General features: G+C 39.6%; 7 protein-coding genes and 1 long non-coding RNA gene across 15 annotated transcripts; 5 read left to right on the top strand and 3 right to left on the bottom strand.

Annotated features, from left to right (window-relative positions):
* Window positions 1-2041: 2041 nt before the first annotated feature.
* Window positions 2042-32252, bottom strand: LOC102688260 (centrosome-associated protein CEP250). Of its 3 annotated transcripts, none has more exons than XM_015359381.2 (22): window positions 32028-32252; window positions 29678-29839; window positions 28481-28624; window positions 27055-27132; window positions 26081-26151; window positions 25722-25887; window positions 25156-25262; window positions 24488-24727; window positions 22774-22912; window positions 19909-20052; window positions 18411-18571; window positions 18167-18316; window positions 17645-17801; window positions 16284-16430; window positions 15672-15902; window positions 13799-13992; window positions 12922-13049; window positions 9301-12662; window positions 8416-8598; window positions 7256-7333; window positions 4682-4747; window positions 2042-2789 (listed from the first exon to the last, which is right to left on the bottom strand). In XM_015359381.2, the coding sequence occupies exons 2-22, from the start codon at window positions 29816-29818 to the stop codon at window positions 2562-2564; spliced, it is 6315 nt and encodes a 2104-aa protein (XP_015214867.2). In that variant the 5' UTR covers window positions 29819-29839; window positions 32028-32252; the 3' UTR covers window positions 2042-2561. The 3 variants fall into 3 exon arrangements, with proteins under 3 accessions (XP_015214867.2, XP_015214866.2, XP_015214868.2); XM_015359380.2 differs by having other exon boundaries at window positions 29678-29833; XM_015359382.2 differs by having other exon boundaries at window positions 4682-4744; window positions 29678-29833.
* A 2430-nt stretch (window positions 32253-34682) lies between these two features.
* On the top strand, window positions 34683-69745 carry usp40 (ubiquitin specific peptidase 40). The gene is made up of 31 exons (XM_015359379.2): window positions 34683-35778; window positions 36335-36402; window positions 37433-37546; window positions 39235-39399; window positions 39678-39824; window positions 40960-41103; window positions 42647-42775; window positions 44484-44594; window positions 45801-45908; window positions 46962-47244; window positions 47379-47460; window positions 47989-48160; window positions 49183-49264; window positions 51042-51112; window positions 52134-52450; window positions 53543-53681; window positions 54432-54492; window positions 55311-55364; window positions 56399-56487; window positions 57760-57846; window positions 57941-57977; window positions 58345-58409; window positions 58871-58945; window positions 60051-60174; window positions 60446-60525; window positions 60901-61019; window positions 62454-62519; window positions 63592-63802; window positions 65829-65924; window positions 67187-67278; window positions 68030-69745. The coding sequence occupies exons 1-31, from the start codon at window positions 35577-35579 to the stop codon at window positions 68142-68144; spliced, it is 3705 nt and encodes a 1234-aa protein (XP_015214865.2). The 5' UTR covers window positions 34683-35576; the 3' UTR covers window positions 68145-69745.
* Window positions 69746-75600: 5855 nt separating this feature from the next.
* On the top strand, window positions 75601-77264 carry LOC138241977 (uncharacterized). Its single transcript, XM_069196433.1, has one exon. It carries the CDS (start codon window positions 75827-75829, stop codon window positions 76763-76765), a length of 939 nt encoding a protein of 312 aa, XP_069052534.1. The 5' UTR covers window positions 75601-75826; the 3' UTR covers window positions 76766-77264.
* Window positions 77265-90248: 12984 nt separating this feature from the next.
* Window positions 90249-123082, top strand: cyp27a2 (cytochrome P450 family 27 subfamily A member 2). The gene is made up of 9 exons (XM_015359333.2): window positions 90249-90598; window positions 99750-99940; window positions 102722-102921; window positions 104209-104406; window positions 106356-106519; window positions 108589-108755; window positions 115080-115161; window positions 119467-119670; window positions 120219-123082. Exons 1-9 carry the CDS (start codon window positions 90368-90370, stop codon window positions 120333-120335), a joined length of 1554 nt encoding a protein of 517 aa, XP_015214819.2. The 5' UTR covers window positions 90249-90367; the 3' UTR covers window positions 120336-123082.
* Window positions 123083-132182: 9100 nt separating this feature from the next.
* LOC102685065 (transmembrane protein 198-B-like) lies at window positions 132183-225494 on the top strand. 2 transcript variants are annotated; one of them, XM_069196451.1, is made up of 6 exons: window positions 132183-132530; window positions 206351-206572; window positions 210513-211088; window positions 213245-213477; window positions 216529-216567; window positions 217617-225494. In XM_069196451.1, the coding sequence occupies exons 2-6, from the start codon at window positions 206407-206409 to the stop codon at window positions 217761-217763; spliced, it is 1161 nt and encodes a 386-aa protein (XP_069052552.1). In that variant the 5' UTR covers window positions 132183-132530; window positions 206351-206406; the 3' UTR covers window positions 217764-225494. The 2 variants fall into 2 exon arrangements, with proteins under 2 accessions (XP_069052552.1, XP_006636804.2); XM_006636741.3 differs by lacking the exon at window positions 216529-216567.
* Window positions 188287-355031, bottom strand: LOC138241982 (uncharacterized). 2 transcript variants are annotated; one of them, XR_011191249.1, is made up of 4 exons: window positions 354913-355031; window positions 199760-199908; window positions 190609-190657; window positions 188287-188881 (listed from the first exon to the last, which is right to left on the bottom strand). It is a non-coding gene; the product is annotated as an uncharacterized lncRNA (long non-coding RNA). The 2 variants fall into 2 exon arrangements; XR_011191250.1 differs by lacking the exon at window positions 190609-190657.
* Window positions 355032-360553: 5522 nt separating this feature from the next.
* On the bottom strand, window positions 360554-384789 carry LOC102694165 (desmin). 3 transcript variants are annotated; one of them, XM_015359484.2, is made up of 10 exons: window positions 384098-384789; window positions 375770-375830; window positions 371791-371886; window positions 369900-370061; window positions 368665-368790; window positions 367417-367637; window positions 366015-366058; window positions 364974-365062; window positions 364148-364187; window positions 360554-362854 (listed from the first exon to the last, which is right to left on the bottom strand). In XM_015359484.2, the coding sequence occupies exons 1-9, from the start codon at window positions 384772-384774 to the stop codon at window positions 364173-364175; spliced, it is 1491 nt and encodes a 496-aa protein (XP_015214970.2). In that variant the 5' UTR covers window positions 384775-384789; the 3' UTR covers window positions 360554-362854; window positions 364148-364172. The 3 variants fall into 3 exon arrangements, with proteins under 3 accessions (XP_015214970.2, XP_015214971.2, XP_006636849.2); XM_015359485.2 differs by having other exon boundaries at window positions 364148-364182; XM_006636786.3 differs by lacking the exon at window positions 364148-364187.
* A 23718-nt stretch (window positions 384790-408507) lies between these two features.
* On the top strand, window positions 408508-435149 carry dnpep (aspartyl aminopeptidase). 2 transcript variants are annotated; one of them, XR_011191284.1, is made up of 16 exons: window positions 408508-408578; window positions 411864-411954; window positions 413620-413708; window positions 414556-414669; window positions 415476-415601; window positions 418854-418978; window positions 419930-420014; window positions 421828-421935; window positions 423095-423172; window positions 424557-424628; window positions 426098-426258; window positions 428112-428151; window positions 430627-430728; window positions 433701-433868; window positions 434076-434261; window positions 434715-435149. XR_011191284.1 is itself a non-coding variant. In XM_006636787.3 (15 exons), exons 1-15 carry the CDS (start codon window positions 408573-408575, stop codon window positions 434763-434765), a joined length of 1416 nt encoding a protein of 471 aa, XP_006636850.2. In that variant the 5' UTR covers window positions 408508-408572; the 3' UTR covers window positions 434766-435149. The 2 variants fall into 2 exon arrangements, 1 of the variants encoding a protein (XP_006636850.2); XM_006636787.3 differs by lacking the exon at window positions 434076-434261.
* Window positions 435150-441068: the final 5919 nt, after the last annotated feature.

The raw sequence follows: 441068 nt of genomic DNA, 5'->3' as shown, positions 1-441068 counted from the left end.
GAGACATAAAACTGAGGTCCTGACTCTCTGTGGTCATTAAACATCCCATGGGATTTCTCCAACATAGTATGGGTGTTACCCCGGTGTCCTGGCCAAATTTCCCACTGGCCTTTACCAATCATGGCTTCCTAATGGCCGCCATCTCTGAACTGGCTTCATCACTCTGTTCTCCTCCCCATTGATAGCTGATGTGTGGTGAGTGTACTGGCGCACTATGTCTGGCCTTACATCATCCAGGTGGGGACTGCACATTGGTGGTGGTAGTGGGATTCCCCATTACCGGTAAAGCGCTTAAAGTGGAGTGTCCAGAAAAGCGCTATATAAGTGTAAGCAATTATTATTATAGAAAAGGTCTGGAAAAGAGATAAAATAGTATTAAAATAATAAAACAGTCTGGAATTATCACAAATTTTTATTATCGCTGTTTGAATTCTATGTTGGCACCCTCCCTTTAAATTTCTTGGCTGGCCTTAGAATAGTTGATTGTAAATGCAAGTACCTACTTAAGGGTATTAGGTAGCCCAGCAGGATAGAATCCATCAGCCCCACAATTTCTGTTTCTGATTCTATCCTTTAACATCTTGACTGAGGAAAAGCTATACTTGGACAGTGAAGTGAAAAAGAAAGATTTCCTTTCCTCACATGCTGTTTTAACAGCAGCGCGAGGTTCAGGTTACAGCTTGACTTTGTACGCATTGTTTTGGTTATTGACAAACACAATTATAGTCCCCAGGGCATTCATAATAATTCTGCACATTGGTTCTTCCAAGGAAAATTATTGTTAGATGAAAACACTCTAAATATAATACATTAGATATTACCAATATGTCATATTGAATGCTAAAGATATAAAAAAGTGAGTCCATAAAACATTACGGCATACCACTATTGTAGTATAATGAAATATTGATTCAAAAGAAATGGGGCAAAACCTAATTCCACATTCATTCCCTTAGGAAATAATGTATCCAGCTGTAAATATCCAGAATACGTCTCTGTGTTAACGACATGCTATCCAGATTTCTGCCTTCGTGATGGAATAACATTCTTTCTCAAATGGAAACAAAATCGTTCCCAAAGGTTGTTGTGCGTCCTTAACATCTAAAAGTTCTAAAAGCAGGACCTTGTTCATTTTGTCTTTGTGTAGAACTCCCACAACTCCTCCGTCCACTTCGCCAGTCCATCGCAGGCCAGAAGCACAGCCACCAACAGAGACCCTCACATTTAGGGTTAATGTTCCCAGAGGCCAATTAACTTACCAGTCTTTGGACCGTGGGAGGAAACCGGAGCACCTGGAGGAAACAAATGTAAACACAGGGAGAACATACGAACTCCATGGAGACAGCACCTCTGGAATTGAACCTAGGACCACAGTAGTGCAAAGCAGTGTCAACCACTGTGCCACACTACCTAGCAAAACGTAATGTAGAAAACTTTTTTAATAAGTAATATGGAAAAATGAACACTTTTTTTAATAAGTACCTCTTTGAATTCAATTCTTCACTTCTTATAGTTACACTTTATGGGTTCTAAAGTTCACCCCCTCATCCTTGGAGTCCAACCTAGGGTCAGCATTGACAGGCAGAGGTGTGGAATGGCTTCTTCAGTCCTGTAGTTGCTCTGGTGACTGTGAAGCCTGTTAGGATTCCTGCATCCTTTATACTCTGGCTATCAAGTCCTTTAAAAGCAAAACAGGTGGAAGAAGTTCAACGTGAATGTCTTCCGTCTTGGCAGTTCTACAATATGTAATGTCACACACTACACTCACTGTCTTGAAACCACTGTAAACACTTGCCACACTAGAAATTAAGAATTGGCTCTTCACTCGACCCATGTGTCTTAAAAGGCAACTAAACCTTGGTCTTTTATGAAAAACACTCCACTTTAGATGATATATCAATTAAAAGAATGTCAATGACTATATAACTTGAAGCTATATTAACTTATAAGAATGACAAATCCCTGCTAAATTCCTATCGCACCCCACTCCTTCAAAAAATAGACAACATATTTAAAAAATAAAGAAAATATTATATTTAGGATTTTTTACATTTACAGGAAAAGTCATTAAATTACAAAAATAAAAAAATGTTAAGATCTTAGGATGTACAGGGGTTAAATTGGTTTATAAGGTACTGTGCATACAATATAAATAAGGTAAACTATTTACAAATTCATACAAGACACTTTCAAGCTTATGAGAACTTTCTAAATTAATGTTACAGTAAATATCATATCCTATGTCAAGCATATAAAAGTGTACACACAGGCTGCCTCAGTACAGGTTTTTTTAATTCATATACTGTACATACTCTAGTGAATATACTGTTAGAGGACAGAAGTCACATGTAATTAACTAAGTTATCTGTGTCTGACAGGTAGTTCAAGAGACTGTGCTTCAAAACCCATACTGTATGCGTGAAACAGGATGTGCATTTAAACAAGGAAGCTGTAAGTAAACTGGTAAACGTTTTTTGGGGGGGAGAAGTCAACTAAAAGGTGTTAAATTATTTCCATCTTCAGTGCAAAATTGCCTTAGCCTTTTTTTGCTTCCTGCTCTTTTACGATTGGCTGAGGGACAAGCGGAGCTCCTCCTCCCTCAGACTCCTGTCCAATCGCTGAGTTTCCATCTCCATTACCGAGGGGAGGGGCTTCTTCGACACCTGTGCCAGAGAGTCACTCAGGTCCTGCCTCAGGCCCAGCAACCACTGGTTGTTTCTGGAAGCGCGTTCGATGAACTCGGCCCTCTCTTGAAAATCAATGGCCAGAGTTAATCTGAGGTAATGCACCTGCAAGAAAGGGAGAGAAAATCTCTGAGCGCATGTCATGGACACAGACATAAAAACTGTGTCCTCAGCAAGTGCGAAGCACAATGTAGACTGCGTACTCTGTAAATAAACAAGTAACAACCAGCTGTCAGTCTGCAGAGTTTCCAAATCCTACCCTCTAACAGCCTGGCCAGTGTGTTGCTCTAGGACGAGTAAAATATCGATATTTATGTTAGAAATCTTGAGAATCTATTATTCCATACGTGTTTGATAGAGTTTCATAATTTGATGTTTGCTTCAAGATTATGAGTGTTAATGACCTATGAAGGGACTGAATTAACTTATGAGCTGGACCATAAATTCTATAGTTAATGTATTTTAAGTGTGATGTTATTCCTATCTTTGTAATCCCTACGTCAATAATCAGCCATTTATACCAAGACAAACTGCTTATTGTATACAGGTTTGCTGTTGTAATAATACAATTGTCTATTATATATTCTAAATCTGTTTTCTGATTTTTTTGTGTGACTATAATTCCTAGTAACCACAAAATCCCGCTTAACAATTTGCTGGTCCAATTTCTAATTGTTCTGGTAAATTCAAAACCATTACAGCACAACACCAGCCATGCTGCTTGATTTTTGACTACTGATTTTCTGAGGTTTTTACAGTAAGACTGAGACACGTTGGTGCTATATACAGTAGATCCAGAGCATGTAAACTAGGGAAGTATGTGTGTTTCATGGGAATGGCTGGAACATTTATCCAACAGTGCAGAGCCAGGCACTGGACAGTAACCTGCATGATTCCCAAAAGAAAGCAGCATCCTCTAAATGTTAAAAGTTTCCTAATTTAAAAGTGCTACCTCGATAAGCAACCTGAAATGTGTGAGTATGGTTTTGGTTTATTTTCTGCCACATTAAAAACCAGTTCAGTGGGCATCCACAGAAAGCCCGACTGGGGATGCAAGACATTGCAGGGTATGAATATGAATACTGTCATGATTATACCATTCAGCCTTTCTAGCTTATCAAGGATCGCATCTGACTGTTGTGTCAAAGGTGCAAAGACATAAGCTTCAATAACATGACAGGGTAGCTGGATCACTCTGGGTAAGGAAATGGCTATTGTCATTTTTGCATTTAAAATGCAGAAATATCTTTCCGCATGTTAGTGACCAAAAATGAACCCAATATTCTAAACAAGGGCTCACGAGAGTACTGTATTTTAACATTAAATCTCCGGATTTAAAGTCTATAGTTTTAACCACAGCTCCCAAAATGTGCCTCTGCTTTTTTTACTGATTCTCCACAGAATCCAGAAGATAAAAACGATGTATCAGTGCCCAGAGTCAGGCTTGGGTGGGTGGCTCTGACTGAAGACGCCTCAGTCTTGCTCTGAAGCTACCATGGAAATGTCTCATCAGCACAGGCTCAAAGCAGTGATGACTGAACAAGGGCTTACTATCTATGAGCAACACAACAGATCACAATCCTAGCAGTGCTCGTTAACTACGTGCCGGGAATGAAATGAAATGCTTGTGATGCTTTGATTTAAGCGAATTACAAATCATTAGAGTGAAGGGTTCAAGAGCTAATGAGCAAAACAAATCTAAAATCAACAATAAAATAATGATATCCTTGTGGAATACAACACTGGCAAAGAAAGCAAAGTCAAAGCACAATGGACTGATTTGACATATTTTGAAAAGTTTTCTTTCAATCATCTGTGTTTTGAAAGCACACCCCCTTTTCTTCCCGACAACCTTTTTCCATTAGCATCTATTATTTGAAGCAGAAGCTATTTTGTTTGCTGTGACCCTGCTTCGGGGTTTACGGTATCGGGGAACGTTTTTTCACTGTCCTTCGGGACTGCTGCCTGCTTGTGCTCAGAACATTTTCTCTTCTTACCTGCTCCTCCAGCTCTCTGACCCGAGCTCTCAGTCTACCCATCTGCTCTTCTTCAGACTGCACCTGCTGGAGGAGTGGACAGGAAGCCTTAATTTAGCTGGTTATTCCCGTTTGCAGACACATGACAGTACTACTTAAGAGGACTACTGCCCACTGCCACAGCAGATAGTGTATTTATTCATATCCCTGTGCCACCCAGGCAGCATGAATTACTACAAAGGAATACGAAAGGAAGGTACAGAGGCACAGTGGTCCGCACTGCCTCACAGTGTTGGGGGGTCTGCGTTCAGTTCCAGATCAGGGGTGCTATCTGAGTGGAGTTCGTATGTTCTCCCATTGTGTGGGTTTCCTCCCACAGTCCAAAGATAAACTGGCAGGATAACTGGCTTCTAGGAAAACTGGCCCAGGTGTGAGTGTGTGCCTTTCGCCCGTTGCTTGCTGGGATAGGCTCCGATTCCCCTGCTACCCTGTACTGGAACAAGCAGTTAGAAAGCGGATGGATGTATGCAAACAGAAAAAAGCCCGTCCAAGGGACGTTTTACTTGTCACAACTACAGTATGACCAATCTGACTTATGACTTAATATTCATATTTATAGACAAGCTTGGAAAATGTCTGTAGGTTTGAGATTTTGAAAAACTACAATGTTTTAAAAATAAACTACTGAGAATAGGTAGTCATGCCTAAATATTCATACAATTAAAATATGCTATTAATTCCCTCAGTTCCACACTTTCTATGTGTGACTGAAAACAAGTCATCTTTAAAGTACAAAGTCCAACAAGTTAGTGTTATAAATCTATTACAAAACATAGTTATCACTCAAATTGAATGAGACATTTAGTTTTTGGAGGATTATGTTAATTGTTTAATCATTATGAAATGCCCGAGAGCTGACAATCTTTACCCTTTTGTTAAATATTCAAGATCATAGTGATTCCACACAGAATGTCCTGCCAAAATCTCTCTAAAAGCAACCTGTGAAGTCACAAACCCCCCCAGGCTAACAACAACTAAGCATCTGTAGAGCTCTTTTGCTGCAGCAGAGTTCAGTGAAAAATGAACAGGAAAGGTTTTCATGGGAGGAAAGCCAAAAAGAAACCAATGCTCTCTCTAATAAGGACATTCCTATCTGTCTCACTTCTGCCAAAGAACAGCAGGAGGATTCACAAGGTTACTGGACTGATCTTTAGCTTACAGATGAGTCACAAATTGAATTTTAGGCCATAATGACAAATGTTTTGGGTTGAAAAAGCCCAAAACCCTGCCTTCCAACAGAAGAACCTCATCCCTACCATCAAGCATGGTGGTGGGAGTATCATGATTTTCTGCCTCAGGCCCTGGATGACTTGCCATCAGAGAGAATTGCAAATTCGGCGTTGAATTAGCCAATTTTGGAGGAGAAACTCGGGTTGTCCATTCGTCAGCTGAAGCTCAGCCGAAAGTGCAGCGAGACAAAGCTCCTAAGAATACAAGCAGATCTACAACACAACTATTTGAATTGGCTTCATTACTCTGTTCTCCTCCCCACTGATAGCTGATGCATGGTGCACTATGGCTGCCATTGCATCATCCAGGTGGGGGCTACACATTGGTGGTGGTAGTGGGATTCCCCATTACCTGTAAAGCGCTTTGAGTGGAGTGTCCAGAAAAGCGCTATATAAGTGTAAGCAATTATTATTATAAAAAAACGGAAAACAGGTAAAATACTATTAAAATAATAAAATAGTCTGGAAAAGCCTATTTTAATTAAATAATAATAATAATAATAATAATAATAATTATTATTATTATTATTATTATTATTATTATTATTATTATTATTAAAGAACTGTAAAAGATAGTTTGGGTGATCTTTATTCCACATGAAATAATTCCAGTGTATCCATATGCAAACTTTTGTTTGTAAGTTTTTTTAATTAGCAAAAAGAAGTGTACCTTTGAGAGTTTAGCAGCTATAGCTGGGTCTTCTCATATGTAAATGTAAATGAAACGATCTGTCTGCAGTTTTGTTTTAAAACGAAATGGCTGTTTTCCATTTTTTTGTTTTGGACAGAAGTTGAAAGGAGCACCTCAGACCTCAGAAGACTTAATGGGTCTTTTTTAGTTTATGCGTTTTTGTGTTAAGAGTCTTTTTTAGTCTTTAGGACTTTCAAACAGAAAACATAAAAAACGGCATTCAACACTGGTTTATCCACACAGTACTGTCTCTTCAGCACGCCTATAACTGATCTCCAGGCGATGAGGAGTAAGGATTCGCTTTTGTATCCTGCTGTGGTTCTTTTTGCTCAGGTGTTATCATAACAAAGGTCCAGAGGTTTATGCATGTTTTTTGCAGTTATAGACCAAATGTCGGCTAAAAGCTGTGTGTGGGCGTTTCAATTTATCTTTTTCCCTATTTAGCATATTTATGGTTGAATCTTTGTACCAGAGTGATCGAGGCACAGCTAGATGTTATTCGTTTTAAGCACTTGAGAACATGAAAATTGTACAAGCATTAAAGGATATTAAAGAAATGAAGTTAAGTTATTCAGACTTTCATTTAAAGTAAGACTAAACTCTTTGTTTACTGACCTCGGAGCTGGCCTGACTTTTATTCGCTGAGTCCGAGTGTGACAGCTGGTGTCGCAGTCTTAATCTCTCCTCCTCCACCTAATTAAAAAAGACAGGGTTTCATGATAATTGCTATTGCTTTGGCAGCAATGTAATTCAGCAGTCATGCGAATAAGGCTCTGTGAATTTGAAAGCTGCACAGAACAAACTACTCGCTCTGTATAATAAACATGGCATACTTTATTTGGATTCGGGCAACTGAAAAGAAAAAATTAGTAACACATTGCTAAGGTCATCAGATCCACCAGTACAGTAACTGTTGCAATTAAAACTTGATATTAATTAACTACAACTAAACCATCGAAGGCATTAATTTATAATGTGCTTCCTTTAATGTACCTAGATTAAAAAAAAATAATATAGTCAAAACAATTGGAATATGTCAACTACTCGTATTAGTTAGAATAAAGATCTAGGAATTACAGCTCTGGGAATTAATCTTGGAATTCTGCGCCAGTAAGACAACCACCATACACTTATGCTGGAACAAGAAATAAATAATAAAGTTAATGGCTAAGTAAAATGTCAAGAATATGAATAATGCTTTGTGTTTTTGAATGTAAAGGTCATTTGAAAAATGTGTTAGATGCTGAAGAAAGAAAATCGTCGGGCAGGAATATATTAAAAGAGGGCAAGCACAGCTGTAAATCCCAGCACTTGACAAGGGTTTGCTCCTTTCATTTTAATCTATATACACTATTAGAGAAAGATGAGGCTGCATATGGGTTAGACGTTAATGGACTGTCAGAAAGAACAGATAATCACACACAAATAGACAGACAGATCAATGGGAAACCTGTTCTCTCAGGTCTTAAAGAACCGCAGAGCGGTGGCACTGTGGCTAAGGATCTGTGGCTGGAAGGCTGCAGGTTCAAATCCCGCGGCCGGCAGAGGAATCCTACTCCGTTGGGCCCCTGAGCAAAGCCCCTTAACCGCAGCTGCTCCAGGGGCGCCGTATAAATGGCTGACCCTGCGCTCTGACCCCAAGCTTGTCTCTCCCTGTCTGTGTGCCTGTGTGTCTCATGGAGAGCAAGCTGGGGTATGCGAAAAGACAAATTCCTAATGCAAGGAATTGTATATGGCTCATACAGTGATCTTATCTTATCTGATCGAGGGGGCACCTGAGTCAGGGTTTCTCTCAACTGGCTTCGCTCCCTCTTCAGTCGTTCAACGCGCCGCTCCAGACGCCTCCTCTCTGCTTCCAGATGCTCTTTGTCGTGCTCCAGCTGGGCCACGGCCTGCTGCATGGCACGGAGCCTCTCCGGGGCAGAGGCGCCCTCTGGTGGAGAGGCGTCCTTCTCCTCCTTCGGGAATCAAACACAAACTACAGCTGAACTCCTGGCGCCGGGCCCAAGGCCATCTCTACCCCACTCGCCCCTTCCCCCTCCCAAAGCAGATATCACTCATTCGTTCTCCTTCTGCTTCTTTTCATTTTTCACAGACAGTACTTTGGAATCTGACTCCCCCCCCCGCCATCTCACAAAGATGTTTCCCCCCCAATTCCACTCATGCTGTGTCGTGGGCACCTGCCCAACTTATGCTGTACGAACTGAAAAGACACCAAAACATGCAGAAAGACAAAGGTCCAAAGCATAAAAGCAGATCAACTATAGAATGGCTGAAGAAATTCAGAGAAATATTATATCTGCCTATATAAATCAATCAACATCAAAAACGACACTTCTGTGTCGGGATGGGTTAGAAGGACATTGCGTTTGTGATGATATTGCCCAAGGGCATAACTGCATATGAATGTTAGACTTGCCACCTATTCCAGACAGATAATGTCAACAATACATATTATAAATTGATGTAAATGTTGAAGATAACGCAAAGCTTCTTGGTGAAAAGAGTTTTGTATGGGGCCTAAGGCCTACACGGCGCCGTGATGAACCATGCATTACAATAGCTAGATTAAATATCACTGTTCCCAGAAATGCTAAAGAAATGCACTCCACTACAGAGAGTACAAGGGTAGATAGAGAACGGGCATGTGTTTCACTGACCTGCAGAAGCTGAGGTGCTGCTGAGGCCTTTGGCTCCTGTTCAAGCTCCTTAATGCGCTCACGCCATTCGATTAGAGTCCCCTCTGTCATCTCCAGTGCCTTCCGCAACCGCTCTCTGTCCCTCACCAGCTCCTCGGCTCTGTCCTTCAGCACACGCACCTCTGCTTCCAATTCTCTGCGGACCTGAGCAGATTCCTCCTTGTCCACCAGTAAGGAAGACACCCTCCCTCTCAGCCTTTTCGTCTCTTCCTCCGTCCTTGAGAGGAAGTCTTCCCGTTCCCTGTCCCGGGTCTGTAAGCTGTCTTTCAGCTCCAGCAGCTCCCTGTCTCTCTCGCGCAGGGTGACCCTCGCCTTCTCTTCTCGTTCCAGCGCAGCGACCAGACTTTTCGACTCCTCATTATCCTTCTCTGCAGCTTCTTTCAAGAGCTGGGATTCTCGGGCCCTCAGCTTCTCTTTCTCAGTCTCCAGTGCCAAAATGCGGCGCTTCTCCACCTCCATCTCCTCCCTCAGAAGGGCTTCGCGTCGGCTGCCTTCCACGGCCACCTTCTCCCGTGCCTCCACTCTCTCCCTCAGCCTTTCAAATTCTCTCTCTCGCTCCTTCAGGCGTGCCAACACCCTGGCCCTCTCTCTTTCAGTCTCTTCCCTACTCTCCGTCAGCCTCCCCACCTCTTCCTCCCTTTCTTTCAGAGATTTAGATACCAGCTCCAATCGCCTTTCTTTTTCTGAGGCAATCGTCTTCAGCCGCTCGATCTCGGACTCCCTCTCTCGCCGCAGCTGCTGCTCCCTGAGGTACTGTTCCCTTCCCTCCTCTCTCTGAACTGCAGCCTCCCTCTCCAGTCTCCCCAGTTTCTCTTCTCCTTCCTTCACAAGGGTGACCATGCGCTCCTTCAATCGTTCTACTTCCTGGCTCTTTTCTTCTTTGAGTACGTCCAGCTCTCTCTCAATTTCCTTAGCCGTCTCCCTCAGACCAGTAATTTCCATGTCCCTTTCCGTGATCCCCAAACTAAAAACAGCCCTCTGCTGGTCCAGGTTCCCAGCCGTGTCCCTCAGTCTGGCCACTTCACTTTCCCTGTCCCTCAGCGCAGCCCTAAGCCTTTTCTCCTCCTCCTGGGCCTCCTCCAGTCTTTCCCTGAGGGCGCCCGTTTCTCTGCTTTTCGCCTCCTTCTCGTTCAGCATCTCTCTGTCTCTCTGTCGCAGCTGAGAACGCAGCTCCTGCCTCTCCTGCTCCAGGATCTTTATCCTGTTCCTCAGTTCCTCAGTCTCTCGCCTGGCTACTCTCAAATGCTCCTCTCTGCCCCTCACTAATTCCTCCGTCTTCTCTTTCAAAAGAGTCCTCAGCTTCTCCCCTTCTTGGTGGCTGCCTTTCAGTAGCTCCTTGAAGGTTTCCATCTCTCGAATGCTGTCCTGCAGCCCATCTCGCATTTTCGCGTTCTCCTGCCGCTTCTCGCGCACTTCTGCTCTCGTCTTCTCCAGTTCCTGGTTAATCTCTCCCACTCGCTTCTGCAAAGAATCTATCTCTGATAATCTGGCCTCCTCCACCTCCTTCAGCTCTCGCATCTCTTCTTCCTGCAGCCTCAGGGAGTCACTCATCTTCCCTCTCTCTCGGCATGCTTGCTCAATCTCGTCTGTCAGAGCAGCAGCCTCTCCATCCTTCCTTCTGATCTCAGCGAGAAGACGATCCCTTTCAGCCTCGAGGTCCTGCACACGGTCTCCCAGCAGCTTCACTTGTCCCCCTCTCTCTTCCAACAAAGTTCGCTGGAGCTCCTGCACCTCCCCAACTCTCCTGTTCAGCCTCTCAATCTCGGTCTCCCTCTCACTCAGCCGAGATGCCATGCCTTCCCGCTCCTTCTCCATCATGCATGCCGTTTCCTTAACCCTCTCCATCTCCTGCTCCCGCTCTCTGACGGACTGGGAGACCTCGTCCCACTTGCGGGAACTTTCCTCGTACCTTGCTCTCAGCTCCTCCAAATCTCCCTCCCTTTCTCCGAGCCGCTCCAAAATCCTCTCCATCTCCCTGTCCCTCTCTTCCATTCTCTCCTTCAAACTCACCACCACTCCCTCCCGCTCTTCGACGCACCGAGAAACTCTCATCCGCTCCCTCTCGCTCTCATCCAGTCGTTCGCTCAGCCTCCTCACCTCTCCCTCTGCGTTCTCAAGTTCCTCAACTGCACTCTTCTGCTCTTCTTCTTTCTCCATCCAGAGAGCTCTCTCCCTCTCAAGCTGGCTCTCTGCTTCCCCGAGCTGGCTGCTCAGCCCCTCTGCTAGTCTTTCTAGCTCGTGGACTCTAACCCTCAGCCTCGCGGCCTCTTCCTCCCCCTGCCGGACGCTTACGGACACCTCTTCCTTCTCCCTGTGCAGTCTTCCCTTCAGCCTCTCCACTTCTTCCACCTTGTCCCTCAGGAGGGCCCTCTGACTCTCGGATTGCCTCTGGAGCTCTTCCACCTGTGTTCTGTCTCTTTCCTGCTCTCTTTCAAGCATCTCCACCCTGGCTTTCAGCCGGCCTACCTCGGAGTCTCTCTGTCCAAGGTCCCTCCTTAGCTTGTCTTCCCTTTCTCTCCCCAGGCTCCTGAGGAGCTCCATCTCCTCCGCCCTCTGTTGCACCTTCTTTTCCTCCTCCTTCAGGGCCTGCTGTATCAATCGCTCCCTCTGCCTCATCTCTGAGTTGATCTCCTCCAGTGCGGCCAATCTGCCCTCCAGGCCCTCTCTCCCTTGCAGGGCCGACGCCAGCCTGCCTCTTTCTCCCTCCAGATCGAGCAACCTGGTCTTTAAGCCCTCGATCTCTACCTCCCGGTCCCTCAGGGCCAGCTCTTTCTGCCTCAGCCGTGCCGAGAACTCCTCTTTGTCCTGCTCCAGTGCGCGTGCCTGCCCCTCCAGAGCCTGTAGCTCCTCTACTCTGCCCCTCAGCCCTTCTCTCTCCTGCTCCAGAGCCTGCACTCTAGCTCCCAGCCTGGCGGCGTCTTCATTGATCTCTTTGATTTTCTCGTCCTTGGCCCTGCGCTCTGTTCCCAACCGCGCCTGGAGCTTTTCGATCTCGGCGTCCCTCGCCGTCAGCTCCTCTTTTTCTCGCAGCAGGGCCTCCAGCCTCTTCCCCAGCGTTTCCACCTCCCCGTCTCGCTCCCCCAGCTCTGAACTCAGCTCCTCCCTCTCTCTCTGCCAGCCCTCCCTCTCCCCCTGTCTCGCCTCGTCCTCCTTCCTCCTCTTGTCCTCCAGCGTGCTCAGGGCCTGCAGGAGCCTCTGGATCTCCCTCTCTTGGTTCTCCGTCTCTCTCCGGCTCTGCTCCGTCGTCCTCTGTAGTCTCTCCCGCTCCTGCTCTGCCCGGGAAGTCTCGCTCTCCAGCTCTGCGCGCAGACATTGGATCTCACCTAGAAACAAGAGGCATTCTGACACCTTACCCTGTCACACTCATATTGAAGGGGTTTGTGGTCTCTGAGGTGTTTGTGCAACTGGGTATGACGCTGAAAAAAACTGTCTGGATCTTCCTCGGAGGAACAGATCAGTTTGGACTTTGGAAGACACCTATGATAATATATTCACCCCCATGACATGGTCATTGTTTTTCTCTTTACCCAATCAAAGATTGAGTAGTCTATCTACCAAGGCTAAGTAGTCTGTTTACGATACCTTGCAGAACTTCCTTTGCCTGAAGTAGCGTTTGAACTTTGACCTCCAGTTGGCCTTGCAGTATTTCCAGGTTGGAGTTCCTCTGATTGGTGTTTGAGAGCTGAACCTGCAGAGACTCAACATGCGACCTGTGGAAGTTTCACAGCAAATTTATCTGACACAGAACTGCACGACCATACATTTTCTCAGATTAAAAACCACAGTTATGCACATCTGCGGTGTGGATCCTATTTGTCGTTTACACTAAAGATGAAACAATAGCGCAGCTACGAATCTAAATCTGTTGCAATACGGTACAGATAATAGTGTGACATATTTACAAGAAGTGTGGCTGAACACAGAGGTCGACATACTAAGTTCTGAATGCTGTGAACATTTGTATCTGACACCGTTCAGTGCCAGTGACACAAATGCACAGTGTGAAGAAAGTCACTTATGCAAATGATGTTTTTTTTAATGGAAAACATTTGTGGTGGGTATTATCTCATAACAGATTACAAGTCAGTAGGGCACAGTATGAGGACAGTATAACTCAAAATAGAAAAAAAAAAAACAATGCAGAAACTCTAAGAAAATATTTTCTTAGCAGTAGCAGTTGGAATAAACTCCAAAGAAAGACTCCATAGAAGTTAAAAACTATTAACCATAAGATATTCTGTTTGGTTATTTACAATAGGGTGGAGTATGACATTCACCACGCTAAGAATTTATATCTTTCTTAAAAACTTAACTATAGACTCTTTTGAGTCACTTATTCTTGGAACGGTTAAACACTGTGCACAATCTAATTAAAAGGCAACTACATTTTTGGACGAAGACAGGACACAACATATTGCCACACTCACAGTAAGGTACTGTAAGGGCAGTCGTGTTTTACCTGAGCTCCTGTCTCTCGTCCTCCAGTCCCTCTTTCTCTTTCTCCAGAATCCTCATCCCGGCCTCCAGTTTTTCTCCTTCCCGGAGCAGAGCTTCCTTCTCCCGCTCTGCGCGGCTTTGGAGCGCCGAGATCCGGCTCAGCTCCTCCCGCAGAACCTGCAGCTCTGAACAGGCGGCGCCGTGGAGCCGGGACAGCTGGGTGGATGGAAAAAGCTTCTCCTCAGCTTTCATGGCTCAGTTTTTATCGGCTGACTATCCCGTACGAGACCGAGGAAAGTTGTTCAAAAGACAAAGCATTAAATATAAAACTGTCAGGGGTGGCACGGTGGTGCACTGGATAGCATTGCTCTCGGGCTCTGGGTTCAGTTCTAGACCTGGGTCACTATCTGTGTGGAGTTTGCATGTTCGCGCCGTGTCCCGGTGCTCCGGTTTCCTCCCACGGTCCGGAGACACACAGTTAGGTTCATTGGCTGCTGGGAAAATTGGCCCTGGTGTGACTGCATGCGTGTCTCTGTGTGTGTGTGCCCTGCAATAGACTGGCGTCTCGCCCGGGGTGTACCCTGCCTTGTGCCCGTTGCTTGCTGGGATTCACCCCAGCTGCCCTGTGACGACCCAGAATTGGAAGACGTGGTTAGAAAATGGATGGATGGATGAAACTATAGGACATGATGAATTTCCACAAGAAAAACACTTTATCCAATGAGACGATAAGATCGACTACACTTTCGAGGTGGCCTTTAGGCCTAGCTAGCCTATCCGTTAGCAGCTAATTGGTCATCGGATTAGATCCATTTCCTTGATACAAGCCACAGTTTCAGCTCCAGCTGGTTAGCTCGTTCCACACCTCTTTGTTTAAAAAAGTGCCTCTTGTCCTGACTGGAGGATGTCATCCAGGAGTTTCTTGAAAGAAGCTAATTTCTCAGCTTAAATAAAAAAAATTATTTATAATTAATATACCCCAGTGTGTGAGATTTTTAGACGTTAATAGTCCAAATTCCTATTGGCACTGGTTAAAAATGGATGAAGTACAAGCCCCAGGAAGTTTTATTTTCCTGAGACACACCATCTGGCTGAGTGCCTTAAGAGTTTACCAATGAAAATGAAAGTGCACTCAGGATAAATTCCGTCTGACTGAAATTTAATTTATTGTCTGTAGTCACTGTAAAGAACTGGGAATTTGGGTGTTCCGGAGAGGCTTAACCAAGGAAAGCTCATTTGCAGCTCACTTTGAGTCCTAGCCTCTAGACATTACCAGTCATATATCGAAATGCTCAGGAGCAGAAAATATACAACTGTTAATGCGCATGGGCTAAAGATGGCTGTATCCTCAGCTTGCTTATCTCACAGCTCTGACCCTCAGAAGGAGGTGCCAACACAGGCTAGTAAAGGTGTTAACCTCAGTGCCCTGGTGAAATTGGCTTTGGGCTTGCATCATCAAAACTACCAAAAATTCTTAATTTGGGGGGTGGAGTAGTTTCTCACTGCTTGGCCTCATCTGCAGTGCTGCTGAACTGTACTGTACTGTTGAACAATGGCTGCCATACATCACCTAAGTGGGTGTGGTTCTTCAGTAGTGGATGAAATGGGTTCCAACCTCATTGTAAAATGCTTTGGGATTTTAACTTCATTGCAAATGCCTGCAATTATTAATAATATTATTTGTCATGCACAGTAAAGTAAGAATTCCCCATCTTATTCACCCCAATATAACAATTCTGCACTGCTTCTGGCAGATCCTTGCTATAGCTGAGTAGTGGTCACGATATTAAATCAGAAACAACTGAAGCCACTCTCAAATGGAGGCTATTATTGTGAGAACCACTCATGACTAACCTCCTCAAATGAAAATAGTGTCTACTTCCATGGTCGCCTACCTCTTCCAGTCTCTCTTGGTCTCTCTCCCTCTCCTCTCTCAGCTTGACAGCCTCTCTCTCCAGCTCGCCTTGTCTCTCCTCGGCCTGACGCACTGAGCCCTTGCTCGTGGCCCGCTGGGCCTTGAGTTCGCCTGCCTCCTCGGACACCGCCTTCAGCTCCCGCCTCACACAGAGGGTCTCGGACGTCAGAGACTCCAGCCGGGATCGTAAACTAGTCACCTCCGTCTCCAGCTGCCACAAATCCAAGATGAAAAGTGAGAGACAGAAGCCACACTTCATTTTCCTGCAGGACAGTTTTTTTAAGATGTAAAATAAAAAAACTCCTTAACAAACTGGGGTTTTAAAAGCAATAGACACCAAAGTCTTTTTTTTTCTTTTTAAAAAAGAAGAGGCATTGCATTTCTAATTACAAAAAAATCTTACAAACACATTACAAACAGAATTTTATGCTCCATCTAATGTCCTTGCAGCCACCATATTTGCCACTGTGCAGTAGATGACCAAAAGCCAGAGCTATACAAAGAAAGTGAAATAAGGTTGCAAATGAGTTTGTAAAAGATGTACTTATAGGGGAGGGTTCACTGCCTGAGTACTAGAAATGCCTTCACAGACCTGAAGCATGTGAGCACTAAGGTCTCTCTTGTCTGCAGCCAGTACTTCATTCAGTGCTGCCATCTTCTCCAAGGCATCCCGAGAGTCAGCCAAATCCTTCTTTAGCTGGTCTTGAGAAACAGACAGGCTACAGACAGAGTCCCGGGCCTCCACAGACAGAAAGAGACAGTGGTCATGATGGCGTTAGAACAAGTGAAGCAAAAAGCGTTGATAAGAAGGGAGACGAAGAATGTTGTCTTCAAGACCTGCCTGTTAAAACTAAAGACGATGATTTTACAGAGAAAAAAATGACAAGTAAGGCAAAAAAGTCTGACATTTTAATGCAAGAGGTGGCAAAGAGAATCTCTGCGATAACGGCACCTTGGTTTGATTACAAGAAATTGCACGTGGGAAGCAATGTGCTGAAAGGTTTCCACTTTGAACTGAGAAAGCAAGACTTGTGGATTAGGGAGAGGAGAGATCAGCAGATGAAAGAGGGCGATGTCTGGAGTGTAACAGATATTGAGAATGAGCAACACTACGTTGCACAAAATGGGAGTGAAATGTAAAGTAATACCAAGCTAGCCATGCAGAGTGCAAACACAACACATTTCCACTTGTTTCCAGTTCAAAATGTGCAGGGACAGATAGTGGTAGTCCACAGCTCAAGCAATATTTAAGTATAATAATGAGTTTCTTAAACTGCATCTTAAACACCTATAGACACATATTTTCACTTCAGTCTTGGAAGTTTAGTTGATGGCTGCTTTGACTGCAGTGCTCCTGTGATCAGCACACAAAACATCATACTGGCTCCAGGGATCAGCCCAGTCACAGCATGCACTGACATATCAGCACACACCAGACAACTTCAAGCTGGCTCCAGAGATCAGCCCAGTGACAGCATGCACTGGCATGTCAGCACACACACCGGATACCATCAAGCTGGCTCCAGGGATCAGCTCAGTTACAGCATGGCATGGCACATGTACTAGATGCCATGCTGGCTCCAGGGATCAGCCACAGTGTGGCCTCCCAAGCACAGTGACATAGCAAACTGAAGTGGGTAGAGCAGGGTACATCACAGGGGATATGTGTTTAGTAACCCATGATATTATACAGGAAGAAGAGGATTCCTGGAATCACATCACAACCCCTACCATTCCACGCCCGATCAACGTCAGCTGACTCACTTTAGACATTGATTCTTTTCCAAACCTCCTCACTCACTACCTGTCCCGCAGGAAAAATACATAATTTAAATGAGGAAAATAAGCACTAAAGTCTGGGGCTGGAATTCTACCTTTTGATGAATGGAATGATTTCCTAAAGTCGTCTGAAAGGAAAGGAGACAATTAGAGAGTTGGGATGAGCACAGTTACCGTGAACAGCGCGTCTTTCAGCTCACTGTTCTCCTGCTCGGTCAGGACTCTGTCCATCCGGGCCTTCTCCAGCATCTCCTTCAAGGCCAGTATCTCCTGTCTCCTCTCGGCCTCTCTCTCGCTGTACTGGGTGTTCTCCAGCTCCTGACCATGCAGCCTGCCACAGTGTAGCAATCCCATCACATAGCATGACATTGCATCAGTTCATTACAATAATGATAAAAATCACAATTAACCTTCACTAATTCTACTAATGGTGATACAGGAATGTCTCCTACTAGGCAGCAGCTTGGTCCATTCCATATTTTACATATTTTTTCCATATCGGTGCTAGATATAGTACTTCATGCTTCTTGTCCTGTTTTGTAAAAATCTAAATGGACAGGAGGGTGAAACTTAATTCAAAATGATAATGTATGCTTTATATTTCTACTACATCAACAGAATTTGTGTAAGAGTGCTGCCACTTCGTTTCCTTTGGAATGTCAAAAACGTTTTGTGCTTTTCTGAAAGCAAAAGTACCATTTCTCTTTCTCCTTCTCCAGCTCTCTCCTCCCCTCCTCCTCTTTCTCTCTCTGCCTTCTCAGATACTCGTTCTCCCTCCTCAGCTCCTCAGTCTGGCGCTCCATCTCTTCCAGCTGTTTTTTGCAGGAGGCCACCGATGCCTTCTCACTGTAACAAGGCACAGAATTTCACAGGCCAGCCTCCTCAGGACCTACAGAGAAGCCAGTAAGTGGGGGAAAAAAAAGTCCTGCGCTGATGTTACCTCTGTAACGACTCCTGTGCGTCTCTCAGCACCTGGGATTCTCTCTCCAACCTTTCCATTAGCTCCTCCCCCTCCTGCTCCAGCTCTTTGATTCGCTGCTCGAGTGCCTCGCGGTCGCTCATTCGTTCTGTTACTGCCTTTTTCAGACACACTTCCGCTTCCTGAAAAGTATGCCAACAAGAGACAAATTTTCAATTAGAAACAAAATATTTAGATGTCAAGAATTGTATTATTATTATTATTATTGCTCATGTTATTATTACCGTTATCAACATCGGTAGGGAAGATGGAGGATTCTTAGGAGACCATGACTGGTAAAGGCCAATGAGGACACCAGGGTAACATTCCGAGCAATGCAAGATTTTTAATGACCACAGAGAGTCAAGATCTTGGATTCGTATCTCATCTGTAGGATGGCACCTTGTTTACAGTATGGTGAGCCTGTCACTATACTGGGGCATTAGGACCCAGGGTGAGCACCCCCTACTGGTCCCACTAACACCTCTTTCAAAAGCAACCTTAGTTTTTTCCTGGAGGTACTGGTCAGGTTTACACCTGCTTACATTCAGTGGGCTGCCAGTTGAGAGCTGCAGGATGATATAGCTGCTGGCATATTTGTTAAACAGTGCCCACAAACACAGACACAGTGGTGGGGGAAGTTACTTTTGAAATATATTTAGTTCTGAAGTTTGAGTGGGTATGTGTGACAGCTAACATTGGCTGAGCACACTAGAGCTACAGCACACAACTGCTAAAAAGAGTTGTTTCTTCCTACTGCTTTTCAGCTTGAAATCATTTCATGATAATCTTTGGGCAAGATGAGCAAAAACTTAATCGCAGTTATTTCAACTTAACAAAAATGTAACTCGTTACACTTTCTTCTACAATTAGTTAGTCAATAATTAGTTATTTCTCAAGGGGGAAACCAGGTCTCAAACTCGCATAATGTACCTTATCCCCATACGATCCTATTAGTGATTGGACCACTGTTCAAGAAGCAGTAATATTTATTATTACAATTGAAGCTGATCTAAAGTACATATATCCTTGTTTCCAGTAAAAGCCAGTTATTTAGCACATAAAACAAGCTCCATGAAACAACACTAAAATTTACTAAACTTTTACAGAATCTTTATTAAAACATAAAAGCAAAAGCAAAAATAATAATGTAAAAAAAATTGTGATACATCAAGTTCATTAGGAAACAAAAGTTTGATCAAAGAATCAGCATTATTGTGTCTGACTATAAAGACTCACCCCCTGACAGCTTTCACTGAGTTCACCCGATCTATTCAAGTACTTCCTGATTCCTACTTTATGAAGTAGCCTAAAAAAGGTCATTAAGAACTGAGAATTGAGAATTAAGAATTGTTCTTTGAAAAACATGAAATTATTACAGCTACAAGCTAGTGAAAACTATAACCTAATTACTGTGACTAACAATGTGTAACAAAAAACATTAATGAGTGATACTGTGGTGGTTCTCCTCAGCCGGTACCTGGAGCTTCTGGTGTTTCCACTGAAGGGTGCTTTCAGCCTCAGCGATGGCGCTCAGGAGGGCTGGGAGACCCTCTGTCAAAGGTGCTGATGGGAACAGAGCTGCAGCCATCCCATAAGCCTTTTGACTGCAGACAACCCTTGACTGCACAGAGGACAAGAGAGTTAGGTTTCCCTTTCTTTTTGTACAGGATACAAAAAGAATGCCTAGAGAAACACCAGTTTCATTTGCACAACCCCCATCTATGAACTGGCTTCATCACTTTGGTCTTCTCCCCACCGATAAGCTGGTGTGTAGTGAGAGTACTGGTGCACTATGGCTGCTGTTGCATCTTCCAGGTGGGGCCTGCACATTGGTGGTGGTGGTGGTGGTGGTGGAGGGGATCCCCATTACCAGCTGCTGGGTACAACTCCCACAACCCTTTGGCAAAACAAGTGCCTCCTTTTCTCTGTTTCACGGTTAATTTGGAAGAAATCCTCTGGGTTAACAACCATGCCTTAGTGGATTTTGATTACTGGCATGAGGTCCTCTTGTAATCTTCGGTGTTCAAGACTGAGAATGTCTCGTTCCTTCAGTTTGCGACTGAAGACTGCAACGTCCATACTGTCAGCCTGCAGCAGGGCATCAACTTAAATGACCCCACTCGTTTTGTTTAGAATGCCTACCAAAATGGCTGATCTTGTTTGCTTCCACCCTATTACATTTATTTTCACATCTTTATTTTATTTGATAGACTCTGACAACTCATTCTTCAAGTCATTTTTCATTCACCAATTCTGCACGACAGAGGCTCATTACTGTCATTTCTAGATTACTCCTCTATGTAGGAAATAAAAATGCAGAAAACCGTAAAATGCAGAAAACCTTTTTCACCGGGGGGAACCGAGCTTCTGGTTTAAGCCAAGCTGAAGATCAGCTCAAGCCCACTGGCACATGAAGAAAAAAGACTGAGCTCGGGGATATGAAGAGGCAAGTCTAGCTGATAGACTGCACCCTTTCCTTTGCTGTTGGCCACTAGATTCAAGGTTTTTCTTTCTGGATACTCTGGCTGCTACAGTGCATGTTTGGATATACTTGCAGACCAAATAATCCCACTAACTGCTTTTTTTTTTGTTTCTGGTCTGGCAAAAAGGGTTACGACAGAGATGTGGGCTGCCATGTTTCTCAACTAGTTGGTATAGCTTTTAATTTCTTCGATTGCATTTCCATGATTAAGGACTAAGCTCACTGTTCTATTGCTGTGAGTTTTCTTCTGGCTGATCATGGTGAGTATGTGACCTGTAGGACATTCTTCTTTCTCCTCTGCTTCGTGCTGAATTGATCTGTGCTACATATTCCCCCCACCGAGGAAATCAGCTGTTCTTTAGTGCTGCTTTTATATGTTCTTTATTAACATAGAAATTATGTTATATGCTGAAATGCCATAGTAGCATATTCCCCCCACCGAGGAAATCAGCTGCTCTTTAGTGCTGCTTTTAGATGTCCTTTGTTAACATAGAAATTATTTTATATGCTGAAATGCCATAGTACTTTACCTGCATTGAAGTCAAAAAGAGACATCTAGGGCCACTTGAGGTTATCAAAGACAATCAATGGTTAGATACAGTATGGAATCAGGTTGACATTTTCACTGCAAATTGGGCCTTTTTTTAACAGACAGAAAATTAGCTTGATTTGTATTCTTAAAAAAAAAAAAGATTTTTTACCATCAATTCCAGTATTTTCACAAGATAAATCCGGCATTTTAATTTCTTTAAATAAAAGACCCTCTCTTAACCAGCGACTGGAAAAAGCTGGAAGAACTGTTCACATTGAATCATCAGCAATGTGAAACTAACTTCCTTTAAAAGGTTTTCGAGCAAAGTTAATGAAATCAATCTGGACAGTTTCTGACTCCCAGTTTCCAATTACTGATGCCAAGTAAGAATTTCAGAGTTCACAGAATGTATTGTCTTCCAATACTTAAAATCCCAAACACTGGAAACATTTCTATACTGATAAATTGACATATATTTTATGTTTTATTGTTATGTCAGAAAAAGTCCAGCCTATTTGTTGTTAATGACAGAATATAAAGTGCCTACATAAAGTCTACACATCCTTTTCAAAGTAACACATTTTGTGGCCTATGAGTCTGAAATCAAGACACATTAATTTTTATATTTTATTTACACATTGTAACACACAACTGTCAAGTGAAAAACATTCTGCAAAGCTATTACAACTGAAAACAGAAAAATGGGTTGGATAAGCGGACACACCACTGTGTTAGTTTTTGTTGGAAGCACCTTCTGCTAGAATTACCATAATTCCATCTTAATATGTCTGTACCAATGTAGGACACTTATATGTGGCAACATTTGCACATTCCTCCTTACAGAACTGTTAAAAAAATTGCAGGGGGGGGGGGGGGCCTGAAAGCCCATCCATCTTCAAAACTCTTCATCCAATTCTCTTCATCGCAGGGGAGCTATCCCAGCATGCAACAGGGGCAAGGCAAGGCTGGCTGCATTGCCAGTCCATTGCAGAACAAAATTTTATATCCAAGAATTTAATTTTTATTGCAGAAACTCCCTGGCAGCAGTTTAGAAAGAGAACTACAAAGTAACAGGGCTAAAATTGAGATTTCTTTCGATTTTATGTCAACTGCAAAAACTCTTAATTGTCTGAAACATTCTTGGGAGATTAGATAGTCAGACAGCACAGTCTGCTTTCAGAAATTGAGGAAGACAGTATCACCCTGTAAGAAAACATGTTTCGTCATCTTGTACGTGGTTTGGCCGAGTGAAAATCTTCATGTGGGCTTGGATGCAATAAGAAATGCCCTTCTCTGCCCTAACGGAACAACTGAGGAATTTCTCTTACCAGCTTCTCAATGGCTTCTCGGACTGATTCCAAATCCATTTCTGTCTCTCGGGTTCTGTCCAGGTCTCTCTGCCTCTGCGTTTCCCACTCCTCTCTCTCAAGCTCGAAGGAATGCAGGGAGGCAGTGAGGTTTGCAATCCTGGAAAGAAGAACCTCAAGGATGAATAAGGCTTTCCAAAGCAGTGCTGAATATCCATCGATAAAAGGAAACAATGAAGCTCTAATCTACAAAACACCTCTTCTTCGTATACCTGATTTATAGTTCCACCACCAGTGAGGTTTTTACTCCTGGAGGTCTATTCTGAAATTGATTCCAAACCCTTCAGTTTCAGAGGGAACGGGAATTATTTAACAAAACAGCCTAGGCCAGGCAGGCTGGTGTCACTCCATTCCAAACCAATCTGGCCCTGCTGTGTAATGGAGATTTTTTTTTACATACTAAATCAGAGACGCAATAATAAAAAGTCTAAGCCACTTTTAGGTCTGAAGACTATAAATATAGTTGAAACAGAAAATCCTGATACAATATTTTTTATTTGATTTGAATTTTGTCAACATTCAAACAATATTAAACATGAACCATTCTGTACATAGTGATATACAATGCTCTGCAAATAGTTCGAGGAGCTTCTAGGTAGAAACAGTGAATTTTCTGCTTTCAAATAAATAAGAAACCTCTATTTTCACAACTGTTTTTATCCAATACGTGGTTGTGGGGGAGCCAAAAGCCTGTCCTGGCATGCAATGGGCACAAGGCTGTAATCCCCAAAATGATATGTACATCAAAAAAGGGGTTTTGGTAATTAAACACCATTAACTGAAAGCGTCTACTCTTCAGTCTGGTTTTGCCTTTATTGGCATGACTTTATTCCTTCTACATGTCCATCTAATTCCTGTAAATATTCATGTCTCTTGCATCAGCATTTATGAAATTTGGTGCATTCTATCACTTGAGGGTTTCCTTGCATAAACAGCTAGAGTCAGGTGAATGAATTAACATTCGTTTCACCGCGGTTTAGAGTCAGACTTTGACTCTGCCAATCCAAACTGCAAATTTTTGTTTTCTCTGTTTGAATTTACTTGTATTTTTAAGATCGCCTTGCTCCACGACCCATAGGTCTTTCCGCGCAGCTGACAAAAGAATGGCTTAACATTTTCCTCCACAACCTGCTGATACAGAACAACACTGAACTCATTGTCCCATCTATGATTGCAAGCCATCCAGGTCCTGAATGCGTCTCAAAAAACTGTCTCAAACTGGTAGAGTAAATCGTGATTAAACAAGGATAGCATGGTAAGAAACAGTAATTCCCTAATTATATTGGGGGTTCACAAACTCATGCACTGTCATAGCTTTCTTGCCTTCACCCAGTTGTAGATGAAGTGGGTCCCGTCTTATATGTAAAGTGGTCTCGGATTAAACTAATTATTACATAACTCTAAGCTGAAGAACTGTACTCAAGCATTTGAGGTCACATTAGGTCACATGTCATTAGGTCACAACACGTCACTGGACGTTTTGTTGCCTCATTCCGAATCGCAGAACATGGTGCTGTGCATACCTGGAAACTTTTTGTGATGTCAGTTGGAGGTTTTACAAGTTACCGTGTACATTTTACTTTTACTGGGGTTTGAAATGCCCTCATCAACGCTGATTCATCCCTACCCCCCGAAACAGGAAAAACAGCGGCGCAGTTCCACCTTTGGCTCTCACCTGGCCCTCAGCTCCTCGTTCTCCGCGTCGTGCTGGAGGCGCAGCGTCGCGGCCTCCTGCTCCTTCTCGCGGAGCTCGTCGGCGAGGTCCTGAAGAGTGAGACCTGGGGGCCGGGGGAGGGAGGAGGGGGCGGACGCGTCGGACAGGGGGGCTGGGGGAAGGCTGGAGCCGAGCGCCCCCCAGCTGGAAAGCAGGGACGTGGACAAGCGCGAGAAGTCCGCCCTCAGCTCCCAGAGATCCCTGCGGAGAGGGGACAGGTGTCGACCTTACTTTTAAACCTCCATTTTGATGGTTCTCATCTTTACCTTTTGTAGCACAACTGGTGACGGAGTCAAGACAACTCACTGTTTTTGGGGGGGTTTTCACATTTTAGAATTGCCAATTAGTTTTATAATATACTCATACTTGGGCGCTGTAAAGTGGAATTACCACTTTGCTGTACATGTTGGCTCAAAAAAACAAACCTTTTCAGCTGGAACCAACAGTCATTGGACTATAGATCCCCAACTGGAACCTGCAGTCACTGGACTATAGCGCCCTAACTGGAACAAACAGTCATTGGACTATAGCGCCCCATCTGGAACCTGCAGTCATTTACTATAGAGCTCAATGTGCACAGAGAAGAATCCTTTTCTGATTGAAAAGAGCCCAGGGTGTGGATTTTGTACCTGTCAGTGGCAGTCTTCATGGTCTGAAAGTGACGCCGAAAAGCCACTACTTCTCTCCACAGAGACAGCAGGCGATCGTGCTCATGGCTAATGTGAGCTGTCAGCAACTGAAAGGGCACATAGATGAGCAGCTATAACTGGCTATCAGACAAGTCCTTTCAACTCTAAAATAATTTGATTCAATACTTCCATGGACTGATCAATGTGGGCTCTTCCCCAATAAGACTCAAGAGGTTCAAGTCTCCAGCAATGACAAGTATACACACTAAAACAGCAGTTTTTGAGCTATACTAGGGCAACTAAATTTATATATATCAATTCATTGGAGAAAACAATCAGTTCTACAGACTGTAAAATACAAAATTCTAGTGAAAAATACATATTCCTTCATTATTACATACAAATAGAGTGATGTGCACAATAATTTCATTGAGTTAAATCTGTGAAGGTCTGACTTTCTTGGTTCTGAAAAACCTGTTTCAGACACAATCTTTCTGCTTCGGATTGGCTTGGGGATTGACTCGGAGACTGAATTATGTTTTCCCTGATGTATTTGTGCTCTTTACCTCCCTCTCTTTCTGCCAGTCGGCTTCTTTCAGTCCTACTTCCTCTACGGCTCTTGTCCAATCAGCTGTCAGCTTCCCCAGATCCTCTCTCAGGGCTTCATTCACTTCGCACGATTGGTTGAGCTGACCGCGCAGGAGTGCGTTCAGCTCAGCAAGCCCCAGAGACCTGCAGAGAGAGAGAGCCGGGAAGGCAGGATATCCTGAAGTCTTTCACCTTTAGTCTCAGTTACACACTGCTCATTTATTGCCGAGTTTTCAAAGAGCCACTGGACACTACAAAGAGCCACGATTCTGTTTTTAGAGGATTCAGAATTCTGTCTTTTGTATTCCATCAACCTTGAAGAAGAAATCCTCCTCACCTCTGCTGTTCCTCTTCCAACCTGATGAGGGCGCTCTCTAAACTGCCACTGTGCTCATCTCGAATTCTCATCTACAACAAGAGAAGGAATGTTGTTTAGCAATGAGAGAATGTACAGTCAGGCAATTGTCGGGGAAAGTGAAATTATGTCAAAGAGTTATGCCAATTTGGAAGCCTCCAGTTTTTCATTCTTTTTCCAGATCCACCATAATTAAAACAAAATCAAGCATGTTTTATCATCTGCAAACATTCTACAGAACATCCTTTTGTTGAAAATTTTTTATAAAGGTGTCTTGGTAATAGCTAAAAACTCCAATACCGTGTTTCTTTAGACTTAGAAAACAACTTTGCTTGAACAGGTAACCATCTCATTCAGTCAATTTTTCTTTTTCGTTGACTCAGGGGTGTAAGTGCATTCCCAGCAGGTTCAGTGATCTTCCTACAGGCTCCAGAAAGTAACATGAACAAGATCAGAAAGACGAGTGTGAGGCCAAGAGCAAGGCACAGTGTTGTCCAAAACCCAACACTTTCCAAGCACATAACAGTGACTTACATATGCCTAAGCAAAAGAAAAGGGGGTTTACCATGGCAGTATCCTGGAACAACAGCAGTTTCTAAAATATTATTATTATTAATATATAGCGCCTTTAAAAGTGGCTTCTCCAACACAATGAGAGGAGGCAGCAGAATTACACAATTACAAAAAGAGTTTGGAATACAGTAGAAAAGTAAAGCAATTAAAAGAAGAGCATTCTAACGAAAGTTTTGAGCCTTGATTTGAAAGGGCTCAGGGAGGGTGAATTTTCAACAGACCGTCTTCATATAGCACGCACAGACAAAAGCAGCGAAGAAATCCACATCCGAAATGAAATGCTCTGCTGCTGTCACAGCTCTGAGTGCAATCGGACGCGGCCCCGTTATAAACGTGCCGGTCTCAGAAGGGCGCTGGATGGCCCCCTCCCAGTGTCAAGGCACCTCTTTGTGGCGTAGCTCGCTGTCCTTGGTCATCAGCTGCTGCTCCAGCTGCTGGCAACGGGCTCGGTACTCGCACACCTGGGAGAAAAGGGAACGACTCAGACACCCCCTGTTGCACGCTGGAGCAATACAATGTTGTTTCGACACCGTTGGGCTGATTGAGCTGATCAGAGACGTTCCGGGATCAGACGACCAAGACCCAATTCTTTTATCCCATGAGGGGGATCACAGTAGATGTACTTCTTAAAACTGCTAACCTCAAATAGTCTAGGAAAATGACTGACTCTCCCTTCCTGTACTGATCTCCCCCTCTTTCTCCGTTAATCAGACCACTTAACATACCTGTATAACACTTCTTTAACCATGCAGGCTGCACGTGATTAAAAATTGCCCATATTAGCAGATACTCCATAGTAACATACATACATTCACCCTAATAGACAGAGCATTCAACAACTTGCAAAAGGGTACTGATCTAGCAGGGAGAACCAACCCCCTGTATTAATGTGCATCAAGAATCACTTCTTGAATCAAGTTTTTCCTATTTCCGGGTTTCTATCTCATTTCTATCCTTTATATTTTTCTATCTCATTTTAGAATTCTACCTCCTTCTATCTCAAGTTTGTCAGTTTTGCGTGAGGTCTTAATTACTTTCAAGCTCAAAGCTTCAAAGAGAAACTTGTTATGCTTGTTCAAAGAACTCTAACTAGCTAGTTAAGCAAGGCCTGCCTTTTCTAAATCCGTGTTGACTATAACCTAGGATCTTATCTTCATGTAAATGATTCTGTAATTTAACTTTAATTATAGGTTCCATTACCTGAAGTGGAATAGATGTCAGATATATTTATTAATCTCTATTTGACTCAGTTTTGTCACCCTTCTTATGGTTGGGCACTACATTACTAATTCTCCAATCTATACTGTAGGTACTGCCCCTGTCTTGATTGACTATTGAAAGAGTTGTGTCAATGGCTTATGAATAACATCTCTCAATTTCTTGAGTACAATTTGCAGGATACCATCAGGCTCTGGAGATCGTGAGTGTTTCTCGTGCAGGAAACACTTTTGCCTCTTCTATGCTAATAATATTTAGGACAGAATATAAAGGCAAGTTGCTTTCTTCTTTGTTGGTTTTAAACATTTTAAACGGTGATTTCACATCGTTTATAGTTCATTATTTATTTATAATTAATGTTAGGACACACCAGTCTGGAGCTTCAAGCAGAATCTTTTCTTCACTATCTCAAATTGCAAAGCATAACACTCTGTGATCACAGTTTCCCGTATGTTTCTCTCAGCTCTGCTTTCCTCATTCTCTCTCTAATTGTTTCAAAAGACCAGATCAACACGAGAAATGTCTCTTGTAGGAGCTCTGAGAAACTGAGCAGCACCGACTGCAATCATTCTCCATGTCCCCCGCACTTACTTTATTCTGGAGCTTCTGCACAAGCACGGCCTGTCTCCCCTCCCTCTCCCGACATTCCCGGAGTTTCCTCCTGAATTCCCGCTGGTCACAGTCCAGCCGGTGTCGTAGGGACAGAGAAAGAGACGGGTCCAGAGAGACAGAGAGCTGAGGAGAGAGAGCACGTCACTGTGTAACTGTGAGGCCCCACAGAGCTCCAGTGCAGCAATGACAGCATTGATTTTTTGGAAGATGACTTTAGTGGCAATGAAGAAAACAAATTCCAACCCTGGCTGATTCATGATCCCCTTCTGGAAGGAATGTAAAAGAAAATGGCATTTTATTACTTACGAAGGACTACGACAAGGTTCAAAACAAAAGAGTATATCATGTCTCAACTCATACTCTGCAATATTTATAAAATAATACATAAAACTGTCATCTTTATGCATTGCAAACTAGATATTCTGACACTATAAAAGGGTTGAGTAACTGGAATGACCTGATAACTAATGCAGAGGAAACAATATGCAATAACTCACCACTAGTAATTATAACTCCCCCAAGTCAAAAGAATAAAACTATTTGTTTTGTGCACCATTAGATAAATCACACAGAACATAGGTAGAATACATAAAGTGTATCTGAGGAACAGGAAGTGAGCTGGCAAAAAATATAAATGATTTTGGTGAACAGAGTTAAGCAAAGGCATCAGACCATATTCATAAATCATTCACTTTAGGTTTACTCTAAAAAGACAAAGACAAAACCCTTAATGTTACAAATTCCAAGAGAAATACTTAAAAACATATATTATAATATTTCTTAATACATTGGAAAATGGCTGTGATACTTTCCAACATGTTTTTGTGTTATGCCCCAAAATAAAAAAATCTAAACAGTGGTAAAACGTAGCACAGCACAAAATGACATTACTATTAATAAATATTAATATTCTCTTATATTATAATATTCTCTTATATTATAGAATAGCATATTAATGTGAGACCCCACAGACCATCGTGTGCTGATTCAAGACTTCCATATGAGCTTGATCTAGTTTGTTCATGAAGGACAGCAATAGCACTGGGCCAACCAAGGAAGGGTTTTTGAGTGTGAGCAGAAAACATGTTCTCAGACTTCAAAGATCGGAGCATGAAAAGACTAAGACTACACTGTCCATGGTTTGGTATCGGACACAAACACCCAAGAATCACTCACTCTGTCTTTCAGAATCTGGTTCCTCGCCTCCAGTTCGTCTCTCTCTGCCCGGCTCTCAGCTAACAGATTCTGCAGCTTGGAGAGCTCGGCCTTGATCTCCTGCTTCTCCTTTCCCCATCCAACCAGCTGGCTGGTATCCATGCTATCTAGCAGGAGCTGAAACTAACAGAATGACAGGCCTCAGTGCGTCTCACTTCTCTGAGACACCACACCACATAAAACTTAGTTTTAGCAAAGTTCTTTGCGACGGCACATGGAAAATGACTTTGGGATGGAGAAACAATTAAATGAACAGCTACAAGAACTGGGTTGCAATGCAGAGCAGAACCAAATTCCACAACAAGGGAGATATCCCATATCCCGGAACCCCTGATTGCCCAAACCCTTGCTGAGAACAAGCTTTTCACGTCACGGTTCAGTCAGATAAATCAAACTGGAGAACTGACCACAGTTAATAATAATAATTGATACACTTATATAGCGCTTTTCTGGACACTCCACTCAAAGCACTTCACAGGTAATGCGGAATCCCACTACCACCACCAATGTGTAGCCCCCACCTGGCAGCCCTAGTGCGCCAGTACGCTCACCACACACCAGCTCTCAGTGGGGAGGAGAGCAGAGAGATGAAGCCAGTTCAGACACGGACATTATTAGGAGGCCACGATTGGTAAAGGCCAATTTAAAATGTGGCCAGTATGCAAGGGTTACACCTCTAGTCTTTTCGAGAAGCTCCCTAGGATTTTTAACGACCACAGAGAGTCAGGACCTCACCCGAAGGACAGCACCTTTATACAGTATAGTATCCCCATCACTATACTGGGGTATTAAGACCCACTAACACCTCTTCCAGCAGCAACCTTAGTTTTTCCAAGGAGTCTCCCATCCAGGTACTGACCAGGCTCACACCTGCTGAGCTTCAGTGGGCTGCCAGTTGTGAGTTGCAGGGTGACACAGCTGCTGCAGTTGAAGCAGAAGCCCAGGCTCACAGCTTTGTGAGTCAGAGACCAGTGCCTTGGGTTTGTCTTGTCTGATGATCCGAATGACTAGGAGGATTTCCTACAGAGACTTTCCTTTGCCCAAAGGGATGTTCTAGATCATTTACGTTCCCTAACCTAGCTGATCAAGTTCACTGAAGACAGCAACTGATAGAATATACACGCTGAGTCCAGAAGAGATGAGCAAAGCAGCAGAAGCCCCAGAACACTGGTTGCAAAGAGAACCTCACAGCCACATGGCTTCTCTTGATCTGTTTGAACACACCTGACCTTGCAAACTGTATTCAAGTGTATGTTGTGACTCAAAAGTGGGCACAAAAACTTCATGAGATGAGAGCAAGGGTCTAAAGTATAATAAATCTGAAAATTACAAGAAAATATGAGTTTATAAATTGAGATGAAATAACCCCGTTTTCATAACTAATTTTAACAAATTATTAAGCATTTTTACATGCCTGATCATAGGCTTTCAGACAGTATCAAAATCACCCTTCTATGGTAATCTTTAGAGCACACGTGTCTCCTGAATGCTGAATGGTCTCTTTCTCCCAAGGGCAAACATTTAGGGAACTACTTGTTAAAATAAAACCGGGATGACGTCACAAACGGGTCTTTTTTTAAGGGGGGCAGATTTAATCTGAATTGACCCATTGATGAAGGCATAGTAAATAACTGAACACAAGTCCCTAAGTGGTACATTTAACTTACCACGTACCCAAGCACGATTTTGTCAATTTAATGGAATCCACGTCTTTTTATAAGTCCCTTGTTGTTTTTTGCCACTTACACACTCGCATCTGCGTGATTAATTACATTAACCATTCCAGACTCTAAATTGTTGATGTAGACCATGAAAGGCAACGGATTCCTAAGGTAAAGTATATCGCGCCTACCCACTGAGAAGTTAAGCCCATGAAATGAAATGCCCCCTATTAGTCTGCAGTTTTCAATCAATGTGCGCACATTACCTTGGATTCCGAGCCAGGAAATGTGGGTAGCATGTGACATAACAGAAGTGATGAAAAAAACCCCAATAACAACTACTAACCTTAAATAAAAGCTCACTCTCTGCGTCTCACTTAGTGCAAGTAAAGATAAGTAAAATCCTGAAACCTATCAAATTAATTTAACCTCGTCTATCAACGGAGGTACTTTTTTTTATACAACTTACACTTCCAAATAATGAAAAAAAAAATAAAACAACAAACATGATGCACTACATTAAGACTTGTGTTCGGGTTTTGTTTTGCAAGGATGTCATTACAGAACGTATTCGTACAATTTACGGTGTCACTGAAATCATTTTTTTCCTGGATAATTTTACTTATACAAAAGGCTAAATTGTGACTTACCAGGGCTAACAACTATGGCTCAATCTGTAGACGTGACGGATCACTGACATGATCTCCTAATGTACCCAATGTAAAACAGAAAAATGGACGTGACATGTCCGATTTCCTGGTGCAGTTTATTTCCTGATTTTTTTCCCGGGGAACGCATACTATTAAAAACAACTTTTCCAAACTACTTCACTATTGCCTACAAAACCATTTTTAACCGGATTCAAATTCACCGACTCAACCCTTAACCTCCATCGAAAACAGAAAAAAAAAGAGAAATACATACCTGGAACACGTCTTAAATCTAAACAGCGCCGCTTAGTGGACGGGAGGAAAAATGTCAGGAGATCCATAGAAGTCTGTTTTCTGGATGTTCTCAAAGACGGTTTTCCGAACTCATACATCAGAAAGACCACCGAAACTAAAATTATTCTGCAGCTAGGATCACACATTCTCCCTTCCCTTAACGACAGACTACTGTTCTTTTAAATTTTCTCCATTCATTGGAAGTTTCATTTCACACCTCTCTGCACCCATTCTGACTTCATACCTCTTGATTGGCCTCTCTTTCTGTCCCCTGCTCCCGCCTCTCACTCCTCCTCCCTCCCAACCTTTGCTCTCCCGCTACTTTACCTTTGCCTACTGCCCTGTCTCTCTCACACCTGAAGAAGGCTCCACGGCCGAAACGTTGTGTTCTCTTTCTTCTTTTTTTCAGCATGGAATAAACCTATAACTTGTTCCTTTGTTTTCTGGATTGTTGCTTTGAAAGAGTTCCACTGATGTAAGCTTGCGTCCTGTTTGTGTATTTAATATAGGTGATGGCTATATTCAAGATGACATACAATAATAATAATAATAATAATAAAAAACTTTATTTTATATAGCGCCTTTAAAGGTGGCTTCTCAAAGCGCTTTACAGGATGACAATAACAATAAATAAGAAGACTACAACAATAAATAAGAAAATTTCACAAGACAGGACACAATTTTAATTACAACAATACAACAATAACAATAGAGGAGACCGTGGAAGATGGTATTAAGAAGAGCAGAGGGGTGAAGAATGGAACCAGTTAAGTAAAGGCTTTTCTGAAGAAGAAGGTTTTGAGTCTGGATTTGAAGGAGTTTAGAGAAGGTGACTCTCTAATATCCTTGGGCAAAGAGTTCCAGAGCTTGGGGGCATAGCAGGAGAAGGCCCTGTCGCCCATACAATGTAGACGGGCTTGGGGGACAGTAAGGAGGGCAGAATTTGAAGAGCGGAGGTTGCGCGGTGGGGAGTAGGGCGATAAAAGTTCAGACAGGTATTGAGGTGCCAAGCCATGTAAAGCCTTGTAGGTGAGCATGAGGATTTTAAAGTCTACGCGGAATTTGACCGGAAGCCAGTGCAAGGACTCCAGGATAGGAGTAATGTGAACACTTGTACTAGACCTGGTCAGGATTCTGGCTGCTGAATTTTGGACATACTGCAGCTTGTTCAGAGTAGATTTAGATACACCAGGGAGCAGAGCATTGCAGTAGTCAATTCGAGAGAATACAAATATGTTGATCAGCTTTTCAGCCACAGTTAATGATAGCATAGGGCGTAGTCTTGCGATATTTCTAAGGTGAAAAAAAGATGTTTTGACAGTATGCTGTACATGTGGGTCGAATGTTAAGCCAGAATCGAATATAACCCCAAGGTTTTTCAATTTTGATTGAAGCTCAAGTACAGAGCCATCTACAGACAGGGTTACAGGACTGGCTTTACGAAGGTGATGGGGGGTACCAATAAGCATGACTTCAGTCTTGTCACAGTTAAGATGAAGGAAGTTTTGAGTCATCCAAATTTTTATGTCAGAGATGCAATTAGATAGAATAGAGACAGCCACGTCAGTGTCGGGTTTGGTATGGATGTATATTTGAGTACATGTCTACATACATCCATTTTCTAACCACTTTGTCCAATTCAGGGTCAGAGTGTCGCCCGGGGCCTATCCTGGCTAGCAATGGGCACAAGGCAGAATATGAGAGTCCATCACAGAGCAGAGAGACAAACACATCAGCATGTCTTTGGACTGTGGGATTAAAATCATAGCACCCAAAGGAAACCCACAAAAAACACATGGAGATAGCACCTCAGGAATTGAACCCAGAGCCCCAGTATTGTGAGTCAGTAATGCAAGGCAGAGAGCCAATCTGCATGAAATTGATTGATTGTCTGTGTATGCTTAGCCTGTCTTTCAACAAGCACTCGTGTGCTGTACTTATTTTGTGTTTTGCTAGATCAGTTTATTTGAAAAAAAAAACTGCACTATGGAACAATTAAAATTAGAATTTGATACACGTAAAAATGAGACCATGGACAATGAATTATCATGGACACGGTACATATTTGATGGCACTATGGCCAGCGGTATCGACATTTTTGTTTCTGTTTCAGTTGACAGCGTGTGTGAATGGTTATTTAAATTAACAGTGTAAGCATGACTTTAAGAAAACGGCACTCAGTCTTCACTAAGTTTAAAGAGAACACTACACACACCGGCACGCATGGCACACATGGTCGGTTTTAAGAGAGACAGCTGGGATTTGAAGTTGCTTGAACAAAGCGCTCCAGATTGATTTGGTGGTTCAGATAGGCCCCCTAGACTACAAGTACCAGAGGGCATCACGATGCCGTCCGCTTCTGCTTAAAAAACATGGCCGCACACACGATGGGTATTTTTATTTACGTTCTGTGCTTCGTTTCAGTGGAAATGAAAGTAGTTGAGATTTGTTTCGTCTAGGAACAGACAGCTGTGAGAGTGAGCTGAACGTTGTTTAAATCCACGGCTGTTTTTTTTACCTCCTGGATTTTCAATCCACATTTTAAAAATTATCTGTCATGCAAAGCAGCTGTTGAAAGGTAACGTGCAACTTTGAAAGATTTAATGAAGCAAATCCGAAGGTTTTTTCAAGCCCCGGAGAATTGCTCACCAGCACGATTGAACTGTAGTCAACTGGGCACTGTTGGAAGCACTACTAGGAAGCATTGCAAATAATTTTTGAATTTTTTTTATTTTAATAAAATTTAAATATTGCCCAAAAGTACTCTGAATAAAATACTTAAATATTTTTAGATAAGAAGTTTCGTATGATTTTAGTTAGGAATAAAGTGGGTGTTTATGTTATGTTTATGATTCTTTTTCGTAATTTTCATCAAAATTCTTGACCATTTAAAAAACCGACATGCTAAATATGAGGTTATAGACAAAAAAGGGGCGTTTGAGCATCGCACGTGGAAAAAAATTAAACGCGACAATAAAATGATGAATGTCTTTTGGTGAAACATGGCATTTGTGCACCAAAAACTTTTATTTTGACTTCACAGCAGTCGGCTTTTCTTCGTATAACAATTAACTCGGCGGTTTCAATGTTTAGTTTTATGAGCCCTTTTTCAGTTGTCACTGAATCTTCAGAGCAGTGTGCAAATACAAGTATAAGATAAGGTATTTGCGGAAGAAACTTGATTTGTTTTAAAATTGAATATCAGATTATTATTATTTTTTTGGCGTGGGGCGTTGAGTTTTCGCACTGCCGGGCATGTTCGGAAACCTGTTCGAAGAAGACGACGCAGCATTTGTGCCCCAAAGCACTAGTTCCGATGGCAGGAAATGTCAGGGGAAAAACAGCGAGCCCCCTCCGCCGAGGGGAATGGTCAATCTGTCTGGGATCAGGAATCAAGGCGGAACCTGCTACCTCAATTCACTGCTACAGACGCTGCTCTTCACACCCGAGTTCAGAGGTGAGCTATGGCACTTCGGTAAAAATGTAGTGACGTGACTTTACACGCCTTCCTGAGTTTTTCATTTCACGCACGGCTGTCATTCGACACCCGATTCCCTTAACTGATAACGGCGGATCTTTCAGAGAGCAGATGGTCAATCAGTAGTCTTCATTTCAAGTTACTGACTCGTCTGATTTGCTCAGGTTGGTTCTGCTTTTAGTTGGCATGTCCTAATATTGCTGCTTTTTTCCCCACATTTTTGTTCTGCTTTTGAGTTCTTGATTCTTTTCAGAATGACAGTGTTCAAGAGTATTGAGGCACCACTGCACTGAATCTCTTCTCTGTGGTCAATAATACAAAACTAGCAGTGTAAAATGATTATGTGATATTTAAAATATAATATTAAATATCATATCACACACCAAATATAAACATATGTTGATACATCAAACATATGAAAAGAGAAAGGGTCCTACCTGTCTTTTTCACCAGTCATAGTACACCATGTCTTGTTTGAATTCACTGTGGTTTTTGTCATGTTTCGTCCTCAGTTTTTTTTTTGTACTTCTTACAGAGGTGCTGTTCAGTCTGGGACCAGAAGAGCTGGGTTATCTGTCAGACAAGGACAAGCCTGAGGCCAAGGTAGTAGGAGTAATAATAATACACTTATTAATACACTCTTCTCAGCCCCCACTTGGATGATGTGATGGCAGCCATAGTGCGCCAGTACACTCACCACACACCAGCTATCACCAGTGGGGAGGAGAGCAGAGTAATGAAGCCAGTTCATAGATGGGAGGGGTTATTAGGAGGCCATGATTGGTAAGGGCCAGGGGGAAATTTGGCCAGTGTACCGGGGTAACACCCCTACTCTTTTCGAGATATGTCCTGGGATTTTTAGTGACTGTGGTGAGTCAGGATCTCGGTTTTATGTCCATAGACAGTAAAGGGTAAAGAGCTTCTTAGTTTAGTCAGGGTTGCCTTTTGTCTCTCCATTTTCCAACTGCTCCTTCCAATTGAGCGTTGTGGAGGTGCCAGAGCCTATCCTGGCCAGCAGCGGACGCAAGGCAGGATACGCTCTGGATGGGACACCAGTCCATCGCAGGGCAAACATAGACACACACTCACAACAGGGCCAGTTTTCCCAGAAACCAATTCACCTGGCAGCATGACTTTGGACTGTGGGAGGACACCAGAGTATGTGGCGAAAAACCCCACACAAAAACAGGGAGAGCCTACAAACTCCACGCAGACACCCCAGTTTTTTAAATTAAACCCAGGACGCCAGCGCCGTGAGGCAGCAGTGTTAACCACTGAACCACTATGCTACCCAGGTTGCCTTAATGTCACCCTATCATTTTCTACACTACAAAATGAAGTTTAATCCATTACACCCCCTGCATCGCAAAGCTTAGACTTGTTGACTCTAGGAGTGCTTGTTCAGGCACGTTTGGCGGACTTTTGTCTTCTGGAGTTAAGAAAGGGGGACTGCAATGGAACGGGTTGGTTAATTCCACGCTTAAAAGGGTTTTCTGACGCACACAAAGAAAACTTTGCGGCCAAAACATCAGTTTTGTTCTATCAGCGTGGCATTAACTTTTCCTTTTCCCATTCCGTATACGTTTTGCATCTGTTCCCATACAGCTCTCATGCTCTTGGTTTTTGTCTCCAGGTGAGAGTGATCCCCTTGGAGCTGCAGAGGCTGTTTGCTTACCTCTTGTTGGTGGATCAGCAGGCTGCCTCTACAGCAGACCTCACTGATAGCTTTGGATGGACCAGTAATGAGGTACAGTGAAGCACTGCAGGAAGCCCTATTCCTCTGCTCTTACCATTGGCTGTTAATAATAATAATATATGCTTGCTTTTCTGGACACTCCACTCAAAGCACTTTACAGGTAATGGGGACTCCCCTCCTCCACCACCAGTGTGCAGCCCCACCTGGATGATGCGATGGCAGCCATAGTGCGCCAGAACACTCACCACACACCAGCTATCAGTGGGGAGGAGAGCAGAGTAATAAAGCCAATTCATAGATGGGGATTATTAGGAGGCCATGATTAGTAAGGGCCAATGGGAAATTTGGCCAGGATGCTGGGGTTACACCCTGGGATTTTTAATGACCACAGAGAGTCAGGATCCGAAGGATGGCGCCTGTTTACAGTATAGTGTCCCCGTCACTATACTGGGGCTTTAGGATCCACATGGACCACAGGGTGAGCGCCCCACTAACCCCACTAACACCACTTCCAGCAGCAGCCTTAGTTTTTCCCCGGAGGTCTCCCATCCAGGTACTGACCAGGCTCACACCTGCTGAGCTTCAGTGGGTTGCCGGTTGTGAGTTGCAGGGTGATATGGCTGCTGGCTGCTGTTAGGAGTGTTCTGATGGAATCCTTTCACACTGCTATATAAACCCTTCCTGTCGGGTGGAATTGCCTAGTTTTCCTTCAGCATTTCACATCCATGTATGCATTAGGAGCAAGTGAAAATTTATTCCGTGCTAAAGGGGGAGAAAAGAAACGCAACGTTTCGGCTGTAGAAGGTCTTCACACCTGAAGAAGACTCCACAGCCGAAGAGTTGTGCTTCTTTTCTTCTCCTTTCAGCATGGAATGAACCTTTACTTGTTCCTTTGCAGCATACACATGCTGACACAGTGACACAGCTACCTACTTGAACATGTATGCATTAGGCCTCTACATGAAGTTCTTCATCTATCCTTGCAGAACGCACAAAGCCAAGCGATAGGATACTAGGGGTAATATGTAGGCCATTTTAAGTTTGTGTCAAGGTCGCGCATTTTAATATGGTGTTTGAAGATGATCAGTTTGCATTCAAGGGACTGATTTAAAAAGTTAAGAGTTGAACATCAAGGCCGTCCATTAATCTCCTTGTCCGCAATATTTCAGCATGTACGGAACCTCCTTAAGGGCCGATACATTTCAGTCAGTAATTGATTTAATTAAGCCACTAAGAGCTTGGGAAGCGTGAAAAAACAGAATTCAATTTGACTTTCTATGACCAGGAATAAAGATTAAATCTTTGTTTGTTAATATCTTATAATTACAGGAAAAAAATTAAAATAATTGTGACATGATTAGGTTGTAAGGAAAGGATGTCCTTTGCCCATCTGACATGCTTAACAGAGATTGCATTTTTGAACTGCATGAAACTTAAATTAAACTGAGCATAATGAGAACATTTTAAAGAGAATGTTTTTTTGGAAAAGGCTTATGAGAAATTGTTTCCCCCTCTGGCTGGTTCAAGTCTTTAACAAACTAGGTGTATAGTAGAGGGAAAAATTCTGGTTTCTATGGTGTTCAAAGTTGAAAATTGTTAGATAAATTGTAAGTAGCCTTAAATACAGTAAATGGTTCTATACAGGTTGTGTAGTCGGACCTTGTTTAAAACTACTGCTCGTCTCTTTCCGATCCACTGCTCTGTCCTGCTTTCCTGAATCCGTGGGATTTCTCTCACAGGAGACAAGCCAGCAGGATGTGCAGGAGCTGAACCGGATCCTGTTCAGTGCCCTGGAAAGCTCTCTGGTCGGCACATCAGGGAGTGATATCATAAGCCGTCTCTACCACGGCACAGTCGTCAATCAGATTGTCTGCAAGGAGTGTGGCAATGTCAGCGAGAGACAGGTCTGTCCAGCACACCCTCAAGGGCTGTCACGAACGATGGTGCCTCTGGCCTTTTAAGAGAAGTGTTGTTGACCTTGGCCAACCTTCCACGTGTCTGTAGATTTTTTTTTTTCTTCAGGCATGTGTTGGAACTCTGTAAACCTCTCTTGTAAAACACTGTATCTGCTGGTATTACACCTTTTCCTTCATGCAGGGTTTTTACAGAAATGTGTGAACGGAGAGGTGAGCGGATCAAGACGTTCAGCTCGTGTCCTCATGTAACTTTTGGGGTGTTACAGGAGGACATTCTGGACCTGACGGTGTCGGTGAAAGGCTTGAGCGGCCTGTTGGAGGCGCTGTGGAGCATGTTTGTGGAGGAGGAGTTCTTTGAGGGCAATAACCTGTATCGTTGTAGCTGCTGTGGCAACTTGGTCACGGCGGCCAAGGTAAGAGGGGCCAGAGCTTGTATTAGATTGATTTTAGTAGACCATATCCCACCAACAGAGGCATGAGCTGCTGAGATTTAGAGGAAATGATAGAATCAATACTCATCTGATTTTACTCTTTTCATTTATAATACCTGTGATCAATTAAGACTAGTTCAACTCATGCCTGGTTGATGGAGGTGCAAAACAGTCAATTGTATCCGTTGGTCATGTGTGCACTTTATAAAGTGTAGGGTTGGAGCGTCCCAGTCCCCTTAGTCTATAGAGAGACGATAAGATCACTTTATTGGCCATATACAATTTCTTGCATTAGGAATTTGTCTTTTCTCATACCCCAACTTACTCTCCATGAGTCACACAGACAGGGAGAGAAGCTTGGGGTCAGAGTGCAGGGTCTGCCTTTTAAACGACGGCCCTGGAGCAGTTTGGGGTTAAGGGGCCTTGCTCGGGGGCCCAACGGAGTAGGATTCCTCTGCCATTTGCTGGATTTGAACCGGCAACCGGTGCAGATCCTTAGCCACGGAGCCACTGATACCGCCCCAGGTATCCAGGTAGTGCAGGTGTGCAGGTAGTTCACCTGTTTGGGATTGCCGGTAAGCCATTCATGAATTAAACTCACATATTGTTTAGATGAAGGGTCTTTGGTAACTTAGGGTCTGTTATTTTGATTTTTGTTCGGAATGGTCTCTAATAAATTTCACACCTCTTTGGTTTAATTGATATCAGTTAAAGTGTCCGAGATCTTTAGAAATTGGTAGTTTAGTGGCCACATACTAAGCTTGCTGTGTATTGGGGCTCACTAGGAGTGGAGTTAGATGTGCCCACTATAGAGAATAAGGGTGAGTGCAGAGTGGTGCAGAAGGCCACTTTAATTATGTTTTACCTTTTCCCATTAAATGTTTGTTTCCAAACGTCCCCTGCTAACCAAAGCTGAGGCTGAAAACAATTCCATGGGAGGAATTAGCTTGCCAGGATAGGCTCCGACTTCCCCCGAGACTTTGTACCGGATAAAGCAGTTTGGGTTTTGGAAAAAGGTGGATGGAGATTGTTGGGATTTTGCGTTCACCAGCTGCTGAGTTTTAAGTTTTTCTTCCCTCCCCATTTCCTGTCACTTCCTTTGTGCCTGTTCTTGCAGTCAGCCAAACTGAGGAAGCTGCCTCCCTTTCTAACCATCTCCCTGCTGAGGTTCAGCTTTGACTTTACCAAATGTGAGCGGTACAAGGAAACAGGCCGATACACGTTCCCCGTCAGAATGAACCTCCGGCCTTTCTGTGAGCAGGTAGGAGACCGCAGACTGCCTGGAACGTTGTCGAAAAACATGGATACCAATGGAAAAGTAGTACCAATGAAGCACGAAACAGGAGTAAAATGGCTGAATGGAATGAGTCTAGTGTAAATGGAAACAATCTGCCATTTTCCCAGTTTCAGTCATTTCAGAATCCGCCCGGTTTTCTCAGTGGTTGTTCTGGAACACGTTTGACGAATTTCGCAATGATGCGTCTGGGTTTCGTTCCGTGCTCACCTAGCAAAACAGAGACACAAAAGATACGTCACGCTAATGGCTTGAGTACACTCGTTGACTCTCCCTTTACTTCACACGTGTAACAGGTTTGGTGAGCAGGCCGAAGCAGACCGAGGGTTATGGGTGCATAAAATGTATTAATCAAAAATATAATGTTAGAGTTATAGAATATTAGGTCTGTATAATACAGATAGATATAGAATATTATCTTTATAAAGCTTTATTAATATGTTAATATAGAGTAATAGGTCAGTAAAAGCCTGCAATAATTTAAACTGAGATGAGTCTTCCAGTAATGTCCAGGTTTTGAATTACTTGTCAATGTGTTTTGCGATAGACTTCATATTCTGGGATCTCCTTTGATTCCTTTAGTATGCTGTGGGGTAAAAGTACTGTATCATAACCCACATTGTTCAACCCTCCATCAGGTGGAGCTGTTTGAGTATGTTTAGAACTTTGAAACACTGAGGAGGTGTCAAGCAGAATGCTTGAATCATTTTGAAGTTGGGTTTTAAATATTTTTTTCCCAACCCTCTCCAAACGTCAGTGGCACATCGTCGCTGCTTCTGCACATGAACTCATCAGTGTTCAGCTCACATCACCACCCACAACCTAGATTAAACTTACACACTGGTCTGTCTCTGAAAAACCTCATGGTCAACACTAGGAGTCAAGAATTGTGTGGACTTCAGCCTCTGTTGTGAATAGATCTTGACTCCCCTTGGGTTTAAATGACATTTCTCATTATTTTATTGTGGTTTTTTTATTGACCACCCTTTATTCAAAACAGCATATCAAAACTGCAGTTGAATTTTTGTTTTTTTTATGTCATTTGATGTCTAAAATGTCATTAATGCCCCTTCATTTTCTGATGTCTTTTTGTCATTATAGTTAAAGAGCTTATTTATATTAATTTGAATTTAATTAGAACTGTATAGTCATGTCCTAAAAAAGTGAATCAGAAAAATATTGAGTAAGAATCCCATGAAACTAAAAGTGAGACATTTTAAGCTGTGATCAGCCCATTCTTCCACCAGGTGGTGACATTAAACAGTCTAGATAACTGTGAAAGTTTTGAAAGTGCAAACAATGTAGTAAGAAATATTTTTGTGCCTTTCCCGTGAAAATTGAAAATAGGAAGATCTGAAGTAGTGTTTTTCTGTCTGTGTTGAGGTGGCTGATGTTCATGGCACAAATTCGGTAGCTCAAGTTCATGTTTCTCTGCAGCCAGACTGTGTGGTTGTTATTCTCCTGTTTACCAGCTGGCATGCCTGTAACCCATTCTGTTTCTTCTGTACAGGCAGAGCGGGCAGACTCAGAGTATGAATATGAACTCTTTTCTGTTATTATACACAAAGGTGGCTGTTATGGGGGACACTACCACGTGTATATCAAAGATCTCGACCAACTGGGCAACTGGGAGTCTCCTGTAAGTATGACAAGGGATCCGGCATTGAACACGATGGTGTTACCTTTTTTACCCCGTCACTCATGCATTTGTTTTGTTTAAAAGGACGATGTGCTTGCTGTTCTGTCCTTGCAGTAGCTTTACATTGCATGATCAAAACGAGCTGAGAAGGCATTATTACTAGTTGTTCATTCCAGTCACTTTCCCACTTGAAGTTTATTCGTAAAATATTATGAAGGAGACTTGTCATAGCATGGGGAGTGTTTACTGTCAAAGGGAACATATTGCCTAATTCCTACCCGCCATCCTTGTGGCAAAATTATCTCGGTTCCCCAAGTTTTCCTTTCTTTACAGACTCCTCGGTGAGTTTAGAAATCATTTCAATGACAGGGATGACTGTCCGGCACAACAGCTTTGTTTTAAGATGATGCTTTCTTCATTATTGCGAAAGGGCCATCCTGTTGAAGTGCAGTTTCGTTTTGTTCATGCTTTGCTCTGCTCTAATTCTTTCAGGCGTGTTACATCAGATTTCAGTTGTCCATCAAAGCTACTGTTGACTCTGTGTTTTTGCACGGATACATTGGAACAGTGGTCCCCAGCTCAGGTTATGAGGGATCATTAGTTTTTGTTCCACCTTGGGTTAACTGTTCACCAGTGATTTCCAGTACTTTCATTTGCTTGCTTGTTTAGATGTTTAATTTTCTCATTTCGAGCCCTCAGACATCAGCTTACGGACTTTTAATTAGTCTCTTTTCCACTTAATCTTATTTCTGACTAAACAGTCACTTATAAGTGATCGATGTCTGACAGGCACAGGAGGGAGTGACAGTGTATCAATATTCATTCAGAAAGTTAAGTGAATTCACTTTTGAAACCGGCCTCGATAAGTAAACGAAAATCACTTAATCTGGGATTGAGTTCAACAGGACCCGGGTTTGGAACACCCTACTGGTTCTGTAGTTTGGAGTACTTGTGCAGTGAAGTTACTGTATTGAAAATTGTCAAAACGGGAAGATTTCATGACCGATTTTAAAGATGATTGTATTGTTACTCAAGCAGTTGATATTAATCATACAGGGAGGAGTACATAATTCAGTATGCTAAAATGTGTGGAACTTGTTTGTTTTTTGTTAAAGCTATACAAAATAAAATCATTGATAAACATAAACTTTGCATTGCCCTCTATAACAACCACTTCAAATACAGTTTTAACAAATACAGTATATATTATCTGCTAGGTTATAATGTCAAAAAGCAGGAAAATGGCTGTCTAGAGAACGTTTTTTTGCTGTAGGCTCTAGGCAGATGATATGGGAAGTTTGAAAAATTGAACACGAACTTATAATAACAACAGCAATAATGACATCATGAAAATTTGAGTAATGAGGAATAAAAGAAACTTGCTAGCAAAAACAGACAGTTTAACTCAAAAATGACCAGGGTCTTGAGGAAGTGCTCATGAAGAAACTTTATTATTCCTACCCTGTTGACAGCTTGACAAGAGCAGTGAGAATATCCTACGCTTACCATTTTCAAAGAATCGCCTGCAGTTTTTTTAAAAACCCCGCCCTTTATTTTTTGCTGGGAAAATATGTTGCCACTGTGAAAACTGTATTTTGGCTAAGCCCGCCTAATCATTTCAACCGCAAGATGGCTTCAGTTTTAAAAAGCAAGCTAATTGTCGGCCCATCGTCTTTTTTTTTGTTGTTGTTGTTGCCGCTGGTGGCAGGTTCAGGAAGAAGAAGCCAAGCCAAAATTGCCAAAAAAAGACGTGAAAGCTCCTGATTCTGAGCTGGAAGTAGAGGACCCGCTGGCGGTGCTGAAAGCCATATTGTCTCAGGTCAGTACTGCTTTGCACTGTCCCACTGACTGTTCAGTACAGCTCAGCTCCTTAGGCCTTCCCAGAGCAGTCTGTGTTCCTGTTTGTGCTTGAGGAAGAAGGGCCTGTTCTGCTCTGTCCTTTTTAGCCTCTCTTGAGTATACATTAACTGATGGGATATTTTTAAGTTATTTTTCTCTTCTTTATTTTTGTACGTCTTTTCTGTGGTGCACTCAGTGTTGTGCCCTCTGTCGTTTTAAACCATGGCACTATAGCTGCTGCTTTGAGCCCCATGCTAGTCTCATCGCCACGCCTTGAAGTAGCCGTGCCTAAAATACACAAGCTCATCCGGTGCTCCACTCTGGAGTCCCCTGTGCAGAAACGTTTTTCAACAGGGCTCACTGCGTGGCTCATGTCTGCTGGCTAAAATGCGCCAAAGCAAAGAAAACCAGCTTATTTTCGGACTTTAGCATTTCTGAAACTTTGTATGTTAGGATCTAATGGGTGCATTTTCTGCTTTTTGTGGTCGAGAACGCTGCTCGGTAGTGTGATTTCATCATTGTCCCATGTAAGAGTTTCACAGGCTGAGGCTAGGTGTTTTCTGACCCTGACATTGTTGAAAATACCCACTGGGGTCTGAATGGATAAGCCTAGGAAGATAACTAGGCACTGCTGTGTTATGGAACAAGTAATAGGTCTATTCCATGCTGAAAAAAGAAGAAAGAAAACGCAACGTTAGCCGTGGAGCCAAAACATACCTGAGCACACACCTGACACCCTCACACCACATCTGTCCACATCTGAGGTGTGAGGGCACACACCCTCACACCTGAAGAAGGCTCCACAGCCGAAACCTGTTTTCTTTCGTCTTTTTTTCAGCATGAAATAAACCTATTACTTGTTCCTTTGCAGCCTATGCATGCTGACGCAGCTACCCACCTGAACTACTGCTGTGTTATGCTATCACTAGGCCTGAACCTCTATGACCACCTTTCCTGAATTCTCATTATGGCTAAACTGAATGTATCCCTGTGTGGGAAGGGAATCCATCAGTTGCTTGCCTGGTAGTCTTCCCCTCTGCAGGAAATCAAACCAGTAGCACTTATTTGATTTTTTTTTCCTCATGCTGCATCAAGATGCCAGAATAACATTTATTTTCTTCTTCCTCTAGTTCCAATGTACTCTCACGGTCGCTGTGTTCTTGAAGATTTTTGTTATTCTCTGCAGGAAGAATCAAAGACCATCCTTGTCGACCAGTTGGGCCAAAAGCTACTAGATAAAATTGGGGTGTCCTGGAACAAAAAATTTCGCAAACAGCACGGACCAATCGGAAAGGTGAGCCTTTGTTTTCGAACTTTGGTTATGAAACCAGAGTTCTGAGACTTGGAGGAAGGCTTTTAATTAATTTCTGAAAGGATTTTTTTCAATAGCCCATAATTCATTTTTCCAATTCATTGGACCGATGCCTATTCTATTCTGCCTGCTCTCGTTAAGGTACATTGATAGTAGGGATGTACAGTATTCTTTTGGAAACAGCTGAGCTGAAAATGTATTGTTTTATTTAATAAGTGCAAATTCACTTTAGGCTCGGGGACAAAAAAAAGTTACAGCTTCTATATGCAGGCATAAAGATACAATATAACCACAAAAATCATTTTTGATGAACTGGTTGGAGTGGCATTTTATATCCACAGGAAGTGGACTTTTAAATTGAATGTAAACGCAACTTCTGGAAAAGAAAAAAGCCCTCTTCAAAAGAACCACATAACAGCTGGAGTCAATTGTTCTTTTATCTCTGCTGGTGCTCACTAGGTGATAAGTGTACCATATTCATTGAGCTTTATGTAAGGGTTTTATAAGAAGAACCATTTTAGTGCAGATGGCCAAAGGAGAATTTGCTGTATTAAGTACTCCTCGTACAAAAATAACGGTCCTCAGCAAACCGTCCAAGGAGGGACAGATGTGGTCTGTGTTGGATGACGGTGGGGTGATCTGACAATGTTCCTTCTTGGAATTGGCTCCTTGTCAACACTCTTCTTTTCTGCTCGGCGCTCTGTTTATCCTGTCTGGAGCAGGATGTGCAGTTGATCCTGTTCCAGTGATGGCTGGGCCTTGTTAAATTGCCTGTGATCTGCACCCCACCATCTTGGGCAGGGGGCAGCTAAAAAAAAAACCCAGACAAGAATCAGAGGGAAAGCCTCACAAACCACATCCTTACACCGCATCACAGTAGCGATTTCCATCTTTGGATTTCAGAACCTGATCTTATATGTTTTAAAGTGGCATAATACTCCAAACCCAGATCTCTATTAATAAAAATGTTTTATGAATACAGCCTCTGGTGTTACAAATGCCCATCTCTTACTGTGACTCCCATTTCTATTCCAGTTTCTCCAGAGCCATGCGGATGTATTTTTGTTGGTTTCAAATGGCACCCGAGTTCAGCTCAAGCCCAATGGACTGGAAGCTGTAGAACCGAGCCAGAAGGCTGACCCGGTTACACCGGAAAGGACAGAGGTGCCGGTACCGGGTGATGAGCACCTTTGGTTCGACCTGAACGACACCTCTGTGCAGCCCATCAGAGAGCAGGACATTGAAAAGCAGTTTCAGGGCAAGGAGAGTGCCTACATGCTGTTCTACAGGAAAGCCGAGCTCCAGAGGCCTGCGGAAGGTATGGCCTAACATTGTACACCTGTGCTAAATTTGTTCCAGCAGTAGAGGTAGAAAAAACATTTTTTGGTCCGTGGGGGCTCTACAGATTTTGTAACTGAGGTCGATTTACGCTGGGGTTTGTATTTTCCACAGCCAGAAAGAACCCAAGATACAAAGTTCCAGTCCATTTGCTTCAAGAAACTGAGGAAGAAAACAAGAAACTGCAGCGGATGAGGTAGCAGCTGTTGCCATGAGAACGTGACTAAAAGGGCTTTTAAGAACCTCCTCTATAATACTCCCTGCTCCTGGGCTGGTGTGTGGAGAGCTGTTAAAGAAAGCAATGAGTTCCATTTCGAAGTATACTAGATAACCGTTTGTTGCATAATGCAATTTTACCTCGTTTCCATCCATACATTCCATAACTGCTTCATCCACCCTATCCCAGCAAGCAACGGGTGCAAGGCAGGATACTCCCTGGGTGGAACGCCAGTCCGTCGCAGGGCACACACTGACACAAACATGCACGCACTCAAACCAGGGCATTAAAGTGTATTTAAATACTATAGCCTGACAGTGCTGTAACCTGCAAGGCTTCAGAACCTCTTTGCACAAAATATAATTTGTCATATTGCTTGATGGTTATGCATTTAATATGTTCAGTGCAATCGTATTTAAAAGAATGGCTGCAAGAGGTGTTGGGACATAGACCGTCATTACTGTGCGGTGAAGAGTGTGATATGAACTTGCATAGTTCTCTCTATAGGTCAGAGTTTGAAGAGTCCAGCAACACCATTGAGGTGCGTCTGCATCTGGCCCCACACTACAAGGTGGAAAACGGGGCTTTGCACCCGAGTTCGTCGCCTCAGGACAGCGTGCTGCCGTTGGCTTTCGACCGGCGCAAGACTGTGGGGGACCTTCGACAGGCCATCTACCAGGTAAGATTCATTCATCCGCCCGATTCCTAACCACTTCATCCAATTCAGGGTTGTGGGGGTTCTGGAGACTCTTCCGGCAAGAGTGAGCGTAAGGCAGGGTACACCCTGGACAGGACGCCAGTCTATCTCACGACATTAACAGACGCAAACACACAGAAGCCATCTAACCTACCAGTATGTTTTAGGACTATGGGAGGAAACCTGAGCACAAGGAGAAAACCCACACAAACTCAGGGAGAACATACAAATTCCACACAGATAGACCCTCAGGACCAGAATTGAATCCAGGGCCCCAGCACTGTGATGTTTGCTACCAGGTGGTCCTCTATGTGAAATGTTAAGGCAGCAGGGTGTCTCAGAGTTGCCAGTTGCTCGGACACTGCTTAGGTTAGACCATGAACTGGCAGGGTGCACAAACTCTTATACTGTATACATGTAAATCTGGGATGAATAGGGATAGTTTACAAAAGAATTAAGGTTGGAAATCTTTACTCATTTTTATTTTAGGTACTTCCCAAAAACTTGCATATTTAAGAAAAAAAAGAGTCCTTACAGAATGTACTGTAGGATCATAACACAGTGAATTCTCCCATGAGACTAATAATTGGGGTTGTTGAAGGTGTAATAGAACAGCTACCCACTTTGTCTTAATTTGAGTAACTGGATATAATTGATATAAAAGAAGATCTTTGCTACCTAAAGCTGGGATGATTTTGTTCTGTTTAACAAAAGGGAATGTGCAATTGACAATGAGTTTCTCACAGTGCTAATATTTGTTGCAATTATTATCTGCAAAAAACAAAAAGAAATTGATTTCTACTCGGTTCTCTACAAAATAAAAAAAACTAATAGTGTTTTAAATAATTTATAGAATGCACTTCCTTGAACTCATAGCATATTGCAGTCTTATTTTGTGTCCAAGTCATTCTAGAGAATCTGTGTGAGCCTTATACAGTAAGTTTAATGAGAAGGTGTATTCATTCAGATGCATTGCCTCATTCTTGTTTTCTCTTGCATTTCAGGTGCATTCCTGGGAAGGAGACATGGCTCTTACAGTTGTTAAGAGTTTACCAGCAGGCCTTCATCTGTATGACACCCTAATAGGTAAGAGTCAACTTAGACTAATGATAAACCTGATCAGGTATGTACTGTAGAAATGCAGACTCCTCCGAGTTTGACAATTCTTAAGATCAGAATAAGAATAGAAGAGATTTCTCTCTGTCAGTTACTACACTAGTATTCTTACATTTTAAGAACATGGAGGCTTCAAACAAGAGGAAGCCAGTTTGTGAGTAGTTTATTGATGGGAGGATCTCGCCTAAACACATCTTGATAGAAACCAAGGTGTCATCTTTAACACAATGGATGTGTAGCTTGTTCCAGACACTGACAACCCTTTGTATAAAAAGATGCCTCCTGTTTTTAATTTAAATTACAGTTCAAAGTAGTTTTTTTATTATTGTCCCCTTGAGTTCTTGTCACTGTTGATCCTGCAGAAGTTCATTTGCAGCTGACTTTGCTAATGCCTTTGTGGGTTTTGAATAATTTAATCTGGTTGCCTCACTATCTTGTCTTAAACGGAGAAGCTGGTCCGTACTGGAAATTTCTTTAACTTAAACCATTGGAAAAAATAAAATATTCCTTGATTTACATTCTTACTTTCAAGTCCTGAGGAGGAGGAAAATGGTCTATTAGCATATAACAAATAATTGGTTGTGTAAGACGCTTTTCAGTATTTAATTAACCTGTTCTGGTATCATCTGGTAAAATTGATAAATGTACAGTGTCAATAATATATGATTGTATAAGGCTAGGTAGTATTGTTCAATCTTAAGAAGAGCAGGTGTCCTATTACTGTTGCCTGTGGTATTCCACTAATTACATTACCTAAATCTAAACACTCATCCTTTATCTTTATTACTTTGGATCCCCACAGGCTCCTGCTGAATTCACACGCTAAACTCTAGCCATCACACTTGCTTCAGCACATATGCTTCTCTCTCCCTGTACTGAACTCCCATCTTCTGTACTGAACTCCCTGATGGAAAATGTTTATTCTAAACTCCCTGATAAGAAAGGAATGTTTTTAAATGCTTTCTGAGTCCTGGTGTTTCTTAAGAGAGCTACCTCAAAGACAGGAGGGGTAGGGTGTAGGGAAACGTGTATATATAAGCTGTGTAGAGCCATATCCCCCTTGAACTACTAAAACTACTATGGTCCTTATTGTGGTTCCATGTATGCATACAAGAAAGCTTGGCTTGATGAACGGACACTTCAGGCTTGAATCTCTTGGTTTCTACATTGAGTTTTGTTAATGGCGTATAAGCAATGTCCCTCATTTCATTTAGCACCGTTGGTAGGATATCATTGGGGATTTTCTAACTTTAGGAATTACATTTTGATAAACTGAATTCTCAGCAACGCCATTCTCCATTGTACTCGTTTGACCTGAACTCATAATGCTTTTGTCTGTTTTTTCTCTTGAAACTTTGATTTTCAAACATTGAACTTGGTGTCACTTGCCATGTCATACACCTACTTCAATATTTCTGTAACATGACAAAATAAAAACAAAAGTTGGTTTGAGTTACAAATGTTAACCTTTTGTGAAAATACTCTTAAGTTCTCCTGGCAGATTTAAAGATTCAGTATGAAGTATTTTGATGTTATTTTCCCTATGGGCTCTTTGACTGTTCCTTTGGGCTCTTTGCATCCAACAGCAATGCTTTTAAGTCTGGTTAGGACAGCTGCACAATAATTCAAAGATTTTTGTTTAGCAGGGTGATCACAGTGACTTATTTTTACCTTCTTCAGTAAAACATTTTCTGTCTAAAAGTTTGCTTTTTTTCTGGGGAAACAGCTTGACGTTGTTCTTTTACAGATGACCAGCAGTCTCTGTACAGCTCTGGTATCGCAGATGGGATGGATCTGTTTGTGTGGAATGGGCAAGAGGTAAGAGCAATAGGAGATTTAGTTTATTACTGGCTCATCTGGCTTGATTTTGTTTTTCATTTGTTAATATCCCTGTTACCCTTATTTCCATAATGTGACGTATTTCTTTTTTGACCAGGATGAATGCTTTCCAAGACAAATAGTGATTAGAGAATTTAAAAAAGGTTACAGTGAGGAGAAATGCATAATTGCTAGTGCCTTGCTGACCCAAAGATCTTGCTGTGTTTTGAATGATCCATTCATCCATTTTCAAGCCATTCATTGAAGCTGAAGTCTATCCCAGCAAGCAACAGGCACAAGGCAGGATACAACCTGGACAGGACGCCAGTTCATTACAGGGCTGACAGACACAAATGCACACTCACACCAGGGCCAATTTTCCAAAAGCCAGTTAACCTACCAGTATGCATTTGGACTGTGGAAGGAAACCAGAGCACCTGGAAGAGACCGACATGGAACATGAGGAAAGCATACAAACTCCATGCGGACAGCACCCCACTACTGGAATTGAACCAGAGCCCCAGCCCTTAAGGCAGTAATGGTGACCACTGCGCCACTTTTTAAATGATCCAATTGCTAATCTTGTGAACGATGTTTCTTATAAATGTGCAACGATTGTTTTTAAAATATAACCCCACGTCAACAATGTCTGTAGCACCCCAAGGTGTCTAAGATAAGATAAGATCACTTTATTGGCCGTATACAATACCTTGCATTGGGAATTTGTCTTTTCTCATACCCCAGCTTGCTCTCCATGAGACACACAGACAAGGAGAGAGAAGCTTGGGGTCATAGCGCAGGGTCAGCCATTTATACAGCGCCCCTGGAGCAGCTGTGGTTAAAGGCCTGGCTCAGAGGCCCGACGCTGTAGGATTCCTCTGTCGGCTGTGGGATTTGAACCGGCAACCTTCCTTAGCCCACAGTACCACCCCTCCGCCCACTTTGTGCCACCACTCCACCCCATAAAAGCCCTCAAGGAATTCTGCGTTTTGGAAACGGGCTGTTCCCCTGTCTTCCCCAGGTGGGTGGCGTGAATGTCCAGACCGGTGCGGACTGGGAACCGGTGCTGCTGAACCTGGTGCGGCCCTCTGTTGGTGGTGAGGACCCTGGGCTATCGGAGGCACCCCAGGGCTTCTCTGGGGGCCTCGAGCTGGGAGCAGTGCGCCAGGCCCTGGGTAAAGAGGAGCTCCTGCTGTGCCAGGAAGAGAAGGGGCTTGGCACTCATGGCTCAGGCTGGAGGGTGTTTCCACCGGCAGACATGCACAAGACCATTAAAGAGCTGGCCCTGAGGGACGGAGACTCCATCCTGGTGCTGGAGCCCCAGGCCTTGGACTTGAGGTTTGAACCCCCCTTCCTGTCACACTACCTTTTGTTTCTAATCCAGTGTTGCAAAACAGCTGTATTGTTCAGTTAACTGCTAATGACCAAAAGGGCTTCATGGGCCAAATGGCCTCTTGGCAGTATCTGTTCTTCATCTTCCATCAACTGCTGTGACACCAGCTGATGGTGACAAGAAACAAGCTGATTCAATAATACTTGCTTACACTTTATATAGTGCTTTTCTTGACACTCCACTCAAAGCGCTTTACAGGTAAAGGGGAATCCCACTACCACCACCAATGTGCAGCCCCCACCTGGGTGATGGTGCGCCAGTTCGCTCTTCAAACATCAGCTATCAGTGGGGAGGAGAACAGAATATTGAAGCCAGTTCATAGATGGGTACTATTAGGAGGCCGTGATTGGTAAAGACCAGCAGGAAATGTAGCCAGGACACCAGGTTAACACCTGTACTCTTTTTGAGGAACTCTCTGGGATTTTTAATTATCACAGAGAGTTAGGACCTTGGTTTTACATCTCATCCAAAGTACGGAGCCTTTTTTACAGTACTGTGTCCCTGTCGCTATACTGGGGCATTAGGACTTACACAGACTGACTGGTGAGCGCCCCCTACTGGTCCCACTAGCAAGTCTTCCAGCAGCAACCATAGCTTTCCTAGGAGGTCTCCCATCCTGGTACTGGCCAGGCTCACAACTGAGCACCTTCGTTAAGAAGGCAAAAGGATAGCTTAACGAGCCAAGGTAGTTAGTGCCCAAAGTGTGTAATACTGACCAGACTATTAATGGTAACCATAAAGGAATAATAATCAATCTTCTATGTCTTGCAATATGCAATTTAAATTGCATTGATAAATCAGCATCTTGCCTGCAACTAAGCAGTGTATTTTAATTCAGTTTATGCGGAGCAATAATAATGTATGCTCTCTGCCTTGACTGCTGCCACTGTGCATCATCTCTCATAGGCTATGGATCATTCTCATTTACGGTCAGCCCTGTGTTAAAAGCGGGATTTCTTTTGGACGCCACTAGGCAAGGTTCCGTCCGACTGAGAAAAGCTGCTTCCTGTCATAAGAAATGTTTTTTTTGTCCGCAGCCAGTTCACTCTTAATGGGGACATAGTCGCCGTGACGACCCCCTCAGAGTGCAGGTGGCTGCAGGTGGCTCCCTGGACAGGAGAAGCAGCAGGAGAGGGGGATGGCAAAGCAGTTAAGGTCCCAGCCTCGGGAGACATGGTGAGCCTCCCTTCATGGGAGTTACAGTTTCCCTTGGCAACAGTGAATTAGCAGTTTCCCCCAAAAACAATATTGTACTTAACTCTCCTTTTGAAAGTGTACGCCATCTTGTCTTGCCTCGCGTTCGAGATGTGACGTTTGGCGCAGTATGTGTCTTTTAGGTCTCTAGGTCCTGGACGTAGAAGACGGTTAGTGGAATGGTAGGATAGCCTTTGACGTTCACTCTGGCATTTTGACCGAAGGAGAAAGACGGGCGAAATGGCTTCTATTTTTTTTAATGCTTTTATGACTTCAAGAAATGACTACACAAGATTGGTGAATTGAGTCAACCACATGAGAAAGATAGACTAATGCCTTCCTCTTATTTATAATACATGTACCTATGAAAAATAAGAGCCACCTCGCCATTTAGACATTTCAGGATTATCTGCTTATTATTATTATCATCATCTTTCTTACATGTTCATAGGAGTGCTGAGCAACATGATCTGATCTGTTTATTCATTCTGTTTAACTCTTAATAAAATGAAGATGTGCCTTTGAATTGGGCTGTATGATTAGAAATAAACAGTGAATGATGCAGTTGTACAGAACGCTAGGTAAAGAAATATTTTGCTTTACTTTATACTTTGCTAAGCGTTCTGTGGTGTAGTTTTATAGGTGATAAGTAGTTGGTGAATTATTTGCTTATGAGAGATGGATGGAGCGTAATTCTCAATTTGTAAAGTCATATTTGGCTTTGTGTTGAAGCTGCTGTCAGAGGTTAAACTGAAGGCCATGGAGGAGCTGTGTTTACAGGACCAATTATTAGGTAAGACTGGAGAAAACATCTGTGAAGACAGCACAGGGTGCCTCAGCAGTAGACAATATCACTTGTTTAACATTGGTAAATCTGATTTAGTACAATTAAAGAATAATACACAATTCACAATTCTTTGGTAATGAACAAACACAAGAACCCTTTTCTGTCAATGTGACTGTGAAAGTAGTGATTATTTATTGAAATAATGTCAAGTCTGACCTAAGTCACAAACCCACTACTTGAAAATTGTGTACAGAATCCCAGTGCTGACACACTGTAATTTTGGTGAATGAATAAATGTAGTCCGTTCTCAGGAGCGGCAAGGTGAGTGATTTGCAAACAGAGCACGTTATTACTGGCTCTTTGTTCAGTTCAAAATAAGGTGCAAAACCCTTAAAAGTATGTTTGGATGTGGATTTCCTAGCAGGAAGGGGGATCTGCATGATAGCACATTTATTTCAGCTTCAGTAATTAAAACTGAAACGTATTCCAAAAATTCAAACCCCAATCTCGGTTCAAATGAAATTCTTTAGACGACCAAAACCAGGTTTTTAGTTTTCCAACATTGGCAGTGTTGCATTGTAGCAATGCTTTTGGGCATACAATCGCCACAGAGTGATGTAAGTCTGATCTACAGTATAGTTAGTTTTGATTTTTGCCTCGCACCAGATTGCCCGTCAAAGTGACCGTGACCTCTACGTGAAAAACAGTTTTATGATCGCAGCATTTTCAGAACACATGCCGTCTGACCTTCGTTATCCATCTGAGAGTGTGCGCCTTGTTGTTTTGTTCACCTTTCCTCAAAAACTGCTTCCTCTTCTCTCCAGGAAGCGAGTGCTGCCTGAGACAGGCTGACAACAGCGGCAAGCTCCTGCCCCCAGGTATGCCTGCACAGCTAAGATCACTTTATTGGCCATATACAATTTCTTGCATTAGGAATTTGTCTCTTCACATACCACGGCTTGCTCTCCATGAGACACACAGGCGAGGAGAGAGAAGCTTGGGATCGGAGCGAAGGGTCAGTCATTTATACGGCGCCCCTGGAGCAGTTGGGGTTAAGGGTCTTGCTCAGGGGCCCAACGGAGTAGGATTCCTCTTCCACCTGTGGAATTTGAACCAGCAACCTTCCAGCCACAGGCGCAGATCCTTAGCCACAGTGCCACAGCAAATACTAAGAAAACAGTGTGCCCCATCAGTGGGCTCACTCTTGCTTCTGAGTTGAGTTCTGCACGGGCATGAAAATGAAGCCTGAACCCGGCCTATACCCGAGACCTGACCCAACCAAGCCCGAATGGTACTGCCCTTTCCTCCTCGCCCAGCATTGAGGGTTCGGATGTCCTGGGACCCGCCTAGCACCTGCCTAGCACCAGGCCACACCTGAATAAGGCTCCACGGCCAAAACGTTGTTCTCTTTCTTCTTTTTTTCAGCATGGAATAAACCTATTACTTGTTCCTTTGCAGCCTACGCATGCTTGACGCAGCTACCCACCTGAACTACTATGGTTGCAACAGGCTGAGAAGCGGCACAGAATTAAAGTAGCTGAAAATCACAGTGCTGTAGCCTCAGGTTCTGTTCCGAACCTGTGGTGCTGTCTGTGTGGAGTTTGTATGTTCTCCCCATGTTCATGTGGGTTTCCTCCTGGTGCTCTGGTTTCCTCCCACAGTCCAAAGACGCACAGGTAGATGAATTGGCTCCTGGGAAAATTGTCCCTGGTGTGAGTGTGTCTGTGTGTGCCCAGTACTGGACTGACGTCCTGTCCAGGGTGTATCCTGTCTTGTGCCTATTGCTTGTCTGGATAGGTTCTGGCTCCCCCTGTTACCTTGTATTGCATAAATCGGTTAGAAAATGGAGGAATGGATGGAAAATGATGGCGATTGTTGTGATGTGTCGCATGCTGTTCTGTTGTCCCCACAGTGCGGGAGGATATGAGTATCCGTGAGGCAGGGGTGAAACTGATGAGCACTTTGTCCCTTTGCCCAGGCCCAGCACCTGGACCACATCAGGTGGGTCTCCCCGGACACATTGAATACAAAGCTTGCAGAATCTGAAATAATTTGAAAGATTTACATAGCCCAGATGGCTAAAGATAACGAAAAGTAAGCCATTTTCTTGAGCCCAAGGAGGGCTTGATTTAAGTTTTTAACACTTAGATTCTGGAGGAATATTAACAGAGAATAGGATGCTCTTTTGCCACAAGACCAGAGAAATTTTAACAGAACCTTTTATAGTTCAGTTAAAAAAAGCTGTCCATGTAAAAACAATATTGGGCACTGCTATTCAGATTTCACCACATTTAGCATAAAACATTACAAATTTAAGAGTTTAAGCTTTTTAAACTGCTGGAACAGCAGTGACTTTATAAGGTATATAATTTTGTCTGAGGCACTGCAAATAATTTCAGTTAAACAAAAGTGCCGAACAATGTGGTAATGTCCAACACAACTCCGTCCCCTGGTATTGAACCCCAATGATTTTGTTAAAATAGAATTGAAAGTGGGGAAAATTAATAACATCAAATGATACATACATACATACTTCAAATAAACTATTAATCACCCAAATAAATTAGCGAAAAAACACTTGGTGCTAGTCAATGTGGCAGTTGTTGGACGCAGTATAAACTAGGGTAGGTGTCTCTTGGGGATGTTTTCAATTGTTTTCCTTTTATGTAGTTTCACACTAGAGTAAGACTTCAGGATCTTCCTAATAAAGATCTTGAAAAGAGGGCGATTTAAATAAGCCTGTGCAGTCAGGTGTGAAGATCAGAGTTCTTAACATGAGTTACAGAATGTTGATTTTTAAGATGTTTAATTAAAAAGCTTCTCTTTTAATGGCCAAAGAACACACCTGGCAGCACCGTACCCCTGCGATAGCTACATAGCTAAATAGATACATACTTTATTAATCCAGTAAGGGAACTTGCAGTGCATCAGCAATTAGGCACAATCAACACAGCACAGTACAACTTAATACTGCAATAATACATTTATACAATGTACAAAATACAAAAATACAGTCAGTAAGAAATGCAATAAAAATGGAGTATAGAGAATTGCACACAATACAAAATAAACCAGAATGTACAGTGCACAAAGAAAATGTATCGCACAGTATAGATGTATGGCACAATCCACAAGCATATTACACAAGTGTAAATACATATGACACAATTATAGATAAATTACCCAGTCCACGTGGGGTTTGTGTGTGAAGGAGGATAGGATAGTCTGACCAGGGCTTGTTGCTGTGATATGCTCTCCTTGCTTGTGTTGCAGCTGTTTCTCTACTTCACTGTTGGCACAGATCCTCCAGCTGGGCCAGAGATGGAGATAATCGTTGAGGACACAGTCACTGTTAAAGAGGTAGGGGGCAAAAACTATACCTCACCATTCCCAGCATTTTGACTGGCGAAAAAAACTGGCCAAGCTTTCTTGACATAAACTCTTCTTATTGCAGTGCCTGAAGCTCATGTTGAAGAGGGCAGGACTGGAAGGTAAAAAGAAAATTGTTTCTGATGTGCAATTCAAATGCGTTGAAATTAGTTTGTTTTTTTATGTGTGCGATTTCTAGCCCTTAGTTTTCTTCTTCCCAAAAGATATCAGTCGGCTAAGAATGCCTTCATATGGGCTTCTCAACATAATTCTCCACAGGGCCAAAGTAGTAATATATTATGACTTGTTTCACAAGGTCTTCTGTAGCTTTTCCACAGACACTTTCGTATTTATAATGCAAAAACAGATTATGTGATTTAAAAGGATTGTGTGATGTCTTTTGCAATTATGTCTTATGCCTCAGCACCCTTCACTTATTCTAAATTACCGATCTTGATGTGCCTGTGTGTATGGTCTTATTCTTTGCAGGGGAATGTTGGCACCTCAGAAAGGTAGATTGGTGCTATGAAATTGGTGATCCACTTAATGAAGAGGTGAGTACATACGTCATGGGTTGCTGAAGTAGCTGTTTATTCTTTAGCTGTTTTTACATCCTTCATTAGATGGAGAGAAAGAGATGAAGTATTTTCACTTTTTAGTTTATTCTGATGACTGTTCATGTTCAGTGAACTAATCTTGAGCAATATGTTAGCTCAGACAGTTTGTTCTTTTTAAAAATGTCTTGGAATACGCGAACTGCTTTGGGGGCAATGTATAGTTTTCACATTCAGCCCAGCACGTATGATTAATTCTTCCAGATGCCACTTGAAAAAATTAAGACTCGTTCTCTTTTTACCCTGCTTTAAGTGTCGCCATAATAAATAACAGAAAGGAAGACTAGGGTGTTCATACAATGTACTAGTGGGTAAGGCAAATCCGGTACAGGCTGTGAAGCACACAGGTGTCTTGGCCTCTGTCCCACCTGTGTTCAGGTGTATTTCCTCCTCTTTTCCAGGACACCACACTCGCCAAACTGAAGGTCAGAAGTGGAGACACCTTGGTGGTCACAGAGGGCCGCCTCCCACCGAAGGTAGATAAATTCCCCGGGGAAAATAAGTTCCTCATCTGCCTCACTCTAGCAGCGCTGAGTCCTGTCCTTTTCTAAACGAGTAACACAGGAAGTTGCAGCGCGAGTCAGTGCCTAGTTAAAAGACCTCCCATAAATTATGTTCCTCTCGGTGTTGCGGCATATATTTACATACAGAACCAAAAGGGGGTTTTGTGGCAAAAGACTCATTTAAACATCAACATGAAGTATGAATTCTGATGCCCAGCTATATGAGAATGTAGCTCATACCTTTGTTAGTCTAAATAAGGATTCCAGTACCGTGGTCTGCACTCATCCTGTACTTATTTAGAAGCTGCCTAAGTTTAGACCATAGCCTGGACCGGCTTCCAGATCAAGCTCTGTATACATTTAAATATGACAAGGTTGTCATGCTTTTCTGAATAGGATTCCCCCTGTTAAGGACTGGTTATTCAATGAAGTCAATACACGATCCATTATAGTTAAGAACACCTGAGTGATCAAATGTAAAAGAAAAAAATTGATGGGCCTCTACATGACAAGGAGTTAAGCTTGTGGTTCTGTAAGGCCCTAGTTTTGCTATTATAACATGTTACAATGACCTTTCTGAAAAAGTAATTGAGATGATTCCACAGGAAGATGGAAACCCAATTTCTTTCACAATGAAGCAGTGCCATTTTCTATTTCATGTCCTTGATCTTAGGGAGACGATGGTATTCTTCATTTAAAATCTTGACTGTTTGGAATCTCTCTCTGTTTGACTTACTGCTACAACCCCTGTACTGTGGTTCTGCGCCACCAATTCACCTTTTGACAATGGATACGTTGGGCACTAATTGTGACCAGCATGTTTCTCAGTGGCATCACTGCCAGTTTCCAAGTGCCCAGTAGGTCTTAGTTACCTATGTTCAGTGCCCCAAGATCCAGCTTCAGCATTGCTCAATGATCCGTGCATCACATTTCGGGAAACGCTGAACGCAGCCGGCTAACGAAATGGCCTAGGTGGAATCGGCAATCTGTGGATTGTAGGGCTCGGTCACACCACACTCTGAACAAGAGTGAGCATTCCCAAATCCCTGTCACCTTCTCCTCCTCTCCCATGCTGCAGGGCTTCTTGAGGTTACCGGTCTGGCTGTATGGAGAGCCGAGCATTTCCTTAAGCCAGCAAGACCCTCAGATCAATCATGTTGCGGAGCAAATAGGAGAATTGTCGTTGGGCACTTCCACTGCAGGTAAGAACTCGCTTCAGGAGCTCCTGTTGAAACTTTTAGAACATCTGTATCCTGAAAGTGCTTGTAGCTGTGAGTTAAGTGTTTTTAAATAAGAAAGCAATTTAAATTGTGTTTCCAGGTTGTTATTCATTGAGGATTTTAAGTTACCTTTAAAACCTAGTGGATTGTGGCCTCTAGGAACAGGAGTGAATAACTATGCTCTTGGGGATCTATGGTGGTCTAATTGAGGAGTGTTGGTCAGAACTGTGATGAGATTTTCTTTGGTCTGTAGACGCATTGGAATTGCATCTTCAGTTTATGGGACTTGTTGAGATCTCAGGAGAAGCCAGCCTGGAAGATCTCAAAATGCAGGTATATCTTACTTTGAAGCTGATGGAGATCTATAGAGGGTACAAGCCTATCAAGTACATCATTAAACAAACAGACCTCACTGTTACTTTGTTTTTTTAATGGCAGTTAGACTTTGCCTTTTGCACACTTTTCAACTTTCCTGGTGGAAAAAAGCACAAAAGAATTGTCTGGTCGGTAGCAAACTATTAATTTGGCATTTAACCAACCATTTCAAGGTACACACATGATAGAAAACTGCATGCTTGTAGCATCCATTTTATTTTTAGTTTATATGTGGATCCTGCGATGTGTGTGCAAAAACTATTGCAAACCAGTGGCTGAAGTGAAATAAGTTCCCCAAATTGTATTTCCTTGCTTTGTTTGGGTATGTCGCAGGTCATGACCTTGCCAAACTTCCAGAATCTGTGTGTGCCATCGTCCGAATTTCTCCGAGTCTGGGTGCTGGAAGGCAAACGACCAGCCAAGATCCTCAGGGGAAATCAGCAGCCGATCAAGTAAGTGGCGTTTTTCAGGAAACACCTGGATGAGTCAACTACAAGAAAGTCAAAAGATCTAGAAGGGTCGAATGCCCTCCTCTTGTAGTATTTTTTTGGCCCTTGGTCATGTTATAGTGTGCACACACAACACCGGCCATAGTTTGATTAAAAGACCACATTTTTTATGTAAAGTTTAATATAGGCTGTACAATGTTGCCAGACGCTACTGTATCGCTTCCTTCTTCATTTTATTGTTCCAAGCGTGTCACAGCAGTACCGTGGAATGGAGGTGGCACTGAGAAGCAGTGGTTAGGGTTCTAGACTCCGAACTGAAAGGTTCAGATTTGCAGGTTCAAATCCCAGGCAGGGCAGAACTGCTGTTGTACCCTTGAGCAAATACGTCAGCCAGAATTCTGCAGGAATATCTGCAGATGTCTAAATGGGTACAAATGTGAGTTTATGTGGATGAAAGCATTAGTAATAAGCAAATAAGTTAGTAGTAATAATAATCCATACTATAGTAAAGGCAGAGCACAATAGTCAGATGCTTTTTATTTATGGAAACGGGCAGTTTCCCATCTTCTAATTCTGGTCTCCTAACTGTCCCCCAAGCCTGTCTACACTCTATGGGTGACAGAGCCTTCTCCTGCTATGCCCCCAAGCTCTGGAACACTCTCACCAAGGATATCAGAGAGTCACCTTCTCTAAACTCCTTCAAATCCAGACTCAAAACCTTCTTCTTCAGAAAAGCCTTTACTTAACTGGTTCCATTCTTTATCCCTCCACTCCTATTTTACTTTGTACCACCATCCATAGTCTCCTCTGTGTATTGTAATTGTGTTTTATCTTGTGTATTCTTTTTATTTATTGTTGTTGTCATTCTGTGAAGCGCTATATAAATAAAGTTTATTATTGTTATCTTATTATCTTCATATTTCTTATTATTATGCTCAGTGCTGCAGGAAGATTGTTTTTCTCTTGAATTAAGGCATCTGGTTTTCATCTGGTGATTTAAATACACATAATTATTGCCCTTATTTAGTTTGATGCCATTTTGCCTAGCAAATATAACTTGCACATTGAAACTTTCAATGCTAGCCTCCTACAGTTCCTGAATTCACTATTTTCCATCTTCAGAGATTGTCCTGTGTTTCAATAACACATCCTGAAATCGTCTTCTGATGTTGCTGTAAGTCACTTATATCCAAATGGAAGATGGCATTCTTTGTTTTCTCATCATCCTCTGGGATACTGGCTGGTCATCCTCATTCCACTTGACCAGCCAGTATCTTAATAAAGTCTTTAAGCTAATTTAGTGCCTTTCTTGTGGTTATATTTTCTTTTTTCCACCAGCAAGATACAATATGAGCCCAAGATGGAACAAAGTACACATAGGTGAATCTAAAACAGCCTTTGATTGAAGGTTTCTTCTCCCTTTTTTTAATTAAACAGCACTTTAAAATTAGGAAGTGGGACTGAAATCTGTGTCCAGCGTCTTTGCAAAGAAGAAAACCTTGGGTAAGTTGTAAACAAAAATTTAAAAAAGCTGCTTTCATTAAACTAAGAGCTATAAAATTGTTGGTCTAGACCCAGGCTTAATATTTGTTATAGAGTATTTGTGTATTTGCACGTACTCAGTATACAAGAATATTAGCACAATTATATTTATGAAATTTTCCTTGAAAACTAACCACTTTTCTAGGTTCTGTTTTTAATCTATCGTGCTGGTAAATACCATTGTTTTGTATGTAAAATTGAGACTTTTAAGATGTCTTCATTTTTATTATGAATAAGACAGCTATTTTTTTAGCTCATGAGAGGCAGCACTATTTTCCACTTTTGGTCCGGATGTTGCAGAGATGTGATCAACACAAAGAATTAAATGCACCTTCTTTTTTCTTTTTTGGCGCACCTGTATTTCACAGGTTACTTGGCCATCTGTGTGTTGCTAGCATAACGCAAAACTAATACTTTATTTAGAATAAAAATCCTGAACACAACAATTACCTGTTAGTGTGTGGTATTGAATAATAGAGCACTGAGTTCGCTTGATGGAAACATTTTTTTTGAAAAACCAAATTAAGCTTTCTCCAATACATGCAGCTTACTTTTATATTATGATCTTTCCTTCATCTTAAGATTTTTCTTAACTGTATCACTAGGAGTGTGTGGTCATGCAGAAGTAAGCTGTTGTAAAATGAGATTCTGGGTGCTCTGGGTTCAATTCCAGACCTGGGGTGCTCTCTGTGTGGAGTTTGCATGTTCATCCCCCATGTTAATGAGGTGTTTTCTCCATGTGCTTTGGTTTCCCTCCCCCAGTCCAAAGACATGCAAGTAGGTTAATTATCATCTGGGAAAATTGGCCCTGGTGTGTGGGTGTGTGTACTGTAGGTCTGCTTCTGTGTCTCTGCCCTGCGATGGGCATGCGTCCAGTCCAGGGTGTACCCTGTCTTGCGCCCATTGCTTGCTAGGAAACCTGTATTGGATAAAGAGGTTTGAACGTGGTTGGATGATACGTGTTTGTTTTGCATAGCATCACAGTTAGGTTGTATTCGTAAAGCCAGTGTTATTAACCAGTGCCCTGTGGTAGTCTTAAGGAGCTGCTTCTGAGAGTGCAAATGGGCGTGCCGGCCCAGCGCCAATACTACCCGGCTGAGGAGCTGGTATGGGACACGGCCAAGGAGTGCACAGCCCGGGCGCTGCGCCAGGCCATTGCCAGCCATTACGCGCTGCCCCTCGACAAGGTGGAAGTGGCCAAATACTTCCCAGACAAGTACGAGTGGATGGTGGTGTCCAGCTGGGTAAGACGAGACCTGCGGTTCTGGTTTCCACTGTAATGCGTCGGTCAACTGCTTTTGTCCCTTACATTGTGAGATTAGGCCAGCCCGCCTTCTCAATATTCTCACATTTAGACTGTGCACGGAAAGCAGATGAGATGCTCCTGAGCCCCTCTGTTAATTCCATATCCATTTGATTCCTTCCATGCATGCAGGCCTGCCTGTCTGTATCTAGTCTGCATGCTCTCCTCCTGTTCCCCCTGGGCTCTCTCTGATGCTCCAGTTTTTTTTTTACACAGACTACATTGTAGTGATGCCCGGGTTGACTCGCACCCATGGGGGCGGGGGTGGGTTTACTCGGGGGGTCGGGCGGGCCCGGGTTCGTTTCTCACAACCGGCGGGTGGGTGCAGGTCCCCCCAAAAAAACACCAAACCGCGCGTCACTATTCCATTTGATTGTATAGCATTACGCAAGGGGGGGGCTTGTTCAGTGTTAGCCTGTGTAGTCCCAGCTGCTCCGGCTGCCTGGGGATGAGCCACAGGTGTGAGGGCTCTTTAAAAGCACACTGGACACCCTCCCCTCCGGGAGGGACGAGCAGGGCACCCCCCAGGAAGGGGAGGAACGTCCACCGGCAGTCCCGGATTGTACTCGGGCGTAAGGCCGCTGTTTTTCCATGGTTTTTCTTTTTTCTTTTTGCCTGTCCCGTCGTGTGTCAGGCTGACCTTTTTCGCACGTCGAGTTTAGATTTTGTGCTGGCCCTGCGCTCCCTGCTCTTCCAGGCTGGAATCCGGTTAAGTCCAGTCTGGTCACCAGTGCGCTAAGCGGTTCTTTTTCCTCCCCAGACTGGACCCCGCAAAATAGGGTAGGCCCAGCCTGGATGTCAGGGTGTACAGTGACGCATTTTTCTTTTTTCTTTTTATAATTGTTTTTGCCCCCTTTTTTGTGTCATTTTCGGGTTCTTGCTAACCTCACACTGAAGCCTCCATCCCCTCAGTCGGGGCATCGACACATACCGGTGCTTTAAAATTGTCTTTTAATGCAGGGGTGCTTCACACATGGTGAGTTTTGGTCCCAGTATTGGCTGGGAGAAATATAACCAAACGGGCCAAGTGACCTTCTCCCATTTGTGATCTTACTGCTGTTCAGTTTTTTTTTATTTAGACCTTTATTTTCAAAGAGGCTTCAGGTGAGAACGAACAGCCCCCAGCACCCCCTAATCACTGCTCAGCACCGCTGTCGAAACTTTGGGACCTAGGTGACTGGTCTTGAAACTAGAAGAATAAGTCTTAGTAACAGGTTTGGGACAGCTTTGTGCGTCAGTCTGGAGAAGGAAAGCTGCAGAGAATGGGTCAAGATTAGATCTGGCACTGACAAATTAGGGATTTTGAGTAGAACATAAACCCAAATTCACAATAGTCAGATTTTACCCTATAACACTTATAAGAAAAACCCTATTAATCGCTTATGGTAATTCAAGATATTTAAGTATAAAAGTAAATAAGACGACTGTATAGGCTTACTAACTTGCTATCATAGGTGTGCATGACAAATGTTTCACAGAATAAAGCATTTTCTTCATTTTTTTTTTTCCATTTTCCGGAGCCACCACATTAAGTTGACACTTCGTGGGCTGTGAATCGACTGTATTTGTTTTAAACTTGGAAGCACAGACGCAGGACTCCTGTCAGTGACCTCTTTTCCCAGCGTTCAAGTTCCCTTTTCCCAGCCTCAGCTGCTTTTATCTGTGATTCTAACCACCAGCTTCCAGCTTACGTCTGTTAAGTTACTTTGTGAGCTTTTCGATTGACTTTGTGGCTTTTCACATACTGTATTTGAAACTTCCAAAGTTAAACTTTCATTATTGCACATTCTTTTGTAGCTGTATGGCCAGAAACAAATTCTTTCAATTTATAATGTACAGGTTACCTCTGGGGAAACAAAGGTTTGAAAGTGTTTACGAAGTCCACAGGCTGCACACGCACAGTGAAAAAATCATGTTGTGCACCAATCGCCTTAAATTACAATAGGTGCTTGTTTTGTTTTTTTCAGAGCCAGCAGGTATCCAAACGTAAGAAGAAGAAAAAGTTAGAGAATTTGCTGGGGGCACCTTTTCACCTAAAAGATGGGGATGTCATAGGGGTCAAGGTAATGTTCTGTTTGAAATTCAGCCAGAAGCATTATGAATGTGTCCAGGGACAAAGCTATCGGTAATGTAATTTAGCTGTACTAATTTTTATACTTCTATTTTCAGTTCTTTGTTAGAAACTGCAATAGCAATTTTTTTTCTGTTGTCATTCCTGCTCATAACACTTCTTTCTGGCAGCATTGTGGCATGGTTGTTAGCGTTGCTGCCTCACAGTAATGGGCCCTGGGTTTAGTTCTGGATCTGTGGTGCCATGTGCGTGGAGTTTGCATGTTGTCCCCGTGTTTGCATCGGTTTCCTCCAGGTGCTCTGGTTTCCTCCCACAGTCCAAAGACGTGCTGGTGGGTTAACTGGCTCCTGTGAAATTTCCCCCTTGGTGTGTGTGTGCGTGCGTCTGTCGAACCACATGCCCTTAGAAGGAACATTGTCCCACCCAGGGTGTATCCTGCCTTGTGCCCATTGCTTGCTGGGATAGGCTCCGGCTGACTTAGGAGAAATGGTGAGAAAATGGATGGGTGGAAAACCTTTGTTTCTGTTAGTGCAGGGAGAATTCACCTTGTGACCAGTCATCCATTAATTAGCATGATGTCACCTAATTCACATCTTTGTTAGGGAAGTGCAGTAGATCTAGCAATTGCAATAAAGCATTACAATTTAAACAATTCTTCATATTTCTAAGTGTTCTCCAATAACTGTTGATTTTTTAACATTTCTGTTACTTGAACTGCATTGTTTTACCCTAAACATTTTGGGAAATAGTTTTTAAGTGACACATCATTTTAACAGGTTACCTGTGTTTTTTACTTGTGTGCTAACTCCAAAACTTAATTTGTATGTATATTCAAAAATCATGTATGAGGTACAGTATGCTAACTCCAAAACTTAATGAAAGCAAACCTGCTTTACATAATACTTTATATGTATATTCAATAGTTAAGTATTAAGGTTACTTTGAGGTTATTCAACTAAATTGTCTTTTAACTGCTTGAAATTGGCACTTAAAGCAGCCTGATAATGTTTAGTGGAGGCACATTATTGAGCACTTTACAAAATAAAGTTCTATGGCTATGGATCAGGCACCTGTGTTAAAAATCGCCTTGATCATTCCAAGAAAGAGAGTGGTTGCTTAATTTGTATTTTAATATAGGTTTCACATCAGCGGTTCTTTATAATAATTATTTGTTCCTGTTTTTTCTTTAACCTGCATTGACCATCAGGGTGCAGAACAGTAGTTAAAAGTAACAAGTGTCTTTTCACGTAACAGAATCTTCTCATAGACCAGAATAAAGACTTCAGCACGCTTCGAGATGACATTGGGAAGCAGCAGCTCAGGCAGGAAGTGGAAAACAAGAGGAAGTAGGTTATTCAAGCCTGTGATCTCCACTCTTTACATTTTACATTGCTGTCCTTGTTACGTTTTAGGGGTTTGTAGCCTGAGATGAAGAACATAGCTGTTCCTTCATGATTGATCCTCTCCCATTGTAGTCTTTTGACACTCTAATTTCCAAATATCCAAGTATTCCTCACCGATAACAGGCCCACAATATTTTTTTAAGTGATTTGGTGCTCCTAAGCTTTTCTAAACTTCATGCGCTTTTCAAACATGAAGAGGTCATTTAGCCTGTCCAGGCTGTTTGGTAATTGGTAGCTTATCAATCTCTGCATCTCATCCAGGATTTTCAGGAAGGAATCTTGAGTGGCAGTTACCCCACAATATGGCTGGGTAGCTTGTTCCACACTCCCACAACTCTTTGCGTCACGACATGCTTTGTGTTCTCGGTTTTAAATGCACGTCCGCATAGTTTCCACGTGGGCCCTCTTCATTTCAAAGACATCCACTGGGTTGGTTTTATCAGTGCCAATGAGGACCTTGAATAACTGTGCCACATCAGACAGGAGAGATTGGAGGATATGTAGGCAGACTCCCAGTTTGCCCACTGAATGTGTTGAACTGCCTCTTCGCATTTGTAACCTTTCTTATCTTCTTGTAAATGTAAGCTGAGACGATAAAATACTGATTGGAATAATTAAAAAAAATATGAAATGGCACAAATCCTAGAAGAAAGATGCACCAGTCTTTTTTTAGCTCATTGTTATCTCTCTACAGCAGTGGGAAGAGGGTCAGCTTTCAGAACGCAGAGCCTTACCCAGAGAGGAAGCCTTCTGGACGCAACAGGAAGCCCGAAGTTGCCCTTTCCATCAACGTTGGAGTTTTTAGATAGCAGTGACTTCTCATCTGTTAAGGTGTCGACGCATATGATGTGTGTTTGGGTTTTTTTTTTTTAAAAATCTTCCTTTGGTCGCTTTTCCTGTGTCAAGCAACAATATTTTCCACACTCTCCACCTGGTTTGTGCCTGGCTTTGATCGATTGTGCAGTTTCCCCGAAGAGGTGAAATGGCGCCAACCATAGCAGACGTCCAGATGGATTAGCAGAGCGGTTAGTCTTCTAGGTCACCCTAAACCACTTGTGTTTTTAGGTTAAGGACACATGGACGTTATCGATAAGCTGGGCAAGTACATTGTTCATTTGTTCAGTTAAGGGAAATTGGTCTTTAGGGGCTGATGTGTTTAGCTGATCACTATTTCAGATCTTGAGGAACTGATGATTTAATGATTACTAATGAAAATTGCTGCTTTGGGGCTCCCTAGGGCCAGGGTTGGAGACATAAATATAAGCAAGGCCTAACATTTACAGGTAGCAAAAATTGTAAAGGGACATACCTGTTGATGCAGGGACAGTTTAGACTTCAGGACTCTTCTGGTTGGTCACTCAACGACACTTAAGCAGCTTTTAAATGAACTCTGATAACTCCCTGCTCAAACATACTATAACTATGCAATTAAAGTCGTAGTACAATCTGTGGTTATGAAGTGCTATTATAAGTATTTATCATGTGCTTAATTATGCCTAGTGTTAACATGCTGAGCAGTTTTCCAACACAATTTGACAAACAAAAACAAGTAACTGACTGGTTTCCAGGTGCCAGTTAATTTTGTACCCTAATAGTCATTAGAGATCAAACGGCAAAAGTAGCAGTTGATTAATAGGAATTTAGTTTTTTATGTAAAATGTACATACATGTTAACAACAAGAATCAATCATAAACGGTTGGCTTAAAGATACTACAAACAAAATATTTTGTACTTTAATGACAAAATGTAGGTTTGTCACGTACCTCTGTATTATCTGCTTGTATTGAAGCTTAGGGAGTAGGATGGGATGATTTTAAGTTCGTTTTTTTCTTAATGACAATAAATCCCATTTCAGGATACTCTTTGTGGTGTCTGATCATGTTGTAGTAAGGCTTTGTAAAATCATCTTAATGTAGTTGGGCTGGACGTGAGATTGAGGTATCCAGGCACGCCACATCTCCACAGAGCTTTATGGCTGAAAATGTACATTTAATCGCTGCTCAGTCGACAAGCACATGAAGTGAAAGCAACTGTGGTGCTGGTGCAGGAAAAACAGAGCTCTACTATCAAATGTTTGGCTTGAGAAAATCGTAGGAAAAATGGCTATTTTCTTATTTTTTGTACAGATTCTTTCTGTTGTGTAAATAAATGCAGCCTGCTTCAATGTTCTTAAAATGATGTAAAAAATAGATAGAAGAAAGCACAGCTTTGCAGTGGCATCTGGAAGTATGAATTGCCCCGTATTAAACTGCAGTGGCATGCTGATCCAATTGAACATCTCAGGATTTTTCATTTATTTTGTGAAAATCAGGAAAAAAAATTGATTTACTACAGAAATATGGGTTTTGTTAACGTTTGCATATTTGTTTTATGAAAACAAAATTAAAAACCAATCTGACATTTTTGGAAGAGTCTGTGTGAGGGTCACTGTGTTTTTGAAATGTGAAGGTCTTCCCAGCTTGTTTCCAGCATTAACAGAAGCCTGAATCGGGTCTGTGAGAATCGCCAACTCTTCAGAAATAAGCAGTTTGCCATTTCTTTTAATGAACTGGTTTTGGTGATATATTAAACCCACCAACACCAATACACAATCGTTGGAATTCTTTTACATTCCAATGTGTGCAATTTTTAAAGGACTTTAGTTAATGTACAGTAGTTCGAGTTCATTGCACAAAAATCAAAGCAGAAGAAAAGTATGTAAAGGTGTTCCAGTACATTAACACATCATGTTTTATATTTGGAAAAAAACACCTGCTTGATACTGACTAAATTCCATTCTGGAATTGCTCAACATTGCCTATGGAAAATTCTCTCATAATTGATTTAATGACGTAATTTTCCACTTCTTGACCTGCATGGGTGAAGCATAGTTACCATTCTGAAACAGCAGTGCACCAGCCTTGCTTTACAATACATAGACAAGTTAAACAGGTGAGTTTTTGTTGATTTAGTTTCTTTGGCTCTTCCTAGGCATTCCTTAAGGATTATCTAAAATTTGAAACCCACGGGACAAATCTTTCACAATACCTGCTGTCAATTAATGATGCATCTGCCATGATGTGATTCATTCTTACAGCACAGAAGTCCTCGATCTCAGAGCTCTTAAATCACGTTGAAATGTTCTCTGAACTGAAGCTACGAAAGACTCCTTATACAGTACTTGAATTTCTTGTTTCCACCTTCAGCACAGTGAATTTCTGCTTCCCCCTTAGCAGTGTTTACATGCATAATAAATCAGAATTAAATCCTTAGTTATTGTACAGCATGTATCCCTGACTTTCACCTGACAGGTATTTGTACTTTAAAATCCGTGTAAAAATAACGGTACAGCTGCAAACAGATTTTATTTCCAAATAGTTTATCTTGAACATGGTGGAATTTCCTGTTTTAACACGCATTCCTAGTACCATGCTAACATGTGTTTTCATGTTTTCTCCATTTCCAAGAATGGTGGTTGATTACATTTTCTTATGAAAGCAGAACAGATTTAGAACAACTGCTGCTATCTCTTAGCCCTCCTGTAAACACACATGATGTTTTAGACTCACCAAATGTAATTTTAAAATAATTTGAAGCATGCATTTCCTGTTATTCAAACTCTTTCTACATTTTGTTTATCTCTAATCAGCCACCAAATTCTGGCTGGTATAGCAGCATATAAAGCAGAGAGTTTCTATTAGCTCTTGAGCCAGTCTGGAGAGGGAGCATATGAGTCCAGTGTTGCAAAGAGCAGAGGCAATCGAGTGAGCAGTGGAGAATTGAGATCTGGTCTGATGAAACAGCTTTCCCTAAATTGTCAACAAAAGGATGAGTGTACAGTGTGGGCGGCACCTCAATTTAATTAACTCTACAACTCTCGGTGCTTAGCTCAAGCAGGAAAGTGTTCTGGTGGCTCTCTAATGTTGTGGGACACATTTTGCTGGCCTGGTTTGGCCACACACACGTTCCCCTTAAAAGGCAAGGCCAATATTAATCAATACTTAATGGTCCTGAATGTTGCGGCATCTCTGTCATGCTAGAGTGAATACATCTGGTCATGGTGAAAAAGGCCATTGATTTTCATTTCAGCTCTCCCATTTCAGTAAAGACCAGAATAAGCCTTGCTTGACTTTTGAGATAGAATGAGATCAGGCTGCAATACCGTAATCCTGCTGTAAAATAGAAAATAAGAGCATTCCAATCCTCTGTTACAGACAAGTAATAATTATAATAATTATAATTAAATAATTGCTTACACTTATATAGCACTTTTCTGGATACTCCATCTGGAGTCCCCATTACCTGTAAAGCGCTTTGAGTGGAGTGTCCAGAAAAGCGCTATATAAGTGTAAGCAATTATTATTATTATTATATTTTAATTTAAGTTTGTCATGTCAGACACAGGGAAAGGATTTTCAGAGGCCAAAAAACTTTTTTAGGGATATTACTCCGCCTAACACAACCAAGTAATGGAGAGGTTGAGATCAGTTTAGTTACATTTATTGTATTAGAAAAGAAATTAAGGAAAGGCTAAATTAGTATTTAAATTGTTATCTTTTTAAATTGAATTCAGGGTGCAACACTTAAGATGTCAAAGTGTCATGTGTTTTGCAATTTCATGTTGTAACATATTTTCCTGCTACCATATTTTCTTTTTACTTTTTTGTTCTACTTCCAAGAATGTTTGGACTATGAATGATTCAAATTCCTATATAATCAGATAAGATAATTTAAATACAATGCAATGCAGATGTAAACCTACCACTGTACTTCACTGATACCAGTTTAAGAGGAGATCTGGAAAGTGCCTATTTCATCTCATTTATATATACAAAATGTTATTAAATATTCAACTTAAATATATTTGTCAAGATGTGATATTTAACTGAGTATTTCACTTCTGCTTTTTTTACTGCTAATCATTATGTACAATCTCAATAGCGTTGCCTTGCAGTTCAAGGTTCTTCTTACAAGAAAATAAAAAAATAAAGAAGAAAGGAGACACTTTCAGGTTTCATGATCTGAAATTATTCTTCATGTTCCATAAGAATGCAACACAAACACAAAGAAAATCTTGCGATGTGATATTGCAGTATGTAGTTAAAGGCATATTTTATATTAAAACTGTTTTATGCAGAAGTAAGGCCTCATTGAGATTACTGTACATAATTATTTTCATCATGCTAAGCAAAATATATTGTTACTCTGGAATAGGTCTATAGAACAGTAAGAAGATAAATTCCAGTGCTTAAGGAAAGTTCTGACTGAAGGAACTGACACTTTTAGGTTTTGACTATGAGGGCACTTGATGCAAATATGTAAAATCCTAAAAGACACTGATGCAGTGAACTCAGTGGACTTCTTCAGAATAAACAGAGAAACACAACTTAGTGGAAACTACATGATGTGCATTTAAAACAAATTTCTTTCACCAAAGTGTTTCTGGTAGTGTGGTACAAGCCACCCCAGGCATGTTAGAAGTTGGTACCCTGGTTTCCTTCAAGTAACTGCAGGATTAGATACTTGGCTCAATTAGCTACTAACTGCCAACGGGGCTAGATGTTTGAACAGCCTCCTCTCTTTTATAAATGATCTTCCGTCATCATAATGCTAATAAAACACACTCCACTGCAAGGTTTTGAGAAGGTTATTGAATTGCTGTGTAAATCAATAATTTCCATTTAAATTGTTGTCGTGATAGAACTCTTAATCTGGCTAACAGAGAATGTTTATTTTTGGCACATGCTGTAGGTAAACTTTTGATAGGCTGAGCTGTGTGAGAGCGAGTACTGCAAAGGTCAAGGAGTGGTTATTTCCACTCTGAGTGTAAAGAGAACGAAGCAAAAACATTTCTGTCTGAAGAGCCTTAACAACACCCAACCTCTTCTTTTGTTTTTATTTTTCATTGTGGCATCAGCTCTTTTTAAGGTTTGCAATGTAGTTACTGGCACAGTAATCAGAAAGGTCACAATTGAAGTAACGAGAAGCAAATGTTAAACCTTCCGCTCCTTTTTTTCTTAAAGTGCTCCTCACTTTGTGTGCCTGGGATGTCAGGCACATGGAAAAACTTGACATTTTGACAAGTTAAATGCTCCCTATTAGAAAATGAACTCTGCTTTTGAAATCCCAGTAATAGTTTGAAATAATTTTAGTTACCTTCATTTTGTCATGAAAGAAATAAGCAAACCACTGAATTTGCCACTAAATTGTAACATCTATTAACAAATGGTTCAGAGGAATTGCAACAGTAAACAAGAGATATGGAGTAGTCATGTATATTGCAATTTCCTCTTATAACATACTTTCTAACACATTCAAGCACATTTTCACTTTCTTGATCTATTTCCAAGAATAATAGGACTGAAACTCATAATTCTGTTAGCAGATGTAACAGCAGTAAGATATAATAAGCAGATAAGAGATTTTAAATGCACATTCAAACCTACTGCTATACTTCATAGATTCTCTCATACTGTTGTAAGAGGAAAGCTGGAAACTGCCTGTATCATCTTAAATATATACAATGTTTTTAAAAAATATAATTGGCAAGAAACGCATCTCACTCTATGTGACAGTTTATTTTCAGTGCGGAATCGGTTCTTTCTAAGGCTCTGTGCGTCCCAATGTAACAAGTCACAGCATAAACTGCGTAACAATGAGTTTGTTTTTAACGGCTTTTCTCACTCTCCTTTAATTTCATAGTCATTTCCCGATGTAACAGACTTTCCAACTAACCAGCTAACATGTTTTTACTGGCTTGCTCCACTTTTAAGAAGAGGGGGTTTGTCTTCTGTTTTGACATGTACAGTAAGTAAATGTCATGGAGTGACAAAAAGTGGGTATACGACAGTGACTTGGGGATTTATTTACATTAAATATGTGTATAATGGCCAGCATTTCTGTCAGAATTTGGTGTGTTTTTTCTTTTTGTCTGCTTTCCTCTTTTCTCGAGGTCTTTGAGCCATCCCAGCTCAAAAACTGTAGCAGGTGACAATCGACAAAGACTGAGTGACAAACTATTGGCCTCAATGTCCATGAATTTCCACACAGTAGGCAGCGACACCTCAGATTGTGTGGTGGTGCTGAACAGGCTGGAACCGGACTTGGAACAAGGTCCTCTAAATTGTAATATTAGTTCACAAAAGGAATAATTCTTGGTAAATTCAACACTAAACAAGAGATATCAAGAGGTCATGCCTTTTACAAGTCTCTGTTATAACATACGTTTGTGTTTTTACTTTCTTGTTCTGCTTCCAGAGTGACTGGAATTTGCTACACTTCCTGTGTAAGCAAAAAGGATTTTATAAGCAATGTGACACAGATATACAGGTACTGCAGTACTTAACAATTTGATTCATAATGTAAGAGGGACAAAATTGTAAGATGGCCAGCTCAGGGAGAACTGGAGAGTGCTTGTATCACGTTAAATACAAATATCTATTAAATTTTCTCCTATAAAAGTATCCAGAAAGAAATCCACAAATATGAAACTAGAATAAAAGAGAGAAAAGGCAATGGAAAATCCCAAATTGGGTTAAATGGTGGAGCAAAGGGAGAACCCAAGATGAAGACAAGACAAAAGGTCCAGGTAATTAAGTGGCAAATCAATACGTGAGGTTAGTCACCAGCTTTTGGCAAGTAATACTGCACAACCTTGTGATAAAATGTATCTAATGGCCTTGGTTAAAGTTCTCTGATAACAAACAAATAAGACAATATCATGCACATTTACTTCTATCAGCTCTGTAACTTGGAAGTTTTGACACTATCTGACCTAGATAGAGTTGTGTCCACCAAAAGGAGACACGATCCGGGTGTGTATGACGCCAGAATTTCCTTTAAAACTTATGCACGCAGGAGTCAAAGCCGATGAAGCACCGACTCAACTCCCTGATACAAAAGGACGCTTTTTATGCAAAATCACAAACAGAAAACCCATCCAGAACAGTTCCAGTACAACTCCATGCCATATACTGTATGGTGTAAAGCCAAGGCTGCTAGCCTTGGTGTGTGATAAACTGTAAGAATTATAAGACTATTCTAGGGTTCCTTTAATCATTATTTAAGCAGACATTAAGTACTTCTGTATTTTGTTAATCATGGCTTATGCAGATAGCAGGCACTCTCGGTCCTGCTTCATGTTCTGGGTGCGCAGCCAGCTCACACTCGAGTTGCAGTTCGTAATTTCCCAGAATTCTAGCAGGATAGTTAGTAAATGATTTCCACTCAAAGCAAACTAGTGAAATAAGGGAAATGAATTCAATTTCGGTTTCCTTTTAAGACATTTTCTTCAGGGGATATTTTTTGTGCGCTCCCCCGCAATATGAAACTTTGAAATTTGCATCGTCATCAGTTGCTTTCGTCTATAAAGCTGAAACGGCTTCAGCGTTGGATACACTCCCCTTCTGCCGTCCTTCCCAGACAGCTGCACTCTTATCACTGAGAGAGGGCCACGGACTCTTGCGAGTTACTTCCCAGAACCGATCTTTGCCATTCTGCAAGAAAAGCATCATGTTTAATCAGGATCTCTGCCTTCAGGCTCTCTCTGCTGTGCTGGGAGTCCCAGTAAAATCATATGGGCAACAGAAAGCTGGCAATCCAAACTTCACGGCTCCAGCCCACCAGATGCTAGACATCAAGGCCCTTCACAAATTCTCTTTGCTAAGCAATGAAGACGGACAAACGGCACCGTTTCGCAGCAGGGACGGTGCTGTCTGCTTCCGTGATTTTTCAGGCAATAAGCAGTACATCGATCTCCCCGAGGAAACAACAGCAGAACTGCTGATGCCTCAACTCCAGTCCAGCTTTCGCTTCTCTGATCCAGTGCAAGTACTGTCCTCCAGGACCAAAACCAAGGCATATAGCATCAATCGTTCTGACGGACCATACTACATAGTGGGGAGTCAAGTCTTCATCGACGAATCCCAGTTTTTTGATCCCCCGTATGACTACGACCTGACCCAGATTAACGACAATGGAACAACCTTCTACCGAGGTGGAGAAGAATACAAGCGTCCCTGCGGATGGTATCGATACGCCGTCAAAGTTCTCAGCAAGTATGCCGATGGAGACAGGTGGCTGGGAGTTGGAGACCCTGAGTATCGTCTTACCTCTGCGAGTGGAGAGTGGCCAGTGTCCTATCATGGCACAAGCGAGAAAGGATCTGAAGGCATCATCTCTGGAGAGTACAAACCAGGCCCCGGTGCAGTTCACGGACGTGGCGTCTATTCCTCTCCCGACATCCGAGTGGCCACTGGGTACGCCAAGGAGTTCACGGCCAGCAATGGAAATAAATACAAGATCGTTCTGCAGAACAGAGTGAATCCGCGGATCAGAAAGATCATACCTGCCAGCGCTGCGCACGATGTTGGTGATTACTGGCTCATACCAGAAGGCTATGTCATGAGAGACTCCATTCGTCCGTATGGCCTGCTTCTGAAGCAAGTGTGAAACAATGGTTTAGTCTTGCCTTTTCTTTCATTTTGTGTGCAAATAACAAAAATAGGAAAAGCCTCTAAAAGTCATTTGTAACGTGAGGATTCACATTTCAGAAAATCGACAAGGTATATTTTTAGCTTTAAACATTTGTGGTGCGTTGGAGGTTCTGCAATTGTATTTGCTAATTATGATCATATAATGTTGCAAAATGAAACATTTAGAGGGTATCCTGAGATTAACCAAACTTTATACTTAAAAATTAATTCTGTGTGGAATATAATGGGCAAAAAGCTGAATAAACAGCTTTGTAATTTTGTGGGGCAAAAGTGATTTTAAATCCTTGTATTTTCAAGATTATCTTAATTTGCTGTACAATCCTTCAATTTAAAAATATTAAATGAATTGCAAGTTCAGATAACATGACTTAGACTTTGCTTTTGTATGTGTTATCCTTCTTTTATGTGTTTTGCAATAGAATCTTTAAGAATAAAAAGTATCGACATTTTTGGCAGTTTGTGTTGTGTTTGTTTCTAAATTTACATACTGTAGTTCTGACATTTCGAATGCAACAGGTAATAAATATTACGATATACCTTAAGACATTTGCATGTTTTCTACATACAAAACAAAATGTTTTATACTGTACATTAGAATCTGCTGTTAGAAATTAAAACAAGCATCCGGAAAATTCCTGGTTCAAATTCAGGCTGTGCTTCCAACCTAGTATAGTCCAGCTTCCGGTGGAACTGAATTAGGTGGAGTCACACAATCTCTTACACAAGAAATGTCACCAAAAAAGCAATGTTTTAAATCAGGTAACGGCTAATAGTATATTTAAAAAAATGAAGCAAGACAAGTAATTCAAAAGCACCCCGAATCAATGAAACACAACAGACTAAACAGAATAGTAATTACTCTTCATTTGTCATGGAGCTGGTCTTGTTTATTTCATAACGCAGTGCAGGACAGGATAGGATTTACTGGTCTGTGCCTTTTGTAGCTTCACAAATGAAAAAGCAGCGTGTGAGCTTGGCAGCTTTCTCCTGTCCTATAGAACGAGACAGAAAAGAAGCACCGTAAGGCAAAAAAAAGATCGCCCTGCTCCTAAGATGCTATTCAGAAGATCCGGAATACTTAAAGGAAGATATATTTATTCTGATTTTTTGTTCACTGTCGTCTTCACTTCTATACACCAGTTTTTTTTCGCAGGGAATTCAAAATTATTGGCGGAGTTCCACAACCTCAGTGTTGGACTGTCCCATGACCTCTCTCCTTTCCCAATTACAGTAGGCTGTGTGCCCCTCTCTCTGTTTTTCATCCTGTTATTTTGTTCCATGACCAGCATCCCCCTCTGTGAATGAAAAAGCATAATAAACCAGTGTGAGCCTGCTTCACCTGTGCCAACCCATCTTTCCACAGAGCCATTGCCACAACATATATTACACTGAAATATTCAGACATAAATGATCATCTTGGAATTATACAATGTATTGCCATATAATTCTTACCATTCATTCAAAAGTTGGAAATGAGTACAATCAATTGGTTACAAAATACAAACAAAATTTTGCCCTAGATTTTAACATCTATTAACAAATGTTGAATTCACACCAAATGCAACATGAAACAAGAGATATAAAGATATCAATGTCATACATTTTGTAATGTATTAATGTCACCTGTTGTAACATACTTCACAGGTAATGTTCTAACGTGTTCTACTTGTGCGGTCCATTTCCAAGACATCTTTTTCGACCCTGTTGCTTGTGAAACATCAGCAAGGTGAGCTGTCTTGGTTACTGAAGCTATTATTATTTATTGGAATAATATTTCTACAAGTTTAATTGTTCTCTACTAAGTTTGTAGAAATGTTTGACTCTTGCCTCAGTTTTATCTTGAACTTGGGTTTGACCTTTTCCTCTTCCTTTCATTCTGTTCCCTATGCACAAGAATCAGTGACACAGGATGGAAAAGCACAATTATATTCTCCTTCAGTATATACTTCAACGTAATAAACCAACAAAAAGTTTCTCTTGTTTTTTTTGCCTTTCTAAACAGAAGAACCACACGTACTGGAAGTGTATAACGCCCCCTAGGGGTTTCATGCTGACATTGCAGTTGTATACTAGCGGAACCGGGCTTGTCTACAGGTAAATACAGGAGTTTATGTGATAAGCGATACAGAGAGCAAATTTGGTGCAAAACAAAAATCATACATAAACAGTAAAAAATTGCAACACAGAATGTGGTCACATTGTATATGTTCCAAATCATTTCTCTAGTGTCGCACTGCTGTTTCAGTTGTTTCCAAATCCTTTTAAAGACTCTTCCCAAAGTACCAGGGCTTGCACTGGAATTATTGCTACCTGCAACATCTGTGGATGGGCTAAAATACACATGGAGATGTTTTGGATCCTACATGTGTTGTGAAAAACTGCATTTGGCATCTTTCCTGTTTAATTGTTTAATTTTAGAGAAAACGAAGTAAGATCCTTATAGAAATATGTCAATGTGAAGTGAAGAATTGACCATCAGGTCACAGCCATTAAATAATCTCACTGCTTGGCAGGTTTTGCTTGCTTACAGAGGCACGTCTTATCCAGACATGTGGTTCTCTCATAATGATGGCGGCTGGTGTGCTCACATAAACTATCCACAATTCCTTATGGACAGCCTCCTTGCCGGCCGACTTCCAAATGAACGAGAGATGAATTTCTCCGAGACGCTGAAGACAAGTTTAAAAAAAAAACGATTGGCTAGACCAGTAGGAAAACACATTTTCATATTTCATCATGTCGGAATTTGTTTTGCCATATTCTTTACTGGAGTTTTTGTTTTCAAAAGACTGTCCCAAACAAAAGGTAGAAATAAAATAAATAATAAGAAATAATGGAATGTTTGCGTACGAATGATGTCATTGTGACGGGAGAAATTCAGTGAGAATTTTATAGAGAATATTTTGGAAATTATTTAAAGCAGTTCTGAAATCAGTACAAGCGATTAACATTTACTTACCGGCATCTATAGTTATTGAATACCAAGCAATGTCTAATGGTTTCCTTTACTTTTATAAAGACAGTTTGGTGGTGGAGAAATAAACAGGCAGAAGCTTGAAAGACAAGTATTTTTAAACACAAAAAGCAAGCATATACGACACCAATAACATCACTAATATCTCTAGACTAAAACATACAGTATATCTTAGGGGCATTATTTGAACACAACAGCATATACAGTATGTGCTCTCCGCTAAATCCCATAGTAATGATACACGCGTAAGTGATAATTCGTTTTAAAATGAAATAGCAGAGCTTTTCTGAAATAACTCCACTTGAAATGCATCCCTATAAACAAGAGTGACCTATCACAAACAAGAAAAAGTAAAACTGTACTAGTTGTACTATTTATTAATCGGGGTATTATTTTTGCATTGTTTTTTTCCTGTTTGTATACTTTTCTCTATTTGCGTATTTGCACAGTTTTTGACAATTTTGCACTGGCACCATACTGTTGTTTACACTGTTATTGTTATTGTATTACTGTCTATCCTACTGTCTTGTCTGCTGTTCTATTTATATGCTGCACCTGAGAGACTAATTAGAAACACTTTTCACTGTACTATGCACAAATGAATAGTGGTTATTTTAAATGATCCAAAATAAAGTGTATTATTGTTATATACCTATGGATTCCAAAGAAGAGATAGAGAAAAGTGTAACTATGGTATTGTAAAGGCATTAAGGTGCATTTTAAAAGGTCAAGTCCTGCCATATAGTTTTGATCAAAGAATTAACAGGATCAATAGAATATCAGTAATACAGATGGTTATATGAATTGGGAATTAGGTTGTTGATACTCCTAATCCCAGTGCTACGATCTGGATGATCAGTTGTAAGGAGCATTTTTCCTAAAAACGTGAAGGTGGGGACACCTAGTTGACTAGACCTGTAATGACATTAGGGTGGAACAGGAAAGACACTAATGATCTTTTCTAATTTCTGCTGTTAGTGAGAGCCTGGCTAACAGAGGGTGAATCACAGAAGAAGGAAAGGTGAAAAACCTAGAAGACAGGCCGTCTAAGAAGGATAGGGGGTGGGGGTAGAAAAAATTTGGACAACAGATCAGAAACATTGATGAGAGATGGCGTCTGATCAATGCCACTTCAGGGACAAACTGATTTTTTAAAGGAAAAAGCTGAATGCCAAGATAGTAGAAACATACTACTTTGCTGTGGTCTTGATAATCGTTTTGTCTGTTTGATGGAATTGAGACTGAAGACTTCCTGAAACACTTGAGCAGGACTCAGAAATTCTGAAGGATTAGATGACCTTCCCAGTGAAAATCCAGCATTGACCATCTTGGATCCTGAGCCGATCAATGCTGGTTTGTTACTGGTCTGGCTGGTTGCAGAGATGGTCAAGCTGGAACCCATGATGGAAGCTAGCTGGTCAAGCCCGTCAGTGGGCTGGAAATCAACTGGTCAAGCTGGTATTTGTCAAACCAAGCTGGTAGCTGGGCTGGAAAGCAACTGGTCAAGATGGTCATTATCTAATCGAGCTGGTGGATAGGCAGGAAGTCAGCTGGTCAAGTTGGTAATCATCTAAGCAGGTTGGTAGCTGGGATGGCTTTGTGACTGCATATGGTTTATGGAGCTGAAAAACTGAAGCTGATGGCAAGTAAAAATGAACGATATGTTTGAGTAAGTGTGATGTGCTTTTTAGATGTGCTAGATGCAATCCCATGTTGTTATGAATGTATTGTCACATACAGTAACACCTGGACCACAAGCTAGAAGATGGTGGCTCTGTGGCTAAGGATCTGCGCCAGTGGCTGGAAGGTTGCTGGTTCAAATCCCATGGCTGGCAGAGAAATCCTACTCTATTGGGCCCCTAAGCAAGACCCTTAACCACAGCTGCTCCAGGGGCACCTATAAATAGCTGACCCTGCGCTCTGACTGCAAGCTTCTCTCTTCCCTGCCTGTGTGTCTCATGGAGGGCAAGCTGGGATATGTGAAAAGACAAATTCCTAATGCAAGAAATTGTATATGGCTAATAAAGTGATCTTATCTTACACCATGGTTTAGTACAGCAAAGTTGTCCATCATAGTTACTTCAGTTATTTGAGACTACTATTGAGCAGAAATACAAGTTGAGTGCATTCACTCATGTTAACATCAATAACATATGATCAATTCAATCAGATGCAGTGACGATTCCACTAACATCACAGCGAAATGAATTAATTTGCTGTAGCTGATGCAAGATAGGTAATCACAGCTGATACCAAAAAACAATCCTAAAAATCCTTAATGGTTTTAGACAAACTGTCTACCAGCCAAAACCATCTGAAGCTGGTGCAAGATGGGATGATGTCAACTCAAGATGGTATTAGATGGCCAAACTAGCTACCAGCTGCAACCAGCTACCAGATGTCCAAAACATACCTCAAATTGGTCACTAGCAAGACCAGTTTACCAGCTAGATTAGGGACTGGAGAGCAGAGAACTTTAAAGTTACATAATTTGGGCTGCAGGCCATTGCTTCTGGGTGTATTATATTAATGGATTACCCATTTGCTCAGGAAGGGTCATCGAGACAGCTGGAGTGTTACAGATAAGGTCATTTTGAGAAGATCTTATTGAAAAGGCTGATATAAGGGGAGCATGAGAAAAATGTAAGCATGTGGTGCTTGAGGTTTTGGGGTTAAAATGAGGATGCACAGTGACAAAGGTGTTAGAAATAAGGAAATACATGAGAAAGGTAGAAAGTAATTCATTGATATGAAGATCTCATCCATCTGTTTCTTGCAAGAATCAAGGTATCGGCTTTCACAATATGGTTTGGTGGCTCATTCCAGATTCCATTCCAATCTAAAATATGGAATGCATCATATTTATTCTTGTACAGGTGACATGTTAATCTTCACTGTGTCTTTTCCAGTATTACTGTATGAGAAAGCAAGCAAACATATAGGAATATATAACTATGTGTTACTTAGGGTTAACAGGGTTAAAATGAAGAATTGAGACTGACACCGGTGTCAATAATATCAAAAAAGCTGTACAACTAAAAATTTAAGAGGTATGAATTGCAACTCATGGAAACTCGAGAGTATGGGCAAAATTTAACAGTGAAACTGGAGAATCAAGGTTAACTGGTTCTGTTCAAGTTGCTGGTAGTCGGGGGTAAAAGGTGTGAACCTGCAGAATTTACATTCGGACACTGCATTTGCATTTAGGATGGACAGGGACCCTAACTTCTGCCCTGAAGAGAGCTGATGTCACAAATTTGTATATGTTTTTTTTTATTGTGAAATGAGCTGTGTTAAGGAAATCAAAGCAAAATTATACAAAGCAGACAGCATAGTACAAACATTCTTAAAAATCTCCCCAGGAACTGAGAACGCAGTACATCAGCCACTGGAGGAATTTGTATAGAAAGGTATTATGTTTCCAGTACTTCATTCAGAATGGGCAAAACGGCTCATATGTCTGCCAAAGAATCATGAGAATGAAAAGTTCTGCGGGGATTATAAAATGAAATAAGCCCTTGGTCAGAGAGTATTTATTACATACCAAAGCCTGAAGACTTACCGTATCTGCAAAATTAGCAAAAGGACAACAGTTCAGCTAAGCTGAGCTTATGAACACAATAAAGAACTGAGGCGTTTTATTGAAATATACTTGACAATAAGCAATAAATCACTTATATCAAAATCATTCCAGAAAGAATTATTTAATATAACTGATTTCCTTGGGTCAATTCTGTACTGTAAGGTCTGTAAGGGTTCCATCTAGGAATCTGCATAGATGATGCACCGATGCCTGGCAGAGTTAAGGCAAAACATTCGAGACATTTATAATTCATAATTTTAAGGTTACAGCTTTATGAGTTTAAGGTATGCCAAAATAAATGTGCATTTTCGACTTTGATGACCTTATTCATTCGAGGGAATTCACCTTTAAGGGAGACAAATGAAACAAATAAATGTGTCTGGGGTCCCAGAGCTGACATCATTCCTTGTTTTGGTAATTTACTATAGAAATTTCACACAAAGTTTGACTACTAGTCTTTGACAGGCTTGTTAGAGAGATAAAAGGGAAACTTCAGATTGCCTTTGAGAAAATTCATAAACAGCCTTGTACAGAATGTGTGGCAATTAATTTGGACCCAAAATGATCAATCGTACTGGTAGGGATGCATCTCCTTTCAGTGGAGGAGCAGGAATGTCTAATGTCTGATCTATAGCTCATGCTTCCATAATGTTAGGAAAAGTAGAACACAATAATTAGAGAAGGATTATTTAGGAATTGCTTTGGGTTCACAAAATTTCATGATTACTTTCCATGGAGAAAAAAATTGTACTTGTTATAAGTCATTACTGAAACTCCTGAGTCTCATAAACAGGAGTGCCATCTTTATTAGTAACACAATTGCATTGTGGGCTTTACTTTCAATATGAGATTAGTCACAAATCCTCAGCCCGACATGTCAATGTGTTGTTAGGGTTACCATTGTGTGAGTCATCCGAATAGCAATCCTGTAGAGGGTGTCTTTTCTTGACACAACAAGAATTGTGTGATTCTAGAACATGCTACAGTACTGAGCCATGTTGTCAAGCCGATACTGTCTTCTTTCAACTTTATCTACTATCAAGTGGGCTAGATGGGCTGTATGGCTTCCTCGTTCTTGTTTTGTAACCATTATGTTCTTATGATTAATAATGGCAGCCGAAATATCAAAGGAAACAGTAAATACTAAATAGAGTGTTAACTATGGTAACGTACAAAATCTGAAATCATTCAAACTTATAGTGGGCTTATGGTTGATGATGATGTATGCATGAATGCTTCAGAGTGAATGTTTAAGAGTGACTATTTCACAAGCATTACAAAGCACATTGTTAAAGGAGTTAGACAGGAGCCACTTGAGAATTGTGAAAATGAAAAGGTGTTTTTGGTGGCTGGGCTTCATAAGGACAATGGGAATGCAGTAAAATCATGCTCAGCATACAGTAGCACCTGAATCAGAACATACCAGAGAAAGTGCCATTATATCCATGTCAAGAGACTTCACATAGCGTTTTCTGAAAAGAGCAGAGATGGTTTTTGTCGTGTTAGATGTTTACTCAAGGCGGGCAGAAGTATTTAAGACAACAAACACCACCACCAGCAAACTACTGAGGAGCTACAATTACTCATAGTGTCCTTATGGGTTTATCAGATTAAATTGTATCAGACAATGGTCATAACTTTATGTTATGCTGAATTTTGCCAGGCTTTTGCAGCAATTATATGAGGTGGAGCAAACCACTTCAGATCCACATTACTCACAGAGCATAGAAAGAAGGTAAAGTAAAGAAGCTGAAAGTCTGAGCCTTTCAAAAACAATCTGCAAAGACTGGCAAATTGAAGAAGAGAAGACAAAGTTTCAGCCTTGGTCAGTTATGGCTGATTATCATAGCTACCAACATGGGTGCTCGCTATTGGTCTCTGTTAACATAGTCTGTTTCCCCCAAAAGAGCAAGATGAACCGCTGTAGACATTCCTACTACTGTACATCAACTATGGTGTGTAACTCTATGATTAGTGAGGTTCTCAGTGCATGTGAAAATGACAAACAGACTTGTGGATCAATTGCGGACCACAGAGATGGAAAATCTCCAGAAGGAGCTTGTGAACTTCAGTGTTCTGATGAGAACACGGTCTGAGAAAATCGGCCTATATTGACATCATCTTACTGATTTCTTCTAAATGCGTTTAACAGCACTTTCAAAAAGGTCAAACATATTAAATGAGAAGGCAAATGTAAGTATTCCATGTCTGATGGAATAAGCCATGGTGTTTTTGGCTGAATGGAATGTTTTGCAAATCTCACCTTTTTAATCAGAGAAAAAAAACAACAACATTTTTATCTCAACATCTTCCTCTTTTATTTATCAGTCCCAAGAAGTGGAGAGAAAACTGTTCACTGTTTGTAATTGATTGATTGCTTGTTATTCAAGACAATCAAGGTGGAACAATTATTCATTTCCATCTTTCCATTCATTTTCGAACCACTACATGCAATTCAGAGTCACAGGGGAGCCCAAGTCCATCCTGGCAAGCAACGGACACAAGGCAGTATGCCACTACCAGAATCCTGACCTACTTTTCTTGCTAAAACAGCAGAAGCATGGACATCAGGAACTGTTAAAAATTCTGCGCGTCAGGAGTACTGCTAACTTTCAGCGCTGCATCATTGCTTAACTATGCAAATAACATTGAAATGTATGGAAATTGTGAATAAAGGTTGGGAATGGCCTGAATGCTAAGAAAATGAGATACAGGGTTGTGCCTTGAAGTAAACTATATTTTTCACCTCCTCCACCAATGTACAACATACTGCTGAAGCGTGTAATTAAGAGTTGGAATAAATCCATTCTCCTTCAAAGATATGTCATCCACTGCAGAATGAAAGCTGCTGTACCTATTGTGAAAGTTTTAGTACTTTATCATATGCTGTTTATAGTTGAATGACACCTTATTAATCTGCCATTAGACATCACAGACACCTCTGTATTAGTTTATGTTTGTCTGAACTGTACAAAGGTAATATTTCTATATGATATATTGCGGAAACTGAGGATTATTCCTCAGTATTTAGTACTTATTTGAGGAATTATTTCTCTGCTTCGTCTTGGGAGCAAAGTATCACTAAACCCTTCTCCCCATACCCTTCTAAGAAAAGGCACCACTTTTCTACTTCCACTTTGGTTGCCTGCCAGGAGTCTTAACACCATTGCAATACGAATACTGGGTCACAGTCGTCATGGTAACTCCAACAGTACTGTCTATCTTTGTTCTGCAAAGGAACAAGTAACAGGTTTATTCCATGCTGAGAAGAGAAGAAAGAAAACACAATGAAGGCTCCACGGCCGAAGCAACCCATCTGAACTATCTTTGTTCTCTTCCACTGATGTGTTCTCCATCCTGTGTGGTTTTGCAGCACATTATTCTGGCATCATCTTCTAAGAGTTCTATTATTCCCTCTACCTTAAGCTCTCTTCTCCTTGCCTAAAAAAGAATGGATCCTGAAAACTGTCATTTGTCCTAAGAATTGCAAGTTTCAGGCCTGGTTGTACTGAACAGAATCTTGAAAAACAATATGAACCACTTCGTCAATGGAACCAGACTGAATTCCACCCAGGACTAGACAACACTTTAGTTTTATTGGTGAAGATCACACCTGCTGTTTGTTTGGCTTCGTAGAGAACCTGTGAAGGACTGTTATATTTGTATTGGGTGATGTTAATGCATCCTGTGAAAGCAGAGTTGTACTGTAGCAGCAGCTGGTCTGTTGCGACCTTGGACTTTGTGTTTGTGAAAGTTCATATCAGTAACGCGAGGTTGGCCAGACTACGCCGTGACAAGATTTATTGTTACATCCAAAAGATATAACGTGGCCATGATCCGATCAATACAGTTTATCATCTGTGATAAAATATGCTTATCAGTACAATACTATCGAAACATTTAACATATAATTAATTAAAAATGAGATACAATAGCTGTTTCACTGGAAATGTACGGAAAAAAATAAAGAGAATTGAAAATACAGTACTTTTACAGTGTAAAAGAATTCACCCCCTACCAAAGATGTCCCATTTTGCTGATTAACAGTGTAAAAAGTGTATGTAAAGTGACTATTTTTAATATAAAGTTGGTTCAGACTCCTCCAGTAAGGTTATAATTGTTGCCTTGGAGTTTCTTCCAGACCCCGTGATTCTCTGTGTAAAAACGTGTCTCCAGTTTTCGGCCCTACATACTCCCCTACTGTATTTTGTCCGTGTGGGGTTTTCCCTGTGCAATGTTTTTTAAAGGTCTCCTGGGTTTCCTTCCACTTTCCAAAGATATCCTGTCCAGGTTATTGTACTGCCCTGTGTAGGCATGTGTGTATTCCCAGTGATGCACTGGCAGTGACCTATAAATCCACCCTATTCTGTTCCCTCTAAGGATAAAGTGGTTACTAAAAAAAGGATGAATGGAATTTCCACATACTTACAGTTTTCTGGCACAAAACGTTCCAACTTCTGGGAGTGGGGGTGGTGCTCGGTTACCAGCGCATCCTGCCGGAGGTGGCACCAACTGGATTGGACAAAGGGGCACGGTACGTGCTTTGGCTGCTGGTATCCCATGTAAAATAAGGACTGTGGAACGCAAGGAGCACTCTCTTATCCGGCACAACACAGAGGGGGGAGCGAGGGAGCTGGAGGAGAGGACTCTGGCGGACCTCAGAGGGAGAATGAAGCACGACGTCGCCAAATGGGGTCTCTCCACGGCGAGGGAGCGCTGGAAGGGACTTTGGGCCCCTGTACAGGGACTGATGGAGTAGAACAAGTGGTAGGGCCTGGATTGACTCTATAATGGCACAAATCTGCCCCCATCGTCCACTTGCACTGATTGAAAATGGACAATCACCTCTTTCGGAAAGTCTTTTTTTTTTTACGGTGGTTTCATAATGTGTCAGCATTAATCGTGTGCAGGTTGTAAGAATGTTGCTCTTTGAAATAAAGTTTATTTTGATTTTAAAAAAAAGTACATCTGTGGACGACGGGAGAAACTCTTTTAGTTTTAGTTATCTTTTTGGTCTAGCCAGCGTTTCATTTCATGTTTCATTATTTTGATTCCTGTGGATTTAACAGGCCATGTACAGTACATTCACAGTAAGTTTAAAGCAGTATCACTTTGACAAAAGTAAATGTTCTAACCTGGAAATCCTTTATTATAATTACATTCTGCTGTCTGCCCCCACTTCTATATAGAATCAGGCAGGTAAAGACTTAAAGAAATATAAACTAATAGGTCAGTTAACAGCTTATTCTCTGGTATATTCCTTGTCAAACTAGTTTGACTTGTGGTGTGCCTTTTAAATGTTATTTTTGTTTCAAATGGAGAGCTTCTCAATATAAGATGATTCATATTTAGAAGCTACATGTGTAAAAGGCAAGGGTGACTCACTTTTTCTTCAAATAGTATGTGAATAATACAGTATGTAGGCGATGACATTGATCATTCTACCACAAAAATGCATAGTGTACATAAAAACTCGGGATCTTTTTGTTTCAAGTACAACTACAAAAAGTATCTTCAATAACGTCTTAACTCATGTCAATACAGATGTTTCAAAAACATGTTAAGTAATATCACATAAGGGTGATATTATCACATAAGTGAGATCTAAAACACTCCATGATAACACTGAAAATGGGAACGATGGGAAAACAGCCTTCTAAAAAGCAAAGTAAAAAAAGATGTGCAAATTAACTACTTTGAACCATTTGTATTCTTAAGACACATTTACTGATGAGTAAAAAGGTTTTTGTTACATCATACATACTACTACACCTATCATGTACTTATTTTTAGAGGTAACAGAACCATTCTTCCACCATAAGTAAATGCCTGAAAATAACATTAATTTAGGAATTATCGTTATTTTCTATATAATGATACATAATTATATAGTTAAACATTAAGAAACTGTTGTCTTTATTGAATCTTGCACTGCTAAGCAGTCTAACCTAAGTAGATCATTTAACAGATTTACAAGAACACCAGTATTTGAATACTCGATGTTTTAAATTATTTGAAAACTGATAGTTGTAGCATACAGTAATATATATATATATTTTTTTTCCTCTCAGAATCCCCACCGACACTCTCTGTAATTCTGTCCTTGTCTGTAAGGGACTGTACTTTTTACTTTGAGCTCAGTGATTGTTCACTCTTCAGAACACTCTTTTGTTTTTAAAAAACACACATTAAAAGCCTTATAAGTATTAAAAATCGTTAATGTGAATGAATGGAAAGTCACTGTAAAAGAGCGAATAAAATATATCTCATATTATACTGTGGGTGAACTATCGATTTTGGGTAACATTAAACTCTGTATTTCGGAATAATAATATGAAATGAACAGAAAATATTGTATCAGAATTATTTTTGAAAAATTATCATATAACACAGTATTACATTCTGACAGGACGTTAACGTTAAATTTTCGCACCAAAAGTTAATTAAATGTTTTTATTGGCACACAGCCATAGACATAGACATTTTAATCCATATTCTTGTATTAAACTACTGACTACTGAGTTTAATTAAAGTGATGCTCTGGATAATTTGTATGTTTCATATAATCCTATGTTATTTACCAAAATTCACCTTGCACATGTAACCTACTGTTACTGTTACTGCATTTCTGGCTACTAGCAGATACAGTAATAACCGTGGTCAGCAGTTGTTATTATGATTATAAATAATTAAGAAAGTTGAGTCACCTTAGCTAAATGATTTTAAAGAATCTGAGGTCACGCCCCGTTAAACAACTACTTTAAAACAACAACAACAACAAAAAAAAAATGCGTGTTCGTCTTATCTTGATGGGGGTTCGTCTAATTTTCTTTAGGAGTTTGCACAGCCTCCACGTACCAACACTGTACTGTATAGGACAGGAAAATGGGGGCGTGTTCAATTGAATTAAGACTTGTGTTGCTGTCGCAAGTTGACTAAACTCATCTGAGGAGTCTTTACGAGTCAATTCAAAGACACTTCGAAGTATATAAGCCATCATCATGGCCAGCGTGGTGTGGAGACCAGTATCACTTCGCTTTCCCAATTTGTTTGTTGCAGGGGCTTTTCAGACTACAAACAGGCTGAAATCAGACATAGGGAAGATAAACTGGGAACAAACAACCAGCCATGGTAAATACAAGGGAATTGAAAATCTTCCAGGACCAAGCTTGGCAACTACAGTGTACTGGCTTTTCGGAAAGGGGTATTCGGACAAGAGTCACGCAATGCAGGTAACGAAAGATTTAAACGTGACACACATTCTTGCAATATGCATTTTACACGAATTTAATTGGGAGTTGTTTTTTTTGTCCTGAAGCTTTTAAAAAAAAATCCAGTTTAAAGTTTAGCATTATCCTTACTGGAGATCTGCTACAGTAGTTGCATGTGGTAAAATTGAACGGTAACAATGTATTGGGCTACTTTTAGATGTAGGTTTTTATCGGACTGTTCCTTTAAAGAAAAAAAGTGTAAATATTCACAAAAACGCTACTAAACTTTTAAAAGTGAATTTTTCTGCTTGAATTGTTTCCTTATTTTCTTCCTTGTTAGAAAAAACAAACAATCATTCAATGTAGTACTACTGTATATCTTATAAAAGCTGATTGCTTTTTATTGATGACTGTGCAGTTCGTGAATTAAAATTAAAGGTATAGTACAGTATTTGACTTATCTGACTAAGAAGTGATTTGATTCTTAAGTAGTATGTTTTATAAAACGCGTGCATAAGATTTAAATTAAACATGGCAATAATTTGCAGTTTGACGTACTGGACAAGTAGTATAACGAGGAAGGTTAAAAATGGTCACAGTTTTAGGTCTGACCTGTTCTGTCTGATAACTAGCAGTGTCAGGTGAACTTTGAATGCCTAACTTAACACAATTGGGATAATAGTTTAGTTTGTAGCATGTAGAATACGTCTAACCGCTGATCAGCCTTGCCAAACTACAAATAACTCGCATTCACAGGATTTGTATTAATTATTTTCAGTTGTTAACTATATATTTTTTTATTTTTTGGCATCGTGTAAGATCCGCATGCTTTTTAAAATGCCATTGGTAAATGTGTTCAGTTCAGTTCAGAGACTCCGTTATGTCAGTAGCTCGCTACATTCCTAGACCGCTGAACCCTTTTCAAGAGTTTTTGTCTTGTAAATGCTGATCTTTTATTTTGCCTGCGGTTGAAAGTTACATATGTATGACTGTATTAAACGCAGGAACATTAGCTATTTTTCTTATAATTTTGTTTTTAGAGAGGTTACAAAGGACGGGCCATTCGGTTGCTTGTAGCTAATCCCAGAAGCTCTCTCTCTCCTGTGTAGCTTCTTTCAAATACCCACAATTTAAAAAATATCTGGTCTTTTTGAAATCCCTCCAAGCAAGTTTACAGTGCTGTTTATATATAGATTCAGCACGCCTCACGGGTTTTCAGCCTTTTGAGGCTTGCATTTATTTTAATACATTACATCTGCAACTATTCCAAATCACTGTTCCAAGGGAAATTGATTTAGAGGAACTACTAGTGCGCCCCCCTCCCAAACGATACCAGGAAATAGCACTAATTACAATAGGGTTTAAAAAGTTTGATACAATTTAGCTTATTGTCAGCCACTGAACAGGAAATGGCTTGTTTGGTTAGCCATTACAGAGAGAGGTGTTTTGTCTGGGAGTCGAAACAGTCCCTGCTCCGTGCTATTGCTCAGAATGCAGGACAAGAACAGCCTGCAGTGAAGTCTTAGCAGTGCACAAATGACTGCTCACAGTGACACAGGCATCCGGCAATGGTTGACAGTATTGGCAGGTATCTCTGTCCACCAGTTTGACCAACGATCTGGTGCTGGAGGAAAATAGCAAATGGCCTTGGTTACAGTTGGACCAGAACAGGACAGCAGCTTTGAGCTCTGCCCTGGCAGCTCTAAGACTTTCTTGCAACAGAGTCCTCCCTAAGAACTTGTTCCGTATACAGGAATGCTACTGGCAGATGAGGGAGAACATCAAGCTGTACAGAACAACTGTTGCATCCTGTTCATCTGATTACACCTGCGATATGGACAGCAGGGAGGGTCAGGCATTATGGGTAATGGAAACCAAGGACAGCAGGGGCACAGCCAGGCGAAGAATATTGTAGTGTCTAAAGTTAACGGCAGCAAGGCTGATATTTCTTTGATTCTCAGTAACAAGCTGTGTCTTCTGTGAGTTCACGATGTAGGGTCAACATGAAACCATGGGCAGCAAATTGCCCTGCAGTGTTATGACAATCAGGCGTTGTACGGTAACCGGGCCTGCTCTTGTGTAGGACGCGCCCAAAACCTCCTGTGGTGATTTCTGTTTCTCAGTGGAGCATCGCTCTGCTCAGTGTCACGGGTGGAGCGCGGTTGGAAATTAATCACGCATCTATTTTGATTTGATAAATTTCTGTTTACACGAGTTCCGTAACTTCGAAATGTTATCTCATATTGCAGTTTGCTTTTCTACAACTGACTTTTTATTTTTAGGTTGAAGAAGATTTAGTTCTCCTTTAATTTAACTTTTGAGTCTCAAGAACGTTTTCTTCTTTTATCGCCGTCATTGCAGCGTTTGCAAATGGCACATTCATTGAATTCATTTGGCGTTTAAACAAAAACCCCAGTTTATATTTACTGTAGGTTTCCTGTTATTGAGAAACCAATGCAGTTTCCACCAGTGTTGGAAAGCAACTTGACCATTTCCCTTTTGAGAGATTTTATGCAGGTCCAGATCTTTTAAAATATTTATGGTACATTATTGGGTTTGCAGAGGAGGCACTGACTCTTTCTCTTTACCACTGGAGGTGTCAATGACGAACTTAATTTACAATGCCCTGGCTTGGACATGTTTATCAGAGAGTCCCATCTTGGCCACATTCTTCAGGAGGTGATTCAGAGGTGCTAAGGATGATATTCAGAAAGAGTTTTAATAATATTGAGTAGATTAGAACAATTAGAATTTTAATAATAATCCATGCTGCTACAGTACAATAGGAACATTGAAAGTAATAATAATAATAATAATAATAATAATAATTGCTTACATTTATATAACGCTTTTCTGGACACTCCACTCAAACCGCTTTACAGGTAACGGGGACTCCCTTCCACCACCACCAATGTGCAGCATCCATCTGGATGATGCGACGGCAGCCATAGTGCGCCAGAACGCTCACCACACATCAGCTATCAGTGGGGAGGAGAGCAGAGTAATTAAGCCAATTTATAGAGGGGGATTGTTAGGAGGCCATGATTGATAAAGGCCGATGGGAAATTTTGGCCAGGATGCCGGGGTTACACCCCTACTCTTTTCGAGAAACGCCCTGGGATTTTTAATGACCACAGAGAGTAAAGTTTTGTAAAGTAAAGTTTTGTTTTTTACCAGATTCTTATAACAATGCAATTTGTTTTTTTCATTTGATGAAGTACCGCAGACAACTTAAAAAGTTCAGCCCTGGGCTGGAGCTAATTTATTATGATGACTTAAGTCATATATACAGAAAGCAATACAGACTGCAGAAAGAGTTTCTGTTGACATTTTCATCAAGCAAGGAAGTTGCACAATCAAAAGCCATTGGAAACTGAATTGGGTGATTCTGTTAGGATCAGGGCCTATCGGTGATCCCAGAGAGCCCAAATCCATTAAGTCTTACAGATCATCTGTTTGAAGACAGCCTCTGTTAATCAATTATTAAACAAATCAATTATTGTAATTCAGAGGTCCGAGACTATGACCTATGATCTATAAGTGCATAGGTAGAGTCTAAAGCATCCATTTTCTACTGCTTTATCCAATATAGGGTCAGGGGGGTGGTGTCTATACCACCAGGCAATTGGGTATAAGGCAGGATACACCCTGGGCATCTTTGGTAGTTGGTGAATACTTTTGCAAGGCACTGTACTTTAAATTCTGTTTATTTTTTCCCATAACTTTCCAGTGTAACTGCTATCCAACCACTTTTTTAATGGATAAAATGTTAAATGTTTTGATGGAATCATAGAGATTTCATATCACTAATAAGTATAGTTTGGATGTAAGGACTGTAAGAAAAAATAGAACAGAACTTCAGTTTCCTGATCTTGTTGTGATTTCTCAGTCTGCGTTCCTGAAGTGGTAAAGACCTCTGGGTCTGAGAAGGTCAGAAACCATACCTTAAAGCTGATCAGATTATGATTTGATTAGGAATCATCATGTCCCCTAATGCTTTTCTTACTCATGTTTTTCTAACATTTTGTGTTGTTAGGAAAAAGGTTTAGATCAGTGCAGGCATTCATTCTAGTAGCCTCCCAGGCAAAATGAGTAAGGAAGCAATTATTCATCATGTTTGACATCTCTATTTCAGCTTGACATTCCCAATGTACATGTAATGCTACAACTTGGGGAAAACAAACATTCAGGATTTCAGTATGGAAGACTGTATTGTAACGGATGGACAGTATTATGCTGTCACAATGCGTAGTTCTGGACCCTATGCAGACGGTATAATCCGGAAGTGACTGGAATAAGACTTAAAGAGAAAAGCAGTAGGAGAAGGACGGGATGGCAGACAGGGGGACGTGACTATGGCGATCTAGTGCTCGAGGAGGCGTGGCGCAGGGGAACAGGTCCAGATCAGTCCAAAAGAGGGTATCCGAGGCGTGGTCCAAGCACCAAAACCGGGAGGTCGTTCCAAGACGGAACGATTACAAAAAAACAGGAACATGGAACAAGGAGATTAAAAGGGGGTGACAAGGCCAGGCGCTCCGAGCCCCAGACTCAGCTAGGTCAGGACGCTGTTAGGAAGCCTATGCCCTCAAGCCGCGGACGTAGGGCGACTTGATGGTAGGCGGGCCTCCGGGCGTCCGTCTTCCAATGCAGAGCGGAAGAGCCCGGCTTAAATAAAGACGGACAAAACAGGGGGCAGGTGCGTGTAATCAACTAAAATACGAAAGGGCCAGAGCGCCCTTAATAGGAGGGACTATGATCGTGACATATGCTCCTATCACATCTCTCCATCTTTATTCTACATAATCTATTTTTCGGGTTTCCCCATTGTGTTCTTTTATAGCAGCATTCTCTTTCTGACGGAGGTCACTTGCAGGTTTTCTCGGGATTCCTCCTCTTTTTGTTTTTAGTTGAAATGGTTTTTGAATGTCTTCCCCAGGCCGACGTGCCTTCTCCTTCAGCTGTGATCCACTCGAAGGAATATATGTTGGGACATGGGGAAAGCTTTTCAGAACACCATGTGTTCAGCCTTCCATTGTGTTTATGGATCAAAGTTTCCGGTTATTCACCCTTATTTGGTAAAGGAAGGATACCTGAGGAAATTACTGATATGGTCTTACCTTTCAGTTTGTTTCCCGTATTATGGCTGTATTTTCCCGTAACGCTTAGAGTTGATTGGTCCAATAGTTTCTGCACTAGATCAGTTTGCATGAAAGACAACATATAGTACTGACCGAGATGGGGACCACCCTAAAAGAGCTTCCAGCAGCTGGTGCTCTAGGTGAACCATGCAATCAACACTCCCCTAAGGTTTACAAACTGGTTGGTAAAACCTTTTTTTTTTTAGAGCTTAAGTTCTGAGGTTTAATCATTCAGTTTGTCCTTCTGTCCAACCATCTGTTGAGCTGTGCAATTTCAGTTGCTAGTTTTTCTTTTTTAGATCCAGTGTTCCAGTGATTTCATGTTCTGTTGATACTGTGGCAAGTTTAACAAGCCTCTCTTGCACCATTGTAAAGACAGATGTATTATTAATTATAGATTTGAATAGCTATGCTCCCCACTAGCTATAGTAATGGGCAAGTTCACAAACTACAGTAATTATTCAGGAATGTAATGTGCCCGGAGTTTTGAAAAAGCCTGAAGCTCATTCCATTAAAACTGCAGCATCAATATCTTTTTGAATTTCCACATTAGTGCTTCCCTTATGTTTTGCTGTTTTCTTTTGCAAGCTGTGGGTAGACAGTAGTATAAAAAGCCAAATGTGGACTCTGGCTGCTGTTGAAATCTTCCATCAAAAGAGTATATGATGGTATAGAGGACTTCAGAAATCCCATGAGAAATTCACTTTGAAACTCTGCTTTGAATGGGTTTGTGTTGTCCTTTATTTTCCCTCAAACCCCCTTCATCACTTGTGAATTTCTCCAGAATGTTTTTTTTTTGTGGTCTGCTTTCTTTAACAGCAGCATGTAGGTTCAAGTGGTTCTCCCAAAGCTGCACAGCAGTTAGATTAATCTTGTAACGGATAATTGATCACAAAACGCGTGAAATCACAAATTGGACTTTGGAAAGGATGTGTACAAGGGCTTCAGCAACAGAACGTGCTGTACTGCCGCAGTAAAGATTGTGTCATCAGAAATTTCAATTTAGAGCATCATTTACAAAACAAGGCATCTCAGAGGCCTACCTTCTAGAGACCCAGAAACCCAGAATGCTAACCCTGTAACCAGAAATCCTTATAATACCTCAGCAGGCCAACAACCGAGACGCCCAGCATCAAAAATGAACAGAATGCAACCCAAAGTTACCAGAGTAATGGGTGTGCCTCTCACACCCCACCCAGTTACTTAAATAGTTCAGTTTCTACCTGTTGTTTTTTTTTCAGTTTTATGACCTCTTAAGTCTCTGCAATATTATCAAATGCATCCTGACAAATGACAAAAAGCAGTTTTTAGCACTTATTCCTTATATGTAGGTCTGTTATACGAAAGAAGTTCCTAACTTTGCAGATGTTGTAACAGAAGAGTTCCAGAGATCACGGTGCCCTGCTCCTATCACAGCCTTTAGATAAGATAAAGTTTCAAGGATAAAATTCCACATGACTAACAAGGAGTTTAATCACAGATGTCCATAATAGGAAAGAAAAAATGAGAAATGCAGTAGTGAATAAGTATTCAATCCCAGGGCTATTGCGGACCTAGATGAATTTGGGTGCACATTGCTAACACTTGAGATGCCTCTGGGTGCAATAACAGTGGTTCGCATGATTTCAGAATAAATGCACAAGTCTCTGTAAGACAGGTAGTGAATTTCAAGCAAATATTCAACTGTGAAGACCAAGGAGCTTTCAAAACACCTCTGCAATTGTCATGACCTCTACAGCTAGATGGCGCTCCTACTTTGTCCTGTTCCTAGTTTCTCTATGCTTTGCTTGTCCTGGTGTGTCTTTGTGTGGGGCTATATATTTCCGGGTCACCCTTTCCTCCTCACTCACCATTGAGGGTTCGGTTGTCCTGGGACCCGCCTAGCACCAGGTCACACCTGAAGAAGGCTCCATGGCCGAAATGTTGTGTTTTCTTTCTTCCCTTTTCAGCATGGAATAAACCTATTACTTGTCTCTGGTAAGGCCTATGCCCTCAGGCATCTATGTAGCCTGGTAGTAGGTGGGCCTTGGGACATTGATGTTCCAATGCTGAGCCCTGAGCACTGGATCTCCTAGGCTTATATACAGAAGTCAAAATACAATACACACCAAGAGCTAATGCAGACATCAGACTTACAGAGATTTCAGGAAAGGTTAGAGCACCCTCTAAAGAAAGGATGTCAACCCTGACAAAGAGTATTAAAACATTTCAAAGACCTTTAATATCTCGATGAGTATGTTGACTCAAATCTTTGTGAAGCACAAGACAACCAGACACTGTCTAGATTAGGCTGAGCAGTGGATAAGGAGGAAACTGGTTAGGGATGCCACTGTGAGGTCAATGGCACTTTTGTTCAGTGACTGAGATGGGAGAAAATGTCCATAAGTCAATAATAAGACTTCTGTAATGGGATTTGTATGAAACTGAGTATCTCAGGTCCCACAGGGGGCTTATAATGTAAATGATACTGCAGACATTTGCCAAAAGGTATTTTGGAGAGACCAGACAAAATATATTTCTTATAGCCTTTGAAGTCTTTATTTACTGTAGCATTTAGATATTTTGAATAAAATGTGTATTAAAATGCATGGTATCATTGGTAGAGTCAAAGTATGAACAAGTAGAGGTTAACGCAATGCTTAAAGTTAAAAAAAAATGATTTAGGTACAATATAAGGAAGACTGAGAAAAGGTGCAGGGATTGAAGTTTGTTTTGGTCTAATTTTCAGCATGGAATTAACTCTGCTTGTACCTTTGCAGACTTAAGCAGCTATTCACTCAAAACTCTCTCTCTATCCTGTGTGTAATGTATACACAATTTTTTAAAGTAAATATTTACTCAAAAAGTGAATGCCCCAGCTTAACGTTCTTAAGGATGAAAAACAAAATCTCAATGAAAACTGCAAAGTAAAATAAAATGCTAAAATGTTAATTGCCTAACTAATTATCCCCTTAGCTATGACATACTATACCTAAAATAGTCCCTAAGTACAAAATTGCTTTGACAAGTCATCCTATTAGATGAATAGTCTTTGTGCACAATAATAATGGTTCACATGATTTCAGAATAAATAACACCTGTCTCTATAGAACCGGTCTTGCCCTTCTCAGGCTGGTCATGAATTGCAAGCACAAATTCAACCATGGAGACCAAGAAGCTTATAAAACATCTCTGGGATAAAGGTGTCGAAAGGCAGAGGTCAGGAAAAGGGCATAAAAAAATCCAAAACGCTGAGCTTTAACCTTTGGGCATAGTGAATTTGCAACTTAATTCGAACTTAATTCTTCCCTGCAATGAAAAAGTTTGGAATGCAATAAGGATTTATCGAGATGTGTAGGCGGCCTGGTTTTTAGACAGAAATATCATAGGTGCTCTTCAAAAGCTAAATGTGCTTACATTCCTAACATGTGTAGGTTATTAAAACTCAGGTTACTACATGTTTTTATATGGCTATTGAATTGGAAATGATGAACAATGCTCCATTCAGATGCCAATATATTAACCAACATACTCAAATGCAACTAAATATGGACAATACGGCAGCATATTATTGTTGTAACATGAATTTACACCCACAGTGCTTCAGCTCAGAGTGGTATGAGCTCCTTTTATGTCTTTGGGAAGATAAACTATGAATGTTAAAATTAACCAGATATATGCTGTATATAAATAAATTAATATTTTTTTTCAAGTGATCTGCTGTTATGGTATTCCATATTCAATGGACCAGACGGATTTTCCTTGGTTTAAAAGTAACAGGAGTTTTTGAGCTCCAGGTTGAAATGTTGGTTTGGAAAGTTTGTTTTTTTCCGTCTGAAAAAGATGAGCTGAAACTTAAGTAGACTGAAATGTTAAACAAGCAATTAGCGCACCACGGCAACCAGAAGCATGTAGAACAGGGCCTACAGTAATACAAGCTCTTTTATTAGAGGGGGCAGCAAACTTTTCCTTGTTTCTTTTTTTCATGGTGTGCTTGGTTCTGAAAGCAAATGTGTGAAGGTCTGTTACCTGTGTTATGTGATTTGCTCCTCAAGGTCGAGCACAAGAAGCTGTATGGGCCGATCTGGCGTTCCCGGTTCGGTCCCTTTGAAGTGGTTAATGTGGCGACTGCAGACCTGATAGCCCAAGTGATCCGACAGGAGGGGAGGTACCCAGTCCGTACCGACATGCCACACTGGAAGGAATACCGTGACCTGAGAGGGCAAGCATACGGCCTGCATGTGGAGTAGGTATTTTTTTTATTTTAATCTACATTCTCATACGTGGCGGCGTAGTTTCATAACAACTGAAAAATGACAGCAAAGTAATGGGACGGTAGAAGTGCTAAAAGGTCACGAAAATGTTCTTTATCCTTAAAAAAGCTGTACGGCTGTGTCAGAATCATTTGCTTTAATGCAGTAAAACTGATGGCCCAGTTGACTTGTTAGCATTTTCCAGCTTCCCCTGAGAATCAAAAGCATTGGTTAACAAAGGTTTATTCCCCAAAATCTTAAGTACAGAAGGAAAGCAAAAGTCTTCCCTTCCTGAGATAAGTTGGGGGGGAGATCTGCTGGCAGTTTGTGGACCAGAACCCGAGGCAGATGTGGCGGGGCATACAGACCTTCACTGACTACAAGAGAAGAAACAAGTGTTGATGATGGGGAATGTGTCCCTGCCCAATATGCTGAACAAATTCTACGTCTGGTTCGAGGCACTCAACATAACCCCAGTCATGAAAGCAGCGCCTCCCCCTGGCAAACAGGTGCTGTCTGTCTCCCTAGCTGACGTAAGGAAGACTCTGGCAAGAGTTAACACAGGCAAAGCCGCAGGTCCAGACGGCATCCCCTGTGCGCTAGTGAGTTAGTGGAGTTCCTCCCCGACATCTTTAACACCTCCCTGGCTCAGGCTGTCTCAAGAATCACCAGTATCCAGCCTCGATGACTATCGCCCGGGTCATTATGAAGTGCTTCGAGAGACTAGTCATGTCACACATCAAGACCTTTATCTCGCCCACACTAGACCTGCACCAGTATGCCTATCGCCACAATAGATTTACCGAAGATGCAATCGCTGCTGCAGTACATCTGGCCCTGACCCACTGGAGGCCAAAGACTGAATGCTGTTCATAGACTTTAGTTCAGCATTCAATCCCCCAACGAATGGTACACAAGCTGTCCTCACTGGGTCTGAAAACTCCACTGTGCAAAGGTCCTAGGCTGTCAGGATCCATGGTAACACCTCCCACACCATCGTTCTGAACAGTGGTCAGCCCACTGCTGTATACCTTGCTGACCCATGACTGTGTTGCCAAATACAGCAGTAATCATATCATCAAGTATGCTGATGACACCACAGTCGTGGGCCTCATCACTAACAGCGATGAATCAGCCCACAAGGATGAAGTGGAGCCTTGTGTAAGGCCAACAATCTGTCTCTCAGTGGTCAATCAAAGATGATGGACCTCAGAAGGACTCCTGCCGGTGGAGTTAGTGCACAGCTTCAAGTTTCTGGGAGTGCACATCACAAAAGATCTCTCTTGGACCCACAATACATCACACTTGGTTAAAAAGGCACAACAGCGTCTCCACTTCTTGAGGAGATTGAAAACCCCCTCCTCATTCTCACAAGCTTCTATAGGTGCGCCATCGCGTATCCTGAGTATCCTGACATGCTGCATCACCATCTGGTATGGGAGCTGCACTGTCTCTGCCTGGGGAGCTCTGCAGCGTGTGGTGAATACAGCCCAGTCCATCACCAGGACTTCACTGCCCCCCATCCAGTGCACTTACAGCAAGCAGTGTGCCAGGAGAGCACCATCATCAAAGACCCCTCTCACCCTTTTCACAGTCTCTTTACACCCCTGCCTTCTGGAAGACGGTATCGCAGCCTGTGAGCCAGCACCACCAGGCTCAGAAATAGCTTTTTTGTCCCCACAGACTGTTAGATTACTGAATTCCAGACAGCACATGGACCACCCACCCACTGCTGTACTATCACTACCATCTCGATGACTGTATGCCCTGAAATGTTTGCCCTGTCGTATTGTGCAGGGCATAGACATAACACCATTGTCTGCACTTGTCTCCTGTTCCCCCCTACACCACCCCTGTATTTCAAAATGCTTATTTGCACATTACTACTGTAAATATCCATTTATCAATGTATTTATCTGCTCATTACACTATTTTATTCTTATTTATTTACCTATACTATAAACCCCCCCCCTCCTGTGTTGTTCTGTGACATTATTCTGATTGTTCTAGTGTATTGTGCACTGTGGCCCAGGAGGAACTAGATTTCGTTCTCTCCTGTATATTGTATAAGTGTAGAAAGACAATAAAGAGGACCTTGAATTGAGGTCACATGTAAGAGAAAATCAACTATTCTGTTTCTTAGGGGAATATTCCCTGTGTGTAGACCTCGCTGCCATCGAACAAGTCCCTTTCTTCCAGCAAATTAGTTACAGATTGTTACAAAATGGGGGAAAAAAAAACATCCGTTCCAAATAGTCACGTTTACTGCTTTCTAACGGTCCTTGCTAATCAAACTATTGATAATTCCTTTTTTCATTAAACCAGCTAAAAGAGTGAGACAAATAGGAGTTTAGACAATAATAATCATACCCCCTGAAATGGTAAATTTGCCAATATACCAGAGCTGTTGGTTTAGTTAGAGGCACTCAAATTTGTTGTTCTATTTTCACAAAAGGCTTGTCAGGTAATAAGTCAGGCACACTGGGTTAAACAAATATTAACATTTAAAAAAAACTTAACGACACCACTAAGCATTAGGTTTCTGACCCAGTATGACTTTGTAAATTCCCCAGGTCCTTTCTTGCTTTGAAGCTGAGAACTGTCAATGCCGATGCTAGCCAAATTTTAATGATTGGCTCCAGATCCTTGAGATCCTGTAGTTCAATAGTCACTTCTGAGAACTACAACAATAGGGTTTTGCTACTGCATCTGCGGAACTGAGAGGGTAAGTCTCCACGACTCACTGTCACTCAGACTTTCTGCCTGACTCACAGTACAGGACCAGAGTGGTACAGAATCCGCAGCGTCTTGAATCCCAAGATGCTGAAGCTGCACGAGGCATCAGCTTATGCTCCGGTGATCAACAAGGTGGTCTCTGACCTTCTACAACGAATCTACAGTCTCCGTCAGCGCAGTCCAGATGGCACTAGGGTCAGCAACCTGACGGACGAGCTTTACAGATTTGGGTTTGAAGGTATGAACGAGCTTCCATTAACGACGTCAAAACTGTTTATTAAGCGGTGCAAATCATTTTTAAATTTCCCCAGTCTTTTTTAGTTAGTCATTTCTCCTTTGATATCTTAACCTAATTTTGATGCTCCAGTTAAAACAGACAATAGTCATTTGTGCAGCTTATGCAAATGTTTTTGGCACAGGGATATCAGCTGTTTTTTGTGCCATAGTCATTGTACTTTTTTTCACGATTACAACACAGAAATTAAATAATTGGACCAACTAAAGACAGACTTGTGGGAATGAAAGTCAAAAGATCCTTCATCTCTCCAAGAACTGAACTCCTTATTACTAGGGTACAAACCATTATCCATCCATCCATTTTCTAACTGCTTTATCTAAATCAGGGTCGTGGGGAAGCTGGAGCCTAACCTGGCTAGTAATGGGCACAAGGCAGGATACACCCTGGACAGGACGCCAGTCCATCTCTGGGCAAACGCACACAGACCCAGACATAGACACATCCACACACCAGGGCCAGTTTTCCCAGAAGCCAATTAACCTACCAGTATGTCTTTTGATCTGGGAGAGGAAACCAGAGCACATAGACAAAACCCATGCAAAACATTATCGTGTGTCACTAGTTTCTGAAGAAGTGGGGCGAGTGCTGCTTGGCAATGCAGGTGGTGGATCTCTTGACGTTCTGGGTTGCAGTCCATGTGTTCCTCGGTGTTAATTAAAGTATTTAAATAACCTGAACCGAAGCTGCGCATGCAATGCATGCAATTTCAAGCTGGTTACAAAGAAAGCTACCAGCAGGATGTGACACCTGATCATAGCCTATTGTTGTAACAGAAAAATAAGTTCTGGATCCCGAGATGAAGTTAAACAGATGAGTTTATTGCATGCAGGGAACAATAAAACCGAAGTATGATTCAAAGTGGCGGTACAAAACTTCCAGTTTATATAGCCCTTTGCTGCCGCTTCTGACGTAGCTCATTATTATGGTAAAGAGGGGGAGGTCATGGTGTTCGGACAGTTTACAGACTTTGGCCAAATGTTCAGTGTTAGTTTCCCTTCCCTAGGGGGTTTCCTAGCTGGCATCTGGAATCCTTATCAGTTATCCCGCTTTTCTGCCATAACTCTAGCCTGTGACTTAGAAGTCCAGTCCTCATCCAGAAAGGAATCAGTTAACCCCTTCTTCACATCTTGTGTCTTTCTTCATTATTAAACACCGGGACAGTTGTTGAAGCCATAGGGGCTGCACATCTGTGGATTTTCATTGATTTGTCCCGTCTCTGCGTTTCAGGCATCTCCTCCATCCTGTTTGAGACACGCCTGGGCTGCTTGGACGAGGAGATTCCCCCCGACACGCAGAGGTTCATTCAGGCTGTGGGGGAGATGCTCCGCCTCTCGGAGCCCGTCCTGTTCTTCCCCAGGTGGACCCGCTCCTTTCTGCCTTTCTGGGAGAAGTTTGTGAGCTCCTGGGACGACCTCTATGATGTTGGTAAGGGTGCTGACAGTGGGGCTGGAGGGCTATCATGGGCTGCTCATTAATCGTTAATCAATCATTTCACTAAATTAATTTCATTAATCTGAAACACCTTTGCATTGTCTATTATTCTGTTATTGTGACAGCACAGTATAGTGCATGAGGAAACTCTCCATGAAACGTTTAACCTGTTTTGTGCCACTGTTTGAGTACCTGGGTACAGTGCTGCTTGATTTTGGTTTTGGTAGATTGAAAATGTAATCATAAGACTATGAGTGGGCATTGGGCCCATCTGGCAATTTTTTTAGCTTTTTTAGCTTATTAATCCATTATTCTTTGGGTCCCAGCAGATATTTCAATAGCCTATTTTACTACAACAAAATCACTTCCCTTTCAATTTTACTTCTTTGGTGATTTTTACCATGAAATGTCCTCTTTAGTTTTGATATACTGTATTTGCAACACATGTGCCAGTGGTTAATAAGAAAAGCATTCCCCCAGAGGTTAAATGTGAAGAGATGGGAGGGACAGAAAAATACCTGAGCTCGAAAGACATTTGCTTTGTCTTGAACTTGGCAGCGCTGTGCTTGAATAATTTACAGCTTTCGATTCCAGCTTGTTAAGTGCTGTTAAATAGGCTAATGATCATAAACATACAATGGTGTGCTTGTTCTTTCAAGTCACTACTCTTAAGATGGTGCCAATGAGAAATACTGGGTGATTTGCTAGACATCTGAAATTAGTTTTTACCTGTAATGTAAAGACAATTTACTTTTCATTGTGAAAAGGTTTGGAGGGACCAATTACCTACATGTATGTACAGGCATGGGTGTACTGTAATTGGCTGGCTTTGTGCACACTTGATGCATGATCAGTGGGAGCCACTGTTAGTCCTCGGTGTGAGGTCTCTAACTCTCACATTCTCCAAAACCTTTTTGTGTGTGGTGTGGTGGGGACCTTTCATTTTTTGGGAATTATGATCTCCAATACCCTTAAATGGAACATTTATTGTGCCACCAGTATCACAAAGAAAATGAGGCAGAGATGGTACTTTTTGCACCAACTGAAAATCTTTGGTGTCTCTGATAGTTTTATAGAGCTAGTATGGAGAGAATTCTGACTGCCTCTATAACTGTTTGGTTTGGCAAAATGTCTGCTCGTTCCAAGGGTGTCACAGATGTCGGAAAGGACGAACCGTGGAATGACAGGAAAGCGAGACGGGGGATAGCCCGGGCTCAGCTCTTCAGGGAATGGCGTATAGAAACCTATGCCCTCAGGTAGCGGACGTGGGGCAACCTGGTGCTAGGCAGGTTTCAGGACATCCGAACATCAATGCTTAGCGAAGGCGAATGAAAGACCCAAAAATATATAGCCCCAGAGAGAGAGAAACACCGGAAGGACACCAAAGCACCGGAAACAAGAGACAGGACAGAGAAGGAGCGCCCTCTGGCTGCAGAGGGCATGACAAAGGGGACACTGTGGTGTGTTCACACTGCAGAGAGGTTCATTGGATGTCATCTTTTCTGATGACCCCTCCCTCACAGGTTACCACCGGTTTCATAAACTTCCCTCGGGAAGAGGCTATCGGTTGTAATGATTGCGCTCGTGTGAGTGCTGTTTTCTAGTTCCCACAACACCACAGCTGGAGGCAAACTTGCCACAACTTCTCCCCTGGAGAGGGACAGTTATCACTGTCGTCCCCCTGGGTTGAGCACCCTCCTCCATGAGACATCTCCCAGCTGAAGGCCAAAGCCTACAGATCTCTGTTTTTCTCTAAAGGAACCTACTTTTTGTTGCTGGAATTATGATTGTCTCCTGAAATGAATGTGCATGAATGTGATGACAGTTCTTTCCTCCAGAACAAAGAGTTGTCATCCAAGCAATGACGTCTCCATCACCTGCTGAAGGCAGCAGGAGGTGAACGAACAGTGACTTGTTCTTACATCTGGCTGTTGTTGTTGCAGCAAAGAGGCTGATTGATAAAAAGGTGAAGGAGATGAGCGAGAAAATTGAAAAAGGTGAAACTGTAGAGGGGATGTACCTCACCTACCTGCTGTCCTCCAAAAAACTGTCGCTGGACGAAATCTATGTCAGCATCACAGAACTACTGCTGGGAGGAGTGGACACGGTGAGTGCTGTCTTGTTTCTAGTGAAACTATATTTTATTCTTGCTCAATGTGATAAAAAAATTAAGAAAAAGGAAATTCCATTCATGCCACACCCAGTGGCTCATCGGGCCAGAACTTATCCTGGCTTCTAGGTGTGAAGCGATCTGAACACTCAGCGTTCCCCTGTCCACTAGAGGGCCTCTCGCCAGCACACACTGGTTCTTGTTTATACAGCTGAGTGGACTGGAGAGATATGGATCAAATAAACTGTAATGGAGGCGTTATGTAGACGACACAATCTGGGTAGAGTGAGGAAAACACGGGGGAAAAAAGAACGCAGGTGTTGGGAATGAAAACGGAGGGCATGTCCATGGTGCGTAGGTGTTCTGGGGGGTGAATCCAAGGCAAACTGTCCAAAAGGGTGTCCAAAGGGAAATCCAAGACGAGGCAAATGTCCAGAGCTGAGCGGTCCATCAGAGACGAAGACAAATGGGATTAAAAACCGGAGCGGGATCGGTTCGGGGGGAACAAGGGGGGAATGGGACCAGACGCTATAGGTCCTGGACTCGCCTGGTACAGGAACCAATGCAGAGCCCGGAACAGAGTGAGCTTCTGGCTTTTAAGGTGGGCTGGATAGGAGGCTGGAACAGAGGGCAGGTGCACAAAATCAACTCAGAAGTGAGTTGGAGCCGGAGCGCCCTTAAGGGGGGGGGACTACAATTGTGACATAAACGCGCTCAGGGGTAGGACAGCAGTCTCTGCAGGGGACGCATTTGTAAAAACCTGGCGGTATGAATCATAGAGTAGGTTAAAGTTCACATATTAAAATAAACTCCTTACCAGTTTATCGTGCAAGAGATTTGTAAAGCAGATCCCTTACAAGTACACGTTTTCTTTCTTTTTTGGCGCAGTAATGTAACAGAATAATGAACAAGGCAGCAACCTGTCCAAAGGCGAGGCAATATTTCTTTACAATTATTTGCAAAACACACAGCACTATTATGTATAGATATTCACAAAGATTATGAGTACCGGGACCCTTTCTTTCATAGAACTGGGAAATGGAACCCTCAACTGAGGCACAAACACTCCAGAGCAAAAAGAGAGGACCTGCTCCTTATAAGATAAGGGGCCCCATGCAGAAATCTACCTAAAATGGATACGAAACAAGCAAGAACCTTTCTTCCTATTCCAGATGGTGAATAGTGAACAAGTGAGATATTTCTTTAACCTGGCAGATACCAGAAATAAGACATAGATCCTTGCACAACTATAAGGCAACATTCTCTTGCCATAAATCCTAAAGTTGATCTCTTCAGTGCTCAGATTATCTGAATGTATTCTGCAGTCTGCTCTTTCAAAAGAGGACAGTTTCTTCAACCTTCTCCTCCTGTCTTTCGTCTGTCTTCCCTACCTCTTCAATCTCGTCTTTCATATGTTTTGGAACCTTTTTTTTTTAACCATCCTAAGAATTTGAAACATTTTGATATTCATGTGGAAGCATTTTAATAAAGACAGCTCAACCTGGTACTTGTAAATTGCATTTAAAATAAAACAAATCTCACAATTTTAAAATGACTTAAGTATTCCTTTACGTGCACCCATGTCCCTCGAGGGTACTGTTGAATTACGTTTTAGGTATTAACGCATTTCAGAAGTGTACTAATCTTTTAATTCTCAGTAACACATGGGTTAGCCTGCAATATTCTGTCTTTTGGGTATCCCTGCAGGTAAAAACCACATAAAGTCGCATCAAATGACATGTCGTTCCAAATCAGTCTTTCACCATTAATAGAAGGGATTGACAGATTTTTGTAACAGTGCCAGAAGCTTAGGTGAAGCTGCCAGGAGTCATGCCTATGATTGCATGTGATTTGCAATTGCATGTGACTTTCAACTGGTCTTTGCAATATTTGTTATTTTTAACAATTTTAAGTTGAGTGTGGGTTGTCTGACAAAACATTATATGAGATTGTATTTTTGGATGTGGCCTTAAATGGGTGATATTGTCTTAAACTAGCGTTTCTCTTTTCCTACAATTCCTCCTATTAATGAAAATGTTTTTTTTTACTTTTAATCTGACATGCAGACATCAAACACCATGTCCTGGACTCTGTACCACCTGGCCAGAGACCAGCGTGTTCAAGATCGTCTGTACCAAGAAATCACCTCTGTTTGCCCCGGACTCCAGGTTCCCACTACAGATGACCTTTCCAAAATGCCATATTTGAAGGCCATCATCAAAGAGATCCTTAGGTAGGCCACGGAGAATAATCACTTTTCTAAAGAGCTCTTAATTGTACACATGAAACATCCAGGGTATATTTATATCACACTATGTTTAGAAGTTGCTATTGTGTAATGGGATTTTCTTATTAGTTGCTGTATTAGCCTCTGTGTTTGTTTTTACAAATATGTGGTTAAACTAGTAACTCAATTAAATGTAATTTACTTTATTCCAGCACACACTGGTCCTCGTTCATACAGCAGAGTGGATTTAGCTGAATTTAGCAGCAACATTTCCTCAGAGTAATATGAAACTCCAAATGATCAAAGAAGGTTAACGGGGTTCATTTGTTACAAGTCACTAACTCACATCTGCTAGTGACCCTTTCATAAACCATACCTCCCATGAGGGAGGGGTGAGTGGCATACAGGAGAAGGTGAAGTAAGGGGGAGAACAGGAATATCTGAACATCACACACTTCTTGTGAGTCTTGTAGAGGCAGTCCACCACTCACTGTTCTGTGTGCAAGCAAAAAGACCCAGGACCATTAGATGCTATGTACTGTAATTAGCAGAGGTAGTCAGATTGTTGAGCAAGAAGATAGTGTATTTTCCAAGTAAATCCAGAACTTTCCCCGAGAAGTACTTAACCTTTGTTGTGGGTTGGACTTGGCTTGGTTCCTCTTTGTTGAATATGTTCTTATGTTTTGTAGTGTTTCCGTTTCTGAGAAAAAGTTGGCATTCACTTTGTTTTGCTCAAGTCACTGGGCATCGTCTCAGCCACTCAGAATTGTGGTTTTGGAATCATCATGATTTGTGAGACAGATCTGCCTTGAAGGCAAATTTTGCTTTTAACTCCTTGGTTTCATATGTACTGTCATAAGATCAACAGCGATAAAGGCACTGTGCTTTTACGGTAGCTTATATTGTTAAGTTTAATAAGTAGTTAATTTGATTTGGCTTAGAGCATTTTTGGATTTTCAAATTACGGATTTATTAATGGACCTGTCAAAGCATAATTCCTACAAATTCACCTCTCCTTTAGAGTTTAAATTGATGTTCTGTAAAATGTTGTGCTTCCCACTCTTTGAAACAGGAGCAATTATAAACCCATTGCTACTGTTAAATTGTATTTGGTTCCAAATTAAAACCAATCAAACTGGGAATTTTCCAATTTCCAGCTACGGAAAGACTCAAACAGTGAGAAGGCAGCAAGGTAAAAATGAAACCAAATTACATATATATTTTAAGAAAATGTCCCAGTGCAACTAGCCTCAACACGATTTGATGAATTTTCCCTGATCCATTACAGTTGCGTTGGTGATGTTACAGAACCAACTGATAAGTAGGGAGGTTAAGAAATTACCATTCTAATGTAATTTTTGAACAACTATTTTGAACCTGCAGTAGCCCTCTGACCTTAAATAATATATATAGATTAATATAAAATTAATCTCCTCAAGCACATATCAGTTGTTGTGCGAGGTGCCTGGAATTTCAATAATATGAGCTGCAACAGACTGAAAAAGTTTGTAGGTTTGGGTAATGTTTGATGTTTGTAACTTTTACAAAAGTCCCTTACGAAGGCTATTCGCTTCAGCGAGTATTTTTGAAAACTTAAACTTGTGGCACAGCCAGCAGGTGTACCGGGTTCCTCACCTTGGCTTGAGACTTCTGTATAAGAGTCCATTCCAATGAACAAGGCTGGAATCTTGTCACCACCGTTTTTTCAAAGTTAGAGTCTCATTTGTAAGTTGCCATGGCCACCCAGCTTTCCTTTCAAGACCGCCTGAATGCCGCGTACAAAGTCTTCCCATTGCTGTTCATAAATCAGCACGGTCGTGATGTGGGAACTGTCAATAGAGGTGGAAGTCTGTTGCAGTCCACTAGTGTGCCATGTGAGAACATGTATTGTTGACAGGGGAGTAATGGGGAACAGTAAATACTGGGCCTGCAGGATAATCCAGGGTGTTTTTTTTCGAAAAGAGTAGGGGTGTAACCCCGGCGTCTTGGCAAAATTTCCCTCTGCTGTTTACCAGTCATGGCCTCCTAATAATCCCCAACTATGAATTGGTTTCATCATTCTGTTCTCCCCACTGATAGCTGATGTGTGGTGAGCGTTCTGGCCCACTATGGCTGCCGTCGCATCATCCAGGTGGGGGCTGCACATTGGTGGTGGTGGAGGGGAGTCCCCATTACCTGTAAAGCACTTTGAGTGGAGTGTCCAGAAAAGCGCTATAGAAGTGTAAGCAATTATTATAATGTGAAGCTTGTATTTTCCTTGAAGAGTATCAGCTTTGGAATGGGATGCACTCTTGTGGTTCCACACTACAAGCCGGAAAGGATACATTTCTAAGGCTCTTCTAACTTTGTGTGTCATTGGTTCACTGTCAACATGTGTTTTCCACAAGCCAGAGTGGTCAGATTCGAATTCCTTACACCCAAAGTATTGCTAAAAATATGTGACCGACTGGATAGCTGCGCAAAGCTCCCTGTCGTTAGTAGATTTGTATTCAGTATTTCAAAAACGTGAGTCGCATTTGCCAGAACAACGTTCTCTTGACTCCTGATTCTTTCAGACCTGTGCTAAAACAGCTGGTATAGCAGTGTTTAAGGAATCGCTATAGAGAATAAAAGGTTGGTTTAAATCTGGAAAAGCTATCACAAGAAGCTGGTCAGGAGTAACTTTTAGGTAGTTGAACACATTGAACAGTCAACGTCACAGGAAAACCCTTTTTTGTTAACTGAAAAGGTGTGGCTGCCTTCTTTGTAGTCTTTAAAAACCCTTTGCAATAATACAACATTTACAATCTCATAAAAACCCTTATCTGTGGAGGAGAGGCAGGTTGAAGGGACGGTTTTTCACAAGCATTGTGTTTGGGTCTTGGCTGAAGACCATTTACAGAGACATGTCTCAAGAAGACTTCTCAGCTCTCAATCATGTCAGCATTTCAAAACCTTCAAAACGCATCCTCTAGGTAGCTATCCTTAAATGAAATACTTAAAATAAGGATGTCATTGCGATCTGTTTAGCATTTTCTGCAGTGGAACCCCTGCAAAACCACTTCAACAAAATGTTGGATGTATATAAGAAAGTCCAGCGGGACATAAACTAAATTGATACTGCCCGACTCCTGTTGTATTTGATCGGATGCTTCCTTTCCAAATGCTAGTAGCCAAAAGACAGGTCCATCATGCTGAAGACAGGGGCACTAGCTGACGTGCGGACATTATCTGCAATCTGAGGACGAGGTTGAAATCTGTGGGTGGCGACAGTTTTGATTCCTGTAGACAGGGCAAAAACACTGGTTTCCATCTTTGTTATAGGCGAGAACTACTGGGAAGACTCCAGTCTGTGCCTTGCTGTGCCAGCACTGTGATGTAACTGTGCCTTGCTGTGCCAGCACTGTGATGTAACTGGTGATTTACTTGTTTTTATCTTATTTCTAATCATAGAGAAGAAACAGTAAGATGATTCTCTGATGGAACTGGCTGTTCCTGTCCTGGTGGATTATTTCTGAATATTCATGCTGTGAGTCAGTGCTGAAGAAGTTTAAACGCTAAAACAGAAGCTCAGCTTCATTTCCTCTCTTTCCCAGACAGAGTACATTGGAAACATCATGAGGTGGCATGTCTTTGTTGTACATGTGGGTCTTGTTGCCAGACGGTTGAGCCAACAAATTGTCTCTAAGGCTTCTGCCACTGAAAGAGGAAAGACAGGCCAAAATGAAGTTTTAACACACTCATGCAATTAAGGAGAATGGCTCTATACCAAGACAGGCGCTCCAGCTGCAAATTCTAGCATCAGACCATTTCGAATGGATTGCAAAATAACTGAATTACTGCGAAGGGGAGAAACTTGGAGTACACATGGAGTGATTTGATGTCAGAATTTTATTGTCCCCTTGGCAGCGCGAGTAGTTACAGTATCTTGTCTGCCATGTTAACAAGAATTATGTGAACTTCATTGTCTCTGTAATACGAGACCAAGAGCCTTTGATAAGAGAAGTGGCGTTGTCCAAGCATGAGGACACATTTCATGTCTTTTGCCTCTGGATTGCTCGTCAGTCATGTTAATTTCAGAAGTACCTGTAGTCCTTTCCTTCAGAAGCAGGTGTTAAATCCATCAGTGCTCTGTACTGTACGTGTCCTATGTAAGACTTCGTTTTATCTTTGGTTTTGTAACTGTTTCACACCACATTGTAAATTTTTCCTTTTACTGACTTATAAGGCTCTGAATAATATGGCTTCATCATATGTATCTGAATTCTCCATGATCACATTCCCTCTTGTAGACATTCTGTTGTGGCTGGTCCTTTGCTCTTTGTACCTAGGACTAAATGTCACAGTATTTATGAGTAGCTGTGCCTTTTCTGTTCCTGTTCTAATATTATGGAATGCTCTTCCTCTGATATTTTAAATCTAAACTTCAGACTCACTTTTCTGTTAGAGCCTATGTCTGATTATCTTAAAGTTTCATTTTATTTTACTTTTTTAGTTGATTTTTTTCTCTTCTCTTCATCATCCTCGGGTTTGGAAAGGTACTTTATGTAATAACTTTAGGAATGTGTTTTGGTTTCATTTTACTTTTCCATTGATTTATTTTTCTCTTGAGTCTTTTCTGTAGAAAACAGGATTATGTCAAGCAACCAAATTTTCAAATTTTATTCCTTCTGTGCATTGTCGGAGTTGACGGATTCTGGTGGACTAACAGGGAAATTCCAGCTCTATAGACTTCCCCTAATTCTTGCCAGAAACTAGGTTTCCGGTCTTGCTTTTCCATATGTTTGGAAAGATATCATGAATTGTCAACAAAAAATGATTGGGGAGCTTTTTCCCAATCTCATAGTTTCCTTTATCAATAACAGAAGGACCTTTTTCTATAATTTGGAATAATAGAAATGTATTGTCTTTTTGGCGTCCACAGTTGACTCCGGTATCAAGACTGAATACAATCTGATGACTGATACAGTATGTACGATCTAATGGAGTTTGATAATAGCAGGAGTAAAAAAAGTCTGTAGACAGTAATAGATATTTATTGCTCTCTTGTTGTAAAGGAACTTTCCTGTAATATTTAGATGCTGTTTTGTTTTAGTCTTAGAACCTGATACATCTGTATCAGGTAAATGGATATATTTTTCTTTTCTATTAAGATTCATTGAGTACCCTTAGAATCCCATATTAATGCTTTAATATACTATTCCTTGACAGTAGGACTTGTTTGAGATCTGTCAAAACTGCTGGCGGTTTTATTTAGAGTGTTTTTGTTTTCTTCCCTCTCTGCTTGTATTCCTCAGCTTATGCAATAAATTGCTCCCGGTAGCCTATTTGTATCCTTTCTCTTGCATGACCATCATCAGAAACATTTTTACTTAAGAAAATAACACTCTTCCATTGTGCATTACACTGTTTTGCTCTGGGGCAACCCAGTACATGTCTGTGTGCAATAACAATGATTCTCATGATTTCACAACATCTATCTTTATAGAGTCTCTCGGTAAGGAAGTGATTTTCAATCACTCAACCATGAAGTCCAAATTGTTTTTTTAACAATTAAGGAATCAAGTTGTAGAAAGGCACACATCAAGAGCAGGGCTAGGGTTAGTAACGGTTTACAATAAATATAAAAATATTCAAAGATATACTCTTCGTATATAGAACTGACAGCACATAGACTGCCTAGTTTAGACTATCCCTCCAAATTTAGCAGCTGGGCAAGAAGGAAACAGTATATATGACATTGTGAAGCCAATGGCAACTTTGAAAGTGTCAGAGAGTTCAGTGGCTGAGATGGGAGAAAATAGCCATAGGTCAACAACATCCTGGTAACTTCACAATGGGTTCTTGTATGGGACTGAAAACAAATCTCAAATCCCGCATGGGGATTTGCAATAAAGCATCAAATTGATACTGCAAATGTGCCAAAGGATTTTGTGGTCAACCAGAACTAATCTGGACATTTCTAAATTAAATGCAAAATGTCATATCTGACGCAAACTCAACATACTGTACTATAGTCAGTCAAAACCATCCCTACTGTCAAGCATGGTGGTAGCAGCATTGTTAGACATGTAGTTCGTCCTCCCAGAGGAAGAGTTCTTTTAAGGAAAACGTTCTCTTGACCTCAAATTGGGATGAAAATTCACCAGTTCTTTCCATACTAGCAGCATTTAACTGTTCTCAAATTCCTGTGAAAATGGCGAACAGCTGGAGGGCTGTGAGACTTCTGGTACATGAACTTTCCGGAATGCCTAACACTTTTGATGACGGACCATTAAATGTACTGTAGTGCGAGTTACACTACTGTGATTTTTAAACATTTTTGGTGATGATAGCTAATTTATTTTTCAGGTTGTACCCCGTGGTTCCAGGAAATGGTCGACTAACCGTAGAAAATGAAGTTATCGTGGATGACTACTGGTTCCCAAAGAAGGTAGGGTCCTGGGGCTGTTCTTTGAAATGTTTTGAACTGGCCCAGATAATGCAAAAGTAAGACATTCTCCTTTACCTGAGGAGAAATCAGGGTTAGGATTAGTAATGATTTACTTTGTAATATATAAAGGACAGCTAATTGTGTAAATTTTCCTATTTCTCTTATCCATATTTACATGTACCAGAGCAATGTTAAGATTGGACATTTGAAAGCTTAAACAGTATTACCTTCCCATTGTTTTGAGTGGGAGACACCTTGATATATATTAATTTAGGGTGCGATGGGACACCATCTTGCTGCCTGTAAAATAAACTGTGCTAGCAGGCCTAGGCAAACAGGTATTTTTTAAAATAGAGGAAACTAACTTTTTGCAGAAGATTTGCACTATCCATTGCAGCAGAAGCATGTGAAAAGAAAACAAAATGGACTTGGAAAACTGAATTATTTTGGCATTTTGGAAGCTTCAGATATTTTACATGATGTGATGAAATTGCTGCAGTTGGCTAATGACTTGGAGTTTAACAGCTTCAATGTACTCTTGCCATTATGCCCTAAGCTAACATTGGGAATCCACACAGGGTTTTTTCAGTTCATTTCATGCCTGAACATTGCACCAATGTCTGTAATAGCTTCAGAGTGTCGACACATTTGTTTCTACTTTCTTTTCAATATAAGGCCATAAACAGATAGATCACAGAAAAATGCGTGATGAAGCTTAGCTTACATCAAGACATTATATACAAAATGTTTCTATTCTGAATATGTGTAATCAAGTATTTTCTTAATGTCCATAACAAATTAAATATGCTATTAGCGCCCATGCAGTTAGTACTAAGTTATTGATTCAAGGATATGCCTTGAACAACAATTTCTTTATGGCCTGTTATGACGTGAAAGGTTTTCCTAGGTGTGAATCGGTGCTGACAACCGAGTTACGTATTACGGGTGTTTGGGTGGTCTCTCACGGATTGGCTTGCGGATCCCCTCTGGGCTTCTGTGATGTGCTGGTGGTCCCCTTTCGGAGACGCCTACTCAGTCCAAAACGCCAGTTCGTCACGCAGAGGCAATAGTCTCTTCAGTTCCTCTTTGTCTCCTGTGGATCAAACCCAACCGAAAGAGCCAGAACAAACGAATTCTTGTTGAAGACTCCATTTCTCTTCATTGTCTAAAACTGTCCATTTATTTCACTGGGACACCCTTACACACTTTACTGGGCTCATCCATTCGCACTGTATATGGCCAGGCTTTGCGTTTAATGGGAAGAAATATGACCCATGTGTCCTTGGACACCTACTGGCGTACGTACGTTACACCTCTTGTGCCCAGCTTCCAACTTTAAGCAACACTATACAACACCGTAAAACAACCCCACAATGACTCCGGAGTATCAAAACTAAATCCAAAAATACATACTTGAGTAAAAATGCTAATATCTACTCGGGATCTGTCTTTCGTGAATCAAATCCAATCCGTAACAAAATTACTGCAATTTTTTCATAATCCTCCTTAAACAATACTGACCTACACTGCTATTAAGACTGCAGGCAGAGACAACTTCTCTTGTGCTATTTATTTACTATGCATGAAATGCTTAAAAGTTGAAAAGAACATCATGTTTAATGTCTGTTATTCACACTCTCTCACACTAGCTCTTTGTCATTCATTGTTATTTTTCACATTCTAAGTGTTTTTAAAACATTTCAGACAAGGCTAATTTTAATTAAACATTAAGTGTAAGTCTATCATTAACTTAATGGGTCATTACTGTAATTATTCGGTTTACACGCGGAAAAGGTGTACACTGCTGTACATTTATGTCATCATGTCCTGGTTCCTTTTATTGTTGAAAGAAATATGTTGCAACTAACATCCTCAAGGGAATTTTCCCATCCTACAAAACCCCATTAATCCCTATTTGTTATTTCTTACTGGGAAATTATTCCCTGCTTAAAGTTCCCGTTTTACAGTCTCCCATTAAAAATGTTAAATGGAGACCCCCTGTATATCACATGTTGACATGCATTAAACTGATTAGTTTGTGTCTAATAAAACGGTATATGCCCACCTTGTATAATACGATCATTTGACAAGCTCATAACATCAGAATATTCAACATGGGTACATTGAACACAGGTGCAGATGGTAAATATTGTTATATAACAGGGAGGTATTCCTGCAATATGAGTACATATTTCTTTTTTTTCTATAATACAAAAGGTCAGATTCTAAAAGGTTAAGTCTTTTTGATATGTCAATTAGTAAAAAATATCTGAAGTAGAAATACTGCTTTCCATTAATCCTATTCACAGTTACTGTACAATACTTTGAGCACAAAATTAAAAAAATAGCCATCACAGTTTTTCAGATTCTACCGCTTCACTTGTTTAAACGCTGTACAAAAGCAGAAAGTTGTTAGCAGTTCTGAAACTTTTCATTCCATTTCAATAAGGCCTTCCTCATTTTAACCGTTTAGAGAGTGCAAAGTAATTATTGATACAGTTTAGCACATGTTTTACCAAGTAGGTTCTGACCCATTTTAAACTGAAACTGCAACATGTAAACTTCCAAAATAAGTTCTCACTACAGCACTAGGCAGAAGGTTCTAGAAAAACAATGAGGGCAGTCATTTGGTTTAAAGCAGGAGTCCCATTTGGAGGCTTTTTCTCTTGTCATTAGAATGATGCCTACCAAATTTGAGGTTAATGTTAGGTCTTGAAGAGGGGTTTACAGTGTGGGATGTCAAGATCAGAGACCATCTACTGTAGCAAGAGTGCCAAGTCAGAACTGGTAATATCTCTTCGTAATGAAGAACAGATAAAATGTTCAGTGCACCTTGTGGACAGGGTGTACATGGAGAACAAGGAGAAATGTTCTGTGGAGAAAATGTAAGTGAATCATTCACACAGTAGGAGGCAGTTTATGATTTATCCAAAACACTGTCTTCGAAAATGGTCTCATCTGAAACATTCAAGTTTGTTAGTAATTAAGGGACCATATTAAGATTGCGTTACAAAGATATTGTAACGCAACGGGGGCTCAGGCGGGCGCCCTTGCCGCATCTGGTCGGCCCAAAGTATAGGTGGCTCGAACCCGGGACTTCCGCGTCTCTCTGCAGCGACCTAGCCCCGTGAGCTAAAGAGAGCTCTCCACAGCCCAGTAGCTGTGGTCCTGCTATCACAGGGAAGGGCGGTGACGTCACCCGCTCTGGTACGCCGGCTCTTACACACACTGCTTGTCGGCCGTAAGCGTTACACTCTCCCCCGCTTAAATCGCCGTCCCCGGCGAAGGGCTATCCCACCCCGCTTCTGACACCAATGTAACGCAACGGGGGCTCAGGCGGGCGCCCTTGCCGCATCTGGTCGGCCCAAAGTATAGGTGGCTCGAACCCGGGACTTCCGCGTCTCTCTGCAGCGACCTAGCCCCGTGAGCTAAAGAGAGATCCCTCCACAGCCCAGTAGCTGTGGTCCTGCTATGACAGGGAAGGGCGGTGACGTCACCCGCTCTGGTACGCCGGCTCTTACACACACTGCTTGTCGGCCGTAAGCGTTACAATATAAAACATAGAAACCAGTTCCCTTGTATTACCCCTTGTATCAAACAGAGCAGACCTCGGTAAACTTCACCTCTTGGGGGATGCCCTCAGGAAAGCCTGGAGGCTCATATTGTGACTAATCGAGCTAAGATCATCCTCATTGAAAATGTCTGTTAGCATTAACAGAAGGATCAAAGTCGATAAATAGTTGATCAGAATCAGATCAGAATTTGCACCAAACATTTCATGAACAAGAAATTTACTCTGGTATATTTGGTGCTGCAGAAACATTTTACATATGTACCATATACAAACAAGACAATAGACATCATTAAGAAAGCACACATACTGTATGACTAAGAATTCTGATTAAATAAAAATGGGCATAGGAAAGAATTAAGTTTAAGAAAATGTAAAAGAGATATTAAGGGCCTTTGAACTGTTTTACGCAATTTCTTGGCCTGCGCCTTTTTACAGCTTTATCCCTGAATTCCCTGAATGAAAGCCCTAGTACTGCACATTGCTGTCCATTGGGATGTTTGGCATGTGTCAGTTGGACTGTATTTCTTGAAGTGTCAATATGTGCTATTTTGTGTATGTGATCGTGACTTTAATCTTTCTCACCCTGCTGTAAACCTGTCACTTGACTGCTGAGAGGTTTCTTCCTTTCTGTCCTTGTGCTGGTGTTAATTTCAGCAGTTGTTTGCCCTTCCTGTGCATTATAATGCACCTGCAGGTGCTTATCTAACTGTATATCTGCCTTTTGGCAACAGACACAGTTTCACCTTTGCCACTATGCTGCCAGCCATGATGAGACGGAATTCCCGGATCCCGAGAGGTTCCTGCCCGAACGCTGGTTGAGGGGAGGAGAGAGGTACCAGCACCACCCTTACAGCTCCATCCCGTTTGGGGTGGGAGTCCGGGCCTGCGTGGGCAAGAGGGTGGCCGAGCTGGAGATGTACTTTGCACTGTCACGGGTAAGTTATTTAACTGTAAGTTATATAACACTTGTTGGTCTAAAGACACATACCAGATAAGTCAAGGTTAAAAGAGTTCATTGCAAGGAAACGAACTTGCAGAAGAGAGCAGTAAAAAAAAAAAAAGCTTTAAAGGATATATTGCTTTTGCAAAAGCCTTCTGTTGCAGAATTGCGGATTGGTGTTTGTCTGTTACATTGATTCATTAGACCATAATTACAGAATGAGTGGGTTAATTACAAATGCCGTTGCCAAAATAGTTTTGTCATAGTTTAGTACTATTAATTTGATAGTAATAAAGAGCTTGCACAGAACATTTAATTAGTTTGACACTTCTATATATTGAATTTGAAAAGAACACAGTCTCCTCTAGTTTTTACTGTTCGCCAGGCATGAGAAATCAGAAACAGACCCTCGACGTTCATTAGTGTTGTTTAAGCTTGAACAAGAGATTTTTTTATATGGTTAACTGCAAGGTATACCAACTATGCGCGTATCGTGTTCTAGCTGATAGCTATGGTTCGGTGACACATCTCTTATCTTGCCAGCTGATGCAGCACTTTGAGGTTCAACCAGAAGTGGGGTCGGGCGTCCTGGAGCCCAAAACCCGCACACTCATGATCCCTGGGGGTTCCATCAACCTGCACTTCGTTTCCAGGAAGTAAAGGAAGAGCATGAGAGCAGCTGTAGAGCTTTTCGGTATGCAAAAGACATGGGAAATGATGGGTAAAAGAGGGATATGTAATGGGACATTACTGTTAACTTTAAAGGCAGATTACAGCAGAACTGTAAATTGTAATCCAAGTATCCACACATTTCATCTCCAGTCAACACTTTTTTAATAGGTTTTGTTTTTAAAACCTGACTTCAGCAAAACCCAACTGATGCTAAAGTACAAAGTACAATTAAATGCAGAAATTGGATTTGTGTGGAGCTGATTTTCTGATACAGTTGCTTTGTTAAGCATATTTGCAGTGACTACAGTAGATTAAACTATCATTTGCTAATTGACATATAATACCTGTATTTAGAACTTTCATACCTGGGAACAGTCTTATCAGCTTTTTAAGGTTACTAGGAATTGATTAGGAGTTTTGGCTGCTGGATTTTATTACAGTTTCATTTTCATCACTGTGTAGTTCAAGACATACATGTCCTGTATATCTGAGTCAATTCAGTTTTTAACTAAAACCAGTCTGGAAGCAGGTAATTAGGACAAATTGTTGTATATAGCCATGTAATGAGTGCTGGCAAAGCAATCTAAAAACACAATTTCCATAAAGTAAAAGGGCAGTAATAAGTATCAAAGCAGATATTAACTTGAACACACACATGTAGTCTTATAAATGTTGACGAATGTGGTTTTAAAGTTTACCAAGCTTTTACCAATTTTTAATCTACACTATAAAGAGGTTTTCAGCACAATAAATTAAATGTTTTAACCTAAAACACACAGACCACCAAAACTTTTGTTTACTAAGAGCAGAACGTCAGGTCAGGAAAAGTAAGAAAGATTTTCCTTGATGGTTTGATTCCCATCAAGTGATGTCTAACAATTACTTTAGAGTCAAAGTAAGGGTCAGTGTGTCTGTGGAAAGTGGGGGGAAAACATAGTATCTAGGCATAAACCTGGGCATAAAATGCAAGCTGCACACAGAAAGATCTCCAGGCATCAAGAGCTGTGAGGCAGCAGGGCGAACCTCCATGATGGTACAGTATGTCATTCCCATTGTTACAATCATATAACGATTCTAGGATCCCATCTAGCTACAGTAGTAATACAGTACAGGAGAAGAAGTCACGTTAAATATTCTCTGCCTGGGTTTTCTCCTTAAAACTGTAGGATACATGGAAGAATATGAACGTTGAATAATTAAACAATAGAAAAAAATTAAATGCATTCAAATATTTGTCACAATTTTGAAGAAAAAAATTGTTACACAGTTAAGTGGATTTCATATAAGGTGGCTGCTGTTCTAAATGATGAATTGTCCATCCAATCATGTGTAAAACATCAATCATCCAGTGAGATCCTTAATGGCAGAGTTCGGGTTTCATAAACCAATGCAACATTTTTAAAAAACAGAAACATAGAATACCACATGATTTTAAACTTTGGAAGTGTTGGTGTACCTTTGAATATTTTCTGTCTATGGTTTGCTTTAGCTTGTACTTTTATTCTCTTTGTCATACTGTGTCTGTTTGTGGAATATTTGCTCACACCATTTTAGTTTCTTTATTTCAGATAGAAATTGATCAATACTTAGCTTTTTATTTATATTATAGATAGCTGAAAGCTATCCACTCCTACAATATGCACAAACAATCTACTTTTTATTGTTATGTGATGATTGCCTTCAGATTTATCGCAGTTACTGTGAATTATGTCGTTTCCCATGATGCAGATCTTGGCTGCATTCCTAGTGTAGAGCCCAGTGCAGGGAGCTCAGGAAATTGGACTCAAACCTCCTGTCAAGGCACATTATCTCTCTGGGCAGTAGGGTTAGAAATATACTTTGACAGTGTAGAATCATCTGCACTTCAGTAAGCCCTAGTCAATGTGTGAGCTGTAGTTAGTGGAAGACTATATTTTTTGTAGTAGTCAGGATAGGTGAAGAGAGGTGTGAAATGAAACCTACAATGAAGAGAGAATTTAGAAGAAAAGTAGTCTGTCGTTAAGAGAAGGGGGAAGGTGTGATCCTAGCTGCAGGATAATTTTAGTTTCTGTAGTCTTCCTGATGTATGAGTTCAGAAAACCATGGCCGTCAGGGGTGAAATGAGAAACAATGGGCTTGGAGAGATCTTTAATCTTCACAGCCCTGACGTGTTCTCTGAAGCAGTCTCCGAGTCTCCTTCCTGTTTCTCCAATGTAGATGGCTGGGCATTTACTGCAAGAGATACAGTAAATAAGGTTGCTGGAGGTACAGGATGGCATCTGGGTGATCTGGAATTGTCTTGAGGGGCCTTGAATGAGTGTGGTGTTAGATGTGTAGTTGCAGGTGACACAACAAGCTCTGTTGCAAGGGAAATTGCCTGGTGTGGATGGTTACTGAGGGCATTCAAGGGAGCTGACTATATTTTTTTGGTGTTTCTCTTAAATTAGACTTTGAAGATGACTGAAGGATCGGGCGTTTTTTTTTTTCCTTTTGGATTTCTTTTCATGTTCATATACAGTACATAACTATTTTGTACAGAATCCTGAAAAACCTGTTTTTGGTTCTTTCGTTTTATTAAATTATTGGTATTAAGTCTGGCTTGTTGAGTCATGTTTTTGTGTTATTTTTTGCACATGTACTGTATTTCGGGAGTGCAAATGCAAGTAGTTGTTTAGTTTGTTTTGAGCCTACTTCTTGCCATCAAAACAATGTTTTGGCATCTATATAAAGCTGATATTAAAAATTAACATGTGAAATATAAATGTGTAAGAATTCTTTTTTTAAGTGTAGAAGGCTACTTTCTCTCTAAGAGAATATGGTACAATTAGAAAATGGGAAATTAGAATTAAGACAGCAACCATATCATCCTGCAACTCACAACTGGAAGACCACTGGAACTCTGCGGGTGTCAGGCTGGCCAGTACCTGGATGGGAGACCTCCTGGGGAAAAACCAAGGTTTCTTTTGGAAGAGATGTTAGTGGGACCAACAGGGAGTGCTCACCCCGTGGTCTCTGTGGGTCCTAATGCCCCATTATAGCGATGGGGACACTATACTGTAAAAAGGCGCCATCCTTCGGATGAGAAGTAAAACCGAGGTCCTCACTTAGCTTTGATGAAATCTTCGCCTAACTACCTTTAGAAATGATTGAGTCTATTTTGTGTAATCATAGTATCATTAAAGAACAGGACCAAAAAGCAAAGTTTGGGTGATGTGAAATCCCCCTTAATCTAACATGGCTTTGTCCTATGTAAATGTACAGTACGCAGTAGTTTTTCTGGGTTGTTTAGAATAGGTCAGGGGTCAATGCAGAATTTTTCCATTGTTTGCATCAGGCAGGAACCCGGACAAAAATGAAAATATATCACCATTTGCACACCAACAACTTACAATGAAAAGAAAACCAGAAATGAGTTTTATTTTTCCTTTGTATAACAAGCTTTTCAAGTTGCTGAAACAGGAAACAAATGAGAGAAAGGATCTCATTCCAACTGTAGATGGCACTATATACTTACAGAATTCTTCTGTTCTCTTTCTTGAGTGCTCAATGAGAACAAAAGGTATTCCAGAGCCTGTTCTTAAATTAATTTCCTTGAACAATATTCTTCTGTTCTTTGTTCCACCTAAACTTTCACTTTACTTTACCTAAAAAAAATGCAATCCGTTCAATCATCATCTGTAAAAAAAACCTTGGAAGACTGCTTGCCAAAGTAAGCAGACATTATCTACAGTACACGAAAAGGAACAAAAACAGAAGAGGTTGCAGAACTGGATTTGCAAAATGTGGCATTCATGAGGAAATTTGTTTGTCTCTTGTAGTTTTGTGATGGGTCTTAATGTTTATTGATCTCGTTATTTTACTCCCCAAAAATATGCAACATGTCTCCAGCATTACTGTTGTGTTGTTTGATGTAGGGAATATTTCAGAGGACCTGAAAATCATAGAGCCCTGAAGTCAGGTCACCATCGATCCCTACAAGTGGGATGGGAATTCTGAAGTGACTGAACATTGACTGGTCTGTTGTCACAACAGTTAGCGTATTGTTCTGCAAATCTGTGAATCATGTGCTGACATCCATCACACTGGTCTACATGAACCCTCGACTAATCAGAGAGGGCTCAACTGCACTGCTGAAAAGCCCACCTGAGCTGTTGTACCACTATAACTGATCGTACGAAATACCACAACTCCTTTCTGTTTTTCTTTCTTGATTTTCACCTTGCTTGACGTTCAACAGGCTAAATCGCCTCATTATTGAGAATGTTAATGGGTTATAGATAGGAGGTGATTTAGTGCTATTAGCAACTGTCTGAATCACACAAGTGTATCTGTCAGTCATGAATGATTGTTCAGAATGATTAGTCATTGTTTCTCTCCTAGTCATTGCTCTATGAGCATACATGCATAAATGAAGTGTTATTTCATTTGATAGTAAGTCTATACTTTTCCAGATGGCTTTAATTTGTGTGACCTAATCACAGTGCCTTAGATCACTAAGCCATTCCGACTATTTATATTGAGATATATTTATAAAGTACAGAAGGGACATTATGTTTTGAGGCTATAAATTGCATTGATAAGCCCTCATTTAATTACGTTAGTTCCTTTCTTCGAAAGATGTTATTAGACCATTTGTAAAGGAGATGCCATTTGGTTCATGTAGTCTGTTTGGTTTTTAAGAAGCTGCTGTAAGCGATTTCAGGATCCCAAATCCAAGAAATGTATCAGGCTTCTCTTCTCTGGACAGATACCTGAGCAGCAACTCAAATTTTACACAGTCTTCTAAATGAGGTCTTGCTTGTGCAGCATACAGATTTAACATGACATTGTTACACTGAGAGTAGCTGATAGTAAGGGATGAACCCTATGCGGAGACAGGGAACTGGAAGAGCTGCGAGCAGAACAGACAGGGAGATCCAAGGTCGAAGTCCAGACACACAGTAGATCAAAAAGCCAAAAGGTCTTGGAGCAATAAGTGTCACAGTTGTAATCCCTCCTCTTAAGAGCACTCCAGCCCTTTTGTAGTTTAGTTACATGCACCTGCCCCTCCTTATTTAAGCCTGGCACTCTCGCTATTCTGGGCTCAGCAATGGGAGATGGACGCCCAGAAAGCCACCTACCAGCTGGTTCAGGAGAGAGCCGACTGCTTAGGCTTTATAATAATAATGTTATAATATTTCTTTATTAGCCCTATACAATTTCTTGCATTAGGAATTCTTCTTTTCCCATACCCCAGCTTTTCTCCAAGGAGACACAGAGAGAAGCTTGGGGTCAGAGCACAGGGTCAGCCATTGTACGGCACCCCTGGAGCAGTTGGGGTGAAGGGCCTTGCTCAGGGGCCCAACAGAGTAGGATTCCTCTGCCAGCCGTAGGATTTGAACCGGCAACCTTCCAGTCACAGGCGCAGATCCTTAGCCACAGAGCCACCACTGGTGTCCTGACCATCCGAGTCCGGGTCTCGGAGAGTCTGGCCTCGTTGCCCTGTTTTTATTCCCTGTCCCTGTTCCGGATCCCATTCCAGATTTTAACCATGTTATGTTTCATCTTGGATGGATCACCCCGTTTTGGACTTTGGACTGCACCCCCGATTTCGCCCCCTGGACTCTTTGGACTTGTTTGCCTTGGCCACGCCCCCCCCCCGAGCACCAGATCACTGTCGTCAATCCCCCCTGTCTGTTCTGTCCTGTTCCTCGTCGTCTCCCCCCTGTTGTCCTTCTCCACTTACTTCCAGATTGTACCTTCTGCATAGGGTCCTGAACTAAGCTTCGCGGGAGCCTGGACCAGCTCCCGTTACAATCAGTATACGAGAGAGAATCCAGAAATCATGGTAGAAAGATAAGGCAAAAGTCCATGGGCCAAAAAGGGAAAGCAGAGAGTATCTCATGGAAAACAAGACATGTACTGTAGCTCTCAAAGCGAAAACCCAATATTGAGCAAGGTTGAAAAAGGGAGCAGGGTTTAAGTAGGCTGGAGGGGAGGCGTGGTGATGAGTTAATGAGGTCTGATTAACCTACACCTCCCCAGAGTGGATGAGGTACATACTATCGGTTTGGGTGCCCTCTGGTGGCAGGATGCTGGCACTGTAACAGACATCCCATCACCCATACATCCATTTTCTAGTCACTTCCTCCAATTCAGGCTTGAGGGGGAGCTGGAGCCTATCCCAGCAAGCCACTGGCAATGATATCCCTGTACATTGCAGGGCAGATATACTGTACACACACTCACACCTAGGGGCAATTTTCCCAAAAACCATTTAACCTTCCAGTATGTCTTTGGACCATGGTGGGAGGAAACCAGAGCACCCAAAGGAAACCCATGCGATCAGGTCCAGAACTGGGCTCATTTCTGAGAAGCATAGCAAATCCCTGCATCACTGTGCTGCCCTAACATACTGTAACACCCCTTGAATCTAATTTTGCACTTCTTCCATATCCTAACATTTGGTCTTCCTTTTTTATTGCTTCCCCAGATTGTCCCGAAGATGTAAATGGTGTATCATTACAAAACCTACCTGTTTCCCACTTTTTGTTTGCAGTTTACGTTTTTGCTGAAAGCATGTAAAACCTAGCACATATCAACATTAAACATCATCTAATAATCTTTTATGTAGAACTCTAAGCCTTCTGAAAGTCTTAATATCTGTACTGTTTCATGCTCTGTGTGTTCGTTACTGTTGTAGTTAAGCAAGGTAATAAAATCCATGCTGGCCTAACCTCTAGGATCTAAGTTCTGTATAAGGAATCCTCTAGTTTTGTTCTAATTATAGTTACCAAAGCCTTACAGATAACAGAAGTCACTTATTGGTCTATAATTACATGGTCACACCTATTATGTCTGGACACTTTATCAGTGATTCTGTTACTCTGTTATAATGTAAATAACATTAACAAATCCTTATCAGTTATGTCTTTATCTGTATGTATTATATTGGACAACAGATGTTCCTGACAGTACATGGCACTGTGCATTGTAGTGCATTACCAGCTAATCCACATTCATTTTTTGCTAGGCTTTTTTAGAGTGGGCTGTAATCTTTTCCACTCAATTTATAGCAATTAAAAAATCAGTAGCATGTTAAGTGAACGAAAATCAAATGTAACAATTAATGTGAACATAAAAGTTGATGATAGCATTAATTATTGAACATTGAAGATCAAAGCAGGCATTTTCTGCTAAATTGATTATATCAGTACATCAGATACAAGCCTAGACCTGCTGTAATAATTTAACCTGTGTAAAGTACGCAGAATATGCTAGTTCTAAAATTAATTGACAAATTACATGATTAACGTTTGGTTTAACATGATAGATCTTCATTTTATGGTAAAACATCTTTCCTGGAGCCACACACCTCACAGATGTGTTTAATTTGACAATAGTCAATGAACCAGCAGAGATTGTTTCCAGTGGTGAGGTTATTGGAGACAATATTTTACTGCTGAGATGGTGATGTCTTGATGCAAATTTGACTTTACTTCGTGCTTTCATTTTAATTTTGTTAAACCGTTATAAAACCAAAAGGAGGCTTTTATCCAGACTGTGTTTGTACAGTATATTTCAAGCCATGTTGTTGAAGCTGAAACCTGGGTTTCTTACAGGAAACAGCTGAATGAGATCTGTGGCACAATTAACAACTAACTACCAAACAGGCTAGATGGGCCTCTTTTTGTTTGTAAATGTTCTTATGTTCTTAAATTGACATTGGCCCACACAGCATCCTGACTGGTATGGGAACCGCCCGAGATCGCAAAGTGCAGTAAGTCAGCGCAGCTCATTACCGGCTGTGAGCTACCGAACATCCAGGAGATCTACTCAGCTAGATGTCTGAAGAAGGCCTGGTCCATTCTCAAGGACCCCAGTCATCCCAGTCACAAACTGTTTTCCCTCCTACTGTCCGGTAAACGGTACCAAAGCATTCGGTCCAAGTCCAACAGATTACGGAACAGCTTCTACCTCCAGGCAATAAGACTGCTAAATAGCCAACCTGCAGCTCCTTTAGCAAATCACCTGTAATGGCTACATGGACCCACAGTTTTCACTGTATTCAGCATAACTGCACTACTTGTATATATTGCATACACCATGGACACATAACAGCTCTATTCATATTGAGTTTTATTCAATTTAAAAAAACGTAACCTAAATTTTGTGATTCTTGTGATTTGTGATTTTTGTGTTAATGTCATTTTTGTGTTTTTGTGAATTTTGTGATTTTTGTGAGCTCGCAGAAAAGACATTTCATTGCCAGCAGCTGCCGTATTGTTGTGCATTTGATAAATAAACTTTGATTTGCTTTGATTTGATTTGACTATGTGTCTGTACCGTTTTCTGATGATTCTTCACAATTGCCACGATCGTAATCCCTCCTCTTAAGGGCGCTCCGGCTCTCTCACATTTTGCTGATTCCATGCACCTGCCTAATCCTGCCCCTCCTTATTTAAGCCGGGCGCTTCGCTATTCTCTGCTCTGCATTGGAAGACGGGCGCCCGGAGGCCCGCCTACCATCAAGTCGCTTTACGTCCGCGGCTTGAGGACATAGACCTCCTATCGGCGTCCTGACCCAGCTGAGTCCGGGGCTCGGCGCGCCTGGCCTCATCATCCCGTTTTTATTCCCTGTCCCTGTACTTGATCCTGGTGTCTTGTTTTCGTCTCGGATGGATCAACTGGATTTGGACCTTGGACTTTGCCCCGGATTTCCCCTTGGACTCCCTTGGACTTCTTCGCCCTGGTCCTGCCCCCCCCGAGCACCAGCTCGCTGTCGTCACACCCCCTGTCTGTCAACCTGCCCAGTTCCTCGTCCTCTCCTCCCCGTTGTCCTTTTCCACTTACTTCCGGATTATACCGTCTGCATAGGGTCCAGAGCTATGCTTCGTAACAACAATACAGGAGAGGAGTCATGGTGCAACACTTTCAGTCCGCATCCACAAAGGGTATACTTTAGATTGTAACAGTCATTCATTTGCCTTTAAATAAAAAAAAAGCTTTCACTGAAAAATTGATTTCCAGTTGAGTATAGTTTAATTCTGGACATTTATATCATTATGGGATTAGTGTCAGTACCAGTGACGTTTATGTGACTATTTGTATATCAGCATTAATTCCAACTGTAACGCTAATCCTAACCCCAGCCCTAAAGATAATTGAGTAATTTCTGCTTTAATGAGGTCAAACACACATACTAGTTATACAGCAGTCCCAACAATTACATCATCAGCATGGTTGAGTAGGCAATCCACTTATATTACTATGCTTTTACAAAGAGCATAGGAATAAAGGTGGGTGATGGGGAGTTTCTCTGATTTCGAGGATTGCACCCAGCTAATCAATGGCAGCCTTTATTTTCTGGTTGAAAATATTAACATAAATGATCAATAAGCTGTTTACACTATGTGTTTGTGTCCTTTTCTCTTTGCCTCACAGCTGGAAGCTGCAGGTGTATTTCCCACTAACTTTCTTGTCTCAGCGTGCTAGACTGGAGAGCTATCTCGACTCCTAAAAGATCTATATAACAACACAGGGGACCTTGTCAGAAAATTAATGTTTTCCTTTTTATTTCTCCTTTATTTGACAAACATCTGGTGACGGACAATCATAAATAATGTATCTCCTCCTCTGATGGTATTGTTAGAGCTGTAATTAGGAGATCATTTCCTAACACACATCAAGCAAACTGAATTTACAGTATTTCAGATGCTGTAATGTTGAACAGCATGGATGCCACTCAGTTGTGGTTGAATTTTGTTTTAGTTTTGGTCATTGGAAAGCAGGAAATGAGGACAGTAGGGTGAGTTATAGAGAAAGAACATTACGCCTAGTGTGCTACCAGGAAAGACCTTGATAAATTCTACCATTCCCATCTGCAGTTTCACTCCTCAATACAAGCATAATTGCTGTGTAAACTCCAAGATCTCTCTTTAGCTCTATATGGAAAAGGGGTAATATTCCCTCTTGCAGGCAAGCAGTTGCTAAAGGTTATTATTTTAACATTTTTCTCTGTAGTAACTAAAATACATTTTTTACTCTTTTGATTTTGATCAAATATCTACCTGCATGTCTTGGGCCTGGTTCTGGCTAGTTCTTGCTAATTTATTTTGTTCATCTGAGCAAAACCGATCATCTGATTTCTTAATTGCAAGTCATACTGTACATACTGTACATCCTGACTGGCTGTTTATTTGAATCCATTAAATTGTTACAGTACGACAAGCAGGTGAACAATTTGGCCTGAAACAATATTAAAAGGTAGTGAAAAGCATATTAATAATAATAATTAATTAATAATGCTTACACTTATATAGCGCTTTTCTGGACACTCCATTCAATGCGCTTTACAGGTAATGGGGACTCCCCTCCACCACCACCAAGGTGCAGCACCCACCTGGATGATAAACCTTACATACTGTATAAGTATGCATGCACAGTAACATTATTGTATGTACTGTATACAGTAAATGTTGTTGAGCCTTTGTAGACCTCTGCAATTTAATGGGAAATTACTGTATATATTAGTGGATTATGAGGTTACTTCTTTTGTAATGTATCCTCAAAGAAATGTTCCAGTACTTTACAAATACAGATATCAGCCTATTCTTGAAAGCCACTCTGACTTTAAAGACCTTATGCTTGGTGAGCCGTGTTCTGGTTAATTCTGGGAACCTTGCCTACACAGTTCTGTTTCCAACCCCCTGTGACTCAACCATCCAACATGACTGAAATCCACCCATTCATTCATTTTCGAACTGCTTCAACCAATTCAGGTTCATGAGGGAGCTGGAGACTATCCCAGCAAGCAATGGGAGCAAGCTGGGATACACGCTGAACAGAAAGCTGGTCCATTGTAGGGCTCAGTGTGGGTCATAACACTTTACCTGGCATTTCATAAACATTACATATGGGTCTTTCGTACATTTCGTTCATTCATGAAATTATGAGGGGGCTTGATCCAATTACATAAGATTCTGAATGATCCTGACAAAGGTCATCCAAAAAGTTACTCCAGGATCAAAAAGTAAGATGCGAACCCGGGGACACAAATTTTAATTGATAGATAGTTCTGTTAGGTGGGAAAGGTGAACATGAAGCACTTCTTTACGTAAAGAGTGGTGGGTGTTTGGAGCAAGTTTGCTGTTGAAATTAATTCCATCTGATCCGAACCACACAAGATATTTCAAATGGCTTCATCTCTTGCTTTTTGTGTCTTACTGTATGCTCTCCCCACCAAACACACCTCAAACAAAGGGATTCTCTGCTAAGTTAATAGCCTAGATACGATGGGATTCCAGACGTACAGTATTTGCTTTTCTTCAACTCCCTCAGCTCTAGCACTTTAATGTCTCTGGAGGTCTTAATGGTTATTCTGGGAATTACAGCTTCATTGCATTTCAAACACCCGTTGCAAACATTTTTTTTTCCAGGCAATAGTACTGGAACTCCTCCTCATTCAGTTCATTTGTGACTTTTTTTTTAAATCACGAAGTTAGTCCGTCTGATGAAGCTTTTGAAAAGCGAGGTGAAGAAGCTTCCCATGAAAATTCACGCAACACTCGAAACTGTTCGAGCGACGCCGAAGAAATAGTTTGCTTTTCCCTGGAGTGAAGTCAAAGAAAACGCCAAAAAAAAAAAACCGAAAATGCTGTATGTATCTTCAGATCCCACCCTAGTCGCGTCTGCACATAAACACTTCTTCATATCTCTCTTAACAGACTGTTAAACACGTCCTTCATAAACAGGTCCAACAATTCAAGTTAGCACACGTTCAAGAAATAACTTAACAGGTGCATGCAGTATAAAATTGTCAGCCCCACGTTTGTAGCGAGGTGGTATGTTCCAACTCAGTGAGGTAATCTCCATCCTTTCTGGAGCGGGTGGAGAGCATCCCCCCCGTTAGACGGGGAGTTGCTATGGAGGCTAGGTGCTACACTAACTGGCAAAAAAAAGAAGAAGAAGAGAGAAACGAAGCAGCTGGATTGAGAGCAGGGGCGTGCGCGGACACTGATTGGTTTGTCGTGCTGATCGAAAAATAAATGTTGAAGCCAGGGGTCTTTGTGTAACCGCTCGCGTTTCTTGGAGGGGGGGACGGGGAGTTGGGTTCGAGGGGAATGGAAAGCGAATTCTGCCGGGGAAGATGCGGGACTGGACGGCAGCTGGCTGGCACAGCGGAGCTGTGAATGCATTGATATAGGATGCTGCGGCGTGGCGAGGGTGAGTTAGCGGGCAGCGGTCCATTCTTTGTTTCATTGTTGGGGAGCCTTGATGTGGAATGATGAAGCGCCGATTTCGTCCACATCACAGTTTTCACTCGCAGGGCTGTGTGTGAGCAGCAGCAAAGTTATATATAGCAACCAAGGGCTCGTACCCTCATTTGTTCAAATATGTATGTTCATATTCCACACAGTATAAAATATTAACCGATGTTCTCTATACGCCTTCCAGTTCGCACTGTTGTGCTGCCCTACAGTTATTTCCAATTATTTTCTGTTGTAAGGAAACACGTAGTATTGTTTGTTTTGTGTGGTTGTGTTTATAAACTTGAATGGATTGAAACAATACAGGTTGGGTAATTGTTTCCCCCTTTTTTTTTTGCTTGACTTGTCATTTTAAATGTTTTAAAATAGTTTTTTAGATTCCTGCACGTTTATTTATAAACGTGTTAATTTATATTTTAGAGGTTGCACCTTTTAAAATATAATTTACAAACGTGTTTATTTATATTTGTAAACACGTTTATTTATTTATGTTAACATCATACCTAGGTGCTTTGCGTGCTATTGTTCTTGACCTGTCTTTTGTTCCGTGAAAATTTCTGATTTGGGGGAACAACTAAACTAATTGCTGTCGCGTTTACGCTAGGATAATGGAAATAAGCTTTTTCTTAATCTCATATATAGGCATACATGCAAATATGTATATACAATGCATTTAGTTATATATAAACAGTTGAATAAACCAGTTCTTGCTCTTTTCAAATAAATGCCAACCGATCCTAGTCACGTGTTCTCGGAAGTTGGACACATCGAGGTTATTTACGTCGCCTGAAAGATACCCTCACACTAAAACAGCTTGGTTTTTCAATTTTCAGATTAGATACAATCTAACAGCAGTTTTAGATTATCAAACGCTCCAAGGTGAACTGTCACAGAAAGCTAAAAGTTGAGAAAAAGAGACTGTCATAAGTACAGGACTCAGCTGAATGATACGCGTTGGTACGTTTGTGAACTTCAAAGATCTAATGTAGTTTACCTCAATACAAAAGCTGTTGTCCAAAAATATATTTTGAATAAGAAACCATATTAACAGGTCTGTAAAAGCTGATACGGCGTTTGGAAACTTTTTGTTTTGCAAACAAAAAATAGACAAACGTCTATTACGGTATGTTCTTGAAATTAGCAACGTTGAAAATATGTTCAAATTAAATTGCCATCATATTTGTTCTGTAGGTTTACGCTGCTGGTTTTTGTAGTTGTGCTTTCCTTCTGTTTGTGCAGTCCTAGGTGTTGTAAGTCTAAAACTGCTTTAGTTAAGAGCTTCAGTAACCTCTGATCTGCATTTTGACATCTCTATTGTTGTTGGAGCCTATAGCCTGTAAAAAAAAAATTGAAGGCGAGACGATTTTCTGTGTCCAAGAGACGGATATTTACTGTTTTGGTGTATATTTTAAAAGTTGACGAAGGGCTTTTTGGAACACGAAGCAAAGTAATAATACAGAACCTTGTAAAATCTGGAGTTCACTTGGGGCAACAACATCTTAGGATTGAATGCTTCATGAATGGTTGGCATACCTGGTGAGAAGTGTTTGGTTTAACCAAGTGTTTGGTTTGGGTAGCCTCCTGGCCACAGGATGAGGAGACTCGAGCCCCATTTAGAGAGGAATAACGGAATACATTCAGAGAGGAATAAACCAGGCGTAGGATAAACATGGGTGGAATAGGGGTGTTTGAGACGAATAAGAAGGGAGACTTTTGAGTTCAGATTACATAGATCATTTGGTGGTGATGATGATGATTAGGTGCAGCTGTGTAAGATTGACTTCTGGTTGCTATCCTTCCTGATCGTCAGTTTATAACTTCCATTTAACAGTAGCCCAACTAACAAAAACCCTGTGTTTTGGAGCAACTTTTTGTTTCACCACAGTGGAAGTGTACCGTTTCTTGTGGAAGTAGCATTATCTTCCAAGTTTGCAGTGCAGCATTTGGGAAGTGTGCATAGGTGGGGGAAAAAAAAGTAAAAAATGAAACAGTGCAGAAATGATAGGAACATCATAATACGTTATGATCAATTATGCAGATTTGTTATATAATATATTGTAAATATTAAAGGGTGGAGGAAGCTTCAGGGAAGAATCTTGTTTAGAAAACGGTAGTCTAAATTTTAAGGCTAGTTAAAAATGAGGAACACTTTGAATTTTTCATTGCTTTGCAAAGTAGGATACTTAAATACCCTATTTTAGAGCTAATTTGAAGCCATTGAATGCAATGTAATTTCTACTGTCATTTATTTGGTGTGTCTGTGATTTTGGGAAGTCAGCCTGAATGCAGCTCCAGGGGTAAAGTGACAGTACCTTTCATTAAAGTCAGAAAGAAAGAAAAGGGAACCGTTTGTTAAACGTAGTGTTATTTTTTTTTTTACAATGCACAATGTTTTGACAATCAAAATGTAGAAAGACAAGCGGCTGACATTGGATACACTGTAAGTACTGTTTTGCATAACGCTTAAACTGTTTGTTTACATGTACTCAATGTATTTCTTTAAATCCTTTCAATACCCAATGTCAATTCTAAAGTCCCGAATTGCATGCTTTTAAACGTTCAATATATAACATGTACATTTTAAGTATTGGATTCCTTTCTTGGTATAGGATTGTTCTAATGTAATCAGGGATGTTTGTATACCGAGTTCTCACTTTTGTTTTGTGTGACATGGTTGTGCAGTGGTTAGTATTGCAGTCTCACTTTGCTGGGGCCCTGGGTTCAAGTCTTGACCCGGGGTGCTATGTGTGGAGTTTGTATGGTCTTCCTGCGGTCCATCAGCTGCTCCTGTTTCCTGCCATGATCCAAATGGCTTCTGGGAGGTTAATTGGCTTCTGGGAAAATTGGCCCTAGTGTGAGTGTGTGTGTGTGTGTTGCAATGGACAAGTGTCCCGTCCAGAGTATACACTGCCTTGTGCCCGTTCCCTGTCTGGATAGGCTCCGGCTACCCCATGATCTTGGACACACTTGGACTTTAAAGGCTTATTGACAGTGCAAGGGAACTGCCTACTCAAAGGGGTTCATTTAAGGACATGACCCACCACTTGAGAGCTGCCAGTTGTCTTATTTCTGAACTTTGCTGAGACTGGCAAGTGAAAAGTCAATTAGCGTGAACTCTTTTCTCTTTCAGAGGTAAGAGCGCCATCTACTGGTCCACTAACGCCGCAGCAACTTAGTTTTCCTTAGAGATCTGTGTCATTTCTCACCAGGTCTAACCTTCCCTGTCTAACAAGAGCAGGCTGTAGGGGGGTAATTCGGCTGGTTTTTGACAGCTGATTCCTTGTATTTTGGCCAACAAATGCACTTCAGAAATTTGAGGGCATGCCACTTTTCAGGGACACGTTTGTCTTTGCTGAGAAATGTCCTTTCTTTAGAATACACAGGTATGAAATAGACATGTTCGAGTAAGACATTATTCCTGCTACTGACAGGAAAAAAGAAGATAATGTTTTATCTAGGCTAACATGTTTCTGTCTTGTAAGCAGCATGTTTCGTGGTATGTTGAAACAGGACAGCACGTGGCCGTGAAAGTGTCCTCTATGCAAAGTGCCTGTAGGTGGAAGGTGGAGCTTGAGAGAATTCTGATTAACATGAATTCACATGTGCTCCATTTCCATTTTCCAGCAGGATGGAGCAGAGTAACAATTTTCTAGCCCTCTGGCCATATTCATTCTGCTACTTTCCATAAGCCTATGGATTTCTCAGAGCTCATTTTAAAAAATGATTTCCTACAAAGTGTACTCACAATATATGACAATCCAAGAGTTCTGCTGTGATCAGCCTGATAGTTTGCAAATGTCTATGCCAACAATATTTTATTTTGATCTATTTAAGCCTACAATCTGGTATAATTTCACAGTGTATCTGAATTCTCTGACAATAGGAACATGTTATGTTTTGCAAATGAAATTTTCTTGGCCCTTTACATCTGGATGTTATCTTAGAGTTATTATGATCAAGCGGGCAGATAATTCAGGCATATAAAAGCTGTGCTTTGCTTTATATTTTTTACAAGTGATGCTCATGTGATTTGCACTGTGCTGCATAATGACATGTTAACAATATGTGTTGCTGGTACTGTATTTGAGGTTGTCTCGGACACCCAAACTTTGTATTTCATTTTCAAAGATAAGTCAATTATTCAATCATGTCAAAAAGTTCTTCACATCACTGTGTTGTACCTGTTTAACTGCATTCTGTTCTTTCTATTTTTGCCCTCCTTTTTGTCATGAATTCTACAAAATATTTAGTTTTTGCATTAAATATGTATTAAGAACAAGTAGAGGTTAATTTTCAGTGACACTAACACAGCCCCTCACTCTTTATTATATCAGTATTCACATTGACTTTGAACTCTTGAGTCCTCTGTGGAAGTCTCTTAAAATATGTTCACTTGTAAGGAAGCAATGGATATTAGACTTCATCCACTGTGTCCTTTAAAAGCAAAATGTAAGATGTTAACATCCTACAGACTAAGACTTTTAATAGGTTCTTTGTTTTCCATTTTGTCAGTGGCACGAAACTAAGTAACAGAGCCTGTTCACACCTATCAGTTTCTGAAAATGTGCCGAAATTGGAAGTTCTTCTAAAGATCTTAACATTGATGCGACTGAACATTGTCTTTGCTGTGCTCATTTAATTACAATGAATCGGGCAGCACAAAATCTCTGCCTCTGTGTCTTGTTACTGCAGGTGGAGAAGAGTTAGCAATGCACTGGGGCATGTGTGAGATGTCAGTGGTCTATATTTGTGTGTTGTCCAGTATGGGCTGTGTTCATAGACTACGTGAGTCATTAGTGAAGAAAACAAAATTGCTGATGAACCTTCCTCACACACCTTTATACTTTAGATCTGCTTATTAGAAATCGTATGAGGAGAATTTCGAAGCAGTGTTGTAAAGATTATATTGAGCATTATGCTGAACCTCCTTGGAAAAGAGCCTGTAAGTGTTTGTGATTGTGTAAACTGAAGGGAGGGATAGCTACTTTAAAAACCAGTTTGGAAAAGCAGATGAAATATTAGCTCATTGATAAAAATAATCTCTAAAGAAGAAAACGAGGAAACATGACGGATGTTTTTGGAATAAAAGTGAAGCTGATGTGCAGTATGTGGTAGCAGGCAGAGCATAATGTTGTTATTCAAATCATTTTATCACTGCTTCATTTCCTTTATGTGGCACCAGACTGAGGAAAAAACAAACCACACAAAATAACTCCAATTAGCTCTTTAGATCAGAGACGGTGTCTCAGAGGAATTGTATCTGTTTACCATCATTTTGTTCAATACATTTGTTTTACCCCCAAAACTGTAGATTTTCTTTAATTAATATTTAATCTCTTAGGAAGGCATGTTTCAATTTCACTTTTTAATGAATAAAGGTGTTTAAACGCGGGGAAGGTCTCAGTCGAATTTCCGTCATTAAAGAATCTTCATTTATCCGTTTTCAGATATCAATACTTTTATCCCACACTTTATCCCTGTGCAAGATAAAATCAGTGCTTTAGTCATTAATGTCTATATTAAACAGGCGTCCTTCAAATGGTTTCATAGGTTTCAGTGGAATGCCAGACATATAATAATGTTTCAGAACAACAGAGGTGGTACACATTAAGTAAAAAGCAAAATAAGCTAAACGATTCTAGTGGTGCAATGCAGGTACTGCACTGAAAGTGATTGGAAACATCATAACTTTGAACAGACTAGACTCTTAAATCTTAAACCTTGACTTGCTGTGGCTGGTACTGCTCCCTTTTCTTCCATGCACTGATTATTATTTGAAAAGTATTTACTGTAATATTGCACCCATTCCAAGCATTGGCTTTGCCTGTAGTTGATTTAGAATTGCTGTCCTTTATGCATTCTCCATTAGCAGCAAGCTAACAATATCTGTAAGGGATGTTGTTGAAGCAGGGCAGGCTGTCAGTGGTTGGTTGCCCTAGAGCATGCCTACTGTTGGAATTGGTCAGGTTGCTTGCACATGGATGCAATCGATCATACTCGGTATCCACTTGAAAACAAGGGTATTGGTCCTACTAAGTACTTCATCGATGTCTTTTTGGTCATAATAATTAATTTCAAAGGATACAAAAACATTTTTATTGAACTAGATGAAAGTAAACAATCTCTGACATTTTACTGTACAGCGCTCCAACAGATGCAAGCTTTTCTGCATATTAGTCATGTCAGACCATGTTATACTTCTTGATTCCTTTGGAAGAGGGAAGAAAAAATGTCTTATCACAAAACAGGTTTGAAAGATGCGTGCGATGCGCATTTGGAAGGTGAACATTTTCAGATTGCTCAAAGATTGACATTTTGTCACAGTGTTCCCTATTTTTCAAATACAAAGAAGTTTTAGGAAGAACTCCAAATTTACTTCACGAGAGTACATTTGAAAAATTAACATGTTTTCTTAAGAGAAGCAAGGTGGAGATGTTTATATGATAACTGCACTATCAAAGTAATGTACTTAGCTGAAGGACAGTTTTTAATGAAAGTTCAGAAGAAGTAGGCACACAACACATTGCAGGTGTACACAGTGCAGTTTCTAACAAACTATTATTACGTCTTATGGAAAAAAAATGTGAAAAAATTAGCTGTCAGTATAATTCTACATAAATGTTTATTAATATTATATGCATTTTGGAAATTTTAACCATAGTTTCAATGACTTTAAAACAGCTCGTAGTCCTTTACATCTGTCATCTCTCAAGATATCTTCATACGTACAAATGAAAACAATCTCTCACATTCTACACTGTCAAAGATAAACTTCTCATAGCTATTACATTCATATCTGATCAATAATCTTGCCCCAAAAACATTATTTTACTTAATTTCAGAAAGTGTAATGTGTGCAGTAGCTACAGTACTAGACTAAGCTTTTGCAAAGGCTTTGTCTTCAAACATGGGCATGTGTGTGTTTAGGCGAGTCCGACTCTTCGTGACCTCATGGACTTGAGCATGCCAGACCTGTCTGTCAACACCTGCTTCTCTGAGCTCTTGCGAATTCATATTCATTACTTCAGGAGTACTATCTATCCATCTTAACCTCTGCAGCCCCCCTTCTTCTTATCCCTTCGATCTTTCCCAATGTCAGAGTCTTCTCCAGTGAATCCCGTCTTCGCGTTATAAGTATTTGAGTTTTAGTTTTACTATCCATCCTTCCAATGAATAATCTGTGTTGATTTCCTTGAGTATTGACCGATTTGGTCTTCGTGCAGTCCAAGGAACTCTCAATAATTTTCTCCAACACCACAGCTCAAAAGCATTGATTTTCTGACTCTCAGCCTTACTTATAGTCCAACTCTCACATCCATATATTACTACAGGGAAGACCATAGCTCTCACTATATGGATCTTTGTTGACAATGTAATATCTTGGCACTTTAGTATTATAGCATCACTGTAACATTTGGGGTTTGAGCCCAAAACCCTCTGTCAAGAGTTCTTTTATTGACGTAGGTTCACCAGTAGCAGAATACAAGCTCGGTTTTTAATAGATTTCATTAAGTCATGGAAGACATTTTCCTGTGTTGTTTTTATTTTAGCTTAATTAATTCATGGTTTCTGTTTAAATGACTAAATCATTTTTGTACCAGGTGCACTGACATTTTGCTGAACAGATATGCAGTAGGTAATTTCTTCATTCTGATTAATATTTGTCATCAACAGGAAGTCTACTATGAAAGTTACAGGATAATAGTCTCATAGGACATAACTATCATAATCTCATCTTGCACATAAGCTATTGCTATTGTTACTGTACAGCAGTAGCATGAAGACCAGCCCTGTCATACCAGAATGAGCCCACATGAGGCGCTAGACTCTCCTGGACAGATCTTCATATTTTGGCCATCCTGAAGAGGTGTTGGGACTCGTGGTCTCCCAGATCTTGGGAGGTGGGCTGTTTGTAGCTAGCAATTATGGCAGGTTAGAAATTGCTGGTGGTGAATATCGCAGATTGAAAATTACAGTGCTCTCAGCCTGTAACATACTGGTGGCATAAAGGCAATGTTGCCTGAGGATTAGAGCATATCCGTTCCATTCTGTGTTTTTCTTTCTTAATTTGACATTCGCCAGGCTCAATCATCACCTGTAAGCAATCAACTTTCATTAATCACTCAGGTGATTCAGTGCTACAGTCAAGGTCACCTGAGTCGATTGTGAATAGTCATGAATGATCAGCTAATCAAAATTACACCAAAGACATTTAATCAGTTTCCAACACTTCAATAGTATTCGAACAATATTTTATTCTTTATAAAAACATACAAGAAATCCATACAGTACACACTGTAGATTGGATATGTTTCTGTTGATGTGTGTGTATATACTGTAGAAATGCAAGTATAATTTGAAATGAAATGAGTACAAAGTGTTCCTTGCATCACAGAATTTGTCATGATTTGCAATGAGGGTTGTGGAAGAAAATAATGACACAGAAGGGAGAAGTAGGTGAATTAAATGAAAATGACTCAACATACAGTTTTGCAGAGACGTATAAATACTGTTTTTGTTTTCTTTTTGTTTGGAATTGACATAAGTTTAACCTCTGCATGTTATCTTCTGAATACTGTCAGAATCAGTAATTATCTCATATCCTGTGAGTATCATAGTGCCTTGCAGGTGAGTTTGCATTGATTGGAGGAACAGAGTATCACTCTCTGATGTCATTGCAGGTGGTCAGTTGCCAAGAAGCTCTCTCTTTTTTTATCTAAAAAAAGCTTAGGAATCCCTGTATGGCTGAAGACTGAAGTCCACCCAACCACACCGGTATTTGAGAGTCCTATTCAGTCAGTTTATGCACATGACAAAATCAGGGTACCAGGGCTCAGCCTTTTTTCTGTGCAACCATGCCGCTATGGTGCACCTCTATTGAAATGTTCTCAGAAAGTAATCACTTTCAAATTCATTCTGAGATACCAGGGTATCAGGGCTCAGCCTTTTTTCTGTGCAACCATGCCGCTATGGTGCACCTCTATTGAAATGTTCTCAGAAAGTAATCACTTTCAAATTCATTCTGAGATAATTGCCAGTAATTTGACGATGACAATAATAGCTTTTAAAATGCATTTAAATGTTGACATGGATGGCAGAAATTAATTATGGTACTAATGCCTGTGATGTGAGGAAATTATACATTCACATCTAAAAGTGACATAGGAGAAAATGCACTTATTAACCATTTGTTAGTTAAAAGAAGTCAGAAACTATGAAGATTAACAAATTCCAAAAATGTAGCCTTTAAATTAAATGGTGTAGATGATCATAATTGATAAAAATTGCCGCACATATATAGTAACGTCTCTGGAAGATGGTGGATTTGACCTATGTGGAAGTTGTTTTTTGGAAGCACCAAGACTGCAAAATATTTATTGGCTTTAAATAAAAGTGAGTTTTAATTATAATTTAATTTATAATTGTTCCCGGTTGAAATGAACATGCATATTCTAATAGTTAATCATATATATATATAAGCAAGTAATAAAGGACTGGGGCAGACCTCTATAGCAGTAAGACAAAGAAAGAGAAGAGAACTAAATGTAATTCTGTGTAGGGGAGGATACTACCGTCATTATAAAGACATCACAGTTCTGCTGTTTCTTTGCTTCAGTTGCTGTTTTTACTTTGTGTTTGGCCATAAAAATGGGTAGAAATTGTATTATGTTTTACTCTTATACAAGATCTACTCCAGTGTTTTTTTTTTTCTGGCTGCATATAATATTTGGTACATTATTTTAAAACTTTAATTAAAAAACTTGTGACCTGATTTTTCCCCATCATTAATTAATTATTAATCCTGGGCTTAGAAAGTAAGGATGTTATGAGAATGAATTTGGCTAACTTAAAAACTACAGATGGAAGATCTGAAGGACCCTAAAGATCCGTTTTGTGAAAGAGGAGGACACAAATTTTTTCAAATCTGAGTGCCATCTTTCTATGTTTGCACCTGGGTCTTTACATCTTAACTGAATCAAATATCTATAAACTCAAAAACAGTATATGCACACATGCAAAACATGAGATGAAGTATAAAGAACATTTTACATTTTACAGATGTGGACTTGTGATAGGGACTACAGAGGGTGGCATGGTGGCACAGTTGTTAGTATTGCTGCCTCACAGTGCTGGGGCCCTGGGTTCAGTTCCAGACCTGGGGTTCAGACCTCTGTGTGGAGTTTGTATGTTCTCCCCAGGTTTGCTTGGGCTTCCTCTGGGTGCTACAGTCTTCTCCCACACACTGGTTTGTTAATTGGTTCCGATGTAAGTGTGTGTGTTTATATCTGTGTGTGCCCTGAGATGGACTGCTGTCCAGGGTATGTCCCGCCTCACTCCTATTGCATACCAGGATAGGCTCTGGCTAACCCCACGAACCTGAATAGGATAAAGCAGTTAGAAAATGATGGATGGATGGACATTTACATATAGGGTCTCCCAAGCGACTCAGTTGGTGAAGGTGTTTTCCCAAGTGTAGGACTATCCCTGTGATCGTGAGTTTGATCCTGGATTAGGTGTGTGTTGTCTCTGCTTTTGGTTTTCCAAGCGCTGGTTCACTATATAGCTCTGCCCAAGGGCAATTTGGGATCAGTCCAGATTCTCCCAGCTCTGAGCGACATGGTGACCTCTGTTGGCCTCCCACTCGATGAGGGGTGCACTTCTCCGGTGCTGAGCCTCTGGTATGGGGTTGTGCAGCCTGTGATAACATAAGCTCACTTTATTGGCCATATACAATGTCTTGCTTTAGGAATTTGTCTTTTCACGTGCCCCAGCTTGCTTTTCATGAGACGCAGACGGGGAGAGAGAAGCTTGGGGTCAGAGCGCAGGGTCAGCCATATATGGCACCCCTGGAGCAGCTCGGGTTAAGGGCCTTGCTCAGGGGCCCAACGGAGTAGGATTCCTCTGCCGGCCGCGGGATTTGAACCAGCAACCTTCCAGCCACAGGTGCAGATCCTTAGCCACAGTGCTGCTGCTCTGCCCGTGTGATGTCTTAAAAGACGATGGTCTCAAAGGTGGGTGGGCTGTAGGCATCTGCCTACTTCCTCATTCTCCCCAGCGTGTGGTTGTGGGAACCACTGCTACAAGACGAAATGTCCAACATCCTCAAGAGGCTGTGCCACATCTGGTGGCTATAACAGAAATCCTTGCTGATTCAAAATAATTTTACGTTCAAATAATAGCATAATATTAAAAGTGCTGAATGAGAAGTGTTGTTAGGTATTCTATCAACACAATTATTCAAATAAATATTGATAATGGGTATAACCATCTGTATTTTAAAACTTCTGAAAAGCTCATCAAATTCTAATCCCCAGAGATACATGTTTCTTTGCAAAATATCAACAGGAACAATACTGTGTGAGCTAATTTTTGTTTGTATATAAGCAGATGACGTTAGACATAGTAATGGTGGCAGCAATGCTTTTTTTAAGAATGTTTCCTTCCTAATACTAGTCTATAATTATATCATCATTTGGTGTGAGTGTACAATGAGAAGAATTTCAATGAACCCGCTGTAACTGAGGGGGAACTGGAGTCTAACATGCTGAAAATTCCCTTACAACAAAAATCTAGATTCGCAACCATGTCTTTGAAAAAAAGAAATGCACTGCTGTTCTATAGCCTCAGCTCTTGGATCTGAATCCTTCTGGTCAAATTTGTAGAAAAAAGAATGAACAAAACCACAGTCTCGCTGTGTGAAGAAGGTCAGTGCCTGTCTCCCTAGCAACGCTTTAAAGAGGAACATTCTTCTTACAATAACAACATCATCAAATATTCAGGCCTTCTGCTCTGAAGGACTTGAAGAGTGTCGGGGCTGGCATCGATACCTGCTGGGGGACTCTCTCTTACAGCGGCATGAATTTGAAATGTGACAGGCTTTGACTCCAGTCTTGCTGCAAGAGAGTGCATTACAGGGGTGAGGCAGCGCAGTGGTACTGTACCGTATGAGTGATCTATCAGCAGTGTGCAATGGCGATTATATAACCATGATTAAAAGAAGTCACTGACTCAGCTGAAGAGACTATTCGATTTGATTGTTCTCTGTAGGCATTGCGTCGGATGGAAAAGAAAAAAAACCCTATCAATGCTAATTTTATTAATACCCTTCGTTGCCAAACTGCACATATTCTGCTTTCCAAAATATTATACTCAGCAGCGTGGCAAGCAGGAAGCATATATTCTAGTAAAAAGGATGGCAAAGTGGAAGCTGTAATCTTGTATAGTAATTCCATTGGTTTTTGTCTTACCTGAACTGAAACACAGCACACATCCTATGGACTGTGACAATCGGGTTGTCTGTTCAAATCCAGGCTTTAGTCAAACTCGGCAGAGTTACACATACTGTAAATGTTAAGCCCCAAGTCGTGCTGAGCCCGTGTGAAGAGGTGCAGTACTGGTCAGAGGGTCTTTGGGTGACTCGGCGAGCAGGTCAGGTGCCCCAGAAGTGGTGCTGTTCACTGTAGAGCCGACATGACCAGCTCCCTGACTTTGTTCCTGACTATTCATGTGATGAACGAGCCATAGCAATGCCAGGGCTTGCTTCAGTGCCCACATGGGAGCTGTTCTCTACTCTCAAAGGGGTGTGTGTGGGTTAGGAGGAGTGGGCTGGGATGAGTAATTAGTTGTCCCAGAATTGTGTGTATAAACAAGGTATTTGAAATACCTGGCAATTTTAGAAAGTGGAGGTCGAATTCCTTTTTATATTGCTACTTGTGAAATCTTTCATAATACTGGGGTTTCATAAACTCCGTAATGCATGAGAGTGCATGGTTTAACATGTTTGATTTCAGAAGTGATTTACACACCTGCTGAAGACAGACGAATTAGATTTAATTAAAGCAAAAATGGTGTTTGGCACCCATTGGATTTTAAGCTCCTGGAGCCAGAGTGTGAAATAGTACGGCAGGGCTCCTTGTTTTGTAACATTAATTATAATTCGCGTGCTCCTTCATGTTTTATTTACTGTGTTGGAAAAAATATGTTCCTCTTTGTTTGCTTTGGCCAAATATAAATGAAACATTTACCTTTCTGAAAACCTCCATCCTTTTCTTCAGACATCGAAAAATATTTGAATCATTAAGTGTAATATGCTGCAGTATTTCCAGATAAATATCTGCCCTGAACAAAATGACTGCTAGATAATATTATGTACTGTGTATGTTTCTATAATTGTTGATGGGAAATGCTTTAGCATTGCTTCTAGTTTTTCCTATGTAAAATTGGTAGAATAAGTCCCTCATGGACAGCATTTATAAACTTCTGGGTATGCTAGGTACTGTATGTAGCATTGTTCACAGTCACTTGCCATTATCAGAACAATGCATTGGTCCTTGACGTGATCTACTCAAGGTAAAAAGAAAGTTAAAAGTTAATCTCGGTAAAAGCCTCTTTAACCTTATGTCTCCTAGGGAGCCAGTTTTGAGAATCTTATTACTGGCGTGCAGTGCTACTATGGCAGATTTTTTCATTGACAAGGGCTGCTGCAGTTCATTCGGGCCTTCACTAGTGTTTTGCTGTCAGCACTGCCTTCCTCATTTCACAGCCCCAGAAAATGTTTGTTTTTTAAAAGGTCAAGACCATCCCTCTTGCTCATTGGTATTGCCGTTCCTACAGCTCCCTCTTCTCTGGCGTTTTCAAGCAGATGGCTTCCATTCGCTTGCTTGTGGCAGTTTATTTCAGTGTGCAAGCTGAGCTGACCCCTTGTATGGCCACAGTGTATAAAGTACCAGCTGCCAAGCTTTCAACTAAACCCTTCAAGTATCACTTGAGACTTGGCTGCAGGGAATGACTGGGAAAGATTATCCAATTCTCAAAGGAGGATGTGGGGAACCTTATTTTGTTCAGGTGAAGTGCTTAGAAGCTTAATACTCTTGACCAGAAAGCTCGAGTCCAAGTCTCTTTTTTTGGGCAGTACAATGCAGCCCCAAGCTTCTGTTTTTATTTCTTAGCAAAGGGAAAACCACATCTGCCGTATTTCAAGTCCAGTAAACAATAAATAAATCATTCTTACACTTATATAGCGCTTTTCTGGACACTCCACTCAAAGCGCTTTACAGGTAGTGGGGTCTCACCTCCACCACCACCATCACCAATGTGTAACCCCCACCTGGATGATGAGTCTTTTACAATAAGTCTAATATAATAAAAAAAACATACTATACTGTATAAAGACAAACTAGAAACTCCATTTGAAAAAACAGTTACCTAAAATCTGATGGGCTGGTATCCCATCCAGGGCGTATCCCACCTTGTTTGGTGTGTTAGGCTCCCTGAATTGGACAGCAGTTAGAATGGATAGATGTTACCCAAAATATAAACATTGAATGCTCTCTAGAGTGAATCAAATCATTTGAAGAAAGCGTACTGTAGGTTCTTTTCAGTTTCTGTTCTGAAAATCTACTGTAGGAATCAAACACGTTCTGTATATTTTAAAGAACTAAGGCCCTTCGATTTATCAAATAGTTATGTGTCCAGACAAGAATTCGTTAACGGTAAACAAAAACTCATTGCTGGAGTAGACGGTATATTTTAGGAACAAGATTAATCAGTTTTTAGAGAATGAAGGTTTAATCAATTGGACAAGAAATGCTTGAAGCCTCAGAAAAAGAAATTAAAGGATTAAACAAATTAGTAAAACATAACTTGGAGAAATAGAAATTTCAAATGGTTGTAATTGTGTTCTTAGTCAGAACGATGAATGCTCAAACTGAAAACATTTACAGAAGGCAGAAAGTAAATGTCGGCAAGAACTGCAAAGTACAAAACCCCAAACAAATCAGAATGAAATTACAGACTTGTCTGTAAGGTTTTCTTTCATGTAGTAGAAGGAAACATACGGTAGATGGTTCCACGAAGACTGACGAAATTTCAAAACAAATTGGGGATAATGTTGTAGAAAGGCACAGATCAGGGATTGGGTATAACAAAAACACTGAAACACTTCAAAAACACTGAAAATCCCATTGAACATGGTGAATTTGATCATTAAGAAGTTGGTTTGCAGGTTTTGTTAACTTTTACCTTTTTTCATGTACTGTATAAAAGTATTAATTTTGAACACTGAACTTTTGATGAGAAATATTCTCTTCAAAGTGTATAGTTGTTTGTATTTTTGGACTGTACCACATTAAGATCTCAATTCCCTCATATTTTTCTCACCTCTGTTTTCCTCAGTGTGTCTTGATTGTTCAAAAACATTTGATCAATAAGAGCATTCCCTTTAGTATTTTGCTCTGACAAACTGAGTAAGGAAGCAATCGTTTAGCAGTGTCTACCATCTTAATTTCAGCTTCTGACATTCCTGGCAGTTTTTCCTGGTTTGAAAACTTTTTCCCTTTACATATGTCCCTGATTTCATTACATAAGACTGAATTATTAATTAGTATCTGAATTTGATGATCTGTTGCATACTTCTGCTTTTTATAGGTCTGGCCCAAATAGACTGAAAACCCTAATTCATATTAGTTATGTTTGCTGTTTTTGATATCTAATGCAACATCTTTCCTTCCTTTTCAGAATGCTAAATATCCACTTATGCTATATATTCATCACCACCACTTATTTGCCATGTTTCAGTGATTTCCAATTACATTGTAATCACCTGCTTATGCAGTAGCTTCTATTTGTTTTTTGTTTCTAAGTGTTTAATCACCCATTCTCTCTTTCCACCTATTGTGATGCTCTCTTATTGAGGTCTTGTTTGGCCATTTAAGATTCCACTCTGAAATTGTACAGTACTCTCCCTAAAGTTTCCCTCTAATTCGGTTAATGAGGCAATTTCTCATTTCTTCACTTCATCTACTGTGTAGTGGTGCATGACGGTGGCTGGTGTTCTTTTGTGGTGGGTGAAGTGGGTTTCCACATATATTTGAAGTGTTTTTGGATACTTTGGGACTATATAAATGCAAGGAGTTTTTTTTTCTGACTCTTAACTTCACTTCCCAATGCCTGGGTCTCCTCTATGCTTGACTCGACCAGAACTAAGCTGCATTCAAAAGGACAGGAGACGGGAGATCCAATTTGTCCTCTGTCTCCAATGTTCTTATATTCAGCTTATCATGCTCCTACAAGCAATCCTTGTAATCTGCCTGTCTCTCAGCCACTTAAGCTGAGTCTCTAAGACTCCTGAGACTCTTTCCCTACCCCACTCCCCACTGTGGGTACATCTTTTTCTCTTGACACCTCAAAATCACCTCATTTACCTTCTTCGTCTGCCCAAGGACTTTTATATCATTCTTGACCTCCTTTGTCTCCTATTCCTCAGTAACACATTCCTACTGCTTCTGGATCAGTATTGTATATGTTGGCATTGATTGTGCTAATAGTACATTCCGAAGAAGAGATCTGAATTGTTGCAGTAAGGTGTCTTTTATAATAATTTGTGCGTTTGCCTGCAACTTGTTTTCATTGTGGTGTTTTCAAATCTGAATTTCCCATCCTTTCCCATCTATCCAAATAGAACTGGTTTCTATGAGAAGAAAAAAAAAACATTTGTGCTGTGGCAGTGATCCAGAGTGACTGAATTTCATGCTCCTTGGAGTAGCCGTACTGTAATTGCAGCCTCTGTTTATGTTGTCAGTGCATCCTGGCTGCTCCTGTTTTGATGTAACAAGTTAAATCAAGCGACAAACGCACACGTGTCATCCCGTTATCCGCTTGTCAGGGCTGTGTGTTTTGTTTTTGTTTTTGGGAGATGCACTTTTTGCTGCAAGAAATTGTATCCAAGGGCTTGTAAGTGACTGGACCTGAATTAATTAACTTTGTGGGGGGAAAAAGAATATCAGACCTTTTCTTACATTGAAACTATGTAATAAGGTAAGGCCAGTCAGGAAAACAACAACAGCAACAACAAAAACTTGTTTAATATTAAAGTTAGATTTTTCTAAAGCATAGTTATTTAGGACACTTGGTATCTTGTTCATCGTTTTACAAAGTGAATGGGGCTGTGTTTCATTATTAATGTTTTCAAAAAAACTCAAAAGACTAGAACATCCCAACTGTGATGTTGCTGGTGATATAAAGCCGTTTGTTGAAGAAGGCATCAAAATATTATATAAGCATTCACATTTTAAAGATTTCTGTCATCTGTAGTGTTTTTTTTTGGTCTTAGGGGAGTTTTCAAACGCCTGTTCGTAACTTCACAGTACGTTCTGTTTGTAGACTCGCTCATAGAACTTCTTCAAGACAGTTTCTTTTATAGCGCTTTCTAAGGAAAGCAGTCAACATTGTGTTGTAAACCTGTCTTTAGCACAAGTCATCGAAATAAAAAAGAACCATACTGTACCTTTACCAGCTGTGACTGAGATAAGGAAGGACACTTTTTGGTACTCTGGGTTTTTACCTTTTAAAGGAATCACAAAGGATCAGGCGGAGAGCACATTGTGACATTTCACATAAAAATGGTGTGGGAATATGTTATTTTATGTGCACAACTATCATTCTCTTTTATGATGGCAGCAAGTTTCCATCTTGTATATTTCATAAACTGTATATTTTCTTCTGTTGCAAATGTACCAGACTGTTTCATCCTCCTGTCATCTTCTCTTCAGGAAACAGCAGTCTAAAGCAATAGTATTTTGTTGAACTTTAATGCTGTGCTGCATGTTTTTTATTTTTTACATCAATTCAGAAAAAAAATCTATAGCCCTTTTTTTTAGGACCAGTTAGCGACTTGATAAACAGAACATTGTTAGATCAGGATGACAGATGAAGCACATTTTCACTTTGTTGTTCTGCTTTCTCCTGGAAGCCAGTTATGTTTGGTAAACTTCTAAGGGTTAGTGGAAGCTGTATCTAGTTTGGTAAAACAACCTCACCAGGCTGAAATGCAGAATACTTTAGATTGAAGTAATTCTGATGTTTTCAGTGGGGGGAAAAAGGATTGTCCTGTTTCGTCTGTCAATTTGAGGCAGTGATTCTAATGTAGAATTGTTTGGTCCTCTGTTATAAAATAATTGCTATGGGCTTTGAATGTGCTATACAGGCAAAAGCCACTGTCCACAGCGTGTGGGTTTACTGAACTCCAGAAATCACTGGTTTGAATCTGGGCTCTTCCATCAGGACTGTCACTGGGATTTCCAAGCAGTGATCCATAATTGGAGGTTGGAACTGGAGCCAATGGGGTTTTCCTAGACTTCATGAACAAATGCTACCTTGTGCCTTGTAGTGTTTTTTGTTGTTCAGTGAGGCCTGCATCTGTTCTCTGTGCACAATGAGTGCTGTTGGTGTGGTTGTAGTCAACACCATCAGAAAAAATATGTATGACCTCTGTGCTCTTATTAGCACTATGAAAAGTGAGGTGATTTGGAAATCCAAATGTTGGTAGGATTTAATAAAGAAAACCAATGGCCACTTTAAAACCTTAGGCCTATAATTGAAATATAATTGAACAAGGAATGATGATTTTTTTCCCCCTAGTACATTTTACCCATTTGAGAACTCCATAGTTTATCATACTGTAGCTATGGAATTTCTTTTTAACAGTTATTTACCTCTGGCCAATTTGGAAAAGGGTGTTTGGTATATTGCTTCCTTTGTAGAAATAGGTCACTTCTGTTGAGGCCTATATGTGAAGAAATCATTAGACACACCACATAAAGGGTTTTTAATTATCTTGTTTTGGCACTGCTCTGGACAGAGAACTACAAATCTTGAATACATACTGGTGATAAATGTAACATAAAATAGACATGCTACAATTAGACCTTATTTTTTAAATGTATGCACTGGCACCTGCCTCATTTTTTAAAAAGTGAATTCCCACATTACTCTCTGATTTCCCAGAAAACATCAGAGCACTATAATGACATTTTTAAACAAAACCCTTTCATTTGTGTGTTTTATTTAAGTTGTACTGTATGCGGGTTTATCTACTGAACACAACAAAAACTGCTTGCTGTTTAAATCATATACTAAAACCATATACAGTACTATAGATGAGACAATGTTATACTTCTGAAAATTGCTTTCAATTTTTCATTTGCAATACATATTTGAAAGTGATTGTCACTTGGCTAAATATGGGATTTGCACGTGTTAATTTAAATGCCTTGAAATTCTCTTTTTTTACTCTTACAGCCAGCTGTTTTGATCTAATGTTTTCTAATTAAAATAGAAAAGCATTTGCACACTGTCTGGATATTGAGAACTATGAAGCTCTCAGTGTATATACAGTGTGTATATTAAGTTGGAAGAACGTGCAGCTTTAATAAAGATTTGTTTGTGTGTACCTGACCTGTGACAGGGAAGGTTTCGGTAACATTTGTTTGGGTTAGGGTTGTTACTGAAATCTGAATCGGTTTGAATTTCCGTTAAACTGAATAAAATTTCACTGTGCTTCTGAGGAAACAGTGAAACATGAACCAGAGGAAACAATGTGGGAACTATGTGGAAGTGCTCTTAAAACTGAGAACATGAGCCACTTGTTTACCCAAAGGGTTGTAGGAGTGTGGAACAAGCTACCCAGCCATTTTGTTGGGTTCCTTCAAGAAACCCATCATCGGTAGTTCTGACAGGATTCCAAGTGATGTCGTGGCTGTTTCAGTGACACACAGTGTCAAAGAGGTAGAAAAGGAAAACATCTTTCTGCTTTTTGTGTTTGCTTGGACAATGCTTTGTGGGCTGGATGAGATCCTTTGATCCATAAGCTACTTATCGCAAAAGGCCAGATTTGTCAAATGGCCTCTTCCCATTTGTAACCCATCTTATGTTCTCGCAACCATTCTTATGTTCACTGTTTATCGTTTCCCTGTGATTTCCAGTGGTTAAAATGAGCTATTGATCCACTGTTCAAGCTTGCATTCCTTTGGGTGATATTGGAGGAAAGTCATATTTGGGCTATTGATTTCTTTGTTAAATATATCTGTCTACATGACCCTCACCAGGACATGTGGAATGAAAATGGCTGGAAATACATCTTGCACCACTTCTGATTGAAAATGTACAGCATGAGGTTAATCAGTGTTACTCCACTCTCGTAGACTTTTGGCTCCTGTGGTCTGAGCCAGACTCCTCCCAGCCACAGCTGCTCGATCACATCTCTAAAGATCTAACCTGGACTGTGAACACTGACTCGATCATGAAGAAGGCTCAGCAGCGCCTTTATTTCTTGAGGTGCCTCAAGCGATGGGGGATGCCAATACATGTGTTGGTGAACTTCTACCGCTGCACCATCGAGAGCGTCCTCACCAAGGGGATCACCGTGTGGTATGGCAACACCTCTTCGCGAGAAAGAAAGGCACTGCAGAGAATGGTCAATATGGCCCAGTAGATCATCGGCTGCGGTCTCACCGAGATTAAACAGCTCTATGAAGACCACTACCGTGGTAGAATTCTGGCCATCACAGAGAACAGTGACCAACCTGGGCATGAGCTCTACACCCCACTGCCCTCAGGAAAGAGATATAAGAGCATACGGACACTTACCACTAGATTTTTCAATAGCTTCTATCCACAAGTAGTGAGATTAGCGAACATATTTAGCCATCCCCCTCGGACCACACCTACACCATCACCATCTACCTCCTTATGATTTATCTATTGCACATCTCCAGTCATTGTTTACACGTCTGTATTGTTTACATTCAAACTGTCTACATGTTTACTTGCACATTGTCTACTGTTTGTTTGTATATTGTCTTGATGCACTGTTTGCACTTTGTTTTGTTTTTTACACTTGTTTTACAATTAAGAGACTTTCTGTAAGGATTCCGTTGTACCAGTACTGGTTACATATGGCAATAAAGTTCAAGTTCAAGTTGATCAGTTCAAAATTACCTAGATGTAGTCGCAGATACGTGGTTTATCACAGCTCGCTTCACCGACTAAGACAAGGTTTTTAGTGCTGTAGGCAGAGTATAGTAAGACAGAATGGATAACGGTCCTACACCTAAGCACCTCCCTAACAGCCTTTAAACCTGCAAAAGATGACTTTGCGTTTCTTCTTGCAGGGCACAGCTGGGTGCCGACAATGTGTCAGCATTCAGGATTCTCCTACTAAATTTCCATATGTAATAGTAATGCATTGTGATGAAGTTGAATTGTTGCTAGTCGTGTGCATCAGTTTTACATATTTGTAAAGAATGCTTTTTTAATTTTTTACTTCAGTATTTTTGTTCATGATATAAGTACATAAGAAAGGTCTGCAAATGAGAGAAAGCAGGTGGGACATTCAGTCCATCTTGATCATTTGGTTGTTTAGGAGATAAGTAAATCAAAAACTTGCCTTTCTTGCCCCTTTTTTAAAGGTTCCCAGAGTTTGGACTTCAACCATCCTGATGCTCACTGCTCTTTGAGTGGCGTTTCTTATTCTCAGTCAAGAATTAACTCCCCTTGTGATTACAGTTGTGACCCTTTGTCCTTCTTTCACTACTGCATGTGAAGCAGTCCCTTGTTTGAACCTATCTATACGCTTTAGGATTTTGTACACTTGGATCAAATTTCCTCTGAATCTCCTCTGTAGGCTGAACCTGAAACAAGCGATGTTTTAATCATTTAAACCTGGGTTCATTCCATTTTAAACCACTGAACCGTTTATTTTGTGCAGTTTCAACTTTAACCTCTAAAGCGTTATATAATATTGTAACTGTGATGACAGACTTCTATTTTTCTTCCTTCTGATTTCTGGCACTCTTATATAAGCATCATTACCTCCCAGCTGTGATGCTACACCTGAGATCAGGCACCCTGTAGTTAAAAGAGCTCATTACGCCGAGGTCCTGCCATCCTGGTGAGCAATTAGGCAAGGTGATGATTCAGAGACCACAAGTTTTGATACATTAGCATATATAGAGTAGATGTGAAAGTTTGCCTTCAATACTCTCAGAACTAGTCACAACAGTTTTATCTACTAGTTTATCTGATTTGGTAGCTACCATATCTCCTGTGCATTTCAAGGAGCAGATGAAATGAGTCCCAGTAGGCTGAAGCAGTTCAGGCATTCATTTGAAGGTTGAACACTACATTAGTTTGAGCAATGCAGTCGAGACAATACTAGGCTGAGTCTCATCCAACTGTGACCAGGATTCCCCTCTGGGGCTGTGGGAGTTTGAGTCTGTCAGGGTATTCTCGGCTGCCTCTCAGTAGTGACTTACATGGCTTGCCAGACACGTGAAAGGTTGCGGGGCTGTGTTTGAGAGGACCATCCGTTCGGTGATAATCTCCTGTAGCTATTCTGGGCCCACAATTTTGAAGAAGGAAAATGGCGCAAGGGCACATTCATGTCAGACTGGCTCTGATTAATAACTGGCTATTCCAGTTTTCATAACTGGTATGTAAAGAAAAATAACTGGAATAGTGCGAGAAGTGTGCAAAAAGAAAAGCAGGGGACCCATTGAAATATATGCATTATATGCTATATTTTGGCATACTTAGTGACAGAGTTTTCAATAATAAATATTATCTTTTGATCTAGTAGTACATTGATATTTGATGATGTCAGGGTTTTTCTTTCTTTAAAAGGGGAGAACAGAGATGGACAGGGGCCCTGGCAGAGAAAGTACGTAATTCTTTAAAGAAATCGGAATGTTGCCATTGGCTATTGTTGTTAATAGCTTCTAATTTTCAGCAATTTCACATCCATAGAAAGTGGATATGGCATTTTTAGGATCTGTGCACTTCCAATTACAGTAGGTTTTTGGAATAGAGAAAATTATGTATTATAGCCAGTGATTTTCTACTATCCCTGTAGAATATCTTGTACCATTGTACCCTGTAGAACAATACCCTTCTCCACAGAGAATGAAAGAAATGCAGACCATTGTGATCATGTCAGAATATAATGTTCTGAATGAGTGACAAAAGAAGACAGCAGAGGAAGTCTTCTTTTGTAGCTCAAGAGGCTACACTGGGTTTCTTTAGTTTGCCAGTGTTGCATTATGTAGATGTAGATTCCAAACATCTCTTTGATGTGTTTTCCGTTGGAATTTAGTTTTGTGTCAGATTTCGGTTTAAAGAAAGGCTTCATTGTGAGGCCTTTTAAGGTGAGGAAGTTTGAAGGGTTTTGACGAAGGAAATTTGCAATGCTGGGCTGAGATGCTTGGCTGTAGTGACCCTGATCTGGCTGTTATCCTCAGTGCGTAATCCAGATTAGAAGGACAAATGTGCTTAACCAGCAAGCTGGGAGTTGGAGGCAGGTTACACAAGGAGTCAGGCTAAGGATATACAGCCTGTTGTATGAGGCCTGGGAAGCTGAGTTTCTCCCTGCTGGAGTATTAACTCTTTCTCTACTTATGGTTCACTCATGCAGGGACAAAGTGTTTTGACATATGCCAATTGTCCCACGATATTCATTCAATAAATACAATGGACACTGAGTACCAAAAATGTATCCTCACAAAATTATCCATTGCAAGCACCCAGAGGCGTGATGTAGCATTGTGAATGTGTGAAATGACAGGGCGGACAGAATTGGTTCTTTCTTGGTTATCTAAACATAACTAAGACCCCAAATCGAATCTAAAGAATAGAGCAATATACTGTGCAGTAGTATTGGCAAATTTCTATGTAGTAAATGTCAGTTATCTCGTCCATGTAGCCCAGCTAAGAAAAAAAATGGTTTTATCAAGGAGTACTCGGTCAGAAAAGATGGTGTGAAGTTAGATTGTTGCCCATCAACAACGAGATGAAATAATGTATCAACACATTATTTAATCTCGGAGGCATCAGATGGGGGTGCAGGACAGAGCTGAAGATGGGACACCAGGTCCCTTCAAAAAAAAAAAAGTACAACAATAAGACCGTGCATTATTGCTACATATTTTAAAATGCCAACAGCATCATCATATACAGTAAGGACATGACATGATGAGAATGTAAAATAATGGTGACTGAGCCTTAGTTCCTCCTGGCTTTAGACACACCAAAGCCATCTGTTATTTTTGTCAATTCTAACTGTCCACACATCTCATGTTCTATTGCGGTGTCAGACAGTGACTGCCCTCCATGTAATATACTGGGACGTCTTATTGATACCATTTATTTACCACTCCTTCCTGCTTTCAGGGTGTTCCAGGCAACCATACAAGTCAATTGTGAGTGTTTATGAGCCATAAGGGTAATGTAAGCTGGGTTCAAAGCATAGGAACTGTTAGGAACTGTTCATTTGTGTCCCTTACAATAAATGGTCTTTGTGTTAAAATGGACAAAAAAAGCCCAAAGGGTTAACAGGGAACAGATGAAAGCTACATTTCAAATAAGGCCGGATGCCCTTATTTTATAAGCACATGCTCAATGCCGTCTGTGACTTTAGATAATAAAACCTGCAGCCCGTACTCCAGAGAGTACAGATGCTTTCTGTCCTTGGACACAGCTGGGCGGACTGACAGTTACAAATGAGGCCTTTCTTTTTTACCCTTGTCACCTGTGGGATTTCTGTTTTTCAAGAAGAGCTAGAACGCCCTTGCTTTTGTTGCTCTTGACAGTCTGGAGAAGAAAAAAAAACATTGAAAATGGGCTGCCGCAGAATTCTTCCAAGCGAAACTTTCCAACTCAAAGTTGGACCATCTACCTTGACAGGTTTACGGCAGAACCTTTATCAATGACATACCGTGCTTTGTCCTTCCTCAGTTTACTTTAGAAAAACCACAGAACAGTTCAGCATAACAGTAGCAGAGCCTGGATAGAAACTATTATCCTCTTATTGTTTCAAACCTACAGTATGTAACACAGATGACATGCTAAGCAGGTCACTGGGGTTTACAATACCCTGTTACACTTTATCATACTGAACAGACCACATTACCGTCTCAACTTTTTGAATTCCATTTCTTCAGCAACATTCATGACCGGCACCTAGCTGATAAATGTTCTTAGCCTCATTTGTCTTCATACCAATTTGAGCTTTTCTTCTCTGCACCTGAACATATAAAAACTATGCCGTTTCTACTCTTTGTCTTCCACAGACAATAAGAAGGATGATTAGAACCGTAGAATCCAAACGAGTGAATGACTGGGCCCCATCTTGCAAGAATGTCAAAAAACAGCACAGGCTAATTGTTTCGGGTATAATTTGAAGTGGTGGTCACGTTCAGGGTCACGTTTTTAGTTGTCTTCTGCAAACTTGTGATGCCCATTGATTTTTGCTTAGTGGATATACTGTAGCTGGAAGCTGATTGTATCTACCATTGATCTAGTGGCCTCAAACAGCCCTTTCCATGTCAGCACATATAGTTTTGTCTGTACTCCAAAACATTTGCCTGAGCTATCTATTGTTTAGTAGATTTTGCTGATAAGATACCCTTACACTTATCTGCCTGTGTTGTCACAATCCCATTACACAGTATATTATTATATATAATATATGTAGTACATATACAGTAGTTTAGAAAAGTGTAAATATACTATGCAGTTAATAATATACTTTTTTACTTCTCAAGTATACTTTATACCATGGGTAAAGTATTTTAAAGCCAACATTATTTTTTAAAATTAATATTCTTTAATTTGACAGAACAGGACTTATCAAAACTTTACAGCGGTCTTTGATTAAGAAATGAAAGTAGTGTAGGAAACAGTTAAATTCTGTCTGAAATGTATTTGGGGTTGAGAATGCTGAAAGTCCACTTCTTGCATCAGTACTGAGCAGGTTTTAGATGTTATCAGTGCCGTTGGGATCTGTATCTTCACGGATTAATTTTGAAAGAAGCCTTGTTTTTTTTCCTTGCATTGAAGAATGATACTAGTCTTGATGTTGTAGCTCAATATGAAAGGAATTAGACTGGGGCTTTCAAACTCAGCCAGTGTTTTCCCCAGGAAGATTTATTTATTGGAACCCAAATTTAACCTTTAAAACCAAATTTTTTGCATGCGATTCCCTTTCACTCAAGCTTGATAAGATATTGTAGTTTCTATCAGCTGTGGGCCTCTAATATCTCAATTAATGTGACGATAATTAATTACTTTAAATGAGTGAAGGCCCTGCCCCTAATAATGTGGCTCACAAGGCCTGAGCTCATCAAACTCAGTGACTCGTGAGATACAGCAGAGGATTCTGTTTTGTAACCCACTTTTAGTTTGATTCCAGCAAAGACTTCCTGTTTCAAAGCCTAGCCGCTATGTTCATGAACCCCTTTATATATTGTACTGACTTAATTACCCCCATGTGAGAATTTGCAATTCCTATCCTTAACCAATCCACCGATGATCAAATGAATCTCTAGTGTGCCTGTTTACATGTAACCCAAGCTTTGAAAATGTAATTTATTTCTTCTGTTTTGTACGCATTTTCCAATGTAAATACAGTGTATAATTCATTCAGACTTTTGTTTGATATTTGATTTTTCTAACATTTCTCCTGGCCCCTTCTTCAGCAAAGACCCTGGTAATCATTGAGATGCCCATCACAAGGGCTTTTTCTTCATTAGATACTTAACCCATTTGAAGTGTACATGGCAGGAGGACTCATTTATATATATATATTTAAATAGGTATCCCTGGTTTCAAATGCCATCAAAGCAAGTGCTAGTATTAATGATGAAATATTAAGAGCTGTGCTGTGGGGCAACATTTTCACATAACATTAGTCAAGGCATTTCCATTGATTAGTACAAAACTCATAATTGAGCAAGGTTTGATTTCACCAACTATAAAATCTTGCCAATTATTAGGTCCTTAGGGATCCCAGGGCCCCAATATGAGAAATCTGTGCCTTAAGCAGTTCTTGAATTGTACACCGGCACCACAGTTGATCGCTGCCATTCAAGGAAAGAGCCTGCTAAGCACTTAACAGAACTTCATGTTGCTTGTCACTGGATATTTGCCATGGAAGTGTGCCAGCACAGCTGCTGTCTATGGTCTGAACAGGGTTCCTCTTCAGTTTCTCTTCTGGGTGTGTTGACCATCATGGATGTACAGTAGCACTGTTTTTCTTCAGATGTCAAAATGTGTCTTCCTAGTGTTGGCTCGACGAGGGCCTGAATGTGAAAAGGCTACTGCTTCATCTAGATTCACTCTCATTTTCTAATTAGACAGCTCTCCTCCAGGGCTCTTTTTAAGCAAATCATTTACGGTACAAACCTTTCATGTTCATTCAAGTGCTTTGCTGAACAGCATCATCGGAAGGAGCTAAGCCTCCTTGAACAGGATCACACAGGCTTGCTTTGTTCATTTTTGAAAAGCATAGCAGTCCTTGGACCTTGGGAACTTAATTTGTTCTGAAGGAAAAAAGCTAAACGGGGAAAAAGAGAATCCTATAAGTTAATAGCTCATTGGAAAATGGCCCACCAAACTGACATCATCATCATAATTCCTTACATTTGTATAGTGCTTTTCTGGACATTCACCTAAAGCTCTTTACAGGTAATGGGGAATCCCACTAATGCCACCAATGTGTAGCCCCACCTGGATGATGCAACAGCAGCATGCCAGTACACTCACCAGGACAGGCCAGGATACAGAGGTAACATCCCTACTCTTCTCAAGAAATGCCCCGGGGTTTTTAATGACCACGGAGAGTCAGGACTTTGGTTTTGTGTCTCATCTAAAGCCTTCCCAGGAAGTCTCCCATCCAGGAACTGGCCAAGGTCACACCTGCTTAGCTTCAGTGGGATGAGAGTTTGCAGGGTGATATAAGGTCACATCCCCTTAGATGCTAGGGTTCAAACTACCTTATTATTGTAAGTAATTAGCAATACAGTATATTGCATACTTTATATTAAATTCTATTGTGGAGGGTCATTTCCTGATGGACTATATTCCTACAGTTGAAATAAATACACTTGCAATCACACCTTCTTGTCTTTATCATTGCATACACAATCTCAACTTTTTGGGAAGGACACTTTCCTCCTACCTCTCAAGATGTATTGTAGTGTGTTTTGCAGTGAAGAACATGGATTAACTATGGTTAAACATTACCTGCTGTATGCTCCATAGCCTGAGGAATATTGTTGTTTTAGTATGCCAGGTATGCTGTTAAGTCTCGGCATCTTCCCTTCTTCATACGTTCCTACAAAATGGTACGTTTTGTCAGATCTATTTAAACCTCTGCCACCACAAACCTTTGCAGCCAGTGGGCGTAAGATTGGCTGCGACATTTCCTTCTTTTCCAATCAATGTCACATGAGAACGTACAACAGGTGACTCACCCTTGAGACTTCGAAGCGAATGCTCCACACAGGAGTCATCAGTATTGATTCATACCATCTGATCTCGCTGCTTGCAAGAGTGACACACCGCAGGCAGGGTGCTCAGCCCTCAGGCACTTTTCTCATGATGCACAGTAGACCCTTCTAGATTTAAATTTTGAGAAATAAGACTTTGCTCTGTTTAATGTTATCATGATTGCAGTACAACATTTTGAGATTTTTTTAAAAGTAAGTCAGCTTACCATTCCATAATTCATACTATTATATGATGTTATTTTCGATGTTATAAATCTGTAGGGCACTGTGAGTACAAGGAATTATTTTTCTTCTGCTTTACTATAGCAAAATATATACAATATATACTCGCCCGCAACTACTGTACATCACCCTGCACCATACAATTGGGAACCTACTGAAAACAGGGCAGGTGTGAGCCTGGCCAGTACCTGGATGGGAGACCTCCTGGGAAAGCTGAGGTTGTTGCAGGAAGTGTTCTTAATGGGACCAGTAGGGGGTGCTCATCCTGAGGTCTGTGTGGGTCCTAATGCCCCAGTATAGTGACGGGGACACTATAATGTAAAAAAGGAACTGTCCTTCAGATGAGACATAAAACTGAAGTCCTGACTCTCTGTGGTCATTAAAAATCCCAAGGTGTTTCTTGAAAAGAGTAGGGATGTTAATAGGGATGCACGGATATGGAATTGCTTGGCCGATAACGATAACCGATTAATTAACAGCTTGTTGTGGCTGATACAGATACAGATACTGATTACCTTTAGAGGAGTTAGAAAATGGATGGATAGGTGTATTGTTCTTATAGGGCCAAGAAACTGCACATACTGTATTGATGATAAGAGATACTGCAGGTAGCAAAAAAAAAAAGCCCAGCAGGAACTCTGTCAGAACAATTCGGCTTTTGAGCGAGATTTTTGAGACGGGTTTGAAAATGAAAATTTGTAGTCTGGATTTGTGTAGATTACTTATAGTATTACTGAAGGGAGGGGGATTTGCTGAATACACAACACATTTTCTTTTTATTTTTCCATTTCTTGCCAAAAAATAAAACCAGTGTCTATCTTATTTGTGACTTTCTTTACTGTATTTCAACTAACTTTATTGAGGAGGGGAATTATTTAGTTTTTTTCACAAATGCTTTTTACATATAGACAGTCTTGTAAGAGGAGCCTAATTGTTCTGGGAATCCTTAATAATTAGTAATAATTATTTGTTAATAAATAAGATAAGAATTAGGACAACAAGTTTACCTTTTGAGCACAGAAGGTTAACACCTTTTCAAGAAGACTTCAGTTCTTCTAGAAATTTTGAGCAATGTGAACAGGCCTTAAACAAGGCCCCGCCATCTTTGTTCTGGTCCCTTCTCTAACTCCAGCACACAAGTCCTCTTCTGTGTCTTCTCCGTTAAGTCTCTCCTTGCCAGAGACACACTGTGTCGGCAAAGCCCACTCACACTTTCCTGCTGCGCAGTTCCTTCTGCTCTGTTTCAAACCTCCGACTCTCCCAGTGCACGGGCAGGTAGCCCAGAATGCACCTCGGTAGCTTTGACAGCAATCACTTTGAACAGCCAGAAACTCGAGCCCGGAAAGATAATGTCTGCAGCAAGTTACTGTCACAGACTTTTTGTTTTTTTCTGCTGTTTTAAACCCCCCCCCCCCCCCCCAAAAAAAGATTAAATATACGATTAAACAGCTAAATAAAAAGATTAAAATATACGAGTTAACAGCTAAACACGATTCTGACTCATCATCTCCCTAAGATGTCATCAGCAATGCTACACTCCATCCGGTACAATGACCTGAGCTACTAATCTGCTGAGCCTCTCCTCACTTTCATTGAGAGATTCTGGCCCTCGCTGGCTTCTTAAGATAGCTGAGCAGAAGTCATTCATGTTGTCTCCATAAGGTCCCGTTCATGTTCCACCTCCATGAGGTCAACATACAGTATACTGCCCCCAAAAACAAACTGTGAAAGGAATGGAGAGATGTCACGTGCGGCTCAGATCAAAGATCTATAGAAAATAAATCCTGTGATGGGTGAAGCTTTCATAGAAATGCATACGTGTCCATATGTTTCCATAGCCTTACACGAGGGGGTCACACAGAGGCCAGTCCCAAAGCAAATTGGTGACAAATGCTGTGAAACAGCAACCTGTTGATACCTCTTGGATTCTTTGGATGTTAGGTTGTGTCTGGGCTGTTGAAACTGCTGTTTGAAGGGGACAATGCTGGTGCACGACTCTAAGGAGTCCTAAAGTGGGCATCCTAAAAGTGTCTAATGATTGACATTGACACTAATGTCGGTTCTGTGACATCGGAAACAGTTTTTTAATTCTTTTCATCAATGGTAAATGATGGCATGACTATGAATGTATATAGTATACAGTATGTATGAGTCTTGTTATTGTTTTATGGTAGCTCAACACGCTCTAAAATCAGCACATGTATGACCATTACACATGCACCCGTGAACGTAATCCAAGGAATTAGTGATGTATCATGCTCGACTTCCTTCATTTCTCATTTTTTGCCTTGCAAAAAGTTTGTGCGCTTGCATGCAGTGTGTGAAGCACAGAAAATAATGTTTACTCGTTTTGTTGTTGTGCGAGTGACTTAAAGAAATGTACAGTACATAGCGAGCTTTGCATCCATACGCCGATGGGGACGTTCCGTGATGTTCACTGGTCTGGAGTGGAAATTAGGCATCTAACATGAGTGACGCATGCACAGCATGTAAGGAAAAAACAGCTTACATAGAGCGCATTGATTCCTTTTTATATCATTGCAATTATGCCAGAAAACGATGGCTGTCTGCCGAAGATCGTGCACAGGATGAACACAGGGAAGCTACTGGCATATTCCTGATTGGCTCTTTGCTAATAACTCTGGCCAGATATGTGGGTGTTAATCAGTCATCAGCAGAGTCTTAATCAGGCAGAAGGAAAGAGGATGAATTGCCGAGAAAGAATTGTACACAATTCATTTCTACATGATTCATTGTTAACGCACACCTTTCTCATTCATAATCTTGTCCATTTTAAAGCAAGTTGTAGTGATAAGGCGAGAAGTATTTTTAAGAAAGGGATTTGATGGATGACTGTTGAAATGCTGTGCTTCACCAATATTGCATATCTCAGATTTACCAAAGAGAAAAACTCTTGTTGGTGAAATACTGTAAAAGTGTAGGCACACATTTTCATCCGAGTAGTATTTTCATAAAAACACAGAATATGACGCGTATATTTTTATGTTCAAATTTCAATACACGACTTGCAAATGTAAATTTAACAAGTCAATTTAGGCAAGTGTTCTCTACTTAGTCGTGTCATTGCAAAGGGGTTTCTTGTGGACCCCTTCTTAAAGTGTGTTCTCTCTAATAATTCATTGCTTCTGAAGTTTTTACAAATGATAATGGTAAAATGATAGCATCAGGGATACAGATTTAGATAGTCACACTCAATTTTACGCTTTAGGAGGATAATATTTATAACTTGTAGAAATTCTTGAGTAACTACAATACTGTTTTTAGATTACCATGAGTTTAATTAATAATTTATCTTGTTATACTCCTTAGTTATTGCTATACTGTTTTTATGTCCTGTATCAATTGCATATTTTAATATCTTTCAGACTGTACTGTTTTTGTATGTAATATCTACTGTACAGCCCTACAGTAATATATTGTAGTGTTTTGATGGCTCAAATTTATTAAGAGTTTGAAATTAGCACATTAAACTCATTTTATGGCTACTAGGAATAAATCAGTCAAGGCAAAGGTAACGTGCGCGTACAGGCAGATTCAAAGAATACAGTATATAGCTTTAGTGATCCAGTATCGGAATGATAAAGCTGTTATTGCTGTCGATTTTTCCTGGTATTTGAAATACAATACAAAGATACCACTAGAATGAATGGAAATCCAAGCATTCTTTGTGCTACAGTATGTACAGTGCATATAGGGGCATATACTGTAGTGTTATAAGTTACGAAATGCAGTCATGCATTATTCTGACACAAATGTAAACCCTACAACATATCAGGGATGACAGGGGAACCCTAAAGTAGTAGTTACAAGGTGGTAACACTTCTTTTAGTAGATCACTCAAACCCTAACAAACGAAACAAGCAGGCACATAAGGTAAAAACTTTATACAGTATTTATACAGAAGTACTCTAGGTGGGTGAGATCAGGGTTTGACCTCCCAAACTTTCATTGAAGATCAACAGTCTTGGTTTGACGCTGGATTATCAACTCTTCTGTCTTTGTTGGTGTATCCCCACTAACCCTGTCACAATATTCCACTGCAATAACTGAATTGGGAAAATAGGAACTGCTGTCATAGAATACAAGGACCATGACCATGTATATTGTACATGTTTGCCAACTGTATGAAACTGTACCAAACTGTTTCCAAACTATAGATAAGACTGACTAGTTTGTTCAGTAGCCTTTTTTTTTTAGATACGAGAACTGTCTCTTCCTGGGCTCTGTACCTTTTAAATCTTTTACAGTATTGCCCAATGCCTCTAGTTCTGGCAGGATTACTATGTTGTGTTCGGTGTGAGGATGTGCAGTAAGATATGAGACTATAACAAAGACTATAGCTTCTGTACTTAAATTCAAGGGTCTTCTAGAGAAACGAGGAAAAACATCCTGAAATAATTTTAAACAGTATCTCCTTGGATAATAATTGCAATACATTAATACTACAAATAATAAAATATGATTTGTATTCCTAAAAAGCATTTATTAATTTTGGTTGTAGTACTGTTAATACTAATAAAATTGCAAGATGTTGCAGTAGTGTCAGGTTGGTTTATAGTGGAAAGGGAGTATTTCCAGAAAAACAGTTTCATAGCCTGTTCTGTATAAGTTGTTTTTTTCTTTATTACTGTTGAGCGCGCATACCAGAAGCGTGTCTGTCAGAATGTTTAGCCTGTCGTGTAAATAGCAGTCTTCCATACTGTTAGCAGCATGATGGGAACGTCTGCACTTCAGGAGGAAAAATGTATTTATTACAGCCCTGCTGACAGCTGTGCTGCAGAACCTGAATAGGCGTCTCTTGTTCATGCAGAGCGCTTAAGAGGGTCAGACGACCGAGGCAATATAATTTGTGTGGGAGTGCTCAACAAGATTAATGGCTTTTAACCTGGCTGTCTATGCAACTGTGCTGCATTAAACCTTCCTCCCGGATTCACTCGGTCTTGTCGAAGTGATTCTATTTAATAAACTTCCACTCTTTTTTTTTTATCCCCGATATTAAACACACTGTATCGTTTTCACCGAGTTCATGGTCAGATGATTTTGTTAGCTGTCTCCTATCCGTGCTCATTCATTTCCTGCTAATAATTTTCTGTATGCACAATGTTTTACCGAATGTTTTGGAGTTTTGATGTGGCTGTGAGGGTGCATTTAGGAAATTATCTCACAGACCTGCATCTTTTTCATCGTGGAAAATTCTCTTTCTCTAAGATCACTTAGTTCAGTAATTAGAAGTGCAGTCATTAACGGTCTAATTAACAAGGCAGGCTTCAAGTTGAGAATTATAGTATTCCTGGAAGGAATAGGGATTATACATATTAAAAACTGTCTGCTCTAATGTTTAAATAAAGAATGTTAAACTATGAAGATTTTACAGACACAAAATGTCTTATCATGTGAGAATCCTTCCAAAACAATAAGATATCTGCTGTCTGAAGGTGCACATACAGAATATGTGCCCCTTGTGTGAATCATCTGATTTGCCACCAACCATTAAGGCCAACTACCATTAACACTTGCTTCTGCAGACTGAATTTCCCCCTTGTGGTTAAGTACTGCAAAACAAAGTTAATGGTACTGTATGCGCCAAACAAAGAGGTACTGTATGGATACTTGACCCAGAAGAGAACTGAATCTTAACATGCCAAAGACACTCCCTCTCTTAAAACATAAAATGTGCATCATATCCACCAGAAAGGAGACCCTTTGTAACCTGTGATGAGGTTATTAGTCTAGCAAATTCTTTGTCTTACTTTAGACTGAAAAAAACAGTCATTTCTTGTGCTCCAAGATCTATTCCATTGAAATACCGCATGGCTTTCCAGAGTTTGGGACATCAGCTGGTCTTCTACAGCACTGTTCCAAGTTGAAAAATTTGGGAGGGCTGCCTCAGAACTCCATGATTATTGGGAAAACCTTACAGTATGTGGAAATGATAACCTCCCAATCCCACAACTTTATAATCTGGTTTTCTTCATCCTTTTTCCCTGAACTTTGCAAACAAGCACACTTGATTGTAATATTCTCTGCAACAACCAATGTAATAGAACTATGATTTGTGGTTTTTTTTTTATTTATTGAATAAAATGGTGGCTTTCAGTGAAATGACAATGGAACTGGTGGGAAAAAGTAATCAAATATTAATGCAAGTAATAGGAATCATCAGTGGCTGTGGCTGGTGGGACTTCTGGTAGTTTCCGTAACTGAGTGGACTCTTCTGGGTGAAGTGAAACTTAATTACATCATTCATCTGCAAGACCTATTCCAGTTTGAAAATATATACTGTATACACCTTATAAATATTTCAGTTTTCAGTATTGTGGGGGATGTGTAGCTATAGTCTCCTTGTTTACTACAGTGATTATATGAAAGCAGCTATTATTAAAAAACAAATTTTCTGGAGTGGAAAAAAACGACAGCTTTGCGCTCTCTTTTACTGTGTTCGAGGCTGCATTTTGTAAAAGATAAATTTCAGGCTAGCTATGTAAAACATTTGAACTTGCCTTTAATACTGTATATGTTTGTCCATCACAACTTTGATAGCCTCTCCTAATTTTACTCTGTGCCCAAAGCTCACTTATAACATTTTTGAATCATGTTGGGTTTCATTGTCGTTGACTTGATTTGCAGTGGTACCGGTGTTTCCTGATGGGGTTTTTCATTTTCCAGAAGTGGATTTTGAGCAGTGATTTTCAAGCAGGACTAACTAAACTGTCTCTGGAAATAATCTGATTCACATAATCTGTTTTTCTGGACCTGAGTTTGCCCAGTACACCTACAAATCCCTAGGTGCACAAGTGATGTTATGCACAGGAGAAGCTAAACCTGAAATGGCCTCTGACTAAAGAGTCCTGGGCAAACAGGGAGAAGCAGGAATATGAAACCCTGTCATGTAACCAAGATTAACAGAAAAGTGATTAAATTAAAAATTGCAAGGCTAGATTCTAGAATTAGATAATACCGGTCTTCTTGACTTGGGGAGTTGCGCAAATATACTGTAAATCACAGCTGAAGTGTTGATACATATTTCTTTAATCTCATTTCAACCTGAACAATTAAAAAAAGCTTTGCAAAACAGCTGAATTACATAATAAAATTATAAATGTCCTTATTTCACTAGATAAATCTATTAATGCAGATCCAAATGCCAGTTTTGCGTTGAATCCTTATTATTAAGGTTGGTGAACTATTATTTATCACACATTTTATGATGCGATGAGAATTTCTTGTACCGTATACGGTGTACAGTGGATGGATAGTTTTTCCTTGATTTTTTTTTCAAAGACTTCCTTTGAAACGTATCAGCCATTAGTAGGTGACAATGCCATAGTTTTATTATTGATAAAGTAAATTTGCCTCATAACACGCTGAATGAATGTGAAGGGCGTCTTAAAAGGAGGTACTAAAGTTCAAATTGTAAACACTTTTTCTAAAGTTTCCTCAGAGAACATCCATTAAAAATATAAGAAGTGCACAATTCCTTTCAGGCAACACTTATATGACGCTTTCAAGGCAGGAAAAATGTAGACAAATTTTGTCTGTATTTCAAGGAGAACTGCAATGCTATTTTTATATTTTGGGGTTAGAACTGCACACAGTAACATGCAAAACCTCCACTTTACATCACAAAACAGAAGACATTTCCAGGTATGTGCAGCTCCACATTCTGCGATTCAGAATGAGGCAACAAAAACTTGTGGTGACGTAAAGAGATTGCATTATATTGTAAAGCAGGCTTTATCAAATAGAAATATTGCTCTCGACTTTGAGAAGGTTTTGCCGACAAATACTAGTTTCTTGTTAACTGTCCATGCAGATCACGCTGGTACATTTCTGTAGTGAAATGTCTGCTTGTACAAGCTGTATTTATTCGCTCTACATCACGTTCCATGAGTCACTACAGTGACTAGTGAGCAGGAAGGGCACCTTCCATTACAATTCGCATGAACTCTCGCTCTCGCCTGTGGTGAGACCAAGGGTTTTTAACACCAATGGCAACCTTACAGTATTTTCACAAAGTTCACAATTCTGTGCTTAATTTGGAATTTGTCAAATTTTGCAATATTGTCATTTGTTTATTTATTTTGTTAGTGAAATGTAATGAACCAGTCTGAGAAATTGGGACTGCAGTTCACTTTTAATACTTAAATTTGCATGTAACTGTGAGAATGGATGACCAGAGCCAATCAGCTTGGCACTTACCGTGATGCACCCAGAACTCGGCACACTCTCCTAGTTATGTAAACCTGTAGCAAAGACCCAGGCCGAATGAAAAGATAAAGTATCTTACTGAGCTTTGTTGTTATCTACATGTACTTTCTCAAAAAGGAAGAGTTTTAATTTTTAATAAAGCCCAGATTCAATATAAATTATTTATATAGTAAGGCCCGGCAGGATGTCTGCATTTGTTAAATATACAGAACCCTTGGGGTGCCCTTTGAGAAGTCTATATATATTGGATTAATAAGGACTCCCTGTTGAGCCTTATTGCATTTATTATTGAAGTGGCACAGCGAAATAAAAAAAGGTGTTTATAGTGATTAAAATCCACACTCTGGTATACTGTCCTTAGACTGTAACTCAACATTAGCTGATCACATTTGTCTTTTCTGGTTTCCCTGCCACGTGAATTGGCATGTCCTGTATCAAATTCCTCATTCGTCTCGTCACATGTTTGAGGGTTTTTAGGGTTTAAATGAACTGAGACACAAGCAGCCTGATTGCTTCTTTTTTGGATGTCACCATGCACAAAATGATTGAGGCGATGAGACGTACAGTATATCAGAATGGCTCTGATATGCACTATCTGGTCACCTTCTTTGACTTCGCCTCTGATTGAACTTGAACAACAGCCTGTTCTGCACATGCAAGGAGATATGTTACCTAGGATAAGTCAATGTAATGCTTCCCAGCTTGTAATTTTTCTGATGTTTTGAAGAAACTGCTCATTACGCATGGCTTCAGTTGAGTGCTGTTTGAATGCAGCTGTGGAATGAATGGAAGACTTCACTGCCTTATCTTTTAGCAGCAGAATAAGACTTTAAATTGGTTCTAGAATGTACTCCAAATGAGCAGCTGAAGTTGAAACAAAATTACCAGTCTTACACAAATGCACAACATAATGGTTTTCTTTACTGAAAACTAAAGCATTTGCTGCAAAACAAATGAGATATAAAATGTTTTCAGCTAAAACAGCATATAAACATTGGAAAATACAGTGTAGACAACAGTCTATATTAAAATAATTGAAAAGGAAGATTTGATGTAGTTGTTCTTGGCTATCATTTTTTCGGTACACAAATTGAATAATAGGTATTAGTTTCCTCTTTTACATGCTATTAAACAATTCCAGTCTACCACCAATACCCAGCCCTAAATTTTTAAATAATTTCTTAATGAATTCATATGAGTATTATTTCAGTACTGTAGGTAAACTGTACTGTGTGGATATATGTTAATATGATAATGTGCAGATTTTTAAAGACTTTACAAAATGTACTGCAGAAAGAAATTTTACACTGAAGTCCAATGAAGAAGAAAAACAGCTTTTCACCTTCTTCACACCTGAAACTTCTCACTGGTTCTTTCACACCTGAAGCTGAAATGCTGAGGTTTTTGATCTTTCTTTTTACTTTACTTTACCTTACCTCTATCTCTTGGTTCACTTCTCTGTGAAAGGGGTTTGAGCCTCCTCCCTGCTTTAGGCTGGAGTTTACCCATTAACCTAGCAGATTAAGCCAAATCTCACCAGGTACTCCAGACATCTACACAGCATTCAATTCTTGGATATTGTTGTCCCTAATGAACTATTGTTAATGTAAAGTTTATTTTATGTGGGAAAGATCTTAGCTTAGGTCATACATTTTTTTTTTTGCTAGATGATGGTGACTACGTAGAGCCAAATTGATCACACACTTCAGGACTGTGCAACTTTTTCAAGCTGGGTCTAAACTGAAATGTACTTCCAGTACATACTGTACATGCTTACATACAGTTAATGTGAAATCTGAATGTGATTGATTCGGTTTGTTCATTTTGAGTCAGGCTCAAAATATCCCTTTGCACGTGCAGCACAGGCTGTTTGCTAAGATTCTATTCAAAACCGTAAGCTGTATTAAATAAGAGATTAACAATTATAATGAAATTAAATAAAATATGCAGAGCTATTATGGTTCTATAAATTCTAACTTAATCCTACTGTTTAACAGTTAAGGACCAATATCAATTTAGCAATGCATGAATGACCAAAATATCAAAGAAATTTAATTTTAAGACCGCACAAAAAAACACTTATTGTGTCTGGGAGTATAAAGTTACTGTGGGGCCAGATGGCCACTCCACACTAGATCAATAAAACCCAGGAATTATATAAGTGGTAAAATTCCCTCCAGCTGTGTAAATTAATATGAACCTTCATGTGCTGATTCTGGGGGCAGCACTGAATCACAGTGGTTAGCATTTTAGCCACGCAGCAGTGGGGTCCTGAGTTCAGTTCTGGACCTGGGGTACTGTCTGCATGGAGTTTGTATGTTCTCCCAATGCTTCTATGGGTGACCTCCTGGTGTGCTGGTTTCTTCCCACAATCCAAAAGCATACTGATGGGTTCATTGGCTTCTGGAAAAAGTGGTGCGAGTGTGTGTTTGTGTGTGCCCTGTAGTGGACTGGCTTCCTGTCCAGGGTATTTTCCAGCTCATGTACAGTATGTCGCTTGCCAGGATAGGCTCCTGACCTCCAGTGACCCTGAATTGGGTGAAGCAGTTAGAAAATGGTTGGGTGTGCAGATTATTCAGTTTAGTTTCCTGATCCTGGTTCTCAGATGTTTGTGTCTCATCCTCCCCTATCACAATTACAGTCTCTCTGATGTAGGATGTAAGGTTCACAAAGGTCATATTTGGTTAATTCCGAAGCCCCCTGTAAGATTCTTCTGAGACAGGGGTGTAATTTAGGAGTCCAAGAGAGAAAGAGTAGCATTGGATTTCAAGCAATGGGCAAGCTGCATTTAGGTACTCATAGGTCTTTAACCCAGCTCTCTGGTTGACCTCTTTGGGTTTTTATCTGCTCCTGTAAACCAGCTGCCTCAATAGCACTGATTAATCTGCTGCTATCGGCCTCCCAGATGCACAAGGTGTCCAATCGGAATGAACACAAAAAAGGACGCCATTCTCTCTTGCCCTACTTGTTTTTGCTTTAGTTCAGTAAATCATAGTGACTGGCAGTGGTTGCGTTAACAGAATTAAAATTTAAAAATAAAAAATTAAATCCTCTGTATCAATCAGATATGCGTTTTCTATCTTTTAAAGCATTAAGGGGTAAGTGAGACATATATCGCATTTATCCCAATGCATTGTTCTTTAGAAACTGCAGTATGGTTGTGTGTGTAAAAAGGGCTTTGGGGATATACTGTATCTGTATATAAATAAACAGCTGTACACTCCAGCAGGGAAGGTGGCAGTAGCCAGCAACTTCCGGGCAGGGTTATTTCAATACTTTCTATAATAAACAGCCCCCTGCAGCACTATTTAATCCCACCATACATTTAGATAGGAGAACAGTACACAGACTGCAAATGTTAAAACATTTGACACAGTGAAAGAAAATAAAATGCTTGGAGACACAAACCGCCCTTAGTACCCTTAGTCAGAAATCAAGAAAACACTACTAGTGTGCAAGTATTGTAATGAGTATTGTTCCTTTATAGATTTGTGTCTGTACATAGTTACATATTGACTGGCCAATCAGAGGCCATGTTCTGGCAGGCACCAGCTGTGCCATGCAGTAGATGTATTTGTCTTACACACACAATAGATCTGGTCAGTTGTTCTCTTGCAGGCTCATTTTTTCATCCGTTAAAGAGCCACAATCCTTAGTAACTGCTGTAATGGTAGTACTGTAACTTCTATATATACTTCTATACCAATGTCTTGATTCGTGGGCTCGCAGTTAATGCTCACTGTGGCAAAATAAAGTGTTTCATAATTGATATCACGTCTTGGAACAGTAAAGCTACAACACTGTACTGTACTATCCCAATGGGTGTTGGTGAAGTGGGACAGTCACCCTGCAGCTCTGGGGCTGGGGGCAATAGGTGCCAATCCCTTGCATTCGATATGTGTCTCCTTTGTGTCTTACGTCTCTTAATGCAAGTACCCTAGAGCTGGCTAGAGCAGGTGTGCCCAGCTCCAGTCCTCAGCACCCCCAAGACTGCAGAGTTTTGTACCAGCTGCATCACATAATCAGACCCTTGATAGAACTAATACCCCCAGTCAGCATGTCTTCAGCTCTTTAACATTAAAAGATGACTTTTAACCTTAACATTTCGTAAACAACTATAGATCAGCTTTCAAGTAGATGAAAACCTTGAGAATATTCCAATTAGGCAAGTCATTTCTGTCCTAAGGCGTCTAAAGGATTTTGGAAACAAATATTGGGTCTGTCTTCTCCTAACACTTCATTTATTCAGTTATCCTACTGTATACAGCCAAGCTTTGAGAAGAATGGAAGTACAGTATTTTTATAGATGTAATCACTCACAAATCAGCCTAAACGGTAAGACATTTTGGAAGAGACTGAACATGCAAACTCAGTATTGTTTAGAAACAGTCTACATGAATCTCATGTGTACAGTAAGTTGACATGAAGATAAAATAACTACAATTAAGCATTGAAAACCCCTTTTACTCAAGCACGAATCACTTAAAAAAAACCAAACACATTACTCATTATACATTATATAGTATCATTTAGCATCTTTCACCTATTAAGATTCTGGTTTTGATTACAAATATTTTTGAAAAGTAAAATGAATCTTTTTTTGGCTTCTTCACACATTTGTAAGTAAATAAAATGGAACTTCACTGGAAGATGGATGAAGGCACTGTATCTAAAGCGTTTAGCCTTGTGATTAATTTATGATACATGCTGCTATGGAGACTATAAAAAGGCAACAGAATAACCTATTTTGAGAGAAGTCTGTACAAGCTATGGTTGTTTTCATGAGTGGTATAAGAAGAGAGAATATTCAATAGCTAACAACATCAAGGTTTGCAGTTAGAAATAACCAATGAATAAGGTAATAAATATAAAGGAGATAACCAACATAACAAAATAAGTACAAAGATAGACAATTCTTGCATGTTTTTTTTTAACAGAATCGTTCAGGTTCTATGGTCAAACCTTTTTTTATCATTTAGGGTTTATTTTCATACAGACCTGGACCTTCCCACTGGAATAGAGTGCTTTTGGATTTGAGCTAAATGTTCATCCGTCTATTTGGAAATACAAATAGTGGTGGAATTAGCATACCGTTGGGAGACAGATGTTCATTAAAAAAATAAACATCATCCAGCCCATTGTTTGTTTTCCTTTATGTAAAAAAAAAAGCACTTAGTAGTGAAGTGTAAATTGGGATGGATGGGTTGTAATTTTTTTTCTGGCGTGTGTGTGTTTTATGGTTACGCGGTCGGAACGTTAAGCATGACTTGTGTCTTTGAAGGTGGTGACATTCCTTTGCACTTCCATTATTTTCAAATCCAGCATGTGTCACCTTTCCACTTAGGGTTTCTTTTGTCAAATAGAAAATTGAAAGAAAATATCAGTTTTTAGACGAATGTTTTGTGCGATATTTTCCTCCTTCTTCTTAGATTTTGAAGCAGACCTTGAGTATGAGTAGTGTAGAACAGGAAGGTTGTGCTACAGTATAGTATCTTAATCAATTTAATTTGATACATTTATCTGACTGTCAAAGGTTATGGAGTCATTATGCAGTTCCTAGTTATGAAGGGAGCTGGACTCTAACCTGACAAGCAATGGGCCCAAGGAAAGACTGAAATATACAATTGTATAGTATTTGGGTCACAAGTTCTTTTTGAAAGCAGAATTCCATCTGATTTTTTGTCATTGTCGGTGAAAGTATGATAAAATATTTGAGGTCTTCCAGTATTTGTGGTAAACGTTTTCATATTGATGTCTCAGACCTAAATTGAAATGAGAAATATTTGTTCTCAGGAATATTTATTCACAGGAACAAATCTTTATTTTGCTCTCTAAGGTCTTTAATTTGATTGCACGTTTATTGGCCTCTGTATTTTCCAGAAATGTGTCGCATTATGCGCAGGGTAGCACAAGTATTAAGTCAGAAATTAAACAGTGTTGTACTTGGCCCAGGTCACTCATATTATTCATGTCAACCAAACATTTAACCTCTCCTGCTCCCTTTTTGTTAAGATTAGCTTTGCCTTAATTAAACTTTGCCTGACATTTTGCTGTGCACTTTTTTTCAAAATATCATACATTGGCTTCAGTTTCTGCCTTCTTTTCATTTTATACTTACCATCTGGAAGATTATTCTAAGTACAAGTTTTATAATAGTAATTATACTCCGCAGTACTATTTCTACTGACACCGTTATTCAGTCTCACCTACAAGACAGCTGTAAAAATGGAATATAGCTTAATATTAAGTAGAATGTTTTAACACATTTCAGGATGACATTTATACAGTAGCTCTCTTACAGCCCGTATACAGAACCTTACACAGTTTTCACATTTTGTTGGTTTAAAGCTTACAGACATGTTACTTTAATATTGGTTGCATACACAAACTACTCCAGAAATTACAAAGCAAAATAAAAAAGAAGAAATTGAAATGTTAGTATTGCATGTGTACTGAAGCCCTTTCTTGTGGCAAACCTAAATTAATTTAAGTACACCTTAAAAGCCTTAGGATTAATAGAGCGTCCTTTTGTCTGTGTGCAGTAATAGTGGCTCTATTGATTTCACATAAATACTCCTGTGTCCTCCAGGTCTCTGTCAGGTTGTGACTTTCATGCAAAGATTCAACCATGAAGACCAGGGAATTTTGAAATCAACTCAGAAATTGTTGTATAAAGACACAGATCGGGAGAAGGGTATTCAACATTACTCGGTCTAGATCAGACTCTCTCTCCAAACTGAGCACCCAGGGAAACTAGTTTGGAATGTGACTGTGAGACCAACAGTTACTTGGATAAGAGTTACAAAGTTCAGGCTGAGATGGAAGAAAATGCCCACGAGTCAACAATATTCCAGTCAAGCCACAAAGAGGATTTTGGAAATGAGACAAAACCCATCTCGAATCCTACATGAGATTTGCAACAAAGCACTTTTAGTAAATAATACTGCAGATACTGTATGTTGCAAATGGTTTTGTGGTTAGACACCACAAAACTGGAACATTTTGGCCTACATGTCTGTACATCTGACACAAACCAAAAATAGTGCATCAATCAGTCAGCATCGTCCCTGCTGTCAAGCATGATGGCAGCGGCGTTATGTCATAGTTCTGCTTATCAAAAACTGGGATTCGGTAGCTTATCAAGACTGGTGGGAACGTCGATGGAGCAAAGCACATCTTCAAATCAAATCAAAGTTTATTTATCAAATGCACAACAATACGGCGTGCAGCAGTAGTTGCTGGCAATGAAATGTCTTTTCTGCGAGCTCCCAAAAATCACAAAAACACAAAAATCACAAGAATCACAAAATTGAGGTTACATTTTTTTAAATTGAATAAAACTCAATATGAGTAGAGCTGTTATGTGTCTATGTGCTATGTGTCCATGTATGCAATATATACAAGTAGTGCAGTTATGCTGAATACAGTGAAAACTGTGTGTCCATGTAGCCATTACAGGTGATTTGCTAAAGGAGCTGCAGGTTGGCTATTTAGCAGTCTTATTGCCTGGAGGTAGAAGCTGTTCCGTAGTCTGTTGGACTTAGACCGAATGCTTTGGTACCATTTACCAGACGGTAGGAGGGAAAACAGTTTGTGACTGGGATGACTGGGGTCCTTGAGAATGGAGAATCTTAGAGGAAAACCTGCTTCAGACCTAAAACTGGAAAGTCCACTTTCAAGCAGGAGAATCATCCAAAGCACAGAAACAGAGCTGTACCTGTGTGGCTTAAGAATAATTAAGTAAATGTCCTTGATTGGCTCAGTCAATGTCCTGACTTGAATCCTACTGAGAACTTGCAGAAACACTCGAAGACTGCTATCACTAAGCAATTTGAGAGTCCTTGAGTGAATCTGGCAAGAAAGATGGACAAAAATCAACATGCAAAGTTGGTAGAGATCAATTCAAAAAAGACCTGCTGCTAAAGTTGCTTCTACCGAAGTATTGAGTTCTGTTTATTATATACTGTAATGCTGTAGAGAGTATTGGGTCTGTATAGTTACTCAAACAGCAGATTTGTTTTTTTGTATTTTGTTGATTAATTAGCTCAGCTCATTTTATCCTTAAAAATCCTTAGCTTGAGCCTTCAGGTTTTTAATAAAATGCCAAGTTTAAAAAGCGTGAATGCATCGTTTTGTCATTTCACAAAATTTGACGCCATAGAAAGGGTCTGAATACTTTTGCATGGCACTTTGTTTCAGCTTATGAATAAAAACAGGAAATACCACAGTTTAATCAAAGCAGAGCAGAGTTATAAATAAGATTATTTCTGAGGACATGAGACACAAGCGGCTTGTGTTATCAGAAATGCCAGACCGCTGCAAGCTAGTGTGTTGTAGCCTAATGACTGGGGGTTTGTATTGCCTTTTGCTGTGTAAATTACATTTTGCTGAATTCTATTTTACCAATTCTATAGTATCTACATGTACACAGTAATGATGGGGGAAAATGCTGTAGTTATATTTTAATACTTCAACAGCTTGGCTAAACAAAAATGACCCTACCTACTTAACAATTACAACTATTTCCTGTTTGCCTTTTTTGCCAGAAGTTCTAAAAAAGATGGTTGTCTCTATTTTGCAATTTCATTTCGTACATAATGAATTCTTTCACCCTTTTTGGACAGCAGTTACAGTGCCTTGCGAAAGTATTCGGCCCCCTTGAACTTTTCAACCTTTTGCCACATTTCAGGCTTCAAACATAAAGATATAATTTTTTTATTTTATGTGAAGAATCACCAACAAGTGGGACACAATTGTGAAGTGGAACGAAATCTATTGGATTTTTGAAACTTTTTTAACTAATAAAAAAATGAAAAGTGGGGCGTGCAAAATTATTCGGCCCCTTTACTTTCAGTGCAGCAAACTCACTCCAGAAGTTCAGCGAGGATCTCTGCATGATCCAATGTAGTCCTAAATGACTGATGGTGATAAATAGAATCCACCTGTGTGTAATCAAGTCTCTGTATAAATGCACCTGCTCTGTGATAGTCTCAAGGTTCTGTTGAAAGCGCAGAGAGCATCATGAAGACCAAGGAACACACCAGGCAGGTCCGTAATACTGTTGTGGAGAAGTTTAAAGCCGGATTTGGATACAAAAAGATTTCCCAAGCTTCAAACATCCCAAGGAGCACGGTGCAAGCGATCATCTTGAAATGGAAGGAGTATCAGACCACTTCAAATCTACCAAGACCTGGCCGTCCCTCTAAACTTTCAGCTCAGACAAGGAGAAGACTGATCAGAGATGCAGCCAAGAGGCCCATGATCACTCTGGATGAACTGCAGAGAACTACAGCTGAGGTGGGAGAGTCTGTCCATAGGACAACAATCAGTCTTACACTGCACAAATCTGGCCTTTATGGAAGAGTGGCAAGAAGAAAGCCATTTCTCAAAGATATCCATAAAAAGTCTCGTCTAAAGTTTGCCACAAGCCACCTGGGAGACACCCCAAACATGTGGAAGAAGGTGCTCTGGTCAGATGAAACCAAAATCGAACTTTTTGGCCACAATGCAAAACGATATGTTTGGCGTAAAAGCAACACAGCTCATCACCCTCAACACACCATCCCCACTGTCAAACATGGTGGTGGCAGCATCATGGTTTGGGCCTGCTTTTCTTCAGCAGGGACAGGGAAGATGGTTAAAATTGAGGGGAAGATGGATGCAGCCAAATACAGGACCATTCTGGATGAAAACCTGTTGGAGTCTGCAAAAGACCTGAAACTGGGACGGAGATTTATCTTCCAACAAGACAATGATCCCAAACATACAGCAAAATCTACAAAGGAATGGTTCACAAATAAACGTATCCAGGTGTTTGAATGGCCAAGTCAAAGTCCAGACCTGAATCCAATCGAGAATCTGTGGAAAGAGCTGAAAACTGCTGTTCAAAAACGCTCTCCATCCAACCTCACTGAGCTCGAGCTGTTTTGCAAGGAAGAATGGGCAAGAATTTCAGTCTCTCGATGTGCAAAACTGATAGAGACATACCCCAAGCGACTTGCAGCTGTAATCGCAGCAAAAGGTGGCTTTACAAAGTATTAACGCAAGGGGGCCGAATAATTTTGCACGCCCCACTTTTCATTTTTTTATTAGTTAAAAAAGTTTCAAAAATCCAATAGATTTCGTTCCACTTCACAATTGTGTCCCACTTGTTGGTGATTCTTCACATAAAATAAAAAATTTATATCTTTATGTTGTAAGCCTGAAATGTGGCAAAAGGTTGAAAAGTTCAAGGGGGCCGAATACTTTCGCAAGGCACTGTAGAAACGCAACACTTAAACAGCCTTTGTTAGGACTTGTGACTCTGGCTTGCTTAACATTGCTTCACCCTGTGGTTCATGTGGGTCCTAATGCCCCAGTATAGTGATGGGGACACTATACTGTAAACAGGCGCCGTCCTTCGGATGAGACGTAAAACCGAGGTCCTGACTCTCTGTGGTCATTAAAAATCCCAGGGCTCTTCTCGAAAAGAGTAGGGGTGTACCCCGGTGTCCTGGCCAAATTTCCAATTGGCCCTTACTAATCATGGCCTCCTAATAATCCCCCTCTATGAATTGGCTTCATTACTCTGCTCTCCTCCCCACTGATAGCTGATGTGTGGTGAGCGTTCTGGCGCACTATGGCTGCCGTCGCATCATCCAGGTGGATGCTGCACATTGGTGGTGGTGGAGGGGAGTCCCCATTACCTGTAAAGCGCTTTGAGTGGAGTTTCCAGAAAAGCGCTATATAAGTGTAAGCAATTATTATTATTATAATTATTATTATTATTATATCCTCCTTATAGAAATTACATAGAAATAGATGTACAGCTTTTGATACTGTCAATCAGAGCTTCCTACTGCATTGCAGTGTAGATTATCTGTGGATCACAGGACTTTCCTTCTTTGGTTTGGTTCCTGCTTGATTGCCAGGAGCCAATTTGTAAATGTTCTTTGTTTTAATTGTGATGCTGTTCATTGTTCATATTAATAAAATGTCCATATATGCTTTTTAGTTAATTAAGACTAATGTAATGTCTTACTGGGCTAATTTCTAAGGTACTAAGTGGGTTCATTATGTCCAGAAGTCAGTGACCTCTGTGCTACTGCTCTGTATCAGCACATAACCCCTGTGTTTTTTAAGGTGTACATGTACAGTACTAGGAAATTTGTGGACTTCTCCTGTTAACTGTTGAGGCACTAAAAGGTCTAGTGTCAGAATATTTTAAGGACTTTCTATATGAGTATGGTCCTTTTTCTAACTTTAGTTGTTGTGATTTTTAATTTTTACTTAGCAGACCGGATAAGACCAATCAATAGAGTATTTTTGTGTGCAACACTACATCTGTAGAACCTATTGACCAAACCCAAGAGAGTATCAGAGACTGTTGTCATTTTTGTAGCTTATTTAAAGGCCTATCTTTTAAGTGCAGCTTTTAATCTGTGGTTTAGTCCTATTCTTTGTTCCACTAAATAAGTTATCTGTACTTTTTCACTTTTGTTTTTCGTCTGTTGTGTATTGTGTGTGCAGCTGGGCAGAAATGTGAGTTTCTTAAAATAATAATGATGATAAATTATTAATATTTGCTGTCCCATCAGTATTAGAACCCCTCAATCAAATGAAAAGACTTGCAATACCATTACCTTATCTATCCAGAACAATCCCCAGATCTCAACTTTGATGCAAACTGGTGAAATGGACAATTCCACATAAGCATACATACATCTGTTTCATTGATGTGGATGCTTGTCTGTTTCTGTTTAAGGTGTTCCTGCTTCTCTTTGAGACTTAACATATAATTTGAAGGGGGGTTTCTAATATTTTGGCGTCTGTGATGAATAAGGTACAAAATTAAAATGCAAGAATTATTTCAAGAGAGCAGGGGCCATTAAAATTGGGTGGCATGGTGATGCTGTGATTAGCATTGGTGTCTCACAGCCCTGGGGCCCTGGGTTCAGTATCTAGATTGCTATTAGCATGATAAGATAAGATTACTTTATTGGCCATACTGTATACAATTTCTTGTATTAGGAATTTGTCTTTATTGCATAACCCAACTTGCTCTCCATGAGACACACAGACAGGGAGAGAGAAGCTTGTAGTCAGAGTGAAGGGTCAGCCATTTGTATGGTGCCCCTGGAGCAGCTGGGGTTAAGGGTCATGCTCAGGAGCCCAACAGAGTAGAATTCCTCTGCTGGCTGCGGGATTTCAACCAGCAACCTTCCAGCCACAGGCGCAGATCCTTAGCCACAGAGCCACTGCTCCGCCAGCTTGTTTGTGTGGGTTTCCTCCAGGTGCTCTGGTTTCCTCCCACAGTTCAAACCCATGCTGATAATTAATTGGATGTTTGTGTCTGTTTGTGCCCTGTGCTGGACTGGCATTCCTTCCAAGGTGTGTGTGTGTGTGCGCTGTTTGCTGGGATAGCATCCGGCTCCCCCAACAAGCTTGAATTGGAAGAAATGGTTAGATGGATGGAGCACTTGAAAGATTTCTTGTGATCTGACATTCAGTGGAAGTTCTAGGAGCGACATGCAGCTTACAACGTTCAGAAGGCTGTGTGGAAGACGGGGAGATCTCTGGATCTACAGGTGTTATGTGGATAAGTGACTTCTGAGAATGCAAAATATCAAAGGCAGCCGTTTTCCCAGAAAAAAAAAAGGGATAACCAGCATGGGACTAGGGGAAGATGAGCAGAAAACCCGAAAAGGGATCTAAGCTAATGAGATGTGGAAAACAGAGCTGGGACTATGATGCTAAGAATCCATCTAGGACTAAATGCCTGGAAGACATTATGCTCAGAACAGGTCATGGGCAGAGCAGGTTGGGAAGAAAGGATATTTGGTAAAGAATTATCAGGGACTTACCAGGGAAGAGCAAAACAGAGTATGAGAGAAGGATCAAGGGTTCTTGGCCACAGAGAAAGGAGAAACAGTGAAAATCAAGGGATATGGAGAGAGGGAGGTCAGGAGAGGGGAGTTTACAGCGAAGAGAAGTACAGTAAGTTAGATACATATTTTTTGTATTGTCGGCAGTGAGTGAACCTGACCCCGTATTTACATAAGAGAACTGAAAAAATAGAACAATGAAAAGCCCTAGGTAAAACCAGAAAGCACACTGGGAATGTGAAAGAAAAATTTAGCGTGGTGCTAACATTAAATACAGCATGAAATAAAGACTGTTAGTAAGTGCTTCACTATGGGTTTGTTTTATAGGGAATTGTTTTACTCGGTTTGACTGAGATCACACATGTACTAATTTTTGTGCGCTTATTGTTCCAGTTTGAGCAATTAAAATACAGTAGTGTTCCACTGGTGATCGAATAAACGCCAATATGCTCCTATAAATTGTTCAGTATTTTTAAAACCTCTGAATGTTTGAAGACTGGGCCTTGTCATAATGTCAGGCCATAAAGACATCATTACAGGCATGACCTTCATTAATTAAAGGTTGCAAAAGGGCATTAAACACTGGGAGAAATTCTGATTGTTACAGCAAATTAAAGCTTTTGGGGGTATAGTACAGTACTCAAACAGGAATATCCAAGTAGAAATCCCATTACTTTATTGTGCATTTTTCATCATTTACACGTTTGTGACAGTCATTTATCACACTTTCTGAATGTCTTTATTTCTGTTCTTAACCTTCAGATCCATTCCACAATTAGCTTGTCTGTTCTACCTGCTTATAATTAATTAAGTTTCTCGATCTACCTGTATTGCACATCAAGTCAGAGAATTAGAGTTGTAAACATGTAAATAAATGGTGTTTTTTGTACTGTGTTTATAAAAATGAGATGGAAAGAATTAATTGTACACTTTCGCAAACTCAAAGCAGACCAGTACTTTTTGCATTTTCCTGTTTCACCTGAAAAAGACATTTTTGAAGGCATTTTTAAAATTGTTATATTTGCCTACAGTGCTCCGTTATTGATTTTCAGATGTGTTTTTGTTGTAATACAAGAAATTATATTGTTTTCAACTGCCACCATAAATTGATTTCCTCATACTGTACAACAGGGCATCAAAGGGATAGTTATTGTAACTGGCATTTATTATATCTGATGCTGTGTTATACTTGTAAATTATGTAGAATTCTGAATACGTAAGGACATGACTACTGTAGAACATTGAACTGTATCTAATTTATATGATATATTCTAATTTTATCAAGACAAAATGAAATTAAACCAATGTTCTAATGCAACATTTCTAAAACTGAATGACTAGGGAAAGAGAAATACCTTCAGTCTTTTCCCTGGGTCTCAAAAAAATGTTCCAAAAACATCCATATTTCTGTTTTCTACAGCGAGATTCTTGTGAAATATTTCGCCTCTCGGGTCCATCCAAGAGGAGCTGTATGACGGTGCTACTGTTTGTGCTGAATGAGTGTAATTTATGGGTATCTGGTGGTCTGAATAATGAGCAGGTGGAGGGGTCTGCTGGAGCAGAGTGATTAGCGCTCTCAGCAAGAGGCCGTGGATAAGAGAAAACGCACAGCTTAGTGACGAAGCCTTCTCAAACTGAAATTGGATTAGGGCCTTTCATTTAAGCTGCCTGTTTGGCAAGGGCTTTGTTTCAATGGGTAAATGAGTGTCTTCTATAACAAAATAAATACATCCATTACATTACTATTACTTTCTGTCAATATTCTCTCCATATACAAAAATCCTTTTGTTTGTTCCCTACTGTATATTAACACAACAGGTCAATTTAGTCTTTCTTTGTTATGACCATTTCAAGATTACAGTGCACTTTCCAATGGCTTTATAAATTAGTTGGGCTATTGTAAAAGTGCTATTCAGCTGTTCTGTTTTTTTTTCACCTCCATATAAATTTCAGGATTAATTCCCATCTTGGTGGCACTGTGGTTAGCTTTGCTGCTTTATAGTGTCTTGCGGTCAATTCCTGGGCTGCTGTTTGCGTGGAGTTTGCATGTTCTCTCTGTTCAAAGACATACTGGTAGGTTAATTGGCTTCTGGGAAGATTGGCCCTGGTGTATGTGTGGGTGTGGGTGCACTGTAATGGACTGGAGTTCCATCCAGGGTGTATCTTGTGCACAATTCCTTTCTGGGATGGATTCTGGCTCCCCTATAGCTCTGAATTGCATAAAGTGGTTAGAAGATGGAGAAATTGATGAATGGAATTATGTATGGATTAATTCCAACACTACAGTGCCATTGAAGAGCACCTGGAGAGGGGAGACTCCTATAGTATGAACAATTCTGCAAATACTTTGGAAACCATTGAGAATGTATGTCAATAATGTTCCTCTGTAGAAAAAAGTTTTTGAAACCACCTTTTTAGTAGCACCAGAGAGAGAATATATACAGTATATATATGTACAGGCTTAACAGTTTCTAATTCAAATGCTTGTTCAAATTATTCAGAACTCTCATTGTTCTGTGATTAATTTTTCATTGTATTATGGGATCGTCATAGAAGTTGCTATGATGGAAAACTTGTCTGAGATATTCTACTTTTAATCCATTATTGCTTCTGCTTTTTGACACATTAGAAGCAAACTGGTTAGATCTGAATAAACCTTTTAATGGTGACAATATGGAAGTTTAGCTAAATTAGCTCACTTCAATTTAAAAAAATCTAAAATATTCTTGAAACTTTAGTGAATGTGCTATAAACAAATGATGAGAAATCTTTTTTTCATGAAGTGCACTATGTATTTTTACAGTTTGGTGCCAGATTAAATACCTGAGTTGTGCAATATATTGTATGTACAATGTTTGTTACAGAATGCTAAAATTCACAATCAGTGGGCACACCAGGATTAAATTCAGCAATTAAAAAGTTGTATGTATGTTGTTCACATTTGATTTGATTTACACTGCTCTAAGTGAATCCTGACTGCTGATGAACATTTCTTTACATTGTAAAATGTTGTATATTCTCTACGTTGTAAAATGTTGTAAATGCCATTTTTCCATTGCAAAGTACAGGTTAGATTTTTTCCTCTGTGCAAAAGAATCTTTTTTTTTTTTTTAGTTGTAGTGAAGACTAAAATTAGATTTTAAACTTAACCTTCGATATGTTTAGCACTGATTTTGCTGGGGTTTTTTGCAGAAATTGAATATTACTTCCTAATGGAGTACATGAAGCATAAAGCGAAGCTACATTTTATTTAAGTGGAAGCTACGCTGTCCACAGTACAGTGTTTTAAAGGCAATGCTCACTGCAAGAAGCTGGGCTTATCTCTGAATAAACAAAATTGCATTAAACCCTAGGCAGTGAACTCCTTTTAAAACTTAACTCGTAATGTGACTAGGCTTATTTTACCAAGCCTTTATCAGACATTCATTCTGTAAAAAATTTGATGTACTTGAAATGCTTGCTTTTTAGCTCACTTAAACAGTGCTGAATGGACGTTATAGCCTAGATATAGTTAAACCTAATGTTTATATATTACAGTATATACTGCATATTAATAGAATGTGCATCATAACATACAATTATAATATTGAAGCTGTATATAAATTTAAGGTTGCTAGTTTTAGCCCAGGATGTGTTAGAAGACTGTGCATGTACTCTTCCACACAGTTGAGAGCCCCAATACTTGTGTTTCAAGCTCGTGGTGTGGTAAGAAGCAGATGGCCTGATGATGCAGTTTTGGAGGATGTACTGTATCATATTCATGATTTTTCCCACCTGTGTGGGGTGGAGACCTGATGAGTGGGCTCGAATGATCCTGCATTCAAAACTGGTGGGTGAGGGGAAAAGGGCCGTATGAAGGTTAAGAAGTTGGTGGCAGATTTTTCTAGTTTTAAACAAAAAATCGGAATAATGAGTACGGAATCTGCCGTCTTGAGAACAGAATTGGGTGGCAGAGATAAAAACGGATTTTGGAAGGCGCTGTGCAGAAATTTGAAATAATAATAATTCCTTACACTTAAATAGTGCTTTTGTCGACACTCCACTCAAACCCACCCCATCACCTTTACAGGTAATAGGGACTCCCCACCACCACCAATATGTAGCCCCCACCTGGATGATGTGGCGGCAGCCATAGTGCGCCGGAACACTTACCACACATCAGCTATCAGTTGAGAGGAGAGCAGAGTGATGAAGCCAGTTCATACTGTAGATGAGGATTATTAGGAAGCCATGATTGGGGAAAAAGCCAATGGGGAATTTGGCCAGGACTCTGGGGGAACACCCCTACTCATCTCTGGGAAACATCCTGGGATTTTTAATGACCACAAAGAGTCAGGACCTCGATTTATGTCTCATCCAAAGGACGAGAAGAAGTACCCCAGCATTATAAAAAAATCCATAGTCTAGAGGTGTCTCTGTGCTTATCCAACTTGCAAACTTCCCTCTCAGGATTATTTAGTGGGGAACCAATGGGGTCTGAGCTTAGCTCCTGGGAAAATAATGGAGCAGCAAAAATAAGGACACAAGATGAAGCTACTGTACCTTTAAAAAGTATTGAGACACTGGTCCCAGCCCCTTTGCTGCTATAAATCATTTCAGAAGCCTTATTTCCATCCATCCATCCATTTTCTAACTGCTTCCTTTTGTTCAGAGAAGCTGGAACCTATCCCAACAAGCAATGGGCACAAGGCAGGGTACACCCTGGATGGGACCCGAAACCTTAGTGTGGTTTGGACTGCAGGAGGAATTGGAGTGCTTGGAGCAAACCCATGTGAATATACCGAGAGCGTACAAACTCAACACAGCTTTCCCAGAAGCCCATTAACCTACCAGTTTGTCTTTGGGAGTAAACCCAAGGGAATATAGGGAGACCATAAAAACTACACCTCAGGTCCAGAATTGAACCCAGGGCTCAAGTACTGTGAGGCAACAATGCTAACCACTGTACCATCATGTCGTCCAGCTTTATTTCTATATTATATAATGCTGTAGAGCAATTTCATTTAGTATTGTGGCAGAATTATTTATAGACTCTGTGGAAGAAGTGTTGTTTTCACAGCATGTATGTAATATATTTATGCCAGCAAATGTACTGGATTTCAACACACAATATTAATTTGTTTTAATAAAATGTGTTTTATAAAGATTTTGTAGTTCTGTACTTAGCCCAAAATGATTATTATAAAATTAATACATTAATTTCTGCCTTCTGATAATCATTGGCAGAGTAGAAGGAATAGAGCTTTGAGTAATTGGTTGTTTACTTTGCTGCCTGTGATCCCTGAAGGGTTAATTAATATGTTTGTGTAGTGCCAGCTCTGGGTGCTGAAGATTTACAGTAGACCGAGGAAAAGATAGAGCCTGCAATGATTGGCTCTGAGGCTGTTGCTATGGGGGGCATCCTCTTCTCTTACTGGCTACTTGATCAACAACCTCCTGAAGCTTGGAATTTAGCATCTTTCTGTAGCTATGACAACAGACAGGAAGTGGGGATATAAAGGATGTTATAAAAGTAGCATTAAGAGAAGATTTATTTTGTTCTTCCTCACAACTGGGTTGAATCTGAAGCAGTGATTGGGTGAGGAAAGCACAATATTATTTATAGCTCAAGAAAAATGCTCGAATGAGTCTACACACACTGATTGGTCTGAGCAAAAATGCAGGGACTTTAAAACAACCTACTGTATGAACGCAGTAAGGAGAAAACAGAAGCTAGGTGTTTGGCTCATTTCAGATTTTGTGAACTGCACAAAAACACAAACGTCCACATGCCTGTATAAACTTAATCAAAACATAATCAGTCTTAAAAGATACATCCAAGAATCTACAACTTGCAAAGCCTGACATTGATCAAACTGCTGTTCTGTGGAAGATACCTGTATATTTGTTGCGCTGGATTAGCAGAAAGTTGATTAGAAAGACCAGGAAGAGCATGAGTTTTTGACAAAACTTTAAAACAAATATATTAAAACTGTTTTGTGCACGTGTGTTTAGTTTGGGCTCTTTCCCCATTTTTATTTTCAGTAATTTCGTTAATCACTGTAACATTTACATTTCCCAATTAGCAGAATCATTTGATTCCTCTAAATGTGCCATTCTACAAATTTGCTTCTTTCTGTTGCATTTTGCATCTTCACACATGCAAACCTCTAAAAAAAATGCATAATTGCAGGTGCTTAATAAAACGATGTGATAACAAGCCCCCCCCCCCCCCGCCATGAACTTTCATTATTACTAAGCTGTGCACAACTGTATTCCTATCAAAATTGTGAAGGCAGTGTTGCAAGCAAGTTTAAAATGTTTCAGGATGTCAAACGACTTTTGCTTTACATGAGGACAAAGAATCTCAAATTCTCTGAGGCAGTTAGCATATTGAGAAATAATAATTAAAATTTTTTTTTTTTAAAAAAATTTTGGTCAGTCATTTTTTTTCCTAAAAAGGGGCCTTCCCAATTAAAAAAATATAATTGTATCCATCCAAATTAGAATCGCTACCAGCTCCGGTTCCCACAAGGGAAGAAAGTGGACTTGCTTTTATGCTCCGTGAAGTTTAATGGGACAATTGGCTCCAATTGGCGGGCCGAATGGCATGGTTGTGCGCTGATTAGCATGGCTGCTTTGCAGGATTGGGTTCCTTGGATTTTGTTCTGGACCCGGGGTGCCATCTGTGGAGTTTGTATGTTCTCCCCATGTTCATCTGGGTTTCCTCTGGGTGCTCCAGTTTCCTCCCACAGTCAGAAGCATACTGGTACAGTAGGTTAACCGGCTTCTGGGAAATTTGCCCTGGTGTGAGTCTCGCCTGCGATGGACCAGTGTTCATTCCAGGGTGTGTCCTGCCTTGCACCCACTGCATGCTGGGATAGGCTCTGGCTCCCCTGCAACATTGAATTGCAAGCAGCGGTTAGAAAATGGACAGAGGACTGAAGTATCGCTGACATGACTAGATGCCTGCTGACACCCAGCAAGAAGCAGGAATCTTTGTTTTGCCGAGAACTGGAAGGGCCCCGAGTTCCTAAATGCTCGCCTTACCTTTGCCGTTCTCTGTAAATTGTGGGCACTCACTGATCACAGGAAAGCTAGTGACTTGATAAAGGCTCAAACCAGGAACAGATGCACAATAGAACACAACCTGTGTTTGGAATGAGTGCCTTTAGTGGTTGAGACACATTGTGTCAACACAAGAGTTTTTTAATGATCCTATTTAGCAATACTCTATATATCATGAAACAGGTCTGGATATCTGAGAAATGTCCCATTTGGGTGTATAAGTGAGATAAGTTCAACAATATATTTTGTGTTCGTTATATACCTATGGTGTATTCATTGATTATGACTTACTTTTTGTTGTCCATGTAGCTTTTAGGACAATTATACTCACAGACAGGGCAGGAGAGCTACAGGGAATTAAACCAATTATTAACAGAGAATAATTGGTCTGAATTACTATAATTTGCCTTTCTGTGGCTTTTGTTGTTGTTAGTAAAATCTACTGTAAACACTGTTAGCTACTGTACTGTATGTATAAAACCTGTGGCTTTCTAGTCTTAAAATGTTGATAAGCTGCAGCGTATGGTACAATGATTGCAAACTCTGATTAATAGGTTGTAATAGTGGCTTGTACTGTCTATTCCAACCTATTTTCACAAGGAATGACAGGATAGTGAATGATAGTGGTGTTGAGAGTGTTATTCTTTCTAAGTGATCGACTGTTTTTCCCAGTTTCATCTACTACATGTTCTTTTGTTTCAAACTCTGAATTCTTCCAATGACATGAAAATGCCAAGGTAATTATAAGGAATTCTAGTGAAAGCTCCTACCGCTGGAATAACACTGCTTCTGTAGTTTTGCTATTAAATCTTGGTTTTGCAAACCTGCTCTTTCTGTCATTTGGAAATAATAATCCCTACTCTTGTTCCACAAGATTTCAACGATACTGGAAAAACTGTTGTACTTATGAACAACCAATTTCTCTGTTTAACCTGAAGTGGGGGAAAAAAGGAGAGTGTTTCTCATCTATGAACATTGTGGAGTTTTTGTTTGTGACCACTGGAAAAAAAAAAACGAATTGATAAATGATTTGAGAAATAGAGCGAGAAAAAGACCAACACAGAATTAAATCTGGGACCTAGTCCAGAATAACCACTTTGGTTGTGCCAGGTGAGAGCCATTAATTGTTGGCTTGCATGCACTGAGGAAAGCTCTGTTTTGCAAGTATTGTCACATACAGTATGATTGCTCAGCTATTGAAACCGAAAAGAAATGTTAGACTTTTTGGGCAATGAATATGGAAATGTGGCCTTAGTGATGAAGTGTCCCAGCTCAAAGGTGTGTTATAATGTGGTATACTGTATATTGTTCATTATATAGGGGTGACATGGTGGCACAGTTGTTAGCATTGCTGCCTTACAGCACTGTGTCCCTAGGTTCCTGGGGTGCTATCTTCATGGAGCTTGTATATTCTCATAGTGTTCACTTGAATATCTTCCTGGTATTGTTGTAGGTTAATTGGCGTCTGTAAGAACTGGCCCTGCTGTGAGTGTGTCCATGTTTGTTTCTGTATGCGTTCCGTGATGGACTGGTGTCCTGTCCAGGGTGTATTCACCTTGTGGCTCCTTGCTTTCCAGGATAGGCTCCGATGTCCCCCCGTGTTCCTGAATTATGGATAAAGCAGTTATTGAAAGTGATGTGATGATAGTCATTAATATATATCCTCTGACTTGGACTCAGAGTAGACAAAACTTTCATCTACTCTGTGAACAGACTTCATTGACTGCAGTGTTGCAACATTCTAGCTTGATCTAGTTAGGATTCAGCAACAAACCAAGGCTGAGGATGAAATAGACTCCCCTTTATGTGAAGCCCAGTACACGGGGGACCTTTCAAGGGAAAAGCACTCTATTAATCCAATTAATTATTTAATCTGGGCCTTAATAATTGGGAAGCACTCAAACATGACTAGATAGAAACCAGAACACAAGGAAAGACATAAGCAAAGGGGCAGCTCAGTATGTGCAGACCATGGGCAGAAGAAAGAATTGGAGACCATTACAATAATCCATCAATTCCTGATTCCAGAAAGAAATAATGAAGTTGGTAAAATGTAAAGAGAAATACAGTATATTTCCATGACCCTTGTACATTTAGTAATCTCATGTGCTTTATGTTCAGAAGACTTAATGTTTAAAGTCTTTATAAAGGGTAAGCTTTGTCCCTGCCTTTCATTTGCTGGTCAGCAAGGAGCCCTGAATAATTTGGCTGATTTATAGAATGTGCAGAACAAAAATATTCCCTGTAGATGAATTTTAAAATAGAGGAAAAGGAAAATAGAGCAAAACAAATCAGTTGTAGGTGGCAAACTGTTTTAATGCTGGTTACACAGTTACTAGGCTTTCACAAGCTATAATGTTGACAGCTCTACAGTAAATCTTCTGAATCATACTCATTTATTCTCAAATGAAGATCAGCCGGTTTTGACTGACACACAAACTAGTCAGATGAGTTTAAGAAAGGCTTCTGTTCTATGTAATGGATGAGCTATCCATTACAAATTTTACTGACAACATCTACTGACTATATGACATGTGTCAATTATTTCTTATGCTTGTGATGTGTACTGAGGGAGGTGTAAGTTAACAATGCTTCCTAAACTTCCTAAGACTTCTGAATCTGGTCTTGGTGTGTCTTCTAGAATATTGAAAAAACTCACCAGATTAATAGAACAAAGAGATCTGATTTAATTTCACATTTCTGTTCTCAGCTCATAAGAAATTGCAGATTTTTACTGGGATGTTTTCCGTTCGATGAGTGGAAATTTCCAATGGTTTTAGAGCCTAAAACTAATTCAAGGTACAGTAAGAGTGAGTAATTGGTTTAATTAAAAGCCAGAATAAGAAATTATGGACACATCTGGACAAAAACCAGGAAGTACAAAACTCTGAGGACCAGGATTAGCAGGTTCGGTTTAAAAGTGACATGAAACGCTTTGTGAAAGCTAAGATGTCTGCTTACGGTGATGTACTTGCTCTGTGAATTGGAGATAAATGACAGTTACACATAAACATATTTAGATCTGACTTTACGGAAAAGAAAGAAAAACCTAATTGGCACAGTGATCAGAAATGCTTTTGCGTGGGATAGGATAGTTTTTAAATCAGTAAATTAAAAAAACACCAACTCATTATGCTAGACAATGAAATGCAGTGATATAAAATGAAGCTGGGAATAATTAAACCCCATCAAACTCCCATTAGCCTTTCAATTAATGATGCACTCTGCTGCTTTTTATACTCTGACAATTCACTGAGTGACCACCCAATTGGATCATTCATTTTGTGCAAAGAGTTAATTGCATTTCCTTTAGACTGGTATCCTGAACACCAGCTGGATATTAGTTAATCCCAGTTGAGTGTTACTGTGAGAGTAACACTCTTATGTAAAACACAGCAATTTAATAATAGTTGTTTCTGAAGATCTGCCCATCACTGTTTTTTTTCTGTATCACTTTTGAATCATTTTAGGTAGACTGTGTTAATCTATCAGAAAGAAATCAGCCATTTAGGATTTGAGTGGTTTATATTGTGCTGAATCCATTGAGAGTGGTAAGTAAGTCAGGCTATACTGACAGCTCCAGATAGCACTGGAGATGTGCACTGAACAACAACTGAGGGATAATTCACAACAATAATAATAATGATCATTTGTCACACTTCTGCAACCCCACTTCACCCCAAAGAATCTCAAAAGGTTCTTTCACATATAGGAGGGGACCATCTGAGGCCTAAATAAACAGTGGTTATCAGTAAATACTAAATCCATCTACACAATTCTCATAAATGCTTTTGCCATAACTGCCTAACAAATTGCCACACTCCTGTGTGTCTTCCAACATGAGCAGCCGCCTTTGTCTGAGGTAAGCACTGGTCCTTCAAACCTACTTTTGCTCATGATATAGAGGTGATGTCTTTAGGGAGGAGGTGCTGTCATTTATCTTTGGGGAGTGAGGAGGAGCTTCTGTAAGGATGTCGCCTGGTTCTTTTAATGCTTTGTCTGCTTCTGTTGTGGTTACTGATCCATCTGAGCTATTCTCCAGCTGAACCTCCGTGAGATGTATGTGCCGGATGCTTAATGGGGATTTTTTTGTGTTTGCAGCTGAAAAGGTGCCACCGAATTGTTCAGTGCGCGACAGCTGCGTTCTGTCATGCTGGTTTTGAAGCGGGGTCGCGTCACGGAAACAAACGGTTTTTGGCTCTAATCCTGCAAGTATTTTGTTTGGCCCAGGGTGCCGCTGAAACTTCCCTTCTCTGATGCCTGGCTTTGGTTCCCCCTCATCCGCTGTCAGACCTCTAGATTTTTTTTTTCCCCGTTCCCCTCCGAGATTCGGCTGCTTCTAAGCTGATGTGTTGCCGGTTGTCAAGCGCGATGAAGCACCCCTCCGCATAGAAACGGCAATTGGAAATGCATGGGCAGGACCAGTCAAACTGTCAGGGCAAGCTGTGTAAACACAGCCACAGGAGGAGGGAACAAGGACTACAAAAGACAGGTGCCTGCGAGTTTGGTTTCAGTGAGGAATTGCTCGTTTGTTTAACTAGGAACCAAATAATTTGTATTTCAGATCTTGTGTGGCAGTTTGAACTGTTGAGGACTAAACCCCTCTCGTAATATGAGCCATAATCAGTGCATGATATTTCACGCTTAACCTGACTTGGGCCCCCAAATCCATCCCTGAGCTTAAAAATTGTCTAAGTAGTGTGTGAATGCTAAGCCTAACCCTACCTGTGGTGTCAAGTGAGCATTTCTGCGATCTGTATCTGAACCTCTCTGGGCATCGGATTTTGACATGTTCCCCAAACCAAAACGTTTGAGTGGGGAAACAATCAAGACAATTGATCAAAGCTCTTGCAAGTGAATGATATTCTTTAATGCTTGGTTGCAACTTTTGATCTAACTGACTCGGTTTCGGGATACAATTGCACTGAGGTGCACCGCGCCATCCAGGCCCCAGTGAGTTTCCGAAAAAAAAAAACAATTCAGATAAGAGCAAAAAACCACTTGTCCTATTTGTTGAGTACATGTGCATTCACAAACATAATGTACAGTAAGCATAAGCTGAAACAGTACAATCACATGCAGGGTGTGAAATTTGCTATCTGTGGTTAACTGGTTCACCTGTTCTTTTATAATGTTACCAGAGATTTTGATAAGCCAGTAGAACATATTACAGTATTGTTGCACTCATTATAAATGATCACCTGTAAGTACTGGTTGGGATAAGAGCCGACCACTGCACAGTAATATCACTAACCTGACCGTTGCTTCATAGATTAGACCTGTGATCTGTGAATCAGGCCATGTGACCTTGTACAGTGTTTCTGCCATGCTATTTGGAAGCTTATGTTTAAGTCACTTGAGATCACAGAAGGCTTTCATCCCGAACAAAGTGGTTCTTTCTTCAATGAACCATGTGGCCCTATTCATTTGACTTCCTGTATATCTTCAGAAATGATACCACTGTCAAAATATACAGTGTAAACCTAATTTTAGGTTGTCAAAATGTTTATCTCAAATGTGACTCTGGTGTGTCTGTTTCTCTTGTGCCTGTTTGTATTGGAGACTTCAATTCCCTGTCAGTGCAGGGAGTGGTTCGGGGGTTTGTATGTAAGGGTCTATTATGCAAAAGCCTTTTTTGTCACCATTGTTAGATTTTACATTTTCTTTTGTCTTGGTTAGTGAGCAGATATGCACAGAAAGACACAAGATACTGTTATGTCAATGACAGGAATAAGTTACTCCAGGATCACTATACGGTTTAGTATAGAAGGAGGAATCATGAAAAAGTTAACGTTCTAGGAATTGCATATGACAAGTAAGCATTTCTATTCTCCATCTGATGAACTATATGTTTATAGGGTGCTAAAGAAAATAAAGATTATTATCTGTGCTGGTGCAGATTATTGACTTTGGACAAGAAAAGCACAATGGCTTGCATTTTTAATAAAATTACTAATCTCTAAATTACAAAGCCTCACAGATTGTCTTTTTTTACATTCTCCTTTTTTTATGCAGGATTAAGTAAAGGGTCAAGGCGCCTGGAATTATTTTCTTTTGCATAAAAAACGGTAAATATCCCTGTTCCAATATTTCTTTGGTGTTCCAATTGACATTTATATTTTTGAAAAAGCCAGTTCTGAGAAGTTTACAGGCTTGGTTTCTTCAGTACTTCTCAACTTTGTGTTGTGTGAAGTCTTCTGTAGATACACATCAGACTCCATTAACCTGTGCAAATTTATGGAAATGTGTAAGGAGCATGCTTCTGGCTAGAATGCAATTTTTGAAATAGGTTTGCTGCTTGAGGGAGATAATGTTGATCAGAGGAGGCAAGCTTACTGTTGCTGTCTATATTTTAAAGGAAAGGGGAGGGTTTCCAGGTTTCAGGGCTGGAATGACTAGCTTTAATACCGGTGAACTTTATCTTATTTTCTGAGAGTGCACATTTCCATGAAAGAACTTAATTTCTGTTCTCTGAACTTTAACATTATGCTACCTGTGTGGTTCATCAGTTCAGCCACAAAATGCTGTACTTAATGGGTTCAATAGTTCAGGTCAGTTACAGGTTCAAAACCATCCATCCACCCATTTTCCAAGTGCATTAACCATATTTCAGGGTCACAGGGGAGATGGAGCGATCAAAGAGATGATGGTCTCTATCAAAGGGCGCACACAGATGCAAACACACTTACGCCAGGGACAGTTTTCCCAGAAGCCAGCTAACCTACCAGTATGTCTTTGGATGAACACAGGGAGAACGCACAACTCCACACAGACAGCACCCCATGGATGGAACCCAGGGTCCCAGCACTGCGAGGCTACAATACTAACCACTGTGCCAAAGTTCCATCCCAGGCTCAAAGCCGCGCACACAAAGATACATCGTTAAACGAAGGGTCTCAACACACCATACCTGAAAACGAATTATTTCAGATCCCCTTGAAAAATGGTTTTCATCACACATGGAAACCAGGTGGTTAAAACTGACCAGGAACTGAAAGCTTGACAAATTATGTGTTTCATTTTAAAACCTTCAAAATGTTATGCAAACCATTCTCTTACTTACTCTGATGATTGGAACAGAAGTATTATATTGCAACAGTGTATTTTTGCAAAATGCCATATAGTACATTATTCTTTGACAGCTGAAAATATAAGAGGCAACACCAGAACAAAACCCACCAGTTTCATATATTCCTAAAATATTTACATTTCTGTGTTTTTATGCTTAAAAAAATGAATAACGAGATCTGAAAACCTTTATCTGTAATGATAATATCCTGAAACCTTTGTGTGGTGCTAGTGTAAGCTCAGCATTGTAGCAATATTTTATGAATTTGTAATGAATTCAAGGTAGCTTTTAAACCTTTTATGACCATTGTACACATTTCCTCATTGCAAGTAAGAGAGGTACAACATTTGAAGGATACTGTTAGATCTCATAAAACATATTGTTGTGCTGTCTTGTTATAGCTTCATTCTGTGCTGTGTACTAGCACCTGCTTCTTCAGAGACCACTGCAGTCTAACTGCCAATATCTCCTCTGTGTGAAATCATTTGTTGAAGCAATCGTTCAATAGAAGGGTTGAATAAACATATGATTATGTTACAGTAGAGCATATAACAGAGCTTTTGAATTTTCTTAATGAAAGAAGAAACAATTGTTTCAAATTTCTAACTTTTTCTTATATGATTTCTGTGTTGAGGAAGAGAACAATTATTTTATTATAGAAATCAATGTGGATCTTCTCTGTGCGTCTGCTTTTCACTAAACAAGCTCACTAGAAGGATTTATGGAGAGGTCATTGAAGTTCAAGTTCGAGTTTGTTGTCACACGGTATGGACAATGAAATGCGTACTTGTGTGTTTCCTCAAATGACAAATGACAATAACACATGGACATAAAAGATAACATAATGTTGACATAGAAAATGGGACCACAAATGGTTGGAGATAGCAACATTGTGGCAGCTAAAGTTTTAAGCATAGCGGCAGTGTGCAAAATTCAAATAGTGGCAGTATTTTGAGTTCAGATCAAAAACGGAGGGGTGTGAGTGGATGTAGGAAGATTTAAGAGGTGGAGTTTAGAGCTGTGGGGTAGAAGCTTTCTTTAAACCTAGAGGTCTGGGCTTTTATACTCCTAAATCTTCTGTCAGAAAGAAGAAGAGGGAAAAGTGCATTCCTAGACTGGTTTTGGTCTTTGATTTATATTATCCACTGTTCTGAGGCAGCGTGTTGTGAAGATGGAGGGGTCTGAATGGAGGGGAGTTCTATACCAGTGATTGCCTGGGCTGTCTTCACTGTAGTTGTATTTTTTACGGGAACTGGAAAAGCTTTTACTGAACTTGGGTCGAAAATATTCAGTCTCATATGGGTAAAACATGTCTTACTGGCCTCAATATAAAGACCTCACCGACACTACTAATCCAGAATTTTGTTTGTATTTTAATGCACACATATGTTTAGACAGTTTGTTGTGACTGTACTACTGAATCGAAAAAGTATAAAGTCAGATAGGAATTTTTGTTTGTATACCTTTTTTTACACTTTTTTTAAGTATTGTAAAACTTGATGAAAAAAATAAATTAGGGTCCACTACTAGGGTCTTTACAATACTCTCCTTTCATTTTCATATGGAGATTAGGCCTATATGAGATTTGTAGTTATGGTACCTTTTATCCCATATGAAAATGATAAACAGTATTAAATATTTAAAACGAAAAGATCTGTATTTGTCTCTGTTGGGGTTTTATTTAATTGTATGCCCTGAGAAATGGATATAAAAAAAACAGTTTTACAGTTTTAACTTGTTTTAGGCTTGATCTTATTCCGCCTTAATCTATGTTAGGGGTCACATAATTGATAAAACATTTTTTTCTAATAGAGATATTAAATAAGAACATGTCTATTGGAATTGTTAGAATATCTCCAAACACCAACTTGTATTTATACTTTAGAATTTAAATATATATAAATCGGAAATACAATTCAATAACACGAGACAGAATTGCCTGGAGGTGAAATTAAGGAGTACCTTAGCTCTTCAATTACATTTACAAAGCCGCCCTGTGCAGGTTGCTAAGAATGATTTTCCCAATTGAAATTATTTTAATAAGTGTTTTCTTCAGCTTGCTCTGAGTTTTTTTTTTAAATTCTAAACGTGGAAGAAAACCAACTTTTCTTCAAGGAATCTGCCTAAACACATCCTACTGAAGTAGACACACTCTTCACTTTTCAATGAACAGTAATTACTTCACTTTGCTGAAAACCCACTGTCACTGTCAGAAAACCTTTACTTACTGTGAATTGCAGTGAAGCCAGGGGTTTTAGCTGAATAAAGACTTATTTTGACATAGGTTTTTCTTTAAAAGAAGCATACACAGGCCTTGGAAATACTTTAGGAGAGTACTTTCTCTAATTGATTCTCTTCTTTTAATCCACAGCTACAGTAGTTAATTGCAGTGCAGAGGGTATAGTCTATTGACTTTTCCAACAATTTCTGTTGAACTGTATCCATTGTACATGGGCCAGGTTCAGAGACTAGCAACTGTTCCCTATACAGTAGGTTCTGTTATTCTGTTATTCATTGCCTTCAAAATCTACAGTATGCATGAATCAGTCATAACAGGCGTATTGTTTATTCTAGTTTCTGAACTGTGAAATAGACCTATCTGTAAATATATCGGACAAATATCAAATATTCACACTGTACACATACTGTATGGCTGATGAAGTTATTTAACATTTTGTACCATTTTGCACCATATTTCTCAGCAAGTTAGAGACCGGCAGTAAATGTATTAATTTTATATATTTTGTACTGTATGTTTTTGGTATTTGATGCATTTGTATTTTTTATATGTTTTAGTACCCACCAGGCACAGCTTGTATGTCTTTGATGCATCAGGTTTAGATAGCAGAGTGCCCTGTGGAGACTCTTTTGTTTAGAGATCAATCTTTTTCTTCTGCGTCTTTAAGTTGCTGCAAATTTCATCTTTGAGGGGAGTGGAAGGGGCAACTTTGGCTTATAGAAGGGCTGGACTCAAGAACCTGCAGTCTTTGTATATAAGTTTGTATGCGTCTTAAAACTTGTAAATATTCATTTCTCTTTTAAATCTGCGCCTTCATCACAGTGTGCCAGGGAAAGAAAAAAAAAAGCATCTGCTTGAAAGGTTTTTCGTTCCAGACTGTATGCGGGGCTTGTTATCTAGTTTCAGAATTATTTTTCATGTTACCTTTTATACAACAGCACAACCTGTTTAGTTCCAATTGGTGTCAGGACCCCCTTTTAGTTGAAGTATTCAATTCTGTTCTTGTTCTGTGGGTGTTCACCTTGCTAGTTTAGATTGTGCTTGTTCTGGTTCTCCTGAAATAGTTCATTGCAGAACAATATTGTGTGTATATATATATAATGTTACATCTTTAGAATCAAAGCTCTTGTTTAAAAGACGTGTATTTCTGTATACAATACAAACATGAAAAGGAGTGGGACAAATACTGAAAAGGTAGTTTGTAGTGTATAATGAGAGGTATTCATAGTATGACAAAGACTGTTGGTTCCAAAACTCGAAATAATTGATTTTAGCAAAAGAAAAGAGAATAAGAAAAGAAATGGTTGTCAAGTTCAAATGCATGTAAATGCACGAGACTTGGGTGGTGAATGCCATTGCTTGGCGTTGATCCCGAGTTTGATTCCCAATTGGGATTACCTGCTGTGTGGAGCTTGCATGTTCTTCCATGTTCAAGAGGGTTTTTCTGGGTGCTCTGGTTTCCTCCCAACGTTCCTCCTTTGTCCCCCAGAAAGAAACCCCAGGTTTATGGTGTCTCTTAATTGTCCCTTTGTGCTTCTGTATGTTGTCTGTAATACATCAGCATCCAGGGGCTGTAGTTTTGCCCTGTCCATTAGGGACAGACTCTGGGTTACTGCAGGAATAAGCAGCCTTCAAGTAATGGGTGGAAGGAAATGCAAGATTTAAAAAAAAATGTAATCAGTCTAGAAGTGTTGACTGTCTCTTGAGTGTATAGAGGTAAACTGGAGTTTAACCTTCCAAAACCCTATACTGTACCATGAGAGGAAGAAATAATTTATTCTTAGATATACCCGTGAGGAAGACATTAAAATTTATTGCCGTCTCATCCTTCTGCAGGGAAGAAAAAAAGATTTTAAACATTGAAGAAACAATTGCACATATAACACTCGCAATGTCAAACTAAGGTAAAAACAACAACAGTTATAAGGGTTAAGCTTGACCAAAGCTATTTTCTTTCTATTTAAACCTTTCACATTTTTGGAGCTGATCTCCATATGAAGTGTCATTTAATATATCCGTGGTCTGATAACAGACGTATTACAACCTCAGTGATGATGGTGGAATATCTAGATCTGTATTTTCCCGTTTTTCTTGTTTATTAGAGTTGATCTGATTTATCTCTGATTTTTGAGACAATGCTACTGATCGAGATGATGATGGAGATGGTTCATGTACCTTGTCTAAGTACAGTATACTTTTCCTTTTGTTACTTTGTTTTTAGTGTAAAACACTGTAATGTTCATTGGGCACAGCATCTCTGGAAGATCTTTATATATTCGTTTTTTTTTTTCAATAATTGCTTCTGTATTTTCTTCCTCATGGAGTTGGGGTTGAAGTAAATAAAAATAAAATGATTATTAAAAAGAAGGTTCAGGCAATTTTACGAGCTTGTGCCTCTGGTGCATTACTGAAGCCAACAGCAGACCAGACTGATGCGTTTATTCAGAGAACCACACAAGCTTACAGGCCATGGTTGGCAGACCAAGAGAAGCATAGACAGTTTTAGCTCCAAGAATCTGGGGAACCATGATTCAAATGGTAAATTTAATGTTTTGAGAGAAGACCGCAGAATGACCATGGACATCTGTGAACGTTTGGTGGAATGGTCAAAGAGGTACAGCTGCAATTCTTACTGGTGCTATTTTGACTCTTGGGTTGAGCAAGTAGAGCAGAAAAACATTTTGTGAATGGCTCACCTGTGTTTTTAAGGGACTTTTACATGTAAGTGGTTAGTATTGCTGCCTCACAGCTCTGGGGGCCTGGTTTCTGTTCCTGGGGTGCTACCAGTGTGGAGTTTGTATGTTCTTCCTGGGTTTGTGTGGGTTTCTTCCAGGTGCTCTGGTTTATCTCTCTCAGTCCAAAGACGCTCTGATAAGTTAATTGGCTTCTGGGAACATTGGCCCTGGTGTGAGAGTGTACAGTGTACGTGTGGGCCCTGTGATGGGCTGGTATCCTGTCCAGGATATTGCTTGCCTTGTGCCCATTGCTTGCTGGGATAGGCTCTAGTTGCAGCTCCCTGGCAACACTGTATTGGATAATGTGGCTTGAACACAGATGAATGAATAGATGTTACATCTGAATCCAATAGGGCTATAGTAAATACTATGCCTTCTGAAAAAGGATTATAAATAGGTACAGAAGGACAAACCTCAAGGGAAGAATGAAAGGTAACACAGTGTATCAATTCCAATAGGACTCCCTGCTTCCAGACCCCATTCCAGTCAACCATCCCCAGCACTTTACCATTTCTCTTTTCTGAAGCAGTGGTGGGAAAGATGGCCATATCTCTGTCCACACCGTACAAGATTGATTGGTGCATTATAAGAACAGATGGTGGAAATGTATGTCTTTATTAAAATGCAGTACTGCTGCCAGTTCAGTACAAACCTCAATTCCAGACAGGAAGCAATATTACAGAAATGGACAGCTGAAAAGAGATCACTGGCGTGGTACCTGAGCGATTATTGTGATGTTTTTTTGACGCACAGCCCATTTATTTCATTTAGAACGATTTTAGCTCAAGTGATGTTTTCAGATGTTTTGTGTCTATCTTCTTCAAAGTTAAAAAAAAAAGTATTTTAGATCAATAGGCTTATCCATTTGGCAAGAAGCTAAACAGTAAATAATGTTCCTAAGTGGAATTTCACCAGGACACCAGGGTAACATCCCTACTCTTACAGTATGTACAGTTCCATGTTATTTTTAGTGGTGAAGCAGTCATAATTTTAATTGTTTTATATGAATAACAGCACTGTCCAAATGTTGTCCTTTGTCATCCTGTGGGGGCACTCGTTTGGAAATCGTGGCTCCAAAGGAAGAGTGCCTCCTACAGGTCTACATACTGTATACCACTTTCAACAGAAATCCTTAGAGGTCTCCCATTGCAATACTGGGCACTGTAGATGCATCTACCCCAGCCATTATGACATTACAAAGCCATTTTGGACCAATCTTTTGAAATAGGCCTGTTCGAACCCTGCCATACATCTTCTTCACTATCTTCTGCATTGTACCTCCTCTTCTGATGTAGTCTTTTACTTGGACAAAGGCAAGGTACCAGAAACACTGTAACACTATTTACTGTAACACTGAGCTACACTGAGAACAACTGGCAGCCCACTGAAGCTCAGCAGGTGTGAGCCTGGTCAGTACCTGGATAGGAGACCTCCTGGGAAAGCTAAGGTTGCTGCTGGAAGAGGTATTAGAGGGGGCAGTAGGGGGCACTTACACTGCAGTCTGTGTGGGTCCTAATGTCCCAGTATAGTGACAGGGACACAATACTGTAAAAAGGTGCCATCCTTCGGTTGAGGCATAAAACCATGGCCCTGATGCTCTATGGTCATAAGAAATCCCAGGGTGTTAGTTGAAAAGAGTAGGGGTGTTACCCCAGCATCCTGTCCAAATTCCACTGTCCTTTACCCATCATGGCCTCCTAATAATCCCCAACTATGAATTGGCATCATTACTCTGCTCTCCTCTCTACTGATAGCTGGTGTGTAGTGATCTTACTGGCGCACTCTGGCTGCCGTCGCATCATCCAGGTGGGGGCTACACATTGGTGGTGGTAGTGGGATTCCCCATTACCTGTAAAGCGCCTTGAGTGGAGTGTTCAGAAAAGCTCTATATAAGTGTAAGGAATTAATAATAATAATAAAATGTGTGGCACAGCAGAGTTTTTTCAAGGTAGAACTACGCTGCTCACCACTAGAGGGCAAAGTAAGATAAGTTTGGCTCGGTCCTCACCTTTCTGACATCCGCATGGGGATGAATTAAGACCATTACCCACAGCTGCTCCAACGCAGAAGGGTCAGCTATGTAAGATTCCTCTGCGGATTTCTTGGCGTTTCGTGATAGAACCCCGTCTACGGCTCACAAGCCAGGATGCTATTTTCTTTCCCCTCTTTTGCAGAGGTAAAATCGCAATAAATCCACCTTTAGAGCCTTCAAATTCCACCTTAAGAATCTATCTTTAAATACATCTCCTTTTTAAAGAAGCAACCCCACATCGATAATCTAGCTCCCCCGGAGATATCGAAAAATACCTTGGTGATAGACGTGACAAGGAAGAACAGACTCGATCACAAATGATAGTGTTGGAGGGGTAGATAAGCCCGTCAGTGTGGAAACAAAGGCTTTTTTCAATCCCAGGTCATTCAGACCCTCAGTAAACCACTTTAAAAGACTGATTTTGGACATTTAGCATGTCCTGAATTGTCTTTGCATCTCAGAAACACCAGACCAGAGTGAATATGACACCCTGCAAACTCTGCAGTAGCTGTGGGAGAGTTTGCACTGATCGCAGGACCAGCACATCTCTCACTGTTGTGAACCGAACCCTTCTGGCTGTCTGGAAAACAAGGAATCGCTCTTTGCGTTTGTATGCTGCCTCAGTTTGTGACATGACCCAGGTTTGCACCTAATTTATGTGGATCACTAAGCTCAATCTACACTGGGGTGCTTGTGAAAAGATCATATTTTAACAAACATCATGAAATAAAGGGGGTGACCTGGTGGCAATGTAGTTAGTCTGTGTGGAGTTTGTTTGTTCTTCCTGTTTGGTCAGAAGGGTTAACTCCAGTTGCTTTGGTTTCTGCCCACAGTCTAAAGATATACTGGTAGGTTAATTGGCTTCTGAGAAAATTTGGCTCTGCTGTGAGTGTGTTCGTGTTTGTGTCTGTGTTTGCCTTGTGACAGACTGGCACCTGTCAAGGGTGATCCTGCCTTGTGCCCATTGCTTGCCAGGATAGACTCGGGCTGCCCTGAGACCCCATATTGGATCGAGTGGATGAGGAAGAAAGAGCTATAGCATTAAGAGACTTCAAAAGCTGTAAGCTACAGGTAAATGCTATATAAAGTCTCTTTTATGGACCACTTTAATTGAGGTTTTTACAGTGGTTTTTAACTTTTTCTGGGACCTCCGTTGCGTTCAGGTAATACATCATGGGGAGGGCTTTGAGATGTGTTGTGCTGGATAAAGTCATTTTTCATTTTCAAGTACAGTATATAAAAGGTTGTGGGGTTGGCTGTTTTGTAGATAGTTGTACCCTAACAGAGGAACTTTTCACAGATTTTCAGTTTTTATCGCCTAATTCACAGAAAAATGGCGAACGGTGCTCCTTTGAAAACCTTGTACAGGTATATGACGAAAGCCTGTCCTTTCATTCTCTCTTTTTGTTGAGCTCGGCACTGCTAAGCTGGAGAGTGGCAGAAAGGCTCCTGGAGATGCCTCGTAATACCTTGATCACAAGTTGACAGTTGCAACTTTGATGCTGTGTTCCCTAGCAACAGTCTGTGAATACTGCAGGAGCTAAAACACAAGGCTGACTAACCGTAACCTTGGGGCAAGGAAAGGAAGTGGGGATTGGGGGGTGTTAAACTGTTGAAAGGCATTTAATCTCAAAATCTCTCTCTTTTCCATTTGAGAATGGCACACAGAATCTGTCTATCAAGTCAGAAGGCAGGATGCAGCAACACACAGACATTTCTATAAGTGTTAAAATTCACTCCATCAGTACAAATTTCAGCCCTTCATTCAAAAGACTGTTCAATACCCCAGCTTTGTTCTGCCCTTGCGGCAAAATATTTCAAAAAAATAAAGACACAGAAAAAAGAAATGTAGGAAAATGTATCACTAGATATAAGCAGACTTAAGAGTTCGTCAAAACAGCCAGTTTCCTTACTCTGTCAATGTTCTTGATGGAGGTGGCAGGATTTTGAGAATACAGATCAGTTTTTCTGATAAACGATCACGTCATGACAGCCATGGTCACTGTTACTTACTCATTCACTACTCCTTATTCACTTTGCTACAGTATGTAATGGATGAATCGTGATGAGTGACATGTTATTCATTACTTCTAAATTTGTTGTTCTCTGTCTCAGAATACTTCTTTTATTCTGCTCTAGAATTTTTGCATTAAGTAGTCAAAAATGGTCAGCTTTATCTTTTGAGACTAACAGAGGTTTGAGGGAAATTTTATATAATAAAAGCTTATCTGTTAGCTGTAAAGTAAACAAATGATTTCCTTCATAAAGTCTTATCATCTACCTGTTGTTAATGAAAAAAATTGCGTGTGTTGCTTATTAGAAAGATTAAATAAATGCTAAATGTTTTGCTTACATCATTTTGTGTATTTATCAGGTCTTGAATCTGAAAATATTTTCTCATTGTTTAGCACTTATTGCTTTAGTCTTTGTTCACTGTCCCCTACCAAAGGGAACTGTAACTCCAAAAGAGAGGGAAGCAAATTTGTGGGGCCTGTGTTACAAATTGAAAAATTACATAACACCACATCAAAAGCATGGCTTCTGGATATCTCCCATGCCATGTTGTCAACAGAAAAAAAAAACACCATATGGAGGTAAACAAATCTGGCTTCTTGATCTAATGCAGATCTAGAATGCATGATTCATAAGCTTGTGTCCCTAAAGCAACAGCTTCTCTCAGGGTGTAAATCAACAGACTACAAGTCAAATGCACTGTCTGCTAAAGTACATGAAATGGAGGAGGTGTATTAGACCTCATTCTGTCTCCTGGTTCCCATGTGCTTGCATTGCTTTATTCTGAAGATGTTGTTCACGACATTACCCATCTTTCTATTGCATTTCCAGCCTTTTTTTTATTACTGCTAGCATTTTATATGAAAATGCCCTTCCTGAGCGATTTATTAATGTCGACATTTCCAGTCGATAATTCCATGGCAATAATCATTCAGAACAATAAATTCTTAAAGTGTAATAGGAATACTGTTCAGTGAATTCTACATTCAATATGGCTTTTACAGCATATGTTGCCTATATAGCTTTTGCTCTGAACGCTCAGGAATGCTTTCTGTTGGTGTGAAGACAGTTCAAACAACTAAATGGACTATTTGAACTGTCAGCGTTTTGTGAGGTAATAAAGTGAGGGAGGTGAGAAAGTGTCAGTTCAAAAAACCCTTTTGAAGACCCTCTTTGCTGATTTTAACGCTCTCCTCTCGGTCTTGACAGGCGCCCTCTTGTGGCTGGGAAGTGTGCCCTGATACCCTCCCCTTCCCCTTGGTACCATGACCTCCACCCTGCAGACGCTACACTTCAAGCTGCCCCCTCCAGGGGACGGCAGCCTGGAGCACCTCTACGACTGCGACCAGGAGATCGAGAGGCGCTACGAGATTGTCCCTTCTGTGGTCTGTGCCATGTGCTGCCTCTTTGGGATCATCTACTGCTTCTTTGGTAAGAAAACACGTTGGCTGCCCACTCTGGAATGTCAGGCAACTGAAGCTCATTTCCCGGCAAGCTTCGGTGTCTCAGATGCTGGATCTTGTCAAGCCAGAGAAAGGCGACAAAGGCGTGGCAGTTCGATATAAGAAAACCAGAAAAAAGAAAATGAGCTTGGATGTTGATACTCCTCCTGGTACAAAGATATCAGTTCAGTGCTCCCAGAGAGCTGACCGTCCTATCTGGAGTGCCTTCTTCAAAGTGAAAAGTAAAACTAAAGCCTTGTCCACACTGAATATAGGACCAAGTAAAGGTTTATTCCATCCTGTAAAGAGGAGAAAAGAAACACAGCGTTTCGGCTGTGGAGCCTTCTTCGGGTGTCACACTGAATATAGATGTAAATATCAAGGATTGAGCTGTTTATCCCCGTTTTGTGACAAAATCCGAAAAGATAGAAAGTTAGAAAAGCTGACATGCCTAAATTTGGGTAAAAGATATCTGATACAAATATCTGATTTCCTGCACACAACTCCATTGTAGTATGGTGAAGTGCTTTTAAGAGATAGGATCATAATAAGAGACTCAATCAGTGGATGTAAATTGTTGAAGGAAATTAAGAATCAGGAATCTGTTTGGATACCCTGTACAATACAGTATGTCTGCTTGATGTTATTTCAGCAGCAGAGAATCCCCTGGGATTTTGTCAAGCATCTATCCTTAATAATTCTATCATAACCCTAAAATAAGCAAAAGCTTAATGTCGACAACGGAGTGCCTTGGATCTCCTAGACATAAGCGGAATTTGCTTTCCCAGTGATGGCAAAAATGTTGGCATAGTTACAACTAAAAATATCCGGCAACAATCAGGATTGTTTGGTTTCATGCAGTGTTGCTCAGTCCTGGGTTGAAAGTCCTTCTGTGTCTTCTGGCTTGTATTAAAAATGGTGTAAGGTGCTTCTCGGCCTGCAAATAGGGCTCAGAGATCATGGGTTCGACCCTGAGTCCTGTCCCAAACCAACAGTGTCCCAAGGGGGTTTATTCAGCCAGGGGTCTTGTTTCTTAAAGGCACAGTGACTATTGTGATGCTCAAAATGTTGGTAGATGTGCAGTATAACCAGTAATGGCCTCTCAACCAGTTGGCACTAAAACACTAGTAGGGGGCCTGTGTTGCCTGTGACATGTTAGAAAACATGTTTTTTGAAGGTGGGTGTGTCAGTGGAGAATGCCTACACTTCCTCCATCTCTCCTGTGTCAAAAACATGTCAAAACCTCTCACAAATAGTGGCCTTTTTGTTTAATGGTAGTTGATGAGAAGGGTGAAAACTTACTCATTTAAAGCCAGTTCTGTGCACATTTTAAGTGGTAGAAAACTAAAAAGCTCTTGCCAGGTTTCATTTAGGCCGAATAATAAAGGGAACTGTGTATCACATAGTGTGCCCAGGCTATGATTGAAAATCCTAATTTAAAGAGTACACTAATCAATGGCAAACATTTTTATCTCTTTCTCCAACCTCTTATCTGTGGGCTTTTCATGTAGAGCACTGAATTGCCCATCATATGAATGGTTCCCGTCTTCTCAGTATCGCCTAGTTCTCTCTTCCCAACACTGTCTTTATTGGCCTGGAATCAGAATACTAAATCCTGCTTGGAGAGAGATTATTTGAAAGGCAACATGGGATCTCTGAGGGACTGGATTAGGATAGCCTAGTGGATGAGAGGGTGTTGGGTTAACAGTATGTAGGGGATGGAGGGTTCTTTTGTAAATTCTTAAGAGACACAGCAGGCAAATTATTATTTTAGTGCCCTGCTGAGAAACTGCCCTGAAATGTTGGTAGAATTACAGTTTATTTGAAAAAAGGCTAATCCTCAGAAAATTATATTTTTAAGAGCATAAGACATTTTTGCTATAGAGAACATACTGTAACACCCAGGAAATAACTCCCTTTACGTTGAGCAAGAAACACAATATACAGTACTGTACTTATATATGGACTGTCAAAGTTGTAAGATCTCTTAATCCATCTCTGGAAATGAAAATGAAGTCCTTCAAGAACAGAGCTCAGTCAATGATGAGCAATGATCACAGATGAATGCCAAAGTGATGTAACCCTTTGTCTTGTTGAGATCACTTTCCTTCTGCATGTTACAGTATGTTTATTCTTTTTCATAATTTGTTTGATAGGACCAATGCCTATTCTAAATGCTTCACAAGGTTTCAGTGTGTACAGTACAAGTATCCCCCTGCCAAAAACTTAGCAATATATAGAGTACATATCATAGTGATTGAAGGCCGGTCCGCCCAGTGTCTACTTCTGGCATGGCCTGGATTTCAGCCAGTAACCTCCACTCAATCAAGACCTGTTCTACACACTGTGCATAGAATTAATACAGCAAGGAGATCCCCATTCAGTTTTCCAGTTATACAGAGGATTACCATCAGATGTTGATCTCGGAAAAACGTAATGGTTTCTGTAAATCATTGGGTTGTATCTTGTTGTTTTTTTTAATTAATTTAGAGATGCGCTTTCCAAGTATTAATGTTCTTCCTTAACAAATTCCATCCCTGCTGTGATGGTACTGTATTTTCTTTTTCAAGCTAATTCTGTATGCTTGGCCAACAAATGTTAATAAGATCTGATGCTTATTGCTGATGCAGTACACTTTTATTCTGATTTAAATGAATAAATTTTTGTCTGTTGTTTTGCATCTGCTTACTGGAGCAGCGTTTACAGGCTATGGTCATTTGCTGATCTTCTACTTTTAACACCACAAGGTGTTTACTGTAGTTCCACTGAATCTTAAAATTGATGAAATGCTCCATAAATACACACAGAATAAAAGCACTCCCACTCCCAGGTTTTTTTTACCTTAATTTTTATGACTAACCAAGAAAATTAAAAATAATTGATTAAAAATTGGCATCAAATTATTAATTGGCTGTGTTTTATGGGTTTAATAAAACTCAGTTCCCAAATGCAGTGCATGTGCTCCAAGGTTTTACTGGCACTGTATTATAAGATGTGCTGTATAAGACTCTTGGTTTAGATTAGGATTTCAGCCAAACATTGAGGGAGACATGCTCTTTAATAAATTTAGATTCGACTAACTGCAATAGCCTTAAATAGAAAAGCCAGTAAGGAATATGTTTGTAGTCGTGGATGAATGTGCTGGTTTTTAAAAGGAAAACACAAAGAATAGTTCCCAGTATTTATAGTATTTGAAATGCCACATTCCAACATCTGTCAGTTGCAGGATGATATTTTTAAAGAATTGTTAATGTCACAAATGTCTAGTTAGTTGGCTTTTGGGAAAACTGGCCTGAGGTGCGAGTATGTGCATGTCGGTGTTTGTACCGTATGTGTGCCCTGTGCTGGACGGGCGTCCTGTCCAGGGTGTACCCTGCCTTGTGCCCATTGATTGCCAGGACAGGCTCCAGCTCCCCCATGACCCTGTACTGGAAGAAGCAGCGAGAAGGTGGCTGGATGTTTCTAGTTTTCTAAGGCGTTGTAGTGAATAATTTAAAAAAAACTAAAACTTGGTGTACATTCTTCTTTTTTAAAACAGTTTTTGTACTTTGAGCTAAACTGCCCTCAGTATTGTCTAATTGTCTAATATTGAGTTATTTGATATAAGGTAACACTATTTGCTGCAGTTCATACATTCATTGATAGGTACGGCACAGCAGTTGTCCACAGTAGCTATTCTATTGCAGAATGCTACTACAAAGTACTTTATATGAAAATGTAAGCCTTTTGTACAGCAGTAAGTACTGTACCTACAGTAGGCCTGCAGGAAAGCAATGAGTTAGCATTTCTTCTAATTTTTTTATGTAGAAAAAAAAAGAAGATTTTTGAAAGGGGTCAATCCGTGTTTCCTTTAACTTCTTTATTTGTAAAGAGAGAACCATCTTTTAAACATTCCCCACGACAACATGAGCTCTCATCTCGTTGCCCAGGTTACCGCTGCTTCAAAGCCGTTATGTTCCTGACTGGGCTGATGTTTGGCTCCATCATTATCTTCATGCTGTGCTACAAGGAGAGGGTCCTGGACACGCAGCTGAGCGTGGAAGCCAGCGTGGGCATTGGCCTTGGCATCGGGGTGCTGTGCGGCCTGGTCACCATGCTGGTGCGCAGTGTGGGCCTCTTCATGGTAGGCCTGCTGTTGGGCCTGCTGGTTGCCGTGGCGACCCTGGTGGTGATGGAGCAGTTCTACCACCCTCCCACTGTGTGGATCCCTCTCGGCCTCCTCCTGGGCACTGGCATGCTGTTTGCCGTGCTCACCCTGCAGTGGCAGCGCTGCTTCACCACGCTGTCCACCGCCGTGTTCGGCAGCGCGGTGATCACCGTCACCGTGGACTACTTCATCGAGCTCTTCCTGCTGGTGCGGTACGTTTACGAGCGGATAAAGGTGGCGCCGGCCCGGCCCGTGTGCTGGTTCAGCTGGGTGATCCTGGGCGTGTGGCCCGTTTTGACGCTTCTGGGGGTCCTGGTCCAGTGGAAAGTGACGGCAGAGGGCTACTCCCACACCGAAGGTGAGTGGCAGGGCTAACTGCCGCGGTCTTGCGATCGTCGCCATCTCCGACTCGATTGCCATATACGTATTAATGTTGTAGACAAAAGTGCTGGATGAAAGCCTTAAAAACGTTCGCTCTCTTGTCTTCTCCATGTTCTTCCTGCTTGATGCAGAACTCTGTCGTCATCTAATGAAATTCCACCCATTTACTTTTCAAATTAACAGCTAGATCTGCGTTTTGTAATGCATAATGAAGCCTTTTAGCTTTATGGGGGTGTAGAGTACAAAAACAGGTGTTAATGACCAGGAACACTTGCCAACAAGTCAATTAGATTTGCCCATTAATTAGGTTGCATTAAATACTACAACATACATTTGCTTATTAAGAAGAGTTTACATTGTGTTGTTGTGATTTTTTAGGATTCTGATCAGTGCAAATGTCTGCATCAAGTCTGTTATTTTCGAAATTGTAGTGTTATCTACAAATTAATTACAGCTGCTATTGCTAAACTGCTAATGGGTTCTTGGAATAATTATTTATTCATAACATGGAAATGTTGTAACTCCCGATTATGTCTGAGACTTTGAATATCGGTGTACACTGTACAGTATTCATAGTATATACTGTAGGATAAGACATGTTTAGTATTGAAATATTTGCTGAGTAAACTGATGTAACCTACTGTAATGGGAGCAGGGTGCTAATTTGAGTTTGTTGCAATTAAGGATAGATTTAATACCAAACTGTAGACGATTTAATTTGGTTCATTTCCCTGCAAATGGTTCTCAGTGGTGCAACTGGTATTCATTTATGCATTGCTCATAGTCCAGTCATTAGCGCTAATCATAGGATCCTTCACATTTAATATGCTACTTTTAGTACATTGCATTAGATGCAAATTGAGTTTCCCTGCTACAATTCTTGGTCTCTGCAGAGCCCCCAAAGATTTGTGATATTTGAACTAATCGTTAGCTTGCTGAAAAATAGTCATTATCTTCTCACTTGCACTTATTTGATAAGTTTTTCAGGTATCCTAAGCAAGTAATGATTTAGAGAAAATGTAAAACTTGCTGGACTTTGCCCCTTGAAGGTCTGAAGCCTGGCAAAGTGTTTGCAAATCCTGTCCTCTGTTGAATCTAAGCCTTGCTCGGTCTGTTTTGAAGATTGTGTTTCTGCTCATCATGGTTCAATTAACATTCTGTCTATAGGACATACGAGTTTCCTTTGTGTCTTCCCATACAGTATATTCTTATGCTCAAATAGCTGCTTTGTAATTTTGTCTCTTCACTGCTCCAAAATATTCAAATTGGATTAAAATAACTTCCTCTACAACATCCGATGGTTTTGACTAGCTAAATATTGCTGTCATGTTAAGTCTTTCCCTGGGGCTGACACTTTTCATCCTCATGCTTTTAAAACACTTACAGTTATTTGACATGCAGGTGGCTGTTTTGACATTTGATCTTTCCACTGAAGTTCCTGTCTTTCGCTAGATAGTGTAGTTGTGTCATTAAACTTACACCGCTTTATGAAGTTTGAAAGTTATCATTTGTAAATGTATGAATAAATTACCATTTTAGAGTCCAGGCCAACTTAAGTAAGTTCAGTAAGGACTGAGATTGTGAAAGATGGATACAGCATTGTTAAGTCAACTCTACCGCTGTGCAGTGATTCTTTTGCTTTTAAAGGAAATGCAATAAATGAGACATTTTTGACAGTCCTTCCTTAGCTGAATTTATCCTATGGTATGGTACCGTATATGTACAATTGCATCCAGTCATATATTGAGCTGAATTAGCTATCCAGATCTGTTCGGTCAGAGGTGCGTTTATACATTGTGGTTTTCCTTGTAGAGAAGTCCTAAACAATGCTATGATATACCAGTTCCAAAGAATGGGTCATATCTATACCTCTACATACTAGGATGATAGGAACATGTTACATGATATGTACAGTAGAAACATTACAGGAATAAGAACACAGATTATCTACTGTCTCCAATTTTCTATGTCACTGCTGCTTTTGATGCACCAATGAATGGTGTGCAGTAATGCATGGTCTATACAGCTGTATTGAACCATAGAGCACAGCATGTGATCTGCGTTGTATCTCCGCCCATGCCACGCCCACCGTGTGCCCCGCCCCCTCCTGCCCCGCCCCCTCTGCTGTCACAGTGATCATCAGTCGGCAGCAGCGCCGAGTGCAGCTGATGCGGATCCGGCAGAAGGAGGAGCGCAAGGACCGCAAGAAGAAGAAGAAGCAGCAGCAGCAGCAGCTGCAACAGCAACAGCAGCAGCAGCACCATCATCACCATCACCAGCATCCCACCAAGCCCCTGCACCCGGAACCGGCTTACCGCCGCAAGCCCAACCCAATCCGTCGATTTGATGGCGATGTGCTGTCACCGGTAAGACCCTGCGACTCGTCTATCCAACATCCTGCCTCTTGCAGTTTCTCGTGTGACTGCGTAGATAAAGGGTTGCACACGAGAGGAGGAAGTTCAGTGGGTTCCAGTGCAGAATATCCTTACATATCATCCATCCATCCATCTTCTTACCACTTCAGGGTTCTAATTCAGGGTTGTAGGGAAGCCGAAGTCTATCCCAGCATGCAAGAGGCACAAGGCGGGATACACCCTGGATGGAACACCAGTCCATCACAGGGCGCACAGATACAAACAGAGCCATGCAATTGTCCCAGAATCCAGTTAACTTAACAGTGTGCCTTTGGATTGTGGGATGTCCAGGGCCCCAAAGCTGCAAGCCAGCAATAATGACCACTGTGCCACACTACTGCGCATCCTCACATATCCACCATAGTTTACTCTCTCTGTGATCACTGGGTCACCCCTTCTTGAGTTGCCCCTCTCTTCTTCTTGTGTCATTCTAAAGCTCTGTTGCCTTTCCCTGTAACAACCCCTTTTGGATTAAGAGCAAAGGCAAAGACAATATTTTTTTTTGGGGGGGGGGGGAGGGGGATACTATGCATTAAGAGGCCTGTTTACATCTGTTCACTTACTTTCTATGCAAGTGTCAACTAATATTGAATAAAATCCTAAAAATCCAGAAAAAGAAACATGCAGAATAAAAATTCAAATGTTAGTGTTTCAGCCTTATCTAAAGCAAAATTAAAAAACATCGGCAATAGATTTTTCCTTGCAGAAACATTGCAGATTGTTAAAATTAAGGTCAGCTTCTTCTCAGCATCCAAGAATCCCAATGTTGTAAATATAAAGCCTTTAGTTGTTGAATTAAAGGTGCTTTCAGTGACTTTCTTTACTGCTAAGTACTGTATGCTGAATTTGCCACTTCACTCCCAGAACAGTTTTTACTGTTACAACACTGAATATATTTAGCATCACAAAATAAGGTAAGATACAGTACCGTCACTGGTCTATGCCTGACAACACCTAAATCTGGAGAACATTTTTTTATATAAATTTAAATATTTTGATTTTTTAAATACATTGCATAATTATTTCACAGGGAATGTGAAATATTATAAGTGTGTTTTATTATATATTTCTTTTTTTTTTTTTCCTCTCGCATATATATAGTTCCACTAGCACTACATAATGAGAAGCCTTTTTAAGTAGGGCGGTATACAGTAACATCTTTACAAAGTATATTTTTAAAATTAAAGGGCCTGGAGGATGATAAACAAAAACTAGACATCTACTTCTTTGTGTGAGTAAACGAAGCAGTTTTTTGTCTCATGCAGCACCAAATTGTCTTTCTCAGTCTTGAGCAGGTATTGGTTTAATATGCCAAGTTCTAAAATCCCAGATGGTTTACACAGAAGAAGCCAGAGGCAGGTTTGTAGTGTAATTCCAAAGGGAGATTGCCAGTTTACTAACCAAAGTGACAGGTGCTTTATCAGTGTAACTAGCCCCATCTGGAAATGTCATACATGAAAAGGAAACCTTTTAAAAAGTTCTGTATACCCATAATGACAATTACCATGCTTTTTGCTACTTATAATCACATCTGTCCTCAGTATCAGACTCGTTTATTGTTTTCATCATCTTCTCATCAGTATAAATCTATTTTCAAATTGTTTCAGAAGCACACTGGTGTCCCGGAGTATTTGCATTCTCTGTTGCACTTCTTCAGAACTAGTACTGGAAAAATGAGGACGCTTCAGAAAGCATAAAAGAGATGACAAACTCGGAGGTCTCCCAGCGGCCGTTTGATAAGTTTGAAAACTGGAAAGGGGGAAATATTACCTCAGGAGATTGTGGCTGAGGAATTACATTTCAATTATCTGGCAGCAGTCTGCTTTAAAAAGTCTTCTGATTGCCATCCTGCTGAAGTTCATACCCTCCTCAAGCTTTTATTCTCTGCAAAACCAGGTCCACAAAGTCTCACAAAGCACGTGGCTTCCTATTCTTTGTTGTGGAGTGTGAAATACTGTATGGACATGGATTTGATGAGGCGCGGAAGGCCGGATAATGCATCCTATAATTTTCCTGTGCCTACGGCACTTTTTTCTTCCTTTTCTTCCCGTGACTTTCTGTAAGAGACCGTCACATGGCGCCATCGGTGATTTTCTCTACCTCGCAATACATACAGGAGCTGTGGCTGTCAAAACTATACTGTAGCTTGTCTCTTTGAATATCTGCAATGCACCAATCTTTGCCCTTATACAGTACTTTGGTCCCCTACAGGAAATTAAGCAGATGCCTGAAAACTAACCATTCATTTATCTGGTGATTGTTTTTTTTTAACATCACTTTATTAACCCTTTACAATTTTCTTGCATTAGGAATTATCTTTTCGCATACCCCAGCTTGCTCTCCATGAGACACACAGACACACAGACAGGGAGAGAGCCTGGGTTCAGAGCGCAGGGTCAGCCATTGTACACTGCCCCTGGAGCAGTTGGGGTTCAGGGCCTTGCTCAGGGGCCCAACGGAGTAGGACTCCTCTGCCGGCTGCGGGATTTGAACCGGCAACCTTCCAGCCACAGAGCCACCACTCCACCCCATTTGCGGTATCTATTACAATATCTTTTTTTTTTTATTTTCAGCTTTTCCAGAATTGTCTGCCCTCACACTGTGTGCAACAAGAACAGTTGCTCCATTCTGCCCTTCATAAGAGAAATCGCATCACAACAGTCAACGCTAGCAAAAAGCTTAGCCTACAGTTCATCGCATACTGTAGAATTTTAAAATCAGTTGAGTCTGACACAAGATTGCCACACTACAACATGGTATTGTATGTCTCTGCAAATGTTTTCTGTGAGTTGTCTTTGTTCTGTGTATTATTTTGTATTAGCCTTTAAGACTTTTAAATGATATAGAATTTTAAACAAAACCATTTCTCATTCCAACACCTTTTACTAACCTTTTTTTCTGATGATTTCAATTCTCAGATTGAGTACAGATATCAACGGTTGTGCTCGGTAACTGCTTTAATATTTCCATCCATCCGTCTTCTATCCAATTTATCCAATACAGGGTCTCGGGAGAGCCGGAGTCCATCCCAGCAAGCAACAGGTACAAGGCAGGATACACCCTGGATGGGACACCAGTCCATTACAGGGCACACACAGACACACACACTCACACCAGAGCCAACTTTGCCAAAAACCAATCAACCTACCAGTATGTCTTGACTCTGACTGTTGGAGGAAACCGAAGCACCCATCAAAAACCTATTGGAACACAGGGACAACACACAAACTTCACGCATATAACACCCCAGGAACTGAACCCAGGGTAATGCTAACCACTGTGCTACCATACCATCTGTTTTAATATTACTTGAATCCCTATTAATTTTATTTGCCAGTATTTTAGATGAGTGAAATAAATCTATGGAAAAGACTAATGGAACATATAAATTAGCTATCACAAAGAATAAGTTTTCCATATAAAGGAAGATACAGCATGAGAACTTAATACTGTATATTACTGTTCATGCTAGTGCTACAATAAATGAGCACATTTGACTCGATGCTTTCTCTGCAGTCATTTTGACACAACTAAAAGAAACCTCTCAACGAGTAAAAGTGATTGTTTGAAGCCCAGGTTGACCTGTGTTGTCCAGAAGCCATTACTGATTCATATGAATTGGATTAGCCCAAGAGTAATCCAGCACTGTTCAGGCACTGCTGAAGCTGGATGACTTGGGCCCTGGTTTGCTATGCAACAGTTATCTTTTGTGAGGCTTGCAGTGTGAAAAACGGGATATGGCTCTGATAATGCCGGCTTCAGAGAGAGGCGAGTAAAGTCCTCATCCCTCTGGTGTTGGTACAGGACATGAAGCAGGAAAGTGGAGTTCAAAATGGAGGGGGGTGGTTTATGACCGCATTATAAATGTAATGTCACAAAGGAGATGAACTTATCAGCCTTGTTTTTTTGTAATTTTTATGGCTTATTCATCTGTGGAACTCATCCAACTGTTTGTTCTTCAAACCCCGAGTTTGAATTGCCCAGAGAATCGGCTTCAACAACACGGCCGGTTATTTTGATCCACACTCTTCCTAAAAGTCTGCTCCCCTGTGCGTCTGGCCTTCAGCGTTCTTATTTGCCCTCTCTTTCAGAGCTACATCCAGAGCTTCCGGGACAGGCAGACCGGGTATCCCCAGAGGGGCTTGGGCAGTGGTGCCCATACCATCGTGGACCTCGATTACGACTGTGGCTCCACGGTCCCTCTCACTGCAGGCGCAGGGCCGGCTGTCCGTGTCTAGTCCTATCCTTGAAGTCCAGTCCGGCCTGCGCTAAAAGAGGTTCCGCTCTCCAAGGGCTGGCCTGCTTTGCACTATTTCTTTCTTCCTTCCAGACTCCGGCCATTTCCTTTTTCTCGAGAATCTGAGGATGCGTTATAAAATCTTAACCGGGTCTTTTAATGGAGTGGCCTGTTATTTCCAGCTGCTTCTTCTTGTACCGGGGGGTCAGAAGGAAGACCCTCTGTCAATTTACAAAGTCAGGTGATGCTCACAAAGCATTACAGAAATCCCTTCAAGCCATTGGCCCCTATTGTAATGTTTTTACTACATGACATTTTCTAGGGCCTACCTGAAAAAAAAAAATATTTGTCCTTCTCTAAGATTTATTTTAAGGACCTGTACCTAAATTAAAATATTACTTTGTCTTCAAAATCCTACACGAGAATCCAAAATTCAAGTGTATCAAAAAAGTATAAAATTCTTCCGCTTCCCTTTGAATCTTAGTTTAAGGATTCCTTTAAAATGTTTTATGTACATACTAGTGTAGAATTGTATTCACAGTTCAATGTCATGGACTACCTTATTAACTTGATTTAGTAGCACATACATTGTGAACTCATACTGTAACATGACACAGGTTATTTGCAATCATATTCATGAGGAAAAGGATCTCATATGATTGTTTCTAAGTTGTTATGCGTTTATGAGATATTGTTATTAATTCTATTACTAATACCCTGCATTCATATAGGATTTTTCAAGTTACAGAAACTCCCAAATCTTCACAGGTAGGCAGAGACTCAAGAGTCACTGCCAAAAACTCACTACACAGCAGCTATTGTAGGTAGAGATATTAGGTTTCAGTTAAATTAATCTAAAGATTTATTAGATTTAGTTTTCAGGTCTCTAAAGAACATCATAGTTCTTGAGTTTTGTTTGTTTTTATAACTCAGAAATGATATTTTTACAAGAGCAGGAAACACCACAGTGCCATTCAGAAAAATATGCATTAAAGCCTGTTTTGCACAAGATACGTCTTTGATGACTTAAATTTTTGGCAGGTTATGGGTCCACTTTTTTATACTTTTTACAAGATTAACGAGTCTAGGGGGACATTTTTTCTTCTTATGATTGTATTTTCCGTGACTTGTTCTGCGGAGTAGAATCAACCCGCTATGTGTTCAGTAAAAAGTATGACTATGAAATCTGATCAGGCAGTTGTAAGGGCAGCAGTCGAAGAGCAGGACGGGTCCATTTAATAGCAAGCTTCTTTACTGTGGGTCTAGATGCTGTATTGGAAGAATGCAGTAAGCAACCATTTGAGAAGCCGAGACTATAGAGGAAAAAAAATTATTGATTAAAATGTGAACGGCCGATGACTTTCAGCTTTGTGGTATTCAGTCTCTAAAATTCAGAAGAAGAGCCTAGAATGGTCAGCGTGAGCGTGAGCAAAAGTATTTCCAAACGGAGTTTATAGATCAAGACACTCTTGTCTGCATACACTTAATAGCCAATGAAGACCCTTGACTGTGGGTCTTTATACAATTTTCATTCCGAATATTATGTTTTATGAGGGATCCTTAAACTAAAGGGGAATGCATTTCCAAAAAGGCAATTTAATTGAATTCCACCGATCCAATGAATTACAATTATCAAGGACACAGCAAAAGTGAGAATGAACTGTACAAAGTCAATATCTTGTGTCATGAGTTGTTTTTTTTTCTGTACAAAATTATGCAACCTGCAAATTCATATAGCCAGTAATATTAAGTTGAAGAAAATGGACACATTGGTTGGAGAACACGTACAGTACTCCTAGAAGAATGCAAGATTTATCATTTGCAAGCACTGTTATACAGGGCTTTTGAGAATATTAGACTACATGGTTATCATTCATTAGTGCAGTACCCCCATCCCAAAACTAAGCAGTTTTGCAATGCATTCTGTTGTTTATCATGTCCTGTTTCTTTTGAAGATAAACTAGTTTTCCATGACATACAGAATCTTTCTATTTTAGTGTGCTCGTTAACAACATTTAGATAGTGTAGAAAGTGTACATCACCTTCTCCCATCATATTTATTGAGCCATTTTTTACAAGGAGATTCTTTTAAAGATATTTATATTTGTAAAAAAGTACCATCCTTTGTAAGAAGATCTCCATAGTTTCAGGCCTTATCATACCATAGTGTTTGTCTCCTCTTGCCACAGGAGAAAGAATTTTCTAATGAACTGCAGACCTCAGAACAACTCTTTTAGGTACAGTAGGTCACTTTTTAGAGAACTTAAAGTCACGTGATGCTCAGCTTTGAGACTCAGCGTTATTATGGTAATTATTATTACTGTTAGGAGTTGGACATTCAAATCTCAGGAAAATCAAATCGTTTCTGTAAATGATTTAATTTATTACTGTGCTTGTTCCTGTTATTCAGCCCTTGGATATCTTTCAAAAGCAGCCCTAAAATCAGCGAATGATTGTAAAGTACAATCCCGACCACCCAGTTTATGTGCTGCAAAATTAACAGACCTTTCTGTTGTGAGGTGTAACCCATAAATTTCTAAGTCCTGGTTTCAGCTTTCCAATGGGGAGGATAAAAACTAATACGGTATATCCTCACTGGCCAGAAAACTACAGTAGAAACACCCACCAACTAATTATATTGGGCCTCTTTGAATAGCATACACACATTAAACATGATGTGGATCTATTCAATTTGATGTATTTAGCAACTTAATCCCAATTCTTTCTCTTGGCAGGATCCTTCACTTGAAGGTGTGATGAGGGCCATATTGTGTGAAATTGAACTGCCTGTCTTGCTTGTTCTGCTAGTTTTCTGCAGGATTGAAATCTGGTGATTGTTCTGGCTCGAGAGAAATGATGATGGAAGTTTGTCTTGTTCCTCAAGCCAGCCAGCCATTGCCTGCCTCTGACAGCCTATTTACCTGACAGTCATTATCAGTTATTTATCCACGTCAACATACTGTACATCACAACAGCCAGGTCATGCTTTACACTACATATTTTACAGCCCCCATGGGAAATATTACATTCTGTCTGATGCTGCTGCTTCATGGATGAAATTAAGATCTCTGTCTCCAATGAATTCAAAATAACAAACCAAAATCGAAGTTCTGCCCTACAGCAAGAAAGATGTGACCAAAAAATGTTTTCAAAGGGCTGAGTTGAACACATTGGCTCTGCAAGTCAGCCCGTTATATCATCAGAATTTCTTAAAGTTGTCACTTTTGTTGATGTTCCTTTTTTTTAGATGCGCCGTTGCCTGTGTGCAACACGTGCCAAGTTTCAAGTGTATAGATTTCTATTACACAGGCAGGCTTTCATTGTGAACCTTTTGTGTTTCCGAAAAAAAAAGTGTTTTGCTCTGGATTCTGGTTTCTGATGCAATTTTTAAACTCCATAATTAGTGACATGAAAATGGATGGGAAAATTCAGGTCTTCCACCAGTCAAATGCAATCTTGTGGTCTTATGAAGTATTATGTGCAGTGTTCTGTATCATTCCATTCCTTCCATATTGTATTGTTCACCTTACATAAAGAAAGTCCTTAAAGTCTTGTGGTCAAGTATTGGTGAAGGTTTCTCAAGGTGCATGACTTTATAGCACATGAACTACTGTATAGGCCAAGCATTTTAAATATCCAATCCTTGTCCTCACAACAGAATTCGTTAGCTCTTTTTATCCTGTATTGTTTTTTTGTCATTTCCATCCACAAACCTTCAGGCTTTCTTTATTGAAGTGTGACAATATGTACTGTATTGACTTTTATGCACTTTTGCTTTGAATGTTTTGAATTTTAAGTGTTCATTTACAGTTGAACCATGAGGTCTCAAAACAATTTAGAACAATCCCTTTGTTACAGCTGAAAACCAGACGTCTTGCTCTTCCATTGTTTTCCTTGCTTTAGCGTGGTTGCGTTTTGTCCTGGTAGCTCCATAACAGCGCCTGAACTTCCCCCTCGTCAGTCTCCTTGTGCTAAAAGTGGAGATTCCTTTGAGGAAAAGGCCTTAATTCTGAGACTAACTCTGTCTACTGCCCAATGACGAAAACTTCACTTGGCTCTATTCAGCTCCCATTTCACTCACTGGACTTCCAAAATGAAGGCATCTCCCGATTTAGATGTGGTCAGAAACAGATTCTCTGTAAACCTATAATCCTTGTAAGTCTAGGCTAGTACTTTAGAGAAGGAAACATCCTGTATTTTGAATTTACAGGCTGCTGGAGTTTGTCTCAGGAATTCCCCTTCCATATCCTGCAATGAAGCCTTGGAGATTTTTCTTTTCAAATTTTTTATATTACTTTTTAAACAGTAAAAAAAAAAAACATAGGGGATTTCAGGTGTCATTCATTAATTAGACACCTGATGTTCGGTCAACATGCACTGCCCACGTTGAACAGTCCACACGCTGGGATGCTAGTGGTACCCCATGATGGGTCTTCATTTTGCCCTTTACAAAGCTCACAATTCCTAAAATTCTCCGCACTAATTAAAAGAAAGACGCCTTGGACTTCACAGAACTCCCTTCCTGGTTGTCTGTGCATATGGTGGGCTTATCCTTCAGGACCACAGGATACGACTGAAAGCATGGAGGGAGGGGACTTCACCTGTGATCTGCACAAGGACTGACAGCGAGGCTACACTCCGTTTGCCTCAGTCATTCTGAACACCCCTCGTTCATCTGAGGTCCCCTTTGTAAACTGCATGATATTGTCGTTGGAGTGTCTTTTTTGTAAAAGTACACGGTCATTTGAATGGCCTTCTTCGTTTTTGTACTCAAAAGAAACCACCGTCCTTCTGTAAATTTTGTAAAGGTGGACGTTGTTGTACATATTCCTGAAACTGTTCTTTAGTGTTTATTTATTGCTGAATTATTTATTAATGTATTTATTTTCCCAAAAACCCATCTTCTACAGGGTGGGGTTTTAGTTCGAAAGTTGATGACTCTTAGGAGTTCACGCTATTGAGTCATGGGCTTTGTCTCTTGATGTGTCTTCGGTATGTGTGGCAGAGCTCTTAGGGAATTTTGGAGTTCACTGGCTGTAGTGGTGTCAACAAAGTAGGTTGAAAGGGCACCTTTGGCAAAAGCCTGAGTTTCATGTCCATTGAAATACCCAGCATGAGGAAGACAATGTGAAAGCAGGATGAGGGAGACGTATTAACCACCCCACAAGGGGCAAATTTCACAATGCAATACTAGATACTGTATAATCCTAATCCAGTTGTGTCCTGAAATAACATCGTGGTTTCACAAAGTGTGAAGTGTAGACGGCATGATCAGAATTAATCGTTGTGCTCTGTTCTTGATGTTTCATAATCGATGTGTTACCTTCTGCATCGCTTTTTAGTTTTATTTTCTAATTTCCTTCATTCCTAATGCCCTTTTGGTAGCATGTTATGCAATGAGGTGCTAACCCCCCCCAAAAAAAAATCTCAAAAGGATACAAAATTGGGATACAGTATGTCAAGATCACTTAGTATTAATCGCCAGTATGATCCAGCATTTTACATAAAGCCAACCTACATCGACTGCGTCAGATTGAAGTTGTCTTAAATTAGGAGCAGAAGCGTTTATGAAGCCCAGTATAACATACCTGTTAATTTATTCGACATCATATTAGGGTTGAGACTTAGTACATTAGTACAATAGCACATACAGTATAGGCATAAGGTCCTACAGTATGTTTATTTTTTTCCCACATTTTCTGTTCTTGCTGCAATGTTTCGATCGCCATCGTTGTCTTAGGCTTAGTAAAAAGAAATAAGTGTGAAAATACAGCAGACACTTGATTAAAACTGATTGATTAAACAGGAAGGAAATGTTCTTGTATATGGAATGTTTTCCCAAACTTCCTGGGAGCTCTGCAACTTTATTATTTGAAAAGTTATAGTGTATTTATTATTCTTATGTAAAGCATGTCTTTGTATGGGCCTGCATATGGAAAACAATGTGACCGTAAATCCTTTTGTCCGTAAAGGTTCTGTGCAGCCCTTTTAGTTACAAATGTGTTCATACTTCACAGGTATTGGATGTATGCGAGAGTGAGTGAGCCTGGTCAAATGGAAAAGCTAAGGTGAAGATTTTAGGCCTCTAATCTCAGGTTGGCCTGTTTGAGATTTCTGTATTTTCCCTAAATGCTTCAAAATTTTTACTTCACCTGTTGTTTACCTGTTTTTACGCTAGGCTTTCTCCTGTCATCCCACTTCTTGAAATCAACCCGGGGAATAACCCCATTGCAGGAAGAAATGCTCCCAGTTCCAAAAAAATAAATAAATAAACCACAAATGTAACCTTTTTAAAAGAGATTTTGAACACAATGCCGGTATGTGATATGTCAGTTTAGGTCTTATGCCCAAGTCTTTATGGTGTAGCTTTGCCTTGATTTCCACCAGTCAAGCTCACACGAGAATGGGAGCTTGTTAAATTCTCTTTGCTATTTGAAATATTGTATCCCCAAAACTCTACAATATACAGCAATATGGCCCAGCCAAGGGAGTTCATCAGCTGTTCTCTTGGCACTGTACAGTATGTCTGCCTATACTGGATTTCTTCCAGCTCCTGAAGGGCAATAAATATTAGTCACAGTGCACGGTGTTTTCCAGTCTCTCCTTTGCAAGTAAAGTGGTTATTAAACAGAAGTTCAGGTGAGGGGAGTGTCAGTTGATACCATACAACCCCCCCCAGGGAAGCTATTCTGTTATAGTCGTTAGCTTGTTTAGTCCTAAGTAAAATGTAACTGAAAAACTGAACAAAATATTCCTAAATAAATAGACCTTACCTATTACTTTTGTTCAAAGTCCATCTAGAAATGCTTTGATGACTGTGCTAATTGAAAACTCCATTTGGTTTCGGAATATCATGCATTCAGTATTTTCCTGCCTATCCAGAATACTGTACTCTTTACTCTGAAGTCTGCTGGGCGTTTTTTTCCAAGAGGACTAATTATCATTATGAGGTAAAACGGCAGTCATGTTCTTGGAGCTGATTCTTTACTTGTATGAGGAGAAGGTCCACTTTCTTTCATTTTTTTTGGGTTGCTCTGAATTGGAATTAAAAATCTTCTTATGCTGACGGCTTATTATGCTTCACCAAAAGAGGCGAGGTGAACATGGATGGAGAGATGGGTTATGCTGATGTTTCAAGGTTGCTAAGAACTGAACAGGTCCCCAATTAATATACAGTAGAAAAGGATAGGAAGTAAAGTCAATCCTGGCTTTTTAAAAAATACAATAGTTCATACTTTTCCAAGAGTAGCTCTATTTTTGGCAGCTACCAGTTGCTCTCCTGTCTTTTGTACCCATATTGAAAGACAGTGTCTGACTATAAATATTAGCTTAATCTAATGATTTTATATTGAAGAACAAAGCAGCCATTCAAGCACCAGTGTAAGAGTGTCTGCCCTGCGATTGACTGGCGTCCTATCCAGGGTGTACCCTGCCTTGTGCCTGTTGCTTGCCAGGTTAGGCTCTGGCTCCCCTGCAATTCTGAATTGGAAGAAGCAGGTAGAAAAATGGATGGATGTGAACTATTGTATGCTTGTGTTATACAGTACAATGCTTTTTTTACATACACTCCTGTATATAGTGCATTAAAGAAAAGGCAGTTACAGGAATGCCTATTCCACACGAGCATTCTTTAACCTTTATTTGTATTATTAAATATATTGAGCGTCACGACAACCTCATCAATCTTTGTTTTTAGAGGAATAAAGTACATGGATTTTGGATATTCATTAAACATTTGGTCATTTGGATTATTTGAGCATGACTCACAGGGTTTCACTCAATTGACTTTGACTTGCATAAGCACTGACTCACTTCATTAGTGAGAGTTCGTCGGGCATAGGTGATGAAGTGATTTATCCTGTGGAACGTCATACCTGGTGAAAATCAATTTGGAACCAATATTTCAGCTCAGCAAGAGAACCGTGCCCTTATATCGTCAGTCTTAACTGGACCGTAGCTTGCTATCTAGGGTGAACAGGGTCTGCATCTTCTGACCTTGTAAGAGACTACAACCAAACTGTCAAAGATGGACAATTGATGGGGAAGATCAAGTGTGATGTTCTGGCCAAAAAGTGTTTTGTCACCATAAAACTCGTAGTAATTACAGGTGCTACTATACATTGGCTAATTCTTGGTACCTGACTACCTGCCTTTACTGTGGTCCCATTGTGCATACCACCAAGCTGCTTGTCTAACAACAACTGTCTTTCAAAAGGTAAGAATATGAAAACTAATACTATGAGCACTTGCCAGAGTTGATCCCCATCTAACATATTTGAGATTGTGTGGCATCGAGGGCTCACAAACCAGTCAAAACAAGCATATGCTTGTCCAGTATTTGCAAGAGGAGTGGGATGGAAACCTACAAGCCAGCATCTGCAACCTAGTGCAAAGTATGAGCCGCAGCTTGTATTGCTTCCAGTGGTGAAACTGCAAACTACAGTACCAGCCTGTTACAGCTGATTAAACCCCTGTCGATCAATCCCTATTTATCCACTCATCCATTTTCTACCCGCCTAATCCAACACAAGGTTGCAGGGGAGTTGAAGCCTGTCCTGACAAGCAATGGGCAGAAAGTGGCATACACCCTGAAGGGGACACCAGTCCATCACAGGGCCCACGCATGCACACATGCGCAGAGCAGAGCAGAGGCAGTTTTCCAAGAAGCAAGAAAAAGCTTCCCAGCAGAAACTCGCACGAACATGAGGAGAAGCTACATGCTCTACTCGGATAACGCCAAAGAAATTGAATCCAGGGTCCCAGTGCTGCAAGACAGCAATGCCACCCAGCCCGATTTATGCCAAGTGACCAACAGTAGGTCATGTCTGTTAAATAAAATGTCAACACACCCCTGTGAAAAAGATTTTGTCCTTCTTGTGACAACTTTGTGTTTGTTGCAGTTGTAAGATTTCTTTTGATGCGTTGTATACTTTAAAACTGCTGCAGAGCAGAAAAACCCAGCAACGCTCACCTTGCAGATTTAAAACTTTTTCTTTTTGTAGCCCAGAATTCTTTTGCAAGCTGTAGAGACCAAAGTTTAAAAAGTGCTCCGAAAGAAATTTATGACCAACATTTGAATTAATGTTTTGGTTGTATAATTATACTACCATTTTACAACAGCAATGTTCACTGCTACTTTTGCAGGTTTAGAAAAAAAAATATTTAAATTTAAAGATATTTACAGTATATCCCCGTGTGTTAATTAATAATTAAAAAAATATATGTTCAAAGAACTATCTGATTAACTGCACATCCCAGCTATACATTTGCACACATTCAATATTTTAAAGGGAAAATAAATTGAATTTTACAGCTCATATTTAATTTATTATTGACATTTGGGTCCAATTTCAGAACTAATACATTGTGGTTTAAAAAAACATCTCTGGGAAATTTATGAGGAATAAAAAGTGCTATGAAATAAACCACTGAAGTACTTTTAGCATTTGAATGCATTTTAGAAGGCACAAATACTAATATCACATTTGTTTGAGGAGTGTTTCTTTTCATTTGGAATTGAATCAAATGTCATGCGTGAAAAACAGTGTTGCAGTAAGTGTCATTTATATACCTACAGGACTTGCAAACCTTATAATGCCAACATGTATTCCTTCTGTTTTATCAATGGCATCTATGGGGGTGCAATCCTTATAACCAAATCCAAGACAGCATTTTGTTATCACAAAAGAGAATGCTGCAGCAGTATACTGGAAGCAATGCAAACAGTAATACACTAGGAATAACAACACCCCAGAATTATGACACATTGAAAGGTTTATGTAGTGTGTTAGTCTCAATAAACTCTGGCTTAATCTGCCTGGCTGGGGGCTGACCTCCTGGCCAAGAGGACAAGAAGGTTGGGACCCTCCTGCAGACTGAGACATGACCAAGGTGATGTGAAGGAGAGATGTGAAAATATGTACAGTATCTGAGGGAGAAAAGGGAATTCCGTACAGTATTTGTAGTATTTTAGATGAGGAAATGACATTACGATAACGAATTACTGACAGCTGAGGAGTAAAATTGAACTTGGCTGTTGTCACCCCACCCAAACTTTCGTTACAAGCTTCCAGTAACACTGAAGACCTCGATCCGTTTCTTTGAGTGACAGGCCACTGTTGAATTTAGAAACCAAAAAGGATGTTATTGTCTGTTTTTAGTAAATAGTTGAGATTATAAGGCAATCGTGCTGAATTATCTGCTAGTAGAGTCATGCCTTTGTACTTAATAATCCCGCAAAAGTATCTGCAAACGTCAAATTCACCTGCACATATTTTCCTTATACTGTAGATCTTTGTTTAGTGAAATTGCACCCACCATCTTCGTTTGTTTCCAAAGTGAGCCTGCATTTGTTATATTGTTGCAAGGATATGGGGGTATTATTTTAGGACAGATTGACTCCTGTGCCTTTTTTCAAAGAGATGGTTAGGGGAAGTTACTACTGTGGATTTAGATTGTGCAAATGGAACTGAGCAAACAAAGGCGGAGAACATGCTAGGGCATTGTTTCATTCAGGAGGCTGGAAGAAAGACTGTTAAAGATTACTTGATTGGTTCTCATGAAAGAACAACTGCAGACTCCGACGGATGAATTGCTTTGTCACCAAGCACTGTGCACTGAATTTGACAAAACAGTGAGGATGCATATTGTTATTGAACCAAAGATCTCTGATGAATCACAAGAATAAGCCATTACGTGTGCAAGAGCTTCTCTTTTTAAGTTATGGAGGCATTTGCAATAATACATCTGAACTTGCTTTTACAAGGCCAAGTCACAGATACAACTTGGCGTAGTTGTACAAAGAGCACAGAGTAAGCAGAAATACCCCTGTCCTGTTATCCAGTCTTCCAATTAGTGAAATGTAAAATGAATGATATTTAACGTTTTTAGTGTTCAGTACGAACAGTCATGATCAATGTCTAATTTTACGCACATACAGTGTAGGAGCTTACGAAAAAGTGTAAGGCTGCATCAACCTGTGTGCCCACATACAGTATAGTTTGCCATGCCACTAACTCAGGATTATTATGTAATACTGATAATTACACAAATGGTAAAAGCAAAACTTTAAATATTTTTTGTGCATCATCACAATACTTTACTTAAACACATGCCACCCTATGTTTCTTTCTAAGCCACATTCATAGAACCAAGGCTTCAATCCTGGTGCAATCCTTATAACCAAATCCAAGACAGCATTTTGTTATCACAAAAGAGAATGCTGCAGCAGTATACTGGAAGCAATGCAAACAGTAATACACTAGGAATAACAACACCCCAGAATTATGACACATTGAAAGGTTTATGTAGTGTGTTAGTCTCAATAAACTCTGGCTTAATCTGCCTGGCTGGGGGCTGACCTCCTGGCCAAGAGGACAAGAAGGTTGGGACCCTCCTGCAGACTGAGACATGACCAAGGTGATGTGAAGGAGAGATGTGAAAATATGTACAGTATCTGAGGGAGAAAAGGGAATTCCGTACAGTATTTGTAGTATTTTAGATGAGGAAATGACATTACGATAACGAATTACTGACAGCTGAGGAGGAAAATTGAACTTGGCTGTTGTCACCCCACCCAAACTTTCGTTACAAGCTTCCAGTAACACTGAAGACCTCGATCCGTTTCTTTGAGTGACAGGCCACTGTTGAATTTAGAAACCAAAAAGGATGTTATTGTCTGTTTTTAGTAAATAGTTGAGATTATAAGGCAATCGTGCTGAATTATCTGCTAGTAGAGTCATGCCTTTGTACTTAATAATCCCGCAAAAGTATCTGCAAACGTCAAATTCACCTGCACATATTTTCCTTATACTGTAGATCTTTGTTTAGTGAAATTGCACCCACCATCTTCGTTTGTTTCCAAAGTGAGCCTGCATTTGTTATATTGTTGCAAGGATATGGGGGTATTATTTTAGGACAGATTGACTCCTGTGCCTTTTTTCAAAGAGATGGTTAGGGGAAGTTACTACTGTGGATTTAGATTGTGCAAATGGAACTGAGCAAACAAAGGCGGAGAACATGCTAGGGCATTGTTTCATTCAGGAGGCTGGAAGAAAGACTGTTAAAGATTACTTGATTGGTTCTCATGAAAGAACAACTGCAGACTCCGACGGATGAATTGCTTTGTCACCAAGCACTGTGCACTGAATTTGACAAAACAGTGAGGATGCATATTGTTATTGAACCAAAGATCTCTGATGAATCACAAGAATAAGCCATTACGTGTGCAAGAGCTTCTCTTTTTAAGTTATGGAGGCATTTGCAATAATACATCTGAACTTGCTTTTACAAGGCCAAGTCACAGATACAACTTGGCGTAGTTGTACAAAGAGCACAGAGTAAGCAGAAATACCCCTGTCCTGTTATCCAGTCTTCCAATTAGTGAAATGTAAAATGAATGATATTTAACGTTTTTAGTGTTCAGTACGAACAGTCATGATCAATGTCTAATTTTACGCACATACAGTGTAGGAGCTTACGAAAAAGTGTAAGGCTGCATCAACCTGTGTGCCCACATACAGTATAGTTTGCCATGCCACTAACTCAGGATTATTATGTAATACTGATAATTACACAAATGGTAAAAGCAAAACTTTAAATATTTTTTGTGCATCATCACAATACTTTACTTAAACACATGCCACCCTATGTTTCTTTCTAAGCCACATTCATAGAACCGAAAAAAATGTGATTGGTTCAACAGGATTTCAGTCAACCATATTTTAGAAGTTTAGGGGTTGTAGGCACCACATTATTCTACTAACTAACATTCCAACTACGAAATACTCCACAAGCAATCGTGTTTACAGTTACAGTGTCTGATACAGGTGGATGCTCCACATTGTTTTCATAAATGTAGATTTCTTTGGGATTTTTGTCTCTTGTTATACAGTACCAATACTTTATTGGACATCATTACAGGACCCTTGACTGAGACATGTCCAACACTGGACAATATTGTTTCCAATTGTGTTTAATCATCAACGCTTAATTGGTTTATATTGATAACAATAGTGGCAATACAACCAACTGCAATTGACTGTAATGTGTGCAAATTATTCTATAAAGCATACTTAAATTTGTAAAATGTCAAAATGGCCCACAGCATTCAAAGTTACTGTATGTCTCACAATATAATCTAGGACTATTTTACTCATATCACCACACATAAATGGCTTATAGTACATAGTAAAGAAAAAAGCAAACTAACAATAAAAATCAATGTACAGTAGTATTTCGATAGAATAGGAGTGATGTGCTCTTGCCAAAGTAATCTGGCTGTAGAAGATAGTAAACAGTAGATCTTATTTTTCCCCATTCCAGAGAGCAAACTATAATAAGCAAAATAGCCAATTTAGTCTCCTGTAAGAGCTGCTGTCCAGTAAACTTAAAATCTCATTACCATGCCAAAAATATTGCGCCTTCCCCGAACAAGAGGCTTGTGTTTTGATCAGTCAGAATAAGACCTTGACCTTAAATAGAGTGTTTAATATTCTGCACTGGGTAAGCAGCTGGGGGACTCTTGTCATGCTTGGATGAGTTTATTTAAAGAAGTTCAGAAAAACCAAATAACAATTCAAAAACAAAGTATTTGATATTGTATTCACATATAATATTGTGCTCTGGGGCAATTTTAAGGTTTAATTTGCAGTTCTTGCTCATGAAAGAAAGATTAATCCACAAATGGGGCAGCTTAGGGCTTTTTGTCAATGACCCTTTGATATCTTTAGAATTAAAGTGCAAGGATTTCTGTTTTGTTTAAACTTCTTTTCTATATATCCCTGTGAAAATCATCCATGTAACTGCAGATCTTGACATTTTTGGTAAAAATGGGTTTGAAATGTGTATGTTTTTTTGACTGTGCCAAACAAGTCAGTTAGTGTAAATCGATTGTTTTGCTAAATGTTCATTAAAGTAATTTAACTTCACTCAAATAACAGCATTTGTTACTGCCGCTATTTACACAGTTTCTTCTTCTTTTTTTTCTTAGCATTTAGTCCAAGTGACTACTAATACTTTAAAAATTAGATTTAACCCTGATCATATAATTACAGTATATGTAATAATATGTAATAATCATGTGTTTACTGTATAGCAAGAAGAAATAACACGAATAGGGCTGAATTAATTGTGAAATACAAACTGTTCTGTATTTACACACTCTTAATTTGCTCTTAAGGTTTTTTTTAACATGCCTCTAGAATATACAGTATACTGTTTCTTAATTTAGGACAAATTAGTTCTTACTTTAACTTTAGTGCTACCAGCCACAGGCAATTTGACTGAAAGCTCAGGATAATAAACAGTGCATGCACCACTTGCATATAATGAAGAATAGTATTTTGGGCAACACAGACAGCTGGGAAATCTTAGTCTTTCTATTCTCGCAGCTACCATTGTTATCATTGTCTCACTCTGACTTAATAAATCAATAAATTGCCTTTGTTCCCTTAGTCTGTGCCTTGTGTTTATATTGTAGAAAATCATTAAAACTGTAAAGCTGTGAGCTACTGCAAAGCTGTGAGAAAAAATAAACTTAAAAAATAAAATAAGTTTAAAGTAGATAAAGTAAAACTGTTAAAGAGCTAATGAATAATGAACTTAAAACCTAAATACATGATACATCAATGAGCACAGAACTGAAAACCAATGCTGTAGTTTCTTGGCCCAGTGAGTTGTACCAAAGTATTAAACATGCTGTCCCTCCATTATATATTAATCTGTTCTTTATTAGAATTTGACCAAACTTCTGAACTGCAAGTTTGAACTGAATATAAGTTCATCTGGTGTAATTCGCCTGGCTGAGGCGATGACAGCCTGCCTGTTAATAGGTACCCGCTCTCTTCATGAGGAATGAGCCAGGGAGCCGCTGCAGAGGTGAACATGGAATGGAGGGAGGTGAATGAGGAAGAAGCTCAAAAGGGTGCTCCATAGGAAAGAGATAGTATATACGTGTTGGAGAGTGGAAGTGAATTAGGTAGTTGATTTGTGTTACATACACCATATGACTCTGTTCTACTTGAATCCGTTTTTATATAAATAACAAGTTTTATAAGTTCCATCAAGGTCCTTGGGGTTGTACAGTGACATGGTCGTTGGCATTTCTGCCTCACACTCATTGGGGCCCTCGGTTCAATTTCTGGGGTGCTATCCTGTGTGGAGTTTGTATTTTTTCTCCCTGAGTTCGCATGGGTTTCCACCCACAGTCCAAAGATGTGCTGGGAGGTTAACTGGCTTCCGGGAAAATTGACCCTGGTGTGAGTGTGCATGTAGTGGATAGTGGCATCCTGTCCAGGGTGTATCCTGCCTTGTGCCCATTGTTGGCTCCAGCTCCCCGGTGACTCTGTACTGGTTAAAGCAGTTAAGAAATGGAACCATTAAAGCCCTTGTTTGATGACCAGCAGCTTTTTGCTGCATTTGGATTAAGGTAAGTATACAGGGTATAAAATGCTACCAAAAGCAAAAGTGAACAATTATGCCCAAAATGAATGAAATATTACAGTTTCTCTTATTTCAGATTTTGTGGGCATGTATACAATTGGCAGTAATACTGTGAAGGGCTGTCATGTGACCTTTCTTGTCCCACAAAAAAAAAACTTTTTCATGGAACTTAATCTGCGACACAGAACATTTTGCCTTTGTAATATTAATCCTAGAGCTGCTGCATTAAAAAAAATATATATTTTCCCTGTTATCTGACCAAATTATTGCTCTCTCTTGTCTTTTGGGTCAAGAGACAACGTGGACTCTCTTTCCTGGAAATTCTCCTGCTGATGTTCAAGGCCTTTTAGTTAGAGCTCCTGGACTTCAGACTTTGCTTTTATGTTTGTGAATCTAAATTCAACGCCTGAACTTTGTGGCGGCAGGAGGGGGTAAGATGAATGGGCTTGGTGATCTCCTGCTGTGTCTATTTCTAATGTCTTTTTGGCACTCTCAGAATCAAGAGCCTTGATGTGCTTGCTTTTAATCTACAACTGCAACACTGGGGCCACTTAGATTAAACGGGGTTACCTTGCTGCTAATGGGATTTAGCTACACTTAAGCAGCAACACTCCCTCCCCATAAACAGGAGAGTTAATGCTGGCTTTTCCTGGAAATCCTTTTGTTTTGACTATTTTTTTATACAGTATCAGCAGTGCAAGAAAAGTGAGTTTGTCTGAGACCTGATAATTAAAATAAAAAAAAATAACCCAGCACTTTCTTTCTGTTGATCTCTAGCCCAGAAAGTGGATTCCTTGTGCCATAACTCACATTGATCTTAACAAACATGACACAAATACCTTAACTACAAAGGGTAACTTAGACGGAAAAGTTTGATTTTGATCTTTTAATGAGATACAGATGCATGTTTGATTTGCTTTTCTTAAAAACCTAATCATAACTTGTTCTGTTTATTCCCTGCTGATTTGGAACTGTACTTTGGCAGTCAGCTCTTATTCATCGAAATACCTGCTGTCACTTGAAGAATCCTAGGCAATCCGAGTAGGATGACACATACCACACAAACTGGGGATATTTGGACCCAAGGGGATTAATGAGAACTCCAAATGCCCTTAGTGTACTTTGAATTTTAATTGCAAGGAGTCTTGTCCATCCTCATAGCAGTATGCCTTCTGATTACACAGGTCCTGCAGGGGTTAAGTACTATTTTGAAAATGTATGCTGGAGAAGGCAGACACATATTGTATCCCTTAATGTGGTACAAAAAAAAACACTACAAAACTGGACTCTGAATCTCCGAAGAGTATGATACACTGACAGTTTTATTATAAAGGGGGAAAAATATTGACAAGACTATGAGAATGTTTTCCTCCCTCCCTCCAGCGTAATACTACCACAAACTACTACCAAAGCTCTACAAATAAAAAAGCTAATTACATGCTTAAAGGAAAAGTAAATTTTTAAGGTGTTTTGCATTTTTCTTTACAGGAGTGGATAAACACTGCAGCTACAATATAACACTCCTGTGTCTCTTCCATCATCAATGTTTCTCATTTCCCTTGCTTTCTGGTGCCTTTGCTTACCATTTACTGAAATTTTTATAGTGAGGTGTAAATTGATACCGATATGTTTTGCAGAAGGAATTATTGATGGGTGGAATAGATTAAGATAAGATGTGCAGGTCAAATCCATTACCCTTAAGACATACCCCTTGGCATGTTTAAATTTGAATTCTTCTGAGGAGGTTTCCTTTTTAACACTATGAGGCCTGTTACAAAATTTAACACACAACACACACAATTCTATTCTTTACAGTATGTCAAGCCATCCTGTCCTGTAGTTCAAAATTTTTTATTGATGTTTTACGCTGGGAACAATGCATGATTGGATTAAAAGAGAGATATCACCTGCTTATTTACAATGTAATAGGTCTGCTTCAGGTCACTGGATTTTTTTTTTGTCTCATTTTGAGTTGCAGAATGTGGCGTTGTGCATACCTGGAATGTTGGTCTATTTTGAGTTGTAAACTGGAGGTTTTACATGTTTCTCTGTGCATTTTACTTTAATTATGGTTTAAAACCCACTCAGCAGTGTCGATTCTTTCTAACGCCGAAATCTAAAAAAAGCCTAGCAGTTCTACCTTTATAAAATCAATTTATACTGCAATAAATACAAAAATAATACATTGAAACCAAGGGCAGAGATCAAGGAGTAATAGAGATACAAATCAAAAGAAGGATACGTAAAATAAAATTAAATAAGGGTAATGGATAGACGCTATAACTATAATTTCGGGAGGAAGGTTAGATCCTAATCTCGTACAGTTCTGCACGCCTAAATGCTGCATATAAGTCTCAAACTCTGGACTTTTTGTATCAAATCTGTTTAGTACCTTTCCAGCAATGCAAACTCTCCCAAGCCAACCCTGGCAATACAGAGGGTCTAGGCAGCCATCGCGTTTTGCGAGGATGCAATTTTCTTATGCAACCGAGTAACGCCAGATATGCTCTGCATTTGTTGTTTCTGTCTCATATTTATTTGGATTTGACCAAACGACTGAAAGTTCTGTATAGAAAAACCCACAGTAAGAAAGCAGAGAGGCGACACAAAACGTGCAGTTGCACACGGCTGTGATAGTTGGCTTTCAGTATCACAAAGTATCACAGTATTTCACTGTTTCTGTTTCAGTTAAGGTGGTACAGTAATACGTATGGTATCACAACCACCTTATCCTATAATGGAAGGTTTTAAAGGCCACGATTTCCAAAGGTAGATTGGGATAGCAACAGAGGATCGCAGGGATATCAACAACAGAGGTGGTTACCAATAGGCTGGATTAAAAAGGATTGGAAGTCATGGTACAGAACTGAGATGAAATTAGGCACCCGAGCACAGCAAGGAGCTCAGACAATAGTGGTGAGCTAGAGATAACTAAGCAAAGAGACAATGAGAAATAAACTTTGTTTAAAAAAAAAGTGCAGAGAACATTAAACTATCACTTTTCCTGAAATTCCCTTCTGTCCTAAAACACAGCCATGCCATCAAACATCCTCTATGTTTTCTAATAATACTAACCCTAACTAAGGGTTCGGGCAGTTAGGGTTAGGGTTCAGATTTTCTTCAATGCAACCTAACACTCATTTAAGCAGAAAATATAACTCGGGGCAGCAAAATATTAGTCTGAAAAGACTTAGCAGCCTTGCCACACCAAGCAAAATGTACCAACTGTGGTACAATTGCATTTTTTGACAAGAATTCTGTTATTGGAAATTTTGCGTCGAATGGTTCTCTCCATGAGCATGGTATCAGTGTTAAATAGGTCAAGAGTCAGGAAAACCCAAGAAATGGTAGCTACACCTGTTAAAATGCCAGTGCATTCAATGCCGAATGAAAGAGGTTGAGACTTTAAACCACTTTCGTTCAATCTTCTGCTTTTCGGGGATTTGGACAACATCCCCATTTAGGGCAATGCAGTATACAGAGACATATATGCAAGAAAAAAAAAGTGCAGAGAACATTAAACTATCACTTTTCCTGAAATTCCCTTCTGTCCTAAAACACAGCCATGCCATCAAAAATCCTCTATGTTTTCTAATAATACTAACCCTAACCCTAGCTAAGGGATTGGGCAGTTAGGGTTAGGGTTCAGATTTTCTTCAATGCAACCTAACACTCATTTAAGCAGAAAATGTAACTCGGGGTAGCAAAATATTAGTCTGAAAAGACTTAGCAGGCTTGCCACACCAAGAAAAATGTACCAACTGTGGCACAATTGCATTTTTTGACAAGAATTCTGTTATTGGAAATTTTGCGTCGAATGGTTCTCTCCATGAGCATGGTATCAGTGTTAAATAGGTTAAGAGTCAGGAAAACCCAAGAAATGTTAGCTACACCTGTTAAAATGCCAGTGCATTCAATGCCGAATGAAAGAGGTTGAGACTTTAAACCACTTTCGTTCAATCTTCTGCTTTTCGGGGATTTGGACAACATCCCCATTTAGGGCAATGCAGTATACAGAGACATATATGCAAGAAAAAAAAAGTGCAGAGAACATTAAACAATCACTTTTCCTGAAATTCCCTTCTGTCCTAAAACACAGCCATGCCATCAAACATCCTCTATGTTTTCTAATAATACTAACCCTAACCCTAGCTAAGGGTTTGGGCAGTTAGGGTTAGGGTTCAGATTTTCTTCAATGCAACCTAACACTCATTTAAGCAGAAAATATAACTCAGGGCAGCAAAATATTAGTCTGAAAAGACTTAGCAGGCTTGCCACAACAAGCAAAATGTACCAACTGTGGTACAATTGCATTTTTTGACAAGAATTCTGTTATTGGAAATTTTGCGTCGAATGGTTCTCTCCATGAGCATGGTATCAGTGTTAAATAGGTCAAGAGTCAGGAAAACCCAAGAAATGTTAGCTGCACCTGTTAAAATGCCAGTGCATTCAATGCCGAATGAAAGAGGTTGAGACTTTAAACCACTTTCGTTCAATCTTCTGCTTTTCGGGGATTTGGACAACATCCCCATTTAGGGCAATGCAGTATACAGAGACATATATGCAAGAAAAAAAAAGTGCAGAGAACATTAAACTATCACTTTTCCTGAAATTCCCTTCTGTCCTAAAACACAGCCATGCCATCAAAAATCCTCTACGTTTTCTAATAATACTAACCCTAACCCTAGCTAAGGGATTGGGCAGTTAGGGTTAGGGTTCAGATTTTCTTCAATGCAACCTAACACTCATTTAAGCAGAAAATGTAACTCGGGGTAGCAAAATATTAGTCTGAAAAGACTTAGCAGGCTTGGCACACCAAGAAAAATGTACCAACTGTGGCACAATTGCATTTTTTGACAAGAATTCTGTTATTTGAAATTTTGCGTCGAATGGTTCTCTCCATGAGCATGGTATCAGTGTTAAATAAGTTAAGAGTCAGGAAAACCTAAGACATGTTAGCTACACCTGTTAAAATGCCAGTGCATTCAATGCCGAATGAAAGAGGTTGAGACTTTAAACCACTTTCGTTCAATCTTCTACTTTTCGGGGATTTGGACAACATCCCCATTTAGGGCAATGCAGTATACAGAGACATATATGCAAGAAAAAAAAAGTGCAGAGAACATTAAACTATCACTTTTCCTGAAATTCCCTTCTGTCCTAAAACACAGCCATGCCATCAAACATCATCTATGTTTTCTAATAATACTAACCCTAACTAAGGGTTCGGGCAGTTAGGGTTAGGGTTCAGATTTTCTTCAATGCAACCTAACACTCATTTAAGCAGAAAATATAACTCGAGGCAGCAAAATATTAGTCTGAAAAGACTTAGCAGCCTTGCCACACCAAGCAAAATGTACCAACTGTGGTACAATTGCATTTTTTGACAAGAATTCTGTTATTGGAAATTTTGCGTCGAATGGTTCTCTCCATGAGCATGGTATCAGTGTTAAATAGGTTAGGAGTCAGGAAAACCCAAGACATGTTAGCTACACCTGTTAAAATGCCAGTGCATTCAATGCTGAATGCAACAGATTCAGACATTTCACCATTTTCTTTTAATCTTCTGCTTTTCGGGGATTTGGACAACATCCCCATTTAGGGCAATGCAGTATACAGAGACATATATGCAAGAAAAAAAAAGTGCAGAGAACATTAAACTATCACTTTTCCTGAAATTCCCTTCTGTCCTAAAACACAGCCATGCCATCAAACATCCTCTATGTTTTCTAATAATACTAACCCTAACCCTAGCTAAGGGTTTGGGCAGTTAGGGTTAGGGTTCAGATTTTCTTCAATGCAACCTAACACTCATTTAAGCAGAAAATATAACTCGGGGCAGCAAAATAGTAGTCTGAAAAGACTTAGCAGCCTTGCCACACCAACCAAATTTTCCAACTGTGGTACAATTGCATTTTTTGACAAGAATTCTGTTATTGGAAATTTTGCGTCGAATGGTTCTCTCCATGAGCATGGTATCAGTGTTAAATAGGTTAAGAGTCAGGAAAACCCAAGAAATGTTAGCTACACCTGTTAAAATGCCAGTGCATTCAATGCTGAATGCAACAGATTCAGACATTTCACCATTTTCTTTCAATCTTCTGCTTTTCAGGGATTTGGACAACATCCCCATTTAGGGCAATGCAGTATACAGAGACATATATGCAAGAAAAAAAAAGTGCAGAGAACATTAAACTATCACTTTTCCTGAAATTCCCTTCTGTCCTAAAACACAGCCATGCCATCAAACATCCTCTATGTTTTCTAATAATACTAACCCTAACCCTAGCTAAGGGTTTGGGCAGTTAGGGTTAGGGTTCAGATTTTCTTCAATGCAACCTAACACTCATTTAAGCAGAAAATATAACTCAGGGCAGCAAAATATTAGTCTGAAAAGACTTAGCAGGCTTGCCACACCAAGAAAAATGTACCAACTGTGGTACAATTGCATTTTTTGACAAGAATTCTGTTATTGGAAATTTTGCGTCAAATGGTTCTCTCCATGAGCATGGTATCAGTGTTAAATAGGTTAAGAGTCAGGAAAACCCAAGAAATGTTAGCTACACCTGTTAAAATGCCAGTGCATTCAATGCCGAATGAAAGAGGTTGGGACTTTAAACCACTTTCATTCAATCTTCTGCTTTTCGGGGATTTGGACAACATCCCCATTTAGGGCAATGCAGTATACAGAGATATATATGCAAGAAAAAAAAAGTGCAGAGAACATTAAACAATCACTTTTCCTGAAATTCCCTTCTGTCCTAAAACACAGCCATGCCATCAAACATCCTCTATGTTTTCTAATAATACTAACCCTAACCCTAGCTAAGGGTTTGGGCAGTTAGGGTTAGGGTTCAGATTTTCTTCAATGCAACCTAACACTCATTTAAGCAGAAAATATAACTCGGGGCAGCAAAATATTAGTCTGAAAAGACTTAGCAGCCTTGCCACACCAAGCAAAATGTACCAACTGTGGTAAAATTGCATTTTTTGAGAAGAATTCTGTTATTGGAAATTTTGCGTCGAATGGTTCTCTCCATGAGCATGGTATCAGTGTTAAATAGGTTAGGAGTCAGGAAAACCCAAGAAATGTTAGCTACACCTGTTAAAATGCCAGTGCATTCAATGCTGAATGCAACAGATTCAGACATTTCACCATTTTCTTTCAAGCTTCTGCTTTTCGGGGATTTGGACAACATCCCCATTTAGGGCAATGCAGTATACAGAGACATATATGCAAGAAAAAAAAAGTGCAGAGAACATTAAACTATCACTTTTCCTGAAATTCCCTTCTGTCCTAAAACACAGCCATGCCATCAAACATCCTCTATGTTTTCTAATAATACTAACCCTAACCCTAGCTAAGGGTTTGGGCAGTTAGGGTTAGGGTTCAGATTTTCTTCAATGCAACCTAACACTCATTTAAGCAGAAAATATAACTCGGGGCAGCAAAATATTAGTCTGAAAAGACTTAGCAGCCTTGCCACACCAAACAAATTTTCCAACTGTGGTACAATTGCATTTTTTGACAAGAATTCTGTTATTGGAAATTTTGCGTCGAATGGTTCTCTCCATGAGCATGGTATCAGTGTTAAATAGGTTAAGAGGCAGGAAAACCCAAGAAATGTTAGCTACACCTGTTAAAATGCCAGTGCATTCAATGCCGAATGAAAGAGGTTGAGACTTTAAACCACTTTCGTTTAATCTTCTGCTTTTCGGGGATTTGGACAACATCCCCATTTAGGGCAATGCAGTATACAGAGACATATATGCAAGAAAAAAAAAGTGCAGAGAACATTAAACTATCACTTTTCCTGAAATTCCCTTCTGTCCTAAAACACAGCTATGCCATCAAACATCCTCTATGTTTTCTAATAATACTATCCCTAACCCTAGCTAAGGGTTTGGGCAGTTAGGGTTAGGGTTCAGATTTTCTTCAATGCAACCTGACACTCATTTAAGCAGAAAATATAACTCGGGGCAGCAAAATATTAGTCTGAAAAGACTTAGCAGGCTTGCCACACCAAGAAAAATGTACCAACTGTGGTACAATTGCATTTTTTGAGAAGAATTCTGTTATTGGAAATTTTGCGTCGAATGGTTCTCTCCATGAGCATGGTATCAGTGTTAAATAGGTTAGGAGTCAGGAAAACCCAAGAAATGTTAGCTACACCTGTTAAAATGCCAGTGCATTCAATGCTGAATGCAACAGATTCAGACATTTCACCATTTTCTTTCAATCTTCTGCTTTTCATGGATTTGGACAACATCCCCATTTAGGGCAATGCAGTATACAGAGACATATATGCAAGAAAAAAAAAGTGCAGAGAACATTAAACTATCACTTTTCCTGAAATTCCCTTCTGTCCTAAAACACAGCCATGCCATCAAACATCCTCTATGTTTTCTAATAATACTAACCCTAACCCTAGCTAAGGGTTTGGGCAGTTAGGGTTAGGGTTCAGATTTTCTTCAATGCAACCTAACACTCATTTAAGCAGAAAATATAACTCAGGGCAGCAAAATATTAGTCTGAAAAGACTTAGCAGGCTTGCCACACCAAGAAAAATGTACCAACTGTGGTACAATTGCATTTTTTGACAAGAATTCTGTTATTGGAAATTTTGCGTCAAATGGTTCTCTCCATGAGCATGGTATCAGTGTTAAATAGGTTAAGAGTCAGGAAAACCCAAGAAATGTTAGCTACACCTGTTAAAATGCCAGTGCATTCAATGCCGAATGAAAGAGGTTGAGACTTTAAAGCACTTTCATTCAATCTTCTGCTTTTCGGGGATTTGGACAACATCCCCATTTAGGGCAATGCAGTATACAGAGATATATATGCAAGAAAAAAAAAGTGCAGAGAACATTAAACAATCACTTTTCCTGAAATTCCCTTCTGTCCTAAAACACAGCCATGCCATCAAACATCCTCTATGTTTTCTAATAATACTAACCCTAACCATAGCTAAGGGTTTGGGCAGTTAGGGTTAGGGTTCAGATTTTCTTCAATGCAACCTAACACTCATTTAAGCAGAAAATATAACTCGGGGCAGCAAAATATTAGTCTGAAAAGACTTAGCAGCCTTGCCACACAAAGCAAAATGTACCAACTGTGGTACAATTGCATTTTTTGACAAGAATTCTGTTATTGGAAATTTTGCGTCGAATGGTTCTCTCCATGAGCATGGTATCAGTGTTAAATAGGTCAAGAGTCAGGAAAACCCAAGAAATGTTAGCTACACCTGTTAAAATGCCAGTGCATTCAATGCCGAATGAAAGAGGTTGAGACTTTAAACCACTTTCGTTCAATCTTCTGCTTTTCGGGGATTTGGACAACATCCCCATTTAGGGCAATGCAGTATACAGAGACATATATGCAAGAAAAAAAAAGTGCAGAGAACATTAAACTATCACTTTTCCTGAAATTCCCTTCTGTCCTAAAACACAGCCATGCCATCAAACATCATCTATGTTTTCTAATAATACTAACCCTAACCCTAACTAAGGGTTCGGGCAGTTAGGGTTAGGGTTCAGATTTTCTTCAATGCAACTTAACACTCATTTAAGCAGAAAATATAACTCGGGGCAGCAAAATATTAGTCTGAAAAGACTTAGCAGGCTTGCCACACCAAGCAAAATGTACCAACTGTGGTACAATTGCATTTTTTGACAAGAATTCTGTTATTGGAAATTTTGCGTCGAATGGTTCTCTCCATGAGCATGGTATCAGTGTTAAATAGGTTAGGAGTCAGGAAAACCCAAGAAATGTTAGCTACACCTGTTAAAATGCCAGTGCATTCAATGCTGAATGCAACAGATTCAGACATTTCACCATTTTCTTTCAATCTTCTGCTTTTCAGGGATTTGGACAACATCCCCATTTAGGGCAATGCAGTATACAGAGACATATATGCAAGAAAAAAAAAGTGCAGAGAACATTAAACTATCACTTTTCCTGAAATTCCCTTCTGTCCTAAAACACAGCTATGCCATCAAACATCCTCTATGTTTTCTAATAATACTATCCCTAACCCTAGCTAAGGGTTTGGGCAGTTAGGGTTAGGGTTCAGATTTTCTTCAATGCAACCTGACACTCATTTAAGCAGAAAATATAACTCGGGGCAGCAAAATATTAGTCTGAAAAGACTTAGCAGGCTTGCCACACCAAGAAAAATGTACCAACTGTGGTACAATTGCATTTTTTGAGAAGAATTCTGTTATTGGAAATTTTGCGTCGAATGGTTCTCTCCATGAGCATGGTATCAGTGTTAAATAGGTTAGGAGTCAGGAAAACCCAAGAAATGTTAGCTACACCTGTTAAAATGCCAGTGCATTCAATGCTGAATGCAACAGATTCAGACATTTCACCATTTTCTTTCAATCTTCTGCTTTTCAGGGATTTGGACAACATCCCCATTTAGGGCAATGCAGTATACAGAGACATATATGCAAGAAAAAAAAAGTGCAGAGAACATTAAACTATCACTTTTCCTGAAATTCCCTTCTGTCCTAAAACACAGCCATGCCATCAAACATCCTCTATGTTTTCTAATAATACTAACCCTAACCCTAGCTAAGGGTTTGGGCAGTTAGGGTTAGGGTTCAGATTTTCTTCAATGCAACCTAACACTCATTTAAGCAGAAAATATAACTCAGGGCAGCAAAATATTAGTCTGAAAAGACTTAGCAGGCTTGCCACACCAAGAAAAATGTACCAACTGTGGTACAATTGCATTTTTTGACAAGAATTCTGTTATTGGAAATTTTGCGTCAAATGGTTCTCTCCATGAGCATGGTATCAGTGTTAAATAGGTTAAGAGTCAGGAAAACCCAAGAAATGTTAGCTACACCTGTTAAAATGCCAGTGCATTCAATGCCGAATGAAAGAGGTTGAGACTTTAAAGCACTTTCATTCAATCTTCTGCTTTTCGGGGATTTGGACAACATCCCCATTTAGGGCAATGCAGTATACAGAGATATATATGCAAGAAAAAAAAAGTGCAGAGAACATTAAACAATCACTTTTCCTGAAATTCCCTTCTGTCCTAAAACACAGCCATGCCATCAAACATCCTCTATGTTTTCTAATAATACTAACCCTAACCATAGCTAAGGGTTTGGGCAGTTAGGGTTAGGGTTCAGATTTTCTTCAATGCAACCTAACACTCATTTAAGCAGAAAATATAACTCGGGGCAGCAAAATATTAGTCTGAAAAGACTTAGCAGCCTTGCCACACCAACCAAATTTTCCAACTGTGGTACAATTGCATTTTTTGACAAGAATTCTGTTATTGGAAATTTTGCGTCGAATGGTTCTCTCCATGAGCATGGTATCAGTGTTAAATAGGTTAAGAGTCAGGAAAACCCATGAAATGTTAGCTACACCTGTTAAAATGCCAGTGCATTCAATGCTGAATGCAACAGATTCAGACATTTCACCATTTTCTTTCAATCTTCTGCTTTTCGGGGATTTGGACAACATCCCCATTTAGGGCAATGCAGTATACAGAGACATATATGCAAGAAAAAAAAAGTGCAGAGAACATTAAACTATCACTTTTCCTGAAATTCCCTTCTGTCCTAAAACACAGCCATGCCATCAAACATCCTCTATGTTTTCTAATAATACTAACCCTAACCCTAGCTAAGGGTTTGGGCAGTTAGGGTTAGGGTTCAGATTTTCTTCAATGCAACCTAACACTCATTTAAGCAGAAAATATAACTCGGGGCAGCAAAATATTAGTCTGAAAAGACTTAGCAGCCTTGCCACACCAAGCAAAATGTACCAACTGTGGTACAATTGCATTTTTTGACAAGAAATCTGTTATTGGAAATTTTGCGTCGAATGGTTCTCTCCATGAGCATGGTATCAGTGTTAAATAGGTTAGGAGTCAGGAAAACCCAAGAAATGTTAGCTACACCTGTTAAAATGCCAGTGCATTCAATGCCAAATGAAAGAGGTTGAGACTTTAAACCACTTTCTTTCAATCTTCTGCTTTTCGGGGATTTGGACAACATCCCCATTTAGGGCAATGCAGTATACAGAGACATATATGCAAGAAAAAAAAAGTGCAGAGAACATTAAACTATCACTTTTCCTGAAATTCCCTTCTGTCCTAAAACACAGCCATGCCATCAAACATCCTCTATGTTTTCTAATAATACTAACCCTAACCCTAGCTAAGGGTTTGGGCAGTTAGGGTTAGGGTTCAGATTTTCTTCAATGCAACCTAACACTCATTTAAGCAGAAAATATAACTCGGGGCAGCAAAATATTAGTTTGAAAAGACTTAGCAGGCTTGCCACACCAAGAAAAATGTACCAACTGTGGTACAATTGCATTTTTTGACAAGAATTCTGTTATTGGAAATTTTGCGTCGAATGGTTCTCTCCATGAGCATGGTATCAGTGTTAAATAGGTTAAGAGTCAGGAAAACCCAAGAAATGTTAGCTACACCTGTTAAAATGCCAGTGCATTCATACTGAATGCAACAGATTCAGACATTTCACCATTTTCTTTCAATCTTCTGCTTTTCGGGGATTTGGACAACATCCCCATTTAGGGCAATGCAGTATACAGAGACATATATGCAAGAAAAAAAAAGTGCAGAGAACATTAAACTATCACTTTTCCTGAAATTCCCTTCTGTCCTAAAACACAGCCATGCCATCAAACATCCTCTATGTTTTCTAATAATACTAACCCTAACCCTAGCTAAGGGTTCGGGCAGTTAGGGTTAGGGTTAAGATTTTCTTCAATGCAACCTAACACTCATTTAAGCAGAAAATGTAACTCGGGGTAGCAAAATATTAGTCTGAAAAGACTTAGCAGGCTTTCCACACCAAGGAAAATGTACCAACTGTGGTACAATTGCATTTTTTGACAAGAATTCTGTTATTGGAAATTTTGCGTCGAATGGTTCTCTCCATGAGCATGGTATCAGTGTTAAATAGGTTAAGAGTCAGGAAAACCCAAGAAATGTTAGCTACACCTGTTAAAATGCCAGTGCATTCAATGCTGAATGCAACAGATTCAGACATTTCACCATTTTCTTTCAATCTTCTGCTTTTCGGGGATTTGGACAACATCCCCATTTAGGGCAATGCAGTATACAGAGACATATATGCAAGAAAAAAAAAGTGCAGAGAACATTAAACTACCACTTTTCCTGAAATTCCCTTCTGTCCTAAAACACAGCCATGCCATCAAACATCCTCTATGTTTTCTAATAATACTAACCCTAACCATAGCTAAGGGTTTGGGCAGTTAGGGTTAGGGTTCAGATTTTCTTCAATGCAACCTAACACTCATTTAAGCAGAAAATGTAACTCGGGGTAGCAAAATATTAGTCTGAAAAGACTTAGCAGGCTTTCCACACCAAGCAAAATGTACCAACTGTGGTACAATTGCATTTTTTGACAAGAATTCTGTTATTGGAAATTTTGCGTCGAATGGTTCTCTCCATGAGCATGGTATCAGTGTTAAATAGGTTAAGAGTCAGGAAAACCCAAGAAATGTTAGCTACACCTGTTAAAATGCCAGTGCATTCAATGCTGAATGCAACAGATTCAGACATTTCACCATTTTCTTTCAATCTTCTGCTTTTCAGGGATTTGGACAACATCCCTATTTAGGGCAATGCAGTATACAAAGACATATATGCAAGAAAAAAAAAAGTGCAGAGAACATTAAACTATCACTTTTCCTGAAATTCCCTTCTGTCCTAAAACACAGCCATGCCATCAAACATCCTCTATGTTTTCTAATAATACTAACCCTAACCCTAGCTAAGGGTTTGGGCAGTTAGGGTTAGGGTTCAGATTTTCTTCAATGCAACCTAACACTCATTTAAGCAGAAAATATAACTCGGGGCAGCAAAATATTAGTCTGAAAAGACTTAGCAGCCTTGCCACACCAAGCAAAATGTACCAACTGTGGTACAATTGCATTTTTTGAGAAGAATTCTGTTATTGGAAATTTTGCGTCGAATGGTTCTCTCCATGAGCATGGTATCAGTGTTAAATAGGTTAGGAGTCAGGAAAACCCAAGAAATGTTAGCTACACCTGTTAAAATGCCAGTGCATTCAATGCTGAATGCAACAGATTCAGACATTTCACCATTTTCTTTTAATCTTCTGCTTTTCGGGGATTTGGACAACATCCCCATTTAGGGCAATGCAGTATACAGAGACATATATGCAAGAAAAAAAAAGTGCAGAGAACATTAAACTATCACTTTTCCTGAAATTCCCTTCTGTCCTAAAACACAGCCATGCCATCAAACATCCTCTATGTTTTCTAATAATACTAACCCTAACCCTAGCTAAGGGTTTGGGCAGTTAGGGTTAGGGTTCAGATTTTCTTCAATGCAACCTAACACTCATTTAAGCAGAAAATATAACTCGGGGCAGCAAAATATTAGTCTGAAAAGACTTAGCAGCCTTGCCACACCAAGCAAAATGTACCAACTGTGGTACAATTGCATTTTTTGACAAGAATTCTGTTATTGGAAATTTTGCGTCGAATGGGTCTCTCCATGAGCATGGTATCAGTGTTAAATAGGTTAGGAGTCAGGAAAACCCAAGAAATGTTAGCTACACCTGTTAAAATGCCAGTGCATTCAATGCCAAATGAAAGAGGTTGAGACTTTAAACCACTTTCTTTCAATCTTCTGCTTTTCAGGGATTTGGACAACATCCCCATTTAGGGCAATGCAGTATACAGAGACATATATGCAAGAAAAAAAAAGTGCAGAGAACATTAAACTATCACTTTTCCTGAAATTCCCTTCTGTCCTAAAACACAGCCATGCCATCAAACATCCTCTATGTTTTCTAATAATACTAACCCTAACCCTAGCTAAGGGTTTGGGCAGTTAGGGTTAGGGTTCAGATTTTCTTCAATGCAACCTAACACTCATTTAAGCAGAAAATATAACTCGGGGCAGCAAAATATTAGTTTGAAAAGACTTAGCAGGCTTGCCACACCAAGAAAAATGTACCAACTGTGGTACAATTGCATTTTTTGACAAGAATTCTGTTATTGGAAATTTTGCGTCGAATGGTTCTCTCCATGAGCATGGTATCAGTGTTAAATAGGTTAAGAGTCAGGAAAACCAAAGAAATGTTAGCTACACCTGTTAAAATGCCAGTGCATTCATACTGAATGCAACAGATTCAGACATTTCACCATTTTCTTTCAATCTTCTGCTTTTCGGGGATTTGGACAACATCCCCATTTAGGGCAATGCAGTATACAGAGACATATATGCAAGAAAAAAAAGTGCAGAGAACATTAAACTATCACTTTTCCTGAAATTCCCTTCTGTCCTAAAACACAGCCATGCCATCAAACATCCTCTATGTTTTCTAATAATACTAACCCTAACCCTAGCTAAGGGTTTGGGCAGTTAGGGTTAGGGTTCAGATTTTCTTCAATGCAACCTAACACTCATTTAAGCAGAAAATATAACTCGGGGCAGCAAAATATTAGTCTGAAAAGACTTAGCAGCCTTGCCACACCAACCAAATTTTCCAACTGTGGTACAATTGCATTTTTTGACAAGAATTCTGTTATTGGAAATTTTGCGTCGAATGGTTCTCTCCATGAGCATGGTATCAGTGTTAAATAGGTTAAGAATCAGGAAAACCCATGAAATGTTAGCTACACCTGTTAAAATGCCAGTGCATTCAATGCTGAATGCAACAGATTCAGACATTTCACCATTTTCTTTCAATCTTCTGCTTTTCAGGGATTTGGACAACATCCCTATTTAGGGCAATGCAGTATACAGAGACATATATGCAAGAAAAAAAAAGTGCAGAGAACATTAAACTATCACTTTTCCTGAAATTCCCTTCTGTCCTAAAACACAGCCATGCCATCAAACATCCTCTATGTTTTCTAATAATACTAACCCTAACCCTAGCTAAGGGTTTAGGCAGTTAGGGTTAGGGTTCAGATTTTCTTCAATGCAACCTAACACTCATTTAAGCAGAAAATATAACTCGGGGCAGCAAAATATTAGTCTGAAAAGACTTAGCAGCCTTCCACACCAAGCAAAATGTACCAACTGTGGTACAATTGCATTTTTTGACAAGAATTCTGTTATTGGAAATTTTGCGTCGAATGGTTCTCGCCATGAGCATGGTATCAGTGTTAAATAGGTTAAGAGTCAGGAAAACCCAAGAAATGTTAGCTACACCTGTTAAAATGCCAGTGCATTCAATGCTGAATGCAACAGATTCAGACATTTCACCATTTTCTTTCAATCTTCTGCTTTTCGGGGATTTGGACAACATCCCCATTTAGGGCAATGCAGTATACAGAGACATATATGCAAGAAAAAAAAAGTGCAGAGAACATTAAACTATCACTTTTCCTGAAATTCCCTTCTGTCCTAAAACACAGCCATGCCATCAAACATCCTCTATGTTTTCTAATAATACTAACCCTAACCCTAGCTAAGGGTTTGGGCAGTTAGGGTTAGGGTTCAGATTTTCTTCAATGCAACCTAACACTCATTTAAGCAGAAAATATAACTCGGGGCAGCAAAATATTAGTCTGAAAAGACTTAGCAGCCTTGCCACACAAAGCAAAATGTACCAACTGTGGTACAATTGCATTTTTTGACAAGAATTCTGTTATTGGAAATTTTGCGTCGAATGGTTCTCTCCATGAGCATGGTATCAGTGTTAAATAGGTTAGGAGTCAGGAAAACCCAAGAAATGTAAGCTACACCTGTTAAAATGCCAGTGCATTCAATGCCAAATGAAAGAGGTTGAGACTTTAAACTACTTTCTTTCAATCTTCTGCTTTTCGGGGATTTGGACAACATCCCCATTTAGGGCAATGCAGTATACAGAGACATATATGCAAGAAAAAAAAAGTGCAGAGAACATTAAACTATCACTTTTCCTGAAATTCCCTTCTGTCCTAAAACACAGCCATGCCATCAAACATCCTCTATGTTTTCTAATAATACTAACCCTAACCCTAGCTAAGGGTTTGGGCAGTTAGGGTTAGGGTTCAGATTTTCTTCAATGCAACCTAACACTCATTTAAGCAGAAAATATAACTCGGGGCAGCAAAATATTAGTCTGAAAAGACTTAGCAGCCTTCCACACCAAGCAAAATGTACCAACTGTGGTACAATTGCATTTTTTGACAAGAATTCTGTTATTGGAAATTTTGCGTCGAATGGTTCTCGCCATGAGCATGGTATCAGTGTTAAATAGGTTAAGAGTCAGGAAAACCCAAGAAATGTTAGCTACACCTGTTAAAATGCCAGTGCATTCAATGCTGAATGCAACAGATTCAGACATTTCACCATTTTCTTTCAATCTTCTGCTTTTCGGGGATTTGGACAACATCCCCATTTAGGGCAATGCAGTATACAGAGACATATATGCAAGAAAAAAAAAGTGCAGAGAACATTAAACTATCACTTTTCCTGAAATTCCCTTCTGTCCTAAAAGACAGCCATGCCATCAAACATCCTCTATGTTTTCTAATAATACTAACCCTAACCCTAGCTTAGGGTTTGGGCAGTTAGGGTTAGGGTTCAGATTTTCTTCAATGCAACCTAACACTCATTTAAGCAGAAAATATAACTCGGGGCAGCAAAATATTAGTCTGAAAAGACTTAGCAGCCTTGCCACACCAAGCAAAATGTACCAACTGTGGTACAATTGCATTTTTTGACAAGAATTCTGTTATTGGAAATTTTGCGTCGAATGGTTCTCGCCATGAGCATGGTATCAGTGTTAAATAGGTTAAGAGTCAGGAAAACCCAAGAAATGTTAGCTACACCTGTTAAAATGCCAGTGCATTCAATGCTGAATGCAACAGATTCAGACATTTCACCATTTTCTTTCAATCTTCTGCTTTTCGGGGATTTGGACAACATCCCCATTTAGGGCAATGCAGTATACAGAGACATATATGCAAGAAAAAAAAAGTGCAGAGAACATTAAACTATCACTTTTCCTGAAATTCCCTTCTGTCCTAAAACACAGCCATGCCATCAAACATCCTCTATGTTTTCTAATAATACTAACCCTAACCCTAGCTAAGGGTTTGGGCAGTTAGGGTTAGGGTTCAGATTTTCTTCAATGCAACCTAACACTCATTTAAGCAGAAAATATAACTCGGGGCAGCAAAATATTAGTCTGAAAAGACTTAGCAGCCTTGCCACACCAACCAAATTTTCCAACTGTGGTACAATTGCATTTTTTGACAAGAATTCTGTTATTGGAAATTTTGCGTCGAATGGTTCTCTCCATGAGCATGGTATCAGTGTTAAATAGGTTAAGAATCAGGAAAACCCATGAAATGTTAGCTACACCTGTTAAAATGCCAGTGCATTCAATGCTGAATGCAACAGATTCAGACATTTCACCATTTTCTTTCAATCTTCTGCTTTTCAGGGATTTGGACAACATCCCTATTTAGGGCAATGCAGTATACAGAGACATATATGCAAGAAAAAAAAAGTGCAGAGAACATTAAACTATCACTTTTCCTGAAATTCCCTTCTGTCCTAAAACACAGCCATGCCATCAAACATCCTCTATGTTTTCTAATAATACTAACCCTAACCCTAGCTAAGGGTTTAGGCAGTTAGGGTTAGGGTTCAGATTTTCTTCAATGCAACCTAACACTCATTTAAGCAGAAAATATAACTCGGGGCAGCAAAATATTAGTCTGAAAAGACTTAGCAGCCTTCCACACCAAGCAAAATGTACCAACTGTGGTACAATTGCATTTTTTGACAAGAATTCTGTTATTGGAAATTTTGCGTCGAATGGTTCTCGCCATGAGCATGGTATCAGTGTTAAATAGGTTAAGAGTCAGGAAAACCCAAGAAATGTTAGCTACACCTGTTAAAATGCCAGTGCATTCAATGCTGAATGCAACAGATTCAGACATTTCACCATTTTCTTTCAATCTTCTGCTTTTCGGGGATTTGGACAACATCCCCATTTAGGGCAATGCAGTATACAGAGACATATATGCAAGAAAAAAAAAGTGCAGAGAACATTAAACTATCACTTTTCCTGAAATTCCCTTCTGTCCTAAAACACAGCCATGCCATCAAACATCCTCTATGTTTTCTAATAATACTAACCCTAACCCTAGCTAAGGGTTTGGGCAGTTAGGGTTAGGGTTCAGATTTTCTTCAATGCAACCTAACACTCATTTAAGCAGAAAATATAACTCGGGGCAGCAAAATATTAGTCTGAAAAGACTTAGCAGCCTTGCCACACAAAGCAAAATGTACCAACTGTGGTACAATTGCATTTTTTGACAAGAATTCTGTTATTGGAAATTTTGCGTCGAATGGTTCTCTCCATGAGCATGGTATCAGTGTTAAATAGGTTAGGAGTCAGGAAAACCCAAGAAATGTTAGCTACACCTGTTAAAATGCCAGTGCATTCAATGCCAAATGAAAGAGGTTGAGACTTTAAACTACTTTCTTTCAATCTTCTGCTTTTCGGGGATTTGGACAACATCCCCATTTAGGGCAATGCAGTATACAGAGACATATATGCAAGAAAAAAAAAGTGCAGAGAACATTAAACTATCACTTTTCCTGAAATTCCCTTCTGTCCTAAAACACAGCCATGCCATCAAACATCCTCTATGTTTTCTAATAATACTAACCCTAACCCTAGCTAAGGGTTTGGGCAGTTAGGGTTAGGGTTCAGATTTTCTTCAATGCAACCTAACACTCATTTAAGCAGAAAATATAACTCGGGGCAGCAAAATATTAGTCTGAAAAGACTTAGCAGCCTTCCACACCAAGCAAAATGTACCAACTGTGGTACAATTGCATTTTTTGACAAGAATTCTGTTATTGGAAATTTTGCGTCGAATGGTTCTCGCCATGAGCATGGTATCAGTGTTAAATAGGTTAAGAGTCAGGAAAACCCAAGAAATGTTAGCTACACCTGTTAAAATGCCAGTGCATTCAATGCTGAATGCAACAGATTCAGACATTTCACCATTTTCTTTCAATCTTCTGCTTTTCGGGGATTTGGACAACATCCCCATTTAGGGCAATGCAGTATACAGAGACATATATGCAAGAAAAAAAAAGTGCAGAGAACATTAAACTATCACTTTTCCTGAAATTCCCTTCTGTCCTAAAAGACAGCCATGCCATCAAACATCCTCTATGTTTTCTAATAATACTAACCCTAACCCTAGCTTAGGGTTTGGGCAGTTAGGGTTAGGGTTCAGATTTTCTTCAATGCAACCTAACACTCATTTAAGCAGAAAATATAACTCGGGGCAGCAAAATATTAGTCTGAAAAGACTTAGCAGCCTTGCCACACCAAGCAAAATGTACCAACTGTGGTACAATTGCATTTTTTGACAAGAATTCTGTTATTGGAAATTTTGCGTCGAATGGTTCTCGCCATGAGCATGGTATCAGTGTTAAATAGGTTAAGAGTCAGGAAAACCCAAGAAATGTTAGCTACACCTGTTAAAATGCCAGTGCATTCAATGCTGAATGCAACAGATTCAGACATTTCACCATTTTCTTTCAATCTTCTGCTTTTCGGGGATTTGGACAACATCCCCATTTAGGGCAATGCAGTATACAGAGACATATATGCAAGAAAAAAAAAGTGCAGAGAACATTAAACTATCACTTTTCCTGAAATTCCCTTCTGTCCTAAAACACAGCCATGCCATCAAACATCCTCTATGTTTTCTAATAATACTAACACTAACCCTAGCTAAGGGTTTGGGCAGTTAGGGTTAGGGTTCAGATTTTCTTCAATGCAACCTAACACTCATTTAAGCAGAAAATATAACTCGGGGCAGCAAAATATTAGTCTGAAAAGACTTAGCAGCCTTGCCACACAAAGCAAAATGTACCAACTGTGGTACAATTGCATTTTTTGACAAGAATTCTGTTACTGGAAATTTTGCGTCGAATGGTTCTCTCCATAGCATGGTATCAGTGTTAAATAGGTTAAGAGTCAGGAAAACCCAAGAAATGTTAGCTACACCTGTTAAAATGCCAGTGCATTCATACTGAATGCAACAGATTCAGACATTTCACCATTTTCTTTCAATCTTCTGCTTTTCGGGGATTTGGACAACATCCCCATTTAGGGCAATGCAGTATACAGAGACATATATGCAAGAAAAAAAAAGTGCAGAGAACATTAAACTATCACTTTTCCTGAAATTCCCTTCTGTCCTAAAACACAGCCATGCCATCAAACATCCTCTATGTTTTCTAATAATACTAACCCTAACCCTAGCTAAGGGTTCGGGCAGTTAGGGTTAGGGTTCAGATTTTCTTCAATGCAACCTAACACTCATTTAAGCAGAAAATGTAACTCGGGGTAGCAAAATATTAGTCTTAAAAGACTTAGCAGCCTTGCCACACCAACCAAATTTTCCAACTGTGGTACAATTGCATTTTTTGACAAGAATTCTGTTATTGGAAATTTTGCGTCGAATGGTTCTCTCCATGAGCATGGTATCAGTGTTAAATAGGTTAAGAGTCAGGAAAACCCAAGAAATGTTAGCTACACCTGTTAAAATGCCAGTGCATTCAATGCTGAATGCAACAGATTCAGACATTTCACCATTTTCTTTCAATCTTCTGCTTTTCAGGGATTTGGACAACATCCCTATTTAGGGCAATGCAGTATACAGAGACATATATGCAAGAAAAAAAAAGTGCAGAGAACATTAAACTATCACTTTTCCTGAAATTCCCTTCTGTCCTAAAAGACAGCCATGCCATCAAACATCCTCTATGTTTTCTAATAATACTAACCCTAACCCTAGCTAAGGGTTTGGGCAGTTAGGGTTAGGGTTCAGATGTTCTTCAATGCAACCTAACACTCATTTAAGCAGAAAATATAACTCGGGGCAGCAAAATATTAGTCTGAAAAGACTTAGCAGCCTTGCCACACCAAGCAAAATGTACCAACTGTGGTACAATTGCATTTTTTGACAAGAATTCTGTTATTGGAAATTTTGCGTCGAATGGTTCTCGCCATGAGCATGGTATCAGTGTTAAATAGGTTAAGAGTCAGGAAAACCCAAGAAATGTTAGCTACACCTGTTATAATGCCAGTGCATTCAATGCTGAATGCAACAGATTCAGACATTTCACCATTTTCTTTCAATCTTCTGCTTTTCGGGGATTTGGACAACATCCCCATTTAGGGCAATGCAGTATACAGAGACATATATGCAAGAAAAAAAAAGTGCAGAGAACATTAAACTATCACTTTTCCTGAAATTCCCTTCTGTCCTAAAACACAGCCATGCCATCAAACATCCTCTATGTTTTCTAATAATACTAACCCTAACCCTAGCTAAGGGTTTGGGCAGTTAGGGTTAGGGTTCAGATTTTCTTCAATGCAACCTAACACTCATTTAAGCAGAAAATATAACTCGGGGCAGCAAAATATTAGTCTGAAAAGACTTAGCAGCCTTGCCACACAAAGCAAAATGTACCAACTGTGGTACAATTGCATTTTTTGACAAGAATTCTGTTATTGGAAATTTTGCGTCGAATGGTTCTCTCCATGAGCATGGTATCAGTGTTAAATAGGTTAGGAGTCAGGAAAACCCAAGAAATGTTAGCTACACCTGTTAAAATGCCAGTGCATTCAATGCTGAATGCAACAGATTCAGACATTTCACCATTTTCTTTCAATCTTCTGCTTTTCGGGGATTTGGACAACATCCCCATTTAGGGCAATGCAGTATAAAGAGACATATATGCAAGAAAAAAAAAGTGCAGAGAACATTAAACTATCACTTTTCCTGAAATTCCCTTCTGTCCTAAAACACAGCCATGCCATCAAACATCCTCTATGTTTTCTAATAATACTAACCCTAACCCTAGCTTAGGGTTTGGGCAGTTAGGGTTAGGGTTCAGATTTTCTTCAATGCAACCTAACACTCATTTAAGCAGAAAATATAACTCGGGGCAGCAAAATATTAGTCTGAAAAGACTTAGCAGCCTTGCCACACAAAGCAAAATGTACCAACTGTGGTACAATTGCATTTTTTGACAAGAATTCTGTTATTGGAAATTTTGCGTCGAATGGTTCTCTCCATGAGCATGGTATCAGTGTTAAATAGGTTAGGAGTCAGGAAAACCCAAGAAATGTTAGCTACACCTGTTAAAATGCCAGTGCATTCAATGCCAAATGAAAGAGGTTGAGACTTTAAACTACTTTCTTTCAATCTTCTGCTTTTCGGGGATTTGGACAACATCCCCATTTAGGGCAATGCAGTATACAGAGACATATATGCAAGAAAAAAAAAGTGCAGAGAACATTAAACTATCACTTTTCCTGAAATTCCCTTCTGTCCTAAAACACAGCCATGCCATCAAACATCCTCTATGTTTTCTAATAATACTAACCCTAACCCTAGCTAAGGGTTTGGGCAGTTAGGGTTAGGGTTCAGATTTTCTTCAATGCAACCTAACACTCATTTAAGCAGAAAATATAACTCGGGGCAGCAAAATATTAGTCTGAAAAGACTTAGCAGCCTTCCACACCAAGCAAAATGTACCAACTGTGGTACAATTGCATTTTTTGACAAGAATTCTGTTATTGGAAATTTTGCGTCGAATGGTTCTCGCCATGAGCATGGTATCAGTGTTAAATAGGTTAAGAGTCAGGAAAACCCAAGAAATGTTAGCTACACCTGTTAAAATGCCAGTGCATTCAATGCTGAATGCAACAGATTCAGACATTTCACCATTTTCTTTCAATCTTCTGCTTTTCGGGGATTTGGACAACATCCCCATTTAGGGCAATGCAGTATACAGAGACATATATGCAAGAAAAAAAAAGTGCAGAGAACATTAAACTATCACTTTTCCTGAAATTCCCTTCTGTCCTAAAAGACAGCCATGCCATCAAACATCCTCTATGTTTTCTAATAATACTAACCCTAACCCTAGCTTAGGGTTTGGGCAGTTAGGGTTAGGGTTCAGATTTTCTTCAATGCAACCTAACACTCATTTAAGCAGAAAATATAACTCGGGGCAGCAAAATATTAGTCTGAAAAGACTTAGCAGCCTTGCCACACCAAGCAAAATGTACCAACTGTGGTACAATTGCATTTTTTGACAAGAATTCTGTTATTGGAAATTTTGCGTCGAATGGTTCTCGCCATGAGCATGGTATCAGTGTTAAATAGGTTAAGAGTCAGGAAAACCCAAGAAATGTTAGCTACACCTGTTAAAATGCCAGTGCATTCAATGCTGAATGCAACAGATTCAGACATTTCACCATTTTCTTTCAATCTTCTGCTTTTCGGGGATTTGGACAACATCCCCATTTAGGGCAATGCAGTATACAGAGACATATATGCAAGAAAAAAAAAGTGCAGAGAACATTAAACTATCACTTTTCCTGAAATTCCCTTCTGTCCTAAAACACAGCCATGCCATCAAACATCCTCTATGTTTTCTAATAATACTAACACTAACCCTAGCTAAGGGTTTGGGCAGTTAGGGTTAGGGTTCAGATTTTCTTCAATGCAACCTAACACTCATTTAAGCAGAAAATATAACTCGGGGCAGCAAAATATTAGTCTGAAAAGACTTAGCAGCCTTGCCACACAAAGCAAAATGTACCAACTGTGGTACAATTGCATTTTTTGACAAGAATTCTGTTACTGGAAATTTTGCGTCGAATGGTTCTCTCCATAGCATGGTATCAGTGTTAAATAGGTTAAGAGTCAGGAAAACCCAAGAAATGTTAGCTACACCTGTTAAAATGCCAGTGCATTCATACTGAATGCAACAGATTCAGACATTTCACCATTTTCTTTCAATCTTCTGCTTTTCGGGGATTTGGACAACATCCCCATTTAGGGCAATGCAGTATACAGAGACATATATGCAAGAAAAAAAAAGTGCAGAGAACATTAAACTATCACTTTTCCTGAAATTCCCTTCTGTCCTAAAAGACAGCCATGCCATCAAACATCCTCTATGTTTTCTAATAATACTAACCCTAACCCTAGCTAAGGGTTTGGGCAGTTAGGGTTAGGGTTCAGATGTTCTTCAATGCAACCTAACACTCATTTAAGCAGAAAATATAACTCGGGGCAGCAAAATATTAGTCTGAAAAGACTTAGCAGCCTTGCCACACCAAGCAAAATGTACCAACTGTGGTACAATTGCATTTTTTGACAAGAATTCTGTTATTGGAAATTTTGCGTCGAATGGTTCTCGCCATGAGCATGGTATCAGTGTTAAATAGGTTAAGAGTCAGGAAAACCCAAGAAATGTTAGCTACACCTGTTATAATGCCAGTGCATTCAATGCTGAATGCAACAGATTCAGACATTTCACCATTTTCTTTCAATCTTCTGCTTTTCGGGGATTTGGACAACATCCCCATTTAGGGCAATGCAGTATACAGAGACATATATGCAAGAAAAAAAAAGTGCAGAGAACATTAAACTATCACTTTTCCTGAAATTCCCTTCTGTCCTAAAACACAGCCATGCCATCAAACATCCTCTATGTTTTCTAATAATACTAACCCTAACCCTAGCTAAGGGTTTGGGCAGTTAGGGTTAGGGTTCAGATTTTCTTCAATGCAACCTAACACTCATTTAAGCAGAAAATATAACTCGGGGCAGCAAAATATTAGTCTGAAAAGACTTAGCAGCCTTGCCACACAAAGCAAAATGTACCAACTGTGGTACAATTGCATTTTTTGACAAGAATTCTGTTATTGGAAATTTTGCGTCGAATGGTTCTCTCCATGAGCATGGTATCAGTGTTAAATAGGTTAGGAGTCAGGAAAACCCAAGAAATGTTAGCTACACCTGTTAAAATGCCAGTGCATTCAATGCTGAATGCAACAGATTCAGACATTTCACCATTTTCTTTCAATCTTCTGCTTTTCGGGGATTTGGACAACATCCCCATTTAGGGCAATGCAGTATAAAGAGACATATATGCAAGAAAAAAAAAGTGCAGAGAACATTAAACTATCACTTTTCCTGAAATTCCCTTCTGTCCTAAAACACAGCCATGCCATCAAACATCCTCTATGTTTTCTAATAATACTAACCCTAACCCTAGCTTAGGGTTTGGGCAGTTAGGGTTAGGGTTCAGATTTTCTTCAATGCAACCTAACACTCATTTAAGCAGAAAATATAACTCGGGGCAGCAAAATATTAGTCTGAAAAGACTTAGCAGCCTTGCCACACAAAGCAAAATGTACCAACTGTGGTACAATTGCATTTTTTGACAAGAATTCTGTTATTGGAAATTTTGCGTCGAATGGTTCTCTCCATGAGCATGGTATCAGTGTTAAATAGGTTAGGAGTCAGGAAAACCCAAGAAATGTTAGCTACACCTGTTAAAATGCCAGTGCATTCAATGCTGAATGCAACAGATTCAGACATTTCACCATTTTCTTTCAATCTTCTGCTTTTCGGGGATTTGGACAACATCCCCATTTAGGGCAATGCAGTATACAGAGACATATATGCAAGAAAAAAAAAGTGCAGAGAACATTAAACTATCACTTTTCCTGAAATTCCCTTCTGTCCTAAAACACAGCCATGCCATCAAACATCCTCTATGTTTTCTAATAATACTAACCCTAACCCTAGCTAAGGGTTTGGGCAGTTAGGGTTAGGGTTCAGATTTTCTTCAATGCAACCTAACACTCATTTAAGCAGAAAATATAACTCGGGGCAGCAAAATATTAGTCTGAAAAGACTTAGCAGCCTTGCCACACCAAGCAAAATGTACCAACTGTGGTACAATTGCATTTTTTGACAAGAATTCTGTTATTGGAAATTTTGCGTCGAATGGTTCTCTCCATGAGCATGGTATCAGTGTTAAATAGGTTAGGAGTCAGGAAAACCCAAGAAATGTTAGCTACACCTGTTAAAATGCCAGTGCATTCATACTGAATGCAACAGATTCAGACATTTCACCATTTTCTTTCAATCTTCTGCTTTTCGGGGATTTGGACAACATCCCCATTTAGGGCAATGCAGTATACAGAGACATATATGCAAGAAAAAAAAGTGCAGAGAACATTAAAGTATCACTTTTCCTGAAATTCCCTTCTGTCCTAAAACACAGCCATGCCATCAAACATCCTCTATGTTTTCTAATAATACTAACCCTAACCCTAGCTAAGGGTTCGGGCAGTTAGGGTTAGGGTTCAGATTTTCTTCAATGCAACCTAACACTCATTTAAGCAGAAAATGTAACTCGGGGTAGCAAAATATTAGTCTGAAAAGACTTAGCAGCCTTGCCACACAAAGCAAAATGTACCAACTGTGGTACAATTGCATTTGTTGACAAGAATTCTGTTATTGGAAATTTTGCGTCGAATGGTTCTCTCCATGAGCATGGTATCAGTGTTAAATAGGTTAGGAGTCAGGAAAACCCAAGAAATGTTAGCTACACCTGTTAAAATGCCAGTGCATTCAATGCTGAATGCAACAGATTCAGACATTTCACCATTTTCTTTCAATCTTCTGCTTTTCGGGGATTTGGACAACATCCCCATTTAGGGCAATGCAGTATACAGAGACATATATGCAAGAAAAAAAAAGTGCAGAGAACATTAAACTATCACTTTTCCTGAAATTCCCTTCTGTCCTAAAACACAGCCATGCCATCAAACATCCTCTATGTTTTCTAATAATACCAACCCTAACCCTAGCTTAGGGTTTGGGCAGTTAGGGTTAGGGTTCAGATTTTCTTCAATGCAACCTAACACTCATTTAAGCAGAAAATATAACTCGGGGCAGCAAAATATTAGTCTGAAAAGACTTAGCAGCCTTGCCACACAAAGCAAAATGTACCAACTGTGGTACAATTGCATTTTTTGACAAGAATTCTGTTATTGGAAATTTTGCGTCGAATGGTTCTCTCCATGAGCATGGTATCAGTGTTAAATAGGTTAGGAGTAAGGAAAACCCAAGAAATGTTAGCTACACCTGTTAAAATGCCAGTGCATTCAATGCTGAATGCAACAGATTCAGACATTTCACCATTTTCTTTCAATCTTCTGCTTTTCGGGGATTTGGACAACATCCCCATTTAGGGCAATGCAGTATACAGAGACATATATGCAAGAAAAAAAAAGTGCAGAGAACATTAAACTATCACTTTTCCTGAAATTCCCTTCTGTCCTAAAACACAGCCATGCCATCAAACATCCTCTATGTTTTCTAATAATACTAACCCTAACCCTAGCTAAGGGTTTGGGCAGTTAGGGTTAGGGTTCAGATTTTCTTCAATGCAACCTAACACTCATTTAAGCAGAAAATATAACTCGGGGCAGCAAAATATTAGTTTGAAAAGACTTAGCAGGCTTGCCACACCAAGAAAAATGTACCAACTGTGGTACAATTGCATTTTTTGACAAGAATTCTGTTATTGGAAATTTTGCGTCGAATGGTTATCTCCATGAGCATGGTATCAGTGTTAAATAGGTTAGGAGTCAGGAAAACCCAAGAAATGTTAGCTACACCTGTTAAAATGCTAGTGCATTCAATGCCGAATGAAAGAGGTTGAGACTTTAAACCACTTTCTTTCAATCTTCTGCTTTTCGGGGATGTGGACAACATCCCCATTTAAGGCAATGCAGTATATAGAGACATGTATGCAAGAAAAAAAAAGTGCAGAGAACATTAAACTATCACTTTTCCTGAAATTCCCTTCTGTCCTAAAACACAGCCATGCCATCAAACATCCTCTATGTTTTCTAATAATACTAACCCTAACCCTAGCTAAGGGTTTGGGCAGTTAGGGTTAGGGTTCAGATTTTCTTCAATGCAACCTAACACTCATTTAAGCAGAAAATATAACTCGGGGCAGCAAAATATTAGTCTGAAAAGACTTAGCAGCCTTGCCACACCAAGCAAAATGTACCAACTGTGGTAAAATTGCATTTTTTGACAAGAATTCTGTTATTGGAAATTTTGCGTCGAATGGTTCTCTCCATGAGCATGGTATCAGTGTTAAATAGGTTAGGAGTCAGGAAAACCCAAGAAATGTTAGCTACACCTGTTAAAATGCCAGTGCATTCAATGCTGAATGCAACAGATACAGACATTTCACCATTTTCTTTCAATCTTCTGCTTTTCGGGGATTTGGACAACATCCCCATTTAGGGCAATGCAGTATACAGAGACATATATGCAAGAAAAAAAAAGTGCAGAGAACATTAAACTATCACTTTTCCTGAAATTCCCTTCTGTCCTAAAACACAGCCATGCCATCAAACATCCTCTATGTTTTCTAATAATACCAACCCTAACCCTAGCTAAGGGTTTGGGCAGTTAGGGTTAGGGTTCAGATTTTCTTCAATGCAACCTAACACTCATTTAAGCAGAAAATATAACTCGGGGCAGCAAAATATTAGTCTGAAAAGACTTAGCAGCCTTGCCACACCAAGCAAAATGTACCAACTGTGGTACAATTGCATTTTTTGACAAGAATTCTGTTATTGGAAATTTTGCGTCGAATGGTTCTCTCCATGAGCATGGTATCAGTGTTAAATAGGTTAGGAGTCAGGAAAACCCAAGAAATGTTAGCTACACCTGTTAAAATGCTAGTGCATTCAATGCCGAATGAAAGAGGTTGAGACTTTAAACCACTTTCTTTCAATCTTCTGCTTTTCGGGGATGTGGATAACATCCCCATTTAGGGCAATGCAGTATATAGAGACATGTATGCAAGAAAAAAAAAGTGCAGAGAACATTAAACTATCACTTTTCCTGAAATTCCCTTCTGTCCTAAAACACAGCCATGCCATCAAACATCCTCTATGTTTTCTAATAATACTAACCCTAACCCTAGCTAAGGGTTTGGGCAGTTAGGGTTAGGGTTCAGATTTTCTTCAATGCAACCTAACACTCATTTAAGCAGAAAATGTAACTCGGGGTAGCAAAATATTAGTCTGAAAAGACTTAGCAGGCTTGCCACACCAAGAAAAATGTACCAACTGTGGTACAATTGCATTTTTTGACAAGAATTCTGTTATTGGAAATTTTGCGTCAAATGGTTCTCTCCATGAGCATGGTATCAGTGTTAAATAGGTCAAGAGTCAGGAAAACCCAAGAAATGTTAGCTACACCTGTTAAAATGCCAGTGCATTCAATGCTGAATGCAACAGATTCAGACATTTCACCATTTTCTTTCAATCTTCTGCTTTTCGGGGATTTGGACAACATCCCCATTTAGGGCAATGCAGTATACAGAGACATATATGCAAGAAAAAAAAAGTGCAGAGAACATTAAACTACCACTTTTCCTGAAATTCCCTTCTGTCCTAAAACACAGCCATGCCATCAAACATCCTCTATGTTTTCTAATAATACTAACCCTAACCATAGCTAAGGGTTTGGGCAGTTAGGGTTAGGGTTCAGATTTTCTTCAATGCAACCTAACACTCATTTAAGCAGAAAATGTAACTCGGGGTAGCAAAATATTAGTCTGAAAAGACTTAGCAGCCTTGCCACACCAACCAAATTTTCCAACTGTGGTATAATTGCATTTTTTGACAAGAATTCTGTTATTGGAAATTTTGCGTCGAATGGTTCTCTCCATGAGCATGGTATCAGTGTTAAATAGGTTAAGAGTCAGGAAAACCCAAGAAATGTTAGCTACACCTGTTAAAATGCCAGTGCATTCAATGCTGAATGCAACAGATTCAGACATTTCACCATTTTCTTTCAATCTTCTGCTTTTCAGGGATTTGGACAACATCCCTATTTAGGGCAATGCAGTATACAAAGACATATATGCAAGAAAAAAAAAAGTGCAGAGAACATTAAACTATCACTTTTCCTGAAATTCCCTTCTGTCCTAAAACACAGCCATGCCATCAAACATCCTCTATGTTTTCTAATAATACTAACCCTAACCCTAGCTAAGGGTTTGGGCAGTTAGGGTTAGGGTTCAGATTTTCTTCAATGCAACCTAACACTCATTTAAGCAGAAAATATAACTCGGGGCAGCAAAATATTAGTCTGAAAAGACTTAGCAGCCTTGCCACACCAAGCAAAATGTACCAACTGTGGTACAATTGCATTTTTTGAGAAGAATTCTGTTATTGGAAATTTTGCGTCGAATGGTTCTCTCCATGAGCATGGTATCAGTGTTAAATAGGTTAGGAGTCAGGAAAACCCAAGAAATGTTAGCTACACCTGTTAAAATGCCAGTGCATTCAATGCTGAATGCAACAGATTCAGACATTTCACCATTTTCTTTTAATCTTCTGCTTTTCGGGGATTTGGACAACATCCCCATTTAGGGCAATGCAGTATACAGAGACATATATGCAAGAAAAAAAAAGTGCAGAGAACATTAAACTATCACTTTTCCTGAAATTCCCTTCTGTCCTAAAACACAGCCATGCCATCAAACATCCTCTATGTTTTCTAATAATACTAACCCTAACCCTAGCTAAGGGTTTGGGCAGTTAGGGTTAGGGTTCAGATTTTTTTCAATGCAACCTAACACTCATTTAAGCAGAAAATATAACTCGGGGCAGCAAAATATTAGTCTGAAAAGACTTAGCAGCCTTGCCACACCAAGCAAAATGTACCAACTGTGGTACAATTGCATTTTTTGACAAGAATTCTGTTATTGGAAATTTTGCGTCGAATGGGTCTCTCCATGAGCATGGTATCAGTGTTAAATAGGTTAGGAGTCAGGAAAACCCAAGAAATGTTAGCTACACCTGTTAAAATGCCAGTGCATTCAATGCTGAATGCAACAGATTCAGACATTTCACCATTTTCTTTCAATCTTCTGCTTTTCGGGGATTTGGACAACATCCCCATTTAGGGCAATGCAGTATACAGAGACATATATGCAAGAAAAAAAAAGTGCAGAGAACATTAAACTATCACTTTTCCTGAAATTCCCTTCTGTCCTAAAACACAGCCATGCCATCAAACATCCTCTATGTTTTCTAATAATACTAACCCTAACCCTAGCTAAGGGTTTGGGCAGTTAGGGTTAGGGTTCAGATTTTCTTCAATGCAACCTAACACTCATTTAAGCAGAAAATATAACTCGGGGCAGCAAAATATTAGTTTGAAAAGACTTAGCAGGCTTGCCACACCAAGAAAAATGTACCAACTGTGGTACAATTGCATTTTTTGACAAGAATTCTGTTATTGGAAATTTTGCGTCGAATGGTTCTCTCCATGAGCATGGTATCAGTGTTAAATAGGTTAAGAGTCAGGAAAACCAAAGAAATGTTAGCTACACCTGTTAAAATGCCAGTGCATTCATACTGAATGCAACAGATTCAGACATTTCACCATTTTCTTTCAATCTTCTGCTTTTCGGGGATTTGGACAACATCCCCATTTAGGGCAATGCAGTATACAGAGACATATATGCAAGAAAAAAAAGTGCAGAGAACATTAAACTATCACTTTTCCTGAAATTCCCTTCTGTCCTAAAACACAGCCATGCCATCAAACATCCTCTATGTTTTCTAATAATACTAACCCTAACCCTAGCTAAGGGTTCGGGCAGTTAGGGTTAGGGTTCAGATTTTCTTCAATGCAACCTAACACTCATTTAAGCAGAAAATGTAACTCGGGGTAGCAAAATATTAGTCTGAAAAGACTTAGCAGGCTTGCCACACCAAGCAAAATGTACCAAATGTGGTACAATTGCATTTTTTGACAAGAATTCTGTTATTGGAAATTTTGCGTCGAATGGTTCTCTCCATGAGCATGGTATCAGTGTTAAATAGGTTAAGAGTCAGGAAAACCCAAGAAATGTTAGCTACACCTGTTAAAATGCCAGTGCATTCAATGCTGAATGCAACAGATTCAGACATTTCACCATTTTCTTTCAATCTTCTGCTTTTCGGGGATTTGGACAACATCCCCATTTAGGGCAATGCAGTATACAGAGACATATATGCAAGAAAAAAAAAGTGCAGAGAACATTAAACTATCACTTTTCCTGAAATTCCCTTCTGTCCTAAAACACAGCCATGCCATCAAACATCCTCTATGTTTTCTAATAATACTAACCCTAACCCTAGCTAAGGGTTTGGGCAGTTAGGGTTAGGGTTCAGATTTTCTTCAATGCAACCTAACACTCATTTAAGCAGAAAATATAACTCGGGGCAGCAAAATATTAGTCTGAAAAGACTTAGCAGCCTTGCCACACAAAGCAAAATGTACCAACTGTGGTACAATTGCATTTTTTGACAAGAATTCTGTTATTGGAAATTTTGCGTCGAATGGTTCTCTCCATGAGCATGGTATCAGTGTTAAATAGGTTAGGAGTCAGGAAAACCCAAGAAATGTTAGCTACACCTGTTAAAATGCCAGTGCATTCAATGCTGAATGCAACAGATTCAGACATTTCACCATTTTCTTTCAATCTTCTGCTTTTCAGGGATTTGGACAACATCCCTATTTAGGGCAATGCAGTATACAGAGACATATATGCAAGAAAAAAAAAGTGCAGAGAACATTAAACTATCACTTTTCCTGAAATTCCCTTCTGTCCTAAAAGACAGCCATGCCATCAAACATCCTCTATGTTTTCTAATAATACTAACCCTAACCCTAGCTAAGGGTTTGGGCAGTTAGGGTTAGGGTTCAGATTTTCTTCAATGCAACCTAACACTCATTTAAGCAGAAAATATAACTCGGGGCAGCAAAATATTAGTCTGAAAAGACTTAGCAGCCTTGCCACACCAAGCAAAATGTACCAACTGTGGTACAATTGCATTTTTTGACAAGAATTCTGTTATTGGAAATTTTGCGTCGAATGGTTCTCGCCATGAGCATGGTATCAGTGTTAAATAGGTTAAGAGTCAGGAAAACCCAAGAAATGTTAGCTACACCTGTTATAATGCCAGTGCATTCAATGCTGAATGCAACAGATTCAGACATTTCACCATTTTCTTTCAATCTTCTGCTTTTCGGGGATTTGGACAACATCCCCATTTAGGGCAATGCAGTATACAGAGACATATATGCAAGAAAAAAAAAGTGCAGAGAACATTAAACTATCACTTTTCCTGAAATTCCCTTCTGTCCTAAAACACAGCCATGCCATCAAACATCCTCTATGTTTTCTAATAATACTAACCCTAACCCTAGCTAAGGGTTTGGGCAGTTAGGGTTAGGGTTCAGATTTTCTTCAATGCAACCTAACACTCATTTAAGCAGAAAATATAACTCGGGGCAGCAAAATATTAGTCTGAAAAGACTTAGCAGCCTTGCCACACAAAGCAAAATGTACCAACTGTGGTACAATTGCATTTTTTGACAAGAATTCTGTTATTGGAAATTTTGCGTCGAATGGTTCTCTCCATGAGCATGGTATCAGTGTTAAATAGGTTAGGAGTCAGGAAAACCCAAGAAATGTTAGCTACACCTGTTAAAATGCCAGTGCATTCAATGCTGAATGCAACAGATTCAGACATTTCACCATTTTCTTTCAATCTTCTGCTTTTCGGGGATTTGGACAACATCCCCATTTAGGGCAATGCAGTATAAAGAGACATATATGCAAGAAAAAAAAAGTGCAGAGAACATTAAACTATCACTTTTCCTGAAATTCCCTTCTGTCCTAAAACACAGCCATGCCATCAAACATCCTCTATGTTTTCTAATAATACTAACCCTAACCCTAGCTTAGGGTTTGGGCAGTTAGGGTTAGGGTTCAGATTTTCTTCAATGCAACCTAACACTCATTTAAGCAGAAAATATAACTCGGGGCAGCAAAATATTAGTCTGAAAAGACTTAGCAGCCTTGCCACACAAAGCAAAATGTACCAACTGTGGTACAATTGCATTTTTTGACAAGAATTCTGTTATTGGAAATTTTGCGTCGAATGGTTCTCTCCATGAGCATGGTATCAGTGTTAAATAGGTTAGGAGTCAGGAAAACCCAAGAAATGTTAGCTACACCTGTTAAAATGCCAGTGCATTCAATGCTGAATGCAACAGATTCAGACATTTCACCATTTTCTTTCAATCTTCTGCTTTTCGGGGATTTGGACAACATCCCCATTTAGGGCAATGCAGTATACAGAGACATATATGCAAGAAAAAAAAAGTGCAGAGAACATTAAACTATCACTTTTCCTGAAATTCCCTTCTGTCCTAAAACACAGCCATGCCATCAAACATCCTCTATGTTTTCTAATAATACTAACCCTAACCCTAGCTAAGGGTTTGGGCAGTTAGGGTTAGGGTTCAGATTTTCTTCAATGCAACCTAACACTCATTTAAGCAGAAAATATAACTCGGGGCAGCAAAATATTAGTCTGAAAAGACTTAGCAGCCTTGCCACACCAAGCAAAATGTACCAACTGTGGTACAATTGCATTTTTTGACAAGAATTCTGTTATTGGAAATTTTGCGTCGAATGGTTCTCTCCATGAGCATGGTATCAGTGTTAAATAGGTTAGGAGTCAGGAAAACCCAAGAAATGTTAGCTACACCTGTTAAAATGCCAGTGCATTCATACTGAATGCAACAGATTCAGACATTTCACCATTTTCTTTCAATCTTCTGCTTTTCGGGGATTTGGACAACATCCCCATTTAGGGCAATGCAGTATACAGAGACATATATGCAAGAAAAAAAAGTGCAGAGAACATTAAAGTATCACTTTTCCTGAAATTCCCTTCTGTCCTAAAACACAGCCATGCCATCAAACATCCTCTATGTTTTCTAATAATACTAACCCTAACCCTAGCTAAGGGTTCGGGCAGTTAGGGTTAGGGTTCAGATTTTCTTCAATGCAACCTAACACTCATTTAAGCAGAAAATGTAACTCGGGGTAGCAAAATATTAGTCTGAAAAGACTTAGCAGCCTTGCCACACAAAGCAAAATGTACCAACTGTGGTACAATTGCATTTGTTGACAAGAATTCTGTTATTGGAAATTTTGCGTCGAATGGTTCTCTCCATGAGCATGGTATCAGTGTTAAATAGGTTAGGAGTCAGGAAAACCCAAGAAATGTTAGCTACACCTGTTAAAATGCCAGTGCATTCAATGCTGAATGCAACAGATTCAGACATTTCACCATTTTCTTTCAATCTTCTGCTTTTCGGGGATTTGGACAACATCCCCATTTAGGGCAATGCAGTATACAGAGACATATATGCAAGAAAAAAAAAGTGCAGAGAACATTAAACTATCACTTTTCCTGAAATTCCCTTCTGTCCTAAAACACAGCCATGCCATCAAACATCCTCTATGTTTTCTAATAATACCAACCCTAACCCTAGCTTAGGGTTTGGGCAGTTAGGGTTAGGGTTCAGATTTTCTTCAATGCAACCTAACACTCATTTAAGCAGAAAATATAACTCGGGGCAGCAAAATATTAGTCTGAAAAGACTTAGCAGCCTTGCCACACAAAGCAAAATGTACCAACTGTGGTACAATTGCATTTTTTGACAAGAATTCTGTTATTGGAAATTTTGCGTCGAATGGTTCTCTCCATGAGCATGGTATCAGTGTTAAATAGGTTAGGAGTAAGGAAAACCCAAGAAATGTTAGCTACACCTGTTAAAATGCCAGTGCATTCAATGCTGAATGCAACAGATTCAGACATTTCACCATTTTCTTTCAATCTTCTGCTTTTCGGGGATTTGGACAACATCCCCATTTAGGGCAATGCAGTATACAGAGACATATATGCAAGAAAAAAAAAGTGCAGAGAACATTAAACTATCACTTTTCCTGAAATTCCCTTCTGTCCTAAAACACAGCCATGCCATCAAACATCCTCTATGTTTTCTAATAATACTAACCCTAACCCTAGCTAAGGGTTTGGGCAGTTAGGGTTAGGGTTCAGATTTTCTTCAATGCAACCTAACACTCATTTAAGCAGAAAATATAACTCGGGGCAGCAAAATATTAGTCTGAAAAGACTTAGCAGCCTTGCCACACCAAGCAAAATGTACCAACTGTGGTACAATTGCATTTTTTGACAAGAATTCTGTTATTGGAAATTTTGCGTCGAATGGTTCTCTCCATGAGCATGGTATCAGTGTTAAATAGGTTAGGAGTCAGGAAAACCCAAGAAATGTTAGCTACACCTGTTAAAATGCCAGTGCATTCAATGCCAAATGAAAGAGGTTGAGACTTTAAACCACTTTCTTTCAATCTTCTGCTTTTCGGGGATTTGGACAACATCCCCATTTAGGGCAATGCAGTATACAGAGACATATATGCAAGAAAAAAAAAGTGCAGAGAACATTAAACTATCACTTTTCCTGAAATTCCCTTCTGTCCTAAAACACAGCCATGCCATCAAACATCCTCTATGTTTTCTAATAATACTAACCCTAACCCTAGCTAAGGGTTTGGGCAGTTAGGGTTAGGGTTCAGATTTTCTTCAATGCAACCTAACACTCATTTAAGCAGAAAATATAACTCGGGGCAGCAAAATATTAGTTTGAAAAGACTTAGCAGGCTTGCCACACCAAGAAAAATGTACCAACTGTGGTACAATTGCATTTTTTGACAAGAATTCTGTTATTGGAAATTTTGCGTCGAATGGTTCTCTCCATGAGCATGGTATCAGTGTTAAATAGGTTAGGAGTCAGGAAAACCCAAGAAATGTTAGCTACACCTGTTAAAATGCTAGTGCATTCAATGCCGAATGAAAGAGGTTGAGACTTTAAACCACTTTCTTTCAATCTTCTGCTTTTCGGGGATGTGGACAACATCCCCATTTAAGGCAATGCAGTATATAGAGACATGTATGCAAGAAAAAAAAAGTGCAGAGAACATTAAACTATCACTTTTCCTGAAATTCCCTTCTGTCCTAAAACACAGCCATGCCATCAAACATCCTCTATGTTTTCTAATAATACTAACCCTAACCCTAGCTAAGGGTTTGGGCAGTTAGGGTTAGGGTTCAGATTTTCTTCAATGCAACCTAACACTCATTTAAGCAGAAAATATAACTCGGGGCAGCAAAATATTAGTCTGAAAAGACTTAGCAGCCTTGCCACACCAAGCAAAATGTACCAACTGTGGTAAAATTGCATTTTTTGACAAGAATTCTGTTATTGGAAATTTTGCGTCGAATGGTTCTCTCCATGAGCATGGTATCAGTGTTAAATAGGTTAGGAGTCAGGAAAACCCAAGAAATGTTAGCTACACCTGTTAAAATGCCAGTGCATTCAATGCTGAATGCAACAGATACAGACATTTCACCATTTTCTTTCAATCTTCTGCTTTTCGGGGATTTGGACAACATCCCCATTTAGGGCAATGCAGTATACAGAGACATATATGCAAGAAAAAAAAAGTGCAGAGAACATTAAACTATCACTTTTCCTGAAATTCCCTTCTGTCCTAAAACACAGCCATGCCATCAAACATCCTCTATGTTCTCTAATAATACTAACCCTAGCTAAGGGTTTGGGCAGTTAGGGTTAGGGTTCAGATTTTCTTCAATGCAACCTAACACTCATTTAAGCAGAAAATATAACTCGGGGCAGCAAAATATTAGTCTGAAAAGACTTAGCAGCCTTGCCACACCAAGCAAAATGTACCAACTGTGGTACAATTGCATTTTTTGACAAGAATTCTGTTATTGGAAATTTTGCGTCGAATGGTTCTCTCCATGAGCATGGTATCAGTGTTAAATAGGTTAGGAGTCAGGAAAACCCAAGAAATGTTAGCTACACCTGTTAAAATGCTAGTGCATTCAATGCCGAATGAAAGAGGTTGAGACTTTAAACCACTTTCTTTCAATCTTCTGCTTTTCGGGGATGTGGATAACATCCCCATTTAGGGCAATGCAGTATATAGAGACATGTATGCAAGAAAAAAAAAGTGCAGAGAACATTAAACTATCACTTTTCCTGAAATTCCCTTCTGTCCTAAAACACAGCCATGCCATCAAACATCCTCTATGTTTTCTAATAATACTAACCCTAACCCTAGCTAAGGGTTTGGGCAGTTAGGGTTAGGGTTCAGATTTTCTTCAATGCAACCTAACACTCATTTAAGCAGAAAATGTAACTCGGGGTAGCAAAATATTAGTCTGAAAAGACTTAGCAGGCTTGCCACACCAAGAAAAATGTACCAACTGTGGTACAATTGCATTTTTTGACAAGAATTCTGTTATTGGAAATTTTGCGTCAAATGGTTCTCTCCATGAGCATGGTATCAGTGTTAAATAGGTCAAGAGTCAGGAAAACCCAAGAAATGTTAGCTACACCTGTTAAAATGCCAGTGCATTCAATGCTGAATGCAACAGATAAAGACATTTCACCATTTTCTTTCAATCTTCTGCTTTTCGGGGATTTGGACAACATCCCCATTTAGGGCAATGCAGTATATAGAGACATATATGCAAGAAAAAAAAAGTGCAGAGAACATTAAACTATCACTTTTCCTGAAATTCCCTTCTGTCCTAAAACACAGCCATGCCATCAAACATCCTCTATGTTTTCTAATAAAACTAACCCTAACCCTAGCTAAGGGTTTGGGCAGTTAGGGTTAGGGTTCAGATTTTCTTCAATGCAACCTAACACTCATTTAAGCAGAAAATATAACTCAGGGCAGCAAAATATTAGTCTGAAAAGACTTAGCAGCCTTGCCACACCAAGCAAAATGTACCAACTCTGGTACAATTGCATTTTTTGACAAGAATTCTGTTATTGGAAATTTTGCGTCGAATGGTTCTCTCCATGAGGATGGTATCAGTGTTAAATAGGTTAAGAGTCAGGAAAACCCAAGACATGTTAGCTACACCTGTTAAAATGCCAGTGCATTCAATGCTGAACGCAACAGATTCAGACATTTCACCATTTTCTTTCAATCTTCTGCTTTTCGGGGATTTGGACAACATCCCCATTTAGGGCAATGCAGTATACAGAGACATATGCAAGAAAAAAAAAAGTGCAGAGAACATTAAACTATCACTTTTCCTGAAATTCCCTTCTGTCCTAAAACACAGCCATGCCATCAAACATCCTCTATGTTTTCTAATAATACTAACCCTAACCCTAGCTAAGGGTTTGGGCAGTTAGGGTTAGGGTTCAGATTTTCTTCAAAGCAACCTAACACTCATTTAAGCAGAAAATATAACTCGGGGCAGCAAAATATTAGTCTGAAAAGACTTAGCAGGCTTGCCACACCAAGAAAAATGTACCAACTGTGGTACAATTGCATTTTTTGACAAGAATTCTGTTATTGGAGATTTTGCGTAGAATGGTTCTCTCCATGAGCATGGTATCAGTGTTAAATAGGTTAGGAGTCAGGAAAACCCAAGAAATGTTAGCTACACCTGTTAAAATGCCAGTGCATTCAATGCCAAATGAAAGAGGTTGAGACTTTAAACCACTTTCTTTCAATCTTCTGCTTTTCGGGGATTTGGACAACATCCCCATTTAGGGCAATGCAGTATACAGAGACATATATGCAAGAAAAAAAAAGTGCAGAGAACATTAAACTATCACTTTTCCTGAAATTCCCTTCTGTCCTAAAACACAGCCATGCCATCAAACATCCTCTATGTTTTCTAATAATACTAACCCTAACCCTAGCTAAGGGTTTGGGCAGTTAGGGTTAGGGTTCAGATTTTCTTCAATGCAACCTAACACTCATTTAAGCAGAAAATATAACTCGGGGCAGCAAAATATTAGTTTGAAAAGACTTAGCAGGCTTGCCACACCAAGAAAAATGTACCAACTGTGGTACAATTGCATTTTTTGACAAGAATTCTGTTATTGGAAATTTTGCGTCGAATGGTTCTCTCCATGAGCATGGTATCAGTGTTAAATAGGTTAGGAGTCAGGAAAACCCAAGAAATGTTAGCTACACCTGTTAAAATGCTAGTGCATTCAATGCCGAATGAAAGAGGTTGAGACTTTAAACCACTTTCTTTCAATCTTCTGCTTTTCGGGGATGTGGACAACATCCCCATTTAAGGCAATGCAGTATATAGAGACATGTATGCAAGAAAAAAAAAGTGCAGAGAACATTAAACTATCACTTTTCCTGAAATTCCCTTCTGTCCTAAAACACAGCCATGCCATCAAACATCCTCTATGTTTTCTAATAATACTAACCCTAACCCTAGCTAAGGGTTTGGGCAGTTAGGGTTAGGGTTCAGATTTTCTTCAATGCAACCTAACACTCATTTAAGCAGAAAATATAACTCGGGGCAGCAAAATATTAGTCTGAAAAGACTTAGCAGCCTTGCCACACCAAGCAAAATGTACCAACTGTGGTAAAATTGCATTTTTTGACAAGAATTCTGTTATTGGAAATTTTGCGTCGAATGGTTCTCTCCATGAGCATGGTATCAGTGTTAAATAGGTTAGGAGTCAGGAAAACCCAAGAAATGTTAGCTACACCTGTTAAAATGCCAGTGCATTCAATGCTGAATGCAACAGATACAGACATTTCACCATTTTCTTTCAATCTTCTGCTTTTCGGGGATTTGGACAACATCCCCATTTAGGGCAATGCAGTATACAGAGACATATATGCAAGAAAAAAAAAGTGCAGAGAACATTAAACTATCACTTTTCCTGAAATTCCCTTCTGTCCTAAAACACAGCCATGCCATCAAACATCCTCTATGTTCTCTAATAATACTAACCCTAGCTAAGGGTTTGGGCAGTTAGGGTTAGGGTTCAGATTTTCTTCAATGCAACCTAACACTCATTTAAGCAGAAAATATAACTCGGGGCAGCAAAATATTAGTCTGAAAAGACTTAGCAGCCTTGCCACACCAAGCAAAATGTACCAACTGTGGTACAATTGCATTTTTTGACAAGAATTCTGTTATTGGAAATTTTGCGTCGAATGGTTCTCTCCATGAGCATGGTATCAGTGTTAAATAGGTTAGGAGTCAGGAAAACCCAAGAAATGTTAGCTACACCTGTTAAAATGCTAGTGCATTCAATGCCGAATGAAAGAGGTTGAGACTTTAAACCACTTTCTTTCAATCTTCTGCTTTTCGGGGATGTGGATAACATCCCCATTTAGGGCAATGCAGTATATAGAGACATGTATGCAAGAAAAAAAAAGTGCAGAGAACATTAAACTATCACTTTTCCTGAAATTCCCTTCTGTCCTAAAACACAGCCATGCCATCAAACATCCTCTATGTTTTCTAATAATACTAACCCTAACCCTAGCTAAGGGTTTGGGCAGTTAGGGTTAGGGTTCAGATTTTCTTCAATGCAACCTAACACTCATTTAAGCAGAAAATGTAACTCGGGGTAGCAAAATATTAGTCTGAAAAGACTTAGCAGGCTTGCCACACCAAGAAAAATGTACCAACTGTGGTACAATTGCATTTTTTGACAAGAATTCTGTTATTGGAAATTTTGCGTCAAATGGTTCTCTCCATGAGCATGGTATCAGTGTTAAATAGGTCAAGAGTCAGGAAAACCCAAGAAATGTTAGCTACACCTGTTAAAATGCCAGTGCATTCAATGCTGAATGCAACAGATAAAGACATTTCACCATTTTCTTTCAATCTTCTGCTTTTCGGGGATTTGGACAACATCCCCATTTAGGGCAATGCAGTATATAGAGACATATATGCAAGAAAAAAAAAGTGCAGAGAACATTAAACTATCACTTTTCCTGAAATTCCCTTCTGTCCTAAAACACAGCCATGCCATCAAACATCCTCTATGTTTTCTAATAAAACTAACCCTAACCCTAGCTAAGGGTTTGGGCAGTTAGGGTTAGGGTTCAGATTTTCTTCAATGCAACCTAACACTCATTTAAGCAGAAAATATAACTCAGGGCAGCAAAATATTAGTCTGAAAAGACTTAGCAGCCTTGCCACACCAAGCAAAATGTACCAACTCTGGTACAATTGCATTTTTTGACAAGAATTCTGTTATTGGAAATTTTGCGTCGAATGGTTCTCTCCATGAGGATGGTATCAGTGTTAAATAGGTTAAGAGTCAGGAAAACCCAAGACATGTTAGCTACACCTGTTAAAATGCCAGTGCATTCAATGCTGAACGCAACAGATTCAGACATTTCACCATTTTCTTTCAATCTTCTGCTTTTCGGGGATTTGGACAACATCCCCATTTAGGGCAATGCAGTATACAGAGACATATGCAAGAAAAAAAAAAGTGCAGAGAACATTAAACTATCACTTTTCCTGAAATTCCCTTCTGTCCTAAAACACAGCCATGCCATCAAACATCCTCTATGTTTTCTAATAATACTAACCCTAACCCTAGCTAAGGGTTTGGGCAGTTAGGGTTAGGGTTCAGATTTTCTTCAAAGCAACCTAACACTCATTTAAGCAGAAAATATAACTCGGGGCAGTAAAATATTAGTCTGAAAAGACTTAGCAGGCTTGCCACACCAAGAAAAATGTACCAACTGTGGTACAATTGCATTTTTTGACAAGAATTCTGTTATTGGAGATTTTGCGTAGAATGGTTCTCTCCATGAGCATGGTATCAGTGTTAAATAGGTCAAGAGTCAGGAAAACCCAAGAAATGTTAGCTACACCTGTTAAAATCCCGGTGCATTCAATGCCGAATGAAAGAGGTTGAGACTTTAAACCACTTTCTTTCAATCTTCTGCTTTTCGGGGATTTGGACAACATCCCCATTTAGGGCAATGCAGTATATAGAGACATATATGCAAGAAAAAAAAAGTGCAGAGAACATTAAACTATCACTTTTCCTGAAATTCCCTTCTGTCCTAAAACACAGCCATGCCATCAAACATCCTCTATGTTTTCTAATAATACTAACCCTAACCCTAGCTAAGGGTTTGGGCAGTTAGGGTTAGGGTTCAGGTTTTCTTCAATGCAACCTAACACTCATTTAAGCAGAAAATATAACTCGGGGCAGTAAAATATTAGTCTGAAAAGACTTAGCAGCCTTGCCACACCAAGCAAAATGTACCAACTGTGGTACAATTGCATTTTTTGACAAGAATTCTGTTATTGGAAATTTTGCGTCGAATGGTTCTCTCCATGAGCATGGTATCAGTGTTAAATAGGTTAGGAGTCAGGAAAACCCAAGAAATGTTAGCTACACCTGTTAAAATGCTAGTGCATTCAATGCCGAATGAAAGAGGTTGAGACTTTAAACCACTTTCGTTCAATCTTCTACTTTTCGGGGATTTGGACAACATCCCCATTTAGGGCAATGCAGTATACAGAGACATATATGCAAGAAAAAAAAAGTGCAGAGAACATTAAACTATCACTTTTCCTGAAATTCCCTTCTGTCCTAAAACACAGCCATGCCATCAAACATCCTCTATGTTCTCTAATAATACTAACCCTAGCTAAGGGTTTGGGCAGTTAGGGTTAGGGTTCAGATTTTCTTCAATGCAACCTAACACTCATTTAAGCAGAAAATATAACTCGGGGCAGCAAAATATTAGTCTGAAAAGACTTAGCAGCCTTGCCACACCAAGCAAAATGTACCAACTGTGGTACAATTGCATTTTTTGACAAGAATTCTGTTATTGGAAATTTTGCGTCGAATGGTTCTCTCCATGAGCATGGTATCAGTGTTAAATAGGTCAAGAGTCAGGAAAACCCAAGAAATGTTAGCTACACCTGTTAAAATCCCGGTGCATTCAATGCTGAACGCAACAGATTCAGACATTTCACCATTTTCTTTCAATCTTCTGCTTTTCGGGGATTTGGACAACATCCCCATTTAGGGCAATGCAGTATACAGAGACATATATGCAAGAAAAAAAAAAGTGCAGAGAACATTAAACTATCACTTTTCCTGAAATTCCCTTCTGTCCTAAAACACAGCCATGCCATCAAACATCCTCTATGTTTTCTAATAATACTAACCCTAACCCTAGCTAAGGGTTTGGGCAGTTAGGGTTAGGGTTCAGATTTTCTTCAATGCAACCTAACACTCATTTAAGCAGAAAATATAACTCGGGGCAGCAAAATATTAGTCTGAAAAGACTTAGCAGGCTTGCCACACCAAGAAAAATGTACCAACTGTGGTACAATTGCATTTTTTGACAAGAATTCTGTTATTGGAGATTTTGCGTAGAATGGTTCTCTCCATGAGCATGGTATCAGTGTTAAAAAGGTCAAGAGTCAGGAAAACCCAAGAAATGTTAGCTACACCTGTTAAAATGCCAGTGCATTCAATGCTGAATGCAACAGATTCAGACATTTCACCATTTTCTTTCAATCTTCTGCTTTTCGGGGATTTGGACAACATCCCCATTTAGGGCAATGCAGTATACAGAGACATATATGCAAGAAAAAAAAAGTGCAGAGAACATTAAACTATCACTTTTCCTGAAATTCCCTTCTGTCCTAAAACACAGCCATGCCATCAAACATCCTCTATGTTTTCTAATAATACTAACCCTAACCCTAGCTAAGGGTTTGGGCAGTTAGGGTTAGGGTTCAGATTTTCTTCAATGCAACCTAACACTCATTTAAGCAGAAAATATAACTCGGGGCAGCAAAATATTAGTCTGAAAAGACTTAGCAGCCTTGCCACACCAAGCAAAATGTACCAACTGTGGTACAATTGCATTTTTTGACAAGAATTCTGTTATTGGAAATTTTGCGTCGAATGGTTCTCTCCATGAGCATGGTATCAGTGTTAAATAGGTTAGGAGTCAGGAAAACCCAAGAAATGTTAGCTACACCTGTTAAAATGCTAGTGCATTCAATGCCGAATGAAAGAGGTTGAGACTTTAAACCACTTTCGTTCAATCTTCTACTTTTCGGGGATTTGGACAACATCCCCATTTAGGGCAATGCAGTATACAGAGACATATATGCAAGAAAAAAAAAGTGCAGAGAACATTAAACTATCACTTTTCCTGAAATTCCCTTCTGTCCTAAAACACAGCCATGCCATCAAACATCCTCTATGTTTTCTAATAATACTAACCCTAGCTAAGGGTTTGGGCAGTTAGGGTTAGGGTTCAGATTTTCTTCAATGCAACCTAACACTCATTTAAGCAGAAAATATAACTCGGGGCAGCAAAATATTAGTCTGAAAAGACTTAGCAGCCTTGCCACACCAAGCAAAATGTACCAACTGTGGTACAATTGCATTTTTTGACAAGAATTCTGTTATTGGAAATTTTGCGTCGAATGGTTCTCTCCATGAGCATGGTATCAGTGTTAAATAGGTCAAGAGTCAGGAAAACCCAAGAAATGTTAGCTACACCTGTTAAAATCCCGGTGCATTCAATGCCGAATGAAAGAGGTTGAGACTTTAAACCACTTTCTTTCAATCTTCTGCTTTTCGGGGATTTGGACAACATCCCCATTTAGGGCAATGCAGTATATAGAGACATATATGCAAGAAAAAAAAAGTGCAGAGAACATTAAACTATCACTTTTCCTGAAATTCCCTTCTGTCCTAAAACACAGCCATGCCATCAAACATCCTCTATGTTTTCTAATAATACTAACCCTAACCCTAGCTAAGGGTTTGGGCAGTTAGGGTTAGGGTTCAGATTTTCTTCAATGCAACCTAACACTCATTTAAGCAGAAAATATAACTCAGGGCAGCAAAATATTAGTCTGAAAAGACTTAGCAGCCTTGCCACACCAAGCAAAATGTACCAACTGTGGTACAATTGCATTTTTTGACAAGAATTCTGTTATTGGAAATTTTGCGTCGAATGGTTCTCTCCATGAGCATGGTATCAGTGTTAAATAGGTCAAGAGTCAGGAAAACCCAAGAAATGTTAGCTACACCTGTTAAAATGCCAGTGCATTCAATGCTGAATGCAACAGATACAGACATTTCACCATTTTCTTTCAATCTTCTGCTTTTCGGGGATTTGGACAACATCCCCATTTAGGGCAATGCAGTATACAGAGACATATATGCAAGAAAAAAAAAGTGCAGAGAACATTAAACTATCACTTTTCCTGAAATTCCCTTCTGTCCTAAAACACAGCCATGCCATCAAACATCCTCTATGTTCTCTAATAATACTAACCCTAGCAAAGGGTTTGGGCAGTTAGGGTTAGGGTTCAGATTTTCTTCAATGCAACCTAACACTCATTTAAGCAGAAAATATAACTCGGGGCAGCAAAATATTAGTCTGAAAAGACTTAGCAGCCTTGCCACACCAAGCAAAATGTACCAACTGTGGTACAATTGCATTTTTTGACAAGAATTCTGTTATTGGAAATTTTGCGTCGAATGGTTCTCTCCATGAGCATGGTATCAGTGTTAAATAGGTTAGGAGTCAGGAAAACCCAAGAAATGTTAGCTACACCTGTTAAAATGCTAGTGCATTCAATGCCGAATGAAAGAGGTTGAGACTTTAAACCACTTTCTTTCAATCTTCTGCTTTTCGGGGATGTGGACAACATCCCCATTTAGGGCAATGCAGTATATAGAGACATGTATGCAAGAAAAAAAAAGTGCAGAGAACATTAAACTATCACTTTTCCTGAAATTCCCTTCTGTCCTAAAACACAGCCATGCCATCAAACATCCTCTATGTTTTCTAATAAAACTAACCCTAACCCTAGCTAAGGGTTTGGGCAGTTAGGGTTAGGGTTCAGATTTTCTTCAATGCAACCTAACACTCATTTAAGCAGAAAATATAACTCAGGGCAGCAAAATATTAGTCTGAAAAGACTTAGCAGCCTTGCCACACCAAGCAAAATGTACCAACTCTGGTACAATTGCATTTTTTGACAAGAATTCTGTTATTGGAAATTTTGCGTCGAATGGTCCTCTCCATGAGGATGGTATCAGTGTTAAATAGGTTAAGAGTCAGGAAAACCCAAGACATGTTAGCTACACCTGTTAAAATGCCAGTGCATTCAATGCTGAACGCAACAGATTCAGACATTTCACCATTTTCTTTCAATCTTCTGCTTTTCGGGGATTTGGACAACATCCCCATTTAGGGCAATGCAGTATACAGAGACATATATGCAAGAAAAAAAAAAGTGCAGAGAACATTAAACTATCACTTTTCCTGAAATTCCCTTCTGTCCTAAAACACAGCCATGCCATCAAACATCCTCTATGTTTTCTAATAATACTAACCCTAACCCTAGCTAAGGGTTTGGGCAGTTAGGGTTAGGGTTCAGATTTTCTTCAAAGCAACCTAACACTCATTTAAGCAGAAAATATAACTCGGGGCAGCAAAATATTAGTCTGAAAAGACTTAGCAAGCTTGCCACACCAAGAAAAATGTACCAACTGTGGTACAATTGCATTTTTTGACAAGAATTCTGTTATTGGAGATTTTGCGTAGAATGGTTCTCTCCATGAGCATGGTATCAGTGTTAAAAAGGTCAAGAGTCAGGAAAACCCAAGAAATGTTAGCTACACCTGTTAAAATGCCAGTGCATTCAATGCCGAATGAAAGAGGTTGAGACTTTAAACCACTTTCGTTCAATCTTCTACTTTTCGGGGATTTGGACAACATCCCCATTTAGGGCAATGCAGTATACAGAGACATATATGCAAGAAAAAAAAAGTGCAGAGAACATTAAACTATCACTTTTCCTGAAATTCCCTTCTGTCCTAAAACACAGCCATGCCATCAAACATCCTCTATGTTTTCTAATAATACTAACCCTAACCCTAGCTAAGGGTTTGGGCAGTTAGGGTTAGGGTTCAGATTTTCTTCAATGCAACCTAACACTCATTTAAGCAGAAAATATAACTCAGGGCAGCAAAATATTAGTCTGAAAAGACTTAGCAGCCTTGCCACACCAAGCAAAATGTACCAACTGTGGTACAATTGCATTTTTTGACAAGAATTCTGTTATTGGAAATTTTGCGTCGAATGGTTCTCTCCATGAGCATGGTATCAGTGTTAAATAGGTTAAGAGTCAGGAAAACCCAAGACATGTTAGCTACACCTGTTAAAATGCCAGTGCATTCAATGCTGAACGCAACAGATTCAGACATTTCACCATTTTCTTTCAATCTTCTGCTTTTCGGGGATTTGGACAACATCCCCATTTAGGGCAATGCAGTATACAGAGACATATATGCAAGAAAAAAAAAGTGCAGAGAACATTAAACTATCACTTTTCCTGAAATTCCCTTCTGTCCTAAAACACAGCCATGCCATCAAACATCCTCTATGTTTTCTAATAATACTAACCCTAACCCTAGCTAAGGGTTTGGGCAGTTAGGGTTAGGGTTCAGATTTTCTTCAATGCAACCTAACATTCATTTAAGCAGAAAATATAACTCGGGGCAGTAAATTATTAGTCTGAAAAGACTAAGCAGGCTTGCCACACCAAGAAAAATGTACCAACTGTGGTACAATTGCATTTTTTGACAAGAATTCTGTTATTGGAAATTTTGCGTCGAATGGTTCTCTCCATGAGCATGGTATCAGTGTTAAATAGGTTAAGAGTCAGGAAAACCCAAGAAATGTTAGCTACACCTGTTAAAATGCCAGTGCATTCAATGCTGAATGCAACAGATTCAGAAATTTCACCATTTTCTTTCAATCTTCTGCTTTTCGGGGATTTGGACAACATCCCCATTTAGGGCAATGCAGTATACAGAGACATATATGCAAGAAAAAAAAGTGCAGAGAACATTGAACTATCACTTTTCCTGAAATTCCCTTCTGTCCTAAAACACAGCCATGCCATCAAACATCCTCTATGTTTTCTAAAAATACTAACCCTAACCCTAGCTAAGGGTTTGGGCAGTTAGGGTTAGGGTTCAGATTTTCTTCAATGCAACCTAACACTCATTTAAGCAGAAAATATAACTCGGGGGAGCAAAATATTAGTCTGAAAAGACTTAGCAGGCTTGCCACAACAAGCAAAATGTACCAACTGTGGTATAATTGCATTTTTTGACAAGAATTCTGTTATTGGAAATTTTGCGTCGAATGGTTCTCTCCATGAGCATGGTATCAGTGTTAAATAGGTTAAGAGTCAGGAAAACCCAAGAAATGTTAGCTACACCTGTTAAAATGCCAGTGCATTCAATGCTGAATGCAACAGATTCAGACATTTCACCATTTTCTTTCAATCTTCTGCTTTTCGGGGATTTGGACAACATCCCCATTTAGGGCAATGCAGTATACAGAGACATATATGCAAGAAAAAAAAGTGCAGAGAACATTAAACTATCACTTTTCCTGAAATTCCCTTCTGTCCTAAAACACAGCCATGCCATCAAACATCCTCTATGTTTTCTAATAATACTAACCCTAACCCTAGCTAAGGGTTTGGGCAGTTAGGGTTAGGGTTCAGATTTTCTTCAATGCAACCTAACACTCATTTAAGCAGAAAATATAACTCGGGGCAGCAAAATATTAGTTTGAAAAGACTTAGCAGGCTTGCCACACCAAGAAAAATGTACCAACTGTGGTACAACTGTATTTTTTGACAAGAATTCTGTTATTGGAAATTTTGCGTCGAATGGTTCTCTCCATGAGCATGGTATCAGTGTTAAATAGGTTAAGAGTCAGGAAAACCCAAGAAATGTTAGCTACACCTGTTAAAATGCCAGTGCATTCAATGCTGAATGCAACAGATTCAGACATTTCACCATTTTCTTTCAATCTTCTGCTTTTCGGGGATTTGGACAACATCCCCATTTAGGGCAATGCAGTATACAGAGACATATATGCAAGAAAAAAAAAGTGCAGAGAACATTAAACTATCACTTATCCTGAAATTCCCTTCTGTCCTAAAACACAGCTATGCCATCAAACATCCTCTATGTTTTCTAATAACACTAACCCTAACCCTAGCTAAGGGTTTGGGCAGTTAGGGTTAGGGTTCAGATTTTCTTCAAAGCAACCTAACACTCATTTAAGCAGAAAATATAACTCGGGGCAGCAAAATATTAGTCTGAAAAGACTTAGCAGGCTTGCCACACCAAGAAAAATGTACCAACTGTGGTACAATTGCATTTTTTGACAAGAATTCTGTTATTGGAGATTTTGCGTAGAATGGTTCTCTCCATGAGCATGGTATCAGTGTTAAAAAGGTCAAGAGTCAGGAAAACCCAAGAAATGTTAGCTACACCTGTTAAAATGCCAGTGCATTCAATGCTGAATGCAACAGATTCAGACATTTCACCATTTTCTTTCAATCTTCTGCTTTTCGGGGATTTGGACAACATCCCCATTTAGGGCAATGCAGTATACAGAGACATATATGCAAGAAAAAAAAAGTGCAGAGAACATTAAACTATCACTTTTCCTGAAATTCCCTTCTGTCCTAAAACACAGCCATGCCATCAAACATCCTCTATGTTTTCTAATAATACTAACCCTAACCCTAGCTAAGGGTTTGGGCAGTTAGGGTTAGGGTTCAGATTTTCTTCAATGCAACCTAACACTCATTTAAGCAGAAAATATAACTCGGGGCAGCAAAATATTAGTCTGAAAAGACTTAGCAGGCTTGCCACACCAAGAAAAATGTACCAACTGTGGTACAATTGCATTTTTTGACAAGAATTCTGTTATTGGAAATTTTGCGTCGAATGGTTCTCTCCATGAGCATGGTATCAGTGTTAAATAGGTCAAGAGTCAGGAAAACCCAAGAAATGTTAGCTACACCTGTTAAAATGCTAGTGCATTCAATGCCGAATGAAAGAGGTTGAGACTTTAAACCACTTTCTTTCAATCTTCTGCTTTTCGGGGATGTGGACAACATCCCCATTTAGGGCAATGCAGTATACAGAGACATATATGCAAAAAAAAGTGCAGAGAACATTAAACAATCACTTTTCCTGAAATTCCCTTCTGTCCTAAAACACAGCCATGCCATCAAACATCCTCTATGTTTTCTAATAATACTAACCCTAACCCTAGCTAAGGGTTTGGGCGGTTAGGGTTAGGGTTCAGATTTTCTTCAATGCAACCTAACACTCATTTAAGCAGAAAATATAACTCGGGGCAGCAAAATATTAGTCTGAAAAGACTTAGCAGCCTTGCCACACCAAGCAAAATGTACCAACTGTGGTACAATTGCATTTTTTGACAAGAATTCTGTTATTGGAAATTTTGCGTCGAATGGTTCTCTCCATGAGCATGGTATCAGTGTTAAATAGCTTAGGAGTCAGGAAAACCCAAGAAATGTTAGCTACACCTGTTAAAATGCTAGTGCATTCAATGCCGAATGAAAGAGGTTGAGACTTTAAACCACTTTCTTTCAATCTTCTGCTTTTCGGGGATGTGGACAACATCCCCATTTAGGGCAATGCAGTATATAGAGACATGTATGCAAGAAAAAAAAAGTGCAGAGAACATTAAACTATCACTTTTCCTGAAATTCCCTTCTGTCCTAAAACACAGCCATGCCATCAAACATCCTCTATGTTTTCTAAAAATACTAACCCTAACCCTAGCTAAGGGTTTGGGCAGTTAGGGTTAGGGTTCAGATTTTCTTCAATGCAACCTAACACTCATTTAAGCAGAAAATATAACTCGGGGGAGCAAAATATTAGTCTGAAAAGACTTAGCAGGCTTGCCACAACAAGCAAAATGTACCAACTGTGGTATAATTGCATTTTTTGACAAGAATTCTGTTATTGGAAATTTTGCGTCGAATGGTTCTCTCCATGAGCATGGTATCAGTGTTAAATAGGTTAAGAGTCAGGAAAACCCAAGAAATGTTAGCTACACCTGTTAAAATGCCAGTGCATTCAATGCTGAATGCAACAGATTCAGACATCTCACCATTTTCTTTCAATCTTCTGCTTTTCGGGGATTTGGACAACATCCCCATTTAGGGCAATGCAGTATACAGAGACATATATGCAAGAAAAAAAAGTGCAGAGAACATTAAACTATCACTTTTCCTGAAATTCCCTTCTGTCCTAAAACACAGCCATGCCATCAAACATCCTCTATGTTTTCTAATAATACTAACCCTAACCCTAGCTAAGGGTTCGGGCAGTTAGGGTTAGGGTTCAGATTTTCTTCAATGCAACCTAACACTCATTTAAGCAGAAAATATAACTCGGGGCAGCAAAATATTAGTCTGAAAAGACTTAGCAGCCTTGCCACACCAAGCAAAATGTACCAACTGTGGTACAATTGCATTTTTTGACAAGAATTCTGTTATTGGAAATTTTGCGTCGAATGGTTCTCTCCATGAGCATGGTATCAGTGTTAAATAGGTTAGGAGTCAGGAAAACCCAAGAAATGTTAGCTACACCTGTTAAAATGCCAGTGCATTCAATGCCGAATGAAAGAGGTTGAGACTTTAAACCACTTTCTTTCAATCTTCTGCTTTTCGGGGATTTGGACAACATCCCCATTTAGGGCAATGCAGTATACAGAGACATATATGCAAGAAAAAAAAAGTGCAGAGAACATTAAACTATCACTTTTCCTGAAATTCCCTTCTGTCCTAAAACACAGCTATGCCATCAAACATCCTCTATGTTTTCTAATAACACTAACCCTAACCCAAGCTAAGGTTTGGGCAGTTAGGGTTAGGGTTCAGATTTTCTTCAATGCAACCTAACACTCATTTAAGCAGAAAATATAACTCGGGGCAGCAAAATATTAGTCTGAAAAGACTTAGCAGGCTTGCCACACCAAGAAAAATGTACCAACTGTGGTACAATTGCATTTTTTGAGAAGAATTCTGTTATTGGAAATTTTGCGTCGAATGGTTCTCTCCATGAGCATGGTATCAGTGTTAAATAGGTTAGGAGTCAGGAAAACCCAAGAAATGTTAGCTACACCTGTTAAAATGCTAGTGCATTCAATGCCGAATGAAAGAGGTTGAGACTTTAAACCACTTTCTTTCAATCTTCTGCTTTTCGGGGATGTGGACAACATCCCCATTTAGGGCAATGCAGTATACAGAGACATATATGCAAAAAAAAAGTGCAGAGAACATTAAACAATCACTTTTCCTGAAATTCCCTTCTGTCCTAAAACACAGCCATGCCATCAAACATCCTCTATGTTTTCTAATAATACTAACCCTAACCCTAGCTAAGGGTTTGGGCGGTTAGGGTTAGGGTTCAGATTTTCTTCAATGCAACCTAACACTCATTTAAGCAGAAAATATAACTCGGGGCAGCAAAATATTAGTCTGAAAAGACTTAGCAGCCTTGCCACACCAAGCAAAATGTACCAACTGTGGTACAATTGCATTTTTTGACAAGAATTCTGTTATTGGAAATTTTGCGTCGAATGGTTCTCTCCATGAGCATGGTATCAGTGTTAAATAGGTTAGGAGTCAGGAAAACCCAAGAAATGTTAGCTACACCTGTTAAAATGCTAGTGCATTCAATGCCGAATGAAAGAGGTTGAGACTTTAAACCACTTTCGTTCAATCTTCTGCTTTTCGGGGATGTGGACAACATCCCCATTTAGGGCAATGCAGTATATAGAGACATGTATGCAAGAAAAAAAAAGTGCAGAGAACATTAAACTATCACTTTTCCTGAAATTCCCTTCTGTCCTAAAACACAGCCATGCCATCAAACATCCTCTATGTTTTCTAATAATACTAACCCTAACCCTAGCTAAGGGTTTGGGCAGTTAGGGTTAGGGTTCAGATTTTCTTCAATGCAACCTAACACTCATTTAAGCAAAAAAATATAACTCGGGGCAGCAAAATATTAGTCTGAAAAGACTTAGCAGCCTTGCCACACCAAGCAAAATGTACCAACCGTGGTACAATTGCATTTTTTGACAAGAATTCTGTTATTGGAAATTTTGCGTCGAATGGTTCTCTCCATGAGCATGGCATCAGTGTTAAATAGGTTAAGAGTCAGGAAAACCCAAGACATGTTAGCTACACCTGTTAAAATGCCAGTGCATTCAATGCTGAACGCAACAAATTCAGACATTTCACCATTTTCTTTCAATCTTCTGCTTTTTGGGGATTTGGACAACATCCCCATTTAGGGCAATGCAGTATACAGAGACATATATGCAAAAAAAAGTGCAGAGAACATTAAACTATCACTTCTCCTGAAATTCCCTTCTGTCCTAAAACACAGCCATGCCATCAAACATCCTCTATGTTTTCTAAAAATACTAACCCTAACCCTAGCTAAGGGTTTGGGCAGTTAGGGTTAGGGTTCAGATTTTCTTCAATGCAACCTAACACTCATTTAAGCAGAAAATATAACTCGGGGGAGCAAAATATTAGTCTGAAAAGACTTAGCAGGCTTGCCACAACAAGCAAAATGTACCAACTGTGGTATAATTGCATTTTTTGACAAGAATTCTGTTATTGGAAATTTTGCGTCGAATGGTTCTCTCCATGAGCATGGTATCAGTGTTAAATAGGTTAAGAGTCAGGAAAACCCAAGAAATGTTAGCTACACCTGTTAAAATGCCAGTGCATTCAATGCCGAATGAAAGAGGTTGAGACTTTAAACCACTTTCTTTCAATCTTCTGCTTTTCGGGGATTTGGACAACATCCCCATTTAGGGCAATGCAGTATACAGAGACATATATGCAAGAAAAAAAAAGTGCAGAGAACATTGAACTATCACTTTTCCTGAAATTCCCTTCTGTCCTAAAACACAGCCATGCCATCAAACATCCTCTATGTTTTCTAATAATACTAACCCTAACCCTAGCTAAGGGTTTGGGCAGTTAGGGTTAGGGTTCAGATTTTCGTCAATGCAACCTAACATTCATTTAAGCAGAAAATATAACTCGGGGCAGTAAATTATTAGTCTGAAAAGACTTAGCAGCCTTGCCACACCAAGCAAAATGTACCAACTGTGGTACAATTGCATTTTTTGACAAGAATTCTGTTATTGGAAATTTTGCGTCGAATGGTTCTCTCCATGAGCATGGTATCAGTGTTAAATAGGTTAGGAGTCAGGAAAACCCAAGAAATGTTAGCTACACCTGTTAAAATGCTAGTGCATTCAATGCCGAATGAAAGAGGTTGAGACTTTAAACCACTTTCGTTCAATCTTCTGCTTTTCGGGGATGTGGACAACATCCCCATTTAGGGCAATGCAGTATATAGAGACATGTATGCAAGAAAAAAAAAGTGCAGAGAACATTAAACTATCACTTTTCCTGAAATTCCCTTCTGTCCTAAAACACAGCCATGCCATCAAACATCCTCTATGTTTTCTAAAAATACTAACCCTAACCCTATCTAAGGGTTTGGGCAGTTAGGGTTAGGGTTCAGATTTTCTTCAATGCAACCTAACACTCATTTAAGCAGAAAATATAACTCGGGGGAGCAAAATATTAGTCTGAAAAGACTTAGCAGGCTTGCCACAACAAGCAAAATGTACCAACTGTGGTATAATTGCATTTTTTGACAAGAATTCTGTTATTGGAAATTTTGCGTCGAATGGTTCTCTCCATGAGCATGGTATCAGTGTTAAATAGGTTAAGAGTCAGGAAAACCCAAGAAATGTTAGCTACACCTGTTAAAATGCCAGTGCATTCAATGCCGAATGAAAGAGGTTGAGACTTTAAACCACTTTCTTTCAATCTTCTGCTTTTCGGGGATTTGGACAACATCCCCATTTAGGGCAATGCAGTATACAGAGACATATATGCAAGAAAAAAAAAGTGCAGAGAACATTGAACTATCACTTTTCCTGAAATTCCCTTCTGTCCTAAAACACAGCCATGCCATCAAACATCCTCTATGTTTTCTAATAATACTAACCCTAACCCTAGCTAAGGGTTTGGGCAGTTAGGGTTAGGGTTCAGATTTTCTTCAATGCAACCTAACATTCATTTAAGCAGAAAATATAACTCGGGGCAGTAAATTATTAGTCTGAAAAGACTTAGCAGGCTTGCCACACCAAGAAAAATGTACCAACTGTGGTACAATTGCATTTTTTGACAAGAATTCTGTTATTGGAAATTTTGCGTCGAATGGATCTCTACATGAGCATGGTATCAGTGTTAAATAGGTTAAGAGTCAGGAAAACCCAAGAAATGTTAGCTACACCTGTTAAAATGCCAGTGCATTCAATGCCGAAAGAAAGAGGTTGAGACTTTAAACCACTTTCTTTCAATCTTCTGCTTTTCGGGGATTTGGACAACATCCCCATTTAGGGCAATGCAGTATACAGAGACATATATGCAAGAAAAAAAAAGTGCAGAGAACATTAAACTATCACTTTTCCTGAAATTCCCTTCTGTCCTAAAACACAGCCATGCCATCAAACATCCTCTATGTTTTCTAATAATACTAACCCTAACCCTAGCTAAGGGTTTGGGCAGTTAGGGTTAGGGTTCAGATTTTCTTCAATGCAACCTAACACTCATTTAAGCAGAAAATATAACTCGGGGTAGCAAAATATTAGTCTGAAAAGACTTAGCAGCCTTGCCACTACAAGCAAAATGTACCAACTGTGGTACAATTGCATTTTTTGACAAGAATTCTGTTATTGGAAATTTTGCGTCGAATGGTTCTCTCCATGAGCATGGTATCAGTGTTAAATAGGTTAGGAGTCAGGAAAACCCAAGAAATGTTAGCTACACCTGTTAAAATGCCAGTGCATTCAATGCCGAATGAAAGAGGTTGAGACTTTAAACCACTTTCTTTCAATCTTCTGCTTTTCGGGGATTTGGACAACATCCCCATTTAGGGCAATGCAGTATACAGAGACATATATGCAAGAAAAAAAAAGTGCAGAGAACATTGAACTATCACTTTTCCTGAAATTCCCTTCTGTCCTAAAACACAGCCATGCCATCAAACATCCTCTATGTTTTCTAATAATACTAACCCTAACCCTAGCTAAGGGTTTGGGCAGTTAGGGTTAGGGTTCAGATTTTCTTCAATGCAACCTAACATTCATTTAAGCAGAAAATATAACTCGGAGCAGTAAATTATTAGTCTGAAAAGACTTAGCAGGCTTGCCACACCAAGAAAAATGTACCAACTGTGGTACAATTGCATTTTTTGACAAGAATTCTGTTATTGGAAATTTTGCGTCGAATGGATCTCTACATGAGCATGGTATCAGTGTTAAATAGGTTAAGAGTCAGGAAAACCCAAGAAATGTTAGCTACACCTGTTAAAATGCCAGTGCATTCAATGCCGAAAGAAAGAGGTTGAGACTTTAAACCACTTTCTTTCAATCTTCTGCTTTTCGGGGATTTGGACAACATCCCCATTTAGGGCAATGCAGTATACAGAGACATATATGCAAGAAAAAAAAAGTGCAGAGAACATTAAACTATCACTTTTCCTGAAATTCCCATCTGTCCTAAAACACAGCTATGCCATCAAACATCCTCTATGTTTTCTAATAACACTAACCCTAACCCAAGCTAAGGGTTTGGGCAGTTAGGGTTAGGGTTCAGATTTTCTTCAATGCAACCTAACACTCATTTAAGCAGAAAATATAACTCGGGGCAGCAAAATATTAGTCTGAAAAGACTTAGCAGGCTTGCCACACCAAGAAAAATGTACCAACTGTGGTACAATTGCATTTTTTGAGAAGAATTCTGTTATTGGAAATTTTGCGTCGAATGGTTCTCTCCATGAGCATGGTATCAGTGTTAAATAGGTTAGGAGTCAGGAAAACCCAAGAAATGTTAGCTACACCTGTTAAAATGCCAGTGCATTCAATGCTGAACGCAACAAATTCAGACATTTCACCATTTTCTTTCAATCTTCTGCTTTTTGGGGATTTGGACAACATCCCCATTTAGGGCAATGCAGTATACAGAGACATATATGCAAGAAAAAAAAAGTGCAGAGAACATTAAACTATCACTTTTCCTGAAATTCCCTTCTGTCCTAAAACACAGCCATGCCATCAAACATCCTCTATGTTTTCTAATAATACTAACCCTAACCCTAGCTAAGGGTTTGGGCAGTTAGGGTTAGGGTTCAGATTTTCTTCAATGCAACCTAACACTCATTTAAGCAGAAAATATAACTCGGGGTAGCAAAATATTAGTCTGAAAAGACTTAGCAGCCTTGCCACTACAAGCAAAATGTACCAACTGTGGTACAATTGCATTTTTTGACAAGAATTCTGTTATTGGAAATTTTGCGTCGAATGGTTCTCTCCATGAGCATGGTATCAGTGTTAAATAGGTTAGGAGTCAGGAAAACCCAAGAAATGTTAGCTACACCTGTTAAAATGCCAGTGCATTCAATGCCGAATGAAAGAGGTTGAGACTTTAAACCACTTTCTTTCAATCTTCTGCTTTTCGGGGATTTGGACAACATCCCCATTTAGGGCAATGCAGTATACAGAGACATATATGCAAGAAAAAAAAAGTGCAGAGAACATTGAACTATCACTTTTCCTGAAATTCCCTTCTGTCCTAAAACACAGCCATGCCATCAAACATCCTCTATGTTTTCTAATAATACTAACCCTAACCCTAGCTAAGGGTTTGGGCAGTTAGGGTTAGGGTTCAGATTTTCTTCAATGCAACCTAACATTCATTTAAGCAGAAAATATAACTCGGGGCAGTAAATTATTAGTCTGAAAAGACTTAGCAGGCTTGCCACACCAAGAAAAATGTACCAACTGTGGTACAATTGCATTTTTTGACAAGAATTCTGTTATTGGAAATTTTGCGTCGAATGGTTCTCTCCATGAGCATGGTATCAGTGTTAAATAGGTTAAGAGTCAGGAAAACCCAAGAAATGTTAGCTACACCTGTTAAAATGCCAGTGCATTCAATGCTGAATGCAACAGATTCAGACATTTCACCATTTTCTTTCAATCTTCTGCTTTTCGGGGATTTGGACAACATCCCCATTTAGGGCAATGCAGTATACAGAGACATATATGCAAGAAAAAAAAGTGCAGAGAACATTGAACTATCACTTTTCCTGAAATTCCCTTCTGTCCTAAAACACAGCAACGCCATTAAACATCCTCTATGTTTTCTAATAATCCTAACCCTAACCCTAGCTAAGGGTTTGGGCAGTTAGGGTTAGGGTTCAGATTTTCTTCAATGCAACCTAACACTCATTTAAGCAGAAAATATAACTCGGGGCAGCAAAATATTAGTCTGAAAAGACTTAGCGGGCTTGCCACACCAAGAAAAAAGTACCAACTGTGGTACAATTGCATTTTTTGAGAAGAATTCTGTTATTGGAAATTTTGCGTCGAATGGTTCTCTCCATGAGCATGGTATCAGTGTTAAATAGGTTAAGAGTCAGGAAAACCCAAGAAATGTTAGCTACACCTGTTAAAATGCCAGTGCATTCAATGCTGAATGCAACAGATTCAGACATTTCACCATTTTCTTTCAATCTTCTGCTTTTCGGGGATTTGGACAACATCCCCATTTAGGGCAATGCAGTATAGAGAGACATATATGCAAGAAAAAAAAAGTGCAGAGAACATTAAACTATCACTTTTCCTGAAATTCCCTTCTGTCCTAAAACACAGCTATGCCATCAAACATCCTCTATGTTTTCTAATAATACTAACCCTAACCCTAGCTAAGGGTTTGGGCAGTTAGGGTTAGGGTTCAGATTTTCTTCAATGCAACCTAACACTAATTTAAGCAGAAAATATAACTCGGGGCAGCAAAATATTAGTCTGAAAAGACTTAGCAGGCTTGCCACACCAAGAAAAATGTACCAACTGTGGTACAATTGCATTTTTTGAGAAGAATTCTGTTATTGGAAATTTTGCGTCGAATGGGTCTCTCCATGAGCATGGTATCAGTGTTAAATAGGTTAGGAGTCAGGAAAACCCAAGAAATGTTAGCTACACCTGTTAAAATGCCAGTGCATTCAATGCCAAATGAAAGAGGTTGAGACTTTAAACCACTTTCGTTCAATCTTCTGCTTTTCGGGGATTTGGACAACATCCCCATTTAGGGCAATGCAGTATACAGAGACATATATGCAAGAAAAAAAAGTGCAGAGAACATTAAACTATCACTTTTCCTGAAATTCCCTTCTGTCCTAAAACACAGCTATGCCATCAAACATCCTCTATGTTTTCTAATAACACTAACCCTAACCCTAGCTAAGGGTTTGTGCAGTTAGGGTTAGGGTTCAGATTTTCTTCAATGCAACCTAACACTCATTTAAGCAGAAAATATAACTCGGGGCAGCAAAATATTAGTCTGAAAAGACTTAGCGGGCTTGCCACACCAAGAAAAATGTACCAACTGTGGTACAATTGCATTTTTTGAGAAGAATTCTGTTATTGGAAATTTTGCGTCGAATGGTTCTCTCCATGAGCATGGTATCAGTGTTAAATAGGTTAAGAGTCAGGAAAACCCAAGAAATGTTAGCTACACCTGTTAAAATGCCAGTGCATTCAATGCTGAATGCAACAGATTCAGACATTTCACCATTTTCTTTCAATCTTCTGCTTTTCGGGGATTTGGACAACATCCCCATTTAGGGCAATGCAGTATAGAGAGACATATATGCAAGAAAAAAAAAGTGCAGAGAACATTAAACTATCACTTTTCCTGAAATTCCCTTCTGTCCTAAAACACAGCTATGCCATCAAACATCCTCTATGTTTTCTAATAATACTAACCCTAACCCTAGCTAAGGGTTTGGGCAGTTAGGGTTAGGGTTCAGATTTTCTTCAATGCAACCTAACACTAATTTAAGCAGAAAATATAACTCGGGGCAGCAAAATATTAGTCTGAAAAGACTTAGCAGGCTTGCCACACCAAGAAAAATGTACCAACTGTGGTACAATTGCATTTTTTGAGAAGAATTCTGTTATTGGAAATTTTGCGTCGAATGGTTCTCTCCATGAGCATGGTATCAGTGTTAAATAGGTTAGGAGTCAGGAAAACCCAAGAAATGTTAGCTACACCTGTTAAAATGCCAGTGCATTCAATGCCAAATGAAAGAGGTTGAGACTTTAAACCACTTTCGTTCAATCTTCTGCTTTTCGGGGATTTGGACAACATCCCCATTTAGGGCAATGCAGTATACAGAGACATATATGCAAGAAAAAAAAAGTGCAGAGAACATTAAACTATCACTTTTCCTGAAATTCCCTTCTGTCCTAAAACACAGCTATGCCATCAAACATCCTCTATGTTTTCTAATAACACTAACCCTAACCCTAGCTAAGGGTTTGTGCAGTTAGGGTTAGGGTTCAGATTTTCTTCAATGCAACCTAACACTCATTTAAGCAGAAAATATAACTCGAGGCAGCAAAATATTAGTCTGAAAAGACTTAGCAGGCTTGCCACACCAAGAAAAATGTACCAACTGTGGTACAATTGCATTTTTTGAGAAGAATTCTGTTATTGGAAATTTTGCGTCGAATGGTTCTCTCCATGAGCATGGTATCAGTGTTAAATAGGTTAAGAGTCAGGAAAACCCAAGAAATGTTAGCTACACCTGTTAAAATGCCAGTGCATTCAATGCTGAATGCAACAGATTCAGAAATTTCACCATTTTCTTTCAATCTTCTGCTTTTCGGGGATTTGGACAACATCCCCATTTAGGGCAATGCAGTATAGAGAGACATATATGCAAGAAAAAAAAGTGCAGAGAACATTAAACTATCACTTTTCCTGAAATTCCCTTCTGTCCTAAAACACAGCTATGCCATCAAACATCCTCTATGTTTTCTAATAATACTAACCCTAACCCTAGCTAAGGGTTTGGGCAGTTAGGGTTAGGGTTCAGATTTTCTTCAATGCAACCTAACACTAATTTAAGCAGAAAATATAACTCGGGGCAGCAAAATATTAGTCTGAAAAGACTTAGCAGGCTTGCCACACCAAGAAAAATGTACCAACTGTGGTACAATTGCATTTTTTGAGAAGAATTCTGTTATTGGAAATTTTGCGTCGAATGGTTCTCTCCATGAGCATGGTATCAGTGTTAAATAGGTTAGGAGTCAGGAAAACCCAAGAAATGTTAGCTACACCTGTTAAAATGCCAGTGCATTCAATGCCAAATGAAAGAGGTTGAGACTTTAAACCACTTTCGTTCAATCTTCTGCTTTTCGGGGATTTGGACAACATCCCCATTTAGGGCAATGCAGTATACAGAGACATATATGCAAGAAAAAAAAAGTGCAGAGAACATTAAACTATCACTTTTCCTGAAATTCCCTTCTGTCCTAAAACACAGCTATGCCATCAAACATCCTCTATGTTTTCTAATAACACTAACCCTAACCCTAGCTAAGGGTTTGTGCAGTTAGGGTTAGGGTTCAGATTTTCTTCAATGCAACCTAACACTCATTTAAGCAGAAAATATAACTCGAGGCAGCAAAATATTAGTCTGAAAAGACTTAGCAGGCTTGCCACACCAAGAAAAATGTACCAACTGTGGTACAATTGCATTTTTTGACAAGAATTCTGTTATTGGAAATTTTGCGTCGAATGGTTCTCTCCATGAGCATGGTATCAGTGTTAAATAGGTTAAGAGTCAGGAAAACCCAAGAAATGTTAGCTACACCTGTTAAAATGCCAGTGCATTCAATGCTGAATGCAACAGATTCAGACATTTCACCATTTTCTTTCAATCTTCTGCTTTTTGGGGATTTGGACAACATCCCCATTTAGGGCAATGCAGTATACAGAGACATATATGCAAGAAAAAAAAAGTGCAGAGAACATTAAACTATCACTTTTCCTGAAATTCCCTTCTGTCCTAAAACACAGCCATGCCATCAAACATCCTCTATGTTTTCTAATAATACTAACCCTAACCCTAGCTAAGGGTTTGGGCAGTTAGGGTTAGGGTTCAGATTTTTTTCAATGCAACCTAACACTCATTTAAGCAGAAAATATAACTCGGGGCAGCAAAATATTAGTCTGAAAAGACTTAGCAGGCTTGCCACACCAAGAAAAATGTACCAACTGTGGTACAATTGCATTTTTTGAGAAGAATTCTGTTATTGGAAATTTTGCGTCGAATGGTTCTCTCCATGAGCATGGTATCAGTGTTAAATAGGTTAGGAGTCAGGAAAACCCAAGAAATGTTAGCTACACCTGTTAAAATGCCAGTGCATTCAATGCCAAATGAAAGAGGTTGAGACTTTAAACCACTTTCGTTCAATCTTCTGCTTTTCGGGGATTTGGACAACATCCCCATTTAGGGCAATGCAGTATACAGAGACATATATGCAAGAAAAAAAAAGTGCAGAGAACATTAAACTATCACTTTTCCTGAAATTCCCTTCTGTCCTAAAACACAGCTATGCCATCAAACATCCTCTATGTTTTCTAATAACACTAACCCTAACCCTAGCTAAGGGTTTGGGCAGTTAGGGTTAGGGTTCAGATTTTCTTCAATGCAACCTAACACTCATTTAAGCAGAAAATATAACTCGAGGCAGCAAAATATTAGTCTGAAAAGACTTAGCAGGCTTGCCACACCAAGAAAAATGTACCAACTGTGGTACAATTGCATTTTTTGACAAGAATTCTGTTATTGGAAATTTTGCGTCGAATGGTTCTCTCCATGAGCATGGTATCAGTGTTAAATAGGTTAAGAGTCAGGAAAACCCAAGAAATGTTAGCTACACCTGTTAAAATGCCAGTGCATTCAATGCTGAATGCAACAGATTCAGACATTTCACCATTTTCTTTCAATCTTCTGCTTTTCGGGGATTTGGACAACATCCCCATTTAGGGCAATGCAGTATAGAGAGACATATATGCAAGAAAAAAAAGTGCAGAGAACATTAAACTATCACTTTTCCTGAAATTCCCTTCTGTCCTAAAACACAGCTATGCCATCAAACATCCTCTATGTTTTCTAATAATACTAACCCTAACCCTAGCTAAGGGTTTGGGCAGTTAGGGTTAGGGTTCAGATTTTCTTCAATGCAACCTAACACTCATTTAAGCAGAAAATATAACTCGGGGCAGCAAAATATTAGTCTGAAAAGACTTAGCAGGCTTGCCACACCAAGAAAAATGTACCAACTGTGGTACAATTGCATTTTTTGAGAAGAATTCTGTTATTGGAAATTTTGCGTCGAATGGTTCTCTCCATGAGCATGGTATCAGTGTTAAATAGGTTAGGAGTCAGGAAAACCCAAGAAATGTTAGCTACACCTGTTAAAATGCCAGTGCATTCAATGCCAAATGAAAGAGGTTGAGACTTTAAACCACTTTCGTTCAATCTTCTGCTTTTCGGGGATTTGGACAACATCCCCATTTAGGGCAATGCAGTATACAGAGACATATATGCAAGAAAAAAAAAGTGCAGAGAACATTAAACTATCACTTTTCCTGAAATTCCCTTCTGTCCTAAAACACAGCTATGCCATCAAACATCCTCTATGTTTTCTAATAACACTAACCCTAACCCTAGCTAAGGGTTTGTGCAGTTAGGGTTAGGGTTCAGATTTTCTTCAATGCAACCTAACACTCATTTAAGCAGAAAATATAACTCGAGGCAGCAAAATATTAGTCTGAAAAGACTTAGCAGGCTTGCCACACCAAGAAAAATGTACCAACTGTGGTACAATTGCATTTTTTGACAAGAATTCTGTTATTGGAAATTTTGCGTCGAATGGTTCTCTCCATGAGCATGGTATCAGTGTTAAATAGGTTAAGAGTCAGGAAAACCCAAGAAATGTTAGCTACACCTGTTAAAATGCCAGTGCATTCAATGCTGAATGCAACAGATTCAGACATTTCACCATTTTCTTTCAATCTTCTGCTTTTTGGGGATTTGGACAACATCCCCATTTAGGGCAATGCAGTATACAGAGACATATATGCAAGAAAAAAAAAGTGCAGAGAACATTAAACTATCACTTTTCCTGAAATTCCCTTCTGTCCTAAAACACAGCCATGCCATCAAACATCCTCTATGTTTTCTAATAATACTAACCCTAACCCTAGCTAAGGGTTTGGGCAGTTAGGGTTAGGGTTCAGATTTTTTTCAATGCAACCTAACACTCATTTAAGCAGAAAATATAACTCGGGGCAGCAAAATATTAGTCTGAAAAGACTTAGCAGCCTTGCCACACCAAGAAAAATGTACCAACTGTGGTAGAATTGCATTTTTTGAGAAGAATTCTGTTATTGGAAATTGTGCGTCGAATGGTTCTCTCCATGAGCATGGTATCAGTGTTAAATAGGTTAGGAGTCAGGAAAACCCAAGAAATGTTAGCTACACCTGTTAAAATGCCAGTGCATTCAATGCCAAATGAAAGAGGTTGAGACTTTAAACCACTTTTGTTCAATCTTCTGCTTTTCGGGGATTTGGACAACATCCCCATTTAGGGCAATGCAGTATACAGAGACATATATGCAAGAAAAAAAAAGTGCAGAGAACATTAAACTATCACTTTTCCTGAAATTCCCTTCTGTCCTAAAACACAGCTATGCCATCAAACATCCTCTATGTTTTCTAATAACACTAACCCTAACCCTAGCTAAGGGTTTGTGCAGTTAGGGTTAGGGTTCAGATTTTCTTCAATGCAACCTAACACTCATTTAAGCAGAAAATATAACTCGGGGCAGCAAAATATTAGTCTGAAAAGACTTAGCAGGCTTGCCACACCAAGAAAAATGTACCAACTGTGGTACAATTGCATTTTTTGACAAGAATTCTGTTATTGGAAATTTTGCGTCGAATGGTTCTCTCCATGAGCATGGTATCAGTGTTAAATAGGTTAAGAGTCAGGAAAACCCAAGAAATGTTAGCTACACCTGTTAAAATGCCAGTGCATTCAATGCTGAATGCAACAGATTCAGACATTTCACCATTTTCTTTCAATCTTCTGCTTTTCGGGGATTTGGACAACATCCCCATTTAGGGCAATGCAGTATACAGAGACATATATGCAAGAAAAAAAAAGTGCAGAGAACATTAAACTATCACTTTTCCTGAAATTCCCTTCTGTCCTAAAACACAGCCATGCCATCAAACATCCTCTATGTTTTCTAATAATACTAACCCTAACCCTAGCTAAGGGTTTGGGCAGTTAGGGTTAGGGTTCAGATTTTCTTCAATGCAACCTAACACTCATTTAAGCAGAAAATATAACTCGGGGCAGCAAAATATTAGTCTGAAAAGACTTAGCAGCCTTGCCACACCAAGAAAAATGTACCAACTGTGGTACAATTGCATTTTTTGACAAGAATTCTGTTATTGGAAATTTAACGTCGAATGGATCTCTCCATGAGCATGGTATCAGTGTTAAATAGGTTAAGAGTCAGGAAAACCCAAGAAATGTTAGCTGCACCTGTTAAAATGCCAGTGCATTCAATGCTGAATGCAACAGATTCAGACATTTCACCATTTTCTTTCAATCTTCTGCTTTTCGGGGATTTGGACAACATCCCCATTTAGGGCAATGCAGTATACAGAGACATATATGCAAGAAAAAAAAAGTGCAGAGAACATTAAACTATCACTTTTCCTGAAATTCCATTCTGTCCTAAAACACAGCTATATCATCAAACATCCTCTATGTTTTCTAATAATACTAACCCTAACCGTAGCTAAGGGATTGGGCAGTTAGGGTTAGGGTTCAGATTTTCTTCAATGCAACCTAACACTCATTTAAGCAGAAAATATAACTCGGGGCAGTAAAATATTAGTCTGAAAAGACTTAGCAGGCTTGCCACACCAAGAAAAATGTACCAACTGTGGTACAATTGCATTTTTTGACAAGAATTCTGTTATTGGAAATTTTGCGTCGAATGGTTCTCTCCATGAGCATGGTATCAGTGTTAAATAGGTCAAGAGTCAGGAAAACCCAAGAAATGTTAGCTACACCTGTTAAAATGCCAGTGCATTCAATGCTGAATGCAACAGATTCAGACATTTCACCATTTTCTTTCAATCTTCTGCTTTTTGGGGATTTGGACAACATCCCCATTTAGGGCAATGCAGTATACAGAGACATATATGCAAGAAAAAAAAAGTGCAGAGAACATTAAACTATCACTTTTCCTGAAATTCCCTTCTGTCCTAAAACACAGCCATGCCATCAAACATCCTCTATGTTTTCTAATAATACTAACCCTAACCCTAGCTAAGGGTTTGGGCAGTTAGGGTTAGGGTTCAGATTTTTTTCAATGCAACCTAACACTCATTTAAGCAGAAAATATAACTCGGGGCAGCAAAATATTAGTCTGAAAAGACTTAGCAGCCTTGCCACACCAAGAAAAATGTACCAACTTTGGTAGAATTGCATTTTTTGAGAAGAATTCTGTTATTGGAAATTTTGCGTCGAATGGTTCTCTCCATGAGCATGGTATCAGTGTTAAATAGGTTAAGAGTCAGGAAAACCCAAGAAATGTTAGCTGCACCTGTTAAAATGCCAGTGCATTCAATGCTGAATGCAACAGATTCAGACATTTCACCATTTTCTTTCAATCTTCTGCTTTTCGGGGATTTGGACAACATCCCCATTTAGGGCAATGCAGTATACAGAGACATATATGCAAGAAAAAAAAAGTGCAGAGAACATTAAACTATCACTTTTCCTGAAATTCCCTTCTGTCCTAAAACACAGCAACGCCATTAAACATCCTCTATGTTTTCTAATAATCCTAACCCTAACCCTAGCTAAGGGTTTGGGCAGTTAGGGTTAGGGTTCAGATTTTCTTCAATGCAACCTAACACTCATTTAAGCAGAAAATATAACTCGGGGCAGCAAAATATTAGTCTGAAAAGACTTAGCGGGCTTGCCACACCAAGAAAAATGTACCAACTGTGGTACAATTGCATTTTTTGAGAAGAATTCTGTTATTGGAAATTTTGCGTCGAATGGTTCTCTCCATGAGCATGGTATCAGTGTTAAATAGGTTAAGAGTCAGGAAAACCCAAGAAATGTTAGCTACACCTGTTAAAATGCCAGTGCATTCAATGCTGAATGCAACAGATTCAGACATTTCACCATTTTCTTTCAATCTTCTACTTTTCGGGGATTTGGACAACATCCCTATTTAGGGCAATGCAGTATAGAGAGACATATATGCAAGAAAAAAAAAGTGCAGAGAACATTAAACTATCACTTTTCCTGAAATTCCCTTCTGTCCTAAAACACAGCTATGCCATCAAACATCCTCTATGTTTTCTAATAATACTAACCCTAACCCTAGCTAAGGGTTTGGGCAGTTAGGGTTAGGGTTCAGATTTTCTTCAATGCAACCTAACACTCATTTAAGCAGAAAATATAACTCGGGGCAGCAAAATATTAGTCTGAAAAGACTTAGCGGGCTTGCCACACCAAGAAAAATGTACCAACTGTGGTACAATTGCATTTTTTGAGAAGAATTCTGTTATTGGAAATTTTGCGTCGAATGGTTCTCTCCATGAGCATGGTATCAGTGTTAAATAGGTTAAGAGTCAGGAAAACCCAAGAAATGTTAGCTACACCTGTTAAAATGCCAGTGCATTCAATGCTGAATGCAACAGATTCAGACATTTCACCATTTTCTTTCAATCTTCTGCTTTTCGGGGATTTGGACAACATCCCCATTTAGGGCAATGCAGTATAGAGAGACATATATGCAAGAAAAAAAAAGTGCAGAGAACATTAAACTATCACTTTTCCTGAAATTCCCTTCTGTCCTAAAACACAGCTATGCCATCAAACATCCTCTATGTTTTCTAATAATACTAACCCTAACCCTAGCTAAGGGTTTGGGCAGTTAGGGTTAGGGTTCAGATTTTCTTCAATGCAACCTAACACTAATTTAAGCAGAAAATATAACGCGGGGCAGCAAAATATTAGTCTGAAAAGACTTAGCAGGCTTGCCACACCAAGAAAAATGTACCAACTGTGGTACAATTGCATTTTTTGAGAAGAATTTTGTTATTGGAAATTTTGCGTCGAATGGTTCTCTCCATGAGCATGGTATCAGTGTTAAATAGGTTAGGAGTCAGGAAAACCCAAGAAATGTTAGCTACACCTGTTAAAATGCCAGTGCATTCAATGCCAAATGAAAGAGGTTGAGACTTTAAACCACTTTCGTTCAATCTTCTGCTTTTCGGGGATTTGGACAACATCCCCATTTAGGGCAATGCAGTATACAGAGACATATATGCAAGAAAAAAAAAGTGCAGAGAACATTAAACTATCACTTTTCCTGAAATTCCCTTCTGTCCTAAAACACAGCTATGCCATCAAACATCCTCTATGTTTTCTAATAACACTAACCCTAACCCTAGCTAAGGGTTTGTGCAGTTAGGGTTAGGGTTCAGATTTTCTTCAATGCAACCTAACACTCATTTAAGCAGAAAATATAACTCGAGGCAGCAAAATATTAGTCTGAAAAGACTTAGCAGGCTTGCCACACCAAGAAAAATGTACCAACTGTGGTACAATTGCATTTTTTGAGAAGAATTCTGTTATTGGAAATTTTGCGTCGAATGGTTCTCTCCATGAGCATGGTATCAGTGTTAAATAGGTTAAGAGTCAGGAAAACCCAAGAAATGTTAGCTACACCTGTTAAAATGCCAGTGCATTCAATGCTGAATGCAACAGATTCAGACATTTCACCATTTTCTTTCAATCTTCTGCTTTTCGGGGATTTGGACAACATCCCCATTTAGGGCAAAGCAGTATAGAGAGACATATATGCAAGAAAAAAAAAGTGCAGAGAACATTAAACTATCACTTTTCCTGAAATTCCCTTCTGTCCTAAAACACAGCTATGCCATCAAACATCCTCTATGTTTTCTAATAATACTAACCCTAACCCTAGCTAAGGGTTTGGGCAGTTAGGGTTAGGGTTCAGATTTTCTTCAATGCAACCTAACACTAATTTAAGCAGAAAATATAACTCGGGGCAGCAAAATATTAGTCTGAAAAGACTTAGCAGGCTTGCCACACCAAGAAAAATGTACCAACTGTGGTACAATTGCATTTTTTGACAAGAATTCTGTTATTGGAAATTTTGCGTCGAATGGTTCTCTCCATGAGCATGGTATCAGTGTTAAATAGGTTAAGAGTCAGGAAAACCCAAGAAATGTTAGCTACACCTGTTAAAATGCCAGTGCATTCAATGCTGAATGCAACAGATTCAGACATTTCACCATTTTCTTTCAATCTTCAGCTTTTCGGGGATTTGGACAACATCCCCATTTAGGGCAATGCAGTATACAGAGACATATATGCAAGAAAAAAAAAGTGCAGAGAACATTAAACTATCACTTTTCCTGAAATTCCCTTCTGTCCTAAAACACAGCTATGCTATCAAACATCCTCTATGTTTTCTAATAATACTAACCCTAACCCTAGCTAAGGGTTTGGGCAGTTAGGGTTAGGGTTCAGATTTTCTTCAATGCAACCTAACACTCATTTAAGCAGAAAATATAACTCGGGGCAGCAAAATATTAGTCTGAAAAGACTTAGCAGGCTTGCCACACCAAGAAAAATGTACCAACTGTGGTACAATTGCATTTTTTGACAAGAATTCTGTTATTGGAAATTTTGCGTCGAATGGTTCTCTCCATGAGCATGGTATCAGTGTTAAATAGGTTAAGAGTCAGGAAAACCCAAGAAATGTTAGCTACACCTGTTAAAATGCCAGTGCATTCAATGCTGAATGCAACAGATTCAGACATTTCACCATTTTCTTTCAATCTTCTGCTTTTCGGGGATTTGGACAACATCCCCATTTAGGGCAATGCAGTATACAGAGACATATATGCAAGAAAAAAAAAGTGCAGAGAACATTAAACTATCACTTTTCCTGAAATTCCCTTCTGTCCTAAAACACAGCTATGCCATCAAACATCCTCTATGTTTTCTAATAACACTAACCCTAACCCTAGCTAAGGGTTTGGGCAGTTAGGGTTAGGGTTCAGATTTTCTTCAATGCAACCTAACACTCATTTAAGCAGAAAATATAACTCGGGGCAGCAAAATATTAGTCTGAAAAGACTTAGCAGGCTTGCCACACCAAGAAAAATGTACCAACTGTGGTACAATTGCATTTTTTGACAAGAATTCTGTTATTGGAAATTTTGCGTCGAATGGTTCTCTCCATGAGCATGGTATCAGTGTTAAATAGGTCAAGAGTCAGGAAAACCCAAGAAATGTTAGCTACACCTGTTAAAATGCCAGTGCATTCAATGCTGAATGCAACAGATTCAGACATTTCACCATTTTCTTTCAATCTTCTGCTCTTCGGGGATTTGGACAACATCCCCATTTAGGGCAATGCAGTATACAGAGACATATATGCAAGAAAAAAAAAGTGCAGAGAACATTAAACTATCACTTTTCCTGAAATTCCCTTCTGTCCTAAAACACAGCCATGCCATCAAACATCCTCTATGTTTTCTAATAATACTAACCCTAACCCTTGCTAAGGGTTTGGGCAGTTAGGGTTAGGGTTCAGATTTTCTTCAATGCAACCTAACACTCATTTAAGCAGAAAATATAACTCGGGGCAGCAAAATATTAGTCTGAAAAGACTTAGCAGCCTTGCCACACCAAGAAAAATGTACCAACTGTGGTACAATTGCATTTTTTGACAAGAATTCTGTTATTGGAAATTTTACGTCGAATGGATCTCTCCATGAGCATGGTATCAGTGTTAAATAGGTTAAGAGTCAGGAAAACCCAAGAAATGTTAGCTGCACCTGTTAAAATGCCAGTGCATTCAATGCTGAATGCAACAGATTCAGACATTTCACCATTTTCTTTCAATCTTCTGCTTTTCGGGGATTTGGACAACATCCCCATTTAGGGCAATGCAGTATACAGAGACATATATGCAAGAAAAAAAAAGTGCAGAGAACATTAAACTATCACTTTTCCTGAAATTCCCTTCTGTCCTAAAACACAGCTATGCCATCAAACATCCTCTATGTTTTCTAATAATACTAACCCTAACCCTAGCTAAGAGTTTGGGCAGTTAGAGTTAGGGTTCAGATTTTCTTCAATGCAACCTAACACTCATTTAAGCAGAAAATATAACTCGGGGCAGCAAAATATTAGTCTGAAAAGACTTAGCAGGCTTGCCACACCAAGAAAAATGTACCAACTGTGGTACAATTGCATTTTTTGACAAGAATTCTGTTATTGGAAATTTTGCGTCGAATGGTTCTCTCCATGAGCATGGTATCAGTGTTAAATAGGTTAAGAGTCAGGAAAACCCAAGAAATGTTAGCTACACCTGTTAAAATGCCAGTGCATTCAATGCTGAATGCAACAGATTCAGACATTTCACCATTTTCTTTCAATCTTCTGCTTTTCGGGGATTTGGACAACATCCCCATTTAGGGCAATGCAGTATACAGAGACATATATGCAAGAAAAAAAAAGTGCAGAGAACATTAAACTATCACTTTTCCTGAAATTCCCTTCTGTCCTAAAACACAGCTATGCCATCAAACATCCTCTATGTTTTCTAATAACACTAACCCTAACCCTAGCTAAGGGTTTGGGCAGTTAGGGTTAGGGTTCAGATTTTCTTCAATGCAACCTAACACTCATTTAAGCAGAAAATATAACTCGGGGCAGCAAAATATTAGTCTGAAAAGACTTAGCAGGCTTGCCACACCAAGAAAAATGTACCAACTGTGGTACAATTGCATTTTTTGACAAGAATTCTGTTATTGGAAATTTTGCGTCGAATGGTTCTCTCCATGAGCATGGTATCAGTGTTAAATAGGTCAAGAGTCAGGAAAACCCAAGAAATGTTAGCTACACCTGTTAAAATGCCAGTGCATTCAATGCTGAATGCAACAGATTCAGACATTTCACCATTTTCTTTCAATCTTCTGCTTTTCGGGGATTTGGACAACATCCCCATTTAGGGCAATGCAGTATACAGAGATATATATGCAAGAAAAAAAAAGTGCAGAGAACATTAAACTATCACTTTTCCTGAAATTCCCTTCTGTCCTAAAACACAGCCATGCCATCAAACATCCTCTATGTTTTCTAATAATACTAATCCTAACCCTAGCTAAGGGTTTGGGCAGTTAGGGTTAGGGTTCAGATTTTTTTCAATGCAACCTAACACTCATTTAAGCAGAAAATATAACTCGGGGCAGCAAAATATTAGTCTGAAAAGACTTAGCAGGCTTGCCACACCAAGAAAAATGTACCAACTGTGGTACAATTGCATTTTTTGACAAGAATTCTGTTATTGGAAATTTTGCGTCGAATGGTTCTCTCCATGAGCATGGTATCAGTGTTAAATAGGTCAAGAGTCAGGAAAACCCAAGAAATGTTAGCTACACCTGTTAAAATGCCAGTGCATTCAATGCTGAATGCAACAGATTCAGACATTTCACCATTTTCTTTCAATCTTCTGCTTTTTGGGGATTTGGACAACATCCCCATTTAGGGCAATGCAGTATACAGAGACATATATGCAAGAAAAAAAAAGTGCAGAGAACATTAAACTATCACTTTTCCTGAAATTCCCTTCTGTCCTAAAACACAGCCATGCCATCAAACATCCTCTATGTTTTCTAATAATACTAACCCTAACCCTAGCTAAGGGTTTGGGCAGTTAGGGTTAGGGTTCAGATTTTTTTCAATGCAACCTAACACTCATTTAAGCAGAAAATATAACTCGGGGCAGCAAAATATTAGTCTGAAAAGACTTAGCAGGCTTGCCACACCAAGAAAAATGTACCAACTGTGGTACAATTGCATTTTTTGACAAGAATTCTGTTATTGGAAATTTTGCGTCGAATGGTTCTCTCCATGAGCATGGTATCAGTGTTAAATAGGTTAAGAGTCAGGAAAACCCAAGAAATGTTAGCTACACCTGTTAAAATGCCAGTGCATTCAATGCTGAATGCAACAGATTCAGACATTTCACCATTTTCTTTCAATCTTCTGCTTTTCGGGGATTTGGACAACATCCCCATTTAGGGCAATGCAGTATACAGAGATATATATGCAAGAAAAAAAAAGTGCAGAGAACATTAAACTATCACTTTTCCTGAAATTCCCTTCTGTCCTAAAACACAGCCATGCCATCAAACATCCTCTATGTTTTCTAATAATACTAATCCTAACCCTAGCTAAGGGTTTGGGCAGTTAGGGTTAGGGTTCAGATTTTCTTCAATGCAACCTAACACTCATTTAAGCAGAAAATATAACTCGGGGCAGCAAAATATTAGTCTGAAAAGACTTAGCAGGCTTGCCACACCAAGAAAAATGTACCAACTGTGGTACAATTGCATTTTTTGACAAGAATTCTGTTATTGGAAATTTTGCGTCGAATGGTTCTCTCCATGAGCATGGTATCAGTGTTAAATAGGTCAAGAGTCAGGAAAACCCAAGAAATGTTAGCTACACCTGTTAAAATGCCAGTGCATTCAATGCTGAATGCAACAGATTCAGACATTTCACCATTTTCTTTCAATCTTCTGCTTTTTGGGGATTTGGACAACATCCCCATTTAGGGCAATGCAGTATACAGAGACATATATGCAAGAAAAAAAAAGTGCAGAGAACATTAAACTATCACTTTTCCTGAAATTCCCTTCTGTCCTAAAACACAGCCATGCCATCAAACATCCTCTATGTTTTCTAATAATACTAACCCTAACCCTAGCTAAGGGTTTGGGCAGTTAGGGTTAGGGTTCAGATTTTTTTCAATGCAACCTAACACTCATTTAAGCAGAAAATATAACTCGGGGCAGCAAAATATTAGTCTGAAAAGACTTAGCAGGCTTGCCACACCAAGAAAAATGTACCAACTGTGGTACAATTGCATTTTTTGAGAAGAATTCTGTTATTGGAAATTTTGCGTCGAATGGTTCTCTCCATGAGCATGGTATCAGTGTTAAATAGGTTAGGAGTCAGGAAAACCCAAGAAATGTTAGCTACACCTGTTAAAATGCCAGTGCATTCAATGCCAAATGAAAGAGGTTGAGACTTTAAACCACTTTCGTTCAATCTTCTGCTTTTCGGGGATTTGGACAACATCCCCATTTAGGGCAATGCAGTATACAGAGACATATATGCAAGAAAAAAAAAGTGCAGAGAACATTAAACTATCACTTTTCCTGAAATTCCCTTCTGTCCTAAAACACAGCTATGCCATCAAACATCCTCTATGTTTTCTAATAACACTAACCCTAACCCTAGCTAAGGGTTTGTGCAGTTAGGGTTAGGGTTCAGATTTTCTTCAATGCAACCTAACAGTCATTTAAGCAGAAAATATAACTCGAGGCAGCAAAATATTAGTCTGAAAAGACTTAGCAGGCTTGCCACACCAAGAAAAATGTACCAACTGTGGTACAATTGCATTTTTTGAGAAGAATTCTGTTATTGGAAATTTTGCGTCGAATGGTTCTCTCCATGAGCATGGTATCAGTGTTAAATAGGTTAAGAGTCAGGAAAACCCAAGAAATGTTAGCTACACCTGTTAAAATGCCAGTGCATTCAATGCTGAATGCAACAGATTCAGACATTTCACCATTTTCTTTCAATCTTCAGCTTTTCGGGGATTTGGACAACATCCCCATTTAGGGCAATGCAGTATACAGAGACATATATGCAAGAAAAAAAAAGTGCAGAGAACATTAAACTATCACTTTTCCTGAAATTCCCTTCTGTCCTAAAACACAGCTATGCTATCAAACATCCTCTATGTTTTCTAATAATACTAACCCTAACCCTAGCTAAGGGTTTGGGCAGTTAGGGTTAGGGTTCAGATTTTCTTCAATGCAACCTAACACTCATTTAAGCAGAAAATATAACTCGGGGCAGCAAAATATTAGTCTGAAAAGACTTAGCAGGCTTGCCACACCAAGAAAAATGTACCAACTGTGGTACAATTGCATTTTTTGACAAGAATTCTGTTATTGGAAATTTTGCGTCGAATGGTTCTCTCCATGAGCATGGTATCAGTGTTAAATAGGTCAAGAGTCAGGAAAACCCAAGAAATGTTAGCTACACCTGTTAAAATGCCAGTGCATTCAATGCTGAATGCAACAGATTCAGACATTTCACCATTTTCTTTCAATCTTCTGCTCTTCGGGGATTTGGACAACATCCCCATTTAGGGCAATGCAGTATACAGAGACATATATGCAAGAAAAAAAAAGTGCAGAGAACATTAAACTATCACTTTTCCTGAAATTCCCTTCTGTCCTAAAACACAGCCATGCCATCAAACATCCTCTATGTTTTCTAATAATACTAACCATAACCCTTGCTAAGGGTTTGGGCAGTTAGGGTTAGGGTTCAGATTTTCTTCAATGCAACCTAACACTCATTTAAGCAGAAAATATAACTCGGGGCAGCAAAATATTAGTCTGAAAAGACTTAGCAGCCTTGCCACACCAAGAAAAATGTACCAACTGTGGTACAATTGCATTTTTTGACAAGAATTCTGTTATTGGAAATTTTACGTCGAATGGATCTCTCCATGAGCATGGTATCAGTGTTAAATAGGTTAAGAGTCAGGAAAACCCAAGAAATGTTAGCTGCACCTGTTAAAATGCCAGTGCATTCAATGCTGAATGCAACAGATTCAGACATTTCACCATTTTCTTTCAATCTTCTGCTTTTCGGGGATTTGGACAACATCCCCATTTAGGGCAATGCAGTATACAGAGACATATATGCAAGAAAAAAAAAGTGCAGAGAACATTAAACTATCACTTTTCCTGAAATTCCCTTCTGTCCTAAAACACAGCTATGCCATCAAACATCCTCTATGTTTTCTAATAATACTAACCCTAACCCTAGCTAAGAGTTTGGGCAGTTAGAGTTAGGGTTCAGATTTTCTTCAATGCAACCTAACACTCATTTAAGCAGAAAATATAACTCGGGGCAGCAAAATATTAGTCTGAAAAGACTTAGCAGGCTTGCCACACCAAGAAAAATGTACCAACTGTGGTACAATTGCATTTTTTGACAAGAATTCTGTTATTGGAAATTTTGCGTCGAATGGTTCTCTCCATGAGCATGGTATCAGTGTTAAATAGGTTAAGAGTCAGGAAAACCCAAGAAATGTTAGCTACACCTGTTAAAATGCCAGTGCATTCAATGCTGAATGCAACAGATTCAGACATTTCACCATTTTCTTTCAATCTTCTGCTTTTCGGGGATTTGGACAACATCCCCATTTAGGGCAATGCAGTATACAGAGACATATATGCAAGAAAAAAAAAGTGCAGAGAACATTAAACTATCACTTTTCCTGAAATTCCCTTCTGTCCTAAAACACAGCTATGCCATCAAACATCCTCTATGTTTTCTAATAACACTAACCCTAACCCTAGCTAAGGGTTTGGGCAGTTAGGGTTAGGGTTCAGATTTTCTTCAATGCAACCTAACACTCATTTAAGCAGAAAATATAACTCGGGGCAGCAAAATATTAGTCTGAAAAGACTTAGCAGGCTTGCCACACCAAGAAAAATGTACCAACTGTGGTACAATTGCATTTTTTGACAAGAATTCTGTTATTGGAAATTTTGCGTCGAATGGTTCTCTCCATGAGCATGGTATCAGTGTTAAATAGGTCAAGAGTCAGGAAAACCCAAGAAATGTTAGCTACACCTGTTAAAATGCCAGTGCATTCAATGCTGAATGCAACAGATTCAGACATTTCACCATTTTCTTTCAATCTTCTGCTTTTCGGGGATTTGGACAACATCCCCATTTAGGGCAATGCAGTATACAGAGATATATATGCAAGAAAAAAAAAGTGCAGAGAACATTAAACTATCACTTTTCCTGAAATTCCCTTCTGTCCTAAAACACAGCCATGCCATCAAACATCCTCTATGTTTTCTAATAATACTAATCCTAACCCTAGCTAAGGGTTTGGGCAGTTAGGGTTAGGGTTCAGATTTTCTTCAATGCAACCTAACACTCATTTAAGCAGAAAATATAACTCGGGGCAGCAAAATATTAGTCTGAAAAGACTTAGCAGGCTTGCCACACCAAGAAAAATGTACCAACTGTGGTACAATTGCATTTTTTGACAAGAATTCTGTTATTGGAAATTTTGCGTCGAATGGTTCTCTCCATGAGCATGGTATCAGTGTTAAATAGGTCAAGAGTCAGGAAAACCCAAGAAATGTTAGCTACACCTGTTAAAATGCCAGTGCATTCAATGCTGAATGCAACAGATTCAGACATTTCACCATTTTCTTTCAATCTTCTGCTTTTTGGGGATTTGGACAACATCCCCATTTAGGGCAAAGCAGTATACAGAGACATATATGCAAGAAAAAAAAAGTGCAGAGAACATTAAACTATCACTTTTCCTGAAATTCCCTTCTGTCCTAAAACACAGCCATGCCATCAAACATCCTCTATGTTTTCTAATAATACTAACCCTAACCCTAGCTAAGGGTTTGGGCAGTTAGGGTTAGGGTTCAGATTTTTTTCAATGCAACCTAACACTCATTTAAGCAGAAAATATAACTCGGGGCAGCAAAATATTAGTCTGAAAAGACTTAGCAGGCTTGCCACACCAAGAAAAATGTACCAACTGTGGTACAATTGCATTTTTTGAGAAGAATTCTGTTATTGGAAATTTTGCGTCGAATGGTTCTCTCCATGAGCATGGTATCAGTGTTAAATAGGTTAGGAGTCAGGAAAACCCAAGAAATGTTAGCTACACCTGTTAAAATGCCAGTGCATTCAATGCCAAATGAAAGAGGTTGAGACTTTAAACCACTTTCGTTCAATCTTCTGCTTTTCGGGGATTTGGACAACATCCCCATTTAGGGCAATGCAGTATACAGAGACATATATGCAAGAAAAAAAAAGTGCAGAGAACATTAAACTATCACTTTTCCTGAAATTCCCTTCTGTCCTAAAACACAGCTATGCCATCAAACATCCTCTATGTTTTCTAATAACACTAACCCTAACCCTAGCTAAGGGTTTGTGCAGTTAGGGTTAGGGTTCAGATTTTCTTCAATGCAACCTAACACTCATTTAAGCAGAAAATATAACTCGAGGCAGCAAAATATTAGTCTGAAAAGACTTAGCAGGCTTGCCACACCAAGAAAAATGTACCAACTGTGGTACAATTGCATTTTTTGAGAAGAATTCTGTTATTGGAAATTTTGCGTCGAATGGTTCTCTCCATGAGCATGGTATCAGTGTTAAATAGGTTAGGAGTCAGGAAAACCCAAGAAATGTTAGCTACACCTGTTAAAATGCCAGTGCATTCAATGCCAAATGAAAGAGGTTGAGACTTTAAACCACTTTCGTTCAATCTTCTGCTTTTCGGGGATTTGGACAACATCCCCATTTAGGGCAATGCAGTATACAGAGACATATATGCAAGAAAAAAAAAGTGCAGAGAACATTAAACTATCACTTTTCCTGAAATTCCCTTCTGTCCTAAAACACAGCTATGCCATCAAACATCCTCTATGTTTTCTAATAACACTAACCCTAACCCTAGCTAAGGGTTTGTGCAGTTAGGGTTAGGGTTCAGATTTTCTTCAATGCAACCTAACACTCATTTAAGCAGAAAATATAACTCGAGGCAGCAAAATATTAGTCTGAAAAGACTTAGCAGGCTTGCCACACCAAGAAAAATGTACCAACTGTGGTACAATTGCATTTTTTGAGAAGAATTCTGTTATTGGAAATTTTGCGTCGAATGGTTCTCTCCATGAGCATGGTATCAGTGTTAAATAGGTTAAGAGTCAGGAAAACCCAAGAAATGTTAGCTACACCTGTTAAAATGCCAGTGCATTCAATGCTGAATGCAACAGATTCAGACATTTCACCATTTTCTTTCAATCTTCTGCTTTTCGGGGATTTGGACAACATCCCCATTTAGGGCAAAGCAGTATAGAGAGACATATATGCAAGAAAAAAAAAGTGCAGAGAACATTAAACTATCACTTTTCCTGAAATTCCCTTCTGTCCTAAAACACAGCTATGCCATCAAACATCCTCTATGTTTTCTAATAATACTAACCCTAACCCTAGCTAAGGGTTTGGGCAGTTAGGGTTAGGGTTCAGATTTTCTTCAATGCAACCTAACACTAATTTAAGCAGAAAATATAACTCGGGGCAGCAAAATATTAGTCTGAAAAGACTTAGCAGGCTTGCCACACCAAGAAAAATGTACCAACTGTGGTACAATTGCATTTTTTGACAAGAATTCTGTTATTGGAAATTTTGCGTCGAATGGTTCTCTCCATGAGCATGGTATCAGTGTTAAATAGGTTAAGAGTCAGGAAAACCCAAGAAATGTTAGCTACACCTGTTAAAATGCCAGTGCATTCAATGCTGAATGCAACAGATTCAGACATTTCACCATTTTCTTTCAATCTTCAGCTTTTCGGGGATTTGGACAACATCCCCATTTAGGGCAATGCAGTATACAGAGACATATATGCAAGAAAAAAAAAGTGCAGAGAACATTAAACTATCACTTTTCCTGAAATTCCCTTCTGTCCTAAAACACAGCTATGCTATCAAACATCCTCTATGTTTTCTAATAATACTAACCCTAACCCTAGCTAAGGGTTTGGGCAGTTAGGGTTAGGGTTCAGATTTTCTTCAATGCAACCTAACACTCATTTAAGCAGAAAATATAACTCGGGGCAGCAAAATATTAGTCTGAAAAGACTTAGCAGGCTTGCCACACCAAGAAAAATGTACCAACTGTGGTACAATTGCATTTTTTGACAAGAATTCTGTTATTGGAAATTTTGCGTCGAATGGTTCTCTCCATGAGCATGGTATCAGTGTTAAATAGGTCAAGAGTCAGGAAAACCCAAGAAATGTTAGCTACACCTGTTAAAATGCCAGTGCATTCAATGCTGAATGCAACAGATTCAGACATTTCACCATTTTCTTTCAATCTTCTGCTCTTCGGGGATTTGGACAACATCCCCATTTAGGGCAATGCAGTATACAGAGACATATATGCAAGAAAAAAAAAGTGCAGAGAACATTAAACTATCACTTTTCCTGAAATTCCCTTCTGTCCTAAAACACAGCCATGCCATCAAACATCCTCTATGTTTTCTAATAATACTAACCATAACCCTTGCTAAGGGTTTGGGCAGTTAGGGTTAGGGTTCAGATTTTCTTCAATGCAACCTAACACTCATTTAAGCAGAAAATATAACTCGGGGCAGCAAAATATTAGTCTGAAAAGACTTAGCAGCCTTGCCACACCAAGAAAAATGTACCAACTGTGGTACAATTGCATTTTTTGACAAGAATTCTGTTATTGGAAATTTTACGTCGAATGGATCTCTCCATGAGCATGGTATCAGTGTTAAATAGGTTAAGAGTCAGGAAAACCCAAGAAATGTTAGCTGCACCTGTTAAAATGCCAGTGCATTCAATGCTGAATGCAACAGATTCAGACATTTCACCATTTTCTTTCAATCTTCTGCTTTTCGGGGATTTGGACAACATCCCCATTTAGGGCAATGCAGTATACAGAGACATATATGCAAGAAAAAAAAAGTGCAGAGAACATTAAACTATCACTTTTCCTGAAATTCCCTTCTGTCCTAAAACACAGCTATGCCATCAAACATCCTCTATGTTTTCTAATAATACTAACCCTAACCCTAGCTAAGAGTTTGGGCAGTTAGAGTTAGGGTTCAGATTTTCTTCAATGCAACCTAACACTCATTTAAGCAGAAAATATAACTCGGGGCAGCAAAATATTAGTCTGAAAAGACTTAGCAGGCTTGCCACACCAAGAAAAATGTACCAACTGTGGTACAATTGCATTTTTTGACAAGAATTCTGTTATTGGAAATTTTGCGTCGAATGGTTCTCTCCATGAGCATGGTATCAGTGTTAAATAGGTTAAGAGTCAGGAAAACCCAAGAAATGTTAGCTACACCTGTTAAAATGCCAGTGCATTCAATGCTGAATGCAACAGATTCAGACATTTCACCATTTTCTTTCAATCTTCTGCTTTTCGGGGATTTGGACAACATCCCCATTTAGGGCAATGCAGTATACAGAGACATATATGCAAGAAAAAAAAAGTGCAGAGAACATTAAACTATCACTTTTCCTGAAATTCCCTTCTGTCCTAAAACACAGCTATGCCATCAAACATCCTCTATGTTTTCTAATAACACTAACCCTAACCCTAGCTAAGGGTTTGGGCAGTTAGGGTTAGGGTTCAGATTTTCTTCAATGCAACCTAACACTCATTTAAGCAGAAAATATAACTCGGGGCAGCAAAATATTAGTCTGAAAAGACTTAGCAGGCTTGCCACACCAAGAAAAATGTACCAACTGTGGTACAATTGCATTTTTTGACAAGAATTCTGTTATTGGAAATTTTGCGTCGAATGGTTCTCTCCATGAGCATGGTATCAGTGTTAAATAGGTCAAGAGTCAGGAAAACCCAAGAAATGTTAGCTACACCTGTTAAAATGCCAGTGCATTCAATGCTGAATGCAACAGATTCAGACATTTCACCATTTTCTTTCAATCTTCTGCTTTTCGGGGATTTGGACAACATCCCCATTTAGGGCAATGCAGTATACAGAGATATATATGCAAGAAAAAAAAAGTGCAGAGAACATTAAACTATCACTTTTCCTGAAATTCCCTTCTGTCCTAAAACACAGCCATGCCATCAAACATCCTCTATGTTTTCTAATAATACTAATCCTAACCCTAGCTAAGGGTTTGGGCAGTTAGGGTTAGGGTTCAGATTTTCTTCAATGCAACCTAACACTCATTTAAGCAGAAAATATAACTCGGGGCAGCAAAATATTAGTCTGAAAAGACTTAGCAGGCTTGCCACACCAAGAAAAATGTACCAACTGTGGTACAATTGCATTTTTTGACAAGAATTCTGTTATTGGAAATTTTGCGTCGAATGGTTCTCTCCATGAGCATGGTATCAGTGTTAAATAGGTCAAGAGTCAGGAAAACCCAAGAAATGTTAGCTACACCTGTTAAAATGCCAGTGCATTCAATGCTGAATGCAACAGATTCAGACATTTCACCATTTTCTTTCAATCTTCTGCTTTTTGGGGATTTGGACAACATCCCCATTTAGGGCAAAGCAGTATACAGAGACATATATGCAAGAAAAAAAAAGTGCAGAGAACATTAAACTATCACTTTTCCTGAAATTCCCTTCTGTCCTAAAACACAGCCATGCCATCAAACATCCTCTATGTTTTCTAATAATACTAACCCTAACCCTAGCTAAGGGTTTGGGCAGTTAGGGTTAGGGTTCAGATTTTTTTCAATGCAACCTAACACTCATTTAAGCAGAAAATATAACTCGGGGCAGCAAAATATTAGTCTGAAAAGACTTAGCAGGCTTGCCACACCAAGAAAAATGTACCAACTGTGGTACAATTGCATTTTTTGAGAAGAATTCTGTTATTGGAAATTTTGCGTCGAATGGTTCTCTCCATGAGCATGGTATCAGTGTTAAATAGGTTAGGAGTCAGGAAAACCCAAGAAATGTTAGCTACACCTGTTAAAATGCCAGTGCATTCAATGCCAAATGAAAGAGGTTGAGACTTTAAACCACTTTCGTTCAATCTTCTGCTTTTCGGGGATTTGGACAACATCCCCATTTAGGGCAATGCAGTATACAGAGACATATATGCAAGAAAAAAAAAGTGCAGAGAACATTAAACTATCACTTTTCCTGAAATTCCCTTCTGTCCTAAAACACAGCTATGCCATCAAACATCCTCTATGTTTTCTAATAACACTAACCCTAACCCTAGCTAAGGGTTTGTGCAGTTAGGGTTAGGGTTCAGATTTTCTTCAATGCAACCTAACACTCATTTAAGCAGAAAATATAACTCGAGGCAGCAAAATATTAGTCTGAAAAGACTTAGCAGGCTTGCCACACCAAGAAAAATGTACCAACTGTGGTACAATTGCATTTTTTGAGAAGAATTCTGTTATTGGAAATTTTGCGTCGAATGGTTCTCTCCATGAGCATGGTATCAGTGTTAAATAGGTTAGGAGTCAGGAAAACCCAAGAAATGTTAGCTACACCTGTTAAAATGCCAGTGCATTCAATGCCAAATGAAAGAGGTTGAGACTTTAAACCACTTTCGTTCAATCTTCTGCTTTTCGGGGATTTGGACAACATCCCCATTTAGGGCAATGCAGTATACAGAGACATATATGCAAGAAAAAAAAAGTGCAGAGAACATTAAACTATCACTTTTCCTGAAATTCCCTTCTGTCCTAAAACACAGCTATGCCATCAAACATCCTCTATGTTTTCTAATAACACTAACCCTAACCCTAGCTAAGGGTTTGTGCAGTTAGGGTTAGGGTTCAGATTTTCTTCAATGCAACCTAACACTCATTTAAGCAGAAAATATAACTCGAGGCAGCAAAATATTAGTCTGAAAAGACTTAGCAGGCTTGCCACACCAAGAAAAATGTACCAACTGTGGTACAATTGCATTTTTTGAGAAGAATTCTGTTATTGGAAATTTTGCGTCGAATGGTTCTCTCCATGAGCATGGTATCAGTGTTAAATAGGTTAAGAGTCAGGAAAACCCAAGAAATGTTAGCTACACCTGTTAAAATGCCAGTGCATTCAATGCTGAATGCAACAGATTCAGACATTTCACCATTTTCTTTCAATCTTCTGCTTTTCGGGGATTTGGACAACATCCCCATTTAGGGCAAAGCAGTATAGAGAGACATATATGCAAGAAAAAAAAAGTGCAGAGAACATTAAACTATCACTTTTCCTGAAATTCCCTTCTGTCCTAAAACACAGCTATGCCATCAAACATCCTCTATGTTTTCTAATAATACTAACCCTAACCCTAGCTAAGGGTTTGGGCAGTTAGGGTTAGGGTTCAGATTTTCTTCAATGCAACCTAACACTAATTTAAGCAGAAAATATAACTCGGGGCAGCAAAATATTAGTCTGAAAAGACTTAGCAGGCTTGCCACACCAAGAAAAATGTACCAACTGTGGTACAATTGCATTTTTTGACAAGAATTCTGTTATTGGAAATTTTGCGTCGAATGGTTCTCTCCATGAGCATGGTATCAGTGTTAAATAGGTTAAGAGTCAGGAAAACCCAAGAAATGTTAGCTACACCTGTTAAAATGCCAGTGCATTCAATGCTGAATGCAACAGATTCAGACATTTCACCATTTTCTTTCAATCTTCAGCTTTTCGGGGATTTGGACAACATCCCCATTTAGGGCAATGCAGTATACAGAGACATATATGCAAGAAAAAAAAAGTGCAGAGAACATTAAACTATCACTTTTCCTGAAATTCCCTTCTGTCCTAAAACACAGCTATGCTATCAAACATCCTCTATGTTTTCTAATAATACTAACCCTAACCCTAGCTAAGGGTTTGGGCAGTTAGGGTTAGGGTTCAGATTTTCTTCAATGCAACCTAACACTCATTTAAGCAGAAAATATAACTCGGGGCAGCAAAATATTAGTCTGAAAAGACTTAGCAGGCTTGCCACACCAAGAAAAATGTACCAACTGTGGTACAATTGCATTTTTTGACAAGAATTCTGTTATTGGAAATTTTGCGTCGAATGGTTCTCTCCATGAGCATGGTATCAGTGTTAAATAGGTTAAGAGTCAGGAAAACCCAAGAAATGTTAGCTACACCTGTTAAAATGCCAGTGCATTCAATGCTGAATGCAACAGATTCAGACATTTCACCATTTTCTTTCAATCTTCTGCTTTTCGGGGATTTGGACAACATCCCCATTTAGGGCAATGCAGTATACAGAGACATATATGCAAGAAAAAAAAAGTGCAGAGAACATTAAACTATCACTTTTCCTGAAATTCCCTTCTGTCCTAAAACACAGCTATGCCATCAAACATCCTCTATGTTTTCTAATAACACTAACCCTAACCCTAGCTAAGGGTTTGGGCAGTTAGGGTTAGGGTTCAGATTTTCTTCAATGCAACCTAACACTCATTTAAGCAGAAAATATAACTCGGGGCAGCAAAATATTAGTCTGAAAAGACTTAGCAGGCTTGCCACACCAAGAAAAATGTACCAACTGTGGTACAATTGCATTTTTTGACAAGAATTCTGTTATTGGAAATTTTGCGTCGAATGGTTCTCTCCATGAGCATGGTATCAGTGTTAAATAGGTCAAGAGTCAGGAAAACCCAAGAAATGTTAGCTACACCTGTTAAAATGCCAGTGCATTCAATGCTGAATGCAACAGATTCAGACATTTCACCATTTTCTTTCAATCTTCTGCTCTTCGGGGATTTGGACAACATCCCCATTTAGGGCAATGCAGTATACAGAGACATATATGCAAGAAAAAAAAAGTGCAGAGAACATTAAACTATCACTTTTCCTGAAATTCCCTTCTGTCCTAAAACACAGCCATGCCATCAAACATCCTCTATGTTTTCTAATAATACTAACCCTAACCCTTGCTAAGGGTTTGGGCAGTTAGGGTTAGGGTTCAGATTTTCTTCAATGCAACCTAACACTCATTTAAGCAGAAAATATAACTCGGGGCAGCAAAATATTAGTCTGAAAAGACTTAGCAGGCTTGCCACACCAAGAAAAATGTACCAACTGTGGTACAATTGCATTTTTTGACAAGAATTCTGTTATTGGAAATTTTACGTCGAATGGATCTCTCCATGAGCATGGTATCAGTGTTAAATAGGTTAAGAGTCAGGAAAACCCAAGAAATGTTAGCTGCACCTGTTAAAATGCCAGTGCATTCAATGCTGAATGCAACAGATTCAGACATTTCACCATTTTCTTTCAATCTTCTGCTTTTCGGGGATTTGGACAACATCCCCATTTAGGGCAATGCAGTATACAGAGATATATATGTAAGAAAAAAAAAGTGCAGAGAACATTAAACTATCACTTTTCCTGAAATTCCCTTCTGTCCTAAAACACAGCCATGCCATCAAACATCCTCTATGTTTTCTAATAATACTAATCCTAACCCTAGCTAAGGGTTTGGGCAGTTAGGGTTAGGGTTCAGATTTTCTTCAATGCAACCTAACACTCATTTAAGCAGAAAATATAACTCGGGGCAGCAAAATATTAGTCTGAAAAGACTTAGCAGGCTTGCCACACCAAGAAAAATGTACCAACTGTGGTACAATTGCATTTTTTGACAAGAATTCTGTTATTGGAAATTTTGCGTCGAATGGTTCTCTCCATGAGCATGGTATCAGTGTTAAATAGGTCAAGAGTCAGGAAAACCCAAGAAATGTTAGCTACACCTGTTAAAATGCCAGTGCATTCAATGCTGAATGCAACAGATTCAGACATTTCACCATTTTCTTTCAATCTTCTGCTTTTTGGGGATTTGGACAACATCCCCATTTAGGGCAATGCAGTATACAGAGACATATATGCAAGAAAAAAAAAGTGCAGAGAACATTAAACTATCACTTTTCCTGAAATTCCCTTCTGTCCTAAAACACAGCCATGCCATCAAACATCCTCTATGTTTTCTAATAATACTAACCCTAACCCTAGCTAAGGGTTTGGGCAGTTAGGGTTAGGGTTCAGATTTTTTTCAATGCAACCTAACACTCATTTAAGCAGAAAATATAACTCGGGGCAGCAAAATATTAGTCTGAAAAGACTTAGCAGGCTTGCCACACCAAGAAAAATGTACCAACTGTGGTACAATTGCATTTTTTGACAAGAATTCTGTTATTGGAAATTTTGCGTCGAATGGTTCTCTCCATGAGCATGGTATCAGTGTTAAATAGGTTAAGAGTCAGGAAAACCCAAGAAATGTTAGCTACACCTGTTAAAATGCCAGTGCATTCAATGCTGAATGCAACAGATTCAGACATTTCACCATTTTCTTTCAATCTTCTGCTTTTCGGGGATTTGGACAACATCCCCATTTAGGGCAATGCAGTATACAGAGATATATATGCAAGAAAAAAAAAGTGCAGAGAACATTAAACTATCACTTTTCCTGAAATTCCCTTCTGTCCTAAAACACAGCCATGCCATCAAACATCCTCTATGTTTTCTAATAATACTAATCCTAACCCTAGCTAAGGGTTTGGGCAGTTAGGGTTAGGGTTCAGATTTTCTTCAATGCAACCTAACACTCATTTAAGCAGAAAATATAACTCGGGGCAGCAAAATATTAGTCTGAAAAGACTTAGCAGGCTTGCCACACCAAGAAAAATGTACCAACTGTGGTACAACTGCATTTTTTGACAAGAATTCTGTTATTGGAAATTTTGCGTCGAATGGTTCTCTCCATGAGCATGGTATCAGTGTTAAATAGGTCAAGAGTCAGGAAAACCCAAGAAATGTTAGCTACACCTGTTAAAATGCCAGTGCATTCAATGCTGAATGCAACAGATTCAGACATTTCACCATTTTCTTTCAATCTTCTGCTTTTTGGGGATTTGGACAACATCCCCATTTAGGGCAATGCAGTATACAGAGACATATATGCAAGAAAAAAAAAGTGCAGAGAACATTAAACTATCACTTTTCCTGAAATTCCCTTCTGTCCTAAAACACAGCCATGCCATCAAACATCCTCTATGTTTTCTAATAATACTAACCCTAACCCTAGCTAAGGGTTTGGGCAGTTAGGGTTAGGGTTCAGATTTTCTTCAATGCAACCTAACACTCATTTAAGCAGAAAATATAACTCGGGGCAGCAAAATATTAGTCTGAAAAGACTTAGCAGGCTTGCCACACCAAGAAAAATGTACCAACTGTGGTACAATTGCATTTTTTGACAAGAATTCTGTTATTGGAAATTTTGCGTCGAATGGTTCTCTCCATGAGCATGGTATCAGTGTTAAATAGGTCAAGAGTCAGGAAAACCCAAGAAATGTTAGCTACACCTGTTAAAATGCCAGTGCATTCAATGCTGAATGCAACAGATTCAGACATTTCACCATTTTCTTTCAATCTTCTGCTTTTCGGGGATTTGGACAACATCCCCATTTAGGGCAATGCAGTATACAGAGACATATATGCAAGAAAAAAAAAGTGCAGAGAACATTAAACTATCACTTTTCCTGAAATTCCCTTCTGTCCTAAAACACAGCCATGCCATCAAACATCCTCTATGTTTTCTAATAATACTAACCCTAACCCTAGCTAAGGGTTTGGGCAGTTAGGGTTAGGGTTCAGATTTTCTTCAATGCAACCTAACACTCATTTAAGCAGAAAATATAACTCGGGGCAGCAAAATATTAGTCTGAAAAGACTTAGCAGCCTTGCCACACCAAGAAAAATGTACCAACTGTGGTACAATTGCATTTTTTGACAAGAATTCTGTTATTGGAAATTTTGCGTCGAATGGTTCTCTCCATGAGCATGGTATCAGTGTTAAATAGGTCAAGAGTCAGGAAAACCCAAGAAATGTTAGCTACACCTGTTAAAATGCCAGTGCATTCAATGCTGAATGCAACAGATTCAGACATTTCACCATTTTCTTTCAATCTTCTGCTTTTTGGGGATTTGGACAACATCCCCATTTAGGGCAATGCAGTATACAGAGACATATATGCAAGAAAAAAAAAGTGCAGAGAACATTAAACTATCACTTTTCCTGAAATTCCCTTCTGTCCTAAAACACAGCCATGCCATCAAACATCCTCTATGTTTTCTAATAATACTAACCCTAACCCTAGCTAAGGGTTTGGGCAGTTAGGGTTAGGGTTCAGATTTTTTTCAATGCAACCTAACACTCATTTAAGCAGAAAATATAACTCGGGGCAGCAAAATATTAGTCTGAAAAGACTTAGCAGGCTTGCCACACCAAGAAAAATGTACCAACTGTGGTACAATTGCATTTTTTGACAAGAATTCTGTTATTGGAAATTTTGCGTCGAATGGTTCTCTCCATGAGCATGGTATCAGTGTTAAATAGGTTAGGAGTCAGGAAAACCCAAGAAATGTTAGCTACACCTGTTAAAATGCCAGTGCATTCAATGCCAAATGAAAGAGGTTGAGACTTTTCACCATTTTCTTTCAATCTTCTGCTTTTCGGGGATTTGGACAACATCCCCATTTAGGGCAATGCAGTATACAGAGACATATATGCAAGAAAAAAAAAGTGCAGAGAACATTAAACTATCACTTTTCCTGAAATTCCCTTCTGTCCTAAAACACAGCTATGCCATCAAACATCCTCTATGTTTTCTAATAACACTAACCCTAACCCTAGCTAAGGGTTTGGGCAGTTAGGGTTAGGGTTCAGATTTTCTTCAATGCAACCTAACACTCATTTAAGCAGAAAATATAACTCGGGGCAGCAAAATATTAGTCTGAAAAGACTTAGCAGGCTTGCCACACCAAGAAAAATGTACCAACTGTGGTACAATTGCATTTTTTGACAAGAATTCTGTTATTGGAAATTTTGCGTCGAATGGTTCTCTCCATGAGCATGGTATCAGTGTTAAATAGGTCAAGAGTCAGGAAAACCCAAGAAATGTTAGCTACACCTGTTAAAATGCCAGTGCATTCAATGCTGAATGCAACAGATTCAGACATTTCACCATTTTCTTTCAATCTTCTGCTTTTCGGGGATTTGGACAACATCCCCATTTAGGGCAATGCAGTATACAGAGACATATATGCAAGAAAAAAAAAAGTGCAGAGAACATTAAACTATCACTTTTCCTGAAATTCCCTTCTGTCCTAAAACACAGCAACGCCATTAAACATCCTCTATGTTTTCTAATAATACTAACCCTAACCCTAGCTAAGGGTTTGGGCAGTTAGGGTTAGGGTTCAGATTTTCTTCAATGCAACCTAACACTCATTTAAGCAGAAAATATAACTCGGGGGAGCAAAATATTAGTCTGAAAAGACTTAGCAGCCTTGCCACACCAAGAAAAATGTACCAACTGTGGTACAATTGCATTTTTTGACAAGAATTCTGTTATTGGAAATTTTGCGTCGAATGGTTCTCTCCATGAGCATGGTATCAGTGTTAAATAGGTTAAGAGTCAGGAAAACCCAGGAAATGTTAGCTACACCTGTTAAAATGCCAGTGCATTCAATGCTGAATGCAACAGATTCAGACATTTCACCATTTTCTTTCAATCTTCTGCTTTTCGGGGATTTGGACAACATCCCCATTTAGGGCAATGCAGTATACAGAGACATATATGCAAGAAAAAAAAAAGTGCAGAGAACATTAAACTATCACTTTTCCTGAAATTCCCTTCTGTCCTAAAACACAGCAACGCCATTAAACATCCTCTATGTTTTCTAATAATACTAACCCTTACCCTAGCTAAGGGTTTGGGCAGTTAGGGTTAGGGTTCAGATTTTCTTCAATGCAACCTAACACTCATTTAAGCAGAAAATATAACTCGGGGGAGCAAAATATTAGTCTGAAAAGACTTAGCAGCCTTGCCACACCAAGAAAAATGTACCAACTGTGGTACAATTGCATTTTTTGACAAGAATTCTGTTATTGGAAATTTTACGTCGAATGGTTCTCTCCATGAGCATGGTATCAGTGTTAAATAGGTTAAGAGTCAGGAAAACCCAAGAAATGTTAGCTACACCTGTTAAAATGCCAGTGCATTCAATGCTGAATGCAACAGATTCAGACATTTCACCATTTTCTTTCAATCTTCTGCTTTTCGGGGATTTGGTAAAATCTCCATTTAGGGCAATGCAGTATACAGAGACATATATGCAAGAAAAAAAAAGTGCAGAGAACATTAAACTATCACTTTTCCTGAAATTCCCTTCTGTCCTAAAACACAGCTATGCCATCAAACATCCTCTATGTTTTCTAATAACACTAACCCTAACCCTAGCTAAGGGTTTGGGCAGTTAGGGTTAGGGTTCAGATTTTCTTCAATGCAACCTAACACTCATTTAAGCAGAAAATATAACTCGGGGCAGCAAAATATTAGTCTGAAAAGACTTAGCAGGCTTGCCACACCAAGAAAAATGTACCAACTGTGGTACAATTGCATTTTTTGAGAAGAATTCTGTTATTGGAAAATTTGCGTCGAATGGTTCTCTCCATGAGCATGGTATCAGTGTTAAATAGGTTAGGAGTCAGGAAAACCCAAGAAATGTTAGCTACACCTGTTAAAATGCCAGTGCATTCAATGCCAAATGAAAGAGGTTGAGACTTTAAACCACTTTCGTTCAATCTTCTGCTTTTCGGGGATTTGGACAACATCCCCATTTAGGGAAATGCAGTATACATAGACATATATGCAAGAATAAAAAAGTGCAGAGAACATTAAACTATCACTTTTCCTGAAATTCCCTTCTGTCCTAAAACACAGCCATGCCATCAAACATCCTCTATGTTTTCTAATAATACTAACCCTAACCCTAGCTAAGGGTTTGGGCAGTTAGGGTTAGGGTTCAGATTTTCTTCAATGCAACCTAACACTCATTTAAGCAGAAAATATAACTCGGGGCAGCAAAATATTAGTCTGAAAAGACTTAGCAGGCTTGCCACACCAAGAAAAATGTACCAACTGTGGTACAATTGCATTTTTTGACAAGAATTCTGTTATTGGAAATTTTGCATCGAATGGTTCTCTCCATGAGCATGGTATCAGTGTTAAATAGGTTAAGAGTCAGGAAAACCCAAGAAATGTTAGCTACACCTGTTAAAATGCCAGTGCATTCAATGCTGAATGCAACAGATTCAGACATTTCACCATTTTCTTTCAATCTTCTGCTTTTTGGGGATTTGGACAACATCCCCATTTAGGGCAATGCAGTATACAGAGACATATATGCAAGAAAAAAAAAGTGCAGAGAACATTAAACTATCACTTTTCCTGAAATTCCCTTCTGTCCTAAAACATAGTGTAGCGGCGAGGCTTAATAATAAGGCAGAATTAAGTGTTTCTGAGCTTTCCCAAATTAGGCCTCATTTCTCTGTTCATCTCTGTGGTGCAGCCACAGAGAAACCATTCATGCAAGGTGATTTAAGGTCCAAGGACAGCTCCCAAAGGGGGATGCACTTAGCTAAGCCTGGCTACCATGATCAATGGTCATCCATTGGTGTCTATCTGTCTAGGGAGTGCGAGTTGGACATCTGGACTGCATTACAAAGTGTCAGGACTAAATGACTCATATCTCACCTTGATCAACCAATCAGGGACTGGTAGGGCCGAGTAACCCACGTGGGACTCTGATGCCCATGGAACTTTCAGCCAATCAATGAGCTGAAGTTCCTCCAGGTAAAAACAGGCAACACAGAGAGCCTGAGTGATTCAACAAGATTCAGACAAGATTCAGAAGGAATTCAAAGGAGAATCCCAAGGGCAGGACATTCTCGCAGCGCGCCTCCTGACCATCCTGAGACTCAGCCCGGACAACCACGGAACGGCCAGTGTGTCCGAGTGCCAGAACTTTCCTTTGTTCTAAGAGTCTAGAGTGGAGGTTGCCAGAGAGTAACCAGCAGCAGGCCTCGTGAACAGGTCGGAACTGTGGACAGCTGAATCACTATTCAGAACTAGCTCTTCATCATAACCGAACTGGTCCTCTTCCTGACTTGCTGGGACCCACAGTCATCTTTTCTCCTGTGCACAAACTTTGCTAGTTAAAGCCAACAATGAGCATCAGCAGCGCACCGTCGCAAGCCGCACAGCACAGCCTGGCACCGAGCCAGAGAGCGTGGATTGGACAGCAACGGCCTGCAACTGTTTCTTTGTGCCCGCAGGAGATCTGAATCCCCAAAGATTGGATGAGTATTCAACTTCAATGCATTACAGCTCGAGAATTCAATTGTTATCCCAACCAGTTGATATCAATTTAATTCCTAAGAGTTATGTACTTGTTTGAGTATCTAATGTAGAAGTTGTAACCAAGTTCACTTTACGAAACGGTCTTAATGAATGATATACTGAACGTATGTCCTCTTGATGTTTAACTCTTTGTAACTGATTGAATATATATCTTTTGTATTCTGATAACCCTCTCGATAAGATCTGTTAGGTTTATATGCATATTCTATGTATTAATAAATGTATCCTCGTGTATTAGTACCTGTGTGTGTGCGTTGTTTGAGTTATGTCGCATGGTTGGATTCTAAAGCCACCAAAAGAATCAATTTTGTGATTTACTGCTACAATTAATAATTGTCTCAGTAAATGCCCAAACCCTACAGAACTGGTGCCTTCAGAGAGCCACTATGATTACATATTTGGCGTCCCTGAACCGGCTTAATCTACAATAGCCATGCCATCAAACATCCTCTATGTTTTCTAATAATACTAACCCTAACCCTAGCTAAGGGTTTGGGCAGTTAGGGTTAGGGTTCAGATTTTCTTCAATGCAACCTAACACTCATTTAAGCAGAAAATATAACTCGGGGCAGCAAAATATTAGTCTGAAAAGACTTAGCGGGCTTGCCACACCAAGAAAAATGTACCAACTGTGGTACAATTGCATTTTTTGAGAAGAATTCTGTTATTGGAAATTTTGCGTCGAATGGTTCTCTCCATGAGCATGGTATCAGTGTTAAATAGGTTAAGAGTCAGGAAAACCCAAGAAATGTTAGCTACACCTGTTAAAATGCCAGTGCATTCAATGCTGAATGCAACAGATTCAGACATTTCACCATTTTCTTTCAATCTTCTGCTTTTTGGGGATTTGGACAACATCCCCATTTAGGGCAATGCAGTATACAGAGACATATATGCAAGAAAAAAAAAGTGCAGAGAACATTAAACTATCACTTTTCCTGAAATTCCCTTCTGTCCTAAAACATAGCCATGCCATCAAACATCCTCTATGTTTTCTAATAATACTAACCCTAACCCTAGCTAAGGGTTTGGGCAGTTAGGGTTAGGGTTCAGATTTTCTTCAATGCAACCTAACACTCATTTAAGCAGAAAATATAACTCGGGGCAGCAAAATATTAGTCTGAAAAGACTTAGCAGGCTTGCCACACCAAGAAAAATGTACCAACTGTGGTACAATTGCATTTTTTGAGAAGAATTCTGTTATTGGAAATTTTGCGTCGAATGGTTCTCTCCATGAGCATGGTATCAGTGTTAAATAGGTTAGGAGTCAGGAAAACCCAAGAAATGTTAGCTACACCTGTTAAAATGCCAGTGCATTCAATGCCAAATGAAAGCGGTTGAGACTTTAAACCACTTTCGTTCAATCTTCTGCTTTTCGGGGATTTGGACAACATCCCCATTTAGGGCAATGCAGTATACAGAGACATATATGCAAGAAAAAAAAAGTGCAGAGAACATTAAACTATCACTTTTCCTGAAATTCCCTTCTGTCCTAAAACACAGCTATGCCATCAAACATCCTCTATGTTTTCTAATAATACTAACCCTAACCCTAGCTAAGGGTTTGGGCAGTTAGGGTTAGGGTTCAGATTTTCTTCAATGCAACCTAACACTCATTTAAGCAGAAAATATAACTCGGGGGAGCAAAATATTAGTCTGAAAAGACTTAGCAGCCTTGCCACACCAAGAAAAATGTACCAACTGTGGTACAATTGCATTTTTTGACAAGAATTCTTTTATTGGAAATTTTGCGTCGGATGGTTCTCTCCATGAGCATGGTATCAGTGTTAAATAGGTTAAGAGTCAGGAAAACCCAAGAAATGTTAGCTACACCTGTTAAAATGCCAGTGCATTCAATGCTGAATGCAACAGATTCAGACATTTCACCATTTTCTTTCAATCTTCTGCTTTTTGGGGATTTGGACAACATCCCCATTTAGGGCAATGCAGTATACAGAGACATATATGCAAGAAAAAAAAAGTGCAGAGAACATTAAACTATCACTTTTCCTGAAATTCCCTTCTGTCCTAAAACACAGCTATGCCATCAAACATCCTCTATGTTTTCTAATAACACTAACCCTAACCCTAGCTAAGGGTTTGGGCAGTTAGGGTTAGGGTTCAGATTTTCTTCAATGCAACCTAACACTCATTTAAGCAGAAAATATAACTCGGGGCAGCAAAATATTAGTCTGAAAAGACTTAGCAGGCTTGCCACACCAAGAAAAATGTACCAACTGTGGTACAATTGCATTTTTTGACAAGAATTCTGTTATTGGAAATTTTGCGTCGAATGGTTCTCTCCATGAGCATGGTATCAGTGTTAAATAGGTTAAGAGTCAGGAAAACCCAAGAAATGTTAGCTACACCTGTTAAAATGCCAGTGCATTCAATGCTGAATGCAACAGATTCAGACATTTCACCATTTTCTTTCAATCTTCTGCTTTTCGGGGATTTGGACAACATCCCCATTTAGGGCAATGCAGTATAGAGAGACATATATGCAAGAAAAAAAAAGTGCAGAGAACATTAAACTATCACTTTTCCTGAAATTCCCTTCTGTCCTAAAACACAGCCATGCCATCAAACATCCTCTATGTTTTCTAATAATACTAACCCTAACCCTAGCTAAGGGTTTGGGCAGTTAGGGTTAGGGTTCAGATTTTCTTCAATGCAACCTAACACTCATTTAAGCAGAAAATATAACTCGGGGCAGAAAATATTAGTCTGAAAAGACTTAGCGGGCTTGCCACACCAAGAAAAATGTACCAACTGTGGTACAATTGCATTTTTTGACAAGAATTTTGTTATTGGATATTTTGCGTCGAATGGTTCTCTCCATGAGCATGGTATCAGTGTTAAATAGGTTAAGAGTCAGGAAAACCCAAGAAATGTTAGCTACACCTGTTAAAATGCCAGTGCATTCAATGCTGAAAGCAAAAGATTCAGACATTTCACCATTTTCTTTCAATCTTCTGCTTTTCGGGGATTTGGACAACATCCCCATTTAGGGCAATGCAGTATACAGAGACATATATGCAAAAAAAAAAGTGCAGAGAACATTAAACTATCACTTTTCCTGAAATTCCCTTCTGTCCTAAAACACAGCCATGCCATCAAACATCCTCTATGTTTTCTAATAATACTAACCCTAACCCTAGTTAAGGGTTTGGGCAGTTAGGGTTAGGGTTCAGATTTTCTTCAATGCAACCTAACACTCATTTAAGCAGAAAATATAACTCGGGGCAGCAAAATATTAGTCTGAAAAGACTTAGCAGCCTTGCCACACCAAGCAAATTGTACCAACTTTGGTACAATTGCATTTTTTGACAAGAATTCTGTTATTGGAAATTTTGCGTCGAATGGTTCTCTCCATGAGCATGGTATCAGTGTTAAATAGGTTAGGAGTCAGGAAAACCCAAGAAATGTTAGCTACACCTGTTAAAATGCCAGTGCATTCAATGCCGAATGAAAGAGGTTGAGACTTTAAACCACTTTCGTTCAATCTTCTGCTTTTCGGGGATTTGGACAACATCCCCATTTAGGGCAATGCAGTATACAGAGACATATATGCAAGAAAAAAAAAGTGCAGAGAACATTAAACTATCACTTTTCCTGAAATTCCCTTCTGTCCTAAAACACAGCTATGCCATCAAACATCCTCTATGTTTTCTAATAACACTAACCCTAACCCTAGCTAAGGGTTTGGGCAGTTAGGGTTAGGGTTCAGATTTTCTTCAATGCAACCTAACACTCATTTAAGCAGAAAATATAACTCGGGGCAGCAAAATATTAGTCTGAAAAGACTTAGCAGGCTTGCCACACCAAGAAAAATGTACCAACTGTGGTACAATTGCATTTTTTGAGAAGAATTCTGTTATTGGAAATTTTGCGTCGAATGGTTCTCTCCATGAGCATGGTATCAGTGTTAAATAGGTTAAGAGTCAGGAAAACCCAAGAAATGTTAGCTACACCTGTTAAAATGCCAGTGCATTCAATGCTGAATGCAACAGATTCAGACATTTCACCATTTTCTTTCAATCTTCTGCTTTTCGGGGATTTGGACAACATCCCCATTTAGGGCAATGCAGTATACAGAGACATATATGCAAGAAAAAAAAAGTGCAGAGAACATTAAACTATCACTTTTCCTGAAATTCCCTTCTGTCCTAAAACACAGCTATGCCATCAAACATCCTCTATGTTTTCTAATAACACTAACCCTAACCCTAGCTAAGGGTTTGGGCAGTTAGGGTTAGGGTTCAGATTTTCTTCAATGCAACCTAACACTCATTTAAGCAGAAAATATAACTCGGGGCAGCAAAATATTAGTCTGAAAAGACTTAGCGGGCTTGCCACACCAAGAAAAATGTACCAACTGTGGTACAATTGCATTTTTTGACAAGAATTTTGTTATTGGATATTTTGCGTCGAATCGTTCTCTCCATGAGCATGGTATCAGTGTTAAATAGGTTAAGAGTCAGGAAAACCCAAGAAATGTTAGCTACACCTGTTAAAATGCCAGTGCATTCAATGCCGAATGAAAGAGGTTGAGACTTTAAACCACTTTCGTTCAATCTTCTGCTTTTCGGGGATTTGGACAACATCCCCATTTAGGGCAATGCAGTATACAGAGACATATATGCAAGAAAAAAAAAGTGCAGAGAACATTAAACTATCACTTTTCCTGAAATTCCCTTCTGTCCTAAAACATAGCCATGCCATCAAACATCCTCTATGTTTTCTAATAATACTAACCCTAACCCTAGCTAAGGGTTTGGGCAGTTAGGGTTAGGGTTCAGATTTTCTTCAATGCAACTTAACACTCATTTAAGCAGAAAATATAACTCGGGGCAGCAAAATATTAGTTTGAAAAGACTTAGCAGGCTTGCCACAACAAGAAAAATGTACCAACTGTGGTACAATTGCATTTTTTGACAAGAATTCTGTTATTGGAAATTTTGCGTCGAATGGTTCTCTCCATGAGCATGGTATCAGTGTTAAATAGGTTAAGAGTCAGGAAAACCCAAGAAATGTTAGCTACACCTGTTAAAATGCCAGTGCATTCAATGCTGAATGCAACAGAATCAGACATTTCACCATTTTCTTTCAATCTTCTGCTTTTCGGGGATTTGGACAACATCCCCATTTAGGGCAATGCAGTATAGAGAGACATATATGCAAGAAAAAAAAAGTGCAGAGAACATTAAACTATCACTTTTCCTGAAATTCCCTTCTGTCCTAAAACACAGCCATGCCATCAAACATCCTCTATGTTTTCTAATAATACTAACCCTAACCCTAGCTAAGGGTTTGGGCAGTTAGGGTTAGGGTTCAGATTTTCTTCAATGCAACCTAACACTCATTTAAGCAGAAAATATAACTCGGGGCAGCAAAATATTAGTCTGAAAAGACTTAGCGGGCTTGCCACACCAAGAAAAATGTACCAACTGTGGTACAATTGCATTTTTTGACAAGAATTTTGTTATTGGATATTTTGCGTCGAATGGTTCTCTCCATGAGCATGGTATCAGTGTTAAATAGGTTAAGAGTCAGGAAAACCCAAGAAATGTTAGCTACACCTGTTAAAATGCCAGTGCATTCAATGCTGAATGCAACAGATTCAGACATTTCACCATTTTCTTTCAATCTTCTGCTTTTCGGGGATTTGGACAACATCCCCATTTAGGGCAATGCAGTAGACAGAGACATATATGCAAAAAAAAAAGTGCAGAGAACATTAAACTATCACTTTTCCTGAAATTCCCTTCTGTCCTAAAACACAGCCATGCCATCAAACATCCTCTATGTTTTCTAATAATACTAACCCTAACCCTAGTTAAGGGTTTGGGCAGTTAGGGTTAGGGTTCAGATTTTCTTCAATGCAACCTAACACTCATTTAAGCAGAAAATATAACTCGGGGCAGCAAAATATTAGTCTGAAAAAACTTAGCAGCCTTGCCACACCAAGCAAATTGTACCAACTTTGGTACAATTGCATTTTTTGACAAGAATTCTGTTATTGGAAATTTTGCGTCGAATGGTTCTCTCCATGAGCATGGTATCAGTGTTAAATAGGTTAGGAGTCAGGAAAACCCAAGAAATGTTAGCTACACCTGTTAAAATGCCAGTGCATTCAATGCTGAATGCAACAGATTCAGACATTTCACCATTTTCTTTCAATCTTCTGCTTTTTGGGGATTTGGACAACATCCCCATTTAGGGCAATGCAGTATACAGAGACATATATGCAAGAAAAAAAAAGTGCAGAGAACATTAAACTATCACTTTTCCTGAAATTCCCTTCTGTCCTAAAACACAGCTATGCCATCAAACATCCTCTATGTTTTCTAATAACACTAACCCTAACCCTAGCTAAGGGTTTGGGCAGTTAGGGTTAGGGTTCAGATTTTCTTCAATGCAACCTAACACTCATTTAAGCAGAAAATATAACTCGGGGCAGCAAAATATTAGTCTGAAAAGACTTAGCAGGCTTGCCACACCAAGAAAAATGTACCAACTGTGGTACAATTGCATTTTTTGAGAAGAATTCTGTTATTGGAAATTTTGCGTCGAATGGTTCTCTCCATGAGCATGGTATCAGTGTTAAATAGGTTAAGAGTCAGGAAAACCCAAGAAATGTTAGCTACACCTGTTAAAATGCCAGTGCATTCAATGCTGAATGCAACAGATTCAGACATTTCACCATTTTCTTTCAATCTTCTGCTTTTCGGGGATTTGGACAACATCCCCATTTAGGGCAATGCAGTATACAGAGACATATATGCAAGAAAAAAAAAGTGCAGAGAACATTAAACTATCACTTTTCCTGAAATTCCCTTCTGTCCTAAAACACAGCTATGCCATCAAACATCCTCTATGTTTTCTAATAACACTAACCTTAACCCTAGCTAAGGGTTTGGGCAGTTAGGGTTAGGGTTCAGATTTTCTTCAATGCAACCTAACACTCATTTAAGCAGAAAATATAACTCGGGGCAGCAAAATATTAGTCTGAAAAGACTTAGCAGGCTTGCCACACCAAGAAAAATGTACCAACTGTGGTACAATTGCATTTTTTGACAAGAATTCTGTTATTGGAAATTTTGCGTCGAATGGTTCTCTCCATGAGCATGGTATCAGTGTTAAATAGGTTAAGAGTCAGGAAAACCCAAGAAATGTTAGCTACACCTGTTAAAATGCCAGTGCATTCAATGCTGAATGCAACAGATTCAGACATTTCACCATTTTCTTTCAATCTTCAGCTTTTCGGGGATTTGGACAACATCCCCATTTAGGGCAATGCAGTATACAGAGACATATATGCAAGAAAAAAAAAGTGCAGAGAACATTAAACTATCACTTTTCCTGAAATTCCCTTCTGTCCTAAAACACAGCTATGCTATCAAACATCCTCTATGTTTTCTAATAATACTAACCCTAACCCTAGTTAAGGGTTTGGGCAGTTAGGGTTAGGGTTCAGATTTTCTTCAATGCAACCTAACACTCATTTAAGCAGAAAATATAACTCGGGGCAGCAAAATATTAGTCTGAAAAGACTTAGCAGCCTTGCCACACCAAGCAAATTGTACCAACTTTGGTACAATTGCATTTTTTGACAAGAATTCTGTTATTGGAAATTTTGCGTCGAATGGTTCTCTCCATGAGCATGGTATCAGTGTTAAATAGGTTAGGAGTCAGGAAAACCCAAGAAATGTTAGCTACACCTGTTAAAATGCCAGTGCATTCAATACCGAATGAAAGAGGTTGAGACTTTAAACCACTTTCGTTCAATCTTCTGCTTTTCGGGGATTTGGACAACATCCCCATTTAGGGCAATGCAGTATACAGAGACATATATGCAAGAAAAAAAAAGTGCAGAGAACATTAAACTATCACTTTTCCTGAAATTCCCTTCTGTCCTAAAACACAGCTATGCCATCAAACATCCTCTATGTTTTCTAATAACACTAACCCTAACCCTAGCTAAGGGTTTGGGCAGTTAGGGTTAGGGTTCAGATTTTCTTCAATGCAACCTAACACTCATTTAAGCAGAAAATATAACTCGGGGCAGCAAAATATTAGTCTGAAAAGACTTAGCAGCCTTGCCACACCAAGCAAATTGTACCAACTTTGGTACAATTGCATTTTTTGACAAGAATTCTGTTATTGGAAATTTTGCGTCGAATGGTTCTCTCCATGAGCATGGTATCAGTGTTAAATAGGTTAGGAGTCAGGAAAACCCAAGAAATGTTAGCTACACCTGTTAAAATGCCAGTGCATTCAATGCCGAATGAAAGAGGTTGAGACTTTAAACCACTTTCGTTCAATCTTCTGCTTTTCGGGGATTTGGACAACATCCCCATTTAGGGCAATGCAGTATACAGAGACATATATGCAAGAAAAAAAAAGTGCAGAGAACATTAAACTATCACTTTTCCTGAAATTCCCTTCTGTCCTAAAACACAGCTATGCCATCAAACATCCTCTATGTTTTCTAATAACACTAACCCTAACCCTAGCTAAGGGTTTGGGCAGTTAGGGTTAGGGTTCAGATTTTCTTCAATGCAACCTAACACTCATTTAAGCAGAAAATATAACTCGGGGCAGCAAAATATTAGTCTGAAAAGACTTAGCAGGCTTGCCACACCAAGAAAAATGTACCAACTGTGGTACAATTGCATTTTTTGAGAAGAATTCTGTTATTGGAAATTTTGCGTCGAATGGTTCTCTCCATGAGCATGGTATCAGTGTTAAATAGGTTAAGAGTCAGGAAAACCCAAGAAATGTTAGCTACACCTGTTAAAATGCCAGTGCATTCAATGCCGAATGAAAGAGGTTGAGACTTTAAACCACTTTCGTTCAATCTTCTGCTTTTCGGGGATTTGGACAACATCCCCATTTAGGGCAATGCAGTATACAGAGACATATATGCAAGAAAAAAAAAGTGCAGAGAACATTAAACTATCACTTTTCCTGAAATTCCCTTCTGTCCTAAAACACAGCTATGCCATCAAACATCCTCTATGTTTTCTAATAACACTAACCCTAACCCTAGCTAAGGGTTTGGGCAGTTAGGGTTAGGGTTCAGATTTTCTTCAATGCAACCTAACACTCATTTAAGCAGAAAATATAACTCGGGGCAGCAAAATATTAGTCTGAAAAGACTTAGCAGGCTTGCCACACCAAGAAAAATGTACCAACTGTGGTACAATTGCATTTTTTGACAAGAATTCTGTTATTGGAAATTTTGCGTCGAATGGTTCTCTCCATGAGCATGGTATCAGTGTTAAATAGGTTAAGAGTCAGGAAAACCCAAGAAATGTTAGCTACACCTGTTAAAATGCCAGTGCATTCAATGCTGAATGCAACAGATTCAGACATTTCACCATTTTCTTTCAATCTTCTGCTTTTCGGGGATTTGGACAACATCCCCATTTAGGGCAATGCAGTATACAGAGACATATATGCAAGAAAAAAAAAGTGCAGAGAACATTAAACTATCACTTTTCCTGAAATTCCCTTCTGTCCTAAAACACAGCTATGCCATCAAACATCCTCTATGTTTTCTAATAACACTAACCTTAACCCTAGCTAAGGGTTTGGGCAGTTAGGGTTAGGGTTCAGATTTTCTTCAATGCAACCTAACACTCATTTAAGCAGAAAATATAACTCGGGGCAGCAAAATATTAGTCTGAAAAGACTTAGCAGGCTTGCCACACCAAGAAAAATGTACCAACTGTGGTACAATTGCATTTTTTGACAAGAATTCTGTTATTGGAAATTTTGCGTCGAATGGTTCTCTCCATGAGCATGGTATCAGTGTTAAATAGGTTAAGAGTCAGGAAAACCCAAGAAATGTTAGCTACACCTGTTAAAATGCCAGTGCATTCAATGCTGAATGCAACAGATTCAGACATTTCACCATTTTCTTTCAATCTTCTGCTTTTTGGGGATTTGGACAACATCCCCATTTAGGGCAATGCAGTATACAGAGACATATATGCAAGAAAAAAAAAGTGCAGAGAACATTAAACTATCACTTTTCCTGAAATTCCCTTCTGTCCTAAAACATAGCCATGCCATCAAACATCCTCTATGTTTTCTAATAATACTAACCCTAACCCTAGCTAAGGGTTTGGGCAGTTAGGGTTAGGGTTCAGATTTTCTTCAATGCAACCTAACACTCATTTAAGCAGAAAATATAACTCGGGGCAGCAAAATATTAGTTTGAAAAGACTTAGCAGGCTTGCCACACCAAGAAAAATGTACCAACTGTGGTACAATTGCATTTTTTGACAAGAATTCTGTTATTGGAAATTTTGCGTCGAATGGTTCTCTCCATGAGCATGGTATCAGTGTTAAATAGGTTAAGAGTCAGGAAAACCCAAGAAATGTTAGCTACACCTGTTAAAATGCCAGTGCATTCAATGCTGAATGCAACAGATTCAGACATTTCACCATTTTCTTTCAATCTTCAGCTTTTCGGGGATTTGGACAACATCCCCATTTAGGGCAATGCAGTATACAGAGACATATATGCAAGAAAAAAAAAGTGCAGAGAACATTAAACTATCACTTTTCCTGAAATTCCCTTCTGTCCTAAAACACAGCTATGCTATCAAACATCCTCTATGTTTTCTAATAATACTAACCCTAACCCTAGTTAAGGGTTTGGGCAGTTAGGGTTAGGGTTCAGATTTTCTTCAATGCAACCTAACACTCATTTAAGCAGAAAATATAACTCGGGGCAGCAAAATATTAGTCTGAAAAGACTTAGCAGCCTTGCCACACCAAGCAAATTGTACCAACTTTGGTACAATTGCATTTTTTGACAAGAATTCTGTTATTGGAAATTTTGCGTCGAATGGTTCTCTCCATGAGCATGGTATCAGTGTTAAATAGGTTAGGAGTCAGGAAAACCCAAGAAATGTTAGCTACACCTGTTAAAATGCCAGTGCATTCAATGCCGAATGAAAGAGGTTGAGACTTTAAACCACTTTCGTTCAATCTTCTGCTTTTCGGGGATTTGGACAACATCCCCATTTAGGGCAATGCAGTATACAGAGACATATATGCAAGAAAAAAAAAGTGCAGAGAACATTAAACTATCACTTTTCCTGAAATTCCCTTCTGTCCTAAAACACAGCTATGCCATCAAACATCCTCTATGTTTTCTAATAACACTAACCCTAACCCTAGCTAAGGGTTTGGGCAGTTAGGGTTAGGGTTCAGATTTTCTTCAATGCAACCTAACACTCATTTAAGCAGAAAATATAACTCGGGGCAGCAAAATATTAGTCTGAAAAGACTTAGCAGGCTTGCCACACCAAGAAAAATGTACCAACTGTGGTACAATTGCATTTTTTGACAAGAATTCTGTTATTGGAAATTTTGCGTCGAATGGTTCTCTCCATGAGCATGGTATCAGTGTTAAATAGGTTAAGAGTCAGGAAAACCCAAGAAATGTTAGCTACACCTGTTAAAATGCCAGTGCATTCAATGCTGAATGCAACAGATTCAGACATTTCACCATTTTCTTTCAATCTTCTGCTTTTTGGGGATTTGGACAACATCCCCATTTAGGGCAATGCAGTATACAGAGACATATATGCAAGAAAAAAAAAGTACAGAGAACATTAAACTATCACTTTTCCTGAAATTCCCTTCTGTCCTAAAACACAGCTATGCCATCAAACATCCTCTATGTTTAATAATAACACTAACCCTAACCCTAGCTAAGGGTTTGGGCAGTTAGGGTTAGGGTTCAGATTTTCTTCAATGCAACCTAACACTCATTTAAGCAGAAAATATAACTCGGGGCAGCAAAATATTAGTCTGAAAAGACTTAGCAGGCTTGCCACACCAAGAAAAATGTACCAACTGTGGTACAATTGCATTTTTTGACAAGAATTCTGTTATTGGAAATTTTGCGTCGAATGGTTCTCTCCATGAGCATGGTATCAGTGTTAAATAGCTTAAGAGTCAGGAAAACCCAAGAAATGTTAGCTACACCTGTTAAAATGCCAGTGCATTCAATGCTGAATGCAACAGATTCAGACATTTCACCATTTTCTTTCAATCTTCTGCTTTTCGGGGATTTGGACAACATCCCCATTTAGGGCAATGCAGTATACAGAGACATATATGCAAGAAAAAAAAAGTGCAGAGAACATTAAACTATCACTTTTCCTGAAATTCCCTTCTGTCCTAAAACACAGCCATGCCATCAAACATCCTCTATGTTTTCTAATAATACTAACCCTAACCCTAGCTAAGGGTTTGGGCAGTTAGGGTTAGGGTTCAGATTTTCTTCAATGCAACCTAACACTCATTTAAGCAGAAAATATAACTCGGGGCAGCAAAATATTAGTCTGAAAAGACTTAGCAGCCTTGCCACACCAAGCAAATTGTACCAACTTTGGTACAATTGCATTTTTTGACAAGAATTCTGTTATTGGAAATTTTGCGTCGAATGGTTCTCTCCATGAGCATGGTATCAGTGTTAAATACGTTAGGAGTCAGGAAAACCCAAGAAATGTTAGCTACACCTGTTAAAATGCCAGTGCATTCAATGCCGAATGAAAGAGGTTGAGACTTTAAACCACTTTCGTTCAATCTTCTGCTTTTCGGGGATTTGGACAACATCCCCATTTAGGGCAATGCAGTATACAGAGACATATATGCAAGAAAAAAAAAGTGCAGAGAACATTAAACTATCACTTTTCCTGAAATTCCCTTCTGTCCTAAAACACAGCTATGCCATCAAACATCCTCTATGTTTTTTAATAACACTAACCCTAACCCTAGCTAAGGGTTTGGGCAGTTAGGGTTAGGGTTCAGATTTTCTTCAATGCAACCTAACACTCATTTAAGCAGAAAATATAACTCGGGGCAGCAAAATATTAGTCTGAAAAGACTTAGCAGGCTTGCCACACCAAGAAAAATGTACCAACTGTGGTACAATTGCATTTTCTGACAAGAATTCTGTTATTGGAAATTTTGCGTCGAATGGTTCTCTCCATGAGCATGGTATCAGTGTTAAATAGGTTAAGAGTCAGGAAAACCCAAGAAATGTTAGCTACACCTGTTAAAATGCCAGTGCATTCAATGCCAAATGAAAGAGGTTGAGACTTTAAACCACTTTCGTTCAATCTTCTGCTTTTCGGGGATTTGGACAACATCCCCATTTAGGGCAATGCAGTATACAGAGACATATATGCAAGAAAAAAAAAGTGCAGAGAACATTAAACTATCACTTTTCCTGAAATTCCCTTCTGTCCTAAAACACAGCTATGCCATCAAACATCCTCTATGTTTTCTAATAACACTAACCCTAACCCTAGCTAAGGGTTTGGGCAGTTAGGGTTAGGGTTCAGATTTTCTTCAATGCAACCTAACACTCATTTAAGCAGAAAATATAACTCGGGGCAGCAAAATATTAGTCTGAAAACACTTAGCAGGCTTGTCACACCAAGAAAAATGTACCAACTGTGGTACAATTGCATTTTTTGACAAGAATTCTGTTATTGGAAATTTTGCGTCGAATGGTTCTCTCCATGAGCATGGTATCAGTGTTAAATAGGTTAAGAGTCAGGAAAACCCAAGAAATGTTAGCTACACCTGTTAAAATGCCAGTGCATTCAATGCTGAATGCAACAGATTCAGACATTTCACCATTTTCTTTCAATCTTCTGCTTTTTGGGGATTTGGACAACATCCCCATTTAGGGCAATGCAGTATACAGACACATATATGCAAGAAAAAAAAAGTGCAGAGAACATTAAACTATCACTTTTCCTGAAATTCCCTTCTGTCCTAAAACACAGCCATGCCATCAAACATCCTCTATGTTTTCTAATAATACTAACCCTAAACCTAGCTAAGGGTTTGGGCAGTTAGGGTTAGGGTTCAGATTTTCTTCAATGCAACCTAACACTCATTTAAGCAGAAAATATAACTCGGGGCAGCAAAATATTAGTTTGAAAAGACTTAGCAGGCTTGCCACACCAAGAAAAATGTACCAACTGTGGTACAATTGCATTTTTTGACAAGAATTCTGTTATTGGAAATTTTGCGTCGAATGGTTCTCTCCATGAGCATGGTATCAGTGTTAAATAGGTTAAGAGTCAGGAAAACCCAAGAAATGTTAGCTACACCTGTTAAAATGCCAGTGCATTCAATGCTGAATGCAACAGATTCAGACATTTCACCATTTTCTTTCAATCTTCAGCTTTTCGGGGATTTGGACAACATCCCCATTTAGGGCAATGCAGTATACAGAGACATATATGCAAGAAAAAAAAAGTGCAGAGAACATTAAACTATCACTTTTCCTGAAATTCCCTTCTGTCCTAAAACACAGCTATGCTATCAAACATCCTCTATGTTTTCTAATAATACTAACCCTAACCCTAGTTAAGGGTTTGGGCAGTTAGGGTTAGGGTTCAGATTTTCTTCAATGCAACCTAACACTCATTTAAGCAGAAAATATAACTCGGGGCAGCAAAATATTAGTCTGAAAAGACTTAGCAGCCTTGCCACACCAAGCAAATTGTACCAACTTTGGTACAATTGCATTTTTTGACAAGAATTCTGTTATTGGAAATTTTGCGTCGAATGGTTCTCTCCATGAGCATGGTATCAGTGTTAAATAGGTTAGGAGTCAGGAAAACCCAAGAAATGTTAGCTACACCTGTTAAAATGCCAGTGCATTCAATACCGAATGAAAGAGGTTGAGACTTTAAACCACTTTCGTTCAATCTTCTGCTTTTTGGGGATTTGGACAACATCCCCATTTAGGGCAATGCAGTATACAGAGACATATATGCAAGAAAAAAAAAGTACAGAGAACATTAAACTATCACTTTTCCTGAAATTCCCTTCTGTCCTAAAACACAGCTATGCCATCAAACATCCTCTATGTTTAATAATAACACTAACCCTAACCCTAGCTAAGGGTTTGGGCAGTTAGGGTTAGGGTTCAGATTTTCTTCAATGCAACCTAACACTCATTTAAGCAGAAAATATAACTCGGGGCAGCAAAATATTAGTCTGAAAAGACTTAGCAGGCTTGCCACACCAAGAAAAATGTACCAACTGTGGTACAATTGCATTTTCTGACAAGAATTCTGTTATTGGAAATTTTGCGTCGAATGGTTCTCTCCATGAGCATGGTATCAGTGTTAAATAGGTTAAGAGTCAGGAAAACCCAAGAAATGTTAGCTACACCTGTTAAAATGCCAGTGCATTCAATGCCAAATGAAAGAGGTTGAGACTTTAAACCACTTTCGTTCAATCTTCTGCTTTTCGGGGATTTGGACAACATCCCCATTTAGGGCAATGCAGTATACAGAGACATATATGCAAGAAAAAAAAAGTGCAGAGAACATTAAACTATCACTTTTCCTGAAATTCCCTTCTGTCCTAAAACACAGCTATGCCATCAAACATCCTCTATGTTTTCTAATAACACTAACCCTAACCCTAGCTAAGGGTTTGGGCAGTTAGGGTTAGGGTTCAGATTTTCTTCAATGCAACCTAACACTCATTTAAGCAGAAAATATAACTCGGGGCAGCAAAATATTAGTCTGAAAACACTTAGCAGGCTTGTCACACCAAGAAAAATGTACCAACTGTGGTACAATTGCATTTTTTGACAAGAATTCTGTTATTGGAAATTTTGCGTCGAATGGTTCTCTCCATGAGCATGGTATCAGTGTTAAATAGGTTAAGAGTCAGGAAAACCCAAGAAATGTTAGCTACACCTGTTAAAATGCCAGTGCATTCAATGCTGAATGCAACAGATTCAGACATTTCACCATTTTCTTTCAATCTTCTGCTTTTTGGGGATTTGGACAACATCCCCATTTAGGGCAATGCAGTATACAGACACATATATGCAAGAAAAAAAAAGTGCAGAGAACATTAAACTATCACTTTTCCTGAAATTCCCTTCTGTCCTAAAACACAGCCATGCCATCAAACATCCTCTATGTTTTCTAATAATACTAACCCTAAACCTAGCTAAGGGTTTGGGCAGTTAGGGTTAGGGTTCAGATTTTCTTCAATGCAACCTAACACTCATTTAAGCAGAAAATATAACTCGGGGCAGCAAAATATTAGTTTGAAAAGACTTAGCAGGCTTGCCACACCAAGAAAAATGTACCAACTGTGGTACAATTGCATTTTTTGACAAGAATTCTGTTATTGGAAATTTTGCGTCGAATGGTTCTCTCCATGAGCATGGTATCAGTGTTAAATAGGTTAAGAGTCAGGAAAACCCAAGAAATGTTAGCTACACCTGTTAAAATGCCAGTGCATTCAATGCTGAATGCAACAGATTCAGACATTTCACCATTTTCTTTCAATCTTCAGCTTTTCGGGGATTTGGACAACATCCCCATTTAGGGCAATGCAGTATACAGAGACATATATGCAAGAAAAAAAAAGTGCAGAGAACATTAAACTATCACTTTTCCTGAAATTCCCTTCTGTCCTAAAACACAGCTATGCTATCAAACATCCTCTATGTTTTCTAATAATACTAACCCTAACCCTAGTTAAGGGTTTGGGCAGTTAGGGTTAGGGTTCAGATTTTCTTCAATGCAACCTAACACTCATTTAAGCAGAAAATATAACTCGGGGCAGCAAAATATTAGTCTGAAAAGACTTAGCAGCCTTGCCACACCAAGCAAATTGTACCAACTTTGGTACAATTGCATTTTTTGACAAGAATTCTGTTATTGGAAATTTTGCGTCGAATGGTTCTCTCCATGAGCATGGTATCAGTGTTAAATAGGTTAGGAGTCAGGAAAACCCAAGAAATGTTAGCTACACCTGTTAAAATGCCAGTGCATTCAATACCGAATGAAAGAGGTTGAGACTTTAAACCACTTTCGTTCAATCTTCTGCTTTTCGGGGATTTGGACAACATCCCCATTTAGGGCAATGCAGTATACAGAGACATATATGCAAGAAAAAAAAAGTGCAGAGAACATTAAACTATCACTTTTCCTGAAATTCCCTTCTGTCCTAAAACACAGCTATGCCATCAAACATCCTCTATGTTTTCTAATAACACTAACCCTAACCCTAGCTAAGGGTTTGGGCAGTTAGGGTTAGGGTTCAGATTTTCTTCAATGCAACCTAACACTCATTTAAGCAGAAAATATAACTCGGGGCAGCAAAATATTAGTCTGAAAAGACTTAGCAGGCTTGCCACACCAAGAAAAATGTACCAACTGTGGTACAATTGCATTTTTTGACAAGAATTCTGTTATTGGAAATTTTGCGTCGAATGGTTCTCTCCATGAGCATGGTATCAGTGTTAAATAGGTTAAGAGTCAGGAAAACCCAAGAAATGTTAGCTACACCTGTTAAAATGCCAGTGCATTCAATGCTGAATGCAACAGATTCAGACATTTCACCATTTTCTTTCAATCTTCTGCTTTTTGGGGATTTGGACAACATCCCCATTTAGGGCAATGCAGTATACAGAGACATATATGCAAGAAAAAAAAAGTACAGAGAACATTAAACTATCACTTTTCCTGAAATTCCCTTCTGTCCTAAAACACAGCTATGCCATCAAACATCCTCTATGTTTAATAATAACACTAACCCTAACCCTAGCTAAGGGTTTGGGCAGTTAGGGTTAGGGTTCAGATTTTCTTCAATGCAACCTAACACTCATTTAAGCAGAAAATATAACTCGGGGCAGCAAAATATTAGTCTGAAAAGACTTAGCAGGCTTGCCACACCAAGAAAAATGTACCAACTGTGGTACAATTGCATTTTTTGACAAGAATTCTGTTATTGGAAATTTTGCGTCGAATGGTTCTCTCCATGAGCATGGTATCAGTGTTAAATAGCTTAAGAGTCAGGAAAACCCAAGAAATGTTAGCTACACCTGTTAAAATGCCAGTGCATTCAATGCTGAATGCAACAGATTCAGACATTTCACCATTTTCTTTCAATCTTCTGCTTTTCGGGGATTTGGACAACATCCCCATTTAGGGCAATGCAGTAGACAGAGACATATATGCAAGAAAAAAAAAGTGCAGAGAACATTAAACTATCACTTTTCCTGAAATTCCCTTCTGTCCTAAAACACAGCTATGCCATCAAACATCCTCTATGTTTTCTAATAACACTAACCCTAACCCTAGTTAAGGGTTTGGGCAGTTAGGGTTAGGGTTCAGATTTTCTTCAATGCAACCTAACACTCATTTAAGCAGAAAATATAACTCGGGGCAGCAAAATATTAGTCTGAAAAGACTTAGCAGCCTTGCCACACCAAGCAAATTGTACCAACTTTGGTACAATTGCATTTTTTGACAAGAATTCTGTTATTGGAAATTTTGCGTCGAATGGTTCTCTCCATGAGCATGGTATCAGTGTTAAATAGGTTAGGAGTCAGGAAAACCCAAGAAATGTTAGCTACACCTGTTAAAATGCCAGTGCATTCAATGCCGAATGAAAGAGGTTGAGACTTTAAACCACTTTCGTTCAATCTTCTGCTTTTCGGGGATTTGGACAACATCCCCATTTAGGGCAATGCAGTATACAGAGACATATATGCAAGAAAAAAAAAGTGCAGAGAACATTAAACTATCACTTTTCCTGAAATTCCCTTCTGTCCTAAAACACAGCTATGCCATCAAACATCCTCTATGTTTTCTAATAACACTAACCCTAACCCTAGCTAAGGGTTTGGGCAGTTAGGGTTAGGGTTCAGATTTTCTTCAATGCAACCTAACACTCATTTAAGCAGAAAATATAACTCGGGGCAGCAAAATATTAGTCTGAAAAGACTTAGCAGGCTTGCCACACCAAGAAAAATGTACCAACTGTGGTACAATTGCATTTTTTGACAAGAATTCTGTTATTGGAAATTTTGCGTCGAATGGTTCTCTCCATGAGCATGGTATCAGTGTTAAATAGCTTAAGAGTCAGGAAAACCCAAGAAATGTTAGCTACACCTGTTAAAATGCCAGTGCATTCAATGCTGAATGCAACAGATTTAGACATTTCACCATTTTCTTTCAATCTTCTGCTTTTCGGGGATTTGGACAACATCCCCATTTAGGGCAATGCAGTATACAGAGACATATATGCAAGAAAAAAAAAGTGCAGAGAACATTAAACTATCACTTTTCCTGAAATTCCCTTCTGTCCTAAAACACAGCTATGCCATCAAACATCCTCTATGTTTTCTAATAACACTAACCCTAACCCTAGCTAAGGGTTTGGGCAGTTAGGGTTAGGGTTCAGAGTTTCTTCAATGCAACCTAACACTCATTTAAGCAGAAAATATAACTCGGGGCAGCAAAATATTAGTCTGAAAAGACTTAGCAGCCTTGCCACACCAAGCAAAATGTACCAACTGTGGTACAATTGCATTTTTTGACAAGAATTCTGTTATTGGAAATTGTGCGTCGAATGGTTCTCTCCATGAGCATGTTATCAGTGTTAAATAGGTTAAGAGTCAGGAAAACCCAAGAAATATTAGCTACACCTGTTAAAATGCCAGTGCATTCAATGCTGAATTCAACACATTCAGACATTTCACCATTTTCTTTTAATCTTCTGCTTTTCGGGGATTTGGACAACATCCCCATTTTGGGCAATGCAGTATTTTGAGACATACTGTATACAGTATACGGCTATATATGTCAGAAAAAAATGGTCAAGTATCATTGCTATATTACTATTCCTATAATTTTTGTCCTAAAACATAGCAATACCTTCTGAAATTGTCTACGATTTGTGGAAGTCCTAACGCTTACCCTAGCTAAGGTTTTTCAGTTAGGGTTAAGGTCAGGACTTTCTCCAAAGTGTCCATAATTTTTCACTCATTTAAGTTTAAGGTATACCTCACTCAATCAAGATATGTAGCTGAAATGACCAAGCATCCAATCCAAACAGAAGAGAACATATCAACAATGACAGAATTTTGTTTTTGGATAACTATGATGATAATTTGAACTTTTGTGGAATGGTGTTCTCAGTAAGCTTGGTATCAAGTTTCATAATGGTAACAGCTAAGAAAACCTAATCTTTTTTGGTTTGATTTGTTTAAATACCTTAGCATTTAATGCAAAATGCAACAGTTTGATAAGTGATCATTTCTTCCAAACTTTTGATTTTAGGGCAATTTAGACAACATTCCCCTGCAGGACAATGCACAGTATATGGCCATATATGTCAAAAAGTTATTTTTTAATATTCCTGTACATTCAATGCAAAATGCAAGAGTTTGATTCAGTACATCCCTCTGCTGAGCTATTAAACAATTGAATCAAACTCGCAGAGAATAAACTATATCACTGGAATAAAAATAATATCTGATCTTTAAATTTTAGTATGGCTGGATCACCATTGAGGAACCGTTTTATGATGTTTATTTTTTCTTCAAACCTGGCCATCACCATAGAGATGCGGCATTTTGGAAGCTGTGTGGTATAGTTATATTTCCTATAAAAATTCTGTAGGATCTGTAAGCCTGATCAACCCCAGTGCATAATCGGCAACAGTTTGAACATAATACAAACAGAACAAATGAGCAGAAATTACTGGCTTATTCAACAGTTTTTCTATCTTTTTCTTTTCTGTGAAGCACTCCCTGTCTTCAATGTTTGACCTGTTAACTCCTGTTAATTTCTTTATTTCCCACCTAGGCCTTGATGTCTTTCTGGGATTCAAATCTCTCTATGAAACAAAGGCAAAGGCAACAACAGAAGTTCAAATCCTTTTACCAGCATAAGCACGTCACAGTTTTTAATCCCAGGATTAGTCATTTCTAATTTTTGGACTCTGTTGCAATGCATATTAATCATTTTTTTACTTTTGTGAGATAGGCAAGCAATAGACATTAAACTAGGCAGGCCCTGAAAGAGCTGTATATTACTTTAGCATTATCTGTTTTGATTAAAATTCTATATACTGTACTGTATATGGAATGTGACTGACATACTCTATGGAATGTAAGTACACAGTTACAGCTCATCTCTGTGCGGTGTAATATGAAACGCCTTCCCCCCTGAGTACCAACCCTGCCTGATTGACCATGCTTTTGACTGACTTTTTGTGCTTCAAACCCTTTTTGTTCCAAGATTTCCCCTTTGTGCTTGTCATGCCATCCTCACCATTGACACTTGCTTGCTTCAGTTTTCATTTTTGGGTATGTGCTTTGGGTTGTCGGCTTCATTGCCACCTGCTTGCAAGCTGCTGCACAGCTTGTCCAGCTAGAGTCCGCAACTGAATTAAATCTCCTGTCCCAAGATCGCTGCTTACCAGTTCAGTGAGTGGGGCATTACAACCTTCCTCTAGCAATACATCATCTGTAATTTGGATTAGTTCTGGTTTGGCTTTCTCTCTTGATAATGTAAGCGGAATTTACTAACTTTGTCATGCTTCTTTATAACCAAGATTATTTCAAATCAAATCTAATATTTTAAAAAGTTAAAAGTAAGGTGAGGTAAAAGGCAGTCTTCAGGATAATTTACCATTATTTAACTGTGATGTACATCATTCAGGATCACAGTTTGTTCTTCATTAGAAAGGGTAAAATAATATTAATAACAACTCTTAATTTACAACAACAATCATATCAAATTTAAAAACAATATTAAAGCTTACATTTGTTTTGAATTCTTATTCAGTGATATATTCAAGAAATAATTTTAGATTCCTATTTACTGTACCTACAGTTGTGTTTTTCTCCCACTGAGCTCTGAGGTGAAATGCTGTTTATGAAAATATATTATTGTCCCTATTTATACAATAACAGCAGGTACCTCAAAGTACTCTTTAAAGCCTTGGGATTACTGTGTACAATCCTGTTTTCCTGTTGCTTACTCAAGTAGCTTTAATCCATATGTGAGTCTAAAATTTCAATTACAATAAAAAGCTAATAATCTTATTTACTCCTCTGTGTACACACAGGAAGCTACTTATCCTTGCCAAATAATAATGTTGTACTGCTGTCTCTTTTACTTTAGACAGCTTTGACAGTTAATCTTTATGAAAAATAAATCGCACTTTCTACTACATAGCAAGGCATCGTTTGGCATCCAGGACACAATATTGTTGAGAAATACAAAATGACATATCCGAACAGTATATCATACTGTAAATAAAAATATTTGCTGTTTATTTACATTTTTGATAATTAAGTAAAGGCACTTATGAAATACTGCAAAACACCAGTGCCACTGTGTATTATGTGTCTTCTGATGCCAAAGAAGCATGATATACTTTGAAGTATTGTTGCTGTTGTTTTACGGTTATCGAATACTTAAGGAACTGAATGGATGGATGTTCCTTTAATTATTATAGTAAGCCAGTGACTGGAATTAGTTTGATTTGGAAATAATGCTTTTAATAAACAGACATGATAGTTTCAATACTTGTGACACATTAAACCACAGTGGATCTCCCCAAAATTCACTATCTGTGCTGTTCAACTCCTGTGCATACATATAATTTTACATCTTCAATAATTTTTGGAGACCATGTTTTGTTTTCTTTCCTAGGATTTATGCATCTATTACAAAAATGAAGATACCAGAAGGGCTTTTGCCACATTAAGTGAAGCAGCACTCAATTGCAATCATTACCTTTCAATGCATTTATTGTAGAGTGGCAGTAATTGCCCATCATTATCTCAATGTTTTCCAATTAGTGATTAATTGAATTACAACACTTATCCTACAGATCAGCTTCATTGGACTGCCTGAGCTTGACTGGTTATCCTGCCAAGATATCCCCAAAAGCAAACCAGAATGTCAGCCAGAAAGTAACAAAAACCCCAGAGTAACTTCTCGGGATCTGCAGACATATTTCACTGCAGCTAATGTACCTGTACGTGCCTCAACTATCAGGAAAAGACTGAACAGGTATGTTTTTCAAGGAAGCCAAAAACATTGCCTACTGTCTTCTGTAAATTCAGCATTGTATCATAAATTTCCAGAGGTGAATAGAATTAGACTATCCAATTGCTAACTGAAACTGACCAAGTAGTGGTTTATGCAGCAAGACAATAACTCTAAACATACAAGCTTCTCTACAAAAGTGGCTGAAAAAGAAGAAATTACACATTTTGGATTGGAAAGCTCAAGGTCCGGTCCCTGAAATGTTATGACATGGCTCTGAAGTGATATGTTCATTCAAAGAAACCCTAAAATATCAGCAGAGCAATAAGGAGATGCAACCAGTTATTAGATCTAGAGGTTCACATACTGTAAGAGCATATTTACTGTTGTGGAATTACGTTAATTTAAATAATCCAAATATGGCTTATGCCTTTGTGTTCTACATTAAATTCAGATCACATCAATGTTTTATTAATGAAGATCTAATAATAGTTAAAAATGGAATATACACCAACCTAAGTGGCTCTTTTTTTTTCTTAGCACTCTACTCCCTGTGAGAACGCCCCAGTAGGAATCACATTACCCAGATTCATCTGGAGCAATGAGCCCGTGCTCTGCCTCCTACCCAGGAAGCCAGTTTCGCCAGGCAAGAAAAAAAACAGGAAGAGAAAGCTCCCATGTGCAGTCAGTATGGGGGAGTGGATGCTCGCTGTTAGATGAAGCAGAAAGCAAAACTCACCAGAGGGAGAAGTACTGACCAGTATCCATAGAATAAAGTGAGTTGCGAGTTTAAGGGAAAGCAACTTTGAGCTTTTGACTTTGTGAAGAGTCTCAGAGGGAGAGAGAGAGAGAAAAAGAGTTGTTAGGAACTTCAAGAGTTCGAAAAAGAGCTTAGGTTTTTGTTTTGGTTTTTGATTGTGGTGTTTTAATTTTCCTTGCACTATGAATAAAGCACACTGGTGTTTTCAGCCTTTAAAGTGTGTGTTTGTTGAGTCTGTTAGCCTGGATCTGCTTATTGTAAATAACCCGTTATGACTTGCCGAGGGGATTTCAGAAGTTAACAGCGGAAGCGCATGACTCTGCATGAGTCAAAGGTGTAGGAGTCTGTCAGGACATCAGCACAGAGAAGATCCGAGCAGGCTCATAGGTGCAGATACTCTTTGTAGTTGTTTCCATCAACCAAACATATTGTAGTTCTTAAGGCAGAGCTCTCCCTTGTGACTGGTTCCCAGAGCTGGATTCCCCTGACAGAGTGAAATGTCTATCCTGTCACAACACAAACACCGAACTGACATCATGCGACTAAAAGACAGTTAGTCATACACCGTCCCCTTGAAAGAGAAAATAAACTTTCCCCTTATTTCTACTCCATCTGAGCTGGCAAAGCTTTCCTTTCTAATCTATTTAACTCACCTCCTATGCCCTGGAGGGAGGACTAAAAGCATTTACAAGAAAGAGCAAAAAAGGAGTGAACACCAGCAAGTGATCAGGACTGCAGTCATTGGATTGTAATCTGTACAGAAGTGTAGCAGTTTTTTTATTTATTCAATAATGCTATGGACACTCCTGTATTCAAATATTAAAAAAATAATAGAATTTAGATTAATTTCTGAAGTAGTATTTGTGATATAGATTTCAAAATGTGTTGAATACCTTAAGGTTGTCTTTTAGAAAATATCCCATTATTATTTTTTTTCCATGTTGATGTTGAAGAGTGTGCCATTTTTTATATATATGTGAGTTGCTACAGTCTCTGAATGTGAAAGCTTTGTTTTCCACATGTTAATCCAGTTCACCTCATTTCCATAAAAAAGGTCTCATTTTGGAAATCTTATGTGCAACATAGTCATTGCTCACTTTAATCGTAACAGAAATGCATTGAAATTTGGTCTGTGATTTTCGCAATGTCCTCTTTGAAATACACAAGTTTGGATTTAGACAAAAAACATGGTCTAACAGTACAAAATCAATTAATCCATCTTTCCTCCACAAAGACCTAATTACGCATGATTTCCTGCTTCAAAGAAAGGTATAAATGCCCACAGAGGACCTCAGCTTTCTACCGCTTCGGATAAGTGAAGCAGGTGGTGCATCTTGCAAGTCATATGATACAATTATAAATATCTGAAAGCTGGGTAACAAAAGGCACCGATGAGCCATTTGCTTCTGCAAGACCATTAAAATATAGGACTTCAACAATAGCAGATGAAAAGAAAAAAATGTACTGAATATGTTACAGAGTAACTAAAGTTAGAGTAGGCCAATGGGGAGTATGCTTACTTCAGTTATACTGTACAGTATGTATAAAGGAAGAGTTTGTGTTGGGTACAGTGAGTTCTTTTTCTATTCAGTTTCTGCTTCCTTATCCTTTTAAGGTCTGTACTTACAGAGATTAACAACTCTCGTGCAAAGTTGTTAATCTCATGCTCTCTCCTCCCCTGGCTTGTTTTGTTGCATATTGCCAAGACAGAGGAGGCAGAATGGAACACATTGTCTGGGACTGAAGAGGATGCTGGCGACAACTAAAGTGCTGCTCTGTGTTACTTTTCCTTCTTTGGTGTGGTAGAAGGAGCTTTGCCTGGATGACTGGACTGAGCTAATTCAAGAAATGGTGCCTGCTGTTGCCTCTTTTTTTCCCCCCATGATACACATTGTAACAGTGGGAAACACATTGAGTAAAAATGTAATGCATAATTAACAGATGTGTCGGGACTGTGGGTGTGGGAGCACAGGGACACACGTGGCTCTGGGCTTTGATAGGCTGCGTTTTTTAAATATCATTGTCCCTGCTAACAAATGTACCACAGTGAATCCTTAGGGATCAAATCAAGCCAGAGATTAAACATGTATTATGTAAGACCTGTGATGCCGTGAGGGGCAGAGCCCTCGAGGGACGTTGCTTTCCCCAAAGTCTCTTGAGTTTTTTAGGAGCTTTCCCCCTAGCCAAGATGGCTGACTGGACGCACCACTCCCCAGACGATGGTCGCGAGCAATCAATGAAGTAGGGATCAGATGAGCGCCCTGCTCCAGGCCTGTTAAATAGAGCTTCAAAGCAAGGAGAAGAGAGAGAATACACAAGGAAGAAGTTGGAGGTATAGAAAACACAGGGAAGCCACACACTACACCAGGAAGCACTGGATTACAGTATAAACCACCAGGCTAAAGATATAAGCTGATGTGCTATAGCACAAGCTGCTGGGCTCCAACACAAGCTACAGGGCTGAAAATTTAAGCCACTGTGCTAGATCATGAAATGCAGGATTACAATATAAACCAAGTGGATGAAGATATTAGCTCCTGGGCTACAACAGTAGTCAAGGCACTGTTGCTGTGCCAGATTTGAACTTCAGACTTGTGTTGGGATGCATTTCTGGTCAGTGACCCCCCCCTAGAACCATGTGCCCCAGCTGTGAGCCGCCCCTCGTGATATCCCATGACCAAAACAGTTAACATAATTAATTAAAAGCTCTTTAATGATTTAAAACGTCTTACTATAAGGGAGTAATGCCTTTAATATCATGTCTCTCTTGCTTGCTGCATATAGTATATTGCACCGCTAACTTCTTACAAAGCCATTATCCTGCTGAATTATCCTGCCAAGAACATCCAACAATATGCATTCACAAAAGTTGCAGAACACTACCTGTACTGTAGCAGTATCACATGAACACGAAAGAATGAAAATATCATTAGTTTGGTTAACTTGCAGAATCAGGTAAAGACATCAGTTTCTGGATGATAAAATCACTTCTCAAAGATGAATGGTTGTAGGAAGGGTTTTGGTCCGCAACTGGACTAATCCAAAAAGAGCAATTCATAAACAACACACTGAACAGGGCATAGATTTACATTCAATGACTGCTCATTCACAGTTCCATGTGATGGGTATCAGTTAGCAGCTGTCCACTTTGCCTTACTGTTACAAATGTGTTTAATATGATTGGATGTTTGAATTTGCATTTAATTCATCAAGATCAATTAACCTTGCATGCCTCTTATTTCTCTCCTTGCTTTTCTCAGTTAGAAATTTCACCTTCTCCCTGACAACCATCAGCAAGTGGTTATTCATTTCTGCTTCTTATTCTGCTTCTGCGTTAGTGCACCTCAGGCTACTCTTTCAAGGTCAGCATAGGATCTTCTGAAGCCCACTGCAGAATTCCAATCTCTGCTGCTGTAGGGTGTGTTGGCTGCACTGTCACCTGTGAGCTGAATTCTATTCCATGGCTTGCATCATAAGCAGTTTTTAGTCGCTCCTCATTAGAGTGCACATTCTTTCATCCTTGCATTTCTGAAACCTTACATCCAAAAAGGAGTTGAGCAAACAATGTTCATGCATTAGAAAAACTTTTGCTCTTACCCGTGACGCCTGTCATTTCCTCAGCCAGGCCAGTCACCGTGTTACTGTGTGAGAATCTACATTCCCAACTGGAGTTTTCAGGTGAGGTGTCCCTGAGAGGCTTCCGTAGGGAGCTGCCATTCAGTTGCTTGAAAAGAATCAGATGCAGTCAATCAGTGAAAAAGAGATTGAGAGGCCTCAATGAAGCACACCTGTGGACAAAGCTGATGAGAGACAGCTGTAATAACTATAGGGGGCAGGGGAGTTGAGGGAGCTCTTTGAGAAGGAGATTGGTGAATTGCGAGAGACTGAATGAGTAAAAGAATTATAGCTGTTATTATTCTTTAGCAGTTTGAAATCAGTTGAACCCCTTGTATAGTTAGAGATAATGCTTCTATTAGATTATAGTTGAAATGGGAGGTAAGTTTTTTTATTATTTTGGTTTAGAAAAAAGAACTACTGAGAAACTAAACTTTGTAATGGCACTTGAAACAAACAAGCAGTTCATTGACTGGCCATCTGACAGCCACACATTGAGATATTAAATGCACTGTCCCTTTACATTTGTCACCTAGATACTGTATGTTAGTTAGAACTTGATTGAGCAACTTAAAGTATTGTTTTGCATAATCTAGATGTAGAGTAAGTATTTTAACCAAGATAAAGCATTCAGCATTCATGTCCTATACACATACAAACAGTGTCTTTTGGCTAGGTAACAAAGACTATGGCATTAAAATATGTATTCTCAAAGACGGTTTTCCGAACTCATACATCAGAAAGACCACCGAAACCAAAATTATTCTGCAGCTAGGATCACACATTCTCCCTTCCCTTAACGACAGACTACTGTTCTTTTAAAATTTCTCCATTCATTGGACGTTTCATTTCACACCTCTCTGCACCCATTCTGACTTCACACCTCTTGATTGCCCTCTCTTTCTGTCCCCTGCTCCCGCCTCTCACTCCTCCTTCCTCCCAACCTTTGTTCTCCCGCTACATTACCTTTGCCTACTGCCCTGTCTCTCTCACACCTGAAGAAGGCTCCACGGCCGAAACGTTGTGTTCTCTTTCTTCTTTTTTTCAGCATGGAATAAACCTATTACTTGTTCCTTTGCAGCCTACGCATGCTGAAGCAGCTACCCACCTGAATTAAAATATGTATAAGAGTAAGATATCCCTGAAGTCAAAGTCATGACAAATTGATGATCCCTCATTAAGTAAAACAGTGGTAAAAAAAAAATTGGTAGGCCTTAATCTTGACTGAAATATTTTTTTCTCTGAAATATGAAGCATTGCCTCTGGCAAACTTTTCATTCAAGTTACTGTAGGTTCTTCAGACGTGTGCTTTGAGAAAAGCAGAAGTATGAAAATACTTCAAATAAATAATAAATATAATATACCCTGCAGGTATGAAAGAGTAGTGTTCCATCTAATTTTTAATCACTGTACTTACTGCAACATCTTTTGTTACCTTTTTTTTGTCCTCAGCTTATTCGCAGTATACTGTAACAGACGTTTAAGGTGATTTAACACATTTGTTATTAATCTAGACCTACTAATACCTTCACTTTATGTTTATTTTTCCATTTGTTGGCAATGCCAAGTAAAACTTCAATCATTTTTTAAATTTAAAACATGAAACATTTAACAAATAAATAAATGTAGGTACAGTATACTGTATTATTGGAAAAGTTTATATTCTATCCACCCTATATAATTAATTTTTCAAAATAATTTACTTATATTAATATCTAAAAGGATAGAAATAATAAAGAGATGTTAATGAAGAGGATGACATTGTGGTGTAGTGGTTAGTTTTGCAGTACCAGGGCCCTGAGTTTAATTTCAGGCCTGGGTGCTGTCTGCTACAATGTTTTCCAATGGAAATGATTTTTCTTAAAGGGCCAACAAATGTTATGGTAGAATTGCCTTTGTAAACCAGTTAGCCAAACTGGATTTTAGAAAATTCAGGAAGATCCCTCTATGATAGGATTTCCAAGGACATTTTGTGTTTGGAATGATCCCATTTTTTTTTAAATTAAGAAATGGTGCCCCATAGGGTTGCATGCTTCTTTTATGGTGTAAATGGATTTTATGGTCTGCAAAAAGGCACCACATCCTATAGTTCAGAAATTAATCTACTTTATATACTGTACCAATTGTTTATTCCGGAGAGATTTTAAAGTGGATTGCTCCTGTCTACACATCGTTCTGTTGCCATGCCAACAAGGGTGGGCGTACACCCATCATTATGGGATAATTTAAACAAACAGCGTTTCAGACTGTTACGGGAATGTGGTTTTATATCGAATAGTGATTACTAAACAATACATTTTAAAATAAGAGTAAATGTCAATGGAAAAAGCCTCTAGATTCCACTGTAAAAAAAACAATATGTGCAAGATGCTCGTACATTAAAAAATTTCACACTGTTCACTTGGATAATTTAAGTGGTGAGGAATGATATTTTAAGGATGTTGTGAAATGCTCGGCAAAATCCAAAAGGAGTGGTAGCTAACACAATATTTGCATTTGACAAAACTGGTATCTTTCCTGTAGATGCATTTATACATTGTCATGACTGTAGGGAAGGTGACTGACTTCACAGCAATATGGGAAAATGTAAAAAAGTGTTATGAATAATGTGTCAAGTCGGAAGGAAAGGTGTTACTGCACGTTGGAATTCTGCCAATGTCACTGTACTCTTTGCTTGTCTGATAATGGAAACAAGAATCTAACTACTAAGGTGCAGTACTGTTTATTACCATGTCTTCTGGTATCTTGGTTTGCTGGCATCTAGCTTTTTAGATCACATTGCAACAAAACATTTCTCAAAATAATTATTTCAGAGGGTTTTTTTTACCCAAACAGTCTTGTCATTCTTCCTAACTGACTGTCACAGGGAGGGCAGGAGGGGTGCCAACGTGAGTCCTTTTAAAACAGAATGTCGGCTCAGCCACAATTGCACAATTGCAAAAGTAACAGTTATTAGGACAGTGCTCCCCACAAGCAACGATATATAGCACAAAAAAAACACCAAAAACATGGAACTAGTACATACACAAAAAAACAAACCCTTTCGCTCAGAAATAGAGACCAGGAGTCCTACCACGCTTCGGTCCTATCAGCTTCCCGACTATAGCAGCTACTTTATAGCAAGACTAAGTTCTATTAGCGCCCCACCCTACCTAAATAGGTACCGTATAGCCCTGCCCCCTCGGACTGTACCACTGTTACATAATTATGGAGCTGCATTTCCCCCAAGATAAACTAATTTCCAAACATGGCAATTCCTTCATTCTTTTAAACAATAGTGTATACAGAATATATCCCCCCAAACATACCGACCCTGAATACAACATTTTACTTATTTTTAACCACCTGTAAAAATGGTACTTCCTTTACCGGAAGATGTGAGCATGCACCACTCAGCGTTGACACTACAGAGCCGAGCTGAAAACGGGTATCGGGGGTTGGACCAATGAGGCCACCGTAGCCTAAGTCAGACAGCAACACGGAAGAGACAAACAGACAGAGCGCTCTCTCACACCGCTACGTACAAATAATCAGAAACATAATGATAGACCTACAGAGTTTGTGTTTGTGTCTCTACAGGTAACAGGAACTGATGTGAAATAAGATGTGGTCATGTTTTGCGTGTATGAAGTAGGCAACTGCTGGCCAAGCCCCGAGTGTGCACCCTCATGAGCTAGCTACCCAAGTACAGTAGCTAGTCTCTACCCAAAAGCTCAACCCCGGGCATTTCTCGATAAGTGTGGGGGTGGATCCCGGAGTCCTAGCCAAATTTCCCTCTTCCACTTTTCCCGTCATGGCCCCCTGATAATCCCCATCTATCACTCTCTTCTCCTCGCTAAGAGCTGGTGGGTGGGGAGCGTTCTGGCACAGTACGGCTGCCGTCGCATCATCCAGGTGGGGGCTGCACATCGGTGGTGGAGGAGAGGAGAATGTCATGTTCTTCTTTTCACTTTTCAGCATGCAATTAACCATCACTAGTTCCTACAGTATGCACCCAATGCGCATTGACACAGCTTCCCACTCAAGCCTCAACAGCTCAATGAGCCTACAACGAAGCAGCTCAGATGATTGCCCAAAGGGTGTAGATAAGCTCAGTGTATCATGGAGTCCATGCAGTTATTGCCTCCAAAAAGAGTAAAGTTTACACCCTGACGTTTAATTAAAGTGAATGTGCCCCAATACTTACAGTATGATCACTCGAAAGCACTGGTGTGAACACAGTATATTTTTGTTTTGTCACAATCAATGATGCATTCTTGGAATCAGTCCCATGCATGAAATTACCCGCTATTTAAATATACATTATCTCGTACATGTGATCCATATTAATCCCATCCTCATTAATACAAGATGCTTGGCAGTAAAGCAAAATTAAAAGATGGTACTTGAGTTTTGGAGAGCTCTGTACAGTACATACAGTATCTATTTTTTCCTCGGGTTCCATAATAATTCCCAATACTGTGCTTCCAAAAGCTCAGGCAGTAGCTCTCATTGATAACGTAGGTTTCTTAGATCATCAGGTGGAACAACATGCAACAACAGGCGAAGACAATGAAAGAGAACATAGAAATTGTTTTAAATTAAAAAAAATCTATTTTTTTAGTTTGCTGCTTCTGTTTAATTGTAAGCCCTCAAAATGGTTTGCTGACATATTTTGAAATGTGGGTTATTTTGTCAATCTGCCTGTGAGTCTGTGAATGATGAAGAGCACAGTTAGTGTTAAAACCCTGCACTTTCAGGATGGATGTCCAAATACTGTAGCATGAGACGTATTAAAAACTGCAACATTCAAACTGTTTACAGTGGCTTACCGCTGTTATAATTAAAAGGCGCCGTTTGGTGATTGATTAAATGGTGTTTTAAACAAACGTTTTGGAGGTCATACCCCAATGTCACTAACATTCAACTACCCATTTAAAAATATCATGCTTCTTGCTCACTCGCTGAGAGATTTCATTTTCACTTGCAGTCCTCCACTCTATCTTTATCCTTGAAGCAACGTCCCAGCTCATCCATCATTCATAGAAGGGGAGGGAGGTTGCTTACAAATGGGTTGTCATTCTCCTCAGGCAGCTGAGTTACCCCAGTAAAGATCACTGTTCGAATAATTTTTTATTTAGGCTTTGACCAGTCTGCTGAATTACTGTGAGCAGGAAAGCTCTATTTAAGGTTGACCACAGAAAAGGAAACAACTGTGTCCCTGAAGAGATTGTCTCCAAAGTGGAGCCAGTATCTCACAAAACCATGAGACCTGCAAATTAAACAATAGTTCATTACACTTCTACTTGCTAACCATATTACAATTCAGTCTAAAAGTTTTCAAATGTAATAAACTTTATATTACAAACAGTATATATCTGGCTTTCTGAAACAGCCATTTCTTATTATGTTTTTCTACTAAAGTGATCTACAGTATATACTTTTAGCTCTGTGTGTACTTTCAGAATCTAAGAATTTTAATTTGATTCCTATTTGTTCTCTGTAAGACAGGCATTTGATATTGTGTTGGTTTACACTGCTGGCTTTTGAGACTTGCATCCTCATGTCTCATGTTCTCCAGCGGTGACATACTGTATTCAAAAGGAATCTGAGGCCAGACATATGAACTGAAGATATCCCAAAAGAATGTTGTATTTTTTTTTATTATAACGTTGATTACAACATAGTTTGTGCCTTAACAGAATTGTGTTCCTCGTCTTTCAACCCTAATCCTAACGTCTGTTGTGAATCTCTAAACCCATCCCAGAAACAAAAGTGCAATCCACAGATTTGAAACAGCTGCCCCTGCTCAGCTCAGAATAAGCTCACAAACGAACAGTAATTTTCAGGTACTTTCTTCATGTATTCCATGCATGTTACAAAACGTTAGCAGATAAGCACATGATATTCCTAGGCCTTGCAAAGTTTGCCAACAGAGCGTGCAATGTAAACTATTGCCTTATGCGCTGTCATCTCTTATGTCTGTTATTCTGTTACAGAGTTACAAATGTTTACAGAGCTGTCAAATGTGTTACTGTATGTTGGCCTGCAACTAGCTTGTCTTATAAACTGAATAGTGCTTCTGAAGTTCTTCCATGGCAAAGACAGATGTTCTACTTCCCTGGTGGCATAATCTGAAATCTCTAGGAATGTATTTCAACAAGACCACTTAAAATGTGTTAACATTTAACATTGGAATATATGAAGCAGCTTTATAACTGTCTAGGTATCAGCAAAAAAATGATTTATTTTTTATTGTTAGTTTCTGTTGTCAATTGTTTGGAACAATTTTGAAATATTTCAACCTCAGTGTATATGTTAATAGTTCAGAGTTAAATATGTATTATTTTTTATTTGACTTTTTTTAAATAAAAGTGAAGCTTTGGTTACAGTTAGTGGTCATTGTGAACCTATTACATTTTTAAAAGATCAAAGAAGAGAGGCTGTACAGGAATGTTGTTGATAATTTGCTGTTTCTTCCTGGAGAGATCAGCACTCCACGAAATCTCTTGCTTCTACTTAACCATATATCATGATTCGTTTATTCCACCTTTGAGCTTATCAAACAAATTTTCAGTTACCATCTGGTGTCATAAGAAATACTAGTTTCGTAAGAACAGAAATGTTGCATCTTTATTGAATAATACTTTCTTGCAAATCTGACGTCTTGTTTCTTTTTATGTTTTCACAGAATCTTTTGTAATTAAGGGAGAAAATAATTTAATTGGTTTTATAATACATCCAGGTGGGGGCTGCACATTGGTGGTGGTAGTGGGATTCCCCATTACCTGTAAAGTGCTTTGAGTGAAGTGTCCAGAAAAGCGCTATATACACTTAGTGTAAGCAATTATTATTATTACTATTAATTATTATTGTTGTTGTTATTATTATTGTTATTTTTAATAAAATGATTATTATTATTAATAATAATAATAATAATATTATTGCAACAGTAACCATTATCCATAGCTACTGTACATGTATTTTCATATTGATGTTGAACAGCACAAGAGCTGAGATGAAAATGTGTTGTGACCTCAATTTTCACGATAGAATAATAATTCTAAAATCGCCAGTTCTTACATAATTCATTCAGCTCAGCACTGTTTCGTTAGGTGACTGTATTTTAGCCATAGAACAAAATAATATCAAAATATATTTTAAAATTAGCTGGATCTTTTTGTTGGTTTTTGTGTGTTCATTTTAACAATTCCTTTTAAGAACTATTTCCACTCTTTCATGTAGGCAATTAATTTCATTCTTAATTGAGAAAGAAAATTGAGGTTTTAAAATCAAAGCTATCAGGACGGGTATTATTATTATAGAGGTGGCTTTGGAATCTTCTCTGTGAGTCTTACATATGATCAAATACGAATCTTTCATGATGACTTCTAAACCCATGAAGCTAATTGCATATTCCTCTTCATTGCAATTAAAAAGAAAACCCTAAACTGATTTGGAACAAGGCACTGTTACATTAAAGAAAAATTAAACAATGGATCCACATTGTTATCTGTAGGAGTGTTTCTAAGCTTAAAAATCATAGATTCTAATGACATATTGCAAAGATATCCCTTTATTATCAACTAAATGTACTTTTTTTCTTTAGTACATTTAACATACACTTAGCCAGACTATCTGATAACTGAAAAACTGCTTAATTCCCTGTTCTTTTGATTCTTGGACATCGTGCTACAACATCAAAAACATGAGAACATACATTAATTGCTACTTTTCTGACTTTCTGTGACTTTTTCCATCTTTCTTTTCCGTGAACGTGTCAGGATCACTTGACTTCTGCGCTGCTCGAAGTGTTTTCTGTGAGCAAAGCCATGCATAAAACGTTTATGTTTGTCCATGTGCTTTTGGTGGGAGAATTTGAGTCTGGCCGTCCAATATCCTTTTAAATGACATCTTGCTGATGCTGTGTGGATTCACTGACGACCTGTAAAAATGGAAAAGTAGGCGTCGTTATGTCATATCCCATAACAGGGCTCAGGTACTCTCAGATCTGCCTTTCACCAGTGCATTGAATGTGCGTAATCCAGAGTGTTCTGACCACTTCAAAGGTGTTTCTTGTCCCATATGAGATATTTTGATATTTTGGAAGATTATGGGATCATTCTACTGAATATATCATCACAGTCTAGGTATACTGTACATACAGTGTAGTGTTAACACTAAAGGAATATGGTACTGTATCTTGAGACTAAGACTAAATTAGAAGAATCTAGTATTGAAAAAACAAATCAGAATTGGAGGATATTGCAACATTTGCAGTGCCACAGCTGTGATACGATATTTTAATGTGATAACAGCCAATTAACAGATCCTCTATGTGGCCCGTGGTAGAATAACTAAACCACACCCATTCAATGTTCAAGTATTGCCAGACCCAGGGCATATAAAAACCTCAGAGTGAACATGCCAGCTCAGGAGATGCAGAATTGTGAATTGCCTGCTCATGCTATAGCATGCATTGTAGGCCATCTCACTATGGCCACAAATACTGTATTGCATCAAAGTCAAAAATAGAGATGTACTGTAGAGACAAAATACACATAAAGTGCTTCCTTACACAGATTCTAAATTAGCCTGAAATGAATTTATTTAATTTTCCATTTGTTTACTGTATGTTTAACAGCTTTATCTCTTGTTTTTTTCTAATTACATTTTATCTCTGCTGATAGATATGTACAGTACTGCATATAAAGAAGATTCTTACACATGATGTCTTCTTCAGCGGTACTGCAGTTGTTTATTTTGCGGAACTGCTGTAAAAAGTTGTCTAAATGGAATTCCAATGGTGGGAAATGGTTACTCTTTCCCCTGTTGTTTTAGAGTGAGAGTAACTACCTTTTCCACAAAAGTGAACCCCCCCTTTAAGAGCTACAGTGTGGGAAAGGGGCATGTGTGGGGTTGATTTTATGGTTTATTTCTTGTGAAGTTTATTCTCGGTTTAGATAGAAAATTACCAGAAGCAACGAGGTGAAAACCTGTACTTCAAATTCAAAAAGTAACAAATACATCTGCGTATTTTCCATTTTTTTGACCGCAAAGGCACTAAACAATATTTTGATAAGCAAAACAATTCCTGTGAAATGATGCAAGAGTGACTGTGTGACTCCCTGAGTCTGACAGTGCCAAACATGTCAGTGAACACCACAAAGTAACACCTCACTGGAAGCGTGGTGTGAGCTTGAAGCGACCCGCTGAAGCAACTCTTGAAGAAACTTACAGAAAAGCATATCTGCTCACGTCTGCTACTCAAAGCTACCCTGGTTAAAAATAAATGTGTAAACATAAGAAAGTAACATTTACTTCCACAGCAATGGTACGGCACATTGTAAAAGGGAAACTTCTAAGGAGAAATTTGAAGCTTGGTATTCATTTCCATTTAAGAACTTCAAAGAGTAAGAGGAAAGAAGGTTAAGACCATATCAAATTCTTCTAAGTTCAGATCAGCTTCAGTCCTTTCTCATTTCCTGCAGCCCAGAATGCTTTCTGTGCTTCACTTTCTTTGTATTGAGACAGAGTGCTTTTATGGGATACTTAGCTGAACACTGCATCACCCTCACCAATAATATGATGTAATGATTGAGTTGTGCTAGTCTTTATGAGCTCCCAAGGAAGCTTTGGTATTGAGATGATTACTGTAAATGGCACAGAAAACCTACTACAATCAAACCATTTTTACAGTAAATTGATGTGCTGCATATCCTTTTAGACTTGCATATGTTTGTTATTACAGTAGTAAAACAACGGTATGATTTATTTCAAGCAGATTTTTTTCTGTGTAGTAGCAGATTTTGTATGCTCTTGGGTGAAATCATAATATCAACGATGATAGAACCACCTTTGATCCCAAAGTTCAACATATGAAATATATGCCGTTTACTCTGCTACCATTAACGGTGTTGGAAATCAATTGGAGCCCACTGCTCTTGTCAAACACGGAGTCAGACAGAGTGAAAGTTGAGTCAGATGTCCTTTAGACAGATTCACAGAACAACTTTTTTTTTCTTGTGGAACTCCTGCTAACGAGTTCTGTGAGAGTGCCTTACCTCTCCATCACGGGTCTCAATGGTTTTGATCAACACTGTTTTCTTGGAGTGGACTTCAGATGTCCGCTGGTGTTGCTCTGGGCTAGTTTCTGGAAGGACAGAGGAGACAAAAGATATGAACAAGGTCCCAAACATGTTTCTTTCTAAAGGGATCTTTTTTCTTTCTCACTTTGTGCTGAAGAATAAAACACAGGAACAGCCCATAGAATTTGTATATGAATAAAATTGGCCAAATATATCATTTCTATATAAATATTTCAATCAATATTCCATGACACACAGTATCAAGGTAGGTAGCTGTATCAGCATGTGTAGGTTGCAAAGGAACAGGTAAAGGTTTATTCCATGATGAAGAAAAAGGAAAGAGACACAAAGTTTCAAAACCTTAAGGTGTCAGGTTTCATGATACAGTATGTACTGTACCAATCCTTTCAGCATATATGAAATTAATACATTGTTATAGCACTTTTTATCTCTCACAGTGAAAGAAATACCATCAACAAAAAACACTGTAAAATAGAGCCATTCTTTTAATCTGTTTTCCTTGTGTAAATGTACTAATTGTAAAGTCTCACACGAGTTAACTATCAGGGTAAAGTAAAGACAAAAATGAAACCTGTAACTACAGGTTAGACCTTTAACACATAGATATACTGCCATCTGGAGAATACTGCTGTTACGACATTCATTCATCTCCTTGTGATGCAGAAACCTGACATTTACAAGTTAAAAAGCCAAAAGCTGTTCAATTAAAACTGGCCTTTTTTATTGATCTGTGTCTGGTTTTGAAATGTGTACAGTTTACTTCTGTAAAAATACTGCTCTTCAACACAAAGCCAAAATTCTCTCCCTGTTATTTTCACATTATAGTTAGGGGTATACTTTTAGACTTGGATCACAAGAGAACATAAACATAACATAAGATCTAACGAAGAACAAGGCCTACAGAAACCCATCAAGTTACAACTTATAAAATTCAATTTGTATTTCCAGTAATTTTACAAGACACTATAAATTTTTACAAGACACTTTCATACTCACCTCTGAAACTCAGTGAAGCGAATGTTTGTACAGGAACAGTGATCCTGAGGAAAAGATAAATTGGCACTTTAAATCATATACAGTATACAGTTATACTGTATAAAATTACATATTATATATAATTATTTAATTACATATTAAATATATTACATATTATTTGTATTGATCACATGTATTATTTATTGATTGAAAGGTGTGTCTTTTGTATTGATTAGAATGACTAGGACTGGACAGAACTAAACACAAAATATTTTCTTTCCCACTCTGTCATGTTTTCATTCCTAAGCTGTTGCTTAGCCAGTTTTCTCATTTATTTTAGTGTTAATAGTGTCATAGAACGGATCTGTTGTGAATTTTTCATTCTAAAAGAATGGAAGACTTTCTCATGGTGCTAGAAAAAGTAAGTAAAATACAATATACACTGTTGTGTAATTGTCTTTGACATTTTTCCCTCATCTTCATCTCTTTTCACTCCACTTTTCCTGATTAATGAAGGAACACATTATACTGCGACAGTGATTTGCTGAAATTTTAGCCTTTTTGTTTTGTTAACAGCCGATTCTGATGGACCTGTATTTTACAGTACAAAGCCGGCTTTTAACTTTGTGGGTGCTTAAAGGGGGACAAAGTGATGTTAATTTGTTTAGTTTCCAACACCTACAAATATAAATTTAGGGTCATTAATGTAGAAGTATCCTCCCAGTATAGAAGTGTAACTCCCAGATGCTCAATAACTCGATAATATTTCATTAAAATATTAAAAAGTAAAGAAAGTAGATGGTTAGTTTGCTAAAGAGTTTGACTGCAATAAGCAATGATTGGAATTTATTCTCTATATTAAAGGGGAACTGCAAGACTATTTTTATATTTCGGGATTAGAAAGAATCAGCATTGATGAGTGTATTTCAAAGCACAATAAAAGTAACATGTACACAGTAACTTGTAAAACCTCAAATTTATCACAAAATAGACAAACTTTCCAGGTATGCCATTTTCTGCAACAAAACTTTGAATTCAGTAGAAATATTACTCTTAACTTTTATCAGTTTAGCCAATAAATGGGACTTACTCATTAACGCTGTGGTGAAATATCTGCTGGACAACCTGTACTTATTCGCTTGTGCATCACAGTACATTAGTCATTACTGTGACTAGTGAGCAGGAAGGGCCGCTTCACATCACAAATCGTGGGAACTCTCTCTCTCGCCCATAGCAACACCAGGGGTTTGCAACAACATGGCGACTTATAGTACTTTCACAAAATTCACGATCTCATGCTTAATTCAAAATTTTGAATATTTTTTCGATGCCGTCAAATAATTTATTTACTGAGTGACCGAGGTTTCATAACGGATCTGAGAAATTGGGACTGCAGTTCCCCTTTAAATATCAAGGGCAGTACCTGCTCTCCTCTCCTTCCAGCAGTTTCCTGTAAGTGGCAATCTCCACATCCAGAGCCATCTTGACATTGAGCAGGTCCTGGTATTCTCGCAGGTGGCGTGCCATCTCATCCTTCAGATTGGCAATCTCTGCCTCCAGGTTTGAGATGGTATTCTGGTAGCCAGCCGCCTCCCCACTGAACCTGTCCTCCATCTCTCTCATCTGCCTCAACAGGGAGTCATTCTGAAAGCAGGCAGGAGGAGTGGAGCAGATGAAGCCATGAGCTGCTTTGCATACAGTACATTGCTGATGTAGTGACTTCAATTTTAAAATGAAACGCAAAAAAAATATTGCAAAACTGGTCATTAACCACGACAGTAGGTTTCTTGTAACTGATTAGAAAAAAAAAAACCATATATTTCATCATAAAAACAATTTCAGTACACTTTCTTTCACTTTTTTTGAGTATAAAAGTCAGGCTGGATCATACGGGTGGTTTATCTCTAAGCGCCTTGGGGCAACCTTGTTATAAAAATAAATTGAATTGAATCAAGTTTACCTCTAGTCCTTAGGCTAGGGTTTGACAACTCTAGGCTTCAAGGGACAGGGGGTTGTCAGTTTTTGTAAAATTCCCTCACAGAACTTATTTAATTCAGGGGTGTCTAACACCGGTCACCTCCGTGTCTCCAGGTTTTTAGTGTCTGTTTAAGGCACTACGGAGCCCTGGTAGCTCAGAGAACAAGGGTGTCTACCTCCTGACTGGAAGGTCCCGGGTTCAATCCCAGGTAGGGGCAAGCGATGTAGCTTGCTCTAATTTCTTCCAGATGGCTCCCAGGTCCACTCAGCCTGCTTTCCAAGTGAGTACCGGGGGTTAATCCTTCTGGGGGTGATAGGCCGGCCTGAGTGTGATGCTGACCACATCACCTCCACCTACAGTGTCGGATGGTCAAGAAAAATGGTGGCCCTTGCCCCCTGTTCCCCATGGGCCTTTATGGCCTGAAAAGGGACCTACCTACCTGCCTTAAGGCACTAGGCCCTGAGGAGCTGGGAGAAGCTGTTAAATTGGTCCAGTTATGCAAGTAGCCAGCTGGTTTAGCCCATGAAGAGCTGAGCTGGAATACCAACCTGAAGACATGGTGGCAGCCCAGAACCAGGCATATATGTCCCACTTGTAACCGAATGTGTTATTTAAATAAGTTTGCTTCTGCACATTGTTTCAGTTACTCAGTGAAGTAGCTCTACGAAACCTGTCGGCGAGGAGGAAACTTACAGTGCCCTTGAGAGAGTCAATCTCGCAGGTGTAAGACTGGATCTGGTGGCGGTACTCCATCACCTCCTGTTTGGACTGTCGGAGGGCATCATTGTTCTTGGCTGCAGCCTGACTGAGGTCTGAAACCTGGGAAACACATTTTCATCATGACAACATTTCAGGGATTCGATTAGTTTTTTTAAGAACCCCATATCTGTGTACTTATTTTTCCAAGCCGATTCACACCAAAGTGTTGGTGTTCAAATGGCGCCTGTTATTATGTGGTACTTCTCCATCTTCTTTGTTGTCACAGCCACCATACTGTTCATTCAAATTATGTTTGATAGTAGAATTTCATAGCAGGAACGTATCTAGCTACCTGTTATTATAGACTGTATATACTCAATTTAGAATAGACCATTATTTGGTTGTGATTGTAATTAGTGGCTTTCTGGTAATAACGTCTGCATCCCTACAGGAAGCACAAGATCCGGCAGTGTTGGTCTGATGTCAGAGACATTCATCTATTCACATGCTGCAAGCTCCACATTGAGAACCTGAGAATTACGGCAGACTGGTGGAGACGCATGTATCTTAGTATAATAATTAAAACCCTTTTGATTTTCTATGGTGCCTTTAAAAACGGCTTCTCAAAGCACTTTACAGAGCAACAACAAAAAATACACACTGACAGGTGAGCAGTAGATGGAGGTACAGAATAAAGTTGGAAAGCAGAAGGTCATTTATTTAAGAAGGAGACGACTAGAGGATCACTTCATTAGCCATATACAATTTCTTGCATTAGGAAATTTGTCTTTTCACATACCCCAGCTCGCTCTCCATAAGACACACAAGAAGGGAGAGAAGCTTGGGGTCAGAGCACAGGGTCAGCCATTTATACAGCACCACTGGAGTGGCTGGGGTTAAGGTCCTTGCTTAGGGGCCCAACGGAGTAGGATTCCTCTCCCACCCACAGGATTTGAACCAGCAACCTTCCAGCCACAGGTGCAGATCCTTAGCCACAGAGCCTCCACTGGTTAACTGGTTTTGCATGCCCCTTTGCTTTCCTACTATAATCCATACTCCCTTCTGCTATTAGTATCCTTCTGAAATGCAGACAACCAGTAACCTCAAGCATTTTTTTAAAATCTCTAAACATCCTCACAGTAACCTAAACAGTGGAAGACTTGCCGGTATGATCTGGTATGAAAGCTGCAGTAATGAAAAATGAGGAGCAATCATGGCTAGACTGATACCTTGGACTTGTACCATTCCTCAGCCTCCTGGATGTTCTTAGCAGCAATACTCTCATACTGGGCACGGATGTCTCTCAGGGCAGCAGTCAGGTCCGGCTTGGACATGTCCATCTCCACCTGGACGTGAGTCTCCTGGAGCTGAGCCTGCAGCTCGCGGATCTCCTTTGGGGAGAAGGGGACAGCCAGTCAAGTCTGACTTCTGGTGATGAAACACATGGCCCTACGATCACTGAGACACTGAGAGATAGTTTCAACATTGTATTTCAAAACGTTGGGATGAGAGAAAAATATGCCCTGAGCTTTCTGCTTATACTACCAGGAGAGAAGAGAATTTTCACTATTACAATTAACCTCCGGTTTTTACAACTGAGAAGACTCAGTTTAAACAAAACCTCTGTTAAATAATCTGTTCTCTCTACAGGATTTATCACAACACAGCTTAACCTTTCATCAGAGGGGAAGAAATGAATATGTTCATTTTGATTCTATTCAATCTGACTAGAACTCCTAACCATCTAATAATGACACATTCTGTGCATATCTTGTTACTTTTTTAAAATAGCATATAAAACATTATTTATATTACATTTAATCAAATCAAACAATAACAATCTTAATTACTTAAATTGTTAAATGAGAGATTTTAGTTTTAAAAAGCATTGTCACTCCATGTAAAATGTGTGTTAATAGTTCCTGTGAGACCAACATTTTCTGAGACAGTAAGTCTAACCTTGTTCGGTACAAGAAGGCATTTGGTCTCTTAACTTTATGTCCTGTTCATATTACCCTTTCAAAGATAAATATAGCATTGCATCTGTTGGATAATGTTAAACTGTGACCTCTTACACACTTGTGTCATTCAGAAAGCACTCATCACTTCCAGAGTCACTCTTAAATGTCAAAAAGGAGCGATACAGCTTCAAAGGAACATTTCATTCATGCTTCACCCCCACAAAATTCTTATCATTCAAAAATAAACCTAGATTGTTAGTCAAATATTTTTAGCAAGCACAGAATGTTGAGCAAAATGTAATCAAGTTCAGTAGAACAGCAACAGGTCTGTAAGTTTTCTTTAGATATGAAACAACTTTTCCATCCTAATATTTAATATTAATTTTATTGAAATGAGAGAATGGATTAGTTTTAAGGATAAAATCCCAAATAAGTCTTGTTTGACTAGATGAAAGAAGTTTATATTTTACCTGAATTATTTAATTGAAATGTATTTGGTTTGTAAATTTGTTGCATTCAATTTTTTTTAAATACTTCTAAGCAGTTACTGAACTGTGGTATTTTATTCTTTATATACAGTAATGAGCCTACCTTGTATTGTATACCAACGTTGTAGCAGAATAGATACTATTAAAATAATATGTAACAACATATAATGGTATGGAATATAAATGCATTTGAACAAGGTTTTCTAACCAGGTGATACCTTTTTTGGTTTTTGAATGAACTCTATAGCCTTACAATGTGTGTGATGCTGCACAATAAAGTATATAAATGTACATTATTTGCTAGTTTGATATCTGTAACTAAGAATCTCCTGTAGTTGAGTGAAACTTGAGCAGTGTTGGGTTAGAGTTAGAGTATTTCAGATTTCCAGGTTTAGTGTGTAGCTACTGATCAGTGAGATACAAGATGCTGCAAGATGGGAGTCTGAGAGCTCTGTCCATCCTCCTTATGGATCTTGAAAATAAGGGAAGTTTCAACGACACCTAGGATTGCTGGAAGTTGCCCCATTTTCCAGCTCCATTGAGAGAATGGGTCTGTGGCCTGCTGAGGTCCGTACATTTATGGCCGACAGAAGCTCTGAACTGTGCCTCAGATGACAGGCAGGCAGAACACCAGAGGTGGAAAGAGAAGAAGAGTGGGTCTCTCAGCTCACCTCCTCGTGGATTTTCTTGAGGAAGGCAATCTCCTCCTGAAGAGTCTCGATGCGTCTCTCCAGGTCCAGACGGGCCAGAGTTGCAGCGTCAACGTCCTGCAAGGACACATACCCTGAAATTCAGTCTCAGCTAGAGTGGCACCCTCCCATTTTTTCACACTGTAAGAGGGTTAAGGTGGCATAGTGGCACATTGGTTAGCATTGCTACTGAAGGATTGTTTTTTATATCACACCTTGGTAATCTCGAAACTATTGCAGTTTACGCATGTAACTTTATGTCTGGGCTTTCTTTGTAACCCAGCGGTTACTCGAAGCACTCATGACCTCGCATCTGTAAAAAAGTTGTTTATGTTTTATGTTTAACGCTTCTTTTGTTAACAATATGTCCTTGTGAGTCATCCAGCTGCTGAAGGAGGGGGTTGTGAGGGAATAAGAATTGCATCTTCCAGTTTTCTGGCTATAAAGAGAGCTCTGCCAGGGGAAATGGGCAGAGAAAGAAAAAAGGAGAGGAATCTTTTTTTTATTTTTCTAATGCTTTCACTGCCTTGCAATGCTGGTGCCCTGGGTTCAATTCCTGGGGTTCTATCTGTGTGCAGATTGTATTTTCTCCTCGTGTTTGCCTGGGTTTCATCTAGGTGCTCCAGTTTCCTTCCATGGTACAAAGACTTCGTGGTAAGTCAATTGACTGCTGGAAGAGGTGTTAGTGGGCCAGCAGGGGGCGCTCACCCTGTGGTCCATGTGGGTCCTAATGCCCAAGAATAGTGACGGGGACACTATACTGTAAACAAGCGCCGTCCTTCAGATAAGACGTAAAACCGAGGTCCTGACTCCCTGTGGTCATTAAAAATCCCCGGGCGTTTCTCAAAAAGAATAGGGGTGTTACCCCGGCATCCTGGCCAAAATTTCCATTGGCCCTTACCAATCATGACCTCCTAATAATTCCCATTTACAGTATGAACTGGCTTCATCACTCTGCTCTCCTCCCCACTGATAGCTGGTGTGTGGTGAGTGTACTGGCGCACTACGGCTGCCGTCGCATCATCCAGGTGGGGGCTGCACATTGGTGTCCCCATTACCTGTAAAGCGCTTTGAGTGGAGTGTCCAGATAAGCGCTATATAAGTGTAAGCAATTATTATTATTATAATTAAAAGCGTGTGTACATGTTTGTCTCTGTCCGCCCTCAATGGACTAACATCCTGCCCATCCACACTTGCACCCAGTGCTTGCCAGCTGCCCCATGACCCTGTATGGCATAAAGTGGCTAAAATGTGCGTGCGGTATGGATGGGTGTAGGAGATCCATCATATACAGTACCGTGTGGAAGCTTCATGGCTAATAAATATCAGAAAATGAACACAGCACATGATAGCTGTAATGTGGCCTCTCCCAAACTTTGCTCAGTCACTTTTCCAGCCCCTATGTGAAGTGACTACCTACAATCAGGAGTGAGGGGGTTTGAAAGTTTTTCAAGCAGGTTTTACATCTTCAAACTGAGCTTGTATGACGCTAAATCCTTTTTATCAGGTTTAATTCCACTCAAAGTTTTAAATTAAAACATTATTTTTTTAGTCTACTGTATATGTGGCCTTGGCTTTTATTAAACATTTTCACCCATGTGAGAAAATGTTGCGCTTTGGTAAGATTGCTCAGACTCAGTGCGAACCATACTAGTTTGTTTGTCTACAAATAGAATATCCCTCATGAATACCTCCTCTAAATGGCAGGACAGAACAAAAATAGCAACATTTAATTAGATAAAAGCATGAAGCTTGTCTCTGCTTTTTTTTTTCCCTGAATAAAGCTCGAGAGCAGTTTTTTCCCCCCCACTGCAGCAGGAGCTCAGAGGAAAAAAAAGAAGATTTTCCTCAGTGTATCTATAAGCCATTTAGCATCTGTGAGCCTTCTAGGCTGTGGCCGCCACGTATCCAGAAAACAGGACAAATTAGTGATGAATCAAACATGAGCTGCGCCAGGCTGTAAGGTGAGCCTTCTCTCTCACCCTGCTCTCGGGATCATGAGGTCTCACCACCTGCTGTGGCGACAACAGGGCATGACATCAGCTGCTAAAAGCACTCTGTAGCAAATGGAAGGTGATATTCATCCAAGAGCAACATTTGCGTTCTAGCCTGTGTTCCGCATTACAGGCAGTGTAACCAGGGTTCGTTTTAAGAGACTTACAGGAAAAAGGATATATCATGCCAGGAATGAGTAGAATGATAATGCCATACTGATATAATGTGCAGTAAGGCATGCATAATAGAAGCTTTGCTGCACAAGGGCCCACTGTCGTAAATATTTTTTTTAAAAGAATTGATATACAGTGCAAAGCCGTATTGAGAATGATACCATCCATGCATCCACTTTCACTAACTACTAAGTAGACGGTCACAGGGAGCTGGAGCCTAACCAGACAAGAAACAGGGTATGCCCTGGGTGCTCATAGACTAACACAGACACCCACACACACTTAGACAAGGGGGCAATTTTCCTCAGAAGCCAATCTATCAGTATGTCTTTAGACTGGGGGGAGGAATCTAGAGTCCCTGTCCTGGGGAAACCACACAGACATGGGGAGAACATACAGTCAGCAGCCATATCACCCTGCAACTCACAACTGGCAACCCACTGAAGCTAAGCGGGTGTGAGCCTGGTCAATACCTGGATGGGAGACCTCCTAGGAAAAACTATGGTTGCTGCTGGAAGAGGTGTTAGTGAGGCCAGCAGGGGCGCTCGCCCTGCAGTCCATGTGGGTCCTAATGCCCAAGTATAGTGACGGGGACTCTATGCTGGAAACAGGCGCTGTCCTTCAGATGAGATGTAAAACCGAGGTCCTGACTCTCTGTGGTCATTAAAAATCCCAGGGTGTTTCTTGAAAAGAGTAGGGGTGTAAACCTGGCGTCCTGGCCAAATTTCCCATTGGCCTTTACCAATCATGGCCTCCTAATAATCCCCCTCTATGAATTGGCTTCAGTACTCTGCTCTCCTCCCCACTGATAGCTGGTGTGTGGTGAGTGTTTTGGCGCACTATGGCTGCTGTCGCATCATCCAGGTGGGGCTGCACATGGTGGTGGAGGGGAGTCCCCATTACCTGTAAAGCACTTTGAGTGAAGTATATATAAGTGTAAGCAATTATTATTATTAGAGCACAGATGCCACACAGTTAGCCCCAAGGGAGTTGAACCCAGGGCCCTAGCTCTGTGAGGCAGAAATGCTAACCACTGTGCCACCATGCTGCCCATGAGTGGCACCCCATATCTACTACATTTCCTGGCAATCATGTGCAAATAAATGCATGTATTGCTCTTCACTGCCTTCTCTCTACAAGCTTAGCATATTCTTTTCCTAACCAATAGAATACAGAAACTATAATCTTTCTTGTTTGTGAAATGAGTTTAAATGCACCTTATGATTAGAGATGAAAATCCTTATTAGGATTGATCATTGTCCTCCTAGAGTTTTAGAATGATGGTCTAGTAACTATAGTGATTTATTTACCTTATTTCTCAAATCTGCTAAATAAAATAAGTGTTTGGATATGTCTTTTATTCCCTTGCCAATACATTATACCACTCCTTACCAACCCCAGAAACATCTGTTCTGAGAAAAACTGTGAAACTGCAGAACAGAACAGGAGTGAAATGCACTCTGGGCTGAAAAATTAAGAGTTGTCTCCCAACTCTGCTTGAGGAACTGAGGAGGCAGAACATTCAGTGTCTGTGAGGTTAAATAAAAAGCAGCTTGTCTTGTTCTGCAATTAGCAATGTTTTAAACTCAGTTAATTTAGAGGGGCATTGTGCAATTAAAATGAATCGTGTGACAAATTAACAAGAAAACAAAGATTCTTAATTATAAAATATGAAATGGCTACACAGGACTAAACAGCATTATCAATACGGTCAAATACAGTACAGAAGTTCAGAGGAGCACCACTATTGCACGGATGTTCTAGATTTCAAAGGGGACAGGAATGCAACTTACAGCTCGGAAGGCAGCCAGATTATTCTCAGCTTCTTCCTTCTGATGAATCTCTTCCTGCAGCCTAGGAAATTAAAACACAATCAAAAGTTGGAAGTGTATTACTTTGAAGACAAAACATTTGTTTTTTGTTTCACCAGGTAAAATGAAATTTAAACAAATTGTCACATCGAATGGTGGACTGGAGGACAACTGCTGTGCCCCACGTGGAAATCATGACCCTCAAAGTCCAGTCCTAGCCTTTTGATTTTAACGTTAGTGGTGTTGAAATTCTCTTCTTCTGTTCTTTCTTACTTTTTAAATCTTTTTTTCTTTCCCTTTGCTTTGTTTCAGGTTGATAGATCTAGGCTTGGAATTATTTCAGTAGATAAAAAAATGATTGGAACATTTCCTGAGACATTGCCCTAGATTTCTGGCAGGCCTGACTTAGCAAAATATGCAGTCCCTTGTTGAAATATGAAAAGGTGTGTGTGCAGCTTTGTGTAACCTACATACTGTAACTATACAGTAGGGGCATTGAGTGAAGTTGCTTTTACAAACACAAAGTAAAATCAATTTTTGCTGGAAAATCTTCTCACAGACTTGCTGTAACCATGCAGGGAATGTGGCAGACTGATAAGACAACGGTGGACATTCAGTAACAACTTAAAAGGGGAAAACATTTGAAAACACGCGTTTCCTAAATAACTAAAAAACACTGCTTTGGGGTCTAATTGGCTTTCTACAAGCAGAACAGTGATAATTTGTAATACAGTCGCTGTACTCAGGTGTGCAAAGACCTAGTCTATTACCTTAGTTAGTTTATGTCTGGGTCTGATAAGCAGCAGAGCGATAATGCAAGCAAGACTCTTCAGACCCTTCAGTTTTTGGAAGTACTGTATTTCATCCAACATCCAACCACCCAACAAACATGGGGTGGGAGCTTTTGATACAATACAACTATCCATCCGTTTTGTAATCGCTTCTTGTAATCCAGGGTCATGGGGAGACAGAGCCTATCCTAGTAAGCAATGGGCACAAGGCAGGATTCACCCTAGACAAGATGCCAGCCCGTCATAAGGCACACACACTCACACCAGGGCCAATTTTCCCAGAAGCCAAATAATTTACCAGCATGTCTTGGGACTGTGTAAGAAAACCCACAACCTCTGGCAAAAAAGCACCCCAGGTCCAGATTTGAACCCAGGGTCCCAGTGCAATGAGGCAGTAACGCTAACCACTGTGCCACTGTGCATTCCACCTTCACCTAATTTATTCAGAGAATTCCAGTGAGCACCTTGCAATAAATTCATCCATGCTGGTGAAGTGCAAAGACATCAGATTCTCAAACAGCTGTGTGAGAGCAATTCGATTGGCAGCAGCCAAAAGAAATAGACAGACTCTTCTTGTTTGTAACCTTTCCGATGTTCTTATGCAGAAGAAAGAGACGTTTTGTGTATGATGAAGGTGATTATGGTCCACCAAAATATAATCTTCAGAAACAGATTTCTGCATGAAATTATCACGGAGACTTATGAAAATGTAAAATGAGTGTGTCACCAAGCAAGGTCCAGCATGCAAATGAATAACGTTTTGTATCGAACACAAACAATCCAATCTAAGCTTAACACCCAAATATACTGTATAGCCCAGAAGCCTAAACACTGTGTCTCGTATAGCATAGAATAAGACACTCCAACATATCGTACTTCAGTAAACAAGCTCATAGTCTATTGTAACTTTTAAAATAATTATTTTTACTTCCTGCATCTTGCATCAGAGATTACTGTTACGTAGACAATGTACATTTTTTTATGATTCCAGGAAACCAGAAAATACTGAAAGACATATAAACTCCATACAGATAGCACCCAAGCATTGAGCCCAGGGTTCCACCACAACAAGGCAGGAATGCTAACCATTGCACCACTGAATCACCCATACAGAATTCAATCAAAATAGAAACTTCTGTGTGCCACTGAGTTTCCGATCATAATTCACAGTTCTAACCAAGAGATGAAGTTTTAACTATCCCCTATAATCTAAATGGTGGGTTTTTCTGTGAGACAACTCAATTTTGTAAGCACTGCGAAGCTCATATTCTCTGTAGCAAATCTGCAGTGTGGGATGAACTCTGGAAAATTCATTGCGTGTCTCACCAGCGTAAATAAAACAACCCACAGCTCCCTTTTTAAGGAAAGATATATTGGCAAGAGAGGGAACGAGCCACTGTATAGATGTGACAGTAATCAATTTATCACTGCACAGCCTTTACTTCCATTTATAGTCACACGCAACAATGCTCTTGAGAAGAGCTTCCAGATACAAAGTAAGGAGTTTATTGACAAGGCAGTGAGTCCATTCCCAAATAGGAAAAGGACAAGGGTTTCTCTTATGGCATAGAAGCTATACAGTAAGTTTAACATTTTCAGATTTTGCTTATTGCAAGCTTTTTCCAAGGTTTGAACTTTAAAACATCCCAGCTGTGTTTGAAAGACTGTGGTTATGATATTCGCGAGTTGCTTATGAATGCTAACAAGCCAGAAAGAAAAGGGAGTGACTACATTAAATTCCAAAACTTAAAACAGGAAAATAGCCTATTAATATGACTGATCCATTGCTTATTTCAGGGTTAGCAGCAACGTTGATTTTGCCAGCTCAATAATGGCATTAACGCACAGATTTGACACTTTATTCCAGAAGAATAAGCCCCAAGCATGCATTTATTCAGAGCATACTGCGATTGATTTTTGTGTTGAAGTAAAAAGTGATGTCAGGAAAAAAAGCATCACATTGCTGAGAGACAAGAGAAGTCAATTATTTAATTGATGTACTGTAGCTGCCGTACCGTAGTTCAGATTCACAAAGATTTGTGTCAGTACATAAAATATTACATTTGGAAACCTTAAACTCACATCACCCTTGTGCTTGTTCACCGAAATAAACAGCTTTATATCGCTTTCATAACCACACATCTGCATGTTTTCTTGTACATTATCAGGTCATATTACTTTAAAATGTTCAAATCCTTAAATCTAAAACTTTGGCAGCTGTATAATAATTAATTTAGCAGTTTCCCTGGTTAAAATGCGCTTTGTATTGCTTTAGCAAAACAACAGAGGCCCAGCCTTATATGGTGTTCTCTTTCAAACAGAGTTCCATCTGGCTGGTTTGTGTTATCTCCTCATAAGGAAGAATGTCTGTTGTGAACTTTTGCTCGTGTTGTTCTTTGTCAGCTTTTTGGAGTGCTAGAATTTCCTGTTGATGGATTACAACAAAAGCGCATTCAGAAAAGATGTTAGTTTCTCAAGCAGTGTGTTCCTTTCCTAGGTCTCTAACAGAACATCTGGACTGTTTGTTTAATGGGCTGACTAGTTCTGTCAAACATCACTGTTGTTGAAGGTGTTAGAAAGTTTCTTGCATGCAAGTTTATTGAGCTAAAGCTCTACAGTAGTTGGAAGAAAAGCACAATGCTGTTAGCTTCTAAGCCTTCTTGGTCTGCATTTTCTTCCCCAAAATTGCCAATTTTTAAAAATGGTACAGTAATACAGTAGAAGAAGGCTCCATGGCTGAAACGTTGTGTTTTCTTTCTTCTTTTTTTCAGCATGGAATAAACCTTTTACTTGTTCCTTTGCAGTAATACAGTAGTTAAATTGTACAGTAATACCCAGAAAATAATGAGCTATAATGTTGTTTACGTTATGAATTTTTTGTATATGTTGTTTTAGATGGTAAATAGCACAATGGATTCCAATTATTTCGATAAAAATAAAAGTGAGGACCAGCACTTTTGCTGTTACATACTGTAAAACTCCTAATTCAAAGTATGAACTTTGAAAATTCAAAATTGAAGGTTAATATTTTTGCAGATACAATGTAACTTGAAGTGGTTTAGGAAGGATCAATTTTTCAAAATGTAAATTTCTTTGTTTTTCAAGGGTCAGATACCAAAATATGTGCTAAGTAATGAAGAGGCAGTATTTCACAAGCCCTCCACATTTCAAGTGAAGTACATGTAAAATGCAAATTAATTTTCAAAAATCAAGTTTGAAAATGTAAAAGGACTATTTAAAAATCAGATACAATTTAGCTGCTTTTTCCGGTGTGCATGATTAAAGAGCAATGTTTTAAGACTGAATTCAAAACTTAAATGGAAGTAAAATATAAACTGGGGGTAGTCTATTGCCCTGAGCCATCCTCCTTGATTGCTGTCTTCTTAAACACATTAACAAATAGTTCTAGATCAGTAATCGGTTCTAGAAGAATTTGAAGTGGACCTTGTGTCACATTGTACAGTGTTTTCTGGTTTTCTCTGAAACTTCTCTGACATTACAGACAATGAAATGGTGCTCTGGTGATAATTCTGTATGCGTCCAGTCTGTTACTATCCTGTCTTTTGGAAAGCACATCAGTACACCTGAGTCACTTCTGTAAACTACTGCAGTCAAATGATCTTGTGAAGATCTGACCTGCATTGATACTCTCACGCCTAATCGTCTTCCAACTGTCATACTGCACACGTAAGTCTGACAATAGAAAGCCAGCTATCGCTCAAAAATGTTGTGTCCTTCTGCATTTTCCTCAAATTGACAGTATTTGTTCTTGGTTAAAAAATACAGAAGTTTAAATGGAAGGGAATTCAACTTCTAATCGTTTTTAGACTGTGAATACTTTAGCCTCATATTACTAATTGAAACCACTAATTATGAAGAAGTGTGTTCTATACACTATTTTCTTCTTCAGAGACAGCCCACAGGAAATAACATCTGGAAAAGATTTAGTTTAGATAGGCATGACTTTACTGCTGTCAACTGATTACCTCTGGAGCGTCTGTAAACTTGCTTTAGAGGCTATAGACATGGCAAAAGTGTTTATCAACAGACGATGGATACAGTAAAACCTACAGAGAAGCTTGTAGATTTACGCCTCTAAATTCAGATTACTGATTTAATCCTGAACAATAACTTTAATTTCATATCCCACTTTTTAATGTGGACTAAGAATCTTATTGAATGGCATCACAGAATTGCTGGTTAAGAACTGGTTAATAATAAACTGTAATGACTAGTGTTGAAAAGTTGTACTATATCATTAAACTTATTTTGGACTTTAAAGCATTCATACTGTACACACCACCGGTTATAATTTTACATCTTTTGTGTACTGTGTTTAAAAAGCACTAAAAAATCATTTTTTCTTCTCCAGAGATAAAAATAAAATGCTAAAAACAGCTATATATAACATGTGAGGCATAATCAATTAAAAGATTCCTTGTGCTGTCCTGTGATGAACCAGTTATAAGTGACACGCTGAAATATTTAATTTTGTCTTTCGCTTTTCTTTAAATAGCTTGGTGCAGTGAGTGGTATTCGTGTCAGTGAATCATCGAAAATTAATTATAGAACTGTTAACTGTTGAGCAGAGATTTGGGAAAATAAGAATGATGGAGGAGTGCAATTCTTTTGTTATAAATGGTAATGCCGTTTGACTAGCGTTTAAATCTTCAGAAATGTTTGTCCAAATACGAATAAGCTTCAATGCACTGACGGAGATCCATTTTAGGAACCAAAACTGAATGGAGGCTGTCATTGTAAAAAAGGATATTGTGAAAATAGGTCTCTAATTCTGGAAGGTGATATGTCTGCTCTATAATATAGAAGAGAACAGCTGTGCACTGGTTCCAAGATTACACATTGTGACTCAGAAGCACGCATGCATTCCGGAGCTGCTGAGAGGTGGAGACCTCATTAATGACTTTTCTATGAGACTATTTTTATGATTAGGCTCATATCTTGTAAAAAAATACCTCTCATGACTGAGCCCAGAAGACACGAAGCTCATAATCTGTGTTAGGTGTAGTGCCAAGTTTTCACTGTAAGATGTTTCTTGCCTTTATCCTTTTCCAGGCTTGTGATCCACTCTTTAGCTTATTTAATTGAACCCCTTTTCTTGCTCACATCCACACAACCTTCCTTTGTCACGAAGCACGTGCCATACATTGCTATACAAAAGTTTTAGAAATTTTCCATTGCTCTGTTATTGTCAGTAATTTCAGTTTATGCAGAAACAATTGTCCATGTATGTCTATATTAACATCCCTCACGAATATTGTAGCTCCTGATGTCTGAAATATTTTGCACAGCAGTGTACTGTATTTGTCTTGTAATACAGAACTGAAATAGCTTAGAATATAGTTTAAAACAAACCCTGCTCCAGTCCATTTCCCAGTACATAATGATATCCTTTGTACACTATGTACTGTAGGTCAAATAAAGATTTACAAACTCAATCTAAAGACTAAGATTATTCATAATTTATGGTTGTCTCTTGTTGGCTGTAATGGTAAAGATGAGATGCACTTGTGTTATCATTGATCTCCATCTCAAAAGTTGAATCATCCAGCCTTTAAAATGACTATTATTATGATGATTGGATTTCGTGTGCTGTATCTTTATCTGCAAAACGTCTCTGTTTCCATATTCACTTCAAGCTTATTGCTTAGGTATGACATTGTTAATTCCATATATAGATATAAAAAAATCCAAATCAAAACAAATGAAACTTGGATCTCAGCTGCATTTGTTATATTTTGGCTTAAGATACAAATTAATACATTTGTCGAATATATTCAAGGCATTTTAATACAGATGACTTTAAACACTACAAAATCTTTTTCACCTAATAGTACTTCAAACTTCAAAGGAATATAACCGTCTTGATTACTTTTTAAAGCACAGTTGTCTCTTCTATTTGTCTGTCTGTGACAGTATGAATGTGACTGATTTTATAGTCTGCGTCTCTTGATGTCTCTTTAAAACTTAGTCATTAATCTCTAAAAAATGAAATTATAGTATGAGCTGTCCCTGCTTGAGAACATAAGAAATGTTACATATGATTTGAGGCAATTTGACCTGTTTAGCCCGTTCAATAATTAGCATCTAATCAATGCAAAGACCTCATCCAGCTGTTTCTTGGAGAAGCTGTACAAGTGACCCAGCACACAAAGCTAATTATCACACTGTAATATATAAATCCAAAGTCAATACATACGCAGAGAACTGTATTATTATTTTTTTCCATTCAAGAACACAATCAGAAATAGAAAGCAAACCCTGATTGAGGAGCTGACTAATGGGATTTCTTCGATTACTGTTCAAAGACAGCATATCACACACCCTTTACTCCATATTTTCACAATGTATTCAGACATACTGTAGGTTCTTCAAGACAGAACAACTAGTGACATAGCAGACAGGATACACACCATAAAATGCAATGAAATGCAATTTCAAGTAATGATTAGTTCAATCCAATTGATAATTTACTTTATATCAATCAAAATTAAATGCTACCCGCTATTCCAGTACTGTGCTTAGGAACCACACACACACACTGACATTTAGCATTTTGTGGGTTGAAGACACTGTACTGTCAAACACTTCATGTTCTACTAGATTTTTTAATTACTGTATTTGAGCTCTTTTAATTCTGCGGAGGTAGACTAGAAAGGGCTTTAACAATAAAATGTCTCGAAGGATATACCCGTCATCTGCTTTACTACTGTTAAAGATCCTCAGACCCCTACCATTAATTTCATATTTGAGTCAACTGTACAGTACCTTCTTCCATTCTATGTTCAAGTCTCTCTACCCCTAATTTCTAGAAAGAATAAGAAAAAATCAACAACTTCCAGATTAACTTTTTCAACCCCATCTAACGTATGTTCAGTAAATGAGAAACTTTGAGACAAGATAAAGCTAACACAGGCAATACATTTTTTTCATAGTTAAGTTAGCAACTAATCAAGTCTCATTTGGGGGGGGGGGGTTTCTGATGCTTTTTCAGTTCACAATAAAAACGGTTAAGATGTCTTCCCTCATCAATATAGTTCACACAGTTTTAAAAACGTTTGAACTGCAATAACAGAAAATATATTTATATTAGTCACAAGTGTTTTATGAAAAAAAATAGTTTTCTGAATCTTCCCAGTCATCTTTTCATATACATTTTTTCCACCATAAAACTTCCCTCACTAATACTAAAATGTAATTTTTGCATGAAAATTATTGAAACTCTCAAAGAGTTTAATAACTGAATCAGTCACCATTTAAGGTTTCTTTTTGGTCTGAAGTTTACCTGAAAACAAAAGGCTATTCCTCATCTAGTAGATTTTAGACGTTACAAATACTACCTCGTGGATTTGCAATTCCTATAAACTCGACCGATGAAAATGTTGCGTAGCGTGTATAAATGAGAAGGCAGATGCCTTTTGGCAGAAATTATAAAATAGAGCAGGAGAAGAACAGAGCGGAGCTGTCAGGTGTGGATTTTATCTGCGTTTCCTGTTCTCACCTCTGCTTCAGCTTCTGGAGGTCATCAGCCAGGTTGTCCCTCTCAACCTCCACGCGCGACCTCTGGTTCGTGAGCACCTCGACCTGCCGGCGCAACTCCCTCATCTCCTCCTCGTAGATCTCGGCCACGCGCGTCGGCTCCCGGCCCCGCAGTTTCTCGATCTCCACCACCAGGGTCTGGTTCTGCTGCTCCAGGAAGCGCACCTTCTCGATGTAGTTGGCGAAGCGGTCGTTGAGGTGCTGTAGCTCGGCCTTCTCGTTGGTGCGGGTCTGCAGGAACTCCTGGTTCATGGCGTCGGCCAGGCTGAAATCCAGGGTCTCCCCCCCGCCGACGTAGGAGCGCACGGGGGTCATGCGGGTGGACCGTATCGTGGAGAAGCTGGGGGACGCCGAGCTCCTGGACACCTGGTAGACCCTGGACGCTGTCGAGGATGCGCTGGTGGACCCTCTTCCAGAGTACGTGGCCCTGGAGAGACTGGGGGACCCCGCTCCACCTCCAAAGGTCCTCCTGTAAGAGGAGACCCTCTGAGTGTTAGAGTACGATTGGCTCATTGTGGACTTCTGGAGAGCTGCACCCTGTGGCAGAAACCTTGGCAAGTGAGGGCTGCCGTCGCAGGCTCTTGGTATTTGTACTCTCTCTGATGTCAGCTGCTGGAGGCTCAGCGCCCACGCAGACATTCAAGGTCCTAGCGTCCGGTGGCGAGTGTTATTTTAACATGGTCTGCTTTGTGTCAGGCCAGCCAGGAGAAAAGAAAAACAGCTGGAAGGAACAATGAAGGCCCTGTGCTGTGGGGCCTGCTCATACACTCAAACTCCACCTCAGACAGCCAGTGTTTTCCGAGGGGAAGCAGAAAATGCTGTTTTCTCAGGAAGAGCCATCTTGAGTTAGGCCCTTCAGACCACGTTCTCAGCAGTCCTTTAAGTGTGTGTTGGTCATTAAACATTAAGCGTGTCGAAAAATAGATCACTTAGTTTCCCACTAAAGTCAGCAAAGTTTCACTGGGTTGGATGCAGGATTGTCTGGAAACAAAAAAACGGCATTAGTTATTTACAAATTGAAAACAAAACTGAAAACATAGCTATGAAATTTCTAATTTAACTTCACGGGTACTGCTGGAGGTGCACTGAATGGCCTGTGCACTCTTCTTTGGTTTTATAATATAATCCAGGATGTGTTAGATTAAAGATAGAAAGAAACACTTAGTGCTTAACAGTGTAGACTGTGATGAAGGAATACAAATCTATGCAGTACAACCTTTGGCACTTGAGATAACAACACATCCATCTTTAGTTTTTAATATCTTACAGCATCCTTTTCAATTAAATTGGTACATAAGGAGATAAAGAGCTAAATACCAAGTATGCACTAATAATACTTTAGTATCTGATGATAATATGTCTCTGATAATACCCTATGCTGAAGGAATAATTGAAAAAAACATTAGCCTAAACTCAAATAATACCCAAGGGCTATTTTTAAAAGGTCTGAGTTACCACAGAACATTAATAGACATATCTTCCCTCTTGTGAGATATCCCTTGTATGCAAATACCCATCACTACATACTGTATATGTTCAGTCAACGCAAGATTACACTTTGCACAGCAATCTGCCACAGTAAACTATAGCATAAAAGGGAATAAAAAACAATGCAGTATGGATATTATTGAATTACTGAATATCTCTCATTTAGAAAGTCTGACTGTGAAGTACTGTAGCATTTACAATAAATATATCCTCACTTCACAGTATGTTTGGTAAAATTGAAATCTACTTATTTTCAGTACAAAGACAGCATTCGCTACTTATTTCTATTAAGCACTTAAGATCAAAAGATGCAATTTTTTCCTTTATCCTAATTTTGTCTAGTGGAAGCACACAGCAGATTTTTCAACGTAGTCCTGAATATTAATATGCTGTATCTTCTGATTCCAGTTTGATTAACACACAACAGCGTTGTGTTGCGAAGATATAAAACGTGGGTCTCGCACTGTTACCATGCTAAATGGTATTAAGTACCTGAAACCACACATTTGACCGCAGCTTAATTGTTACAAAAATGCAGGAACACTGCTGCAATTTCAAACACAGGACAAATCCCTTGTTAGTTTATTGATCTCCTTATTGATCAACAAAGACAGTGAAGCAAAGAGTAAACTGAACCAAAGGGTCTGCAGACGAGAGTTTCCATTAAGGTTTTTTTCCTGTTTAATGGCAGCTTGGAATAAAAGGAAATATGATGCACAAAACTGTGATTAAATCTACAGTAAAACAAATCAAATACTTTCTCAATAACAGACCAAACTATCTTGCAATGAACTCCTGTCCTGTACCTTGCCTTATGCCTGTTTGCCATGATAGACTCTGACTCTCTAGTGACCCTGAATTGGAAGAAACGATTAGAAATTGGATAGATGGATGATATACCAAACATATTGAGAATTCTTGTGCAGACCTAAAGGAAAGGGGAAAAATAAGGTGGTGAATTACGGAACAGCCTGCACAAAATAGTGGCCATTTATGATTGAAAGCTCCCCATACCTACTGACAGAACAGACCATGCTTACTGTGAGTGGGGAACTAAATCATAACTGAAAAGCAGCAGAATGTGATAGGCAGAGGTTCAATCTCTGCACAGCACTGTTATGAGGGCTGTGTTAGCAGATCAGAAAATAATGGAGCATCTACAGACAACTTGCAGTAATTCTAACATGACCACTTTGTCATTAATCAATGTCTAATTGTCAGTCGAGGGCAACAAGTCGTGGACACATTGTGTGAAAACACTGGGTTATTTTTTTTCAGTGCAGCAAGCAGCTAAATGTAGTCCCAGCTTATGGCTCAGAATTACTTCAGTCCATCAAACTGCACCACCTCTGACCTACCACAATCATACTCTCAGACCTTAACCATCACGTGATCCCTTTCAACCGAGTAAAGGTCAGAAAGAACATCTGTGCAGTTCACAGAAAGGGTATTATTACAAAATCTTTTTGTCAGGGAATTGAGCAAGAAGTATTACTTACTGTATCATTCTGAAAAATACATATCTCTGTCAAGAGTGGATTCCTCCCTTCAAGAAAGATTGATCAGGAGTAACTATTTTAGCAAGCAGCATAAAGGTGCAGAAAAAACACAAATCAAAAAATTCTTCGTGTCACAAATGAATTGACTATTGAAAAATACCTATTGTATTCCCAGTCACAAAAATCTGGAGATTCCAGCAAGGTATTAATTACTTTACCTCATTACTATTCTAGTCAAGAGACTTGAAAAAGCAATGAAAAGATGCTAAAAAGGACAAAAGTGGCTTGGCAAAAAGCAAAACAACTATTTTCAGAAAGGTTATGTCTCTTTTTGAGTACTACATACCCTTAAAAATACAGTACATCAACTCACTTTATCCTGTGAAAGAAAAAACAGTTTTAATAAATGAATAACAGTGCGTCGCATGAAACCCTTAATCCATGGTGCACCAGAGAGCTTCTCAGATGCAGAATTTTAGACAGCCTTTGGATAAAGTACCTGGATGGGAGTCCTCCTGGGAATAACTAAGGTTGCTGCTGGAAGAGGTGTTAGTGGGGCCAGCAGGGGGCGCTCACCCTGCGGCTCATGTGGGTCCTAATGCCCCAGTATAGTGACGGGGACACTATACTGTAAACAGGCGCCGTCCTTCGGATGAGACGTAAAACCGAGGTCCTGACTCTCTGTGGTCATTAAAAATCCCAGGACATTTCTCGAAAAGAGTAGGGGTGGTCCTGGCCAAATTTCCCATTGGCCTTTACCAATCATGGCATCCTAATAATCCCCATCTATCAATTGGCTTCATCACTCTGCTCTCCTCCCCACTGAGAGCTGATGTGTGGTGAGCGTTCTGGCGCACTATGGCTACCATCGCATCATCCAGGTGGATGCTGCACATTGGTGGTGGTGGAGGGGAGTCCCCATTACCTGTAAAGTGCTTTGAGTGGAGTGTCCAGAAAAGAGCTACAGTATATAAGTGTAAGCAATTACTATATTATTATTATTATTATTATAAAACATTACTCAAGCTAAGGCCAGCTGTGACCTCTGTAAATGTGAATATGGGAGTGAAATACAATACAAATCTACAAAACCCCAGGCAGCAATCCATCCTCAGTTGACTGCACATCATTTCTCCCACTTGTAGGATCTCACCTCCTGTACCTATGACTCTCTAAAGTTGCTCGGAATGCACTCTGCCTGAGATAGACACTGGACATATAATTTACCTGCAGTATATGCTATGAGATGGAAAAAGGAAAACAATTTTGGACGCCTTCCTTTGATACCAACAGAATGAGAGTCAGGGTTTACTTTATACCAATGAAGGCTTGCTGTCAAGAGTAAGGCCTTTTGTAACGAAATCATGGAAAAGTGAATGCCTCAAAGAAAACAGCTAAGGTTAGATGGATGGAGTTAAAAGTCTGTACAGGGAATGGGGACAACACATAAGAATTCTACCTGAAAACTGCATCTTTAACACAGGCAAAATACTTTCTTGCTTTATTGCTCTGCTTTTCCTGTCTTTGCTGTCTTCTCAGGTTGACCCTCTGTGAGTCACGCAGTGTCCCACGCTATCCTTTACGGAATGCTGACATCGACATGCATTCCCCTCTCCTTCCTACTCCTCCCACCCTCCCTTCCTCACACCACCCACTCAGTCCAACTATCTTTAGCACACAATATCATTCTGGAGTTTTCTCTTCTGCCCTTCAGAAGGTAACATTTTAAGTCTCTGAATTCAACTCACAACAGCACAACCTGACTTGACTGGGTGCCTGCATAATGACGTGGTGCAAACACCTCAAGTTTAATTGAGAATAACGACTAACACCAAAGAACTAAAGCTTCAACTGTATCTTCCTGCCTGTAAGCAGACAAAGACTCAGACTGCTGATCTTTTAAAAGGACGTTTTTCCTCAAACCATATAAAAAAAAACTAGAGCACAAAATGAATGCGGCTTATTGATCTTCCATTATAACAAGTGACTTAATAAGTAATGAATGCAAATAATGATCATGTTTATGATGAGACTGGAGGCCAAAATTCAAGATTCACAACTGATAATTGGCAGTTTTTTTAAAAAACATCTCTTCAGCTCTGAAAAACATGCTAAAGATCTCATCAGTTCATCCAAACCATCTCAAAATATGATAAAAAATGTCTCTTTGAGTAATTTAAATTTCTGGAAAACATATTTGTATACAGTATATATATACAGTATACTGCATTTCTAATTATCTTCATGTTCTTTTGCTGTAACTATGGCTAATCCCATAGTTGTTTCATTAGTCTAGAAATAAAACCATTTTTCAAAGCCAAAGTGATTTAACTGAAGAAAAGAAAATTAAATGAAATGTAAGATAAATTCTGTAGGATGAAGTCTCCTAAGAAGTATCCTAGTACTTTCCAGTCTTCAATATGAGGTACATTACCATACAGACAAGAGTAAACAATGACTTTAGAAATGTAAATAGTATTCTAGGGGAAAGCATTTAAACTTAATTTCTCATTTTTTTATGTTGGTAGAATCCCTAATGTAGGATGTTATTATGTTGACACATTGGTTAATAAAATGAAAACTAAAAAGAAAATCTAAGTAGTTCGAAAGAGGTCCCAAAAGGGGTTCTTTGTCAACACTTTGTCAACAATGTTGTCAACATTGAACATTTCATTACTGATTCTTTTATGGATGTTACTGTAGGTAAAAGATAGTTGAGTTGACAGTATACTGTATGTACAGTCTATATACAGTATGAATTAATATACATACAGAATGTGTATGAAATGGAGTTGTCTGGAGCATACAGTATGTCATGTTTCACAACTTTTACAGCTCAGGGTAAAGTATGATTCCTGGGAGCAAATGGATATTGACCTGGTGTGATCTGCAGAAAAGATAGAAGAAAAGATTATTAGGTCTTTGACACAGGCCTAATAATATCTGCCTTGTCTACAACAGCTTCTACCTGTCCCTGTTTCACATTACAGGAAAAGTCTGGTTTCTTTGCTCTGAGGTACCACCTCCATGTCTTCCTCAATCCCTACAACAGTTTGAAATGTAATCTTACTCTCCTTTGTTTAAACTTTGGCTGAGAATTTACAGTCACCAGTATGCATGTAAATTTCATTTTTCATAACAAGAGAAGAGGAAAAAAGAGCGAGAATGCATTTTTATATGTTGGCTTTCAAGTCCGTTTTGATTAAAAACAAGAACTGTTAGAGGAAATTCTGATAATTTGAGCAAATATGATTCAGGGCATATAATTTACGCAACCACCAATCTATGAAATTTTACCATGATTTGAAGTTTTTATTATCTATTACTCACAGTAAACATTGTTTTCTTTTTCTGTGTGACAGGCACTCATGACAATTAGATTATCTTGTGCCCTTGTCAAAGATGGTAAACAGTTTAGTCAAAAAGATTTAGAAAACACAGCAATAAAACTAAGACATAATACTGCATACTCTAAATCTAGAACATATCCTTACTTTATGCCATTTACAGCATTCCTTCTAATTATTCATTAAAGAACCAAGAAGCTGGTTCCTCAAAGGAATGAGCTGCAAAGACTGCAAATCGATTATATCTGGTCTGGTCTGCTATAAACCACATCCTCAAAGCAGGTGTATACATTAAATCTCTAGGACTGGAAATCTGCAGTTTTTTGTGTTTTTTTGTTCTCCCTGAGCTCTTAGCTACCTAATTAATCTAATTATTGTGTTAGCTGAGTCCATCTAACACCCTCCTTACTTCTTTGGAACCAGAGATCTGTATAGACCCATAAGGCCAACTGAAGAGCAGTTATGCAACTTGCCTTAAAGTCTGATAAATGTACTTTCTGGGAATTGGATTTCTTCTCCATGTTTGGAGGGCATTTGTGATAAAGGTGTTACTATACCACATTCTTTTCACTTAATTAAAAAAAAAACATGAGTTGTATATATATATACTATTAACAGAGAAATGTTTTTTTTGCTTGTGGTTATAGTTCCAGGATTAAATTGAAGGATGAAGGGGGAAAGATTGATCTTTACAGGAGCTTGAACAAATGGAATTCAAGGAAACAAACACTGGAAAAACGCAGTGAAGTGGAACTGCACTGAACTATGCACTATCTATCCAGATCTTTTTCAGTCTTTACTTAAAAAGGAAAAGCATTTTTCCTCGAGGCTTGTGTATTCACCTTGAGCTACTGTACGTAACTTCAAGCACTGAGGGGGCTTGAATGTTAATTCCTTTCTACAGAACCAACCGTATGCCTTGATTAAAGATCCGAGAAGCCACATTAAGTGTGAATCATAAAAGGCTAAGTCACTCTAGTTTTCTGACATGAATGGGCAAACCTTACAGACCACAGTGAAATGGATGAAAACTTGATTTACAAATCAAGGCAAACACCCAAATAAAGCCAGTCACGAATGACAGGAAACAAGGACCTTGCTAAAGAAAAGCAAATTAAGTCATCTTCATGTTTTTTGTCCTATATTGACTGTTGCATGTACAGTACAGTACATTCGTAATATGCAGTACATGTGCAGTAGAGAAAGGAAAGAAAAAAATGAATACAAACCATAAAAGGTTTAGTAAAAATGAGTATTTTACCTTTAGGTTCACTACAATAACTATATTATAAATGGAAGCCTTATGATCTACCATGCATTGCCTATAAGTACAAAATATGCAATAGTGAAAATGTATTATAGTTTTATCGCCACAGCTGCTTCCAACAGCAGTAAACACTATTATAAACACTTCAGTACACCATAACCTATAAATATAGACTTTTACCTTTAGGAACATTACGGCATCTGCATTAAAATGGCAGCCTTGTAACATACTGTATGCTGCCCTTAAGGACAAAATAAGTACAGCAAAAACCTCCCCAGGCTGATTAAAGGAAAGAGGTTGAAAACCTAATGTGTTACTATCAGAAGTAGCCAGTACTTTGGTTTTATCAGTATTAATACGAAGCAGTCCAAGTAGGGAGCTGCGTCAGCATGCGTAGGCTGCAAAGGAACAAGTTAAAGGTTTATTCCATGCTGAAAACAGAAGAACACAACGTTTCAGCTGTGGAAGCCTTCTTCAGGAAACGTTGTGTTCCCTTTCTTCTCTTTTCAGCATGGAATAAACCTTTAACTCACTCCTTAATATGAAGCATGCTTGACTTGTGGTTAGAAATGCCTCGATTCGGAAACTATCGTTTCTGCAGAGTACTGAGGTAAGCTGATTTTATATTTGTTCTACTAAGTAAATAACTCAAATAAGGAAAGAATTGTGGAGGAAAGTGGGAATGCACCAAAATTGAAATGCATGAGATAGTAAGTACCACATTAGCAGGTGATTATAATGTAATTGGAATCACACAAAAAGGACTAATGGATAGCCACTATGGAGAACACAATATTAGTGGATATACAATGTTCCAGAGAATCATCAAAGATAGGAAGGGGGAGGTGTAGGACAATACAGTACATCAATAAGAGTACTCAGGCACAGGAACATAACCTAAAGGAATCAAGGGTCTCAGTATCTGCAGTACAGTATGTGAGCCAGGCAGCAGAAACAACAATCAAATTTAACAGTGTACCCTGTAATTAAGAACATACTGTAGGTGCGCAAGATAAAATATGCTATTTAAACATTCTTCATGGAATGTTTGAGCTTTTCTCAGACTGACTGGGAAAATAAAAAAACAAAACAAAAGGGATACCATTAGTAGGAACGGCGATGGTAGACATGGCATGACTGTAGGAGTTGCAGCAAAAAGAAAATATCTGCATTGATCGAGCTATGTTAAGCAATTAAGACAGAATGAAGAAAACCAAAGTGAGAGAACTCTTCGGGAACTGTTAGCATAATATGATGAAGTTTTAAACTGGTACAAGCCCAGATACAGGGTTTTCAATTTCAGGAAAGCATTCTCTAAAGGAATTTGAGTATAAGAGGAATAGAATAGGACAAGATGGGTGAAGATTCAGTAGAGAATGGATGGCTTTAGAAACAAAGCAAGACATGAGCCACTGAACACACGTAAAAACTACGTAGTATTTAAAACTAAGAACAGGGTTGCTTTTTTTCCACACAAAGTGTTATGAGCATCTGAAACAAGCCAACCAGTTGAAATTGATACCCTGGCATCTTTCAAGCAAAAACAGCTGGATTAAGTCCTCAGATTAATTAACTACTAGGAGGCAAACAGATTAGACGGGTTGAATGGCCTCTCTCATTCGTAGCAACTTTAAAGTCCCTTTGTTAATTTGTTCTCTTTCTGGTTTGTGCACTACTGAAGTAGAAAACAGAGTTAAAAGTAACTTTATACAAAAGCCTTATTAATGGTGAGAGAGCAGACACCACCAGCTGATGTCCAAACTCTAAACTTGGCTCCACAGTTGCTGCACAGTTGCCACTCTCAAGTCTATATATAGACTTCCATGGCTGGCATTGTCATAGGATCAGCATCCCTGGTGATCATCATTGAAAGACTGGAGATGACAGAGGCCTGTAAACAGTTATCTCCCTTAGGTTTCTGGGCTAAGCTCTATATAAGGCTGGGGAAGACATTGCACAGTGCGAGTTGTTCCCATGACGGATGGAATCTGAGTATTTCTCTCCATTTCCTGAGAGGATAGTGTCTGATTTAAATTCAGAAACAAAACTTACTCTGAGTGGAATAGATTTAACATCCAGGAAGGAAACGACAGTGAGGATAGTTACTGTACTGTGCTAGAAAAAAGAAATAGAACACAGGTGTTAGCACTGTAAATGTTAGTAAATATTTTCACTGTAAATTTAAGGGAGGCTGGAAAACCCTACGTTTGTACATAAGATTATGTAACAGAACACCCACACCCACATTTCAAACAGTGTACTGTAAGTTCCTGTTTCAATAGTCTACCTAGACAAGTCTTTTCTTCTTTGTCTAAAAGCTGTCGGGAGAGGAAAAAACATTTTTAGAGATTCACTTTGAAATTTGAACAAAACTGTTGTATGTACAGTACTAGTATGTATAAACGTGACGAGGGTGCTTCACTTTTTGATGAAGTATGCATTGCTTCTGGATCTTCTGATGGATATATTTAAAACGGTTTTGTATCGTTTTAAAACAAATTAAAACAAAGACATTAAGGGCTTGTACACACGCAAGTACTAAAAGCAATGGAACAACAAATAAAAGCAACAAACAATAGCTGTCCATGAGGTCATTGAGTGGAGGTATACCCATGACCAGCAGTGGAAAAATGACTGCTGCAGATAACATTCGCTAATTCTTCATAGATGGCCAAAAAAGTACTGTGCCATTCCTCCTGCATTGTGTAATGAGTGCAGCTCAGAATTGTGCCAGGATTCGATCAGAGTCGCTTGCTTCTGCCTTGGAAGAATTATACACTGTCTAGGGTTCAGGGGGGTGACGTGTTTCAATTGCAGCTGCTATTGCAGCAGGAGAAATGGATCTCTGCAGTTCCTGAACTTTCATTCCATTTTACACTGTGCCATGATTTACTCTATACTGGAGGTCATGATGACATGAAACTACCAGACAAAGTAGAGGAATGCAGATGGAAGTCTACTGGACCCTTCTTTTGAAAAGGAATGGTGTGTTTTAAGACTTATTATTTCAAATGTTGCAGCACCTGTATTTCACTTTAGTGTCAGTGTTTGTTCGCCAATATAAGCATTGCCTTGTGAGTCTCTTGCTTAAAATTCTCCTGGATGCAATTTCCTAGGTGGAGAGTTACCTGTTCTGTTGGTGATATCCTGGGAGATTACTTTTAGGGCAGAATTCTAGTTTCGTATCACTGTGTCTTTTTGTCCAGTGTGGAATGTCCTCATACATTCCTCACAGTGGACCCTGAGACCATAAATTCTCTCCAAACTTACAAGCAGCTGTACTGTACGTGCAATATGGCACATACTGCCTCATGTTCAAGTGCTGTTAGCTGTGACCCATGTGCCCTATTGCCAGCGATTGTCTCCAACAGATTGATGTGTTGTCTTTATAAACCTGTGCATACAGTATGTGCTCTATACACAGCAAATGATCTCTGGTGCAATTATTTTCATTAAATAATTCCAGCAAAAGAAAGCTTACACTGTGTTCAACAATACAGGGAGATCGTCATTGGTTCCTAATACTTTATTGCTGTTAATTTATAGAGAACCTTTACCCACAGTAGTTCAGAACAATTTACAATTATTAGCTCTTTTGGTTTTTATCAGGCATTTGATTATCTGTTTATCAGAGTGAATTTATGAAACCCACTGGAGGCAACATCAACTATACAGGTTGATCTTTGCAGACAACTTTAAGGTATTAATGGTGTTGGCACAGCTTGGATGTGTATTCGTTTAAGCAGTGCAAGTCTGTACTGAAATGCGGTTAGACACGTGTCAGCCAGCTTAATTCATATTGACACATTAGCAAGGTTGAAAGGGTGACTCTTTGTGAGCATGAATGGCTTAGATGTAGTGTTAAAGGTGGAGATTTACAGATTTGGCTTAAGGAAAATCCTATGGGGATAATAGAAAAATCTTTGTGCAAGAGAATGATTATATCCCACAGAAATAAGTAACCTGAAAACCTGAATTCAGAAGAGCATAAAAAGCCACTGTCTTTTGAGGTCACTCTTAATTCTGTTAATGCTTTTATCAAGAGCATTTCTTGGTTGTTTTTTTTTTAAACACAACATTCAAATGGATCTAACCTAAAGAGGGATGGGGTTTCAGTTCAGCCCTGTCTCATTCAAACAGTGGCAGAAAGATTGTTCTGTCCAGTACCTACAACAGAACTATTTCACTGCTTTCCTTGGGGTGTAAATCTACTGGATGGTTTCATTAATGGAGCCTTGCTAACTTTTAGAGCTGTGAAGTAGATATTGAATATTGTGGAATAATGAAGCAACGATGTGAAAGCCAAAACAAAGATCAAAAACCTTTAACAATCAAAACATGACGAACATTATTCCATTGGAGGAAGTAATTGTCTCGTTTCAAAAAACGTCATAAGTTTAAGAGAGTGGAGGAAAAGGAAGTTCTGGAAAGTTCAGCTGAATTTTCTGGTATGCTGGGGTCAGGAAGCCACCTCCAAAAGAGCATCTTAATCTAAACACAGGCAACACGAGCCAAAGTTGTCAGCACTTAACTGTTTGAGTGCTATTCTTAGCCACATTGGTTTCATGTGCTCCAATTGTGTTTCCTGGCAAATATGAAAGTATAATACTGTACTAAAGCAATACAGTGTCAAAACGTTGGACAGGTTCGTGTATCACTTATTGTACAGTGTTTACCAGTGAACCAGTGCCCGTATCTTCGCTTAATGACAGGAATGTGAATACGTTTGAGCAAAACTTTGGTTGAGACTAAGGATCTACTGTATCCGAGACCATTCCTGTAGCTTCAGCCTCTGCCTCCTGCCTCAATGAACACAAGCCTGTGATAACACGGGGGATTGCTAACTGTCTTGGTGGAAGGTTTTTGAAAAAGATCCAGATATAGTTGGGGGGGGGGATACTGATAATTAAAAGATTCTTGGCAACCATCAAGGCAGAGGAGCCAAATAATGCGAGTGGAGTCTAATGTGCCACATTTGGAGAATTCCGGGAAGAGTTTCCTAGCAGAAATACAATTGGCAACACCTATACAGTGCTTTTATCTGTGGTAAAATTTTAGAACGATTAAGTGGGAAACTATCACAAGAATTATATTAGTAGCTTATCAGCAATGGGGGGTATTTCCCAGGTAGGGAAGCACGTTCATGCAAGAAATTACCTTGAAAAGATTCGGTTTGAAGTAATCAATATTCTTTCAGACAGATTCCTGACGTTCATTTCTCCTTGTGAGTCAGAGACTGTCCAAGACTGCACTGTCTGGTCTCCCATTAGACATCGTTTGCATCTCTGAAGTCACATACAGGAGCTACTGGAAGATCATTCTATTACAGGGCTACCCTGAAATGACAATAGCAGATAGGCTGATGAAGGAAATACACAAAAAGAGGTGGTCCAAGAATAAATGTTTGAGATCGACATCTGGGCTGAAATTATGAAAAAATGAGCAGTTGTGGAGGTGTATGAGAATCCAAAGACCAGATGCTGACAAGTAAGAAAGGTGATGTTCTTTTCGGGAAATAGGAGTTTTTGCAAAAGAGGTATTCCAGCTAGATACTGAAGTGTGTACAGGAACGTAATGATGTGGACTTCAACCTCAGATTCTTCAGAAGTACAGATACAGTAGTTACACAGAACACATCAGGGTAACATTTTCATTCTCATCCCCCACCGTTCACTGTATCATTCTTGGGTTGTGTATTGGAATTGAAAGAGAACCATTAAAGCTATACAGAATTTTAAAGGGATGTTGTAAGTATTCTTTGGGCTGATATTGGTTTTGATATACTGTAGTTTTTCAAGAAACCCACAGTTTTGTTTAATTCTACAAGTTTAATTACTAAGAAATAAGTTATGTCCGACAATCAAAGAGACTTAAACGAAATCTTGAACATATAGATGGAATGTTTTCAGTAATGTTGCCAGCAACATTTCAACTCACAAATAAAATACGAGTATATGAGAAGGTTCTAATGCGCTTATGAGCAAGTTCATAATGTCAAACTACAAGTAACATGACGCACTTTTGAAAAACAGCACAACAGATGGTGCCATGATTACAACATTATCTCATAATAACACTTTATTGCAAAATAATGTAATACATTCTCGCAAAAATCAAATGCGTATTGTGTAATAGTGCAATACCATCTCATCACAACATATTAAATTTCTAATGGACTTCTGTACAATACAGTTGAATTTCAACAAGGATATATTTTTACCTCATGATATGTACTGTAAAATGTCTTTTGTAGCTAGAACACATTCTTTCAATAGTGCGCTCAAGGAAAGCAACTCGACGCAGACCAATTAATTTTATATCCCAGTGGTGGATTCAAATCATTAAAAATCTGAAGCAAAGGGGGGAGTTACATTATGAGTGATATTCTCACGCTGTTACAGGATATTCGCAGCATGAAGTGTGATCTACTGTGAATTACTATGAATAAACTGCAGATTGTTTTGTAATGGAGCTGTCGAGCTTAGCTTTTTCTCATGCGTTGTGCCCAGGTAGCCACTATAAAAAGAGGGTATCCTGTGGCATTTACCAACCTCCCCTTATCCTCCAGCTCTTTCAGTTTATCCTGGAATTTATCGACAATTTAAAGGCTTTATTACAACTTCAACTTTCAACTTTATTGTCATTAAACTCACACAGGTGCATAGTATAATGAAAAGTGTTTCTCATTAGTCACTCAGGTGCAATATATAAATAGGACAGAAGATAAGACAATAGACAGTTACACAATAGCAATAACAGTAACGTGTAATAACATAACATAAATAGCATGTCATCAAGTAATCAAAACTGCAAAATTCCGCAAACAGAGAAAATATAACAGGACAAAAACAGTGCAAGGTAATTCTTGGAACAGTGCAAAAATAGTATGGTTACAAATAGTATGGTTAATTAATAAATATTAAATATTAATATGCCTGTTACAGTTTTACTGGGCTATGGAGGGGCTATTATTTTTTGCTTAACTACGGCAACAAAGGCAGTGAGCTTTTCCGTATCCCTGGCATGAGTGGGGAAGAGGTGTGGCATTCCTGCATTGCCCTTTTGAGCAGACCCAGAGCCTGACATAAACGTAATGATATGCTGGGACAGAGCATGCTTGATGATCAACTTGCACTGATGATTGTCTGAAGTACTTTCTGTCTGGGGCAGCATGAGGACAGGCAGATCCTTCTTTTCTGGAGGTCTTTGGGTAAGAATCTAACAAAGTTTATCAAAGAGAGAAAGGCCAGTTGGCCCATCCCATCTGCTTTGGCAGTTCATAGTTAATTGATCCTAGGATCTCATTCAGTCGTTTCCTCATAGAAGCGAGGGTATCTGCTTCAACACCAACAATGCCCAACAAGTGCGTCCTGTTTTTTTATGCTCCTTCACTATTTTTTACTTGCGTCATCTGGTTCATGTTTCACTGTTCACTCGGAAGAAACGTCCTGGGTTGACTTTGTCAGTGCCTTTCTGGATTTGGAATAATTGTATTATGGTGCATCATAATCATCTCTGCTCAAGGCTAAAAGGGATTTGCTCCTTTCTATGCAGTATATCGCCTTGAGCCAAGAGTGAAGCAAAACTGTTACTAAAAGCAGAATTTAATAGAAATTAGGGGTTGTGTGCAAGAAGCTAAAAGATTTGCAATCATCTCTCAGTGCTTGTTACAGTGCGTGATTCATTCTTTTATATTTTGAAAATTCTGATTGTTAGGCCGCTGTCACAATTTCTTCATTACCTTTCTGAATAATTTTATCTTGTAACATCACTGGTAGTCTTCACTTTATCCTTATAGTATTACTTTCCCTTTTCTCTTATTACCTAATGGCTTCTCCATACAGCAGAGTAATCCTCATATCCTTTAAAAATGACCCTGATAACATCTGAAATTGCATTGCTGGCAATAATGGGATTATGCTTTCAGAACATATTTAAACTTTATCTGTATCAGTGGCTCTGTTACCTGTGATAGGGAGCCAGCGGTCATTGTTAATGGCAAGCCTTGACAAAGGTTCTACTTTATTCAGAATTATTTTAATTAACAAGATTCTTAAGTGATATCTCTTAAATATTATTCCACTGAACCCCTACTAATTGGTTTCACTAATGCAATGTTTTTGATCACCAATATGGGACTCTGAATTGGAAATTCTGGTCCAGATAGAGCAGTGTCTCCTATGTTTCCTCCAAAACCCCATGCAGTAGCAACCTGGCTTTCCTTAGGGCAGAGTGGTGGCTCTGTGGCTAAGGATCTGCCCTTGTGGCTGGAAGGTTGCTGGTTCAAATCCCTTGACTGGCAGAGGAATTCTACTCCTTTGGGTCCCTGAGCAAGGCCCTTAACCCCAGCTGCTCCAGGGGTGCCGTATAAATGGCTGACCCTCTGCTCTGACCCCAAGTTTCTCTCTCCCCGTCTTTGTGTCTCATGGAGAGCAAGCTGGGGTATGTGAAAAGACAAATTCCTACTGCAAGAAATTGTATATGGCTAATAAAGTGATCTCTCTATCTCTCTTAGTGGTCTCCAAACCCTGTAATGACACACAGCTTTGGGTAGCTTCTGAGCTCTAATAGCAGAGTACAAGGTAATAACAGTGATGCTAACAATGTGTATAGTATAGAACATAGTTGGTCTTAATCAGTGAATTTATTGAACTGTGTACTGTATATACAAAACTACAATATGACACCTGGAACCCTAGAATCGACCCTGTGATTCCACACCAAACATTTACAAGTAATCATACTGGCATATCTGGAAATGCAGTGGTATAGTCATTTTCTATAGTTCTTACTCTATGTGGGTAAAAGAAAGCTATAACGAAGTATCCCTAAATTCCAATTTGAATTGGAAGTTGAAGCGGTTAAGCTTCTGGGATAAACTTGCAAGGGAATAGGGAGACAGTGGATAAAAATGAACTCTGGTCTGTTTGACGAAGGCTGCTTAGAAACAACAAACAGTGAGCTGAAACTGACCCGCTCTGCTTAGAACAGCAGCTTAATTTAGCATCGTAATCTTACTGGAACAGACTACGAACCTGCCAAGAAGTGAGTGTCTCTTCATTGCTCTCATCATTCGCAAAGGCCGTGATTACTTTGTGAATCATTAACACTTCTCATTTTTGTAGTGATATCCAGTGTTGCGTTGTTGCAATCTATGTTATTAATGGCTCAGTGCTGTTTTAATTTCATTAACTTGTTTCCAGCTGGGAGGTATCTTGAGCAGAGAATTGGTATTTCCAGACTATTTTTTTTAAAGAGAAAAGTCAAACAGGGGCAGCTTGGTGGCGTGGTGGTTAGGATGAGTGTCTCGCTGTGCAGGGGTCTTGTGTTCAGTTCAGGACCTGCGGTCCTATCTGCAAGGAGTGTTCTCATGGGTTTCCTAGGGGTGCTCTGGTTACCTCCCACAGTCCAAAGACTTACTGGTAGGTTATAATTAACTCCTGGGAAAATTGGCCCTGGCGTGTCTGTGAGTCTGCCCTGCAATGGATTGGCATCCTGTCCAGGCTGTACCCTGTCTTGCGCCTGTTGCTTGCTGGGCTAGGTTCCGGCTCACCGGCAACCCTGAATTGCAAGAAGTGTTGAGAAAACCGAAGGAAAGAAGAAAAACTGTGAAGGCTCATGACCTTGAAAGTATGTTAACCGTTCTGTAATAGCAAGTCACTTGGTTTTTTTTCCCAGTTCAAGGTATGGGTGACATACCATTGAAATGTTATGCGAGACAATTCTGAAAAGCAACAGGACCTTTTTCAGAGCTCACTGGTTCTGCATGCTACTGTAGGTGCTGCAGCTGCCCTCTCTGCTGGGTTGCTTTACCATGCGTAGGAAGCAGGGGATCAGAGTGACAGATCTTCTGGTAAACGTGAGGTGGCCCAGATCACCTTTCCAAATACAGCGTGGTTCATAGCAACGGCTACAAACAGATTCCTCCTCCATGAGCCGCCTAGCCCCGTGACTTCCCAGGAACAAAATAAATAACAAGAAACGATATTAAAATGATCTACGTAGAAAATGTTCCTGCACTTCAATCCAAGAAAGTGTGGTCTTTATCACTGGGAAACTTTATCCACTTTTCTTTCCCTGTAAAATGTGAATATCTCGAAGTACTGATTAAGTCACAATTCCCTAAGCACGCAATAATCATATTTGCCTTTTTACTTTATAACACAGGAAATTACCTGCTAGTGCACTTGGCCTAATTATCCATCCATCCCATTTCCAGCTGCTTCATCCAACTCAGGATTGTGGGAGAGTGAGAGCCTATCCCAGCAATCAACACTGATGACACTTATGTACTGCATACAGTATACATAGTCTCTATGCTGCTACTCATTAACACTGATATTGTGACTCATAAAGCAGATTTTCTTTGGTACGTTCATATTGTGTTTTTTTGTTTCACTTGCAGTAGACTAGTCCCTTCCAAGGCAGTAACTTGAACTAGACCGTTTTGGAGAAAAAAAAAAGGAAAACAAACATCAGCTCTAAAATAGTTTATCACAATGTTTACCAAAATAAACTTGCTTTTAAACAGGTTCAAAAAACATTTGCAGTGCTGCAGGCCTGAAAGAAAGGCCTGCACTTCATAGATCCATTTGTTTCGCTGATTACTTAAATCCCAGGCTGTGTAATCCATCGACACCCTCTCTGTCTAGCAATTTCAGTGCAACCAGTCCTTTTCCACAGTAAGTGAGTACTAATCAATACAGGCATTTAAAAAAAAAACCCTGACCACCAACATTATATAACACATTATTACTTTTGCATTCTGCATTCTGCATTCTGTTTTATTGTTTCATTACAGTACATCACTCTGTGTATTGCAATGTGGAGTTTGATTACCTGCAACATTCCGCTACTTCAATCGTAGAAAAAGTTATTATTCTGAAAACTGTATGTGGTTTTAATAAGGGTGTCTGCAAAATAAAATAGATTTCCTTTTGTACTGGTTTTAGTTATGTACCGTACTGTACCATAAGAAGGAGGAACACTGTGCTTTCCCTTCCTTTGGTAATTGTAACAGAGTACCCTAGCTCCTAATTTGTATTTACTGCTTTAATATAGCTGCTACATTCAAAATATTGACTATTCCTTAACCTGTGCTACAGATTAGTTTTCATTAGTTCTGTTTTTTTTTTACTGAAATGCCACAGAGTCCATATGAGATCTCAGGAGATATTTCTGTTACCCTAGCAGGGGACCTCAACTTCATTTCATTTAATTGCTGGTAATTCACTGTCAATGTTCTGTTTGTGCTCTCCACTCACTGCCTTAAAAGGGGTGAATAATACAGTACATTACTTATCTCTGGCTGCTACAGCAGATTCTTCCTGAAGCTTATAATCTCTGACACTCACAGCCTCATATTTAATACCTCATCTGTCAGCTGCCAAACTACAGCATCCTTTTGTTTTCATTTTCATCTGTGATTATTACTTCCAAAATAATGATTCAGTTCCATTCTGATTATGGAGGGTCCTAGAGTACACCTCAACACCCCTTATACCCAAAGCAAAGAGGAAATGAAAAAAGCAAGAAGTGCTGAAAGATACATCCACTGATGTACCTGGACACATCATCAGTTACCTGGGGTCCTTGAGTGGTTTGGGTTTGGGTTTCTCAACATCAGACACCCTCACCCAGGTGACCCAACTGGGATTGTCCAAGACAGATCGCTCCTCTTCATCCACAGCCATCTTCCGGCTCTTTCTGCAGCCTCTATGGTGGTTTTGATAGTCTTCATCTTGCTCATCCCTGTGATGCCCAAAATCACAATGATGCCCAATCCATTATTCAGGTTCCCAGCCATCCCAAACTAGTACAGACTACAACAAACACTCTGGCAGGTGGTATGACGCCTTTAAAGTACGGACTTCTAGGCTTAATAACAGCTTCTACCCTACGGCAGTGGGCATCCTTAACAGCTAACTGTGCAGTGCATCAGAATTTCACTGACCTCTGCACCTTTTACTTACCAAGCATTTATTGTTCTGTTTGATTATTGTCTGTTCCTGCTGTCACTATTTATTATTTACTGTTTTGCAATGTACTGTCTACATTGTGTGGTGTTGTCTGTTATCCTGTAAATGTTCTGAGAGAACGCTAAAATAAGAATCCCATTGCACATGTACATATTGTTACAAAGTGGCGGCCAAGATTTAAGTAGGACCCTATGAATTGAATCAGGAGTTTTAACGCAAGTTTTAGAAATGCCGGGTGTACTTAGCCAATACGCTGAATCCGAAATCGTAGCGAAGCGTAGGTCAGGAAGCTAGAGATTCGGGTAGACAAAACACAGGTGAGGAATTCGAAGAACGGAGCTTCAGTGGGACACCCAATACTGAGCGCTGTGATGAAGGAAACGGGGCCCTTAAATATTATGGAAACCAGGAGGTGTGGTGGTGACCGAGGATGTGATAGGATGATTAGCTTAAGCGCTGGCGTTTTGCGGGAATTGGAAGGTGTTTGATTAGGATTACCGGGAGGTGTGTCAATCTGACGGCGGCGTTTGTTCTGGTTACTGCGGGCCGTGACACATATGGCAGATAAACACCTCTATCCGTCCTAATTGTGGAATTTATCTGTGAATCCTCTACGGCCCACCGCAACAGGCTCACACCGCTCTCTCTCCTCCCCTTCTTGAGACCCGCCTAGCACCAGGTCGTCTCCTCTGCAGCCTGAGGGCAAAGGTTTCTACCCGACATCGTCTGACATCCTGACCCCGGGCTAACCCCCGTTTCGCCGGTACGCATAGGGTCTTTTTTGCTCTCCTGCCATTCCACGGCTTACCGTTCCGACATCCGTAACAGGCAAGGAAATCACTCAGTAATTTGGGCAGCTTCAGATTTATTGGATGTATTCCAAGTAGAGCAGTTTGAGGGAAGGGTTTTGTAGTTTATCCTTGAACATGAGCAAATATACAAAACAGAAGGAGAGCAATCTTGAACATGACCACTACCAAACCATAAGGTAGAAAAAACTAGGGGTAGAGAGACAGGTTTAATCAAATGTAACTGGATGGGCAAGTTCTCATGAAACTATGCAGTCTCTATACCACCATTCTCACACTTCCAAGAGTTCTTTCTCTAGCCTATTGAGGCTGAGTGCATTGTTTCAGCTTCTCAAGATGACAGCTTCAAACTGCTCGCCATGGGCCTTAATCTTAAACTGAGTCTTCTTTTATTTCTGTCTATATGTTGAATTCATTCTAGTTCCTCCACCACAGACTAGATCGCCTTGCCTCGTGGGTGATTTCTTTCTGTCAGACACTTCTCTTTTATGCAGACAATCTGCATAGTCTCCCTGCATTCCATTCCTAGCCTTTCCTCTCCAACTCCTCTTCCCCACTCGTCTAAAAGCTGTCACTATGTCAGCGCGAAGTAGCCCTTTTCCCATGTTCATTCCTCCTGTCCAACAGCCTCTTAGACTCATTAGACTTCATATCGCCTACTTTGCCCTACAGTACCTTACCCCTCCTGGACATTCTGCAACTGCGTCTGTGGATTTATTTGATTAAATTGTGGGTACGGTTCTATTACTCTGAAAACACAGTATACAGGGAAGTCTAGTAATTCTTTCTCTCTCTCTCTGCCAACTTCTAAATTTCATGTTTATGGTCTTTGTTTCTATGTGCATTACTATCAGAGCAGGACTCTACCCACCATTCATTCAGTATTGGAACCATTAGTTCTGCCTCTTTTGAAGCAACAACGAGCTGTTTCCCCATGAAACTTATGTCCTCTTTCACCTGAGGTGGTTACTGGGTTATTCACTGTACTACACAACACTATTTTACAGCACTGTTACATGTTACAGCACTACCACGTTCTTGGATTTTCTGAGAACGTGGCCTTAAACTTCTATCCTGTAATCTATCTTACATGGAGTGGCTCTTTGTCCATGGTATCATCTAGTTAATCCCCCTCAAAGGTCACTTGGGTGCAGCATTGTGGAACTGTGCGTAGTCACCTGATGACAGACCAGAGCTTCTTCAGATTCTAGGTGAGGCTGTTGCTCGGTAAGCTAAAGAACATTATCGAGATTGCTCCAGCAGATTCCCTGCTGCTTTATACAAATGGGTTTCCATTAGGTTATAATTGCGATTATACAAATTGAGATTTCTTTTTTTTTTCTATGGCAAAACTTCTGTAGTTCATCACAGGGCTGACAGACACCAACACACTCATACCAGAGACAGTGTTCCCAGTATGTTTTTGGACTGTGGGGGGAAACCAGAGCACCTGGAGAAAACCCACAAGAACCATGAGAGAACATGCAAACTCCACACAGATAACACCCAAGAACTGAACCCAGAGCCGCAGTACTCTAAGGTAACAATGGAAATCATTGTGCCACTTGTAGTTCTTTTAAAAAATATATATTTCTTAAATGTTTATTTTTGGTGTAAGCCAGTATTTCCTATTTTGGAGGCATATTTAGGTTTTTCTTCTATCAATAAAATGATGCACGCCACATTCTTGGGCAGAATGAAGTATTAAACTCCAAGTGGCCCTGAGCAAGAGCATCAGAATTTCACATGACCTGTCGTTATTGGTAAATGTGCATAAAAGGATATGGGTGACACCTCATTTCTTAACTAACTTAAATGACCTGTCATTGAAGAGAAAGATTTCAAACTGAATTTAAGAACGTCAAGCCAATAAATGGGAAATTGTAATCGTCAACATTTGTGATAATAAAGGACTTTTATTATAAAGAGAGATAGATAAGACTTTATTGATCCCTAAGGGAAATTGATCTGTTACAGCAGCCCAGCCCAAGACGAGCAAAAACAGACATCAGAATAGACGGAAAATTATACAAAATAAATATTAAATAAAGAAATAAATAAAATAAATACATAAATACATAGGTGTGTGCAAAATATGATGATCATAGTCACTGTAAGAACAATAAAATATGTGCAAAATGTGCATAGGTTTATACAGATTGATTGTCCAAAAAGTAGCAACATGGAGCAACATGCTGTCCATAGACGAGCAAATGAAGGGCTAACAGTCCTACCCTAGGGCAGCGTTATACACCCTTCCATTGTGTATAAAGAATTACACAATGGAAGAAAGAACTCAAAACTGTGCAATGCAATGTCAAGTTAACTCCTTTCAAATGGACAAAGCGTGCACCCAGATTTTTAACGTTATTTTTCTATCCTGTCATAGACCTTTCTCTTCAACACAATGGAAAGCTATCTTGTGCCACCTAGTGGCAAACATGTCAATTAGCAGTAGGTGTTGAAATTACTGTACTGTACAGAAGTGGTTCCCAGTCCTGGTGTGGGTGAGCTGGTTTTCATTCCAGCTCACCTTCATTAGATGAGTGAAACCTTACTTACTATAAGAAGGTGCTTCAATTTAATATGTTTGCATTTTCTTTCTAGCCACAAAGTTTGGGATTTTTTTTCACTTACAAAATACAATAGCTTAAGCTCCAAGACTTTTTCGAGCTGGGGACGAACAGTTCAAATTAATCTTATTATTATTACGTCAGTGAAGGTTTTGATTTTGATGGCTGTAACAAATATACTGTACTGTACCAATGGGTCTGAGTCACCAGGAGCAGGACTAGGAGCCACTGATGTACAGGAAATCTGAATTCCTCCCTGAAAAGTAAAAATATATTTTTTTTAAAAAATTGCAAAGGCTGGGAACTCCAAACAGCTGAAACATTGTGATTGTTCTCGTTTACTTTTCAGAGTGGAGTTTCTGCTCGTGGTTTTATTATTTTTTCGGCCAACAATCTGATGCCGGTCCCCATTTGAACCCCATCATGCACTGTGTAGTATATCTACTGTACATACGAGCTAGAGAAAAGCACATTTAGCACCAAAATGCTATTTACAGTAGGTACTATTTTAGCACCAAGGTATGTTAGCTAATTTACTGCAGCACCACAGTACAGTATCTTTCAATTCTCTAGCTCCTCTTGTGTTCCTGGCTGTGATTATATTATCACTGTAAATATTGGCACCAAAACTTTAATGAGTAAAATCAAGTTGCCCATACAAGTGGTCGGGTGACACTCTTACATCTGCACCAAACCAGTGACCCAATATGTTGACTGGGAACATGGTGCTTTGGATGCGACCCTAAACCAAGGTCCTGATTACTTGGTCTATAAAGATAGTGCAAGCGCTTTTCAAAAGAAAGGAGTGTTCACCTTTTTAAAATTCTGCATTTGGGAATTACTCTCTCTTCTCTACTTCACTGATGAACACTGATCCCCTCTTTTATGTACTTGTAGAGTATGTGCTTTGGGATGTTTGGGGTTGAAAGGTGCCCTATAAGGGCAAGCACAGTAATAACAATTTTACAGTCCGTCATCCGGGTACATCTTTGATGTTTTACAGGTGAAAATCTATTTGCCTTTATGTTACATTTGCTTTTATCCCGCATACACCTTGTAATTTAACTCAAGTCAACTCATTACTTCCGCTCTTTAGATCTTTTTGGTGGGACTGTTTTGTTTATTTTTGTTCTTGTTGATTGTATTGTTAACCCTAAAAACCTTTACATTACGATCCACAAAATGCAGCTCATTTTGCGGCTGGCTGGAAATCTGCCCTACAGCGATACTGGCGTCTGTATGAGATGTTCATTTTACAGGTGCTTTGTACTTCTGTTTCTAATAGACTAATTGGAGTAAAGCTGGCCATATCTGCTTTAAAATAAATGATAAACCTCCCCACCAGCAGAGGTCAATATCACGTCAGTTATTATTTTGCTTGGGTAAGTTTGTGTCAGTGGTAGGTGGTTCAGGCAAGCTGATTTCCGATTTCGTCTTGACAGTAGTGTTGGCCGGTGTGAATTCATCCACGAACTCATGCAGGTAAGGCAAGGCGTATGAACTGTATTAAAGCGAATAATCCCTTTTAATAAGATAAGCATTGTCTTTTAAATAAGAAAACAGTTTTAGCGATGTTAATTTATTTGTTGCAACGTGAGACAGGATCGGGAAGATGTTAATACACTTTTTTTTTTTAAAAAAAGAATGCTTATTGCTTATTCGCTACTGCCGGCCAAATGAAGATGAAAATATTAATGATGAAATTCAAGAAAATCCTTTAGAGTACCCGGCATCTTCTGTGAATCTGAAGAGTTGCATTATACAGTATAGGTGTTGTATCTGACGTTTTTGAAGCACAAATATTAAACCGCTAAATTCAAATTACAAATTCATTGCAGCCAGAACTTTAAATTGTTACGTATTGTAATTCACTCTTAACAGTAGACCGATCGAAAGCGTGAACAGTAGATACCGTATGCCTGGTGTAGTAATTACTTTAAGGTTTAGTGAGGATACGGGGATTCTAATTGTAATTAAATTGCAACATTCCTCTTTTTACTTTAATTTTACGCATTTGAGTATGAGGCGGTTTAAGAAAAATTAATCTATTTCGTTTACGTATTTCTACATCCCACATCCCACAGTTACAAATATAATGTAGATATCGTCTTTTCGGTACTGGGTCGGATCGGCAGAATAACTAACGATGGAAAAAAGGCAATAACTACACAGATATTAATATTTTCTTAAAATAATCACACCGATGCTCTATATAAATACTGTGTATACATTCCCCAGATCTTTTTCATTGTAGTCTGATAGATGTTAATGTTCATAGTTAAAATACATTGCTTTAAACCTGTGGCAGAATTCGGAGGAGGAGAATCACCACTCAACCTGTGCACCCCACTCATTTTCTCTCTACACTGTTTTTGTTTGTCTGCCAACTAATTGTATAAAAGTAAAAAACAATGTACAAAATACAGTACATTTCACAAAAAAGAGTTTATTTCCACCTACAACAGCATTAGGGTGCGTTAGTGGAGCTGGGAAATGTTTTGGAAACTAAACGGTTTCCAACTTCATTTGCACACAGATTTCTTTGTTTTTGTTTTGCACTGATATTTGCGTTATATATTTGTTATTGTTAGCATTTTTGTTTTGAAAATGCTATAAACGGAACTCACCCAAGAACACTGTTGAACACAAGAACACTGTAGGCATCAATATTGTCCTGACTGGGAAGGGTTAGTTTAATAATGTAAGAAAAAATATTACGAACGAGATTAAGGCTTTCGGCCCATCTAGCCAGTTTGGTAGTTTCTCATTCAGCAGCTTCTTGATAGTAACTAGGGTTTCTGCTTGAACTACACATGTTCATTTGGAGACGGAGAATTAAGGACAAGAGCCCAGTTCTTTCTGTTGTCTGATAAAGGTTTCTTTAACAAGGTTCTGTCCGGGTAGAAAATCACGTTTACTCTGAGGAAACCTTCGACTTCACGGACTTTGAATTTGAATTGTATAACGTTTTTATCACTCACTGGAGTATTGACCTATGAACTCGGGAGGAGGACAGTGTTTCCTTTGGAAGAAAACTGGTTACAGGCAATCTGCAGTTTACATCGACACAACCAGGAATAAGTCTTTTTTGTATAGCTTTCTTGAAGTACCTTTTTCTTTATTGAAAGTGGAAGGAGAAAAAGAAAACGCTTGATCATTCAAACTTTTTCTTGGGTGAATTATTTTTGCATGTGAGAGTGGAATTTTCCTTGTTATTTTGTGGAATAATTAGAGTCAATATAGAGTAATATAGTGTACATGACCCTTGTTAGCTTGTTTCTGCAGTTCTTGAAAATATTGTACTTAAAACTGACTTACCCTAAATTCTTGTTTGCTATAAGCCAACCTGGGTAATAGTTACCTGGGCAGATCGTTACAGTGTGTTCCATCCCACAACACTTTGAATAAAGAAGTACCCGAAATAATCTGTGCATTGGCAACATTCATCGCTTGCTTTGAAATGCACATCATTTTCCAAGTTTCAGTTTTCCTTAATTGACAGCAGTTTGCTTCGTGTAGCATCTGGCTGGACAAACACAATTTGTAAAATGAACAGCTTCCAAGCCACACCTCTTTCGCTTTCTAAATTGCACTTTTGAGGACGTTTCCTGAACTTAAGACCAACAATAGAAAACCTGCAGTACATTGCAGCCATCAAAAATGAAGTATTTTTGCAATAAATATAAAGGCAGGAAACACCCTGGATGGGATACCAGTCCATCACAGTTACAAAGGAACAGGTAACAGGTTTATTCCATGCTGAAAAGAGAAGAAAGAAAACACAACGTTTCGGCCGTGGAGCCTTCTTCAGGTGTGAGAAAGACAGGGCAGTAAGCAAAGGTAATGTAGCAGGAGAACAAAAGCTGGGAGAGAGGAGGAGCGAGAGGCAGGAGCAGGGGACAGAAAGAGAGGCCAATCAGGAGGTGTGAAGTCAGGATAGGTGAAGAGAGGTGTGAAATGAAACCTACAATGAATAGAGAGAATTTAGAAGAAAAGTAGTCTGTCACTGAGAGAAGGGGGAAGGTGTGATCCTAGCTGCAGGATAAGTTTGGTTTCTGTAGTCTTTCTGATGTAGGAGTTAGGAAAACCATCTTTGAGAACACAGACAGAGAACGGAGACGGAACCTCATTACCTTTGCTTACTGCCCTGTCTTTCTCACACCCGAAGAAGGCTCCACGGCCGAAACGTTGTGTTTCCTTTCTTCTCTTTTCAGCATGGAATAAACCTTTACTTGTTCCTCTGCAGCCTACGCATGCTGACACAGCTTCCCACCTGAACTACTACATTGCAGTTACAGACACACAGACAGCAGGGCCAATTTTCCCAGACCCTACTAGTGTGTCTTTGGACAGTGGGAATATAGAGCCCACACGGGAACTTAGGGGGCCCGTAAAAACTCTATCCCAAGTCCAGAATTGAACCCAGATCCACAGTGCTGTGAGGAAGCAAAGCTAACCACTCACCACTGTGCTGCTTGTAACCCTTCTTAAGAACAGACTAATGCCTTTTTTGTCTTAGTGTTCCTTCTTGAAAACAGTGGAACACAACAGCGTTCCTCAGACAAAACATTGCTTTGCAGTTACCCAGGGAGGGGCTGCAAACCAATTACCTAAGATGCGGCTTTGATTATCTGCCTGTAGAGAGTCCCGCCTTTTCATTCACTTTTCCCATTCTCCAATGAAAGGGGTAGAAACTAGAGCTAGAAAAAAGGTGGCTGTATACAGTATCTGTAACCGTCCTGTCCGTATGCTTTGTCTTCCTGTCAGTCGGCGATCATGAAGAGCTCCAAGGAAGCCGTGCAGACAGCAGCCAAGGAATTTCTTCAGTTTGTGAACCGTGGCGTCTCTCCTTACCATGGTAACCACGTGCGCTGTTTGTTTTTCAGAGGGCCTGGCAAAACAGTGGGATGTCTCTTGGCCGTCAGTTTGCATTCGTGTCTTTTTAGTGTTTGTTTTCAAGTGTATATTCTTTTCAGAGATACTTGTGTGTTGGAATACTGTGCTTTTTCTGAAATGTATAAATAAATCGCACACGGTTATTGTGCCACAGACCGATGTGGTGTCAGCAATTTGATTACCCAAGAAATGGCCATGGCTTATTAATCTTCTTTTCAGTTTAGCCCTAATACAATAGAAGAGTTAATGAATTATTCTGCTTCATATGGAAGATACCCCAATTTTTTTTTAAGCAGGGCAGGCCCACACAAGACAATTCTCTGTGAATTGTGCTCGGACCTCTGCAGGGCACATGCAGAACTCCCACTGAATTTTGAGCTTTAAGGATCCCCCAGAGGAAGTCCTCCTTTAAGCTTTAAGCAGGCCTTCATCAAGAATCCTTAATTTTTCCAGCATGGTATTCATAGCAGTTTGCAAGAATTTTGGTACACAAACCCTGTTTTTGTTTTAGAAATCTTTGATGGAAGAGATACTGCAACCTACATAAAACATTATATAATGCTATCAAATATCAAATCATACAGTCCAAATATTTCCGGTTGTGTTTTAGGTATATACTGTACTTATCTACTATATATCTAAATATAATGACTCCACTGCTTTTTTTCTGTAATTGTGTGTCTTTAAATATAAATTCCAGTTGTTGCATAATGTCAGCTCCTTACATGTAGAACTGCCTGTTTTAAAGACTTGTGTGTCAGTTAACAAAGCCATTGATCTTCTGATAAGGGTGCTAAGAATTTTGCTGACGAGTAGCAAGTGGCAAAGTCAGTTTTTATTAGTTTTAAACTTTAAACTTAGCTGTTAGTGCTTGAAGATCCTCCAGGAAAGATATAATGTGACACCTGGGTTTTTGCAAGTAAGTATTGCAAAATGCTGTGGTTCAGTATCTGTAATGGGATCTAAGTTGGGATATGATCGCCAGCCCCAGTTTGGGGTCTCCAAATGGCTTAAGCATCATTTTCCTCCACCCAGTTGCTTAAAAAACATTTATGATAGCTGAAGTCTCTTGTTCTGTATGATACCTCAGAAGTGCTGTTACAAAGGCATTATTTTCTGTTATTTCTTCACGAGAAGTCAATTTTAGGAAGTGCAGTTATACTTCATGGGGCCTGTGTGTTGAATACCCTTAGCTTGTAAACTGTTGCACCTGGGTCACTACACAGGCGCAGAATTTCATAGTGAAATGATGTGGTGGAGGTTTTCTTCCAGTCTCTCAAGCTGTCACTTCAGCTGATATGTGTATTTGTCAGATGCATGATGATGATGATGATAAAAGGTGGCCCTTTTGATATTGGGCATCTGTAAATGTTAGGGAGCAAGTGGAGGGATATCCCAGTCACAGGTTCATTACATTGCAGGCTCCACTCAGCAGGAGCCTACAGGTGTAACCCAAGTTAAGGTCACTGACAGTTCCTAGCTGATAGGTGTAAAGGTTAAGCAACCAACAGTATGAGCACTACTGTATGTGTTGGAACACTTTACAGTTTATAATTAAAAGCAAAAGAGGAGTTAACCAGCATGATTGGTTGGCTGAGGGGTAATGCATTGCTCTGTTTTCGTGCAGTTGTGCAGGAGTGCAAAGCCATGCTTCTGGGAGCTGGGTTTAAAGAACTAAAGGAGACAGAGCATTGGAGCATCGAGCCTGACACCAAGGTGAGTACCTCCAGTCGTTCTGTTCCTGGGCAGAAGCAGGACAGAACTGATTAGATCGGAGTAGCGAGCATCAGATCAGGGCAGCGAGCATCAGATCAGGGCAGCGAGCATCAGATCAGGACAGTGAGCATCAATTCCAGCACTTGGGTTACAGTCAAACATGTCTTATACTGTAGAATTATGGTTGTACATACATTGAAATGAGGTGATTACACGTGCTAACCTGCTCCATATACATTTTCTCCTTCATCTTGGCTATTTTTTTTAGAATTTTATAAAGCAAACAAGAAAGAAATGTTCACATCACAGAAAATCAAGACACCGAGAGAAAAACCTTGACAAGAATTAAGCTTAGCCAAACCGAAAGAGACATTGTGTGGGTACATGCTGTATGTGCAACACTGCTGTTCTTGAATTTCCATTGTATTGTTTCCTGACAAGCGAGAAAATCTTGAGGTTGCAGCACAGTGCTGCGTCTGTGTACTTCTTTAAGCACTGTTATAGTATATGGAGAGCTGTCACCAAGAAAAAACAACAACTTTGAGTTTCATAATGTTAGTTAAGTGGCTCAACCAGGAAAGGTGCTTGTCCATTATAGGTTAGGCTCTGTGCTCATTAAAGGTTATTAAACCTTAAATGTTCTAATCTGAAATGAACACTTTTATGGGTGTAATGTAAGCAAAAACTGGTTAGGGATGCCAATGGCGACTCCATGAGTGAAGAATGTCATGGTCACACACTCCACAAGTCTGAGTGGGAAGATTGCTATAAAAACTTCATTTAAAAAAAACTGTCTTTTTTGCCAACACACGAATGATTCAAGTGCTCTCTTTGTTTTTTTTGGCAGTACTTTGTGACCAGGAATTATTCCACCATCATCGCATTTGCCGTAGGGGCGTTGTACAAGCCTGGCAATGGTTTCTCCATAATTGGCGCTCACACCGACAGCCCCTGTCTGAGGGTAAGGCCTACAAATCTCCAAGTAGGGTAGGCCTCTGCTGCAAGTACTGGTAATTAAAAGTGTTTCTTTGCAATTGAGTTTCAATCAACTGGCTCACAGCTTCAGCCAACAATCTTGTGTTAGTGTTAATTTTGGCAGAGCTGGGACTTAACATTATAACGGTCACTTCCAGCATTCAGTATATTAGTTAGCAACATTTTATTTTTTACCATATATAATGTAGGATGAGTGAATTATAGTACAAGATGCCACTAAAGACACACCACTGTGATAAGGCACTGTGGTTAATGTCTAAAGGCACACCACTGTGTCAAGGCACTGTGCTTAGGAGTGTCTAAAGGCACACCACTGTGTCAAGGCACTGTGCTTAGGAGTGTCTAAAGGCACACCACTGTGTCAAGGCACTGTGCTTAGGAGTGTCTAAAGGCACACCACTGTGTCAAGGCACTGTGCTTAGGAGTGTCTAAAGGCACACCACTGTGTCAAGGCACTGTGCTTAGGAGTGTCTAAAGACACACCACTGTGTAAAGGCACTGTGCTTAGGAGTGTCTAAAGACACACCACTGTGTCAAGGCACTGTGGTTAATGTCTAAAGGCAGACCACTGTGTCAAGGCACTGTGGTTGGAAATGTCTAAAGGCACAGGACTGTGACAAGAACTCCTAATGTCTGAAGACACACCAGTGTGCTGCGGTACACCTCTTGAGATAAAGCTTTAATAGAACGCCTCTCTGCTCTTCAGGCTTTCCAAGGTATCATCTTCTGTTTTAGCTGATTGTCAGGGCTTGTCTGTTTTGTGACGCCCAGGTGAAGCCACGTTCTAAGAAGACGAGCCAGGGCTGCCTGCAGGTGGGGGTTGAGTGCTATGGAGGGGGCATATGGAGCACCTGGTTCGATCGGGACCTAACTGTTGCTGGAAGAGTCATGCTGAAGGTGCCCCAGGTTTTTTTTTCTCATATTCTATATGTCTTGATCTTTTGAATACAGTATATTGGTGATTGGAATATAAAACCACAAGCTGCATGCTTGAAGTGTTTTAAACCTTTCAAACCTTTTAACCTTTGTCACTACGTTTGTATGATGAGCGAGCTGAAGTGCGTCAGATGCACAGCTGTGTTGCGTTATCTCTACCTGATGTGTGAAGACGTTTTTTGCATGGCCTGTTTTTCCAAATCTGTCTGACTGAACTTTTCACACATTGAGCAGCTCATAAATCTGTCCCCTTGACACCCACTGTCCAGAGATCCCCTCTGTTCTGGCCTTTTGCAGTCTGAGAAAACGGCCGTGTAACCCATCTCCTGCTTGCGTTGCTCACCAGTGGTATTTGATCCTTTCAAATAGCGAGATGGTTGGCGTTAAAAGAGCTGTGCATGAAAATGGGCACATCATTGCCCTTTTATTTTTTCTTTCTCGCCCCAAAATATGAAAACAACATTTTTACTTTCATTCATGTGTTCATCTCCCTGCCCTCCCAGTCTCTCAGCCTCTTGTTCAGCAGAGTTCTCTTAGTGTTTGGGCTCATTGTGCTGAATCCAGAACTGCTGTATCACTAGCCCTCCCAGCTGTCTCAAACACTCACTGGAAAGAAACAGGCTGTTTACATGGGGGAGGAACTCAGCTGTCAGGTGTCAGGAGAGAAACGACTGACAGCTGGCTAAACACTGTGACTCAAGCTCACATTTTCCGGTGCATTATGGCCACTTCATCAAGAAACCTTAGTCAATCTAGCCTTTGTGGCAAGTAACATAGAGAAATGGGGGTTCTCTGTGTCACCACTATGGCTGCCTGATCAGTGTTGATCTCAAAATTCACATCCTTGCACTGATTGAACTTACACATTGATAGGTCCATGAAGGATTGCTTCAGACTTGCACCTGACAGGTTGCAGCAGTTGAAATCTGGCCTTTACCACCCACAACTCTTCTTCAAAAACTATTTAGCCTGTGAACTCCAAGATGTCATTCTAGTGACAATTACAGTATAGAAATATAGGGCTCCTGCACGAACCATATGAATGCCATTTCTGTTCTTTTATTTGGAAGCTACGGTATATGTATCATAAACATCTTCAAAAATGCTTGCTGTTTCCAAGGTTTGTTTTTCCCTCCCAATTTTCAAAATGGCCCCGTTTCAACACCTTGAATTCGATTAACACCAGTGTTAGCCGCTAGCTCTGGATACATAAGCAAAGCTTTAATCCTCACAGGTTGCTGTGGATAGTCATCAACATCATCATCTTGTGTAAGAACAAGGAACAATTTTGTAGGTTGAATAAGATAAAGTAAATTAATCAAATGACCCTAAGAGCAACAGATTAGTGCAAGTACCTGGCATACAAAGAGAAGTAAGGACTAAAATAGAAGAAGAAGATCACTATATTGGCCATATACAATTTCTTACATGAGGAATTTCTCTTTCCGCATACCCCAACTCGCTCTCCATGATAGGGAGACAGGGAGAGAGAAGCTTGGGGTCAGAGAGCCGGGTCAGCCATTTATATGGCACCCCTGGAGCAGCTGGGGTTAAGAGCCTTGCTCAGGGGCCCAACGGAGTAGGATTCCTCTGCCGGCTGCCGGATTTGAACCAGCAACCTTCCAGCCAGTTCCTTCCAATGTAAACACCCTGTTGGCATATATTGTGTTAACAGTGAATAAGTGCAAAAATGAAGTAACCTTACCAGTTTTAGTACTGAAACCATTAGAGTAAAACAGTGCTGAAGATGTTGGAGAACTGAGGTGCTGTCTTGAGCACATCTGACAGGTGAGCCGTTCTGATTTCTGTTGAGAAGATCATTACATCACAGAAGAGCAATAGTAGAGGTAAAGTACAGAATGTCAGGTGGAAGGCTGAAGAGGAAGAGGAAAAGACAGGTGAGAGTTGGGGTTACCTTTCCCAGCTGACCTGGTTGAGGCGTCTCCAGAAGACGACTTTTAATTGAAATCTGGAATCTGCAAACGCATGAATTCTGAGGCTTGAACTTGAGGGGGTTTAAGATAAAATGACATTCAGTTAAGACATTAGAGATAGAGGCTATTATTAAAAAATGACACATCTTTACAAAGTGCATGCTGCTGTAAAACTTGGCACTTACATTTCTTAATTGTTTTACTCTTTTTTCAGGGTTATTCTTGCAGAAATCTGTTTCTTTGACAGGCTGCTACTGAAAATTGAGCAATTATGTTTTAAAACAGTTAATTATGATAAATCCTATTTTGGAGAACAAAAGCAGTCTTCTGGTTTTATGGTGGTCTAGTGTGTAAATTATATTAATGATGAGGAAAATCAGAAAATGAGTCAAGTACATCTGATTGATATTAGTCATAGATTAAATTTACTAAATGACTTGCTAAATCACTTCTCACCCAATCTGAGGTGTACTAATGTCAGTGTTGAGATAATGGTAGAGGCCACTAGTAGAGACTTGATTGCTGATGCCTGTAATATATATATATATTCATGTATTGTAACTCTGAATTGTGTCTGAGATACCTACTGTATGTCTTTCCTACAGAGATCTACAGTAAATGAATGTGTACCTACATTTCTCTATATTTTGCCAGTATAACTTTTAAAGCATTTGAGATTATGAAGGGGATCAGTGGTTTCAGAAGTGATGTGCTGTGCCCACACACAGATATATATACAGGTGTATGTTTAATCTAACAGTTAGCAATGATAATTATTTTCCATTGGCTGATTAGGCGTCCTTTAAAGTCAGCTGTGAAACATGGGCCAGAGGAAAATCTGAAAACATACAGGATGATTAGGAAGTTATTTGGCCTTTTCAGACACAGAACAGGGAAACATGGTTCACATACAGTATGAACCAAACCATCAGGATTTAGCATCATAATAGTGACCAGCAGGGGGCACACATGTCACTAGTGTTCATCATAGTTATTCCTTGGAATATACTCTGTTTACTCAGTGGGTCACCAGTGCCTTCTGGTGTGTATTACCCTTGTCTACAGGATGGTGTTCCCTCGGTTACATTTGTGTGTTTACCACGTTTCCTTGCTTAGTTTGCCAACTATATAAACATCCTGTATATTCAAGACTGAGAATATTCCCGACACAGGGTTTCCCAGCATAAGGAACACCACATTCAGTTATTCTTTCAGACTGAGTTTCTCTCATTTAGAATCGTTCACTTGTTTGTAATGCTAGCTGTGATTCCCCGCGCAGACTGGCCAGCTGTTGTCGCAGAAGCTAGTTCACATCCCGAGGCCTGTTCTACGCATCCCGCACCTGGCCATCCACCTCCAGAGAGACGTCAACGACAGCTTCGGCCCCAACAAGGAGAGCCACCTGTGAGTGACAGCCAGCACGTACTGCCATTGCTCAACCATAACAGCAGTGAGAACAGGGTGTTGATCTATGATCTTTCCTACGTTAAGGAATCACATTTCCTGTTAATTTCTGGGTTATATTAGCACATCTGTTACCACATGTGCTTGCGGCAGCTGGAAGAAGAAAATCAGTAAAATCATTGTATTTTGTTGGGAATTTTATTGAACTTTGTACCCAACAAAAGTCTTTTGTGGTAGTTGGGATTGAAATGTGATGCTTTTTCCCCCCCTTCATTAAATTGCTCTGCATTACCCTAGGAAATGATTGGCAATTTAATAGGAGGAAAACAGAACTGAAAGTACAAATTGCTAGTGCAGCATATTGTCTTATGCAGAGATTACTGGAAGAGATTGAGAGTTCTAGGCTGTGAACCTGCGGGTCACTCTTGGTATAGACCAAGTATGAGTGAAGCTCGGGAAGTGATTTTACTGCAGTGCTTTCCGCAGGCATGATCTGTGGATTTCTCAAATGCTCAAGCAGCGGTAGACCTCTGAAAAAAGCCTTCATACGTCAAGCACATCCAGTTTCCTTGCTGATCATGTTTTAACAGTCCACTGTTCCAAATTCCATTCCACTCCAAAAGGAGGTAGGCCCTTGTATCTCTACTATACAGTAGCTTAGTCCATGGGTTCAAATGGGACAAATTGACTGTTAGGTGGCCGGTCTTCTCTGCAATATCACTTTCTAAAAGATTAAAAAAGGCTCAATAGTTTATATTTCAGAAATAAGTATGTTTCAAGGTGTATTTTCATCGGACTCCTCCGTAATCGATGGTTGGGGGGAGTCCCCATTACCTGTAAAGGACTTTGAGTGGAGTGTCCAGAAAAGCGCTACATAAGTGAAAGTATCATTTATTAGGAATTAATCTGGGCGATCTGCTGATCTCCGATCCTGCTCGTTGTCTCCTCCAGTGTCCCAATCCTAGCCACAGCAGTGCAGGAAGAGCTGGAGACAGGTTCTGCTTCAACTGGGGATGCCAGCAGTGCCACAACAACGGTAATAGACCCTCACAACTAAATTCTGTAGCATTGTCATCAACTCGGTGATCTTTCACACCCTGATTTGGCACTAAAGATGTCGCTGTGGCATGTTAGTTAGGGTGCAGGACCCAGGTTACTTTATGGAAAGCATGCTCAGAAATTGTGACAATTTTCCCAGAACACATCCCTGTTTAAGGTGTTTTATGTCTACATCAGACCCTGTAAAGGTGCCCTAGCCGAAGTTACCTTAGGGGTGGGTTTGTGTTTCATTCCTGTAGATCCTGGTGTTTCATCGAAGCTGGACCATCTCTTTATCAGGCTTTCTAACTATCTAGCTATCTTAATTACGACAAAGGTCTATTATAACATGAGGATAAATATGGCCCTGCGTTTGCACAGGCTTCAGTGATGACTGAGATACAGAGCTGTCTTCCAAAATTAATTTTCTGGTAAGTGGGACAGCACTCGGGTCACAACCTAGAGCAATGGGATATTCCATTGGCAGGGGCAGAGTGCTTTTCTATGACCCTCCTGTCAGAAACTGAGATAAATCTGACAAATAAAACAAGTTTTTCTTCCAGCTTTATGCTTTTGTGCTGCTTATGAGAGCAATACTGCTAGAGCTTTATTTAACATAGTTATAATTTTATTTTGCATTTAAAAAAACTGTCAAAACCTGCACATGAAGTGTGAATGTTGACATCACTTTATCTTTTTATGCTTTCCTCGATATGCTTTTCCAAATTTTCTTTAATGCTCATTGGTATTTGAAGCCTTCAGGGCCTTACTGGGTCTTGGACATACAGATCTTCTATGAGAATAGAAACAAACGGGTCACACGTAGGTTGATTTTAAAGTGGGGGAAATTCCTACAGCATGTTTTCCAGTTCAAGTCATCCATTTTTGCAATTGCAGTTAATATCAATGAGTCTATAAATAAATGATAAAGGCTAAGTATAAATAATAAATAAAGGCTTGCACTTTAAATGACTGCAAATACCTGTTTGTCTAGGGATACTAAAGTAGATTAAAGTTTTTGTGTTTAATTTTGTACTAGAACATTTTTTTGTTTCAGTGAAGTGACATTTCTTTGAAATTGTTTTCTGTTTGAAGCAGTTTTCTGATTGCTTACTGAGTAAACAGTGGTGCCTTTTCAGGTGATCAGAAATGGCACAGGATTTAATTTAAAATGTATATAGCTTGACCTATGGCCACAGCCTCTTTTGAAGAATCTGAAAATGTGCTAAAGGTTTCGAAATGATCAGTGACAAGAAATGTTGTTTATCTTCTTTTCTATGTTGAATAACTCATGTGTACTGCTAGATAGATAGATAAGACTTTATTGATCCCGAAGGGAAATTGATGAAAAATTGATGTGCTACTGTACCTCACAGCATTGGGGCCTTGGGTTCAGTTCCTGGGGTACTATCTGTATGAAGTTTGTATGTTTTCCCTCTGTTCATTTTGGGTTTTCTTCCGGGTGCTCCAGTTTCCCTCCACAGTCCAAAGACATACTGGTAGGTTCTTTTAAAATCAGCTGGGATGTGATTTTGTGTTTGTGTGTGCCTTGAGATGGACTGGGTGTATCCTGCCTTGGGGAGTTAGGCCTCAAACTCCCCTGAGACCCTGTGCTGGATAAAGCGGTTTAGAAAATGGATGGATGGATAAAATAACAGGTAGGAATGTTGAGATCTGGTAACGTTCCTATTTAAGGGCATCACGGAGTATCTATTCTATGCCAGGTAAACTGCTCTTGCTACTTCAGCGTGGATCCAGCTTCTCCTGACCTTACTCTCTCTCCACTCTTCTCTCTTCCTCCGTGCTGTCAGTCAGAGAAGCATCATCTAGCCCTCATCAACCTGCTGTGCACCGAGCTGGAGGTGGAGAAAGAGTCCCTGCTGGATTTTGAGCTCTGCCTTGTGGACACTCAGCCGGCTGTGAGTTTCTTTCACACCGCTTTCTTTACTTGGCGTTGCTGAGGCGTGCTCTTGATTGACAACAAAGGAAAAAAAAAGGTGTTTTCTCAGTCTGAAGGTTAGAAAAAGCCATTCCTGGCCCTAGTCCCCAAAACAGCCACTCAAGCACCTAAAAAATTCATTTTATGGAGAGGCCCTGCATTCCCCAAGTGACAGGAGACAATTGGCCAACCTGCTTCCTGACATTTGCATTCTTTTGTCTCACTTGTTCTGTCAAAAATTATCCAGCCTTGCGTTGAAGAACTCCAAGCAGCCCGCTCCAAAAAATGTGCATAAGCAGCTTATTCCACAGATGCACAACCCTTTGTGTAAATAAATTATTTGTATTTGGAGCCTCTCTCTTATTAGTGAGAACTGTGGCAGTCTTCCGTCTAATGCTTAACTCTGGTGTTTGGTAATGAAACCGTGCAGTTTGGTTTTGGGTGAGTGCACAAGATTCTGCACAATTAATTTACAATTAATTTAAAAAATCTAATTATCCTATAATATCCTACACTTACACCTTGATATGAATCAGGGGATTCTAAAATCAAATACTTAAGCATCTAAGCACACTAATGATCAGATGTAAGATCATAAAGGAGACTCTTAACTTTGAGCTGTTTTTTTGTTACCCAGAGGCTGTCCTTTGTGCTTTGCAGCTTACTTGCTGGGGATCTGCAGTATCAGTTCATTTGAGCTACATTCATGTATTAGATTTATATTTTACACTTGTAATAACACAGAAATCACGGCAAGAGACATCAGTGTGATACTATGCAAACAGAGAGCCCTCTCCTCGATTTGGTTGCTAGGCAGCACTTTTTACCTCTACAAAGTAATTGTTCTTACAGCATTTATGGTGAAGCTACAGCTCAGTTTTCCTTTGTGACATAACGACATGTACAGTTGACAAAACCATTTTTTTGGGATTAAAGAACGACGGGCCAAAGAAATCAATGACAAAAAAAAACACTTTTTGTTATTCCGGTAAAACACAAATGTCGACAGAGCAGGCATAAATACAGTGCTAAAATACAAGACTTTTGTTGTTAGTAACCCAAATTAGTTTGTAATATTTTTCACATATTTGATATACTGTATGAATAGCGGAGTAATGTGAACTCGTGTCTTTTCTAAGGTGCTGGGAGGCGTGTTTGAGGAGTTCATCTTCTCTCCTCGTCTTGATAACCTCCACAGTTGTTTCTGTGCCCTGAAGGTGAGATGTGTTTAGTTTAGGTCCAACAATGCAGATTTTTTTGGGCTTAACTACAGTTCTCTTTGCTCAAAGGATGTACAGTAGAATTTGATTTTCCCTGACTTAGGGCCTCACTTGATGAACCACAACCTAGGAGACACACATGTTTTAAAAAGACTCAGCAGTACTGAAGGAATGAATAGAAATGCTTACGTGTTGTGTGTAGAAGATACGCGAGGTTACAGCTCAGGCCGTCCTCCCTGCGTAGGGATCAGATAAGCCCACACATGTACTGTAGCTGGGCTCCGTATTTACTCCTCTCTCACTCTCACAGTCTGTTCTGCTTAAGCTTATATTACACTGTTTATTATATCCTGCTTAATTGTTTTTAATTCCACAGAACAATTTCCCTTAAATTCCCTTTATATTTATTTTATATGTGTAGCTCCCTTTGCTCCATAGTGGAGATCAGTTGCTGTGTGACAGTGAGCCTTCACACACTATGCCTGTACTCCACTAGACACTGACTCTATCAGTCTCTTTCCACAGTCCAGTGAAAGTCCGTTACAGAAAAGGTTCAAATGGGAGGTTAATTAATTCCATGCTTAAAACTCAGATGATAGAAATGACGCACCGTTTCAGCTGTGGAGCCTTCTGCCACATGCCACAGCCACAGAATTACATTTTGTAGGGTGAAATTAACCTCTAATTGTTCCAATCAAAAGTATTAGTCTGTTATGGAATACTATATGCAGATACATATGTATTTATTAAATGAATTAGATGCAAATGTTCTGTCCATACAGTGTATTTAGATTTAGATTAGTAAAAATAGTAACCAATCAAATAAATAAACCTCTAATAGTCTGTATTCAATATGAATTCACAGGCACATTCTAAGTGTATCTGCCCAGTCTTTTGGGTTGTTTTCAAGATGTGGGTTGGCTTTGGGCGACATCACATCACGCTGTCCAGAGTAAAGTAAAGTCTCTATCTATCTAAATGCAGTCTTAAACGAGAACCTGAAAAAAGAAGTATAAACTGTTCTGTTTACAGTATATGGAAATCATTTTAGGTATACAATTTCAGAGAAGCCATACGTCTAATTTCTTAATACTAGGCATTTTAACGCCAGTCTTTGTTGTTTGGGTCTGCTAAGTTGACAGTAAAAAAGTAACAATGAACTGCATTAAAAATGGGCATCTGTCTTTGCCTGACTTATAGGGCTGTGCTTGTACTTTAAGGGAATAGTTATAGTAATAGAACCCCAAGCTTGGCTCACTGTATTTGTAGTCTGTGCAGTTTTGGAGTGGAACATTAGAGGTTCAAAGGTTACAAATGAGTGGAAGCCATTTTGGTTTTCAAAACCCAGTGGGTCAAACCTGCCTTTTCCCTTCCAACACAGGCTCTGATTGACTCCAACTCCCTGGCCAAAGACCCCAACATCCGTGTGGTGACGCTGTATGACAATGAAGAGGTGAGCAGATGTGATGCGCCTGGGCCTGTTGAGATCTCCAGAATAACGAGATTAGAGAAAACCCGGACAAACCACCCAGAGGCTGGAACGCTTTGTCATACTGCGTGCTCTAAACCACTGGCAGCTGTTGTTGTCCTTTGAAATTTCGATACGGAATGCTGAGATGTCTCTTTGAAACCTTCCAATCTTTTCAAATGAATTTTGAAACTTGAAAAATAATTCAGTTTTATCAATTTAAAAATGTTGGTATAAAATTTCAAACTGCAGTTGCCCGACATTCATAGAATCTAATGGTCTTTTGTTTTCTAGACTCCAGGGCGTATATGATGCAAAATATGTATTTAAGGCTAAATTTAAAATGGGGAAAAACAATTAGCAGCGTTTAGTACATTATTTATTTGAAAAATACCAGAGACTGAAACAAGACTACACGCAGTCTGGACAAGTCGTATGCTGATGCTGGTAACGGCTGTGCTTTAGTAAAGTAAAGTTAGTCAATTTACCTCTTTGGTTTTCCTGGGTGTGGATATAATCAATGAGGGTCCAATTAAGCAGATCATTATTTCCGTTTAGTGTCCCATGTAATAAAAGACAGCTGAGCTTTAGCAAAATCTAGAAAACAGAAAAGTGTTTTAAGTACATGATATTTTGTAACGTTTCTTATGTTCTTTAGACACTCGCATGCCAAAGGTAAGAGTTGGCAAACCCTGAATGGGTTGAGTGTGTCACTGATCACCAGGTAGATTAGGTTACAGTTTCTTTAAAAACGATAAAAACGCTTCTGAGTTTAGCACAGTAGTTAGCATTGCAGCCTTGCAACTCAAGGGTCTAGTGTTGAATTCCGGACCTGGGGTACTATCTGCGAGGAGTTCGCACGTTCTCCCAGTATTCACGTGGGATTCCTCTGGGTGCTCCGGTTTCCTCCCGCAGTCCATGCTGGTGGGTTTAATTGGCTTCTGGGAGAACTGGCCCTGATGCGAGTGTGTGTCTGTGTGTGCCCGGGCAACTGACAGATGTTCCTATTGCATGCTGGGATAGGCTCCGTTTCCGTTGACGTCTAGAGTCAGCCTGATTTCTGCAGGAGGGCAAGATGCAGACGGGAGCTTTAGGCTTTTCTTAAATTACATTTTCTGTTTTGCTCAGGCGAGAGGCTTGCTGAATCGCCGATATAATAATGAATTTTTAGAAAGCGCCTTTCTCAAGGTGCTTTACAGAACGCCAACAAAAAAATAATACAGCACATTAAAAAAACAATGAGAATCACAATGAGAGGAGGCAGTGGATGGGTGTACTGAATACAGTAGGAGCGGAAGGGGGTAAAGAACAGAGCCAGTTAAGTAAAGGCCCTTCTAAAGAAGCAGGTTCGAGTCTGGATTTGAAAGAGTTCAGGTCTCCGAAAGGCGACCTGCGAGTGGACAGCTGCTCCCACGGTCCTTCCTGACGTCTTTTGTCTCGGCTGGTGTCCCAAGGTGGGCTCGGAGAGCGCGCAGGGCGCCATGTCGTCCCTGACCGAGATCATCCTGCGGCGCCTGGCCTCCAGCAAGGAAAACCTGACGGCCTTCGAGGAGGCCATGCCCCGCTCCTTCGTGATCAGCGCCGACATGGCGCACGCCGTGCACCCCAACTATCAGTGAGTCTCTCGGCAGGGGCGGGCAGTGGCGGGGATCTGTTGTTGTTGGGGGGTTTTTTTTACAAAAACACTCATCCGGGGCTGCCACGGAGGTCATTTCAGCAGGTGCATGTTCAAGAAACAAATACAAAGGGGCTTCAAAGCAGCTCATCCAGTGAAAGATCGTTTTGCTAGCCAGCTGTGGTTGGGACTCCCCCAGGTGACGGAGTGAAAGTTGGCAGAGGAGGCTGGGATTGATAGGTTGGGTCCTTTCAGCCAATGGGGACCTCCCAGACCCCCGCCGGCTTACGATGGGCACAGCGCTGTTCCAGTCGGCCAAGCCTGCAGTGCGTGAGAAGATGTTTGATTCAGCGGGTGGGAGGATCAGAGGAGCTCGTCGGCTACTCCTCGTTCTCCCCTTCAGCCGTTAGCATGAGCTGCAGACGTAAAAGAAGAACAACAGCAGGCGATTCCAGAATGCACATCTAATGAAAAGCACAAGACGGTAAAAAAAAGAGAAAAGTGTAAATATGATGAGCATCAAAAGCAACTTTTTTCGCTTGTAACTCCAAGACCTTTGTGAACTTACCAGGAAAGCGACAAAATCAGGCACTACAAAATTTAGTTTTGCTGAGTAGTGCACTGTTGTATAAAACATTGCCTTTTTAGACGGGATCCTGTATGTAAAAAGGAGACTTTTCCTGGGAGTCACTACTGCAGCAAAACATAACTACTGTAAAATCTTGTTTTCAAACGTGTTGAACATCCCTTCAAGAAATGAAATAAGCTTTCCCTAAACTCAGAAACAATCTGACACGTCAATTCCACAGATCCAGAATGAAACCATTTCTTTAAAATAGCCATGTAGCTTTTTACCACTACTGTATAGAATCAGCACAGCAATTAAATTATCACTCATAACTAGAAATGTCATGACTATTGGTTGTTAATGCTGTCTTGTTGTTCCTAAAATTTATTAGTAATATTAGTGCTTTAATTTAATGTTGAATTCTGTATGTATATATATCATTAAAAATGAAGTTTTGTTGATAGTTGTATCTATCTGTCGTCACTCAGAATCTCCAGTAGTGTATACAGTACATTTACTTATTTAAACTACGGATAGGGGACAGCTGCAGTGAATATAATTTGCCACTAGGTGTCAGTATGGATTCAGAGTTGAGTCTCAACTAAATCTCAACTAAATAACATAAAACTTGAGTCCATTCATGCATTATCAGAATGCAGATAATGTAGCAAAGTCAATTAACCTAGCCAGGCTGGTCTGAGGAGTGTGGGAGGAAGTCGGAGCACTCTTGAGAAAACCTACAGTATGTGGACATGAGGAAAAAAGTAAACGCCAGACTGTAGACACTCCAGCCCAGAATCGAACCCGGGACTCAAGAGCTGTGATTAAAAGCCCTGCCATTGCAAAATCCCTAAAACGTATTTTCTTATGAAGTTTTGCAATTTATTGTATCAGAAAGCTACTTAATTGGGTAAATCGTTACTTAAATTGATGTGCTTTTTTGTTATGTGCAGGAAGAGCCAGGAAAAAGGTTAATTGTACTCACTGAGTACATCAGGGCACTATGAATGTACTCCTCAGTCCCCTTTGTACTCGCAAGTTGGTTCCTGACAACCTAAATTACATTTCCATTTGGCAATATGCTGTACTAGCCATCATCTTCAGTGCATTTGTTTTGATGTTGGTAATTGACACATGGGGATTTAAAACTAGCATCCCATTCTACATTGGAGTATCGTGTATGGAGCTAATCTCCAGCAAACAGCAAATGAATTAAGAATGTTCTTGTTTTGTCATTTAATTCACCTAATAAGGGGGTTGAAATTTGTTATCCTGTTTTCTCTAGAGAGAAACATGAAGAGAATCACAGACCAGCTTTCCACAAGGTAAGGGCAATTTTACATTAACGTTAACTTCCCCCATCTTGTACTCCCAGAATTCCTTGTATCTTGAGCGATCAGCTCAGGTCCCACAGGATCTAATGGTCTGTACTGATTTGAAGCGAGCGTTATTTCAACAAGAAATTATGAAGCCTGGGCCATCTTTCACCAGCACGCTAGCGTTGCAGTCATGGGAGTTGGTTTATAAAAGGGTGTTGATAGTCAGTGAACGACTCAATGCTTCCTATACAGAGTTTAAAAATGTAATGGTAGCCATTTTGAGTACTTGCCCACATGATATCAGCATTGTCCCTGTACATGGCTGTCTATGTCAGACCCTTCATCATGTTCTTGACAATGCTACCAGATGCAGATGGTGCAGTTGGGCATCACTGGTACACAATCCCACTGATGGAGGAGGCTGTGAATTCTGTTTATATCCCAGTTATCCCTCACTTTGTTTCTGAAATGTTATTAGAAACTTTGGAAATGACATAGGTTGTCCAATTACCAGTCATTTGGCAGGATATTCTGAGTTAGGCTGCAAAGGAACAAGTAAAGGTTTATTCCATGCTGAAAAGAAAAGAAACACAATGTTTCGGCTGTGGAGCCTTCACACCTGAAGAAGGTTCCACAGCCAACACGTTGTTTCTCTTTCCTTTTCAGCATGAAATAAAACTTTACTTGTTACTTTGCAGCCTATGCATGCTGACACAGCTACCTACTTGAGATTCTGAGTTATTCTTTAACTAATAAAAACAGTGCTCCTGGAGCAGTTGGGGTTAAGGGCCTTGCTCAGGGGCCCAGCAAGTAGGATTCCTCTGCTGGCCACGGGATACGAACCGGCAACCTTCCAGCCACAGGCACAGATCCTTAGCCACAGAGCCACCACATCGCCCCGTTCCGATGTGGCACTTTATTGTAAACAGGCAATGCGTCTGTAATAATTATACCCCATTAGCTGTAAACAGTGTACAATGTATATACGTGTCATTAATTATATTAATAACTTCAAGAGTGAACATCTTGATTAACCAAATTGCATCTACTGCCCTAGAGAACTGTGTCTCAAACCTGACTGAGAAGTTGAAGTCCTCATCACAGATACCCACTGCTTTTAAAACTCATGTGACTCTGCTAGCCAGTTATACACTGGGAAAGGTGTCTCCAGGCTGGTAACCTTCATTTTCCTCACTGGCTGCCTGCGAATATATCAACCGCAATAACAGCTGGCTAACATGTTCCAGACTCCCACAACCCTTGGTGTAAAAAAAAAGTCCCTTCTGTTCTCTGTCTTAAATGCACTGCCCCTTAGTTCCTACTTGTGTCCTTTAGTTTGTATTTCACTGTTGTTTCCTGAATGTCTTTTAAGATTTTGATTTTTTTGGACCAGGTCCTTTATATAGTCTTTTCTGTTCAAGTTTAAGAATATTTGATTATATAAGCCTGTCGAAACTGGACCTCCCTTTAAGCCTGGAATTGTACTCTTTGCTAGTCTGACTCTACGGGCAGCAGTGTCTATAATGAGGTGACCAGAATTATATTGTATGGAAAATAAGCTGTGACTGTGCATTATACAATTTGAACATAATATTGATTAATTTCAGTTCCACACTTTTAAGTATATAAACTTACATTCCGTTTGCTGTTCGTCCTACGTGTGTAGAAAAGGTCAAATGTATCAACGTAAACAGCTTTTCCATTACTTCAGTGCTTTCAATCCTATCTTCCCATCTTAATGTTTTGTTTTGCTATGTGCATGTAATTTGACCTGTTCACTCTTTATTCTTTCTATATTTTCTATTCATTAACCAGTTCTCATTCCAAATACATGCATTCATTTAAATGCCTTCCACTTGTAATTTGAGAAGTCATGTGTTATGAGGAAATTATATTGAAAACCTTCAGAAAATTTGAATTCTGCCATGTCGCATGCTCTTTTTTGTGTCTATGATAGCCATTGGCAATTAGAGCATGATCTGCGCTACTCTGTTACCAAGATAAGAATGATTTCAAGGCTTGGAACACAGGAAAAATGACTGACCTCTCTTGAAGCAGATGGAATAAATTGATCACCTTTTTTCAAATCAGGGGCGAGCCATTACAGTACATTTCTTGAATGGCAAGGAGTCTAGCCAAAGAACATGATATGAATCACAGCAAAAGAGTGTCTGAGGCTGTAAACATAGTGAAAGAACGGAGTGCTTCCCGGTCACCGAGGTATTTATGTGTGAGAAAGGATATCGTAAAATCAACCCAGTTGAGCTTTTCAACCAAATCAACTGTAAATCGATCGATGCCCTCATACAAGTGTGGATTATGCCAGCCTGCAAGTACAATCAGTAACTGTTAGGTCTGCAGTAGTGGAGAGTCAAGCCTGGGAGGTTATGGATATGGATACAGGATCAGCAGGCAGGGCTCAGGCTGCTATTTCAGCATGGTTTTGGACTCCATTGATTGCAGTTCTCTCTCTCATCCCAGGGTCCAGTGATCAAGTTTAACAGTAACCAGCGCTATGCCACCACTGCTGTGACTGCCTCCATCCTGAGAGAGATTGCTACCAAAGTCGACGTTCCCCTGCAGGTAGGTCCTCCGGCTACATGCTTCCTTCCAGGTTTACTACTAAACTGAGCTTTCGTAAACACACCCTGAATCACTGTACATCTATTGCCGGTATGGAATCGCTTTCTGGCAGTGTTCAGTCGACAGTTAAAGGACTGTTCAGTTCTGGCAGTTGAGAGTAATGCCTTCTCTGTGAATTTCTTTCTTCAATCTTTTGGTGTGTTTGGTTCTATCAGAGAAAGGCTTTTGATTTCTTTTTTACTTTTTTAAATTCTTTTTTTAATTTAGCCCTCAACCTTCTCTTGGCCATATCATGTGCCAGTGATATTTGTTCTGGAGATTCTGATTGGGAGTGAGGATGTGGCAATAAGAGTAATGCTGGGTTGTAACTGCTTCAGAATATTTTAGCACCAAACAACACAGAACATGGTGTAATCTTTCAATAGCGATACTTCATCATGCAAACAGCTCCTGCACAAAAGCTGTTTGGCCAACAGCTTCAAACTATAGCTATATGTTAAAACTGGATTCTTGAGCAAAACAAGATGGCTGCGTGACTACCATTTCATTTTCTTTGTTGTCAATATGCAGCCCTTACACTAGCTCCTGCCATTTAAAGACTGTTTGGCCAATTGTCTCCAAATATACAGTAGCATGAATTATTCAGTGACCATAACGTTAACATCAGAGGAACTGTCGTTCCTGTGTTCTTTCAGCTTGTCACAGCATCCTGTGCTTTATTGGTGGAGCGAGTGGGATTTCTCCCATATGGGAAGTAAAAATGGGTTGAAAAGTGCAAATTCTTATTTTGTTTCTGTGCTGCGCCACCTGGAAAGTTTCTGTAACACGTACAAACTTCAAGCGCAACAGCAGTTCTGCACTAGCAATCCCACTACACCACAGGTTAGAAGGAGGAGTGAGAATTTGTTTCGCCAATCAAAGTAAGGGGGAAATTTAGGTACGCCAGATTGTGGAAGCCCAAATTGGGGAAGACAGAATGTGTGAGCCCTGGATTTTAGCCAGGACTCTAGTTTTAACATCTCTAATCAATGACTGCACGTTTTAGGGAGAAAGCTACTGCCGTTATCCGGTAATAAAAATAATTCAAAACATTTTTCGTCTCACTGCCTCCGAGTCCTTGTTGAACTAATGACCAGCAAATGAATCTGAAACAGTATATACTGTATATAAGCCAGTTTTCAAATGTTTTCTACAAGCTAATGGATTTGAGATGCTGACGCATAAATAGTTTCTAAATTGGAAAGACGAAAGTGATCTTGGAAGCACAACAGAAGAGACGACATAATTTACAGTTCAAATGTCTTGGGGAAAAGAGGCAAGGACTTGCCGTTGTGTTCCATCACTTGGCAGGAGATGTTGCCTACACGGCAGTAAAAGCAAGCTTTCTCAAGGACACTCTGCTCTCCATTTACCTTCTTTGATAACCCTGCAGCAGCCCACAAAAAATGATTTCCGATTAGCCCCAAAAACGCAGCCTTGAAAGTGACGCGTTGGGAAATTTCGAATTCTGCCTCTGGTCCTTTTTTTCCTGTAATCGCACACAAAAAAAAAAAAACACTCTGCTTGCAATTTCGAAACACGCATCCCGCAGGTTGTGAAAATGTGTTTGCTGCCCAATTCACCTGCACACTTTCTCATTTCTTTGCTGTTTGAAACTGTTGTGTGTTTTTGTTTTTTCAGTGTGTGTATTATACACACAGTGAAAGACATATACTGGAGTTTCTTTGAATAGTCCATTAAATGAATTTATTATTCATTTTTACAAGGTTTATACCGATTTCATACCAGCAATATCTTAATTTATTGTGGTGCCCAACGTTGTACACAGCATTCTAAATGAGGTCTTGCTGGTGTATTGTTCAGTTTTAACATCCCTCGATTTAAGTTTTAGGCTTATTCCTATGTTATGATTTTTATTGCATTATTTTGAAGATTTAAGTCATTTGTTAGCACGAGTCTTTAATTTTTTAGCATCTTCAAGCTCAGTGTTTTCACACATTTATTAAGATTATTAAGAGATAATGAATGATAAAGACCAGGAATTCTGGCCAGGGTGCCATGGTGAAAACCCTACACTTTTTGAGAAATGCCCTGGGATTTGTAATGACCATGGGGATTTTTAATGACCACAGAGAAACTGGAACTCGGTTTTACTTCTCATCCGAAGGATGGTGCCTATTTTATAGTATAGTGCCCCCATCACTATACTGGGGCATTAGGACCCACACATAACGCAGGGTGAGCATCCCATTCTGGTCCCATTAACCCCTCTTTAGTTTTCCCAGGAGGTCTCCCATCCAGGTGCTGGCTAGGCTCACACCTGCTTAGCTTCAGTGGATTGCTAGTTGTGAGTTGCAGGGTGATATAGCTAGTTTGTACTAGCTTTATGGAATAAGTCAAGGTATTTTAAATATCACATGGGGCACCCCTCTCCTCCAGCTGGGATCAGCAGATCTGAGGAGTGTGACTACTCTTCCTTGTTTTTCCTGTGTGCGGCTGCAGGGTTTGTAGCTGCAAGCCAAGACGCAGATAAAAATATCACACAAGTGTCTGTCCGAAAAATCAACGGGGTTTTAGTGGTCTTTTAAAACCTTTGCGTCTTACATGCCAGGGAATAATGATTAAATTAGATTAATTAAGCAGCCAAAAAGTTGAATAAGGTTATCAAGAGCTGACTTAGAAAGAAAACAAGAAAACCCCATGGTTCTTGAGGACTGGAGTTTAAGAGCTCTTGACTCTGCTTCCTCCTCACCAATGCAAAAGCACAATGGTGTTGATGTCGCTCAACGGGGAACTACACTTCGTACGGAATTTGTGCTTTGAGTTGTGTGCAGAGCTTTGCGGGTGAGTTCAGGTTCTTTTCAAACAGGCACTTAGGCTATTTCAGAAACAGAGGGGGACCCTGTATGTTTCTCTCAGCGTTGAGTGTTTTATGAGTAATTAGTTTTTTTTTTCTTGGGTGTTATTGGCAGGATGTGATGGTGAGGAACGACAGTCCCTGTGGCACCACTATCGGCCCTATCCTGTCCGCCAAGCTGGGCATTCCCGTGTTGGACTTGGGAAGTCCTCAGCTGGCCATGCATTCGATCCGGGAGATGTGCTGCACATCTAGCATCCTTCAGACCACAACACTGTTTCAGGTACCATTGATTCTGCTGGGTCGATCCCTTAAGCTTGATAGCAGCATAATATTGCTCAAGCTGCTATCATCCTAATCTTGAAGAAAATCAGGCAGTAACTATGCAATGGGCAGGCATTCCATCCAGGGTATGTCCTGTCTTGCACCCCTTGCTTGCTGGGATAGGCTGAAAGATTTTTTGCATCCACATATTTGATTTCTTCACCAGAGTACTTTAGCGGGCACGCAGGCTGGTGCGTCCACAGGTGCAGCTGTCCCCATTTTGTGAAAGCCGGCGGGCAAGGGAAATTGTTAGGAGGACAGAGAGATGCATATTCTGAAGAAAAATGTAGATGAAGTGAAAAAGACAGACACGTTTGAAGAGTAGAATGATCAAAAGTTGCTTGGCATAACGGTGAGTACCAGCCTGTCCAAATGTGAGGCACGAAATCCAAATATATTAAAGACTGAGCAAAAATGTATACAGTATTAAAGTACTGTATGTGCTAATACTACTGTATATAGATGTTATCATATACAGTACATAAATGGGCAGTTATCTCAAGCCACACCCTACTTTACTTAAATATATTAGTATATTCACATGGAACACCCTTATTTTTTTAAGGCTTACTTTCACTGCACTGATGTCATTTTCACTGAAGCGGATCCTTATGGGGGGGTTCTGTTTTTAAACTAATGAAATGATTCTGAAATTCACATAGTACATTATGATTTTCTGTCAGTTTCTCTGTGTCACAAGGCTTCTAATTATAGCAGGGTACGGCTCTGTATACAATCTTAAGAAATCATCTGTAGGTCCCTTTGTACTTTCTGCTGCTCAACAATTTTTTTTTTTTCCCCACAGGGGTTCTTCGAAAATTATCCGGCGGTGAGGAACTCCATGATAGTAGATTAGAATAGAAGTCTACAGACACAGGGGCTGCCATTAAAGACAAGAACAAGTACAACCACAGCGGTCTTTTTTAGGTCTATGGGTTTGTAATGTGTTCGGGCCACTACATGATAAATACCTTGAATGAGTTGTGGTTTTTAATGAGGACTGATGTAAATGGACATTTTGTCTGGAACAGTTTTAATTTAATCATCTAATAAAGCATCCTCAGGCATAGACAAACCTTAAATTATTTGGGCTCCTTGTGATATTTGTGGGCTCACAAACTTTGAATTTCCAGATTCTAGTGATCTTCAGCAGTAGCTAAACTAAACGTGTTATGCCTTTTTTGACATGTGTTAATCAGTTTATGTCCCATGGGAAAAAATATACTTCCTAATGATTTTGTACTGTGTGTGTTATTTCGATTCCCTGTCATTTTGGCTAAATCAAAATCATAAATCTGCTTTTCCCTGTGGTTGTTTCTTTTGGGTCAACCGGATTATTACTAGCATTTTACACTGCAGTCATGATACAATAAGTGAGTCACAGCAACCAGATTTATCAGAATATTAGAAGCAAGTTTACTTATTTGCAAGTTTCAGTGTCTAAGGATAAATGAAAAACATTCTGTTTATGTTTGAGGTGTGAGGGCAATAAGATTTATATGTGGCTTACCAACAATCCCGAAGATACTTATATGGCTCTCTACAGTATTTTAGTGGGGACCACTGTTTCAGTTGGACAAGATATTCACTTTCAAGACTGGGTTCGGTCCTAGGAAGCCATTAGCAACACATATTTGTGATTCAGCTGGTACTTGTCATTCTAAACATATACTAGTCGTCCATTGTCAGTTACCTCCCACTGGGCAATGGTAACAGCGTAAATATATTTCCCTTTATATGTCCATGTTGTATACTGCAGTGCACTCAGCATTAAGACAATAAAAAAAGACTTGCTTCTCTGAACCTTAACACCCTAACCTTTTGGATTACACTCATGATTCTGTGGCCAGTGTTAAAATCAATTTTTGCATACGTGTCAATCGGAAACTCTGCTTCACTCATTAACAGAGTTACATTTTACGCTCCGTAATTCCAAAGGATTGCCCCTCCATCCCAAAAAGAGCATGTCCTTGGAATCTTCCATGTTGCATTAAAGGTAAAGTTCAGAGTCAAGTTCACAGGGTCATCAGGATTGGGTTTATCCCTATTTTCTATCGTGTTAAGTGGACCAGGAATACATTTCTCTTCCCTGGATGGAACGCTACTCCCAGCAATACTGGTATGGAGCTGTACAGCTGAGTAATGTACCTTGCTCAAGGAAACATCGGCACTGTCCATAGCAGAGACCTACTGCGAAGCCACAACCTTCTAATTATCCGTTCAGAGCCCTAATACCTTCTCTACGGCCCCCCCGACTTTTATGAGGTCATATTCCTGTTAATGTCAATTTCCAGAAGATAATATGAAATTAGGGCAGCATGGTTGTGCAACTGGACGCTGGGTTTTAACTCCTGGGGAGCTGTCTGTGTGGAGTTTGCATGTTCTCCCCATGTTTGCTTGGGTGCTCCACTTTCTTCCCACTGTCTGAAGACATACCGGTAGGTTAACTGGCTCCTGGGGAAACTGGTCTTGGCGTGCGTTTGTGCATGTTTGTGTCTGCACGGCCCTGTGATGGACTGGCGAATTCTGCCTTGCTTATTGGTCAGCCTGATGTTGAGAGAGGCTCCAGTTCCCCCACAACTTCAACCTAAAGTGGTTAGAAAATGGATGGATGGATGGATACTATGAAATTAAAGACCTGCCTTATTTATCAAGGGAAACGTTTTGCAGTTTTCACATCCATTGATAGGATTCATTTATTGTGCAGTGGAAACAGATTTTGAGTGAAAATAATAGTGGCAAATGACAGGGGAAGTTTTCAGCTCAAGTTCATCCATCTTCTGTGTGCACTCATTACGTGTACTTACATATAGGTGCATACAGCTGAATGAAAGTGCTGTTTTACTGGGATTTCTTTCTGTGCTGCATCACATTTTTGACATTTGGCCTTCCTATCTTTCTTTGCTTGGCACAGTCTCAGAAAAAAAAATGTACTACAATATTGTCCAAACCTCAATGACCAGCGGCTTGTCTTGCTTCTACATTGTTACGTTTCTGCCTTTGAAATGGTTAAAGGCCTTTTAAAACAACAACAAAAAAGGAACTGGCCAAGAATCAAACTTAGTTCCAAACTTGCCCCCCCTGTTTGGACTTTTTTTTTTTTGCTCTTTGTTCCTCATTTGAAAGGATCGCTGTAAGCCTTCTGTTTGGCACAGGGCAGAATATGGTGAGCCTGTTCTTTTCATTCGAGATGGTAAAGCTCCTCTCCCCTGTACAATTTTGTGTTTAATCCCTTTGCGAGCACAGCTGTGTTGTTTGGTCCACTTTGGGAAAGCAGTTGTGGGCCTGAAAAGGGAGCTTAAAGCTGTCAACCACTCCAAGGCGCACAAAGCCCAAGCAGGCAGCTGAATGAGGAGCTGGGCGGCACCCCTCTCCTATTATCACTGCCTGATGGGACCAGCAGGTCTGTGCTCCTACCAAAGAGATTTGGATTTCTGGTTTTCTATGAGCTTGCTTTCTTGTCATCACACCACAGTTCCTTGCTAATCAAAGATCTAAGCAATGCTGAGGCAGCAAGAATTTTGAAGGGTTATATCCCAGGAGTCTGTGCAAGACTCGGACAATGGCTCAGGGTTGTGGGAGTCTGGAACAAGCTTTCCAGCTATGCTGTGGAAGCAGATGCCATCACTTCTTTCAAGAAACAGCTGACCGAGATTCCCCGGATCAAGCTAAATGGATCAAGTGGCTTCCTCTCATTTTCAAACTGTGTTGATGTTTTAATGTCCTAAACAGTTTATTAAACAATGCTGTACCCAGTGAATTATTGCTTAATTGTGAGGAAATCCAACATTAACATTTGGACTATCTTGCTCATTTCATTTATAGTAGCTAAGTGATCTAAGTAATCTCATCCAACTGTTTCTTGACATGGACTTCAACATCATTACTTTGTTAGCTTGTACCAGTCTCCCACAACTCTTGTTGTAAACAAATGCACCTAGCTAACATGTGTGCCCCCTAGTTTTTATTTCACTGCTGATTCTCAACCATCCATAGGGTTATCTACAGTATGTTAGTGGCCCTGTGGATTTTGAAGTCAGTCCAGGAATATACTTGATTGCTTTTCTCCGGACTAATTCTAAATCAGCAATGTCTTTTTGTACTGCGTAACCAAAAATGTGGTTAAGGAAAAAAATGAAACTGAAAGCAATTATGGAGATTTGTTAACATGGTCATCTGGACGCTGAACAGTTAAAGAGCTGACTGAGCTGGCACCACTTATTAACATCTGTGGTGCTTTCCAGGTTTTTAGAGCCAACTGTGAATGTGATTTCAGTTTAATGAGATCAAGCGGTGTCAGAACCAAACTGCGGAACTGCCTCAAGATCCAGCACTTGAACAAGCTCCTGAGGGTAAAGTCTACTCGAGAAGCAGATGGAACCATAAACCTGGATCTGGACTGTGATCACTGGAAAAGGTACAAGGACAGATGGGAGACGTTGCGGAGCTCTCCAGAAGCAAAGAGAAAATGCAGTATCTGAGAGTCCACAAGGTTATTAAGGCATTGCTGTAACCTGTTGGAAGCCGACTCCCTGTAGAGGGATTCAGGGAAAAGACAGCGGTTGTCTGCTCAAATTTGGATTAGACCCTCGCTGTCATTTGTGATGGTGAGAAACAGCGTCTCGCAGGGAGATTCCTGATTAGAAGAGTCTCGCAGTGCGACTCTTAGTTGGTACTGTCTTACTGTAAGACTACTGGTTACCAGCCTCATAGGAAGACTGCTGATCACTAGGTTATTGAGAGCAGAGAAGGGCTCTCAGTAAGGAGCTGTTGTTAGTAAGTAGCCCTCAGTTATTGCTGTGTTGGCCTACTGGTAAGGTAGTAAAGACAGTAAAGTGGATCTGGCCAAACAGGATCAAATGAGTCAAGGAAAGTTCCACAGTAAGTACTCATAAGAGAAAAGAAGGAGATTGGCCTTGTGGTGGACCAGTCACACGTTAAAAAGTGGCCTGGTCACCACATTCTGTATCGACCATGATATAAAATGGGGATTAATATGTGCAGATCCTCTACGCTCGGCTGCCAAACAAAGGGGGATCTGTCACACAGTCATTTTATAAACTGTATGTGGTTCGGTTTAAATATGACTCCCTTGTTATTTTAGTCAGGAAGATCACCCAACCCGTCAAGGATGATGCTGGGAGTATTATGGTTTAGCGACCCGGATGGCTTTGACAGAACCATGAATTCTGCATTGTAAGAGCAAATTCTGGAGGTTGATTCCAGGCCTTCCATACATCGGGTGAAGCTGAGCTGAAAGTGGGTCGTGCAGCAAGACAATTATCTGAAACACAGGAGCCAAGCTGCAACAGAATGGCTGGAGAAGAAGTCATTTTACGTTCTGAATGGGTCAAATCGAAGTCTGGACCCAAACCCCACTGAGGGACCCGACGTGAGGAAAGTGGGCTGAAGTTCTCAAAAGCCAGTCTGAGGGACTGACATAGTTACAGGAAACATCACTGAAGTCACTGTTGCTCAAGGAGCTATTGAACCACTGGCTATTGAATCCAAGGGTTCACATACTATACTTCTTCACAGAAGGATGTTAAGAGCTTGGGCATTATGTTAATTAAATAATCCAAATACAATTTACGTCTTTCTGTTACATGGCTAATCAGTTTATTTTCATTCTTATTTAGACTTTTATGAAGATCCACTTCATAAACAGACCAATCTAGGGGCTTCATTAACCTTTTCTCGGCATTGTATATGGGTTCATCTATGAACCGAGACCTATATCACTTCAGCAGAGGAGGAAAGGAATCGGAAAACCATCAGTAACACTGGTATTAAATTTAATGCCCCAGTCCTTTTCAGGTAACCCAGAAATCTCTTACCAGTTACTAGTGTTACACAAGTAGCCCTTATGTTCTTCTTCCTAAAAACAAAAACTAGAAATGTAGTCTAACTGATATAATTACATATAATAATTAATAAATCTAGAGATCCTTTGAGAAACCATCATGGTGGCAGCTACATAATTGCTGTATGCCTCAATGAATATCGAATGTAGTTGGAGTGTTCAGATTTGACAGAAGTTGCCTAATGTTGTGCAGTCAAACCGTGGAAGTGCTGAACCAAGAACACTGTTTGGAGAGTAAGGAAAATGAATGCACAGACTGTGGCCAAAAACAGTTGTGGGCAGGCTCCTTAAAACTGATAACCACACAATTGTGCTGAAGAGCAATGTAATGGAAGATAACATAATTTCACAGGCATATGTCAAAAAGCTTTATCATATAATTAATATACAGTACATTATTGCATAAAACTCTCTGAACAAGCTTATGGGGCTACAGATGAAACAAAAAAGCTGAGCATTTTTAAACTGAAAAAACATATTTATACAATCTAATTCTGAGACTGTATCTCACTAGGAAAAGTTGAGTAGCTATTGGGAAAGTTGAGCACAGACTGAACTTGGTTCTGCTTGCTATATACAGTACTGTACCGTAGGTAACAACACTCCTAAGGCAGGATATTTCTGAAACCATCAGATGGGAGCAAAAACAGCAAACAAATCAGTAGAAAAAAGCTTGATTTTGAAAAGCTAAATTCTCAGGAAAAAAAAACAGAAAATGCAGAAAAATGCAATACAATTATATACAGTACAGTATAATCCATACAACTGAATTGAAATATGATATTGATTAACAGACAGGAGCATCTAATATCCGAGTTAGACCGCAAAAGGAGTACCTTAAAATGCAGCACAGAGCAAAACTGTATGGGTTTCTTTCAGACGTCTGAAATTTTCATAAAAATACTGTAGCTGAGCATCATTTTGTGAAGCAGACATGATGTCACACTTTAATGGACAGGCCTACAGGTTTTTTTGTTGATCCTGAAGAACATGCAGCTGATTCACCTCTGTCACATGAAGCAGACACAGAAACAAAAGTCTGAAACGACGATATGCGTACCGGAAATGCGGGGATGGTTTCCTAGTGTCAGAAACTGAGAATATAATTCAGGCGTTTTTCTAACGCTTCAAACCCTTTTTGTAAAAACGTGGAAACTAATACGCAAATTACTTGAGGAGCGTTCAATGTACTCTCTCCAAAAGTGTGGGTTTTTTTATGTACATGTAATTATACACCAAACAACACCACAATATTTTAAAAATATTCACCCACTGCTTTAAAAACAGCATATCACA

This window comes from Lepisosteus oculatus, chromosome 12 (assembly GCF_040954835.1).
Source record: "Lepisosteus oculatus isolate fLepOcu1 chromosome 12, fLepOcu1.hap2, whole genome shotgun sequence".
Lineage (NCBI taxonomy): Eukaryota > Metazoa > Chordata > Actinopteri > Semionotiformes > Lepisosteidae > Lepisosteus > Lepisosteus oculatus.
Note: the sequence above shows the minus strand (reverse complement) of the source record. Positions and strands in the feature narration are given on the sequence as shown.

Coding starts and splice junctions, on each gene's coding strand:
- LOC102688260 (XM_015359381.2), bottom strand. CDS start 29,818: ATGGATACCAGCCAGCTGGTTGGATGGGGAAAGGAGAAGCAGGAGATC. Junction 25,263..25,721: donor ACTGGCAGAAAGAGAGGGAG/GTAAAGAGCACA, acceptor GTGCCCTTTCAG/TTGCTGACAGCTCACATTAG. Junction 16,431..17,644: donor TGAAAGACGCGCTGTTCACG/GTAACTGTGCTC, acceptor CTGTCTGTGGAG/GCCCGGGACTCTGTCTGTAG.
- usp40 (XM_015359379.2), top strand. CDS start 35,577: ATGTTCGGAAACCTGTTCGAAGAAGACGACGCAGCATTTGTGCCCCAA. Junction 35,779..36,334: donor CTTCACACCCGAGTTCAGAG/GTGAGCTATGGC, acceptor TACTTCTTACAG/AGGTGCTGTTCAGTCTGGGA. Junction 39,400..39,677: donor GCAATGTCAGCGAGAGACAG/GTCTGTCCAGCA, acceptor GGGGTGTTACAG/GAGGACATTCTGGACCTGAC.
- LOC138241977 (XM_069196433.1), top strand. CDS start 75,827: ATGTTTAATCAGGATCTCTGCCTTCAGGCTCTCTCTGCTGTGCTGGGA.
- cyp27a2 (XM_015359333.2), top strand. CDS start 90,368: ATGGCCAGCGTGGTGTGGAGACCAGTATCACTTCGCTTTCCCAATTTG. Junction 99,941..102,721: donor GCATACGGCCTGCATGTGGA/GTAGGTATTTTT, acceptor CCTGACTCACAG/TACAGGACCAGAGTGGTACA. Junction 119,671..120,218: donor TGTACTTTGCACTGTCACGG/GTAAGTTATTTA, acceptor TTATCTTGCCAG/CTGATGCAGCACTTTGAGGT.
- LOC102685065 (XM_069196451.1), top strand. CDS start 206,407: ATGACCTCCACCCTGCAGACGCTACACTTCAAGCTGCCCCCTCCAGGG. Junction 211,089..213,244: donor GGGCTACTCCCACACCGAAG/GTGAGTGGCAGG, acceptor CTGCTGTCACAG/TGATCATCAGTCGGCAGCAG. Junction 213,478..216,528: donor ATGGCGATGTGCTGTCACCG/GTAAGACCCTGC, acceptor TATCCAATACAG/GGTCTCGGGAGAGCCGGAGT.
- LOC102694165 (XM_006636786.3), bottom strand. CDS start 384,774: ATGTCTGCGTGGGCGCTGAGCCTCCAGCAGCTGACATCAGAGAGAGTA. Junction 367,638..368,664: donor TTGACTCTCTCAAGGGCACT/GTAAGTTTCCTC, acceptor GCCTGCTTTCAG/AATGACTCCCTGTTGAGGCA. Junction 365,063..366,014: donor CGCTTCACTGAGTTTCAGAG/GTGAGTATGAAA, acceptor CTGTCCTTCCAG/AAACTAGCCCAGAGCAACAC.
- dnpep (XM_006636787.3), top strand. Junction 411,955..413,619: donor TGGCGTCTCTCCTTACCATG/GTAACCACGTGC, acceptor GTTTTCGTGCAG/TTGTGCAGGAGTGCAAAGCC. Junction 428,152..430,626: donor ACAGACCAGCTTTCCACAAG/GTAAGGGCAATT, acceptor CTCTCATCCCAG/GGTCCAGTGATCAAGTTTAA.